The sequence below is a fragment of the Ambystoma mexicanum genome, chromosome 2p, assembly GCF_040938575.1.
Source record: "Ambystoma mexicanum isolate Mex_15411 chromosome 2p, UKY_AmexF1_1, whole genome shotgun sequence".
Lineage (NCBI taxonomy): Eukaryota > Metazoa > Chordata > Amphibia > Caudata > Ambystomatidae > Ambystoma > Ambystoma mexicanum.
Window position 1 is genome coordinate 764856564 of NC_090923.1, and position 576716 is coordinate 765433279.

A 576716-nucleotide genomic window follows, 5' to 3' on the forward strand; every position below is an offset into this window, starting at 1 on the left:
GAGACCCACTTGTCAGGCAACCTAGCCAGCTCAAAGGGATCCAAAATGTTCTGGTCAGCAACATACTGACGCAGCTCCGGTGAACAGGCTTCAGAAAACTGCTCAAAAAACAACAGGTGGGACAATTCAACAAAAGTTTTCACCTTGCAATCATCAATCCACCCCATCATGTTCATGTGCGCAGAACTCATCCAGTCATCCCAAGACACACTCTCTCTTTTCTTAAAATCCCTGAACCTTTTAATATATTGGGTAGGTGTCTTGCCAAACTTGGCAATCAAAGCAGATTTCATACTCATACTGACCCCTTTCTTCCACACTCATCTTCAGAATACAGTCATACCCAGTCTGAGGCACTCTGCTTAGCAAACACTTAGCCCAATCTCTTTTGTCAACATCATGAATTGCACAAGCCATTTCAAACACTTCAATCCATTGGAGGATATCTGAACCCTCCACAAACACACCAACCAAATCTTTCATGAATTTAGTTGCTGGGGACCTGACACTCTCACTGGGTTTCGTTGAAGTCTCCACTCTAGCTTTCCCTAGCTGGATTCTCTGACATTCAGTGTCCTTGTCTTTGAGTTCAAGATCCCTATTCTTGAGTTCAACTTGTTGTGCCAGCTCCTCCTTCTTAAGCTCAGCATCTATTTCCAACTTGCGATATTCAAATGCTAATTTCATCCTTAATAACTCAAGCTCCAAGGAATTGCTGGGGTTCGGAATAGAGGCAGCAGGAATGGTGGCATTCCCAGAAACAGATTCAGTAGAAACCCTAGGGGCAGAGTCCTCATTGGGTGCATTCCCCCCCTCATCAACAGTTTCACCATCGGTCTGGTAGTCCACCAGGGCAGCTATCAGCTCAGCCCTAGACTTATCCACAAACTCTAACTCCCTGGCTTCACAAGCACTCTGGAGAGCCTCTAAGCTCATCCTAGTCAATTTACCATTTGCAATAGACTCCATTGCTTGTAATGCAGTTATTTTGTACACAACCAAACCTTAATTTAATAAAGTGCAGATATTTTGTAAGTGGCACGGTTATACACTGAGTCTTAAAACCATAAGCATCCCACCTCTGCCACCAGTGTAAAGACTGGTAGGGGGTGTCTGTACTTCCGCTCTCTATATGGTAGAGGAGAGGCACAGAAGACCCCAGCCAAGATTCTCTATTACGGTAGCAATGGACGAGCAATCAAGGCCTAGCTTCTCAGGAGGTGATGCAGGCTGGTTCTTAAGTACAGTGTAGTCCCCCAACCCCCACAAAGGAATGTCCACACACTGTATTACTGAAAACACAGTCTTTATATAATAAATATTCAAAGGTATGTACACGATCACAATAACGCACTTTGTACTCGGAAGTCAACAATGATAAATATATACAATTCTAAAGTGGTACCACCAATGTTATCGAATCTCATTAAAGTGCATCAACTGTACGGTTAAAATGTCACACAGATCAATACCGAGGAAACCAGCAATAGAGACAGGCAGGAACGTAAGATGGTTGAAACAATAGGCAGAATGCTGACCCCTACCAATAGGCACAGTTCTGTGTGGAGATCCCCCCACCTGGGCAACCTGTAAATAAAGATATATAGCACAAGTCCAGTCCATGTAATGTTCAATAGTCTTATTTCCTCCTATTAAGGTTTTACCCCCCAATGTACCTGGTGGAGTAGAGTTCTCCGAAGAGGCGTGGACCGATCGTTCTTGAGTGACTCCCTTTAAAGCAGGAGTCACGGGTCGTCGAGAGGCGTTGAGGAACTCGGCGTTCGGTGTCGGGGAATTGACGCCCCTTCTTGAGTGCCCTCCCTTTAAGGCAGGAGTCACGGGTCGTCGAACATCTGACGGCGATCAGGTTGAACTACAGCAGTGAAGTGGCAGCTTCGTTCCTAGCAGTGCTCGTCGACGACGGAGCGTTGGCGTCCTGCAAGGAAGAGGCGTGCGGGGCACCTCGGTGACGATAGTTCTGGACCGCAAAGAGATGAAGAACTGTGGCCCAGCAAGGGCATCGAGTCGTCGGCGTCTCTGTGGTCCTCAGGTGGCGGGAAACCCACCGGTGGATGCTCCTTGGCGCGTCGACAGTCAGGCCTTCTCCAGCGGGATAAAGCGGGCGACAATGCAGACGAGAGCGTCCGATGATCAAATGAAGTTCTTAGGCAAACGGGAGCACGGCGGCTCCGGTTGGCGACGGCGGTCGTCGACAGTGGCAGACAACAGTCCGAGTGCTTCTCTTTGAGATTCCGCGGCAGTCCCCGTCTCGGGTCGGCAGCCTGTCGAAGGTCTGTCTACCAGGGAGCTTTGGCAAAGATCAGCTGGTGCACAATGGTCCCTCATAGCTCGGGAAGAGGGTGCCTTACCAGGTCCTCTCTGGGTCAGTCTTTGGAGGCACAGCAGCTTTCAGATTGTGAAGGAGAGCAACAGCAATTCTTCTCGTCCAGCAGGGCTTCAAGGTCAAGCTTCAATTACTCCAGTTACTCGTCGTAGTGGACTTCAGCTTCTGAACATGATTCCTAGCAGTGAGAGTTCCCCAGATATACTGTTGATCTCCCATTCATTCCGCTGGGTCACACTCAAGCATCCAATCACGACTAAGGGCATTCATGCAGGCAGGCAGCCAATCAGGCACACAAGGTATTCAGGCCGTACACTTCTCTCCAGACATTCACAACAAGTTATGTGTATTGGGACAAGTACCGAGCCATTCAACACTCCAAACTGCATTCATAGCGGTTTCGGGCAGGGCTGTCTCAGACATTGTGTCAACCACCAGATACTAGACATCCACAACACAGAATGCATATTCGTCACACACTCTATTCACCCAGGACCCACCCACAGGAGGTACCCACAACATACATCACCGGGAAGGCTCCAGCTAGTCTGGCCGGGCCTTCACAACAACACCATATATGGCACTTCCATCCAACAGCCAGTCAGGGGGAAGGGACAGAGTCAGGGCTTCCCAGGACTTTGGGAAAACAAGGTGATAGGTAAATAGAAAGCAAGAGGCCACAGGGGCCATCTTGTTTTCCATCAGGAATCAACTGATCCCAATGGCAGGGCCGGGGTATCCCCAAAATGGAGGATACTCCGCACACCTGTCAAATTCAGCATGGAGCTGCCACCAGCCCATACCCTGCTCTGCGGGCCACCCACAGGTGCCAAAAAACATACACTAGGGGCACAGAGTTGTACCCCCACCCATGGGCGCCATAAGTGTATCCCACGGGTCCGTTCACCAAACCAAAAGAGAGAGCTGCACCGCCAGGAGTCCCACATGAACTCCTGTGCGGAAAACACGACAGAACACACGATAATAAGCAGTAAAGGACAAGGATACGGAGGCCCTGTCCCTCTGATGCATTTCCAGCATCACAGAAGCATACCCCAGTATGTCATTCAGCAGAGCTCAGACATTAAGGAGCCTACTAAGCCCATCCTTCCTTTCTGAGAAAAACGTCACTGCACAGGACTGGCTCAGCAGGCAAACGCCAATTGGTTTCACTAAATGTGGAACCTGCTCAATGTGCAAATATGCCACCCAAACTAAATGTGCCAAATTCAAAGGCTGCCCAACATTCAAAATCATGCAGCACCTCAATTGTAGAAGCAAATTTGTGATTTATGCATTAATCTGTGTGTGTAACAAGATCTATATAGGGAGTATCATCCGGGAAGTATGTACCCGGATAAGGGAACATATCAACAGCATACACTAACAGGATCCAAGACTACCACTGGCCAACCATTGGCAGAAGAATCATCAGATGGATGATAAGAGCCAGATAAGATTCATTGGACTTAAAACCATACGGCTGGGACCCAGAGGAGGAGACAGAATGAAAAGGCTGAGACAAGAAGAAGCACAATTGATCTGCCATTTTAGATGTGTTAAAAATGGCCTCAATAAGGATCATAATTTCAATGTGTTTCTGTAACCATTCCTCTTCCCCCAAATGCTCCCAACTAACATACTTCAATTCCCTAGGACCTAACCTAGACTCACGGCTGACCACAGGGTAATCACGGTCCCAATTTCCCTCATCCATCCTAGGACCATGGATCAGGCAAACTCTATCTCTTCCGTGACCCTGACGCTACAGCCCAACAGACTGGCAGGTTCACATCAGTGCACTCGCACACGCTTTCAGGATCAACAAGGATCGACTGACCCCATTCATACCCAGACAACGAGGACTTCCGCCACCGGGCATCCATGATACCACCATCTATCACTCCAAATGACCTTGCTCCTGCACCTACTGCCAGGCCTACTCTTCAACCTTGACCCCGTCCTTTTAGCAAGGACAACCGAAATCCAACCAGTTCGCATCCTCTATGCTCCCCCATCGACCTAGTGGACTGCCTTATGTCACTGACATTACAACAACCCCATGGCTGCGCTACCAGGACAAGCTCACTCCCCGTTCGCGGACCCCTTCTCCGTTTACACAACACCTATGCCCACTACTCAGGGCCACAGGCCAACGGGGACACTCATCCCCACGCACACGCGCACACAACACCATGCCTCCAACCGAGGACATGCACGTCAAAGCGCATGTGCAATGACGCGCCACTATCGCCCACTCAAGGCACGTGCACACATAGGGACACTAATCCCCCGCGCGTGCGCCCTAGTCACCATCGTGACTCGACATACATGCGCGCGCCTATCTAAACAGACGGTCACTCCAGCAACATCCAGGAGCCGTACAAACACAGCATCGAAGCTGCATTTAGAGGTAAGCCTCATAAGCGCCATAAGCGCCACCAATGCGGAAGACTATCATATTCCCTCATGGATCCAGCCACCATAACCGCCACAAACGGCAGGCTGATCCTAACCCTGTCCCTCACGTCAGCGCCATAACCCAAGCCTGGCGACCCCAGTTAACGCGCTTCCCCTCCGCCAAAGCACCCTACACAGGGGTGCCAAGCCCTGACCACCTAACCCTAAGGGTCTTGCCAGGTTCGACCTCGCACACGCCATATCGGCCCCTTCAACACCACCCTTCACTCCATACCCACGAATGGAGCATTGTTCACACAGAGAATGCACCCTGCCCCATGCCCTCACCAGGGCAGCAGAACCCCGACCGCCCCTCCCCCAAGGGCTTCCTCACGCCTGGCCGGCCAATCCTGCACACAGCATGGACCGGACCATTGTGATTTCTTAACAGGGCCGGCAACGCAATCCCCTGGCCAACCATGCCACCCACGACCCTGTTGGGCGGCCTCATCCAACCACAGGGCCTTATCACCGCTCTCCTCATGGGGACTCACACCCCGGATCATCAGATCCACTAATCGGGCCCCAGCACGGACCTCCCAATGCCCCCGCCAAGCAATAGGCTAGCTCACACCACACCGACTTCCTCAGGGCAACGGCACCTTGCACAACCCACATAGACCCCAACCCAGAGGACTTGCCACCGCCCCTTCCCCCAAGGGACCATCAATAACGGAACTTCGTTTATCCCCCCCAGGTTCGCAATGCTCCTAAACCATTACTCCAATTGCCTTTCAGTGCCCAATAGGAGCCACGCCTGCTCACAGGACAGAACCGCCCCTTCCCCCAAGGGACCATCAATACCGGAACTTGGTTTATCCCCCCCAGGTTCACAATGCTCCTAAACCATTACTCCAATTGCCTTTCAGTGCCAAATAGGAGCCACGCCTGCTCACAGGACAGAACCCTTAACGGAACCAGGACCCCACAGGGGGCTCAAGAAGCTTGACAATAGGTAAGAGGCCACACTCCTCACCAAATTCACTCCCTCTCCATTACCCCCATTCACTTCATTGCTAACCTGTTGCTGTTCTCTCTCCCCTCTTTTCCTCCTATATTGAATGATTATTTTGTCACGTCAAATGTATGTACCATGTAAACTTCAATAATGTGCTATCACCTTTTCACCTCACTTGAACACCACTTCACACAAACCTATATACTCCATGTCACAAATGTCACAAACCATATGTTTTTTTAATATTCTCCAGCCTTGATAAAGACCCTATGGGTCGAAACACGTGTCGGCTGCCAAACAAGACGTACAATTATCGTCTAGTGTCTATGACACTTATCAATGTAATACGAGAAGCAATTAATCACTATCACTAACAAAAGCGAAACTGTATCGCACTAACCACAGTGTTAGAATTATTATTGTAACCATAGAAGCAAGATAGCCAGGAGAAAACTTCCATTAGTGATATCATAATAGTATCAGCTTGGGAAAGCAGTACTGAGCTATGACATGGATGCCTATTAGCTGTCTGGGCTGAACGTCTCCACAACATCCATGTGGTGAATTGCCAGAAAGCTGCCATTTGAGGAAGGACAATACCTTCCTCCAATGTCACAGTAATCCTCTCCAGGAGACGCCCTGGGATCGGTGCAAAGGCAGCCCTGACGTAACAAAGACACTCTCAAACCATGTTACTGACCATTGGAGTCCTTTTGCAGGCAGCAGAGAAGGGTAGGTGTGGAGGAAGAGTAGCCAGATAAGAGAGGTATGCTTAGAGGGAGGTTCCAACATCTTAGTTTTTACTAGGGTTCTACAACTTCCTGTCCTCCCAATTTCCTGCTGGCAAGGAATGCCATGTATGATGTCAAACGGTAAAGGGCAATTGCTACAACAGCCTGGATTGGAACCTTAGAGTAGGCTTGCTTTGAACCATACACCTGTGGCATGATGCCCTTATATGGTTGGGAAACCCTCTGCAAAGTTAATGTTTATTCATCTTTGAACTCTCAGAAGAAGAAGGATTCACTGAAACTCTGCTAGGAAAACAGTCTATTTCAAATTCCTCTGCGATAGAGGTGAATACAGAAGACTCCAAGGCAGAGGCAAGCTCTGTTGCCTACACATCCAAAAGGCACATTTTGAGTGGTGAAAGTGCTATGTGGACAAGGCTTATTGCAACTGTGGCACTGACACCCATTGCATTGTCACTGCAAGTGGTATAATCCCTACACAAATCCTTTATAAAACATCCTGATTAGGGAGAGCAAAGGAAAGGGCTCAACCTGCTCCTGGAGACCTACACCCAGCAACATAGGTGTCAAAGAACAGCCTGGCTCCTGGTTTCCACCGCAATCCGCTTGTGAGGTACACCAACACGGACATCGCCTGCCTGTTGCAAGCTTCCTCGTGCCATTTTCTGTTGCTTCTTGGACTGTATTGGAACCTCTCAACCAGCTCACCAACCTGATGCTGAATCACTGCTGCAGGAAGCATCTAGAAGACTGTGTTGACACTGGTGAGTCCCAAAGATACAACAAAGCAAAGATATTTGAAGAAGGCCTGTCCCCCTTGTCTGCCTTTAAGGGACCATAGTGACCTTTAAGCCCCCCATCTTTGCCTTGCTGAGAGAATATATTTGAAAATTGGCATTGCTGTTGATGTCTCTTGTCTATACACCCCTGCTTATCACCCCTGCTCATTTTTATAAACGTCTGTATTCTCTCTGTTTCTGTTACAAGGGTGGTTCTTTAGTAGTTGTGTACATTGATTGTTTTTTTATTAAAGGTCCTATATTTTTATGGAACCTTGATTGGACATTCTTTTATTTTGGTACCGCCTTTATATTGTTGTTTGTGTTTACAACTGCATCCGCTAACACCCTTACTGAATAAATAGCCTGCACTTGGCCCATTTTACCAAAAGAGGGGAAGGATATATACCTGTCAGGCTTGGCCGGTTTCGCCTTCATGATTGCAACCATTGCTGGGTTAGTAATAGTGTGGGGCTGAGTATGCCGTTTAGCCACTACTCATCCCTGTACTCCTGCGGTCAGTAGTAATTTAATCACAATGTCCTTCTTAGATCTGTATGCAGGGCTGTTATTAGGTTACTGCTAATGGATGTATGACCATTGATCATCACTTTTCCTCCACATCCCTCCCCATCATCACCAAGTTGTATAGGTCGACAAAGTAAAATTTCACTGTGAATTGTTGGCTACTTGACGCCTAATGTGTGTCGATTACAAACAACTTGACTGATGGACTTTGTGACAATTAAGTTGTCTTTTGTAGGAGCACCCCTCAAAACCTACAGGATGCATTCCCATCTCACATTCACAGAGCCCCATTGACAACCTCTCCCTGAGCTCTCCCAGTCTCATTATCATAACCTCCTGCAAGGGTACTGCAACATTTCTGTTCACCGAACAACACCTGTTCTCCATCTATGTCACAGACAGCACTGAATTGCACCAAGGAAGTATAACATCCACCCTAATCCACATACCTAGCAAAGTGCGATGCCCCTCAGTCGCCATGACTGTTTTCTGGCCTGCACAAACGTATGTATGCCTGACAGGCTGCAGCTCGCACTCAAATAAAGCTGCATCCTACTTTATAGGACTACCCTTAATATGTAAATTGGCAAAAGGCACATTTCAACCACTGGAACAGGCTGAGCATTATCACTTGTCGACAAGTTCATGGTGACCAGTTTAACTTGGCTGCCAGATGACTGACGAAGAGGGGATCCAATAACCTTCTAATTCAGTCCAGTCGATTTTTTCATTTGTCCCCTTTTGGCCTAAGTGGAGTATAATAATCCATCATTGCTCATGCGGGAACAGACACCTTGAAATGATTCCCTCACTGGGGGCTTCACTTTTTCAGTAACCACCTATGACATTTATTTAGGCGTGTGTTTTTGTGTTCTACAAGCAAGACATAAGACGTACTGGTCCTAATGCAGGGTTTATGTTTAGTAATCCTTTTCTTGACGGGTCTCCTGGACATGGTGACACAACTCAGTCTGCTTGAACATGTGGTCATAACATTTGATGGGTTGCAGTTTGTCAAGCCATCCTGTAGCAAGGGGGGATGTGAGTTCCAGATGCAATTGTTTGGTCCTTTTTATTAGTTGGACACTCTGAACACGCTCTGCCAGGACTTGGTGTGCTAGGTGCTACTTGATCCCACAGTGTGGTTTGTGTACCAGATGGTGCTTTTTCTGTGACAGTATGTACTAGCCAGTCCCTTATGTTCCAATCCATTTTAAAGGCAAAACGAGGTCTTTTTGGTGTCTTGTCTTCCACATTTACAATGTGACAGTGTTTTAGTACCTCCTTCTTGATCTGATTTGCCACTGGGGAATAGGATAGGACTATTGATCTGCTGTCCTTTTCTTGTTTGTATTTTAATTATTGCTTCAGTGTGGTGTCTTGCTCTAAATTCACTATGCTTCACAGATCCAACAGAGCTCCAACGGACCAGGCAGGTGGTGACAGTGCGCGGTACAAAAAAACCTTTAACATACATTAGATGCCTATTTAAAAACTCTGTTTAGCAAAAATCTATGATATTCTCTGGATTGCAGATACATGTTTAGGAATGCTGCTTATTTGTCATACTCTACAAATGTTGAGCAATTCTTGCAGTACCGGGGGGAACTGGTAAGGTAGCACAGCGGGTCAAGCACTTGATGCTGTGATCTGTGTTGGATCTGCAGGTTGCAGGTTCAAATCCCGCGAAAATCAACTCAACGTTTCATCCTCCAATTTTGACTGGGTAGTAATGATTTATGTAAATATGTCCTATGTAAAGCGCTTTGGATAAAAGTGCTTTACAAATTGCACATTATTATAACTGTCCAAATGGAACATTTTGCCACAATGATCTTGAGTGTCAATTGTGTGTTTTCGGGTAACATGTTGTTCAGGGTGTTCGTCTTCACCTGTACCTCAGTATTATGAAAGAGGGCTATACCTCAGTCATGCTTGTGTGCCTAAACCTCAGAAATCTCTTCTGTGTATTTAGTCACTAATACAACTCTTCCATTTCTGTCTCATTTGCCTGCCATACCATACAGATATCATTGATATATTTCACCCATAGCCTTATTTGTTTATTTTATGGGTTTGTGTCCCCATAAATATGGGAAATTTCAAACTCCTCCACATAGAGATTTGCCAAGATTGAGGCAAACGTATCTACCATTGATTTACCACTCGTGTGTTCATACTTATGGCCCTAGGAGCCTAAAAGGTTTTTAGTCGAGGCGATCTGTGCCAATAGCATAATGGTTCTTGCATTAAACATGATTTTGATTGTGAGGAGAGATCCCCTTTGGAAATGCTAGTATGCATTGCTAAAAATCAAGGTTCACCAGTATTGGCTTCTTGTCATTAAATGCACAGGATTTTAGAGAATCAACAGAGAGGTGTTATCCGTGATGTAAGAATAATTAATTTCTTTCACATTGCCCTTAAGGAAATAATCTAACACATTGGGGCAATGGCTCCAACATAGACCTATTTCCAATGCATTGGGTCTCCCAGGAGGCGGAGTTTGGCCCCAGGGCCCCTTGACTAGTGCATTCAATATTAGGGTGTGCCCACTGTAGTTGTAGAAATGTGACTCGTGTACCTGAGAAGAAGCGTTCAGAAATGAGAGGGTGTATGTCAGAGAGATATATTATAAGGAGGAAGACCCAAGGGGAAGTTTGTTCTCATCACCAAATGCATTGGATATAAGGATCATAGAAAAAGTTAGTATGGACACATTCATTTTTGGCTCGCATTAAATAAGTGGAGGTATGGCTCTATGGGGGCAAGACTGGAAAGTATAATGAAAGCAGTGCAATGGCTCTGAGAATCACTTTTCAAAATGTTCTATTTCAAGCCAATCGAAATAAATAGTCTTGTTGGTGGTACGTACGTGGCAAAATAGCACACTATGAGCCTCCAGTCTCGTCATAGAATGGGGAATTATCTTAATTACAGGGAGGAACTGCATAATTCTGTTAAAGACACAAAGAAGAACAACGTCTCTCTAATCCAGTAGAAAATTGTGCAATGCTGTGAGCATTAGTTCTTTGGCTTTCGTTACTCATGTGACTTTAAGAATGGTTCATATTTTTAATGGAAATGTGCTTGCTTATCAGTAAGAGTTCATCAGAATGTATTAAATAGGATTGTCTTTCTCACATAATCAGATAACAAGGACTACTGTTTAGCTACCTGATCTGCTTCTGAGCTAATGGTCTTTTTTGGGAATGCTTTACCCCGCCCTTGTCTGGTATGCATTTTTTCTGGTGGTCCTTGAAATTGGCATAAGCAGGTCTGTTTGAACTAGTAGAGTTGAATTCTTGTCAAAGCTGTCGGAACTATTCAAATGAGAAGCTCTTTGTGTAAGCAGATGAAGGAGGACAGGTTTTGACATGCGTGGATGATATATGACCTGACTTGGAGTACGTACAATGCCGTTGGTGGTATTGATCACATGTTTTGGCTGGACTTCATTTTGTCACCTAAAGTTATTGGAAAGATGTTTTTTTGGGTTTTCTCTTTGCTACTTTTTTTTAGAACATTCTGGTACATTGCAACATATTTCTACATTAAATAGGGGATACAGTTTTCAAAATGTGTACTCCCCGATAAAGGTAGAAGCAGTAAGGTCATTATGGAAAAGTTATCATGATAAGAATTCAGCCATGTGTCACAGAGTCGAGGAGACATACACCTACTGACACCAGAATAAGCTTAACACGTTTTATGAAACAAACGTAAGACATAGAACTAATGCATGGAAATGGCTGTAACATGAAGTCTCTTGGGAAATGTAACCTTTGAGCTCAGGATCATAAACGAAGTACAGCAAATAAAATGGCATTCAGGAATTTCCAGCCAGGATGTTTTTTCCCTTTATGTCGCTCTAGCAATAATTCGTCATCACTTCTTAAGGGGACCACAAGGATTCTTCCCTTCTCTCAGGATTTAGCCTATTGCTCACCTTTTCCATTTGTCCCAAAACATGCTCCTTCACCGGGACTCTCTTTCCCTCTGTCACGTGTTACCCTCTTCTGGAGTCAAGGGTCTCTCTCCCTTTTTCCTTTTACTCAAGGATATGGTGCCCTGCTCACCCTTCCACACCCAGGGATATAGTCCCCTGCTCCCTAATCCACACCCAGGGATATATAGTGCCCTACTCACTGCATTGTTTTTCTCCTCAATGTAACACATCCTTCTTCAGGTATCACAGGGTTCTCCTCTTCTGCCACACATTATCTCTTCTGGGGATCATTGTCACTCTCTCTTACTACATCTCATGCCTCACTTCACTTGGGTCAGGCGTCTACATGGGTCTCAAATGGCTCTCGTCCACCTCACTTGAGCACACCCCTATTCTCACCTCTATCTCACAAGAGCATACCCCTCATCTAGGGTTCAGGATGGGGCTATAATCCTCTAATCCTCCTCAATAGAGCATACCCCATTTTCTCGAATTTAGAGAGTTATTGTCTGCCTCAGTGGAGCAGACCCCACATTTGGAGTCTGGGGGGTCTTTTTCGCCTCACCAGAACACAGCCCCCTTATGGGGTTCAGGGGACTCCTCTCCCTCGCTGGAGAACACACACCCCCTCTGGGAACCAGGGGCTTCCCTGCTCTGGCGCTTTCTTGCTTCCTTAGTAAAGCCTTTCCGTGGCTCCTACCTCAAATACACTGCCTGTGTTCCTTAGCCTCAGTTGTAAAAGTATCACCATTCTCCCATTGGCGTAGGCAAACTTTTGAATTCATTAGGTAGTTGGCTTCCTATTGCAATTCAGAACAACATCTTCAAAAGGCTTCATGCCATCTTGAATTTCTTTCAGCTTGCTTCCAAGTCCAGGAGTCCTGCCTTGCCTCTTGGCTGCCCACCTGTACGAAAGTTCATTGTGTGTGTTTCTGATGTCACAATGGCCAGGCAAACTTCTAGGAAGTTCCCACCTGTGAAATTTGGGGAGAGGGAAGAGAGTATTTCTCTCTTTAACTGCTGGAGCTGCAAGGGAGGGTGATTACTGTTCTACTTCACATGCACTGATGCTCGGGGGTTGGCATAAATTAGGTGTTTTTCCGTTCTTGGATCCATACCAGTTCACTAAGGTGTCCCTCTGGGTGTACTTGCATTTTCCCATAATGTATCTTTCCCTGTATCCCTGAAAGACACTCCAGAATCCACTCCAGGTTTTGGCTCTCTAAGCCTGATGCATGTTGGGAGATGCAGTCTTGAAAACCATGTTTTCGGTGTCCTGGTCATTTCTAACAAGTTTCACTCTCAGGTGGTTTGGGAATAATTCAGGGCTGGTCTTGTCAGTCCTACTCACAGTCGGACCAGGCACTGGATGCAATGCTGTCCCTGTATCTTGTCGTACAGGTCATTGCTAGTTGTTTTTTTGTAAGGGTTTGTCATACCATACACGGGACAATGATTGATAGTTCAACAAAGGACTTTAAGTTGGAAATTGATTTGTCTTAAGGGGTGGCCTTAAAGATTGAACAAGAGCAGGCATTAGGCAGGATAGAGGATCCCTTCAGTGCACCTCTTTGGCAGGGTGTGTGTTTTTACTACTGGGAGTGGTCCCCAAAAAAGGAATGGGTCATTTTAGACGCATTCACCATGGGTCATTGCCAGAGGGTGCCGCTTGGATAGATGATGATCAAGGCTTAGTTTCATATGCATAATTTGACAAGGCTGTGGATTTGGCAAAATCAGTGGGATGGGTGCTACAACAATCATGGAGTCAGATTCTCTCTTACATCCAGACCATATGAATAGCTTTCCACTTCATGCCATCAGTTCACTCGCCAGCAGCTTTTTGATAACTGTATGCTGATGTGCTGCTCTGTGACTTGTGCCTGTTTGGAATTATACAGCTGATTTGTAATGGGTCATGAGGGAAAGAAAGAATGGTGTCTCAATGCTTGATGATTTTGTTTGTTTGTGGGTTGGCCCAATTCAGACAAGTGTACAAATTTGGTAGCAGCATTTGAAGGCCTGGACAATGACACAAGCTGGCCATCAGCAGGCAAAAGAATGGTGGTGCCCGTGATGTCTTTCACATTCCTTGGGATTTAAATTGATTTTGTAAAGAGAATGTGCAGAATGTCGAAGGAGCAAGTGTTCGAATTTAAACAGGATTACAAGTCTTGAAATCAAAAGAGAAGGTAACACTGGAAGAGTTGAACAAATTGATAGGCCAGCTGACCTTTGCAGCCAATACGAGAAGGCAAGGCATTTGCCAGGGGGGCATCCTTGAAAACAACCGGTTGCAGAAACATCTCTATGTTAAGCTGAGAGTTTAGGCCAAGAAGGACCTGGTTATATGCGAAGAATTCATTGTAATGACATATATGAATGGAGGGAAGTATGGCAATCAAGTAAGCAGGTAGAGTTGTTTACTAACAAGTCAGGTGAAAATGGCTTTGAGGTTTCCCTAATGGGTAAATTGTAAACAAAGACTGTGTCCAATGGCTGGAGGGTGCTGGAGATGACAAGAACCATAACCCTATATGAAATTTGGCTGACTGCGGTGGCCTTTCATATATGGGTGCCACAGCGATCTAACAAAAATGGCATGACAACCAGGCATTGGTCCAGGTTGTAAACAAAGGTCTGGCCGCCTGCCCATGGGTTCTGGTGTGCCTGAGGGATTTTACACGCCTGGTTTTAAGGATGAACACATATGTGAGAGAGAATCATATCCCTGGAGTAGAACATAACGTAGGGGAAGCTTGATCTCATTTCACCAGGTTCAAAGAGGTTGTCCCCAATGTGTAAGAAGAGATGACAGAATTTCCAGTCTGGCTATGAGAGATTAAACAGTGTTCTCACAAGCATGGGTGAGAACCCCCTTACCACAGGTACTCTGAGAAAGTAGGGAAAGAAGTATGCAAACTTTAAGGCCATTATGGCAGGCAATGATTATGGCCACATTGATTAATAGACAGGTGAGGTCCTTCTTCAGCCAGACTTGCATGGCTAAGCAACCACGGCTGGGGCATCTTCCAATCTAGCGAATGTAGCAGAACTTGAAGTGTGGGAGGATCCAACCAGGAGCCATTATGTAAGGGCTGCATTGAAGGGATGGGTAATACTTGAGGGTATAAAGACTGACACAAGTTTGCAAGTGTAGCTTGACGACTGATTAGTTGAGATGCATTTTTTATGGCAGTCTTCTCGTTGCCCTTTTCAGGGTTTTTCACATTAGCACATTGGTGCTGCTCAACATGTCAAGTTGCCGTTTTGAGGACCTCTATTTCAAGGATACTCTAATTGGGGAAAATGAGACAGGCTTAAAGATCAGGATGCCAAACACCTGTGAGCAGAGGCAATTGGGGGTGATTAGACTACATCACTGTCAAACTTGTATGCCCATAATGCCAGTTAAAGGCCTTTTGTGGGGAATGTCCTGGTAGCTTGCAGTCCATGTTAACTCACAGCAAGGGACCTCATTTCAGTAGATTGCAGTTTCGGGCTTGTATGAAGATGGCTTTGGCCAAGGCTGGTGTTAATGTGGAGACATTTGGAACGCTCATTTAAATCAGGAGCAGCAGTGACAGTCGAAAATTGGCAGATCAAAATCCAGTTGTTATAAAAGATGCGTAAGGTTCAGGGAAACTCCCAACTAAAAAGCATTTAACTTCCTTTTTTTGTGCCACACAGATCTCTGGATCATGCAGAGGAAAATAGTGTGGCTTGTCAGCAATGATTTTGTAAGGATAGTGGTGAGATGGACCTTAGTCTGTTACAGGGGCAGGGATGCTCAGTTATATAGATTTGACATACTTTGGTTCAGAACTTAGTTATCAGACACGAGGTGGAGGGAATTGGAGGACATAGGCCCTCATTACGACCCTTGCGGAAAGCGACTGACCGGACCGCCACAGCGTAAATAGCGTTTCCGCCATTGCACGAAGGAGCAAAGTGCGGCCCATTCCGACCCATCGGGCACGAGCACCACGCCATGGCGGAAGTGCAAAGTCCGCGATGGCGGAAATGACCCCAAAACGGCCCACACCGCCGCCGTACGGCGCCCCAGGTGCAATACCGCCACCCCTCTTAGCGGTCACCGCAGTGTGCGCCTACCGGAAAGTACGGTGGCCGGAAATATACGGAAACGGAAGTTAAAACACGGGGCCGGAACGGGAAACATCCCGGCGTACACCTATAAATACACTAAAACCACACAACCACTAAAAACACTACCCTGAGACACACCCCACCCCGTCAACCACCCTAGCGAAACCAAGAAAAATGGGAAAAGTAGCGAAGAAAGCGTGCGACCGCAAGCGGCAGGTCCACTTCTCCCGTGAGGAACTCACCGTGCTAACAGAGACCCTCCAGGAGAATGCTGCCGTCGTCTTCTCCACGCAAATGACCAGGACGGCACTTGCAAACAAGAAGGCCATATGGGCTCTAGTGGCACAGCGTGTAAGTGCGGTGGGGACCGCACCCCGCACCCCACAGCAATGCCGCAAGCGATGGGACGACCTGCGGATACGCGTCCGCAGCATACTCTCTGCCAACCGCAACATTGCCACAGCCACCGGGGGAGGTCCTGAATCACCCATCAAGTTGACCCCCTGGGAAGAAATCTGTGCCTCCACCATCGGAATGGAGAGCATTGAGGGAGTCGGAGGGATGGAGAAAGGAGTGCAGACATCCGAAGATTCAGGTAGGTGGGCCAGATATAACAATCCACACAGTCCATCCATGTGAAGTACCATGCGTCCACATAGTGCAACAGAAACACATGTCCAGGAGAACGTCCACACACATCGGCCTGATAGCACACGTTAAAACCCACAATAAATACATAAATAATTAAAAACCCCTAATACACGCACTACACGTGCAGCAGGCACACCCAAACTGCAGGCTGCCAAACAACTGCACCCTCACTCCACACACAAATGAAAGCACCTCCAAGGCCCCGACCCAAATCACCCTCAGGTACCACCCCAAAGCATGTGATACAATGCCATTCCAATTCCCACAGACCCATCAATAACCCTCGCCCTCCTTTACTCCACCACAGGGTCCGATCCAAACGACGAGCTACAGGACACCCCTTCCAGCACACCTGCAAAGAGGGCCAAGACCAACGGCCAGAGACCCTCCACCTCAGCTGCACGCATCAAGACACGGCAGCAGCACAAATCAGGTGGCAGCACAGAGGAGGGAACATCAACAGGCACCCCAGCAGCCAGCATGGCCACAACACCACCACCACAGGTCCCCCCAATGGATGCCACAGAAGGCACTGCCTCTGGTGGCAGCAGCACCATAGGTGACACCCCATTGATGGCAGCATGCTCGGACACAGAAGACGGGGATGTCGAGGTCAGATCCATCCATGACCTGTCCCAATCCCCCTGTCTGTCCCATCCCGTACAACATGAGGATACCACGCAGGTGCAGCCACAAGACGACGACTGGCCATCCCCCACAAGCCCTGTGGCAAGGCAACATGAGGACAACAGCCCCTCTGTGACACCCCCGCAAATGGCCATGGCCCAGCAGAGGCAACAGTCCCTCGACAAGTTAATCGTCCAACAGCAGCAAATGGCCACACTCCTCAAGGACCATGCCGATGAATGTGGGGGCACCAAGGCAGACATAGAAACATCAACAGAGACACTTAGGGCAGAAATGGAGAGAGGTACAGAGACGCTAAGGGCACAAATTGAGAGTAGCACCGAGAGCCTGAGAGTCCAAATGGAGAGTAGCACCGAGAGCCTGAGAGTCCAAATGGAGAGAAGCACCGAGAGCCTGAGGGGGGAACTGCATGCGACGTCCAAAGACGTATGTGCCGAACTTGCCGCAGTGCGCCGTGTGCTCACTGAGCTCTCGCAAACCCTTAGGGACATGCATGGACGTGAGCAGGCAGACACATCATCCGTTGCAAGTTCCTTCCAGGGCAGCCCCCAACGTAGATCAGGGAGGAACCTGCGCTCCACAGGCAGGGGTGCCCCTGATACCCGCAGAGGGGGCTTGCAATAGCGACAGGCCACTGACAATGAGCATCTTTGGACACTGGTGTTCGGGGGGGAGGTAGGAGGGTGGAGGGGGTGTGTTGGGCTCACTTGGGTGGCGGGTCGATAGGGTGTTCAACATGATATCACATATGCCATAAAAAGTGCACGATCAACCAATGAGATGTGTGGACATTGATCTTTGTGTACTAGGCCATCATAGGCGTACAGTCCATATTGTGCATGTCCCAGACACACGCAGTGCCACGAGTCCCGTGTCCATGTATCAGCCACCAGGCGTGAGTGCTAGAAGCATACATCAATGAGATGCTGACGGATGTCACGGGCCTCCGGTGCCTCGCAGACTCCATGAGGTGCTGCCACATCCCCACCCTCATCATGACCATCATCAGGTGCTTGCAGTTCTGCGTCAGGGGGCATGGGCACATTTCTACGTACGCACATGTTGTGGAGCATGACACATGCCATGACCATCTTTGCAACCTTCTCATGGCGGTACAGGAGTGCCCCGCCAGACCTGCTGAGGCAGCGGAAAGGAGTCTTCAGTAGGCCGAATGCCTGTTCTATGACTACACGGGTACGTGAGTGGGCATGGTTGTAGTCCTCCTCATGCTGGTCCCGTGGGTTCCGGACTGGTGTGAGGAGCCATCTCTTCAGTGGATATCCAGCATCACCTGTATGTGGACGAGAAACGTAGGATGTGGAATGCCATTGATACGTACGCACACCCCCCCCCTTCCTGCCAGTACATTGCCAAATCACATACCCCACATCATCATGCATGCAATGAGACTCACCGAGTAGCCAGGATCTGTTCCCTGCGTGTCGCTCCATGTAGCGTGGTATGGTAGAGTTCCTCAAGACCATGGAATCATGGGTTGATCCAGGGAATCGGGCACAACAATGCGTAATGATCCTGTTGGAGTCACACACCATTTGTACATTCAGGGAATGAAATTGTTTTCGGTTGCGGTACTGGGCCTCCATGGCATGTGGGACGACCAATTCAACATGGGTGCAGTCGATGGCACCAATGCAACCCGGTATGCCGGCAAGTGCATGGAATCCCACTTTTGTGTTGGTAATTTCCTGCTCCGAGCGTGGTAGAGAGATGTAGTCGTCTGCGTGCTGCAGGAGGGCATCGAGCACTTGGAATAGTGTCCGTGAGAACAGTGGCTGAGAAATGCCATGCAACTGTCCGACTGTGTGCTGGTAGGTGCCTGTGGCCAGGAAGTGGAGTACAGACACCACCTTCAGTAGGGGTGGGATGGCGGTTGGGCTATCTATCATGCTGACTAGGTCAGCCTGTGTCATGTCCACAATGGCGGCTATGGTGTCCCGGTCCAGACGGTAGAGGGTGTGGATCTGCTCATCAGTGAGGTTGAACGGATGTGCTCGGAGGCGTGGGATTGCGGGCTGCCTGCGTGGTGGTAGTGGCTGTGCTGCTGGGCCTTGCTGGCCCTGCCTTGGCCTCCTCCTCCTCCTGCGTCTCCTCCGTGCGGCTGGTTGTAGTTGTTGTTCGTCTTCTTCTTGGAGTCGGAGCACTTGCAGTGCTATCAGGTCCCCCAGGGCCAACATCGCGAGTCCTGCCGGTAGCATTTCGGTGTGGTTGTAGGAGGAGACTGGGTGTGCAATTTATGTGTTTCCAGGCTGTATGGCCTCCACCTGTGGTGATTGATTCCACCTGTGCAAACTGCTCTCCCCTTTGGCCGAGCATGTCCCGCGCACAACGCTGCAAATCGGGTAATTGTATCTTGCTATTGCATTCATGTATTTGTACCCGATGGCCGTGTAAGATTGGTTGATATGTTCATTCTGCTGTGGTCCCATTGTTTCCCATACTGTCTGTGCAGTCGCGAACAGACTTGTGAAGGGTCAGTGGAACGTAGTACTCGAGTAACGGTGGGCCCTCATGCATCACTGTACCGAGTTGCAACGACGGGCGTGGCTTCCCATTCGTGGGTGAAGGCAGTTGCCATTTTCACACACAGCCGCACTCGATGGAATAATTAGTGATTTCAAACGGCCACAGATGCCTTCTCGACGTGATGTTGCAAATGAGGAATTCGAAGGGCGGCGCTTTCGGTTTCCAGCTAGCGGCGAGGAGATGCCCACAGGTCTGACTGCAAATATAACGTTCTATTGTTCTATGTCCTTGAGACAGGGCCCATGGCGAGGGAGCAATGATTGATATGAATAGTTTGGGATGCGCAATAGCTACGTGGGCGATGAGGCCGGGCATTCCCAAATACATGTTACTTCACAACACTGGATTTACGGGCTGGGGCACTGTGGATTTAGCAGGCTGCATTACGCACAGACTCAATGGATGTTTCTAATGTCATGTGAGTAATTATTCAGGCGTTTTGATCCCGGGATGAGGGAATGATGAATGGATGCATGGGCAGGTGATTTGATGCAGAGTTTGCCTTGTACAGGGCTTCTTGGGGTCTATCCGCCTCCCCTACGCTATGTGATGCAGGGCTGCCATAGTGGGACCATCGTCTATCTGGCCTTGTTGAGCCCTCCCTGTCTCGACGCGCACTCAGCCACTTGTGTCCATGCACGTTAACATTCCCATCTGATGGATTCTGTTATGGCAGACGCATGCACAGGTACACTCGTTCGTGATGGTGTTTACACCTAGGTATAGATGGTTATGAGTCGCAAGTGGCTTTGGGGTGGTGATGATCCTTTGGAGTGGGCTAGCATGCATATGGCTGTGGATTTCGTGTGCTCATTGAAGTGAGTTGTTCGTATGTAGTTCTGATGGCCATTCTGTTCTTGTTCTTTTCTTTTGGTTGACAGGTATCTCCTCCCCTTTTGCCACTGCCATCTGTATGCCACTCCTGCAGATGGATTTTACTCCCGACACCTGCTGCTTCGTGTTAATCGGTGGAGCAGCATTACGATCTTATGGGACGATCGCCAGTGGCCCACATGCCCTTACGCAGTACTGGTGGCTCGGAGCAACATTTCGGCCTTTCAGCTGGACTAGTGCCTCCACATTGGGACGGCCCTGCGGTTGTGTGCGCTTCCATGTAGCCTTTTCGTACGTGAATGTGGCTCTGTGTACCATGATGGAACAGGGCGTCACACAAGTGGTGGCTGGTCATTTCTTGCGGATGCAGCCCACAATGGTGAATTGTGTTTTGGAGTTCGTGGCCTGATGGCTGTATGGGCTTGGTGATTTAGTTGTGCATTAAATTTCTAATCTGATTTGGCCCGTGTAGCGTTTTTCTTTGCAAGTGATGTGGCATGTGCCTATTTGTGGGGCGATGTATTGTGAGGAGATCTGCATTGGGTTCCTGCTTCGGGGTTTAGTTGCGTGGTACTGTACTGGGCGCGTTTGCCTACTGAGCCCGTGAGGTCAGGGATGGGGGCTGCCAATATGACAGTTTGAATGTTGTCATGCTCAGGGGCGGGGGATTGGGTTTTGTGTAACAGATGGCGGTCAGCCAGGTGGACTGGTGGAATGATGTGTTTTCGGAATGTTGCTGGGCACAGGTGCCTGTGTTTGCGTGCGTTTCTTGGTGGGGGACTGTGGTCATGTCCATTGGGATGGCTTCTGTATTCGTGCCATCTGTGCCCTGCAGCTCCCATTGGCGCCTCTTGTGTTGCTTTTGTTCGTTGGCATGCATGGGTGCTTTGTACTTTTCAATGGTTGCATTGTGACTTCTTTGCACCTACAGGGAGTTGTACTTTGTGGGCAGGGAGCGGTGTACAGGCACTCAGTGGGGCCGTTTACGGTTGATTCGCGATGCCGTACTTCTCGCCATGGCGGAATGGTCCATTCCGCCATGCCTGATGGCGTTAGGTACATGTCCGCTAGGGTCGGAATTGGCGTACCGTTGCACCATGGTGGTGTTTGCGGTTTGGCATGGCGCGCGCGCGCGTGCTTAGTGCAGTTAGCGTTGGCGTTCACTACGGTGTGGCTAATGGCTTCGTACTTTGCGGTGACGGGTCATAGTCGCACCGAGCGCTATTCGATGGCGGTATTGCATTTCCGCCATCGTTTTCCCCTTTCCGCCAGGGTCGTAATGAGGGCCATAGTGTTTAGTCTGTTGGGCGAATGTCCACCCAGCATGCTCTGGTAATGCCCTTTGAGCAACTACTTCTTGAGCATGGGAAAGGGGCAAATGTTGAGGTACATGTATTAGGATTTGATGAAAATGGGGAGGCGGCTGATTACGACCTAAATGGTGTTAAGTAGTTGCAATCAAGAGGTGGCATGGTGCTTGGCCACACAGAACATTTGAAAGGTGTGGGAAAAAGCCTAACCAAGCTATGGGAAAATGTTTGTTGGTTGCCAGGACTCAACACTATCTGGCATGGCTTGATAAATCTGAATGTTTAGGGCTGTTATATCAAGGGTGGGTTAGATCTGTCAAATGTAGAAACAGAACTATTTTTGTAGAACATTGAACATGACCTTTCAGAGAGGGCCTTTGTTTAGATAGGAAAGTAATAATGAAGAGGGCAGAAAGGGTATGAGGATGGTTTGGTGGGGGTACGTGAAGCCCTTTTTTGACATGATGGCTGCATGGGTCTGTAGCCTCTCAGTGTTCAGGAGTGACAATTAAGGCTGCATGGTGGGTACATACAGGAGGACCAGGGAGGTTGTGGAATGGAAGCGTTTGTTGTGGAATGCTGAAAGGGTGTTTCTTGATATTGAAGCATTGTCTTCAAAGGGGGTAGTCTAGTTCTCTTCTGATCGTATTGTGCATAAACTACAAAACCTTCTGCTCCCTCCTTTTCAATCTGAAAGTAAAGCGGAGGGTACAGGAACCCTTTTGGGTCAGAAAGGGGTGTGGAAATATCACAGATGGAACAACTGCCTATGTTAAAAGAATGTCCAAGCAGCCATAGGTGGCAATGAGGGGCCACAACAGAACACTGTGGGTGAAGGGAGACATTGGCCCTCATTACGAGGGAGGCGCTCACGGAATGAAGGGGGCCGGTACGGGACCGGCCCCCTTCATTCCGCCAGGGCTGGTTACAAGCTTCCCATCGCGGGACCCGGATCAGACACTTGGTAATTCCAGGCGTCCTCCCGCGAGGGGAAGAGGGAGGTAACAACGGGACACATAATGTGCCCGTTGTTACCTCCATCCCCATTCCCGTTGAGCCCTATAGGGGCTCAAATGGGAATGGGGAATGGTTCCTGCAAGGAGGACTTACCGGTTCCTCCTATGTCGGAATGACCCGGTAAGTCCCTGTTGCAGGAACCAGGAAAAGGAGCCCGGTTTGGAGGCAGCCATGGAGCTAACAGCTCCATGGCTGCCTCCAAACTCGTAATGAGGCCCATTGTCCCTGTTGGTGCAACCTTGGTTGCTTGTTCTTGTGGTTCCCTGTCTTTCTTTGAACATCTGTTGTAATGCCAAACGTTGAAGTGTGTCATGTAGTATAATGTATGTGCTCTTGTATATTGCCCTTTTGCTACTATTGGTGGCCTTGCTGCACGTGGCTCTGTAAGACTAAAGGTGGGGTGGTGGGGGTCATTAGTGTGACACTGGGACTTGCAAATGCAAACACTGCTGTGTAGATGTGTACAGGTTGGAAGTACCTGGTACCTGTGTGCCAATCTGGTTATCTATGGGAAGAACCCAAGATTGGATGTACTACAGTGTTTTGGGGCTGGTAAGCTGCTGATGTGGGAGAGTGTGTTAGGCTAAAGAGGGGAGCTTAGTCGAGGTTCGGTTTGTGTTGATGTGCTAATGCCTGTAGCAGTTATCTGTGGGGGGTTTGCGTGTGTAGCAGAAGGTTCTAGGACATCTTGGTAGTGAGTTGGTTAGTCAGAAGAAGGTGGGAGTAAACCTTACAAGGTAACACAACGTGGAACCATGCACGCTGTCCCCATGCCATTTGCAAACAGGTCCCATTTCTTTACCTCACAATGACACCTGTCATTCCTCCCTTTCACTCACTCTCTCACTGTCTCTGTCTCAAATAGATACACTGCGCCCCATCAGGAATACACTGCGCCCCATCAGGAACAGAACAAGCATCTGCGAGTTGGCAGACGAGACAAAGGGGTAGCCTGGAAACTCCAGACACTACCATGACCTACCTGCTAAGGGTTATCCGAGGCAATAACATTTGATTCAGAGTATGGGCTGGTTGCATACTAAGGTAGACACCTTAATATGCTTGTTGATAGGCTGAGAAAGGCCTCAAATGTCACTATAACATGGTAAGCTGCTGTGCTCAGTGGCCAGCTGGGACCTTTGCACATCAAGTACAGAGCCTGGCAAGACATTCTTCAGGCGTTCATCAGGCCTTGGTCGGGGCAGGGGCCAGTATCCCTGTGCGTTTCTCCAAAAGGTCTATCTTGCTGTCCCCACAGGCCCCAAGCTCTACTCACACAGCACAAAATGAAAGTTACCCCATCCCCGCCTTCAATGACCGCCGCTCACCAGGATTTGATGCAGCACCAGGTATCAAAGTGACACTGCAACCCTCCTCTCAATGAAACGAGGAGCACAAAAGACAGAAGTTGGAATGTGAATTCCTCCAAATGTATAGTATTTGGCGTAAAAAAAAGGTTGGGGGCGGTTGTTGTAGGATTGGCGGGATTCCAGAGCAGGAACCTGGGTCTAATGAGGAGGCAGTGTTACTGGCATAAATGAGAGTAAAAGCAGTAGAGGTGTTTATTTATCTTTTTGCAACGTTTGAAAGTTCACCCACCTTATCTGAATATTTCTTTTTCTTACAGGTACTGTTAACACTTTGTCATTTTGTTATTGCAGGATGGCGGTTGCGCAATTCATCATGCATGTAAGTCATGCCCGAGAAAAGACGGAAAACAGGATTTAGGTCTCCTGGCCAGTTTGGAAGGCTGGCACGGAAGAGGTTAATTGGGCATGGGTTTGCAGACTCACAGCTTCCAAGAGCGACAGTTTGCAGAGTAGATGGCACTCTTCACAGCTCGCAACTTAGACTACACAGCTGGTACATGATAGAGGAGGCCCAGGGAAGGTTGGGAAAAGACCCAGATGGATTAGAATGTGTTCCCGAGCATTGGCTGGCTGAGTGAAGGACTCCCCGGGTCAATCGCAGGTTGTACTATGCTGAGATTGTTGTACACAGTAAATACATTCCTCTACAGAAGCTTCAGGTCTGCAGCCTGATTTCCGGAAGAAAGGAGAGGGGGGATGTTGCAGATGGAATGGCTTTCTTTCTTTTGCCTTGGGACGTCCTGCATTCTTCTCAATGCACTCGAGAACATGTTAAAGAAGTAATTGTGTGATATGATGAATGGGATGCCCTTGATTTAAAATCAACCAGTCTGCACGAATGTGCAATCTGGCCCCCTCTTTTCCACCTTAGATGTGTCTGTTTTATAGTTGTTTTCAGGCCTGGCACTGTGATCTGAGCTCCGTGCTTTTGTGCTCCAATGGTTTAAAGGGGGAGCAAATTGATTTGTGAGAACTTTCCAAAAGAAAGAAACATTTAATTAAGAAGTGACCTGTGCTGATTTATCACAGAACATGGTGTAAATTCCCCAAACTGCTCCACCCAGCATCTTAACCCAAATGCAAAGAAACACATTATCGTGGCACTCGCAGCAGGTCGGCCATCTGTCCTGCTCTCGGCGCAGGCCCAGCACACATCTGCTCAACACTCACCTTGAAAGCACTCCTGGGAGTGTGAGGCGCACACAGGAAGCGGAGGACGCCTCTCCCTCTGTGCCCTCATGACAGGCAGTTGCTGACAGGCAGCGCTACAGAACATGCAACATGTGCCTGCCAGCAGCGGCAACCTGATAGCACAGCCCGAGTGATCGAGCGCGCATTCCTGGGGTATCGGGGGCACGTCCCCCGTAGAACGTGAACAGGAGACACTGAGCGATGGCAGCTGGGCAATGTCCCCCAGAGGAGCCTGCAAAGTCTCGGGTAGGGCCTCACAAAAATGCTGAACTGAGTGAGTACTGTTAAGATTAACTGGCTTTGCACACAAACTATTAAAATGACGGTGTCACTGTGCTCATTAGTGATGCTGTAGCCAACCTTCAAAATAGTGGCTTTACTCACGTTTCCCCACGTTAGAGAAGATGCGGTCTTGAAGCTACATTGGCAACAGAGCAAAACAAAATCCTGGCGGCAATAGAGAAACTTTGCATCCGCGCGAGTGTATTTAGGACTGCTGCAAACATTGCCATACAGCAAAAAGTATAGTATTTCAATGCATTTTATTCACCAAAGCAACGTGTGTCCTCTTATTCTTTTGACTGGGCGTAAAAATGCATGCACTGAAAGAATATGTTTTGCACTAGTGCAATGTTTCACCCTAGTGTTAATTGCACTTGTACTGGTGCAAAGTTTCTGTAATTACACCCATGCATATCAAACTTGTTTTCATTGCTTTGCAAACCACTTTGATCCTGGCCACATTACTTTATTTGAATTTCTTGATTTAAGATATTTGGTGCCCAGCCGACGGTATATTTCACTGAACATATATATTCAGTGAAAAATCTTCAATTGATGGTAGATTATGTTTGAGCTTATGCTTTAATACCAGTATAAATTCTGCGAAAATGATGGTTGCAGCACAAAATCTACCCAGCAATTACTGAGTTTTTTTGCATTTTACATTTATAGGTACGAGGGTGCAAGGAGGAGGGTGCAACGTTGTAAAGCAGGATGCAATAAGGGGCTGGGTTAGTTTAGCCGGGATTCAAACCTGCAACCAGCAGATCACACACACATCGCAGCAGTGAGCGCGCAACCCACTGAACTATCTTACCAGCTATATTTATCCTACCGGCTATAGTAAAATGAGCAATTACATGTCTGAATGTTCTCAAAGTCCGAAAGCAAATTACGCTCTGTAGTCGATACCATTAAGCTGATAACTGAGATTTGACAGCAGGCCAGTTAATCTGCAGGCCTGGTGCAGAAATGGCCACATGTCAAGCCGGCATCTACTTTTCAGGCTTCAGAGGTTGGATAAATACACGCTGTTGTGAGAGTTCATAATTGCTTATTAAAGAATTTAAAGTAGTGCAGGGAAAGCAGCACACTCACATGGCTTCCCGTACTCTGGGCACACGCTACCTCATACATGCAAAAAAACATCCTGAACAGCATTCCAGGAAAGATAGACACATTACAACACAGCATTAATTGTGGCACAATGAAATCAAGGGTCACTTTATGTGCTATGGTCAAACATTTCTACACTGTACACAAGCTCTCAGGCTCAAGGATTTTGTCAAGTGACAGAGGACACTGAGATGGAATGTCTTGTAATGATCGTAACAGAGACCACGGCAAAAAGCATGCTATTACTGAAACTTGCAAAAAGAAAATACATATAGTTTTGATCTGCATTGTGAATTTGAGGTGTTTAAGAACAGATCAAATCAGACTAAATCAGTGACTCACCCCCTGACATGTGCCTAAAATAAACCTTTAATGAGTCTAGCTATTATTGTATAGAATTCCAGAAAGACTATTTGTTATTCCTATTCTTTCTTATTTAGGGTCACTGCTCCAAGTGTTACACTTGTGGAACACCCTGTTTTTTTAAGAGGCCTGAGCAAGAAAGCCAAAGCAAAAACAAATAGTCACATGGTGCTGCACCCAGCCCAGGTTCTTCCTTTTAAAACAAAATATATACATATATTTTGTTTTTAGGGGTAGCAACGGAGACCACAGGGGTCACCGTTGTGACCCCTGGCAAACCCCAGATAACGTCCCTGCATAGGAGATGACAACCTCACCATGTAGGCTTTCACCAATTGCTGAATTCCTGGGAATGTTGAGGCCATCAAGAGCATCAACAACAAATGCGGGTGCCACCCAAATTAATATTGAATTCTTCCACATACCTACATCGATGATCGGTGGTGACTCTTGTAAAGCCAACCGACGTGGCACCTTCATTGATACAAAGTCCTATGTTTGGTGTCTTCACATTTCTGTGTGCATGATGTAAAAGTTGCAATGTTATCAAAATGAAGAGTAGGTGTTGGGTGGGTGCCCTGCCTTCCTCCCAGCATAATGCCTCGAGTGTAGGACAACTACTCTGGAGCCGCCCCATGCATTTCACGCAGAGACAAAAGAAGAGTCCACATCCGACTCGCACCATTGTTAGCTGCTGCCACGATAACGCCTGGAGCGAAACGCTGTTTCGTGAGCGTGAACTACATCAAATATTTTGTGCCAGGGTAAAAAAGCTGGAAAGGGTTTGTCAAACCATTGGAAACAAATATAAAGAATTAGCTTCTTATTAAACCATTTAGTTTTGTAATAGAATTATTATTAAATAAAGCATAGCCCATATATAAAAAATGCAGCAAACTATACTAGGTCTGTGGTAAGCAATAGCCCAATATTACTTAGTTTCAAGCTTAGTCCTAACTTCACATTTTAAAGCCAAGAAAACGATGCTGGTGCCATTACTTGTTCGGTGAACCATGAAACGAGAACATGAAATCAGTTTGCTCTGTTTTTTGCTTTATTACAAACCTTTAAATAGCACGGAGAACGCAAAGGCATAGCCAAGATTTTCTCACACCTGGGGTCTGAAGCTAATGTAGTTCTGCCCACCGCAGTGACATTAGCAACTGTAAATGCCCACGCAGCCCTCGTCAGTAGATTTTTAAATATTTTGGGTGGGCCTTGCCCACCCAGGCCCTACCTTGTCTACGCCCCTGGGTGAAAGTCTAACCCCTTTGCTCCACTCCGTACCAAACAAGCAGACGGTGAGCCAAATGCTTTAGCTCCATTTTCCACAATGGTCGAAAACTTTACTGAATATGGTCTTGTATAAGAAGGTTGTAAGCAGTGGCAAATAACTCATCTTGGGGTATCACACCTAATAATAACACATTGATGTAACATTGCTGCTTCAAAGTGGTATTCTAAATGTAAAACACGAGTGTTATACCACAACAAACTGTTAAATAAGCCTATTCCTAAGCAATCCTAATTTTAGAAACTATGGAACCGAGGTTGGGCGGTAAAGTGACTGCCCAGGATCTTAGGCCAATCGAGGAAGCAGATATTAGCACTCCTGCTAAAAGTTACAAAGTCACAATGTTTGTTTCTTTGTTTGTTTATTTGTTAATGCGCGCCAAACCCGTGGGTAGCCGGGCGCAACAGTTTGCATGAAGACTTAAGCTTGTTGCAATGTTTGGCATGAGTATGTACAACACAATGGCAAAAGAGAGCAAATATATGTGAGAGTATATACAATCTTATGCATATAAAACAGCGGCAAAAAGCAGATGTATACAAGAATATATACAAGCATGTACCCAGAAGCAAGGCATGTCTTGGGGTGTCTAGGCAAAGGGTGGGTCGTGGCTAGGTAGGAGGCTGGATAAGAGTTGTGTGTCATTGGCACGCAGCCAATTGATTATCTTGTACCTGAACTTCGGGTATGGTTGTTCCGTTCTGAGGTCAAGTGATAGTTTGTTCCAGCAGTGAGCAGCTTTGACAGGAAAGCTGGAACCTCCCGCGGTGGAGCGTTTAAACCTTGGAATCTCTAGTTTGGAGGTGTTAGCTGTTCTCATGGGTCGCGAGGAAATTTTCCTGTTAATTGCTTCCATAAGATACGGGGGGGCTAGTTTGTTTAGACATTTAGATGTGAGGGAAGCTGTTTTAAGTAGGATTCTGTCCGTTATTTTTAACCAGTTAACCTCTTTCCGGAAGTTAGTGATGTGTTCTCTGTACGGGATATTTAGTGCTGCTCTTAGGCCATTGTTCTGTAGTCTTTGAAGTTTATCAGTGATACATTTATTGGTTCCAGAATACAGGGCATTACAGTAATCTAGCCTGGACATGATAAGGGCGTTAGCTAATGTAATGCAGCTGGCACTAGAGAGGTAAGGTCTAGCTGCACGGATGAGTTTGCAGGTGTAGGTGGTGGAGGAGGTGAGGGAGTTGACCTGCTTCTAGAAAGTAAGCACCACTGTTGTAGGTATCATTACCTCAACTAAGGGTATACTCAGTTTTGACGTCTGAAAGGTGAAATGGTGAGCCAGGAGCATTTGAATTGAATGTTGCTGGTTTGAAAGCGGTAGGTCATCAGATGGGACTCAACGCAATGTGCTGTTTTATCAGCTGTGCATAGCACAGACACTTCAAGTGAAGGGAAGGGCCGGATCTCTTAAAATATTTGCTCACAGTGAGTTACTCCAAAGGGTCAATAAGGCAGGGTGGCCATAGTGCTCCACGTGGCCGGGTTTTCTGTAAATTGAAATTCATATTCAGCATTACACCTAATGCAATGCAGATGCCAGATGTTATTGCTTTATCAATTGAATGAGCAAGATTGGATACTGTTACCAGAACAAGGAGACAAATGTCTCTATAGAAAGCACAATAGGAGGGCTGCATGGTAAGATGCTGTGCCTAGTTTGAGAGCATCAGGTGCTCAGACTTACCTGCAACAGCTCCCGCTCGGCCGCAGTTCTCCGCCACCTTGGCGATCACCCACTCCAGGGTCAGGTTGGCCCTCTCTGCCAAATCCACCCCGGAGCCTTCTAGGAAGCCACGCGTTCTGACTCCACAGCTGCTGACAGCACTAGACCTGTGTGCCCTAGCCCCGCCTGTTGTGGCGCCATCAGCAACCAGGTCCAAAGGGTTACCAACTGTTGCCGGGAGCTACTCATACTGCCAACTGCAGCGCTGGGCAATGGGTGTCCGTAATCAGAACACTTGCAGAAGGAAGTAACAGAAGCAGAAGTCACATGGACTGCCGAGTTAGCAGAGCTGGGGAGCAAACTCGTTTACAAAGAAAAGCAAGATGGCTGCCCTTGCTCAGTCACAGAAAGGGTGGCCTGCATCTCGAAAAGATATCACTCTGCGGCTCAAGCATGAAAAGTCACATGACAGGTGACCGTACTCTTGATTGGGAGAAAATACCTTAAACAAGCCACTATTATATTACATCTGGTTAGTACAACTCAAATTAACACTTTGTGCCTTGGGAATTGTATGGCACTGCTTCTCGGAAACCATTTCTTCTTGTAGCAATGTTTTGGTGATATATATTGGCTTATGTCATCAAAAAGCACCAAAACCGAAAACCATAGGAATGTGGCAGTTATGTAGGCTAGACACATATAGCTCACTTCCCACCATTCTTCACTGCTCATACCGAAACACATCAAGCAAAATCAAAGAGGTGATGTCTGGAAGGTTTAGAATGAATCTTAAACCTCTGGTAATTGCTCTGGGCAACCCACCAGACCATTCTTTTTCTCCTGCCAAGCCATTACAGAAAGGAGAAAGACCAGATGCAAATCAGGCTTGACCCCACCCCAAAGCGGCAGTCCAGCCCGAACTGCTAGGTCACATCCCTTCTGCACGAGACCACAAGCATCCCCAGAGAGGTTTCGGCATCAATGGGCATCATCAGTGAGAAGTAGCTTGGGTCTCTAGGCCCAGCAGGCACGGAACCCATGTCTGGGCATAGCCGTCCCACTCGGGGTGACAAAGCACATGACATCACATATGGCATCACAAATGGCATAACCATTGACATCATTGATGGAATCATACATTTCATGACCAGATCCTGACAGATAAGTTCTTACTCCGGGTTGTGTTTGGTGTACAGAAACCTTAGAATTCACGACGTAGGTTATGCCTTGCAGTGCTTCACTGCATCAAAAGTGATTTTGTAGCATTCAGACCGGCATGTGTACTCACCCTATCCACCTCTAGAATTTTTGGCCTACATCTTCTATCACCACCAACTAGAATAGTCAGGGGCGAGAGGAATTTGCAGTTGTAGGCCAAAACCTATGTAGGGTGACAGGTAGGCCTCACATGAATTATGCCATGCTTCACAAAATGTAATTATCATGAGAGAAACTGGTTACTGAGGTTGAAAATATAACAAAGGAATAATCCATAAACATTGTCCATAGATCCAGAATGTGTGATCTAGAGAAAGTCTCATGTTGGGAGTTAGAACTACAAGTCCAGGCCAGTCAGAACTCTGAGTAAGGTTAAGCTTGGGCATGGTGGAGGGAGAGAGGGATTTATATCTTTCTGGCAGGTATTGTTGAAAGAGCCACGTTTAGTTGTTTTGCGGAATTGGAGGACGCATCCTGATGTGTCGCTGGCATGCTAGAAAATATTTTGGCCCTGACACTTATTTTGTTTTACAAATTAAGCACTGGCCTTAATGTTCTACTTGTTCCCTGGACGCACTCCTCTGCCGACAAAGTTTGGAGCTCCTCGGATATCGTTTAGGATAATGTCTATAGAATACATCCCTTTCTAGGGCCTCATTGTCATCACCTTTGCTGTAGCTTTTATTTGAACACCATGTACTAAGACTTATTTGTTTTTTTATAGTTTAAAAACAAACAAAAAAAACAGACCAACATTTAATTTCGAGGTTGGCCATTATTCAACAAAGGAATACATTTTCCTCGGAAATTGCTGGAATGTTTGTCTTTGGTGCAGCCAGATCCTTTCATGGTTCGAATGTGCTGATGTGGTAGTGGAATTCTTGAACCTTCAAGGTTTCTGTACTCGTTTATAAGCCATTTCCTGTCAGCAATGGCGGCATACTCGCAGAGGGGGAGGTGGCAAGGAGGCAGCCGGGGGACTTCTTGAGTTACCACCAGTTTCTAAACCGTTGTGCTTTATAACCCGGCTAGTGTTCGCCTAAGAGGTAGTTAATCTGTATGTATGAATTTCCTTTTTCTTTTCTTTTTTTTACTTTTGTGCTTATTGTTATTGTGTTGTTGTTAGTGTGCTAAAACCTTGAACGTCCAGAGCCACATATACTATCTTTACAGTTTGTCAGAATGTTGTACTACCACATTTGGCTAAATGTCATTGGCCCTCATTACGACCCTGGCGGAAATCGAAAAACGATGGTGGAAATGCAATACCGCCATCGAATAGCGCTCGGTGCGACTATGACCCGTCACCGCAAAGTACGATGCCATTAGCGACACCGTAGTGAACGCCAACGCTAACTGCACCAAGTACGCGCGCGCGCGCCATGCCAAACCGTAAATACCACCATGGCGCAAGGGTACGCGAATTCCGACCCTAGCGGACATGTACCTAACGCCATCAAGCACGGCGGAAAGTACCATTCCGCCATGGTGAGAAGTACGGCATCGCGAATCAACCGTAAACGGCCCCACTGAGTGCCTGTACACCGCTCCCTGCCCACAAAGTACAACTCCCCGTAGGTGCAATGAAGTCACAATGCAACCAGTGAAATGTACAAGTCACCCATGCATGCCAACGAACAAAAGAATCACAAGAGGGGCCAATGGGAGCTGCAGGGCACAGATGGCACGAATACAGAAGCCATTCCAATGGACATGACCACAGTCCCCCACCAAGAAACGCACGCAAACACAGGCACCTGTGACCAGCAATATTCCGAAAATCACATCATTCCACCAGTCCACCTGGCTGACCGGCATCTGTTACACAAAACCTAATCCCCCGCCCCTGAGCATGACATCATTCAAACAGTCATATTGGCAGCCCTCATCCCTGACCTCACTGGGCTTCGTAGGCAAACGCGCCCAGCACAGTACCACGCAACTAAACTCCGAAGCTGGAACCCAATGCAGATCTCCTCACAATACATCGCTCCCCAAATAGGAATATGCCACATCACTTGCAAAGAAGAACGCTACACGGCCCATATCAGAATAGAAATTTAATGCACAACAAAATCACCAAGCCCATACAGCCATTAGGCCATGAACTCCAAAACACATTTCACCATTGTGGGCTGCATCCGCAAGAAATGACCAGCTACTACTTGTGTGACGCCCTGTTCCATCATGGTACACAGAGCCACATTCACGTACGAAAAGGCAACATGGAAGCGCACAGAACCGCAGGGCCGTCCCAATGGGGAGGCACTAGTCCAGCTGAAAGGCCGAAATGTTGCTCCGAGCCACTAGTACTGCGTAAGGGCATGTGGCCCATTGGCGATCGTCCCATAAGATCGTAATGCTGCTCCACTGATTAACACGAAGCAGCAGGTGTCGGGAGTAAAAGCCATCTGCAGGAGTGGCATACAGATGGCAGTGGCAAAAGGGGAGGAGATACCTGTCAACCAAAAGAAAAGAAAAAGAACAGAATGGCCATCAGAACTACATTCGAACAACTCACTTCAATGATCACACTAAATCCACAGCCATATGCATGCTAGCCCACTCCAAAGGATCATCACCACCCCAATACCACTTGCGACTCATAACTATCTATATCGAGGTGTAAACACCATCACAAATGAGTGTACCTGTGCATGCGTCTGTGAAAACAGAATCCATCTGATGGGATTGTTAACGTGCATGGACACAAGTGTCTGAAGGCGCGTCGAGACAGGGAGGGCTCAACAAGGCCAGATAGACGATGGTCCCACTATGGCAGCCCTGCATCACATAGCGCAGGGGAGGCGGACAGATTCCAAGAAGCCCTGTACATGGCAAACTCTGTATCAAATCATCTGCCCATGCATCCATTCATCATTCCCTCATCCCGGTATAAAAACGCCTGAATATTTACTCACATAACATTAGAAATATCCATTGAGTCTGTGCGTTATGCAGCCTGCAAAATCCACAGTGCCCCAGCCCGTAATTCCAGTGTTGTGAAGTAACATGTATTTGGGAACGTCCGGCCTCATCGCCCACGTCGCTATTGCGCATCCCAAACTATTCATATCAATCATTGCATCCTCGCCATGGCCCCTGTCTCAAGGACATTGAACAATAGAACGTTATATTTGCAGTCAGACCTGTGGGCATCTCCTCGCCGCTAGCTGATAACCGAAAGCGCCGCCCTTCGAATTCCTCATTTGCAACATCACGTCGAAAAGGCATCTGTGGCCGCTTGAAATCACAAATTAATCCATCTAGTGCGGCTTTGTGTGAAAATGGCAACTGCCTTCACTCACAAATGGGACGCCCCGCCCGTCGGTGCAACTCGGTACAGTGATGCATGAGGGCCCACCGTTACTCGAGTACTACGTTCCACTGACCCTTCACAAGTCTGTTCGCGACAGCAAAGATTGTATGTGAAACAATGGGACCATAGCCGAATGAACATATCAACCAATGTTACACGGCCATCGGGTACAAATACATGATTGCAATAGCAAGATGCCATTCCTCGAATTGCAGCGTTGTGTGCGGGACGTGCTCGGCCAAAGGGGAGAGCAGCTTGCACAGGTGGAATGAATCACCACAGGTGGAGGCCATACAGCCTGAAAACACATAAATTGCACACCCAGTCTCCTCCCACAACCACACCCACTCCGAAATGCTACCGGCAGGACTCGCGATGTTGGCCCTGGGGGACCTGATAGCACTGCAAGTACTCCAACTCCAAGAAGAAGACGAACACCAACTACAACCGGCCGCACGGAGGAGACGCAGGAGGAGGAGGAGGCCAAGGCAGGGCCAGCAAGGGCCGCCAGCACAGCCACTACCACCACGCAGGCAGCCCGCAATCCCACGCCTCCGAGCACATCCGTTCAACCTCACTGATGAGCAGATCCACACCCTCTACCGTTTGGACCGGGACACCATAGCCGCCATTGACACAGGCTGACCTTGTCAGCATGATAGATAGCCCAACCGCCATCCCACCCCTACTGAAGGTGGTGTCTGTACTCCACTTCCTGGCCACAGGCACCTACCAGCACACAGTCGGACAGTTGCATGGCATTTCTCAGCCACTGTTCTCACGGACACTATTGCAAGTGCTCGATGCCCTCCTGCAGCACGCAGACTACATCTCTCTACCACGCTCGGAGCAGGAAATTACCAACACAAAAGTGGGATTCCATGCACTTGCCGGCATACCGGGTTGCCTTGGTGCCATCGACTGCACCCATGTGGAATTGGTCGTCCCACATGCCATGGAGGCCCAGTACCGCAACCGAAAACAATTTCATTCCCTGAATGTACAAATGGTGTGTGACTCCAACAGGATCATTACACATTGTTGTGCCCGATTCCCTGGATCAACCCATGATTCTATGGTCTTGAGGAACTCTACAATACCACGCTACATGGAGCGACACGCAGGGAACAGATCCTGGCTACTCGGTGAGTCTCATTTCATGCATGATGATGTGGGGTATGTGATTCGGCAATGACCTGGCAGGAAGGGGGGGGGGTGTGTGCGTACGTAGCAATGGCATTCCACATCATACGTTTATCGTCCACATACAGGTGATGCTGGATATCCACTGAAGAGATGGCTCCTCACACCAGTCCGGAACCCACGGGACCAGCATGAGGAGGACTACAACCATGCCCACTCACGTACCCGTGTAGTCATTGAACAGGCATTCGGCCTACTGAAGACTCGTTTCCGCTGCCTCAGCAGGTCTGGCGGGGCACTCCTGTACCGCCATGAGAAGGTTGCAAAGATGGTCATGGCATGTGTCATGCTCCACAACATGTGCGTACGTAGAAATGTGCCCATGCCCCCTGACGCAGAACTGCAAGCACCTGAAGATGGTCATGATGAGGGTGGGGATGTGGCAGCACCTCAAGGAGTCTGCGAGGCACAGGAGGGCCGTGACATTCGTCAGCATCTCATTGATGCATGCTTCTAGCACTCACGCCTGGTGGCTGATACATGGACACGGTACTCGTGGCACTGTGTGTGTCTGGTACATGCACAATATGGACTGTACGCCTATGATGGCCTAGTACACAAAGATCATTGTCCACACATCTCATTGGTTGATCGTGCATTGTTTATGGCATATGTGATATCATGTTGAACACCCTATCGACCCGCAACCCAAGTGAGCCCAACACACCCCCTACACCCTCCTACCTCCCCCCCGAACACCAGTGTCCAAAGATGCTCATTGTCAGTGGGCAGTCGCTATTGCAAGCCCCCTCTGCGGGTATCAGGGGCACCCCTGCCTGTGGAGCGCAGGTTCCTCCCAGATCTACGTTGGGGGCTGCCCTGGATGGAACTTGCAACGGATGATGTCTCTGCCTGCTCACGTCCATGCATGTCCCTAAGGGTTTGTGAGAGCTCAGTGAGCACACGGCGCACTGCGGCAAGTTCAGCACATACGTCTTTGGACGTCGCATGCAGTTCCCCCCTCAGGCTCTCGGTGCTTCTCTCCATTTGGACTCTCAGGCTCTCGGTGCTACTCTCCATTTGGACTCTCAGGCTCTCGGTGCTACTCTCCATTTGGACTCTCAGGCACTCGGTGCTACTCTCCATTTGTGCCCTTAGTGTCTCTGAACTTCTCTCCATTTCTGCCCTTAGTGTCTCAGTTGATGTTTCTATGTCTGCCTTAGTGCCCCCACATTCATCGGCATGGTCCTTGAGGAGCGTGGCCAGTTGCTGCTGTTGCACGATTAACTGGTCGAGGGACTGTTGCCTCTGCTGGGCCATGGCCATTTGCGGTGGTGTCACAGAGGGGCTGGTGACCTCATGTTGCCTTGCCACAGGGCTTGTGGGGGATGGCCAGTCGTCGTCTTGTGGGTGCCCCTGCGTGGTATCCTCATGTTGTACGGGATGGGACAGACAGGGGGATTGGGACAGGTCATGGATGGATCTGACTTCGACATCCCCGTCTTCTGTGTCGGAGCATGCTGCCATCAATGGGGTGTCACCTATGGTGCTGCTGCCACCAGAGGCAGTGCCTTCTGTGGCATCCATTGGGGGGACCTGTGGTGCTGCTGTTGTGGGCATGCTGGCTGCTGGGGTGCCTGTTGATGTTCCCTCCTCTGTGCTGCCACCTGATTTGTGCTGCTGCCGTGTCTTGATGCGTGCAGCTGAGGTGGAGGGTCTTTGGCCGTTGTTCTTGGCCCTCTTTGCAGGTGTGCTGGTAGGGGTGTCCTGAAGCTCGTCGTTTGGATCGGACCCTGTGGTGGAGTAAAGGAGGGCGAGGGTTATTAATGGGTCTGTGGGAATTGGAATGGCATTGTATCACATGCATTGGGGTGGTACCTGAGGGTGATTTGGGTCGGGGCCTTGGAGGTGCTTTCATTTGTGTGTGGAGTGAGGGTGCAGTTGTTTGGCAGCCTGCAGTTAGGGTGTGCCTGCTGCACGTGTAGTGGGTGTTTTTGGTGTTTTTAATTATTTATGTATTTATTGTGAGTTTTAAAGTGCGCTATCAGGCCAATGTGTGTGGACGTTCTCCTGGACATGTGTTTCTGTTGCACTATGTGGACACATGGTACTTCACATGATTGGACATTGTGGATTTAGCTTTGTTTCATTTGGGCCACCTACCTGATTCTTCGGATGTCTGCACTCCTTTCTCCATCCCTCCGACTCCCTCTATGCTCTCCATTCCAATGGTGGAGGCACAGATTTCTTCCCAGGGGGTCAACTTGATGGGTGATTCCGATCCTCCCCCGGTGGCTGTGGCAATGTTGCGGTTGGCAGAAAGTATGCTACGGACGCGTATCCGCAGGTCGTCCCATCGCTTTCTGCATTGCTGTGGGTTGCGGGGTGCAGTCCCCACCGCACTTACCCGCTGTGCCACCAGAGCCCATATGGCCTTCTTGTTCGCAAGTGCCGTCCTGGTCATTTGCGTGGAGAAGACGGCAGCGGCATTCTCCTGGAGGGTCTCTGTTAGCACGGTGAGTTCCTCACGGGAGAAGTGGACCTGCCGCTTGCGGTCGCACGCTTTCTTCGCTACTTTTCCCATTTTTCTTGGTTTCGCTAGGGTGAATGACGGGTTGGGGTGTGTCTCAGGGTAGTGTTTTTAGTGGTTGTGTGGATTTTGTGGTTTTATAGGTGTACGGCGGGATGTTTCCCGTTCCGGGCCCATGTTTTTACTTCCGTTTCCATATATTTACGGTCACCGTACTTTCCGGTTGGCGCTCACTGCGGTGTCCGCTAAGATGGGTGGCGGTATTGCACCTAGGGCGCCGTACGGCGGCGGTGTGGGCCGTTTTGGGGTCATTTCCGCCATCGCGGACTTTGCACTTCCGCCATGCCGTGGTGCTCGTGCCCGATGGGTCGGAATGGGCCGCACTTTGCTCCATCGTGCAATGGCGGAAACGCTATTTACGCTGTGGCGGTCCGGTCAGTCACTTTCCGCCAGGGTCGTAATGAGGGCCATTGTTTAATGTGTTGTTGTTAATGTTCCAAAGGCTTGGCCGTTCGGAGCCACATACACTATCATGAGATGTTGTAGCAAAGCTGTAGTAATAGCCGCGCAATACGTCTAATCATTCAGCAACTCTATGAGCAGGTACTGCCCTCTGGTGGCTATTTCCCAGAACTGTAGGCCATACCTGTAAAGAATCGATGTGAGAAATGATGGAGGTTTAAATCCAGCACTTTAAGTAGACAAGCGTTTTATAGTTGCAAGACCCCATTGGAAAACGCTCTGTGAATTAAGGCACCACGGTAGTGATTGCTACAGAGGCATTACAGAAACGCGGCACCAGTTCATGTGCAATTAACAATAGGGAAAATGTCTTTCCGTCAAATAAAACATACTTCTTCAGATCAATTTTTGCCCCTGGGCAAAACATGCCCTGGTGGATAAAACACGGGGATAATGCAGCACTTAAAGTACACACATAGGGCTGTGACTGCTGCAGTGGCATTATAGAACATATGCACCAATTCAAGTGCTATTAGCACTAGGGAATGTTTCCTTTGGTGCAATAAAACGTATTATTTGAAATGCATTTTACCCCGGGGCAAATTCTGCCCTGGGGGATAAAACATTGCTATCATTCGGTTCCTGTGTGATGAGGGCACTGTGTGACCTAGCGATAAATGCGCTTGCAGGGATGACACGCTTCAGTAATATGGACATATTAACAGACATTGCCCTCATGCGGTTTCAAAATAACTGTAAGCCTTTCTTTTCCATCATATCGGCAGTATTTTCTTTCATTCTCTAAAATGACATTGTGCATCTGCTATGTTTTTTTTTTTTTTTTTTTGCATGAGGCATAATCGACTGCATCGCCTACTGTTTTGTTTTCGATGTTCCACTCGAGTTTTACGATATTTTAGTCCATTTAACTCGCGGTGCTACAGGATCACGTATTTTGCTCTAGGGCAGTCATTGCATTTTTTGGCCGTTTGTTTTTTCGTCATTTAGGTTTTGTCCGCGTGGGCAAAAGTAACCACGACTTCAGTAACGGTTACCCGGCCGCGCAGACTCACAGGCCGATTCATGGAATAATTAGCGCGGCGCAAGTAGGCAAAAACGTGCGAATCGCAGTGGAATAGCGAAAATCGCAGTGCAATTGCGAAAATCGCACGAAAAGCAGCGCACGTCGATTCATGGAAGGCCGTGCGCGAGAAAACCAGCGGATGTGTGATAAAAAAGTGCGCGCCGCACGTTGGCGCACAGGCCATCTAACAGCGTGCGCCAGGTCACAGCGAAAATCGCACAGGCCACAGCGAAATTCGCACATAGCGCGGCGCACGCAACAAAAGTAGGCGGAACACGGGCGTAACACTCGGAATGGGGAACAACTTGCCAAAACGTGGGCGTCACGGGGGAAGTACAGGGCACAAGTGCGCGGAACGCCCACACGCTCGCCTACAACACGTATTCATGGAATAGAATAGGGCAAAAAAGCGCACGCTCAAACCAGCGCACAGGCACAAACACGACCGCCACAAGAGAGCAGGCGGTAGCGTCTCTGCGGCTGTAAGAAATGTGCGCCAAAAGGTGCGCCAACAAATAGCACCTATATACTGCCATGATGAATGTCCCATACTGTGGCCCTCCAGGAAAAATGACGTGCAAAGGGGTACCCACAAACACGGACACCCGCTGACAAAAAATACGTGTGCGTGTATACCGGGGTGCGCGGGAAGTCTAACACGCGATTTCAGCAGGGTACGTGCATCACAGGGGTTCGCGTGAAGTTATTCACGCGATCGGGCCTGGGGGAGCGGGCTACGTGTATTTCAGGGGTTCGCGTGAAGTTTCACACGCGATCGGGTCTGGGGGAGCGGGCTACGTGTATTACAGGGGTTCGCGTGAAGTTCCTCACGCAATCGGGCCTGGGGGAGCATGCTACGTGTATTTCAGGGGTTCGCGTGAAGTTTCACATGCGATCGGGCCTGGGGGAGCGGGCTACGTGTATTACAGGGGTTCGCGTGAAGTTCCTCACGCGATCGGGCCTGGGGTAGCGGGCTACGTGCATTACAGGGGTTCGCGTGAAGTTCCTCACGCGATCGGGCCTGGGGGAGCGGGCTACGTGTATTCCAGGGGTGCGTGTGAAGTTCCACACGCGAATAGCCTGGGCGCGTGTATTTCAGGGGTGCGCGGGAAGTTCCACACGCGAATAGCCTGGGGGCGCGTGTATTCCAGGGGTGCGCGTGAAGTTCCACACGCGAATAGCCTGGGCGCGTGTATTTCAGGGGTGCGCGGGAAGTTCCACACGCGAATAGCCTGGGCGTGTGTATTTCAGGGGTGCGCGGGAAGTTCCACACGCGAATAGCCTGGGCGCGTGTATTTCAGGGGTGCGCGGGAAGTTCCACACGCGAATAGCCTGGGGGCGCGTGTATTTCAGGGGTGCGCGGGAAGTTCCACACGCGAATAGCCTGGGCGCGTGTATTTCAGGGGTGCGCGGGAAGTTCCACACGCGAATAGCCTGGGCGCGTGTATTTCAGGGGTGCGCGGGAAGTTCCACACGCGAATAGCCTGGGCGCGTGTATTTCAGGGGTGCGCGGGAAGTTCCACACGCGAATAGCCTGGGCGCGTGTATTTCAGGGGTGCGCGGGAAGTTCCACACGCGAATAGCCTGGGCGCGTGTATTTCTGGGGTGCGCGGGAAGTTCCAAACGCGAATAGCCTGGGGGCGCGTGTATTTCAGGGGTGCGCGGGAAGTTCCACACGCGAATAGCCTGGGCGTGTGTATTTCAGGGGTGCGCGGGAAGTTCCACACGCGAATAGCCTGGGCGCGTGTATTTCAGGGGTGCGCGGGAAGTTCCACACGCGAATAGCCTGGGCGCGTGTATTTCAGGGGGGCGCGGGAAGTTCCACACGCGAATAGCCTGGGCGCGTGTATTTCAGGGGTGCGCGGGAAGTTCCACATGTGATTTGACAGTGTGGGTCCTCCCAGGTGTACCCTGTACACCCTCCACGGCCCCTGCAGGCAGCCCACACCACAGGGGACTACCCTGCATCCCTGGTCATGTCCCGCAGGCAGCCCACCCACCATGGGCATGCCACCCAGCAAAGGCACATGTCTCCTTGAACTAATGAACACCAACTCATGTCCCCTTGCACCCCCACCCCCCAGCACTGTGGGGCACCTGCCAGCAGGCCCCCACCCATGTCCAACTCATGTCCCCCACCACCCCCACCCCCCAGCACTGTGGGGCACCTGCCAGCAGGCCCCCACACATGTCCAACTCATGTCTCCCACCACCCCCACCCCCCAGCCACCAGGGTCACCCTCCACCAGGCCCCCACTCATGTCTCCCACCACCCCCACACCTCAGCCACCAGGGGCACCCTCCACCAGGCCCCCACTCATGTCTCCCACCACCCCCAAACCCCAGCAGTGCAGGGTCACCCTCCACCAGGCCCCCACTCATGTCTCCCACCACCCCCACCCCCCAGCCACCAGGGGCACCCTCCACCAGGCCCCCACTCATGTCTCCCACCACCCCCACACCCCAGCAGTGCAGGGTCACCCTCCACCAGGCCCCCACTCATGTCTCCCACCACCCCCACCCCCCAGCCACCAGGGGCACCCTCCAACAGGCCCCCACTCATGTCTCCCACCACCCCCACACCCCAGCAGTGCAGGGTCACCCTCCACCAGGCCCCCACTCATGTCTCCCACCACCCCCACCCCCCAGCCACCAGGGTCACCCTCCACCAGGCCCCCACTCATGTCTCCCACCACCCCCACACCCCAGCCACCAGGGGCACCCTCCACCAGGCCCCCACTCATGTCACCCACCACCCCCACACCCCAGCAGTGCAGGGTCACCCTCCACCAGGCCCCCACTCATGTCTCCCACCACCCCCACCCCCCAGCCACCAGGGGCACCCTCCACCAGGCCCCCACTCATGTCACCCACCACCCCCACACCCCAGCCACCAGGGGCACCCTCCACCAGGCCCCCACTCAGGTCACCCACCACCCCCACCCCCCAGCCACCAGGGGCAGCCTCCACCAGGCCCCCACTCATGTCACCCACCACCCCCACCCCCCAGCCACCAGGGGCACCCTCCACCAGGCCCCCACTCATGTCTCCCACCCCCCCCCAAACCCCAGCAGTGCAGGGTCACCCTCCACCAGGCCCCCACTCATGTCTCCCACCACCCCCACCCCCCAGCCACCAGGGGCACCCTCCACCAGGCCCCCACTCATGTCTCCCACCACCCCCAAACCCCAGCAGTGCAGGGGCAGCCTCCACCAGGCCCCCACTCATGTCACCCACCACCCCCACCCCCCAGCCACCAGGGGCACCCTCCACCAGGCCCCCACTCATGTCTCCCACCACCCCCAAACCCCAGCAGTGCAGGGTCACCCTCCACCAGGCCCCCACTCATGTCTCCCACCACCCCCACCCCCCAGCCGCCAGGGTCACCCTCCACCAGGCCCCCACTCATGTCTCCCACCACCCCCACCCCCCAGCAGTGCAGGGTTACCCTCCACCAGGCCCCCACTCATGTCTCCCACCACCCCCACCCCCCAGCCACCAGGGTCACCCTCCACCAGGCCCCCACTCATGTCTCCCACCACCCCCACACCCCAGCCACCAGGGTCACCCTCCACCAGGCCCCCACTCATGTCTCCCACCACCCCCACACCCCAGCAGTGCAGGGTCACCCTCCACCAGGCCCCCACTCATGTCTCCCACCACCCCCACCCCCCAGCCACCAGGGTCACCCTCCACCAGGCCCCCACTCATGTCTCCCACCACCCCCACACCCCAGCCACCAGGGGCACCCTCCACCAGGCCCCCACTCATGTCTCCCACCACCCCCACCCCCCAGCCACCAGGGGCACCCTCCACCAGGCCCCCACTCATGTCACCCACCACCCCCACACCCCAGCCACCAGGGGCACCCTCCACCAGGCCCCCACTCATGTCACCCACCACCCCCACCCCCCAGCCACCAGGGGCAGCCTCCACCAGGCCCCCACTCATGTCACCCACCACCCCCACCCCCCAGCCACCAGGGGCACCCTCCACCAGGCCCCCACTCATGTCTCCCACCACCCCCAAACCCCAGCAGTGCAGGGTCACCCTCCACCAGGCCCCCACTCATGTCTCCCACCACCCCCACCCCCCAGCCACCAGGGGCACCCTCCACCAGGCCCCCACTCATGTCTCCCACCACCCCCAAACCCCAGCAGTGCAGGGGCAGCCTCCACCAGGCCCCCACTCATGTCACCCACCACCCCCACCCCCCAGCCACCAGGGGCACCCTCCACCAGGCCCCCACTCATGTCTCCCACCACCCCCAAACCCCAGCAGTGCAGGGTCACCCTCCACCAGGCCCCCACTCATGTCTCCCACCACCCCCACCCCCCAGCCACCAGGGTCACCCTCCACCAGGCCCCCACTCATGTCTCCCACCACCCCCACCCCCCAGCAGTGCAGGGTCACCCTCCACCAGGCCCCCACTCATGTCTCCCACCACCCCCACCCCCCAGCCACCAGGGGCACCCTCCACCAGGCCCCCACTCATGTCTCCCACCACCCCCACACCCCAGCCACCAGGGTCACCCTCCACCAGGCCCCCACTCATGTCTCCCACCACCCCCACACCCCAGCAGTGCAGGGTCACCCTCCACCAGGCCCCCACTCATGTCTCCCACCACCCCCACCCCCCAGCCACCAGGGTCACCCTCCACCAGGCCCCCACTCATGTCTCCCACCACCCCCACCCCCCAGCCACCAGGGGCACCCTCCACCAGGCCCCCACTCATGTCTCCCACCACCCCCACCCCCCAGCCACCAGGGGCACCCTCCACCAGGCCCCCACTCATGTCACCCACCACCCCCACACCCCAGCCACCAGGGGCACCCTCCACCAGGCCCCCACTCATGTCACCCACCACCCCCACTCCCCAGCCACCAGGGGCAGCCTCCACCAGGCCCCCACTCATGTCACCCACCACCCCCACCCCCCAGCCACCAGGGGCACCCTCCACCAGGCCCCCACTCATGTCTCCCACCACCCCCAAACCCCAGCAGTGCAGGGTCACCCTCCACCAGGCCCCCACTCATGTCTCCCACCACCCCCACCCCCCAGCCACCAGGGGCAGCCTCCACCAGGCCCCCACTCATGTCACCCACCACCCCCACCCCCCAGCCACCAGGGGCACCCTCCACCAGACCCCCACTCATGTCTCCCACCACCCCAAAACCCCAGCAGTGCAGGGTCACCCTCCACCAGGCCCCCACTCATGTCTCCCACCACCCCCACCCCCCAGCCACCAGGGGCACCCTCCACCAGGCCCCCACTCATGTCTCCCACCACCCCCACACCCCAGCAGTGCAGGGTCACCCTCCACCAGGCCCCCACTCATGTCTCCCACCACCCCCACCCCCCAGCCACCAGGGGCACCCTCCACCAGGCCCCCACTCATGTCTCCCACCACCCCCACACCCCAGCAGTGCAGGGTCACCCTCCACCAGGCCCCCACTCATGTCTCCCACCACCCCCACCCCCCAGCCACCAGGGTCACCCTCCACCAGGCCCCCACTCATGTCTCCCACCACCCCCACACCCCAGCCACCAGGGGCACCCTCCACCAGGCCCCCACTCATGTCTCCCACCACCCCCAAACCCCAGCAGTGCAGGGTCACCCTCCACCAGGCCCCCACTCATGTCTCCCACCACCCCCACCCCCCAGCCACCAGGGGCACCCTCCACCAGGCCCCCACTCATGTCTCCCACCACCCCCACCCCCCAGCCACCAGGGGCACCCTCCACCAGGCCCCCACTCATGTCTCCCACCACCCCCAAACCCCAGCAGTGCAGGGTCACCCTCCACCAGGCCCCCACTCATGTCTCCCACCACCCCCACCCCCCAGCCACCAGGGGCACCCTCCACCAGGCCCCCACTCATGTCTCCCACCACCCCCACACCCCAGCAGTGCAGGGTCACCCTCCACCAGGCCCCCACTCATGTCTCCCACCACCCCCACCCCCCAGCCACCAGGGTCACCCTCCACCAGGCCCCCACTCATGTCTCCCACCACCCCCACACCCCAGCCACCAGGGGCACCCTCCGCCAGGCCCCCACTCATGTCACCCACCACCCCCACACCCCAGCAGTGCAGGGTCACCCTCCACCAGGCCCCCACCCATGTCTCCCAGCACCCCCACCCCCCCAGTGACCAGGGGCAGCCTCCACCAGGCCCCCACCCATGTCTCCCACCACCCCCACCCCCCCAGCACTGTGGGGCACCTGCCAGCAGGCCCCCACCCATGTCCAATCCATGCCCCCCTGCACCTGGGTCCCAACATTCCCCAATCATGTCCGTAATGCCCATCCTCCCCTGCCAAAAGGCCCAACCAACTATCACACCCACCCACATATCAAAGGCAATTACATGTTACACCCCCAATTTAAATAATGCAATTGAACACATGTCTGTCACACACAATGGCTGCAAGTGAATGACAAAACACCCAACATGACATGCCTGAAAGCAATGAGATGATACGACACATTGAAGAATCAAAAAAAATATGTATTGAACAGCAAGTAGAATGGAAATGAAATAAGAAAAAACACAAAGCAAATCAAACAAAACAAGATGAATGTCCAAGAAAATAATCTGAAAAATTAAAATAAGCCAATGAAGAAACATGAAGAAGATCATCCTGGGTCCATGAGCCCAACCAAATTAAACCTAACTATGACTACTAACTAAAAACTGAACTATATACAAAAAAGTGGTGCATTGTCCAATCGCAACCAAAAAAAATTCAAAAAAACAAAGGAAACCTAACCCTAACTATACAACTATATACAAAGGCAGCGGGCTATTCGGACGGCTCACTGGTTGTTGTCATGGGCCAGGGCATCATCGAACTCCTGGTCAATGGCTTGGAGGCGGGCATGTTCCCTGGCCCCAAGGTCCCGCAGGGATAACGCAGTGTCAAGCTCAAACTCCCTGCGAAGACCCTCGAGGCACTCAGCCCGCCTCAGCGCCCTCCGCATGGAGTCCTCCGCCCTGACCATCGTGAGCCGTTCCTCCTCTGCCCGCTGCCGCTCCGCACCTATCCGCTGGCACAATCGCTCCCACACGGAAGCCACTCCCATTCCAGGGTTCTCCTGCCCTCCGGCCGATGCCTGCACCCCTGATGTTGATGGCCCCGAGCCATGATGCCTCCCACGTTGAGCCTGCTGCTGCCTCCGACGCAACTGCCTGTGCCAGCACGACGGCATCCAGGCTGATGGAAACCACCGACGCCGTCGTGCACGTGCCCTGCCCGATGATGCCGTCACATCCTCCATCTGCTGGGGTCCAGTTGCTGTGGTGTCCACCCCTGCTGGATCTCTGACTCCCGACTGTGGCAGGGATGGGATCCCCACCGAGCTGGCTGCATTGGTCGGGGCAGGTCCAGAGGGGGCCCTGGTGGCATCTGGGCTGGAAGACGGCAAGGAGAACGACTGGTGGATAGCCTGCACAGAGGAGGAGAGGGCCGCCACATTGGCCAACACATGCAGGAAACCCCCGAACATGGCCGATCCCAATTGGGCCACGTCGGCACGGTGCACTTCGTGATGACGTGCGTGCTCCTCCCGGGAAGCACGCACGGCATCACGAATCACAGCCGTGCGCATCGCGACCCCAATCAGGACCTTCTCCGCACGGCCAGGGGTTCCCACGTCCGCAGGTGGAGGGGAGTCAGGTGACATGGACATCCCCTCTACCTGCGGACAGGCCTGGGACGGGGCATCCCTGCTGGTGCATGGTGGTGCACTCACAGGGTCAGGGACAGCGACATGCACAGGCCCCTCCACGGTGACCTGTGCTGCCTCCTGCCCCTGGCCCTGGACTGCACCACTTGCACCAGCAGGGATGCCCCCACCAGGCCCCATGTGTGCCCCAGTGGCGGCCTCCTCCTCCTCTGTGCAAACCACCAACCTGGATGGCTCCTCACCGTCTCCCACCGTAGCAGGCCCCTGTGGGGGCTCACCCACCCCTTCCGCTGCAGCCATGGGGGCATCCCCGCCGCCTTGCTCCACAGCGCCGTCTCCGCCCTCTTCTTCACTAGCCGCTGCGTAGAGGGAGACAAAGAACACAAGCATCAGGGCACTGTACAATGGTCCCCTAGACAGGAAGCAATAGCAGATGAGCACCACTGTCAAAGTACACTTCCATCATGTCCCTCCACAACACATGGGTCAGTCCAGGCAAAACACACACAGTAACAGGCATGGTGCATGCCATGGACATTTCCATGCATGTCCAATGGACTCTTGAAACATTCAATGATATGTAACTCACATGCATCATGGCTCATGCCTATCACATGCACACACTTCACCTCAGTCACATCCATCTGGCCCCAAACACACCAAACACAGCGGATACAAGGGTAATTTGGCTGCTTTACTGAATCTGTGCATTGTCACACACATGTGTCATGCATCCATGGCATGCACAAGTCACAGACACGCAGGTCAGGCACACAGACATGGCTACCATATATGTACCTGGCATCAGCACCCATCCCTCACCCCCACCCATGTCCAGGTACAGAGACTGGCATGCTCTCATTTTCAAAATCTGCATAGGGCTCCCCATGCGGCATTTCAACACATGCAACAACCATGTGCATCACACATCACTGGTCGCACATGCATTACCATGATGTCCCTGCACACATACATGCATACATGGCCTATGGCACACATACAGGCAAGTATCATAGAACCAGCACACCGCAACATGCCCTGTCTCACACAGTAATGCATGGACACTTACCGCTCAACTCCAGACGGGCCTCCCTCTCAAGGATCTGGGCGTGGAGCGCTGGGCGTACGCGTTCCAGGACCCTCATCTGGATGGAACTCATGAGGCCCCGGCCCCCCTCCACGAGGCGCCGGGCCTTCACAAGGGTCCTGGACCTCAAGTCCTCCCAGCGCTTCTTGATCTTCAGGACGTCGCGGGTTGCCACCCCCTCCGCATTGATGGCAACCACACAGTCGGCCCAGATCCTCTGCCGTCCTTCCTTGCTGGCGCGGGACGATCCAAAGAGGGCATCATACTGCCCCAGGACATGCTCCACCAGGACACCAACTTCGGTGACAGTGAAGCTGGTGCCTCTCTGCCCCTCTGGCCTGGGGTTGCCACTGGTGCCAGATGTGAAAGTGCCCGACATGGTAACCCCAGAGGCAGGTGTGGGTGGGCAACTGGGTCCTGGGGCTGGGCTGTGGAGCGATGTAATCCCAGTCGGGAGTCTTCAGTTCCAGCAGGGGTGGACACAGCAACTGGACCCCTGCAGATGGCTGATGTGCAGGCAACAAATGGCAGGGCACGGTGGCAGCAGGCAGGCAGGCAGGCAGGCAGCAGCAGATGGCACGTGGGAGGCTGCTCGGGGCACTGGGGGGCAGTAACTCGGCCTTCTGGGCAGGAGCGTGGTCTTCCGTGTGTTTTCGCGTGGCCAGCTTGATACGGAGTGATTTGGCACGTGAAAATCCTGCACGTCAGCGTGAAATCCGAGGAAAGGCCCTTAGCGCGTAAGCGCGTCAGCACGCATACGCGATTCTATTGGACCAGAGTCCCTCAGCGCGTAAGCGCGTCTGTGACGTGACCCGCACGGGTGTTCCCCACTCAGCACGTGATGACGGGGCACACGTGGAAATACTGCACGTCAGAGTGTCATCGCGTGTAATTGGACAAAAGTGCGCGTACACGCGATTGGCCTATGTACGTGTATTTAATGGGTGCGCGGGCACTTACACACGCAAGTACGTCAGCGAACCTGTATCCCGTGGTGCGTGTGAATTTCCACACGCTATTGGACTGGGAACTGGATTCCAGGGGTGCGCGGGTCACACGCTGTATCCCGTGGTGCGTGTGAATTTCCACACGCTATTGGACTGGGAACTGGATTCCAGGGGTGCGCGGGTCACACGCTCGCCTAGAACACGCGCAAAGCATAAATTTGCGGACTTTAACAATAACAAGCTCAGACGCCAGGATGAACATACCGTTCCTAGCAGCAGTGGCAGTGGGCTACCAAAGGAGGAGCAGGAGGATAGTCAGGGCCAGAATATTCACACCCAGAACCAGCCTTTTCGGGATGCCTGATGACCAGGTGTATGGGAGGTACAGGTTTCCACCACACATTATACTGGACCTGGTGAGTGAGTGGGAGGATGACCTCACATCACCCACCCTGTGCTCCCAAGCACTCAGCCCCCTGGAGAAGGTCCTCAATGTACTGCACTTCTTAGCCACTGGATCATTTCAGCGGACAAGTGCCATAGTGGGTGGGGTGTCACAGGCCACCCAGTCACGCTGCCTACACCAGGTCTTGAACATCATCACTGCACGCCCATCAGTCCGCAGGCACATATACCTGCCCAGAACACCTGCAGAAAGGCATGCTGCCGCCCTGGATTTTTACGCTGTGGCACGATTCCCCAAAGTGCTAGGTGCCATCGACTGCACCCATGTGGCTCTACGTCCCCCCAGGGCATCTGAGCACATCTATAGGAACCGCAAGCACTGGCATTCCATCAACGTGCAGGTAGCATGTAATGCCAAGGGAATCATCACCTCAGTATATGCCAACTATCCCGGCTCCACCCACGACAGCTTCATTTACCGAATGTCCACCCTAAGCCGGGACCTAGAAGCTGGGCGGCATGGCGATACATGGCTGCTTGGTGAGTATGTATGCCACTGCACATGCATGCATGTTGGATACTGAGCAAGGTCACAACCCCACCAATGATACCAATCACCACCTCCACAGGGGACAGTGCCTACCCTCTCAGCCCCCACATGATGACGCCAATTCGGAACCCCACCACGCCACCCCAGGTAAGATATAACACAGCCCACATTACAACCAGGGGCATAGTGGAGCGCACATTCGGAGTGCTAAAGTCACGCTTTCGCTCCCTTGACCGTTCTGGCGGGCAGCTGTTATACGCTCCCCCAGTAGTGTGCAGGATCATAGTGGCAGCATGTGTCCTGCACAACGTTGCAACACGCCGGGGCCTGGCCGTGGACATGGTGGTGGCCCCACATCCCCAACCACATGCACAGCCGCTGCGCATGGGAGGGGAAAGGGCACGGGGGGAGGCAGCCCGTACACAGCTAGTGGCTAATTACTTCACATAGAAATCACACCCCTGTGGAGTGCACACTGCCCTGGCACATTCCATCTGACAATCAATGATGACTCAACCTGACACTGATCCTGAATGTCTGGAGAATGAACCGGGAATACCATGTCAGCCTGAGATTGTTCACCTGGAAGTGTCACAATGTGTGCATCCCTACCCACACAGACACCACCAATGCAGTTTTGTGAAGTTACACATTGAAGCAGCTAAAATGAATACCCACTTGCAAAATGCAACAAGAGGACAGTGCCATGTCAGCCAACCCAACCCCAGCACCGCCACACGACACACCGTGCCATGTCATGCTAATTGCAGGTAAACAAAGTAATCCCCACAACATGACATCAGTCTCACTATGTACAGTGGCACTATTAGAAACCTGCAACACCTGAAATGCTCACAGCAATGCCGGACCAACAACATACTTGAGCACGTAGTACCATTAACATGACATCACAAATGTTACATATTAGTAGTCTCACCACCTGGAAATGCCTGCACTCCCACCACTACCAACTGTGCAGTGTTGTCGCCATGTAGAGTTGTAGGTGCACTGCTGCCAACATGGACCCCATCTCCAGACTAGAGGTCCTTGTGTGGACATGAAGAAGGGACCTGCAAATTGGGAGGTAGACACAGAAGAAGAGTCAAGGTAGACACATCAATGCAACATGCAGTGTACAACACAACAGCAATATGCACTAGGAATGTATACACAGTATTGACTACAGACTGCCCACACAGCTCATGGGAGTCCAACATCACTGTGTAATTCACTGTCACTTGGGCACACCCTTTGCAAGCCCATGGAAACGGGAAGCAGGAGGGGTGTGTGTGACTCAAACCCAAGCATCTGAGCCAAATACATTACAAGCCTGCATGTGCCCAGCCACAATGCAGCGTATGCCCACAGGAACCACGGAAGCCAACAGATTGTCCCAAAAAAATTGGGAATAAAAGAAATCAAAATAAAAATAAAAATAAGAAACAATCAAAAATGGCCATTGATGGGCCCGGGGGGGTTGGGGAGGCCACCCAGGAGGTCCGAGGACAGGATGCACACCAGAACCCACCTGCGTGGATCCTGGGAAGATAAAACACCTCCATGGGCTCATGGCCCACACGGCTACCCTATTGTGGGAGTATCACTGCTGTCGCTATTATCACCCTGTGCAGCTGCATCCGGAGGTGGTTGCACTATGGGAGGCAGCCCACGCAAGGCCCTAGTCTGCTCCTCCATGGCTGCAAGCATGCGGGTGTGGTAGGTCTGGTTCTGGAGGATGAGTGTGCGGAGGTCCCCATGCAACAACTCACGGGATGCCCGGACCTCCGCCCTCATTGCCTGCATCTCAGCTGAGAGCGTACGGGTGAGACGCTCCAGCTGCTGTTCTGTCCTTTGGTGTGTTGAAGCCTCAAGCTCAACAAGAGTCGTCCTGAGGTGAAGGAGCTCCTGCCTCAGGGCTTCCCTGTGGCCCTGGGACTCAATGGAGATGGCCTCCTGCAGAGTCGCCAGTGCCGCCCGCCTGTCCCTGTTGGACCCCAACATGTCCTCCCTGTGTGACTGGCAGATGGAGTCGGTTGCCTGCTCTAGTCGCTCCATCAGCCTTTCTGGGGGAACAATGGAAGTGGCCACCCTATCCATGGCCTGAGCCATCATCTCGGATGATGCAGCCTGTTGGGTTGCCATACCGTAAATGGATTGCTCCCATGCGGTATTGCCGGGTGGCGTACGGCCACCACGTCGGCGGGCACCACACCTGTCTGGGGCAAGGCGAACTGCGCCTTGCTGTGCCGGCACTGCCTGAGGCTGCAGGACTGCATTCCCCCTCTGATCTGCTGGCCCAGGAACAGGATCAGATGTCGCAGAGTGTGACCCTGCATCCGTAACCACCGAAGGCGTAGCTGCCAACACTGACATCCCCATGGAGGGTTCTGACCCTGGTGCAGGTGGGTGAGACAGAACAGAATCCCTCCCTGGAACACTCACCTGCGACGGCACGTAGGTCTCATCCGAATCAACACCTGAGTACAGCTCGGGGGAGGTGCAGCCAGAGACACCCCTTGAGAGCACGACCTGCAGCACTTGTGGGTTCTCCCCCACCACCACACCACGTCCCTCACTGGTGGTTGGTCGGCCCTCGGACCCCTCCTGGGTCTGCACCATCTCCACAACCCCAGCAGTATCAGGTGCGTCTTCCCCTGCAAAGACATGAAAACAAAGAAATGGAAACAGGCATTAGCACCATGGCACACATTGAGGGCTGAGAAGCAAGAGAACCAGTACTTGATTGACACATGTCCCACATGACTAAAACCCTCCCATGCATGCACCCTCACTGCGTATGAAGTGCAGGCAAATGGCACACACTGATGACACCAAGATGGAAGATGAACACATTTTCTGCATGCTGCCTGGCAGTGGCATCACACATTGGCCTGTGATTGGCAGGTGAAACACACATGCCATCACACAGATGGCATGTACCATTGCTATTGAGTGAAGATGGAGAGAAGGGCAGCACCTATTCATTCAGTCCAGTTCCCGCATGTAATTGCTTTTCTAATTCTAACAGGTCAGATTTTTCACCTGGAGCTGCCAGTCTGAAATGGTCCAATTGCACAGGGACATGTGTGTACAAATGATATCCAGGTAACAAAGTCACTCCACTTTACCATACCCATGTCAGACATGTGACTAGTGGACAGCGACATGCCTAGTGAAAGTGGTGGAATGCAAACAAACTGACTGAATGAACAGTGAAAAAGAAGCAAATATGTTGTGGCAAGGTGACACTTCAAGGGCAACTGGCGTGCAGTTGGGCTAGATGTCTACTGTTGGCAGAAGGGATACTGCTATGGCCAAATGCAGCTGCGCAGGAAGGATTGCATGAAGCACATGGCTGACCCATACGACTCAGGCGCACACACTCTCACCTGGCACCCGAACAGAAGCCCTCACACACACACCATGCACATGGATGACACCCACATGCATGTGCACTCACCGGACAATGCCTCGTAATCAGCCAGATCTCCCACGCCTTGGATCTGTTCCTCCGTGACGTAGGTCCCAGCGACTGACTCATGTGGAGTGAGTTCCATGTCTACTACTGGAGACCCACCTCCAGTCACTAGAGTTGCGGCATGACTTGAGGCCAGTTTACTCTTTGCCCTGCGCTTTAGGTCATTCCAGCGCTTATAGCAATCATTGGCTGTGCGCCTCACGATTCCAAGGGCACTTACGATGTCCGCAACGGTCTGCCAGTGTGCCTGGCGTTGTGCAGGTGTGGTCTTGGATCCTGCAACAATGACCATCTCGTTGTCATGTCCGGACACATACTCGACAAGTGCATTCAGTTCGTCATCCGTGAAGCTGGGCTTCCTGGACGGGCCGGACTGTGTAGCCGTGTCTGGGGCATCAGCCTGTGCCGGACGAGCACTCTTCCTCTTCCGCTTGGAAGGTGGTGGTGATCCTGAGTGTCCTGCGCCGCTCTGGACACTAGGGGCAGGAGCCCTGGTGGACTCTGTATCAGGAGTGTGGGATTGCACACTCAGCATGGGAGTTGGTGCAGGCATTGGCTCTAGTGTGATGGTGTCAGGGGGAATGTCAGCAGCATGGACTAGGACCGACACTGTCCTGGCTGGGTGTGTGAGGGCTGGGGTGGATGGAGCCGCAGCTGCCCCTGCAGCCTCTCCGCCCTGCCTCCTTAGTGCAGCAGATGACCTTGCTGCCCCAGATCCACGTGGCATGATGGCATCAACGTGCACCAGCGCACGTGTCGTAGCCCTGCTGACCTGGAAGTCAGCCATGGAGTCAGCCAGGTCTGGTGCCACAATGGGCTGGTCCAACAAGGGCTGAGCATGGATGGTGTCAGCCACATCAGCCTCAATGGGAGGGGGGGGGGGATTATGGGTGCCCGTGACTGGTCCTCCACACATGGGGGGACAGGCTCACCCTGCAAGTTACGACCACGTCCCCTACCGGATCCACCACGGCCACCACTTGTGGCTCTTCCACCTTTGCCACCCTTACGGAATCCTCGCCTCCCAGCCATCGCACTGATGTTAATGTGCGTATGGGAGTGGATGTAGACTATTGTCCTGGGCAATTGGGGGTCAAAGGGGTTGGGTACCAGATGGTAATTGTACCCTAGTGCTCTAGCAAGGCTGAATGTAACCCCTGGGGAAAGATGACGGGTCACGCAACGCACAGGAGGCCCAAAAAAGGGAGATGACGTGCACGCAACCCCTCCTAGACCACGTGTGCAGAAAGAAAAACCTGCACTACGCTGTGGCACCCAGAAACACAAGAATGAACGTATGCGTGTCACACTCAGCCTAGAATGACCTCTGAAGGGGTAGGCTACACACGGGGCAAGCACAGATGTTAGATACGTGCGTGACTCACCGTCTGCCTGGTAAACGAGCGTGTAAAAGGAGCACGTTTGGTTGGCAACACCCCCGCCAAAAGAAGATTTGTCCGCTGTCTGAGGAGACAGGACAACAGTAGAAGGGAACACTGTTTGAGGGAACAGGCCCAGGTAAACCAGTAAAAGAGAAAAAAGAGAAAAAGCTGTCAGAGGTAACAGGGAATACGAACTTGAAACGCCGTGAAGTAAATCGCGTGTGAAACGACAAGAAGTACAGAATTCACCCACTCGCTCTCCACGAAAAGCACGTACAAGGAAAACGTGTTCTACACGTGCCTTTTATACAGGCCCACACGTCCAGCGTCACTTACGCGGCGTGTACGCGCTAGGGCCATTTCCACCTATTACATGCTTTGTCACTTCTGCGTGTAGGGCCATTTCCACCAATTACACGCTTTGTCACTTCTGCGTGTAGGGCCATTTCCACCAATCACACGCTTTGTCACTTCTGCGTGTAGGGCCATTTCCACCAATCACACGCTTTATCACTTCTGCGTGTAGGGCCATTTCCACCAATCACACGCGATTACACTCTGACGTGCAGTCTTTCCACGTGTGCTCTGTCATCACGTGCTGTGTGGGAAACACCTGTGCGGGTCACGTCACAGACGCGCTTACGCGCTGAGGGCCTTTCCTCAGTTTTCACGCTGACGTGCAGGATTTTCACGTGCAAAATCACTCCGTACCAAGCTGGCCACGCGTACGCACACGGAATACCACGCTCCTGCCCGGAAGGCCGAACTACTGCCCCCCAGAGCCTGAGCACGCTCCCACCTGCTGCTGCCTGACTGCCTGCTGCCCCTGCACTGGTGGGGGGTGGGGGTGATAGGGGACATGAGTGGGGGCCTGGTGGGGGCTGCCCCTGGTGACTGGGGGGGTGGGGGTGATAGGGGACATGAGTGGGGGCCTGGTGGGGGCTGCCCCTGGTGACTGGGGGGGTGGGGGTGATAGGGGACATGAGTGGGGGCCTGGCGGGGGCTGCCCCTGCACTGCTGGGGGGTGGGGGTGGTGGGAGACATGGGTGGGGGCCTGGTGGAGGCTGCCCCTGCACTGCTGGGGGGTGGGAGTGGTGGGTGACATGGGTTGGGGCCTGCTGGCAGGTGCCCCACAGTGCTGGGGGGTGGGGGTGGTGGGAGACATGAGTCGGGCATGAGTGGGGGCCTGGTGGAGGGTGCCCCTGGATGGTGGGTGACATGAGCAGGTGTGCAGGGTAGTCCCCTGTTTTGTGGGCTGCCTGCAGGGGCCGTGGAGGGTGTGCAGGGAACACCTGTGAGGACCCACCCAGCCTAATCGCGTGTGTAACTTCCCACGCACCCCTGTAATACACGTACCAAGCCAAATCGCGTGTGAGAATTCCCGCGCATACCTGAAATACACGTACCCTGCTGAAGTCGCGTGTAAAACTTCCCGCGCACCCCTGAAATGCATGCGCCCAGGCTATTCGCGTGTGGAACTTCCCGCGCACCCCTGAAATACACGCGCCCAGGCTATTCGCGAGTGGGACTTCCCGCGCACCCCTGAAATACACGTAGCACGCTGGGAGACATGAGTGGGGGCCTGGTGGAGGGTGCCCCTGCACTGCTGGGGGGTGGGAAGGGTGGTAGACATGGGTGGGGGCCTGGTGGAGGCTTCCCCTGGTGGCTGGGGGGTGGGGGTGATAGGGGACATGAGTGGGGGCCTGGTGGAGGGTTGCCCTGGACTGCTGGGGGGTGGGGTTATAGGGGACATGAGTGGGGGCCTGGTGGAGGGTGCCCCTGCACTGCTGGGGGGTGGGGGTGGTGGGAGACATGAGTGGGGGCCTGTTGGAGGCTGCCCCTGTTGGCTGGGGGGTGGGGGTGGTGGTAGACATGAGTGGGGGCCTGGTGGAGGGTGCCCCTGCACTGCTGGGGGGTGGGAGGGGTGGTAGACATGGGTGGGGGCCTGGTGGAGGCTTCCCCTGGTGACTGGGGGGTGGGGGTGGTGGTAGACATGGGTGGGGGCCTGGTGGAGGCTGCCCCTGGTGGCTGGGGGGGTGGGGGTGGTGGGAGACATGAGTGGGGGCCTGGTGGAGGCTGCCCCTGCACTGCTGGGGGGTGGGGGTGGTGGGAGACATGGGTGGGGGCCTGGTGGAGGGTGCCGCTGGGGGGTGGGGGTGATAGGGGACATGAGTGGGGGCCTGGTGGAGGTTGCCCCTGCACTGCTGGGGGGTGGGGGTGATAGGGGACATGAGTGGGGGCCTGGTGGAGGCTGCCCCTGCACTGCTGGGGGTTGGGGGTGGTGGGAGACATGAGTGGGGGCCTGGTGGAGGCTGCCCCTGGTGGCTGGGGGTTGGGGGTGATAGGGGACATGAGTGGGGGCCTGGTGGAGGCTGCCCCTGCACTGCTGGGGGGTGGGGGTGGTGGGAGACACTGGTGGGGGCCTGGTGGAGGCTGCCCCTGGTGGCTGGGGGGTGGGGGTGATAGGGGACATGAGTGGGGGCCTGGTGGAGGCTGCCCCTGCACTGCTGGGGGGTGGGGGTGGTGGGTGACATGGGTTGGGGCCTGCTGGCAGGTGCCCCACAGTGCTGGGGGGTGGGGGTGATAGGGGACATGAGTGGGGGCCTGGTGGAGGCTTCCCCTGGTGGCTGGGGGGTGGGGGTGGTGGTAGACATGGGTGGGGGCCTGGTGGAGGGTGCCCCTGGTGGCTGGGGGGTGGGGGTGATAGGGGACATGAGTGGGGGCCTGGTGGAGGGTGCCCCTGCACTGCTGGGGGGTGGGGTGGTGGGAGACATGAGTGGGGGCCTGGTGGAGGCTGCCCCTGGTGGCTGGGGGGTGGGGGTGATAGGGGACATGAGTGGGGGCCTGGTGGAGGCTGCCCCTGGTGGCTGGGGGGTGGGGGTGGTGGGAGACATGAGTGGGGGCCTGGTGGAGGCTGCCCCTGGTGGCTGGGGTATGGGGGTGCAGGGAGACATGAGTGGGGGCCTGGTGGAGGCTGCCCCTGGTGGCTGGGGGGTGGGGTGGTGGGAGACATGAGTGGGGGCCTGGTGGAGGCTGCCCCTGGTGGCTGGGGGGTGGGGGTGGTGGGAGACATGAGTGGGGGCCTGGTGGAGGGTGCCCCTGCACTGCTGGGGGGTGGGGGTGGGGTGGTAGACATGAGTGGGGGCCTTTTGGAGGCTGCCCCTGGTGGCTGGGGGATGGGGGTGCAGGGAGACATGAGTGGGGGCCTGGTGGAGGCTGCCCCTGGTGGCTGGGGGGTGGGGGTGCAGGGGGACATGGGTGGGGGCCTGGTGGAGGCTGCCCCTGGTGGCTGGGGGGCGGGGGTGGTGGTAGACATGGGTGGGGGCCTGGTGGAGGCTGCCCCTGGTGGCTGGGGGGTGGGGGTGGTGGTAGACATGGGTGGGGGCCTGGTGGAGGGTGCCCCTGGTGGCTGGGGGGTGGGGGTGCAGGGGGACATGAGCAGGTGTGCAGGGTAGTCCCCTGTTTTGTGGGCTGCCTGCAGGGGCCGTGGAGGGTGTACAGGGAACACCTGTGAGGACCCACCCAGCCTAATCGCGTGTGTAACTTCCCACGCACCCCTGTAATACACGTACCCAGCCAAATCGCGTGTGATAATTCCCGCGCACCCCTGTAATACACGTACCTGGCCAAATCGCGTGTGATAATTCCAGCGCACCCCTGTAATACACGTACCCAGCCAAATCGCGTGTAAAACTTCCCGTGTACCCCTGTAATACACCTACCCAGCCAAATCGCGTGTGATAATTTCCGCGTACCCCTGTAATACACGTGCCCTGGCTAATCGCGTGTAAAACTTCACGCGTACCCCTCTAATACACGTACCCTGGCCAATCGCGTGTTAAACTTCCCGCGTACCCCTGTAATACACGTACCCTGGCTAATCGCGTGTAAAACTTCCCGCGTACCCCTGATATGAACGTTACCCGCTTTGCGTTCCTTGTTTGGCAGCCCTGTAAACTGGTCCAGGGTTAGCGCAGCCCTTTGCGATGATTTAGCGATTTTGATGGCTTTTCCTTGCGCGAGGGCATTCTTGGGGGCGTTACTGGCGCTGCTGCAGGGTCGCTGCGATACTCTGCGCCACGGCTGGTTTGGGAGCCTAAAATCCATGAATACGCTGTGCGCGGAAATCGGTTTTAGCGCACGTGCCTGGCGCAGACAATCGCACGCGGACACTCTGCGCCAGCCGCTTGCGACACTTTTCTGCGAAATTCTATGAATTACCCTGTCAGTCTTTCCCAGGCAGTCTACCTGGCTGACTCGTCTTCGTCACCAAAGGGAATCCTTGGGTGGATCAGGAGAGTGTTCACTTCCTATCTTCCATAAGAAACCTGGGCAGCTGCACTTCCTGCGCACCCACGCAATCCAACAGTTGCTGACTTCCGTTCTTCTATAAGTAAACTGTAAAACATGATGACATCTCACAATTATAGAGTTGGCAACCACCACTTTGGGATCACTATGTAGGCAGATCGGCATCCCACTATGGACCACAAGCCATTCCTGTCCTGTGGGAGCCTGGCCTCTCTCCCCAGGTACAGGTGCAGCGTCCTACTACACACTCCCCCCCCTCCTCCCTGGCTTCAGGCACCGCACAATCAGGCTTGACTCATAAGGGGTAATTCATAGAATTCGGCGCAGAAGCAGTGCACGCGGCTGGCGCAGAGAGGGAGCGTGCGACAGCCGTGTGTGCCAAACAGCATTCTGGCGCACCGCGTATTCATGGATTTCCCAAGCCATTTTCAGCCGTGGCGCAGCAAATATCCTGCAGCGCCAGTTACGCCCCCAACAACGCCCTTTGTGCAAGGAAAAGCCATTGAAATCGCCAATATGGCGCAAAGGGCCACGCTAACACTGGGCCAGTTACAGGCCCGCTACACTGTAATTGCGTGAAAAACTACGCGTACCTCACTCACTGCAGCCAAAACGTGTGAAAATGTACTTGCGCTTCCCCTTGAATATGGGTACCCCGCTTGCGCCAGCAAAATCGCGTGTAAAACTCCCAGCGCACCCCTCGGAATACGTATACCCCGCTCATGCCAGCAAAATCGCATGTAAAACTTCACGCGCCAGAGATGTCTTTAAGGGAGGGCAAAAGGGGCACTTGCCCCGGGCCCCCACCTTGGAGGGGGGCCCCAAAATGCAGCTTGATTAAAAGAATTCAGTTCCCATTAGTCACCAAAATGAAATATCACATGTCAGGATTCTTTATGGTGTGATGCTGAGGCTCTAAACATATTGGGCCTCATTACACAGATGGCGGTGAACCATGGCGCTACTATGGCGCCATGGTTCATGCCGGTAAAATACCGGCACCGCCTTGGTGGAAAGGGGAATTACCGCCCTATTCCAAGGTTGGCGGGGCAGTAATTCCCCCTTCCACCATTGCCCTTCCCCATTCCCATTTTTGCCCCATAGGGCTCTATGGGAATGGGGAAGGCTCTAATTACGGTACCGCAAATTGCGGTACCGTAATTAGCTCCCTGGTCCCTTTGCGGGTTGGTTTTTAACGCCTGCAAAAAGCAGACGTTAAATTCCCCAACCCGCAAAGGGACCTCGTAGTAAGGCGGTAAGGATTTACCGGTACTGGTAAAATACCGGTACCAGTAAACCCTTACCGCCATCCGTGTAATGAGGCCCATTGTCTACTGTTGTTGACATGTACATTCTGCTCTGATCATTTCATCCTGTAATGCTTACTATGTTCACTGATGTATACATAGTTTGTGCAGCACAACACCTGTAGCATGTGCACCTTTCTGTGGGGATTATATTAATCATGTGCAATAGCCAAAGTTGAAATGGACATTGATGAATTTGAGTGTCACAAAGCTTCAGAGAATAGCTCAATGTGTTAAGCACTCATTGCAAAGGTTTCTGCTAATATGCAGGATTACAGTACCAAATTTCAGCAAGGCTGACTCAGCCTTTGCAATGTATGCAGTCGATAAGCCTGCATGTATATGTACTTTGATTTTTAGCACACCAGGTGTTATCATCTCCAAGGTACCTGCACCACATAGCGGTTGCTATAGAAAGTACCATAGCATCAGTATGGTCAAGGTCTAGAAATTGGTTTGTTCAGATGCAGAGTGGGAAACGCTTGGCAGGTACCTTCAAAGACAAAGTGTTAGTTCACGGGGTTGATTATGTATCCAAATTCCAGACTGTGGGACCAAAACTTTCCTGCTTGGATCCTGGCGTTGCCAAAAGATGATACAGTGATCCTGGAAACATATTTTGTCATTGACAGTACTGTGCTGTCTTCTATGGAAAGGTTTGTGTTTGGTCATGTGATCTGCATATTTTCCTAGTCAGTTCTGTAAAATTGGATTATTCTAGTACAGGCTAAGAAAATACAGTGGTAAAGTGCAAAGATTACAGAGAGGTTGCAAATCACAGCTTCACCTTTTAACCAACGTGCGATCCTGGGCATCTCATTTAATCTTGTTTTGCCTCACCTGTCAAAATTGACAGTCCTTCAACCTTAAAAATTGTCAGCGCTTCAGAGTGATTTTGTTCTCAGGGTATGATCTTTAAAAAAGACTTGATCATGGTTTCACTGGCTATATGCAGTGTTTCTTCCTCTATAATAATAGTGTTATTTGTTAAATTGCACACCAGGGCCACTTGTTTGTCTGCTCTCTAATGGCAACATCACTTGAAAACCATGTCCCTTTTCTAATCTCAGTCAGTTTGGATACGGACAACTTTCGGGTATCTTCAAATCGTCATGTACTCTCTATACTATGTTATGTGTAGGTTTCTCATTGCTTCCCATTTGTCACTTCCATCGATGCTTGAGTACTTTTGCATTTGTGAGGCAGCTAATCTGTGTTGTTTGTCTATTCTGGTGTATGTGCAACTTTTTCATACTATCTGTGTCCTGCAGTTAATCTATGTCCGATATACCTTCCTCGTGGCTGCTATTTAGTGAAATGTTTCCTGTACCTATGCTATAACACATGTACCCATGTCGTAGACTGCTAATGTTGCCCTTGAAATACTACTTGTTTATCATTCTGAATACAACAAGAATTAAGACATTAAGGAGACTGAAATGGTGTTTGTCATCCTTTTTTTGATCTCTGCAAGCAACGTATCAAGCTGTGGGTTGTGATCGTGACAATGGGGGCGGGGGTGGCGCAACACGATATTCTATATCCCTTAATTCCTTTGGTCCACAAAGGTGTCCATGCCCCGGGCCCCAAAAGTGCTTAAGATGGCTCTCCCCCACGCACCCCTCGGAATACGCATACCCCACTGGCGCCAGAAAAATCGCCTGTAAAACTCCCTGCACACCCCTCCGAATATACGTATCCCGCTTGCGCCAGCGAAATCGCGTGTAAAACTCACCGCGGCACCCCTGTGGGGCATGGGGAGGATGGATTGGCTGCCTGCGGGGCATGGCCAGGGGTGATGGGCTGCCTGTGGGGCATGGCCAGGGGTGATGGGCTGTCTGTGGGGCATGCCCAGGGGTGATGGGCTGCCTGTGGGGTATGGACTGGGGTGATGGGCTGCCTGCATGCCATGCCCAGAGGTGATGGGCTGCCTGCTGGGCATGCCCAGGGGTGATGGGCTGCCTGCGGGGCATGGACTGGGGTGATGGGCTGCCTGCTGGGCATGCCCAGGGGTGATGAGCTGCCTGTGGGGCATGGACTGGGGTGATGGGCTGCCTGCGGGGCATGCCCAGGGGTGATGGGCTGCCTGCGGGCCATGGGGAGGGTGGATGGGCTGCCTGCGGGCATGCCCAGGGGTGATGGGCTGCCTGGGGGGCATGCCCAGGGGTGATGGGCTGCCTGCGGGCCATGGGGAGGGTGGATGGGCTGCATGCGTGTATTCCGGTGGTGCGCGTGGATTTCTACATTCGATTGGCCTGGCGCGAGCGGGGTACGTGTATTCCAGGGGTGTGCCTGGATTACTACACGCGATTGGCCTGGCGTGAGCGGGGTACGCATATTCCAGGAGTGCACAGGGAGTATTACACGCGATTGGCCTGGCGCGAGCGGGGTACGCGTATTCCGTGGTGCGCAGGGAGTACTACACGTGATTTGGCAGTGTGGGCCCTCCCGGGTGTGCTCCTCCCCCCTCCCCATGCCCCGCATGCACCCCACACCACAGGGGACCACCCCACACCCCTAGTCATGTCCCGCAGGCAGCCCATCCATCCTCCTCATTGCCCGCAGGCAGCCCATCACCTCTGGGAATGCCCCGCAGGCAGCCCATCACCCCTGGCCATGCCCCACAGGCAGCCCATCACCCCAGACCATCCCCCACAGGCAGTCTACATGGCACCGTGCACTTGGGACCCCTGACACATGTCCTGCAACCCACCCCCTTTGCCAGCAGGCCCCGACTCATGTCCCCCGCCCCACCCCCATTGACGGCAACCTGCCAGCAGGCCCTGACTCATGTCCCCCACCCCACCCCGATTGACGGCAACCTGCCATCAGGCCCCGACTCATGTCCCCCACCCCAATTGACGGCAACCTGCCAGCAGGCCCCGACTCATGTCGCCCACCCCACCCCCATTGACAGCAACCTTCCAGCAATCTCCGACTCATGTCCCCCAAAACACCACGTCATAACTTTACAGACTCATGGCCCTAATGCCAACCCAAATCCCACACCCCCAGCCCCCAGTATAAACACCCAACGATCCACTGCACCCACTACCTACTAAATCACCCATTCCATGATAGTCTGTAACGAACCAGCATGCCCATCAACAAATGTCCTACAGAGCCACACAGTGGCAACACATGACTGAGCCAATTGCCATGGAGACATGGCCAAATGAAATCATAGAAGACCACACCAAGAATGAAGAATAGTGATATGTATTAAAAATTAAAACAAATGACAATATGAAAATCACACATGCAAATAAAGTAAAAATGAAAGCAATATGAAAAAGATAGTGAAAGCCAAGTAAAAATAAAAATCCAATACATGTGAAAATTTAAAAAAAGTATGGACAAGTCCGTAATCATGATAACAAAAGTCTGAAGGGTCCACTATCCCCAAAAAAATGAAACCTACCTAAAACCCTATCTAAAATACAACTATATACAAAAGGTGGAGCAAAGTTTGTGGACTCCAAATAATAATAAAAACCAAATGAAACCTAATCCTAAATAACTATATACAAAGGCGATGGGCTAGTCCGACGGCTCACTCATTGATGTCCCGGGTCAGGGCATCATTGAACTCCACTTCAATGTCCCAGAGGCGGGCCTCTTCCCTGGCCCCAAAGTCTCGCAGGGATGCAGCCATGGCCTCCTCCAACTCCCTGCGAGTTGCCCTGAGGCACTCAGCCCACCTCAACGCCCGGTGCATGGAGTTCTCTGGTCTGACCATTGTGAGCCGTGCCTCCTCTGCCCGCTGCTGCTCTGCATGTATCTGCTGGCCCAATTCCTGCCACACGGAAGACACTCCCAATCCTGGGTCCTCCTGCCCGCCGGCCGATGCCTGCCCCTGGGATGTTGAAGGCCCCGAGCCATGATCACTCCGACGCTAAGCCTGGTGCTGCCTCCAATGCAACTGCCTCTGGCACCACGCCGGCCTCCAGGCTGATGGAATCCTCTGGTGCCGCTGTGCACGTGCCCTGCTTGATGATGCCTGCACATCCTCCATCTGCTGGGGTCCAGTTGGTGGGGTGGCCACCCCTGCTGGACCTCCGACTCCCGACTGTGGCAGTGATGTGTCCACTACCAGCCTGGCCGCTGGCTCAGGGGCAGCTCACAGGTTGCCCACGTGATACTTGGGTGGGAAGATGGCACGGAGGATGACTGCCGCATAGGGGCTTCAGTTGAGGAGGGGGTCGCAAGACGATCCAGCACACAGAGCAACCCAGTGCCGACGACCTGTCCTAATAGGTCGACGCGGCCAATGAGGTATTCGAAATGACGTGCATTGTCCAGACGAGAACCCTGCACATCATCCTGAATACCACATTGGCACAATGCCATCCCAACTAGGACAGGCTCAATATGGTCACGGATTGCAACGTCCGCAGAGAGAGGAAGGCCAGTTGTTGTATGCGCATCCCCTCCCTGAAAACGGGTCTGGACGGAGGCATCCCTGCTGGTGCCTGATGATGCAGTCACAGGATCGGGGACAGGATTACACACAGGCACCTCCACGGCAGCCTGTGCTGCCTCCTGTCCCTGGACTGCACCACTAGCACCAGTGGAATCCTGCCTCCAGGACCCATGCGTGGGACTTCCACGGCCTCCTCTTCAATAAAACCCCCCACCAACCTGAATGACTCCGTGCCATCTTCCTCCATAGGCCCCTGTGGGGTCTCAGCAGTCCCTACTGCTGCTGAGAAGTCCACCTCCAAACTCCGCCTCTTGGACCTTCCCTCGGCAGCTGCGGCCGTGGACGTGGCACCAGACTGCTCACTCCCCGAAGAGATGACTACCTGGGAGGGGAGCTGGGCCTTGCGTCTCCAGCTGGCGGTGGGATCCCTGCCACTGTGCTCCATAACACCGTCTCTGCCCTCTTCATCAGTCAACGGTGCAGACAGAGAGAGACAGAACACAGGCATCAGGGCACTGTACAATGGTCTGATACACACATGACAGTTGCACGATTGGCAATGTCAAACTTCACAGATGGCATCACACTCCCCAACACACATATCATTTGAGCCCACACACATGCGCAAATTAACAGGAATGTTGCATCAGGCAGCAGCATCCATGCACACACAACAGCATGAACATCTGAAGGTTAGCCTGATGTCACAAGCAACACAGGGAGTGCCAAAACACATGCACACACGCCAACAGACAGACATGCATCTGTAGATCTCCACCACCTGTCACAGTGCAATCATCGGCAACTATGTCACATCTGCCAATCAGCTTCCTACATGTCTGTGTCACATGCATCCATGGTGTATCATAGTCTCAAACATGTCAAACATACACACAGACGCACATGTACACCGTGCACGCACATGAAGGTGGAACTAGCATCCATGTGTCACACCACAACCATGCTATGGTACATACACATAAATGCTAACATGTATGCGTCTCCACGTGCATTTGTGCATCATGCTTCGTAACACATACACCATTGATGTGCAGCACACGTGACTGGACTCACATGCGGCAGGCTCATTCCCCTGCACATACACATCCATGCATGGGCCTTTCCAGACATATGTCCAAGCTGAATACTCCTGGCACACCTCAACATGCACTGCATCCAATCAGTACGCATGGACACTTACCGCTCGACTCCGGATCCTCTGCCTCTCAAGGACCTGGAGGTGAAGCGATGGGCGTATGCGTTCCAGGACCCTCATCTGGTTGTTGGTAAGGCGGGCCCGGCACCCCTCTGCATCCGCTGCGTCCAAGAGGTGCTGGGCCTTCCTGAGGGTCCTGGACCTGAAGTCCTCCCAGTGCTTACGGATGTGTGGTAGGTCGCAGGTCGCCACCCCCTCCGCGTTGATGGCAACCACGATGTCCATCCAGATCCTTCTCCGTCCATCCTTGTCAGTGCGTGTTCTTCCGAAGAGGGCATCATAATGCACCAGGACTTGCTCCACCAGGGTGCCAACCTCTCCTGCTGTGAAGCTGGCAGCCCTCTACCTCTCTGTCTGGGGGTTGCCAGTGGTCTCTAATGGTGTTTCCCCCGACATGGCAACCCCCGAGGCAGGTGTGGGTGGGCAACCGGGTCCTGGTGCTGGGCTGTGGAGTGATGGAACTGCAGTCGGGAGTTTTCTGTTCCAGCAGGGGTGGTCACAGCAACTGGACCCCTGCAGATGGCTGACGTGCAGGCACCAAATAGCAGGGCACATGACCAGCAGGCAAGCAGACAGCAGCAGATGGCTGGTGTGAGTCAGCTCAGGGCTCTGGGGGGCAGGAAAATGGCCTTGTGGGCAGGAGCGTGGTCTTCGGTGTGTTGTCACGTGGCCAGCTTGATACAGAGTGATTTGGCACGTGTAAAAACAGCACCTCAGCGTGTAATTCGAGGAAAGGCCCTTAGCACGTAAGTGCATATGTGACGTAACGCACGCGGGCGTTTCCCTCCCATGGGTGCATAGTGATTCAGCACGTGAAAAAACAGCATGTCCGCTTGTTAATGTGTGTAATTTGAGGAAAGGGCCTAAGTGCGTAAGTGACGTGATGCATGTGGGCGTTTCCCTACGCACAGGTTAAAGGTTAGTGGGGCAAGCAGTCCACTGTACGTGCTTTTCGTGGAGACCGACGCGTGTGTTGCTACTTCTGGTTGTTTCACATGCAATCACTACTTCACAGCGGATTAAGGACGTAGCTCTTCTTTTTGCGGGGGTATTGGCTACGTGTGTTTTTCATTAGCACGCTCGTCAGAAGGCGAGTCGCGCACGCTATTTTACCCACTGCGGGTCCCCCTGTGTATCGCGTACCTATTTTCGAGGTCATAGTAGCCTGCGTGTCCCACGCGTATGTGTTTTTCGTGTCCCTCGGTGCCACTGCGTACTGCGGGAGGTTAATTCCACACACGTGGGCCACTGGGGGTTGCATGCATGGTTTTACTGCAGTTTTGGGGTGCCTGAGCTTTGCATGACCCGTCACTTTATCACCGGGGTAACATACAGCCTTGCAGGTGAACAGGGGTGCTGTTAACATCTAGTACCCCACCCCCTTCAACCCGATTGCCCAGGACAATTGTCGTGTACACCTCCCATTGGCACTACTACATCTGTGCCGGCTCTACTAGATCTGTGCCATGGTTGGGAAGCCACGAAAGGTGAGGGGCGCCTCAGCTGGACGTCCTCCACGTGGCGGGTGTGTTCAGGGATGTGGCCAGGGTGACCAGGGAATAGGGGGACTCCAGGATGTCCAGGGTGGCTGCAGAGGGGGAAGAGGCAGGGGTGCGCCACTTCGGCAGGATGCTCTGTGACGTGTTTGTGCAGTCATGCCACCACCCCCTGTGGTTCCGGGAGATGCAGCCCTTGCATCTGGCACTGGTGCCCATGTGACCCGGCAGTCCATTTCATTGACTGCCACGGGCCCAAGGGTAGTGGTAGCTGCAGGTGCAGCTGTGGCCACCACCACCCAGGCTCAGGGCCGGCCAGCACATGCTGCGTTGGCACCTGAAGAGTCCCAGGATGATTTCCAGGTGGTCAAGAGGTATGTGGTAAGTGCACGCAGGGCTGTCCCGACCAAGGCACATGTCCCTGGGGCAGTTTTGTCATCTGCTTCCCCGAGCAGCTGGGTGTTGGCAACTGCATGGGCAGATGCAGCCAACACCACCCCGGCTGTGAGTGTACCATCCAGGACAGTCTCAGTCAATGACCTTGGCACAGTGGATGTTGCTGCGTAGGGTCCAGTCAAGGGCACCGAGCAGCCACTGATGCAAGTCAGGGCTTCCGTCCTAGTTCCACCTGCCACTCCCTCGGTTCAATCCACCAGCGCCACTGCCCCTACTGATCAGGGCAGCATTTGCCAGTCAGGGTCCGGATCACTGCCCAAGAGGAGGAAGGTTGCAGCTGCACAAGAGGCTGGAACCCCAGACACGGCTCTGGCCTCCGGCACATCAAGGAAGAAGCCTTTCTGCAAGCAGGAACTGGACTACCTTGTGGACTACGTGTCGGGACACAACTGTGATATGCTAGTGGGCCCAAATTGTCACACTATGGCTGACCAGCGTTTATACCACAGGAAGCATGTTGCGGAGTGAGTCAGTGCATTCGGACATGAGGTGTGCACAGCTCAAGGGTTGCAAAAATGCATTGGGATGACCACCAACCCTGTGCTAAGCTAAAGCGGGCCTCCAATTATGCCATAACTCTGGTAACTGGCAGTGGGCCACCAACTGAGGAGGAAGATCTCACTTCGCACGAGATGATCGATGTGGAGTTCATACCGGCAGAATTGTATGAAGGAGTGGGAGAGATGCTGGATTTTGATCCCCCGTCCAGTGAGTGTTGCGTGTTTGTCCAGCCCATGAGTGGTTTGCTTGTGTGATGTGTTGTGCTTGACGGCCACTTGTGGGATGTATTTACCCATGCATCCGAGCCATACCTCAAAACTGTGCAGTACTGACATGGAAAACATCATGATGGCCAGAGCTTCCCAGAAAATGCACAGGGAAATTCATGAAGAATAGGCTGCCACTCATTTTTGCCGATGTTATGGGCACAGAAGGACACTGCCTAAAACCACCATTGGACTACCCACACAGTAGTCTGAAACCATTGGGAATGGCAATGCTGATTGCCAAAAGCAAACCCATAACTGTGGAGAATTCATTTTCTTAAATCCCAAAAAGGGGTGCAGTACCAGTACTCACCACTATCCAAAAGCCGGCGTTTTAAAACAACACCAGATTTTACTTTTTGCAAAACTGAATAAATGAACCCAAAACAGGCCAAAGAAAGACTTACTGAGAGGTAGATACAATCTAAAGTTATATTCTGAAGTGACTTGAAGGTTTATAACAAGACTGGCTGAGCTGTGATTTCAGCAGTTTAAGTAAATGTGGACTGCAAGACACTAAAAATCTAAATGTTTAAAAGAAATGAGTGACCTATTTCTGAGTGTCACATAGGTTGCAATTGTTTAAATGTCATAGTTTTGAATTTAGAATCAGCATTCTAGCTGCATATGTAAAAAAATTGTCTTGACTTAAACTGGGAAACAAAAAGTGACATTTTATCTGAAACCTGGCTTAAGGAACTGAATTCTGCCTGGCAACTACCCCCATCAGGAGTGAAACTTGAGTCACAGCTGTGTTCCCAGGCCTAGCTGCCCTTTTGCTGCTCACACCAAAAGGGATATGACACTTCCCTGATTGAATTACCTGGGCTCTGCAGGAAATTGAACAAAGCCCTGTCCTGACTCAGGCAAATGTTTTATTGGCGGGAGTCGTAAATGGAGCTTCCTCTTGGCAGAAGCTGGGAGGGGCAGGGTCTCTGAGCTTGCCAGAAACTGGAAAGACTGGTTTCTGTACCATGTGACATGAAAAGACACACCTCTATAGCCAGAATATGGTTTTAGAAAAAGATGAATAACTCATAGAGCGGACATGTGAAAATTGTATAAATGACACCATAATTCTTGTGATTTTTCTGCCCACATTTTAAGAGGTTTTTAGAACCGGTGGCATGTTCAGGGGGGTGTTAGCGGAAAAGAGGATATTACTCAAAATGTGTGCATGTGAAAAATCTGACACTTCATCAACTAATGTCCATACTCCTTGCGCACATGTGTGTAAATTTGGGTCAATGTCCGGAATTGCAAAATCAGTTAAAAAGTGAAATATCTGCCATTTCTGAATGCAAGCTCTTAGAAACAGCAGATTTGGACAGAGACATGGCTAAATTCAGCCACACCATGTATATGTAATTTCAAACAACTGTGTAACTCTGAAATATGTATTTTGATCATATATAGATTTGGGTGCACAGGTGACAGGGGATTTTTTCAAGAGATCATAAATGGCTGACATCACTCTGACACAACTTAGCTCCCCCAATCAGGGGAGGAATGAAAGCTGGACCAATGACAAGTGAGAGGGGCAAGTTTAGTTATGACCAACACACACACCCACTTGCAGAACATATAAATGGACCACTGAAACTTAGGTAGAGACCTTCAAATCCATTTGCAGCTGGAAGCTCTGCCGGGAAAATCCATACTTTACCTCCATCAACCTTCAGAGAGCCAACCTAGAGACTTCAATCTATCCAGAACTAGAGACCCAGACCAGACCAGCAGAGTAGAGCTGACCTGTTAGCAGAACCAGAGAGAGCTGACCCAGATCACTGTGAAGTGCAGAGAGCTGAACCAGAGTCCCGTCTAAAACCTGACCAGATCCGTGGCGAGGTCCATTTCATTCAAGAATATAGTGTGAGTACCTAGAAAACTGTGCAGAACCAATCTCTTAGTTAAAATAATATAATTCAATCCTATTTTAATCTAAGTAGAACTGTCTCCTAACTGTCACCTGTCATTTGTAAAGCTGTCACTTGTCATTTTCTAGTTGCAAGCTGCACTTGTCTTTTTGAACTTTAAAATTTCAAATCTGAAAAACGACCTTTATTTAATCGCTCATATCTCCGTGACCGTTTGTGCTAGAGACTTGCAGTAACTTTCCCCTGAAAGCTGAGTCATGGCTTTCCTACGAACCTAGAACCGCATTCCTACCCCCTATAGTTTTGCCGTAATCGTGAAAAACGCACTCGCGAATTTTGCCGCGATTTGCAAATTTCTCCACATGTGAAAACAGAAGCTGCTTGCCTTCCATTTGCCAGAATTTCGTTTAACCTGCTAATCATCCTTGAATCATTGCTAGTGTGAGCCTGGACTAATATTAACTAGATACCACTCACCCTGAACTTCTAGAGGGAATTAAAAGCAAATTAAGCATATTTTTCACTCCATTGCCAGCACATATAAAAGCATTTTGCCTGTGTTTTAAACTTCTGTAGTCTAAGTTGCTGGGTGAACTGAATTACATTTGAATTGCATTTCTGAGAATTGTGTGCCTTCCTTCCATTTCCTTGCATTGCATAAAGAGGAGGGGGGTGAATTGTCCAAGAAAGTGATTACATTGTCTTTGCTGAAATCCTATCAAGTTATTTTCTTTACTGCATTTCATTCCACATTGCATCCATTTGGAACCATAAAAGCATTGTTGCTATCTTATCCATTTCATGTCAACTCCTTAGTGATTATAAAGAAGTGTGCTAGTGCCAGATTCTCCGTTGTTAATCTTTATCATATCAGATTAAGTGTGCTATTCAATTATTAATTTATTATAAAGCGTGATATATATATATTGTTTAAATTATCAATTAAACCTTTTAACTTGCAAAACAGAACTACTTCTCGGCTCAGTGGGGTCCGGGTTATTCAAAGAGAGGGGTGTTATATAAGGGTAGTCATCCAGAACGCATGAACTGGACATAAAGATATATCAATAAGGGTTTTCATTCAGTATTCTAGACTAGGCGTTGACTTAGCTGTAGTGCTGAATTGAATCCTCTTACAAATTGGGGGCTCGGGCCGGACGTTTGGGTTAGAATACCACTTGTGCAGCTTAATACAGCGTGCCAGCTGACCAGATACACACATCCAGTCGGATCACCACGCTGCATTACGCTGTGAAGCATTCCTCAAAAGGGACACTCCAAGAAAAGTTCTGTTCTGCAAAAATAAAATACTAACTTCTGTAAGTCAGGACAGAGACCAATCTCTAGAATGACGACCTTGGTAGATATGAAAATAGCCAGAGAGCACTTCTTACATAAACTATTTGTGAGAGGTGAATGGGCTGAGCAGGGCCAGGATGCCTGGTTGCAGGCCATCACACGACAGGTCACTGAAACAGGGTCAGACTCATGGAGAGATCAGGGTCCATTACATGTGGCCCTGAGTGAACTATATATGGCGCCTAAGGCCAAAGATGAACACGACAAGATTGTTAGGATAGCGGCATATTTATATTTATATATGGGAGCCATACAGAATAAAAGTGCTGAAGGCCGTGATCTGGCAAAAAGGCAACAGATGGCGTTAGAGAAGGCCCAATCTGATCTGGACTCTTCTGAGCAAAGGCTGCACAGAAGCCAGGAGTCAGAAAATGAGACCAGGCAGTACATCACTAAAATAAAGGAGGATATGGATGTGCTGCAAAAGGAAAAGTCATAACAGGATACCAGATTTCTGGCCTTGCAGAAGGAACACCAAGAAGGTTTGGACTCCCTACTGCAAAGCCAGAAAAAGCTGGAGCAACAACTGGACTTCAACAGGGTATGTGCTGAGCAGGTAGTCACCCTGCAAGGCCACCTAGATAGAGTGAAGGCAGAGAGCAACAAACTAATTCTGAAAGACCTGGATACCCAGGCAGAGTTTGATCAGGAGCGCCAGAAAGCTGGTGCCTTCCAAAGGCAAAGGGACGACCTGGCAGCACAGATGCATGCTCTCAGTCAGGAAAGGGACACCTTAGGCCAGGAAGTCTGCCACTTAAAAAGAAAAATGGAAGAAAATCACCTGGCCCACCAGGGACTGGGTGACCTCCAAAAAGAACACCAGAACTTGCTAGAGCACACCAGGAGGGTGGAGGATGCTCTAGCAAGAAAGGAGCAGGCCAATAGGGACACAGCTCAGGAGGTAACCCTCCTGCAGCAAAGACTGGCCCAGTTCTCCAGGACCAACCAGGAAGCACGGAGGGAAAATGTGGCTCTCTGCCAGCACAATGAGAGGCTCCAGCAACAGGTAGCGATGCAGGAGAGACTGATAGAGTCTAGTAAGGCCTTGACTGAGGAACTGAAAGCACAAATGCAGGCTCTTGCATTGCAACAGGGAGCAGGGGCGGATAGAGATGAGGTCCGCTGGGAAAGAGAGACTCCTGACCATAACCGCAGGAGCCCTAACATCAGGGGCCTTCATCTCCCCCAGTCCCTGGACTCTACCACCCCCATGTCCCCTGGCGCACATGAGCACAGGGCCACAGGGATGGCAGATTACTATCCAGCTAAGAGTATGGGGCTCATAGGCCAGTACCACTCAGGAATGGAGGGGTGGGCATCCGGGTATGGGCACCCAAGTACAGTACAGTTCAATGGGGAACCCCAGGAGAGTAGGCCCATTAAGGGCATCCTGAAAACCTCTGCCCAGTTAGGTCAGTGGAGGGGGTACCCATCAAATCCTGGCAGCAAGGAGGAATCTGAAGACTCCTCTGAACTGCACAGGACACAGGAGACCAGGTCCCCACATTCTGCCAGCCATTCCCAGGCTCGCAGAATCCGGGAAAACCTGGAAGAACAGACGGGAACCTCTGGGAGCAGTGCCTCTGAGTCCGAGGACGAATGGACAAGGGTTACCCGAACCAAAAAGGCCAATAAGGCAAAAAGGGCCTTGCTTAAGGACCCCTTAAAGCAGATTAAGGCGATCAGGAGTGTCATCACGCGTTACCATAAGAACGCTAAGTATTCTGTTTGGGAGCACTTAGAGTTGTTTGAACAAATGATGGAGACTTTCCATTTGAAGGACAGCTAAAGCTGTATTCAATATGTAAAGTGGACCTTCTCCCCGGAATACTCCAGTTTCTTTGCGGGGCTGGAGGACCAAAATCATTTAAGATGGTCCACCTATAAGGCGGCCATCTTGAAACATTTTTCTGTTCACAGAAATCCTCAAGAGGCTCGCAAGGCAGCCTACAATTTGCAATGTGGGGAGGATCAGGCCCCACAAGAATTTGTGCAGGAGTTAAAGCGTGCTTTTGCACAGACCACAAGAAGGGTGCGCACGGATAGCAGAGAATTTATAAATACGTTTTTCCATGCCTTGCCCAAATATATCATGACCCAGCTCGTGAGGGATTTTCACGAGAAAAGATCTTTAGACTGGGTCATTGAACAGGCTACCCGGATCTATGAGGTGCAGAAACCGATAGATAGCAAAAGTAATGCCCAGAAAAACCCCAAAGCCAACAGCACCCCTGCTGCTGCCAAGGTGGCAGAGGTAAAGGTCACCCCCGTTTTGGATTTGGAGATGGGGGGGCCTAAAAACCTACCTGCACCTAATAATGCTAGGCCCAGGAGGTCCTCGGGTCAGTCACAGACAGGGAGCCAAGGAGGCAGCCCCACAAATGGGGTCCCTCGCTCTCCTGATTATGTAAGTCCCCGTTACAAGGGAAATCGACCCATCCTGGGTTATGTGTGGACTCCTCCAGCCCAAGGGGGGGGATCCAGCCAAGTACCTAACCCAGGGAACTTCCCTCCAAACTTCCCACAGGAGGGCAGAAATTTACCAAACCCTGGGCAGAACTTTTTCCCCAGATATCCACCCGACTTTCAGCCCCAAAACCATCCATCCTTCTTTCCCCAATTCCCTGAGCCCAGACCACTGAATCCGGGAGAGGGGAGGCCAAGGGTGGAGGGGTACCCAAATCTTCCCAACCCGGGGTATTACCAGAGGAGGGACAGCTACCCTTCCCGGGATCAGCCCAGGGGAGAAAACAGGGCCCCGTATCAGCCTGAGCGGGTTTCCCAGTTAGAGCGCCAGGTTCAAAACATGGCGCGGGATCTGGGTCACATACTGAGGGCTCAGCAGAACCCTCAGATCGGCATGCCGGCGCAGAACGCACCCAACTCTGGACCTGGTGCTCCAGAACAATGACGGGGGCAGCACCCCGATAACACACCGGTCCCCAGGGAGGAGGCACAAGGGGAAGGGGGGTGTCAAGCCTTGGAGGAAGCTTCCTTCCTCACTTGTAAACAGCCCCTGGAAACCCAGGAACCGGAAACAAAATCTCTTGCCCCGGAAAGTCTGCCTCCTAAGGAGCAGAGGGGGGGTAGGAGAAACAAAAGACCCAAACAGACTCAGTTTGAGGAGGAGGTACAGATCTTCCAATTTGAGGGAGAGGGATCCTCAGAGGATCCTGGGAAAAGGATCTTCTCCTTCAGAGAGGGGGGAACTCCTCCCAAAGAAAAATGGGTCCCTAGGGATGCAAATCCAGACTGGGGAGATGTGGAGACTGAGCTACTGCCGCCCACCATCTCATCCCAGAACCAACAGCAAGAAACTCCCCTGGTTCAAACCCATCCTGGTGACTGCCTCCAAAAAGGGGGGGGCGGCCCAGAACCAGAGCCAGGGGAACCCACAATGGCTCTGATCTCCAGTTGCCAAATTTTTCTTTCAGATTCCCAAGGCTCTCCACAGAATTCTGCCCAAATCTCTTCGCTAGCGATGTCCAAAACCAGAAAATTAGCCCACCAGTTGTCCAAAAATGTACATTATCTGTGCCCCCTTGAGGAGAAGGAGGGAAGATATTATGCCCCGGTACAAGTACAGGGGCAGGGTACAATTTTGGCACTGGTGGACACTGGATCTCAAGCTACCCTTCTGTCCAGAAGGGCCTTTGACAAACTGAATGCAGGAAGGGGAGAGAATTACCAAATTCCTCTCACCTCTCTTCCTGGGCAACTCCAGAACTTTGACGGGAAGGAAATTCCCGTCGAGGGGACGGCAGATTTGGACATTAAAATTGGGCGACATAAGTTGAAACACCCGGTCATAGTTGTGACCCCAGAGGGCACCCCTTGTTTACTAGGGAATGACCTCCTGAGAAGGTTGTCACCCCTAATAGATTGTGTAAACAAGGTCCTCTGGACCCAGACTAGCCGACCAATAAAATTAAAACAGAGTGTCAACCATGTTAGTTTAACCGGCACCTGCCACATGGTTGAACAAAAATCTGACCAAGTAGAATTTCACTTCCAGAATAGCCAAATTCCAGACGTGACAGTAATAGCAGTAGGACAACAGACTGGTGATGGGGGGTCCTCTCTATTTCTGAAAATCAACCTGCCTTCCAGTCTAAAGTGGTACTCCACGCTGGAAGGAAACACTCTGAGATTCTATACTAATCCACAATCAGAAACTCCCACTCCAATAGTCCAGAAAGATGTGAAATCAGCTCAGAGCCTGGCTGATATTCAGCAAATTGGAGAGCAGTTGTTCATCCCTGTCCAATTAAATGATGGGAAGGACTCTGTTCTCGCTCGAGTGTGTGTGAACAACGGTAAGAGCTTCATCAGCGAAGCCATGTTCCGCCAACTCCCAAAAGATCCAGCCATTCCCACCTTCAAACTGATAGACGAATGGGAAATGGACCTGGAAGCACCTAATTCCAAACAGCTCCTGCCAAGCAGGTGTATGCTCAAAATCTCCATTGGCAACAAGAGCATAGTCCACAATTGTTGGGTCGTGCGAGACGTCCCTGCCGCCTTTTACTTAGGCAGTGACATTCTCAATCGCTTTGCCATTAGTTTGGACCTAATAAACTTCAAAGCTTGGTCCCGATTAGCGGATAATCCCATGAGCTTTGATGATCCAGAAAAAGCATTTAGGTCAGCTCAATTGCTACCTTATGCAGTTGAAATTCAGGTTAAAGAGGAAGTCACCATCCCAGAAAGGACCCGACAATTCTCCCTGGAAGTGAAAGTTAAAAGAGGACAACATTTGAAAAACCCTGATGCTTACATACATCTAAATGCTTCTCTCCAACAGCAAGGGTTAGGGGTAAACCCAACTCCATTAGTCAACATAGAACATGACACCATTCCAATAGAGGTGGATAACAGCGACTTAAAGAGTATTACTCTAGCCGCAGGCACCATTATTGGAATGGCGGTTGATGACCGACATTTTTCCATTGATTTAGGTAATGAACTGTTAGGGCCAATCCCCAAGGACTGCTTTGACAGTGACAGTGACGACAATACAACACCAGACAGGATTTTTACCCGGCATGGGGGGAACTTCCTGGTGTACACTTCTTGCCCTTATGGTAAGGAAGAGGTGACTTGTGACTTCAGGAGGGATGAGGTGATTTTCCAAGTCCATGAGGGCTGCCTTTCCCACCTGAAGCCTCCAGTCCAAATCAGCACTCTGACCAGGGACTTCTCCACCCAGCTGGAGGAGGCCGCGGAGATAGCCAAACCAGAAGTCTTTCCAGGCTTCAGGCAGATGGTGGAAGAGAGAGTCAACCTAGCTGATGCCTGTGTGACTCTGGAACAAAAGCAAAAGTTGAAACAAGTTTTCTTGGATTTCCAAGATCTCTTTGCGGTAGACTCATATGACTGTGGTCGCACCGACATCCACACCACAACAATCCCCACGGACCCTGGCATGACTCCAGTGTTTGTGAAGCAATATCGCTTGCCTCTCGCATCAATGGAGTCCCTTACTGAAATAATTAAGAACCTTGAGTCCCGGGGAATAATCCGTCCAGTCCACAGCACCTTCAATAATCCGGTGCTGGGAATATTGAAGCCAAACGGCCAGTGGAGACTCTGCGCCGACCTCAGGGAGCTCAACAAACGAGTCCATACTTCCCGATGGCCTCTGCCCTACATTGACCAAGGGCTGGCCCAGATTCAGGGGTCACAGGTATTCACTGCAATAGACCTGACCAATGGATACTGGACTGTGCCTGTCAGCAGGGAGGACCAATACAAACTGGCTTTTACCTTTGGGGGCCAGCAGTACACATGGACCCGGACTCCCTTCGGATACCTTAACTCCGGTAATGAGTTCAATATTTTCCTACATAAGGCCATGCCAGACCTGGGTGCGAGGGGTAACCTGGCTTATGTAGATGATGTCCTCATCAAAAGTTCATCGGTGGAGGAACACATAGTGGAGATCCGTTATGTTCTGACGCAGTTGAGGGCCGCCGGAGCAAAACTTTCCTTTCAGAAAGCACAGTGGTGTAGAACCCATGTTAGTTTCTTTTGGCATGAGATTACTCCTCAGGGTCTCTGTCCCCAGGAAAAGAAAGTGGAAGCACTTCAGAAACTGAAAGACCCCACAACTCTGCGAGAACTAAGGAGCCTCCTTGGACTGACTAATTACAGCAGAAAGTTAATTGAGGGCTACGCAGAGATTACCAGACCCCTGATTCATCTCCTGAAGGGGGGGGTCAAGTGGGAATGGGGTCCAGAACAAGCCGAGGCAGTAAGACAACTCAAGGGAAGCCTCTCACAAGCGCCTTGCCTAGCTTACCCTGTCAGTAACAAGGAGTTCTTCCTGGAGACGGGGTTCTCTAATACGTGCTTGACGGCAGTATTATACCAAAAGCATGACAAGGTCAATAAAGTAATCTCCTATGCGAGCAAAACTTTATCCTCTGTGGAGGAAAAATTCAACGATTGTGAGAAGGCACTCCTGGCAACGGTGTGGGCATTGAAGAATTACCGCCCGTTTATCCAGGGGGAACACATCATAGTGGAGACTCCACACCAGCCTCTGCAATATCTCCAAAGTGATAGAATGCGGACCGGAAATGTGAGTAATTCCCGAATTACTTCCTGGATTCTGTCAATGCAAGGCTTTCCTGTGGAGGTCAGATATGGCCAAAACAAGAAGAGTCCCCTCGCGCAAGGTCTGGCTGACTTGCATGATTGTGCCAGAGAAAACTGTCTCGAGGACGAAAGTCTAAAAATCAAGGACAACATGGAGGGATACCTTAATTCCCCACACAAAGTCTTTGAAGAGGACAAGTGTGAGGGAATGCCCACTGTCTATGTGGATGGATGCTCTTACCATGTTGACAACAACGGGGAGAAAGAACTGGTGGCCGGCGTAGGGAATGCATGGGTGAATGAGTCCCCAGAACCCTCCGCTGGATACAAAATTGGTCCCCGAAGTAGTCAGGTGGCAGAATTGATGGCTGTGCATCAGGCCATCCTCACTACTGTCCAGCATCAACTCCGCGAACTGGTCATAATCACAGATTCGGATTATGTACGGAACGGGTTCGTGGAGCACCTGGTTAATTGGAAAACCAGAGGCATGTTGTGTGCTAACAACAAACCTTTGAAACATGGGAAGTTGATCCAAAACATTGATGATCTGGTCACCTCGAATGAGATGACCATCTATTGGAAAAAGATCAAGGGTCATTCTAAAGTAGAGGGACCAGACAAAACTGGAAATGACTTAGCTGATCAGCTGGCCAAAACCGGGGCCTTCCAAGGGGATCTAATTGAGATTGAGTCCCTGTTGGGGGAAATCCAGGTCACTGCTATCACTAGGTCCCAGACGAATGCTCACAACGACCTTTCAATTGCACAATGGAGTAAGGAGACCCCTGATGCTGATTTGATTACCGCTCAGAAGGGGGATCCAATTATTGGTAAATTTTACCAGCACCTTGAGGACCCTGAGAACTTTCCCCTGACGGATACCGATTACATTGGGAAAGAGGACCTAAGAGTGTTGATGAAATGTCCAAAAATGTTCCGGATCCAAGACGGTTTGTTGGTAAGGAAATCCAAAGCTGGCCACGATCAGTGGGTGGTTCCTACCTCATTCCGAAGCCTGATGTTAAGTCACGCCCATGATGCGGCCACCGCCGGTCATAGGGGGTTTCACACAACACTGGAAATCTTAAGAGAGGTTGCATACTGGCCACACATGGGGCAGGACCTCGACCAATACTTGAAGGGGTGTCTTGTGTGTGCACAATTTCAGCCATCATCCCTCACGCATCGTGCACCTCTCCAAAAGAGGGGGATGACACTGCCATGGTCAGATTTACAAATCGACTTTGTAGGCCCCGTGATTCGCTCGGCTAGGGGGAATAAGTACATGTTGACTGTGACATGCTTGTTTACCAAGTGGGTGGAATGTCTCCCAGCCCCAAATTGCAAGGCAGAAACTGCAGCTGCCTTGATGATTAACCACATCTTTTCCCGTTTTGGTCTACCTCAAAGGATTGAGTCAGACAGAGGTAGCCACTTCACCAGTGAAGTAATGACAAAGATGTGGGAGATACTGGGGGTCAAGAGAAAGCTGCATATTGCTTACAGGCCAGCTTCTTCTGGGGCAGTAGAGAGATATAACCGGACAATTGTGAGCATATTAAAGAAGTTTGTGGCAGATTCTGGGCCAAGTTGGGATATCCGATTACCTCTGGTCCTAATGGCCATCAGATCTACCCCTTCATCTGCAACCAAAATGTCACCATTTGAGTTGATGACTGGGCGCAAGATGGTGCTTCCTCAGCATTTGCTCTACAGGACCCAAGAGCAGACACTGATAAATGCCTCCACTACTCATGAGTATGTGGAGAATTTAAGGAAACACCTCCAACATGCTTTTGCTTACGCTCAGCGGAAATTAGAAAGATCGGCTGATAGCATGAAGACCCACTATGACCTGAAGACTTCCAGGAAGGAATATCAGGTGGGGGACCGGGTCTATCTATACAACTTCCATAGAAACCAGGCAAAACAGCGGAAATTCTTGCCTACATGGAAGGGACCCTTTGAGATCATCGACAAGATCTCCCCTGTGGCCTACAAAATCCACATCCCCAAAGGTCCTTTGGCAGAGGGGGAAGACAAGTGGGTCCACATAAACCAGTTGAAATGTTGCCATCCCAGGCACACTCTGCAACAACTGGAGGAATCCTCTGGAATCCTAGCGGGTACTGTCTCCGACTAATTCAGTTCCAATCATAAAACATACCACATCTAGTCTCTAAAATATTGTGATTTGCATGAAACTGTCTTTTAGTTATACTGGTTTTTTTTCAAAATAAGAATGTAATGTTTTGTTATGATGAAATGCATATGCTGCCCCACTATCTCAACAGTGGTGGAAAAACATCTATGAGGAGGTATTGCCGCTTTTGCTTTATCATCCTAGGAGAGATGAAACCATGGAGAATGACCAAGGAGGACGATCCGGAGACCGCGAGCAGAGACGCAACGGGCCCGGGGTACCGCCCAATCTTCCCATCAGGACCGGCGAGGAGAACCGATCGATCAGTACCGGATGGAGGAAAAGATGCTGAACTGTGCCATCTATTGGAAGAAGATGAGGAAACATCCCAGGTCTTGCGAGTCCCATTCGTGAAATAGAATGGCCATCGCAAGAGGGGGGCTTGTGGGATGTATTTACCCATGCATCCGAGCCATACCTCAAAACTGTGCAGTACTGACATGGAAAACATCATGATGGCCAGAGCTTCCCAGAAAATGCACAGGGAAATGCATGAAGAATAGGCTGCCACTCATTTTTGCCGATGTTATGGGCACAGAAGGACACTGCCTAAAACCACCATTGGACTACCCACACAGTAGTCTGAAACCATTGGGAATGGCAATGCTGATTGCCAAAAGCAAACCCATAACTGTGGAGAATTCATTTTCTTAAATCCCAAAAAGGGGTGCAGTACCAGTACTCACCACTATCCAAAAGCCGGCGTTTTAAAACAACACCAGATTTTACTTTTTGCAAAACTGAATAAATGAACCCAAAACAGGCCAAAGAAAGACTTACTGAGAGGTAGATACAATCTAAAGTTATATTCTGAAGTGACTTGAAGGTTTATAACAAGACTGGCTGAGCTGTGATTTCAGCAGTTTAAGTAAATGTGGACTGCAAGACACTAAAAATCTAAATGTTTAAAAGAAATGAGTGACCTATTTCTGAGTGTCACATAGGTTGCAATTGTTTAAATGTCATAGTTTCGAACTTAGAATCAGCATTCTAGCTGCATATGTAAAAAAATTGTCTTGACTTAAACTGGGAAACAAAAAGTGACATTTTATCTGAAACCTGGCTTAAGGAACTGAATTCTGCCTGGCAACTACCCCCATCAGGAGTGAAACTTGAGTCACAGCTGTGTTCCCAGGCATAGCTGCCCTTTTGCTGCTCACACCAAAAGGGATATGACACTTCCCTGATTGAATTACCTGGGCTCTGCAGGAAATTGAACAAAGCCCTGTCCTGACTCAGGCAAATGTTTTATTGGCGGGAGTCGTAAATGGAGCTTCCTCTTAGCATAAGCTGGGAGGGGCAGGGTCTCTGAGCTTGCCAGAAACTGGAAAGACTGGTTTCTGTACCATGTGACATGAAAAGACACACCTCTATAGCCAGAATATGGTTTTAGAAAAAGATGAATAACTCATAGAGCGGACATGTGAAAATTGTATAAATGACACCATAATTCTTGTGATTTTTCTGCCCACATTTGAAGAGGTTTTTAGAACCGGTGGGATGTTCAGGGGGGTGTTAGCGGAAAAGAGGATATTACTCAAAATGTGTGCATGTGAAAAATCTGACACTTCATCAACTAATGTCCATACTCCTTGCGCACATGTGTGTAAATTTGGGTCAATGTCCGGAATTGCAAAATCAGTTAAAAAGTGAAATATCTGCCATTTCTGAATGCAAGCTCTTAGAAACAGCAGATTTGGACAGAGACATGGCTAAATTCAGCCACACCATGTATATGTAATTTCAAACAACTGTGTAACTCTGAAATATGTATTTTGATCATATATAGATTTGGGTGCACAGATGACAGGGGATTTTTTCAAGAGATCATAAATGGCTGACATCACTCTGACACAACTTAGCTCCCCCAATCAGGGGAGGAATGAAAGCTGGACCAATGACAAGTGAGAGGGGCAAGTTTAGTTATGACCAACACACACACCCACTTGCAGAACATATAAATGGACCACTGAAACTTAGGTAGAGACCTTCAAATCCATTTGCAGCTGGAAGCTCTGCCGGGAAAATCCATACTTTACCTCCATCAACCTTCAGAGAGCCAACCTAGAGACTTCAATCTATCCAGAACTAGAGACCCAGACCAGACCAGCAGAGTAGAGCTGACCTGTTAGCAGAACCAGAGAGAGCTGACCCAGATCACTGTGAAGTGCAGAGAGCTGAACCAGAGTCCCGTCTAAAACCTGACCAGATCCGTGGCGAGGTCCATTTCATTCAAGAATATAGTGTGAGTACCTAGAAAACTGTGCAGAACCAATCTCTTAGTTAAAATAATATAATTCAATCCTATTTTAATCTAAGTAGAACTGTCTCCTAACTGTCACCTGTCATTTGTAAAGCTGTCACTTGTCATTTTCTAGTTGCAAGCTGCACTTGTCTTTTTGAACTTTAAAATTTCAAATTTGAAAAACGACCTTTATTTAATCGCTCATATCTCCGTGACCGTTTGTGCTAGAGACTTGCAGTAACTTTCCCCTGAAAGCTGAGTCATGGCTTTCCTACGAACCTAGAACCGCATTCCTACCCCCTATAGTTTTGCCGTAATCGTGAAAAACGCACTCGCGAATTTTGCCACGATTTGCAATTTTCTCCACATGTGAAAACAGAAGCTGCTTGCCTTCCATTTGCCAGAATTTCGTTTAACCTGCTAATCATCCTTGAATCATTGCTAGTGTGAGCCTGGACTAATATTAACTAGATACCACTCACCCTGAACTTCTAGAGGGAATTAAAAGCAAATTTAGCATATTTTTCACTCCATTGCCAGCACATATAAAAGCATTTTGCCTGTGTTTTAAACTTCTGTAGTCTAAGTTGCTGGGTGAACTGAATTACATTTGAATTGCATTTCTGAGAATTGTGTGCCTTCCTTCCATTTCCTTGCATTGCATAAAGAGGAGGGGGGTGAATTGTCCAAGAAAGTGATTACATTGTCTTTGCTGAAATCCTATCAAGTTATTTTCTTTACTGCATTTCATTCCACATTGCATCCATTTGGAACCATAAAAGCATTGTTGCTATCTTATCCATTTCATGTCAACTCCTTAGTGATTATAAAGAAGTGTGCTAGTGCCAGATTCTCCGTTGTTAATCTTTATCATATCAGATTAAGTGTGCTTTTCAATTATTAATTTATTATAAAGCGTGATATATATATATCGTTTAAATTATCAATTAAACCTTTTAACTTGCAAAACAGAACTACTTCTCGGCTCAGTGGGGTCCGGGTTATTCAAAGAGAGGGGTGTTATATAAGGGTAGTCATCCAGAACGCATGAACTGGACATAAAGATATATCAATAAGGGTTTTCATTCAGTATTCTAGACTAGGCGTTGACTTAGCTGTAGTGCTGAATTGAATCCTCTTATACACTACATGCTATCTGTCCATGGTTCTCATGTGCGAGTCATGCAATGCTTCACAGATGCGTGCCTGCTGTGCAGCATGCTGGACATGTAGAGCAGACGGGGACTGTCCTCATCACCACACTTGCGCCCTACTTACAGGCTAGTCAGCCGGCTCCCCCTCCCGTCCATGTTCCAGCTCACTGGCCCTTCTGTATGTAGCCTGGGGTGTCTTTCCACTTAGCACTCGGACTATGTCATCGCATGACTGACGTGATGTGTTTTCTGCCTGCATGTGGGTACTCCACGTAGGCATGCTCCCTTGCCCCGCCACCCCCCTGCACCCCAATTTCACCATGGCACTGGTGGGTATCATGTTGGACTACTGCAATGGCCTCTTCAATGCTCCTGTGTACATGCACACTTCCCCCTGCCAACCTGGCAGACACATACTGTGGGGAACATCCTTTGTCCTTGATGCAGGGTGTCTCACTCGGACTGTGCAGATGGCAGATGCTCCGCAGGAACATGAGTACCCATTCATGCTCCATGTGCATTCCATGCATGCCCCTATGTGTCCTTGGCAGGATGATCATTGTAGTACGTGTCCAGGATGACATACATTTAATGGCATTTGATCATCCATTCCATGCCCACTCTGGCTCATTCCTGCATCACGCACATGTTTAGGATGTCATAGTCTGTGTGGGGCACAGGCCTCCCCCTGTTTCAGGCCCGGTGACTCTGTTCAACTGGTGTTGTGCCTTCTGCACAAATGGGTGTACTACTGAGGGTTCAACATATGTCCTGCTTACTGTCCCATTATAATCTGCTGTGTTGTCAGTTGACTCAGATGATGCAATTGATGCTAGGCAACACTGTCTGCCAATACATAGTTCTCTGGTCAACCGTTCACTGCCATGGAATGCCTCCCTCCATATTCACTAAGGGGGGTGGGTGGGTGGTTGTCTGTAGCCATGCAAACCAATTCATGCCCATTGCATGTGATGCCTGAACTTGCCCTTACACTGCCTTCATGTTCATTGATTGTCATCATAATGTACTTGTTGCGTAGATAGTCGGTAACGTACACATGTTGTGCACTGCACCAGCCCACTTCTGAGCCATGTTACACCGTTCTACATGCCTACTCAATGCTGCAATGTCAAAGTGACCTGGCATGTATGTTCGGATTGTCATCCCTTCACTGTCATGAAAGGCACGGACACAGGTGCATCCTGTGACACATGTACTCAGTATCGGAACACCCTAGTGGGTGTTTAGCAAAGTTGATTGGTCAATCTGCGGCCTATACCTAATGGTATAGGCCGCAGATTGATTATAGCCTGCCAATCGGGTTGTAATGACTGTGGAGTTGCTTTCACGTGTGTATGTGTACACTTTCACATACATCGAAGCAAGCAGCGTTATAGCTGCTTGCTTTGCTGTATAGGTTGCTGTTCATAATCACCATACAGGTGTACATGAACACAGGTGTTCTTGAACACTTTCACATGTACATATGCAAGCAGCTTCAACGTTATGTAGTGCAACATTGCAGCTACTCACTTATATGTGTGTGAACGTGTTCATTTACACGTGTTCTCTGCAGCTTTTTTGTTGTATGACTAAAATGTAGTTGATTAACATTAATGCAGCTGCGATTTCAGCATTCCGCCCGTTATGTTCAACTGGCACAATCCTGAAGGTGCATTGTGGTGCAGTATGTGTACACCCAGGCCCACTTAGCTAATCTGGTGGGGCCTGGGCGTGATGATTTGACACACTGAATAATGTTTAAAGGCACAATCAATGCAGAATGTGCTCAAGCAGGCCCTGAGGGGTGTTCTGCAGGCTTCATGGCCGGCAGCTCGGACCGTACTGGGCCTTATGGTCCCTCATGCCTGGTTGCAGGCCCTCGCTTTGCTCAGGACATTCACTATGTCTACATGGCCCATGACGCCCGGTACGGGACGAGCTGCAGATGGATGAAGCTATATTGGTGATGATGGTTTAGTGATGCAGGTGTACATGCCTCTTACGTGTGTCATGGTGTGTTTGGATTCACTTGCAGCTGTGGCCATTTTGCAGTTCAGAGATGCTTATGGTATGTGCCATCTCTTTGTTGCCATCTGTCATTTCTGCCTGTGACATGTGCCTGACAGAGGTGGTGTGTGATGGAGGAGATATACTACATTCTGTACATGTGTATGCTTTGCTATTTACACACATCCATTTCTGCTTTTGGGATGTGTTTGCATATCAATGCCACTGGATGCATGCTGGAATTTAATTTGTGTGTGACATGTCTGATTCATGTGTTGGCTGTCAATGTGATATCTATGTGTGTGGGGGTTATGTGCTTCTGACATGTGTACTCATGTTTGTTTTTTCCACATTACAGATGATGACGCAATGAAACCAGAGGATGGTGATGTCAATCCTGACACAGGGTTGCTATTACATCAGCAACCCGGCACAAGTCGGGGTTGTGGGGTGGTAGGACACGAGAACCCACTTGTGCTCCAGACCATCGTGTCCGGGGCTGGGAATGAGTTTAGCTCGGATGATCACTCTGACAACAATGTTGAGTTGGATGCGCGTCATGTCCATTCGTTGACAGTGAGTGATTCTGATGTGGACCATCTTCTGTCTGCGACACCTGCACTGAGGGGCCAGACGGTGTTGGAACCTCCGCCTGTGGTGGATCGGGACTCACGGTCACACTCCACACAAGTTGATGATGTGCCTGGGGCATCACGTCAATGGAGGTCGCGTCAGTCGCAGGCGGTGCCAACCCAGCGAGGACCGCGGCTCCTTCTGCCCCGCGGGTGTCAAGCCCAGCAACGCGGTGGTCATGCACCACCAGGGTATACTGAGTGGGAGCAATCCATGTGTGCCAATTCAGAACAACAGTGGGCAGCAATTGATAAGATCGCTCAGAGCATGGAACGCGTGGCTCAATCCGTGCTCCCCCCTGCTAGGCAGGTGGAGCTCCAGCAGCGGGCAGCACAGTCCATGGCCCACTCACTCAGGCTGGGCATGACAGCCTCAGACAAGGCAGGCCAGGCTGAGATGGTGTCTCTGCGTCAAGCACTTGCTGCTCACGCAGAGGCACACAGGGAGGCCCTGAGGGATGACCATGTATCCCTCAGATCTACTCTGGGTGTGCTCAACATGTCCCAGAGGCAGCGGACAGAGGACAGGTTGGAGCATTTTGATAATACCATCTCGGCTGAGCTACGTGCTTGCAGGTAAGTGCTCCAGATGTCATGCCGGGCCATGCAGGAAGAACTCTGTGTTACACGTGCTACCTTGCAAGAGGAAGCTTGCGTATCACGTGAGGTGCTGCATGCTGACCTTTGTGTCATCGCCACATAGGACCAGGGTTATCAGTCCCGCAGACTTGCTGCCGACGAGCGGCAAGCTGCGCATAGGCGTGGTCAGGGTACTGTGCAATATCCACCTTCTGCTTTCCATCCAGAGGGTGACTTGGACAACGACTTATCTCCCACACAGATCGGGCCAAAATTGTTTGTCTATTGTGCATTCATTTGATGGTGTGGTGCTTTGTGGCTATTGAACGCATCCACTGTCTGTTCCATCTGGGCCCATTCAAGCTTGTCTCGTGTATGTGTTTGTGGCTTCGGGTCCTGACACATATGCCACACCTGCTTCCCCTATCCATGGGTTCGCAAGGATGGTTCGGTGTGACAACCATTTACACAAGGGCATTGGACTTTCATCATATCTGTGGCCTGTCTGCTGCTGTAACACTTGTGTTAACACCCCTAGTGGGGATTATGGATGTTTTCTCCACGGCATGTTTGCAATCAATTTTGGTGAGTACATTATTGAACTGTCCATTTATTGATGTTGATTGTGAAGTATGTTCATTTCTTGCCTGTATACGTGCTTGATGCACTTCATGCATTAGACGGTAGCCTGCACCCTTTAGCTGTCAAAGTCACACTGATGGTGGGAGGGGGCCGGGTGGTGACAGTGTCAAGTTGGTACGTGTTGAGTACCGCCCCTGGGGATTGTGGCAAAGGAGGATGCATTGGGAATGTGACCCAAGAGGCACAACACACGGTCCAGTCTTCACCTGAGATGTCCGCCTGTACTACTACTACGTTCCATTCTGTTTGGACTGCACGTTGTGTCTGTCTTCCCTCTTGGACTTTGATGCTGCCTGACGGCACAGTTTTCCTACTGGACTACTGCTCTTTTACTTGTTTTTCACACTCTGGTGTCTTTAGTCCCTGTTCCTCTTCCTGCTACTGTCCTTGTTGCAGATAGGAGATCTGTCCGCCCGTCTCTCGGGCAGTTATTTCCACATACTCTTACACTGCCTCGGTTTGCCTCAGTACACTTCTGTTCAACTGCATCTCTCTGTTGCTCCTCCTGTCTTTCATCTATTACATCCATACCTTTATGTTGACTGTTGGCTTTTACCAATGCTATTCAACTGTTGTGGCTCTTAACTTGCTGTCAGCTTTTTCTGGCTATCTCACATTCTCTGTGCCTTTCCACACTTGTGCTGTCTCTGCCTTTATTTGTTCACGCTATCAAGGATTGATTGGGTTTCAGCTCAACCATCCAGTTGTGCCAGCCTCCTTGGTTATTTTCTACTCAAGTTCCAGCTCTACCTGTCAGGGTACAGAACCTGGGGTTGTGTGGGAAGAGGTCAGAAGTAGGTCTCAGAGATGGCCCAGTAACAAGCAGCATAAAGACACACACACAGAAAACTTTCCAGTCTTATTAAATGCTTTTATGCCCTTGCTACAGGAAAAGGAGACTACAGACTACCTTTCCCAGCAGTCACCATGCCAAGAACTACACAACCCTTGCTACGTTGGGTGGTGCACACGTGTGCATGCGCGTGTGAGCAGAAGCATGGGGCTTGTGCTCAGACGTCCGACAGAAGAAGACGTGTTTCCAGGAGGTCCAAGCAAGGTGAGCAGCATGAGGGGCCACGCCCCAGCTGACCTTCCTCCAGGCCCCTCACCATGCAAGCTAAGTAGCGCCAGTGCTGGGGAGCTTAGCCAGGCGTTGGGGAAGATGCACACAGTACAGCTAAACCGCGCTGAGGAGCAAATGCCAAGAAGCTTTCCAAGTTGTCAGGGGCACACGCTGGGGGCCTCACCCATATCCTCGAGTCCACCCTGCTCCATAGAAGATAAGTTATTAGCGCAGTAGCGTTCCTAGCCACAAACTAATACAGTGCAAGGGGGGGCACCCATCGACGCACAAACTCGAGTGCAGTGCATATCATTAGCATATGCAAATTGCCACGTGCGCTACCTATAGAAATCCGCGGCTGGCAGAACGCTACTTGTACTGAAGTCGCACCTCGCCACAGGCGTCTAGCAGCTCATCCAAGGCCCATTCTATCATGTGTGATTCTCAACACATGGTCTTCCATTTACTGCGGGGCCACGTGCGGCTGCCTTACCGCATTAACAGTGTATGAACCATCACGGGGGCAAGCAAAAGTATACAAACAAAGCAGCAGACAAGAGTGCTTGTTTTGGGAGGAGACATAGGTTTGAGGCATGAATGGTGTTATGTGTGTGTGGGGAAAACATACACAGAATAGTAATTCACGCTCTCTTTGCAGCATTGAAGTTCTCCTGTTACCGGACCTGAGAGTGCGCAGGCAGGAGGCCAGCACTCACCCCAGAGATAAGTCTCTCTTTGGCTCGCCTTTGAGCCATTTTGTACAAAGTGCATGAAGTACATGGTTACTCTGATTGAGTATCTGTAACTGTCAATAGTTATATTTCATCTTTTGCCTACTTTCCCGTGCCCATCCACCTCCCCTCTCCTGACCCTCTTTCCGGTTATCCTGAATACCAATACCTATCCAACCAACAGATCCCTAACCCTCTTTCCCTGCCCGGGTCTCAGAGGCCTGTGTAAGTTTTACCTTGCAGGCGCCCAGACCGCGGAGGGGGTGATTGGTTCGTGCCACTCCTGCGCCTGGAGACTGGAGCTGTGACACTACTCATCAGTTGTTGCATCCTCATTGATTATTGTGTTCTGAAATTGATACCCATCCTGTTGAACCATTGTTCAACTGTGCTACCTTGGTAGTTATTCTATCATTCTGCTTAGACATGTGCTTGGCCATACTCAGTGACTTCAAGTCATCTACTGGAGACTCTTGCAGGGTGTTTTGGTGGCTACAGGCTTTTTCCCTGGTTTGGGGGTTTGGCTCCTTGGAGTTCTCTGCGATTTGGTACTTTTAACCAGTCAAGGTGGCCTCTGAGGGGGCTGGACCCTATTTACATGAAAGGTAAAACAAGGAAACCAAGGGGTACAGGGATCCTGAAGCCAGGTAGACTAGAAGGAAGAAGCCAACGGACCACAGACACAGTTCTTCTGAATGTCATGGTGATGAGTAAATGAGGGAGGGCCTTTTGTTGTCGGACAGTACGTTTGGGAACTCTCTGCCATTCTCATTGTGGGGTACTATGTACATGATGTGTTCTGCTGGTCAATGGCTGTTCCTGTGTTGGGTTTAATTTTCAGGTGTCAGGAGATTGTTGTGTTTTGACATACTGGGGTGTACACATGGCTACTGTTCACATGTGATACTGTTACATGTGATGTGTACAGGACACTGAGGGTCAGTTGATTTCACATGCATGTATTGAGTGCATGTCCCTACTGACACACACACTTACACAATGCTCCACCACACATACAACCATCCTTCTATGCCCACACGTGCCCACAGATTGCCTTCTCTGGCATGCTGTGTCCCTGCAGCGCATGATCACTTACCATTTGGGGATCATGTACATGCGTCAGTAGGTTATTTTTGTTGCTTGTCCTTGTTATATGATGCTCAAGGTGTATCCCCAACACAATGGTCGCTCACTGTGCTGTGTGCTAAGTGGTGTGTTGCAGGACACACACACAGCACACGGGTTTGGGATTTGCGGATTTGGATTGGCCAATGAACATATGCCAACAGGCATTCTGTCTTTTGTTGATGGTACTGCTGGTGGCATGCATTTTTGTATGACTTTGTATGTGTGGGAGGTTGTTGGGCAGTCATTTCATCTGATTCCATGTCAGGTGTGATTGTCTCAGGCCTCTTTCCATTTATCACGTGTCACTTCGTATCCAATTGGTCATGTGTTGTGCTTTTGGTTTGCTCTTTTGCTGTTGCATGCCATGTCATGGTGTGGCCGACAAGGGTGATGTGGGTTGGGAGGGTTTGGGTGACATACCACTGATTGTCATGGTCTGTTTTGCAGGGGGGTGGTGTGATATACACCTTGCATGTGTTGCTTTTGATCACACAGGATTGGTTAGGTTTAAGTAGCTAGGGATGCACACAATGTAGCACTTCCGTGGCAACATTCTCAGAGTGGTAAGGTTGTGACAGTTGACTGTTCTTTGTCACCTGGTGTGGGCCTGAAGCTACGGCTGATTGGCAATTATGTGAAAAAAACAATACAGGTGCTATCTCTAACCTGATTTACATCTGGTACTGCAGACATGGTCTAAGAAGAGGATACATTGAGGCCATTGCTTCAAACAAATTATAGCTCGACTCCAGACAGGTTGGCGCCCAACCAAAATTCCAGACCCTAATTTTAGCTATGTTGTTTTATCCCATCCGGCACCTCGCAGCACACATCACGTGCCCTATAGTAAGGGCAACTGATCCCTCTTTTCAGATATTTTCATTATCAATTGAGGGGTCTAACAGTTTTATGGTTGGTGGTCTGTAACTACCTGATATCTTGGAATGCAATGGGTCTTGGAGCTGGGGCTTTTGAGTGCTATTGCTTATACCTGGGACAGGGAAGGGCAGAGGCTTGTGCCTCCTTCTCGTGGGATTGCTTTTCTCAGTGAGCTTTCAACCCCCCACCCCCGTGGCCTTGCATGGCGTATTCCTTCTAGGATCCGAAATGTTGGCAACATGAGACAATGAAGTGTCTATGAATCTCTGCCGTTCTGGCCTTCCTCACCGGTGTCCAAGCTACAACCTATTCCCATACACTCTATTTCTGTGTGTGGGACTCAGGACTGCGGCCCTGGCTTCAGCACAAAACTAGTCCTCAATTCCAATATTCCAATATGGCTGCTACTAATTAAGATGGTGTTTTGGTTCAGCATGCATTAGTATAGCAAGATGAGCAATCCCTCCCCCTGTAACCTCCCTTTGCCCCTACTGCCCATTCCCTGGCCTCTCTTTCATACGAAAGAACTTGGAGGGGTCTGGCACAGGGTCCAGGGTGATTGTCCAGCCTTCCCTACACAACTGGTAACAAAATGAAATTAGCACTGGAAAACATGGTTTGCTTTGCTGCATGGCAAACTGCAAACTTGAGGTCCGATTCACAGGAAATAAGCATAGACCCTGCAACGTCCTCTGTGCGTAACACCACTTTGCATATACTTGCACACAAAAGTGAGTTATGCGCGTTCCGCGTATTCATGGAATATACCCATGCTCCCACGCAAAGAAGAATCAGCCACATATAGCAACCTTTGCGCAATCTGCATCCCTGCCCCCGTCAATACTGCAGGGCGTCCCCCCACAATCAAGTTAGCACCCCAGTAACAATGTGTATGGTCCCTCACAACTCCTAACTGCAGTACGAAAAAATGTGTTAGATGTCACGTAACTCAAGTCGGCACCCAGTGAATCCGGCACCTCAACTACTTTCTATCACCGTTCAATTGCTACATTAACCATAAGTCTGTGCGTTGGTTCTTATGCGCACTGTGCTCTGCACCTCCTATCATGTGGAGGTGTGTCCACGACATTTACGTGTAACTTTTCCCGACCCGACGTGGGGTTGCATGTTCGGTTCCATGACTTCTTTTTGGTTTGCGCTTCACAGGGCATCCGTTTACATTGCATAGCCCGTCCCTCAACACGCCCACATTCTCCCTCATTTTGGCAGGAAAATGGGGAATATGCATGTCCCGCCCCCTATATATTTCTCTGTGCAGGCCTGTCCCACACTCTGTGTGAAGATTTGCTCAGGGCCCAAGACTGCACACAAAGAGGTGACGGACCTGCACAGAGTCCCTGCAAGGTCCCGAAAATACATGCAAAGTCTATTTCATGAATCGATGTAAGGAGTTCTGCGAGCTGATTAGTGCATAAAGTCACTTTTCAGCAGGCAGAAAATTCTGTAAATCACACACAACCAATGACAGCAGGCATACCATACTCCCCATATCATTCAAGAGAGGATTTTGCAGTATTATTATTATTATTATTATTATTATTATTATTATTATTATTATTATTATTATTATTATTTTATTTTTATTTTTTTATTAGAAGGTTTTGACTTCTACAAGTCAAGGTACATACGCACAATAAAAAAAAAAAGATTGATGGCAATTTCCAGGATGACATTGAGCATTTTGGCACAAGTAGAAGGCGGTGTACTATATAAAACAATGAACTTTTGAACACATGATATACTAAACAAAATATTCAAAATTAAACCTTTGAAAATAAAGTGAATAATCGATTTAAAAAAATGGTACTGAAATAGGAAATTCCCTTTGTAAATGCATTGCGATAAAGCAGTGATTTCAAAACAGCCCTATGAAATGTGCCCACACAACTGTGCTACAAATCGCTCTATAATACAAAACCCGAACGGGATCTCTGGTTCGAAAGTGCTTACGCACCCTTTCAGAGCCACGATGGCATACCGTGACGATATGCATATGCCAGCTCAGAGTTTCTTGACCTTAGGCTCGTATTGCTAACTGGGCATGTTATGATCACGCCTTGTGCCGCTAACTGAGCGGAATGCAATCAGGCATTACAGAAATGATTGGCCGTGGCTTAGCTTCGTCAGTAATTATGGGGGCGGCGAGGAGGCGTGGTTCTGTGTCTTTCCCAATAAGCAATGCAGTAAATCCAACTGAGGGAGTGCGACGAGTCGGGAACTTGCTCTTTATTTTGTACATTTAAGTGGAGCAACGCTGTTTGTTACCATGGCTGCTGGGCTGTCATATCTTCAATAGCAATGAACTGCATATGCAGGATCTATCCCGCCTCGTAATCATGTAATTCCATGACTCCTGCCCACACGTCTGCATGGCATTCTCTAGGTCCTGTGACATCACATAACCTTTTACTGTGGTGACATCACAGGAAGTACCATTTTACATACAAAAAAATAACTAACAGCTTAAAGGGCACACGGCCTTCCCCAGCGGCTGCACCTCTCTGCTGCTGAGAGTTCCGTTCAATCTTCACAGTGAACGAGGCTGGTGAGCCATGTGTTGCCTTCTTTCCTTGACACGGCTCTTTCAACCTCTATCTTAACAAGGGGTCACAAGAACAGAGCCAGGGGTACCAAAGAGAGAGCAAGAGGACAGAGCGGCTTGCCCTGGAATACCCTCAAGTGATGCCCATTCGCCACCATCCCACAATCACCTGCCAAACATTGTAGTGTTATCTATTTCACATATCTACGACGACAGATCCATGGTTTACAACTGACTCAGTCAGGAGTGATAAAGAGGCTGTCCAGACTTTAATATGCCCTTACATAAATGGGCCATTTTATTAATTCAGTCTATTAATCAATACATGGTTGGGTCTCTTTCGGTGGTGCAGAATTATTTCTAGGTGATTCCAGTTTTGGGAGCTACGAGTAATACAGGAGAGTGATGGAAGCTGATTGTTCTCCAGGGTTTGGTCCTTCTCCAGAGCAGGCTCTTCCCACCACCAACACCCATTCCCTCTGCCCCACCTTGGGGAGCGCCCTTCCCACCACAGCCGTCAACGGTCAGGTGCCAGACTTGCAGTTCTGCAGTACTGCCACTGACGCGAGACACACACACCATTCCTTTCTCCTGGCATTAAAGTAACTGTTGCCAAAATTGCTGCTGTGCGTGCCCTGGAGCCACCAGCGCAAACCTATGCCACATCTGTAATGTATGTTGCTAATGGTGTTACTGACCGCCTCAACCGAAATGCATGCCAATTCTGATTTGCCCACCCGCGTGACGCCGGCACCCACTTTCGTGTCAGCTGAAATGTATGATTTTATTGCTGTCATTGGTACTGCCTCAGCCGAAATGTATGCTAATTCTGTTCTGCCATCCCACGTGACACCAGCGTGACACCAGCATGACACAGTGCCCATCTGCTTATCATCTGCAGTGTAAGAACTTAGTGCTGGAAACTCTGCCCTGCGCACACAATTACTGCCCACGAAGATCCTGTGCAATGTGCCCTCCCTCTTCACCATCCCATGGTATGGGTCCTTACCCAGTGCCTTGGCTTTAGGCACAACCCTTACCATAGTGCCCCCATAGCAAATCTAGAACACATTGTGCATCAATTTTTGCTCCGCACGCCCAGCTCCCAGTGGGTGTACACTTACAGAGGGCCTTGCCTTTCGACACACCTCCCGTACCACGACATACAGCTGAATCACTTACCCACTCACCTGCTATTACTCCTATGACTGTGGGCAAGCCACCTACCCAGATCACAAGATACTGGCCTCCTGAACCCATAGTAAATGCCACTAAATTCTACGACATATGTCATGCCACCAAAACCCCCCCACCAACGTCTTCTCTTCCTCCAATCCACTGGATGGCTCTTCATCACTCATCGTCTCTGCTCCCACACCTATGCCCATAGAAGAAAGCACTTACTCTCCCAAACTTCCCGGGTGACTAGGCCACCCACACACCTCCCATATAAGACACTACTCAGGTAGGTCCACCCTCCTACACCTCTCATCTCTCCCCCGACCGCCACAAAACCCAATCACCTAACCTGTGCCCTCATTAACGCACGCTCACTCTGTACCCATGCCGCAAACATACATAACCTGATTGTGGACATGGACCTGGACTTAGCCGCCATTACTGAAACCTGGTAGCATAACACATCAGGTCCCACACTCTCTCTCGCCATACCCAACGTTTATTCCATTCTCAGAGCAGACAGTCCCGTTAATCCAGGCAGCGTAGTCACAATTATCTCCAAATCCTATCTTCCCATTAGACTTTCCCACCTCCCTTCCTTGGCGGGCTATGAACTCTTGCTCGCCAAAATCATGCTAAGCCATCAAACCACCATCAACATTGTACTCCTTTACCGCCAGCACAACAACCTCAGATCTCCTGATACGGACATCCCTCTACTCCCCGTACCTCTCCTTAAACCGAATACCAAACTCATTCTACTCATTGATTTTAACCTAGGCTTCGATGACCCATCTGACTCCAATGTCTCAACCTGCAATGCATCATTGCAAGTGATGAACCTAACACAAGTCATCACCACCTCCACTCACACGAAAGGCTGGATCCTCGACTGGATCTTGAACCTCAACATGCCCATCATGGTCAACATCGTTGACCATGATACCATGGACAGACTATTCTCTGAATAAACAAAACAGAATTTCAGGGTGTGAGGTCACACCAAAACAAATAGTTTCACATAGAAGTGTGGTGAAAATCAAAACCTGCTCATGTCTTGACTTAATACATTTTAATTGGCATAAAAAAATGTGATGACACAGTGTGGGGATAGTGTGCCCCGAGATATGTAAAAAACACAATACAAGTAAGTATAATCCAGCGTAATGAACTGGATTCAAATGGATGACATACAAGTTCTGCTAATATTTGAAACCCTATTGGGTTGTGCAGGTACACAGGGAACAAAAGAACAAATTTGATTAACATATAACAATAAACAAAGCAATGCTTGAATTGTGCATTGAACATATGGAGTAATCATCGACACAGGGTGTTTCAGACAAAGGGTGAGCCACAGCTGAGATTTCTTTATTGCTGGTCGTGTAACAAGACAGCATCCTTACAAAATTATTACTTTTCTTGCCTCACACACAGATTTCGCCATTTCCGGATGAACTAGTCGTGCAGTACCCGCACTGACAAGCGGGCAACCATCCCCTCTTTTTCAGCTCAACTTTCAACTTTGAGGACAGTCTTCACCATTTTAGGTAAAACTGCACTATTTTATTTGTCACTATACCATGAGTGATTTGCACCACTGGACCAAACCAGGTTCATCTCTTAACCCCCTATGTTGTTTCAGGTTTTCACCTGTTTCCGCTTGGGCCAGTCATATGCCAGCATGCCATCCGCACTAAGATGGATGTTACATCTTAACCTAACACTGGATAAGTCTTAGGTAAGACCTATACTCCTTACCCTCAAGGAGTGTTTTTTGTTATAAATATTAAGCATCTGTTTTTGAGCTTCATTAATTATTTAATCATTTATTTCTGAGGTCACCCCCTTACATATCACACTCCCTTTGTTAATTGTAGATAGAGACCTCGGGACCCGGACACATTCCATCTCACGTCCTGAAGAAGGCCTGTACATAAAGCTGCATTCTACAGCTCACCCTTTGGCCGAAACACCCTGTGTCGACGATTACTCCATATGTTCAATGCACAACTCAAGCATTGCTTTGTTTATTGTTATATGTTAATCGAATGTGTTCTTTTGTTCACTGTGTACCTGCACAACCCAATAGGGTTTCAAATGTTAGCAGGACTTGTATGTCATCCATTTGAATCCAGTTCATTACACTGGATTATACTTACTTGTATTGGGCCTCATTACGACCCAGGCGGACTTCGCGGTGCTAAATGCACCGCGAAGCATGGCGGAAAGCCGCCGATAGCGCCATGGGGGTTGGCGGATTTACCGCCCCATTCCGACCTCGGCGGAGCGGTAAATCCCCAATCCCCATTCTGCCCTTCCCCATTCCCATTTTTGCCCCATAGGGTATAATGGGAGTGGGGAAGGAGTTAATTACGCCACCGTAAAATACGGTGGCGTAATTAACAACGAGGTCCCGTAGCGCCATGGTTTTCTCCGGCTGGTAAAACCAGGCGGAGAAAACCTCCATGGCGCTACGGGAACTCGTAGTATGGCGGAGAGGTACGCCATGCACTACGCTGGCGTAATACCCTCTCCGCCAGGGTCCTAATGAGGCCCATTGTGTTTTTTACATATCTCTGGGCACTCTATCCCCACACTGTATCATCACATTTTTTTATGCCAATTAAAATGTATTAAGCCAAGACATGAGCAGGTTTTGATTTTCACCACACTTCTATGTGAAACTATTTGTTTTGGTGTGACCTCACACCCTGAAATTTTGTTTTGTTTATTCAACTACGCCCACCTGGGTTTTTCAGGGCATAGCCAGGTGCCCTTATATACTTCAGACCATTCTCTGATCCACTTTACTGTGTCTCATATATCGAGCACAGCCCACAACGTCTCCAACCACCTCCCTATTACAGCAAGACACAACCACAGACTCATTAAGGACATGCTCTAAACCAACTATCTGCGCCTCCCTTGCACTCATTCCTGATAGTGCTGATGCAGAAATCATCCTCACCGCCTACAATACCACACTTCTGCACAAACTTGACCTGTGTGCACCCCTCAAAACCATGAAACAAAAGAAAATTAACAACTAAAACGGGTTCTCAGAGGAACTAAATACTCTCCACAAACAGAAAAAAGCTCAGGAACACCTATGGAGGAAAAAATATTTCCATATGCACAAAGAGGCCTTTCTCTCCATGGCCAAGACATACAAAACTGCTATTATCACTACCAAAACCAGCATTCCTAATACAAAGAACAACAAAGCCAGTTCTAATACTAAAGAGTGCTTCAAAATCTCTTAGGAGCTCATATCCCCAGCACCTTTTATCATTAGCTTCCCTAAAGACAAAGCCTGGTACTCCCTTTTCCCGGGCCGCTCTTGCTAACAAGATCCACAACCTCTGGGACAAAACTATCCCCATAAAATCCTTGCTCCCAAAAAAGGATGTGTCTCTCCCCCACTTAGGGGCTCACCCCATATCTGCCGCGCCCATGCCCCCTTTCCACTTCTCACCAGTCACTCTTTCAGATGTCCTTACCACCAACCTTTGCCTAAAAACATCCAACTGCAAAGGTGACATATGTCCGTCTCACATCATCAAGATGTGTCCGGATCCCCTCGCACCCATCATTGCCAAATTCACCAATGCCTCTTTTGACTCCTGCAGAGTGCCATAAAACATTAAAGAGGTGTGGGTCCCACCTCTCCTTAAAAGCCTTTGCTCAATCCACTCCTCCCCACCATCTCCCGCACTGTCATGACTGTAGCTTTACTCCTGCAAATTCTTGACCATACTGCTTACACCCAACTCCAAACCTACCTGGAAACCCACAATCTTCTTGGCCGAGACACAGTACAGAGACAGGCCCCCTTGACCATAGGATCCAGCTCAACAACATTTGTGATGCAGGAGATCTCGCCATCCTCCTCCTGCATGACCTACCTGCGGCACTTGATCTCATTGACCACAACATTTTATGTCACCACCTTACCTCCAGTTTTAACCTCTCCAATGAGAAAGCAAACTGGAAAAAATCCTTTTTGAATGAGTGATGCTCCAGGAGTTTCGCTGGTTTGGAAGCAGCTGACCCCATCCTCGTCGCATATGGTGTCCCACAAGGCTCATGTCTCTCACCGACACTATACAATATGTATACCAAGGCTATCTTTCACAATCTTGCCAGTCTTGGAATCCCCTTACCTAACTTTTCTGATGATACTCAAGTTCTTCTAAAACTTACTGGAAATCACTGTGATGTTGGAAATGAATTGGAGGGACAGGGCCTCCATATTCTTGTCCTTTATTGCTTTATCATGTGTGTTCTCTATTGTTTTCTGCACAGGAGTCCATGTGGGATTCCTTGTGGTGCGGCTCTTTTTGGTCATCGTGAACAGACCATTGGGATACCCTTGTGGCATCCATGGGTAGGGGTACAACCCTGTACTCCTAGTGTATGTTTTTGTGCACCTGTGTGTGGCCCACAGAGCAGGGTATGGGCTGGTGGCAGCTCCATGCTGACTTTGACAGGTGCTCTGAGTATCCTCCATAATGGGATACACAGGCCCTGCCATTGGAATCAGTTGATTCCTGATAGGAAACACGTTGGCCCCTGTGGCCTCTTGCTTTCTGTCGCCTGTTACCTTATTTTTCCCAAAGTCCCGGAATGTCCTGACTCTGTCCCTTCCCCTGACTGGCTGTTGAATGGAAGTTCCATATATGATAGTGTTGGGAAGTCCAGGCCAAACTGGCTGGAGCCTTCCCAATGATTGTATGTTGACGGTTTGCCAGTGGGGTGGGACCTGGGTGAATGGAGTGTGTGAAGAATCCACATTTCATGTTATGTGTGTCTAATATCTGGAGTTTGACACAATGACTGAGACAGCCCTGCCCAAAACTGGTATGAATGCAGTGTGGATTGCTGAATGGCAAAGTGCTTGTCCAAATCCACATTCCGTGTTGTGAGTGTCTGGATGGAGAAGAATGGCCTGAATGCACTGTGAGCCTAATTGGCTGCCTGACTGCCTGAATGCCCTTCTAAATGATTGGTTGCCTGAGTGTGACCCAGCAGAGTGAATGGGAGATGAACACTATATCTGGGGGCCTTTCACTGATGGAAATCGTTCAGAAGCTGAAGTTAATACTTGATGCTTAACCATGAAGCCCAATGGAAGAAGAAGAATTGCTTCTGCTGTCCTTTGCTAATCTGAAAGCTGGTTGATTGTCAAGGAACTGATCCAAGAGAGGACCTGGCTAGGAGACCTATTCCCGAGCTATGAGGGATCATCGTGCACCAGCTAACCTTCGCCAAGGCTCAATGAAAGACAGTTCTCGAAAGGCCGCTGACCGGAGACGGGGACCGCCGCAGAATCACGAAGCGACGCGCCCTGACATTGAAGTTCATCACTGTCGAGGCCCGAAGAGAATCTGCAGGTGGGTTCCCCCCACCCGAAGACCTCAGAGACACCGACAAATGTGCTAAAGCCAGCCGTGGTTACTTCCCATCTGCCGACGCCAGACGCCGATGACCCGACACCCTTGCTAGGCCAAAGTTCTTCACTGACTCTTTGCGGCAACGAACACTCGTCGTCAAGGTGCACGGCACGCCTACGCTTGCAGGACGTTTGCAACCGATCATCAACTAGCACTGCAAGACCCGAAGCTGCTGCTGCAACAGCAATGTTCACCCTTCTCTTCGCCGACTCTCAACGACCCGTGGCTCCTGCCTTAAAGGGAGTGCACTCAAGAAGGGCCCGTCAATGACTCAATGAAGAATTCTATGAAACCAGGTACTTTGGGGTCATATAGCCTTTTAGAAAGAATAAAGACTCTATTTAACGTAATTGGACTGTGCTTATCAAATACGCTTTATTTACAGGTTGCCCAGGTGGGGGGATCCTCACCCAGAACTATCTCTAGGTATCGGGAGTCAGTGTTCTGCCATTGCTCGGTTTAACTTGCTTTCTTTCTGTGGTCTACCATTGATTCATCTTACAACCTGATTCATACGCCATTTGAACTGTTAGCAGTTGATGCATTTCAAAGGAATCGATAATTAAGAGTGGTACCATGTAGACCTGTATATATTTGCCATTAAAGTATTGCCAGAGTACAAAGTTTAACCAACTTGTTTCCCTCCCAAGTCTATGGTTGATACCTTTTGCTATTGATTTGTAAGCCATTTGAAACTGTCAGCAGTTGGTGCATTTTAATGGAGTCAAAGAGTAATTGCGGTGCCACAAAGAAATTGTATATTAACATTATAGTATTGCCTGAGTACAAAGTGTGTTTTTGTGATTGTGTATATAACCTTGAACCTTATTTATATAAAGACTGTGTTTTCACTAATATAGTGTGTGGACATTCCTTTGTGGGGGCTTCGGGACTACACTGTACTTAAGAACCAGCCCACATCACCTCCTGAGAGCTTAAGCCTAGATTTCTCGTCCAACGTTACCGAAATAGAGAATCTTGGCTGGGTGCTCTGTGCCTGTACTCTGCCATATAGAGAGCAGGAGTAAAGATACCCCTCCAGTCTTTATAGTTGCGCTGCATAAATACGCCTTAACATAAGATAACTGTCGATTATCGGTCGTGGATGTCCTGCAAAGACGAAGCGTGCGGTGCACCTCGACGACGATAGTTTGTTGCCACAAAGAGTCAATGAAGAATGTAGGCCCAGCAAGGGCATCGGGTCGTCTGCAGTTGGCGTCAGCGATCGGGACTTGACCACGGCTGGCTTCCGGATCTTCATCGGCGTCTTTGTGGACTTCAGGTGATGGGAAACCCACCAGCGGATTCTTCTCCGTTCAGCGGCGACCTTGACTTTCACCGACAGGACAAAGCGGTCGAAGGTGATGAGCAAGGGAGTCCTTGATTCAAATGTCTTTGGCAATGGAGCGTTGCAGCTCTGGTCGACGAGGATGGTCATCCATGGTGATGGACTTCAATGTCCATGTGCTTCGCTTCAGATTCCTCGGCGGTCCCCATCTCCGGTCGGCAACCTTTCGAGGACAGACTTCCAAGGAGCCTTGGTGAAGGTTAGCTACGTTCCCTCGTAGCTCAGGAAGAGGTCTCCTAGCCAGGTTCTCTCTTGGATCAGTTCTTGGAGACACAACAGCTTTCAGATTGCGTCAAAGGAAAGCAGCAGCAAAGCCTTCTTCTTCCAGCTGGGCTTCAAGGTAAGCATTACGTTTCGACTTCAGCTTCTGAACGATTCTAGTCAGTGAGAGGTTCCCAGATATACTGTTCTGTCTCTCATTGACACTGCTCAGCCAGGCTCAGGCAGCCAATTGTTCATCAGTGCATTCAGCAGGCAGGCAGCCAATCAGGCTCACAGCGCATTCAGGCCATTCTTCTCCATCCAGACACTCACAACAAGGAATGTGGATTGGAGCAAGCACCCAGCCATTCAGCACTGCACACTGAATTCATACCCGTTTCAGGCAGGGCTGTCTCATTCGTTGTGTTACACACCAGAAACCAGACATCCATAACATGAAATGTATATTGGTCACACACGCCATTCACCAAGGTCCCACCCCAAGGGTGTACCCACAACATACAGTCACTGGGAAGGCTCCAGCCAGTCTGGCGTGGACTGCCCCACAATAGCATATATGGAACTTCCAGCTAACAGCCAGTCAGGGCAAGGGACAGAGTAAGGTAACATCTTGTCTCCTATCAGGAATCAACTGATTCCAATGGCACGGCCTGGGTATCCCAAAATGGATGATACTCAAGAGAACCTGTCAAATTTAGCATGGAGCTGTCACCAGCCCATTCCCTGCTCTGTGGGCCACACACAGGTGCCCAAAAACATACAGTAGGGGTACAGGGTTGTACCCCCACCCATGGGTGCCATAAGGGTATCCCAAGGGTCTGTTCACCAAGACCAAAAAGAGGAAGAGCTGTACTGACACCTGTGCAGAAAATAATAATGTGTCTATCACACCATCTTTTGCACAGGCCAATACCTTCAATAGCTTTTTTGTAGAAAAAATCTCTGCAATCAAAAACAATATTGCAGCCAAGAATCCAACTCCATTTATCTCGCTGCTATCGAGTATGGAGTTGGATCTGGCTGGATATGATCAAACTAAAGCTATCGTGCTCCCAAAACAGTTTAATTTTCATCATGTGTCTGAGGATAACATATGTACATTGATAAGAATGTTGAATCCCACCAATGATTGTTTGTTCCCACTCCCTGCAGTGGCAGCCAAGTGTATGGCTGAGGAAATTGCTCAGTTTATTACTGTGTTTGTTAATAAATAATTAGCTCAAAGTTCAATACCCCAGATGCTTAAATACACCATATTAACACCCTTATTAAAAAAAAAACTGGTTTGGACCCCCTGGTCCTCCAGAACTACCGTCCCATTGCAGGCCTTCCCTGGCCAGGGAAGAGTCTAGAAAAAGTTGTGACTCAACAAGTGCAGGCTTTTGTTGAAGAAGAGTCACTTCTAGGTCCCTTGCAGTCTGGTTTTCGTCCCAAATTTGGTAGGGAGAGGGCTTTGCTGGCAGTCTATGACGAGTTGTTGAGGGTGGCTGATCAGGGCAAGATTTCACTGTTGGTGATGCTTGACCTGTCAGCCGCCTTTGATACAGTTAATCGCGATATTCTCCTTGACCGACTGAGGTCGGTCGGCAGAGTCTCGGAGCATGCCATTCAATGGTTCAGATCCTTCCTGGAGAATCGCCATCAATGTGTTAGACTTGGAGCCTTTACTTCGGACCCCAGTATTATCGGATGTGGCGTCCCACAGGGGTCATCGTTATTGCAACTCCTCTTTAATTTGTATCTTCGATTGTTAATGGAAATCTTGAGACGTCATGGAATGAACTTCCAATCATATGCAGACGATATTCAGATCTTCATTACAATTGACAATGTCGAAGATACTTTTGCTAGAATGAGTGAATGTCTCCAAGAGATAAGTGACTGGATAGACTCTAATCAATTGCAATTAAACACTGCTAAAACAGAATTTATTCTGTTTGGTCCTAATCGCCTCTTTACCACTATGTAAAATCAGTCATTCCCCAATCTATTGGGAGCTGAATCCACATTTTCTGTTAAAGTAAAAACCCTTGGCTGCATTTGGCAGAGTGACCTGAGCTGTGAAAGCCAGGTTGGAGCCAAAGTCAAAGCAATCTTCTATTCTTTGAGACTTCTTTGGCAGACTCTACCGTCTATTTCCAGAAGAGGACCATGCGTTGGTGGTAGGAGCACTCACGAATGCCCATCTGGACTATTTTAACAGTCAACTGATGGTTATTCCAAAAAAAACAACTCCACCGACTTGAAAAAGCCCAGAATACAGCAGTCAGGGTGATCTGCAGATTAAACATCACTTTCCATGTTTCTCCATCACGTTGATTACTCCACTGGTTAGCAGTCAAGGGTCACATTAAGTTCAAGGTAGCATGTCTAGTATTCAAATGTTTGAATAATCTAGCACCTGACTACCTGAGGGACAAGCTCAAGCTTTATCAGCTGATATGTGTCGGATATTTCTCCTCTGTGAAAGATAGTGAGATAAAGACTCTGGGTAAGGCTCTTGTAACCAGGACTCATGTCTGGCAGGGAGTCTCCCAGGACCCCCCTTGTTATTTGCATATTTCAAGTAACTTTAGGTCTCACCCTAAGTTACTAGAGGAATCCAGACGTGGACCCCTTGCTCACTATTCTTAGAGAGGCACAGCTACACCCTACTGATGAGGTTCAACCAGTCCGAAACACGTGTCTGGGGCTGCTGTTGGTACTCTTGTTCAGAGGAGAATTGCCTAGCATTTTGGTGCTGAACTGCCCCTGGACAGGACAAAGACTGATATGAGTCGGATATTTCTCCTCTGTGAAAGATAGTGAGCTAAAGACTCTGGGTAAGGCTCTTGTAACCAGGACTCCTGTCTGGCAGAGAGTCAACCAGGACCCCCCTTGTTATTTGCCTCTAAATGCCTACGACCAAGGGACAAAGCTTTGCTGGCTATTCCTTCATCCACATTTGTATCAAGAGGGGATAGAAGATTTGCATTGTTTGGCCCTAGACTCTGGAATAGCATACCCAGGGAAATCAGAACACTTGACTCGCTCTTTAAGTTTCGTAAGGCCCTAAAAACAATTCTGTTTAAATAAAGCAATAGCTTTGTCAGGCCTCTCTGAACTGCTCGGCCTTCATGGTGGGATGCAGGGTTGTATACATTTCTGGTAATTGGCCTCTTAATGTCATCTGCGCCATTATACAGTTTGGTCCGTTTCGAGCGCATTATAAACCCTTCAAATCAAATCAAATCAAATCAAAATAGCACAGAACACATATGATGCAAGGTGCACAAGACAAGGGCATGGAGGCCCAGTCCCTCCAATGCATTTCGAGCATCACAGCAACTACCACCAGTTTAGGCATCTTGGCGCTAACTGAAAAAGGATTGAAATAACTCACAACAACCTTACTACAACAGCAGAGGTTTCAACACCCGCCGGAATTAGATGAAGCTCAATGGTCTGCAAAGACATGGCAAATTCATTCCACAGCTTGGCCGTGGCCACAGAAAATGAACAGACCCCAAGTCACGATGATTAAGTCTCGGAACTTGGATCAGTAGTGCCTCGATGAACGAAGCAAAGGAGAGGGAATATAAGGGCAGATTCTTTACTGTAATTACTCTGTGCCAACCAAATAGAAAGTGTGGTGTACCATACAAAATGCCTTCAATTCCACTCATTTAGCAACTGGGTGCCTATGTAGGCGGCATAGGACAGTAGAGATATGAGCCTGTAAAGGGGCCAGAGTGGCAACTGTCGCAGCAGAGCTTTGAAGTATCTGCAGTCGATGTAGTAGATAGGATGATTGAGAAAGATATAGGTCATTACAGTAATCCAGAATTCCGGGGGGCAACATCTGGTGTCCCCCGAGGGGGTGCCCTAGGCAATCTAGACAGAAGAACTTCGGTTTTGGCATGTTAAAACACAACTAGTTGTTGCTCATCCAGAGATGAATAGCCTGCAGACAAAGAAGATACAGAGCAGCGGTTCCTTGATGAGCTAGTAGCAGTCGCATGATAATCTGTGTGTTGTCTGCATAGGAATAACACCGGAACCCAAAAGATTGGATAAGCAAAACCAGAAGCTGAATGTACACATTGAATAACACGGGGATGGTGCATAACACTGTAGAACACGGCAAGCAATGGACGAGGGAGCAGATGAGAAAGAGGGTAAAGACAGAGACTGAGACTGAGTGCCATCCAGCAAGAGCGAACAAAACCAGGCCACGACCGAGCCAGAAAAGCCTGCCGAAGATAGCCGAGACTCCGAAACAGGAGGAGGGCTGGAGGGCCCAGTCTCTCCTTTTGTTTCCGAGTAAACAGTCATCAAACCAGGCTTCATGATGCATGATGACTCTGAACTCGGAAACAAAAGGAGAGACTGGGCCCTCCAGCCTTCCTCCTGTTTCGGAGTTAAGAGTCATCACGCAGCAGGCAGCCCTTTCATTCAAGGAGCCTGTGGTTTTTAACTACGCAGCGCCTTGAATGGAAGTGCAGTGTTCTGTGTCTAAGAGCTTGGGCACACTGGTTTCATACCAGTTAATATTGCTAGTGCTCCCAAGCACCCCTGCTTTGACCATCCCCTCTCCCACCATTGGCAGGGGGTGGGGGGGTGGGGACTCTCGTTAGGCACGTGGCCTAAGTACACACATACTTATGCCACGCCCCGTATTGAGAGCTCCCCTCGATTTAGCATCCCACTCAATACACTGAGGAACAATCCAATTGCAGGGACCATATTAAACAGGGCTTCGTTTTGGGGGGGCTTAATATCTCCCTTCTGAAGCGCGTTATGCTAAACATTTAGAACCATATGGTATGTTTGGAGACCTCAGAGAGAGGGAGAGTTAAAGTGAAAGAATTGCAGGGGTATTATCTCGGGCTCGTGGTAAATCCAGCTAGCGGAGCTCACTGGCCCCAATAAACGCCACTGTGATCTCTCTCAGAGGGGGGATTACTCTCAGCCCTCGTGATCCCTTGCGTCGGCAGCTCTGACAGCAGTGTCTTCATCCTCCTCACTGATGGAAGGCACCCCCCGGCATGAGCTCCGCAGGAATACACCGAGGATACCTCATGAAATACGGTAAATCGCTGCCCCTTCCGTGTGTGCATGTAACATGTGTTCGTTCAGTCATCTCCCCCAGAATTAGGCGGGGGTTGATCTCTGTCATGCAAACTTTGAAGCCCAAGCGCTTCCTACTGGTCGATGTAGGTACTGCAGTCTTAGCAGGCCTAGTTTGAGATTTCAGACAGACGCCGGTGCAGACGCGACTCCAAATAGCCAGTCTGATTGTGAATATTTGTATTTGCGATGCTTGAAAGTGTGTGTGTATATGTGTTTGTTGGGAGGGCGAGGGTGAGGCGGGTATGAGGTTGCCATGAAGGCATGCTAGGAGGCAGCTGGATACACTCTCCTGCATAGAACCTCATAATGAGTTCTCATTCAAAGACAAGGCTTTTAGACTGAACTCTCACCAACGAGATCTGTGCAGCTGTTGGCAGGGATGACGTCCATGTGTGTCAGGTGTATCGGGGACATCTAGTGGCCTAGTAATGTCACAGGCGGGTTCCCCGGGCGGAGCACTGGACACCCGCTGCTGGTGGCACAGCCGGATTACTGTAATATGATCTCTGCTATTGTAGAGGCAATGGCACAGCTTGGGGCAGCAGCCACACTAATAATACTCGTCAGGTTCGAACATTCACTGGTGTCCCAAATCAGGTTTGTATTCTCATTTTGAAACCGCCATCTGAACGACTCAATTACTCAATTAGACCATAAGGTGGCATCATTGGTATGTCACACTGTGGTATTCATACTCACATGGCTTGAGTATATGTGTATTGTTTGTGTAGCGCTTTATTCCCGTGCCACCTTTTTAAGACAATGAACAATGTCTATTAGAAGTGCAAAAACAACAACGGCAAATCATTTCTGTTCAAAAATATCAACTCCCAGCTTTCTGTTTCTTGACCCGCGGGCATCATATTTTTAGAACGTGGTAACAGTGACCTCTCGTGGGTGTTCGGTGTAAATTAAGATAACATGTATGCCGCTGAAATTAAACCGTTTGCCACACTTAACTTTTTCCTTTCAAAGATTACCCTTTGCAATCCTCCTGCCACTTGCGACTTTCGGCGTCGCCGCACCTTCGCACTTTACATAAACAGGGACTCTAGCAAGCTGAGAAAATGGAATCTGTGGTAATTTCCTTCCACGTTGCTCTTACGTAGAGCCGCGCTCTATTTGATTAAGTAACCTTAATACGTCAGAGAACCGTCTTTACTGTTAGAATTGTTGTAAGGCAAGTTTCATAGCCCTGTAGATTGCCCACACGGCACACTCTTAGAACGGCATAGCGTCTGGAAGCACATGTACGCTGCTCCCTCACCCCTCGTCCCCACACACACCTCTCTGACGGTTTAAATCCCGACCCTGCTTGCCACATTAACCAAAAACCAGTAAATGTTCCCCAGTCTGAACTGGTTTTGCGGTCTCGTCTCAGCGTGCCGTCGGCCACGCTTTTACATCGCACTGAGCAACCAATCGCATCGCACACATTCCACACCAGGCATTCCAGCAGCCTCCTTTAATGGAAGAGGGTTTTGATGTCTAGGAATCCTCGACACAATGTTGTCAAATTTGAATTATGCGGCCATCTAGTTTTGAATCGGTGGTGGTGTGGGCCTTACCCATTTCCCTCTTGTCAGAAGGATTATGTTTCAAATAAAGATCTGATTTAGTCCTAATCCATGAGATTTCTAGTCCCTGAAATGGAATGTAATCAGCTCTGGCGCAAGTCCCCCCACCGCCGCCCCTGCTTATAATCTTCTGTTCAGATGGTATCCATGAAAACCTAGCAAATGGCAACTAGTCTTCACATTGCCTTGCACGCACACCCCCACTGAACGCTGGGATTGAACACACGTGGCATCCCAAACTCCCCACACTGAACGCCCATTTCCAAATGACCATTTGACATGCTGGACTGCTGTGTTCCTTTTGCTTAATAGCTTTGAGAAATATACATGGGATAAAGTACCCCCTTTGGTATGTTTTAAGGATATTGCAAGACACTGAGGAGTTTTGTTGCCAAATAGAGCAGCGAGGCCGAAGGCTGTGTTCCTTTATAAGGTCACGGATCTCCAAGGTGACTTGCAATGTCCTTTTGATGTATGATAGGACGGGTTGTATTCCTTATAATACATGGCCACACACTGGCATTCCCTTTAATACCTCGTCTCTTGCATAATATAATGTAAAACAGCTTTAATTTGCTGATCCATATAACCAATCTAAAATCAATTTGGATTTTTTTTTTTAAAAAAAGCAAAAATACAGCTCCTATGGTTTTGTAAAAAAAATATTTCAAGCAGCTTAATAAACATGTATTGAAAAAAGTATTCATTGTGTGCTTTAAAATAAGAGCGTGCAAATTCTTGCTCACATGTTTTAAATTCCAGTAGTGCACACATTAAACATTCTGCCATAAACAGTTCCTTAAAGTGACGCATACAACTGTTCTGCAAGCAAAACATTTGAAAAGCTTTTCACTACTTTAAGTGCTGCAGTGACGTGGCATTCACTCTGCTGTCTCAAGCAGCAGGCTTTGTGACATCACAACTGAAGCACACTAACTTATTACAGAGCGGTTCAGATGAAATGTTCTTATCACAGGTCAATTGTGATGTCACAACTAGCGTGTAATAAGACCATTGTTTTCAGGCTGTTATACCGATATTGCAGGCCGCCATGTATTATAGGACTATTTCTCTAGTTGGTTGTATAATAATTTCCAGTGCTGGAAATAGACAAAATGTTCTCTGCCCTACCCCCCACCTTCCTGCAATGTCACGCAGGGGGGTGTCTGAGTGATGTGGGTGGGGGTGAGGCCCAAGCCAGGTCCAGCAGCACAGGATCTCCTCAAGGAACCAAATCAAGTGAGCCAGTGTGGGGGCCGGGCTCCCGCAGGAGGAACGTAGTCCTGATGATTTGCATAAAAGGAAGGAGGATTTGGGGAAAATAAGTATGACCACATACCTTTATGGTATCAAGTGATAATAGAGAATACAATGACAGAGAATGTTACAATAGACAAACAAAATCAGAGAACATAACAGCAAGAATTTTAAAAAATAGATACGGGTGGGGTTAGGGGGTAACACGGATGGGGATGGGGTTGGTTTAAGCACATAGAGAAACAGGGGTTTGGGTAGATATTTTGTCACTGTTATTGCTATTGTTTTCACTGAAAAAAACGTTCTCTGTTATGTATTCTCTGTAATAACACATAACCAATTGTATATGTGAAATATGTCTGTGATAGCGATGCAAGCTTGCATCCCTTCTGAGCACGTAATGCAAACAGTCTCACTGTTCATCTCCTTTGCCAAAATACTCATCCTAGCAGAAACAAATCTGTAAAACCACGTGTGCTTTATGGTTACTATGGATGTGAGGATTGCCACTTATCGCAGGCGGCCAGCCAAATTGTCTGTTTTTCTTTTGTTCCCTAGTTAAATCCCAGTCAACCTGCACAGTACCACTCGTCGGATAAATGATGACACGATTTACAGAACAACCCTATTTACTTTAAGGTGTGAGTAGGTTAGTCAGTCCTGGTTTTGCCTTTGCATTCTGCAACATGTAGGTTTGCTTATACTAGAATCCCAGGATGCAAGTACTAATCAGGCAGGCCATCACGAGGAAGCAGTTGGGATTGCTGGGTGGTCAAGTGCACCAAACTATTCTGACAGCAAACAAAGCGTTGGGTTACTAAACACTGGAAAAAACCAGTGGGGTCCTGGGAGTCCCTCTGCTGGACATAGTCCCGGTTAGGAGAGCCTTACCCTTACCCTGAGTCTTTAGCTAACTATCTTTTACAGAGGACAAATATCCCAAACATATCAGTCTTTGTCCTGCCCTTGGGCAGTGTTCTGGACCTACATACATTGAACCTCACAACATAGTACACCTCTATGCTTTTCATTGCCAGTGCTTCCCTGCAATTTGTGATACACAAACAAACATTTGATAAGCAGTACGGCTTGCTGCATCCTTTGCAGAACATGCAATCTGAAAGGATACACACAATTGGCAAACATCCTTAACTTCCAACACTTTTGACTAAGATTTAACTAGAGTTCATTTATGAGTTGTTGTTCCTGTGTGTTAGGCCTGCAAAAGATAAGATTGTGTTTCCTCTACAATTGTGGGTCTGGGCACAGTTTTGCGCCCATGATTTTATCATTGGCAGTTGTTGCGGTGTCACATGTAAGGATGTCATATGTGTGCCCCCACCTCGGCTTCCTGGCCTCTCCTGCCTGGCGAAGGATAGAAGGTTGTCTAATTGTGCCTCCCCACGGATATTAGATGAGGGCTGTGAAACTATGCTCTAACAAAAGTCTATTGTCCCAGTGACAAGGTGAGCATCCTTATAGCCAACTTCCACAGGGCTAGTTGTAGCAGTTCCTTTAAGCTTCTTATTCGGTGCTATTTCTTGTTCCATCATTACCCAGATGCAATGTTTGTGTGGCTGCACTGGAGATAGTTACTGCTGGCTTCTTGGCTGGGATATCCCTCCCTATTAGCTCAGACGTTGTGCTAAGGCGTATCTAGGTGATTTCAGTCACTTCAGGAGGCTTGCTGTCTGCTGGTGATCTATTGCTTTGTCCCGGGATCTCTGCACTCTACTCGCTGGACTGCTTGAACAGCTACTAAAACCACAACTGTACCCGGTAGCACGCGCGTTGTGCGAAGGCGTGTCAAGGTGATTGCAGTTGCCGCAGTTTCTGAAGGATTGAAGGTGGTGTCCAGCGCCTTCCTTGGCGACTGAGGAGTTGCACTGAAAGGTAGTGAGTGCGCACCCAGAATACATTTGCTCCTTGCTTACCGTGCTGTGCTCTTCAGAACACAATTGTGAACTAATCTGTACATTCTGGAATTTCGCCGTAGAGGAAGTATAATGAACGTGGTAAGAAAAAAGTGTAAAGCACAGTGAAGTGAACACCTCTGAGCCCGCTTTGTCAGGAAAAAAATACGCTCTCACCGACATCTCTGTGACGGTTGGCCCAACCACCTAGACGTCATGTAGGCCCTAAGATTACCAACTATTTTAGTTCTGACGGCCTGTGTGTCGACCGTTCGCAGGGGCTAGAGAAAGGGTCTGAACTGGGACTACCAACAGTAATGGCGAGTGAATATGCCGAAACTGGCAACAATAATGTACGTCTGACCGTATGTCTATCATTACAAGCTGAGGTGCAGAAGCTACCGATTACTGTTGGCTCCAACGAGCCTGATGAATTAAACATAACTAACAAAATGGCACGTCTAGACCCTCCTCAAACCAATGGCTATCTGGCTCTCCTCGCATAACAGCGCTAGTTGAAGATTCCGTCAGCGACGCCATGGAGCAGAGCATTTTGCCGGGAGCCCAGGCAAGATCTCAGATAATCTCCAATGGAGAGGAAGTTGAGTCGTTGGGTCTGGATAATGAAGCAAACCATTTTGCCCTGAAGATCTTATTGAAATTGTGCAATTTCCTATAAAACGAATCACAAAAACAGTCTCACCAGCTGAATCAGCTATTAACTCTATGCAAGGTCAACGCTGAAATGGCTATTGAAACCTGCAACATAACCAAAGAAAACAAGTAAGTAAGGCAAGAAAAACGTCTATGGTGCTGTCGGTTTTGGAGCTGGAGACACAGTCTAGGAATTCTCTGTTGGAGTCCACATTAGTATACAGAGGAGAAGTCAAATGAGCTAAATTATGACTCTTTCCTCTCTAGGAAAGCCAGGCAAAAAAGGGCAAAGGCAAAGAATGAAAAAAAAAGAAGCATGGGATAGAGTTCAAGAGTCTGTTGCGGAGGCATCTGGAGCAGCTGAGTGTTTGATGTATGTGCAGAAAAGAGCTCTCTCTACAAAGAAAGCCCGCAGGAAAGCAGCAAGAAGAGTGAAAAGATCGACTTATAGACCTGGCAACCTGACTTCTTGACTTTTAAATCCCGGTGCTAAAAATAAAACAGGAAAATCAAGGACCCCGTCTGACAGTGGCAGAAATAGAGCCAACAAAGCTGCCGTATCTGAGCAGTTGCTGGATACCCAGAGCAACCTTTCAGCCTCTGAATCCTTTAGAGCAGCAGCCATTATTCCAAAGGTAGCAGCGGAGACCGTGCCGTGTAAAGACAACATAGCTGTGCAGACGGCATGCTTACCGCTGACCTCTTTTACAGTAACACGTCTTTTTCCTTGTTTAGTCATCTTCCTATATTGCATGCTCTACAATGTAGAGACTTTGAATACGTTGAGAATAGAAAGGATATGACATGACTTGTACAAAAGTTCATTTCCACGTCTCAAAGGTAACAGCCTTGGTGCAGAGCTGTGCTCCCTCACTGTTGAAGTGGGGCCTTGACATAGACCAATCAGTTGATCCAAGCTTAAACCAGGACAGAGTGTTTGGAAGGACTGAGGAGAACATATATCCTTAGGGTGCAAAACCGAAGAAACCTGATAAGCCCCAATGTGGCCTATTGCTCCGAGGCAAGATGATACAGCGACAGTGAAGACACACTGCGACTGGCTACTGTCCTTCTTGCCGGCGCCAATGCAGCATGCCTGAAAGAACCATTTTAATAAGCTCTTGGAACACCTGAGGTCATGCACATCTGTTCTCAGATGAAGACTCATGTAATCTTTTACATGAATGCGATATTCTATTGAGAGACATGAGGCGGTGATGCTATATTTAATGGGTATACATGTTTTAAAAACCTGGCAAGAAGGGGTGACAAAGGTCGGCCATTTGGTGGTTTACTAACATTCTGTTCTAATAAACATAATGCCAGGAACTAAGATCAGCAACCTACAACCCCAATACATTAATGGTTCTCGTCGAATTGAGTAAGGAGTCCCAGATCCTGTTGGTAAACATCTGTGATCCCCCATGAGGTGAAGTCTCTGATGCCATACAAATAACTATCTATGAGATTGAAATAGTATTTAGATGGATGCACGATGGTATTGATATTTTGTTTGTGGGTGATCTGAACTCTCCATGAATAGACTGTGTGATAACAGAAGGGGGGTTTTCTCATTGCATTATGTGACCAAGAGGCAAACAAAATATTTTTCTACCTCTGCGAGGTGCGTGGATTTTTGCGATGATTTGGAATTGTTCATTATGAATGGGGCTACCATTGAAGGCAACACTGCTGCTCAAACGTGCAGAATGGGCGATAAGTACTCCACCGTAGGCTATTTCTTTGGATCTGAGAAAATATGTTCCCTGGTAAAATCGATGTCGGGGAGAAATTCTCAGGCTATAGTGACTCCACTATTATAACCATCACACTGGGTGTGGGGGCTCTGATCTATTTGAAAATGATAGGGCAGGTGAGCTGCGGGTAAATAGTGAACTTGACCGAGCGGTTTGTTCCGATAGAAACCTGGCAGCCATCTCAACATATATGGCCACTACTGATAAATCGTATGAGAAGTTTGATAGCCTGTATAAAATCATCACTGCCTTATTTCTGATAAGACGAAAAGGCCTGATATTCAGAGAGAGCACAAAGCATGCACACCAATATGATAAGGTTATAGGGCCTCATTACGAGGTTGGAGGTAGCCATGCCGCTACTTGCAGCATGGCTGCCTCCAAACTCGTTCCAACTTCGGCCTGGTGAATGGAGCAATTACTGGTCCATTCCGAGGTTGGAGGGACCGGTAATTCCCCATTCACCATGGCCATTCCCCATTCCCATTTGAGCCCCCATAGCGCTCAATGGGAAGGCGGCAATAATGGTACAGCAAATTGCGGCACTGTTATTGACCCCGGTGTCCCTTTGCGGGTCCCGTCCTTAATGCCTGCATAAACCAGTCGTTAAGGAACGACCCGCAAAGGGAACTCGTAGAAGGGCGGTAAGGGATTACCGGCACCGGTGCCCTTACCGGTGCCGGTAATCCCGTACTGCCCACCTCGTAATGAGGCCCATAGTCTATGAGAAGCATAAACTAAGGCAGGAAATTAGAAAACTTTCCCAACTGGAGATGAAAAATATAAGTAAGCCTAACATGGTAAGAAACTTAAAAAATAGGTACAGGGAGGCCACCAGGGGGCACCCAGATGTCAGTTGCCGAAGCACACTGCTTCTGAACCAACGGGTCTCTAACTGGATAGAGCCCCCACTTGTGACCCCTCCTTCACCCCTCGGCAGTCGGAGTAGAGACTGGACGGCGCCTTAACTCCCCGGGCACAACAGGCAAAAATGTGGGACAAATCGGCTCAGTGCAGCCAAAGTCAGACGAGCTGATAAACGGAGCCCAGGCAGTGAGGCCGGCCTCCGAGCCGAGAGAGGTGAGATGGCTGAGGCCCTTCTGTCTCAAATGAAGGGCGGATCAGGGGAGTCCCAAGGTGGTGTGTGGGCACGCACAGACCGTACCCCCACCCCATCTGCCTCACATTACATCGCACAGGGGAGGACTGATAATGAGAATCTTGACCCCCCAGGGGGAGTGCCGGACCGCGTGTCTGTTGAGGAGGTGGAAGGTGGGCTGGGTGTCATAGCGCCCCCCCCCCTGGAATGGAGGAATAGAGTGCAAATCCCACAAACAGAGGACCACAGTGGCTGGGGAAGTGGACCAACAGCAGGGGTGTGAGGCCCCCAGCATCTGCTTGGGGCCTGTGCCCACCCATTACAATGGACCCGGTGGGGAGCTGTCTGGAAGTGTGCTAAAGCCCAGAATCCTTGCACAGAAGGCCATCAGCCTCCATCGGAGCCGCTGCTACAGTGTTCCAGAGAGTTGGTGGTGTGATGAGCCTGGATGAAGGAGGTTAGTCGGCACACAAGGGGGAGAGTGTCATGGCCTAATCAGAGACCTAAAGTTGAGCAGCCTAAGGCTTTCTGCCCTGGAGGTTCCTTCTGGGACGGGGTCCCCACCACGATAACACTGCAGGGGTAGGGTGTCGGACCAGGACTGCCCTTGACCTCTGGAGGACTGCCGAGTGAAGACACAGTGATGGTAGATTTTCCAGGAGTGCAAAGGATTGGGACTGGAAAGGTGGGTGGGAGTGGACCCCCAGACACCAGCAACTTCAACATCGACTCAGGGCCACCTGTGTAAAACGGCAGAGTAATTCCCTGCCCCCCCATGGACTGGAGAAACACAGTGGGGCGATTTAAATTACAGCAAAGCTAGGAACCTGAGAACCTGAACCCAGCCCCCACACAAAATATGGCAGCGGGGGCACGGACCCAGGGTCCATCAAGCAAGACATTGCCTCCATACTCCTAGAGATAGAAGGGATGAGAGCCAACATAGGGGGGAGCTGGACAAGATCAATGTGAAGATCGATAAGATGGACGAGAGGCTACAGATGGTGGAAAACAACCAGACCTCCCTTGATACGTTGGAAACCCAAATGGATATGCGGGTAGCAGAGCTGGAGAGAAAAGAAACTGAAATCTACCTTAAAATTGAAACTGTGAGAGGAGGAACAATCTAAGATTTTTGGCCTGCCCGAGAAGGAGGGGGAAACTGAGAGAGCCATGTGGAGGGCCATCTATGGGGTTGCAAAGCTCCTCTTTGGGGATGAGAACATTGATGAGCCAACAATTGACAGGGTGCACAGAGCAGGTGGGGTTTCTGGGAGCCCAAGGTCAGTGTTAGCTCTCTTCCACAATTATCTTGATAAGCTAAAGATCTTAGAGAAGGCGAGATCTGTGGGCACAGTGACTCAGGGTAATGCCAAAATCACAGTTTTACAGGACTTGTACACTCTAACCCTGGCGAGGAGGAGGTTGTGTGCCCCCCTCACGAAGTGGTTGAATGAAAAGGGAACCAGGTACATATGGGGGTTCCCTTTCTCCACCTCGTTTGAGGTTGACAGCTATGACTACAAACTAGTCATTGATGAGGATATCTGGAGAGTAATGAGAGAAATGATGGGGGATGGGGGGCCACACCAGAGGAAGGGGAATCTGCGAAGGACGTAGAGTGCCCGGCTCCCGAAAGTTTATGAAGTTAAATACCTCGCTGGGGGCAGATACCTGAGGGGCACCCCAGGCCGAGAAGTGAATTACCAACATGGGAACTGTTACTACCCTGGACATGGCAGATCATTGGAAAACCCTGAGACAACATTGTCAGTTCTTGTTATGGTTCAGCCATGTTCGGGGGGCTGGAGGATTTGGGGGGGGGGAAAGGGAGTTTTATGGTATGTTGAGCTATAAAAGGGACTCTTGAACCAGTGAGGTGTTTGGTGGGAACCTGAGGGGTTTGGTTCTTACTGGTGGTTCGGTACAAGTCCAGTGAGAATAACTGGCTGGGACTGAACGCTTCAAGGCAGAGGCGTTCTGGGGGAGGGAGGACGCTGTTAGGGGAGGTTAGAGGTTGAGGAATCTTGGCACAGGTCAGCAATCAAGGGGCATTGAAGGAACATGAGTGAAGCTGGGAGCGCATCACAGGGAATTTGTGCAAGTGGAGCAAAGCAGATCATGGTAATGGTGGACCTGAGTAGGAGGGGGATACGGATGACCTGAGGGTCTGTTCGCTGCAAGTTAAGGGACACAACTCACCCACAAAGCAATCCTTGGTGGCCAGAGAGTTTAGGAGGGGGATATAGATGTGAGTTTTATTCAGGAGACAAGGTTCTCCCGAGGGGAGGAAAGTGTGGTGCCTTGTGGGCTTCTTGGGCAGACCTACTGGTGCTCCGGAGACACTAGGAAAAGTGGGCCAGCCATATTAATACACAAACGACTTAGGATGGTTGAAGAGAAGGTGTGCACGGGAGAGCACTGGCTTTGCGGGAATCATCAACGGGGTGCGGATTACCTTCGCAACAATGTACGTCCCTAACCAGGGTCAGTTGAAATGTGTGCATCCAATGCTAGCAGAAATGCCGGCAGAGGGCAGAGGGCGCATGATTGTGGGGGGGACTTCAACATGTGGACAGATATCACATTAAACAGGAAGGCCCTAAACCAGTTGGAGACGGAATCCTCGGGAGGGAGTAGAGAGGGGCTCCAGGAGGTGTTGGACTTTCATGAACTGCGGCATCTGTTGAGTTTTTTCCACCCACACGAGAGGGGCTTTACCTTTTATTCACCACCAAATGGGAAATACACTTGCATTGATAATCTGTGTATCAAGAGGGACCTGTGGGAGACGGCTCTGGGATCCAGGATTCACCCGATTAGTTGGTCAGATCATGACATGGTTTCTATGGACCTATCATGCTGGGGTTTTCAGGCAGGTAACTCTCTGTGGAGGTGCAATGAGTCCTTATGAATGGATAGGGTGTTCAGGGAGGATATGAAGGGGGCGATCGAGGAATACTTCACCCTGAATGATACTGGGGGGGGGGTGGACTGGGACATGGTGTGGAATGCAGCAAAGGCGATGTGGAGGAGACTTCTGATTAGAGAGAGGGTTCGGAGTAAGAGGTAGAGGATGCTCTTGGAAAATATACTGCAAACAAGGATAGGGGCCCTTGAAAGGCAAATATACAACTCGGTGGCAGCGGTAGAAGAATGGGTAGAGGAAGTGCGAGGGAAGAGGCTGGAGTTGTAGCTGTTGGAGGAGGGGAAGATAGTCTGCAAGCTCCAATTTCTGAAATAGAAATATTATGAAAAAGGGGATAAGGTAGATGCACTGCTGGCAGCCCATTTAAGGAGACAGCGAGCGGAGAGGTGGATCTCGGAAGTAAGGGCCCGAAGGGCATAATTGAGGGGACAGCGGCAGGCATAGTCACGACTTTCGCCTCCTTCTATGGCCGTTGTATGAAGGGGGAACGCCCCCTGGGGATGAGGAAATGGAGGCTTACATTGGGGGGTTTCCCTTCCGATGTTGACAACTCAGGAGGCCACAGGGTTGGATGCTCTCATTATCAGGGAGGAGATTTTAGAAGCAATCAGGAGGTTACGGACGGGCAAGGCCCAGGGGGAAGATGGGTATACCCCAGGCTTTTACAAAACATTTGCAAACTTACTGGTTACACACATGGTGAAGTTATTCAACAACATCCTAAAAACCGGCTGGGCACCAAATTAATTTGGAAAGGCCCTTATACCGAAGAAGGGTTAGGACCCCCATGCTTGCGGATCCTATTGACCGATCTCGCTCCTCAATGTGGATGCAAAAATCTTCACGATGGTGCTGATCTCAAGACTGGACGAATTCATGCCACAACTGGTTCACCCGGACTGTGCTGGCCGCAATCTGTTTTGTAACATGTTGAAAACCAATAGAGTTTAAGTTTAAAACAAAACTAATATGTACAGGAATTGGACTAAACAACATTGTTGGTGCACGCCAACTCTGCCTGGTAGAAACTGTACGAGGCAATAAGAAAAAATGACAGTAAACAGCTATGGCACATCTTTAATAGCAAAGGCAAGCAATCTGGGAAAGCTTTAACTAATATTATTGCCGTTAAGACCTGGAGTGCGAGGAGTGTTTCGGTGTTCCGGACACATCCTGCACAATTTTCTGCTACTTTCAAGCCTTTGCTTGCTGCCTTCTAGGTGTGACCTGTGGGAGTGGTTGCTGGCTTCAAAAACCCTTGTGGCAGCGGAGCGGGTGGAGTGCGAGGGGTGTTTTGGTGTTCGAGACACATCCTGTACAATTTTCTGCTACTTTCAAGTCTTTCCTTGCTGCCCACTATGTGTGACCTGTGGGAGTGGTTGCTGGTGTCAAAAACCCCTGTGGCTGCAGAGCGGGCTGAGTGCGAGGAGTGTTTTGATGTTCAAGACACATCCTGCCCAATTTTCTGCTACTTTCAAGTCTTTCCTTGCTGCCTACTACGTATAACCTGTTGGAGTGGTTGCTGGCTTCAAAAACCTCTGTGACAGCAGAGCAGGCAGAGTGCGAGGAGTGTTTCAGTGTTGGGTGTGCAGGTTTGCTGGTGGAGGCAAGCACGGGCCTGCCCCCTCACCTGCACTTCCATCTGACTTGGCATATCGAGCTGCAGAAGCCTTTCAGGGTAAGACAGCATATTTCTGCTTGTTAGGCAGAAACCTGTGCCGTTCCCTCTGGGACCACTGCAAAAGATTTAAGACTACAGGTGTTTGGCAGTAAAACCACTTGGTAGCAGTCTGTACCACCCAGATTTACCTGGTAGCTGTGGATGAGCAGTCAGACTTCCCTCAAGAAGAGTTAGGCAGTATACAGAGCATACATAATAGGTACAGAGGCACAGTAGTACAAGCAAACACTGACCAGAGCTAGGTGTAAAAGTATATAATTATTTATTTAAAAGACACACTCATAAATTACACTAGCACAGAAAAGGTAAGTAAGTCAAAACACAGTCACTATTACTTATATGTACATCCCTAGTTATTTGTTGGACAAGTCTAAGTTAACACCACTTATTTCCAAACAGAGGTGAGCGCTTAACGTTAGATGGCACTCCAACAAGTTAGTTAAAAAGGGAGGGAAAAGACAAAAGTAATTAAAACAGCAAGGCAAAACACTTTTCAGAGATTCACAGTGAGTTTAGAAAGGCAATCTATTGAGGAGCAAGGAAGTTCGTTTGCCAGGCCCACTCTAGGGGAAGCCAGGCGAAAAGATGCCCAAGATCACACAATGTCACAAGTCTTTACAGGTGAGTAGAAAAGGTTTTACCAAGTTTAGAAAAGTTTAGTTAGGGTGTCCCAGGCTTACCCAGGTTCGAGAGCCGAGGGCTAAATCTACCCCGTACAATCGGTGGCAAGGGAAGCCGGGCGGAACACGGTACCTTTAAAATGGAAAGGATCCTCCAGCGGTGGCACTTGTTCCTGTCAGTGGGTGCAAGTCGCGGCGTCGGCCAGAGGAAGAGAAGATCTCGTCGTGGAGGAAAGCTGCAGGTCGTTGCACTACCAGGGAAGAAACCAGCCGTGGAGTTTTTCCGGTTAAAAGGATGTTACCCCTCTTTCGCGGTTGAGGTAAAAAGTGGTATCCCGGTTGCCGGGGTGCTTGGCACAGGCAAGGCGGCCATGAGATGCTTCAGGGCGGCGAAAAGAAGGCAGAAACTGGTTGTCCCCACCAGTCAAGGGAACAAGACTCTCCAGGCGGGAGATCTCCTCTGTCGTGGGGAAAAGTGGTGAGATGGTTGCGCAGGGCTCCACCGGTGGTGTCGTCTTGGCAGGTCGGCTCGGCTTCTCCCTCTTCGGCTTCTTAGGTCCTGTGGCGACTTCTGAAGAACCAGTCCCAAAAACCCTGCTTTTATGCAGCAAACCCCCATTCATACAGCCTAGCTGTCACTCAAACATGCTAAGTGGTGAGCGGGGCGGCTCACCACTTGGGCCAATCACACCAGAGTGCGACAAGAGTTGGCAAGGCAACTCAGTCCAGGGTGCCTAAACCCCCTCCCACATCCCCTGTGGTACCCAGACAGAATGGCACCACTTTGGAGGGCTTCTGTGCAGAAGCCTGCCAAAAAGTGGAACAAAGGCTCGACTCGGGTTCAGGGTTACTGAAGTGAACCTAGACGCCATTTTGGCAGCGAGTTCTGGCAAAAAATCCCAACCAGTGAATTTATATTAAATAAATAAACCAGCGGTATCTTTAACATTGCATCAAAAAGTGGTGCATTAATATCAATGGGAAATCCCATTGGGAAATATTCCGGTGGAATATTTCCGTGGTATCCACTGCCACCAGCCAGAAACTCGGCGAGGGGGGACGGGACAGTACCCCCTCGACAACAGACCCAGGGGCAATCTAATTGCCCCTACCAGTACTTCCACAGTATGATGGTTTGTACTGGTTAAGTTCCTAAGTTAAGACTAGTAAAGTCAATGGTGACTTTACAGACCCAGGGAGACAGTAGTCAGTCCCAGGGTGTGGAGTCTATGTTTGGGGGTCTCTATGACACCCCTGTGTTACTGCACTGAGGGTGCTGTGTAACGCACATTCAAAAACCAATGATAGCCTATGGGGAAAAAATACCCCATAGCCCATTAGCACATAGCAAGTCACAGAAACACTCTCAAGTCATGCCCAAGAGTGAGGGTAAAAGAGTCTCACTCTTGGCAGGAGAAAAAAATAAACCCCAAAAATCCAGCAAAGCTGCTGGGGGACTCACTAGGTTAGGAAATTCAGCCTAAACAGAGAATTCTCCCTAACACTCGCCCCCCCCGGACTAAGGGATAGGAGGATTTAATCCACTCCTGGATGAACCTCATACCTCTAGTCGATGACATACATCCTAGAGAGTCCATCAGCATTTTGATGGTGACACCCTGACCTGTGCTCAATGGTGAAATCAAACCCCTGGAGGCAGATTGACCATCTCAATAGTTTTGGATTTTCCCCTTTCATTTGCATTAACCATCTCAAGGGTTGGTGGTCAGTCTGAATGACAAAAGTAGAACCACACAAGTATGGCCTAAACTTCTTCAGTGCCCACACAATAGCAAAGCATTCTCTTTCTATTGTTGCCCACCTTGTTCCAGGATCCTTCAGTTTTCTACTGATGAAGCAAATGGGGTGTTCCCTACCCTTCTCATCCAGTTGGCTAAGAACTGCACCTATACCTACATTGGAAGCATCAGTTTGTACAATGAAAGTTTGGTGGTAGTCAGGAGCTCGGAGTACTGGAGCTTGGCAAAGAGCTTTCTTCAGGTTTTCAAAGGCCTGATTGCATTCCTCATTCCATTTGACCTTCTTAGGGAATTTTGGAGAGGATATCACATTCAGAGGAGAAGCTATGGTCCCATAGTTCTCAATGAAATTCCTGTAATACCCAGTGAGGCCTAAGAAGGCTCTCACCTGGGTCTGAGTAGTAGGTGTTGTCCAATTTTGCACAGCTTCAATCTTGCTGAGCAAAGGCCTTATCTCTCCACCTCCTACCTCATGTCCAAGGTAGACCACTTTACTCTATCCAATTTGGCATTTGCTTGCCTTTATGGTCAGATTGGCCTGCTCAAGAGCCTGCAAAACATGTCCTAAGTGGTTCACATGGTCCTCCCAGGAGTGGCTGAAGACTGCAATGTCATCCAAGTATGCCATGCAGAAGTCCTCCATCCCAGCTAGAACTTGGTTCACCATCCTTTGGAATGTTGCAGGTGCATTTTTTAGTCCAAAAGGCATAACCTTGAATTGGTATAGGCCAACTGGGGTAGAAAATGCAGTTTTCTCCTTGGCATGGTCTGTCAGGGCTATTTGCCAATAGCCTGACGTAAGGTCCAGTGTGCTGAGGTACTTGGCTGCACCAAGTTTATCCACCAACTCATCTGTACTTGGCAAAGGGTGGGCATCAGTCTTGGTGACTGCATTAAGAGCTCTATAGTCCACACAGAATCTCAACTCTTTGGATCCTGCCTTTGGTACTAACACCACTGGGCTAGACCATGGACTAGTAGAGGGCTTTATTACCCTGAGATCAAGCATCTTCTTGACCTCACCTTTGATGTGGGTTCTGACATGTTCTGACATTCTGTATCCTCTGCTTTTGACTGGCAGACAGTCACCAGTGAGTATATCATGCTGTCCCCAAGGGGTCAAGCCTGGTGAAAGTGAGAACAGGGGGGCAAACTGATTTAACATAGCTTTGCACTCCTCCTGTTGCTCAGGGGTCAGATCTGAAGAGAGATTAAATCCTTCAACCTTTTCGTCCAAAGGTAAGCCTCTCAGAAGGTCAGGTAGAGCTTCACTCTCCTCCTCCTCTTCTGATGAAGCTAGAAGCAAGGCTCCTACTTCTGGTCTAGAGACATAGGCTTTGAGGCGGTTGGTGGGGAAGACTCTGGGAGCTTCCCTGGGTTTGCCCAGATCCACCAGATAGTTGACCTCTCCAAGTTTTCCCACAACCTTGAAGGGTCCCATCCATTTGTCTTGCAAGGCCCTCTGCCTTGTTGGAAGCATAACTAGAACTAGCTGGTCTTGAGTAAACTCAACCATGTTAGCCTTCTGATCATGCCAATGTTTGATCAGAGCTTGTCCAGCTTTCAAGTTGTCACTTGCTTCTGCCATCATGTGTGACATTCTCCTTCGGAGACCTATCACATAGTCAGTCACTCTGACTGGCTTGGAGGAAGGAGCACTCTCCAACCCCTCCTTAATCAGGGCCAAGGGGCCTCTGGCTGGATGGCCATAGAGAAGTTCAAAGGGAGAATAACCTACTCCCTCCTGAGGGACTTCTCTATAAGCAAAGAGAAGGCATGGCAGTAGAAGGTCCCACTTCGTTTTAAGGGGTTCTTCTAAAGCACCTATCATGCTCTTCATGGTTCTGTTAAACCTTTCTACCAACCCGTTTGTCTGAGGGTGGTATGCGGTTGAGAACTTGTAAGTAACTCCGCAGGTTTTCCACATGGCTTCATGTAGTGGGACATAAAATTTGACCCCCTGTCAGAGATCACCTCCTTAGGAGGTAAAAATACCAAGGAGGGCCTTAGCTACAGCCGGAGCTGTAACAGTCCTCATAGGAATTGCCTCAGGGTACCTAGTAGCATGGTCTACTACAACAAGGATAAACCTGTTGCTTGAGGAGGTTGGGGGATCAAGGGGACCAACAATGTTAATCCCTTCCCTCTCAAATGGGACTCCCACAACTGGGAGAGGCACTAAAGGTGCCACATTCTTGGAACCAACCTTACCAGAAGTCTGGCAGGTATGGCAGCTCCTGAAATATCTATCTACGTCAGCCCCCATCTTTAGCCAATAAAAGTAGAGAGAGAGCCTTTCCTTGGTCTTCTTGAAACTCAAGTGACCAGCCAAAGGAATCTCGTGGGCTAGTTGCAAGAACTGTTGCCTGTTCTCTTGGGGCACTACCAGGCGTTGGTAGGCTCCAGGTTCAGATCCAGTTGGTTCACTGTAGAAGAGGCCATCTTCCCAGTGTAACCTATACTTCCCAGGCTCTTGCCCATCAGCCTGAGAAGCTGCCTGTTGGCGAAGGCCCTCTAGAGTTAGACATTCTCTTTGTCCCTTACGAAAAGCTGACCTGCTGGGTCCACCTTCTGCAGGTAAAGACTGCAGCTCAGGATGGTCAGCCGGGTCCAGGTCTCCAATAAGTTCTGGGCCTCCTACTAGCTCTTCTTCAGAGTCTAGTTCAACCAGACAGGGTTGTACCTCCCTCTCAGCCTCAGCTGGAGGTGGAGTTACAGGTGTAACTTTGGACAACCTCGGGGAAGTCCTTGTTGGAAGCACTGGAGTGCTTGCTGTAGGTTTTTTTCTAGGAGTCTTGGGTTGCCCCTTTGCTCCTGATCTGGTAGTTACTGCAGTAAGTTGCTCCAGTGGAAGAGGAGTGATTTCTGTCATCATCGCCTGAGATAAACCTCGCAGGGTTTTTTCTCTTGCAGGTTTGGTGAGCTCCTGTAACCTTTTACTAGGAGGTCTGGGGGTATGTGACACAACTCCAAGAGCTTTCAGGTCATTACCCAACAGAACCCTTCCTGGTACTTCACATTGTATACTGACAGGTATTTTCACAGCCATATCATTACACTGGATGAGAACTGGTAACTGGGGACACATCTGCACAGGCCCTCCAGCTAACTTGGTGAGGCATTTGGGTGCCTTAGCAACATCCGCTGCCTTGAAAAATGATTCATCCACCACAGTTATGCTGGCCCCAGTGTCCCTGATGGCAGGAGTCTCCTGACCATTCACGTGGACACTGTCCTTATAATACTCTTTAGTATTATCTGAGATAGAATTATAGACATCTAAATTCTGTTGTTCCCAAAACCCCAGAGAGACTAAAGAAACACTGGCTGAGACTCCAGTGGGTTCATCAGCCAGTAGTAGAAAGTTTCCACTTGCCATAGGGACTTCCTCCTCTGGAGCAAAGGTTAAGGAGACAAGCTGGACCCCTGAATGTTTACCCTTACATCTGGGATCTCCTTTCACATGGTCAGTAGCCTTACAAACATACCAGGATACAAAGGCCCTTTGGAATGGAGGCTTGTTCTGACCTCCTTCTGGTTTGGCACCAGAAGGTATACTACTCTGCTGTGGTTTCCCAGGTGGCTTACCCTTATGGTGTGGTTTGGGGCCCTCTTTGGAATTGGAATTATTAGAATTCTCTTTGGAGTCTTTCATAGGCTGTCTCCCCTCATCCTTCTTCTGAGTTACCCCAGAATCCTTGTGAGTCGCCCTGTTGGCAACCCACAAGTCAGCAGCCTTAGCTAGCTTTCTAGGATCTAATTCCTGTGAATCAGCCAAGTGCTGTCTGAGCTCAGGAGAGCAGGCATCATAAATTGACTCCATCATTTCAAGATTTCTCATTCCTTCATAAGTGTTCACTTTGTAACCCTTAATCCAATCCATCCCTCTAAGTTTTTCAACCCTTCACACACCCAGGTAGCCCAAGGGGTACCATCATGCTTTTTGAGGCTTCTAAACCTCCTAAGATACTGGGAAGGGGTCTTCCCAAACCTAGCTATCAAAGCTAGTTTCACACATTCATACTCTTTCCTATCCTCCTCCCCCAACTCCATTACTGCATCAGTCGCAACAGGGGGGAGCCTAGAGAACAACCAGGTGAGTAACTCATTACCTGTGATGTTCTGTAGCCCATGATTATACTCAAACATAGACAACCAATCCAACACATCCAACTTAGGCTCATACATACCAATCAATTCTTTAGGCATCCGGGGTCTTTTAGGACTGGAACTTCTAGAGGAGCCAGAAAGAGAAGCATTCTCAACAGACAATTTCTTCATTTCTAGCTCATACTTGAGCTCCATTTCTCTTAGCCTTAGTTCTTTGTCAGTTTGAGCATTAAGTTTCTTGTACTCTAATTCAAGTTTCATTTTCTCCAGTTCATAGTACTGAGGACCAAATGTGGGACCTGGCAAAGGCCCAGTAGGTACAGCTGGTAGAGCAGACAGAGGCCTAGAGGGAACATCTACAACAGTTTCATCTTCCTCTTCTGGTTCTGACCCAAGATCATCAATACTTTGTTCAATATCAATATCATTGCTGTTCTCTACATTTGCTGGAGTGGTAGGTTCCTCTGAACCATCATCCAGACTTTGGTTTTCTAACAACCTTTCTATTAGCTCCATTTTCTTTCCATTAGTCATGAGATTCTTATGCTTACAGAGAAGTCTTAAACAATCAGCAGTTTTTGTAGCAAGGGACTCTTGACTATAACTTTCCATAGCAGACAGGTTAAAAAATGACTTTTTCTTTTTGTGCTTAAGCTTTGTGGTTAGTTGCACTAAGGTATCTCAAAAGTACTCTAAAGTGTATGCTCAATACAAATCCCACCGCTGTACACCAGTGTTAGGCAGAAACCTGTGCAGTTCCCTCTGGGACCACTGCAAAAGATTTAAGACTACAGGTGTTTGGCAGTAAACCCACTTGGTAGCAGTCTGTACCACCCAGATTTAACTGGTAGCTGTGGCTGAGCAGTCAGACTTCCCTCAAAGAAGAAGAGTTAGGCAGTATACAGAGCATACATAATAGGAACAGACGCACAGTAGTACAAGCAAACACTGACCAGAGCTAGGTGTAAAAGTATATAATTATTTATTTAAAAGACACACTCATAAATTACACTAGCACAGAAAAGGTAAGTAAGTCAAAACACAGTCACTATTACTTATATGTACATCCCTAGTTATTTGTTGGACAAGTCTAAGTTAACACCAGTTATTTCCAAACAGAGGTGAGCGCTTAACGTTAGATGGCACTCCAACAAGTTAGTTAAAAAGGGAGGGAAAAGACAAAAGTAATGAAAACAGCAAGGCAAAACACGTTTCAGAGATTCAGAGTGAGTTTCGAAAGGCAATCTATTGAGGAGCAAGGAAGTTCGGTTGCCAGGCCCACTCTAGGGGAAGCCAGGCGAAAAGATGCCCAAGATCACACAATGTCACAAGTCTTTACAGGTGAGTAGAAAAGGTTTTACCAAGTTTAGAAAAGTTTAGTTAGGGTGTCCCAGGCTTACCCAGGTTCGAGAGCCGAGGGCTAAATCTACCCCGTACAATCGGTGGCAAGGGAAGCCGGGCGGAACACGGTACCTTTAAAATGGAAAGGATCCTCCAGCGGTGGCACTTGTTCCTGGTAGTGGGTGCAAGTCGCGGCGTCGTCCAGAGGAAGAGAAGATCTCGTCGTGGAGGAAAGCTGCAGGTCGTTGCACTACCAGGGAAGAAACCAGCCGTGGAGTTTTTCCGGTAAAAAGGATGTTACCCCTCTTTTGCGGTTGAGGTAAAAAGTGGTATCCCGGTTGCCGGGGTGCTTGGCACAGGCAAGGCGGCCACGAGATGCTTCAGGGTGGCGAAAAGAAGGCAGAATCTGGTTGTCCCCACCAGTCAAGGGAAGAAGACTCTCGAGGCGGGAGATCTCCTCTGTCGTTGGGAAAAGTGGTGAGACGGTTCCGCAGGGCTCCACCGGTGGTGTCGTCTTGGCAGGTCGGCTCGGCTTCTCCCTCTTCGGCTTCTTAGGTCCTGTGGCGGCTTCTGAAGAACCAGTCCCAAAAACCCTGCTTTTATGCAGCAAACCCCCATTCATACAGCCTAGCTGTCACTCAAACATGCTAAGTGGTGAGCGGGGCGGCTCACCACTTGGGCCAATCACACCAGAGTGCAACATGAGTTGGCAAGGCAACTGAGTCCAGGGTGCCTAAACCCCCTCCCACACCCCCTGTGGTACCCAGACAGAATGGCACCACTTTGGAGGGCTTCTGTGCAGAAGCCCGCCAAAAAGTGGAACAAAGGCTCGACTCGGGTTCAGGGTTACTAAAGTGAACCTAGACGCCATTTTTGCGGCGAGTTCTGGCAAAAAATCCCAACCGGTGAATTTATATTAAATAAATAAACCGGCGGTATCTTTAACATTGCACCAAAAAGTGGTGCATTAAAATCAATGGGAAATCCCATTGGGAAATATTCCGGTGGAATATTTCCGTGGTATCCACTGCCACCAGCCAGAAACTCGGCGAGGGGGGATGGGACAGTACCCCCTCGACAACAGACCCAGGGGCAATCTAATTGCCCCTACCAGTACTTCCACAGTATGATGGTTTGTACTGGTTAAGTTCCTAAGTTAAGACTAGTAAAGTCAATGGTGACTTTACAGACCCAGGGAGACAGTAGTCAGTCCCAGGGTGTGGAGTCTATGTTTGGGGGTCTCTATGACACCCCTGTGTTACTGCACTGAGGGTGCTGTGTAACACACATTCAAAAACCAATGATAGCCTATGGGGAAAAAATACCCCATAGCCCATTAGCACATAGCAAGTCACAGAAACACTCTCAAGTCATGCCCAAGAGTGAGGGTAAAAGAGTCTCACTCTTGGCAGGAGAAAAAAATAAACCCCAAAAATCCAGCAAAGCTGCTGGGGGACTCACTAGGTTAGGAAATTCAGCCTAAACAGAAAATTCTCCCTAACACTGCTCCATAACTCTGACACCTCAGTTTATATTGAAAAGCTCTGACACTGACTCTTCTCTGCCGGCCCTTCCCCTGACATGCCTTTGAAAAGAAAGAACACCCTGCGCAGCAAAGTTCTCGAACCTGGCAAGTGTGTACGTAGCCCTACACGTGTTCCTAAAGCCTGGAGTTGAGCGCTGCGGTCTAAGAAAGGCGAATTGGATAATATATTGGTTAATGCTGATTCCATGCAACAAAAGATTACTCGCCTATGGGATCACACACTGCTTACGGGAAGCTCAGTGTTGGTAAATATTAAACCCCCAAATGAAAGCCACAAGATTCATCTGGTGGAAAAGGACAGGCCCATAGTCCTCTACCAATCGATCTCAGGAACAGTCGGATCTTAGGAAAAGGAGCGCTGGGTCTAAAAAGCTTAAAAATAAAGCACCCAACCAAGCGGAGAACCGTAACATTGTGGCTGCGTCAGAGAGCGATTATATGGATGCCCTTTGCAATGAGCTTTTGATGATTTATACTCCTGAGATATATGTGGCTGAGAGCCAGGACAATATCAGTAACATTAACAAGGCTGAGAGAAAAAAGGAAAGAGTAGTTTTTCTGAACTCATCCCATAGCTCTCCAATTGAACATTTTGACTCTGTGATTTTGACATCCTCTGCGGGTGGACCTCGGTGGATCACTAAGGCCGAGGGAGATGGCACTAGCTGTCACGTTGTACTGCAGTGCCCAATGGACAAATGGGTTGGTCCTAACACCATCAAGGCTGCCATTTCCAACAATAGAACTTCGGCCACACTAAGTTCATTGTCTGCAAGTGCTGAATGCACGACGAGAGCCATGGACTGGACTCGTCCGTTGGGGCCTGTGCCAATTCCTTATGGCTTTTCTGACTTTGTCCACCCACAGGATACGCACCCACTTGAGGTTGCCATTGCACATCAGCAAGCGGATGCACATTTCTTTGCCTCCATGGGGCGTTTGATTAAATTTGATGAAATTCATCCAAAGAGAGAGAACCCTTTTTTGAATCGCACCAATTTGCTCACTATATTTGAATCCATCTCTTGTTTTGCCAGCATCACCAGTCGGGATATACGATGTACAGCATATATAGGATTGAACTGCCTAAATGGGACAGTGCGCGTAATTGGGCATTATTGAATTTCGCTCATCAGTTGTAGTGTCTCTGTTATGGACATATGCACAAGATCTAAATGAGTGGGGACTTAAATTTACTATATGCAATATGTCAGATGGCCAAAAATACCAATTATTCCCGTAGGCCTCCAGTAGCAATTTGTACTCTAGAGACCCAACAGCATTAGTGAATACAGGGCAGACCAACAACGCACAACAATGTTTGTGTCCGCAACAGACCAACCATCGTGCTGTGAGGCGCGAAGAAAGAGCATGTAGTGCTCAGAACGCTACTTGACTTCAACAGCCAGACGGTGTAATGAAATCGCTTAGCTGGAACACTCGCGGTTTTTGATTATTTCTTGTTCACCATGTTGGCATGGCTTGTATTAGAAATTGTGATATTTTTGTATTACAAGAGACTTGGGCTTGGAAGGCACTCTTCTTTGATGGATACAATATTATCTATACGACAGCCAAATGTGGTGATAGGGGTAGACCTGGTGGCTGCCTGGCTATTGGCGCTCTGGCCAGGCACACACTCATGAAAGACTCCATGGCTGGGCCGTCACTTTATGTTATGGCGGCCACTATGTCAAATATGGGGCGTTAACTCTGTGGGATGTTTTTACCCATGCATCCGAGCCCTACCTCAAAAACTGTGCAGTACTGGCATTGAAAACATCATGATGGCCAGAGCTTCCCAGAAAATGCCCAGGGAAAGGCATGAAGAATAGGCTGCCACCCATTTTTGCCGATGTTATGGGCACAGAAGGGCACTGCCTAAAACCACCATTGGACTACCCACACAGTAGCCTGAAACCATTGGGAATGGCAATGCTGATTGCCAAAAGCAACCTAGAATTGTGGGGAATTCATTTTCTTAAATCCCAAAAATGGGTGCATTACCAGTACTCACCACTATCAGAAAGCCGGCGTTTTAAAACAACACCAGACTTTTTTGTGTAAAACTGAATAAATGAACCCAAAGCAGGCCAAAGAAAGACTTACTGAGAGGTGGATCCAATGTAAAGTTATATTCTTAAGTGACTTGAAGGTTTATAACAAGACTGGCTGCGCTGTGGATTTCAGCAGTTTAAGTAAATTTGGACTGAAAGACACTAAAAATCTAAATGTTTAAAAGAAATGAGTGACCTACTTTTGAGTGTCACATAGGTTTCAATTGTTTAAATGTCATAGTTTTAAACTTAGAATCAGCATTCTAGCTGCATATGTAAAAATGGTTAGTTTTATTTGAATGCAGAAAACTGGGTAACTAAAAGTGACATTAGCTGGGGCCTGGCTTAAGGAACTGAATTCTGCCCACCAGCTACCCCCGACAGGAGTTGAGACTTGCTCAACAGCTGTGTTCCCAGGCCTAGCTGCCTTTGCTGTTCCCACCAAAAGGGATATGACACTTCTCTGATTGAATTACCTGGGCTCTGCAGGAAATTGAACAAAGCCCTGTCCTGACTCAGGCAAATGTTTTATTGGTGGGAGTCGTAAATGTGGCTTCCTCCTGGAAGGAAAGGGGAGGAGCACTGCCTGTGATAGCAAGCTGGCTTGGCAGAACTGGAAAAACCAGAAATTCAACCTTGTGCTGGGGGGAAACCACACCCCTTTGGGGCCAGAACATAACTCTAAAAAGATGGATCATTCATAGAGCGGACTTGTGAAAATTATTTAAATGATACCATAATTCTTGTGATTTTTCTGCCCACATTTTAAGAGGTTTTTACAACCGGTGGTATGATCTGGGGGCAAGCTAGCAGTTAAGAGGGTATTACTTAAAATGTATGCATGTTAAAAATCTGACACTTCATCAATTAATGTACATACTCCTTGCGCCCATGTGTGTAAATTTGGGTTAATGTCCGATATTGCAAAACCAGTTAAAAAGTGCAAATGTTGCCATTTCTGAATGCAAGCCCCCAGGAAGAGCAGATTTGGACAGGGTATACCTCCTGTGATATGTGATGGGTGCATGTAATTTTAAACAAATGTGTACCTGTGCAAATATGTCTTTTTGATCAAATATAGATTGTGTGCAATTTGACAGGGGAGTGTCCTTTCTGAAAGCCATTAAATGACATCATTCTGACACACAATCCTGCTCTCCAGTGAGAACGCAAAGAATTCTCCAACCTATCAGAACTCTGAAGGGGTTGGGCCTAGAAAGCTAGCCTCTCCACCCACTTTCAAAACACATAAAAGCAGACAGTCAGGACAGATAGGGACATTCAATTCCATTTGCTGCAACGCGCTCTGCCGGACCACACAACATCCAGAAGATACTAGATTCAACACTTAGACTTTAAAACTCCAAAGAACTTGATTCAGAACTCAAAGCAAGGGCCTAAACCCACAAACTGAGAACTGTTCTCAGTGGTCCTCAGCATCCAGCAAACCTAACAGTGATAGCAGCATCCAGGAGCCGTGCAGATCAGCGCTGGGTCCAGAGAAAGCTGTGCAGAAAGATCCAGAAGCAGTGCTGTACCCAGAGAAAGCAGAGCAGTATCCAGAACCAGAGGCAGAGCAGAGCTGACCCAGACCGCTGTTCGCAGAACCAGAGAGCTGACCCAGACCGCTGTGCGCAGAGACCGTCCGTGGCGAGTGAAGAAAACCTGACCAGATCCGTGGCGAGGCCCATTCTATTTCTAAATATATTGTGAGTACCCAGCAGAACTGTGCAGAACCAATCTCTTAGTTAAAATAATATAATTCAATCTATTTTAATCTAACCAGAACTGTCTCCTAACTGTCACCTGTCATTTGCAAAGCTGTCACCTGTCATTTCTAGTTGCTAGCTGAAACTTGTCACTTTGAACTTTTAAAATTTCAAATCTGAAAAACGACCTTTACCATATCGCTCATATCTCCGTGACCGTTTGTCTTATAGACTTGCAGTAACTTTCCTCTGAAAGCTGGGAATCTTGGCTTTTCAACGAACCTAGAACCGCATTCCTATTCCCTATACTTTTGCCGCAATCGCGCAAAACGCACTCGCGAATTTTACCGCGATTTGCAAATTTCTCCACGTGTGAAAACAGCAGCTTCCTTGCTTTCATTTGCCAAAAATTCGTTTAACCTGCCAATCATTCCTAGAACATTGCTAAAGTAAGCCTGAACTTATTTAAACCAACTAATCCTCAACCTGAACCTCCAGAGGGAATTAAAATCATTTAAACACATTTTCCAATATATTGCTATCACATTTTAAAGCATTTTGAGCCTGTGTAAAACTCATATCTATTCTCCTCTAAGCTTGCTGGGAAACTGGAACTCTGTATTACATTGTGATTGTATACCTGAACCGTGTGCTCTTCCTTCCATCTCCTTACATTGTATAGCGGGGGTGAATTGCCACAAAGGGAAAGTGATTACCTTGTCTTTTGTGAAACCATATCAGTTTATCTTCTATACTGCATTTCATTCATTTAACCTTGCATTTCCTTGAACCCTATAAAGCATTCTCTACCACATTATTCTTCTGTCCCTATTTACCAGTGTGCAACCTCATCCATTTCATGTCAACTCCTTAGTGATTATAAAGAAGTGGGCTAGTGCCAGATTCTCCGTTGTTAATCTTTATCATATCAGATTAAGTGTGATATTCAATTATTAATTTATTATAAAGTGTGATATATATATATATTGTTTAAATTCTCAAATAAACCTTTTAACTTGCAAAACAGAACTACTTCTTGGCTCAGTGGGGTCAGGGGGATTCCAAGAGAGGGGTGTTATATATGGGTAGTCATCCAGAACGCATGAACTGGACATAAAGATATATCAATAAGGGTTTCCATTCAGTATCCCAGACTAGGCATTGACTTAGCTGTAGTGTTGAATTGAATCCTCTTACAAATTGGGGGCTCGTAGCCGGGGATTCCGGATTAGATCTATCACTTGTGCAGATTAATACAGTGTGCCAGCTGACTAGATACACATATCCGGTCGGATCACCACACTGTGTTACGCTGTAAAGCACTCCTCAAAGGAACGCTATAAGGAAAAGGTCTGTTTTGCAAAAATAAAATACAAACTTCTGTAAGTCAGGAAGGAACTCAAATTCCAGAATGACGACCTTGGTAGATATGAAAATAGCCAGAGAGCACTTCTTACATCAGCTATTTGTGAGAGGTGAGTGGACTCATCAGGACCAGACGGTCTGGTTGCAAGCAATCGCACCCCAGATCACGGAAACAGGGTCAGATATATGGAGAGACCTGGGTCCCTTACATGTGGCCCTGAGTGAACTATATATGTCCTCTAAGGCCAAGGATGAGCACAACAAGAGTGCCAGGGTAGCGGCATATTTATATTTACATATGGGAGCCATGCAGGACAAATGTGCTGAAGGCCAAGATCTGGCGAGTAGGCAACTGGTGGCATTACAGAAGGCCCAATCTGATCTGGACTCTTCTGAGCAGAGGCTGCAGAGGAGCCAGGAGTCAGAAAATGATAGTAGGCAGTATATCATTAAAATAAAAGAGGACATGGATATACTGCAACAGGAAAAGGCTGACCAGGATACTAGATTTCTGGCCCTGCAGAAGGAGCACCAAGACAGTTTGGACTCCTTACTGCAGAGCCAGAAAAAGCTGGAGCAACAATTAGACTTTAACAGGGCATGCACAGAGCAGGTAGCCACCCTGCAAAGTCATCTAGATAGAGTGAAGGCAGAGAGCAACAAGCTGATTTTGAAAGACCTGGATACCCAGGTAGAGTTGGATGAAGAACGCCAGAAAGCTGGTGCCTTTCAAAGGCAGAGGGACGACCTGGCGGCACAAATGCAGGCTCTTAGTCAGGAAAGAGACGCCTTAGGCCAGGAAGTCTGCCATTTAAAAAGAAAAACAGAAGAAAATCACTTGGCCCTCCAGGGGCTGGGTGACCTCCAAAAAGAACACCAGAACTTGTTAGAACACACCAGGAGGGTGGAGGATGCTCTGGCAAGAAAGGAGCAGGCCAATAGGGACACAGCTCAGGAGGTAACCCTCCTGCAGCAAAAACTGGCCCAGTGCTCCAGGACCAATCAGGAGGCACAGAGAGAGAATGAGGCTCTCTGCCAGCACAATGATAGACTCCAACAACAGGTAGCGATGCAGGAGAGACTGATAGAGTCTAGTAAGGCCTTAACTGAGGAACTGAAGGCGCAGGCTCTTGCATTGCAACAGGGAGCAGGGGCGGATAGAGATGAGGTTCGCTGGGAAAGAGAAACTCCTGAGCATAACCCCAGGAGCCCTAGTACCAGAGGCCTTTATCTCTCTCAGTCCCTGGACTCTGCCACGCCCATTTCCCCTGGCGCACATGAGCACAGGGCCACAAGGATGGCAGATTACTATCCAGCCAGAAGCATGGGGCTCATAGGCCAGTACCACCCAGGAATGGAGGGGCGGGCATCCGGGTATGGGCACCCAAGCACAGTGCAATTTAATGGGGAACCCCAGGAGAGTAGGCCCATTAAGGGCATCCTGAAAACCTCTGCCCAGTTAGGTCAGTGGGGGGGGTACCCATCAAATCCTGGCAGCAAGGAGGGATCTGAAGACTCCTCTGAGCGGTACAGGACACAGGAGACCAGGTCCCCACATTCTGCCAGCCATTCCCAGGCTCGCAGAATCCGGGAAAACCTGGAAGAACAGACGGGAACCTCTGGGAGCAGTGCCTCTGAGTCAGAAGATGAATGGACCAGGGTTACCCGGACCAAAAGGGCCAATAAGACAAAAAGGGCCTTGCTTAAGGACCCCTTAAAGCAGATTAAGGCAATCAGGAGCGTCATCACACCTTATCATAAGAACGCCAAGTATTCTGTTTGGGAGCACTTAGAGTTGTTTGAGCAAATGATGGAGACTTTCCATTTGAAGGACAGCCAAAGCTGTATTCAATATGTAAAGTGGACCTTCTCCCCGGAATACTCCAGTTTCTTTGCGGGGCTGGAGGACCAAAATCATTTAAGATGGTCCACCTATAAGGCGGCCATCTTGAAACATTTTTCTACTCATAGAAATCCTCAAGAGGCTCGCAAGGCAGCCTACAATTTACAATGTGGGGAGGATCAGGCCCCACAAGAATTTGTGCAGGAGTTAAAGCGTGCTTTTGCACAGACCACAAGAAGGGTGCGCACGGATAGCAGAGAATTTATTAATACGTTTTTCCATGCCTTGCCCAAATACATAATGACCCAGCTCGTGAGGGATTTTCACGAGAAAAGATCTTTAGACTGGGTCATTGAACAGGCGACCCGGATCTATGAGGTGCAGAAGCCAATAGAAAATAAAAATAATGCGCCCAAAAACCCCAAAGTCAACAACACCCCTGCTGCTGCCAAGGTGGCAGAGGTAAAGGTCACCCCCGTTTTAGATCTGGAGATGGGGGGGGCCTAAAAACCTACCTGCACCTAATAATGTTAGGCCCAGAAGGTCCTCGGGCCAGTCACAGACAGGGAGCCAGGGAGGCAGCCCCACAAATGGGGTGCCTCGCTCTCCTGATTATGTAAGCCCCCGTTACAAGGGAAACAGACCCATCCTGGGTTATGTGTGGACTCCTCCAGCCCAAGGGGGGGGATCCAGCCAAGCACCTAACCCAGAGAACTTCCCTCCCAACTTCTCACAGGAGGGCAGAAACTCACCAAACCCTGGGCAGAACTTCTTCCCCAGGTATCCACCCAACTTCCAGCCCCAAAATCCTCCACCCTTCTTTCCCCAATTCCCTGAGCCCAGACAACCGAATCCGGGAGAGGGGAGGCCAAGGGTGGAGGGGTATCCAAATCTTCCCAACCAGGGGTACTACCAAAGAAGGGATAGCTACCCTTCCCGGGATCAGCCCAGGGGAGAAAACAGGGCCCCATATCAGCCTGAGCGGGTTTCCCAGTTAGAGCGCCAGGTTCAAAACATGGCGCGGGATCTGGGTCACATACTGAGGGCTCAGCAGAACCCTCAGATCGGCATGCCGGCGCAGAACGCACCCAACTCTGGACCTGGTGCTCCAGAACAATGACAGGGGCAGCACCCCGATAACTCACCGGTTCCCAGGGAGGAGGCACAAAGGGAAGGGGGGTGTAAAGCCTTGGAGGAAGCTTCCTTCCTCACTTGTAAACAGCCCCTGGAAACCCAGGAACCGGAAACAAAATCTCTTGCCCCTGAAAGTCTGCCTCCTAAGGAACAGAGGGGGGGGTAGGAGAAACAAAAGACCCAAACAGACTCAGTTTGAGGAGGAGGTACAGATCTTCCAATTTGAGGGAGAGGGATCCTCAGAGGATCCTGGGAAAAGGATCTTCTCCTTCAGAGAGGGGAGAACTCCTCCCAAAGAAAAATGGGTCCCTAGGGATGCAAATCCAGACTGGGGAGATGTGGAGACTGAGCTACCGCCGCCCACCATCTCATCCCAGAACCAACAGCAAAAAAATCCCCTGGTTCAAACCCATCCTGGTGACTGCCTCCAAAAAGGGGGGGGCGGCCCGGAACCGGAGCCAGGGGAACCCACAATGGCTCTGATCTCCAGTTGCCAATTTTTTCTTTCAGATTCCCAAGGCTCTCCACAGAATTCTGCCCTAATCTCTTCGCTAGCGATGTCCAAAACCAGAAAGTTAGCCCACCAGTTGTCCAAAAATGTGCATTATCTGTGCCCCCTTGAGGAGAAGGAGGGAAGATACTATGCCCCGGTGCAAGTACAGGGGCAGGGTACAATTTTGGCACTGGTGGACACTGGATCCCAAGCTACCCTTCTGTCCAAAAGGGCCTTTGAGGAACTAAATGCAGGAAGGGGAAGGAATTACCAAATTCCTCTCACCTCACTTCCTGGACAACTCCAGAACTTTGACGGGAAGGAAATTCCTGTCGAGGGGACGGCAGATTTGGACATTAAAATTGGGCGACACAAGTTGAAACACCCGGTCATAGTTGTGACCCCAGAGGGCACCCCTTGTTTACTAGGGAATGACCTCCTGAGAAGGTTGTCACCCCTAATAGATTGCGTAAACAAGGTCCACTGGACCCAGACTAGCCGACCCATAAAATTAAAACAGAGTGTCAACCATGTTAGTTTAAACGGCACATGGCACTTGGTTGAACAAAAATCTGACCAAGTAGAATTCCACTTCCAGAATAACCAAATTCCAGACGTGACAGTAATAGCAGTAGGACAACAGACTGGTGATGGGGGGTCCTCTCTATTTCTGAAAATCAACCTCCCTTCCAGTTTAAGGTGGTATTCCACACTGGAAGGAAACACCCTGAAATTCTTTACTAATCCACAATCAGAAACTCCCACTCCTATAGTCCAGAAAGATGTGAAATCAGCTCAGAGCCTGGCTGATATTCAGCAAATTGGAGAGCAGTCGTTCATCCCTGTTCAGTTAAATGATGGGAAGGACTCTGTTCTCGCTCGAGTGTGCGTGAACAACGGTAAGAGCTTCATCAGAGAAGCCATGTTCCGCCAACTCCCAAAAGATCCAGCCATTCCCACATTCAAACTGATAGACAAATGGGAAATGGACCTGGAAGCACCCAATTCCAAACATCTCCTGCCAAGCAGGTGTATGATCAAAATCTCCATTGGCAACAAGAGCATAGTCCATAATTGTTGGGTCGTGCGAGACGTCACTGCCGCCTTTTACTTAGGCAGTGACATTCTCAATCGCTTTGCCATTAGTTTGGACCTAATAAACTTCAAAGCTTGGTCCCGATTAGCGGATAATCCCATGGGCTTTGATGATGCAGAAAAAGCATTTAGGTCAGCTCAATTGCTACCTTATGCAGTTGAAATTCAGATCAAAGAGGAAGTCACCATCCCAGAAAGGACCCGACAATTCTCCCTGGAAGTGAAAGTTAAAAGAGGACAATATTTGCAAAACCCTGATGCGTACATACATCTAAACGCTTCTCTCCAACAGCAAGGGTTGGGGGTAAACCCAACTCCATTAGTCAACATAGAACATGACACCATTCTAATAGAGGTGGATAACAGCGACTTGAAGAGTATTACTCTAGCCGCAGGCACCATTATTGGAATGGCGGTTGATGACCGACATTTTTCCATTGATTTAGGTAATGAACTGTTAGGGCCAATACCCAAGGACTGCGTTGACAGTGACAGTGAGGACAATACAACACCAGACAGGATTTTTACCCGGCATGGGGGGAACTTCCTGGTGTACACTTCCTGCCCCTATGGTAAGGAAGATGTGACTTGTGACTTCAGGAGGGATGAGATGATTTTCCAGGTCCATGAGGGCTGCCTTTCCCACCTGAAGCCTCCGGTCCAAATCAGCACTCTGACCAGGGACTTCTCCACCCAGCTGGAGGAGGCCGCGGAGATAGCCAAACCAGAAGTCTTTCCAGGCTTCAGGCAGATGGTGGAAGAGAGAGTCAACCTAGCTGATGCCTGTGTGACTCTGGAACAAAAGCAAAAGTTGAAACAAGTTTTCTTGGATTTCCAAGATCTCTTTGCGGTAGACTCATATGACTGTGGTCGCACTGACATCCACACAACAACAATCCCCACGGACCCTGGCATGACTCCTGTGTTTGTGAAGCAATATCGCTTGCCTCTCGCATCAATGGAGTCCCTTACTGAAATAATTAAGAACCTTGAGTCCCGGGGAATAATCCGTCCAGTCCACAGCACCTTCAAAAATCCGGTGCTGGGAATATTGAAGCCAAACGGCCAGTGGAGACTCTGCGCCGACCTCAGGGAGCTCAACAAACGGGTCCATACTTCCCGATGGCCTCTTCCCTACATTGACCAAGGGCTGGCCCAGATTCAGGGGTCACAGGTATTCACTGCAATAGACCTGACCAATGGATACTGGACCGTGCCTGTCAGCAGGGAGGACCAATACAAACTGGCTTTTACCTTTGGGGGCCAGCAGTACACATGGACCCGGACTCCCTTCGGATACCTTAACTCCGGTAATGAGTTCAATATTTTCCTACATAAGGCCATGCCCGACCTGGGTGCGAGGGGTAACCTGGCTTATGTAGACGATGTCCTCATCAAAAGTTAATCTGTGGAGGAACACATAGCGGAGATCCGTTATGTTCTGACGCAGTTGAGGGCCGCCGGAGCAAAACTTTCCTTTCAGAAAGCACAGTGGTGTAGAACCCGTGTTAATTTCTTGGGGCATGAGGTTACTCCTCAGGGTCTCTGTCCCCAGAAAAAGAAAGTGGAAGCACTTCAGAAACTGAAAGACCCCACAACTCTGCGGGAACTAAGGAGCCTCCTCGGACTGACTAATTACAGCAGAAAGTTCATTGAGGGCTACGCAGAGATCACCAGACCCCTGATTCATCTCCTGAAGGGGGGGGTCAAGTGGGAATGGGGTCCAGAACAAGCCGAGGCGGTAAAACAACTCAAAAGAAGCCTCTCAAAAGCGCCTTGCCTAGCTTACCCTGTCAGAAACAAGGAGTTCTTCCTGGAGACGGGGTTCTCTAATACGTGCTTGACGGCAGTATTATACCAAAAGCATGACAAGGTCAATAAAGTAATCTCCTATGCGAGCAAAACTTTATCCTCTGTTTAGGAAAAATTCAACGATTGTGAGAAGGCACTCCTGGCAACGGTGTGGGCATTGAAGAATTACCGCCCGTTTATCCAGGGGGAACACATCATAGTGGAGACTCCACACCAGCCTCTGCAATATCTCCAAAGTGACAGAATCCGGGCCGGAAATGTGAGTAATTCCCGAATTACTTCCTGGATTCTGTCAATGCAAGGCTTTCCTGTGGAGGTCAGATATGGCCAAAACAAGAAGAGTCCCCTCGCGCAAGGTCTAGCTGACTTGCATGATTGTGCCAGAGAAAACTGTCTCGAGGACGAAAGTCTAAAAATAAAGGACAACATGGAGGCATACCTTAATTCCCCCCACAAAGTCTTTGAAGAAGACAAGTGTGAGGGAATGCCCACTGTGTATGTGGATGGATGCTCTTACCATGTTGACAACGACGGGGAGAAAGAACTGGTGGCCGGCGTAGGGAATGCATGGGTGAATGAGTCCCCAGAACCCTCCGCTGGATACAAAATTGGTCCCCGAAGTAGTCAGGTGGCAGAATTGATGGCTGTGCATCAGGCCATCCTCACTGCTGTCCAAAATCAACTCCACGAACTGGTCATAATCACAGATTCGGATTATGTACGGAACGGGTTCGTGGAGCACCTGGTTAATTGGAAAACCAGAGGCATGTTATGTGCTAACAACAAACCCTTGAAACATGGGAAGTTGATCCAAAACATTGATGATCTGGTCACCTCGAAAGGAATGACCATCTATTGGAAGAAGATCAAGGGTCATTCCAAAGTAGAGGGACCAGACAAAACTGGAAATGACTTAGCTGATCAGCTGGCCAAAACCGGGGCCATCCAAGGGGATCTAATTGAGATTGAGTCCCTGTTGGGGGAAATCCAGGTCACTGCTATCACTAGGTCCCAGACAAATGCTCACAACGACCTTTCAATTGCACAATGGAGTAAGGAGACCCCTGATGCTGATTTGATTACCGCTCAGAAGGGGGATCCAATTATTGGTAAGTTTTACCAACACCTTGAGGACCCTGAGAACTTTCCCCTGACGGATACCGATTATATTGGGAAAGAGGACCTAAGAGTGTTGATGAAATGTCCAAAAATGTTCCGAATCCGAGACGGTTTGCTGGTAAGGAAATCCCAAGCTGGCCACGATCAGTGGGTGGTTCCTACCTCATTCCGAAGCCTGATGTTAAGTCACGCCCATGATGCGGCCACCGCCGGTCATAGGGGGTTTCACACAACACTGGAAATATTAAGAGAGGTTGCATACTGGCCACACATGGGGCAGGACCTTGACCAATACTTGATGGGGTGTCTTGTGTGTGCGCAATTTCAGCCGACTGACATCCACACAACAACAATCCCCACGGACCCTGGCATGACTCCTGTGTTTGTGAAGCAATATCGCTTGCCTCTCGCATCAATGGAGTCCCTTACTGAAATAATTAAGAACCTTGAGTCCCGGGGAATAATCCGTCCAGTCCACAGCACCTTCAATAATCCGGTGCTGGGAATATTGAAGCCAAACGGCCAGTGGAGACTCTGCGCCGACCTCAGGGAGCTCAACAAACGGGTCCATACTTTCCGATGGCCTCTTCCCTACATTGACCAAGGGCTGGCCCAGATTCAGGGGTCACAGGTATTCACTGCAATAGACCTGACCAATGGATACTGGACCGTGCCTGTCAGCAGGGAGGACCAATACAAACTGGCTTTTAACTTTGGGGGCCAGCAGTACACATGGACCCGGACTCCCTTCGGATACCTTAACTCCGGTAATGAGTTCAATATTTTCCTACATAAGGCCATGCCCGCGCCTCTCCAAAAGCGGGGGATGACACTGCCATGGTCAGATTTGCAAATCGACTTTGTAGGCCCTGTGATTCGCTCGTCTCGAGGAAACAAGTACATGTTGACCGTTACATGCTTGTTTACAAAGTGGGTGGAATGTCTCCCAGCCCCAAATTGCAAGGCAGAAACTGCAGCTGCCCTGATGATTAACCACATCTTTTCCCGTTTCGGCCTACCTCAAAGGATTGAGTCAGACAGAGGTAGCCACTTCACCAGTGAAGTGATGACAAAGATGTGGGAGATACTGGGGGTCAAAAGGAAGTTGCATATTGCTTACTGGCCAGCTTCTTCTGGGGCAGTAGAGAGATATAACCGAACCATTGTGAGCATATTAAAGAAGTCTGTGGCAGATGCTGGGCCAAGTTGGGATATCCGATTACCTCTGGTCCTAATGGCCATCAGATCTACCCCTTCATCTGCAACCAAAATGTCACCATTTGAGTTGATGACTGGGTGCAAGATGGTGCTTCCTCAGTATTTGCTCTACAGGACCCAAGAGCAGACACTAATAAATGCCTCCACAACTCATGAGTATGTGGAGAATTTAAGGAAACACCTTCAACATGCTTTTGCTTATGCTCAGCGGAATCTAGAAAGATCAGCTGATAGCATGAAGACCCACTATGACCTGAAGACTTCCAGTAAGGAATATCAGGTGGGGGACCGGGTCTATCCATACAATTTCCAAAGGAACCAGGCCAAACAGCGAAAATGTTTGCCCACATGGAAGGGACCCTTTGAGATTATAGACAAGATCTCCCCTGTGGCCTACAAGATCCGCATCCCCAAAGGCGGTTTGGCAGAGGGGGAAGACAAGTGGGTCCACATTAACCAGTTGAAGTGTTGCCATCCCAGGCACACTCTGCAACAACTGGAGGAATCCTCTGGAATCCTAGAGGGTGCTGTCTCAGATTAATTCAGTTCTAACTTAAAATATCCTACATATCGCCTATCAAATTCTGAGTTTCTCAATGTGGGTGTTTTGGTTTTTGAATGCAAAAAGAAATGTGCATGTTCATATGTTTTGACTATAAATTTATATGCCACCCCACTATATCAATGGTGGGGGAGAAATGCCCATGAATAGGTATTGCCGCTCTTCCTTTGTCGTCCTAGGAGAAAGAAAACCTGGCGACGGGCCAAGGAGGACGATCCGGAGACCGGGAGCAGAGACGCAAGGGGCCCAGTGTACCGCCCAATACTCCCATCAGGACCGGCGAGGAAAACCGATCAATCCGACCGGATGGAGGAAAAGATGCTGAACTGCGCCCTCTATTGGAAGAAGATGAGGAAGCATCCCAGGTCTTGCGAGTTCCATCAGTGAAACAGAATGGCCATCGCAAGAGGGGGGCTTATGGGATGTTTTTACCCATGCATCCGAGCCCTACCTCAAAAACTGTGCAGTACTGGCATTGAAAACATCATGATGGCCAGAGCTTCCCAGAAAATGCAAAGGGAAAGGCATGTAGAATAGGCTGCCACCCATTTTTGCCGATGTTATGGGCACAGAAGGGCACTGCCTAAAACCACCATTGGACTACCCACACAGTAGCCTGAAACCATTGGGAATGGCAATGCTGATTGCCAAAAGCAACCTAGAATTGTGGGGAATTCATTTTCTTAAATCCCAAAAATGGGTGCATTACCAGTACTCACCACTATCAGAAAGCCGGCGTTTTAAAACAACACCAGACTTTTTTGTGTAAAACTGAATAAATGAACCCTAAGCAGGCCAAAGAAAGACTTACTGAGAGGTGGATCCAATGTAAAGTTATATTCTGAAGTGACTTGAAGGTTTATAACAAGACTGGCTGAGCTGTGGATTTCAGCAGTTTAAGTAAATTTGGACTGAAAGACACTAAAAATCTAAATGTTTAAAAGAAATGAGTGACCTACTTTTGAGTGTCACATAGGTTTCAATTGTTTAAATGTCATAGTTTTAAACTTAGAATCAGCATTCTAGCTGCATATGTAAAAATGGTTAGTTTTATTTGAATGCAGAAAACTGGGTAACTAAAAGTGACATTAGCTGGGGCCAGGCTTAAGTAACTGAATTCTGCCCACCAGCTACCCCCGACAGGAGTTGAGACTTGCACAACAGCTGTGTTCCCAGGCCTAGCTGCCTTTGCTGTTCCCACCAAAAGGGATATGACACTTCTCTGATTGAATTACCTGGGCTCTGCAGGAAATTGAACAAAGCCCTGTCCTGACTCAGGCAAATGTTTTATTGGTGGGAGTCGTAAATGTGGCTTCCTCCTGGAAGGAAAGGGGAGGAGCACTGCCTGTGAGAGCAAGCTGGCTTGGCAGAACTGAAAAAAACAGAAATTCAACCTTGTGCTGGGGAGAAACCACACCCCTTTGGGGCCAGAACATAACTCTAAAAAGATGGATCATTCATAGAGCGGACTTGTGAAAATTATTTAAATGATACCATAATTCTTGTGATTTTTCTGCCCACAATTTAAGAGGTTTTTACAACCGGTGGTATGATCTGGGGGCAAGCTAGCAGTTAAGAGGGTATTACTTAAAATGTATGCATGTTAAAAATCTGACACTTCATCAATTAATGTCCATACTCCTTGCGCACATGTGTGTAAATTTTATGGTAATGTCCGATATTGCAGAACCAGTTAAAAAGTGCAAATGTTGCCATTTCTGAATGCAAGCCCCCAGGAAGAGCAGATTTGGACAGGGTATACCTCCTGTGATATGTGATGGGTGCATGTAATTTTAAACAAATGTGTACCTGTGCAAATATGCCTTTTTGATCAAATATAGATTGTGTGCAATTTGACAGGGGAGTGTCCTTTCTGAAAGCCATTAAATGACATCATTCTGACACACAATCCTGCTCTCCAGTGAGAACGCAAAGAATGCTCCAACCTATCAGAACTCTGAAGGGGTTGGGCCTAGAAAGCTAGCCTCTCCACCCACTTTCAAAACACATAAAAGCAGACAGTCAGGACAGATAGGGACATTCAATTCCATTTGCTGCAACGCGCTCTGCCAGACCACACAACATCCAGAAGATACTAGATTCAACACTTAGACTTTAAAACTCCAAAGAACTTGATTCAGAACTCAAAGCAAGGGCCTAAACCCACAAACTGAGAACTCTTCTCAGTGGGCCTCAGCATCCAGCAAACCTAACAGCGATAGCAGCATCCAGGAGCCGTGCAGATCAGCGCTGGGTCCAGAGAAAGCTGTGCAGAAAGATCCAGAAGCAGTGCTGTACCCAGAGAAAGCAGAGCAGTATCCAGAACCAGAGGCAGAGCAGAGCTGACCCAGACCGCTGTTCGCAGAACCAGAGAGCTGACCCAGACCGCTGTGCGCAGAGACCGTCCGTGGCGAGTGAAGAAAACCTGACCAGATCCGTGGCGAGGCCCATTCTATTTCTAAATATATTGTGAGTACCTAGCAGAACTGTGCAGAACCAATCTCTTAGTTAAAATAATATAATTCAATCTATTTTAATCTAACCAGAACTGTCTCCTAACTGTCACCTGTCATTTGCAAAGCTGTCACCTGTCATTTCTAGTTGCTAGCTGTAACTTGTCACTTTGAACTTTTAAAATTTCAAATCTGAAAAACGACCTTTACCATATCGCTCATATCTCCGTGACCGTTTGTCTTAGAGACTTGCAGTAACTTTCCTCTGAAAGCTGGGAATCTTGGCTTTTCAATGAACCTAGAAGCACATTCCTATTCCCTATACTTTTGCCGCAATCGCGAAAAACGCACTCGCGAATTTTACCGCGATTTGCAAATTTCTCCACGTGTGAAAACAGCAGCTTCCTTGCTTTCATTTGCCAAAAATTCGTTTAACCTGCCAATCATTCCTAGAACATTGCTAAAGTAAGCCTGAACTTATTTAAACCAACTAATCCTCAACCTGAACCTCCAGAGGGAATTACAATCATTTTAGCACATTTTCCAATATATTGCTATCACATTTTAAAGCATTTTGAGCCTGTGTAAAACTCATATCTATTCTCCTCTAAGCTTGCTGGGAAACTGGAACTCTGTATTACATTGTGATTGTATACCTGAACCGTGTGCTCTTCCTTCCATCTCCTTACATTGTATAGGGGGGTGAATTGCCACAAAGGGAAAGTGATTACCTTGTCTTTTGTGAAACCATATCAGTTTATCTTCTATACTGCATTTCATTCATTCAACCTTGCATTTCCTTGAACCCTATAAAGCATTCTCTACCACATTATTCTTCTGTCCCTATTTACCAGTGTGCTACCTTATCCATTTCATGCCAACTCCTTAGTGATTATAAAGAAGCGGGCTAGTGCCAGATTCTCCGTTGTTAATCTTTATCATATCAGATTAAGTGCGATATTCAATTATTAATTTATTATAAAGTGTGATATATATATTGTTTAAATTCTCAAATAAACCTTTTAACTTGCAAAACAGAACTACTTCTTGGCTCAGTGGGGTCAGGGGGATTCCAAGAGAGGGGTGTTATATAGGGGTAGTCATCCAGAACGCATGAACTGGACATAAAGATATATCAAAAAGGGTTTCCATTCAGTATCCCAGACTAGGCATTGACTTAGCTGTAGTGTTGAATTGAATCCTCTTACAAATCCTTATTATTAACAACTTTGATCCTTGGGGAGGGGTAGAGACTAGGGGCATCCTTGTCAACATTGAAGACACATTACTACTTTGGCATGAGGTTTGTCCTAGGGGTGGGATCATAAGGCCCCTGGCTTGCTGCAAGAACTTTCTCGAGACTCTTATTGGTCTGAGGGGAGCCATATAGTTGATGTATGTGAATTCCTTCATGCACACTGATTCTATGTGGCTGAATATGGCTGTGACGCAGCACCTCACTTGTCTAAATGCAATTGTGCCCAATAATGGGAACTCTAAAGGTACTTGGACTAATGGTTTTAGTTATACAAGCTTGGACTATGTGTTTGTGGACAGGATTAATGCTGAACATTGTGGGGCACTCACCACCACGTTTAATCTGTCAGTGACCATGCAAACTTGGGCTGGACCTATAGAACATCATTCATTCGACAACCCAAATATGTGCAGGCTTCTGTCTCAGTCAACCCGCAGGGTAATTGCATAGTATTGAATAGTAATAACATTGGGACAATAAGTATTTTTTTTAAAGGCAGCCATTCTATACTAATGAACTGGCAACTTGGACAAGGTTGGGACGTCTCTAGGGTTATGTGTTTCTTAAATAACCAATTGAATTTATCCCAGAATATGATCGCCCTGCCCCACAAACATCCTAACAACTCTGATGTTGCGGTTCATCATAAGAAACATATCGGAAATGTATAACTATATCAAGAAATCAGAGTCATATAGCTCCATTGAGAAAAAGCGGTTACTGGACAATTTATCAACCTGTTATAAGATCTAGTGTCGGCATCATAAATATTCTAAGAATAATGTCGCTTGGAAGGGGCTTTTTCAAATCCTCTGCAGCAATGATGATCGGAAGTTCTAATCATTGTTCAGATCCTTTGCCAACGGCACCAGTGGTAAAGAGAAAAACCCCATTAATGTAGCATGCTGAATTCATGCAATTTTAGCACTATATAACAAACCCGAATACAACCAGCTTTTAATCACTTACATTTTAGATGCAAAGTTCTGTAAGGGATTTAAGATAGATGACATTGTATTATTGAAGCATTGAATGGCTCCAGAGCCCCGGGTCCTGACATGGTGGGTATAGTAATATTTAAAGCTGACCTGGAATACTGGGCAATGGTTTTGTCGAATTTATTCCGACTAATATTTAAAACTGGGCAAATAACTTCCAGCTAGCGCAAATGCATTCTCATTCCTGTATTTAAAAAGGGCGATCGCTCCAGTCCCCAAGATTATAGGCTACTGGCCATGCTTGACATTAGCTCAAAAATGTTTGCAATTATACTACAAAAAAACGATCAAAATGGGCTATTCCAATAAATCTGCTGTTCCCATTTCAAATGGTGTTCCGCAAATCGCATGGCACCTTACACAACCTTACTATCCTGCAAACCCTCTTTAAACATACTCAGGAGGAAAGTTATGGAAACTTGTATGTGTGTTTTGTGGATTTCTCGCATGCATTTGACTCTGTTTCCCGTACCCGACTATGGTCCAAATTGATGAATTGGGGTATTGATTGCACTCTCTTAGATTTCCTCATTGCCTTATACACAGATACCATGGTGTCGCTCCGTATCTATCAGAATGGTGAGGTTACTGGGAATATCCAAACTAGCACAGGTTTGAAACAAGGTTGTGGCTTGGCTCCATTACTATATAACTTATATGTGGCAGATATGTTTTTTTGTATTGAAGCGGCACACAACTGTCCACCTCATATTGGTATAGTGCCAGTGTCTTAGATTGACTATGCTGATGATACGGTCATACTTGACCAAACTCCCATTGATCTGCAGAGTCTCAGGGTAAATAGTGCCAAAACGAAGATATTGATGTTTGGTAAGAAAAAGAACCTGAGCCTTAACTTCAAAAACCTCTAGAAGTGGTAGATAGATACTTGTACTTAGGAGTTCCTATTGTCAAGACCCCGACTCATATTTATGGTGATCATGTACAAACCAAAACTCTGAAGAAATGGCTTGTAATTAGGAGATTTAAATGCAATAAAGGGGGTAACAATGTGGAGGGCATGGTTAAAATGTATCGTAAAAGCATTGTACCCATAATTCTCAATGGCTCTGCTATCTACTCGGGCTCTATGGATGGACAATATAAAAGCTAAACTGCTGCGATCAATATTAGAGGTCCCTTCATCTGTCCCAGTAGAGGCCCTACGCTGAGAAATGGGAGTTCAATCCATGCGTTCCCTTTGGTTGTTTTTGGTGATATTCCACTCCCTCGTGGAGACAGAGAAAGTGTATAGTTACATGGCCAGGCTCTATACGGGAGGTACCTCTAACATAGTCCTTGACCAGCTTAGAGCAACAGCAATGGAGCATTTACAGAATCTGGACATGGAATTACCCAAAGCCTTCTGTATATTAAAAAAGAAGAATAACAATTTTGATTTCATAGCAAACATTATGCATCTTAGTAACAAGACAATATACCAGGTATACAGCACTCAAGGCTTCCCTCGGGACATACTCCCGTCCTATTTAACTAAACTTTTGTCCACAAAACTACGCAGGTTCATAATTTACCTACGCTTCAATATACTCCGACTCGGGAGCATACGGGGAGATGGAATATATTAGCACCCAGGGAAAGAAGCTGCAGACTATGTAATGAGCACATTAAAACTGCGCGCCAGCTCCTAACACAATGCCAGACCCTCACATAGTGCTATAACGCTAACTACAGTGGTTTTGCACACAATATATTTTCTATCCAGAAGGACCATTTCTGGAACACCATGTACAGTGCAGAGATCATGGTTATGACAGCGGCGACTTACTATGTATGGAAAGTAGCACGTTTGTTTTTAGAACCATATTCTGTAAATAAAAATAAATTAAAAAATGCAAAGACCTGACAGAACTTTATTGGTGAAAAATGTAAGGCCATTTTCCCTTCTACTTAACCTCAGCGAGCCTCTCTACAGCTTGTGGTCAGTAGGGAAGATTTGGTGATAATAATTAAGAAGCTAAAAAAATCCAGAGCCCCTGGGTCTCTAACATGATCATGAGAACCCGCCCAGAACTATGGGCGGATATGCCTATGGTGGAATTTGAGAGAATCGTCAGGACCGGACGTTCTTCTGGATCATGGAAACAAATGCATATTATCCCTGTGTTTAAGCAGGCAAGAGAGACAACCCTAGAAACTATTGTCTTTTGTCTAAATTAGATGTGTCTAGCAAAATATGTGCTACTTGCCTGCTTAGAAGCATTGAAAAATGGTTAGGGGAGCGGCACTTACTGTCTGAGCTCCAGACTGTATTCCAGAAGGGTCTCTCATATACCTATAATATTCTTATTGCCAACTCCCTAATCCGTAAGGGTTGTGGTAAAGCCTCCCCACCGCTTTACATTCGCTTTGTTGATTTTGCCACCACATATGACACCTTAGACCACGCTAAGTGTGGGGAAAGTTGGGGAGAATGAATGTGCATTAGCATCTAATCTATGCTTGCCAATTGCTGCATGAGAACACTGTGGCCCGGGTTAGGATGAACAGTGCACGGGTATTCTCCGCCCCATCCAGATTGGTAAAGGAGTAAAACTGGGGAGTGTTCTTGCCCTTGTCCTTTTCAACCTATTCTTGGCCGACGTTGGAGAGTTCTTGGGAAGAGCCTGTAATTCCCCACCAACATTGGAAAGTGTTAAAGTTTGTTAACTGGCTTACGCCGAGGATCTAGCTTTCGCCAACACGACATAGATCTGGATTTGCAGAAGCGCAACTGCAAAGGTTGAGTAGGCAAGATCTAATGACCTCTGTATTAACTTTGAAAAATCTAAAGCTATGATATTTGAGATTGCCAAAGAGAACTCTATGAACATCCAAACATCCGAATGTAATATGAACAAATTTTTCAGCTACTGTTATCTAGGCTATGACATAGTTACGGAATGAAGGGAACTGTCCCTATTTAAAAAAAAATAAACATCATGCAAAGGCTGTTTCTATTGTGCTCTCCCTGAAATGTTTTGTGACCAGTGATGCCAGCTTCAGTCTGATAGGCATTGTTGCCTTGTATGGCCAGAAGCTGGTGTTGAGTATTGCCTACGCTCTTGAAGCTCTTCCACGGACACTGAGCTGTTGGCGGATAGGCTTGAGGGCTATATTTGGCATCATATCTTGGGCCTATCAGGAGCTACTCCTATTCAGGCAATACCAATAGAGTTGGGTCTGACCTCCGCGAGTACTCTGGTGAACATTAACAGGGGTAACCTCTACCTAAAAATCAGCTGTGCAAAGGAAAACCAACTACTCGCCACTCTCAGGGATAAATGCTCAAAGGACTTTGCTCTAGTTTGTTGGAGTTTAAAATGAGGAATGAGATATTTTTTGTGAAAATATCATGGTCCCCAGACTGGGATGAGTGTTTGGCTGTGCTTTTGTCTGCCTTTACAAAGAAGGCATTAGTGTGGTGTTGGGCCCTAATCCATGACCATGTGAGTAAATTGTCCTCTGTATGAGACTACGCAGAATTATACTTTCCATACAAAAGGCCACAGAAATGCGTCTTCCAATTTCCTAACCCTGCAATCAGGCAGACCTGTATGCGGCTGATAAGAAACAAACTACCCGTCCTGGCTATTAGGGGGCATGAATGGGAGTACCAAATGACTTTGGGCCTCATTACGACCCTGGCGGAGTGGGTTTACGCCAGCGGTATTCGCGGCGGACCCGTCCGCCCTACTACGAGTTCCCGTAGCGCCATGGAGCCGTTTCCGCCTGGTTTTTCCGGGCGGAGAAATCCATGGCGCTACGGGACCTTGTTGTTAATTACGCCACCGTATTTTACGGTGGCGTAATTAACGCCTTCCCCACTCCCATTATACCCTATGGGGCAAAAATGGGAATGGGGAAGGGTAAAATGGGGAATGGGGATTTACCGCCCCGCCAAGGTCGGAATGGGGCGGTAAATCCGCCAACCCCCATGGCGGTATCGGCAGCTTTCCGCCGTGCTCCATGGTGCATATTGCACCACGATCTCCGCCAGGGTCGTAATGAGGGCCTTTGTAACTTAATGTATGTATCCTTTATTGCTGGTTAATTGCTGTATATTGCTGTTTATGTTTTTTTAATTATTTTTTATGAATTGTTCTTTTAGAATTGAAGAACAATAGAGAAGAAAAAAATAGCTCAGACAGGCCAAGCATAATGTCCAAGCTTTTGGCAAGGGTTTCCGATTTCCTGTGCATTGCATGCTGCATTGTTCACATCTCGTAGGTTAGCGCCAAGATTAATGCGCTCTGTTGGTTCAAATACTTAGCTAAGTTTTACACACTACCCTCCTGAGTCTCAAATGTGGGATTATTCTAATTTTTAATTGGTCTTGCCGCTGATGTACAATGGCATACCTCCACATTGCTTCCCTCGTTGTTACTGTCAATGGCCGCTACATGACCAGATTGTAATATAGTCATTGATGCCGGCGTTTTAGCAACCTGGTGGTGCAAGTATGTTAGGTTCTTCCCTGATTTTAAATTCGTACTTGGGTCAGTACCGCAAGTGTTTTCCCAGTTGCCTGTGAATAGGTCAGTGTCCTCTGTAATACTTCCAAAGGAGGCCGGAAGGCAGCAGCAATAGACAAAGATGATGGAAAAATGGCATTTACGTATCTTTGCCTCAGCCACGTCTTTCCCCTGGTTCCAGGCTTGGAGTGGATAGGAACTATTTCACTCTTGACCAGGAGGTACACAGCTGGTGAATGCAACCATAACACAATGCACCGTTTATTACTTTTCAACATTACTATCATAACCAGGGGAGAGTCAGCTCTGCCACTGTTCCGAGGTAGCTGTGGGAGGAAGTCTTCCTTTCTTAGGGCAGGTTTATTGGGGATTCTCTAATCCTTATCTGATGAAACCATTAGGGTGCAGATTTTCAATGAAGTTAGAAGGGTGACTTTACCTTACTGTTTGATTAGGCTTTAGGTTTACAGGCACGCCCTGTAAATGATTTTTACATTGGTCCTCATTCCAAGTCCGGCATTAACCGAGCCGGAAAAACCGGCAGGTTGCCGGATTTGGAATGAATTACCACCTCCGTGATTGCCAGAATCACCGGGCATTACAACCCCGGTGACCCGGTAATTCCGGAGGCGGAATTCCGTAAGTCCCCATTCCCATGGAGTCCCATAGAACTCCATGGGGATGGGGACAATGGAAACACTGGTTCCGTCTATGACGGAGCCATTGTTTCCATTTCCGTCTGCAGGCGGGTGGCGGGTGGCGTGACTCGCGCCAGGTCAGACCTGGCGGGAGTGACACCTCCCGCCGGCAGAACTCGTAATCTGCCGGTCCGGAAACATCAGTGGCGCCGGGTTTACCACCACCGTTGTTTACGGACCGGCGGACTCTAAATGAGGCCCATTGTCTGTCTCCTCTTTACAGGCTCTCACCCAAAGGCCCATGTTGCAGCCTGTGTCTGTCTTCTCCCTCCAGGCATTGACATAATTCCATCATCTGAAAGACTACTGGGTTTGCCATGTGTTAGGAATTTGGCCATCCGGACAGTGGGTGTGCGCTTGCCTGTGTTTTTTTGAAATCTTTAAATGAAATTGAATGATTGTAGATCAACCTCTGGAAAATGTGTGGGGTAACCCGCACACATTCGCCTATGCTCACCCCACGACATACGCATAGACTCATGTACTATGGGTGGATACAGCCTACAGGCACAGACCCCCTGTTATATCTAGTTGGGATATGATAGAAGGAATGCAGGATGCATCACCAGAGGGGGGAGGATCAAATCTTCCCCCTGCCATGGTCAGCCTGATTAACTAACACAGGCTCCATGGATCCACTCTATCCTTTTATTGGGCCTTGCAGCTGGGGGCAGCCATTTGCATACCATTCATAGGGTAATTCAAACATACCCACATGGGGCCTGGCTGCAGAGGGTAAAAACCCCAAAAACCTTTCATATGCAACTGTGTCAACCTGAATCCAGCTCCGGCCCTCAGTATCGACTGACAGTGAACTGTCATGTCTAGGAGTGCATGTTTACAGTAGTCCTCCGCTCAGGGGTCCCTATTCGTAAGGTACGAGAATGTGGTTTGCAGGAGCCAGAGAGTCTGGTCTTGCCACAGCTTCAAGGGAGGCCTGCCTCTTTAATGAGGAGCCACAGAGAGCTTGATTAACCAGAGAGACCCTTTCATCCAAAACAGACAGGAAGATGGATGGGTCCTAGTATTACATGTTTTCACCCCTTTACCTTTTCTCTTGCAAAGTACTCTGGTTATGACATCACACATACAAGAGATTGTTGGTCGGAACCCACGATTGGTTCATTAAGTTAGGCTTAGCCTACACAAATCCCTGTGGTCCACTTGACTTTAAAAGGGGGAAGAGCCCCTCTTTTGGCAGATCATCTGATGACTTTGCAAGAAGCAGCAAGAATAACTCATCATTGGACCATGGCTGAAGGTACAGTCTGCCTTACATCTTCCGCCAGGACCTCCATGGAGGGAAGCAAGATCCCTCCCCTAAACATCTCCCAGGGAACAGAGGAAGATACCCAATCCAGAGGACCCTCCAGCCACTCCAGAATCAACACCCAGCCAGCACACAGAATGCCCTGCTAGGCTCTGCAGCATGCTTCCTAGGTGCAAGTGCCAGAAGGCCGATGAACCCCAAAGAAACGACTAGGGAGCTTCCTGCAACACACTCCTCAGCTTTGGGCCGTCTGCCTTAATTGTCGACACAAGCCCATTGAAGAAGCTGGGAAAAGTGCCTTGATCCGCATCTACTCATGTCTGCCTTAAAGGACATTATCCAGCCAGTGTAGTTCTTTGAGCTGCAACTGACTGTAATGCTGACCGTTGTCAAGCTACAGTCGGTTTAAGACATCTGAGACATCTCAACTAGTACTTCAGAATCGCCAACCAGCACTGAGACGATTCCTGACCCCGAACCGCCATGTAGGCCAGCCTTCAAGCGTCTATCCAGCTTCACTCACCGAATTGTTTGCCGCCTGATAACCGCAGCTGTCTCCTGTCTTGAACCCTGTCACAGAAGTTGCAAAGCACCGTGAAACTGACTCAACCCGGTGGAGCACCAATAATACCTTCAAGCAAAAGGTTAATTGTGGTAATCTCCCCCTGGTTCTTCTCAGAGGGCCCCTAGAGACATTTTAAGACCCATTGCTCCCTTTGTGCTGAAGCCACGTATCCTTGAACTGTTGTGATTATTTACCATACCGACTACCCTCCTGTCAGTATCCAGAGTGCATCCCTTTCCTTCTTTGAAACTGTGCTCTGCATTCCTGAACAGGTTTGGTAGTATTTTGTAGTGTGATAGAACTGTCTGTTGTAATAATAATAAAGTAGATATTTTTATACAACCATGACTGGACAGTCCCTTTTATAATTGGGAAATAATTGTATTTTTGCTGTGTTGCATCTACCAACGATCCATGACCTTTTTTCGGAGCTGAGCCTGCCGTTATGTCTATGTTACCAAAAATGAACAAAGTGGTTTATAATTAGCTTGTTATTCCAATCTGTTCGGATCCCTTCTGGTTTATTAGAGGTTTATGGTTTAGAAGAGGATTCGTCACACCATGCTCTGTTTACTAACCTCCACGTCCTCAGCAAGCCAACCCCTGACTGGCCACTATAGGTCCCTTACCGTGTTAACACTGCCCATCAGTGACATAACTTCACAAAAATCTTACTGGCAGCAAAAGTAACAAAACACTCTTTTCAAGCCGCAATGATAATAGAGGTGAGAAAACATGACCTTTGACCACTGAATACAGATGTATTTCTTAATTTAACATTTATTATTGGAGCTCGAGGTTGCAGTACTTTGCTACAGTAATTGACAGCAGAAGAAATAAACTAACTATTAATACTGACTTGAAAACATCAGTGGTCAGATTGAAAAACTCTCATGTAAGATCCGGAAGCAATATAGCAGTGATAATGGCAACCACTGGGATGCACAATTTAAGGCCCCCAGCTTCTATTACACTAGGGGCCCTCACTGCTGCAACAGCAACCCCATCCTGCTCGCAATAGGTTATTTACATCATACCCAGGAAAGGCCCTTAACATCAGGTTATGCTGCCAGCTACCAACCACAACCTCTTCACTCTGCAGTGTCCCAGCCACGATTGCTTTATTGCACCTCATTCAGAGATTGCATCTGTGTGTGCTGGCCTAATCCTTGGCGAATGAAGGGGAAAGGTGAATGACATAAATTGAAGAAAAAAAAGAACACATGCTCTATTGCAGCAATAAACGTAGAGCGAACGAGGGTCAAAGTGTGCATGACGTTAGCAGCCATTTGAAATGTCCATAAACAGCGATAATATTTCCATAGCAAGAATGCTCATACCCTGGACTCCTAATCTTTCTCCACGCCAGCCTTGAGCCCATGATAAGGTAAGGTTAGGCGCACACCTCTTAAGCAAGAGGTAGTGGGGATCATTTCAAAACGTGCTAATTTCATGGAGGGGAGCAAACATTGAGCTTCCATACACACGTTGGGCCACTCGAGGCAATGTTTCCATTTGGAATGGCAGAACGTGTTTACAATGGAGTTCGGAGCAATCCGCTGTTTTTAGGAGGTGCAAAGAACACGTACATTCAATTGGAATCTGTAGAATTTACGCCATCATGAAAATGTCATACAAGCGTAGATTCCATTTTGTGGGAACATATATCCCATTCGGTACCTCCACTCCATCTACAAAAACAAATAAAATCCCCACAAACCATGAAAGTACCCATGGACACTGGTATTTAGCAGCTTTTATCGCTCTGGGCACTCGAAAATAAGCCCTCGTGTTTTAGGGAAATGAAACACAATGAAGTAGTCATCAGATCGCTGTTACTCCAAAGGCGCAGCAGGAATACAGCCCTCCCCCGCCACTTCAAGGGCAACTTTAACAAATGTGGAGCTCTAGAAGGACTACAATCTTTCTGGCTCCCATTTTAAAAAGGGTTCTCTCGTGATGAAGATTGCACAGACCCTAGTGCCATGCATAGGGGCTCCTTTAATCACAGCAGATGCTCAATTACGTTCTTCCGTGCAGGTGATAGAAGAGCTTGTCTCTATGGTCACATTGCTCCATCATTGGCATACGACACAATTTGACTCATTTTAGAGTTCCCAAATTTTTTGACGGCAGGGGAACTGTTATATTTAAACTCCAACATAAACTAGTCCTCACCGCCAAATTCTCATAATTTGCATGGTGGAGTGCAAAAGGGAAGAGCAAAAACTGGTGTACAAGCTGGCACATGCTGACACAAAAGTCAGGTGGAATCCATAGGCATCACCTTGCCGGGACCTCTCTCTCGGCCGCCCCATCAACCCTCACACACACTCCTCTGGCACCCCAGAATTGTTTAAAACACACACACTGCACCACCCAGACACTTCAGTCACTGCACACTTCACCCTACTGCGCCCTTTGATCCAGGACTACACATCTCATTCACACCCTTACGACTTCCCCCATTTTACGCAACCCAGTGAAATCTATCTTTAACCTGTCTCACAAAATCCAAGGTACTAACTCCTTTCATCCCTTCCGACACTCTTGTACACATCAGCAAGCCAATATCACCTCCGACCTTAGACGCCCCCACACGTCCTCCTCCTCTCAACACCTATCGTACTCAATGTCCACAGCCACAACCATGTAATTACTCTGTCCCCCTTTCCAATCTGTGATTCCACACCACAGATGAGGGACGTCTCTGCAATACCCTAGATGCAACCTTCAGCTCCTGCAACCTGATCTCCATGCCCATCCCAGCCACTAATCTAGATGGACCATGCAGCTATCTTCTTCACACTATCAACAGCAATCCCTCCTCCCTGCATAACTAAGCCTGGACCGTCCACCAGCTTCCCGCTGTGGAACAAGGTCATATTCTCTCCTTATCCAAGGTCCTTCTCTCCCTATCCTGCTTCCTGCAAACAGCTGACTTCAGCGTTCCACTCCCATTCTGCCTTTCATCTGCCTTCATCACAGTCCCGCAAAAGAAGGTAAGCCATAGTGTGGCTTCTCATCATGGTGCACAACCACCCCCCTGCATCACCACATTTAAATTAACTTAATGAGATATGCTTAACACCACTATTTTTGCTGCATGTTAATGAGTGCCATGAAACTACAAGTACAGCAACCATTAAAGACACTTGTGTTTACGAACTCTGCATGGATGCTAAGAAGAAGGGCTTTTCATCGTTATTAATCTCTGCAGGCCGTGTTAACTCATTGCCACTTCAAAGATGGCTGCCAATCTTTCAGGGCTTTTTTGGTAGCCTTCTGTCTGGCCTGCTCCCCCATCATTGGCTGCTTTAGGCAGGAGCCGGTCCTTCCTCAAAGGCCCACATCTAGGGCTCTGTCCATCCTTGCCAGTGCCTGCCAGGGGTGTTGCTAGGTCTGGAAAAGATCCGGGTCTATGCTAATGTCGGGACAGTCATAACTTGGGGCTAGCTAGTCTTTTGGCTGTAGCCCCTGAAGTTCTATCTAGGGCTACAGCCAAAAGACCCAGGGCTATAACCGCCTCAGCCCCCCCCACGCTTGAAACGCCTCTGCCTGCTGTGCATCCGGGCCCAACTCCCTGGTATCATCATTCACCATGCTTCTAAACACAAATTCCCACTCAACGCTCCTCTGGATCATTTCCATTCGATCCTCGCCATCAAGTGCGTTCAAGGGTTGCCTCATCCACAAGAACTTTTTATCTGCTCTCCAAGTCTTAATGCTGAAAATGCCTCTTGCTCTACCGTGACTCTATTTTCTGGCCTTCACACTTTGACTCACTCTACCATCTACTGACTGCCTCACTGCCCTTCCTGTCTCCTGCAAAACCGGCTGTTTGTAAATTGTTTTTTAGCTGTGCCCCCGCTCTTGCAGATTAGAAAGTGCCTGTTTGCCTAAAAAGCGTGCTGTTTTGTTGAACATCGTTCATAGCTCTGCCCCATGCGTATTAGAAGTCCCTATTTGATTGACAATCATATTTAGCTGTGCCCCCTTGCTGCTTAGATAGTGCCTGTTTACCTGTAAATTGTGCTGTTTGAAGATCACATTTAGCTGTGCCCCCTTGATGCTTAAATAGTGCCTGTTTACCTGAAAATGGTGCTGTTTGTGTGAAAACCATTTTGAGCTGTGCCTGCAGTACAATGTGCTTATTCGTCTGAACCCCCAAACCCCCACCCCCAAACCCTCTGTCCACTACACTCAGTGTCCCCCCACTATGTTTTCCCCCACCTCCAATCCTTCTTGTGTCTCATTGCATCAGCCTGGTAAGTGTCCTCCTCGCCATTGCAGCCAACTATGTCATTATCTATCTCTCCTATCTTCTCCAACTGCTTCTCTATATCCTATCCCTCTCCTATCACTAAATCTGGCCAGAAAAAACTTAAGAAGGACATACTGGGTTCCAACCCAGGCATTCCTACTGCAGACACCTATGTCACAGCTTCCACTAGAGAGACTCTCACAGACATTCTCTTTGTCGTTCCCTCACCGGACCTATGGGCCCAATACATGGTCGCCTTTCCCTCTCCTAGCGCCTCTTCTCCCAGTAATGGTGGCACCCGCTGGGAGGTCCTCCTCGACCTCTTTGCCATTTCCAGCGTCATCATGAATGTCAATCTGAATGGAACCGTCATGGTTCAGGCTTCTCAAAGCAACCTTCTTCTCTTTGACATTCTCCTACCTAGCCTCTCAAACCTCAGCTCTCCCCCTGAACAGGCTCCATTGCCTTCTGTGTCTTCCTCCTCTGCTGCTCAGGCTCCCTTACCTGTGGTGTCTCCCCCCCTCATCTGCACAGGCTCCCTTTCCTGCTGTGCCTTCCTCCTCATCAGCACAGTCTCCCTTGCCCAATGTGCCTTCCACATCCTCTGCACAGGCTCCATTGCCTGCTGTGTCTCCCTCCTCCTTTGCACATGCTCTCTTGCCTGCTGTCTCTTCCTCCTCTGCTGCACAGGCTCCCTTACCTGTGGTGTCTCCCCCTCCTCTGCACAGGCTCCCTTGCCTGCTGTGCCTTCCTCCTCATCAGCACAGTCTCCCTTGCCCAATGTGCCTTCCACATCCTCTGCACAGGCTCCCTTGCCTCTGGTGTCTCCCTCCTCCTCTGCACAGACTCCCTTGCCTGCTGTGCCTTTCTCCTCCTCAGAACAGTCTCTCTTGCCTACTGTGCCTTCCCCCTCCTCTACACAGGCTCCCTTGCCTACTGTGCCTTCCTCTTACTCAGCACAGTCTCCCTTGCCTGCTGTGCCTTCCTCTGCACAGGCATCCTGGCATTGCCCAAACAGTCCCAGCCCCCTGCCACCCTTGGCTCCTCTGCCATCCTCCACTATCCCTCTGGCTCTCGTGCCACCATTGGGGGGACCACTGTCCCCTGCGCCCCTCCATGGAAGACCTTCAAAAATGGAAGCTGCTCCATATTGCCATGCTTAATTCTCGCTCCGCAATCAAACACTCGTCAGACATCTGCAACCTCCTTGAACGCATGGATCTTGATGTGCCCGCCATCAAAGAGACTTGGTTCAAGGACAGCTCTGTCATGAGCTTTGACACACTCCTCCCTGAAGGATACAAGATCCTCTCTGTAGCCAGGCCAAGAGGTTAGGTGGGGGAGTGGCATTGATCTTCCCAGAATGTATACCTGAGTCCAACATACCCACTCAGGCCTACGCCTCTTTTGAAAGCCTAGTCTGCAGGCTCTCACTCTCTCCTAAATCTTCCCTCCTTATGGCCACCTTCTATCGGCCACCAGGGCAATCCACTCTCTTCCTCTCTGAATGGGCTGACCTGGCCTCCTCTTTACTATCCTCCAACTCTCAACTCCTCCTGTTGGGTGACCTCAACATCCATCTGGGCTCTCGTGACTCCTCAGGACCTTTCTGCAACCTCTGGGATTCCCTCTTCTTCATCATCTTACCTTCTGGCTCCACACACATAGCGGGCCACACCTTGGATGCTCTCATCTCTACCGATATCCCTCTCTCTATAGCACTCTTACTACCTCTCTCTCTTGGACGGACCACTCTCTTCTCTCCTCACACTTAAAGCTCTCCTCTCACATTGGCACAGCCGGCGCGGCCACTCAGATTCAAAGTCAGAAGACCCATGAAAGGGGTGAAAGCGGCTGCCTTTGCCACCACCTACTCTCCGCCTCCTACTCCTATGGCAGAGTCCCACCCTGATACAGCCCTCGCTAACTTTAATCTCCAACACCCTTGGCATTATTGTCCCTGTCATGAGGGTCCGACTGAAGCCTTCCAAAAAGTGCAACTCTTGGTACGACTCTGATATGACTGCCCTTAAAGCCAAATGTGGAGCAGCTGAATGGAAATGGAATGCGTCAGGCGGGCCCTCTGACAAACTGGCCTGCCGCCTCCTTCAAAGGCAATATCGACTCTGCATCCGCACCAAGAAAAGAGTCTTTATTTAAGCCTGCATCTCAGCAGCATAAAACAACATGGCCAAACCTTTCAAAGTTTTTGAGAAACTGGCCAATCCTGCACCAGCCTCCTCTTCTGTCACACCCACCCATGACCTCTGCTTGGCCCTGGCTTCTCACTTCTCTGCAAAAACTCATAACATCCTTTCCTCTCTCACATCCACACCACATCATACACCAGCACCCCTGGATCCTTCCTTGGCCTCCACCACTTCTCCTCTCTTCTCTCTCTCCCATCACACCTGATGAAGTTGCCACACAAGTCCAGTGTATTAAGGCCTCGTCCAAACAGGTGGTCCCCTGCCCCTCCAAAACCATTAAGGACAACATTGACTCTCTCGCTCCAGCCTTGGCTGATCTCTGTAATCTCTCTTTTGCCACTGGAATTTTCCCAACTTCTCATAACCACTCCCTTGTGCACCCTATGCTCAAGAAACCCTCTGCCGAACCCTCCTTTCCAGCAAATTACCGCCCATCTCTATTACCCCTTTCCTGGGCAAACTCATGGAGAAGCTGGCTATCTCCCAGCTCACCCTCCACACTGAATCTGCTTGTTGCCTCCACGACCATCAGTCTGGTTTTAGACCATCGAGAGGCATGGAAACTGCTATTCTGAACACTCATGAAGACCTGCTCTCAAATCTTGACACTAACACTCCCTCTCTCCTCATTCTTCTTGGCCTCTCTTCTGCCTTTGACACAGTTAACCACAACAACCTGCTCGCATGTCTCCATGACACCTTAGGAATCACTGGTCAGCCTCTGGCATGGTTAACCTCCTTCTTGTCTGACGGCCTATCCCAGGTGGAACTTGGACCCTTTCTCTCCACTTTCACTCTTTCAACCTGTGGTGTCCCCCAGAGCTCTAACCTTTCCCCCTGGTTCTTCAATGTCTGCATGGCTGTCCTGACACATGAGATTGCGAGTTTCACCTCTAATTTCCAGGGTTATGCGGATGATGCGCTACTCTCCTTCAGGCTACCCTCAGTCACCTCCTCCACCTTGCTCATATCTCACTGTCCAAAATTCAAGCATGGTGTGCTGCTACCAACCTCTGTCTCAACAGATGTAAGACTGAGATCGTTCACATTGGGACTCCTGCTGCCGCTTTCCCACTCTCACTCTGGCCGGCCTCCCTAGACCCTGCGCCCGCACCCACATGCGAGACAAAAAACCTTTGGGTCATCTTCGGCTCCACTCTTTCCTTCTCTACTCACATTTTGGACATCTCTAAAAAATCCAACTACCAGCGCCACCTCCTTAGAGCCACTTTTCCCTTTCTCACCTTCCCCCAGAGGCTCAATGTCTCCAGAGCTCTGGTTCTCTCAATGCTTGACTACTGCAACATCCTCTTTCTCAACATCCCAGCCTCTGCTCTGCAACCTCTGCAACTCATCCAGAATAGAACCGCAAAACTCATCCTTGTTATCAAGTCCTGGGACCGCATCTCTCCAGTGCTGAAATACCTCCACTGGCTCTGTGGCTGCAAGGATCAAGTTCAAGAAACTCTGCATTGTCCACAAGGCTTTCTGGGGCCTGAGACCCACCTATCCTCATTGATGCCTTGCTAAATACTGTCCCTCCCGAGCCCTCTGCTCATATACCTCCAATCTTCTGCGAATGAGCCGGTTCTCTAAGAAGAGATTTGGAGGTAGATCTTTATCCTCAGCTGGGGTCTCCCTCTGGAATAACCTCCCTGTGGCCATCCGTCTTGAGCCTGATCTCCTTAAGTTCCGGAAACTCCTTAAGAAATTCCTCTTCCTCTTCTCTCCCTCTAACTTGATGACCTCTCTCTTGCTCTATCCCTCACTCCCTCCTTTTCCCAAACAGCATGCTGACTGGCCGCCGCAGTAACTCAGAGTCTCACAGGTCCCTGGCACGCTCTGCACTCAATCAATTACCCATTGAGAATGTCATCTTCTCAGCACTTACACAGTTTCTGACCAAGTGGGCGCATCTGGATCCCCCCATGCACTTGTCCTCCTCCCCTTCCCTTCTCCTCACCATCTGTGCACTTGCATGATCTGAACGTCCCATGCCTTGAAGATCATCTATCTTTTCCTCCCTGTCTCCCTTCCTGCATGGTGGCACCCCTATGCTCTTGGAAAAACTCCAGAATCGTCATCAGACCTATTTGTTGTTATCTCCACTGTTAAATGTATTATATGCGCTTACTCTGCCTGGGCAGACTGGTTATTGAACTCAAGGGCTCTGAATGACTGTTGTTTCTCTCCCCTGTTCCCTCCCGCCTCGAACACCTTGAAACACTTGCCTTGTGTATAGGTGCTTTACAAATAAACATTACCATTTACCATATTAATTCTAGACTTGGCTCACTCCCTGCTTGACTTCCTACCCAACCTCCCTGTCCATAGAGGTCTGCCCTCCATCAGCCACTTTGACAAATGGCTCTCCAATGCCCTCAGACCTCTGATCCCCTTCAGAAACTCCTCACACCAACAAGGCCATTCACCTAGATGGTTCACCCCATCCCTCAAATACCTCAATACCCTAAACAACACCCTGGAAGGCAGATGGTGAGCCGACCCATCAACCCAAAATAAAGCTGCATACGCTTGCCAGATCAAAACGCAAGAGGTCCGTAAGGCCAAAATCTCTAATGCCTTTAACACCAGCAGGAAAAGTCACAAGGTAATCTCACAGTTCAATGACCCCCTTTCACTTTCTCCCCCAGCACACTCCCAAGCATTCTGTGACGCCCTCTCGGGCCACTCCTACAACATAGAAGTTGAAAGAAAATGCACCATCGATGCTAAACTTGCAGCTCTCCTGCCCCGATTGCTTGCAACTATGTCCAAACTCACAGACCCTCCCACTGCCCCTTATCTTTACCTCCTTCTCTTCTATCCATTGGGATCCCCAATAGATCTATGCCCCCCTGCTCTCAGAAAATATATCCTTTCCTCAAAATGTGCATGCAACATCCCAAGGTCTATAATCAACCCTTTCCTCACATCCGGCACATTCCCATCAGCTTTCAAGACACCCGACACCAATTCCCAGCTCAGGAAATCCTCTCTTAATCCCCTCCTGCCAGCCAACTACAGACCTATCTCTTACAATCGTTTCATACCCAAACTAATCGAATGAACAGCGTACTCCCAGCTTTCCATTTTCACTGAATCCAACCTCCTTCTTGAACCCGTCCAGTCTGGCTTCAGACCTCTACGAGGAACTGAATCATCGCTAGTCTCCATACTTATCCTCATGGACCTCTCGGCAGCCTTTGTCACAATTGACCATCGCACCCTCAAGGACATATTCCACTCACTTGTCATCAGGGACACAGCGTTGATGTGGATAGCCTCCTTCCTTGCCAACTGGTCTCGAATAATTCACTTACCCCCTTCACCTCGACCCCTCATCCTGTCTCCAAAGGAGTACAACAGGGTGCCTCCCTATCCCCGTGCTCTTTAAACTCTAATGAGCCCTCTTCCTGCTCTTATCTGATCACATCACATGGGGTGTCCTGCTACAATTATGCAGATGACACCCAGATCATCTTCAAGATCCCTAAGACCTCCTCCAACTCACCCCGTCTGACCTCATCACATGCCTCACATAAACAGACCACTAGATGATGGCTAACCAACTCCTCTTCATCCCCAGAAAAAATGAAATTATGATCTGCAGGATGACAGCCCTCTTCCCCCAACCCACCCCATGGCCGTCCTCTCTAGGCCCCCGCCTGCTACATCCAACTCAGTAAAGAAAATGGGATGTACCATGGATGCAGAGCTGACACTCTCTCACCAAATCAACTCTGTGTCTAAACCGTGCTATCTACATATCTGCATCCTCTGAATCACCTTACCCTACCTCTCCTACCCTCACAGAGTCACAGAATTCACACGACTATAGTCCTTTCTGCCATGGATTAGGCTAACTGCCTATACCTGGGTGCCCTCCCATCTCATCTCAGAAAACTTCAAATAGTCCAAAACACTGCATCCAGGCTCCTCCTAGCCCTTTGCCCTAGAGAGCACATAACACATGCCCTACGTGTCCGCCACTGGCTCCCTGTAGGGCGACAGTCAACCTTCACAGCCATGGGCATCACTCAGCAAGCTCTGCACAAGATAGCACCAGAATACCTACAACACGAGTTCACCCCATACAACTCCATCAGAAACCTGTGATCAGGCACATCACTCCTCCTTGTCATCCCTCCCTTCAAATCGGCCAGAATAGGGATCCTCCTTTTCCATCCGAACATCCCAATTTGGAACGCAATTCACCTCAGCATCTGCCACATAGAAGACCACCTTGCCTTCCGGAAGGCTCTCAAGACTTGGCCCTTCCCCCCAGCACCCTGTCGTACACTTTCCACCCCATGGGTTATAGCCCCTGCCATTTAGGCAATGGCATCATTGAGCCCCTCAAAGAAGGCACAGAGTGACTGCGAAAAAGGACTCGAGCAACCGTATGACAAGACAAATGCAAGGTCAAAGAAATAAGAAAACAGTCTGGATTCATGCATATGTATCACACTCTAAATTGATGAACGATAGCAGCAGGCACGGCCACCCACCTGCATTCACCTTCAATCATGCGTGATTTGAAGACACGTCTCACAACAACTCTACCATTAGAATGCAGCTGAGTGCCATGGCAAAAATGCTATCTGCACACATAATCTGTCTACTGGACTTGCATACTCTCCCGACACCCTCTAGCACCCATCCACAAGCCAGCTCGACATGGGTCACTAGCAGGGACTTGGCCACTCCTACCTACCTTCGTATCAGCTACAATACACAAACACATTCTAATACTCCCTGTTGAGTCTCCAAGACCAAGGACTTTGGTCCCATGAGGGCATTCACCTACATCGCTTTGAGGCTATACCAATGGAAATAGGTGCTATACAAATGCCATATTACATTACATTACATTTGCGCCAGCATGAAAATGAATGCCGGCGCAAATGCTGGAGGAGTTGTATGGTGGCGAGAAAGGGAGGCGGCAGAACGTTAAGTCACGTTCCACCCATCCACTCCGCCATACAAATTAATGAAAACAAGCCATAGCGGGATTCAACAGCATAAAAGCACTAGGTTTTTAAGCTGTTGATTCCCGCTACGGTTCACTCAAACAGAGACGGAAATGAGTTGAAAGATTTAGCCACAAACACGGACGCACTAATTGAGTTTGTATACTATGTCTCAAAATGTAAAGCCCATTCATAGAGCAATTGTTTGTGTGCATGCAAAGTGAGGTAGTGTGCTTTGCACCTACTGCTGTTTGCACAATAGATGCACTTGTTGAGTTCCAAATATCCCATTTGAACTGTGTGCAATTTACTCCTAATGCACTTTAAGTGTACAAATGCATCGGGATTCACAAACAAGGAGCACATCCCCTGGTGCATGTCCCAGAAAGCGAACTTTGAAGCGGATAGTCAAAAGGCGAAAAAATAAAAGACACAGTTTTCACTGATGGTGTGTGAAACAGTGTCGGAATGGAAACACTTTCTGGGAAAAACGTTTCAAAACGTGGTATTTATCCTTGCATATTGGCCGGGGTCTGAATCCCAGCTCCATTTTATGCAAGGTTGGTGCAGGGGCTTATTGGAGCCAGGGAGAAAAGTGAGCGTCTTCTTTTTTGCAACTCAAGATGGTATATCTGCATTTATAGTTGTGTGACCGCTCCCACCCAACTAATTGCTGATGTGGTTTGTTAGGATGTTGTTATGTTAGGATGGTCAACCGTATCGTTATGGAGGTGACTTGAACACGGGTGCAAGTGGAGGCTTTCTAGAACCTTAAGAAGGATGGTTTTCAGGCAATTGCCTGCAAAAGTTCACATGGCCCTGGACTGAGCATAACACGATGGAGGAAGATCATGCCGCAAAGTAATGATTTTTGGAGAGAAATTTCTATAATGAGGCAATATTAACCGAGGTGCTGGCCCACCCTGTTGGTAATGGTAAAATTAAGAGCCTGAGCGAAGCGAGGCCCCCTTAACGAGGGCAGCGGTGCAGTTACCAACAGGGTTGGGCCACCACCTCCGTTAATATCTCCATTAGCACCCGTGTAGTTTCCCTAAACGGGTGCTGGGGTTGTTTTTTATTTAAAAAAGGAAGAAACTTACCTTTGTGGTGTGGCTCGCTATAGCAGTGCCGCTATCAGGGAAGTTATTTTTCCATGTTGATGACTATGTGACTTCATCAACATGGACACCAGATTTCCTGAAGAGCAGCTATGTGGGGCACCGGGGTGCAACAAAAGGTACCTTTCATTTTGTTTTCTTTTTTTTTTTAAAAAGGACACCAAAAGGAAACTACACAGGTGCAAAATGGAGGAGGGGGTGGAGGGAAGGGAAGCACCCGTCACCAAGGACACTGCTCGGAATGCAGGCTTTCCTTAGTAAATGCAGCTCATGTTACAAGCATTCTCATTGGTTGATGGCGCCTCCCAGGGTGCTAATTTCCTTTCTTACACTTTATAGGTAACAGAGGATAGATTCTGTATGAATGTCAGGTACGGGACTGTTATTTATTTATTTATTTATTTATTTATTTATTTATTTATTTATTTGGTCATTTGTATCGCTCTCAAAGCCCAGAGGCAACTAGGCGCTGTTACATACTTAAGAAGATGGTTACAGCCCTTTGAAGCATATCATTAGGTTACACAGGTTACACACTACACTTTTTACATGAAAATCAATATCCATTTATATACAATTATATACACAAGTTAAGCAGGTACTCAGCTAGTGCTAGAGTAGCTATAGTGAGAGGTCTGTCCTTAAGAGTAATGTCTTCAGGTGTTTTCTAAAAGACCAGATTGAGGTGTCATTTCTGAGATGTGTAGGGAGGGCATTCCACAGTTTGGGAGCTATCGTGGGGAAACCGGCTCCTCCAGCATTCTCTCTTTTGAATATGGGAATGGATAGGTGATTAGTGTATTGGGCACGGGTTGGTCTGTTGGAATGGACTTTGCAGATGGGGTTGCTGAGATATGGGGGTGCTTTGTATGTAATACATTTGTGAGTGAGCGTCAGGATTTGAAAGTTAATTCTGTCCTGGACAGGGAGCCAATTAATCTTTCTGCTGGTGGAGGATATCTGAGCATGTCTAGGAATGTTAAGGGCAACTCTAATAGCGTTGTTTTGAACAACCTGTAATTTTGTTATGTTTCTTGGGCTAGTGCCTGCAAATAGAGAGTTGCAGTAGTCTATCCTGGATAATATCAAGGCTCTAGCTAGGGTGATAGTGTTGTTAGCAGAGAGGCACGGTCTGCTAGCTCTTATTAATTTGGCGGTGTTGGCTGCTGAGGAGACAACAGCATTGACCTGTCTGTTTAAGGTAAGGGAGGGGTCAATATACACCCCCAGGGTTTTCATTTCTTTGGCGACTGTGATAGTATTGCTGTCGATATTGAATGACTTGTAGGTCTGGGGGAGGTTGTTACGTTTAATTTTGTTGTCGATAAGGATTAGTTCAGTCTTATCGTCATTAAGACACAATACATTGAGAGCCACCCAAGCCTGGTTGGCCAGATATATCTTATTTAGATTTTTGTAGTCAGTGTCATGGCATCCGGTGATGGGTATAAGTATTTGTGCATCGTCCGCATAGTTTGTTTACGTAATACCTGTAAGAGGATTCAATTCAACACTACAGCTAAATCAACGCCTAGTCTAGAATACTGAATGAAAACCCTTATTGATATATCTTTATGTCCAGTTCATGCGTTCTGGATGACTACCCCTATATAACACCCCTCTCTTGGAATCCCCCTGACGCCACTGAGCCAAGAAGTAGTTCTGTTTTGCAAGTTAAAAGGTTTATTTGATAATTTAAACAATCGATATATATATATCACACTTTATAATAATTAATAATTGAATATCACACTTAATCTGAGCAGTAATCAATAATGGATAGTCTGGCACTAGCACACTTGTGAATAGGAACAGAAGAATAAGGTGGTAGAGAATACTTTATATAAGTTCAGATGGATGTAATGTTGAATGAAAAATGCAATACAGAAAATACTCAATATGATTTCAGCAAAACAATGTAATCACTTTTCTCTGGCAATTCACCCCCCCTTTTATGCAATGCAAGGAAATGGAAGGAAAGCACACAGTTCTCAGAAATGCAATCAAATGTAATTCAGTTCACCCCAGCAAGCTTAGACTACAGAAGTTTGAAACACAGGCCCAAAATGCTTTTATATGTGCTGGCAATGAAGTGAAAAATATGCTAAAATGCTTTTAATTCCCTCTAGAGGTTCAGGGTGAGTGGTGTCAAGTTAATATTAGTCCAGGCTCACTCTAGCAATGATTCAGGGATGGTTCTTAAGAGGCAAACAAATTTTTAGCAAGGAAAGCAAGGAAGCTGCTGTTTTCACACGTGGAGAAATTTGCAAATCGTGGTAAAATTCGCGAGTGCGTTTTTTGCGATTGCGGCAATAGTATAGGGAATAGGTCCTAGGTTCGTTGAAAAGCCAAGATTCACAGCTTTCAGAGGAAAGTTACTGCAAGTCTCTAAGACAAACGGTCACGGAGATATGAGCGATATGGTAAAGGTCGTTTTTCAGATTTGAAATTTTAAAAGTTCAAAGTGACAAGTGACAGCTAGCAGCTAGAAATGACAGGTGACAGTTTTGCAAAATGACAGGTGACAGTTAGGAGGCAGTTCTACTTAGATTAAAATAGATTGAATTATATTATTTTAACTAAGAGATTGGTTCTGCACAGTTCTGCTAGGTTCTCACAATATATTTTTGAAATAAATGGGCCTCGCCACGATCTGGTCAACAGGTTTTCTTCACTCGCCACGGACGGTCTCTGCGCACAGCGTCTGGGTCAGCTCTCTAGTTCTGCGAACAACGGTCTGGGTCAGCTCTGCTCTGCCTCTGGGTACAGCACTGCTTCTGGATCTTTCGGCACAGCTTTCTCTGGACCCAGCGCTGATCTGCACGGCTCCTGGATGCTGCTCTCGCTGTTAGGTTCGCTGGATGCTGAGGCCCACTGAGAAGAGTTCTCAGTTTGTGGGTTTAGGCCCTTGCTTTGAGTTCTGAATCAAGTTCTTTGGAGTTTTAAAGTCTAAGGGCCTCATTACACGGTAGGCGGTAAGGGTTTACCGGTACCGGTATTTTACCGGTACCGGTAAATCCTTACCGCCTTACTACGAGGTCTGCTTTTTGCAGGCGTTAAAAACCAACCCGCAAAGGGACCCAGGGAGCTAATTACGGTACCGCAATTTGCGGTGCCGTAATTAGCGCCTTCCCCATTCCCATTATGCCCTATGGGGCAAAAATGGGAATGGTGAAGGGCAATGGTGGAAAGGGGAATTACCGCCCCTCCAACCTTGGAATGGGGCGGTAATTCCCCTTTCCACCAAGGCGGTGCCGGTATTTTACCGGCATGAACCATGGCGCTAATTGCGCCATGGTTCACCGCCTACCGTGTAATGAGGCCCTAAGTGTGGAATCTAGTATCTTCTGGATGTTGTGTGGTCCGGCAGAGCGCGTTGCAGCAAATGGAATTGACTGTCTCTATCTGTCCTGACTGTCTGCTTTTATGTGTTTTGAAAATGGGTGGAGAGGCTAGCTTCCTAGGCCCTACCCCTCTCCACTTGTCATTGGCCACTTCATCCTCTTCCCCTTGATTGGGGGAATGACATGAAGTGTCATCATGATGAGGTCTGTTTATGGTACAGAGAACCCACCCCTGTCAACTTTACACACAATCCATATTTGCTCAAAAAGACATATTTCATAGATACACAGTGGTTTGAAATTACATGCACCCATCACATATCACATGAGATATACCCTGTTCAAATCTGCTCTTCCTGAGAGCTTGCATTGAGAAATGGCAACATATTTCACTTTTTAACTGGTTTCGCAATATCGGACATTAACCCAAATTTACACACATGTGCGCAAGGAGTATGGACATTAATTGATGAAGTGTCAGATTTTTAACATGCATACATTTTAAGTAATACCCTCTTAACTGCTAGCTTGCCCCCAGATCATGCCACCCGTTCTAAAAACCTCTTAAAATGTGGGCAGAAAAATCACAAGAATTATGGTATCATTTAAATAATTATGACAAGTCCGTACTATGAGTTATTCATCTTTTTCTAAAACCATATTCTGGCTACAGGGGTGTGGTTTCCCAAGTCACATGGTGTAGAAACCAGTTTGTCCAGTTTCTGCCAGGCTCAGAGGCCCTGCCCCTCCCAGCTTCTGCCAAGAGGAAGCTGTTTTACGGTCCCCCAATAAACCATCTGCCTGGGCCCTGGAAGGCCCATTATTCAAGAGGAAGCCATTTATGGCCACTTCAATAAACCCTCTGCCTGGGTCCTATGTTTAGTCTCTAGCAGTCCCCTGGTAATTCAATCAGAGAAGTGTCATATCCCTTTTGGTGGGAACAGCAAAAGGCAGCTAGGCCTGGGAACACAGCAGTTGTGCAAGTCTCAACTCCTGTCGAGGGTAGCTGGTGGGCAGAATTCAGTTCCTTAAGCCAGGCCCCAGCTAATGTCACTTTTAGTTACCCAGTTTTCTGCATTCAAATAAAACTAACCATTTTTACATATGCAGCTAGAATGCTGATTCTAAGTTTCAAACTATGACATTTAAACAATTGCAACCTATGTGACACTCAAAAGTAGGTCACTCATTTCTTTTAAACATTTAGATTTTTAGTGTCTTTCAGTCCAAATTTACTTAAACTGCTGAAATCCACAGCTCAGCCAGTCTTGTTATAAACCTTCAAGTCACTTCAGAATATAACTTTACATTGTATCCACCTCTCAGTAAGTCCAATTCTAGGTTGCTTTTGGCAATCAGCATTGCCATTCCCAATGGTTTCAGACTACTGTGTGGGTAGTCCAATGGTGGTTTTAGGCAGTGCCCTTCTGTGCCCATAACATCGGCAAAAATGAGTGGCAGCCTATTCTTCATGCACTTCCCTGTGCATTTTCTGGGAAGCTCTGGCCATCATGATGTTTTCCATGTCAGTACTGCACAGTTTTGAGGTAGGGCTCGGATGCATGGATAAAAACATCCCACAAGCCCCCCTCTTGCAATGGCCATTCTGTTTCACTGATGGGACTCGCAAGACCTGGGATGTTTCCTCATCTTCTTCCAATAGATGGCACAGTTCAGCATCTTTTTCTCCATCCGGTACTGATCGATCGGTTCTCCTCGCCGGTCCTGATGGGAATATTGGGCGGTACACTGGGCCCCTTGCGTCTCTGCTCCCGGTCTCCGGATCGTCCTCCTTGGCCAGCCTGCAGGTTTTCCTTCTCCTAGGACGACAAAGGAAGAGCGGCAATACCTATTCATAGACATTTTTCCCCCACCATTGATAGAGTGGGGTGGCATATAAATTTATAGTCAAAACATATGAACATGCACATTTCTTTTTGCATTCAAAAACAAAAACACCCACATTGAGAAACTCAGAATTTGATAGGCGATATGTCGGATATTTTAAGTTAGAACTGAATTAATCTGAGACAGCACCCTCTAGGATTCCAGAGGATTCCTCCAGTTGTTGCAGAGTGTGCCTGGGATGGCAACACTTCAACTGGTTAATGTGGACCCACTTGTCTTCCCCCTCTGCCAAACCGCCTTTGGGGATGCGGATCTTGTAGGCCACAGGGGAGATTTTGTCTATAACCTCAAAGGGTCCCTTCCATGTAGGCAAAAATTTTCGCTGTTTGGCCTGGTTCCTTTGGAAATTGTATAGATAGACCCGGTCCCCCACCTGATATTCCTTCCTGGAAGTCTTCAGGTCATAGTGGGTCTTCATGCTATCAGCTGATCTTTCTAGATTCCGCTGAGCATAAGCAAAAGCATGTTCAAGGTGTTTCCTTAAATTCTCCACATACTCATGAGTTGTGGAGGCATTTATTAGTGTCTGCTCTTGGGTCCTGTAGAGCAAATGCTGAGGAAGCACCATCTTGCGCCCAGTCATCAACTCAAATGGTGACATTTTGGTTGCAGATGAAGGGGTAGATCTGATGGCCATTAGGACCAGAGGTAATCGGATATCCCAACTTGGCCCAGAATCTGCCACAAACTTTTTTAGTATGCTCACAATGGTTCGGTTATATCTCTCTACTGCCCCAGAAGAAGCTTGCCGATAAGCAATATGCAGCTTCCTTTTGACCCCCAGTATCTCCCACATCTTTGTCATTACTTCACTGGTGAAGTGGCTACCCCTGTCTGACTCAATCCTTTGAGGTAGACCGAAACGGGAAAAGATGTGGTTATTCATCAAGGCAGCTGCCGTTTCTGCCTTGCAGTTTGGGGCTGGGAGACATTCCACCCACTTGGTAAACAAGCATGTCACAGTCAACATGTACTTATTCCCCCTAGCAGAGCGAATCACGGGGCCTACAAAGTCGATTTGTAAATCTGACCATGGCAGTGTCATCCCCCTCTTTTGGAGAGGTGCACGGTGCGTGAGGGACGATGGCAGAAATTGTGCACACACAAGACACCCCTTCAAGTATTGGTCGAGGTCCTGCTCCATGTGTGGCCAGTATGCAACCTCTCTTAAGATTTCCAGTGTTGTGTGAAACCCCCTATGACCGGCGGTGGCTGCATCATGGGCGTGACTTAACATCAGGCTTCGGAATGAGGTAGGAACCACCCACTGATCGTGGCCAGCTTTGGATTTCCTTACCAACAAACCGTCTTGGATTCGGAACATTTTTGGACATTTCATCAACACTCTTAGGTCCTCTTTCCCAGTGTAATCGGTATCCGTCAGGGGAAAGTTCTCAGGGTCCTCAAGGTGCTGGTAAAATTTACCAATTATTGGATCCCCTTTCTGAGCTGTAATTAAATCAGCATCAGGGGTCTCCTTACTCCATTGTGCAATTGAAAGATCATTGTGAGCATTTGTCTGGGACCTAGTGATAGCAGTGACCTGGATTTCCCCCAACAGGGACTCAATCTCAATTAGATCCCCTTGGATGGCCCCGGTTTTGGCCAGCTGATCAGCTAAGTCATTTGCAGTTTTGTCTGGTCCCTCTACTTTGGAATGACCCTTGATCTTTTTCCAATAGATGGTCATCTCATTCGAGGTGACCAGATCATCAATGTTTTGGATCAACTTCCCATGTTTCAAGGGTTTGTTGTTAGCACATAACAGGCCTCTGGTTTTCCAATTAACCAGGTGCTCCACAAACCTGTTCCGTACATAATCCGAATCTGTGATTATGACCAGTTCGTGGAGTTGATGCTGGACAGCAGTGAGGATGGCCTGATGCACAGCCATCAATTCTGCCACCTGACTACTTCGGGGACCAATTTTGTATCCAGCGGAGGGTTCTGGGGACTCATTCACCCATGCATTCCCTACGCCGGCCACCAGTTCTTTCTCCCCGTCGTTGTCAACATGGTAAGAGCATCCATCCACATACACAGTGGGCATTCCCTCACACTTGTCTTCTTCAAAGACTTTGTGGGGGGAATTAAGGTATGCCTCCATGTTGTCCTTTATTTTTAGACTTTCGTCCTCGAGACAGTTTTCTCTGGCACAATCATGCAAGTCAGCCAGACCTTGCGCGAGGGGACTCTTCTTGTTTTGGCCATATCTGACCTCCACAGGAAAGCCTTGCATTGACAGAATCCAGGAAGTAATTCGGGAATTACTCACATTTCCGGCCCGGATTCTGTCACTTTGGAGATATTGCAGAGGCTGGAGTGGAGTCTCCACTATGATGTGTTCCCCCTGGATAAACGGGCAGTAATTCTTCAATGCCCACACCGTTGCCAGGAGTGCCTTCTCACAATCGTTGAATTTTTCCTCCACAGAGGATAAATTTTTGCTCGCATAGGAGATTACTTTATTGACCTTGTCATGCTTTTGGTATAATACTGCCGTCAAGCACGTATTAGAGAACCCCGTCTCCAGGAAGAACTCCTTGTTTCTGACAGGGTAAGCTAGGCAAGGCGCTTTTGAGAGGCTTCTTTTGAGTTGTTTTACCGCCTCGGCTTGTTCTGGACCCCATTCCCACTTGACCCCCCCCTTCAGGAGATGAATCAGGGGTCTGGTGATCTCTGCGTAGCCCTCAATGAACTTTCTGCTGTAATTAGTCAGTCCAAGGAGGCTCCTTAGTTCCCGCAGAGTTGTGGGGTCTTTCAGTTTCTGAAGTGCTTCCACTTTCTTTTCCTGGGGACAGAGACCCTGAGGAGTAATCTCATGCCCCAAGAAATTAACACGGGTTCTACACCACTGTGCTTTCTGAAAGGAAAGTTTTGCTCCGGCGGCCCTCAACTGCGTCAGAACATAACGGATCTCTGCTATGTGTTCCTCCACATATGAATTTTTGATGAGGACATCATCTACATAAGCCAGGTTACCCCTCGCACCCAGGTCGGGCATGGCCTTATGTAGGAAAATATTGAACTCATTACCGGAGTTAAGGTATCCGAAGGGAGTCCGGGTCCATGTATACTGCTGGCCCCCAAAGGTAAAAGCCAGCTTGTATTGGTCCTCCCTACTGACCGGCACGGTCCAGTATCCATTGGTCAGGTCTATTGCAGTGAATACCTGTGACCCCTGGATCTGGGCCAGCCCTTGGTCAATGTAGGGCAGAGTCCATCGGGAAGTATGGACCCGTTTGTTGAGCTCCCTGAGGTCGGCGCAGAGTCTCCACTGGCCGTTTGGCTTCAATATTCCCAGCACCGGATTATTGAAGGTGCTGTGGACTGGACGGATTATTCCCCGGGACTCAAGGTTCTTAATTATTTCAGTAAGGGACTCCATTGATGCGAGAGGCAAGCGATATTGCTTCACAAACACAGGAGTCATGCCAGGGTCCGTGGGGATTGTTGTTGTGTGGATGTCGGTGCGACCACAGTCATATGAGTCTACCACAAAGAGATCTTGGAAATCCAAGAAAACTTGTTTCAACTTTTGCTTTTGTTCCAGAGTCACACAGACATCAGCTAGGTTGACTCTCTCTTCCACCATCTGCCTGAAGCCTGGAAAGACTTCTGGTTTGGCTATCTCCGCGGCCTCCTCCAGCTGGGTGGAGAAGTCCCTGGTCAGAGTGCTGATTTGGACCGGAGGCTTCAGGTGGGACAGGCAGCCCTCATGGACCTGGAAAATCACCTCATCCCTCCTGAAGTCACAAGTCACATCTTCCTTACCATAGGGGCAGGAAGTGTACACCAGGAAGTTCCCCCCATGCCGGGTAAAAATCCTGTCTGGTGTTGTATTGTCATCACTGTCACTGTCAAAGCAGTCCTTGGGGATTGGCCCTAACAGTTCATTACCTAAATCGATGGAAAAATGTCGGTCATCAACCGCCATTCCAATAATGGTGCCTGCGGCTAGAGTAATACTCTTTAAGTCGCTGTTATCCACCTCTATTAGAATGGTGTCATGTTCTATGTTGACTAATGGTGTTGGGTTTACCCCTAACCCTTGCTGTTGGAGAGAAGCATTTAGATGTATGTAAGCATCAGGGTTTTTCAAAGGTTGTCCTCTTTTAACTTTCACTTCCAGGGAGAATTATCGGGTCCTTTCTGGGATGGTGACTTCCTCTTTGATCTGAATTTCAACTGCATAAGGTAGCAATTGAGCTGACCTAAATGCTTTTTCTGGATCATCAAAGCCAATGGGATTGTCCGCTAATCGGGACCAAGCTTTGAAGTTTATTAGGTCCAAACTAATGGCAAAGCGATTGAGAATGTCACTGCCTAAGTAAAAGGCGGCAGTGGCGTCTCGCACGACCCAACAATTATGGACTATGCTCTTGTTGCCAATGGAGATTTTGAGCATACACCTGCTTGGCAGGAGATGTTTGGAATTGGGTGCTTCCAAGTCCATTTCCCATTTGTCTATCAGTTTGAATGTGGGAATGGCTGGATCTTTTGGGAGTTGGCGGAACATGGCTTCGCTGATGAAGCTCTTACCGTTGTTCACACACACTCGAGCGAGAACAGAGTCCTTCCCATCATTTAATTGGACAGGGATGAACAACTGCTCTCCAATTTGCTGAATATCAGCCAGGCTCTGAGCTGATTTCACATCTTTCTGGACTATAGGAGTGGGAGTTTCTGATTGTGGATTAGTATAGAATCTCAGAGTGTTTCCTTCCAGCGTGGAGTACCACTTTAGACTGGAAGGAAGGTTGATTTTCAGAAATAGAGAGGACCCTCCATCACCAGTCTGTTGTCCTACTGCTATTACTGTCACGTCTGGAATTTGGCTATTCTGGAAGTGAAATTCTACTTGGTCAGATTTTTGTTCAACCATGTGGCAGGTGCCGTTTAAACTAACATGGTTGACACTCTGTTTTAATGGCACACAGCTTCACTCTGTGTTCCACCGAGCTGACGATCACACGCTGCCGCAGTTTACATCATTCAGACTTCAGCCGACTCTGCCTACTGCTGTTCGCCAGGTTTCCAAGCCGGCTACTTGGGGTACTCCCCCAGTTGTTTTGCTCTGGCGCCGGGACCACCACCTTGCAACCCAAGTTCCTCAGTATTAGAAGCAACTTCGACTTGTCCCTCCACAGCGATCCATTGAAAACTGCCTTTTTAGCCATCAGGCCACCACCCAGGACTCAGTCCTGGTCAAGGGGTTTCCAAATCCTTGGCTCCATGAAGAAGGCTGAGATCCACCGTCTAGCCGAAACGTCCAGGGACCTTTCCCCCAAAGGGGTCAACAGGTCCCCGTTTTCCAATTGGTTTTGATTTATGTCAGTGACGTCGATCTAATTTTGGTCACCCTTTAGCCTGGCTTCTGTCAGACCCATCCAAGGATCTGTGTTATAGCAACTAAAATGTTTTGTTGTTCTATGCATCAATATGTCTTTTGCTTTTTACATGTATGATTATGTGAAATAATGTAAATATTATACATTGTAAAGCTCGTACCATTTACAGGTCTATGCAACCTTTTGTTTGTCAAAAAAATGAACATTTGACCGAGGAGAGCAAATAAAAATACTCCCAGTCTTTTATCAAGTAAATGCTTGTGGTATATATCTGTCCTCCTGGGTACCTTTCCATCTTTCCTTTGGATTGATATGAATAAGCATTACAACCAAGGATCAGATACATATTAAATCTTATTTGCATTCCAATCATTTGCAACCAGCTTTGACTGTTTCAGCCAGGACCACCCCCCTTGTGTTTTCCTTAATTTTATTGGTCGGCTAGTCTGGGTCCAGAGGACCTTGTTTACGCAATCTATTAAGGGTGACAACCTCCTCAGGAGGTCATTCCCCAGTAAACAAGGGGTGCCCTCTGGAGTCACTACTATGACCGGGTGTTTCACCTTGTGTCGCCCGATCTTAATGTCCAAGTCTGCAGTCCCCTCAACGGGAATTTCCTTCCTGTCAAAGTTCTGCAGTTGTCCAAGAAGAGAGGTGAGAGGAATTTGGTAATTCTCTCCCCTTCCTGCATTCAGTTCATCAAAGGCCCTTCTGGACAGAAGGGTAGCTTGAGATCCAGTGTCCACCAGTGCCAAAATTGTACCCTGCCCCTGTACTTGTACCGGGGCATAGTATCTTCCCTCCTTCTCCTCAAGGGAGCACAGATAATGCACATTTTTGGACAACTGGTGGGCTAACTTTCTGGTTTTGGACATCGCTAGCGAAGAGATTTGGGCAGAATTCTGTGGAGAGCCTTGGGAATCTGAAAGAAAAAGTTGGCAACTGGAGATCAGAGCCATTGTGGGTTCCCCTGGTTCCGGTTCTGGGACGCCCTGCCCTTTTTGGAGGCAGTCATCAGGATGGGTTTGAACCAGGGGATTTTCTTGCGGTTGGTTCTGGGATGAGATGATGGGCGGCGGTAGCTCAGTCTCCACATCTCCCCAGTCTGGATTTGCATCCCTAGGGACCCATTTTTCTTTGGGAGGAGTTCCCCCCTCTCTGAAGGAGAAGATCCTTTTCCCAGGATCCTCTGAGGATCCCTCTCCCTCAAATTGGAAGATCTGTACCTCCTCCTCAAACTGTGTCTGTATGGGTCTTTTGTTTCTCCTACCCCCCCTCTGCTCCTTAGGAGGCAGACTTTCAGGGGCAGGAGATTTTGTTTCCGGTTCCTGGGTTTCCAGGGGCTGTTTACAAGTGAGGAAGGAAGCTTCCTCCAAGGCTTTACACCCCCCTTCCCCTTGTGCCTCCTCCCTGGGAACCGGTGAGTTATCGGGGTGCTGCCCCTGTCATTGTTCTGGAGCACCAGGTCCAGAGTTGGGTGCGTTCTGCGCCGGCATGCCGATCTGAGGGTTCTGCTGAGCCCTCAGTATGTGACCCAGATCCCGCGCCATGTTTTGAACCTGGCGCTCTAACTGGGAAACCCGCTCAGGCTGATACGGGGCCCTGTTTTCTCCCCTGGGCTGATCCCGGGAAGGGTAGCTATCCCTTCTTTGGTAGTACCCCTGGTTGGGAAGATTTGGATACCCCTCCACCCTTGGCCTCCCCTCTCCCGGATTCGGTTGTCTGGGCTCAGGGAATTGGGGAAAGAAGGGTGGAGGATTTTGGGGCTGGAAGTTGGGTGGATACCTGGGGAAGAAGTTCTGCCCAGGGTTTGGTGAGTTTCTGCCCTCCTGTGAGAAGTTGGGAGGGAAGTTCTCTGGGTTAGGTGCTTGGCTGGATTCCCCCCCTTGGGCTGGAGGAGTCCACACATAACCCAGGATGGGTCTGTTTCCCTTGTAACGGGGGCTTACATAATCAGGAGAGCGAGGGACCCCATTTGTGGGGCTGCCTCCCTGGCTCCCTGTCTGTGACTGGCCCGAGGACCTTCTGGGCCTAGCATTATTAGGTGCAGGTAGGTTTTTAGGCCCCCCATCTCCAACTCTAAAACGGGGGTGACCTTTACCTCTGCCACCTTGGCAGCAGCAGGGGTGTTGTTGACTTTGGGGTTTTTGGGCGCATTATTTTTATTTTCTATTGGCTTCTGCACCTCATAGATCCGGGTCGCCTGTACAATGACCCAGTCTAAAGATCTTTTCTCGTGAAAATCCCTCACGAGCTGGGTCATTATGTATTTGGGCAAGGCATGGAAAAACGTATTAATAAATTGTCTGCTATCCGTGCGCACCCTTCTTGTGGTCTGTGCAAAAGCACGCTTTAACTCCTGCACAAATTCTTGTGGGGCCTGATCCTCCCCACATTGTAAATTGTAGGCTGCCTTGCGAGCCTCTTGAGGATTTCTATGAGTAGAAAAATGTTTCAAGATGGCCGCCTTATAGTTGGACCATCTTAAATGATTTTGGTCCTCCAGCCCCGCAAAGAAACTGGAGTATTCCGGGGAGAAGGTCCACTTTACATATTGAATACAGCTTTGGCTGTCCTTCAAATGGAGAGTCTCCATCATTTGCTCAAACAACTCTAAGTGCTCCCAAACAGAATACTTGGCGTTCTTATGATAAGGCGTGATGACGCTCCTGATTGCCTTAATCTGCTTTAAGGGGTCCTTAAGCAAGGCCCTTTTTGTCTTATTGGCCCTTTTGGTCCGGGTAACCCTGGTCCATTCATCTTCTGACTCAGAGGCACTGCTCCCAGAGGTTCCCGTCTGTTCTTCCAGGTTTTCCCGGATTCTGCGAGCCTGGGAATGGCTGGCAGAATGTGGGGACCTGGTCTCCTGTGTCCTGTACCACCCAGAGGAGTCTTCAGATCCCTCCTTGCTGCCAGGATTTGATGGGTACCCCCCCACTGACCTAACTGGGCAGAGGTTTTCAGGATGCCATTAATGGGCCTACTCTCCTGGGGTTCGCCATCAAATTGCACTGTGCTTGGGTGCCCATACCCGAATGCCCGCCCCTCCATTCCTAGGTGGTACTGGCCTATGAGCCTCATGCTTCTGGCTGGATAGTAATCTGCCATCCCTGTGGCCCTGTGCTCATGTGCGCCAGGGGACATGGGGGTGGCAGAGTCCAGGGACTGAGAGAGATAAAGGCCTCTGGTACTAGGGCTCCTGGGGTTATGCTCAGGAGTTTCTCTTTCCCAGCAAACCTCATCTCTATCCGCCCCTGCTCCCTGTTGCAATGCAAGAGCTGCGCCTTCAGTTCCTCATTTAAGGCCTTACTAGACTCTATCAGTCTCTCCTGCATTGCTACCTGTTGTTGGAGTCTATCATTGTGCTGGCAGAGAGCCTCATTCTCTCTCTGTGCTTCCTGATTAGTCCTGGAGCACTGGGCCAGTCTTTGCTGCAGGAGGGTTACCTCCTGAGCTGTGTCCCTATTGGCCTGCTCCTTTCTTGCCAGAGCATCCTCCACCCTCCTGGTGTGTTCTAACAAGTTCTGGCGTTCTTTTTGGAGGTCACCCAGCCCCTGGAGGGCCAAGTGATTTTCTTCTGTTTTTCTTTTTAAATGGCAGACTTCCTGGCCTAAGGCGTCTCTTTCCTGGCTAAGCCTGCATTTGTGCCGCCAGGTCGTCCCTCTGCCTTTGAAAGGCACCAGCTTTCTGGCGTTCTTCATCAAACTCTGCCTGGGTATCCAGGTCTTTCAAAATCAGCTTGTTGCTCTCTCCCTTCACTCTATCTAGATGACTTTGCAGGGTGGCTACCTGCTCCGTGCATGCCCTGTTAAAGTCTAATTGTTGCTCCAGCTTTTTCTGGCTCTGCAGTAAGGAGTCCAAACTGTCTTGGTGCTCCTTCTGCAGGGCCATAAATCTAGTATCCTGGTCAGCCTTTTCCTGTTGCAGTATATCCATGTCCTCTTTTATTTTAATGATATACTGCCTACTATCATTTTCTGACTCCTGGCTCCTCTGCAGCCTCTGCTCAGAAGAGTCCAGATCAGATTGGGCCTTCTGTAATGCCAGCAGTTGCCTACTCGCCAGATCTTGGCCTTCAGCACATTTGTCCTGCATGGCTCCCATATGTAAATATAAATATGCCGCTACCCTGGCAATCTTGTTGTGCTCATCCTTGGCCTTAGAGGACATATATAGTTCACTCAGGGCCACATGTAAGGGACCCTGGTCCCTCCATATATCTGACCCTGTTTCCGTGATCTGGGGAGCGATTGCTTGCAACCAGACCGTCTGGTCCTGATGAGTCCACTCACCTCTCACAAATAACTTATGTAAGAAGTGCTCTCTGGCTATTCTCATGTCTACTAAGGTCGTCATTCTAGAGATTTGAGTTCCTTCCTGACTTACAGAAGTTTGTATTTTATTTTTGCAAAACAGACATTTTCCTTAGAGCGTTCCTTTGAGGAGTGCTTTACAGCGTAACACAGCGTGGTGATCCGACTGGATATGTGTATCTGGTCAGCTGGCACGCTGTATTAATCTGCACAAATGGTAGATCTAACCCAAACGTCCCGCTCGAGCCCCCAATTTGTAAGAGGATTCAATTCAACACTACAGCTAAGTCAACGCCTAGTCTAGAATACTGAATGAAAACCCTTATTGATATATCTTTATGTCCAGTTCATGCGTTCTGGATGACTACCCCTATATAACACCCCTCTCTTGGAATCCCCCTGACCCCACTGAGCCAAGAAGTAGTTCTGTTTTGCAAGTTAAAAGGTTTATTTGATAATTTAAACAATCGATATATATATCACACTTTATAATAATTAATAATTGAATATCACACTTAATCTGAGCAGTAATCAATAATGGATAGTCTGGCACTAGCACACTTGTGAATAGGAACAGAAGAATAAGGTGGTAGAGAATACTTTATATAAGTTCAGATGGATGTAATGTTGAATGAAAAATGCAATACAGAAAATACTCAATATGATTTCAACAAAACAATGTAATCACTTTTCTCTGGCAATTCACCCCCCCCCTTTTATGCAATGCAAGGAAATGGAAGGAAAGCACACAGTTCTCAGAAATGCAATCAAATGTAATTCAGTTCACCCCAGCAAGCTTAGACTACAGAAGTTTGAAACACAGGCCCAAAATGTTTTTATATGTGCTGGCAATGAAGTGAAAAATATGCTAAAATGCTTTTAATTCCCTCTAGAGGTTCAGGGTGAGTGGTGTCAAGTTAATATTAGTCCAGGCTCACTCTAGCAATGATTCAGGGATGGTTCTTAAGAGGCAAACAAATTTTTAGCAAGGAAAGCAAGGAAGCTGCTGTTTTCACACGTGGAGAAATTTGCAAATCGCGGTAAAATTTGCGAGTGCGTTTTTCGCGATTGCGGCAACAGTTTAGGGAATAGGAATGCGATTCTAGGTTCGTTGAAAAGCCAAGATTCCCAGCTTTCAGAGGAAAGTTACTGCAAGTCTCTAAGACAAACGGTCACGGAGATATGAGCGATATGGTAAACGTCGTTTTTCAGATTTGAAATTTTAAAAGTTCAAAGTGACAAGTGACAGCTAGCAGCTAGAAATGACAGGTGACAGTTTTGCAAAATGACAGGTGACAGTTAAGAGGCAGTTCTACTTAGATTAAAATAGATTGAATTATATTATTTTAACTAAGAGATTGGTTCTGCACAGTTCTGCTAGGTACTCACAATATATTTTTGAAATAAATGGGCCTCGCCACGGATCTGGTCAACAGGTTTTCTTCACTCGCCACGGACGGTCTCTGCGCACAGCGTCTGGGTCAGCTCTCTAGTTCTGCAAACAACGGTCTGGGTCAGCTCTGCTCTGCCTCTGGGTACAGCACTGCTTCTGGATCTTTCTGCACAGCTTTCTCTGGACCCAGCGCTGATCTGCACGGCTCCTGGATGCTGCTCTCGCTGTTAGGTTTTCTGGATGCTGAGGCCCACTGAGAAGAGTTCTCAGTTTGTGGGTTTAGGCCCTTGCTTTGAGTTCTGAATCAAGTTCTTTGGAGTTTTAAAGTCTAAGTGTGGAATCTAGTATCTTCTGGATGTTGTGTGGTCCGGCAGAGCGCGTTGCAACAAATGGAATTGACTGTCTGTATCTGTCCTGACTGTCTGCTTTTATGTGTTTTGAAAATGGGTGGAGAGGCTAGCTTCCTAGGCCCTACCCCTCTCCACTTGTCATTGGCCACTTCATCCTCTTCCCCTTGATTGGGGGAATGAAATGAAGTGTCATCATGATGAGGTCTGTTTATGGTACAGAGAACCCACCCCTGTCAACTTTACACACAATCCATATTTGCTCAAAAAGACATATTTCATAGATACACAGCGGTTTGAAATTACATGCACCCATCACATATCACATGAGATATACCCTGTTCAAATCTGCTCTTCCTGAGAGCTTGCATTGAGAAATGGCAACATATTTCACTTTTTAACTGGTTTCGCAATATCGGACATTAACCCAAATTTACACACATGTGCGCAAGGAGTATGGACATTAATTGATGAAGTGTCAGATTTTTAACATGCATACATTTTAAGTAATACCCTCTTAACTGCTAGCTTGCCCCCAGATCATGCCACCGGTTCTAAAAACCTCTTAAAATGTGGGCAGAAAAATCACAAGAATTATGGTATCATTTAAATAATTATGACAAGTCCGTACTATGAGTTATTCATCTTTTTCTAAAACCATATTCTGGCTACAATGGTGTGGTTTCCCAAGTCACATGGTGTAGAAACCAGTTTGTCCAGTTTCTGCCAGGCTCAGAGGCCCTGCCGCTCCCAGCTTCTGCCAAGAGGAAGCTGTTTTACGGTCCCCCAATAAACCATCTGCCTGGGCCCTGGAAGGCCCATTGTTCAAGAGGAAGCCATTTATGGCCACTTCAATAAACCCCCTGCCTGGGTCCTATGTTTAGTCTCTAGCAGTACCTTGGTAATTCAATCAGAGAAGTGTCATATCCCTTTTGGTGGGAACAGCAAAAGGCAGCTAGGCCTGGGAACACAGCAGTTGTACAAGTCTCAACGCCTGTCGGGGGTAGCTGGTGGGCAGAATTCAGTTCCTTAAGCCAGGCCCCAGCTAATGTCACTTTTAGCTACCCAGTTTTCTGCATTCAAATAAAACTAACCATTTTTACATATGCAGCTAGAATGCTGATTCTAAGTTTCAAACTATGACATTTAAACAATTGCAACCTATGTGACACTCAAAAGTAGGTCACTCATTTCTTTTAAACATTTAGATTTTTAGTGTCTTTCAGTCCAAATTTACTTAAACTGCTGAAATCCACAGCTCAGCCAGTCTTGTTATAAACCTTCAAGTCACTTCAGAATATAACTTTACATTGTATCCACCTCTCAGTAAGTCCAATTCTAGGTTGCTTTTGGCAATCAGCATTGCCATTCCCAATGGTTTCAGACTACTGTGTGGGTAGTCCAATGGTGGTTTTAGGCAGTGCCCTTCTGTGCCCATAACATCGGCAAAAATGAGTGGCAGCCTATTCTTCATGCACTTCCCTGTGCATTTTCTGGGAAGCTCTGGCCATCATGATGTTTTCCATGTCAGTACTGCACAGTTTTGAGGTAGGGCTCGGATGCATGGATAAAAACATCCCACATACCCATGCTCTCCAGTTTATCTAACAGTAACTTAGTGAAGGCGTTGTATAGTTTAGGTGACACACAAGAGCCTTGTGGAACACCACAGCTCACAGGTACTGGGGGGGCTGCTGAGTTTTCACAGAACACCCTCATGGTTGGATTGGAAACAAAGGACTTGATCCATTTGATAGCGTCTGCTGAGAATTAGGAGATGGTCTCGAGGTGCTGGCAGAGGATGTCATGATTGACCAGATTGAAGGCTCTGGATACATCTAAGAGAAGGAGGATGCAGATTTCCCCTTTGTCTTTGTATTGATCCATTTGTGTTTTCAGGTCTAGTAAGGCAGTCTCAGTGCCATGACCTGGCCTGAAGCCTGATTGTCTTAGGCGGAAGAGGTTGTTCTCTTCCAGAAGTTTTTGGGATCTGCAGACAGGCTATTTTTAGTACAAAATGGTAAGGTAGGGATCGGGCGGAAGTTTGTCGGGACATTGGGGTCTAGTGTTGGTTTCTTAAGTAGGGGTAGAACCCAGGCGGATTTTAAGTCACTTGGTACTGTGTTGGAGGCTAAAGAACTGTTAATGAGGTTGGTTATGAAGGGTGCAAATTTGAATGCACATTCTTTTATTAGTGTTGCCGGGCAGATATCACCTTTGCATCTAGATGGTTTTAAGCTGTTGATGATGTTGATCGTGTCAGAGATGGAGAGTGTTGAGAATGAGAAGTTATTAGTCTCCGTTTGTGGTGGTGGTGTTGACTGGGTTTGGGTGAGGCAGAGTTTATCTTTTTTTAATTCTATTTTCTTTTGGAGAGAGGGGATTTTGTCTGCTAAAGCATTTTGAATGTTAAGGCACCATTGTTCATCCTTGGCAATATGGTCTGGGGTAGGTGCTGGGGATTCTAATTTACAGAGGATTGTGAATAGTTCTCTAGTATTGGATTGAGCATTAGTTATTCTTTGGTTGTCTACATTGCTTTTTGCTAGAATAATTTATTTTTTGTAGTTGTTGGCTACTGTCTGGAAAAGGCTTTTGTTTGCGGTAGTTGGCGATTTGCGCCAGTTATTTTCAGCAGATCTTTTAGAGGCGTGCAATATTCTGAGTTCAGGGGTGAACCAAATGTTGATGTGTACTGGACTTTTAGCCTTCTTACTCATTAGAGGGGCGACTTTATTGATAACTTCTTGCATGATCTTGTTGTATTGACATATCAAGGTTGATGGGTCATTGTTTGTGTGTTGTGCGTCTAGAAATGGGTTTAGAAGCGGTAGCATATTGTCTTTATTAATTTTTTTGAAGCTTCTAGACAGGGGCATATGTGCCGGTGCGATGAGGTTCCGATTTTTCTTAATGATGGTCACATGAAGATTATGGTGTTATGGTCTGACCAGGGCAGAGGAGTATTGGAAAATATTTTGGTGGTGCAGTTGGGGTCCGCTAACCAATCCAAAGTGCGTCCTTTTTCAGGGGTGGGAGCTAGGATCCTTTGTGTGAATCCAAGGGCTTCCATGGATTTGGCTAGGAGGTCTGCGTGGATGTCTGATGGGTCTTTCAGGCCTAAGTTGAAATCACCCAAGATGATTACTTTAGAGTGTGGTTTCATATTGTGAGTCAAGAGTGTTGTAGTATCATCTTCAAAGGTGGAAATGGATCCAGGTGGTCTATAGACAGTATGAAGGGTGAGTGTGCAGGAGGGTGTAAGGGATATTTTTAGTGTGATGACTTCCTCTGTACGAGGGAGATGATCAGGAGATATCCTTATGTTTAGGGTGTCCTTAGCTAGTACGACGACGCCACCACCTCTTGAGGTGACTCTGTCTTTTCTGAAGATATTGTATCCCTGAGAGATGGCTAGGGATAACTGAGGTCCCGAGGCTGCATGTAGCCAAGTATTTGTCACTGCTAGAAAGTCAAGGTCATTTACTGTAATAATATCTGCAATATCTAGGGCGTGTTAGAAGATTGAACCTTTTTGTATGCATTCATGAAAGAAGCAATGCCCGATTGCCAGAGCTTTAACACTTTAGACTATACACAGCATATGTGTGTGTGTGCACATGCATGTTCACGTGATCAGTTGCAAATGGCCTATCTTTTGTTATGTGAAACAGGCAACATGTTTTGTGACTCAGCACCTAGAACGTCTTACTCTCAATCTGCTCACAAAATATATTTATTTAAATGTGACTGACATTTATTGTAATCGATAAGTGTTCAGTTTATATAGGGCTTGATGCAGTTCCTCATATTGAATGCACTTAATTTTTTTTCCCCGAAATAACTTAAACCCAGTCATGCCAACATTCACACACAGGCCGAATAAGTCTTCAGTAGTGTACATTTCAATCTGAACTCAACTCTTGCTCCAGAAGAACAATTTGTATTACTCGAAACACATCATAAACAACTATTTGATATCAAGTTTAATTTGGTAGGTACAACTATATGTGAAATTCGGAATGATTTCATTTATAATAAAATCTTAAGTAATACTTTTCTACGGTATGCTGTTTGCGGAGCAGTGATTTGCATTTTTTGATCCGCCGATGCCTCACTTGGCAAAGAAGTGTGAGGGAGAAGCAGATGACGTGTGTCGAGAACCGCATGGCCTGTATGCGTGCACGATAGCGAGGTCTCTAAAAACAATGATCTCTTCCACAGGAACCCAAGGCATATACCAAAATCTAGGGCAGAACTGGAACTTCATCTGTGGACAATGTAGAGGATCCTTCCACTGCCACAGTTCAGCCATTCGCAATTGTTCCTGCACTACACGAACCTATAGAAAGAGAACACTTCCACCACTGGTCATTGCTATTCGGGGTCAAATCTTACTCTGGTCCCTAGTCATTGGGCATGTAACTCTTGTCCCACTTTGTTCCTGGTTTGAATGTTGTTATCTGTGCATGTCTGCGACTCTGCCCTCTTTATTTAAGTACAGCTCTGGTCTCCTTCGATGGTGCCTCTTCCCTGTACTGTGTTCTCTCTGGGCCACTCTTTTGTTTTCAGCTCCCTGGTATTGTCGTGGCACTACATGTTGTCCTTGGCTTTTAAGATCCCTTTGCCCGCAGAGAAGATCTCCCACTCTCTAAGAGAAAGCTGCTATAAGATAGAATCATGATCTTTCTGTGAGTTTTAAGGTTTCTCACACACATCCAGCAAATAATTCTTTCTTGTAGAGTAGTTTGACTCACCTGCTCTTCAGGCATTATTCAGTCATTCATTTGTTCTATTAGCATCTTCAAGCACTTGCGTTTCCTGCTTTGTTCCTTGGCTTCTATTCGCCAGTCATTTGTTACGTAAAATCCCTGTTGCCTTTGGGCTGTGCATACGCCGTTTAGCGGGGTGCAGGAACAGTTTACGGAGGTTTGCACGCATATTTCCAGAGTGATTACAGAGTTATGATTTCTTATATGCATGACGTCGGGTGGCAGTTACCTTTCCGGGGGACCGTGCCCAGGGTCCTCGAGATGCAGGCCTGCTTGTGGCAGACCCCACGCACTGTTTGAAGGGTGTGTGTATTTGCGCCCAGGGAAGATCCTAAAGGTGGCTGTTCTTTCTATTTTTGCTTTGCGGGTGGGCCTGTTGGGGGCGTTCTGGCCACGTCTGCAATTATGGTTATTTTGCGCTGTAAATTCCACGAATATGCAGGGCGCACATTTTTCATTCTGCATGCAGGCTCCCGCAGTGTCATTCTTGGCGTGCGTCCCTTGTGGGATTTCTGCACAATTGTCCATGAATCAGGACCTAAATCTTGATTAGCAATTGATGCTTTCATTTTTGGTAACAGCTTAGTTATGTCAACCTCAATTCGCCTGCCAAAAAGATAAGGTCGCTGTTCTATAAATATTTCATGATGTCCAGTAGCTGATGGAATCATTATATAAACCTAAGAGCCACCTGATGGAATCATTATATAAACCTAAGAGCCACCGTAGAAGGCTATTCTGACTGTTAATAGCAATGAAAGGGAGTACATCTTTCTCAGTGGATACTAAAAATGGCCGTTGTGGAAAAATACATGGGAGCTCAATCTTGAAAGAACCCACTTTCCATCTCTATTGATGCTTCACTGCTGCCAGTGGGCGAGGCCATGGGGCAGTGAGTGATGAAATGAGGTAGCGGTCGGGAATCCATCACAAGACAGTGGGTCCATCAAAGAAGGAACGGAAACATCAGTAGGCAAGTGGCTAAATGAGGAGAAGGAAGGAAAGGTGCAGTGGCACTTGAAGGTGACTGAGCAATACTGGGGCTTATTCTACAGCTGTAAAGCCACCTTATTGGCGGAGCCTCAACACCCATTCAGTAATGTTTCTTATTGTCAAACACACATCAATATACATAGAAACGAAATTGTAGCCATTAGGAACTCCGCCAAGTTCTTTATATGTGCCCAGCTCAATCTGAGAATTGCCTTTCCTTCATGAGTTAAAACCTGTTTCTTGCATCACTAAATATGCCTATTATAATAACAGTATCTTTGCATTTTTTGCGTCTTATACCAACATTTGGAGTATTGCAACATATTCCTATGATTTGAGGCTTCTTGCTTTTTTAATCTGCAATTTCCACCCACAATGTTTCATCACCTTTTGGGTGCCAAGCAAAGTGTGGGCCTGTTCATTGTATTATGTAAGCTCTCATCTCGAAACAGTGCTTGCAACCCATAAAAAGGTGCCCTCCATGTTCAATGCCATTCTCTATCAAGCACGGTTTATTTTTAGGGCGTTTAGGTCAAGTCCTCGAGTTTCCATTCGATGAATTTATAGCGACAGCATATGCATTATGAAAATGAAGCACAGACAACAGAGTGGAGCCAAATTACATTGGAATCTGTCGTACTTTGCATAAGACGTCTTCGGATTGGAACTAGTTCCTTCTCGGGTAACCAGTAGTTTGATCCCGCACTAAATTTGCGTCCCCTTGATGCCCTCTGCCTACATATGAAATTGTAGACTTATTTTGCCACTGCCTACACGTGGTGTTGTTGACCAAACTAATCATGTCAGTAAATGGACTTCAGCTCACCAGTGCTGTAATCTATGGCTGTGTGAGAGCATATTATTATGGGGGGGCTGGTCATGGACATCGCACCAGCCCCCAGTGGTGCTATGGGACACCAGCACCTGGGAAGCCCTCTGCCTCTAGGTGTGGCAGGGCTAGCCTTACCTGCACATGGGGGCCCTGGCTGCCTTGGCAGGGAGGCCCCATGGCAACCTGTCCTGCAGGCCCTGCGTACACAGGGTGGGCCTGCAGGCCTCAATGAGAGACACACTCAGATCATTCCTGTCCAGAGACTGAAGCCGTTCTGTTACACGTGCCTGCAGGGCTCCTGGCCCATCTTAAAAGGGCAATACACGTGGGAGGGACACATCCACTTAAAGGGGCAATACACACATGGGAGGGTTACTACACAACAGCCCTCCTTTTTCATAAGAAACAAAACAAATGATACTACAAGGTGAACAATCTCCCCCTGATCCCCCCTTTACAGAACAGCATTACGTGGGTTATTTCGGGGTCGTGGGATCAACAACCAATAAGACGTGCTACTGCTACATACATGGTCTCCCACACTTACACACATATTACACATATCCACCCATCACCCTCAGGTGACAGCCCCGGTGGGCGAACCACCGGTAAATGGTTGGCAATTAGGCCGTAAGTTATGAAACCCTTTATTAGCATGGGGTACGGAATTGCAACCAATGCGTGATACCCATGGGGAGTCACTGGTACTATATAGAGCACCCCTACCAACTGCGGGTCAATAGCTTCACATCATTGCTCTTTTACTGAGACCACTTTAAGCACGTAGCTCGTATGCAGGTTCACAGCATCAAAACGCATGTTTACTGAGTTCTCTTTAAGAAATCGCAGCACTGCAGGAGGCCAGTTCACGTTCCACTAGTGTCCATTCCGGAGTCACTTCCCCGGGTCCCGGTCCATCAATGGTACAGTTCAAAACCGGCAAAGCCGCACCTGGCAGGTACCAAGGGCCACATCGGCATAGTCCCTTGATGTTGTGGACAGGGCAGAGAGACGCAGATCGCAGAGTGTTCAGGCTGCTCCACGTAATGCTGACAGGGCACGGGGTGGCAGGAAATTACTCACCCCCTTTTCGGCGATGTTCCCCCAGTCAGGAGTGTCTCTTTCCTTCAAGGGCGCAGGAGGGCGCACAAACACTCGTAATGATCTGGCACTGATCCTTGGCATTGGTGCCCAGGGCTGCATGGTTCGGTTGGTTGGACACAAGTCATTAGATCGGCTCAGGGGGCCGGCAGGAATCGCCCCCAAGCCCACGTTGGCTTGGTCCTCCGATGGCATGGTATGCCGAGTGACACTATCGGCAGGCAGTCTGGACCACCAGCTCTCTGGTTGTTGGGCAGTACCATAGGAGACATTAGTGGCATGGTGTTGAGGCCACTTGTAGGGCAAGCAAGGTAACTTCGGTGGCAAGGTGTCATGGTTTCCCGATGGCTCTGTGCCAGGATATGTTCTTGTTGGTCGTGCATTTCGACTGCTGGTACAGTGCACGGGTTCCTGTCCGGCTGACAGTGCGGGAATGGACTGGTGTTCCAGGTGCGTGATGTGATTCAGTCTCTTGGATCACCTGATGGCTCAGAGCGCCTCTTACCCAGTGCTGGAGGGTGTTCACCTTGTCAAGCCCTCTGCAGGCAGCATCCCATGCTTGATAGTACTGGTGGGATGTGTGCTGCACTGAGCGCAGCTTGCCCTGGTGCTCATGGCTTGGAACCCTGAGGAGCATGAGGGTGGAAGTCCCACGTTAGCCATGGTGTGGCCATTGTTGGTGCTGGGTCAATACTATACTTCGTTAGCACAGTGCTTCCTTTGGTGCACAGAGTCCTTTTCTTCTCCATCTCTGGCACATAGACATGGAGCCCATTGGTCCGTGTATGCTGCCATTGGAGTCCGGGGTCTGGCGGCATCCCTACAATGGCATGAGAACATTATATGCCTGTGCTGATATGGATTTCTTCCCTATTCACTGCCGGGCCAGGGATCACTGTTGGGGCCCCCTCCTTCATTCTCTTTGCACAACAGTATTTCAAATGATCACCGCCACATGGCCCATGCTTTTCGGAAGGTCAGCCACCTGCTTCCTATGCATTAGCTCCGGCATGGAGCATGCATATTTTCTCACCGCCTCGTGGCCCGGTCACATATCACAAGTGCCGGGATGGAGTGGACTTCTTTTATTTTCTTTCTGCTCTGAGCCGACCGGAGCCTTGTAGCAATGCTCCCGACTGGAGCACATCCTCACTTTCACAGCCACCGAGCCCGGGATCATGCTGAGGTTTTCCTCGGTACCACTCCAGATCAGAGCACTACATTATTACTTCACCGCCTGTTGGCCCAAGGTCATGCTTGGGGTGTTTTGCTGCTGCTCCAGGCTGAAGCATCTCTTCTATTTCACCGCTGCAGGGCCCGGGCTCATGCTGAGGGCTTGGGTGGCACTGCAACACCGGACAGTGCTGCCGCATGGAGGGGAAACCCACCTCATGTCATTTGCTCCCGTCTGGAGCTCTTCATTTATTTCACCGCCAGGGCCCCTCCACTGTGATCCTGAGCCCAGGGGTGAATAATTCTTCTTTCAGCTGTGGTGGTTGCGCCGGGGGCCTCAAGCATGACACAGGTGCTTCCCTTCAGTGCCGTGGGGAGCTGCATGCTGGATCCTCCCCTGGCCGCATGAGTACCCTCTTCGCAGAGGGCCGTGGCCGGGGTGGACCCACGGCAAAGGGTGCCTCCTCTCTTGGCCTCTCAGCTGGGGGCAGGGCAGCACCACTCTGTCCCCCGGTGAAGTGTTGAGGTCTTTCCGCAGGTGTGGCCGCGGATGCAGCAGGGGACTTACTCCCGCCTCTGCAACCACAGGACGGGGGCTGCCAATCTCACCTCGTCTTCCTCCGGTGGGCGGACAGCAACACAGCTCGCTCTCCAAGCAGGAGATGTCGCTTCTCTTGCTGCTGCGGCCACACCGTATCTACTCTCTTGGGTCAGCATGACTCCTCTGTTTGCAACAGGCGCAGCGGGGGAGCACAGCACTGTTCTCCTCCGGCGGGAGACATAATTTCCTTCGTGGCAGCAGCCACTCTATTCCTTCCCCCTTTGGGGAGGCGCACACTTATTCACTTTTGGGGCGGACAGCCGCAGAGCGCACCTCACCGCAGGGTGGCCCAGGCCTACACTGCAACGCAGGCAGTGAGGCACAGGCCAATCCTGGCTTGCGGTGGGGGTCAAGCACTCCTCTCCTCACTCTCCCTCCTTTTTCTCACCAGCACAAATGGGGGGCAGGATTAGTGCCTCGCAGGGCTCGTCGTCTTCTCTCCTTTTCTTTTGAGATTACGGCTTCCTCGTCGCCAATGTTATGGGGGGGCTGGTCATGGACATTGCACCATCTCCCTGTGGTACTATGGGACACCAGCACCATGGAGGCCCATGCCCTGTGCCTCTAGGGGTGGCAGGGCTAGCCTTACTTGCACATGCAGGTCTTGGCTGCCTTGCTGGCAGTGAGGCCCCATGGCACCCTGGCCTGCAGGCCCTACGTACACAGGGTGGGCCTGAAGGCCTCAATAAGAGGCACACTCAGATAATTCCTGTCCGGAGTCTTCAGCCGTTCTGTTACATGTGCCTACAGGGCTCCATTTTATCAGCTTGGGCCATGATACAGTCATAGCCCAACTTAAAAGGGCAATACACATGGGAGGGACTCATCCCCTTAAAGGGGCAACACACACATGGGAGGGTTACTACACAACACATATCTATCTCCAGGTCTGCAAACTCCCATAAAGACTTTCACTGCCATTCATGGGCATATTGTATATACACAGCAGATTCACGTGAATCAAGCTGTGTTTGTTTTTGTGTCCATAGCAATGCCCCTGAAACCTCGTAATCCAGTGTGAATTGGTCTTTTATAGCACCCCGCTGCCATGTTTCCTGGCCTAGCTGAGCGGGACTCTGTAAGGAGTGAGGGAGAGGTTGTTTGTGGGATAGTGGGGGTGGCAGTTTTGAAACCTGTAATGAGTGCAGGTCAGAAGTACCTGGGACCTGTCAGCTTCACTGTGCTTTGCAGTGACACTGAGGTTATGTTTTCCAAAAGGGAGGGCACAGGATCTAGCTACTGTAACCCCAGGATATAGTTCTTCTCATCGCAACTACAGTTAAAATTGACTAACTCGGCGCATGGCTGAATTCCAAAACAGAACAGTAGGACGCAACACAACATGCTCACCGATGGCTCCTGCATTATATGCCCCTCCTTATACAGTGCGATTTGGATAATTTACAACCTACTTACAACTCGAACAATTTAGCATTCCTCTATACTTTGCTATAATATTGTATTCCTGAAATGTAAGTGTAATTTATGACATTGAGAAATAAAATTCTTTGAAATACATATGTATTATCTGTGCTGTATCTTAGTACATTACATAGCCACTAAAAAGCACAGGTCTTCTAAACCCTCTCCCTCTCCCCACTTTCCTGCATTATCCCTTACACTCTCATTTGGTTATTTATATGGTCACTCATTTGTTAATTCATAAAAGGTATCACATCCTCTTGTTCTCTCCCATTAACTTCTTGCCCCTCCTTCTCTCTCCTCTTCTTCCTTCACTTAACTTCTCTCTAGATGTTTCTTCTTCTTCCGTACTGTTTTTTCCACTACTCATCCTCAATGTATCTGTTTTTTCCAAATATCCCCCTCTCCTCCCTTCACATCCTTTATGTGTACATTATTTTCGTCTCCTCACATGATTCATCACTTGTTCTGCTGCGTCTCTGTTTCCCATCACATCTACACACTCTGTGGGGTTTAATCAAAAGCCCCAAAAAACATAACGCCCACTGGAAAAATAACCTGCCAGCCTTCAAAAACATCCACACTGAAAATGGGCCTACTAAACTACTACCTACTAGACTGCGTGTGTTTCTGAGAGTAACGCAAGGAAGAGTTGTGATATAATGAAAAGGATATGTGAATGGCCAAGCATTGGACATAAAAATGCCTATCTTTCATTACAAAGGGAAAGGTCGAACTGAAATGCAGCCTTAGCTTTGCATTTGCAGGAGAAAATCAAAGGACCCTTCTACATGAAAGGTACTTACTGAAAGTAAAATGGCCTTGCATGCGCGTTTTGCAGTTAAATCAAAACATGAGAACAATGTTCCCCAGCTAAAATAAAGATTTCAGAGAAAAAGGCCCGATTCATTGAAATATTTGTGTGGAAAATCATGGATTTACGTGCCAATCTGTGCTCAAATCCCCTTTTGGTGATTCATGGAACCGAATGCGTGAGACTTTCCCGGGACTTGTGAAGATTCCATGCAGGCCCAGCAGATCTCAGCGCATGGACCAGAGCCCTGCGCGGGACACCACACAGAGCGTGGACGAGGCATGCACAGATGGTGGAGTAGGGAGCAGAACACAGAAAATGAGTATGAACAAGGGAACAAGTGGGCGTTAAGAGGGACGGGCCATAGCTAGTCCATAGCATGCCCGCAAATGCATATGACGACTTGCATTCATGGATGTGACCATGCAACCTCTCGCCTGTGACATGCCCATGCAAATCTTTTGATCTCTCCGCCACCCGAAGGCAGACGTAAAGACACTTGCGCATGGCAATCGCAGCTCACAGGTGGGTTTGTATGTCGGATTTCGGGGTGCATGTACATAGCCGGGGATTCGATCGGACTTAGTGGTGCGCAGCAGTGTAGTGTGGTGCAGGAATGGTTTACAGGGTTTTTCACACAGATTGTCTGAGTTTTACCCGAGTTACAATATAAATCATATGCATGTGGTCAGGTTGCTGGTATCAGTTATGGTGGACCCCGCGCAGGCTCACCGAGATGCAGGCTGACTTGTGGGGGACCCCACGTACTGTTTGAAGGGTGCATGTATTTGTGCCCAGGGAGCATGCAAAGGTAGCTGTTCTGACTGTGTTTACATTACGTGGTGGCGTTTTTACTTTGTCAGGGGCGTTTCAGCCATGACTTGCGTATACGGTTACCTTGCGGCAAACATTCCATGAATACGCAAGGCGTGCTTTTTTTATTCTGCGTGCAGGCTTGCGCATTGTCATTCTCGGCACGCAGGCTTTGCAGGATAAATACACACTTTTCCATTAATCGGCCCCTTGGTGTGTGGTGGCAAGATGCAATCTATTAAAATATACAATGTGCTCCACATGCAAGATACCAGCAACAATTGAAATAAAAATGCTGATGTGTGAAAACGCAACATGTAAGTTTAATTTCAGCCCTGAACATTGTGTGGTTCTCTGGGCAGAATTCACAAATGTCTTTCTCCACTACGGACTTGTTGGCCTCCTGGAAAGGGGATCCCTCTGAGGCTCATCCATACCAATAATTTACAACAGCAATAAAGTGACCATTAGCCCTTGCCACAGAGCACCTAATGGATTAAATGGCAGACTATGTAAACACCAGGCTTAGAGAGCAGAGCCCAGCTTGCATCACTTGGATTCTAGGATAAAGAAATCAGCAGGGCTGAGCTGGACTGTTTTAAAAAAATAAATAAACTAAAGGTCATATATATTAATGAAGTGCCTATAGATTTATATTGGACATGTCATTTTCCTCCATAACTCTCGAACCGAAGAATGCACATAATCCATTCATATGTCATCAGAAAGCAACCAACGAGCTGGTTATACTGATTTAAATTTGATCCATGTGAGAATTTTGGAAATCATGTTATCATATGAAATCTGTTTCTGGCTGCCCAGAAAATGGCCCAAATTTAAGAATTGGTGAGCTGATTGGGCATACAATTAGGAATCTGGAGTATGAATTGCCATCCAGTCCTTCTGTGCCTCTAATGAACTCTGCCTCAATGCCAGCAAGATTGAGATCCTTCCCATTGGGACTCCTGCTCCCTCTTTCTTCCCCTCACTCTGGCCACCTTTCATGGGTTCTCCCAACTTCTCCTTCACCTGAAGCCAAAAACCTTTGAGTCATCTTTGCCTCTTCTCTTTTCTTCCTCCCTCACATCCAGGACCTTCCCAAGAGGGCCCACTTTTAACTCCACCCCCTCAAAGGAATCCTTACCTTCCTCACTTTCCCCCAGAAGCTCAATGTCTCTAGAGCTTTGGTACTCTCTAGGGTTGACTACTGCAATAGCCTCTTCCTTAATATTCCCTCTTCCTCTCTACGTCCCCTCCAGCTAATCCAGAATAGGGCTGCAATATTTATCCTTGGCCTCAAACCCAGAGACAGCATCTCTCCAGCCCTAAGAACTCTCCATTGGCTCCCGGTTTCTGCAAGGATCAATTTCAAATCCCTCTGCATCTTCCATAAGACTGTCTGAGGCCTGGGCCCAAGCTATCCACAGTTCAATTTCATGAAATACTATACCTCGAGATCTTTACGTTCCTCTGGCACCAACTTTCTGTGTGTCAAGCGATTCGCTAAACAGCAAGCCAGTGGCCGATCTCTTTCCTCGGCTGGCACCCTCCTTTGGAACAATCTCCCACTTCCTCTTCGTCTTGAACCGGATCTCCTCAAATTCCACATGCTCTTCAAGACTTTCCTCCCCCCTTCCCTCCTTTGCTAAACCCCACAGTTGCCGAGATTGGTGACCAGGGCTCTAATGTGTCCACCTGCGTCTAGGCCTTCCACCCCAATCAACTTCATCCTCCGCCCACTCACATCACTTGCATTAGCGCCCACTAGCCTTTGCTATCACAGGCCTGTACTTGTTTATGGCAGTTGATCACTCTTACCAAATGATGTCTGCCAGGCACTTAACAGCTGCTTGCAACTTACACCATAGCACTTCCCTCAGTGTTAAATCCTAGCACTTACCCACCACCCCCTCATGCTTTCTCTCCCTCTGCACTTGCTCAGTCTGAATGCTCACAAGGCCACGTAGGACTGCATCACTCTTTCATTGTTATATTTGCCTTTCACTCCCATGTTCCCTCCTCTTTGCCCTGTGGGCGCTTTGTAACACAATGTACTTGATTTATAAGCACCTTACAAAATGCACAATAAAATAAATAAAAACAAATAAAAATGTTCATAACTATTATACTTTTTGTATTCACTGCGCAAAATGATAACACGCCTGTGAGATAAGGTGCCAAAACATATATATATATATATATATATATATATATATATCAAGATGTTAAGTTCCTTTATAAACCTCACTCCACAACACCCACAATATACTTTCTTCCCAAAGTTCATAAATGTATCTCCAAGCCTCCAGGTAGACCCATTGTCACACTTACAGGTTCATTGTTAGAGAATATGTCAAAATACATCGATGAATCTTGTTTTCCCTTTCTTCTTACATTACCCTCGTATTTAAGGGATACACAGGACTTTTTGTCAAAAATCAATGAACTGCAGTGTGACCCGGATTTCCTTTTAGCAATGATGGATGTCGTTTCCCTATATACGTCAATGAACAAGGAATGAAGGCCTGTGCATACTATCTGAACACCAGGTCACTGAATTACACTCAACATTCAGAAATGATCATGGCCATGATCCATCTGTGTTTGACGAATAATGTATTTTTATTCAATCAAAAATACTACAGACAAAAAAAGGGAACTTCGATGGGCACTATCTTTGCCCGAGCTATGCAAACCTCACAATGGGGTATTGGGAAAGGTATGAGGCCTGGAAAGAAGAAAATGAAAAGTTCACAAGCAAGGTTGTCATGTGGCATCGCTACATTGACGACCTATTTGTCATTTGGATAGGTACTGTCAGAGAATGGATGGATTCTGTGAAACATTTAAACAGCAATGATTTCAACTTGCAATTCACTGAGATACATAGTCCCAAAGAAGTGGTTTTCTTAGATGTTACAATCCTAATAGAAGATGGGAAAATCAAAACAAAACTGTTTTGGAAACCCACAGGAGTCAATGCTCCATTACATGCTAAAAGTGCACATTGCCAAAATCTGATTTGGAGTATTCCATACAGCAAGTTCATCCGTTTATGTAGCAATTGCTCTGAAGTTGGTTCTTATGATGAAGAAAATAAAATGACAGCATGGGGTTATAAAAAACAATGCTACACTAAACAAATTATTCAATAAGCATATTTGAAGACACGTCAATGCGACAGATCGCTGTTGCTATTGGATCGCACTAACATGATACAGAGTGCGGATAAAGAAGAAGCAACTCGCATGATATTAACATATGGACAAACAGCTAAGTCTATTAAAACTATCATCCGGAAGCATTGGAACTCGTTGGTTGTGGATACAGATCTAAAACAAGCATTGGGAGGTTAACCTAATTTTTCGTTCCGGAAATGCCAATCCATTAAAGACAAGTTAGTCAGCAGCTTCATGGCACACAAAATAACTCCCCATCAATCTACGTGGCTAAATCGCAGAAACAAGGGTTTTTCCAAGTGCACCAAATACAATATATGCAAATTTGCGTATGAGTGTTCCACATATCTACACCCAGTACTCAAAAAATTAATTACCATCATGGATAGAATTACCTGTGAATCGGAGTACATTGTGTATGCACTGAAATGCACATGCAACTAATGGTACATAGGAAGTACCAAGTGCAAGTTGAAGATACGTATCCAACAGCATATCAGAGCAATTAAAAATCATGACTTTGCATACCCTATAGCAAAACACTTTTGTGAGAAACACGAAGAGAAACTATGTGACATTTCATTCATTGGGTTACAACAAATTAACATTGGACTAAGGGGAGGAGTCAGAGAAAAGCTGCAGAGACAACGTGAGACACAATACATCATTGACTTTGAGAGTAAGATCCCGTTAGGACACAACATTGACGAGGAACTTTATACATTCCTGGGTGAATGATTAATGAAATTGCTGCTGTGCCTGTGTAACTTTTGTAAAACTTCTGAAAATTATCTGTTTGTTAACTTATTGATTGCTAATTCCCCCACATTTCTATTTTCTTGTAACATTTTATTACTCCCACCAGTGATTTGATGGTTGGGAGCCTTTTAGATGTATCTTTGGACACCCTGATCAAACCCGCATACCCTTTGGGGTTGCTTTGTGGTCCGCACTTCCTAAATTATATACCATGTGTTCATGCACATAAGGAAGGTACTATGCCATAGATAATGCAGATAAGTCCAAATAGGTATACTGTCATGATGCCCGCTCCCGGGGAGCCGGTTCAAGCCCGGCGTCCCCGAAAGCGGACATCCAGTCCCCAAGGAAGGACCCAGCAACCCCATATAGGGGCCCTTTGGACAGTGTCCTGGCGCCTATGGCGCCAGGCTCATAAAAGACATCAGTCCTGGCGCCATAGGCGCCAGGCTCATTATGGGAATGCTTGGGTGCACTTACCTGATGCAGACCATGCTGCAGGATCCCGGCCTCCTTGAGGCCTGAAAGGAACTACTTTACTTGTGGGACTAATTTACCATCCGGGCGTGGTCGGGGAAGGATACAATCCTGACTGGAGGAAGGATACATACCTGGAACTTCTTCCAAGGCTATTTAAACCCCACCCGAACAGCCACACGTGCTTCGCGTTGTTCTGCATCTAGCAGCTGGACGCTCACCGTGTCTGCTCCTGCATCCTGACTTCTGCCACGCCTGCCAGCATCCTGGATCACCTGCAAAGGAAGAGAAGAAGAGAACAGAAGAAGGAAAAGTCCTTACCTGCTAAAACCCGCATCCCGGAGACATCTCGCCGACAATCCTGAAAAGGAAGACTTTAATTTAAAAGCTCATCGCGTCGATCGCTGCAGCGCCGCATTCCACTCACCTTTACAGGGTGCCTCCATGTTCAGCAGCGATTATCCGGATTCGCAGTCACGCCCCAGCGCCTAGGGAGAAAAAGACCAGAACAAAAGGTGAGAGAGAGAAGGGAATAAGGAAAGCTAAATCTCCATGTTAAGACTTACCTGTTGATTCATTCCCTCTTCATTTCGGGTCCGCGCCGCATCCTGGCATTTCCGGACCCCGGCCCCTAAGGGAAAAAGAGACATCAGCGTTGATGAGCGAATGAAAAGACATTACCAAAAAACGCTCATTAAAGACTTACCTGATTTCTACAAGGATTTCACCTCTCATCTCGGGTTGGTGCCTGTTCCCCGGCATTCCGTACCCCGGCCCCTATGGGGAAAAAGACACTAGCATTAGTACATTAATGCATGGACACAAGGGGAACCTCTTATCACAAAAACTTACCTGGAAGCCAAGCAAGTTTGGTTCTCATCAGTCCGAAAATCCAGTGAAGTAACTGGATACCAATGCGCCCCTGCATCAAAAGCAGGATGGAGAGCTCGTCCTTCCAGACCCTAAGGTGAGACGCTACGAGAAATCACAGAAGGGTTTCAAGGAGGGTGAGAGGGCAGAGTGGGAGGCCGATTGCATTACCCCGCAGACACTTAATCCCCTATTTTCGCCTACAGAAGAATACTTCTGCGAGCCAGACAGCCAGATTTGGAAGCCCGGTCCAGTCCGTCTTCTGAACCCTGCGCATCACCTTAGAAGAGGTCACAGCAGCGCGAACCAGGCCAGCGCCTCTGTGGGAGTCAGGTGAGCGTAACAGAACGCGAAGCCTTCCTACAAATTCCCACCCAGGCGCTATGGAAAGTTCTGAAACTGATCAGTTGGCCCAATTACTGGGGGAATTACGGGCCAAAGTACATGCCGCTCGTCAAGAGACTAATGCCCTCAGGAGGGAATTAATAATATCAAAGGAAAGAACTGATGACCTAGCCAGACAGCTTTTGCAAGGTCAAGCTGGGCAAACTCCTCTACCCAGTTCCGGAGGGAACCCCGCTCCTGTGGTTTCCAGTAACCCTGTGCAGATTAATCTACCTGGAAACATGCCGCTGGCCCCACCCGAACGCTTTGCTAGGGACCCCAAACGATTCGCCGTATTCATGAATCAGTGTCGTTTGCACTTCCTATGCACACCTGGGGCCTTCCCTAATGATCAGACCAAGGTAGCCTTTGTATTGTCATATCTCAGCGGCTGCGCTGCCGATTGGTCAGTTCCACTGGTTACTCAAGATGACCCGATTCTCCGTGATTTTCAAAGGTTTCAAGCAAGCATGGAAAGGTTATTTGCTCGACACTCTCAGGGGCAGGATCTGGATGACGAACTTCTATCCCTGCGACAGGGCAATCAGGACCTCCTATCCTATATTGCAACCTTTAATAGACTAATTGTGGAAACGGGATAGCCAGAGGATAAAAGAGTCACGTTGTTTTATCGAGGCATTCGCGGAGAACTTAAAGATGTCTTGGCCCAAGTTGTAAATCCGCCCCAAGAATGCACAGAGTATATAGACTTAGTGGTCCAATTGGATCACAGACTTCAAAACAGAAAAGCAGATCGGTCCAGGTTTGAGACCCGGGTGTTGGTCAAGACCCATGCTAATCCCAAGGGAGTTGATGTCTCTGAGCCTATGCAAATTGGAGGAGTTAAAGGACCCTTAACTCAAAAGGAACGTGAAAGGAGGCGGCAGTTAAAATTATGTCTTTATTGTGGGAATTCTGGACACTTTCTACGAGATTGCCCGTCAAAACCGCCCCGAAAGGCGGTAGGAGCCGCTGATAAAAACCATGAAGACTCTGTTTCGGGAAACGACTCGGCCCGACAGGTGTAGGGGTCCGCTTGCCGAGCTTGAAAACTAACTCTCAGACCTCGCATTTCATTGTGCCAATGGTTCTCGTAGATCCAGAACAGCCTAAGCGGTTGCATGCAATAAAGGCATACATCGATAGTGGGGCTATTGGAAACTATGTGGATCGTGAATTGGTCTCTAGGATTAACCTCCCTCTCCGTCCTAAAACCAGCAAAGATGTCATCACCACAGTCGATGGAACTGAAATTGCCTCTGGACCGGTAACACATTCCACTACTGAGGTGACTCTTATTGGTCCGGACGGCCATCGGGAGGGTGTTGTGTTTGATGTAATCAAGTCTCCACAGTTTCAGGTTATTCTTGGAATCCCTTGGTTAGAGACACATAATCCTCGAATTGATTGGCGAGCTAAGAGAATAACCTTCCCGGATTGTACACAAACCTGCTACCCAGAAAACCTGAAGATTAATCTAGCATCTGTAACCTCTGCCTCCATGCAACTACCTCCGGAATACCAAGACTTTCAGGACGTCTTCCAAAAGGAACAGGCCAACACGTTACCTCCTCACAGATCGTACGATTGCCAAATTGATCTGGTGCCCGGTGCACAACCCCCTTGTAGCAGGATTTATGTCCTTACCGAACCTGAGAATCTGCATTTGAGACAATATTTGGATCAATACCTAGCTAATGGTTTTATTTGCCCGTGAAAGTCCCCGGCATCCTCGGCTTTGTTCTTCGTGCCCAAAAAAGAAGGCGACCTTAGAACTTGTATCGATTACCGCGCATTGAACCAGATAACGGTTAAAAAACATTATCCTCTGCCTCTGATCCCTGAACTCCTTGACCAGGTGAAGGACGCTTGCATATACACCAAGTTAGATCTCCGGGGGGCTTATCATCTGGTACGAGTTAAAGAAGGCGACGAATTGAAAACTGCCTTCCGTACTAAATATGGATTATTCGAGTACCAGGTGATACCTTTCGGATTATGTAACGTGCCGGCTGCCTTCCAATACTTCATGAATGATGTCCTTCGGGAACTCATCGATGTTTGTGTTGTCGTATATATCGACATTCTGGTGTACTCCTCTTCGGAATCTGATCACAGAAATCACGTCAGGGCAGTACTTGAAAAACTGCGCCAACACAAACTATTTGCTAAATTGGAGAAATGTGATTTCCATACCACAGAAGTCGAGTTTCTAGGTTTCATCCTGACACCCAAAGGAGTCCGAATGGACTCAAGAAAAGTGGATGCCATCCTCAAATGGCCATCACCTAGCTCTGTAAAAGGGGTTCAAAGCATGCTTGGCTTTGCCAATTTCTATAGCAGGTTTATCCCGGAAGTTTCACGCGTGGTACAACCCATTACTGCACTCTTGAGGAAAAATAAACGTTTTGAATGGTCTGAAGAAGCCGAGCAGGCCTTTCAGGATTTAAAAGCTAAGTTTACCTCTGCACCTATATTGAAACACCCGCGTCCAGATCTCCCTTATGTCGTTGAGACTGACGCATCCAGCTTAGCCATGGGAACTGTCCTGTCCCAAAGAGATCCCGAAACCAACCAACTGCATCCCGTAACATTTTGGTCCAGAAAATTCTCGGCACCCGAGGTTAATTATGCAATCACGGACAAAGAACTGTTAGCCATTAAGTCCGCTTTTAAAGCCAGGCGGCATTATCTGCTTGGCGCTCGACATACCATCACAGTGATCACTGATCACCGGAATTTACAGTATTTGAAAACCGCCAAGGCTCAGTCATCACGGCAGCTCAGATGGGCTTTGTTTTTCGCTGAATTTGATTTCGTGATTACCTATCGACCTGGCTGCAAGAATGGCAAAGCAGACGCCTTATCCCGAATTGGAATGGGAGAATCTGATACAAACTCAGAACCAGTACCAATAATTCCCGAACGGAGGATTCTAGGCATGACTTTGTTACAGACGCTTGAAGACATTCAAGCCAGAGTGAAACAACTCCTGGACCCTACAACCTTACAGGAATGGATACAAAAGGGATCAGACTTTACCATAGATAATGGTTTACCTTATTTCCAAGGACGCTTATTCCTGCCACATAAGGTGATACATTAATAGAGGGACACCCCGGCATTGCCAAGACAGAGGAAAAGGTGAAACGACAATTTTGGTGGCCCTCTTGGCGAAAAGATGTTAAATCTTTTGTGATGTCCTGTGGTGTTTGCGCCCAAAATAAAAATCAAAAGAAAAGACCAGCCGGTCTCCTTCAACCTCTAGACATACCACCAGCACCCTGGCACACCCTATCAATGGATTTTATTACGGACCTGCCCACTTGTTCGGGGTACAATACTATTCTGGTAATTGTGGATTTGTTTTCCAAAATGGCCCACTTTATTCCTTTGAAAGGTTTACCTTCAGCTTCTGTCCTAGCCAAAGAATTCCTCGAAAATATTGTTCGGCTACATGGATTCCCATCTATACTAATCTCTGACCGGGGAAGCCAATTCATTTCCCACTTCTGGCGCAAATGTTGTCAAATGGCACAGATCGACGTAAGATTATCGACCAGTCACCACCCTCAGACCGATGGTCAGACAGAGAGGACAAATCAGACCCTTGAACAGTACTTACAGTGTATGTTACAGCAATCTGAAAGCAACTGGAAAGACATTCTTTGGATAGCCGAATACGCATATAATAATTCAGTACACTCTGGAACTGGCCACAGTCCTTTTTATACTTTGTTTGGGCATCACCCTCGAACCTCAAACCTTGACTCACCTCAGAACCTCGGAATGCCTGCAGTAGAACATCTGCATTCTACAATTACCCAAGCCTTCAAAGAGGCAACTACGCATTTACAACAAGCCAAGAGAAAATACAAGGAGAATTCTGATCTACATCGGAGTGAAGCACCTCCGTATCAGATTGGGGATCAAGTGTGGTTAGCTACCAGACATTTACCACTCAAAGGGCCTCGAACTTTTAACCCAAAATATCTGGGACCTTATTCTATTACGGCAATAATTAACCCAGTGGCTGTTAAACTTGATTTACCAGCTAGTATGCAAATTCACCCTGTTTTTCATGTGTCACTTCTGAAACCAGTGGTACCCGGAACCCGACTACTCAAACCTCCAGAACCTATTCCAATAGATGGGGAGCCCGAATTCGAAGTGAAGAACATTTTAGACTCAAAAATGTTTAGGTCAAAACTGTTCTACCTAATTGATTGGAAGGGGTACGGACCTCAGGAGAGGTCGTGGGAACCCAGCGACCATGTGCATGCACCTCGATTAGTCAGGAAATTCCACCGACTCTTCCCAGACAAACCAAAACCCCCGGAGGGAACAACCTTGGGAGGGGCCTTGGGGGGGGGGGGGGTGCTGTCATGATGCCCGCTCCTGGGGAGTCGGTTCAAGCCCGGCGTCCCCGAAAGCGGACATCCAGTCCCCAAGGAAGGACCCAGCAACCCCATATAGGGGCCCTTTGGACAGTGTCCTGGCGCCTATGGCGCCAGGCTCATAAAAGACATCAGTCCTGGCGCCATAGGCGCCAGGCTCATTATGGGAATGCTTGGGTGCACTTACCTGATGCAGACAATGCTGCAGGATCCCGGCCTCCTTGAGGCCTGAAAGGAACTACTTTACCTGTGGGACTAATTTACCATCCGGGCGTGGTCGGGGAAGGATACATACCTGATTGGAGGAAGGATACATACCTGGAACTTCTTCCAAGGCTATTTAAACCCCACCCGAACAGCCACACGTGCTTCGCGTTCTTCTGCATCTAGCAGCTGGATGCTCACCGTGTCTGCTCCTGCATCCTGACTTCTGCCACGCCTGTCAGCATCCTGGATCACCTGCAAAGGAAGAGAAGAAGGGAACAGGAGAAGGAAAAGTCCTTACCTGCTAAATCCGCATCCCGGAGACATCTTGCCGACAATCCTGAAAAGGAAGACTTTAACTTAAAAGCTCATTGCGTCGATCGCTGCAGCGCCGCATTCCATTCACCTTTACAGGGTGCCTCCATGTTCAGCAGCGATCATCCGGATTCGCAGTCACGCCCCAGCGCCTAGGGAGAAAAAGACCAGAACAAAAGGTGTAAGAGAGAAGGGAATAAGGAAAGCTAAATCTCCATGTTAAGACTTACCTGTTGATTCATTCCCTCTTCATTTCGGGTCCGCGCCGCATCCTGGCATTTCCGGACCCCGGCCCCTAAGGGGAAAAAGAGACATCAGCGTTGATGAGCGAATGAAAAGACATTACCAAAAAACGCTCATTAAAGACTTACCTGATTTCTACGAGGATTTCACCTCTCATCTCGGGTCGGTGCCTGTTCCCCGGCATTCCGTACCCCGACCCCTATGGGGAAAAAGACACTAGCATTAGTACATTAATGCATGGACACAAGGGGAACCTCTTATCAAAAAAACTTACCTGGAAGCCAAGCAAGTTTGGTTCTCACCAGTCCAAAAATCCAGTGAAGTAACTGGATACCAACGCGCCCCTGCATCAGAAGCAGGATGGAGAGCTCGTCATTCCAGACCCTAAGGTGAGACGCTACGAGAAATCACAGAAGGGTTTCAAGGAGGGTGAGAGGGGAAAGTGGGAGGCCGATTGCATTACCCCGCAGACAGTTAATCCCCTATTTTCGCCTACAGAAGGATACTTCTGCAAGCCAGACAGCCAGATTTGGGGCCCGGTCCAGTCCGTCTTCCGAACCCTGCGCATCACCTTAGAAGAGGTCACAGCAGCGCGAACCAGGCCAGCGCCTCCGTGGGAGTCAGGTGAGCGTAACATATACCCATACTACTGTAGATCAGGTATGGGATGCACCATGCACTTTATGGTAAGCGCACATCTACATTTAATACTGTACGCTGCCAGCTTAATTTGGAGGTCTGCATATGAGTTATGGCACCTCATGAAATGTACTAAGCACTTTATAATGGAAGAACTGAATTAGCGATTTTGCACTCACACGATACTATTGACATATGGTATGGTAATACATCATAAAATTATGAAAAAAAGACCAAGACTATTAAGCCTCAGGTGTTGACCGCACACCCTTATTACACAGTTTGGGTTCAGCAATTTCAGTATATTTGTATATAAATTTTCATTCCATTTTAGTTGTGTTGAATTTTTTTTATTCCACAAGATATTTTATAGTTTCAAATATCCAAGTTTTCAAATTTTCAGCTTCACCAATTAGGCTAATGCTGTGTTTGAGGCAAACAAAAACCCATGTGGCTAATACATTTCGGAATATTTTCCTACTTCAGAGCCGGGTTATAAATTGTAACTTATTCATATGCACAAAAAATATATTTTGATGTGATTCATAAATTACAGCACATCGAAATGTATTGACATAGAGCATTAATGTGAATCATTTGATCCATTAAAGATATACAGGACGCCTAATTGGTGAAGCTGAAAATTTGAACACTGGGATATTTGAAAATATAAAATATCTTGTGGAATAAAAAAATGTCAGTATGTAGTTTATTACACATCACACGATAATCCCTGATACTTTTTTGCCAACATTACATTCACAACCCCTTGTAGGAAAAGTAAATGCACATGTGATGTCATCAGTAATGTCATCAATGATATTTGTGGTGTCATCTTTGATGTCATGGGTGTTAGTCTTAGCAGTGCACGGTGGTGACGTGAGCTATGGTTGCTTAGCTTACCATAACTGGTGAATTTCGGGGTTTTCTAATTTACTTGTAACCATAACGTCCTTTTAACAACGTTTTTTACTGAATTTCATAGGATTTTATTAGTGCAACTTAACCATAACGTCCCTTTAACAACATTTTGTCATTGAATTTCATAGGTTTTCATTAGTGCAACTTAACCATAACGTCCCTTTAACAATGTTTTTTCATTGAATTTCATAGGTTTTTATTTGTGCAACTTAACCATAATGTCCCTTTAACAACGTTCTTTCAGTGAATTTCATGGTTTTTTACCAGTGCATGCTATTTTCCTACAACTTACTAATATCATACTTACCAAATGTAACAATATATGTGTCCAATTTAGAAAGTGTCACCTTAAAACTCTTCATTTTCCACCTTCTAGAATAATTTTTAACACTTCTATACACTTTTTACAATTATTTCAACTAGTTTTGCATCCATAGACATCTACGAACATCTGACTTCATTGCGGACCTTGCAGACAGTGCCACATGAGCATATGCTGGCTTGCGGCATGGTGACGTGTCCGAGAACCCGACCGCACTTCACAATAAGATCCGTCCTTCGCGGACAGTTTGGAACTGCATTTTCTCCTGTTCTAGGAACTTTCAACTTCAAAATTTCCCTTGCACACCTCCTACACCTTTTCGTACTCATTATTCATTATCAATCTAGTACACAGGACATACTTGGAAGAATGTTATCAAAACTGCAATTTTTCTTAAAAATGTCATCAGTTATTGCCATCCTCCTCTCCCCAAGAGCCACCACCAGCTGGAAGACCTTCATAACAAAAAAAGTGCAGTACTTTCAAAGACAATGAAGAGGACCAAGAAGATGAGGTAAAGGAAGTGCCTACTTCTAGCACCAAGATCGAATCATGGGTGTGCCAGTTCTTTACTACTGTTGGGAGTGCACCAAAGGCTAAAGCTACCAAAGTGAAATGCACTGAGTACTCAGTGGCAGACTACCTGCACAGTACTCTTACGGGACTACCTCCATTCACCGCCACACCAAATCCAATGACCGCAATGCTCTCAAAAAGGTTATTCCTTTCTCAGCAAGTAGTAAGCTGTCTTTCTCTACCTCATGTTCCTCAACAAATACTGTAACCACACAGCCTGATGTCTGCGGGCATTGGTGTGTTATAAATAAATAAATAAGGAGGGCTACGGACCATTATCGTACATTGCAGCTCCTGAAATGGGGGATAAAGGCCATTAGCACCCCTGTTTGTTTGTTTGTTTGTTTGTTTGTTTGTTTGTTTGTTTTATTATTTATAATGCGCAGATGTACCCGCGGGTATCAGGGCGCAGCATTTACAAGAACATGCGAAGCTTAGTTACAACATGTAAAATGTACATAAAGACAATGAGGATACATACAAGCAGTGAGGCAGATAGGCAGTATATACAGTATATACAAGAGTGCGAAGTAGACACACGTGGTTAGAGTGTGTGCGGATAGCACGGGGGATAGCCTTGGCACTTAGCCATCTTGGTGGTCCTTCGATTTTAGCCATAAAACTACCTTGGAACGGAAATTCAGGCAGGGCATGTCTACTCTAAGGTTGGGAGGCAAGGAGTTCCACAGTTTGGCTGCTTTAACCGGGAAACTGTTACCCCCTATGGTGGCAAGTTTAAAGTTTGGGACAGTGAGGCAGTCTTTATATGCAGTTCTGAGGGGTCTCGAGGAGGCTTGTCTATGGAATCTGTTAATCAGATAGATGGGAGCGGTATTGTTAAGAGATTTGTAGGTAAGTGATGCCGTTTTTAGGAGAATTTTCTCTCTGGTGGAGAGCCAGTTGTTCTGTTGACTAAATCCTGAGATGTGCTCTCTTCTGGGGATGCCTAGGGCTGCTCTTAGGGCGTTGTCCTGGAGGGTTTGTAGCTTGCTGGTGGTAGCCTTGGAGGTTCCCAGGTAAAGGGCGTTACAATAGTCAAGGCGGGAGAGTATAAGGGCTCTGGTGAGTGTGAGGCAGCTATTGTCTGACCGAAATGGTTTGGCTGCACGGATTAATTTGCACGTGTATGCAGATGAAGATGCCAGGGAACTCAGTTGTCTTTTGAAGGAAAAGTTGGAATCCAGGTAGAATCCCAATGTTTTGACCACCTGTCCAACTTTGATGTTGTTCCCATCTATCATGAAGGAGTGGTAGGCTGGGCTAAGTTTCTTTAAACTGGACGTGGTACCCAGGACGATAAGCTCCGTTTTCTCATCATTCAAGCATAGTCCGTGAGTGGCCATCCATGCCTGAATGATGATATAGACCCTATTTAGCAAGTCCAAATCCTTTCCATAATCTCCAGAAAGCGGAAGGAGGATATGAGTATCATCTGCGTAATTAGTGTAGGTGATACCGAGATAATCCAAATCATCGAAAAGGGGCTTGGTAAATATGTTGTATAAAGTAGGGGAGAGACAGGAGCCCTGTGGGACACCACAAGTGATGGGTATATGGTCTGCTGCATCCGTAGGAGAGAAGACCCTCATAGTTCTTCCATTGAGGAATGAGGTGATCCAGGTGATGGCCTCGGGAGAGAAGTGTGCTGCTGTGTGGAGGTGTGAGCATAGGACAGATTGGTCGACGAAATCGAAAGCTGCAGATAGGTCAAGGAGGAGGAGCAAGGGAACTTGCCCCCTGTCCCTGAGTGTATCAATCTGAGCTTTCAGGTCAACGAGCGCAGTTTCAGTCCCGTGTTGAGGACAGAACCCTGATTGTCTGGGTCCTAAGAGGTGGTGTTCTTCCAGGTGCTTCTGTATTTGCACGTAGGTGACCTTGTCTAAGATTTTTAGAACGAAGGGAACAGTTGTTATGGGTCGGTAATTTGTGGGTATGGCTGGGTCAAGAGTGCTTTTTTTTAGTAATGGCAGTACCCAGGATTGTTTTAGGTTGGTGGGGATGGAGCCAGTGGTGAAGGAGGCATTGATCAGTTTAGTAATGAAAAGCGGGAACCCAGGGTGCTAAACATAGATTTTTCTTCCTATAGCGGGACGCCTGCGGCATCCCGCTGTAAGAAGGAAGGATTATCCTTCCTACAGCGGAACACTTGCGGCGCTCCATTGTAGGAAGGAACATCCTTTTCCATGACAGTCAACATGGAAAGAGAAGGCAGGGCTCCGTACACAGCCCCTCTTCCCTTTTCATGGCAGCCTGCAAAACCCTATGAACATATTACCACAAGCTCTTTTTTCCCCTTTCAAACCTATCCTACCTTTGAATAACTTGACCACATAGCCGGTCCCAGGTAGACAAAGCCACTTTAACACCATTTTTCATCCCTAGCAGTAATGGCCAGTAGCCAGATTGTCTGCGTTATGACCTTATGCCATGACCCAGACAATCTGGCTATTGCCCACAGCCACAGGCTATACCGCAGTCACCAAAGGTATATGACTATTTTTTGTACCTACATTATTACACTTCTCAAAAAATAAAACACAGGCACATTTGCAAAACCATGCTTTAATGCCCTTGCCAATGCTCCTCATGAGTTTGCTCGAAATCCGCCCATGTTTTATTTTTAAAAAAGTGTCAAAATGTATGTACATACAATAGTCATATAACTTAGCACCACTTGAAAAAATCCATTCAGTCTTTACACAAACATTGAAGGTTGGGTCTATAATCTTTCTCAAAACCTTTGGCCACATTCGTCAAATAGCAACAAAGTTATAAGTCATCTAAAAATGTTGAGACCCCCCCATCTAATTTTGTCCCCCTATTGAGAAAATCCCACCAAACTTTAGAAAACCATTTATATCTAGATCCAAAATCGTTTTGTCAAATGTTGTGCAGATTCGTCAAATGACACCACATTTATATGCCTTTACAATATGTTGGGACACCCCCTCTAATTTTGCCCCCTCTTCACAGAATCCCACAAATCTTTGCAAAACCATTCAGGATTAGTTCTAGAATAAAGTTCCCAAATTACATGCAGTTTCATTGAGTGGCGCAAAAGTTATAAACCATCCAAAAACTGCTTTTCCCCAACCCTGTAATACAGAAATAGGTACAGATGTCCTAACAGATGTCCTAGGACATCTGAAGTGTCCGCGAACACCACAGGACTGCCCCAGGACATCTGGAGTGTTCACAGACTTTCGGGGGGGAAGAAAAAACCTGTTTTTTGGCTTCTTAATGCCACATAAATCCAATCCTCACCCCCCCACATCCGCAGAGATTGTTTGTTGAGTTTGACAAGTGAAATGTTGCTTTTTAAAAATGTTTTCACTGTGCTGTTTGCTGACCCCAAAAAAGTCAGCAAATCCAAGATGGCGGGCATTTCAGGGAAACCGACGCATTTCACGTTTTCTCACCACCCAATCAGTGGCCGCGTCCCAATGTCCGCAGACCACGCAAAAGTCAGTGAATTTTTCTGGCCAATCAGAGGCCAGTCTGCAGACAGTATAGCCAATCTGAGGCCAGTCCGCTGACCGAACAAGGAAGTGAGTCCGTGGACCGGACATGGATATCACTAATTTTTTAGCCTTACATATTGGTCATTTAAAAAAAAAAACTACTTGACGGATTTACACCAAATTAACACTTTTGGGACCAAGCCGCCGCTCATGCCGCAAATTTGGTGAAAATCCATCCAGCAGTTTGGGCTGTAGGCGTGAGCAAAGTTTTTTCCCATTATGTCATTGGGAAAAAAGACATTTTGGGACCCCCCTATAACTTTGCCCGCCCTTGACCAAACCTCACCACCCTTTGCAAAAACATTCAGAGCGGGCTATATACTGTTTTTGCAAATTGTGGTGAGGATTCGTCCAGTGGGAGCGAAGTTATAAGCCGCCCAAAAAGTGCTCTCCCTATGGGTTTAGCAACTTGTAATATTACACGGTCTGCTTTAACGGCCATGTAGTTATGGTTAAGTTATGGTTAAGTTATGGTTAAGTTGTTAAACCCACAGAAAGTCCACTTTTTGGACATCTTAAAAATTCGGTCCCCCCGGACGAATTCTCACCAAACTTTGCAAAAAGAAATATATGTCCCACTCCGAATTGGTAAGTTTCGTGAGGTTTTGTGAAGGGGCAAAGGTATTGGGGGCTGGTCCCAACATATTTATTTCCCATATACTGAATGGAGAAAAATTTTGCTCATGCCTACAGTTGAAACCGCTGGACCGATTTTCACCAGATCTGCAGCAGGAGCGGCAGCTTGTTCTAGAAAGCGTGCTTTTGTAAATTTGGTGAAAATCCGTCCAGTAGTTCTTTTTAAAACAGGCAGAATGTAGGTGCCAAAAAATGTGTGGTATCTGGCTCTGCTTTGCAGAGCCATTTCCCGGTTCGCTCCGTGGATAGGACTCTCGTTGGCCCGGACAGCCACGTGATGTCCGTGGACATACAACGTGATCGCTGATTGGCTGGTTGGAAGCGTGATGTGTGTCATATTTTTCTGAAACGCCCGCCATGATATAGCGTGGCAACAAACAGGACATAAAAACATGTTTTGGGTATCTGTTGTTAGGAAGAGGGACTGGAAAAGTTGCAGGAGTCAAAGATGGTTCATATGATGTATTTGTTTAGGTGGAAGAAGGTTGTGTTGTGGTCATGGAGGCCTTGGACACTGCAGCAGATCGTGGGTAGGTCCTGAGGCGAGAAGGCTATCTGGTGACTGCAGGCAGGCTTCATTAAAGTAGTGGAGTGGAATGTAGATGATTTGAGAATGTTTGTATAGGCTGTGCTGGTGTGAACTAGTGTAATAGTATATGTACAGAAGTGGACAGGGCCTCAGGCGGCTGGCTCATGTGTGTGGGTTGTGGCCATTGTCCAGATTGTTGGGTGTATGGCTGTATTACGGTGTTGTGATTGTGGCCAGCTACTAGACTCTTGGGTGCATGGCCAGAGGCCATGCGCCAAAGAGTCTGGTGACTGGTCGAAGTAGTGTAATAGTATGTAAAGAGAAGTTTACAGGGATGCAGGCGGTTAACAGTAGGGGACTAGAGTGTTAATGGTTGCAAGTAGTGCAATAGTATGTGTACAGAAGTGGATAGGGCCTCTGATGGTTGGCTTATGTGTGTGGGCTGTGGCCAGTGTGTAGATGTATGGGTGCATGTCTGTATTATGCTGTGGTGATTGTGGTGAGTTACTACTCTCTTGCACCCAATAATGGGACCACTGCATGTAAATACTGTAATATTATGTACAGATAATTGTACAGGGTTTGTGGCAGTTGCCTTATTGGACTGTGCTGAGATTCTTGGGTGTATGAGAGTTTGTCCAGTGGGTGCAAGTAATGTAATAGTATGTGAACTGAAGTGGATAGGCCCTCAGGCGGCTGGCTTACGTGTGTGGGTTTGGTTAGTGAGCAGATTTTTGGGTGGATTGCCATATTATGCTGCAGTAGTTGAGGCCAGGACCTAGACTCTTGGGTGCATGGCCGGAGGTCGTAGGCCATAATATTGCAGTCTTATGGTTGCAGTTATATAGCAGTTGGTGTACTGTTTACAGTTTTTCAGGGTACGTCTTCAAGCACCTTCATTCTTGTTGGCGGAGTTCCATTTTCCAGTATTGTGAAGTGCCTTTGCAGTATTATGAGTGTAGTTAAATGCAGTTGCGTATTGATTGCAGTGGAATTGGCATTGTTAGACAGCTGTTGTCTTATTTTAACAGTTGGTAGTTTTACAGGTCATTGAAGACAGTTTGTAGACCCTCAACCTCAGTACTTTTCTTTTTAAGTACTATGGGTGAAACAATATTACTGTGTTCTTTCCACAATTGTTGTTTCTGTGACTATAATGATTGGGTGATTGGGGAACAAAGTCTATAGCAGCACCAATGATGTCCTCGTGGGCTCTTGGTGTATGCTAAATTGTTATAGTTTCACAGGGCAGAAGCTTATTTTTCATTTGTAGTTACATATCTGTTGGTGAGTATTGGGCAGTAGGCTATGCTACTTTTGTGGTTCCGCAAATACATTTTGGTTTCAAGAATATTAAGTAGGCATTTGCAAGATTAGCTGGTAATCTCTGCTTCAGAGTAATGGAAGTAGCATTGCATTCAAGCTATCCACATTTGTTTTTAATATATTCAATATAGTGACCTGCAGTGGTTGTGGCACCCGTGTGGTAGATTATGCCTACTGTTGTGAAGGTTTTCTTGCCAAGTGATACTTGTCCATGGGTGAAGCTACTAAGCTTGCAGTTTTATTTAGTGCCATCTGCCTTGTATCGTAAAAGCATTAGTATTACGTATTGGGTATGTGATTGTATCTGTAAGGTGGAACAATTGTCTGAATTGCAAGTAGGACATAATATGCCATGGTTTGCATTTTGTACCAGCTGTTGAAATGGAATGGATTCACAGATAGGTATAGATATATACACAAAGCGCTTGTTAGGGACTTGTTCCTGGTCGACATGACTGCAGAGAGTGCATGTATGTTTCCACATGTATGACATCTGGAAGATTTCATTTATAGGAATATTTTGGATTTCCAGTACTTGAAGTAAGTACATTAGAAATTCTTGTCGATCTTCCTGCGTGAGAGTTAATTTCACCATTCCTGCACAGTAGTCCAATTCCTGCCTTATTCCTGAGACACTGGGCCTCATTACGAGTTTGGAGGTAGCCATGCCGTTTTTAGTGGCATGGCTGCCTCCAAACTCAGGTCTGGGTCCTGCAAAAGGGGACTTACTGGGCAATTCTGACCTTGGAGGGCCCGTTAATTCCCTTTTGCGGGACCCGGACCCGGTACATTCCCATTTGAGCTCCCAGAGGGCTTGATGGGAATGGGGAGGATGCTAACAATGGGCCCGTTAATGACAGGGCCGTTGTTAGCATCCTGGTCTGCTAGCGGGTCCCGCTCTGCACGTCTGGTCTGGCCAGGCATCCAGAGTGGGACCCACTGCAGACCTCATAATGTGGTGGCCCAGAATGAACGGTGCCAGTCCCTTACCGGCACCGTTCATTCCATGTCCGCCACAGTCGAAATCAGGCCCACTGTAAGTAGTGTCAGGATTGTTTGTTGCATTCCTACGAAGGAGTAGCATTTGCAAGCACAACTGGTCTGCACCGTTTAAGTAAATGTTTTCAGCAATGGTTGGCAACTGGAGTAGAACTTTGATTTCAACTTTTGCATAACAATTTACACCAGTTGTGTATGGAAAATTTGAATGGACCAGATAATTCTGTGTCCGAGTGATTTCATGGAAGTCCATGTGCTTGTTTTGAAGAGGTACTTTTTCTTCTTTCTGTAGTTGTGTATGCATTTGACTTTTCAGTACATACTTCTGTGGTTGTGGTAATTGATAGATGTGTGTTGCTCCTCTGGATTGATATTCTTTCCTCCATAAGAAGTGTTGCACTTCTCTGACGGGAGAAATTGTTTTATTACAGATGAAGTGAAGCATTGCAATAAAGCGGTGATGGAAGTACCTTGACACATTTACAGGGTCAAGAGAGCAGAGTTCTCCTGGTGTTTTCATGTCTGTACCAGCTTTGTTTTTGTTTGCTATGCATAGGAAATCGTGCAAGTCTTCCCATGCATACTCTGCACAACTTAAAGTGACAAACCATGTGGGTGGGCCAAGATTGTGTAGCATACACCGTACATCTGCGCGACATCGGAACCAGTATTCTTTCGTACCATGCATGTTTGCCAAGATATTTGTAATACTTGAATGTAAAACATCATATTTCTCTTGCACCTTTTGAATTAGCTACGTAGCAGACATGTTTTAAAAAATTGGAACCTGTTTTCAATGTGTGCATAACATAGAGTTGCTAACTCACTTTCAAAGAGAGGGTGGAATATGTAATCAACATTTGTTCTGAATCTGGGCTCTTCAGAATACATTCATAAAGAGCAGTAGTCTGATGCTCTTATTTGTGAGCATTTCTCATCATACCTTCCACCTTTTCCAGAAGGAAAGAGTAGAGGCAAGGCTTGTGCTTCTACACTTTTTTCCCATATGCTGATTGGAGAGCCTGTGGTTTGCCACATTTGATATGTTTCTAGTGAATCGTCTTTGGTGTCTTTGGAGTGCAGTGGTTGAATTGTATGTTGATCTAAAATATTTGAGGCTGTAGTAGGATCTAGAAGTTCCAATTGGCGAGTTGATGAGGAATCCTGATTTTTTTCTGTGGTTTCTCGCAGGTTTTCTTCAATGTTTATTTCTTTGTAGTATTCATTGTTCGTTTTAAGATAATGCAGGGCTTCTCTAACTTTGTTTAAGTCTACTAGTTGCTGCCACATTCTTTTGCCTTTTGTAGGTACACCATTCACTAGGATAATCAAAGATTGAGCTATTGGCCGTTGCACTCCCAGAGTGTCTACATTTTCTTTAAGATCTAATGGCAAATAAACTACTTTGCCACAAATGCCTTTCAGTAATTCAGCAGGAAGCAACTTGGCTGTTTTCTGTTGAAGGCGTATTATTGTTTGAAATGGGTGCACTGTTTGGATTATAATGCTCTCATACAAATTAAGCTGTTGGAGTGGTTTTGGAAGTTGGAATAGTTCCAAGTTATTACTGATAGCCTGTGAAGGCATTTAGTTATTGTCAGGTTTTCCAGTGCAGAATGTGCAAAGTATTGAGGGTTTAGTAATGTCGTATTTGTTTTCTGCTATAAGATAGAGAGCTAATTGGAACCATTGGGATTCCTCATTGTCTTCTATTTTGTACGTTATATCTGTAGTTTTGGTGCTCTTTGTATAAAAAGTTCTGTGCAACAGACACATATTTGGTTTGGTACTTCAGCAGATGTGCTTTTAAACTTAGCTATTTCTTTTTTGTACGTTTGTAACAGAATTTGTATCTGCAAGGTTGTCGCTACTCTCTTCTACAGTGACTGGATTTTTTTTAAGTGTTGTTCACTTCCAAAATATTTGCTTTGGATGTGGTCTATTTCTTCCAGCAGTTGTTCTTTGGCTGTACCATATAGGATAATGTTTTTTAAATGCTCCAGTGCAGAAGCAACACTTTTTGCATAGTAGAGCCTCTGAACGGATTTCATAAAGTAGAATAGTGTGTTGCTAACATTTCGATGTGGTGGAAGGTGCTTTTGCAAGCAGGTCCGGAAATGCAGGCTAATGAATGTTCCTGCGGTCCTGTGTATTTGTGCACTGGACAGGAGTCCATGGTTTGTAATATTTTTAATTTTAAATTTGTCTTTGGCTTATACATATTGATTGAGGTACTGCTGCAAAGATTTGAAGGCTTATTTTCGTATGTTACACATTGAGGTGCACGTCCATTTGTAGACCGGATGGAATGGTTCGCTGGAACGGAGATTTGATTGTAAGTTTGTTGGGGATATTCTTTCCATTAGCGTTTCTTCTGGCATAATAGTATTGTCTATCTTTTAATACCCTCAGCCACTGCTATGTATGGCAATTGGGTTTGTTTGCTCTTGTTTGTATGCCTCTTCATTGAAATATGGTTCTGTGTTGGTTGTATGACACCACTCACCTGCACAGAGGTTTGCAAAGGTATCTATGTTGATATTGCCTATGTTGGGAAGTGCTTTTTGTAGTTTAGTAATTCATTTTTTTAGTGGTTTCATTCTGTTTAAAATTAATATAAATCATTTTCTTTTGAGGAGCATTGCACTGTCTATGAGAGCTTCCAGTATTTGTTTTCTGCAGTAAATTTGAAGGCGTGAGCATGATTTTTTTTCTCCTATTTTTATAAGGTTCTGAAGAATTCTATGGTGGAGCATTATTTGGACTGCTTAGTTGTGGCTATGTTACTGTTGGTAGATGTAGTGGTAGCACTACTGGTAGTTGCCTTATTCCTAATACATTTAGTTTTAGTTTAACATTTTGGAAGAGGAGTCACACATTTTTTCCTGCTACCTGGTTATGTTTTGCTTATTGACTTTAATAGATCTTTTGTTTGAAGTTTTTGTCCAAAATCAGCTAGAGGTGGATGGCCATTTTGCATTTTTTGAGTTATGTTTGCTCTATTTCTGCGTTGTTTTCTACGGAATTGCTTTTTGGTAGCCATTGTCTTGTGTCTGTTGGAGAAAAAAGGAAAGTGTGGGTTTGGACGTTGTGCAATGATTTGTGTGTACTGTGCATGAGTGTTTGAATATGAAGGTAGGCATATGTAGAGGGGTGTGATTGTACAAAGGGCTGTTACTTTTAGTTGGGACAGGTGTAGTATGTGTGTGTGTTGCTGTGGGAAAGCTTTGCTTCATTGTGTATGCCAGTGTAATATGGTTGGAGAAATAAGGATATAACAATGTTGTCATAAAACTAGTGGGTAATAAGATACCAGTGTTCTGATGAGAATAGAAACAGTGGACCTGGCAAGGTGCAATGAGTAAGGGCGAAGCGAGTTCTCTGAGGTTGGATACAATTGTCTAGGCTACAATAGAACACCATTGCACTGTCTGAGAAACAGGCCGAACACTACAGCAGTACTGCACTTACTTTGTTGGGTGTGAAGAGTTGGTTTCTTCTCAGTTTTATCTTCCAGCAGAGACGTCACTGGCTTTTAGGAGGTGGTTCTTTACTGCAATTGCAAAAGAAGGGAGTTAGTGGGTATGTGTTTTAATGGTGCAGTAATAGCAGCAGGAGAACACATTGTTTTAAACTTTAGGAGGATTTGTTGGCAGGTAGTTTTAGTGTGTGTGTGTGCGTGCAATTGCACAGTACTGCATACGAGTGGGTACTGGGGAGTGTTAGCATTGTTGATATGGGGGCAGTTCTGCAGTGATAACTGTGGCATATGGGGCTCCTTTTGTGAAGGCTGTGAGATATTTTGCACTACTTGTTTTGGAAATGGATTAGTGGAAGTCATAGTATAGTGAGAAAAAGGGCAGAAAGTTGTACAGATTGGGAAGGAGAATGTTACCGTGTGTGGAATTTTGTTAAGTGTGTGAAACATGGATGTTTTCTATATGAGTACAGAAGTTGTTTTCTGTTGTTTTATTTATTTATCCAGATTTATAGATATCACTGTTTCCAATGTAGACATGCATTGCTTTGCTTTCCTCTCAATGCAGATTTGATGAATTGTGCAATGCACATGATTGCCATGCTTTGCTAACATACATGCAGTTTCCCTTTTTTGTGTGCATTTTGGATACTTTACATATGATCTGGCATTTGAATGTGCTGTGCAAATGTACCCAATGTGGTTTTTCATTAAAAAAATCACAGGCAGTGGTGCTTGAATTGAAATTTGTGGTTTATAGGTGTTATACTAGTGGGCAGTACAAGAAAACTGTGAAAGCAAACAGCAGTGTAAGTAACTGTCTGTTGATTTGAGGAGATGGTTCCAATGACAGTATGATTATTGAGTAGGTTATGCAGGGCAAGTATTCAAATGGTACCTAGACTTAGACAGGGCAAGTGGCAGGCACCCTGTTTATATGCATGCAATCTGTGCTCTTGCAATGCTTTGGTAACATTACACAGCCACTTTTTTGCAAAGTTTGGTGATGTTTGGTGCAGGGGAAGAAAAGTTATAGGGGGGGTCCCAAAATGTCTTTTTTTCCCATAAACTGAATGGGGGAAAAAGTTGCGCACACCCACAGGTCAAACCGTTGTACGGATTTTGACCAAATTTGCGGCAGGGGCTTGGTCCAGAAAGCGTGCTTCTGTAAATTTGTTGCCAATCCGTCCACTAGTTTACTTTAAAACTACTAAAGAATATGTCTCAAAAAATTAGTGATATCTTTGTCCGCTCCGCGGTCACACTTCCCTGTTCGCTCCGCGGACAACATACCGATTGGCCTGGAGGATGGCGTCGTGACCACGGACACGCAACGTCTTCGACGATTGGCTGCAGAGAGCCGTGATGTGCATCAGAATGTGTGGCTGCGCCCGACATCTTGGATCCAAAGACAGCACAGTCACCACCAGAGGCTAAATGCTGTTTCAGACATTGTTTTGCTCTCCTACAGTGCTTGGGGAGGTTCACAGAGTAAGAGGTGGATTAAATAGAGTTCTTGTTTGGGCGGCAGTTGTTAATGATGTATTTGCCACCTGAAATGCTGGTTCGGAAACTACTTTGATGTCCTACAGTGCTTGGGAAGGTTCAGCGAGTATGAGATGGCTGCAAAAATGTACTTGTTTGGGCGGAACGTGTCAATGATGTATTGTCTATGCCTGCCTTGTTCGTGATGTTTGTACGTGCAGAAAATGAGTGGACTCATAAGGGTACTATTTCTGTCTGTGGTGTGTACAGGCACCTTGAGACTGCTGTAAGGACACACGTGGTGTTAGCGACCATTGCAATTGAGTAAATGTCGTTATTATATTATTTTTGCCTATGGGTGTGCCACTGAACAGGACGCCGCCATGGGTGTGACATGCTGTGGAGGTTGTGGCCCGGGCCTAGAGTCTTGGATGCATGGCCGTAGGTCGAAGGCCATACTTCCAAGACTGTAGGCCCAGGCCACAACCACGCAGCATGTCACAACCATGCATACACCTGTTCTATTGATTGTCGATTAGATGATTGAGGGGAGTGTGTACAGTCTTGGGTGCTTGGACAAAGGCCATGCACCCAAGCACTAAGTTATAAGCACTGGAGGTATCAGCCACTGCACAACCACATACTGTAATATCTATGAACATACAGCTAGGAGTCTAGCCTCTGGCCAGAACAAATGAGGCATACCGCACCTATGGATACACCCGTACTTACACACATCACTCAGGTGGTCGTGGGCAGAATGCAGACTTTTGGATGCATGGCTGCAGGCCGTAGCCCGTATGCCTTACTTGTAAAACTCTAGGCCCTCCCAGATTCAGCACATCACATTACAGGAATGCATTCACCCATACTATAGTTGAGTATTCTGATGGTTTTGGGGAGGGTGTACAGTCTTGGGTGCATGCCCGAAGGTCATGCACCCAGAAACAACCTTATAAGCAGTTCTGTTATAAGCCAATGTACACCCTTACGGTGAAATATGTATGGAGAAATATAGAAATCTGTAGGTCCTGCCCACAACCACTGCAGCATATCGCACAGGCACGTTAATGGCTGTGTTGTTATGGTGAAGTTGCTGTTTCCATAGGAGGAGCACTCTTTGGGTGCTTTACAACTGCGCTCCCCTTGGACGATTCCTCACCAAATATTCCAAACAAAAAAAGTCAGACATGATATGATATGATATGATATGGCATTTGTAACGCGCCTATACACAAGTGTTTCAAGGCGCGACGAGGCGGGGGGGAACAAGGGGAGAACAGACAACGATCCTACTAGGCCAGGTGTCATTCAGATCACGCAAGGGTAGGGGGACTGGGAAAAGTGCAAGGGGACCCTTTACATTTCTTTGGAACGTTTGGTGATGTTTAGTTCAGGGGGAGGGGAAATTATAAGGACAGGGAGTTTCTCAAAACGTCTCTTTTCCCCTTACACTGAATGGGGAAAAAAATGTGTGCCCACGAACATGTGCCACTTTCTATGATTGGTTGTGCAACAGCTTCAAGTACGTCAACTTTGTACGGTCCCCCTGCAATCTTTAAATAATGTTTTGGTGTATGCGGACATCGCCAGACCCACATACAAAACTAGACAGCATTGCACTGATCACACTTATGTAATAATACTTCAGAAGGTCACCATTGAGGGGGTTGGAATGGGATGTGGGAGCACAAAATGAAAAAAATATCCTAGTAGATCTCTTAGAAATAGTACAGTGCGTTATCGATTCAATGTCTTTAGTACACAGGAAATGTTGAATGTACACCATCCTGGACTGGGCCGTTGGAAATACTGTTGATTCTGCCTAAATAAAGGGGTGGAGGAATACCTTTTTCATCTACTGCTGGTATGCCCTACTTTGCCTCCTGAAAGGCTTCTTTATTTTTTGCAATTTGTTTATAGTGTTCATCAAGTGTTCACAGAGCAATTATGGTTGTCTCCAAACTCATATGTTTGATTGCAGCTTTGTGTTCACTGTACCACTACCAATTAGTGCGCATGGGTTGAAATGTTTTTGGCACAATATTGCCGTCAGACTGCCGTTCTACGTTTTGAAAACTATGGACACCATCTGCACTGTTTGCTGGAAACAGCGACTCTGGAGGTGTATGCGAGTAGCGGTTCTCATAATTGAATTGCAATATGTTGTTGCAAACTAGGAATTTTTATGCCTTCTGCATGAAGGTCACATGAGTTGTTTTGTTTGGTTGGTTGGACGCTCAATACACCCGCGCATCTGAGTGATTGTATAAGGGGCTTTTGTTTTTTGACCTTGAGCGAAACTGAAACCTTACAAGAAAATCAAGGAATGAAAGGGTCCAAAAAATAGCATTTGATAAGGTTATGTTTTAAAAAGTTTGTTAGGGACATGCAATATCAGTCCACGAGGATTCTCTGATGCGAATACATTGGTGTCTGACTTGCACTTACAGAATGGAGGCAGTACATATTATGTACGTTTTCTTTTGCCCACTCTCCAGCGGACAGCTCTTTATTTTTACATTAATGAAACTATAATTGTGCCAATATAAGTGACATTTTATGTTTCTACGCTGTTACGTTTCTCCTCCAATATTGCCAAGTGCACAGGTTTCCCATTTGTAGGGTCTGCCTACACTGCTCCTTCTTTAGCATTTCTATTTATTAGTTGCAACGTTATGTTTGTGCACATAGGTTTGTGCATCAGTTTGCACGTTCTTGTGGTCTTCTTTGAAATCACAAGCCATACTTTTTCTTACACTGTCCATTCATTTTGCTTTCCTAACTACACTATCTTCTTTCTGTGTAGTTGCTATTTTTTTTCTCTTACGGTACATGCAGATTCTTGCCGTTTCAACACTATTTCCAACATTTCACTAAAATGTCATGTTTGAACGCTTACATTTCTGTATTACTTTTTCACTTTTTTGTGTCTTCTTGTAAAATATTTTTGGTACAGGTTGGTTACTGACGCGTAATTTTTGTAACGTATTGTCCGTGCTATGGCTTTCAGATGCCGAGTGAAGGCTTTTTCGGCCGTCAAATACAACTGCTTGTGAGCGGTTTCCTGTGCATAACAATTATGTGGGACGATACCCTAAACCCGCTTTGTCCGTTTGCTGAATTTGCTACTCGGAGCAACATAACATCATTTTTGGTGCTGTAGCCTCAAGGTTACAACGCCTTCTTGAAAATCACTGTGGAAACAAAGCGCCTGCTTTATCGAAGAACTCATAATCTTTGTATGCAAAAAAAACATTGTGTTCTTCATCTTTATCTTTTGCAATGCCCCTCTTTCAACCATTGTTATCATTGCATTCACAATGGGATTACTCCGAACATCTCTGACAGTTTGTTGTTAAATAAACCTACTTTACAACTCTAAAATGTTTACGTTTCCTTTAACAATCCACTCTATTATTTGCAAATGTAAGAAATAGTTTGTACGTCGCTGTATGTTTATTTACAGATTCTGCGTCACGTCCTGTATTTGTGTTTTTTGCCGACTACCATGGAAAGGGAAGAGGGACTATGTATGAAATAATCGCCTTCTATTTCTATGGTGGCCATCTTGAAAACGGATTTTGTTTTGTAATCCGACCCCACAAAGCGGCCCCGGATTCTAACAAGTAATCCTCCTTTTTAGTAGCACTCGTTACTGTGTTGCAAATTTACACTATTACTGGCAAAGATTATTGCGTCTATGTATTTTATTGACAAATGTGCAGTACTTGGAGTGTATGTAATTTTTTTAAAAATACATTCATTTGCACTGTGAAAGGGCTCTATTAACGCAATGTTTACTTTGTGTACGAGTGGCTTTGCTTTCTGAAATGCCAGATAATAAGGCAATTTGCGAACGGCAATAAACAAAGAGCAAACCAACGGTAGTATGGGTCAATAGATGTTCGGCAACACATTTTGTGCTTTTCTTACTTGGAAGGCAGAGGCACTGTTTCTTGTGCTTCTTCATTACAGCAGTAACATTCAGTACACATTTATTTTACTCACAAGTCGCTATACAAAAATGACATACTAAAAACCTGTAAAATTCACTCGAAAAAACTTTGTTAAGGGAACGTTATGGTTAAGTTGCCCTACCAAAAACCTGTCCACTTTACTAACAAAACTTTTCAAACGTGCCGTTATGGTTCAAAGTAAAACCGAAACCCCCCTGAAATTCGCTAGTTATGGTAGGCTAAGCAACCATAACTGCCAGCAACACTGTGCGCTGCTAACACTAACACCCAGGACATCAAAGATGACATCAGAAATGTCATTGATGACATCACATGTGTAATTACTTTACAGACAAGAGGTTGTGAATATAATTTTGGCAAAAAAATATCAGGGGTTATGAGGACTGATCTAATAAACTACATACTTCATCACACAATGAATTGTTGTAAAGAAAATTCTATTGCACTGTTCTTTCTAGTGCAGGAACCTATGCATACAGAAATGTAGATATTGGTTGCAGCATACCCCATAGAGGTGCTAAATTTGCACTTTGCAAATTTGTATAGTAAAACCATGAATGCTTCTGTATCACACTTTTCTGGTCTGTGAAACATGTAGTAAGTTGCTAATAATGCATCACTTACTACATATTTGTGGTAATACACACAAAACATAAATAGACTACAATGCATAGAAATATGGGGCTAATATATGGAGAGTACAGTAAGCAAACAAGAGGCAGTATCATTAGCAACTGTGTATAATCTACATGATTGTATGCACGTACAAAAATGATAGCTTTGTTTCAGGCCTGCTTCTTCCCCTATATATGTACTTCATACGATGCGATTAAAATGTACGGAACATATTGTCAAAAAATGTGAGGATAGCAATATGTATAAATGTAATACCTTTTGCGAGTTAAGTTTCCGACTGTCAGTAATTAAAACCGCCTGGCCTAGATGTGGCAATGAGCAAAAACGAAAGGGCCACACATGTGATGTCATCAGTGATGTCATCAATGACATTTGTGATGTAATCTTTGATGTCCTGGGTGTTATTGTTAGCAGCACACAGTGATGCAGGCAGTTATGGTTGCTTAGCCTGCCATAACTGGCAAATTTCAGGGGTTTTTCGGTTTTACTTTGAACCATAATGGCACGTTTGAAAAGTTTTGTTAGTAAAGTGGACAGGTTTTTGGTAGGGTAACTTAACCATAACGTTCCCTTAACAAAGTTTTTTCGATTTAATATAGATACTTGCCAACCATCACAATTTAGGTGGCAGACTCCAGATTTTTAGATAAAAAAGATTGCAATTTCTTTTTAGTCCTGTGTGAAATAAGTAAAACCCTGATGCATTCCTATAGGGAATTATTTTTCTCCTGCTTTCTGGAGTCGAATTTCCCTCCTACGTAGTTGAGAATGCTAGCATATATGCAGATAGGCAGTTTTTCTTTTCTTTGTTACACAACATATGCATACCTGTAGTTTGTGTTGAAGGATGTAGATGTGGCTGAATCTGGAAGTAGGTGTACAAATGTTGTGAGCACACAAGATTCCTCAATTTTTTGTAAAGGGGGCTGTGGTATATGAGGAAGGATACATCAAACAAGCGAGTACATTAACCACTAGCTACCCACCTCTAACACACCCAAGGGGAAGGCTACTTATCAGAAATTATCCTCACAGTGGAATTTTCATAGAATTCTGTCTACCACCACGGTCAAAAAGTTATCTTAAACATATTTTAATCAATACGTACTCCAAACATAACAGTGAAAACAACATAAAAAGCCATATACAGTGTTCATCATTTACGAAAGCCGTAATGGACAAGATGGAGCGAGAACAACACTTCACACTTACGGCTGTAGTTCACATCACAATGTTTACAATCTATCAACATTGGTTATTTAGCGTGATGTTAGTAATAGTGTGACTGAATCACATAACTATTATACACAAATATGGTATAATGGCGTCTACAATCTGATGTGTTTCTGGGGCAAAGAGTAGCACTGTTGCAGTCAAAGGCTCGTCAGTAGTGTCCCAGGACCCGTCTTCAGGACGCAGTGAGTTAAGAGGGCGGTTACACTGTCACCATGACGCATATGAAGCAGTGTAGTCACCTATACAGTGAATAAAACATTGAAGCATATATAAGATTTACTCGATACCAGTAAAAACCTTTGTGTTCGTGGTGTGAGTGTAATACAGAGAAGTAGCCAATTCGCTAACCTTATGGTGATTTCTTTTGGTGTGATGAGCGAAGTGAATATAGATACACGCCAACCATCACGATTTAGGTGGTAGACTCCAGATTTTTAGATAAAAAAGATTGCAATTTCTTTTTAGTCCTGTGTGAAATAAGTAAAACCCCAATGCATTCCTATAGGGACATTTTTTTCTCCTGCTTTCTGGAGTCGAATTTCCCTCCTAGGTCGTTGAGAATGCTGGCATATATGCAGATATGCAATTTTTGTTTTCTTTGTTACACAACATATGCATACCTGTAGTTTGTGTTGAAGGATGTAGATGTGGCTGAATCTGGAAGTAGAAATCGTGGAGAGTTTCACGGTACTTTTGGATGCAGGTGCTTGGGAATCTTACAAGACCTGTGTTTTGAGTGTTGAACAGTAGATCTGCAGTGTTGTAGTAAGTTGATAGAATTAGACGTAGAGATCTTGGATGTGACTGGTGGATAGTTGTGGGACTGTTTACCAGTATCCAATGAGATAGTGCTGCAATGTGTGAAGTGGAAAGGGAAGCAAGGCTGCCCCTGGGTTACAGGATCCACGAACACCACGGTAGTTCGAGAATCACATGCCACATATCCGGGCTTTCTCAGCATGCCTAGCATGGAAATGGGACGGTGGGGATTATCCAATCAGGTGTTCAGGGTGTGCTTAACAGGAAGGGAGGATAATACTTTTTTCATTGCTGTATTCGTTGTGTAGTGAAGATGGCTGGAGTTATTGTATGAATAGTGGGATATTCATTTGTATGTGATCTGGAGAGCTATGCAAAGGCAAGAGGGGTTTCTGCAGCTCTTGCTTTTCCAGGCCTGGAGGCTTTACGGTGCAATATGCTTGTGCGCAATTTGCAGGCAGTGCTTGCTGTTTGCAGAAATATGGCTACTTTTGGTAGCCCTGATGTTTTGGTGGTGCACTGTGGAGGAGAGCATTTGGGCTACATCAGTGCCCCAAGTTTGGTTCCTGTGTTGAAGTTGTTCATGGAAGACCTAATGGTGCTTTTTCCTAATGCGAAGGTGTTTTTTTTCTGAAATAATATCTAGAGGACAATGGAACAATCCCAATGTCTTCAATCCCCAGCAAAATGTCAGAAGGTACCTTCTTAATAGAGGCATGAGTGTAGTTTTGCAACATGCTGAGCTGGCTGTTTTCTCTAATGAGAAAATTGATTCCCTTAGTGTGCACTACTTTACTGGAATGGTGTTTTGCTGTCCTTTCTTGGAAATGCATGTTTTTTTTTTGGTAATCTAAGGGATGCTTTACAGAGGTTGATGTAAGGCAGTAAGGAGGAAAAGAAGAGAAAACACATAGAAAACAAAAGGTGTTTCTTCAGAAGCACCTAAAAACACTATTAAAAAAGGCTCTTTTACATGTGAAAATGTAGGCGTAACATGGGAAGTGCCTCTGGGAAACACATGCAATGCCCACACGCTAGTGAACAACACTTATTCATGGAATCGAATAGGGAAAACCTGTGCACGTCAAAACACACGCACAAATACGTCTGCCACACGAAAGCAGGCTTTGGGATGCCTGATGACCAGGTGTATGGCAGGTATAGGTTTCCACCTCATATCATCCTAGAGCTGGTCACTTGGTGGGAGGATGAAATCACATCACCCACCCTGTCCTCCCAAGCATTGAGCCCCTTGGAGAAGCTGCTCAAGTTACTGCATTTTTTGGCCACTGGGTAATTTCAGCGGACAACTGCCATAGTGGGGGGCTTCTCACAGCCCACGCAGTCACGTTGCCTACACCAGGTGTTGGCAATCATCACTGCATACCCCCTAGTCCGCAGGCACATATACATGCCCAGAACACCCGCAGAAAGGCAGGCCGTGGTCCTGGACTTCCACAGGGTGGCACACTTCCCCAAAGTTCCCGGTGCCATAGATTGCACCCATGTGGCCCTACGTCCACCTAGGACCACTGAAAACATCCACTGCAACCGCAAGCACTGGCATTCCATCAACGTGCAGGTTGTATGCAAACTATCCAGGGTCCACCTATGACAGTTTCATATACAGAATGTCCGCCCTGAGCCGGGCCCTGGAAGCTGGGAAGCATGGCGACACATGGCTCATAGGTGAGTACAAATGCCTGTGCACATGCATGCATGTCACATACAGACAAATACACAAGCCCAACTAATGACAACCATTATCACCTTACCAGCGGACAGTGCCTACCCTCTGAGCACCTACATGATGATGCCAATACGGAACCCCACCACACCACCCAAGGTAAAATACAATGCAGCCCATATTGCAACCAGGGCCATAGTGGAGTGCACATTCGGAGTGATCCCTTGACCGCTCTGGCAGACAGCTACTATATGCACCCCTAGTAGTGTGCAGGATCATTGTGGCAGCATGTGTCATGCACAACATTGCAACACAGCGGGGCGTACTGGTGGACATGGTGGTGCCCCCACATCCCCAACCACACGCACAGCCACTGCACATGGGAGGGGTAAGGGCATGTTGCGAGGCAGCCCGTACCCAGCTTGTGGCCACATTTTTCACCTAAACTCCAACCCCTGCGGAGTGCACACAGGCCTGGCACATACCAGGTGACAATCGATGATGAGAAAGGGACAGTTAACTGTCACAACCTCACCACCCTGAGAATGTGTCCACAGAAGTGCCACATTGTGTGCATCCCTAGCTACTTAAACACAACCAATCCCATGTGACCAAAAGGAACACATGCAAGGTGCATACCTCCACCCCTGCAAAACAGGGCATGAAAGTACTGGTATGCCACCCAAACCCTCCCAACCCCCATGACCCCTGTCTGCCACACCATACCATGGTATGCAATGGCAAAACATCAAATCATATGCTCAACACATGACACAATAGTCATGAAGTGCCACGTGAGAAATGAAAATAGGCACCAGACAATTACACCTGACATGGAATCTGAAGAAATGACTGACCAAAACCTCACACCCTAAAAACGGTGGCACAAATGCATGCCGCCAGTGGCGCAAGCAACAAAAGTCAGAATACCTGTTGCCATGTCCCCTGCAACACACCGCTCACCGGACAGCACAGTGAGTGTGCATTGCATTTGGGAAACCCCTTGAGCATCATGAAAAATAAGTACAATCAACCAAATAATACCCTGTCATGCATGTACACAATCAATGAATTGGAAGTGAACATGGATTGTAGGGACACAGCATGCCTGAGAAGGCAATCTGTGTGAACGTGTGTGCATGGTGTCGCCGTAGTTGGTGTTGGGGGGGGGTGTTGCCTAAGTGTTTGTGTCAGTAGGGACAGGCATCCAATACATGCATGTGAAATGAAGTGTGCCTCAGTGTCCTGTACACAGCACATATGAACCCCCCTGTGTGTTAAACCACACCAATCCCCTGACACCTCAAAATCAAACCCAACACAGGATCAGCCATTGACCAGCTGAACATATCATGCACAGAGTACCCCACATCGACAATGGCAGACAGTGAGCAATCACTGATTCATTGAAAATCCTTATAGGGCCTACACAGAAAGTGCATCAAAGCACCTCAAGGTGGGAGGGAACAAGGGAGAATAACAGTACATTCCTACAAGTCCTTCAAACAGTCCAGAATGTGAAAATGAACTATCAAATCAAAGTACATAGTACAAGTGCTTGGAACAATAAGGGAGAGTCTAGGGAGGGAATGTGGGAAAACAAAACTAGCATCATCATTGCTATGCCTGACGGCAATAGTTGCAGTGCAGGAGTCACATAAGGAGGGTGGTGAGGGAAGAGGAGGGAAGAGGTGAGGAGAGTAACAAAACAATTGACAAACTATGGAAGGTCGATGAAGAATCAAGATAGTTCTGGGGAGGGGGAGAAGAAACACAGAAGGGAAAGGGGGAACAGACGACTTGTAATCAGTGGTGGAGAGACTGATGATAAAAGTAAGTGTCAAAATAAAACTCAAAAAGGTGAAGGTGGGGGGTGGATGGACGGAGGCAGAGGGGGAAGTGTCTGCAAAGAACAAGCAGCTACGTATCACCATGCCTGATGGCAATTGGGGTAGTGCCGGAAAAAGACAGACAGAGGACAAGGAGGAGGGGAAAGGATGGTGGAGAGGGAGAGGGAGGAGAGAAGGGAGGAAGGGGCTAAGGTGTAAAGGCAGGAAGGGGGATAGGGGGAAAGAAAGCACACACAGTGGGCAGAGGGAAAGGAGATGGTGCAGAACGGGGGAGGTGTGATGGTGAATGGGGGAGACAGAGGGAGACTGGCGAGGGGTAGGTGGTGACTGGCGGGGGGCAAGGGAGACAGGGAGAGACTGGCAGGGGGCAGGTGGAGACAGACGGGGGCAGGGGAGGCAGGGGGACAATCAAGGGACCCAGAAGGGTGGTGGACAGGGGTGGACAGGGGGTAGACAGGGTCTCAATTGTGTGCCTTTGGTAGCGGTGGCAGGCTCCAGCCTCCTGGTTGGCCGGATTGTCACAAGAGCCAAGTGCAACCAATGGGAGGGGGGGAGCAGGTCCAGGCCACAAACATGACAGTCAAGTCAAAAGCATTGCAGCCGTATTTCCAATGGCACAACAAAACACCAGGCAGGGCTGCAAGATGGCCAAAGCAGGAAAAGCAAGGAAATGGCGGTAGTTGAAACATCTGGTGGCAAGGATAATTCAGCGTGCAGTGTTCATGTGGCATATCAAAATCACTGTAGGCCAAGTATCCCAATGCAAAATTGTCAACACACGGACCCTACCCACCATCAGTGTGTGTTACACAGCCAATAAATAAATAAATATAGACAGTCAATTAATTAAAACAATCATAAGCAACATGATGAAATGCACAGTCAACAGAATACTCACCAAAATGTAGTGCAGACATGCATTGGAGAAGCAATCCGGAATACCCACTAGGGGTGTATGCACAAGTAGGACTGCAGGCTGGCCACAGATATAACAGAAGCCCAATGCCCCTGTGTGAGATGCTGTCACACCGAGCCATCCTTGCGAGCCCATGGAAAGGGAAGCAGGAGTAGCATATGTGTCAGGACCCCAAGCAAAACACATACACGAGACAAGCCTGAATGGGCCCTGCTGGAACACACATTGGATGCCTTCAAATGCCACAAAGGACCACACTGTCACATGAATGCACAATAGACAAAAAAATACTTGCAAGAAAAGAAAATCAAAAATGGCCACATATGACCCCGGGGGACTGGGTTAGGGGGGTGGAGAGGACACCCAGGAGTGGGGAGGTAACAGGGTGCACATAGGTCTGCATGCATTACCTCACGTGTCACACGTGCTTCCTCCTGCAAGGACTCAAGGCGCTCCATCCTGTCTTCTGCCCGCCTACTGTCGTCCATCATGAAAGCACCCAGAATAGATCGGAGGGTTTGGTGTTCGACCCTCAGGGCCTCACGGTGTGCCTCTGCATGAGCAGAAATCGCTTGATGCAGAGCCACCATTTCAGCCTGGCGTGAGCGAGCAGCACGTGGACCACGTAGCCTGCTGCTGGAGCTGCACTTGCCTTTCAGGGGGGAGGATGGAACGGGCCACACTTTCCATATCTTGAGCCATCATCTCAACTGCTCCCCCTTGTTGCTGTGCTATGGCAATAACGGCATGCTCCCACTCAGTTGACTCCGGTAGCGCATGGCCACCGTGTTGCCGGACACAACACCTGCCGGCCCCAAGGAGCTGTGGTCCTTGCTATGTTGTTGCTGCCCGCGGCTGCAGGACTGCATCCCTCCATCGAGCTGATGCTCCAGGAACATGGCCAACTGGTGTGGTGTTGAGTGTGACCGTGCACCCGTAACCACCACAGGCGCACATTCAAACCCCACCTGGCCCCCTACTGCAGGTGTCACGAACAGAAGATCATCCAACACAGGATAACTTACTGGTGATGACACGTCATGATGCAGATCCGGCTCAACATAGTGGTCAGAGGATACATCAGAGCCTGACTCAGTGTCCGCTCTGGACCTGATGGCTTGGAGCACCAGTGGGTTCTCGTGGGCTGCCACCCCACGACCACCACTAGTGCCTGAATGGTCATGTGAACTGACCACCGTGTCTGGGATGACATCTTCATCCTCAACCTTCAGTGCTTCATCACCTGAAACATAAACAAAAGAAACAAGAACACACATGTCAGTAGCACATACCACACACATACCAGATCACAACATTTACAGCCAACACATGAAGCAGACATGTCACATGCAACTCAAAGCCCAACATGTATCCAGTGGAATTGCAATGCAAGGGTATCCCGAAAGCAGAAAAGGATGTGTGCAAAATGTGAAGCCAACGCATGTTTTTCATGTTGCCCATCACCTGCATCACACACAAACTCTAGCAGGCACATATCCAAGGCAAACATGAGAGATGTCAAGAAAGAGATGGCACGTAGCATAAGCATGTGGGAACACACAAATAGCCACAGCTGGCAATCACACTAAACACACCATGACACATGTAACATGCATGTTCACGTGCAGCACTCAACAACCATTGACTATTCAGAGTACATGTGTCACAGGAGACACCTACGCTACTGCATTTCTATGAGGTGAAAGGAGGGACATGGATACATAGGTCACTATCACACAGCAGCATTGTGTTGGCATGTTGAAGGGCTGAACTTGGCACAGGAGTGGGTGTGTGCGGTGCAGTGCATGTGTACCCCTTCAACTTCCAACATCAACACATATGTAGTGATGTCAATCTCCAAACGTGACGGCAGTGTAAGGGCAATTGCAGCCATCATGTGCAAATGGCATGCACCATGTAGCATGGATACCGTGAAACACCCACCCTCTGGGAAATAGCAGGGAGCCACCTCATGGCAATGAAAGGTTCCCCACGGAACTGTGGATTGGCAGACAGTGGTGGCATGCGTCTATTGCATGTCATCAGTCAAATGTCACTATAGCCGATGAGAAGTGGACTTGATGCAGGACAGATGAGGAACCATCAATAGTACACCCATGCATGCAGAAGACACAACACCAGTTGAAAAGAGGCTGTGGGCCTGTAACAGGGGGAGCCATGTGCACGACACAGATGAGAACACCCTAAAGTCGTGCGTGATGACACACAGACCCACAGTGAGCATGAAATGGCTGTCCAAATAACATGACACTTGGATCATCCTGGGCACATACTACAATGAGCAGGCGGTCAAGGACACCTAGGGGCATACATGGAATGCACATGGACATGAATGTGCACACATGTGCACAGGGAGCCAGTGCCATCAGCACAGTCAGAGTGAGACACACTGCACCAAGGACAAAGGATGTATATGACATGATATGACATCTCATCAAGATCGCCCTCGTGCACAAGTGGCTCAGAGAGCAACCAAGCAAAGGGAGGGGAACAAGGGAGAAAATGAAATGAAAACAATGCTCATACTGGGCACAGTGACATTGAGAAAACACCAGTGCATGGAGAAGGGATAAAGGGTTGAAGACCCTGGAAGGGGGAGAAGTGGAACGTGCCAAACAGAGGAGACCAAAGAATGAAAATGAAGTCCAATGATAGAATAGGCATTCAAAAGGTGGTAGTGCACCCAGCAAGTGGCAAGTGCAAGATATTTTGGATAGGGCAAATCTGATGAGTGCAGAAGAAGAGTGGGGGACTGTATGGGTACACATACAGGACCATTGCAATGGGAGGCCTGCAGGCAGTGCAGCAGGGAGGCAGGGAGAGCAGGTACCTGGGCCCGAAGGACAGAGGGTGTCCAGGTGCACAGTGCCAAGAGAGGAAACTATTCAGCTGGGGAGAAGAGGGGCTATAGCAGGAGCAAATAGGAAGGTCTTGAGGTGCTTCTCCGGAAGCAGGGATGTTTCTCCTCAAGTTTCAACATGGCAGGTAGGCTGTTCCAAAGGGAGGTCCCAGCCATAGACACAGATCTGCCCCCAGCTTGTTTCTTCGATAAACGACTGACCCGGAGGGAGTGTGAGGTAGAGGAGAAAAAGACTAAAGAGGGGAGGTATTGCAAGAGGGATAGTTGAAGGTATTTTGGACCCACGCCCCAAACATCCTTGTGCACAATGCAGAGGGTCTGAAGTTTCATCCTTGCATCCACTGGTAGCCAATGAAGGGATTTCAGAGCTGGAAAGATAGGATCCCAGGGCTTGAGGCCAAGGACAAGTCTTGCAGTCCTGTACTAGATTAGTGGTAGAGGGCGGAGTGTGGAGGCAGGTAGAATACTGAAAGAGCCTTTCACAGTAGTCCAACCTTGAGACAACCAGAGATTGAGAGACTGTGAGCTTGTAGGTGAACGAGAGGAAAGGCACAGTAGCAAGAAGTTAATATATCTCAAGAAACGTCAGAAATGTGTGCGGAAAAGGAATGTGTGGAGTCAAACGTGACCTTGAGGTTGTTGGGCTTGCAGGTGAGGGTAGGAGGAGGGCCAAGGGGGACCGGCCAGAGAGTGAGGGGAAAGGATGGCGAAGGTGTACCGATGAGGAGGATGTCAGTATTGCTGGCATTTAGACAGAGAATGTTGGCAGTACACCAATTTCAAATGTCAATGAGGCAATCAGAAATGAGGGAGGGAGGGAGAAGAGGTGGCCAAGGGCAGCCTGGAAATGAGATGAGTGTCACCAGCATAGCACTGGAAGTTGTAGCAGAAAATGAAAATGCAGTAGGGGAGAGCTGCCAGGTGCTGTTTGGAAAGCCAGGCCGAGAGGTCAGACCTCTGGTGAACACCACAGGTAGAGAGGGAGATTGATGAAAAGAAGGACCCAAGTTGTAGCTGGAGGGTCACACATGCCAAACACACATGTCATTGAGTAACACGCATCAATACTCACCGGACGATGCATCATAATCCATCCTCTCTCCCACTCCACGGATTTATTCTTCCGGGATGCTGAGTGAGTTCATCCCCCTCTGGTGGTGGCCCACCACCAGTCACCAGAGACATGGAATAATTGGAGGCACGCTTTTGTTTTGCACTGCGTCAGAGGTCATTCCAATGCTTGTAGCAGTCCTGAGCCGTGCGCACCTGGAATCCCATGGCTGTCACATCATCCGCAACATGCTGCCAGTGGACCCAACGCTGGTGATGCGTTGTATGGCACTGTGGGCCCACAAGCATATCACGTTGGTGTGCCGACACATAGTCCACAAGGAAGTCCAGTTCCTGCTTGCTGAAAGGCTTCTTCCTCGATGTGACAGAGGCCGTAGCCGTGTCTGGGGTCTCAGCCTCTTTCGCAGGAGCACTCATCCTCCTTTTGGACGCTGGTACTGACCCAGAGCGGGCAAGGTGGCCCTGATCAGCAAGGACAGTGGCGCTGGTGGACTGGACCCAGGCTGTGGGTGTTGGAATGAGGACCGAAGGTCTGGCTTGGGTCTGACTCACTGCCGGAGTGGTGTTGGCTGCATCTGCCCATGCAGTTACCACCACCCGGCTGCTTGGGGCAGCAGATGTCATAACTGCCCCAGATACATGTGCCCCAGTCACAGCTACACTGGACACACATGACTCGCACCTCCGGACAAGAGGGAAATTGTCCTGGGAGTCCTTGTCATGCAATGCAACATGCGCTGCCCAACCCCGAGCCCGGATGGTGGTCCCCAAAGCTACACCTGCAACTACCACCACCGGTGGGCCCGTGACAGCAGATGTAAGTTGCTGTTGGGTCATATGTTATGTTATCTTATGTTACTTAAACTTATAGAGCGCACGGTCGCCCAAGGGCATGATGGCGCTAGAGAGGGGAGCTGCCTGCTAAAAAGAAAGACCAATCGAAAAGAGGAGCTAGAATAAGGTGGTTTTAAGAGCTTTCCTAAACCCAAGATGGTTGGAGGTGCCTCTGAGTAGCAATGGAAGGCTGTTCCAGAGTTTGGCAGCTGCAATAGAAAAGGCCCTGCCACCGATCCTTTCGCGGTTAAATCGAGGAACCATAAGTAGATTAGAGGTGGAGGAGCGTAAGTCACGGTCCGGAATATATTGAAAAAATTTGGACTGCAAAATCTCGCCTCCTTGGCCGTGGATCGCCTGGTGAACAATACATAGCCACTTGAAATGGACACGCCGGTTCACCGGAAGCCAGGGAAGTCGTTGAAGCACTGGCGAAATGTGAGCACCATAGGGAGAGCCGGTGGCTAGCCTGGCCGCCAGGTTCTGCATGCGCTGAAGCCGTTTTATAAGGCCGGTCGGCAGTGATAGATATAGAGAATTGCACTAGTCCAACCACGGAAGGACTAGTGCCACCACAACAGGGGGGCAGATGGCTTCTGGCATCAGCAGAAGAACTTTCTTAAGGACCCTGATCTGATGGTGAGCAGACTGGCACGCGGCTGTAACCTGGTTGGACATGGAAAGAGACGCAGAGAGGATAACACCCAGATTTATAACCTTACTAACTGGGCTAGGAAGAGGACCTAGAGAGGTGGGCCAAAAGGCAGAGGTCCACAATGAAGGATCGGGAGGACAACCCACCAACATTACCTCCGTTTTATCACCATTAAGCTTGAGCCAGTTTTGGTCCATCCAAGTACCGACTGCCCTCAGGCAGTCATGGAGGCAGGACAAGATCTCAGCCTGATCCTGATCCAAACGGATCAGGATTTGTGTGTCGTCAGCATAAGAATAACAATTACGTCCATAGGAGCGGATGAGGCAGACTAGTGCGTGTTAGGCAGAATCCCGTGCAGTGCCCTTAGGGACCACTACACACAATTAAGACTACAGGTGGCAATACAAGTTTTACCTTTGGTACAAGCCTGTACTACTATGCCAGAGTGGTAGCAGTGGCGGAGCAGCCAGGCTTATCTCAAGAGTATATGAGCAGCAGCAGAGATTACACAAAGGGACCACAATTAGTGTGACTCAAGTAAACACTGACTCAAGGTTTCAGGTAAAAAATATAAGTACATTTATTTTTAAACCATTCGTTATAAACACAACACTTCTATTAAACTTCAATAAAAACCACACATTAAATATACTACAACTAAACAATTCACTTTGTACAGTAAGTCTCAAGGTAAGTAACCTGTGTTTGAATGAACCGGTGTTATGAACAAAACACGTTACCGCGAATACGATTGCGATCACCTTTTGACAGTTCGGTTTACTAAACAAACGCGTATCCGTGACATGAAATGCTACCGGGGCAAAAACACACTTAGCACCTGAGATACCCAGAGGGAGTTGGAAGCAAAAATCATAGGCAATATTTTGGTTAGGCAGGCAGAATCAAGAAACACTCAGAGACAGGAGTTCAAAAGTCAAAGGGCCGGAGCCAGGGTCGAAAGACACCGGGGCCAGTTGCTGAAGATCACACGGTCAGACAGTTCACGATTCAACATAGCCAAAAGTACTTCGATATTGTCAATGTTCGGAAGCAAAAGTTATAAGAAGGAGGGAAGACAAGGGCAAGCCTTGGAAATGAAGAAAAAGGGATTCACCCAGTTTCCTCAACAGAACACAGTACTTTGTTCCAGTGGTGCAGCTAGTGCCCTGACAGTTGTTCCTGTTGGTTTTCTGCAGACCCATGATTCCTGTAGCTTCGTTGTGAAGCAAGACGCCTGAAGGGGGTCTGCACCACACAGGGATGAAGCCGGCAGCAGCGACAAGGAATAAAAGGTGCGCTCCTTAAAAACAGGAGAGGCTCTTCAGGTGGCTATCCGGACCACTACAGCAGTGTGGAGCGATTTTGACCACGGAAGAGGATCCTCTGTCTGTAGAAGATGAGCTGATTATCCCCACCAAGCTCAAGGGAAGAAGACTCCGGACTGGCAGATAGCTCAGGACTGCAGCAGGTCTTCACCGGGATGGGGTAGTTGCAGCAGCCGTCGTTCTCTCCGCTTCTCTTCGGCTCCATTTAGTTCCAGTGGCGACTCTCTGATTTCTAGCCCAAGAGACCTGCCTTTTATGTGAAAACCCCCATTCACGCAGCCTGGCTGTCAATCACCCAGCAGGGGGGTTGTCCAGCCCGGACAACTACCCTGGCCAATCATGACAAAGTGCGACTTGGGTTTCCTAGGATACCCTGTGCAGGGGGTGACTACACCCCTCCCTCACATTCAGCCCACCTAGACACCCAGGCACCTTGAGGAGGGATTCTGGGCAGAAGCCCGCCAAAAGACAGTGAACAAAGAAGGCAAACCTAGTTTGCCGCGCAAAGTAAAACACAAGAAGGACTTTAACACAAAGAAATGGTGAATAAACCCAACCGGAGCCAAAAGATAGACGATTTGGTTAAACGGGTTTATGTTCGAGGCTAATATAATATCCAAGAACAGTACCACGTTTATCTAATATAATCGCAGTAGAAAAGTTAGGGTAGATACCACTGCCACCAGCCAAGTCTAAATGTTAAAAGAGCGAAACAATACTCTAGGAGGTACAGATAAAAAGGGATACGAGTTAACCCTTTCCAGTACTCCATTGAAGATGGGGTGTACTGGGTCTGTGGTAGATTGATTAAGTAAAGTTAATGGTAACTTTACCCTTTTCTGGGAGACAGTAGTCGCCTCAGAAATGGAGTCGAGGGAAGTTTCAAAGACAACCCTGTGCCATGGCACTGAAGGTGCTGTGTGACACACAAAAAGAAGGGGGCTACTGAAGTGGTGTACTCCAGAGTCCACAATCACAAAAACAGATAGAAACACATAGCAAAACACAGGTAAGAGTGGGGGGAATGCTCTCACTCTTACCAAGTGGAAGAAAATAAACTCCAGAAGTCCAGCAAAGCTGCTGGGGGACTCACTAGGTGAGGGAAATCAGCCATAGATGAGAATTCTCCCTAACAGTGCCCAAATATAGATATTAAACAGGATCGGGGAAAGAGAAGAAGCCTGCGGGACACCACAAGTGAGGGGGCAGGAGGAGGAAAAAAAAAGGAGGCATAGCAAGAGTTTGTGTACGATCAGAGAGAAAAGAGGTGAACCATGCGAGAACAGAACCAGATATCCCGATCTGCGCCATGCGTGCAAGGAGAATGGGGTGGTCAACCATGTCAAATGCGGCTGAGAGATCCAACAGGATCAAGGCACCACTTCCACCTGCATCGACTAGCCTTGTCGTGATGCAACATCTGCATCACCAGGAGCCACAGGGGGTGGTGGCATGTCTGCACCAGCACATGGCTGGGCATCCTGCCCCAGTGGGGCACCCCTGGCCACCCTGGACTCTTGTCCCCCCTGGTCTCCACTCCCACATGCATGACCACACCCAGCCCTGGGAGGACACCCAGCTTTGCCGCCCTTAGCCTTTGGTGGCCTCCCAACCATGGCACAGATGGTAAATAGCCGATGGGAGGTGCACTCAACAATTGTCCTGGGCAATTGGATTGAAGGGGGCAGGGTACTGGATGGAATAGGTTTCCCTATGCTCCTGCAAGACTGTCTGTGACCGCTGGGGAAAAATGACATGTTATGCAACGCACAGCCCCCCCACAAAAAAATTTACCAAAAAATGCAAACAAAAAAATAGTACAATTTCAAAGGAAAAATGTGCACGCGATCCCGGTAGCCCACGTGCATTGATTTTACCTCCAACAGTACGATGTGGCACCCAGGGACACAAAAAACACACAGGCTACTATGACCTTGAAAATGGTACGCGATGCACAGGGGGAACCACAGTGGGAAAAATAGCGTGCACAACTCACCACCTGCCTTGCGTGGAAAAGAAAAAGAAAAACACACGCACTTGTGCGCATAGGCAACACCCTGCCAAAAGAAGAGGTACGAACTTCAAACGCTGTGAAGTAATCGCGTGTGAATCCAGAAGAGTAAACACACGCATGAGTCTCCACGAACAGCACGTACAGTGGACTGCTGGCCCGCACTCACCTTTAACCCGTGCTGAAGGCAATGCTTGTGCCTGTAATGTCATTGGCCCTTTCCTCGAATTACAAGCATTTACACGTGGACGTGCAGTTTTTGCATGTGCGGATTCACTATGCACCCGTGCTGAGGGAAATGCCCGCACGCGTAACGTCACTTACATGCTTACGTGCTAAGGCCCTTTCCTCGAATTACACGCTGACGTGCTGTTTTTTCACGTGCCAATTCACTCTGCATCAAGCTGGCCACGTGACAACACACAGAAGACCACGCTCCTGCCCAGAAGGCCATTTTCCTGCCCCCAAGATCCCCAGGGAGCCTCTTACAAGCCATCTGCTGCTGCCTGCCTGCTGCCAACAGTGCACTGCCATTTGGTGCCCGCACATCAGCCATCTGCAGGGGTCCAGTTGCTGTGACCACCCCTGCTGGAACAGAATCAGTCCGTGCTTTGAGAACAGTTCTGACCTGCATTTTCAACTGATCTAAATGTACCCTTGCACAGCTCCCACACATATTCTTCTTACTCATCCATTAACAATCTAGTACAAAGCACATACTTGGAAGAATATAAGCAAAACTGCTATTTATCGGAAAAATAGCATCAACTATTGCCATCCCTCCTCCCCAAGAGCCACCAGCACCGCCAGCCGTAGGACCTACACAAAATAAAAAGTGCAGTACTTCTAAAGACAATGAAAAGGACCAAGAAGATGAGGTAGAGGAAATGCCTACCTCTAACACCCAGAGAGAATCATGAGTGGGGCAGTTCTTTACCACTGTTGGGAATGTACCAAAGGCTAGAGCTACCAAAGTTAAATGCACTGAATGCAACTTTGTAATCAGTCGTGGACTACCTGGACAGTACTTCTACGGGAACACCTCCATGTGCCGCCACACCAAATCCAACCACTGCAATACTCTCACTTGTTCCTTTCTTAGCAAGTAATAGGCTGTCTTCCTCCACCTCATCTTCCTCAACCAATACTGTAACCACACAGTCTGCTTCTGTGGGAAACAAAATCACACCAGGTACCTTGAAAGCAATAAAATAGGCTTTTGATCCATATCTTTCGAAAACAACAGTCCTCTGCATATACTGCAACACACCACTCTGCAGGGGGAAGCAATTGTGAAGTGCTTTTGAAGCTGTAACCAAGGAGCATGAGAAACACTGCCCTCTACCTTAGAAGTAACACACGTGCAACATCTTCCCCTGTCCTCCTGCCCCTCCATATTAGTGCTTGGTGCCTCTTCCCTCATTTCCATCCTCACCTTACGTTCTAACCTCTCCTGCAAAAAAACAAAACAACAAAAGAAAGGTTCCTTTACGAACCACTCTTCACAGTAAAAAAATAGAACTAAAAAAATATCTTGTAGACTCCATCTACTTTACATTTCTCACTAAAGTACATAAACTCGATAAGATTTTCCAACATTTCGATTAGCATTTTGTTTTACGCTAATGAGAATAATGTGGCATTCATCCCCCGTTCCATGAACTGGATTGGGGGATAACGGTCCGGCAGCGCAAGATAGCGGCCCAAGCGAAGCAAGGGCAGATAACGAGGGCTCTGGATTGTTATCCCCAATTCCAGCCCCTGCAATGGGGGATGAAAGCCATTAGCACCCCGGAAAATCATTTTCCAAGAAAGACACCATGGAAAGGGATACAAGGGTTGCATACTGAGCCCCTCTTCCCTTTCCATGGCAGCCTGCAGAAGGTGAAGAGAGAACCTTATGACCATATTACCACAAGCATATTTTTCTTTCCCTTTCAAACCTATCCCATTTTCAAATAACTTTACCACACAGCCAGTTCCAGGTCAACATGGCCACTGTAACCCCATTTGTCGTCCCTCTTGGTCATGGCCAGTAACCAGATTGTTCGGGTCATGACCTTATGCCATGATCCAGACAATCTCGCCACTGCCCATGGTGACAGGCTCTACCTCAGTCCCAAAGGTATATCACTATTTTATGTACCTACATTATGACACTTGTCAAAAAATAAAACACAGGCACATTTTCAGAACAATGCTTTAACGTTCTTGCCAATGCTCGAGTTTGCTGGAAATCCGCCCATGTTTATTTTTTCAAAAGTGCCAAAATGTATGTACATACTATAGTCATATAACTTAGCTGCCACTTGACAAAATCCATTCAGACTTTACACAAACATTCAAGGTTGTGTCTATAATCTTTCTGAAAACCTTTGCACACATTAATCACTTGGCAGCAAAGTTATAGGCCATCTAAAAATGTTGATCCCCCCTAATTTAGCCCCCCTCTTGACAAAATCCTACCAAACTTTACAAATACATGTATATCTAGAACTAAAATCTTTTGTGTGGATTTGTGAAACGGCACCACATTTATAAGCCCTTACAATATTTTGGGACCCCCCCTGTAATTTTGCCTCCTCTTGATAGAATCCCACCAAACTGTGTAAACAATCTAGATTTAAAATTGTTATGAGAACATTTGTACAGATTCGTCAAATGGCACCACATTCATAGGCCTTTACAATAGTTGGCCCCCCCCCCCTCTAATTTTGTTCGCTCTTGACAAAACAGCTCTGCACTTTCCAAAACCATTCAGAATCAGGTCTAGAATAAAATTCTAAAATTTCATGCAGTTTCATTGAGTGGTGCCAAAGTTATAAGCCATCCAAAACTGCTTTTCACCAACCCACTAATGCAGAAATAGGCATAGATGCCCCCGGACATCTGCAGTGTTTGTGAACAACACCGGACTGTACCTGAACATCCGGACTGTTCACAGACTTCGGGGGTGAAAAACGCCAGTTTTATTATTTCTTACGGCCATATCTCATCCCATCCTCATCACCTCCACTACCCCAGACATTGTTTGATGAGTTTGACAAGTGCAATGTTGTGTTTTTTAATAGGTTTTTACTGCAATGTTCCGGGACACGGGCGGATGTCCGTGAATCCAACATAGCCAAATTCTGATGCATTTTACGTTTTTCACCAGCCAATCATAGAGGGCGCCAGATGGTCACGGACCCCATGTCGCCTTCTGAACCAATCAGAGGCAACTCTGAAGACCAAACAGGGAAGTGAGTCAGCGGACCGAAACCCAGATATCACACATTTGTTTACCCACTTTTGGGCCATTTAAAAAAAAATACTGGACAGATTTACACCAAATTTACAAAAGCACACTTTCGAGACCAAGCTGCCTCTCCTGCTGCAAATTTGATGAAAATCCATCCAGCAGTTTGGGCTGTAATGTGAGCAATTTCTTTTTGCCATTGCATCTATTGACTCCCCCTACAGCTTTGCCCCCCCCCTTGATGACACCTCACCAAACTTGTCCCCAAAAAATTATAGGGGGCATATACTTTTTTTGCAAAGTTTGGTAAGGATTCGTCCAGGGGGAGCAAAGTTATAAGCCACCTAATAAGTGCTCTGCCTATGAGTTGAGAAACTTATCCATAACTACATGGCCTCTACCGCAGCAAAGCCCACGCTTAATCACTCTGCCTGAGCGTTATGGACACCTCAGAGATGGACCAGTTATGGAAGTGGTTGACTCTCTACAGATTAATCTTAGACCCTCCAAAGAATTCCTTATTTGAGGAAACAGCCATAGAGCTCCAACAAGGGAACAATGATTTTCTGTGTAGATTGGGGCAAACATTTTTGGAACTATTGTCTGGCTGTGACTGTGATGTTGAATTGCTTCTGCAGAACCCATTAAAAGTGAAAGAAAAAATTAAATTGGGTGATTGGATAGACACGATTGATGATATGCGAAAAACCAAACGATCAGCCTCTTTGACAGTGCTGGATAAATGCTTATCATTCGTGCCGGCTTATTTAAAGAAGTCCCCTAACCCTCGGTTTAGATCAGCTTTTTTGAGATTTCGCTTAAACTTACTCCCTACTCTAGAATTACTAGCCACTGGAGATAAGGAAGGAGGGACTTTATCTATCTGTGATAGGTGCCTTAGTAGCGAAGTCCAGACTATTAAGCATTTATTATCTAATTGTCCTGGGACATGGAGTATCAGAGCCAGACATTTTAGTAGATTTGTTTATGACGAGTCTTATCTTAATGCCGAGGATTTTTGGGCAAGATTATCTTCTGGCAATAAGATGGCTCTATCAATCGAGGTGGGAAGATGTCTAAGGGGATTGAAGTTAGTAACAGATTGAATTGTTAGCGCAGATTTGAATTCTTGTTTTCTTTTTAATTTTTCTTTATCTTATTTTCTTTTTTTTAATTTTCTTTTTTATGATGTTTGTTGTCTCTTTTGTGGTATTTAGAGCATGAAAAGTGCTGGTGGATTTTATCTGTTTTATTTTGGTGTACTGTATGTTGAAATGTGTTAAAAGTCAAATTTTGGCTATTGCACAATAAATAAATAAATAATAAAAAAAGATGGACCAGTTATCGCTACTGTTAGTTCAGAGCCAAAGCTCATTCCACAAGAGCGGAGACTAACACTCTACGGCGGGAATTAGTTGTGAACAAAGACCGCACCGAGGAGTTAGCCAGGCAGTTGCTTCAGGCACAGGCAGGACAGGCCCCACTGCCCGGCACCGGTCCTCCAGCTGCTACAGCAGCCCCAGTTCAGGTGGTAGTTCCTGGTGCGGTTCTGCTGGCCCCCCAGAACGCTCCACGGTAGACCCCCATAAGTTTGCAGTTTTCATGAACCAATTTTGTTTACATTTCTTCTGCAGGCTGGGATTCTGCAAACCAGAATCAGGGTTTCCATTCGGCCTAAATCAGTGGCAAAGAATATAACTGCTGTGGATAGCTCCCAGCTACTATTTGGCCCAGTGACTCAATGCACGGAGGAGATTGAGCTACTCTGCCAGGATGGCCATTGTGAGAGTATTTCATTTCAACTGATTGGTGCTCCTCAGTTCCAGATTATTCTTGGGATGCCATGGCTGGAATCTCACAACCCCAACATTGACTGGTGTACAAGCACTCTAACATTCTCGGACAAGTGCAGACACTTGTGTTATAGGGAGGGCTATGCTCCTGTTGTGGATCGGTTGGTGTCTGCATACAAAAGAGTGTCTCCACCCTGGGTTTGGTGGGGGTATTGCCCTCTGAGTATTCAGAGTTTCAAGACGTTTTCCAAAAGGAACAAGGCAATACCCTTCCACTGCATAGGCTGTAGGATTGTCAAATTGATCTCATTCCTGGTTCCCAAGTACCCTGCTGCCGGATTTATGCTCTGACAGAACAGGAGAACATCCACCTCAAGGCTTACATAGATCAGTGCCTCACCAACAGTTTTATCTGACCATCTAAGTCCCCAGCAGCCTCTCCCCTCTTTTTCATAAAGAAGAAGGAGGGGTAGCTCCGAACTTGTACCGATTTTCACTCGCTGAACCAAATCACAATCAAGAATTGATACCCGCTCCCACTGATATCTGTGCTCCTGGACCAAGTTAATAAAGCGGGCATCTACACCAAATTGGATCACAGGTGGGCATTCCATTTAGTGCGATTCAAAAGCGGGATGAATGCAAGATTGCCTTCTGCACCAAATTTGGTCTCTACAAATACCAGGTGATGCCCTTCAGGCTGTGTAACACCCCTGCAGCATTCCATTACTTTGTGAATTATGTCCTGCGAGAGCTTCTGGATGTATGCACAGTGGTGTACATCTAGGACATTCTGATTTATTCCACCACACTCCAGGACCACATATCCCATGTGTGGGTGGTTCTTGAAACTACATATTATATGCAAAATTGGAAAAGTGTACCTTTCATGTGTCAGAGGTCGAGTTCCTGGGTTTTGTTCTGACTCCACAGGGAATTCGGATGGACAACCAAAAAGTTGATTCAATCCTCAATTGGCACTCACGTACGTCTGTAAAAGGAATCCAGAGCTTCCTAGGGTTCGCAAACTTCTATCACCATTTTATTCCAGGCTTTTCTGATTTGGTACATCCGATTACGACCTTGCTTCATAAGAACAAGAAGTTGAACTGGTCCTTGGAGGCAGAACAAGCCTTTCAAACCTTGAAACAAGTTCACGACAGTCCAGTCTTTCAACATCCAAAACCGGACCTCCCATATGTGGTCAAGACAGATGCTTCTAATGTCACCATGGCAGCAGTCCATTCTCAGAAGAACCCAGATACCAGACAGTTGCATACTGTGGCATTTTGGTCCAAGATCTTCTTGCCCGCAGAGCTCAAGGAATGGAGGCACTACTTGTAGAGCGCAAGACATCCCATTATAGTCATCACAGACCATCGAAACCTACAATATCTGCGGTCAGCTAAAGAATCATTGCATCAACTAAGGTGGGCACTGTTCTTCGCAGAATGCGATTTTGTAATAACATACTGACCAGGGATGTGCAACGGCAAGGCAGATGCATTGTCATGCTTAGGCAAAGGAGATGACGCATATGCTTCACCCGAACCCATTGCCATCATTCCGGGAGACAAACTCCTCAGTGTTCTAGCAACCACCCCCACTCCCCTGGTAGAGTTGAAGGCAATAGTAAGGCAAACCATGACAACAGACGAGCTGAAGGCTTGGGCTACCAAGGATACTCAAAGAGAAGTCCAAGAAGGCTTACCATATCATCAGGGTCAATTATACCTTTCAACGCCCAAATTACAAAACCAGGTCTTGGCCAACTACCACAGCACCCTGGTAGAAGGGCACCCAGGAATCACAAAGACTATGGCCAAAATTAGATGATTTTATTGGTGGTCGACCTGGCGTAAGTACATTACACATTACATACAAAAATGCAGTGTCTGTGCGCAGAACAAATCCCAAAGAGAGAAACCATAGGGCCTTTTGCAGCCCTTAGCTGTACCTCCAGTGTCCTGGCATACAGTGTCATTGGATTTCATTACAGAATTACCTCCCTGCAACGGGTACAACACCATTTCAGTTGTGGTGGACCTTTTGCCCAAAATGGCACTTTTTATAGCCCTTAAAGGACTTCCAAATGCTTCCACCTTTGCCAGGATTTTTCTAGGCAGAAAAACAAGATAGGGCAGAGACCCTGTTTTTTGTTGACGGGGGGCCTGACTCTAGAGGGAAAATATGTATTGAACAAAGAGAGCAGAGTACAGGCTACCCCTCCGTTAAATGCACAGGTGGTGCTAGAAAAAAACTACTGTATGCTAGTAACTATTTATACTAGCCATAGACAATCACACTGGCAAAATAGAAGAATACAAAAAAAACAAAGTTCCATTGTCTGATCGTATGACGTCAAATACTCCCAATCAGGGGAATATCGCTCTTACAAGGAATTTTGCCCCACACTTGGCATCAGAGTATGCACAGGGGCTTGCTTCCACCCATCGAGAGAATGGACACACCTCTACAATCAGGTATCGGGCCCCATTGCATCTTTTCCCCATGTTTGCTTAATCAATGTGCAGCTCACAGAACAGGCCCACTGGGTGGGGTAATGTTCCCTGTAGAGTTCTCAATGTTATCCCTGTGCTGAACACTTGGCATGTGGTACATTGGACCACCATTTGTGTCAGGTGCTCCTGTAAATTTGGAATGAACCAATTTTCCTGGAGATTGGCAGAAATGTGTTGTTTTGAACTGTGGAATGGAAAATGTAACTAAGAATGATGGGTATAGTAGCTCGACAGGCATGACTACTTTTCTGGTTGCCTGTTGTCACCACAAAAGATCGGTGGGGGACTGGGTGCACCCGCATTTAAGCCATAACTCCTGTTCTTCAGTTGGTGCTCTGTGCTGTAATTCAATGGTGTGTGCTATGGGGAGTGCTGTGTATGTGCTGTTGTCTGGAGCAGCACCGTTCCTCAAAGAGATTTTGTCTGTATTTTGGGTGAGTGCTAAACATTTAACCACTACTATTACAGAAGGCTCTGTGAGTGCCGAAATCAACATGTTTAGTAGGTCTGCATGTTGCACTTGAGAGCCATCTGCTCTTCTGTTGTACGGTATCCTTCTTCACTGGTAGAGACCTGCATGCACCGTGGGGGTGATGTATGCAGAGTTCGAATAAATGTAACACAGCATCCCTTGGATGCCTTGAGGGACTCAATCAGGGATACGAGTTCTGCTGCTTGCGCAGAGTTATACCTGGGTAATCTTTTCATGATAAGGGTTTCGTATTCCCCCTGTCTCTTGATCAATGGACGCTGACCCAACAACAAAGAATATTTCCCCTTCTTTAAGGGTGCAGTCTTTAGCCTTGGGAATGTTATCTCCCTCTCCTTCGTATATTGCACAGTCGTGCTGTTGCATATCCTCAACAGTGCATGGTTCTGTAAGGAATGTGGCTGGGTTTCCTGTTCTGCATCTTGCCACATGGCTATGGGGGCTTGACAAAATGATTTCATATGCAGAGGCTCTCTGTGTGGTCAAAGTGGATTTTGATCATTCTAGTATTGCGAACAGCAAGTGCTTGACATACAATGTTACTGAGAACCCCATCACTATAGTTGAACTCTTTTCAGTGGTGAAGGCTGCGGGTGTACGCGCTTGTTTGCACGTGAATTGACCTTGCATGACACAATCGAGTGTTCCACTGCAATAGGCCAAAGGTTTGTTCCCCATGAAGCTTTCTTGTGTCAGTATTGCGGTCATGAGGGTGCCATTGGAGTGTAAAAACAGGTAGAACTCATGAGTGTAATCTGGGTTCGCTAGAACTGGTGCCGTTTAAATTACATTTTTGAAGTCATTAAAACAGTCATCATTTCTGCTGTCCACTGGAGAATTGCTCCCTCTTTTTCTGCCTCCTTGAGGCCTTGCAGGAGAGGACTGGTGTATGCCGCATAGTCTAAAATCCAGGCTCAGAAATAGTTGCAGAGCCCCAAGAGTGGCTGCATTTCTTTGATTGTAGTTGGTTTGGGAGTTGCGCGCACTCTGGCAGCTCTATCCAGTATTATTCTCTTACCATCTTCGGAGTTGCCCTAAGTAGAGCACTTCTGGTGAACAGTACTGGAACTTGTTTTTGTCTACCTTATACCGCTTGTGGGCTAGTAAATGGAGTAGGGCAATGGAGTCCCTTCAACAGCTCTATTCGCTGTCACTCCAGTCCAGTGTGTCATCCACATATTGAATTATCATGCTGGGCAGCTGAATGTTGCCAAGGTCTTTGTGTAAGATTCTGTTGAAGATGCTGGGCCTTTCACAGTACCCCTGGGGTAAGCAATGGTGTTCATATCGCTTTCCTCCCAGGGTGAATGCAGTAGGTTACTGTGATTCTGGGTTAAGGGGCACCAAGAAAAATGCATTTTTCAGGTCCACCACAGTGAAATGGGTTGCTTGCTTCAGGATACTGCACAAGCTGGAGGCCGGGTTAGGAACGAGAGGAAACTCTTTTTGTACACAATTGAATCATCTTCCAACTACCCCCTGTTGCATTTTTGATTGGATAGATAGCAGTATTACATGAGGACTTGGAGGAGCCCATAATCCTCTGCTGTAATAGGGCCTGCAATTTGTCCTGAATTCCCTCCTCCACTTCCCTGGACAGGTTTTACGCTTGGCAGTACTGCACCTGGCTTCAGTGTTATTTTTACAGGTTTCACTTCTTTTAGCATCCCTACATCATGCTGGTAAGAGGTCCACAAGTGGGGCAGAATCTGCTGCAGATCATTCTCACAGAACAAGGGTGGCCAACTGAAAATCGTCATAAGGGTACTCTGCACTTTTCGGTACTGTGCCATGATGTCACAAGGTCATGATATGCGCATCTCAAGCACTATCTCCCCATCATTGTTGTCGTCTTCAAACAAACAAATCCTCATCGATCCGTTCTTGTAGGGTATATTGGGGTCAATTCATAACACTGTGTGCCACTGGCACCCACGGATGTCTGTTCCCAGTACTACAATTCTTTTGGCAGACACTTGCATTCCCTCTAGATCTAAGTACAAGATGGTGCCAGCAACCACTTCGGGAAGTGCTACAGGGCGGAAGATTAAACCAGCAGGTACTCTCCATTCTTTTCTGGTGAGCTGGGGCACTGCTCTAGCAAACACTCGAATGCCATAGATAAACACATCTGGGTTCACATGTATCCCTCTCCCCACAATCTCGTTTGCTACTGCATGTATCACTAACTTTGCCCAGAGGAAGCCTATAACATGGGTGGCACAGACAACTCCTCTGTCTGTAAATGATATGGTAATGTTCAGTTTACTGAGCAGGTCCCTCCCTAATAAGTTGACAGGGGAGCTTTCATAATAGAGGATTGGTGCCTGCACAACCCCCCGCCCCCAATTTTGACATCTAAATCTTCTGTGTAGGAAACCGTAACTACAGCCCCAGAGAATCCCTGCGTGTCGATATCGGGAAGTCACCTTCACTTAGGCATGACTTTTCTGCCCCTGAGTCCCCCATGAAAATGAATTGCTTATTTCCTATCTCTGCCCTCACCAGTGGTTCCTCTTCTGAGTGCAAGGTCATTGATAGTACTGGAGACGCAAGTGCTCCCTGTGGGATGTCCTAGTCAGGATAGGTGTCTATCCCTGGAAACCAGAAGGGGTTCCCTCCTACTATGGTGGCTCCTTGATATGGGGCCATGGCACCATTGGGTGCGGTGGCTAAAGGGTGTCTGCTTCCATAAACCTATGAATTTGGGCAGGTTTGGTGTTGTTGCATGGCCTGTTTTTGTGGATGCGATAGGTGCTGGGGATATGGGGAGGTAGCTGGGTATTTGTCTGGTGTATCTCATATGGTATCATGGTCTATCCGTATCCGGGCCCTTGAGGGCTCCCGGGGTGTGGGTTTCCATAAGGTTGTGGATTGTAGTTGTAGTTCCCTCCTGGCCTGCTATGAAATTATCTAGAAAAGTGACCCCATCTCCTGCCTGACCAACATTGCCCTTGCCCACCACCTCTAAGTCCTTGTCCTCTGAATCCCCCTCCTCTTTGCCCCTGGAACCCACCTCGTCTCTTGGCGGCTGTCCTTGCCACTGGTTTCCTCCCCACTGTCCTTGTCCGCTGTCTTCCCATACAGCTGCCATCCTCGCTTGGGTGGCGATGGAGGCGCACCCTTCTTTTCCCATCTGTTCTGGGGACAGTCTTATCGATAGTGCTGCTACTTTCCCTAGTTTGTTTTGAGCTAGTTTTGCTTCCTCTGCCTGTCTTCTTTGAATAGTTTCCTTTACAAGCTCTTTCATCCTCCTACAATGATGCACTATGATACTTTGAATTTCGGGCCAACCTTTTGCTTCCATCCCCGTGTTAGGGAGAATTCTCAGAAATGTGCTAATTCCCTCCACCTTAGAGACCCCCAGCAACTTTGCTAGATTTTAAGTACTTGCTTTTTTTAACCTTGAGAGAGTGTGACCCTTTTTCCCACTCTCTCATGTATTTTATTGTGATTTTGAACACTGTGTTTCTTTTGGTTGTGGAGTCTGGTAAACTCCATAGGCATCATCTTTTACATTGTGTCACATAGCCCCTTCAGTGCAGTGGCACAGCGACTTCTTTCAGATTTCCCAAACGTTTATATACCTTCTCTTGGATAAACAACTGTTTCCAAGAGCAGTAAAGTGAAATTGACTTTACTTACCATTGTAACTTACTAGACCCAGCACACCGTATCTTACAATAGAGTGCTGGAGGGGATACCTAGTATCCCCTTTTTCTAGTTTCTCATGTAACCTTTTTTATGTCACCCTTATCACACTGAATGGCTGGTGGCAGTGGTTTTGTTTGAACTACCATGGTGTGCCTTTACCGCGGGCTGCATTCGCAGCTACAGTAAAGCAACCACGGGAGCCATCTTTGTCAAAATGGCGCCCGGTATTCTTTTTTCACCATTTCTTTGTGGAAAGGTCCTTCTTGAGATTTACACTGCACGCCAAATCAGGTTTTGTCTCTTTGTTCTTTTTGCCATTGGCGGGATTCACAAGTGAAGCCCACATCTGGCTCCATCGTGTCTGGGGTAGGCGGGAAGTGAGGGAGGTGCCCAAAACTAACCATGTGCTTATTCTCCTAGGAGACCCAAATGCACTCTGTGATGATTAGCTGGCTGACTGTCCGGCAAGGACAGCCACCCTGCTGGGTGATTGACAGCTAGGCTGGAATGAATGGGAGAGAACTGAATAAAAGGGAAGTCTTTTGGCTTGGAAGGCAGAGTCGACCAGTGGATGAAGGAATGGAAAAAGAACTTGAAGAGGACCCCTGCTGCAACTCCTGGACCATTGGTTTGCCCGGTGAAGCTCTGCTGCAGTGCTGAAATGCCAAGTTCGCATCGACAGAGAAACCCCTGCAAGGACGACTTCTACCCTTGAGTTGGTGGGACCAATTAACTCCAAAGTAGGCCACCTGAACATCCATCTCAGAGCTGGTTGAATTTCCACAGAGTTGCTGCTGGAAACCGTATAGCCAGGGAGAGGAACACCAGATTGTGTGCGTTGCTTTAAAGCTGGCCTAGAGCTTTTGGAAGATCCTCTGGACTCCCAGCAAGCAGGACTGACTGAGCCTGAGCCCCCTCAACAGAGTGCAGGACCCCAGAAGCAAGGACAGTCCATCTCGACAGCCAGGAACCGCAATGTTGCTATTTGCAGTAGACACGAGGAGCTTAAACACTGAACAGCCACTGAAAGTGACGTTTGCGTGTTGTGAGTTTTGACCATCCCAGTGCATTGCAGGAGTCCCTCAACGTCCTCCATCTTGCCTTCACGACTGAAACCCAGGAACAGTGAGACCTGCAGAGTTGCACAGGAACAGAAGTCATCAGCAGCATTTTTTCTTCATTTCTAAGGTACTGTAAAAAGTCTGATAGAACTTACCTCTTACTGTAGAGTGCTTGCCACTTCTGCAACTCACAAGTCTAATCCACTTGTGGCCCTCAGTTGAGTCATCTTTTCATCAAAGACTCCTAATAACTTATGCAAAGACTTTTCCATTTACTTACCAGAAGTGCTTCATCCTATACAAGACTTTTGCCCATTGACTTTGGCTTAGTTTATTGAACTGAATGAATCTTCTAGGAAAATCTAAAAGTATTTGCCTGCTTAAGAATATTTGTGGTCTCTTATTGTTCTAATAACCTCTGCCTTTTACCAACTCTTAAGAGCATTCTAAATGCCAACAGTAAGATATTAATGTCCCCAGCACCCTAGTTATTGATGTCACCTGTGGGTGTAGGTTGTGTCTGTGGGCCATCCCAAATGGGTCTTTACTGATTTAGAAACTAAGAGTGTACAGTATTGAAGTGTATTTGTGTGTTACTATTCTATTGCTCCCTTCTGAAGGAGGCTTTATAACTGACTGATAAATAAATGTATAATTGTTTATGCAAGAAACCTTGAGTGTAAGAGTTTATTTGAATACTTGTAACTGTGAATCTTTGTGAAACTCCACTACAACTCACATTTTCCCTTCTTGAGATAAGCCTGGCTGCTCAACACGCTACCAAAACAGTGTAATACAAGCTTATACCAAAGGTTTGGTTGCCTATACCTGTAGTCAGAGTTGTGTGTAGTGGTCCCAGAGGGTGCTGCATACAAACTTTGCCTTAACACCCCGCTATTTTATCTAAGGCCTTTTGCACTTCCTTTCGGAGCCCCCGTTTCACAATAAAATAAAACAAGGATATTGATTGGTCCCAAGCGCTGCCCGTCTCTGGTCTCCACATCTCTTGAACCTGAAGAATGTACTATGTAGCATCTTCCTCATCTCCCATAGAGCATTGCACTATCAATTGAAAATCAGGAGTATCAGCGAAGGCCCTCTGCAGTTCATCCCAGACACGTAACCTAATATTGTTGAATGAAGCCCCATCATGGGAGTCGTTGCTCAGTGTTACTCCTGGCTACCCAGCTTCACCCAAGCTGATTCTGCCTGATCTCCCACTGCGGATACTAATAGGCTTTTGATGTCTCCTATTGCAAGGGGCACCCCTGCAGAGTGGCTTTTAAATGCATATATCCATTTCTCTGCGCCCGCCGTGAGTGGGGGAGGGATTTAAGAAGGTTGTTTTTGTACATCTGCGCACAGGAAACATAATGTGGCAGCCTGCTCCTTTGTGGATTAAAGGCATTTGCAACTTTGTTTTAAGCTTCCCCGTCATTAGAACACTTCCCTTCTTCTTTGCTAACTCCATTCTCCCAAATCGTTCTTGTAACTTCCTGTCCCACAAACGTTCTACTCTTGGTGTTGTTGGGGGAATTCTCTTTCCCCTCCCACTCCCTTGTGCTCCGTATCATCAAAATCGCTCCAATGTTTCTCATCACCCCTTGCAGACCCCACCTTCTCGTACTCCAAACTCTCAATTTCCCCTTACTTTTCTACATGTACAGCTCTTAAAGGTGCACTCTCAATTCTGAACAGGAAGTTGCCTGACTTCCACTCATCCCGAGGTGGAAAGGGTGGGGTTCCTGTGGGCAGTACTTGTACTTCCGTTGCCTGGGTTGTCTCACACACTGCTCGTAATCTAGATAATTCTGTGCATGTGGTGGATAATGCCACTTAAGATCTCTCGCCCCTGAATGGGTGGACACTGTGGGGGGTGCAACGTACAGAGGGGGCGGGGCCATCCTGTGATCTGCTAATATTGTTCCACCTGACACATAGGTTAGATTTGCGTAGCCTTCTGCTGATTTGGTTTGCAATGGGTAAAGTTTCTTTTTTAGTTCCCCCCTTCTCACTTTCCCCTGTGTTCGTCACTGCCTCTTTGTCTGGCATCACCCCTCCCATCTCTGGGTCCTCTGTTACCACGAACATCCTCTACAAGTCCAATATATCTCGCCGGTTCTGCAATGGCCTCCCCTTGTATTTCGCAGTCACGTATGTTGACATATGGTCCAACGCACACTTATCAAAGGATCCCCTTCAGGCCAGGACTGGGGCATTCCTTCACCTTTGGTTTCCATCACCCATTGACTGTGCTATTTCTTCATTTTGTCACTGTACAGGGGTAGGGTCTTACATATGTGGGTTAGGGGCGTGTCTGTCTCCATGGTCATCGTCTGTCTAAAGTGTGTGTCACTAAGGTGTTTGTGCAGTATTCTCCCTGTCAGTCCGTGCCTTCACGTCATGCAGTGATAAATATATGTATATGTGATAGGTTATTTATAACGAGCTTAATACCAGAGGTCTCTAAGCGCGGACCCGGGAATGGAACCTGTATTGCTCCGTGTCGTCTTGCTTCCAAGGTGAGCATGTTCCCCGTGAGCTATCCTCCTGAGACTGTGTCAGTCAATACTCTTGTCACATGCACGTTACAATTGCCTCTATACTGTCAGCCAAAGTGGTCGCAATCATTTTTATATCCCCCAAAAAACATACACCTTTAACTATTTTCTCCCCCTTAGAGCATCCCCAATCACTCCCTACACGCCTTCTCTACTCACTTCTCATTCACACCATACACGCCCCTCCTGGGCCTCCTCCATACATGTGAAAAAATACACTGAAAATAATAAGCTAAAATAACATGCTAAAACAACAACCATTGCTTTTTCCCCGAGCCCTCTAGTTATATGAGGCTCCTAAGTTTCTCCTTATTTTTATTTTGCTGCACTGGTCTGGACAGTGCACTGTGCCTGCCACCTTCTCTCCTCAGACAGAGAGGCTCCCTTTCCTTCCACTCTTATATTCTCTGTATAACTTAAAATTAAAAAATTAATAAAAAATGGCCATAAAAACTTTGACAATCAAAAAACCAGTCTATCCATTCACATTCACTCATCACGTGTTCCCCTCTATCATACTGCTCCATACCGAAACCCAGACATTGCTATCCCATGCAATCTATACTCACGTGTCCACGTTCTTATGAAAGCCTCAGTTCACGGCTAATCCACAACAGGTCTGGACTTCTCTGTGGGGCCGCACCCCGCTCCAACGAGCAGGCGGGACTTCTGCAAAGACGGCACCCACAAGGACCACTTCTGCTGCATTCGCGTTTTGGGGGACTGGTCACTGTAGGTGGACATGGCCCTTCCGGAGAGGCCACTTGGATATCGCTGCAAGTAGAGGGGCTGAGGAATCATGTCATGGGGTCACCAAATGAAGGCAAGTCCCTCGATACGCACACTCCAGAGTAAATGCAACCCACTAGGGAAATAAGCCAAGAGATAGCTATGCAAGGAGAACAAGGTTTACTCGTAAAAAATACAAGTGCCAGCAAAGAACTCTGTTGTCCCGGAGCGCTCTGGTCTTACATTAGCAAACAATGGTTTATAACTTCAGAAAACGTCACAGCAGAGGGTACACTCCAGGGCCGCTGATAGGAGGCACCCTACACATGGGCTTGCTTCACAGGGGATGCCAAGAAGTAATTGGCTGGTTCTTCCCCGTCGATTTGGCTCAACGTGGGTCAGCTGTGCTCATCCTTGCGGTGAAGGTCAGAGCATACATAAACCACAATGTATCTTATCTAAGCTAAAAAACTAAAACCAACTATTCACTCATTATGGCAGGCACCTGGGTGGCACAGGAAAGGGGTGCCAGGGTGAGGGGAGAATAAAATACAGTCTTGCTGACCGATACATTCAGGGCTTCATTGATACCGCAGTTCCTCCACCCAATGTTTCCCCCCAGGGGATTGATCTTTGATTTACCCTTCCTGGTACCTCATGTTACAGTAGACGTGTGTGGCAGCTGTAGAGAAATATAGTTAGATCTGTAATGGCCACTTTATGGAGGTTAGGACCTAAGGGTCGAGTGAGTGGTGTGGGGCTGTTCCCAGCCGGACTGGGTGGGGGTTAGAGGCCTGATGGCAGGTTAGTGGAGATGAATGGAAATGGTGCAGAGCCTGGTGCTGTCTCACGCTCTTCGCGAGCGCATTCCTAGAGGCGATACTAAATATTTGCAACACTAAAGGGACAAGAGGGAAATGGACTTCTGCGGGAACAGGGCTCAAGTGGAGTGAGCATGTTGTGCAGTCATTGCGCCTGGTAACTCTGAATGTGAGCAGCGCGAGTTTGCAGCTTATCCATTCTAGGCCTAATACAAAATGGAGTCACAGGGATTGGGCCTTTCTAGTGCTGAACACCTACTTCTATGCACAGCAGGGTCTTTGTATGGTGTCTGATGATACATAGGCTTCCCCCTGATAGGTTATATTTCCACATATGGAGCCTGCCTTCATTTGGAAGCGCCTAGCGGGGTGGGATAGGCTAATTTCAATCCCAACTATCTCAAAACAAAATTCTCAATTGTTATGTTACGTTATTGTGTATTTGTATAGCGTCTTATATGATCTCAAAGCGCTGTGGGTTGAACGCCGTTGGGGGCCGTATTCCAGGTCAGTGGATAGAGTAGAGTAGCATGTAGTGCTAGGGTGCACTCTGTATATGTGCAGCCATTGCAGTTGCGTTGAGGTGGCTGCATTCTAATGCTAGGTGCAGTGCAATGATTGTGAGAGATCAGTGGAATGTGTGCAGCAAGATGGTTGAGCTCTGAGTCTGCATGCTAGCTGTGTTGGGCCTGTGTGAGAGATTATGGGTGCAGCTAGGCTGTTTTTATTTTGTGTTTTATAGCTGCGTTCTAGCAGACTGTTGAGGTGTACAAGGACTAGTGTAGGTATTTGTGCAGCTACGCTGAAATTGTTCGAGGGTTATAGCTGCGTTCTATTGTTTGTTTGTGTAAAGTGGAGGATTAGCATATTGGTAGGAGTGAGTGTCTGCGCTTACTGGTAGGAGGCTCCTATTTCTGGCTACTTTTTGGAACCTAATGAGCTGACTGTGTCTGCCCCGGTGGTTCACGCTGGTGGGTCTACAGGTTAGATTCTCTGGCTGGTACGGATTATGTTGTGTTCCCTGGTTGGCTATTCCCACTTCAAGCGGCTCAGTTGTAGGAATCGGGTGGCCCATTTTCTAGGTCCTTGATCATAGTCCTTGGTCAAAGTGCAAGGCGGGTGGCCAAGTAAATTGTCGACATGTCTGTGGTTAATGTATACATTTAAGTTATTCACTGTAGTGACTAGAGTACTCAAAGTCCATAGTCCCCTTTCCACAATCTCTGGGGCGTGCCCCAACATGGGGATGGCACCGGAACCCCTGGCAGCAAAAAAACTGCACCCGCCCCTTCGAATCCAGCTTAGCATGCGGCCTCGGGCATGTGATCACCCCGCCGATGACCCGCCCTCTGGTGCCAAACTTCAGTCCCTTTTGAACATATCAGAGGCGTAGATACCTAGCTATACCTATTACATATTAGCCATTGGCATATTAGCAGGGGAAGGTGGGTGGGACCTATGGAGGAAAGCGGACTATGGACTATGTGTACTCTAGTGAATACAGTCAGTAACTTTAATTAGTCATGCGTCCCGTCCCCTTTCCTCCATCCTTGTGGGTGGAGCTGTGATAACGTGCCTCATATCAAGGATGAAGCAAAAAGGTTCTTCTGAACCGCCTGACCAAACACTGCATCATGCCTGGAGCTGGTGTCCAGTGACTAGTGCTTACAGAAGGCTAACGGAGTGGCCCAAGTAGCCGCCTTGCTGATGACATCCCAAGAAGCATGTCTCTGAAACGCGATGGCCGCGGCCTTGGCTCTGACCGCATGGGCATGAGTCCCCTAAGGAACAGGTCTGCCCACAGCCGTGTATGCCTCCGCAATGGCCTGAACCATCCAGTCGGCGATGGAAGCCTTGGAAGCCTGAGAGCCGAGGTAGGAGCCCCCAAAAGTCATGAACAATGCCTCGAACTTTACAAAGGATTTCGTCTGAGAGAGATAAAACTTGAGGACCCTCTTGAGGTACAATGAATGCAGGGCCCTCTCTGCCTCGGACTGTGGGTTCAAGAAGAACACTGGCAGGCAGATCTCTTGATTCAGATGAAATGGAGAGACCACCGTGGGCAAGAAGTTTGGGTGAGTGCGTAAGATGATTTTGTTGTTGTGAAACATGGTGAAGGGCTCGCACAAGGACCATGCCTGCAGCTCACTAAGCCTGCGCGCAGAGGTGAGAGCCACCAGTAAAACTGTCTTTAGTGTCACCAAGCGGATGTCCACAGAAGCCATTGGCCCAAAAGTCTTGTCACCACTCTTTCAACATTGTATTTAACACATGGGTTCCCTTGGCCCCACAAACAACATTTCTAAACTGGCCAACTTTCCCAACACAGGCCTTTAAGTGAACAGGGAGTTTGAAAAACAAAATTCCAAATCATCCCCATTTTACTGTCCAACTTCCCCAATATGGGCCTTTAAGTGAGAGAGGGGTCTGCAAATCGAAACTTCTAAACTGTCCCCACTCCCTAGACCTGGCCTATGAACAGAAGGGGGTTGCATGTCATTGATGCTTGGGTTTGTGTCGGCTGGGGAGTGAAGTGATTTTAAGAGTGAGACCTCATGTATCTAACACTGAATGTGTGATGTATGTCTTGTTTTTAAAGCAACCCTTTGTTTATTTCTAAGGCAAATTTTTGTGAAGTTATATTTGCCACAGCCATTTGTATGAATCTGTAATTTCAGCTGCTAGCATTTGGAGTGTGCAGGGAGCGCCATATATCAAGCCTTGAAGGAGAACTAGTTTTCATAAAACCAAAATTGTGAATATGTTTGATACTAAAAAAAGTCTCAGCTAGAAATGGGAAGATTATGTTTCAGTATTGTGCGATAGTATTATTATTGAAATTCTACATTCAACTTGGTTCATGCGAAAAGAGTTTTGACCAGTGTATTTGGCCTGTGTTCCATAAAGTAGAAAAAGTGTGTTTTGTAATTGAAGCTGTGTTTTCTGCCACAAATAATGTGATGTGTATCATTAAACAATCTTATTGTTAATTGAGCTCATAATTGAAATAAGTAAGCCTAGTTCTTGGCTCACTGTGCCCACATGGAGGGAGAGTTATGTGGCTCTATATAAGTCTTCAATAAAGCCAGCGCTAAAAAACGTCAGCGAGTGTTGTAGGAACTCCCCAGGTTAAGGGTGGTCTATCAATAGCACCCTACAAATTGTTTCTTCACTTAATGTTCCCAGCCTAACATATGCAATTCTAGCATATCTTAAAAGTCAATATCGGTCGGTAATTCATAGGATCACTTCTGTCCCCATTCTAAAATATTGGAATTACCATTGATCGCTTCCAGAAAGGGGGCATAGGTCCCTATGACTTATTAATGATCATTGAACATGCTAACTGTATCAGACGGAATGAGAGGTATGTGCAGTAGAAAAACAGTATCTAAGTTCCATCGATCATGCAGGCCGCTATGATGTGTCTTTGTAGATGCATACTTGTCAACCTTGTTCCATTGCAGAGTACCCCGTGATGGCAGAAGATTGCGTAGTAGCATAATTACAGCGCCTACTTTCAGTTTTAGCTTGTGAGGAGGCATTCATCCTACAGCGTTTGACACTTTAGAGATTGAAATATTGCACCAGAAATTATCTGTTCATTGGCACTGGAACCACTGTGCCCTGTGTGAAGAGAAGTGAGGGTGGAAAGAAGTGACTTCTGAATGTTTGCGATAGTGGGAGTTGAAAGTGATCACGTAGAACTGTGCTCATTCTGTTTGTTGAAATGATAGCTGTAGTTGAAGTGGATGCACTTTGCCATTTATACAGCAGAGGGCAACCTAACACTGATAAATTACATCCATATGTTAAAATGATAGCTGTTGGTGAAGTGGCTGCGCTTTGACATTTGGACAGCAGAGGGCAACCTAACACTGATAAATTGCATCAGCAGGGTATGGAAACCTGCATAAGCATTTTATATATATCAATCAATTCCCTTCCATCACCTGTCAATACACAACTCCTCCATACTTCACTCCCTTCAATAGGATAATAATATCTTGAGAACCCTGCACTCTGAATGGTTTTTTCACACTCACTATGTCACCTACACACACTGATCTCCCTTTCTTCATTTTCTCTTAGTCATCCACTTTTACATTTTTGCTCTGGTAGCGTGCAATGTTATCTTTAAATTTCCCCATTTCCTTCATCTCACTTGATTTTCCATGCTTCCAATGTGGGTATCATTTGTCTCCCTCTCATTCTCGTAAATGGTGCAAACCCCATCGCCACATATGGGGTGTCTCTGTATGCCTTCATCATTTCACGCAGCGTTCTCCTCCACTCCAGGCCGATCGCATGTAGAACCTAAGGTCTATTTAATTATGAATAGGGTTTCCTGTTTTCAGTGTTTATTTTTTTAATTTCCTGTGGTGTTTTTCCAGTCTTTTCAAAAAGTTTAAGAATCTCTGTTTATCAGTGTTTTCCCATTTGCCTTCAAAAAACCACACACATCTGTTTTTTCCAGTGTAAACGAAAAATAAAATTGTTTTCTTTTTTCATTGTGTGCATAAGTAGGGTAATATTTCTCAGAGTGAGATGTTATGAACACTTTCTGGAGAATAAACATGAATGTTTTAATGCAGTAATATCTAACATTTCTGCAAGTCAAAATTATTTTATTAATTCATGCAATAATGTTTCAGTGATTCTTTGCCCATTCTTGCCCTTTCTTTTCTTCCTATCAAGGCTTTGATTTTGGAAAACGACCTTTCCACATTGACACTGGACAGAGGAAAATCCAAAATATGCAACACAGAAACTGATAAATCTGGCCATTGTTGGCGCTTTCTCACCCAATACTCATGTACCTGGAGATACAGATTCTCAGATACAGGCTCTGCCAAATAGGAATTGAACTGAGTGCACATAGTCTCAGAGTCATTCGAATGATGAAAATATACACATACTTTTCAAAGTCTGGGTAAAATTGTTTGTTGCAGAAGGGATCAAGTACTTGCAAGACAGACCACATAGAGGATTCACTCACTTCAAATGACATGGTGGCTGATGGGACACAGCATTGCTTAACATTTGGAGTGGAATTTACAAAATGTCTCCTCAACAGCCCTTTGTTTGCCAAGCGGAAGACATTCCAGTAGTGCACATGTTACAGGGCCAAATTCACTGAAAGCGTCACCCAGCTTACTTTCAAATATGAGTTTGACCTCCACACCAATTGATTGATTGATTGAATGTTTATTTGTATAGCGCCTATACACAATGTGGTTCAAAGCGCTTAAAATTATATTGTACACTTGGTAAATATATGTATTTTCAGATTCCATACTTTTCATTATATCAACTACAGCCGTCATGTTATCTTGCAAAAATCTAAGAACATAGTAAAATGTACTTTATTTATTTATTTATTTTGACATTTATAGAGCGCACCAGACCTGGAGGCATCTCCGCACTAGTTAGTTTAAAAGTGGCGGTTACGGTGGTTACAAACAATACATTTCAATTTGTTTCTGACATAGTTGGTATAGAGCATAAATAGTTTATAACAGCGTAGTGATTACAATAGTGAACACCTCACAATCAATGTGTACCGTCAAATCCTCACATTTCTTTCCTGAGAACTCATCATTTAGCGGAAAATCAGTAAAATGTTGCCACATCAATAGTTTGCCATTCACTGCCTCTAATAGAGAGAACCAGGAGACACACTTCTAAAGGAAACAGTTGGAATAACCTTTTATTTCATCCCATACAAAGTGCAAAATGTTAGGTATTTTCAATTGACATGCATATCTAAATAGTGCACCAGAATGGGCCACAAAGTCAACTGCATTCCTATTCAGAACTGAGAACTTTAAAGATGCTTTTAAAAATCCATCAAGTAAGTGGAAATGGTGTTGCATGGGGAAGGTCTTGAAACCGGCATTGCCCTTAGATAGATCACATAGCCTTTTCATATAACTTGTAGAAACACTGTAAATGCACACTAAGACACTCAAATCCTTCCCAAACCTGCTTAGGACTTTCTGGAGCAATGCTGCAACTGAAATGGCATTGCAAGTTTCAACCACCCCTAAATCTGCCATCATAGTATGATGCACCCACCCACATTCATGTGAAACGGACTGTCACCACTGGATCAACATGCATCTTTTGTGTTTCAATGCTGATTGACATTTTTACATTTCCTTGGACTAACTCTGTGATGTGGTCAATGTCTGTCATAAAAACCTCAGGTAGGTATTTCTCATCCATTTGAGTGGACCTGGGCAATGTTGTGGCTGCGGGGACACGTCTGCAGAAAAGTTCACAAATTGTACCACTTGCCTGGTGCAAGCTTTTTACAGCCTACACTAAGGCACATTCAAATTAATGTGACATGTCTTTTTCCTCATTGCATTTTCTTTTTAAAACATGTCAGCATCTCCGTAAGGGACATTTGGCACAGACCACATTCAAATTCTGGTGACTCTTTCAACCTTAGGTGGGTATTTGAAGACACATGCTCAGTGATTCAGCTTGAAGTTTTTCCATTTACTAGGGAAATTGTAACTCTGCAAGTCTTGCAAATTTACAATTAATTCTACTGTAAAATCTTTGTGTACCTGTGCATAGTACTCAGCGGTCTTGGTTTTGCAGGGCATTGTTTAATGCCAGAGTAGCCTTTTGGAACAATTACAAAAGAAAACTAATTAACTTAGACTTATTAAAAGCAGTGCACCACCTTTGTCCTTCAAATTCAAACTATCCTCCCCGCAACATCTGGACTTCAAGTCACATTCTCTCACCCCATTGTCACGGACCCGTGTCCTCCACTCTGTTATCACTGTTACATTTTGTATGCGTTTTTGCACCAAAAATGCATTGCTTTCCCGTCAGTTCTATACATACATAATTAAATAAATAACATTCGAAAAATTGCTTGGTGTTTTGAGAGAATGGTATGCCGACGTGATTGTTACATTTTGGTTAGGCTTATTCGGACCCTCCAGATGAGTGGTAGTTTACTGTGGGTTGGAACACCTCCCACACTTGTAGTTGTGTTGTTATGTGTACTTTACAACACCTGTTTTTTCTGTGGAAAAAGCGCTGGAAAAAAGCATTTAGGGTAGTTCTTCATCCTATGCAGTTAGAGTCTCTGGTATGTTTTTCTTCCTATGTGCAGGTTTACCTCTGGTTTTTGTGACCTGACCTGTAGTGGAATACAGGACTCAGTTTAGTTTTTGAAAAATGGATAGTGGTTTGGTCAGCAGGACTGTTTGGTCTATCATATAGTTGGAATGCTGACAATGGAATGGTTTTGTTTTTTGGTTTGAGCCCTGCTTGGAAATTTTCTTTTTTTCTCTTTGTATGTGTTCTTCAACTGTTTCTGCATTTTGTGACACTGTTTGTTGTGTGGAAGGCCTGACATTGAGGGCTATTCTAAAAGTTGGCACATTTGCCTCTCTGGGTGGTGTAATGTAGGTTCGTCTCCTGTGCAAGTAATAGAGAAAGTTTTCTGCTGAAGACGTGCAGTTTCGGTGGGAGCATTCACATGCAGTGTTCCCACAAAGATAACCATAGATTGGTTGTGTTTGTCATCCAGTGTGAATGTATGGGATCTTGGACTGTCTGACCAGTGGTTCAGGATGGGAAGTTGTGGTGTGGTTTTCTTTGAGAGATTTTCTGTGTGGTGTTTCAGTTTCTCACCTGTATGCTTTGGTGTGTATTAGGTTTCTTCAACGTGCTGCACCTTTTTATTATTAACAAGGGGATTGTCTGTGTGGAGGTGAATGTTATGCTTGTGTGTGAAGTCCTCTGCTCCCTTATGAGTGTTATTCCCCTGGAAGTGGTTTTGGAGTGGTAGGGGTGTTGGCTTTATCTGACTCTGTCTGGGTTCATTCTTGTACCAGGCAGGTTTCAGAATCATTTATTTCTAAGTTTTTATGTCTGAAATGAGAAAGGAAGTTGATTCTATCTTGTTTAATTTGGGATCTTCAATACAAATAGTGATTCAGAATCCAAATAAGATAAAGAAGCGTATTATAGGAAATGATTGGTGTGATAATAATGCTGCTTTCTTGAATACTAAATTATATCTGCAGGTTGTTTCTGTATTCAAATGGTACCTAGACTTAGAGTTTTATTTAAAAAAAAATATCCTAGTAGATCTCTTAGAAATAGTACAGTGCGTTTAGTACACAGGAAATGTTGAATGTACACCATCCTGGACTGGGCCGTTGGAAATACTGTTGATTCTGCCTAAATAAAGGGGTGGAAGAATACCTTTTTCATCTACTGCTGGTATGTCCTACTTTGCCTCCTGAAAGGCTTCTTTATTTTTTGCAATTTGTGTATAGTGTTCATCAAGTGTTCACAGAGCAATTATGGTTGTCAATGTTACATGGAGATTCGATTGTACTCAAAATCAGTGAGTGCCTTTGAAAAAATGTTATCTAATTTAAAATGAACAGGTGTTTTGATATTAGTGTTGCATTTTTAGAAATATGATCTAATGTGTCTATATTCTTTTTTAAAGGTTCTGTTATGTTGTAATTGAACCAAGAACAAGTACAAAAATAAAAAAAAACAAGGGTTTTGATGAGGATTTTTTTTAAATCAGTTTTTAGTTATTCAAAGAAATTGTAATGGTAATTTTGTGTGCTACTGTATTAACGATTTTTATGTTTGATTCACAAACTTATTTCTTAACAAAAATAATGAGAACTTAGCTATTTTATTAGCTTTCTTAAAGATCGATTTTGGAAATAATTATTTTTTTCTGTATTTAAATTTCAGTTTTTTGTAACGGTTTGAATATACCAATATCATATAAATAAAAATAAAACAATGTAATAAAATGGTGCATTTCTTCCATGTATTGTTTGTTTTTCAATTCTAGCCCTTAATTTTTTAATTGAGCCCAGTTAACACTTTCGCTTTGGTGTGTGAGATTTAGGTGTGTTGTTTCATCCAATACCAATTTTGTTTTTTTCATGTCATTTTAGTTTGACTTGGACTCTAAGTAGTGCCTGTTGTTTTTTTGTGCTCTGTATTCAGGCATATCAAGGTTTTTGCTGTGAGCCTAGGTTATTTGGCACAAGACATAACTTTCTTTAATGCCACGTCTCACTTTGAGAGATTGGTAAGACTTAATTATGCAGTCCTCTGTGAATTCTAAAATATGACAACTGGTTAGTATGATTACAGATCTTATTTTAATTACACTCTTTGAATAATTGTATATAGGTGCCACACACCACACAGATAGTGTTGCCCTAAGGAAGATCCTGACCACCTTTTTCAAGGGATCGAACCATGTGGTGCGTTGATAAGCATCTCTAAATCTGGACACAAACCATAATATTTATGGCAGACCTGCTTCTCAGTACTCAGAATAGAGGTATCCTCCTGCCATTTGGATATTGTGGTGTTTTGATGTATCCATATCTTTGCACTGTTGTACTTTAAATTGCATTCAATCATTTTTTAGTCTGTGGCGCTTTGAGATGAAATCGTTCCGAGATGAAATCGTTTAATGTATGTATTTAGAATGTGCACTATGAATTGCACTTTGGCTGTATTATATGTGTGATGTTTTATTTTTTCACTGTTTTTGTATTTTTATTTCATGAATACGTTTATATTTCTCGTTGGAGCGTAAGCAATATTTTTTTGATACCATATTTTTTATTGCATTTTTACATTCCTTGGTGCAACTTTCAACAAGTCGTGTTTGTTTGGCATTTTCCACACAACGGGAAACACATCTAACTCCCCCCACCCCAACCCCCAACTTCAATATTTTTACATATCTGATGAGCACGCTTATACTAGCGAGTATTATTGGAAGTTACATGTTATGCATCGCACAGGTCTTAGATCATTACATCTGTGTTCTTTCATTACTCCTTCCCTCGAACCAATAGATGACCTCTTATCATCAAATTATTACTGAGAGCCCATACCCCTGTTGAGCTTTCGAGAACTTGGAGACACTAGGTCCTAGATGCACCAGCTTGGTTGTGTTTTTACCCAATGTAGTGTCCCCCTCTTGTGTTAGTGTCTGCTGGACGTCCACTTTACCATACATTCACCCCCAGTTGTAATTGCAAGTTCTGAGGTCGTCATGCACCAGATAAGTCAGTTGTTCCATGGTATATGTGTCCCATACCTTATGCAGCCCTTCCTCCTTAACCAGGGTTTCTGGGTTCTTCCATTTTTGGGCAAGTGCTTTCTACCTGCCCTCAAGAGAAATTTCCACATCCTCAGAAATCGATATTCATCCCTATCTTTCATGGGGATCCCTAGAAGGATTAGTATTGTGTATTTACCCAACCCTACCCCTGTTACCCATTTTATTCAACTAAGCAGCTCAGACCAATATATCTTAACCTTCCAGCAGGTCCACCACATGTGGAATAATGGCCCAATTTTCCCAAATCCCATGGGATACAAAGGGGAGACCCCTCTGAACATTGCCACCAATGCAGGATCATAAAATTGTGTTCCATCGCTGAGGTGGAGAGATTGCTGTGAAAAGTAACCTTATAGATCTTCTCCCACATTCAGTCTGGGAGTTCTTCCTCCACTACCCCCTCCCAATATAGATTGAAGCCCTGTTTTTTGTCCAATCCCATGGTGACTATGTATTTATGTCACGCTCACCTGATCTCCACGGGGGCGTAGCACGTGGCTGCACGAATGATGTCTGCGCTGGTGTGGTGATGCGTGATTGGTGATGTTGCTGCGGCTTTTCCCCGGTTACCACCCCCTTGCGGCGTTGTCCGCAAGGTTAAAACAAGGTATTAGCGGCTAGGTAATTAGACGAACAGGTAAGTCTCTATGCCAATGACTGATTGGTATAAAGTCTTTGAGTTGTTATTTTGCCCCAGCTCCTTTAATCAGTGTCTTTCTCTCTTTTCAGGCGTGGCTTCAAATGGATTCTGCATGGGGAGTCAGAAGGACTTGGCACGCCGAGCAGATGTATTACCGGTAAGTGGAGCACAAGAATGAAGCGCTGTTATCTGAAGTGTAGTATTTTCCTTCTGTGCGTGACTAACCTGTCACTATTCTTCTTTTGCAGAGGCAGTGCAGTGCTGGAATGGAGAATGGAGGAACACTCCGAAGATGCTCCGGAAGGATACTGGGCCCGAGAGGGCTCTTCAGCCTGAACGAAGTGAGTCGGCTGATGCGAGGGCCCGGGAACGGCCGAAGAAGCCGAAGATGCTGCCGGTTGAAGGATGCTGCAGGTAAGGTTTCGCTGCTGCGCTGACTCGTGTTTTCTCTGTCTTTTTCCCTTCCAGATGCCGATGGTTTGAGTCCAGGACGGGCATGGCTGTAGAAGTTCAGGAACAGAACAGACATGGTGAGCGTTACGCTGCAGGAGTGCAGAATAACGCAAAGCGTGTTCTGTATGCAGGGCGTGGCTTAAATAGCCTTGCAAGTAGTCCCAGGTAAAGTAGTCCTTTTACCACTCCCTGTTCTGAAACAAATTGTCCCTCAGCCACACCCTGAGGAAACAGAAAGGTCCAGTCCTGCCGAGACTAGGCAAGTAGTTCTACATGAATCATCCCATATAATGAGCCTGGCGCCAACGGCGCCAGGACTGAGTCCAAGAGGCTCTGGGGGCTTGAAAGGCCCTCATGGGAGTCGATGAGCGGGGGGGCCCACCAGATCCAAGGGGCTATCAGTGTGAACCCTGACAGCACTCCCCCCCAATTCTCCCCTAACAGTGGTTTTCCCTCACGGGCCTGGTTTGCTTGTGTGGTTCTGATGAAATCTTTTCAACAAACGAGGGGCATGAATGTATTCGCTGGGCTCCCATGTTCTTTCATGTGGTCCGTAACCTTTGCAGTCTGTTAGATAAAATAGTTTGGATTTGACGATCTTTGAGTCCAGGATGTCCTTCACTTCAAATTCAGGTTCCCTTTCAACTATGATTGGTTTTGGTGGTTTCAAAATTCGGGTTCCGGGTTGTACTGGTTTCGAAAGTGAAACATGGAATACGGGATGAATTTTCATGTGAGAAGGTAAATCTAGCTTTATAGCTACTGGATTGATGATGTCCTTAACGGTGTATAGGCCTATGTATCTGGGATTGAAGGTGCAAGTTCCTTTCGTGGGGATCTGCTTAGACGGCAGCCAGACTTCATCCCCCACCTGGTATTTGGGAGCTTCACTCCTATGCATATCTGCTGATTTCTTGTATCTTTCTTTTGCTCGTGTCAGGTGGTCAGCGGCTTGTTTGAAGGCTTGAGTGATAGTCGTGTGCAAGCTTCTTACTGCTGGCATTTCAAGTGTTGTAGTGGGTCAAGAGTTGAAGTTTGTGGATGCAACCCGTAGATAGTATAGAAAGGGCTTTGTCCAATGCTGGAGTGAAGAGAGTTGTTGTAGGCATATTCCGTTATCCAAAGAATGTCTTTCCAATTGTCCTCTGTCTGGTGTAACCTAAGATATTGTTCTAAGGTCTGATTGGTTCTTTCGGTCTGCCCATCAGTCTGGGGATGGTGACTGGTGGAAAGTCTTACATCGATGTGAGCTAACTCGCAGCATTTTCTTCAGAAACGTGATACGAACTGACTGCCACAGTCAGAAATCAGGATAGAAGGAAATCCATTTATCTGGACTATTTGTTCCAGGAATTCCTTTGCCAGGATTAAAGCCGAGGGTAACCCCTTCAAAGGAATAAAATGAGCCATCTTGGAAAACAAGTCCACTACTACCAAAATTGTATTGTAGCCATTACAAGGAGGAAGATCAGTTATAAAATCAAGCGAAAATGTATGCCAAGGAGTGGGTGGAATGACTAGAGGTTGCAATTGGCCCGGCAATTTCTTTTTTAGGGTTTTGTTTTGAGCACAGCCCCACAGGATAACACACATTGTTTGATGTCTTTGCGCCAGGTTGGCCACCAAAAGTGTTGCTTCATCTTGGCTGCAGTCTTAGCGATTCCAGTGTGGCCCTCGATCACTGGCTCGTGATAATTAGAGATGACCTTTTCTTGAAATTCCTTGCTGGGCAGATAAAGACGACCCTGAAAGTATGGTAATTGGTTTGAGACTGAATAGTGAGCACTTTTGGTAGACCAAACCTTTAGAGTGTTCATGTCTATGGGACAAGCTATCTCTTCACGGATGTCTTCTAAGGTGAGAGATCTTGTAATCCCAAGATTTTTACTCTGGGTATGATTGGTACTGGATCTGGATTGACAGTTTCCTCGTCTACTTCTATACGAGATAGGGCATCCGCTTTACCATTTCGGCAAACGGGACGATAGGTAATCACAAAGTCAAATTCAGCGAAAAATAGTGCCCATCGGAGTTGGCGGGAAGATTGAGCCTTTGCCACCTTTAGGTATTGTAGGTTGCAGTGATCAGTGAGTACCGTGATTGTGTGCCTTGGTCTCAAAAGATAATGCCGCCAAGCTTTAAAGGCGGCCTTGATTGCCAAGAGTTCCTTTTCCGTAATGGCGTAATTCAGTTCTGGGGCTGTGAATTTCCACGACCAAAAGGCCACAGGGTGAAGCTGACCGGATTCAGGGTCCTTTTGGGAGAGTACTGCTCCCATTGCTAAACTGGAAGCGTCGGTCTCAACCACATATGGTAAATCTGGGCGGGGATGTTTCAGGATTGGAGCTGAGATGAATTTCTGTTTCAAGTCTTGGAACGCCTTCTCTGCTTCCTCAGACCATTGAAAACGTCTGTTCTTTCTCAGTAATGAGGTAAAAGGGTGCACTAACTGTGAAAAACCCGGGATGAATCTTCGATAAAAGTTTGCGAATCCAAGCATACTCTGAACTCCCTTGATTGATGTCGGGGAGGGCCAATTGAGGATGGCATCCACTTTCCGCGTATACATTCGTACACCCTGAGGGGTCAGAACAAATCCAAGAAACTCTACCTCTGTGACGTGGAAGAAGCACTTCTCCAGTTTAACAAATAGTTTGTGTTGGCGGAGTTTGTCCAGAACAGCTCGGACGTGTTTTACATGTTCTTGCTCAGATGGGGAGTACACCAAAATATCATCGATGTACACTACAACACATACATTGATTAGTTCTCGCAGGACGTCATTCATAAAATACTGAAACGCTGCAGGGGCATTGCAAAGGCCAAAGGGCATCACCTGGTATTCAAACAGCCTGTATTTGGTGCGGAAGGCGGTCTTCAATTCATCCCCTTTTTTGATTTGTACTAGATGGTATGCCCCACAGAGATCTAACTTGGTATAAATTCTTGTGTCTTTAACTTGGTCCAAAAGTTCAGGTATCAAAGGCAAAGGGTAACGGTTCTTTACTGTAATCTGGTGCAATGCACTGTAATCGATGCGAGTTCTAAGGTCACCTTCTATTTTAGGCACGAAGAATAAAGGACTGGCTGCGGGGGATTTTGAAGGACGGATGAATCCGTTAGCCAGGTACTGGTCCAGACATTTCCTTAGATGCAGGTTTTTGGGTTCAGTGAGTGCATAGATTCGACTGCACGGAATCTGTGCGCCAGGTATGAAATCGATTTGACAGTCATACAATCTATGGGAAGGCAGGGTGTTGGCTTGCTCCTTCTGGAAAACGTCCTGGTAATCTTGATACTCGAGGGGCAGTGGATTAACTAAGCTCATGATCGTTGTTGCTTCCTTGACCAAGGGTTCTTTATCTTGATAGCAGGTACCGGCACATTCACCCGAGAAGGTCAGACTTTTGGCACGCCAGTCGATACAAGGATTGTGTAATACTAGCAAAGGCATCCCCAGAATAACTTGGAATTGCGGGGCCTTAATTATATCGAACACAATTGTCTCCCGATGTCCGTCTTGACATAGAAGTGTCACCTCAGCCGTTGAATGCGTTACAGGACCCGAAGCGATCTCTGTTCCGTCGACAGTGGTGACTAGATCTGTTGTTGCCTTTTCACGGAAAGGAAAACTCATCCTTGTAGCCAACTCAAGATCCATATAATTTCCAATGGCTCCGCTGTCAATATAACCTTGAGCTGCATGCATTCGAGATGGTTGTTGGTGAATTATAAGGATCATTGGCAAGGCTAGGTGCGAGGTCTGGAAGTCCTCCTTTTCGCTCGACAAGCGGACCTCTACGCTTGTCGGGCGAGGGAGTTTTCTGGCTCTGGTTCTGCTTCCTTTTTTCTGGCAACCCCAACTGAGCTTTTCAGAGGCTTCACTGGATACTCTCGGAGAAAATGACCGGTTGACCCACAATACAAACACAGTTGCTGCTGCCATCTCCGATCTCTTTCAGCCTTGGATAGTGGCCTGCGTACCCCTCCAATCCGCATGGGTTCGGTTAAGTCGGTAGTTCTAGACGCACTTTCCTTAGGGCGTACAAATACCTGTGTGTCCATCCTAGCTCGATCCGCCTTAGGGTTCTGTAGTCTATGATCAAGCTGAACCACCAGATCTATATATTCAGCACATTCTCTAGGAGGATTAACCACTTGAGCTAAAACGTCTTTTAATTCTCCCCTTAATCCTCGATGAAATAATGTTGTTCTTTTGTCATCTGGCCAGTCGGTTTCCACTACCAACCGATTGAAAGTGGCGATGTAAGTTAACAGATCTTGATTGCCTTGGCGCAGAGACAAGAGTTCATTATCCAAAGCCTGGCTTTGGGAGTGGCGGGCAAAAAGCTTCTCCATGTTCAACTGGAACCTTTGAAAGTCCCGCAAAATAGGATCATCCCGATTCACCAGTGGCACTGACCAGTCCGCCGCGCTGCCACTGAGATATGACAAAACAAAGGACACTTTAGCTTGGTCGTTCGGAAAGGTTCCTGGCCTACAAAGAAAATGCAGTCGGCATTGATTGATAAAAACTGCATACCTTTTCGGGTCTCCCGCAAAGCGTTCCGGCGGTGCCAGAGGTATGGCCCCGGGAAGGACCACTTGGACTGGATTACTTGGTGCTGTTGGAACCGTGGACCCCAATCCAGGTAGCAGTGTTTGCCCCGCCTGTGACTGAAGTAATTTTCTAGCAAGGTCATCAGTACGATCCTTAGCCACAATCAGTTCTCTTCTTAAGGCATTGGTTTCTTGCCGAGCTGAATATACCTCAGCCCTGAGTTCCCCCAAAATTTGAGCTAATTGATCTGTTTCAGAGGTTTCCATTACGCCCAGATAGAGGTTTCTGTATAAGGCTTCGCGTTCTGTCACGCTCACCTGATCTCCACGGGGGCGTAGCATGTGGCTGCACTAATGATGTCTGCACTGGTGTGGAAATGCGTGATTGGTGATGTTGCTGCGGCTTTTCCTCGGTTACCACCCTCCCGAGGCGTTGTCCGCAAGGTTAAAATAAGGTATTAGAGGCTGAGAGAGAGTTGAGTTGGACCCCCCTCTCTGCGACCATCTGATCCCCTTCTCCGCTTGCTCTCACCTTGTAGTTTGGTAAGGCAGGCCCCCCGTCCTGCAATCTGGCAGGGGCGCAAAAATGTCTTCCAGGATCGAGTTACTTCACTGATCCGAAGAGCGAATGCAGAGTCGCGGAGAGCTTGGACGAACAGGTAAGTCTCTATGCCAATGACTGATTGGTATAAAGTCTTGGAGTCGTTATTTTTCCCCAACTCCTTTAATCAGTTTCTTTCTCTCTTTTCAGACGTGGCTTTGAATGGATTATGCATGGGGAGTCAGAAGGACTTGGCACGCCAAGCAGATGTATTACAGGTAAGTGGAGCGCAAGAATGAAGCGCTGTTATCTGAAGTGTAGTCTTTTCCTTCTGTGCGCGACTAACCCGTCACTATTCTTCTTTTGCAGAGGCGGTGCGGCGCTGGAATGGAGAATGGAGGAACACTCTGAAGATGCTCCGGAAGGATACTGGGCCCGAGAGGGCTCTTCAGCCTGAACGAAGTGAGTCGGCTGATGCGAGGGCCCGGGAGCGGCCGAAGAAGCCGAAGATGATGCCGGTTGAAGGATGCTGCAGGTAAGTTTGCGCCGCTGCGCTGACTTGTGTTTTCTCTGTCTTTTTCCCTTCCAGATGCTGATGGTTAGAGACCAGGACGGGAGTGGCTGTAGAAGTTCAGGAACAGAACAGACACGGTGAGCGTTACGCTGCAGGAGTGCAGAATAACGCGAATCGTGTTCTGTATGCAGGGCGTGGCTTAAATAGCCTCGCAAGTATTCCCAGGTAAAGTAGTCCCTTTACCACTCCCTGTTCTGGAACAAATAGTCCCTCAGCCACACCCTGAGGAAACAGAAAGGTCCAGTTCTGCCTAGACTGGGCAAGTAGTTCTACATGAATCATCCCATATCATGAGCCTGGCGCCAACGGCGCCAGGACTGAGTCCAAGAGGCTCTGGGAGCTTGAAAGGCCCTCATGGGAGTCGATGACTGGGGGGGCACCAGATCCAAGAGGCTATCAGTGTGAACCCTGACATTTATACAGTTTTGATACAATACTTTTCCTAGATTCAGTGTCATTGCGGGTTTTTTCAAGGGGAGTAAGTTACGTTTCTAGTAGTGTTACCAATCTGGGATCATTCACCCTTCCTTTAAATCTTAAGTATTCAAACACTGTTATAGAATCCCTGCCTAGCATCTCACACAATTATTCATAGCTCTATTATTGTGCATCCTGGAACAATTGTCCCACCCTCGGTAGCCCTTTGTCCAACCACACTTGGGCTATAGGAAAGCATCTTTTCTGTAGATGGAAGGGATCACCCCACAACAAGCTCATTGGGAAGAACGATGTTGAGAGACCTTTAACATGTGAGTTGTTCTTCCATACGGACCATAAAACCCATAGGGTCATGTGGGATCGTCAAGAATTTAGAATTGTTTTTGTTGGTGCCCACAGGTAATCTTTCATCTTTTTCGGTGGGCTGCCCAATCTTCCTGGTAGCACCAGTAGGAACCCAAGCCCAATTCATCCCTTATGTGCCCTATCATCACTCATAATTGCGCCGCTTTGTAGTATTTTTAGAAGTCCGAAACCCAAATCCGCCTTTGTCCCTTGGAAGGGCTAATGATGACTGCCATATCCTCGGCTTCTTCCCCTCCCAAATAAATTTTAATATTGCATGGTCTAAATCCTTGAAGAAGCTTTCTGGCAGCATGGACAGGATCGGCGTGAATAAGTACAGGTGACGTGGCAAAACGTTCATTTTGATCACTGTCATTCTGCCAAACCAAGAAAGGATTAGATAACTCCATCTTCTAAATTCTGCCTGTATGTTGTTAAGAAAATGATCATAATTTAGATGGTTTATGTCCAACAATACATTGGGGATTCTAATACCCAGATAACCTAGATCTTCCTATTATTCCCCATATTTCTTTCACCTGATCAAGGTCCAATTCCTTGCTCCTGACTGTTTATATTTTGGATTTAGATTTGTTTATCTTAAGTCCTGAAAAAATTCCTACATTATTGATCAAGCTCATCAGTGCCCCCAATGATTCATTCCCATCTCCCAGGTAACTGAGAATGTCATCAGCAAACAATGACATTTTAAAGTTGACCCCCCACCCACATTGGATACCTTTGATTGTGGGGTTGTCCCTTATTTCTACGGCTAGAGGTTCTATTGCTATTATGTGTTCTAGGAGGGACAATGGTTCCATGAGATAGCCTAAAGGGATCAGAAGGACTGCCACTGATCTGAACTCTTGCCGTGGGAGCTCTATATAATGCTGCTATCCACTTCCAGAAACTTGGGCCTAGACCACTATTCACCAGGACCCTACCCAATTATCCCCACTCAACTGTTTTGAAGGCTTTCTCTGAGTCTAGTGAAATCAGGCAAGCCTCCCGGTGTTGTTTCGGTGCATGTGGATCAGGTTCAGGGTTTTTCTGATGTTATCAAATCCCTGCCTTCCTCTCATACATCCCACTTGATCCCTGTGGATTAGTGTTGGGAGGACCTTTTATAATGTATTTCCCAGTGTTTAAGCTAGTATTTTCACATCAGTGTTGGAGGGATATAAGTATTAATGACTCACACAGGGTTGGATCTTTTCCATCTTTACGAATTACCACTACGACCGCCACCATCATTGTGTTTGGCATCTCCCTGGCCCTAAGGACCATGTTAAAATGTTTTGCCAAGGGAGGTGCCAGGATGTACCTATACATTTTGAAGAAGCGAATAGGAAAATCCATAGTCTCTCGGTGTCGTGCCTCCCTTCATAATCTCAATAGTGGAGATTATTTATTCCTCCCTTATAGGGTCCTCTAGTTAGTTGACAACATCGTTAGAGAGACTCAGCATTTTAAGGGGACTCAAAAAACCCTCTATTAGGTTCCCTTCAACATTATGCCATGACGTGTACAATTTCTCATAATAACTCTGAACTACTCTCCCTATGTCTCTAGTCCCATGAATAACATTAGTGTTCGATGTGCAGATAGAATTGACCATTTTCAATTTGCTCATTTCTCTCAACTTCCAGCCAAAAATCTTATCCACCTTTTACCCCATTTCGTAATATATATATTTTTTTCCATCTCATGTGCAAATGGGACCTTCAATGGTGCTTTGTACGTCCGAAGTTGCTTTGAAGTTGCCGGCTTGATATAATTAGCTCCTGCCCAGCCCGATTGTAGAGATTTAATTTTACTCCTCAACCTGTTTTCCTCCTGTTGATGCTGTTTTTTTTTTCTGGGAACCTATATGTATTAGTTCCCTGCGTAGTGTTGCTTTGAAACCTTCTCATAATATCATTGGGGTGACTTCCTCTGTATCTCCCATTTTATTTCCATCCAACCAATCTTTGATCTTGGTTTTTACTATATCATGATTCGACCAGTGAATAGATGTGAGGGTAACTTCCTTAACTCTAGCTTTCAACCATGAATCAGCCAAGAACATATTAATTCTCAAGTATGATCCGTGCACTGCTGAGAAGTAAGTAAATGGAGGGTTGCCCCCCAGTGGCATTGTCAATGCATCAACTATCCACAACAGCTGATTAATTTCCCAGAATCATTTAGATTCACCCTTCTGAGATGGGTGTGTGCCCTGGGATTTCAACCTTTTTCTATCCCTGTCTGGGTTCAAGACCATATAAAAAACACCCCCGACTATAAGACTTTCTCCCAGAACATTCTTACAATACACCACCCCAACATGATCTTGTTGTTATGCAACTTTCCCCTTAGAAATAGGTATCCTCCCTCTGGATCTCTTTATTTTGTGGGCTAAGAGGCGATATACATTCTATCTATACCTCTCCTCTGAAAGAGGGATTCTCGCCCATTATCCCAATGTCTCTCTGGAGAAAAAGCGTGTCCAATTTGGAACGTTTGAACACTCTAAAGGTCAATGATCTCTTGGCAGTGGAATTCAGACCTCGAATATTCAAGGTCCCAATATCAATCTCAGAAATATGGTCAGCATCACAGTGTTTCTCCTATGTCACTACTTTACCTTCTGCTGACATCAGTGTACCGCTAAGTACTATGCTCCTTTTTACCTCAACCTTAACCTGTGCTGCCAGTAACAGTAAAACCTTTTTCAAACTTCCCCCAACTACAACCACCCCGATCCTCCTCTGAAGCCCACCTCCTCCCCCCTGTCATTGGGCTGAACCACCAGGATAACCTCTCCCACCTTTCTTTAGGAACCCTTTCAACACTTCCTTGAGCCCCCCCCCCCTGTCATCTAAGTACCATCATACCTTCTACCTCCCCAAGGCTGGTGGCCATGCTGTGAACAGCACTCAATGAGATCTCTCGCCGGATCCTTCATGATTTGCACATAAGTGTGCCATAATTAAACTTTTATGCAGATCCCTGCACACCGGAGCACTTCTGAGGGGCTCTGGGTGCGACAGCATGCTTTGTGAGGGGCGGGTGAGATGCAGAGGCTGTCGGTAGACCAGCACCTGGGATCCAGCCATAGCAGCTGTCTAAGGAGGAGGACTGATGGGCCTGGCACTGTAGGATGATCAGAGGAGGGGTGACCCCTGTGGAGACCTGTTTTGTGGTGGGTGAGGGTGCTGGGTCGGCATGCCACAGAAAAAAGAGGAGCTAGACTGTGCGGGCACGCCTGAGGGGATGGGGTCAGCTCTGTGAGTTTTCACTGGTGGAGACTGATAAGCGGGCCGGTGCACAGGGGTTGACGGCGGTGAGCGGCTGGCCTGCGTGAACACCCGACGGCTGGCTGGGATATCTGGAGGTGACGGATGATGGAGAGTGGGCTGGTGAGTACCTGACTCCTAAAGTGCATGTCAGTGGGCTGAGCGTGCTGCCTGAGAGTCCTGTTGAGGATCTGGCTGGGTCTCCTGCTAAGGGCCTGGAGGCCTCGGTCTGATGGGTGTGTGTGGCATTGAGAGTGCCACAACAGAGCTGTTCACATTGCTGTATACGGACAGCCCTGCTGGGGCGGACAGGCAGTAGTGCATATGAGGAGAGGAGGCTCAGCAGAGGTTGTGGGACACTGATGTAAACAAGGACAAGACGGGGACTCACAGTGATTGGCAATATTACAGCCAGTGTTTTTGGGTCACCCACCCCCTTGCTTGTTTCTGTGATATCACTCTTGAGAGCCCAGTCGATCGTAGGAGTGTGTGGGAATTGCTCCAGTAGGCTCTCAGGTGTCAAGTGGTCTGGTCCTGACCCGGCTGTGAAGTGGAGGAGATTAGAGTGGATGGATAACGTCTATTCACATAGGGGCCAGTGGAGTTGCTGACGCTCTCTGACTTAGGCAGGTGGATAGTGATGAGGACGGAAGGTCCTGGCCCAGCTAGAATTCCTCAAGCCCCACAACTGGTTGGAATCACATACAGATGTTGGAGAAACAAAACAGAGGTAAGGCCAAACAGACGGTCATGGAGGCCTTCACCCAGAGGGGGTGGGTGGCACTGCTCAGCCACAGCCGCAGAGATGCGGGGAGCCAACCCCGGTGTCCACGAGCCAGCAACGGGAGGACAGAATATTGCAGCACTACATACTTCCCTAAAGCACAAGATCAAACAGCTAAATTCGATGTTGCCCATGTATGCACCTTTGTGGATCGGGATGGCAACACTGAACCATTGTTGAAGGAGTACAGAGCAGGCATTGCCAACAATCAGGCGTAAATTGCAGTATTGACTGCTATGGTGTGGGAGCTGGAGAGACGTGCACAGGATACGGAGGGCAGTGCAATGAGGAATAACGTGCAGATCCTAGGACTGCTAGAGGGAGAGGTGGGCCCGGACCCTACCTCCTATGTGGAGAACCTGCTGCTGCAGGAGGTGGGCCATGGGGTGCTGTCTCAGGGGAATACAATGGAGGGAGCCCACAGATCATTAGCCAAGAAGCCGCCACCTGGCACCCCTCGAGACTGCTGATTACCAAGATCCTGAATTATAGAGACTGACAGCATATACTGGCCTTTTCCAGAGAATAGGGAGTAATAGAGTGGGCATCCTCCAAATTAAGCATCTAACGGAATTATATGCAACTGGTGCAGAAGAGGAGAGCAGCGTTTGGCCCAAATAAGGAGTGGCTGCACTGGGCCAGTGTCAGATACATGCTGATATACTTGGCAGAACTGAAGTGCTCCACAACGGCAGATCAGACTTGTTTGAGGACACCACAGCAGCACACTCCTGGATAGACTTGATTGGTCTTGCACAAGTGACGGCGAGAAGGAACAATGAACACTGACTGGGGTCTCTGCAATGCGGGTTGCAGGTTCTGTTTGTTTTTTGGGCCCCTCAATGAGTAAGTGGCAGGAGCCTGGTGGGCGCCCCTCTTGGTTGTCACCTTTCCCTGCAGCTTTGGGGGTGGCTGCCTGCTGCATTTGCAGCTGACACGCTATCCAGATATTGGAATGTTGATACTAGTTGTAAGGTCCACTGCTGTTCGACACCTGGGGGGTTGGGAAGGGATGCGAGGGAAGCAGGTTTGGCCTGGATATGCTAGCAGCTATTGGGTCAGGAGTTATGGGATGGAGGGTGGGGGGTGGCTTTGTCTGTGGGGTTTGAGGATGCTTTGTTAGATAGTGTGTTTTGCTTGTACAGAGGGTCCTGCTGGCTGTAGGGTGTGTGCCCTAAATTTGAATTGATGCAGGTAGACGAGGCTGTGCAGTCTAAAAAGACAGAAAACCACTCACTCTTTGAGCATGATTCAGCCAAGGCGCCATTCCTTTAGTTCAGGAAAAGGTTGCTATGGCATGACTATGTGGGATAACCGCACCACGTTCCAGTCTTCCTCCTCTTACAAGACCCTATATTCACCATGCGACCATTGCAGGAAAAGGTCTCAGTCCTACAGGGGTTCACAGCGACGCCGTGGCTCAGCCCAGTCAAGGGGCCAGTATGCCAAGTAAGCAAGCAATTTCAGCCCAGGGTCAGGCCCCCCTACTTCAGCACCCCAGTGGGAGGATGCCTGTCAAAGTTTGTCGACGAATGGACACCAATCACAGCTGACAAATGGGTGCTATTCCTCTTCCAGCAGGGCCACTCACTGGAATTTGTGGACTATCCACCAGACATTCCTTGCAAGCACAAACCAGAAGCACAAACCAGAAAGACTACGACTACTATTTACCAAGTGCCTTGCACCAGTAGTGGCCCACCTGCGGTGGAGGGGCATCCACGTCTAGCCGTACATGGATGACTGGCCACCTCCTTTCCACTGGCAGAAACCAACACTGCCGTCACCATCCGCTGTTTCCATCAGCTTCCCAAAGTCATGCCTGATTCCATCACAGAAGGTGCTCTCAGAGCAACACTTTACACCTGGACCTGCACCACCAGACACTCGGACAAAAGGGTGGCTGTTTTTTTACACAAGGTGTGCTACCGCAACAGTACCCAAGTGATGCCAGTCCACAACGACAAATCCCTGCTGTGGATGTTGTCATCATGCATCCCGCTAGTCTCCAACTGCCGATTGCACATGAGACTGATTCAGGAATTTCTCAAAGCCCACTGGGTCCAGTCCTCGGGATCCTGGGACAACTGTATCACCCTAACACCAGTTTTCAGACAAAGCCTTCGCTGGTGGTCAGTAAGGGATCACCTGGTGCGTGTCTCCCCCTTCACACTGTTGGACCACCAGTCAACCATCACAACAGATGCTTTACTGAAGGACTGGGGCGCTCACTGTTGAGGCCAGCACAGCAGAGCGCTTTGGTCAGAGGAGGAACAGAGCCAGCATATCGATCTGCTGGAGCTACAAGCAATCTTCTGGGCCCTGAAGTCTTTTCTCTCCCTCCTGAAGGGAAAGGTGGTGCACATATACACCTACAACACAACGTCAATGTTTTATGTCTGCAAGCAAGGAGGAACAAGGTCCACACAGCTTTCAAATGATGCCCAAGCCCTATGGCACTGGGCCCTTTTCATTTTTATTTATTTTCATTTATAGCAGGGCATGTTTCTCATTCCCCTCCATCAAATGGGGATTGAGAACACTGTGGCAGACTCTCTCAGCAGGGAGTTATGCTCCTGCCACAAGTGGGAACTGCACAACGACCAGCTACACCTGTTGTTTCAGACGTGGGGCACTCTGGAGATCGACCTCTTTGCTACCTACGAGAACAGATGCTGCAAGACCTTTGCCAGCTGCTTTCCCCATCCGGATAGCGTGGGAGAGGCCTTCACAATTCCATGAGAGGGGAAGTTTCTTTATGTGTTCCCCCCCATTCCTCTGGTCCCTCGAGTCCTACACACCTTCAGATTGTATCGGAACAAACTGATATTAGTGGCCCCTGCGTGGCTGAGACAGTTTTGGTACTCAGACCTCCTTGCCCATGCATCAGCCCCACCGATCAAGCTGCTTCCTCACCAAGCACTCCTGTCTACGAATCAAGGAGCGGTACTGCACCACGACCTGGCCTGTCTCAATCTGACGGCCTGACTCCTGTCTTCCTAGAGTTCAGGGCACTGTCCCTTCTTCAAGACTGCCAAGCTGTCCTGGCCAAGGCTAGAGCTCCGTCCACCTTGAAATGTTACAAAAACAAGTGGAAAGGTTTTCAAATGTGGTGCAGAAGCCAATGACTGCAACCTCAAACCATCCGACCGGACAAGCTATTGCCATATCTACTGTCCCAAGCTCAATCTGGCTTATCGCTTTCCTCCATAAAGGTGCACCTAGCGGCAATTTCTAGGTACAACTGTGCAGCAGCTGTGCCTTCCATGTGGTCTCACTGGCTGATGAAGGAATTTGTATGAGGCTCTTCTGGACTTTTCCACCGGTCTGGCGCCCGGTACCAGTTAGGGAGCTCAATGTGCTACTCTCAAGATTCTTGAAGCCACTCTTCAAGCCCATGCACCAAGCATTTATTAAACACCTTTCCTGGAAAACTGAATTCTTGGTGGCCATAACTTCAGCCAGATGAATGAAATCCAGGTGTTTTCTGTGAAACAGCCCTATCTAAAGTTTCATACGGACAAGGTGCTTCTACGTACCAACCCAAAATTTGTGGCCAAGGTGCCATCTGCTTTCCACCGCTGGTTTTGCCTGTATTCTTAGGCACGCCCACGTCTCAGGTGGAATGTAATCTGCACATGCTGGATGTGGTGCGTGGTCTCAAGTACTATGTGGCATGAACAAAATCTTTGCACAAAACAGATCAATTGTTTGTTTCATTTGGACCGTCTGGTCCTGGAAAGGCTATCTCTAAGTCTTCCATTGCAAGATGGATTGCTACCTGTATCTCGTTTTTCAATCAGCAATCCAGCAGGCCTCTTCCTGGCAGGACCCAGGCTCATTCTAAAAGAGCAGTGGCTGCAACCACAGCTTTTCTCTCCAGAATTCTGCTATCTGACATCTGCTCTGAAGCCACCTGGAGATCGGTGCATACGTTCACATGGTTCTATTGTGTCAACAGAAATTCTGCAGCAGAATCTAGAGTCTGCCAATCGGTTCTACAGAACCTTTTTTCGTGAGGTGGGTAAGTCTCCAGTAGGAAGTTATGCTGGGAGCTTGCCTCTGCCCTTGGTATTGTAATACTGCTTTGTAATCTATTCACAGCATGTGAATCTTTGAAAGATCCAATGCTGGAGAAGGAATGAGTTACTTACATGTAACTCCTGTTCTCCAGCATTGGAATCTTTCATAGATTGATATTATATGATATGATATGATATGATATGGCATTTATAACGCGCCTATACACAAGTGTTTCAAGGCGCATAAAAATGAGAAAAAATGAGATTCACATGCGTCCCTCCCTTCTACCCTGCATGGATCATCTTTTGGCTCTTATTGCCCTGCACTTGTGCTGCCAAATCTATAGATGGCTGACAGGGGAAGAGCTAAGGGAGGTGTTCCAATTGGGTGTGGGCAGCATGACCCAAAAATAACTATGATAGGGCATAAATGTGACTGTAGGTTTCAGTTTAAGAGTAAACTTCTCTATGTTACCGAGGATTCCCGGCCTGATGACGAGGAATATTCTCAGCATGTGAATCTATGAACGATACCAATGCTGGAGAACAGGAGTTTACAGGTAAGTAACTTATTCTTTGTTGTTGTTTTGGGGTTGGGTAGGGCGAGCCTGGTTTGCTGATTCTGGTACATTGTCTCCATGAACTGTCAGTACTGTACCGAGTTTATGTTTGGGCAGACATTGATGGCAGAAAGGCTTGTCATTGTATTCATTGTATGTGTGTTTTTGAAATAAAAACAGTTTAAAAAACTTCAACCTTCCCCTCCCATGACAAGACACCACAATACTAAAGTCCTCCATGGTTACCTGTCCCAGACACCTAACTATTTCCCCCTACTCTGACACTGTCTTTCCCGCCCCTTTCCCCCCTTGCTCCAGTCTCTCCCAATAAAATTTCTCCACCAGCTATGGGGAAACAGTTGCTGCCAACCATGAACTGATCTATCCATGGTTAAGCTTAGACAATTTGAACAACTCCATCCCATGGATACCTACCACAAATATGCAACCCACTTTCATTATTCACCACAAACCAACCATAGAGCACCCAGCAAATAAATCAGCTGGATCGGCAGCCTACGCTTCATCAACTAAAGTCCTTAGGTTTCTACCCTTAGCCGATACCCTCTCATTCAATGGGTCCACTTTCAACATCTGAGTGGACTTGTTTCACTTCTTCACCGGAGATGGTGTATTCAGTCTTTTGAATTTCCGTGATCATGGAATTCTTCTCATTTCCTCGGGTCTAGTGCCTCCTTCACTGGGGGATCGAAGCGTGGTCTCCTCTTGTACTGGCATATACACTTCCTCCAGGATTTCACCCAAGACTCTCCGGATATTGTGTTCTGACATAAAGTTATATTTTAAACCATCATGTTCAAACGAAAGTGAGAAAGGGAACGCCCAATGATAGCACATTCCCTTGTCTCTGAGCCATCTAGTTAGGGGGCAACATTGGCATCTTCAGGCGATAGTGAAACCGGGCAGATCTTGAAACATTGTTTTTTTGGCTCAGCCACAGTCTATCGGTCCTTTCTTTTCTTACTCTGTCCATCACTCTGGATTTGTCCATGTAGTAGTGGAACTTCACCAGTACAGATTTGGGACCGGTGGCTCTTCCTCAAGCTCAGTGCGCTCTGTCTCTATGATATTGACCGACAACTGGTTTTCCTCAAATCCTTGTACTCGATCACTCGATCCTCCAGGGTTTCCACCTTCATGTCCAGGTTATCATTCCTATGGCCATTGTCCAGTCTGATTCCTTCGAGAAGAGCAGCTATGCCATTTTTAGTAGTCGATTGCTTCCTCATTCTATCATTGGGGGCCATGCTGTGTTCCAACAAATGATTTCCTAGATTAGTACTATGTTTGAATTTTTGCAACGTCTTCATCCAAATCATCAGGGCTGTAAGAACATGTATTTTGCCAGGGGGGTTTGAGGGTCGAGGGTCTTCTCCTCCTATATTCCCGATTGGTTGTGGAGCGTCCCCACGTACTGTGCTATTGGAGCTTTGTCTGAGTAACAACTTTTGGTTGAGTCTTTTCATTCCTTTTATATTTCCTGGACCTTTGGAAGATATGGCTTCATCCACCAGACGGCTGGGACTTGGCCCTCCCCTTATCATGCAGAATCCCTGATCTTTTCTCTTAGCTCTCCCAGTACTTTAGGCAGTGGGGACCTTGCGGTGGGTCATTTCAGGGCACCCTTTGCATGCAGGAAATTGGTTGTCCGAGTGGTGTGCTTTGACTCATTTGGCTTGTGTATCCTCTGTGGTTTGGAGTTTGTGTCAAACACCCCATTTGTGCCAGGAGGGGTGTACATCGATTATTGGGCTATATGGCTCTGCTGATGCCGGGTCTCGGTGCACAAACACCTTCTCTTATGTCTGTGTGAAGGTAACTGAACCCGGGGCCGCTAAGCACTCACCTCCAGTTGTAGTCACTTTGAATGCGGGAATTGATAGGCAATTCGTATAGGCTGCTCTCGTAGGTCTAGATGTGACTCTTCTTTTAAATCTCTCTATTAAGTAGCTGGGTGCTAAGTTATTGAGACATTTGAAAGTTAGAGATGCAGTTTTAAGTTTAATTTTGTCAACTGTGGATAGCCAGTTGGATTGTCTTCTAGTCGTTGATATATGTTCTCTTTTAGAGATTCCTGGTGCTGCTCTAAGGGCGTTATTCTGTAGTATTTGGATTTTTTGATTAATGTATTTATTGGAACCTAAATATAGAGTGTTACAACAATCCAGTTTGGACAGCACGAGTGCTCTTGCCAGTGTGGTGCAACTGCTTGTAGAGAGGTAAGGTCTAGCTGATCTGATCAACTTACAGTTGTACGCTGTGAAAGATGCCATAACATTTACTTGCTTTGCCAGGGTGAGGCTAGAGTCAACGTAAAAACCTAGTGTTTTTACCTCCTTAACAACTTTCATTGTATGGCCGTCTATGACAAAGGTTGTGTAGCCTTGGCTAAGTTTCTTAATGTTCTGTATAGGTATATCTTATTCACCAACACCAAATCCTGTTTGTAATCCCCTGAGAGTGGTATGAGAATCTGGGTGTCATCTTCATAGTTAGTGTAGGTGATAGCTAGAAGGTCTAGATCATCAAACGGGCTTAGTAACAATATTATACATGGTGGGGGAGACGCATGATCCCTGGGGTGCACCACACGTAATAGGAGAAGGGTCTGTAGCTGCTGAGATAGAGAAGACCCTCATGGTTCTCTCACTTAGGAATGATTTGATCCATGCTATAGCTTGGAGCGAGAAGTGTGCTGCTGATTCTAGATGGTTACAAAGCTCTTTATGATCCACTAGGTCAAACACTGCTGAGAGATCCAGAAGGAAAAGCAGGGCAGTTTTTACTTGGTCTCTCAGCTCATCGACCTGTGTCTTAAGATCGATCAGTGCTGTTTAAGTACCGTGCTGTGGTCTGAAACCTGATTGCTGCGAGCCTAGGAGTTGCAGCTCCAGGAATTTCTGAATCTGTAAATATGCCACTCTATCTAAAATCTTTAGTAAGAATGGCACTGTGGTGATGGGCCTGTAATTAGTGGGTATAGCCGGGTCCAGTGTTTGCTTCTTAAGGAGGGGAAGGACCCAAGATTCCTTGAGATTACTCGGTATGGTGCCTGAGGAGAATGAGGAGTTCATACATTTAGAGCTGAATGGTGATAAATCTCTAGCAGCGTCCTTTATTATTTGAGCCGGGTAATTGTCACCTCGGCAATTTGAAGGTTTAAGTGATAAGATAATTTTTTCAACCTCCAGTATGGAGACTTTGGTGAAGTTAAATCTTTGTTCTGGTTTGGCAGTAGTATGTAGTTTGTCAATTGCGGTCGTTGTAAGAGGTATGTTTAGTTTTTTTCTTATCGATTTTAACTTGTTGGGTGGCAATTTTGTCACCAAGTGCCTTCTGGATATTAGAGCACCATGTCTTATTTTTGACACAGTTATCAGGTCCCGGGATAGGGTTCTCCAGTTCCTTTAGTATTGTGAAAAGCTCCTTGGTTCCTGATTTGGCTTGCATTATTCTATTGTCAAAGCTTTCTTTTTTAGCTCGCTTTATTTCGGTTTTGTATTTTGTAGAAATGTTAGTAAGGGTAGCTTTATTCGCCTCTGAGGGTACTAGTCTCCAAGAGGATTCACAATTGCGTTTTTCTTTCCTTAGTGATTTTTGGTAAGGGGTAAACCAGGCATTTAGGTGTGCTCTAGGTTTGCTAGTTCTCATTTTTAATGGGGCGATAGTATCTAAGGCATTGGCCATGACTGTATTAAATTTGTTGACTAGTGATGAGGGATCTAGTGTGTCAGGCAGTGAGTTTAAGTTAGGTAGATTTAGCGGTAATAACCTGTCTGTAGCTATGTTTTTTTTATTCCTTGTTAGCGTAGGGGGTGCTAGAGTATTGATTTGGTGTTGGAGAATTTTGACGTCTATGGTGAAGGCTATAAGAGCGTAATCTGCCCATGCTTGTGGACTGACGGAGGTAATGGTTGTATTGCATTTGTGGTCAGCCACCCAGTCAAGTGCTCGGCCTTTCTCGTGGGTAGGCTGTGTCAATCTTTGGGTAAAGCCGAGCTCTGAGAGGACATTCGCTATGTTTAAGGCTTGTACATCTTTTTGATCATTAAAGCCCAAGTTCAGGTCTACTAATAGAAGGGCTTGAGATATGTTTTTTAAATTCTCTGAGAGTATTGTGAAGATATCCTCTTCGAAGTAGCCAATGGGTCCTGGTGGCCTGTACATAAGGTGTATATTAATAGTTTGTGAGTTGGAGGTTAGGAGCTTGACAGTTAAGGACTCACAGGATTTGGTGTGCAGGGGTTTTTCTATTCTTATTGACAGATCAGTTTTGGCAATGAGTGTGAAGCCTCCTCCACAGGAATTAGCTCCGTCTTCTCTAAAGATGGTGTAGTCAGTGGGCACAGCGAGCATCAGGGCTGGTCCAGCCGCTTGATGTAGCCAGGTTTCGGTAATGGCTAGGAAGTCGTAGTTACCTATTTGTATAATGTCAGCAATTGCTGTGGCATGGGATATTAATGACCTGGAATTAATGAGTGTTCCTTTAAGGGTGGGGCTAGATAAGGCAGGTCTGTTGTGTTTGGCTAGGCTAGTTCGTGGTTTGTGGTGTTTGTCTGTTTTGTCATTGTGATTAGTGGTGTCACCTATTAAGGAGTAATTTTGTTTTGTAATGTCCTTGTGATAATTTCTGCTATAAGCGCAGCAGTAAGGTACCTGGCAGGTGGTTTGTATATCTTAGGTAGTCTCGAGCGTAGTTTAGAGTTCCTACATGAGAGGTCACATGAAATGTTGGTTATAACGAGATTAGGAATCAGTACATTTCCTAGGGTCTGTTCGGTGCCTGGGGAGGTCACGTCCAGTCTGTTGTTACAGTTAGAACTTTTATTGGGCATGTCTAGAGGAGGTAAGATCGTGGGAAACATCATCAGCCTAAGGACAGTCAGGTAAAGGAAGATAATAAGCATTGTAAACATGGAACATGTAAATAATTCAAGACAAAAGCGGTAATACTAAATAGGCTAAGTCACTGGGTAGATCAAGCTAAGCAGAAACTTAACCAATGCATTTAGTAGGCAGTGCAACAGGGAATCGAGATATGCATACAATTTTGTTCAGGTAAATCGTTAAAGGCAGCAAAATTGTGAATGTCAGGGAAATCCTGACGGATAGTAGCGGAGATTGAGACCAATGAGCAGATTCAAATGGCTAATGAACACAATGAGCAAATTCACATGGCACGTGATAACAATGAGCAGATTCAAATGGCAAGTGGGCACATTGAGCAAATTCAACTAACAAGGGGCACTGTGAACAAATTGAGATGGCACGTGAGAACAATGAGCAGATTCATTTATTGTTAGGTAAGTCCTTCAACCATTTCTTTGTGCATGGGGCACCTTTTATTGAGCAATGATTTCTGGCCGAACTACACGCTCACCTGCTGTGCATAATTCGTGTGCTGCATAGACAATATTTGCATTTGCCAACTTCTTTTATGATTGTAGGAAAATATGCAAAATAATTACACAATTTCACAATCACCTCTAGAGACTTCCCTACCGGTAAGGATTCTCCAGTCGGGGGCAGAAGGGACAGGGCAGCACTACTGGAAAAAAAACTGAGCCAGTCCTTAATAGCAAAGTCAGCCCAGGAAAATGCTCATGCGTCTTAACTCTTGCCCACCTGAATACAGAGACACCCCAAAAGAAATGGATTTGTAAAAATGAATAATAGAGGTAAAAGCAAACAAAAGAAAAAGGAGGAGAGTGCCAGGAAACTCAATAGCAAACCTTTCCAAAAATCTCTCAAGCACTAGCACGCATTCGCCACTGTTTAGTCCCATAAGCCGTGCTTTACCACTAGGAGCGTCAAAATGATAAACTCGTCTTGGAGTTATATTACTTGAGCTTGGACCTCGGAGACGCACCTACATGTAAGCGCTCTGGGTTCAGACCACAGGTATAGGATGTGTGTCCCAGCACAGTCCAGATTCTCAAAGAATCCCTAGTAGTTCAAGATTGCTTATTTATAGTGATCCCTTGCTGTCAAGATGCACATGCGGGTGAACACACAGGGTCCCAGCGTCCCAGGGTCAAGGGCAAGGCAAGAGTGTTGAAGCTGGTTTCCCCCACATCGATCCAGGCAGAGGTAACCCAGAAAAAAGCAACAAGCCGGGTGAACGGTGTGCCAAGAACCACGAACTGCAAGATTAGAGAAAAGAACCTAACAGCGTAACAGGGCCATGTCAAGCCACACGACAGCCTGTCTGAAGACGCCTCCGACACGTTTTTCTCAATCAATATTACATGACTATGGATATAATTCTGTAGAAATTATTTGATTGCATGCACTGTTCTCTATTAAACGATGCACACAGAGAATGTCTTTAAACTGAGATAATTAATGTTAAACACAACAAGACCAAATAAGCATAGAAAATATACTATGTTGTAGCCTTTATTGAAAGAAAAGGGGAATATAAATCTGATTTTGCATGTTTGTTGCCACGTGAAAGGGGAATATATTAAACTGTCCAACCCTGAATTTGAGAAGGAAGTGATAAAGAATAAGTGACTACAAACCACACAAGAGGTCTAATGCACTAATAATAGCACACATGTTTTCAGATTGACTGAGTACACATAATGTAAATAGCACATAATGAAAATAGCACATATATATTATCTGGTACAAAATACATCTCATGTGGCTCTGACATCCTTTGAACATTATCTGTGAACTTTGGTCCACCTAAGCTGTAAGTGGGCAAGTATCAGTTCTTTTGTGAAGCACAAATGCGCAGATCCATCATTTAATTTAAAGGAGACATATGTGTTTACCCTGCACAAATTACTGTTTTCAAAATACAAAAAACAAGTGAAATAAATTAGGCTTTTCATGGTCTTATTTTTGTAAACTTATCTGAAAGTTCACCCTGGTAGGAGAATTTTGAATGCATTGCCAGACAGTAAATGCAACTTAAAATAAGCAGATGTCTTAATGGGGGCACTACATGACAAGAAGTCGTACAGAGAGATGGAATGGTCTGCCTTCATAGGTCAATATGGCACTAGAAGGGGAATACATATATTAGTGAAGGGAAAGGTGACAGACTGGGTCAGGTACTACTGCCAGAAAATGGTTTCATGGGAGGAGCATAGCCCCAAGGGAAGCTGTTATGCATTGTGCTAGTGGACCACTGCAGTATGTTACCTTCAGGGGGAGTGGTGGCAGGGGTGTTAGGGGCAGGTGCAATATGGCCTTGTGAATAATGTCTGTTTCCTTAAAGGAGCCTATGAAAAGGGTCTTTTGTTTTTAAGACAGCAGGTGGATTTGTTGGTACCAGGTGCAAACAACACATGTAATTCAAGCTCAATTGTATAGAACAATGTGCAGCACAAATCGATGTATTTAAAATAATTTTTAGTAATAACCTTGAAACCCCTGGCCTGATTAAAAAAACAGATAGAGATTTAGAATTTGTGCAACCACATGAATCACATATATGTACAGTGCACAGGATGCCAATCTTGCAGTTTTACCCCATCTGCAAATGAAAAGAAGGACATCTGTAACAAAACAAAAAACAATTGTGAATGTTTACATACTAGCATACCCATTAATAATATGCTTTACAGGAAATATGCTGGTTTGTCTTCAGGTGGTTTCCTGTTTAAACAATGGAAAGAAAGGTTTCTATACTTGTCAGTGGAAGGCAGCCTGCAGATATGCCGAGACACCATGTCACCACCGGAATGGGAAATCTCTCTGCAGAAGAGCTGCGAAGCTATATTGGACGGAAGGGAACTCAATGATATGCCCAAGCTTCCCTTGGGAGCCCAAAGAGAGAACTGTCTGGCCCTCATCCTGAGCAATGGCAAGCTCCTGCTTCTCCTAGCCTCCAGCAGACAAGAATGCAGGTACAACAACTGTGGTGGTATACGAATGATGGAGGGTGGCATTCATGAAATGTAATTGTGTATAATATGAAGTAAACACAGAGGCGGTTAGTAGAGCTCCGTTTGAAGGGGTTAGTGATAGCACTAGTAAGCTTAAAAAAATGGAAGCCCATCAAGTGCTCCTTAGCTCAAGTTGCCAATATCTTGGTAATTATCAATTCGAATTTGGATAAATCATTAGACGCCAAATTTCTCTAAGGCTTGAAAATCCCACCCCATCTAAATCGTGGCTAATTCTGATGAATTCGAGTGTAAACACCATGGCAGCCAACGTGTAGTAGAATCAGTTTACAGTGTATCTATGAGACACAGCACATAGAGGGACAGCAATAGTCTCTCCCCAGAACCTGAAACAGAGATTGCAGGTGGAACACAATCATACCTGCAACTAATGTCTTTGGCCTTGAAATTATATTTATAATCCGTGAAAAAAAGTTGTCAGAGTGACTTTATTGCTATGTTTATCTTTAAAAAAACCTTTGAAATGTAGTGGAACGAACTTTGTCAAACACCCCACAAATTTACATAAAGCAACCGTAATTCCAGCATTTTAAATCAGGCATAGCTTGACCATAACCATACACTGCTCATTATGCCTCTTGTCTAATTGACATGGGAAACCAGGTGTTCAAAATCATTTTTACATTTCTTGTGAGCTTTAATTTTGTGTTAGCCCTCATGTCTAATCTAATGTGACTCAATCCAGATCGGGCTGCTACTTCTTTCCCCAGCTCCTTTTGTTGCTCATGTTCTGTAAGATGTGTGGTGGGAATATGCATGCCAATTCTTTTGGCATATATGGCATTATGAGTGGTACAAGGCTTTGGATGAGTAAAAGTTTTATTTTTTTTAAATGATGACAGTCCATCCAATCCACCTGGGATGGTGGGATTTTATTTTAGGCCATGGCCAAAATGGCTTAAACATTGTATTGTTTGACGGTCAGGGCATGGTTTATGGCCATGTCTGTGGCCACTGTGGGTGAGGCATGGCTACACAAGCAAACCAAAGTGGTGTCTGGCCATAGCCAGCAGCCACGGCCCCGCATTCCTATACCCCAAACTTCCCAAATTCCCATCATTGCAATGCGGCATGGCCAGTGGCCACGCTTGTGGCATGCTCTAGGTCCGGCAAGCCCCCGTAGCGCACACTGGGCTGCAGCCAGCCCCATTAGCCAGTTCCCCACCTTTGAAGGTTCATGGGCCACCAGTAGCCGTGTGGACCTGTGGTGGGCCATCAGCTATCAGCCTGAGCCCTTGTCCACCTCACTGACCAGTTGGTGACCTACGGGCCACCAGTTATCTGCAGACCTGGTCTGCTGAGCTAATAATAGCCAAGGGGAAGATCCAATCCAAAACTCATGCTTATTTTTAGGTGGATTCACCATGAAAGACACCGGCCACTATAGCAGCATTTCAGAAAATGTTTTGACCACCCGACCAATCATATTGGCTCTCTTTCCCTTTGCTATGTTTATAGATATGAGCCAGGTCTCTGGATTTATATTACTCAAAAAACTCCTTGAAATTAGATATGTGGTTCCAGTATTGTACTATGCGAACTGCTCATCTCTAACAGGTGTTTGGACAGATGCAAAACAAACTGCTTATTGGAATAATGCCTAACTTACAAAAACACACATCAGAACCAGACACCGTTACTCACTAACGTTTGGCACAAATCCATCTGCTTGAGCTGCATCTGCGAGCAGAATCCCACCTATGGGAAATAAAAGGAAACATATATGCTTTTGGGATCCACCTAAAACTTTGTGGAGGAAAGAGGATGAAAAGGAGTGCCTTGCCTTTCCTCCTCTTCGAAATTTCTGGATGAATTCAGTCCACTCTCCATCAATGGAACAAGAGATGTCATAGCACCTTTATTCTCACATCCAAATTGTGAGGCCATTTTTGTGTTCCTCTTTCTCACTAAGTATATCAAAAGAGTCCAACATGAGAGTACCAGACCTTTCATCTTGGAATACAAATCCTCTATCAGAATACTATGTGTATGGCTATTCTAGGTTTTGATAATGTATCATTCAGTAGCAGAAGTGCAAACTTCCCAAAATAAGTCTGATACTTTAAAAAAGAACATTGTCAAATTTGAAAAAAAAGATTGTTTGCCAAGAATACACACCAGTGCGTAAAGCAATGTTTAATTTTGAATGCTGGCTATTGATTGCACAAACACTAATAATTAACAAATAAATACAAATACCAAATAGATCCTGCAGTCTGCTCCTCTGGTCCCTTACTGAGTCTTTCAGAATACAAGCTCTGCCGGTAGAACCTTTCTGCATCCTCTTACATCGCCGCCCACCCATCATATGAAGAACCCTCAGTGGAATTGCAAAATTTCTGCATGAAACATGCAATGACAGTGTATGTCTCTGAATGCTGTGGTAACTGCTGTTCTTAGTTACCTTTAACCATACAAACACAGCTCCCACTCCACTCATCTCTGCTTCAAGATATCTGTTGCCCTCTGGTTGTGCTAATGTCAGCAGCAGCTGAGGGGTCTTAATCAAATATGCACCTTACAAGCTAACTCTCATCCTCTTAGAGAGCGAGTAAGAGAGAGACAGAGAGGGAGCGGAAGTGATGAAGGCAGGAGAGAGATAGAGAGACAGAAAGAGAAAGGGTGCTAGACAGGCATATGATATAAGACAAATCTAAATTCAAGCAGTCTTTTGTTTTAAGTATAGACATAAAATACACTCCCTTTCTCCAGCTCACAATGCTATCACTATGGAGGGGGAGGACGACCCAATTAAAAAGGAAAATGGGAAACAATAAGACCTAAGGCATCACCCCCTACAGGACCTCTTTCAGAGCTTTGAGTATCACCTCATGCAATAGCTTCTCTTCTCTGACTGTGGAGGGAAGGACACTGTTTATGGAGAACAGGGGTTTGGCCCGTTAAGTAAAGAGTTTGGCTGACCTTCAGCCAAAGAGAGACTTTGTGAAGTAGCTGGCCATGATAAAGGGAGGTCTTAATGGATAAGAAGATAGGTCATAAAGAGTGATGAAGCAGCTGACTTGAAGGTGATCCCACACAGCACAACCCACAGCACCAGATCACATCAGGTGAGTGCCCCATCAGCATTGCTCTTCCCAGATAACATATCCCTAATATTCATATCCCTAAGAAAATATTAGATATTGTTTGTGGCATCATAGCCTGGATAGCTTCCCTGGAGCTTACTTACACTATGCACCAGATTAAAAAAGAGAACTGAGGCAGCACTGATGGTTAGATCACTGAGACAGGGAATAGATGTGAATAGAGCCTTAGAACCAGAAAACAGGACACATTACACACACAGAAATGAGGATCTCCTTAGGATGTTTGGTTGGACCTTGGAAGAGTACAAGAAGAACGTTAGCTACACAACAAAGGAAAGGGACCAAGCATGGGAGACCTTGGTGTGGGGTATCACACTCAAGAATCTGAATGGCTGGATTATAATAAAACATTATCATGATTTGTGTATATTTCCTGAGCACTGCCCTAGCATTGGGAAGCAGCAGAGCATTTTACAATCATACGGGGAAGAACAGGGTAAGGGAAGCAGAGATACAAGGGAGTGAGGTGCTAACAGGGGGAGAGCTGGCAATTTGACAGCAAGGGATTGACAAGCATCCAGGGAAGGAAACAGTGGGAAGCTGATCACCTAGTCTCAGGTAGGATGGGGGCATGTAGGGTATGAAGCCACAAGTTAAAGTTGAGAAATTCCTTGAAGATCCCTCCTGAACTGTAGAGGTGAAGGGGTGAGACTGCTGTTGACTCACAAACACAGGCCAGGCTGGCCCACACCGGCATGAGTCATTCAGCATGGTGTGGTCATGGGTACTAGTGTGGCTGGTAGAGAGGCAGATCTTGCTCCAGCAGCCGATCACTTCCAATTTGCCTTGGGCATGGTTAGGGGACATAACTTATCTTTGCCTTAGACTGCCTGTCTTCACCTCACAACTGGAAGGCCTTGGAAAGGACTGCTCTCCCAACAGGAAACACAAAATCTTCTTCAGGGGTTCAAGCCCAGAGATGTTTCAATGAAGGAAGTCCTTCTTTTTAAAGGCTACATTTCACAGGTGATTTTCCTTTCTGACATCACACACAGAGTGATTTGTGCCAAAGGAAGTATCGGGGACAGGAAGATAGAGATGTAAAGAGAGAAAACAAGATGATGGGTACCTCCTCCAGCTGGTATGAGCTGGGTTGAGCTCTGGTATGAGCTCTCTCTGTGTGCACTAACCCAGCCCATTCCATTGTCAATAAAATCAAAAGCCCTTTTGGTATGCAGAAACTGGTGTGAGACCAGTCCTTCTGTGAAGGATGTGCCCTTTGATTCATTTTCCCAGGATTGCTGCCTGTGGAGTGGCTTTCTCACTGCAGATGGTGTTACCTGCTCTCACACGGAATCAAAGAGAGTTAATCCCCAGGTCTACAGTCTTGCTACAGTCTTGCTGGGAGCACCGGGGATAGCCTAACTGAGGAGAATACACATAGCCCTTCCACGGCTGAGCTGATTTTACAGAGATGACACATGTGTGATAGCAATTGGTTGGCCAGTCACCCTTTCTGATCTGAAATTACCTGCCTAATTGTATTAGTTACTAAAACTCAAAAAAGCCTGGGCATCTATACACCCTTGTCAGATGGCTTTTTATTAGACTTAAATAAATAAAATTATATAAATAATATATATTAAAGACATTCTTATATAAAGCAATCATATATATAATACAACATCTTCACAATAGCAAAATCACTATGTTAATTAAACTACATTTCTTTGCTTCTTAATTCTGATTCTCATTTCGTCTGCAAGGAAATGTTCAAGGGGCCAACAAACCAAAGGATTGTGGGTCCACATGATTTAAAAGTAGGCTATGTGATATTGGCTAAAATGTAAACATTTTAAAAGATGAATAAAATGTCGCTCACTAGGGCAATCATACCAGGGACAGAAAAACAAAAGTGCTTACTTGTCTCGATATAAATAGCATCACTCACACAAAAAACATTTTTATTTACTACCTATTTCTCCTTCATAATATCAATGAGAGTTTAGGAAAACAGAGTGGTGAAGACTAGTTGTATATTTTCTAGCTTAACAATTATGCACCCATTTAATATATGAATCAATATTCCTATTCCTATTAGAGAAGGGTAAGAACACCCCAGCTGAAGATTTAATTTGATCATTAATTTTCCAATCATGATCATATTTATCTAAACCTAGAGTACCCGTTGCAGATTTGCCTATATAGACACATGTACTGAGTTGTTAAAGTGTTATATGAGACCCAACAAAAACAGGAACTCACAAAAGTGAGACTTCTTTTCTAATTAACATAGAATAGCAAGTCTCCTGAATCTGCTGGGTCAAAGCCACACTATTGTTTGACCAAAATGAAATCCACAGTAAAGATCTAAAAAAATATACAATAGGACTAATGTGGGTCTCGAGACAAAGCAGCTCATAATCTGTGAAATAGGGAACTCACAAAGGTAATGTTAAAAATGCACGCTCAGCAATATCAAGTATGGCGAGAGATACTGTGGTCCACACTGCCGTTGAGTAGTGGGCTAAACCATCTACTTTCCTTTATTTACTTTTAGAGTGAGAATAATCACATTCCCCCCAAATGTGTAGGAAAAGCATAACATCCTGTATTCTCTTGCGACACTAGCAACGACACCTGCTGCCCTGCAGGAATAGTCAACTAAAAATGTCATCCCTGGATATATAAATGAGTTAAACTTTTAAACAAAGCAGGAATGCTCTTCTTGTTTCCAGTGTAAACCGAAACCTGCAATTTCTTGATGTTAACTGATGACTGATGTTGAACTACATTAGTCTGAAGGCCATGAGTGCACAGGTGTTTTTGTACGGCCACTGTCATACCACCGATGGGAATAACATCGCAGTCATTCAAAGCAGAAACATAGGATATTAGAGATTAACAGTATCACCTGACTATCTAAATAAGCCACATATTAAACAACAGTGATGCTAACACGCACCAGTGACAAACACCTTGATGGACTTCATAAGGATTTGTAGATTTGTAATTCCTGTGACAGGCTACATAATCTACAGTATTATAATAGAACTGTGTAATGATACTTAAACATTCTTAATCAATACTCATTTTGCAGGGTATGGGCCGTAAAATTTTGCGATAAACCCTTTGAAAAGCCACAGAATTCCATGAAGGTTTGGTAAAGATGGCCCCTAAAACTCAAAAATGAAGAAAACAATCCAAAGGCTGCTTGGTATTACCCCATTGTGGATGAAATCCAAGTTGACAATCAATAACAATGGTATTAACTGCAACCCAGTTCCACAGTTGATGATAGATACTTTTACCCAAAATGTTGAGCTCCTTGAAAACAGAGTTTATTTTTGTAGTCACAAGGAGCCTACAAGTGATTAATAGAGAATAAAACCCTATCCCAAGCACTGCTTCCCCTAACCGTACCAGCCACCTCAATGAGCCCTACACCATGATGCGACCCCTATGGGACACACGCATGGCCCTGCTGCCCCAGTTAGCCCTCTATTAGATGGAAAACCCTGTCGAATCCATCATGGGCACATAATGTGATCCAGCTGGAGCTTGCCTAGAATTGCCATATATCCTTGCATTGGCAGCCTGCACTGACCCTGACACTCACCCTCATAACAACTACAGTTAGCCGCTCATATGTGCACCTTCACCTGAGAATTGTCTCCCCCACTGTCCACTTCACCCCTTATCATGCAATCCCCCATTTTGTTGTCAAGAGTTGACCCCCACTTCTCTCAGCTTCAACCGCCGCCACTCGCTGAGTTCATGCCATCTGACACAGTAAATTTGTAAACCTGTGCACATTGTCTGGGCCACCATAATTTTACGACCCTGCTACGGATGCCTCGCCTAGGCCCTCTACTCTGCGGTCAGCTATAACCACTGCCCCAGGTGCCCCATTGCCTATGCCACTAGCCACACCCCCTAGATCGGTCCCCAATGTCCAGTACAATGACTACCATTGGTCACAGCAGCACACTTCCCAGCCTATCCAGCTATACAACTGTACCAGGCACCAGCGCAATGCCTTTGGGATCTATCCCCGTCCCGTCGTGGCACGTACAAGGTTAACTAACAACCCCCTCAGTATGTGAGCATAACAAGGTCCAAATTGTCTGTCTCTCTTCCAGTTGCTATCTCGCATCCTTATTCAAGGATCTCATCCATCCATACAATCTGGCAAGATCCCCAACGCCTAACTACTAGCAACAGACCCCTCCCGTCGCAACACTTACCTTGTTATCTTACAACTCCTCTCATTATGTGAGCATAAGTAGGTTCCCTATTGTCTTTCTCTCCTCCAGTTGCTAGCCAGCATCCTTACTCAAGGACCTGAACCCATCCATACAATCTGGTAAGATTCCTTACTGACTAACAATTAGTAACATACTTTTTCAGTGATCAAAGCTAACCAGCCTTCCATTTTCCCTCCTATTCCTCCATCCTATGGAATAACTTCCTGGGTGCAAAAACTTGTTTTACAAAACACTAAACAATCACTGTTTAAAAATGTTCTTATTTATGTATATACTGAAATGCCATGCTACACATATCACAACACCACTCACGATCTCACCTAACAAACATGAGTTATGTATTGTGATATTACTCATCTTATGTCATGTAATATGTTGAGTTGCAATATGTCACTTTTAACCACATTGTCACCTTCAAACACTTGCACCTCACCACGAATCACATAGCCTTGATAAAGATCTATGGTTTAAACATGTGTTGGCTTTCCCAATGTGGCCTTCCGCATGTGACTAGCACCACTTGTTCCCAGCGAACTACTGACCATTACGCTGTGATTAAATCAAGACAAAGTACACATTAAGTGTCCTGACCCTTTATTTGTCGTAAGCACCCAGATGTCATTATTATTCACTGATCCAGCGCCAATACATATGGGGTTTCTACCATCTTTCTTACCTTTATGGATCGACTGGGGGAAGTGTAAGACAAGGTGGGAAAAGGGAAGAAGTGGTGGATGGGGTATTCCTTCTGCAAGTGCAAGTAGAGGAACTTCGAGCAGCAAACAATGATCTAGAAGACAGGAATCAGCAGTGCAATTTGCACCTCTTTGGGTTTCTGTATGTGGCTGAAGGGAGTGACACTGTTGGCTTTCTAGAGAAGTGGCTTCCAGCCACCTGAAGATGGGGTTTGCATAAGGGCTAGAGATACAGAGAGAACACAGGGTATGAAGGAGGAACGAAAGCAGTATTCAAGTGCTAAGGCCCATGATCGCTTGTTTCCTCAGATGCCCTCATGTAAAGTAGATCCTATATGCACCCAAGAAGGATAGTGCAATAACATGGGACGGTCACAAGATATACACAGCATCAAACTTTTCCAGGGAGACATTGCAATTAAAATGCTTTCTTAAATCTCAGACTGTTGCTCCTGAAGCAGGACTTGCGATATGGGCTATTGGAACTGGCGAGAATGCTGGTCAAAAAGGATCACAGAGCCTTCAACACTATGGGACTACCTACAACAAATGGAAACACAAACCATGGATACCACTGAACCAAGAGCTAAGACTGGGCAAGACAAGGAAGAGCATTTCCAGGAACGTTTGCATGAAAGTCAAAGGAAGGAAGTAGCTGATAGGGGTCTATGGGCCCATCGCAAGTTGATAACTGAAAAACAGCAAGCCCTGGAGGGATCCCAAATGGAGAGGGTAAGAGAGAAATCAGGAACACCACTGAAGAACTGTAAATGAGAAGGGTAGGGGAATAGAGCAGAGGAATTAAGGATGGAAGCAAGAGGCAGGAGTACACAATGGAGGTAGGGGATCCGGCACAAGGAGCAAACTGAACTTCGCTCGCAGGAGAGTGGAGGCTGCTAAAAATGTAAGTTGAGGGGGAAGAGGGGAGCGAGGAGAGCTGTTCGGGGGCCAGTGGAAGATGGCTGGTAACTGCACCAGGGACAGGAGTAACTTGAACGACATAACCAGGATCCAGGGAGACTGAGCGCTTAGAAGGGGTGATGGAAAATATCCGAAAGCGCCGGAATCTGTTGGTTCATGTTTTGAGTTTACAAATTGTTAAGATGTATGAGTTGTGGTTGCTAGAGAGAGCTAATGTTGAGAGTCAGGGGGTTGGAGTGCGTTCGGGTGGTGGGGATTCCAAACGATTGCAGGAATGTGTCATTGACGATAAAGGACAGAGTTCATGATAGGGGTGAAGGCCTAAAAATATTATAGTTAAATGTAAATGGCTTAAAACACTACATGAAGAGGAACAAAATATGCAATACCTGCCGCCTAAAAAGGTAGATATAGCACTTTTACAGGAAACACATCTGGATAGAAAGGAAGTGGAAAAATAGCGCGGGATGGGGTCGGAGGGGTGTATCATAGTAGCTTGGAGACCCATTTATATACAAGTCAGGGAAGCCTAAATATGGTAATGCCAGGGATAGGGACCATATGGAGCAGCTTATGACAACTCAGGGTCTGTGGGATCCCTGGTGGCTGTTGCAACCCATGAGAAGGGAACTTAGCTTCACATCATCATGCATGGAACAAGGATACATATAGACTACTTCTTACTTTCCACAAGACATTTGCATAGCGTGATACATTGTGGCATCCTGCCAGGTGGGGTCTCTTATCATGCAGCGGTGAGCATAACACTAGAAACATCATTAGTGAAAGCTAAGCAGGGGGAAAAGGCGGGACAGTTGCTAGCAGCCCAATTGAGGCAAAGGGAGGAGCAGGCAAATACTTCTCTGATCTGAAACATAGGGCCTCATTACAACTCAGGCGTTAAGGGTTAACGCCGTCGTTAACCCTTAACGCCTGATTCCGATTTTAACGGCTGCTTCTAGCAGCTGTTAAAATCCATGGAGCTAAACAGCCTTGGTGCTAATTACGCCACCGTAATTTACGGTGGCGTAATTAGCACCTTCCCCACTCCCATTAGGCCATATGGGGCAAAAATGGGAATGGGGAAGGGTAAAATGGGAAATGGGGATTTACCGCCCTACTCACCTTGGAATGGGGCGGTAAATCCACCATCCACCATGGTGTAAACGCAGTTTACACCATGGTGGTAAAGTTGGCGTACTTACCGCCTGGGTCGTAATGACCCCCATAGACTCTGGGGCACACATTAGCAACCCAAAGGAAATTGGGGTAGAATGTTGCCAGTTCTATGGCAGAGGCAGCTTCAGAATCAGTCTTCATGCCCTATATCCATCGTCCGTCATTGAATGGTTAGGAAAAGCATATGATAGGAGGCCCTACCCTTGTTTCAGAAATTGAAGAGGCCATCAAAAGCATGAGTGCAAATAAATCGCATGGGGAAGATGGGCTACCCATTGAGTTTGACAAAGTGGGGGTCAAAGTATCAGAGACATTAGCCAGACTATACAATGAAGTGGTTCAGGAAGGGGCTCTGCATCCAGATTTTAATAGAGCACTGATCACCATGCAGCCCAATCCAGGGAGCGATCTGACAAACTGTGGAAGTTACAGGTCCATCTCATTGAATAAAAAAGACAATACAATTAGGGGTAAAGTATTAGCAACGAGGCTGCAGAAAGTGATCACCAACCTGGTACATCATACACAAGTGGGATGCATGCCTAGAAGAGCAGCAATGACCAATATGCAGTTACTCTTCCACACGCTATGGCAGGAGAGAGGAGGTGCCCCGGTAGTAGCGCTCTCTCTGGATGCCGAAAAAGTGTTCGATAGGGTTGTGTTGGGTACCTCTTCAGGACACTGGAAAGGTTTGGCCTAGGGGCAGACTTTATTAGAAAATATTACCTGCTACAGTGCCAGCCTACTGCTAGGGTAAACATAGGTGAGCATATCTCAGACCCCTTCCCCATTACTAGGGGAAATAGGCAAAGCTGACCACTATCTCTGCTGTTATTCTCTCTAGCGTTGGAACCATTGTCTGCAGCAATACGGGAGGGGGAAGGTATAAAAGGAAGCCAAATACTGGTAGGAGAAGTAAAAGCTCTGCTACACTCAGATGATATTATGTTGACATTAGATGATCTGGGTCCTTCGATAGCTGCGCTGGTGCAGGTAGTGCTAGTTTTCTTGCTTTTCTCCGGCCACAAAATTTCAGGTGGGTGGACAAAGTTATGAAGTATCTTAGGATATACCTAAACCCAGGACTAGAAGATATGGTCAAGGATAATGCTGGAGATCCTGGGATGAAATTGGGGTTGATATGGGTAGGTGGAATGCGCTAAATGTGTCCGTAAGGGGCAGTGTACAGGTAGTAAACATTTTCATCACAGCGTGCCTGAATCATATTTTTAATGTTACCACTAGAAATGCCATCCGTACTGATGAAAAGAACACTAGGAGACATTAAAGACTTTGTGTGGGGAAGCATGAAGCTGCGTCTCCAATTGGAAAGCTAAATGCCTCCATCAGTACCGGGGGCCATCATTTACCTACTGTGGAGCTATATTATCTAGCGCGGTAGCTGCAGAGTTGGTGCTATTTTGGAACAATTTGGATCTAATTTCGAGATGGGCCCAGCTGGAACAGTGGTTGGGGATGGTACGAGGAAAAGCTTTGGTGTATGGGGAGACAAGAGATTATGGGAAACCCCCAATTCTTAGAGCAACAATGTGAGCGTGGGAGAGAGCACATACGTTACTAAAGGTTGATGGCCAGTGGCAGAAGAAAGTGCTCTTATGGAACAATAAACTTGTAAGGATAGGTGATGAGTGCATAAAGTGGATGGATTTGGAGTCCAAGGGAATTAAGTGAATAAAATATATATGAGTGGGGGAGGACGCACCTAGCTTTGAGACTCTGGCAGCTAGTTTCAATTTAAGTAGCCAAGATCAGTGGAGATCTATGCAGCTAGTGCACAGGGTCTCAAAGGTGTTTAGAGATATTAAGGAATCACAGAGTAGGGAAGGCCTTGATGCACTGGAATGGAAGAAAATCAATAATGGGTACTGAAATGAAGCAGCACCCAGCCTTTTCAGGTTGACTTGCCAGGTGTATTACATGCTTCTTAGGTATCTCTACAGGCAGTCAATCAAGTTACTTTTAAATTACATAAATGACATTAAACACTGGCGGCCCATCACCCAGGCAGAGGGCTAACCAACTGACCAGGCTAGAACCTTCACTCACACATTCCAACACTCAGACATCAACACTCCACATGACATCACAACATTCCTGCTTACCCAGGCCAGCCATAAACAACAGGTACAATGTATGCAGCATTAAGGGACAATGTGTATGGGGAAAACCCGGAAAAGGAAATAGTGGAAAGATGGGAGAAATCGCTGAAGTCTTCGCTATGGGAGGACAACGTTAGAAGTGTTTTAGAGAACTATGCCAAAAGGGGGCAGGGAAGTAAGGCGCAAGCTGACACAGTTCAAAATCTTACAGGGGTGGTACTGGACCCGAAGTAGGCTTCACACAGCTGGGTTACTACAACATAATTCGTGCTGGAGATGTGGGGAGCCAGAGGCAGACACTTTCCACATATTATGGGAGTGTGCTCAGCTAAAAACGTACTGGGAGATGATACACGATCTGGTACAGAATACATTGGGGAAAGTGTTGAGGTACAGCCCATTGCTATACATTCTAGACGACACATCACACGAGTGTGGGCCAACCACAAATGAGAAGAAACGGCTGATCACAGTTTCCCTGGTAGCCAAGCAAGGTATAGTACAATTGTGTGGTAGCAAGCAACCGCCCGCGACACAAACATGTGAGGAAGAGCTTTTGAAAATAACAGCACATGTAAAAAATTATATACCGAGCGCAGGACAGGGAGAATGAGTTTCAGGACACATGGGGCACTTATCTGCGCTTGAATGAAAAAAGGACTGTAAGAATATCTTTAGGTATGTGCACATAAGAATTGTGAAACTTCCTCACCACTGTATGTATCCCAGCTTTACACACCTTTACACAGGACTAGGGCTTCATTTGCAAGGCCAGATAGAAGTAAGGGTAGCAGAAAGTGACACCCATCTTAACAGAGATCATCTGCTGCCTTTGACTAATAAGCTAAAAGTTTAATTTAGCTTACTACAGCAGTGTAGCCGATTAGGCACCCGACCACATTAGCTCAGAGAGTTAGTTAGTTTAGTTTGGCTTCTTTAGTTATGTTCATGGTCATCTCTTCATCAGTCACCTCCTGTTCTTTGTTATGTCTGCTACTCGTGCTCATGCTGTTCAGAGGAATTGATGCGGGTCTCCCATAGGAGGAGGTGGCCAGGTTCACCGTGCAGCCGTATATCCACAATAGTGTCCAGCAAATGATGGAAGTTCAGGGGATTTACACTACGGATTGGAGACAACAGACAAAGACAACGTGGGAACGAGTGCATGAGCTGTGCTGAACTGAATTGACTAGAAGGGTGTGTTAAGGGAAGACTATGGACACATAAGTGTTAGGGTTATTGGTAAGGATGAGTTTTTATTTCATGGTTAGTAGCAGACTGTACCGTCACCACATGGCAGTGAGGTTAGATATGTTATATTATTATTATTATTCTATATATAGTACTATTGTTTATTGGGGGTATAAGGGAGGAGGGATGAGGTGGAGCATCTGACGGGCGAAAGAGTAGTTTTATTTGTGTACAATCAAACTCATTGTGTACGAGCAGGAGGGGGTATCTTGTAAACAAAATGATGTCAAAGCAAGATGAATGTATTGGTTTGTGAAAAGTTTAATACAAATCTTTGATCGCAAAAATTGTTGCACAGATTTGCTACAAAGGAAACAGTAAGCATCCATTCATTAACTGGCTACAATAGTTATAGCCATCAAAATAAACTTGACCTCTTAACGTATGTTCACCATTCTTCTTGCTCAAACCTCGACCTTTAAAACAGAAATGGCAATCCGTCGGGATCACTGTGCGCATGCCTCTGGGGGACCAGGCGACAGAGCACCTTTTCCTTGGGGGCGTCTCTCAGCATAGCTTTTTCAATGCAACTACAAGTGTTAGAATCGCCACACTACTTAACGTGACAAAACAAAAAACAAAAACAGGCTAAAGAGTAAGGCAAATAAAATGCAAAAAGGTTCTTAACAAAATGGCTGTGTTGTGGAAAGAAGCACACAATCTACTGACGATTAAATAATGCTTACAACCCCGATCCAATCATACACTGCTTCATCACATTACATAAACAAAGAAACTCCTCATTCACAAAAACACTAGGCCAGCACTCCAAGTGAGTACATGTCAATTTTCAATGACAACATAGCTACTCTGGTTTTCAATGTTAAGTTGTCCTTTCATTAAAAAATTAAATTGAATAATTCTTACATAGGTTATAATCACCAATGCACTTTTAACTAAAAAATTAACATAAACATCTGGGAAGTAAAAATACCTTCAAAATTCACTACATAATACAAATGCAAGGAAAGAGTACAAAAGAGGTGTGGCTTTAAGCAGGGATGGGTGTAAACTGGCATGGGTTAAACCTACATATAGGCATTTAATGGGTGGACAATTAGCTAAACAATACCTGCTGGCAATGTGTCCATCCTCATATGTCATCTCCATTCTAAAGCTCTGGTTTCCATCTCCACCTCCATTCTTTAGATCTTATTCATATCCTAAACTAACTAGGTCAATTCTACTGCAATTGGATCACAACCAATGGAGCACTTAATAAGTTATCCAAAGTATCAAAACGCAGTCAAAATGTGTCACTCCATTACAATTGTTATAGACGTTGAACAGAAGGCCAGAATGAAGTGGGCAAGCTTGGCCCAGAAAAGGCCTGCTCGCCCAATCCATTGCAGGCACAGGCAAAGTGAGTGCCTCAGTGAGGTCCTAGGGCATTTACATGCCAACCCAACTCCCATAGAGTTGATTAATGCTATTAGCACCCCTGAGCCCTCTCTGGGGTGCTAATATGTGTTGGTTTGGAAGAGAACTGAGTTTGCTCCGACAACGCACACAGAGGCGAAAACGGCTAAGTCACTGTCCATTGTTTATCGTTGCCTGTTGTGTGAGTCAGGAGTGGGTGTTTGGGACAAAGGGGGCAGAACAATTGCTAAATGGGAATGGGGTTGAACTCAGGGGTGAAGGTAGGTATTGAGGTAGGTGGGGAGCCAAAACCACAGGATAGTGGGTACAAAATATTGTAGCAGAAGCAAGTTGCACCAGACACTAGAAAGGAATGTTGACCTATAGGACTCCATGCAATGGGATCTTACTGCCATTGGCAGCACCCATAATATTCCAGTATCAGCGGGATATCTGGTGCTGGTAACGGTAAGGTGAGTTTGCCGGTAACCGTCGGTAGCAACAGCGGGTTACCAGCAAACTAGTAATGAGGGCCATTATTAACTGTTAGAGTAGTCAAACCTGGCTTAGACTGTGACCTGAGTGACTGCTACTTTGTGGGGCATATTCAGGCTACGCAGGTGGAAGTGCCATGCTTTGGAAAGCTCTCGGATCTGCTACTAAAGTTTGAAATCAAAGAAAACACCAAGGGTCTTTGATTCAGGGACTGGTGTAGGGATAAGGCCCATAGAGGGAGGGCAGGAAGTATAATTCTGGCGGAGACTCACTTAAAACACTTTTCTCAAATCCTGAAAGAAATTTGGGAAAGCTCAAACCGACCAGAACGGACAATATTCAGGCTCTTTGTATTTTTGTTTGGGGGGCTTAGAAATACCCATCATCCAAATAAACTCTCCCTGGACTATGATCAGTGAAAACAGATGCAGTTATACCAGCGATTGAGTGACAAGGAAAATTAACAGGGAGTAAAGAGTGGAGCTTTTCCAGTAAACAGTCGACAGTGGAAGGACATCATGTGGCAAGACGAGCTGAAAACCACCTTGTACCTGCTTCACTTATGCCTCACGTGTTTACTCTACAATGATTCATACTGTGCTTAGATTTATGATGTCACAATTGTTCTCTTCTGCTATTTAAGTTCTGTGTTTTCATCTTTGTGCAGCCAATGGTTGAACATACTTCGAAAAATCAAAGAAGTAAGTACACCTTTCTTCTTCTTCTTCTTCTTCTTTAAAAAAAAAAACATCTGTTTTTCCTATTTTCTGAATGTATTATGTTTTGAATGTCATTTACGTACTTCGTGTATTTATTTCACAGTTTTGTGTAACACAAACCTGGTAATTTCAAGTATCATCGAGCGTCAGCCATTCTTAAATGAACCTTTGCATAGAGGGGATATGCATTGTCTTCCAGGGGCAACTGCGGACTTCTCAATGTGGTGAAGCATAACTATTTTCTGGGTACAGTGAACAGAGATTCATAAGCAATGGAATGTGTGCTTGGATGCACAATTCACAAATGGAACTCAAAATAAGAAAGTAGGCCCGGGAAACCTTCATACGGAAATCTGAAAATTCATCAATATTACACAGCGACTAGAACAAAATACGACACATTTATATTTAAGCAATATGACTCAAGCTGCGGGGGCATTACCGACTCAGGTAATGCCCTGGGGCCCATAGTTATAGGCCCGAGCGAAGCGAGGGCCTTAACGAAGGCCCCAGGGCATTACCTGAGTCGGTAATGCCCTGCCGCGATGGTCATATTGCTATTAGTACCCCGGCCTGCATTATATGCGTGACCCGGGCACTAAAAGCATTTTTTTCTGTCCCGAAAAGCCGCGACGTTTTGGGACAGAAAAAAAAAAACAAAAAAAAAGACCAAGAAAATGGCCGCCGGGAAAGGGAAAACGGAAGTCCGGTTTCTCTTTCCATGGCGGCCTTCGGGAGCGGACGCGCTGGGAACACGAGTGTTCCCAGCGCGTCCGCTCCCGAAAAAAAAGAAACAGAAGGTAAGTGGGGTTGGGAGGGCGGGAGGGATGGGAAGGGGGGAGAAAAAAAAAATCGTACCTTCGTCCCTGCCAGGGGACGATGGAAGCCTCCAGCTGTGTGGAGGCGCAGAGTCTCCACACTGCTGGAGGCTGCCATCGTCCCCCACCAGGGACGCAGGAGCAAGAAGGTAAGTGGGGTGGGGTAGGGAGGAGTGAGAGAAGGGAAAAAAAATAAAAAATAAAGCTTACCCGAGTCCCCAGCAGGGGCGGAGGCAGCCTCTCAGCCGTGGGGAGGCTCGGAGCGGGGATGTCCCCGCTTCGAGCCTCCTCATTGGCTGAGGGGCTGCTACACCCCCCCCGCCGAGGACAAGGCAGCTGGAGTCCCAGCCGAGAATCGAAGGATTCTCGGCCGGGTAAGGACCCGGCGAGAGCCAATCAGAATGCGTGTTGCATTCTGTTTGACTCTCGCCGGGTACTAATTATATTTAGACACCTTTAGTACATGACATTATAGTGAACAGTACATGTAGCTTTAGGACTTCAAAGGACAAGTAAGGCAGTAACCAAAAAGGTACAACATAGAAAAGGATAGTATACAAGAGGGCACATATACATACTTTTATCAATTGAATAAGACTGATCCTGTGTTCTCCAGGCCTGGGAACCAGCTGTTATTGAACAAGAAAAAAAGATGTGAAACAAAAAAATGCATCAATGGGAATTCAGGTTTAGGTTTGGAGGCTGATGATCACGATGAGTCACTATCAGACCCCCAGTATTCACATCACCATACCCCTCCATTAATCAAAGGTAGCATCACAGGCATACACAGGGTAGGGCCTGAGCGGGCAAGGCCCACCCATTATCTGTCAATACCCACTCAGCAGCCCTCTGTGGGCATTTGCAGATATTAATGTCACTGCGGTGGCCACAGCTACATTAGCTTCAGGCCCTACTTGCTAGACAATCCTGGATACACCACTGCACTAACAGAAATGACTAGATGAAAGCGAAGCAAGAGGGTATTACACCTGTGGAGGATGTGCAGTATGTAAATGTACACCGTACACTTCAGAAGCAGAAACAGGTCTAGATGTTCATGGAAATCCAGAATTTTCATGAGAAAAGAAAATAGAGAAAATGAGGTACTTCCTAAGTACACCCATTAGAGAACATAGAATTGTGTGCAGGCAGAGATCTTGAATGTATGGCTTTTGCTCATTTAAAGAGCCATGGGATGATGAAAACAGTCTCCCAAGGGGTGTACATATGAGTATAAAAGAGCAAATAACAGGAAAATTACTACAATAATGAGAATAGAGATTGATTTTAAAACTAAGAGCCACATATGGTGTCCATACAAGGAGGTGGAATGGATAAAATGGCAGATTACTGGTTCTGCTGCCCCCCCTCATGTATGCTTCAGCTGCAAAACTGTCTAATAGAAGACACATGCTAGCTTACATCCATACATAAATACCCCTTTTTCATGCATATTGAGCTTTGGGTGGGCAGCTTTTTCTGTAGTCATGCACAATAGAAGCTAAGCCACATGCTTACATTCATACATGCGTTTGATAGCACTCAGAAAAGTGTGAGTCCATTCCAATAACATAAAGCTAACAGAGCAGTCTTCTCTCTTTTTAACCAAGCACCATCACACGTTATCTGCTGATATCAAAAACACCACCAACATGAATGCTTTTAAGTTGGATCTCAAAGTAAATTCATACAACTTGAAAGGCCCACACTCTATCCCAACACTGTATTTCTCCAGAGACCTCTAATGACCATTGTATATATGCTGAGATCTTCCTACAGCTACATCCTTTGGCAATCTTCATGTCTATTTTTGTCCCAGGTCCATGTCCTGCCTTTCACCGATCATACCCTGGCACATTGTCCACTGATCAACAACTTTGATTGGAAGTCCAGGGCATAGCATGTATCTCTGTCTGAATTGCTTGACAAAATACCATGTCTACAATAATCTGCTTGGAAAATAAAAAATGTAAATTTCGGTAAACAATATCAGCTTCTCCAGTTTGTAACTTCAGCAGGACATTTCCAGTGGTGACTACAGATAATCCGGATTAAAAAAGGAGCTCTGTCTGATTCGAAGTGAGAACAGGTTGGAAAAATGCTGCAGCGGGAGAGGGGACAAACCAAAATGAATAAGCATCAGGCTTTAGAGTATCCAGTTTTGTAGCACCACAAATGGCTTATCTCAAAGAAGTGGCTGTCTCCGTATTTCTTCAGATAACAGCACAGAGAGGCAGAACAAGATGCATTTGCTCACGGGTCCCAGATTGAAATTTATGCCATACAGGAGGGTCTTCAGGATCAGATATGGAGCAGCAAAGATTAACATTTCAATGAAGTTCCCTAAGAGGGTAGCAGCCAGAAGGGTGCGTTGTCTTGGAGCAGAGAGAGAATGCAGGAGGTGCAAGCACAGGTCACAAATAATGCTACAGTTCAGACCACTTTGGTGACCTGAAGTGACTTCTCTCATCCAATGAAATCCTAGGAAGTGACATCAAATGACTGCTGACTTCATTGATAACATAGGAATTTCTGTTCTATGATCTTTGACCTATATGACATCACAGCAAGTGGCAAAACTGACGTAAACAATATGTATTAGTTAGAGACAATAGTTTGTAAAGTACAACAAATATTATTTCAGATATGAGCCATATATTTACGGCACTACCTTGATTGTAATGGATACCCTCATGATATGCTTGTGGCATACCCTGCAGAAAGTCACAGGTCGGTACTTCCTCCATATGACAAAACAGCCTCATATGGATAGGTACTATTATTGTATGCTTTTTATAGCCTCACATGCCAGGCAGGCATCATCTGCATCCTTTCAGTAGGTATGGCCTGACCTGCACCTCAAGCCCGCTTCTTGTTAGGAAAGATTTTATAACTGTAGGTAATTTTCCTTCGATGTGGCAACCCCCAAACTTTTTGCTGTTGTTTTACACCCTAATCTAGACTTTGCCGGAGAAGCACAGCCTTCCGCCGCACTCCTCTGGGCTTTCGCTCCATTCTTACGGGGAAACTGACATGCCCTTAAGACAGTCAGTACCGGGAGACTTCGTTTCCCTTAGTCCTTTCCTCATGTTGCAGCTTTTGAGCAACATGAAACAAGAGTGCACCGTAACTTACATTACCGCGCTCTTTGGTCCCTAGTCATTCCAATGGCTCTAGAAACTCTTGCGGGACTTATCATGAAATGTGCAAGTGTGTCACGGACGGGACTGGTGGCAGCTATCGTCTCTTTGTGTTTTGAACCCCTTTTTGCCATGTTAACCGCACTTCCCGCATTTGGCCGAAATGGGTGGCCTGGCCTCCAAAATGGCCATGCCACAAGGTTCTTTGTTCTGTCCGCTGACCGTCTTGCCCCTTCACCTTCCCCCAGGTTCGAGCCGACCCAGGGCAGTCCTTATTTGGTCATGCACTTTCCCGCAAAACACACCGCTTTCGCGGGCTTCTGCATGCCTTGTGTGTGCCTCCAGCATGTGGGCTGGGATGTCTGTTCCCAATACACATCCTGGGTGCCAGAGAGTCTAGAGTGTCTTGAATGCCTGGGACCACCGTGGTCCGTGATAAGTCCACGTATGGTGTGAGTGTTTTGTGAGTGATCTCCCATTGGGTCCTCTCCGTTTTGGCGCGAAGGGAACTCTGGATAAGAGGAGGCTGGAAACACCACTACCATGTCGATCTCCTGAGTTCTCACGAACGAAGGATAAGGAGCCAAGTATCCTGTGACTAAGAAACTGAGTTGAGGAATCGCTGGTGACCCGCTGAAGGTTTGGCACCCTGCACTGCTGTCGTCCTGTGAGACCCCTCTGCCTCTGATCGAACGAGAAGGCCTGTACTGGCGCTTCGACCCTTTAGAATAGTGGGAACAACTATTCTCGGCATCTTCACCAAATCCTGTACGTAAGCCTTCAGAAGCATCCCTGGGCCATCCAGTGGACTGACCAGCCTACACAGGAACCTTGCTCTGTCACCGCCGTCTGGCTTAATGCTAACCCTGTGTCCTCGGCACTCTCACACGATTCGCACACTTGGCATTCCCAGGTCTGATGTGAGACGTGTGCTTTGGGACCGGAATAACTGCGGTTGCCGAGTTGCCCTGCTGTGGTAACAAACCTGTGCGTATTCGTCAAGGCATCCTGCTGATCACATCTAAACCTGCCAGTACCGAAATGGAACTGGAGAAGCCTGGGTCTGCCTGCATCGAGGACCGGTGAGTAGTCAATACCCTAACCGGTCGCCCTCCCGCAGGAGCCTGTGGCTCTCCACCGCTGTCGTAAACAGCAACCCTTTTCCACCTTAACACCTCTCTTTAAGAGACTTGCCTTCAATGTCCGGGGGTTGAGCAGATCTAATTAGCCTGTTCCACAAGCTCAAAGAACATATTCAGGAAGTCAATCAGATACTCTGGTGCTCTACTGTCTTAGGCAAGTTATTCTGTAGAAATAGTAGATTTGGAAACTGGTTGCATTCTTCTTGTCATTATATGAATATTATCCCTAAAATGTAGGCTTTCTTCAATATCCAGAGTTCTCTGTTTTAACTGGTAAAATGAAGGATGAGTTGTGTGAGCAGATGTTGGGACTTTCTTGAAGTATTCAGCACACTCTTCAACTTTAACTCCAATTCTTGATACATTGTTGAGAACATTGTTTTAAGGTTTGATTTGCCATTGACGTTGGCACCATTTTCAACCAAACCTACCTCAGTAGAAGGTTTCACAAGAACTGCTACAATATTGTGTCTGTTTCCTCTGAATTTCCCCAAAACTTAGCCAAATATTAAAGACTTTGACAATTACTTCAGATAAAAGAACATTGCTTTGTAAATTAACTCATGCAATTGCACAGAATGTTAGTTAATTTACAATCAATACATTGGGGACTGCATTGGCATCTTTTGCTGGTATTATCTCTTGCGGTGTTACCGAATGATGGAGGAGTTGAAGCGGAAGGTAACTTGTAGTTTGGCGGTGCAGGAGATATTGAGCTAAATTGAATTACCTCCACTTCTTTCCCACACCGCCGAACTCGAAATGAGCCCCATTATATGAACACAATTTCTAAATCATTTAACATACAAAGTCTCTAGATTTCCCCCACTAGAAAGTACAAAAAAATCTAATTAAAATCATAGTGCATCAATTAATATCAAATTGAGTATGTTGGAGTTGTTATTGAGGCATTCCCTTGAATAACGTTTCTGGAAAATAGTTTTCCAACAAATACAACCACCATCTTCACCCTTATGCAAGTCCACAGGTGTTCAAAATGAAAGTAGACCAACCTATGGCAGTCAGGAAGGTTAACCTGAAACTGCATGATGAGCTGAAGCCAGTACAATTATTAAGTTGGATTGACAGTGACCTGGCCGTTTGTGGACCGGCTAGCAGTGTTGGACAGGCCACATGGGCAACTGGGCTGTAGGCCAAATGAAAAAAAAGTTACAATGGCCGATCTAAACACCTTATAAATGGTCTCTTTCTATCTATGTTGTTTATTTTAACACTACAGGTTCCTTCTGCGTGTGCATAAGAGGGACCAAGAAGAGATGACCTATTTGCTATGTGCAGCCACAGCAGGTTGCCTGGCAAATGAACAGAGCTGACATGTAAGGATGAGTTCATTTTTGCATCTGACAAACTTTACTGAGACACTTTGCTCCAGTTTCTGCTCACAATTACTTTTAGGGCTGAGGGATATAGTAGGAAGCAAAAGTAACTAAAATGACATAATTTTCAGCAAAAAACAAATGATAGGAGAGCATGGACGTTTATTTCTGAAAGCTACTAGAGTAGCAGGCTCTGCTCATGGTTCAATTTCCGAGGCATAAAGATTCCTCCAACATGTTTAGCATCCAGATTTGTTACCGATTTTAATAGTTAGGATTGTGTATTTTGTGTTTGTGTTTGTGTAATCAGTAACAGAAACAGAATGCTAGTTTTTCATTGAGCAGTGGGAAGTACATTGTACCTGTGTATGCTAAACTCCGGAAAGGATTAAATGCTAGTTTGGTCCTGCAGGGTTACACGTGACCTTGAGAGTGAAAACAGAGCTCATTAGCAAGGGATTGACACACTAAAATAGGTCACTGAAAGGTCACTGAAAGGTGGAAAGTACACATGGGCAAAGAGATGAATAATGTGTGCAACACTGATCCACTTCAGTGAACTTCCTATTGGTGGGAAAGTCATCCTCGTTTCAAAGCTGGCAGGCCCACTGAATGGCCTCTAGGAAGAATGAAAGATTACTTGACATGCCAGTGACATTAAAGTCCTTTCTGGCTGAGGCAAAGAGAGTTGCGTTGCTTGCCATTAGATGGGCTTTTCCCCCTCTAGACATTTGAGTGATCCATCAACTTCTCTATACCTCTGTAATGGATTTCTATGTCATAACACACTGAGTCATGGGGTGGTCTAAATACAGTGTCCATTCCCCTTGACAAATTGACAGGTAAACGGGTGCATTATGTGATCGAGCACTACCTGATAAACTTGGTCCTTAAAAAGCTGTAGAACTTCCCAGGACACACTGTTTTGTGGGCACAAAAACTCCCATTTACAAAATGCCCACTTTCAAAATCTATGTCAAGGACCAGAAGTCAGTTTCCAATCCCAGCAGTGCCCACCTCTGCAATTCATTCATCAAAGGTTGATAAAAAGGAGAGGTGTTACATTGGGAAATTAAGTCTTTTATAGTGCTTAGAAGAGGAAGGAATTTCTCATTTATTATCTTAGGTCTTCACACAGTTGCTGGCCAATATAATGCTGAAAAAAGCTGCATTGCTGATAACATTATTCGAAGCAGTCTACAGCAGTGCAATCATTTGCGCAAGTGTTCATGTTGCTGTTCTAATTTTATACTGATATAGACATACCGGTGATAGGCGTAGGTAGGGTTTATTGATATCAAAGTTATCAAGCTCGCAAATATTTGTGGTAAATCAGTTTTTACCTTCCTGATTGTTACATGCAGACTGTTGTCGCCCTTGTTTAATTTTGATGTTAGTTTGCAGTGTGTAATACACCATATTGGGTGTGCACGGCTTCGGTTTTAGATATTATAACCATAATCGAAAACCTAAAATCATTGCGGGCGGCGGGCCCCGATGGTATATCTAATTTAGTGCTCAAAAGTGATCCTCCATTATGGGGTGCTGCCTTGCACATCTTATTCACCCACATTGGTATACATGGAGAACTACCACCATCCTGGGAAGCTAGTAATATCTTGACAGTGCATAAGAAGGGAGCCTGGGATAATCCTACTAACTTTAGAATGCTTGCGATGCTTGACTCAGCATCTAAAGTTTTTTCCAAGGTTCTCCTATATGAGCTAAACTCATGGATTAGTTCCAACAGGATTCTTCCACTAAATCAGATTGGTTTTCGTCCTAAATCAAGCACCTTACACAATCTGTTAATACTAAGTTCTGCCATTGAACATTCTTGGGAACAGCGGAATCTTGATGTTTATTGTGCTTTTATTGATTTCTCCGCTGCTTTCGATACGATATGCAGGAATCAGCTCTGGCGTAAACTGACAGCATGGGGGATTCCGAGTGGCTTGCTGCGCATGCTGATGTTACTCCATGCAGATACGTCGGTGAGCGTTCATCTTAATGCCTTGGGTAAACTATCCAAATCAATGCCCTCTAAACGTGGTGTAAAACAAGGGTGCATGGTCGCTGCAACACTTTTCAACCTGTATCTAGCCGATATGATTGTCTCTTTCAACATCCATGATGCAAATCCCATCAAAATAAAGAATGTCACTATTGGCTGGTTAGCATACGCAGACAATCTCGTACTCCTTGACTATACCCCAGCCGGGTTACAAATCATGTTAAATGCCCTAGCTAAATATGCGTCTAATAATGGTCTCATTATTAATAATCATAAAAGCAAAATCATGGTTTTCACCAAGATGTTGAGGCCGAAACGCTTTAACTGGTCCTTATCTGATGCCCCATTAGAACAAGTTTCGTCCTATAAATATTTAGGGATTGTTCTCGATGAGAAGTTGAAGTGGGACCTGCAATTGGTCGAAATAAAACTGAAATGTGAGACCTCTACAAATGCATTAAGTGCATTTATTGGTAGGAACAATGGCTACAGTGCAGCAGCAGTTTTATCTATATATAAATCTAAAATAATTGCCATAATGTCCTACGCAATAGTGATTTGGGGTCACAAATTCCAAATTGAATTAATTCGGCTTGAAGTCAAATTATTGAGGCGTCTGCTCCGACTACCCAATTTGTACCTTGAATTTGACCTAAAGGGCATATGGAATGTCTACCTATCACAATGTGTGTTGTTCTTTCAGCGTTTAACCAGTGTCCCAAATGATACAATAATGCTGCCTTACATACAAGCATTTTTAGCCTTGGATGCCTCTAAATCAGTTGGCATAATTGGTATTTTGAAAAGCACTCATAGCCAGTGGCTTAACGCAGAAGGAGATTCAATTGACACAGGTAACATTAAATTGTGGCTTAAAAAGAAATTGGCTATATTGGCTTTCCATCATAATATGAACCACCTTGAATCTTTAACATCTGCCAAAGATTTTTGCCAATATAGACGAGTACGTGTAGCCACTCCGAGATATATATTGAATAAAATTGAATACAACCATACATATTGTAGATTATGTGGCAGTTTACTAGAAGAATCACTGTTTCACCTATTAATTACATGTGAAAGCTTAAACTGTCTCCGTCTGCAATATTTTAAATCATACACTAATGCTGTCAGCATAACTGATTTTCCTCGATTATGGTATGAATTTCTACAAGGCAATGACATTAATTTGATCTATTCTATTGTTAGATTTTATATGCACATTGTTGAGATTTTTAAATGTTTATACTGAGATTAGCTGTAAAACGACGCAATGTATCCCAAGCTGTCAGCAATCATTTGTACTATTTATTGGTTAATTGTAATGAGCATGAGTTTTTTTTAAATCAAATGTTATACAAAGCTTTGTGCTATATGTATATTCAATACATTTCAAATTTCAAATTTCAATACACCATAGGCGTTTTGTAATCTGCTCACTTTACTGCGTAGCTTTTTATTAATTGTATGCATCTGTAATTTCTTTTGCAGTCTATCCTCTATTCAGTGTGCATCATGCATGTTCTCCCTGAACATTTTTGTAGATATTTCTTAAATGTTGTGTGATTAACGCTGTTTTGTAAATTAGTTGTATTTAACACTCATTTCTAGACAAGGCCTTAAAAGACAAACATGCAAAAACCGATAGATCTTGCTTTAACTAAGAAGATGCACAGTAGTTGTAATCTACTGTGAAATTGCAAAGGATGAAACCAGGAATACTGCACTCAAATCTCAGCTCTACAATTTCAACAAATGATGTGATTGTGGTCAAATTACTTTATCTTACTGTGAGCACTATCCTTCATTTTCACTATCTACTGAAATTGTGAGCATCCTGGGACATTGCTTGTTAAGTGTTCAATATATAAACGGCCTCACTCATTCAGTTGAAAATATTTCAAAGTTGATTCAGAAGATTACTAATTATAGATAACAAAAAATACGCTGAATTGCTTTTTAGCTCACACATGACAACTTCACCTGTGTTGAGGAGCCATAGTTCTCTTAAAGAAAAGTCAAATAAATGATGGACTATTACAATGTTTGATCAGTTTGTGGCTTCCCTGTGGCCTGGTTCTACAAAAGAGAACACAAATAACAGCAATATATGTTGCTTCTCTTGGGAGTTACTGTAATTGTGTTTACTTGCTCTGGTAATTCATTTTTGTGTCAAAATGTTGGAGGTGGATGCACAGATTGTGAGACCAGGGAACCTGGCTTACAAAGCCAACTTCATAATGTGAATAAAGTTGTTTCACGCTGGCCAAATCATTATGTGCTTCTGTGTTTGGATCCACTTATCTGGCAACATTAAGAATGCCTAAAAGAGTAACTACTATGTGCTTTATTAAATACTATGGACTAATCAGCTTTACCCTGTGTTTTGGGGTGGTTGATTTTCAGTGCTGTGCTACACACAATCAACTTCACTTACTTGCATGATTGCTCATACTGAGCATGATTTCCAAACTTAAGACTGGCCAAACTGAATGTGCATGGACAAGGGTTCCAAACGCAAACAAATTACTGCAAAGGTGGGCGGCAGATTTGATCTGGGATGCTGTTTGGTCTAAGACTAGCCCTGATCATAGTCATGGCATATATGTGGAACACCAGTTCACATTTCAAGGGACTCTGATCCACTCTGAGCAGATGATATACTGAACTACTGTATAGTTTACGCATAACGTGATAACTCATAACTTTTATTTGGTCTCAGATACACATTATTTGTGGAAAGAAATGGCAGAGAGATGTACAACCGAAAGTGTTAGTGTGTGCTGCTCAAAGAATATCCTAAAACATGAATATGTGACACATAACTTTTCCCAAAGCAATGCATGGGGGACCATATTAGAGAAGGTGAGGCAGTGCACCCATTCTGCGGGTGAGCAACATGTGTGCCATCTCTGGTCAGTGACCATCAAACTATTTGAAGTCAACAGTCAGGCCCTTGGTTGCTCTGCTCATCAGACAGATATCATGATGTTCAGCGTTCATGCATTTGATGTGTTTTACTGTTGGAGCTATACCTTCTCTTGGTAGCTACCAGTATTATGGAGGGTTCAGCCAAACACAATAATGCGCACAATGTATGATTCTGTAGTAGGGAAGATTACCTGCTATGCAACAGTTGCATGTTCTGCTGTGGGTTGCAGCACCAAAATAAAGTAAAAACATGAACCCCATCATAATCAACACGAACGTGTGCAGCGCTGCCCTTCCTCCATTTTCCCAAATAGCATATTGCACAATATCATAAATCACTGGAATTTGCGAATGTGGGCCACATGTTTTTAGTTCCCCGGGCTTATTTCTTTTCTCAGTCTGACCTGGCTGTTTAGGCTTTCAAGCCTCTAACTCTTCTTAGATGGATCCCCTGGCCAGAATGCTAATTGAAGCTATATCCTCTTTCAGCCTTGAGATACTATGCTGTGTGGAAGCCCCACAAAGGCCAGAAATCACAATGTAGAAAAAGAAATGTCAGGCAAAATCCAGAAATCCAGAAATTGTGCATACTGTTCAGGAGCTGAACAGCAAAACATTGATAAAAACAAATAATTTCCTGTGGAAAACAGTTTGATTCATCCCCATTCTAAGGAGTGGAAAAGAAAACTATGTCACTTAGAACTATCTACATTTGAATTTGGATACTGGAATTTGCTCACCAGTATTCTCAATTTGCGGAGAATAAAGCTTCATGAAAAACAGTTAATTGGACAAATACCATAAACGGTGTGGCTCTTGTGCATGTAGAAATATCTATGGAAGTGAATATGGCCAGAACATAATTGAAAGACAGGATAGTTAAACTAGCCCTGAATATCTTTACTTCAGAGAAGACCCAGTTCTTTAGTCAGTCACTCAGTATTTCATATAATTTACTTAGTGCTCAATATATCTTATTACATAGCCATCCCTGATGACTATACGATCCTCCGAGCGGACAGAGCAGAATCCAGAGGCGGAGACCTCGCCATAATTGCCAAAACACACCTCAATATTAGATTTGACACCACAAACAACCTCCCATCATGCAAATCACTCAGAGCTAAGCTGCCCACTGCCAATTCCCAAACTATCAACATTCACTTATTCTACAGACCTCCTGGACCCTTGGGCTCCTTCGAGGAAGACCTCACTACCATCCTTACCAACAACTTAAAAAATACCTCCCAGAGCCTCCTCCTAGGAGACTTTAACCTAGGCCTTAAAGACCCCAAAGACCCCCAAGCTACCCTCGTTAACAACACCCTGTCAGAATTAGGCTTTACCCAAAGAGTGTCCACCCCTACCCACAACAAAGGGAGAACCCTCAACTGGGTAGCTGTTACGCTCACCTGGCTCCCACAGGGGCGTCGATCTGAACTGGACAGCAGCGGTCTCCACCAATGTGATGCTTAGTGCCGAGATGACAGACTGGACTGGCCCACCTAGCTTCGTTTGCTTGGCCCGTAGGAGTATTCTTCTGCAAATGGAGAAAGGGAATTAACCACCCGTGGAGTTGAGCGTAAACCCCCACCCCCGCTGTTCTCCCCACTGATCACCTTTAATGTCCCCTCTTATAGTCTCACCTGATGGTTTGGAAAGGTGAGCTCTCCATCCTGCATTGAGCGCAGCGGCGCATAGATAACCAGTTGCTTCACTGGTTCGAAGGAATAGGTGAGTTCCAGAACAAACGCCGCAGGTATATAGTTCGTAAGAGTTCAAATGTCTGACTTTCACTCTTGTCTGATTCCTTGCAGGTTGCAGCTTGACCCTAGCGAAGAGTTCCTCGTGGCAGCCGGTAACATTTAGGTAAGGATTTGTATTATCCAACACAGTTCGATAAAATAATGTCAGTATGTAATCTGTTGCTTTCTCCCTTATTCAGGTGCTGAGAGAAATTATGAAGTCTCGGGGAATAATGTCTCTGGCGGTAAAATTAGGTAAGTCTATTGTGGTGAGGAGGATTCCCCTTGTTTGTCCCTTTGTTTCACCTTGCTGTCCTTTTGTTCCCCCTTAGGGGCCGGGGTACGGCAAAGATGCGTTGGAAGCTGCGCCGAACCGTGAAGAGGAATAGTACCCCCGTCGGTAAAATCAGGTATTCCCTTGGCTCACCTTGCTGTTCTTGTGTTCCCCTTAGGTGCCGGAGTGCGGCGGGAACATGCAGAAGGATGCGCTGAATAGTGAAGATGCTGCGAAGGCCGGTGAGTTCAGCGCGGCGCTGAAGCAGGTGAGGCGATGCGCATAAAATAACTTCTTTCTTCCAGCTCGATGGTGCAGTGGATCGGGAATTCAGGTAAGGATCAAAGGTATTGCTCTTGTTCTAACCTTTTCTCCTTCTTTCTCCCTTTTTTTAGGAGCTCCAGACTCGAGGCGGGCTTGGCAGAAGACTGGATGCAGACTTGCAGGCACGGTGAGCGTTACGCTGCTGGATGCAGAATAACGCGAAGCGTGTGCTGCTCTTCGGGCGTGGTTTAAATAGCCTCCAGGACTGACTCTCCATATGAGCCTGGCGCCATAGACGCCAGGACTGCACCCAAATGGCCCCTAGCAGGGGTTGTTGGGCTTGCTTGGAATAACTTGATGCCTGCTTCCGGGGCTGCTGGACTTGACTGGATCCCCGGGGGTAGGCATCATGACAGTAGCAGACCATAACTGTGTGGCCTCCATCACAGCCAACTCCCCTCAACCATTGTCTGATCACCATCTCCTCACCTTCACCCTTGAAGCCTCAAGCCCCATCACCAATAACCTACTAGCCACAGCAATCCCTGCGAGAAGCAAGAAAAACATCACTGTGGAAAAACCTATCCCCCTCATCCTCCCGACTTTGAACCATCTCTCAGCTCCCTCCAATCCTCACTACCTTGTAGAAGGCTACAACAAAATCATGTGCTCAGCCTTAGACTCTATTGCACCGCTAAAACAGAGAAAATGTAAGCCAAAAAAACATTTGAACACTTGGTTCTCCACCCACTTAAAAACTCTCAGATTAGAGAAACGCAAAAAGGAACAAGCCTGGAGACAATCACCTACAGACAATAACAAGCTGATCCTCAATAAAATTACAGAAAAGAAATTATAATCGCTAAACAAGAATTATATAACCAGAGAATATCACAAGCCAAATCTAGTACTAAAGAATTGTTTACTATCATCAGAGAGCTGGAAACACCTGTCCTAGTCCCAGACACATGTGTGAAAGACAAACAATGGTGCACTAGTGTCCAAAATGCCCTCTCCAACAAAGTCGCAGGCCTACAAATCAAAATCAACAACAAGAAAGAATCCCTAACTAACTCTACCAACTCCATTAACACTCCCCCACACCTCACACCCCAGAACACAATACCCAACCCACTCACCCGCTTCAGCTTCTCCAAAGTCTCTACGTTAGAAGTGGAAAAGATCATCCTCAGCCTTAAACCGTCAAATTGTCAGGGCGACCCTTACCCCGCACAAATCATTAAAGATGCAGCAAGAGACCTCTCACCATTCATTGCCAAACTCATTAACGCCTCCTTCTCTTCAGGCATTATCCCCAACAATCTCAAAGAGTCTTGGGTTCTCCCTCTACTCAAAAAGCCCTCCCTAGACCCATCTATACCCACTAACTACAGACCCATCACCACTGTCCCCTTCCTGCTCAAAATATTAGATAAGATAGCCTATGAACAAATACAAAAATACCTCGAACAAAAACATCTCTTGGGAATCCGGCAATCAGGCTTTAGACCACAACATGGGACAGAAACTGCTCTTATCGATCGTAAGGCTCAAATTGATACTCTGAGAGATAATGGGAAAACTGCTTTGCTGCTTCTTCTAGACCTCTCTGCAGCATTCGATATAGTAGATCACAAAATTCTATGCAATCACTTGGACTCAGCTGCCCATTTCTCCCATGAAGCCATCGGCTGGATCGAGTCGTTCCTGAGTAACAGATCTATGTGTGTCTTCTCCACTTCAGCCTGTGTTGATCCCATCCCCATCACATGCGGGGTACCTCAGGGATCATGCATCTCCCCCACATTGTACGTGTTCACGAAGCCCCTGTTTGATGACCTCGATGGTCTGGGTATCACCTACAGTAATTACACCGATGATACCCAGATCCTCATCCCGTTGACGGGAGATTACAATAAGGATTTGGCCTTGGTGAACAGGGTGTACCTCATCATGGATGGCTTCCCACAATCTATGCCTGAATGATGACAAGACTGAACTCATCATCCTCGGATCCACCCCAAACCTAAACAAACTGGATCACAACTACGCCAGCTTCATTATAGATGACAACTCTATCAAGGTAGCCAAGGAAGTGAAAACCCTAGGAATCTACCTAGGTTCTTCCCTCTCCTTCCACAAACAAGTTAGCTCCATGGCCTCCTCCACAGCCTACACATGTAAGATAAAAAGAGCAGCCAAACCTTTCCTATCCACCCAGAGTTGCATTACCCTAGCCAGAGCCCTTGTACTATCAAAACTGGACTATTGTAATGCCCTCTATGTAGGAGCCAACAAACAGGTTACTAACAAAAACCAGACTCTGCAAAACAATTTCTCTCAGAGCAGCGCTTAGCATCCCCAAGAGAGAACACATTTCCAACTTCAGGAGAACCCATAACTGGCTCACCACCACCGACAAAATCATGCTCAAAGTTGCCTCCTTAACACACAAATGTCTTAACAATGCAGCCCCTCGCTACTTAGCCAACAGAATAAAAAGATACACCCCCAACAGGCCCACCAGAACCACCAATGGCAACCTGCTCACAGTTCCCAGGTTCAAACGAACCAAAACGGGCGGCAACAGCTTCCAGGTGAAAGCAGCCAACACTGGAACTCCTTACCACCTTCCTTTAGGACACCTCAAACCTACCCCCACTTTAGACACAACTACATTCAGTGGATAAAGAACAATGACAGTTAACTTACCCTTCCGTTGTAAATTATGTAAATATGTATACTTGTAAACTGTATATCACTGTATCCATCGCAAATGTGCTAACCTATGTACACACTGTAAATTACTGTACAGCACTGTAAACAAGCTGAGAATAACCTTGCTGCTCCTGCGCCCTTATACATTTGGGTGTGGCGCGCAATACAAATAAATAAACAAACAAACAAACATAGATTCAATTTAATACCTGGTTAATCATTTAACATTAATCCTGAATGCAATGGAGAATACTGTAGGTGCAGGGAGTTGGGAATATTTAAATATTAAGACACAGCCATGCAGACTTTCATAGGTGGAAACAGATTGTTTGCAGAGTTACAGGTCCTGAGTTAATAAGCCCTGTGCACCATTACCACCCCGGAAAGCCTGCCTTGGGGGGCACTATTGTCATTAGTGCCTCTGCATAATATTGGTGTATTCGTAGCAATTTTCTTTTTACATGAATAACCACATTCGCTGAGAGCGCTAGCCATTTCTCATGGCAAAACAACTCGAATCAAAGATGCCTGCCATAATAATGGAAAAGGGAAATCATGAGTGCCTCTCCCATTTCCATGGGTTGTGTGTGAGAGCGACAAGGACAATGGGCTACAATTGTGGTAGGAAGGTAGGTAGGCTTTGTGGGTGGATGGAACAATGGGAGAGGATGAGAGAGACTTTAACAGGGGACCAGGAGGGCACAGAAGGCAGTACATTATTCCTGCCTTCTGTGCCCTACGTGCTAATTTCCCATAAGTAACATGTAAGAAGACTGATGTATTTTGGATACAAATGAATGATTTAATAACGTGTATAGTCGGACAGGGCAAATCCTCCAGGAATATATTATACCCTTGGTTGGGGTCTCAAACTAGAACTGGTGAATGAAACCTTTATCTGAGCTTGTGTAACATTATCAAAATGAATCCCTTTCAGGATTCAAAACAGGAAGAAGGCCCACGTATGAAATAACCTTTGCAGGTTTTTTCTTTGCATGTTCACATAAAAATCTATGGCATAGGGACATGGGTCTGCAAGCTTTGGCACTCCTGATGATTTGGGCTACCACTTTTATCAGTTCTAGTCAGCATAGGAACAGTTAGTTACCACCTCATTTAAAATCGAACTGTTAATAATGCCCAGCTTAAATTCAACAGCACTAACAAACTTCTTCCTCATCATTGCAGGATTGCCATGTTTCAGAAAGCATTGCTGATGCCAGTTGGGGACATTGTTATACACCCATCTCTTAGTCCAACCGATACATTCAGGCTTGCACCACTTCATGGAATGTAGTGAGCATTTTTTGCAGTCTGGAAAATCATCCTGCCCATTGCAAAAATGGCCCCAGCTTGCTTGTTACTTTGCTATATGCAAGCATCAACACTGTTGTCCATATCATTCTTTTGTTTCAGTTGACGAGGATCACAAAAGTGGGCCCTCTCACTGACACTTATATTTTTAAGCAAAGATATCCTTGGCTATGCTGAAATTTCCATAGTCACCAAAGGGGATTACATTGGAGTTTGGACCTCCATCAAAAGTAATCCAAGGGAAGAAAAAGTAATCTAAAAAAGTAGCGTGCACCAAGCAAGAAGTAGCACAAATGTATTGGACCCAAACAGCTGAGAAGCACAGTTCAGACAGCCCTGTGGAACTAAACTGACGAAGTGAGCTGTCAATGCCGCCCACTGCGGCTGAATATTTTATACAAAATTTGTCAAATTATTATTCTACATTTTAGATACATTTTTAAGGCAGGTCACAAGTACTGACTTGTGGGGCTGCGCCAGTCCCCTGTATCCAAATGTATGTTAAGTGATACTAACTAGTTGCTACAACTTTTGGCCACAGTTACATTAGAACCCCTCGTGATGTCACAAACCTTCCCACACCACCCCTCAATTACGTGATTGTGTTGAACAGTCAAAAAACATTTGTTTGCCATTGGTTGGCAATGTCCAATATACAAAACAGCTTGAGATGTATTTATTTGGATTTATAAAGTGCCCAGCGTCCCAGAGGCATCATGGCACTATTGCAGGATATTCACTTAGTAACATAGTACAGATAATTCATAGGCACTGGTACAGGTAAAAACAAGACAGTGTTGAAAGGTGTTCTGAGGTTACAGAGGAACGGTATTAGAAGCAGTACATTTTGTCAAATAGTTTAGTTGAATAGATTAGTTTTTAGCACTTTCCTGAAGGTTGTGAGGGATTGTTCATTTCTTAGGTTGAGTGGGAGCGCATTCCACGCTTTTGGTGCTAAGACTTCAAAACTAGTGCCGTCAGCCTTGGCTCGGTTGAAGGCTGGGACGGAGAGCAGGTGAGTGTATTGGTCACATTTTGGGGCAAGCCCTTCACACCGAGCTGGACCAATCGTGTGCTCCGCAGACATCAGCAAGGACACTGTATAATGTTGCACCCATGGAACACCGAAACCTACCTTTGATGATTGCCTCCCTGTCCCGCGTACCATAGTCCCAACCCCAATGCTCTGGTCCCCCAGCTCCCTTCACCGGCCTTGCTGGCAAGTGTAGTCTGACCACACCATGGCTGGAGTTTAATTAACTGAATTTAATTTCTATTTCTCTGCCAATACACCTTGGGCATCCAGGTGCCTAGCTCATGGGATCGTAATCATGAAATCAGATCAATATCATCACATGATTATGGAACTCTTGAATGATTCAGAGAGCTATAAAGTATTAAAGAAAGATCCCACTAAAGACTTAAAAACAGAAATTTCAGCTATGGTGGCATTTGCACTAGAAAGAGACTGGATATCGGAAAAAGAATCGGAATTCCTCCAAACATCCCAAGGCAGAACACCCTGTCTATATGCCCTTCCTAAAATACACAAAAATCCCAACAACCCCCCAGGGAGACCTATTGTGTCAGGCTGCGGGTCCATACTTGAGCCCCTATGCAAATTTGTTGACCACTTCCTAAAACCTATAAGCACCAAAACGGAAACATACATTAGAGACACCATGCACACTATCCAGTTATTTGAAAACTTAGACTTCAACCAACACAACCAGCTACTAGTCACTCTAGATATTAAAGCATTATACACCAACATACCCCAACAAGCTGCTATTGACTGTGTGTACGAATATTTGACTGCTACCAACATTGATACGAAAACTCCCCCAGAATTTATAATTGAGATCATGACATTGGCTCTTTGCAAAAACTTTTTTGAATTTAATCAACAATTCTATCTGCAAACAAAAGGTACTGCCATGGGGGCAGCATTTGCCCCAAGCTTGGCCATCTTGTTCATGGCAAACTTTGAGTCGAAATTTGTCCTCAGCCATAACAACAGATGGAGAGAGAATATCAAACAATGGCGTCGATATATAGACGACATTATATGCCTATGGGAAGGCACAGAAGAGGCCTTATTAGAATTTTGCTCCTGGCTCAACACATGCAGCCAAGACATCCAATTTACATTTGAATACAGTAAATCGTCTATTCATTTCCTCGATTTGACTATCCAACATGACCAAGGTAAACTAACATGTACCACTTTCCGCAAACCCACCGATCGGAATACTTTGTTACATTTCCGAAGCGACCACCCTCAACACATCAAAGAAAATCTTCCGTACGGACAATTCCTAAGACTCCGCAGGAACTGCACCTCATTAGATAATTTCTACCAGGATGCCAACCTTTTAAGTGATAGACTCAAACAACGCGGCTACCCTAAAAAACTGGTGTCAAGATCTCTTAAAAGAGCCCGCTTCACATGTCGCGACTCACTTCTTACACCCAAAACCCGAGATGCAGAGAATGATAAAATCACATGTGCCATTACCCATGGACAACATGCATTTCAAATTAAAAAAATCATTTATAAGTACTGGCCCATAGTCAGACTCTGCCTTCCAGACCAAGACAAACCTAGATTTGCACTCAAAAGGGGACGCAATTTAAAAGAATATTTGGTACATTCCATGTACAACAAAAAACCCCCCCAAAACCACATCTGGAATCTCCGACCGCTAAAAGGGCACTACCCGTGTGGGAGTTGCTCGGTATGTCAATTCACCACTAAAATGCAACAATTTCAGATCGGGACTAAAACGTGGACCCTCAATGACGTTTCGAATTGCAAAACAAATCAGGTGGTATACTGCATAGAATGCCCATGCCATCTACGTTACATTGGACAGACCATGAGAAATGTCGGCACACGTATATCTGAACACCGCTCGAGAATCCGCTGCAAAAATATGACATCTCCATTAGTACAGCACTACATGGACAAGAAGCACAATACCCAGGATATAAAATGGTGGGTCATCGAACGGGTCCGCAATGGACCAAACATCCAGGGCCGCCTGTTAGATCTTGAATGTCGTTGGATACACAGAATGGATTCTGTTACACATGGCCTGAATGAACAACAACTCTTCCCACAAAGATAGCTCGCGACTCCAGGGAAAGTAGTTGTTTGCCCTTGACTATGGTGGCCTTCTTGCACCACAAGTTGCACACAACGTTTTCCAGTGTTATCCACCACACTCAACATCACGCTGAAAACATCCAATTTAGGTCAAGCTCTACATAGCTTGCACTTTGGCCAATTAGGACTGGAAAAAACTTTTCTGTGCCACTAGGAGATCTACAGGGCATTATACTCCCTCCATGTCTCCGTCTCATTAGACACAGTCACACCCACTTCCTTTTGCCAACTCCAATCAGGCACACCCCAACATCCGGGAGTCGAGCCCCTAACTTTCTTTCAGTTACCTCACTCTCAACACACACAATACGACCCGCATGTGCCGAGTCTACTTGCATAAGACTTCTATGCCTCTAACCTCCATGTCACCATCCCCCCAGAGAGAGTGACACCCACCCCTTCTCCTCACTTTAGGCAGGCACACCCGAACATCCAATAGCCGAGCCCCCGACTCATTTTATTATGCGTTTCCAGCTCGCGCGTAATATTTCTTTTAAAGTGACTCACCCCCAGCAGGCACATTTTGATTTGCAGACACCGAGCTCGCTACGCTCTGAAACTCCGTAGCCGACTCTGCAACACCACTACTAACCGAGACAAACACCCAAACGATAGACATCCCGGTTCTATCCAGTTCCGCATTGCTTCCACTCCGGCCAATCGGGACTGTGGATTTTTTCGGTCACCTGATTGGCCAAGAGACCCACACACCCAGACACACCCCCAGCCCTTGCTCGCCTTCATTACAGTAGCTCGACGCCTGTCGAACGCACGTCTTTTGGCAACAGGCTGCATTCTTCAAGCCCTGACCTGGCGTCCAGTCACACCCAGACACAGGTGAGCTTTCCCTCATGATAAACCTGCCAATTTAGGGGACACTTTTTAGATACCCTGCATACACATGCAATCCGGCCAAATTCAATACAACTGGTTATGCCCAAACAATAGTCGTTTTCCTTGCTCTTCTCTGCCCACAGAATCAAAGAAAACGGAGGATCACATTCTCCTCGACCGTCTTCCAACTAAGGAAGACCATCTGCATACACAGGAGACCGGGACACCGCCTATGCATTTTTACATCCAGGTACTGGCTTCATTTACACTGTTTCTTCCCCACAAGGGACACACAGACCTCCACCTTAAGAGATCCCTGCTCCCATTTACTGCTTTTAATCCCCCCTCTCTTTTTCCTCTCCCTTCATAACCATGTTTACAGAGCACTACCTCGAGGGTGCGACCTGCACAGAGCAACCCAGTGAGTCAATCAAAGGAATACATTTTTCCTCCCGCCTCCCCACGCACAACTACTACAAACATCCCTCCATCTGGCTACACCCAGTCCGGAGAGTCTGCCTTACCAAGAGAGTGTCTACAAGGTGTCTGTGGTGAGACTTTTATTTATTCTTTCCACCGCAGACCTACAAAGATAAGAGTCTACACTATGTTTACTCTATCTCCCATCATAGGTTCCCATTTCCCCATAAGTTTTAACTAATGCTATTTTGGGTATTCATTTCCCTATGAGTTCTGATTTAGTCAACTCTTTTACTAATTCACCCTTGTAAGTCCAGCAGGGAAACACCACTGTACCATGAGAGGAATTGAGCAATGTTTTTTTCTCTCTTGATCTCTTTTTCACAGGGGTTATTTAACCGCCCTGAAGAAGGCAGCTTCCACGTCCTTCCAATTTTTGATACACGATGGACGTCAAGGCCGCCGAAACGTCATTTTGCAAGCAGGCATATATCCAGTTGGAATTGGCTGGTATTCAACCAGTTGGGACAATCACGCCCAATATTAATTTTTCTTGTATAAGACATTCAATTATCGTGAATTAGATTCAATTCACCCAGATGGATAAAGACCACTGGATCAACGTATGAATTTGGTCCAATGTGGATCAAGCACTTAATTGTTGATTAAGCACTAACAATTTTTCTGTTCCTTGTTTTAACAATATAGAAAAACTTTTTCAGTTTATCACACTATGTTTAAGGTGCACATACTCTTTTTCTTTATTTTGAAAACATTATGGTTAAGTTTGGTTTACTATCATTGTTCTATGTTCATAAAAAACTGTAAATATGTGTTTCGAATACAAGCTATTTAATCACACAAACCCCTAGTGAGTATATGGTGTTTTTCCTTCTGGACTTAACTTCTTTCTGGGTCAAATATCTCACTCATGATATATTCCATTAGTAAAAACCAGGAAGGCTCCTTGATTTTACAAATTAAGTCAAGCTTTATTCAATGACACATAATCATGATGAAGCCTTCCAAGTAGCAGTACCATTTCCTGTGCATCGGCAAGTGTAGTCTGACCACACCATGGCTGGAGTTTAATTAACTGAATTTAATTTCTATTTCTCTGCCAATACACCTTGGGCATCCAGGTGCCTAGCTCATTGTACAGTATATTTGCATATTGTTAATATTGCACAAAACGGTCTTCAAGAGAACTCAAAATGCTGAATTCACAGACCTGCGCAGAGCTCGGACAGTAGTTAGCAACACAAGCCAAGGTTACCATGAATAAGGGAGGATAGGAACCACAGAGCGAAAGTACAAAATCTCTATTCCCAAGACACAAGCATTATATTCTCAGATTAATTAAGAGCACAGCCAGTCTTTGTTAGGCAGGTGTAGGGACACGGTAAGCCAAAAGGCTTCATGAAGGATGACTCAAAGGTGTCCCTGGTGGCAAATAAAAGCACAGCACACATGGTAATATTAGCTAAAACTTTAATTTGGTTCCATGCACGGTCTCATCACACGTGACCCATAATTTAAAGACATTGTCTATTCATTAAAAGCTATCACAGATAGGACACCTGCCGCACTCCCTACCAGTAAGCACAGAAACAAGACACTACACAAGGCCAAGCACAAAGAGATCACCCTGACTCCTGGCCAAGTAATGAGGGATGGTAACTTTTTTAATGAGCAATGAACAGACCATGGGCATCTATTCCCCTACTACCTGTCTAGCTCATGGCTTGACGACCTGCCAAGTGCCAAAGATTGGTCAGCAATAAGCCAACCAATTAGAAGCCCCATTGGTATGCCACACATGAAATAGCTTGCCATCCAATCACTTGATATAGGGATGATGTATTGTTACCTTTATCAATTTAGGGGTGGTTCCAGCTGGAGCTATTAAATATGCGTAACCCAATCAAACGTTTAATATATATAGGGCCTCATTCCGAGTTTGGAGGTAGCCATACCTCCAAAATCGTGTCCGGGTCCGGTCTGGTGAAGAGGGGACTTACCAGGACATTCCGCCCTAGGCAGACCCGGTAAGTCCCCATTCAAAATGCCATTCCCCATTCCCATTTGAGCCCCCATAGGGCTCAATGGGAAGGCGCTAATAATGGGCCTGCTAATTGCGGGCCTGTTATTGGCTCCAAGGTCCCTTAACGGGTCCCATAAAGAACGTGTGGTCAGACCACACGTCCTTTATGGTTCCCGCTAAGGGACCTTGGAATTGGGCGGTAAGTGATTACCGTCACCGGTCTCCTTACCGGTGCCCGGTATCCCCTACCGCCCACCTTGGAATGAGGCCCATAGAGTGTAACCAATCCCTGTTCCCCGTAGGTTTTTGTAACTAAGAGTATGTTATGATATCAGTGATGACTAATTTGGAGTATTTATCCAATTCTTTATGTATCCTCTGAAAGAAACAAGATTGTAATTCTTGTATGCTGTCCCTGCTTTATTTGGACGATAATAAAGTTGGATTTTATTTTGATTGAAGCAGAGTTTACTGATAGACATCCAGTCCTAGATTTGTTGAAGGAACCATGTGAACGTTGATGTGGACATCCTTGTTTCTTCCAATGGGGCCATCATTGATTGTTGTAAAAATATAGTTGAAAAAGTGTCCCAAATGATGCCATGATGTTTGGCAGGGGTCTAAGGTAGACATTAAAAAGTCAAATTGATAGGATGTCTTTGAGTGACTCCACAAGATTGGCTGTAAGGTATGTAATGTAGGTGGCCAGGGAGATAAAGACCACCTTTCTTTAAGTAATTAAGTCAGCCATGTGCGAGCTGGCGATAAGATTCTCATTTTGACTTCTAGCTATTGCGGAAGAATGATTTGATTAACGAGGATGCTGCGCTTTGGAAGAAGAAATCTTTACAAACATAATTATTGGCGCAGCTTTTCATGCCATTTTTGTGGACAATTTTGCTATGGCATACTTTAATATTGGAATGATCACAAGTCCCCTTTCCATTTCCAGTAAGTAGGAGACAGAAGTGTTAGCATGATAGGAGGAGGCACAGTGGTGGTGTAGTGCCAGGAGAGGCCCTCAAAGAGAGAAATGGCCTACAACACTCTGGCAAGGGTTGGTGTGGTGCAGGAAGTAAGTTGGGTCAACGATGGAATAGCAGAAGGCAGGAATGCAGCAAAGGTGTGGAGGCCAGGAGCAGGAACAGAGAATGTGAGAAAAACGTGGAATGGGTGGTAACCCTGTACAAAAGACACAGTGAAGTGTGGAAGACAGAGTGGGTTTTAGAGGCAGGAGTAAAGTAAAGCAGGTTGAGAAAATACGCCTGTGGGTTGAGACTGGCTAATTTGGGAGACTTTCCATGGTGAAATTGGGAAAAACTGGAGCAATTGATGTTGGGTGACAAGTGTCTGCTGGTACTATCACCTACAAATGATTAACTATGTCATATGCATCATTGTGTTTGAGAATAATCAGCAGAGGGCAGTGGGTCGGTATCAGTCTAAGGCTTTGAGGATTTTCTCTATGGCATTAGGAAGGGTGGATTCAGTTCCTTTGGTCATGTAGAAGAGCGTGACTTTGCAATATATCTAGAGTTTGTCAGTGGCCATGATTTTTTGGACTCTTGTGTCTATGTAATATCAGCAATCAACATGAGTTTTCCTAGTTTTGGGAGTCAGCAGTCGGTTTTTCAATAGGGCCATAACTCTGGCTTGATTAAGGTTTGTATGTATTTGCCGTACTGTGAAGTGTTAGGGAGAATTCTCATTTCTGTGCTAATTCCCTTCAACCTTAGAGACCCCCAGCTCTTTCGCTGGACTTTCAGACTTTTAATTTTAATCCTGGAGTGAGTGAGCCTTGTTCTCTCTCTCTCATGTATTTTCTGATCTGATTTGGACTATGCGTTTCCTTTGTTTTTGGAGTCTGACAAACTACATAGGCATCTACTTTTTGTATAGTGACACACAGCACCTTCAGTGCAGTGTCGGAGAAATACCAAAGATTTCTCATCAGGTTTAAATACCTTTTCTTGGGTGAACTACAGTTCCCAAGAATAGTAAAGGAAAATTGGCTTTACTTACCTTTTGCCATTGTAGGTCCAGCACACCCCACCCTATGTGAAGCGCTGGGGTTGTTACCTAATAGCCCCTTTTCCTACTTACTCATGTAACATTTTTTATGTTACCCACACTACTTTAAATGGCTGGTGGCAGTGGTTTAATTTTCCTACCATTGTGCTTTTCTACCGCAGGCTGTAGTATAGCACCAATGAGTGACCATGTGTCAAAATGGCCCTGGTCTTCTTTTTTTCCATTTCTTGTTTGTGAGGTCTTTCTTTGGTTTTACTCTGTGCGCCAAACCAGGTTTAGCATCTTTGTTAATTATGCCTTTGGCGGGCTTCAGAACGGAAACCTGCCTTTGGCTCCAGTGTGTCAAACAGGGCAGGAAGTGAGGGAGGTGCCTGAAACTTCCCTGTCCTTAGTCTCCTTGGTTACCTGAATGCGCCCAGTGCTGATTGGCTGGCTGGCTGTCCTTGCAGGACAACCACCCTGCTGTGTGAGTGACAGCTTGGCTATGCATGAATGGGAGAAGACCTGCATAAAAGGCGTGGCTTCTTGGACTGAAGAGAGAGTCGACCACTGGAAGAAACATCTGATGAAGGAATCATGAAGAGAAGCTTGCTGCATCCTCCTGGACCATTGAACTGCCCGGTGAAGCCCTGCTGCAGAGCGGATACTCCTTTTTCTAATCGACAAGAGATGCTCTGGAGAGGACGACTTCTTCTCTTGGGTTACTGGGACCAACTAACCCCAAGACAAACTTTGCTGGAAGACTCTCCCCAACTGGCTGTACTTCTTTGCTGCTGCTGGAACCGAGTGCCAGGGGTCGAGAAAACCATAGTCGAGTGCAACGTCTTTAAGCTGGACCAAAGCTCCATGAAGATACTGAGGACCCTCCTGAAGAAGGACGACCCAAGCTTGAGTCACCTCACAAGAGTTCTGGACACAAGGAGCAAAGGGAGGCCATCCAGTGTTCAAGATCTGCAGTGGTGCTATTTGCCGGTAGCTGAAACCGTGAAGTGCTGCTGAATTGAAAAGAGCCCGTAGCTGCCACTGACCTCTGAATTGCTGTGCCGGAGTCCTCCAGACATCCTCCCTCTTGTCCCCACGACTGAGGCCCAGGAACACAGGATCTGCAACATTGCAACCAAGACAGAAGCCAGCTGGATCCTCTTTTTCTCTTACCTCTTTGTCTGTGGCTTGCTTTTTTCAGTTGAGACTTGCAGTAGCCGCCTTTTTTTAGAGTTGTGCTAAGCTCTAATTCTCACAAGTAGAACAGCTTGTGGCCCAACAGTGATTTTCTACAACAACTTTCTAACTTTGTGCAATACTTTTAGCTTTCTAAGAAGTGCTTCAGCTCCATAGAGTTTGTTCCAAATTGACTTTGGCTGTCCTGGCTCCCTGCAGACTCTTCTGACCCATTGGCTTTGATTCCTACTGTCCCTCATATGTGATACATTGCTTTTTAACTAATATTTGCTGGGAAAGGTTTTCAACTAGACTTCATTGGGAGATTTGAAAGTGCTCACATGCTCTGAGAACCTGTTAACCTTTTTTCCTTCCCTTAACCTTTCCTTTCTATGACCCTCAGAATTTATCAAGTACAAAAGTGATATATAAATGCCATTACTGTCCTAGTTAGTAAAGTCACCCAAGGGTGTAGGAAGTGTGTATGAATCATCTCTAACAAGTATCTACTTGCTTGTCTTTATTCTGAGAAAGTATTTTGAAGTGTATTTTTATTTTTTCACATTGCCCATTTTAAATAATGCTTATTTAAAACTGACCGTTAAATAAATAAACAATTGTTTTACTAGAAAACCTTGAGTGTAAGTGTTATTTGGATACTTGCTGTAGTACAGAACTATATCAAAAGGTAGTTTACCTAATACCAAGAGGACAAGACTGCTGTTGTCCCCCACAGGGTTACTGTATCAATTCCTGCCCAATAAGAAGGATTTGACAAAGTGAGTGAAGGGCAAGGTTTAAATATGCTCCTTCACAAATGTTACTGGCATGGGTACATTTGTGCTTATCACGTGTTCATATTTCCAGCAACTTTTTAAAGGGGGTCATTTTAAAAGGGGGAGCAAAAGATGTGAAAATGATTCTGTAGTGTTTGTGACGTTAGGGCTAAGGATTCCTGTGTGCTGGTAGAAATGCTCATACTACTAGGAAAGTTGCCACTATATCGTCACTGGTTGCAGGGAGGGGATGGCATTGTTTACGACGGTGTTAAGGTTTTGTCATCACCTTGTTAACCTTGAGGATTTCTACCGACTTGTTGTTGGATTCTGTGATTCGGCCGTGAAGATGCACTTTTGTCTACTCCAAGGAGGTTAGATCTATTTTCAATGTTGGGTGTCTGACCCACAACCCCCAATATCTGGGTAGTTTTAACTTTCTTAAAATCCAAAATCTCAAGATATGCCACACTATGCTGTTTTATCTCTAAACAACTTGAAATTTGTTTCAAGATTTGATAAACACAATTGTCAAACCTGCCTTCCAGATTAAAAGTACATTCTACACTTTGCACTCAGATGTGGCTACAGTTAGTGTCATTGAGAAATGCAACTTCATCCATATTTTTGCGGCCATCTTGAACCCTGAACGAGCCTCCTCTGGATGATTCATTAATTTTTTCCTTTTACTGATGGGGCTCAAACAAAAATGTATGCACCTCTGCACTCTCTTCATGACGTTGCGCCTGAAGCATCGAGATATGCTACGCATTCTGTATCCATAAGATGAAGCAGATAGAATACCATGGTCTGCATAGCTATTTCCCAACAATGATACAATACCATTTAATATCTGTGACAGGAGATGCATGTGTTTTGTTGAACAAGTTTACTTTGGTATACAATAGGATTTTGGTCACAATTCTTTCTCTCCATTCAGTACAGAGTACACTGCAATACAGTAACGAGGGCATTCCTCTTTTCATTTTCATTTTAACAAGCTCCTACTAAGGGGCTGTTTTTCATAGAACTTAACCTTCTAACGTGGAACACCCATCTTTGTCTTGGATGGCACAGAACTTTCCATACCAGGGTCCTTTACACCCGCCAGAGACAATCCATGGCTTATTAAGTGTGGTGCCAACAAGTGCTGAAAAAGCAATTGAGGTTGCCTCAAAGAAGGTTCATTTAATATGTATTGGTTGTGCCAAGTGTAAATGTCTCATCTTTATATGGTGCTTGTTCACTGAATGATCCAGCTGATTCATTCACTCATCCTTTCCCATCTACCTAGTTGCCTCTCTTGTAGCTTGCAAACCCGTTTTAAGGCCACATTGCACTCTACAGTCATTCATTGTGAATTTCATTGATATTGTACTGTAATTAAATCGGTTACTGCTCTTACTGCTATCCCTTGTGACACATCGAGGATTCAGTGCCTTCTCCCCAGATGGGAGCCTTTCCCTGTAACGCTAGGGAGGTGTACCTGCTAAACGATACCCCCCTAGGGGTAGAGCCAACTGGGCCCTCACCAGAACAGACTCCCCCCTTGGGGACAATAACTCCCATTTCAATGAGGAACTCTCTAAATTACTCACCCACACCCAACCTCCAACAACTTATATCCCAAGGAGACATGAAGAACCAATTAATGTACATTAGTAGGTCCCTATAACAATATGGTCCGCTGTGCGAATAATCCCCAAAAATATGTAAACATAAAATAACAATGTGGTGGGTGCATTGAGTACTGATACCAATTGATCTGTGTCACCCATTCTAATAGGTGCTCACCCAATTTATTGGGGAGAAGCAGCCTTGAACCCTTGATGACAAACCTACTACAGAGAGCAATACAGTCTCAACTCAGAGCCTACAACACGGGCATCAATCAAATTGTTGGGAATCTGAACACCCACATGCTTAAATGAATGACTACGGCATGTGCTCCTCCCACTCGCACCTACTCTGTGGCCAACCCAGGAAGGTACAAACTTTCAGGACCCATTCACTGGCAAGGAGCAACCCAGTGGTAAAAAGAGGAACACCATTACAAAAGGTGTGTACAGTCAGCATTGCTGAGAGATTGGAGACAAAACATCATTGAATGAGGTGTCTGGTGCAGATTTTGCAACCAATAAAAACAGCAAGAGTTTAAGAACTCGATGACATATACTGAACAACTATGATAATTTTAGCACAGCGTTGAAGTCCTACCTTTTTCCCTTAGCTCTATCCCAATATAATTCCTTTCATTGTTTATTGGTGCCACAAGACTGTTCATGCGATAGAGTGTGCCTAAAAAATGTATTTGTTTTTTGGTTTATGATATACCAATTGAGTCTAGGAGGTCAAAGAGTGGCTTAGTAAAGATAAAAGATATTGTAGAAGGTGGGGGATACACTTGACCCTTGCAGGACCCCACAGAAGATGGGTGCCGGGAGGGCTCTGGCATGGTCAACAAATACTCTGATGTATCTCTCCACCAGAAAGGAGGCAATCAGGTAATAGAAATTGGCTGCAGAAGTGAAATGTTGACAGAGGATTTAATGGTCAACCAGATTGAATGCTGCTAAGAGATCAAGGAGTGCTGGATTTCCCTTGTCCTTGATGTCAGAAAGCTGGCTCTTTAAGTCAAGCATGGCTGATTCTGTTCCATTGCCTGGATGGATCCCAGATTGGTGCATTTCCAAGATATGGTTGGATTCCAGGTAGTCATGAACTTGGATGTATGCTGCCCTGTCCAGAATTCTCAAGAAGAAGGGGACTTGTGTAATGGGATGGTAGTTACTTGGGGAAGCAGGGTCCAGTGACGATTTTTGTAGAAGTGGACGTACCCAAGCTTCCTTTAGACTCGTGGAGACTATGCCAGTAGTGAAAGAGGCATGGATAAATGTTTCAATGAAGGGAACCAGTGCCTCAGAGCAGTCCTTAATGATGGTGGCTGGGCACATGTCCCCTTTACAACACAATGGTTTCAGTCCCTTTAGTAGAGTGATTACTTCCACATCAGTGACAGTGTTAAAACAGAACATGGGAAGGTCTCACAGGGCGATAGTGGGCGAGGGCAAGTGCATGCTGGTTGTCAGTGTGGTTTGCTTAAACTGGATTATTTTGTCTAAGGTGTCTATTTTATCAAGGAGGGCATTTGGTATCGTAGTAAACCAGGCCTCATACTTGGTGATGTTGAGTGGGGGTGTGGATGCAGTCTCCAGCTCTCTAAGGATAGTGAAGATCACCTGAGTATTGGACTTAGCATTAGCGATTCATGTGTTGTATGTTGTAGATTGTGCAAGTATGATGGCTTGTTTGTAGTGTTTGGCTGCAGCTGAGAACAGGATTTTATGAGTGTCAGATGGTGAGTTTCTCCATTTTGATTCAGCTTCACGCTTTTTAGTGCAGAGAGCTTGGAGGTCTGGTGTGAACCAGAAGTTGATGCACCGAATGGGTTTAGTTTTATAAGGCGCTAGTGGGGCAATTAAGTCAATGTCTAGTGCAGGCGTACTTGAGTAAAGGTCAGCTAGCAGGTCTGGGTCAGATATATTCAGGTATTCAGTATGTAGATTGCCCAGTAAGGGTAGGGTTTGCTCTTTTGTGAAATTTCTTGAGCTTCGGGATAGTGTAGGTGGCATGCGGGTGGTAGGAAGTGTAGGTTGGAAACTGGACGCAATAGTAAAGGAGACAACATGGTGGTCTGACCATGGGATTGGGGTATTGAAGCAGACAGAGATCTGCAGTAAAGGTCTGCTATCCAATCCAAAATGCCACCTTTGATGTGGGCGGGGGCTGTGCTGCAGTTTTTGAAACCTTGGGTGCTGACGGAGTTGGCTACAGAGGTGGCATTAATGTCCTCACAGTCATTGAGTCCTATGTTTTGGAGAAGGATCATTTTGGAGGTGGGCTTGACGTTAGTGCTCAGTGCGAGACCGGGAGCTTGACAGAGAGTATGTCACAGTTGTTCAAAAGTAGTGCTAAACTGTCAGATGTGGAACGTAGCTCTCAATACTAGTGCAACTACTCCACCTCTAGATGTGAGTCTATCACTAGAAAGTATAGTGAAGCCCTGGGGGACTGCAATAGACAAGGCTGGGCCTGAGGCTGTATGAAGCCAGGTCTCTGAGATGGCTAAAATGTCTAGATTATGGATTGTAAAGAGATCATTGGCTGGGATGGATCTAGCATTACTTAGGGCACATTTCCAGAGTGGGTTACAAATGTTGGTGTTAGTGGAACTGTTTGCTGGTGCACTCCAGAGCAAAATAGGAATGCTCCGGCGGGTCAATTGTTTTCCATTCCATAGACTACATTTAAACTAGCACCACATTCATTGTAGATACCTGGAGTTGATAATGACCTCTGGGCACCAGTACCGCCGGCAGTTATGTTTTGACTAAAATACTAATAAGTGGAAACTCTGTTAACATGCCCAAAAGACATAGGCAACAACATCTCTTCTGGCCTTGTTGGGTCTTCTCACTCCTTTTCCTCTATACTTTATTCGTTTATGTGGTGTGAAGAGTTACAATACTTGTTGTCCATGTTCTGTTTCAGAGTTTTTCAACGGGCCCCCTTTCTCCAGGAAGTTGCAAGCTCCACATCGATTCTCCTGTGAGGAGATGCTGTTGGAAGGAAAATGGCTCCCCTTCCAGAGTGAAGAGCCAGACATGTGAAGGTAATGGATCATTGATCTCTCTGTACTGTTCTTTAGCACAAACTGCCTTAAACTGTAAGCCAATGTCAACCAAAGGATATCATGTACATAAATCACATTTTGGCAGATTCATTCATTCGGATTTGGAGACACATCTACTTAATCATCAAAGAAATATTGCTGCACAATGGCCCATCCAATGACGGAGGCATGCATTGGCCCATGCCTGTAAGAGAGTTATTTATTGTCCAAACGCTGTCTGTGAGAACTCCATTGGGACAGGCCTGTGAGAGAGGCTCCTACTGGCAAGTCATTTAGAAAGACAATAACGGCCAGGTAGGACAGAGGGAGATATTCACTTGCTCACACCCTCGCACCACCAAGAGAGTGCCTCCAGTCGCTGAGGACAAACAGAGACATATATTTACATTTTTTTCTATTTTTGTATTAGTATAATGCAGCTACAATACATCGTTTTTGATACAAAGGGAAATACGAAGATATATACAATCCACACAATTCTTATACATGACTTACATGTATTAAAAGAAGTCGTTTTGTCATTTTAGCATCATTACAACTTCATTCCACATCGTAACTACGCCATAGATCAGGTCATTTTATTACCTTCCATAATTATTTAACTTAACTTTTCTTTCCTTTCATTGTCAAATAGTATTCTCTAAAATGTGTCATACATATTGACAGTATAATTACAATATAGTATTACCAATGTTATTGTCTCAATGTTTCCAGTGCTACATAGAGAGCATTTTCTGTGTGATGGTATATTCTGCCAGGACCCAATCACTTCCATAGTCGGAAGCTGATTACAGTTTAGACATAAGCAAGTTCTTCTAATTCGTGGATTACGGAAAGCACTGCCATAATGCGGTAATCCATTTGATATGGGATAAAAGCAAGATGTTCATGGGAATGAGACATTGGGCCTCATTACAACCCAGGCGTTAAGGGTTTAACGGCGCCGTCGGCGCTGTTAACCCTTAACGCCTGAGTACCATTTTAACGCCTGCTTTTAGCTTTTAGCAGGCGTTAAAATGCAAGGCGCTAACCCACCTTGGTGCTAATTACGGCACCGTAATTTACGGTGCCGTAATTAGCGTCTTCCCCACTCCCATTATGCCCTATGGGGCAAAAATGGGAATGGGGAAGGGTAAATGGGGAATGGGGATTTACCACCCCACTCACCTTGGAATGGGGCGGTAAAGTAGAGAACTTACCGCCTGGGTTGTAATGAGGCCTCCTGTAGCAAAATCCACAACAGAGTGTCATTAATTCTTTTTTCTTATTTTACAAGCATTCAACTTATCATCAAGAGGCAGTACGTTACTTATTATGAATCGTATATCTTTCCTCACTGTTGTTTGACATCACGTACATTGAGATCAAATGTATGTCTATGGTCTTTATGTCCTCTATTCATCCTATATGTTGTTCCTATATAAACATGTAACTATCACGATTGGAGCCAAAGAACTACAGATCACGCCTATCCTCATCATTATTTCTTTTTTTTATAAATTGAGTAAAACACCTGTAGCATATTAATTCCCATTACTTGGGCTTTTCCCCAGTGGCCTCTATATTCTTTGTAGTTCACCTTATCTCATTGGCTTGTTTAACATCCACTTGGCCAATCTTATCCCATGTATCTTCTTGTATTAAATGGGACATGATTACTTTCTTCTCTTGTAGAGACACTCATTTCCTTAATATACTGCCAATCTCCCCCAGAGATAAAGACATAATCAACAAGCTGGAGTACCCGGCATTGCCCGTGACCTGATCAAGTGGTGTCTCATGTGCCCTAGAGGATGTTGCTCTTGTCTTCTGGTCGGCAAGTTGTGCTGCTGTTTGTTGTTGTGTTTCAGAAGCTCTTTATATTGATTTTTGCTTCGCATTAGATGGAGCTTTTCCAAGAGATGTTCGTTTTTTGTGCGGCATGTTTCAGTCACTTAATGGATTCAGCACATTTCAGAAAATGTCCAAGAACGATTGATTGATTGTGCGCTATTCTCGTGAATGAACTTAAGTAAACTGTAACCTTGCCATTTCCCATATTTGGAGTGGTGTGATAAAAAAATAAATATTTATTTTAATTCCCTTTAAAAATGCTTTAGTAAACACTTTCAAACTGCATACAGTAGTAATAAATGTCAAAGGAATAACCAACAAATCGCACATTTTGCTTCAGACACTTTTCCAAATTTTGTCTCCTTCTAGTACCGACGGTAGAAAATAGGGATGAACATCAGTAAATGAGGGTGTCTAAGGAGTGAATTCTTTGCATCCAAACATAGACTACAATCTTGCCCCAGACAAATGAGGAATCAATGCAAAATTTGGTATCAGTGGTTCAATGGTGTGGATTTGTCTAGCCGGACAAACATACACACACATCAAACTTCTTTTTGGATATATGATTTTTGCATCCAAACATAGAATACGATCTTGCTCCTTGATGTCTTGATCTCCTCTGGCCTCCCTCTCTCTATTCCCCTCACCAATCCTCTCTCCTGGAGTGATAACTGCCTCTTCTCCTCTCATCTTTACATCTCCTGCCCTCAAGCCAAGCCTACCCCAAGACTGCCACCTACCTTCTTGGACATATGGCCAATGAAGCATGTATCATTCGAGGCTTTCGCTGCAAACTTCTCCCCCCCTCCTCCCAGGGCTGACTCACACCCTGACACAGCCCTGTCCCAGCTCTACTCCTCTATTTATGCTACTCTCGATACTCTTGCCCCTGTCATGTGAATCCGCTTGAAGTCCAAAGCCAAGTGTAATTCTTGATATGACTCTGACCTAGCTACACTTAAACGTAAGTGTAGGGCGGCTGAGAGGAAATGGAGGGCTTCTTGTTCATCCTCTGACAAACTGGCCTGCTGCCTGCTCCAAAGGCAATACCGACTCTCTGTCTGCACCAAGAAGCCAGTCCCCATTCAAGCCCGTGTCTCTGTGGCATCTAACAACTCAGCCGCACTCTTTAAAATCTGTAAGGAGCTGGTCAACCCTGTTGCAGTCTCTATCCCTCCTCCTGCCTTCCAGGCTCTTTGCAACACCCTTGCCTCTCACTTTATCTCTAAAACCCAGGACATCTTGTCCACTCTCTCCTTCGCTTCCCCTCCTCTCCCCCCTCCTTCTCTGTCTGCTGAGCCTCCTTCAGCTCCCCCCCACCCTCGTTCTCCTCCTTTCCTCCTTTCTCCCCTGATGAGGTTGCTAGATAAGTCCAATCAATGAAAGCCTCCTCAAAACAGGTCCATCCCAGTTCCTCTAAAACCATTAAGGACCACATCAATACCTCGCTCCGGCCCTTGCCAATTTCTGCAACCTCTCCTTTGCTTTTGGATCTTTCCCCTCCCCTCTGAAGCACTCCCTTGTGCATCCTCTCCTAAAGAAACCTACAGCTGACCCTTCTTGTCCGGCTAACTATCGCCCAATTTCCATTACTCCCTTTTTGGGTAAACTCCTGGAAAAGCTGGCCATCTCTCAGCTTAACCTTCATTCTGATTCTGTTGGTTCTCTCCATGATCAACAATCTGGCTTCAGAACTGCCAGAATCATGGAAACTGCTCTCCTGAACATCCGTGAAGATCTGCTCTCCAACCTTGACTCTAACATCCCCTTTGTCCTCATCCTACTGAATCTCTCCTCTGCTTTCGACACAGTCAACCAAACCATCCTGCTCAACCGACTCTAAGACATCCTGGGTATCACTGATCAGGCTCTGGCCTGGCTGACCTCGTTCCTCTCTGATCAACCCTCCCAGGTACAACTTGGGTCCTTCCTATATTCTATATCCCTTTCTACCTGTGGTGTTCCTCAGGGGTCTAACCTCTCGCCTTGGCTTTTCAATCAATACCTGGCAACTCTCGCCTAATGCATTTCCATGTTCTGCTCTAATTTCCAGTGCAATACTAATGACACCCAATTCATTTTTAAGGTTCCTTCAGCTACCTCCTCTCCTTCCCTCCTCTCTGATTGCCTAATCGCCATTCAAAATTGGTGTACCGCCAGCGATCTTTGTCTAAATGCCAACAAGAGTGAGATCCTCATCATTGGTACATCCGCACCACCCTTTCCCCCCACTCTCTGGCCGGCCTCCCTTGGCCCTCCTATCCCTACCTGCAAGGCCAAGAACTTTGGGGTCATCTTTGACTCCACACTTTCCTTCTCCGCACACATTTCAGACATCTCTAAAAGTCAAACTTCTTACTGCACCTCCTCAGAGGTACTCTGCCTTTCCTCTCCTTCCCTCAGAAGCTTACTGTCTCCCAAGCTCTGGTTCTCTCTAGGTTAGACTACTGTAACAGCCTCTTCCTAAATCTACCTGCCTCCACTCTCCGCCCTTTACAACTAATCCAGAACAAGACTGCAAGACTTGTCCTTGGTATCAAGCCCTGGGATCATATCTCTCCAGCTCTGAAATCCCTTAATTGGCTCCCAGTGGATGCAAGGATCAAATTTAAAACCCTCTGCATGGTCCACAAGGCTTTCTGGTGACTGGGTCCAAAATACCTTCAACAGCCCTCCGTAAATACCTCCCCTCTCGAGCCCTTCGCTCCTCTACTTCTAACTCCACCAGGGTCAGTTGTTTTTCAAAGAAACAAGCTGGGGGTAGATCTCTGTCTTCGGCTGGGGCCTCCCTTTGGAACAGCCTCCCTGTCACCTTGAAAGTTGAGGAGAACCATATCCGGTTCCGGAAGCACCTGAAGACCTTCCTCTTCACTTCTTTCTTTGCGCCTCTTCTCCCCTGCTGATCGGTTTTCTCTCTCAGGACAGTGTGCCTGGCCACCGCTTGTCCTTTGGGCCCAGCTACCTGCTCATCCTGCCAGCCTCCGGCACTGCCTCTTGACCACCCCTTGCACTGAGGTCTGTATCTGTACCCTACACAGCCCCACCCACTTCTCTTCTGCACTTATCAGATATACCCTATCTGCTTAAACTAGCACTTGCCACTTGCTGGCTGCACTACCACCTTTATTTATGTATTTATTTTACTTATTTATTTATTTATTCTGTTCTCTCGGTTCCGCACTTTCCACCTCTTCCACCTTCCATGCACTTTCCCCCCTTTTCCCTTCCCCATGCATTTGCGCATTCTCAATGTCACTGGGCCTAGTAAGATCTTTGTTTGTGTTCTCCCTTGACTCCTCCCTTTGCCTGGTCTTGCTCTGAAACACTTGTGTACAAGCGTGATATAAATAAAAAATAATTTCATTTCATTTCAGACAAAAGAGGAATCCGTGCAAAATTTGGTAGATGTGTGTTCAACAGTGTGGATTTGTATAGCCGGACAAACTTACACACACACATACATACATTCAGCTTTATATATAAAGATTAAGGAAGCAATTGTATCTGTGACCATTGTATAGTTTTTGTGTATATTTTACTAACTGATAGCAACATTAACAGGCATAGCCCAGTAGGAGATTTACACAGACACACGATTTTACCTGAAACATCCCCGGTTCAGACCAAAGGGACCAGGTGACGACTTTCTTAGTACAATGGTGATATTTACTGTTCCAGCATGCCCTTCCTCATTTCCTGGAATCTTAAGTGGACATGTATGCTCACTTCTTTTGAGGAGAGAGTTAGCTCATATTGTCTCACTTGAGACTGGGTGTTAGAACAGGGGCATTATTCGGAGTGAATGAAGTCATATGACATGTTCTTTTTCCAGCAGCCAAATGCCTCTCTTCGTAATGAGATTAGGGTGGGCTTACGTTGGGATGGCATGAAGATAAAGTCATGCACCAGCAATTTGGCAGTATAGCAGTCTTTTGTTACACATTCACATAGGAATTGTGGGTACGGGTAAATTCTAAAACCAGATTGCATAGTTATCTGTCAAGAGGTAAGCTAATGCTCTGTGCATGGGTGCCAACATCTGAATTTGTAATTTCTGCAAGGATGCTGATGGTTAATCAATTTTAAGGGATAACCTTTGCAGGAGCTAAAAGTGTGCCACAGAAAACGTGCAATCTGCCACAAACAAATAGGGCATGGGTGGTTAGGAAGATGGAGGGGGTTGGGCCTGTCTTTCAAAATCATCCCCTATTAGATCAGTTATCAAAATGTTCTCTGGCCCTCCAACCTGTCATTCACAAATGTCCCAACTGTAAATAGGATGTGGCGAGAAGAACCAACCTACTGAAAATGCTGCATATTTACATTACATTTTGAAAGGATCTCAAGTTGTGACAAGTAAGGTTTGAGGTGTATGTTTTGCAAATGTAAGTCAAATAATTCTGCGTTTTCGAATAGTGGTTGTAGTTTTATTTCCCCTCTATAATTTCAAGACTTCAAGTACCGGAATGCAGAGGGAAGTCAGCCTAAAAGCCAGACCAGGTTATGTATTTGTGACAGGCCAGTGCAGGTCTGCAGAAATGTAAACAAAAACCCATATGAGAATATTGGCATTGGCACCCTCCTATACATATAGCTAATTTTAGCTAATTGGGGTTCTAGGGAAAATATTGTGCAAGCTGTTAGGGGCCAGATGCTGTCAATACAACGTTATTTTAAACATAGAAGTAACACATTTTGTTGTGAGCATATGGGTGTAAGGTGGGCAAACGTTGGAAAGGTTTTAAAACAAAATGCTTGTGAAGGTTCAGGCTTTATTTACTTCATATTGTTGGAATGTTTGTCCAGCGCAGGCTCCACCCAGAAGTCTCGGAGTACCTAGAAAGGGTCAAAAGTTCAGAAGGTGTGAGGTGAAACAGAGGTTATACCATTTTTTCAGGGCAGCATAGTAAAAAAGGAGGTACAGCTGATGGCAGGGAAGGTGGTGTGGCTGGATTAGGTGTGGGAAAAGAGGTATGACTTGAGGCTTTTTCAGACAGTTTTGATGCAGGATGCTTTTAGAATGATGCAGAGTGGTAGGGTGTTCCAGGCTCTGGGTGCCCACTGGTTGAATACTTGTTTTGTGTGCATGTTCGTTTGTAGATTAGACTTCCTAAGAGATGTTGGCTAACTTGTCTGGTGTTTTTGTGGGTGATGGATTTCAGTTTGATGTGAAGCTAGAATGAAGGTTTGGGGAAGTTGGCATTAAAAGCTATGTAGGAATAGTAGCCTTGCAGCGCTCAAACAAAAGAATATGTACAAGTTAAAAGGAACCTGTGTTGTGTTTGGAAGAGCTGTGAGGAAGCCCCATTTTCTTACCTGTAGATAGGAATGTGGAAATGGCTATCACCTGCTTGGAGCACATGGTTTTTTGCTGCGTTATTAACCACCCCTGTTTACACCATTCACTTAGAGTGTTGGCAAAGGTAGAAGGGGACATATTGAAAGTGGTTTTGTGTGAAGCAAAATGGTGGGGAGGTCTAGGAAAGTCAATTTGAGCCAAGTCACATATTCCTCAACGCCAGCTAGTAACCATCGATGGATGTTCACCTCCAGTTAATAATAATAATAATAATGTTATGAGCCACAACAGCAAGGCATTGTGTGTATGCAAATTAGCCCAAACACAAACCTTTTCTCCAAGAAATTGTCTTCATCTAAGAGGGCATTGCTACTTTATACATAGCTTAATCAACCCAAGGCAGACATATGTCTATATATCACCATGGCTTGCTTTCTTTGTTTACATATTATTGTGGTTGCATTTGTGCAAATATGTATATTTGATATATCCCTCTGGCAGACTAAGGCATGGTAAAAAGGAGGGAATTCTTTGCAATAAGAGAGTACAGCCTTGTAAGTCAAGGAGAGCAGTTTAAACTGGGAATGACAACGTGTTTCTTAAGCTTTTTGGCCATCCAAAGGTCTGAGGGGAGGCACTCTGCTGGCACATGGCTTGACTGCAAATGGAAGGTTTGTTATGTTTGTTGTTTTGGTTTATTTTGTTGCTTTGCCTTCTGTAGATAATCAATAAATGTACCAATTGGCGTTTAACTCATCCCAAATCTGGGTGTGACCTCATTTCACACTTGCTATTTTACCTTAAAAAAATACCATTTGCATCCCAGTTCACATATAATTTCTATTAATGGCACCGGGGGACCTCACATAATCTCTCACAGTGCTAGGTCCTTTAACACGGTGCACGGGCTATTACCAGCTTGTAAAGTCCCAGCCTTTGAATGTATAGGATTCATAGCAAACAAATCTGCCCTTTGACCAGCTGATATTTTACTCTCCTGTCTCTTTTAATCCCCTACTATTTCATTATTTATTTATGACCTTTAAACAATGAAAGCATGGGGAAATGTGGTGCTGTCGCAACAGTAATATCATGTTTTTATGTAGCAGTTCCTGGCAAATTCCTCCCACTCATATCTGTAATACTAGCTCTTAATGTTACCTTATTCTTGTCCTTGAACAGATGAAGACTATGTTGGCCCATCCGAGATTTGAACTTCCAAAGTGCAAGTTTGCAACACATAATAGGTGAGGCCCTGACCTATGAACTATTATTGAGAATACCAAGCATTGGCATAGCCAAAATGTCAGGCTTTTGTGTGGGCATGGGTTAGCCATTTGCTAGGCAATACCAACATTATTCTACTTGGCCATAAAATACAAGCCAAGGTGGGAGAGGTAGGAGGCCAAAAGGTGGAGATGGAAGGCATCAAATTAAAAGAGGCAATGATGAGAGGACGTCAAGATGTGTCTCACTTTGCCCTTTCGTACCTGTTAGATGGGCTGGAAGGCATTACTGGGTGACTACGGTCAAAGCAAAGGCTATTGTCTGAAACATCAAATGAAAAATCCCTTCACCTCGTACGCGGTTCCAAAACGCAGCCCATGACCAAAAGGTTATGCAAATCTCCCAACACAATGGAACTTTAGTTAGGCCACACACGATTTAAATAAACACACAGTGCGGAAACTGAATCTGGGTGGTTTAGGATGGAAGGTCAGGGCACCAAGAAGAGTCACTGGAGATCAGAGCACCAGGAGGAGCCACTGTGCTAAGAGACATCAAACAGAAATGGAAGGGCTAGGATAAGGTCAAAGAAAGAGAAAGGGCAGGGGCAGAGATAGGCAAGACCAAAGGGGCAAAGAACACAACAGACAAGGAGACAATGAGCAAGGAACAACAGGACAGCATTACGTCTCACTGGGAATGCAGGGGAACGGGTTGTGTTGCGCAGCTGTCGGATTTGCACAATACCAGCATGTGAATTAACCTATGCCTTACTTCTCGCATTGATGTAGCAAAGGAACATGCACACTATACTGAGCACGATAGCAAAGCTTTTAACCAATCAGTACCTTGGAGCGTTTTATTGCGCAATTGCCCATGGGCTTGCCTGTGGCTAGCCACAGCTAATCTCATCATACAAGCTCTGCAGTAGCTCTGGCTTCCATTATTGTGTCAAATGCATTACCAGACACGTAGTCCTAAATTTATCACATGAGCGATATTCAGAAAATCAGCTGGATGTGGATACAGTTCAAACCTCTCCAGACTTTCTGTACAAATGGAGTGCATACTTCAATTTAGAAGTGTTCTTTAACTGTAGTAATCAAAAGATGTGCTACTGTTTTTTTGGAGGGTAAAACCATGGACCATTTAGTGGGTCCTAAGGTAAGCACTTTGATCTTGAGATATCAAGCCACAGCATCTTTTCTTGTGCTACCAAAGTCTTAAGGCAGACAGTTTGCCTTCCTAAAACATGCAATAAACAGAAGCTTGTTGACTCTCCACTGCCCTGCTGCTATATCCTTCCAGGTCTCCCTAGAGCGAGCTTCCGGTGTATCCCAGAGCTCTTGCAGAAGTGAAGTGAAATGATGGGCCTAGCTCTGACTCAGATGCTCTGTGATGCATAAGGACAGCTTCACGGCACACACTCTGTTATAGTGTTGCCCATTGTGTAGAAGCTAATGCACCTGTGTTTGATGAGCCAATGTTCAAATATTGTCTTCATGGCCTTCTTGTGTTTCCATCCTGCTTTAAAGTGATGTTTTATTTTCAAATGTATGCTGCCTTACCGTGTGGCTAAACTTATAATAACAAAGTACCACATCAATAACAATGTATCCTAACCAAAGCAGTATGTTCATGAGTGTCATCCTGGAATGCTAGGTTATGCCTGACAATGTTGTTTCATTTGGTAGACACAGTAGCCCAGCTGCACTAAATACTTTCTCTGATTGGGCATTAGTTCAGTCTTTCCATACTCAGAAAATGGTGCTGGTTCCATGGACTGCATATCAAACCGGGTCCAATATATAGGTAATTATTTCTCCCCAGCAGTCATGTGAATTATACATTTGATCCCCGGACACTCAGGATACACAAGCCAGGTACGCATAGTGGTTACTTTATTAGGGTTCTTCTGTTACAAGGATCAGATGTCATCATAGTTATTAGGAGATAAAGAGGAAAGGGACAGGAGCAGGAGCCAACCCTAACAATCCCACTATCTGACCACTTATGGATCTAGCTTGTATTGTAAACTGAGTGCCAGAACCATTGATCAACCCATGCACCAGAAGCATAGGCATCATCCTATTTTCAGCACCTTTGGCAATAGGAGTCTCTCTGAATCACTCGCATGTTCGGGAGAGAAGAGAGAACAAAAAGGTGACAACGTACTTGCAGCTGGGTGTAATGCTCAGTGTGCACACACCATTTCTAATCTGTGGGTGCTCTTCTTGCACTATCCATGCCTTTTCATTTTCCCCTTGCCCCCTACATGTTCAAATGAAGCCACATTGATCTTAAAACATGGGTGAGGTGTTTCTCTTCACAGCATTAGCATGCATACATATGAAAGTCAGACAACAGCTTCAGACACCAACCTCTTTACATGATTCTTGTCACCATGTGCCAAGCTGCTTCTGCTCTCACCATACATTTCAATCTCTCAATATGTCACCAGTTGAAGTTCTCTTAGTCCCTGTCTTGGTGGTGGTGAATTTGGCTGTATAGAGAGTGCAACACTTCGAACATTTAGACCCACTGTATTGTTTACAATGATATTGAAGCCTTCTGGAAGCAAGGTATTGATCGGAGTCATGTAGTTAGACGAGAACCATTTTTTAGAAGGATATGGGTTGTATGACCTACTGCCCATTTGACCTAATTTTTTTGACCTAATTCTTTTTGACCTACTTCATAGGGAGATCCTTTGCAATCCCCCCTAAGGTGGGGGGAGACCCCTGCATCCCCCTCCCACCTTCCCCTCTCCTCAACCTATTCCCTTATCCCACCCCACAACTATTTTTTTATTAAAGTGTACCATTTGACCTACCGAATTAGGTCAAAAGGATGCAGTCAAATGGGAGTAGGTCAAATTGGCATTAGCTCAAATTGGACAATACTGTTAGGTGAGTCGAAGAAATTCAGTATCATATTCCTCTAGTAAGTCATACATATTGGAAACATATCTAGTGACTGATCTTGCAATGAGAGTGATCCCTAAGTGGATGCTAATTTGTTTAAGAACTTTCCTAGGAGGTGAGCAAGGAAGGGGGCAATGCAAGGATCAGATAGGTGTGATCTCAGGGGGTAGTGGGATACGGGCCAGGGGGATGTGTAGGGATGGAGTAATTAAGCAAAGCAGGAGGTTCAAAGAGTGGTGGAATGGTGATGGAGAAGCATAGGAAGAATTTGATCAAAAACAAGTACGTTTGTTTAGTTGCATTGAGCCATGATGGTTCAATTTCTGTATATATTGATTACCATATGGGTGCACAGAGGGGGACAGAGCTGCATAGTCCACACGGTTCTAGCATTCAGAGGCGGTCAGTTTGGCTAGCATGAAGGCTTGCCAAGCTGTTGCATTGTGCATGGATATCAGATCCCTCAGTTTGTTGGACTTGTATCTTCTTCTGTTAATCTTTCTCTATCTTCCGGTGTTGATCCTGTTCCTCTCAAACATGCCCTGGTCCTTCCTCTTCTCAAGAAGCCCAGCCTGGACCCTGCTCTTCCTGCTAACTTTCGGCCTATCTCTGTTTTGTCCTACCCTATGAAATTGCTTGAATCTCTTACTAAGCCTCTGCTCTCTTCTTTTTTGGAAAACTCGGGTTCCCTTGACCCTTTTAAATCTGGTTTTAGGCCGGTGCAAGGTACTGAATCTGTTCTAGTGTCGATCGTGGACGACCACGCAGACATTGCCAACCGGGGGTGTGTGTGCCCTCCTCCTCCTGAACCTCTCGGCAGCATTCAACACCATTGACCACATCGTTCCGAGGCTCTCTTTATTAGGTATCTCTGACTGTCTCCGGCAGTGGTTCATTTCTTTTTTCACTGATCACTCTGAGTCTCTGTTTCTGTATTCTTACACCTCTTCGGCTCTTCCTCTTTTCTGCAGAGGCCCTCAAGGCTCGGCACTTCCTCCCCTACTCTTTAATATTTATATCTGTCACTTATTCTGCTAATTCAAAATTTTGGCTTTTGCTGTTATTCTTATGCGGATAATACCCAGATCCTGATGCGACTGGATCTTGCCGCGGCTGAAACCGCCTCCCGGTGCAGGTCTTGCCGGTTGGCAATTAATTCTTGGATGGTCTGCAACTGGCTTTGTCTCAATGGGGACAAGACCGAGGTCCTTCTGGTCAGTCCCCAGCCTGATGCCTCTTCGGTCCGCGGCTTTCTGGCCTCTGGAACTGGGTCCTCTGCCCACCCCTTCTCCCATCGTCAAAAACCTGGGGGTTAAGCTGTCCTCCTCTCTTTCACTTCTTCCCCAGGTGAGTGCAGTATGCCAGGCTGTACATTTTAAACTTCGGGTTCTGCGGAAAGTTCTTCCTTTTCTCCCAGGCTTCCTTCACTGTACGGTTGTTTCCTCTTTTATTTCTGGCTCCCTGGATTACTGAAACTCCTTTTTGGCTCAACCTAAATATCTGCTCCATTGTCTTCAGGTTCTAAAGAATTTTGCAGCTCGCTTGGCTCTGGGGGCCCCTCAGTTCTTCTCGACCTCTGCCGCTTTGAATACTCTGCATTGCTTACCCATTGTTAGCAGGGTGGATTTTAAGTCTTATTGTCCATTGTGCTTTCTAATGGAAGGGACCTCTCTATCTTCAAGTCAAATTCACATATCACACCCTCTCTCATTCTCTTTGTTCTTCTTCTTCTTGCTGCATTTCCGGCCCCTTATTCGACGTGCTTGTTTCGGAGGGTGTTCGCTTTCAGTCTGTGCTGCTAAGTTGTGGAATCTACTTCCCCTCTCTCTGCGTCAGGTTCAAGACCATCTTGCCTTCCAGCATAAGATAACGACTCTGCTGTTTCCATCTGACTGATTCATGTGTGCTTTGTTCTCTACTTCTTTGCTACCTTAGTACTCTTGTTTGCCTAGCGCCTTGATGCCCCAGTTGGTGAATGCTGCACTTAACAAGTGCCATAACATCAGGTTGTGTGTTATTTTTTCCTTGTAACAAGGTTTATGTAAGTGCCTGCTATTGACATCCATGGGTTGCTTAAAAGAGGGACTTACTACAGTTTTGTCATTGCATGTTTGTACGAGGAGTTTTAAGGGTGTATAATACTGAAACAATTGCTAAAGATTGGTGATATTGAGAAAGACATAATGGCATGCGCACAGGGGTGTCGAGCCAGGAGGCAAAAGGCAATGTGTAGGAGCTCAAACACAGAGGTTGGAATGCAGTGTATAGTTAAGATAAATCAACGTAATAAAATTTAACTGCAGACTGGCATTAGTGGCACCAGTGTACAATGAGACACCAAGCAAGAGCTAACTAGGAAGCTGATGCCAGGGTGAGTCGAGCTGTCATGCAGCTCTGGCTAGAAAAGTATATACAGATATGGTGATAATATAAAACTCAGGGGAGGTTCATGGACTGTGGACACAAGTGAGGTGTATATTTGATATAATCGGTGAGACACCTTGTTTGTCCCATTTCCCTGACCTTCATGCAAACTGTTTGCTTTGTCTCAGTTTTTCTGTTTTGGTTTCCCTCTATTATAATTTGTTTTCTCTATTGAATTAATGATTTTGTATGTATACATATTAATTTATGATTTCCTATGTATATGTTCCATTAATGTATCCATTAATTTGTTAACAATTACTAATAACAGTCAATGATCTTACAAACCCTGTTGAGCAACGCAGCGCTTGAAACAAATGTTGGCATGATGTATTTACTTTGACATTAAATAAATTAATTAAGGATAAGTGAAGTTGATCAGACCATACTAATTTAAAACCCAACGATTTGGCGCAACCAACACCCTAGCTGAAGCTTCAAAATGTGCACTCACCATTAGCCATTGGCCATTGATAATTGACCCTTGGCAAGTAAGGAATGGTGTGTTGAGTGTATGTGTAGAATTGAACTCACGAGTGACTGTTTTATTGGTGGGCTAGAAACCTGCAACTTGGATTTTGCCCTCTGCCCTAGATGTTCACATTTCATTTCAATATGCATTGAGCTGTGTCTACATTTAGGGTGGTTAGTGAAGTCGCAACATATATTTTGCTCACTGCAGCAGAAGGTCAATTTCTGTCTTCTCTAAATGCATGATAAAACACATCTGATTAATATCCGAATAAGAACCTAACTCCCCCACTCACCCCCTGTTCGCTGGATGAGTAGGAGCCCATCCCTCACTATCTCCTCTGCAGCCACGTATGACACCAGTCAGCAGTAGCGCCATCAAAGCAGATTGCTCACCGCTTTTACTCCGGATCACAAACCAAGTAAGCTTCCGACCTGCGTGACCTATCTGCCACAGCCACGCTCTTCAAATTTCCCTCATTTGCCAGCTCGCAGCTATGGGATGCCGTTTCCGCGTCGAGAAACCATGTGGAGCTCTTTAAGATGGCCGCCACATCGCCATTGTTGTTGGTTGCCTACCAACCATTGCAGAAGCTCATTGGAGCACATGAGGTATTTTGCCTGCGCGGTTTCACCGGAAGGCGTGAGCCGGCACCCCATCAAGGCACCCTTTAAGGCACTTGGCCTGTCTGTGCCCCCACTCATCCCCTGTTTGCTGGATAGACAGGAGCCCATCCCTCACTATCTCCTCTGAAGCCACATATGACGCCAGGCAGCAGTAGTGCCATTGAAGCGGATTCCTCACCGCTTTTATACCGGAGCATGAAGCAAGTAAGCATCTGACCTGCGTGACCTATCTGCCACAGCCACGCTCTTCAAATTTCCCTCATTTGCCAGCTCGCAGATGTGGGACGCCGTTTCTGTATCCAGAAACCACATGGAGCTCTTTAAGATGGCCGCCACATCGCCATTGTTGTTGGTTGCCTAGCAACCATTACAGAAGCTCATTGGAGCACACAAGGCATTTTGCCTGTGCGTTTCCGCCGAAAGGCGTGAGCTGGCACCCCATCAAGGCGCCCTTAAAGGCACTCTGCCTGTCTGTTTCTGTTTGTGACGGTCCGCCGGCCGCCAGACATCACCGCCGACTAAACACACTGTCGAGCACTTTGAGTCCTACACTCCCCTCGCCCACCCTCTTTGACTGCCTAGATCCTACATCGGCTACCAAGTTGATTCACTGCATTACTCTATCTCATTACTAGCTCACACTCATCTGCACCTGACTTGTTTGGCTGCCGCCCAGCATGCCACTTCCTCAAGAAGTTTCCAGCGCCCTGGAAATCATAACATTAATGCTTGCACCAGGTGCACTTTACCCGGCTAATACGAGCGAGCCCCTGATATCTTACACAACAACCAAAGTGTGCTTAGTAAAGCGAAACCAAGCTATCGCTATTACCTCACCACCTCATCACCTTCACCATCAACAAAGATAAACAAACACTGGCACCCCTTCCCAACGCTCCATCCAGACTCACAAGAAACAGCAAAAACATCACAGTCGAGAAACTCATCCCTTTACTCCAACCTATCATTGACTTCACACCCACCATCACCAACCCCACAGAATTAGTAGACCTTTACAACACAACCATTCTTAAGGCCATCAACACTGTAGCACCACTCAAATTATGTAAAGCCAAACCACACGCGCACCTCAACTCCTGGTTCACACCTGAATTAAAAACTCTCCGCAAAAACAAAAGACAAGCCGAATCAGCCTGGAAACAGTCTCCCTCCGCTAATAATAAAATATCCTACTCCTTAGCCTCTAACATCTACAAGTCAGCAATTATCCAAACAAAAAAACAAAAAAAAACATGTATAATGAGAGAATTAGCAAAACCAAATCCAACACCAAAGAGCTTTTCAATATCCTTCGAGACCTCGAGTTCCCATCTCCCATACCCGACACATGCATCAAAGACATCTCTTGGTGTACCAACATACAAGAAGCACTCCTTGGAAAAATTGCTATGTTACAATCCAGAATTGAGTCAAAGAAAGAAAGCCTCACCTTTCCAAACAATCCCACCTCACCCACCCACACCACACGATCGGATAATAATAACCTATTTGAATTCTCTACCATCACTACAAAGGAGGTTGAAGATATAATAAACTCTCTTAAACCCTCCAAATGTCAAGGAGATATCTGCCCAGCCCCAGTTATCAAAGACGCGGCCAAACACCTTGCCCCTTTCATCACCTCTCTTATTAACTCATCCTTCACATCCAGTATAGTACCCAATAGCTTAAAGGACTCTTGGGTTGTACCTCTACTCAAGAAACCCACTCTAGACCCCAACGTACCCACCAATTATAGACCAATTACTACTGTGCCCTTCCTGCTAAAAATTCTCGACAGCTGCCTACCTGAAGATCCAGGCCCACCTAGAGAAAAACAACTTGCTAGGACTAAGACAATCGGGCTTCCGATCCAAACATGGCTCAGAGACAGCCCTTATCGATCTCAAGACACAAATGGACAAGCTCAAAGACAATGGGCCTCATTACGACCCAGGCGGATTTCGCGGTGCTAAATGCACCGCGAAGCATGGCGGAAAGCCGCCGATAGCGCCATGGGGGTTGGCGGATTCACCGCCCCATTCCGACCTTGGCGGAGCGGTGAATCCCCATTCCCCATTTTACCCTTCCCCATTCCCATTTTTGCCCCATAGGGTATAATGGGAGTGGGGAAGGAGTTAATTACGCCACCGTAAAATACGGTGGCGTAATTAACAACGAGGTCCCGTAGCGCCATGGTTTTCTCCGCCTGGTAAAACCAGCCGGAAAAGGCCGCCATGGCGCTACGGGAACTCGTAGTATGGCGGAGAGGTACGCCATGCACTACGCTGGCGTAAAACCCTCTCCGCCAGGGTCCTAATGAGGCCCAATGGCAAACTAGCCCTTCTTCTCCTCCTCGACCTTTCTGCCGCTTTTGATTTGGTAAACCACAATATTCTCTGCAAACATCTAACATTCAGCAGCCAAATTCTCTGACAAGGCCAATGCCTGGATCCAGTCCTTCCTAAATAATAGATCCATGAGGGTCTTTGCTCCCACGGCAGCCGCTGAACCGGCCCCTGTCACTTGCGGTGTCCCCCAGGGCTCCTGTGTTTCCCCCACATTATACAATGGGGGTCATTACGACCCTGGCGTTAAGGGTTTAACGGCGCCGTAAAAGGTGTCGGCGCCGTTAAACCCTTAACGCCTGATTACGAGGTCCCCTTGCGGGACCCGACCTTAACGGCTGGTATACACCAGCCGTTAAAGTAGGGACCCACAAAGGGACCTTGGTGCTAAGTACGGTACCGCAATTTGCGGTACCGTACTTAGCGCCTTCCCCAGTCCCATTGAGCCCTATGGGGCGAAAATGGGAATGGGGAAGGGCCATGGTTCAATGGGGAATTACCGCCCCGCCAACCTTGGAATGGGGTGGTAATTCTCCATTGAACCATGGCGGAATCGTTACAACACTGGCACCAACCATGGTGCTAATAGCGCCATGGTTTAGCGCCGGTGTTGTAATGAGGGCCAATGTGTTTACGAAACCTCTGTTCGACATACTGGAAAATGTGGGTGTCATCTACACGAATTACGCAGATGACACTCAAATACTCATCCCACAAACAGGCGACTACTCCACTAACAACACCGTACTCAACAACATTTACTCCATTATCCAAGAATGGATGGCCAAACACGGACTCTGCCTCAATGACGACAAGACCGAGCTTCTTCTTCTAGGCTCCCAATCCAGACTCAACAACCTCAACAAACTTTACCAGACATTCACCATAGTCGGTAACAATATCCCTGTCTCCAACAGTGTTAAAACTCTGGGGATTTATCTTGATTCCTCCCTCACATTGACTAGACAAATCAACGCCATCTCATCCGCCACTGCTTACACATGTAAGCTCATCAATGCCAGGAGACCTTACCTCTCGACCTCTAACTGTACTACGCTAGCCAAAGCACTAGTACTCTCAAAGGTCGACTATTGTAATGCTCTCTATTTGGGCACCAGCTAAAAGAACATCAACAAGCTCCAAGTTATCCAAAATAACACACTAAGATCAGCATTGAACATACCCAAACACGAGCACATCTCTAACGCTAGACGCTCCACTCAATGGCTATACATACCTCAGAGAATTGAATACAAAACACTCTCTCTCACACACAAATTTCTATTTAACCAAGCACCTAGATAGCTCTCGGACAACTTCACGTTTCACACCCCATCTCGCCTAACTAGATCAGCCCAAACATAGTGCTTAAATATCCACAGATTTAAGCTCCAAAAAGCAGGCGGCACAAGCTTCACTGTGCTCGCCTCAAAACTCTGGAACTACCTTCCAACCGATCTCAGAGCTGAACCTTCCTTTCTCCGCTCCAGACACAGAGCCAAAACATGGCTACTCATCAAAGAAGCCTAAAACGCCAACTTATCATTAACGCCTTAACCTCACAAATGTATATATTCAACTTTGTACAACCGCCTGTATATATTTTTTTGATGTCTATACCACGGGAAATTGATTGTATAATGTCCTTATTACCTGTAATGCCTGTTTTGTACTATTTTTGCAACTCTGTAACCTTTCTAAGCGCCTGGATGCCCCAGGGCCAGGCAGTGCTATACAAATAATAAACTAAACTAAAGTAAACCTGTCATAACTAACAAAGAAAAATGTATCGAGTATATGCTTGCAAAGCAAATGTATCGAGTATTGTTACTTGTCCCAGCATGTCCTTAGAAATCCCAATTCAGTCAATCATTCGCACTCTGCTAGTGATTTCGATGCAGTCTACTCTTAGCCTTTATTAGCAATTTCGATTTAGCCCATTTCTTGCACACGGTTAGCTACGTCGGTTCAGCCTATTTCTTGCATTTTGTCAGCAATTTCACTTAGCCTATCTCTTGCGCATTGTTAGCAATCTCGAACTAGCCTATTTCTTGAAAATTGTTAGCAATTTCGAATCAGCCTGTTCCCTACCTATTGCTAGCAATTTCGAATCAGCCTATTTCTTGCACTTTGTCAGGACTTGAATTAGCCTATCTCTTGCGCATTGTTAAGCAACTCCGATTCAGCCTATTTCTTGCACAGTACCAACAACGTCAAATCAACCCACTTCTTGCCCAATATTGCGCATTGTTAGCAATCTCAAACTAGCCTATTTCTTGAGCATTGTTAGCAATCTCGAACTAGCCTATTTCTTGCACTTTGTCAGCAATTTGAATTAGCCTATCTCTTGCGCATTGTTAAGCAACTCCGATTCAGCCTATTTCTTGCACTTTGTCAGGACTTGAATTAGCCTATCTCTTGCGCATTGTTAAGCAACTCCGATTCAGCCTATTTCTTGCACAGTACCAACAACGTCAAATCAACCCACTTCTTGCCCAATATTGCGCATTGTTAGCAATCTCAAACTAGCCTATTTCTTGAGCATTGTTAGCAATCTCGAAGTAGCCTATTTCTTGCACTTTGTCAGCAATTTGAATTAGCCTATCTCTTGCGCATTGTTAAGCAACTCCGATTCAGCCTATTTCTTGCACAGTACCAACAACGTCAAATCAACCCACTTCTTGCCCAATATTGCGCATTGTTAGCAATCTCAAACTAGCCTATTTCTTGCACTTTGTCAGCAATTTGAATTAGCCTATCTCTTGCGCATTGTTAGCAATCTCCAACTAGCCTATTTCTTGCGCATTGTTAGCAATTTCGAACTAGCCTATTTCTTGCACATTGTTAGCAATTTTGAATCAGCCTATTTCCTACACACTGTTAGCAATTTCGAATCAGCCTATTTCTTGCACTTTGTCAGCAACTTGAATTAGCCTATCTATTGCGCATTGTTAGCAATCTCGAACTAGCCTATTTATTGCGCATTGTTAGCAATTTCGAACTAGGCTATTTCTTGCACATTGTTAGCAATTTTGAATCAGCCTATTTCTTGCACTTTGTTAGCAATTTCGAATCAGCCTATTTCTTGAATTTTCTCAGCAATTTGAATTAGTCTATCTCTTATGCTTTGTTAGCAACTTGAATCAGCCTATTTCTTGCACATTGTAAGCAACTTGAATCAGCCTATCTCTTGCTCATTGTTAAGCAGCTCCGATTCAGCCTATTTCTTAAATTGTTTCAGCAATTTGAAATAGCCTATTTCTTGCACATTGTTAGCAACTTGAATCAGCCTATTTCTTGCGCATTGTCAGCAACTTGAATCAGCCTATCTCTTGCGCATTGTTAAGCAACTCCGATTCAGCCTATTTCTTGCACAGTACCAACAACGTCAAATCAACCCACTTCTTGCCCAATACTAGCAACCTCGGTAGCATCACAAGTATATGACCTGCATATACACTGTCCTACTAAGGGCCATCCTGGACCTGATCTGCATAACCAGCACCCCATGCCACTGCCTCCTACTGACACCTGGCCCTACCATAATAGATCACCTATCAGCATGCCTGATCACTACTTCAATAATTTCACTATCACCAAACAACATGAGTCACTCACGCACATGTACCCCTAATGCTCACCTCATGGTTAGACCATGCAGCACCACCGCCAGAAAGCTTAGACTCTGGTCCAGACTGTCCAAGCTATTTGAACCTCTTACCAGGACAAGTAGCAACTTAGACACTAGAAAGACACACCCTTCTACTAAACCAACCCTCACTTTACTTAATGACATTTATCTCACCCCACCACCTACGAACAATGCAAACTGCCAACAGAACAAACCATCTAATACACCTCCTACAGTCAATACTAACCTCCAAATGCCATTAAAATCACAACAAGGAAGATCACCCCACACGTTAAGGGAGCCTTATTAAATGCCCGCTCATTAGTGGCACATGCAACAGAGATAGCGGACTTTACACAGATAGAAAAGCTAGACTTCTTGGCCATCACTGAATCATGGCTTCATACGGCAGCCAGCCCGGCCCTCACGCTTGCAGTCCCCGAGGGATATACTATACTCAGAGCCAACAGAACTCAGACCCGTGGTGGAGGTATAGCCATAATAGCCAAAACCAACTTTAACTTGACACTAGCCCCCTCACCTGACATTAAATCCTGCAAATCCCTAACTGCAAAATTACCGATCTCCAGTTCCAAAACACTCACTATTCACTTACTATACAGACCACCTGGCCACATTATGTCTTTTGAAGAGGACTTAACTACTATCCTCTCTGACAACCTTAAAAATACTTCACCAACCCCAAGGTGATTTCAACTTGGGATTTCAAGACCCTAAAGATCAGCACGCTGAACTTATCGCTGTCTCTCTTGCGGAATTAGGCTTCAGCCAAAGGATAACCCTTCCCACCCACATCAAAGGAAGAACTCTTGACTGGGTGGCAGTCCACAACTGCATTGCCACTATCACGGCTATTACCCAACAATACTGGATGGACCACCACCTCCTAGCTTTCTCACTAGAAGCCATAACTCTAGCCACCAATAACACCCCACTGGCACCCACCATACCCACCAGGAATTAAAAAAAACATTACAGCTGAGAAACTTGTTCCCCTAATACTACCAACGCTGAACTCCTTTGCAGACTCCACTGATCCATCCCTCGTTGTTGAGGAATATAACAAAATTATGTCTGAAGCACTAGACTCCATTGCCCCTTTAAAAATAAGAAAGACTAAACCTAAAATGCACCTGAACTCCTGTCTCTCTCCATACCTCAAATCATTGAGACTGGAAAAAAGGAAGAGTGAATCCACATGGAGACACCATCCATCAGACGATAATAGATCCAACCTTAACAAAATATCCACCCATTACAAAAAGGAAAATAATACTAGCCAAGCAAGACTCATATAACAAGAGAATTCTGAAAGCCAACTCAAGTATAAAAGAATTATTCATAATCTTAAAGAACTTGAAACGCCAATCCCTGTGCCAGATACTTGTGTGAAGGACATAAACTGGTGTACCAGTATTCAAAAAGCCTTAACTAACAAAGTAGCTAACCTACAAGATAAGATCACAAAAGAAGACCTCCTCCACAAACCATTCACACAACCTCGTAAGCCTATGTCTACCCACAAACTGTCAACCGTTTCAGCTTCACCAAAGTGTCTATCCTAGAGGTGGAAAAAATCATCCTCAACTTAAAACCGTCCAATTGCCAGGGAGACCCTTGCCCCTCCCAAATCATTAAAGATGCTGCCAGAGACCTATCACCCTTTATCTCCAAACTAATCAACGCTTCCTTCTCCACCGGCACCATCCTAGACAAGGTCACATACCTCCAAATTCAGAAATATCTTGAACATAATCATCTCCTAGGAGTCCAGTAGTCTGACTTCAGACCCCAACACGGGACCGAAACAGCGCTGATAGACCTCAAAGCCCAAATTGACGCACTTAGGGACAATGGAAAAACTGCCCGACTACTTTTGCTCGACCTATCAGCGGTGTTCGATCTGGTAGACCACAAAGTCCTCTGCAACCATCTGGACATGACTGTACTCTTCTCGCAAGAAGAAATAGGTTGGATACAATCCTTCCTGAATAACAGGACTATGCGTGTCTTTTCGCCATCAGCATCCGCCAACCCCATTCCAATCACCTGCGGGGTACCACAGGGATCTTGCGTCTCACCCACCATGTACAACATATTCTCAGACTTTGCAGATAAGCTAGGTGATTCACAAATAGTTTCTCCCACCTCCTCCTCCTCACCTGTGGACACTTCGTCGGATGTACCCTCGGATGATATTTCTCTTCTTTCTAGCCAGGCGTTGTTAGGCTTTTCTTTGTAGTTTTTAGAATGAGCTCTTCTGGAAGCCACACTGCCTTATAGCAATACGCTCGCAGTAGGGGGCCCCCAGTGAGTCCACCCCACTTTCAGGGAAAAGCTTTTGCTGAAAAACCCTAAAGTAGACCTGCTGACGATGTATCTTGAATTCCAGGTAGGAACGGTATTCTTTTCCTTGTCTGAAAGTACTTTTTCTTATTGCAGAAACTACAACACCCAGGATGCACTGGAGGTAGGTGGAGTGGTTGGTTATGGATACGCTGGCCAAAAGGGTGTACCAGAGCCAGTCGTTAACAACGAAGGGTCCGGAAGGTAAGTGGGACAGAAGTGCTTTGATAAGTAAGCAAAACACGGAGGAAATTGGGCAGTACCGAACTACGGCAACCGCTATTGCTGCAAGCTCCAAAAAGGCGTTCAAAGACAACGTGGAGGAAGCAGCTCAGGAATAACTGAAAGGAGGCAGCGGGAAGGGGTAAAAGAAGGAAGGAACAGGAGGAGAGCAAAGGAGTAAGTGAAAGCGTGCAGGCACGGAACACTCGAGCAGCGTCTGAACCCATAGGAAAGCGCAGGGTTGATACTTCAGACGCGTATTTAAACACATCGGCCCTCATTAGGACCCAGGCGTTAAGGGGTTTACGGCGCCGTAAACGGCGCCGACCCTTAACGCCTGATTACAAGGTTCCCTTTGCAGGATGGCTTTTAACGGCTGCTTTTTTGCAGCCGTTAAAATCCATGCCGCAAAGGGACCTTGGCGATAATTACGGCACCGTAATTTACGTTGCCGTAATTATCGCCTTTCCCCATTCCCATTATGCCCTATGGGGCGAAAATGGGAATGGGGAAGGGTAAAATGGGAAATGGGGAATTACCGCCCCACTCACCTTGGAATGGGGCGGTAAATCCGCCAACCAACATGGCGTAAACGTAGTTTACGCCATGGTGGTAAGGGTACGACCCAGGTGGTAACTTACCGCCTGGGTCGTAATGAGGGCCATCATCTTCAATGTAAAAAAAGAAAACACTAGAATGCTGCATTAGCTTTCGTGGAAGCAGAGATGGCTCAACCCTTCCTCCATTGTTTCCATAACTTCCATTGAGGACGATTCATGACAGTATGACCCCTTTTCAATGGCACTCCTCCTGGTTTTCCAGGATGTAGTCTATGAAAAAGACATAGAAGTCATGGAGACTTGAGATTTCTTGCTGGTTCCCAGGTTCTTTCTGACCATGGATACCCGTTCCAGAGTATAAGGTATTGTAGTACTCCCTGGGCCTCATTACGACACTGGTGCTAAGTGGTTAACGGTGCCGTAAAAGGCTGCAGCGCCGTTAACCACTTAGCGCCTTACTACGAGGTCCCTTTGCGGGACCCGACCTGAACGGCTGGTCTAGACCAGCCGTTAAAGTAGGGACCCGCAAAGGGACTCTCGAGGTAAGTACGGTACCACAATTTGCGGTACCGTACTTACCGCCTTCCCCAGTCCCATTGAGCCCTATGGGGCAAAAATGGGAATGGGGAAGGGCCAATGTTCAATGGGGAATTACCGCCCCGCCAACCTTGGAATGGGGTGGTAATTCCCCATTGAACATTGGCGCACTTGTTACAATACCGGCACCAACCATGGTGCTAATAGCGCCATGGTTTAGCGCCGGTGTTGTAATGAGGGCCCCTGTCTATATCTCGAGTCAAGTATACGGGAGACTTCGTATTCTTGCTGAGGAATAGTTCTTGAGGGCTCCTTCTTGGTCTTCCTATTATAGGGATCAGGTTTGTATTCTTTGAGTAGTGAGGTGTGGAATACTGGATGAATCCTGCGTAATGACTTTGGCAAAGACAACTTGAAAGCCACAGGGTTGATTTGTTCTGTTATGGGGAAAGGACCGATGTACCTTGGGGCACATTTCCCCGGATGAACCCATCTGGGTAGAAATTTAGTAGAGAGCCAAACTTGGGTCCCGACTTGCCATTCCGGATTTGGCCGCCTTCCTGGGTCGGCCCATCTCTTGTACCCTTGACGGCTAGCCAACAGGGTCTCTTGTGCCTTCTTATGGGTCTCCTTTAGATTGTTCAATACTTGATCAAGGGTTGGTAACTTGGTAAACTGTATATCAGAGAAGGGCAAGTGTCTAGGATGATAACCATAGGTACATTTGAACGGACTCATGCCTATGGCTGAGAGAGTGGTGTTATTGTATGAAAATTCTGCTACCGGCAAAAGCTGGTACCAATCGTCTTGTGCATGATTGCAGAAGCATCTCAAGTATTGCTCAAGGGTAGTGTTCAAGCGTTCTGTTTGTCCATTACTTTCCGGGTGGAAAACTGATGACATAGCTCTCTGGATTTGAAGCTGTTTGCAAAGAGAGGTCCAAAATTTGGAAGTGAATTGTGTTTCTCTGTCAGACACAATAGTTAGGGGTACACCATGGAGTCTGACCACATCTTGAAGGAAGACTTCTGCAGTTACTGAAGCTGAGGGTATTCCTTTCAATGCAGAAAAGTGAGCCAACTTACTAAACGAGTCCACTACGACCATGATAGCTGTGTGACCCTTGGAATTGGGTAACTCAATGATGATATCCATCGAAATATGCTGCCAGTGTCTGGTCGGAGGTTTGTCTTGTTGTAAAAGTCCCAAAGGTTTGGCTGTACTGTATTTATTTCGAGCACACGTGGGGCAGGAAGAAACATATCCTTGGTATCTCTGAACATAGTTGGCCACCAAAAGTGTTGTCTTGTTAATTCAAGTGAGGCTGCTTGTCCCTTGTGCCCTCCTGTGGGTGAATCATGACACCATGATAAGGCCCTGGTTTGAAATTCCTGTGTAGGGAGATACAGCTGGTTTTCTTTAAACCAATACTTTCGTTTCTTGTTTATGGACCTTTCCAGTGGTATGGAAGCGTCCTTCTGTGCATTGTATACTTGTAAAAACATGTTGACCGTGCTTATGAACCACTTTCCAGACAACAAGAGCTCTTGTCCTGTATATTTTCCTGATTCTTCCCCATCGCTTCGAGAAAGGGCATCAGCTAGTTGATTGTCCTTTCCTGGCACATTGGTGAGCTCAAAGTCAAATTGAGAGAAGAAGTATGCCCACCTTGCGTGGCGTGAATTCCTGCATTCCATCTGTTGCAAAATACTTGGATTCCTGTGATCAGTGCGCACCCGAAAAGGATGTCTGGCCCCCTGTAGAGGATGTCTCCATTCCTCACAGGCTTGTCTGATTGCAAGGAGCTCTTTTTCTGGTACAGAGTAGTTTCTTTCACTTGAATTAAGAGTCCTTGATTAATATGCAATTGGGTGTTCTAGTTGGCCTCCTTTCTTCTGTAGTAGTGCAGCACCTATCGCTCCGTGGCAGGCATCGGTCTCTACAATAAAATTTAGTGTTTGGTCTGGCTGTCCAAGTACAGGTGCTGTTACAAAAGCCTCCTTCAGTTGATTGAAATCTTGATCGGCTTCAGGGCTCCAGTCGAACTTTACCCCTTTCTTTACTAAAGCAGGGATGGGCAGAACCATCTCAGAGAATCCGCTGATAAATTTTCTGTAGAAATTTGCGAGACCCAGAAATTGTTGTATATCCTTAACTGAACCAGGAGTGGGCCATTTGGTTATTGCTTCTGTCTTTTGTGGGTGCATCTCAATCTGATTGGCAGAAAGAATATATCCTAAGTATGGAACGGTAGACCCTTCAAATAAGCATTTTTCAGGTTTGGCTAGAAGGCTGTTTTGACATAGTCTCTGAAGCACCTCCCTGACGTGCTGACGATGGCCTTCTATTGTGTCTGAATAAACCAGAATGTCATCCAAATATACTATCACTGATGTGAATAGTAGATCAGCAAAAACCTTGTCCATGAACCTTTGGCACTGAGCTAGGGCGTTGACCAAACCAAAGGGCATTACACGATACTCGTAATGCCCTAGGGGTGTCCTAAAGGCTGTTTCCATTCGTCCCCTTTCTGTATTCTGAGCAGATGATACACGCCCCTCAGATCTAACTTGGTAAACCATTTAGCACCCTTTACAGCTTCCATGAGATCCTTAATGAGGGGCATAGGATATCTATCTCGGATGGTCAAACTATTGAGACCTCTGTAATCTATACAGGGTCTGAGTTCTGTGGTTCCTTTCTTGGAAATAAAGAACAGTGATGCACCTGCTGAGGAAGTTGATTTGTGAATCAAACCATTTTGGAGGTTAGTGTTTAAGTATTCCCTTAAGGCTTCCTTCTCTGGGAGAGACAACGGAAACATTCATCCAAATGGAACCACTGCCCCTGGTAACAGGTCTATTTTACAGTCCTCCTGTCTGTGAGGTGGTAAAGGTCGGGGCTGAACATCCAGAAAAACATCTGCAAATTCTCTGTATGCCAAGGGAACTGTATTCACACTATGTACAGGTACCAGTCTTCCATGAGTTGTAGGTGTCTCGTTAATCCTTAAACAAGAGTGGGAAAAAAAGTCTGAAGAGAACTCCACTGTGTTCGTTTTCCAGTCTACGAGAGGAATGTGCTTTCTAAGCCAGGGAATCCCCAAGATAATGGGAAAATGTGCAGCCTTTATTAGATCAAAAACCATTCGTTCTTGGTGGAAATGTATTTGTACTGATAGTTCCTGAGTCTCTTGTATGATGGGTCCTGAAGTTAATGGCGTGCCATCAACACATTCAACAGGAAAGGGTAGGGTTTTTTTCTTTTCTTGGTACTGATTGCTTTCTGGCCCACTGGTCGTCCATAAAGTTACCAGCCGCCCCGCAATCCAGCATTGCAAGACATTCTACTTCCGGGTGTTTAGCCCATTTGAGCACCACTTTAAACACCATCAAATGGTGTGAGATGTGTAAGGTTACCGATAGTGTGGTAAAACAGGGAGTGATAGTTGAAACCCCTTCCTTGGCCCTGCTCAGGGTCGGGACTTTCGTTTCCCGATCTCCGTGGAGGTACCTCAGGACAGTCACGGGGGAGGTGCTTTTCCGAACCGCAATACAAACAAAGACTTAAATCCTTACGACGCTTTCTCTCCGCAGCTGTCAAAGATCCTCTAGTTGATCCGATCTGCAAGGGTTCTTTCGGTAACGGACATTGAAGGAACCTTTTCTGAAGTGACCGGCAGGCTAGGAGGCAATGGAGGGAAAGACCTGGGTCTTCTTTTCTCTGTTCGCCTTTCAGAGAGACGGTACTCAATCTGCAAGGCCAGTGTAACCAAATCCTGAAATGTTGGGTCTGGCAACTCTTGCTAACTCATCCTTGATTTCATCCTGCAACCCTCTCCTGAATAGCATTTGTTTAGCAGAATCCGGCCATCTGGTTTCTTGTGCGATTCTTTGAAAGTTGGATACATAAGTTTGTACATCTGAAGAACCTTGTCTAGTATCCAATAAGTTCTCGTAGGAAGAGTACTGCACTTCGGGTCTTTCGAACCGAGTCTGAAATTGTTGTGTAAACAGACCATAATCATTCAGTACAGGATCTAGGCCTGTCACCAACGGTGTAGCCCATGCTAGTGCATTTCCCACTAAATTTGATATAAGGAAACCAACCTTTGCTTTGTCCAATTCATATGTTTTTGGACGGAATGTGAAATATATCAAACAAGCATCCAAAAATTCCTTAATTCTTTTAGGGTTACTGTCATATTTGCCACAAGGTAGAGGTAACAGGGGAAGATCTCCTCGAACTTCCACTCTCTGATGCAGCTGCTGCCTCATGGCTGTATTCTCGGCCTTAAGGGTAGAATTGTCAGTTTTCAGGTTCTGTACTTCAACATTGATCCCTTGTATGGCATTAACTAATTCCTGATATTGTTCCAGGCTGGCCATCTTTTGGCGTTGCAAACTCTCACACTTTGCAGATAAACTAGGTGATTCAGAAATAGTTTCTCCCACCTCCTCCTCCTCCCTTGTGGACACTTCGTCGGATGTATCCTCAGATGATATTTCTCTTCTTTCTAGCTAGGCGTTGTTAGGCTTTTCTTTGTAGTTTTTAGAATGAGCTCTTCTGGAAGCCACACTGCCTTATAGCAATAAGCTCGGCAGTAGGGGCCTCCAGTGAGTCCACCCCACTTTCAGGGAAAAGCTTTTGCTGAAAAACCCTGAAGTAGAGCTGCTGACGATGTATCTTGAATTCCAGGTAGCAACGGTATTTTTTTCCTAGTCTGAAGTCCTTTTTCTTCTTATTGCAGAACCTACAACTTCCAGGATGCACTGGAGGTAGGTGGAGTGGTTGGTTATGAATACCCTGGCCAAAAGGGTGTACCAGAGCCAGCCGTTAACCACGAAGAGTCCGGAAGGTAAGTGGGACAGAAGTGCTTTGATAAGTAAGCAAAACATGGAGGAAAGTGGTAGGTACCGAACTACGGCAACCACTATCGCTGCAAGCTCCAAAAAGGCGTTCAAAGACAACGCAGAGGGAGCAGCTCAGGAGTAACTGAAAGGAGGCAGCGGGAAGGGGTAAAAGGAGGAAGGAACAGGAGGAGAGCAAAGGAGTAAGTGAAAGCATGCAGGCACAGAACACTCGAGCAGCGTCTGAACCCGTAGGAAAGCGCAGTGATACTTCCGACGCGTATTTAAACACGTCATCTTCAATGTAAAAAAGAAAACACTAGAATGCTGCATTAGCTTTCGCGGAAGCAGAGATGGCTCAACCCTTCCATTGAGGACGATTCATGATACATATTCACAAAGCCCCTTTTCAATGATCTAGACGATCTTGGTAACACCTACACCAACTATGCAGATGATTCCCAGATCCTCATACCGTTGATGGGAGATTACGATAAGGATTGGCCTTGCTGAACAAGGTGTACCTCATCATCCAGGCATGGATGGCCGCCCAAGGTCTATGCCTGAATCATGAGACGGAACTCACCATCCTCGACACCACCCCTAATCTAAACAAACTAGGCCATAAATATTCCAGCTTCAATATCGATGGCATTTCAATCAAAGTAGCCAAAGAAGTTAAAACATTAGGCCTTTACCTAGGCACCACCCTCTTCTTCACCAAACTGGTCAACGACATGGCCTCAGCCACGGCTTACACCTGTAAGCTAATTAGAGCTGCCAAGCCTTTCCTCTCAACGCACAGCTGCATCACATTGGCCAGAGCATTAATTCTATCGAAACGGGATTATTGCAATGACTTATATCTGGGGGCCAATAAACACATCATCAATAAAATCTAGATCTTACAAAATAATGCCCTCAGAGCGACATTGGGTATAGCAAAAAAAAAACATGTCTCAGAGATAAGCTGAGAGGAACTGGCTCATCACCAGTGATAAAATCCTGTTCAAAATAGCCTCAATCACACATAAATGCCTAAATAATGCTGCCTCACGCTATCTTATAGACCGATTCAAGAGACAATCCTCCAATTGCCCAACAAGATTAGCCAACTCCAACCTTCTAACAATGCCCAGATTTAAACGATCCAAAACTGGAGGATGCAGCTTCCCAGTCAAAGCTGCTCAATTGTGAAACTCCTTACCCCCTGCCCTAAGGGCAGACCAAACATACCCACACTTCAGACTTAATATCACTAACTGGATCAAAGAAAATGACCGTTAAACTGCCCTTACCTCACTCTCTATATACTGTAGACTCCATGCAACAGACTATTCACGCACTATCCGCAAACCTACTCTTTGGCCTGCTGCTATGCTCCGCCATGCCTGCATATAATATATCTATGTTATCTATCACCCTCTTGATTGCTCTGTACCTGCTATCCTCACCCTGCTGTATACACCTCTGACCCCATATTGTTTACTTTGTATTTGTATTTTGTATTTTTTATTGATATTATATATACTTGTTTATAATTGTACAGCACTGTAACCAAGCTGAACATTTTCTTGTAGCTTTTTGCGCCCTGATACCCTCGGGTCTGGCACGCTTTATAAATAATAAAACAAACAAACAAACTAGGAGTTAATTCCACACGAAACAAGCTGTCAATTAATCTCAACATTCCCACCCATCATTCAGACCTGTCGCTTTCTCTCTCTGATGTCCAACATGTGCTCTCCTTGGGCTTAATCAAGGTGCCATTCATTATACCCACCCTTCACATTGACTCATTCATATCATATGGAATAAAATGTAAACTGTTTTATAGTACTGCCAGGGACAGAAAAGTGACATGTTCAACCATGCTGCTAGTCAACTACAAGGGAATATTATATTGACTGTTTAATCTGAGCTCTATTGCACTCAAAGCCAGTAACATCTCAGTGACTCTTGTCATGTGGGTGACACTAGAAGACAAAAAAGGAACAGAAAAGGCACAGTGAGTCAGGAAGGATGTTGCCTCAGAGATGGGCTAATTGAGCCACTGGGCCCCCACAGTCCGGAAGAGTCGAAATGCAATGCAGGAGGATGGGAGCGGGCATAGTTTTAGGGCAGCGACAGAATGGCAATGTACAGTCAGGAATAAAGACACAGCTTTCCATATGGTGTATTCATGATATTACTAGAAAATAGTAGATCACGTATAACATACTTCACATTTGATAATAGCAGGATGAATAGCCACAAAACAAGCTTCCAAGAGCTCACTTGAGCATTTCTGGAAACTCTGAAGACTTGACTAAGGTTCTAACAATGTCCAGATAACAAACCACGCGTCAATGTGTGCAAAGACATAAGCATCAGCTGATGCAAGAGACTAACTACTGTTAGGATGTGGATGAAACCAAGTGATGTCATAAGAATGCAGGGAAGACGCACATTAAGTGAGGCTCTCAACAGAGAACAATACGAAGATGGCCACCAATTGCAGAGCTAAATGTATAGCCCTAGAAAACATGATTGAGACTGCTTATTTCTAAAACTTGAAACATGTAAAGACCACAGAGCAAAGCAAAGTAAGATGGAGGTATGAACATCTAAAAGGCCACCGGTCATGCACGTCTCCCAAGTTACTCGGAGTGTGAATGGTTTGATGCGTTAAGCCACTTTTAAAAGTGCATCTATAATACCTGAACTGTGAACTGTGCAAATAATTCCCCGAATCGGACCCTTAATCTAGATACTATACACAAATTCACTAAAAGACAAAAGGACTGATTCATGGAACTACGCACAGAAATTGCTCAGTGGCCGAGCGCCGAAAAGGCCACTGCGCAAGCCTGTGCAATTAAGAAAATCTGCAAGCAACGCATATTCATGGATTTGTTCGCACAAAGTAACTGTATTTGCAAGTCACAGCTGGAACACCCCTGACACTCCCACATGCAATGCAGGAAACGGCCAGACCAGCTACCTTTGCGCGCTCCCCCGGGCTCAAATACATGCACCTCTCAAACAGTGTGTGGGGTCCCCCGTAAGCAGGTCTGTGATTCAGGGAGCCTGTGTGGGGTCCCGAGTAACTCTCTCCGGCACCCCGATAACATACATATGAAAAATCATAACTCTGCAATAACTCAGGAAATGTGCATTCAAACCCACGTAAAATGTTCCTGCACTCCGCTACACAGCTTACACGCACCCCTACGTTTCATCGGAACACTGATTGAGTACATGCACCTCGAAATCTGACATGGAATCCCAACTGCATGCTGGAAATCCTACGTGCAAGTGTACTTACGCCAGCCTTCGGATTGCAGATCCTAAGAAGGAATTGCGTGGGCATTTCCCAGTTGAGACGTTGTGCAATCGATTCCATGAATACGTCTCTTGCCGTGCAATAGTGGGCATGCAAGTGACTGCCTGCTGGCATTCCCTCAGAACGCCCACTTATTTGCAAGTTATTCCCCATTTCAGGTGTTCCGTCCCCTTTCCCAGCTCTCTGCGCAGGTCACGGCCACCCTCTGCTCGGAGTCTTGCGCAAGGCCCTCGACGGCTCTCACAGGCATGCCAGGCCAGCGTGAAATGCACGAAAGTCCAGGAAAAGTGCAGCACATTCGATTCCATGAATCGACAAAGAGTTTCAGGTGCAGTTTGGCCACAAGTAGCCTATTTTCTGTGCAATAAATTCCATGAATCGGCCCAAAGAGTGGTGTTGTGATACCAGGACCACTAGCTTATTAATTTAGACATCAATGTCAAAGATTACAACGAAAACCTATTCCAGAGAGAAATCAAGACCTGAATGTTGAGTGTACACCATCCAAAATCTAGTATTGGCAAAGACACCAGCTTTGGACCTGATTCATGGAATTATTTGCGTGTAAAATGGGGATTGGCGTGCCATTCTGTCCGCAAATCCCTTTTTGACGAATTGGGATTTGCAGGCAGAATGGCATGCAAATCCCTGTTTAACACACAAATAATTCCATAAATCAGGGCCTTTATCTTCTATGTAGGCATGGGTAGGAACTTGTCAGGCACTGCCATATTGGCACTACCTAGCCATATGTTAGCAATATCTGGCAAATGGGCAAATGGTGTGAGTACCTGGGCATATGAAAGCGTGCTTTAACAGGAATTCAGTGCAAGGAGCAAATGTAAGGAGACACATGTTATAGCCCCCAAAACGTAGCACACCCAGCTACCTGCACACATTGTTTTCCAGGCAGTTTGACTTTTTTGGTAGTCCATTTGGGTTTGTGTGACTATTATTCAAACCAATCAAGTTCATTATATCCACCATTAACAAGACACATGCAAGTCCTTTGGGTTCATCCAGATCTCTACAGAAAATCCTGAATCCACTGCAGACACAAACTGCTTCTAATGAGGACAATCACAGAAAAAGTCGCAGAGTGCAGAGAGCTTTTACCTGAAAAGCATGAATAGGATCAGTGTTATCCAGTTTTCAGCTTGCTGGTTTCTCTAAACAATGTTGGCATTATAAAAAATAATGTTAGCTAAATATTTTGAACTTTGCAAAAATACAAAAAAACAAAGATATCTATCATTTTTCATGCTCAGATTTGGAGTAAATCTTTTTATATGATTTATATGTGCATACAGCAAGTAAACTAATAAGGACTGTGGATGATGAAGGTTTCACAAGCTGTTAACACTGGTGTTGCTGCTTGTGTCTTCGACAGAGCTCCCGACATATATGTTATCAAAATAGAATTCTCATTTCAAGAGGGAGGCAGAAATGTCATTGACCCATATTAAGTGCAGAATCAGTTAAATGGCCGGGCCTATCTAACACCAAGATCCAGCTTTGACTGTGCAGAAGAGGAACAGTGTAAACCGTGTAACACTTGGTGAAATGTGTAATAAAACAGTGAAATAGCTGGCATGAATGTACATTCCAGAATTACATAGAGCAGTCATGCCTCCCTAATAAGCTTCGGATTAATTATTTGTCTGGAATTCCCAAACTTTTAAGAGATTCAGGTAAATTAGTTCAGGAGTCCAAATGTGCCTGGCTATACACTGGGAATCTTTCAGAGAGGGAGGAGTGAGATGTCGATTGGTGTCTCCTACTGTTGAGAGCTGGATCATTACACTTTCTCTTCAAGATACAGCATTTTGGGCCTGTGCATTTGAAATGTTTACAGGTAGGGCTAGAGTGAATACAAATTTAAACAAAAGTACGCTTTAGGTGTCTGTTGCTGTTTGAGAAACGGAACATTTAACTTTTATGTTTAGGTAGGACGTATTGGACTTTAAAACAAAGCATCATTGCATGTTGTGCTTTAAATGTTATATTAGAGAACTTGGGTAGGGTAGATTAAGGCTGTGCTGTACATAACATAATTGTACTTTTTACTTTTGAAATCACCATTTAAAAGCTGATTTTCACACCAAGGCACTCTAGCCTTTGGGGTCATTTTTAGTTCATTTTCTCTGCCTGGAACCTCCATAATTTACTTTGAATATATAAACTAGGACTGTTTGGTTCAACATGTGCTAACACACACGCAGTTGAATTACCTTTGTTTACCACCATGTTGGAGGCACAGAAGCAAAATTGGGGGTGCTTACAGGTGGTGGGCATTAATAATAGATATTTGCACTGGGACAGCTTGCTTTAACAGCTGCAGTCACACACAAAAAGCAGTTGAATTGTTTTGGAGGAGCAGAACAAATATTTGAGGATGCCGTGAAAATGGTTGGAGATAGTGTGATCACAGGTGGGTGGTATTAGTGGCAAGTTGATTGGCTATGTGATGCATTACAGCACTTTCTTGAGAACACTGAGTGAGTAGTCGGACGGAGTGGATATTTGCACTGGGTCAGCTTGTTTTGTTGTTATCCAACCCAATATAGTGGCAGCTAATGTACATTTCTGCAGTTTGTTAAATGCATGAAGAACCAACACAACGTGTGAGCCAAAGCTCTGTGCAACTGAGTGAGATACTTATATCAATCTATTTGCTCGAATTGAACCTGTGCGAAAGAGCAACAGAACATGATATCACAGGCAAGTCAGACAATGCACAGTTGCCGACAGAGCTGATTTGCCACCTTTCAAAATGGGCCACAATTGAAATGCATAAAAGATAGCATTGAGGGGCCGATTCATGGAACAAACGTGCGCTGAAAATCCATGCGCAAGCAGGCGCAAGGGAGCGCAAGCGTGAGAAACACAGCGCACGCACACGCATGCGATTCAAGGAAGACGCTGCGCATGTTTCCCGCTGTCCGTGCGCCCAATCCAGCCATGGCGCACGCAGGCATACACGGCGTGCGCTACGCGCACAGCAAAAGCACACATAGCGCGGCGCACACAACCAAAGTGGGCGGAGCAGTGGGCGTAACACGCGGAATGGGGAACAACGCGTGAAAAAGAAGGCGTAACTGGGGAAGTACTGCAGGGAACTACACGGAACGCCCACACGCACGCGAACAACCCGTATTCATGGATCCGAATACAGGAAACCCGCGCACGGCAAAAGACGCGCACAGGCATCAACGCGTCCGCCACACGAAGGCAGGCGGAAGCGTCCCTGCGCACAGCATAAAACATGCAAACAACAAACGCGTATATACAGCTATGATGAATGCCCCATTTGTCGCAGCACTGATCTTGGGACACCGCAGGAGGAGGAGAATAGCCAGGGCACGCATTTTCACACCACGGACAAGCCTGTTTGGGATGCCTGATGACCAGGTCTATGGCAGGTATAGGTTTCCACCCCATATCATCCTAGACCTGGTCAGGGACTGGGAAGATGACCTTACATCCCCCACCCTTTGCTCCCAAGCATTGAGCCTCTTGGAGAAGCTGCTCAATGTCCTGCATTTTTTGGCCACTGGGTCATTTCAGCGGACCACTGCCATAGTGGGCGGGGGTCTCACAGGCCACGCAGTCACGCTGCCTACACCAGGTACTGGCAATCATGACAGCGCGCCCCTCAGTCCGCAGGCACATATACATGCCCAAAACACCCGAAGAAAGGCAGGCCGTTGTCCTGGATTTTTTCAGGGTGGCACACTTCCCCAAAGTGCTCGGTGCCATAGATTGCACCCATGTGGCCCTACGTCCACCTAGGGCCACTGAGCACATCTACCGAAACCGCAAACACTGGCATTCCATCAATGTACAGGTGGTATGCGATGCAAAGGGAATCATCACCTCTGTCTATGCAAACTACCCTGGCTCCACCCATGACAGTTTCATATACAGAATGTCCGCCCTGAGCCGGGCCCTGGAAGCTGGGCAGCATGGCGACACATGGCTCCTAGATTCTTAGAATCAGGAGCATTTATATTTCCATATTTTAATTTTAGTACAACCGACATGAATGGAAACACTGACAATCGATATCAGAAAGAACGAGAGTACATAAGTAACATTGGGACACTAGGCTTTTAGCCCAAAAGATGGCACCCAAAGCTAGAAACAGTAGTAGGACTGGGCCAGGGCGGACACGCCGGAACGAGGACGGAGTACGTAAGTAGCATTGGGAAACTAGGACTTTAGCCCAAAAGATGGCACCCAAAGCTAGAAACAGTAGTAGGACTGGTTGCCTAGAAACCAGTTTATACAACAGACAGGGTCAGGGCGGACACGCCGGAACGCGGACGGAAAGAAATAACAGAACCATTTAGGTGAGTCTAACAGCAAGAGCAGCCCCCTCAGGCAGAGGATATGTAATACAGACATGCGGACCCTCGTGGTTTTTTGTCCTTACCAAACATACCTTCCGTATTTGACGAAACGGTATTGTTTTAAAATTATGTCATGATTCTTATGTGAACCTCTATTCCATGCACATGAACAGAAAGGCAAGTCAACCGAAAAATACAATCTCGGTCAATTAATTGTAGAACAACATAGAGATCAGCGTCGTTTCCCGTGTTTTAAATTAAAGAAGGAGACACCCCCACCATATGCTATGTCTATTAGCACCCATAGACGAAGTTTAACATGGAAAACTCAGAGACGGCTTTAAAGAGTTTCTGCATTACAAACTTTTTAAGTTACATCATGAAATGATCATCGAACTGACTGTAGATGGGTATTTTTTCCCCCCAGGTAGCTGGGATTATCCCATGACCGTACATGTAAGCTGACCATTATATATACACTCACGGTTAACAATAGGTAAGATATTTAATCATTTTTTGTACATGATTAGAATCAATTATACTTGATTGACCCATGAATCTCACCTATTTTTGCATTAACATGTTTGTTTTTTCTTTTCTTTTTTTTTTTTTTTTGATTTTTCTCTAATTCCCACAAACCTCCTACCCCTCTCCCCCTCCCGAACATGGCCATTTGTTCTCAAATATCTTTCTATTTTCTCTTTGTACTTTGACTGAATGTGTAATGATTCGTAATTATTGTGTTTCACATCAATGGCTATTTTATTTCATTTTGTTGATCATTTAATTTATGCTTTTTTTTTTTTTTTTTTCTCCTATTACAATATCTGACTTGTAAATTAATTTATCATTTATGAATTATGTAGCCCTGATTTGAAAAAGACGTTGGATACGTCGAAACACGTGTAATCACCATAGGGCAACGTTTTCAAGATAAATTGAGTAATATCAATTTCCAATTGAAGTCATGTGATTTTTTCCATTTTAAGGATTCTATATCAATGGGCGCTGGAGCACATTTAAAGGGTAACCATTTTCATGTTTGTCAAAAAAAAAATACATAGGTCGGCTGGTGGCAACTGCAAAGGTAAGTGCAGACAAGTGCTGGGAAGGGTGGGCTGTAGGGATAGAGAGACAGTACCGCAGTGCAGGGGTTGCCAGGGAGGCAGTGCAAGTGGAGAGTGGCTGGGCCAGGGACTGAGGTCGGTGAGAGTGGCCCAGTAGCAGCTACAGTGCAGTTCCAGTGAAGAATTCTGCAAGGGAGAGGCAGAGAGAAAGCAGAAGCAAAGAGGAAGGTCTTGAGGTGCTTCCAGAACTGGAGATGGTTCCCCTCAAGTTCAAGTGAGGCAGGAAGGCTGTTCCAGAGGGAGGGCCCTGCCGCGGAGAGAGATCTACGCCCAGCTAGTTGCTCTGAGAAGCGGATGACCCTGACATGCAAGGTGTGCATCACACACACCTGCAAAACAGGCCATGGCCATCACTGTCATGTCACTCAAACCCTCCCAAACCACAACATGACATGGCAAGCAATACCCATACACCAACACAGTAACGATAAGGTACACATTGCCATGTCCTAAATGTACAGTGGCATCAGACAATGATGCCTGACCCGGAATCAGATGAAATGACAGACCAACAAAATCTCCCACCCAAAATAAGTCATTTCCAAATGCATTACAAGAGTCGTAGACGTAACATAACAATGAATGCTTGTCAAATCAACACTGCAGCTCATGTGTGCTGTGTCCTACTCCTGCAACACACTGCTCAGCGCACAGCACAGTGAACAGCCATTGTGTGTGATGCACACCCTGAGTATCACATCTAAGTGACAGACAACATCACACAGCAAATCAGGCATGTACAGGATCCATAATTGGTCACGGAACATGTGCTACAGGGACACAGTGGGCACCAGAAGGCAAACAGTGTACACGTGGATATGCAAGGGTGGGAGTACATGTAGTGCATCAGAGTGCAAGTGTGTGGTTCTGCAACCATATGCATGTGCACTCAAGTGACCATTAGTGTTCTCCACACATCACATGTGAACATTCACCATGTGTACACCCCAGCATGTCAAACCACAACTATCCCCTCACACTTGAAAGGAAAACACAACACATGAACAGGCATTGATCAGCAGAACACAACATGTACCTAGGATACCACCATTACAATGTCAGAGTTCCCATCACACTGCAGGGCAAGGCAACTATCAACAACAACCCCCCCCTCCCTCACAAATGACCATGATCCACTGAACAACTGCACCTGGGTCATGGAGCCTTCAAACCTCAATTCCACCTGGCCACAGGATCACCTTTACCCTTCGTCACCATCTCCCACCTTGTGTGTAAAAAGGTGCCTGCACCCTCATAATCCACAATCATGTCCAAAATCACAAAATCCAAGCCAGAAAAACGAACCAGAACACCCTCCAGTAGATGACTTGACGTAGCAGTACCTCACAAAGGCCAAGTACTACCACAATGATGCAACAACCAAGGTAGCACAGTAAAACAATGTCACGACAGGATGTGAAACATGTGTGGTACATGACATAGGATGATGCACCATGAACGGATGTGTACTGTCACAGGTCCCCTGTACAGGCGTGGGAGTGTCACGAAACAACCACCCCCACCATGTCCCGGGTGCCTTCAAGGTCAAACTCACAGAGGCCCCTGAGACCCTGGTGGGGAAGGAGGTTCAGGGATATGCAGTCGGGACAGGTGTTGACACACTGGATGACTGGAATGAGTGGCAGGAGAGGGGAGGAGGAATGACACATGAAACTAGAGAATGCACGAAAATGTACTACCTGCATGAACACATACACAATCCAAACAAACTTGGACATCATTGTCATGGCCTTCTGTAGTCCAGGCTCAGCACTGGTATGAACCAACCTCCCCCTCTAGGGTTTTGGCGCCTGCAAGTTCGGGGCTTACACAGGCATTCGCAACCCCAGCGGGGAAAGAGGGTCAGGGAACGTTTCTTGGATAGGTACGGGAAGCAGGAACACCGGGTAGAGGGTACAGGGTTCAAAATTGCATAGGAGTACGGGTGATTAGGGAGAAAAAACATACCAAATTGAACCACAAATACATCCATGCATTAGTACACTCCCCAGCAAGCCTATGCAGAGCAGTTTGAAAGAAAAACAACAAGACACTTAGCTCTGGTTTTGAGTGCTGGCCTTCTGCCTGCGCACTCTCAGGTCTGGTTACAGGAGCACTGCATGCTGCAAAGAGAGCCACAGTCAACAACCTGTACGTGCCAATTACACAAAAACACAACACCAAACATGCCCCATAGCAACAAACTACTCTACAAACAGACAATCTGGTGTAGATGCTTTGTACCCATATATAACATCACCCCTGTGACGGGTCATACACAGTCAATGCAGTAAGTCAGCCGCCGGTGGGTGCGTGGCAAATGGAACACCAATGTATCACAATTCATACAACATGCAATGTTCCCTGGGTAAGCAGACAGACCCATATAGCAAGCCATGACTTCTGAGCAAGCTGCGTACCACCATGGCCGAAACAAAGTTGGCAGTGCATTTATCATAAAGTACATGGAAACTGCACCCGAGTATGTCCCTTGCTGGATGTCCCTGTGAGCTGCCCCTTTCCATGTCTCGGAAGGCTACATGGTTGAAACAAGGGCCTCAATGGACCTTGGTGTACCGGAGGGTATGTGCCACTGCCCCTGCATGTGTCCCAGACAACCCTACTATCAACAGCCATCAGTCCACCAACACATCTGAGCTGCATTGTGTGCTTCAACACCAATATTCGTCTAAGCTCACCTTCAGTGCTGTGACTAAGCCTGCATGTGCACTCGCCTGGTGCAAGCTTTGCTGTGTCGTGGCCCCCCTGTGCTGCTCACCTTGCCTGGAGTTCCTTGGAACATGTCAGCAGTTCTAGGATGTGGGTCTGCAATCCCTGTGCCTCTGCTTGTGCACACATGTGCATGTGGGCACCAACAAACGTGTCCAGAATTCCGTCGTCCAATGGGCCATGTCTGCTGGCAAAGGTGCTCTGGAGGCTCATCCCCCTGCAGAAAGGGCATGAAACACATGATTAATGCTTCAAAGTCATCTGTGTGTGTCTCATCAGGCATCTCATTACTTGACCATGTCAGAGAGTCACATCACAAATCACACCATCAGTCCGTCTTTCACATCCAATGTGTGGAACACTATCTACTGCATGAATTGCTACAAGCACGTGTACAGTAAAGATATGAAACATACTACACAATGCATAGCAATGAAAGTACACATTAATCATGACACACTCCATCTAGCAAAAGCTGAACAGTGGACAATAACACCAAATTCATCCCCACTAGGGGTTTCAACACAAGTCACACAGCACCAGACATGCCACAGATATGACAGTCCAAAGCCCTTGTGTAAAATTCTGTAACACCGAACCATCCTTGCGAGCCCATGGATAAGGGAGGCAGGAGTGGCATATGTGAGTCAAAGACCCCAAGCAGCAAACACATACACAAGACAAGCCTGAAGGGCCCAGATGGAACAGACAGTGGATGCCTTCAAAAGCCACAAAGCACCGCACCGTCACATGAAAGCACAATAGACTAGCAATTTTAAACTAAATCAACTATTAACTAATTACACTAACAATGGAAAACCTACATTACCTAATTAAACTAACTATCAAACAGAAACTCAACTAACTAAACTAAAAGAAAAATAAAAAATGGCCACATACGACCCGGGGGGGAGGTGAGGCACCCAGGAGGGGGGAGGTACAGGGTGCTGCTCAACATCCACATGCGATGATGCTGAGCCAAAAAAAAAACCTCCATGGGCTCGACGCCTGCACAGCCTGACCTATGTGGGAGATAGATGGTCGTCCGAGTCTGGCTCATCCTGGAAAGGAGGACGTGGCACAGTAGCCTGGCCACGCCTAGCCGCAGCTTGCCCCTCGTCGGCAGCAAGTCTGCCGGACGGGTGAGCCTGGTTCTGTGTGGCGATGTGATGTAGGTCTGCATGCAGAACCTCACATGATACACGTGCTTCCTCTTGCAAGGTAGCACGTGTAACACGGAGTTCCTCCTGCAAGGCCTGGCTGGACAACCGCTGCACCTCCCGGCAAGCCTGTAGCTCAGCCGAGATGGTACGCTCAAGCTGTGCAAACCTCTCCTCTGCCTGCTGGCTCTGGGACATCATAAGGACACCCAGAGTGGATCTGAGGGAAGCATACTCCTCCCTCAGGGCATCCATGTGCGTCTCTGCGTGAGCAGCAATTGCTTGACCCAGAGACAACATTTCAGCCTGGCGTGCCCTGTCTGAGGCCGCCATGCCCTGCCTGAGCGAGAGGGCCTTGGACTGTGCCGCCTGCTGCTGGAGAAGCACCTGCCTAGCAGGGGGAGCACAGATCGGGCCACACGCTCCATGCTCTCAGCGATGTTCTCCATTGCTGCCCCCTGCTGTTCGGAATTGGCAGTCATGTCTTGCTCCCACTAAGTATACAGCGGTTGCGCGCGGCGACTGCATTGCCGGGCTTGACCCCTGCGGGACCCAAGGACCGGGGGTCCTCGCTGTGTTGGCACCGCCCGCGGCTGCACGACTACATGCCCCCGTCGACGTGATGTCCCAGGCACATCAGTGACTGGTGTGGAGGGTGACCCTGCGTCCCGATTCATCACGGGCGGAGGAACCAAGACTGTCTGATCCCTCAGTGAAGGGGTCGCAGACAGAGGAGCGTCCACATCAGAATCACTCACCCCTGACACATGGACTTGATGCTCATCCAACTCAACATGGACGTCAGAGTCGTCATCAAGGCTGGACTCATAGGCAGCCAGAGACAAGATGGACAGCAGCACTTGGGGGTTTTCGTGGCCTACCACCCCACGACCCCCACGAGTGCCGGGTTGATGTGGTGTTACCAACCCTGTGTCTGGCATGACAACACCATCCTCCGCCTCCATTGCATCATCACCTGAAAAATAGAGAGAAAAAAGGTCACTACACATGTCAGAAGCACACAACACACACACACATACCAACAGCAAACGCATCCGGCAGACATGTGACACACACAGTATATAACCTGGCATGCATGCTGGGTCAACTTTGAATAGCTTCTGGGATCAGACCTGTTGAAAGGTGGCAGTTTCCATGGAAGTGGGTCTATTCAGTGCAGAAAATGTGTACGCCACTCACTACCTACATGTACAAGGACTCCATGGTGTGTGCCAGGAAATGTGAAGGCAGTGCAATGTCAAATTCAGACATCACGTGCATTGGGCATTCAATGTGTAGCATATCTAGAAGCCAAGCACCCCTCCACCCCAGTACCAAAGCAGGGATGCCTAGCATGGTATCAAAAGGCTGACCATACACCTGTGTATTGACAGGCAGTGTTGACTGGCATCAACAGCTTAATGTGATTCAAATGACAACACTGCAAATGATGCTGGGACAGTAGGCAGGACACATGATGAAAACTCTGGAGGCCGCCCACGTGTGAAGAAGACACAACAAGAGTTGGACAGAGTCATTGGCCATTGAACAGGCTGAGGCCTGTGAGCCACACAGATTGTCAGAGCCTATACATGTGTGCAACGCAGGACTGAGCCACAGTTGACATGGGAAGGCTGATGAGATGGCAGGCAATGTATGTAACCAAGGACTTGTATTACAGTGATCATCCAGTCAAGGACACATAGGGGCATGCGTGCAATGCACATGGAGCATGAATGGGCACTCATGTCCCTGCGGGACATCTGACCCATGCACAGTACATGTGAGATACCCTGCATCGAGTACTAAGGCTGTACCACACGGCATATGTCTGGCAGATTCTACGCTGGAAGTTAGCATCTACACAGGACACATGAACAAGAAAGTACACATTGGCAAGATTGAAGCAGACAAGTGCAAAGGTGGAACTGGGGTGCAGAGTGGCGGAGGAGGGGCAAGGGAGCATGCCTACATGGAGTCCCGCATGCAGGCAGAGGAGACATGCATGACGGAAGCATTGCATTACTTACACATCAGAACCATGTACACGTCACATTTAGCAGCAATCATGCACAACACATCCCACAAGTGAAACACACACGTCCTCAACAAACACGCATCAACACTCACTGGACTGCGCATCAAAGTCCAGCATCTCTCCCACTCCTTAGACCAATTCAGGTGGTATGAACTCCGCAACGAGAGCCTCGTGCGGAGTGAGCTCTTCCTCCTCTGGTGCAGGTCCACCGCCAGTCACCAGAGTCAAGTTGTAATTAGATGCACGCTTAGCCTTAGTGCTGCGCTTGATGTCATTCCAACGCTTTTTGCACTCTTGCGCCGTGCGCACCTCATGGCCGAATGAACTGACATGTTCCGCAACATGCTTCCAGTGGGTGTCACGTTTGGCAGCCGTAGTCTGACTATTGGCACCCACTAGCATGTCACGGCTGTGGCCCTGCACATAGTCCACAAGGAAGTCCAGTTCCTGCTTACAGAAAGGCTTCTTCCTTGACGTGCAGGAGGTCGTGGCTGTGTGTGGGGTCCCAGCCTGTGCTGCAGGTGCAACCTTCCTCCTCTTGGACTGTGGCAGTGGCAGCTGGGTGCCCACTAATGGACCCTGCGCAGCAACATCAGGCCTGTTGGAGATTTACCAAGGGCTCTTCAAGTGCCAACGCAGCCTGCGCTGGCAGACCCTGAGCCTGGGTGGCGGTGTCCACAGCTGCACCTGCAGCTACAACTACCCTTGGGCCCGTGGCAGTCGATGGAACGGACTGCCGGGTCGAACGGGTGCCAGTGCCAGATGCAGGAGCTGCATCCCCCGGAACCACAGGGGGTGGTGGCATGACTGCACCGACACATGGCACAACATTGTGCTCAAGTGGTGCACCCCTGCCTCTTCCCCCTCTGTGGCCGCCCTGGACACCCTGGAGTCCCCCTACTCCCTGGTCACCACGGCCACGTCCCCGACCACGCCCGCCACGAGGAGGACGCCCAGCTGAGGCGCCCCTCACCTTTGGTGCCCTCCCAACCATGGCACAGATGTAGTAGTGCTGGCACAGATGGAGTGGTGCCAATGGGAGGTGTACACCACAATTGACCTGGGCAATTGGGGTGAAGGGGGTGGGAAGCAAGATGTAAACAGCCCCCCTGCACCTGCAAGGCTGTATGTGACCCCGGTGATGTGGTGACGGGTCACGCAACGCTCAGGCACCCCAAAACTGCAGTAAAACCGTGCACGCAACCCTGCAGCCTACGTGCGTGGATTCAACCTCCCGCAGTAGGCGGTGGCACCCAGTAACACGAATAATGCGTACGCGTGGGAAACGCAGGCTACTATGACATCGAAAATGGGTGCGATACACAGGGGCACCCGCAGTGGGAAAAAGAGCGTGTGCGACTCACCGTCTGACTAGCGCGATGCAGAAAAACACGCGTAGCCAATAACCCCGCCAAAAGAAGAGATACGTCCTTGATAGCTGTGAAGTTGTGATGGCGCGCGAAACAACAGGAAGCAGCAACACACGTCGGTCTCCACGAAAGGCACGTACAGCGAACTGCTGGGCCCGCTCACCTTTAACCCGTGCTGAGGGAAACGCACGCGCGCGTCACGTCACTTACGCGCATGGGCCCTTTCCTCGTATTACACGCGGACGTGCAGTTTTTCACGCACGCTGAAATACCCATGCACGCCTGTACGCGTCACGTCACAGGGGCGCTTGCGCTTGAGGGGCCTTCTGTCCAATGAAATTGCGTATGCGTGCAGACGCGCTTACGCGCTAAGAGCCTTTCCTCGAATTACACGCTGACATGCCGAATTTTCAAGTGCCAAATCACTCCGTATCAAGCTGGCCACGCGTAAGCACACGGAAGACCACGCTCCTGCCCAGAAGGCCGAACTACTGCCCCCAAGAGCCCCGAGCACGCTCCCACCTGCCATCTGCTGCTGCCTGACTGCCTGCTGCCCACGTGCCCTGCCATTTGCTGCCTGCACATCAGCCAGGGGTGCTGTTGCTGTGACCACCCCTGCTGGAACCGAAGACTCCCGACTGGGATTCCATCGCTCCACAGCCCAGTCCCAGGACCCAGTTGCTCACCCCCTCCTACCTCTGGGGTTGTAATGTCGGGGCAAACACCATCTGAGACCACTGAGAACCCCCGGCCAGAGAGGCAGAGGGGCACCAGCTTCAGTGCCACCGAAGTTGGTGTCCTGGTGGAGCAAGTCCTGGGGCAGTATGATGCCCTCTTTGGAAGTTCCCGCGCCGACAAGGAAGGACGGACTCAGATCTGGACTGACATCGTGACTGCCATCAACGCGGAGGGGGTGGCAGTCCGTGACTTACAACATGTCAAGAAGCGCTGGGAGGACTTCAGGTCCAGGACCCTGAACAAGGCCCGGCGCCTCTTGAAGGCAGCGGATGCCAAGGGGCGCCGGGGCCACTTGTCGGAAGAACAGATGAGGGTCCTGGAACTCATATCCCCAGCGCTCCATGTTCAGGTCCTTGAGAGGCAGACCCGTCTGGAGTCGAGCAGTAAGTGTACATGCATCCTGATTGTGAGCTGTGTGTGTGGTGATTTTTCAGTAGTGTGCAGGTTGCACATCTGTTTGTATGGGGTCGAGTATGGGTGGGGGTGTACAGGGCCGTGGGGCTAACACATGCAAGGGCTGGAATGTGTGAGACATGGATGGTGCTTGTGTGTGTAGGCTTGCATGCCAAATGCAGTTGTGTGGGCACACATGTTTGGATGAATGTGTATGTAAGTAGACATGTCTGTGATGTCACGCATGTATGTTGTTTTCAGCTGCATGTATCAGCACTGTGTACATGTGCATGTGTGTGTATTTGACAAGGGTGCAACAGTGATGCAACATGGATGCATGTGACAGCAGTATGTGGAAGCCTGATCGTCAGATGTGACATGGATGCCCATCTGAACACTGCGACACTTGGCAGAGGTGTACACATGCATGCAAGTGTGGTGGTGTGTGTACATGTGTGGTGCACTTCCTGTGTTGCATGTGATGTCTGGCTCACCTTTGCCTGCTCATGCTGTTGTATGTGTATGGATGGTGCTGGCAGTTGCGATATGGCTGTGGTATGGCTCATGTGTGCGAGTTCAAATGACATGTGTGTTGTGGATTGTGATGACATGTCTGAGGTTTGCCAATGCCACTCATGTACAACTGTCATGTGTGTATGTGTCCATTGTACAGTGCCCTGATGCCTGTGTTTTATTTCTCCCTGTCTGCAGCGTCAACTGATGAAGAGGGCGGAGAAGGTGCTGTGGAGCACAGCGGTGGGGATCCCACCGCCAGCCAGAGACGCAAGGCCCGGCTCCCCTCTCATGTTGTCATCTCGTCGGGGAGTGAGGAGTCCGGTGCCGCGTCCCAGGCCGCAGCTGCCGGGGGGAGGTCCAAGAGGCGGAGGTTGGAGTTGGACTCCTCGGCAGCAGAAGGGGCAGCTGGGACCCCACAGGGCCCAACGGGGGAAGATGGCACGGAGTCATCCAGGTTGGTGGGGGGTTTGGTGGAGGAGGAGGCCATGCAAGCAACAGAGATGGGGTCTGGAGGTGGGGATCCCACTGGTGCTAGTGGTGCAGTGCAGGACCAGGGACAGGAGGCAGCACAGGCCGCCGCGGAGGTGCCTGTGTGCAATCCTGTCCCTGATCCTGTCCCTGCATCATCTTGCACCTGCAGGGATGCCTACGTCCAGACCCGTTTTCAGGCAGGGGATGAGCTCACGACAACTGGCCTTCCTCTGCCTGCAGACGTGGCTATCCGGGTCCGGGTTGAGCCTGTTCTGACTGGTGTGGCGTTGCGTCAACGGGCCATGCGAGGTGACCTGCAGTCTTTTCATGAGGAGACTGCACGTCATCTCGAATGGCTCGTTGACCACGTCAGCCTGCTGGGACAGGTCACCCAGGCCAAATTCCTCCGTATGATGGGGCTTGCTACGACCCCCTCCTCAACAGAACCCCCTACGTGCCAGTCGTCCTCCGTGCCATCTTCCCACCCATCAGTCACCTGGGTGCCCTGTGGAGCTGCCTCTGACGCTGCGGCCAGGCTGGTGGAGGAGGCATCCCTGCCACAGTCTGGAGTCGGACGTCCAGCAAAGGTGGCCACATCAACGACTGCACCCCAGCCGGCGGAGAATGTGCAGGCAGCAGGAGACAGTGCACGGGCAGAGGCACAGCAGCAGCAGCAACGTGGTGGGAGCCATGAAGGCTCGGGGCCTTCAACATCGGAGGGGCAGGCATCGGCCGGAGGGCAGGAGGACCCAGGACAGAGAGTGTCTTCCGTGTGGCAGCGGTTGGGCCACGCCATAGATGCGGAGTGGCAGCGGGTGGAAGAGGCACGGCTCACAATGGTCAGGGCGGAGAACTCCATGCGGAGGGCCCTGAGGCGGGCCGAGTGCCTCGAGGCAATCCGCAGGGGTTTGGAGGTGGACACGTCGACGGCCCTGCGGACCCTCGGGGCCATGGAGGAGGACCGCCTCCGGGCCATTGAGCAGGAGTTCGATGATGCTCTGGCCCGGGACATCCAAAAGTGATCCGTCAAACTAGCCCGCTGCCCTGTGCATAGTTATGTAGGTAGTGTTAGGTTTCCTTTTTTTTGGATTTATTTTGGACCTTTTGGACATTGGCCACATTTTTGTATATAGTTTATTTTATTAGTTAGTGTAGTTAGATAGGTTTCATTTCTTTTGTTGGGATAATGGACCCTGGCTTGTTCGTATGTACATAGTTCACTGTTGGATTGTATTTTTCTTTCACATTTTAACCATGGAGCAATGGCTTTCAATTTTATTTCCCATTGGATTTTGTTTTCTGGACAGTGACTTTGGACACCATTAGTTTGGATTATGATTTTTGCTTTTGCTTTTTTTCACGGACATGCTTCTTTTCATTTTTGTACATTCCCATATCTGTTTCTTTATTTTTTATCCTTTAATACATATTTTTTTAGTGAACTTCAATGTGTAGTATCTCATTGGTTTCATGCATATCATGATAAGGGTTTTGAGATTCACTGACACCCATTGGGTGTATGTGAGGGAAATGTGTTTGTTTCGGAACTTGCAATTGGTGTTCTGTCATGTAATTGCCAATTATGAGCGGGTGGATGCAATACTCGGGTGGGTGTTTTGTATTTGGAGGCTGACCATAGGGACCAGGGATCTAGATTGTGATGACATGTTGGCTGGGGAACATGAGTTGGACATGGGTGGGGGCCTGCTGGCAGGTGCCCCACAGTGCTGGGGGGTGGGGGTGCAGGGGAACATGAGTTGGACATGAGTGGGGGCCTGCTGGCAGGTGCCCCACAGTGCTGGGGGGTGGGGGGTGCAGGGGAACATGAGTTGGACATGAGTGGGGGCCTGCTGGCAGGTGCCCCACAGTGCTGGGGGGTGGGGGTGGTGGGAGACATGAGTGGGTGCCTGGTGGAGGCTGCCCCTGCACTGCTGGGGGGTGGGGGTAATAGGGGACATGAGTGGGGGCCTGGTGGAGGCTGCCCCTGGTGGCTGGGGGTTGGGGTGGTGGGAGACATGGGTGGGGGCCTTCTGGCAGGTGCCCCACATTGCTGGGGGGTGGGGGTGGTGGGAGACATGAGTGGGGGCCTGGTGGAGGCTGCCCTTGCACTGCTGGGGGGTGGGGGTAATAGGGGACATGGGTGGGGGCCTGCTGGCAGGTGCCCCACAGTGCTGGGGGGTGGGGGTGGTGGGAGACATGAGTGGGGGCCTGGTGGAGGCTGCCCCTGCACTGCTGGGGGGTGGGGGTGGTGGGAGACATGGGTGGGGGTCTGGTGGAGGGTGACCCTGCACTGCTGGGGGGTGGGGGTGGTGGGAGACAGGAGTGGGAACCTGGTGGAGGGTGACCCTGCACTGCTGGGTGGTGGGGGTGGTGGGAGACAGGAGTGGGAGCCTGGTGGAGGGTGACCCTGCACTGCTGGGGGTAGGGGGTGCAGGGAGACATGGGTGGGGGCCTGGTGGAGACTGCCCCTGCACTGCTGGGGGGTGGGGGTGGTGGGAGACATGGGTGGGGGCCTGCTCGCAGGTGCCCCACAGTGCTGGGGGGTGGGGGTGCAGGGGAACATGAGTTGGACATGAGTGGGGGCCTGCTGGCAGGTGCCCCACAGTGCTGGGGGGTGGGGGTGGTGGGAGACAAGGGTGGGGGCCTGCTGGCAGGTGCCCCACAGTGCTGGGGGGTGGGGGTGCAGGGGAACATGAGTTGGACATGAGTGGGGGCCTGCTGGCAGGTGCCCCATAGTGCTGGGGGGTGGGGGTGGTGGGAGACATGAGTGGGGGCCTGGTGGAGGCTGCCCCTGCACTGCTGGTGGGTGGGGGTGGTGGGAGACATGGGTGGGGGCCTGCTGGCAGGTGCCCACAGTGCTGGGGGGTGGGGGTGGTGGAAGACATGGGTGGGAGCCTGGTGGAGGCTGCCCCTGCACTGCTTGGCGTTGGGGGTGGTGGGAGACATGGGTGGGGGCCTGCTGGCAGGTGCCCCACAGTGCTGGGGGTTGGGGGGGGTGGGAGACATGGGTGGGGGCCTGCTGGCAGGTGCCCCACAGTGCTGGGGGGTGGGGGGGTGGGAGACATGGGTGGGGGCCTGCTGGCAGGTGCCCCACAGTGCTGGGGGGTGGGGGGGTGGGAGACATGGGTGGGGGCCTGCTGGCAGGTGCCCCACAGTGCTGGGGGGTGGGGGGGTGGGAGACATGGGTGGGGGCCTGCTGGCAGGTGCCCCACAGTGCTGGGGGGTGGGGTTGCAGGGGAACATGAGTTGGACATGGGTGGGGGCCTGCTGGCAGGTGCCCCACAGTGCTGGGGGGTGGGGGGAGTGGGAGACATGGGTGGGGGCCTTCTGGCAGGTGCCCCACAGTTCTGGGGGGTGGAGGGGTGGGAGAAATGGGTGGGGGCCTGGTGGAGGATGCCCCTGGTGGCTGGGGGTGCAGGGGGACATGCGTTGGTGGGCAGTAGTGCAAGTTGACATGTGGGTTGGCTGGTGGGCATGGCCATGGTGGATGGGGTGCCTGCAGGACATGTGCAGGGTAGGCCCCTGTGGTGTGAGCCACCTGCAGGGGCCATGGAGGGTGTAGAGGGAACACCTGGGAGGACCCACACGTGCAATTCACGTGTGGTGCTCCCCGCGCACCCCTGTAATACACGCACCCTGATGGAATCGCGTGTGGAACTTCCCGCGCACCCCTGGAATACACGTACCCTGCTGATGTTGCGTGTGATACTTCCCCCGCACCCCGGAATACACGTACCCTGATGAGATCGCGTGTGGAACTTCCCGCGCACCCCTGTAATACACGTACCCTGATGGAATCACGTGTGGAACTTCCCGCGCACCCCTGGAATACACGTACCCTGCTTATGTCGCGTGTGACACTTCCCCTGCACCCCGAAATACACGTACCCTGATGGAATCGCGTGTGGAACTTCCCGCGCACCCCTGAAGTACACGTACCCTGCGGATATCGCGTGTGGAACTTCCCGCGCACCCCTGAAATACACGTACCCTGCGGAAATCGTGTGTGGAACTTCCCGCGCACCCCTGAAATACGCCTACCCTGCTCGCACGGGGCCAATCGCGTGTGGAACTTCCCGCGCACCCCTGAAATACACGTACCCTGCTGAAATCGCGTGTGGAACTTCCCCCGCACCCCTGAAATACACATACCCTGCGGAAATCGCGTGTGGAACTTCCCGCGCACCCCTGAAATACACGTACCCTGCGGAAATCGCGTGTGGAACTTCCCGCGCACCCCTGAAATACGCATACCCTGCTCGCACGGGGCCAATCGCGTGAGGTACTTCCCGCGCACCCCAGTGATACACGTAGCCCGCTTGCCGTGCTGGTACAGGGTTGGCGCAGCCCTTTGCGCTGGATTGGGGATTTTGATGGCTTTTCCCTGTGCGAGAGGCGTTCTTGGGGGCGTAACTGGCGCTGCTGCAGGGTCGCTGCGCCACTGTGCGCCACGGCTGGTTTTGGTGGCTGGAATCCATGAATACGCTGTGCGCGGAAATGGATTTTAGCGCACGCGGCTGGCGCAGGGATTCGCACGCGCACACTGTGCGCCAGCCGCGTGCGCCACTTGTGCGCTGAATTCTATGAATTACCCCCTGAGTATCTTTTGGCATCATCAAATTACCGTTTTAAGAGTGAAATGGCTGCATTCCAGACTGTGGCCAGTTGGATGACCTATACAGAAGACATATTGGAATGCGCATAATGGCACCCAAGTGGCATTTGTAACGTTACTTGCTTGCATAGCAGATGCTTGAAGGACAGACAACAGCACCAACAACTGAACATGTAAGAAGTCTGTCCTCCGAAAATTCCCTTTAAAACTGCACTAGGTTTAGTGGCACCACATGTGTGGTGTGACCTGTCATACATGCATCCCTATGGGACTCACTTCCAGAGTGTGCATTCTTCATTGCATGTGGGACTGGGAGAAAAAACAGATAGTGGTATTGGGGCTACAGCCAGGGATGTCCTTTCACCAAAATGCCAGGAGTAGCGGAAGTGACATTACATGACAGTGGACCTCTGATGACATCACAGCAAGTGATGTCATTGGGCCCAACCCGAAGTGACATCACAGAACGTGACAGAACACGACCTTTCACCCCTTGACAAAACAGGAAGTGGCATCACAAAGCATTGTTTCTAAGTGTTCTTCGGAAAATATGGTTACGATATCACTGTAAAGTGATATACATTTATACATGAATGGATCACCATATGTATCATTAATATCAGTGCATATAGGCCCATGTTACCGAATTACTGCCAATGCAAGCAAACGTCCAAGGCCAAACGATAATGATGTGCTATTATGCAGCACTTACACTTAAGCACTTCATATAGAACAAATATGCATACAATAAAACCCTAACTCTGTTGGCACAAATGTATCAACCTCAGCAGGATGAAAGGCTAAGTTGACCTTGCTGGGAGCCGAACCCTCAAACCTGCAAATCACGCGTACATTGCAGCAGGGAGTGCTCAACCCAATGAGCTATTTTACAAGCTATAGCTATCAGAAATCCAGCCACTCCGGAAACAAAGAGCAACATGCTGCTGGCCACAGCCGAGAAGCAAAAGTTTAATTTTTTTTTTAAAAGAAAAGAAAAATGACGTCCCTGGCTACAGCTACACAGACTGTGGAATGCGTATTTGAGTGACACATGCCAGCTTTGCAAGGATGTTGTTCCACCGCAGTACTGGTTATTCAAGCACACTGTGTGGCCTGCAGCACTTGCCCATGTGGCCTTTGCCATCCTAAGCTAATGCCTTGATAGTGTACAGTCCCAGTGCATTTCAGTTCTGCTGGAATATGTTCTCTCTCCAAAGAAGAAGGCTCTTTGTAGATTATGAAGAACAACTGACTTTCATTGAAAGGAATGAGCACCATATCCCAGTCGGCTATGGCAATATACAGTTTCCTTTGCAAGTAAAGCTATAGGATCCTCATCGTCTGCAGAAGATCATACTTGAGTCTGAAGGGTGATATACTGTGTTTTAGTGGACAGTGCAGCCTGGGCAGTGGAGGGGCATAGCCGATACTGTGGCTCCCATTGGTTTTACTAGCACAGGCATTTTAACATTTTATTGTGGTGGTGATGGAGGGTGGTGTGATCAAGGTAATGACGAGAAACAATGTTGATGACACTCCTGCCCTGGTTGTGAAATATACAGACTGTGCTGTAGTTTGTGTGTTTACTATCAGAGCATAGAACAGGTGTGAATGATCAATTATCTGGAGATGATTCAATATATTGAACTATATTGTGTATGTCTCTCCTGTCTCACAGTTTATTTCGGATCGTTCCATCCATAACAATGTCAGATAAAAACATTTAATAAAAGTAAAATACATCCGTAAAACATAGCAGCACATAAGGAAAATAAATGACAACTTAATAAACAGCAGGACCCTCAGTTTGTGGGCTGAGAATATTGCTTCATTTACATCGGCCCATCACCACCCACCCGACCTGAACGTAACATTGCTCGTCTCCACCAAACTCTCTATGAAAAGCAGGCGAGACCAAATAATTCCACAAGCATTGTTGAGTTAAGCAGAAACAGTAGTGCCACTTGGCACACGTTTATCCCACTCTCTCTTAAAAACGTTCATACAAATTCAGCCCAGAAATCATTAAACAATGGACATATCAGAATAAGATGAGATAAAGTCTCCAGTCCGTCACACATACATTGGCAACTTGAGTGCCCTCCTCGATTTAAGTCCCAGAACTGAGTCACTGCCCCCACAGTCAGTAAATGCAGTCTGGCATTTGTCAGGAATGCTCTGTGCAATGATACGGTCACCAGACTCATAAAGTCAGCTGACCCGTTATGGGGGGCTAACAGTAAGGCCCTAACCTGAGTTTCGAACAGCATTTTGGAGATGCCAAACATGTTATAGTCCTGTCTTTTACCAGCTTCTTGGGTAGACCTGACAACTTTCCTGACAACGTCCCTGGGTCATGAAAATAGCCATTGAGAGCTGAAGTATCAGAGACTTTGTGTGGGCTAACCAGTAAATAAATGAGTAATTAAATTCATGATTAGGTCTTTCGTTAGTGGACTGTGCGTACCTGCCCAAAGTAAAATGGGTGTCACAGAAATAGTATCCACCAGGTACGTAATACCAGTTTCCAGATCCATGGGATACACAGTTGTTGAGGAGGGAACCATAAGCAGCCTCCTTAGAAATGCATTTTCTACCTTTTGTAAACACAGGGCCCTTGTGTACCCTCATACGTCACACACAAGGGTGCCAATGGGACTGGCCTTTCCCTCATAGACCTTAACAATGTGTTTCACAGAGGAATGCCCCAGATTCTTTGCTGATCTACAAATGCCCCCTGTGGTTTAGCTCATCCTAACAATTAATTTGGTAATATGGTCACCCCACGTCAGTCTATTATTAACATGTATCTCTAGGTAGTCAAAGGATGAGCGGACATCCACCATCTTTCCCTCACTCAATTTGTATGTTTCTCCTTTTTTACAGGAATATGGCCACAGACTGAATTTTTAGGCCTCTCCTGTCTCGCAGGGGTGAAGGCACATACTCAATTTTCAAATCGATCCTGTCTCACAGAGGTGTGGGAACAAAATGTTACTTTACATCTTTGCTGTCTTACACTAAATCTGTAGATATCTCCTTTATCACAGGTGAGGGCACACACTAAGATTTGTACACCCCTTCTATATAGCAGGAGTGACAGCAGAGTTGGATATTTTACATCTATCCTATCTTGCTGGGGTGAGTGGACACACTACATTTTTACATCTCTACTGTCTCATGGGGCGAAGGCACACACTGAACCTGTGCATCTCTGCAGTCGTGCAATGGTATGGGCTCAGCCTGAATTTGTACAGCTCTCCTGTCCCACAGGGGTGAAGGAATAACATTTCCCTTCATGTTTATCTCTCATGTCGAACATGGCCGATAGCAAGAACAACATTTCTACACACTCAATTTTTATATTCCCCCTGTCTCACAGGTGTGAGGGCACAGACTGAATTGTAACATCTCTTCTGTCATACAGGGATGAGGGTAAAGACTGAATTTGTCATCTCGCCTGACAGAATTTTGACATTGTTCCTGCCTCTCCAGGGGGAGGGCACACCCTTGATTTGTACATCTCATTTGTCTTGCACAGGTAAGGAAACAGACTCAATATTCAAGCCTCCCCTGTCTTGCAGGGGTGTGGGCACAAACTGAATTTGTGCATCTCTCTTATCTTTCCAGGTAGAGAGCCACACTCAATTATTACATCTCTACTGTCTTGCAGGGGTGTAGGCAGACAACCAATCTTTAATTCTCTTATTCCTCATCTGGGTGAGGGCAAGACAGTGGGCATCATCAGGAGTTGGGCAGTATCCAGGCGCTAATTGCGCTGGGATAAGGACCATCGCAATTAGTGTTACCGCTACTCGGTCCGGCGCAAATTTGTGCCAGATCACGAGTAGTGGTAAGGCGATAAATCCCCATTTCTCATTGAATCCTTTGAACCCAATGGGTATGGGTGGCGCTATTATCGCCCGTGCAAATACTGCCAGTGGTAATAGCGCTGGAAATGCCCATACTGGCGGTGCATTCACCTACAGCTCACAGCTGGAGGTGATTTCATCCAGGTAGGGGGATACTCGGGATTGGCACAAGCAGTAAATGAAGCGGTAGTAATAGCATTACCAACACATTTTCTTGCTCTGCCCAACTCCTGATGTGGCCTTGTATCTTTACATCACTACTGTCTTGCAGGTGTGAGGACACACATCACATTTGTACATCTCTCCCGTCTCACAGTGTATTTTACAACATTCACAGGGGTGAGGCCAAATACTCAATGTTTATGTTTATTATGTCTCACGGGGGTGTGGGCACAAAATTAAGTTTGACATCTTTCCTGTCTCAAAGGGATGAGGGCAAACAATCAATTTTCATATCTCTCCTGTTTCACAGGGGTCCGGGCACAGACTGCAATTTTACATCCTTCCCGTCTCACATGGGTGAGGGCACACAATCAGTGTTGGTGTCATGCCTGTCTCACATGGGTGAGGGGACACACTCAATTTGTACGACACTCATGTCTTGAAGGGGTGAGGGCAAAATCTTTTTATGTATCTGCTGTCTCGCAGATATGTGGGCACGCACTATATTTTTACATCCATCCTGTGGCCTAGGGTGAGGGCACAGGAAAAATTTTAACATCTTTCCTGTCTCATTAGGTTGAGGGCATATACCACATTTTTCATTTCACCTGTCTCACAGTGGTGAGGGGACAGACTAAATGTTCATGTCTCTCCTGTCTCACACGGCTCTGGGTACAAACTGTTGTTTTACATCTCACATGTCTCTTAGGAGTGAGGGCACAGCCTTCATTTTTTATCTCGCCTATCCTACCGTGGTAAGAGCACACACTCAATTTGTATGTCTTTCCTGTCTCGCATGGTTGAAAGCACACACTGAATGTTTACATCACACCTGTCTCTCCAGTTTGCGAGTGGTCAGACTGAGTTTCTATACCCATGCTATCTTGCTGGGATGAGGGCATACACTCAGCTTTTACTTCTCTCCTATCCCACAGGGGTTAGGGCACACCCTCAATTACATTTTTACATCTCTACTGACTCACAGGGGTGATGGCACACACACCATTTTTACATTTCACATGTCTCAAAGAGGTGAGGATCCATATTCACACTGTATTTCTCTCCTGTTTAGCAGGGGTGAGGGCACACACTCTATTCTTATGTATCTTGTAACTCACAGTTGTGAGGGCACCAACTGTACCTTTACATCACTCCTGTCATTCAGGGGTGAGGGCACACCAGCAATTGTTATGTCTCTCCTGTTTGCAAGTGGTGAGGGCACACACTCAATTTTTGTATCTCTCTCCTATCTCGCAGGAGTGATGGCAAATAAAACATGTGTACATCTCTCATATCTCTCATGTCTCGCAGAGGGGAAGGCATACATTCCATTTGTATGTGTCTCCTGTCTTTCAGAGGGAAAGCCACACATTCATTTTTGTCCATCCATCTTGTCTCACTGGAGTTCAGGCACATAATCATGTTTTACAACTCTCATGCCGCACCAGGGTGAGGGCACATATCATATTTTTACATTTCTCCTACCTAACAGTGATGTGGCAAAAAAGTACGTTTTATATTTCTCCTATCTTGAAAGGGTGAGTGCAGACACTCGGGTTGTATGTCTCTACTGCCTTGCAGTGGTGAGGGCACGCACTCATCGTTCATATCTATCCTGTCTCACAGGAATGAGGGCACAGACTTAATTTTTATAAGCCTCCCTTCCTGCAGGGGTTGGGTCACACAATATATTTTTACATATCTCCTGTCTCGCAGTGGTGAGGGCACACACTCAATTTTTACATCTCTCCTGTCATACAGCGGTCAATGCAAAAAACTGAATTTTTACAACTCTCCGTCCCGCTTTGAGTGAAGGCACACACTCAATTTGTACATCCCTCCTTCCTTGCATCGGTGTGGGCAAACACTCAATTCTCACCCTTCGCCTGTCTTGTAGAGGAGGAGGTACACGCTCCACATTTACATCCCTCCTGTCTCACAGAGGCGAGGGCACATGCTCAAAGTTTACATCTCTCCTGTCACACTGGGATGAGGGCATGGACTGCCTTTTTTACATCTCTTCTGTTTCGTCGGAGTGAATGCATACATTACATCTTTTATCTTACCTGTCTTGTAGGGGTGAGGCAACAGACTCAATTTCATTTCCCTCTGGTCTCCCAGGGCTGTGGGCCGAAACTGTGTTTTTACATCTCACCTGTCTCGCAGGTGTGAGGGCACACACTCAATTTGTATGTCTCTCTATTTTCATAGAGGTCAGGATGCACACTCAGTTTTGACATGCCACCTCTTGCAGTAGAGGGGGCACAGCTTGAAATGTTGTGTTTGTCCCGTCTTGCAAGTGTGAGGGCACACAAATCCTTTGTACATCTCTCTTGTCTGGTAGAGGTGAGGGTAAACACTCAATTTGTTTGCCTCTCTCTCAGGGTACACCAGATTGAATAGAGAGGAGTTGCTTGATGAAACATTCAAGTCTTAGCTGAGTACACTTTCATGGTGGGACTCGGTACAAAATATCATTGTCAAATCGCATCAAGGCGTACTCCTGTTGCCATAGGGTAGACTCTCAAGCATCCTGACTTATTAGTGTTTCTCATGTTAGGAACAATAACAGTCCCTATTTGTAGGCTCTCTAGCAATTGGTGCACGGCCTACCTAAAGGTGGATAGAGAGACTAATGTTTCAGTGAGTCATATGATTCCATTCCTATAAAAAATAATTCCATCTTGAAATATGATGCTTGCTTTTCAAATGTGTAGCCTCAATTGAGTTTTTATCCTACAACACCAAAAACATTTCACCAGACTAAATTGAACAAAGTTTAACATGTCCATTTTTAGGATATTTCTTTATTGTTTTTTTTAAATAAAATATTTGTTTCAAGTTTTCATCTTTTGTAACTTTTTTTATTTATTTATGAAAGGGAAGAAGAAAATAATAGCAACATAAATGTTCTCCTCCAGAAATAAAACAAACATTATTAAAAAAAGGTCCCCCAGCCAAAGCTCTCTAATGCACTTGGACTGGTACACGTTTAGATTATGCTGTTCACTGATCATTACGACCTGCTGCACTCTCCCTGGCTGAACACATGCCTATACAATAGTCACACTGTCACAATCTGCTGGGCAAAGCTGTCCATTCACTGCCCTCTGGGACATGGGCCATGCCTCCCACATTCCCTTGAGTGGCAACTGGGTTTCAACTGGCACGTTAGTGGTTAGGTACCAACCCGTCACTGCATGGCAGGACTAATCACCGGATTGATAAGTCTGTGCTTCTGATGATGACATTGTTGTTCCCATTTCCCGCCCAAGAAAGGCCCTGCCCCAGTCTCATCATCATCACTGTTGCTTGCCGCAGCTGGGTGAAATCTGTCATGCACCACAGATTGTTCAAGAGGGCTATGGTAGCCATTTATTCAATAGCAGAGATCCTCGCCCTCTGGTCTTTGCTCCTGAAGTACAAGGTGCACTCCACAGATTCAGCCTCTACGGCTCAAGCCCTGTCAGGCACTTTGAACTAATCCCAGGCTCAAGATACTGACGACAAAGAAAATGGTGTCTTTCTGTCATCCCTGAACCTTGGGCCTTCTCTTATCCCTCATTGTGCTTCGTGCCTCCTCCTGACCTCTACAGTAGTGGCTCTCCCCTAGTCCCAGTAGTACATTCTCTCCTCCCATGGACACTGCCTCTTCTCCTGAACCATGCCGGATTGGTTGCACCACTGGCATCACCGCCATTCCCACCATCTCCTTCATTATCAATCTTCCTCATCACCACCTATCCACCCAACAACTTCCGCAGCAGCATCATCTGTCAGAGGAGCCTGATTATCAGTGGGATTCATCCCAAGGATGCCTATCAATTGTGCATTCCCCTCTTCAGATTCCATGTAGGAGGACAAGAGATCCATGTCCACTGAATGCAGATCGCTGTACTCCTCCTGCACAGACAGCACCACATTGATTGCCCCCTCTGCATCCCTGCCAAGCTAACCACCCAAACAGAGGCTCTCCTAAACAAAATAGAAATACTCTTTAAAATAAAATATCAAAAGTTTGTCAACAAACAAGAAATACTGAATTCCGAAATATTTCATTTTTATATCACAACAAAATAGAAAAGGTTTCCTTATCAAATATTGTCTTCCCAAATAAATTGCCTGAATGTCTGGCTCATAAAGAAAACATAAACTATGCTTTTCCAACTAAAAACAAAATATTTCCAAATCAAAAATGCAGTATTAAGTCCCCAACGAAAAAATAAATCCTGCCTAACCCCTTAAAAGTGTCTCTCTTTCTCTAAGTCCTTGTTAGGATCATCTCTGGTTTCACCATCCTGCAGCCAAACACAACCCTTTAAGGAAACAGGAAGTTGCATATTCTTATATAGTCTCTGAAACCCAGTTTCAATGTGATGCTTTTGCCAGAAACCATACACTATGCCTGAATCTTTATACAACCATCACCTGGTGTTGGCACTTGAACTGATTTCTGGTACGCATCCTCATCCCTAAAAACGCAGAAAAGGGTACTGTTTTGAGTTGTAAAACACTGAGGTCTGTCTCAGTGAAATCCTAACAAAAGGGTTGTGTTTGTATACAGCAAGCCAAAGTCATAGCTTCACAGGCCCCAGGACACTCCCCTATGTCTGTTTCTTGTAAGCATTATCTTTTATTACTGTGCTGGCACAGACACACGTGTGAAATAGGGAGTGCTAATGGCCCCCTGTCTGTGAAGTCACAGCTCACTGGGAAGAGATCATTAGCATCACAAAGCCCCTCATCCTGTGTATACTCTACAGTTGTTTAAAGAGACAGCGTTACTTTTTGATAAGCCGCAGCTCCATCGAACACTCTCAAAAGCCCCCTGCAGTGAATACCTCCACTACATAAACCTGTTTTTTTTTTTTACTTACCAAAACAGTCTGTTAATTCATTGCAATTATTATTCACAAGATGCGTGTGGAAACAGTGGGCCTCATTACGAGTCCGGCAGTAGCCGTGTCCGGAAAAAATGGCAGGCTCCCGCCGGACCCTAAATCCCATTCCGCCTCCGTGATTGCCGGAATCCCCGGGGCATTACAACCCCGGTGACGCGGTAATTCCGGAGGCGGAATTCCATAAATCCCCATTCCCATGGAGTCCCATAGGACTCAATGGGGATGGGGACAATGGAAAAACTGGTTCCGTCTATGACAGAGCCAGTGTTTCCATTTCCGCCTGCAGGCGGGTGGCGTTACTCCCGCAGAACTCGGAATCAGCCGGTCCGGAAACAACGGTGGTGGCGGATTTACCACCACTGTTGTTTCCGGACCGCCAGGGTCATAATGAGGCCCAGTGACATTTGTTTTGTTAAAATACTATTGCAGTACACAGAGATGTCTGGTTATCTCTTAGAAGGAAATACATTTTCAAACATAAGGGTGGTGTAAATGTTAAACTGACTCCTAGATTCTGAGAATAAGGGGTGTTTAAAATGAATGTTGTAAATGAGAAAAGGGGGTGTATTAATGGAGACGAGCATGGGTACAACTTTAGACTGAGAGTGCCACCACCGGGAGCCTTCCCTATCTCATTGCAACTGGAGAGAGCATTCCGACCTGACAATTATTCATTGGGCTCCTGTGGATTCACTTGAATCTGCTGATTGAGCCTGTGGGGATTTTCTGGGGTGGGAGGATGCTTGGAGAACTTTGCAAAGGCTTAATCCCCTATGCAAAACCCTTTGCAGAGGCAAAACCCTAATAGTGAAACTGAAAGGAAATAAACCTACCAATATTTAGAGGTGGTTAACCAAGTATAAGAATGCTTTTTCTGGAAATTAAACCATATATTGCAAACACAAATGGACAAGTGAGAGGTGGTTGGGGGTGGGAGGCAAAAGATATAAAGAGGTAAGAATGGGATGAGGGGGAGGAATTGCATGCCACAGAATTAAGGCTGCAGAAGAGTTTCAAAAATAAATATATGGGCACGCCAACAGCACACCCGAAGAAGCCAACAGCTGCAGATCCGTATTTCCATGAAAAGTAATTCACTGGGTCACACGCTCAGTTACAATGGTACAAAAAGGTGCCCACTCTGATAATAAACAGAAGCAACAGAATTAGCTCATGAGGCCAATAGGAGTGCAACATCCAAATGAAATGAAGGTCTGAACAGCACTGTCTTAGCAAAACAAATGCAACAGGTGTTTTGTCCAGGGCTGGCAAGTAGACCCATGTCATGTGACACCGTGAACCAGTCCTGGATGTTTTTCAAATTGTGTTTTGCATACTCAGAATAGGAACATTCATATTATGAGGACAACTGAACTACAAGTTCCAAAGTGCAAAGGGGCATTGTTTGAAAATCATGGAGTGGCTCTTTGATCTATAAAAGTAGGTGTGTTGGTGTTGTTGCCTAATAATACATACCAGCACATTTAGATTGCTATACAAATGAGAAAAGGAACAGTAAAGGAACAGTAAAAGATATGTTTGTTTTAGCGCTCAATTCAGCCTTAAACTGGCGTCTTTCTACATACAGCAATCACACGAATGTAGACGGGAACTCCAGGCACTAATACAAAGTGTGGGTGATGAACATTTCTCTAGCTTTTAAACTCAATGGGCCCGATTGATGGCATTTTTGGACGGTTCAAAGTGACTTTGCATTGCTGAAAAGGGACTTTGCACTGCCGACACAAACCCTGATTCGTGGCACTGTGCAACGTGTATTTTGGCAGTGCAAAGTCAGTGCAAGGTACATTTCGTACTGCAAAAATACACGTTCTACTACAAAAATACACGTTGCACAGTTCCATGAATCAGGGTTTGTGTCGGCAGTGCAAAGACACTGTTCAGCACTGCTACGTCACATTGAACAGTGCAATACATTCTATGAATTGGGCCCAATGATCTTAGGTTGCTGCTGTCATCCTTGACTGAACTCTGGATACACTTTAATAAACATAAATGCTAAGGAAGGGAGGAAGGGTGAAACTCTATCGATACGTCATACTTTTCCTGTGGATGAAAAACTAAAAGTCATTCAGTGAGATGTGCTGAAGAAATGTCACTGGCTATGCAAACTGTATTGTGCTGGAGGATAATATGATGGGTAATGACTCATAAAATTGTAACAAGCACTTTCTCCCATTAAATAAACATTAAAGGTTTTTTCAAATGCGTACTACTCGAAGATCAAGCGGTTGAAGGAAAAAACAATGTGTTACACCATTTTCATTACATTCGAGCTAGTTCAGAGTAATTGCAGGGTGTGTGATTTGGCTGGGTTGGGTGTCTAGTGGGTTGGAATGTCCACAGGGATTAACAAGGACATGGACATTCAATTGCTGGGTAATAGACCCAACAACGCCTGCAGGCCAAGTGCCCACCCTTAATATCCAAACGCCCTCCTTTCTGTACTCCTATACAAAAGCACCACCTGATGGCACACAACTAAAAAGGCACAAACCAGTGCAATTGTAAATTTACCAAGAAAACGGAATCCTCAGTGGGCCATGACTCCTACCTCTCAAGAAACCAAATGTTCAGCAGTCTGTTCAAGTTAAACTATTACAACAACTTCATTGTTCTACGTAACATCTGTCACTATCAATGTCGGATGTTGCTATTTGATCATCCCTGCCATCTGTTCCTTAGGATAGTAAGGATGTGGCGCATGCTGGTCTTTCAAAGAACAGGAAGTAGTTTGTTGAGTTGCACATTGTATAGCTAGTCGGATAGGGATTAGGCCAATGCATCATGGGTTCAAAACCCTGGTAAGCACTCAGGGGTGGACTGGCCCATAGGGAACTCTGGAGATTTCCCGGTGGGCCTCTGCACCCTGGGCCTCTTTTGTGTGGTATTTCCAAAGGTTCTCATAGGAAAAGCATTGGGCTTGCTGAAAATGTGCCATATGGGGCCACTTTGAACATTATTTCCAGGGCCTCTTTTGGTCACCAGTAATTATTTCCAGGGCCACTTTTAGTTCCCAGTCCACCCCTGTAAGCACTACATGAGAAATGAAGGCTGATAACGATGACTTCATTGCATATTCGCCATCACCTGCAACACTGGGGTTCTGCTCACCACTGTGCCATTCACTAAATGCCAGCTGTAACTACTAGATTACATTTGGAATCATTAAAATACGTAAGGGGAAAGAGTAGTATGGAGGGGATGGAGGTTGAAAATGAAGTGTGTTTTGAATGTGAAATGTTGAAATATAACAGTGAAACTCAGTATATGTATTTTGCATAATATTAGTCTTGTTGAGTGAGGATGCAGCTGTTTCCTGAAAGAGAGAAATATTGGTCTTCAGAAATTGCAGATCACAGATTGAAACACTTGTGTATAGGCGCGTTATAAATGCCATATTATACAATATGACATCATTGAAAGGTATTGTACTAACAGCCTTGCATATGTCTCCACAGCTCGAGCAAGGCATGGAAAAGACAAGTGTTCCTCCAGCTGTCTACGGCATGGCTCTCAGATGCACGGCGGGGTGAAGGCCGCGTGCTTGCTGATGGGTGGTGCAGCAGCTGGACCAAGCCTGGGCTACATGGTCACGTCCACCAATGCCCCCCAATCTGGTGAAGGCGCACCCCCGGATTTTAAGGAACTTGGCTACCACCCATCTGCAGATGTTGAAGGCTGTGGCTACAATGGCATGGACTACGAAGGAATGGAACAGGATTTCGATGCCTTTGACTTTGGAGGGTTTGCCTTTTAAATCCTGGACAACACAACATGCTTACGTTGTGAAGCTGGACATCACAAGGTTGAGAAAGAAAAAAACGAGATAAGTTCTCTTCAAAATAAGCAGATTGTGAAAAGATTTCAGAGGTTGTTGGTGCTATTCAGGATTCGATGCTAATTCAATGCTGTTTTACCTTCCTTTAAATCCTATATCGCGCCTAAGTACTGTATGTGTGTATGTCTCAATTTCACAATATGTACACAGCTCCTCCACAGGGTCAGGAAAGGGCAGCTGGACATCAGCATTTTTGTAGCAATAGTGAATGCTTCAGAACATCTTTTCAAGCTCCGAAATCATATTTGTGATAGAGTTGTGTAATAAATGTTCAAAGGTATACAGGATGTATAAATGGTTGAAGTCTTTATTGAGGGGCCGTTTCTTTGTATAAGTAACCTAACTAGTTATATAAAAATGTGTGTTATTATTCGGTTTCTTTTCACAATTTTCAAATCGAAAAGCGCTAAAGCGACCATTGAAATGGCATAAGTCAGCTACTTAAAGCCCAATAACATAACATAAAGTAACTAAATCTTAGCCGTGACTTATACATAAAATGGTAGTTTGGTTTAGTATGTCAAGAAAAATATATCCTCTTCTTATTCGGAAAATAATTATTGCAAGCTGAACATGGTTGCATCAAATGTGTTAGACAAGTGTATAAAAATATCAACTATACATCTTTTATGTTATTCAAGAATTATGTGATTCCTGTGAATTGTATAAACAAGCATTGGCAAAGTAAATCGTTTGGCGTTTGTAGTCATTTATTGCATTTTACTTTTTGCATGGAGGGAAGGAATGAGGAATGCGAGCGCATGGAGGAAGGAACGACAGCATGGAGAGAATGAAGGGCAGCACTCGAGGTTAGAGGGGCACTGTGGGGTGGAGAAATAAGACAGGATTTGCAAGGAAAAGGGGGTTTATCAACAGCGCAGATGTGTGCGGAACGACAGTACTAAGGGGAAGGAGTTGGGGTGTAAAAGAGTGGGGGGAGAAGCGACAGTGAAAGAGTTCAGGAGGGAAAGAGCAAGAGGGAGGAGGGAAAGTACAATGGGGCAGGAGGGCCAGCACAAGGGGGTGAGGTGGGACAGTGAAAAGGAGGGAGGAGGGTCAGCATGAGGGAGAAAAGAGGGACAGTGCAAGGGAGGTAGAAGGGACAATGCAAGGGGGAAGGAGTGACAGCAAAATGGTAAGGATGATAGCACAAGGCAGAAGGAGCAACAACGCAAGATGAGGGGAAGAGGGACAGTGCAAGAGAGGGACTAAGGATGGCTTAAGGCAGGGACAGTGCAAGAGATGAGGAGGGACATTGCAAGGGGGCGGGGCAACAGCACAAGGGGGAGGAGCTACAACACAACTAGGAAGTAGGGATTGAGCACAAGGGAGAGGCACAGCACCGGGGGAGGAGGAACAGTGCAATGGGGGAGGAACAAAAGCACAAGAGGGGACAGTGCAATGGGGAGGAGGGACAGCACAATGTAGAGAGGAGGGACAGCACAAGGGAAAGAGGAGACACAGCACAAAGGGGGAAAGAAGCAATAACGCAATGGGGAAGGAACGACAGCTCAAGGGTGAAGAAGTGAAAGCACAAGGAGGGAAGGAGGGGCAGTGCAAAGGGGAAGGAGCAACAGCACAATGGATGAGAAGGAGAGAAAACACAAAGAAGGGAGGAGAGACAGTGGGAGGGGTAGGAGAAACAGCACAAGGACAGAGGAGGGACAGCACAAGTGCACATGGGGAGTGACATATGTTGGTTGTAAGTATAAATGCAGTCGTGGCCATAGTTGTCGTATATTGTAGTTTTGTGTCAATGTGATTTCTTTCAAGGACACTGGTATATTGTCAGTGGTACTGCACAGATCCAAGGAACTACAACCTTCAGATATCCTCCTAATTATTTTATTGGAGAGGTGCAGTACCACTGGAAACATGAATATGTCCTCATAAGAAATCATATTGGGATTTCTTATGAGGATATGCTCCTCTCCAAAAAAAAAGTAAAATAAACAAGAACCAGGAAAACATGAAATAGAAATGGAAATAGGTTGTGAGCAGGAGAAACATGTTGTCAGTGGTACTGCATCTCTCCAAAATATAATTGCTTGTATTGTAACAATATATAGAAAGGGAAACCTACATGTAGCTCAAAGGGACCCGGAAATCTGACGAAATATAGCACAACTCCCTCTGGCTGTGTAAAGAAAAATCACTACGCCATCCCAGCTTTGAAAGTGACACAGTCACATGACAAGTTATCAAACTCTGATTGGGAGAAAATTAGTGAAACAAGCCACTACTGGATAACATTGGCATAATAGAGAAAGACATAGGGCCTCATTACGACCCAGGCGGTAAGTTACCGCCTGGGCCGTGACTTTACCACCATGGCGTAAACTACGTTTACGCCATGGTGGTTGGCGGACTTACCGCCCCATTCCGACCTTGGCGGGGCGGTAAGTCCCCAATCCCCATTTACCCTTCCCCATTCCCATTTTTGCCCCATAGGGTATAATGGGAGTGGGGAAGGCGTTAATTACGCCACCGTAAATTACGGTGGCGTAATTAACTCCATGGTCCCTTAGCGCCATGGATTTTAACACCTGCTAAAAGCAGGTGTTAAAAGCGCCATGGCGCTAAGGGACCTCGTACTCAGGCGGTAAGGGTCGGCGCTGTTAACGCTGCCGTTAACCCCTTACCGCCTGGGTCGTAATGAGGCCCATAACATTCAGCAGCCTGCATAAGATCCTTGATATTCCAAACCCTGCTAAATAGCTGTGTCTGTCTAAAAAGTATATTTAATACTATTATCTTTGGGTAAAAGGGTCCTCATACCCTGCACACTTGTGACATATTGAAAAATTCCATTCAGCCTCTTGAAGTTCTATTAATTCTGGGAATTGTTTCTTAGCATACTGCCTGTTAGTGGCATTCTCAGTTTTTAGAACATAAATGGATCATAGAGAAATACGGCAGCTGTCACCTATGTCCGGTAAAAAATACCATGTCGTCTCCCTGTGTCCTCAGTGCCAATTGCAAACTCAGGAAACAACCTCAGAATCATCAGAGCCGGACTGCGAAAGTGGCAAATCAACAGAATTTAGGGAAGAGGAATGCACAACAGAAGAGAATACAACATACTCTTTTTTAGAGGAATATCAGAAACACAGGCAAGCAAGGGCCTATCCCCTCTATCAAAGTACACATCAACTCAGAAATCAACAAATACAATATGGAAACACAAATGGTGCCCAACAAAGAGGGGTAGGAGGGCAAGACCAGAACAAACAAAAGACAATTCAAAAGGAATGTGGACAAGATCCAAAAATACAAATCAGAAGAAAACTTACTTGTCAATCTTTCAGACATGGAAATCTCACAGGAACTGAACTCCGCACTCTATAAAGGGTAGTCTTTCAGTCCAACCAACACACTAGACTTTTTCCAAACAAATGTGGATCTCTATAAATTTAGTAGACTACTCAAATTAAAAAAATACTTTGCAACCTGTCAACAAGGCAAAAAAGAAAGAATACTGAAACCCCCAATATCAGAACTCACAATACAAATTACAGAACACACAGTGGAGGTCATTACAACCTTGGTGCTAAGTGCACCAACTTTACCACCATGGTGTAAACTCTGTTTACACCATGGTGGATGGCGGATTTACCGCCCCATTCCAGGGTGAGTGGGGCGGTAAATCCCCATTTCCCATTTTCCCTTCCCCATTCCCATTTTTGCCCCATAGGGCATAATGGGAGTGGGGAAGGCGCTAATTACGCCGCCGTAAATTACGGCGGCGTAATTAGCACCATGGCGGGTTAGCGCCATGGATTTTAATGCCTGCTAAAAGCAGGCGTTAAAATCAGAATCAGGCGTTAAGGGTTAACGGTGGCGTTAACCCTTAACGCCTGAGTTGTAATGAGGGCCAGTAAGTCTACTAAATATTGGAGAAACTGAAGAAAGTCATACTATGGAAACACTACTTACAGACCTTGACATAGACACAGGGCAAACAGTATCATCAAAATTGAAATCTAAATCCTTGTTCACCCTGCATACCATTATGGAGAATACAGTGGACATATCTACATTAGCAGCAGAAAAAGAGCTAAGAAAAGTCTATATACAGAACCAACAAGACAGAAGGAAGCACTATAACCTCACTAAGAAAGGAAAAATGACAATTTTGGATTTGAGCAAAAATGACAACATTACAATAAAAGAGGCAGATAAAGGAGACAAAATAGTCCTTTTAAATACCCAGGACTACATCAAAATGGCAGCCAAACATCTAAATGACTCAACCTTTTATACAAAACTCAAAGACAACCCCTTAGCAACAATCATGACAGAATGGAATCAGATGAGTACTGATTGGTATGAGAATGGCCTCCTATCAGAAGAAGAACTAGAATTTTTGAAGTCTAATCACCCGGTACTTGTCACCATTTACTTTTTACCTAAAATACATACAAATTACACCACAATACCTTCCAGCAGACTGATAATTAATGGTATTGGTGCAGTTACAGAACCCATTTCAGCATACATTGATTGTTTTTTACAACCTTTGGCAGCAAATCTAGCATCATATGTACAGGACACATAACACATCATACAACAGTTGGAACACATTAATTGGGAAGAAAATTACAGACTGGTCACATTTGATGTTACGACCCTGTACACCAGCATATTACATTTGAAAGGCATGGAAACAACGGAATACTTTCTAAAAAGCAAGATCTGTCTCATATCTGGAACAGAATAACATGATACTGGAAATGTTGAACTTTGTCCTAAATAACAATATATTTATGTTCAACAACACCATCTATAAGCAATGTCAAGGCACCGCCATGGGATCCAAAATCGCACCCCCTTATGCGAACCTGTACATGGGCAGTTTTGAACTTAAGCATGCTTGGCTACACAAAGCATTTACTGAAGAAAATAACATTGTATTTTGGGGCAGTGTCATGATGCCCGCTCCTGGGGAGCCGGTTCAAGCCCTGCGTCCCCGAAAGCGGACATCCAGTCCCCAAGGAAGGACCCAGCAACCCCATATAGGGGCCCTTTGGACAGTGTCCTGGCGCCAGTGGCGCCAGGCACATAAAAGACATCAGTCCTGGCGCCATAGGCGCCAGGCTCATTATGGAAGTGCTTGGGTGCACTTACCTGATGCAGACCATGCTGCAGGATCCCGGCCTCCTTGAGGCCTGAAAGGAACTACTTTACCTGTGGGACTAATTTACCATCCGGGCGTGGTCGGGGAAGGATACATACCTGATTGGAGGAAGGATACATACCTGGAACTTCTTCCAAGGCTATTTAAACCCCACCCGAACAGCCACACGTGCTTCGCGTTGTTCTGCATCTAGCAGCTGGAGGCTCACTGTGTCTGCTCCTGCATCCTGACTCCTGCCACGCCTGCCAGCATCCTGGATCACCTGCAAAGGAAGAGAAGAAGAGAACAGAAGAAGGAAAAGTCCTTACCTGCTAAATCCGCATCCCGGAGACATCTCGCCAACAATCCTGAAAAGGAAGACTTTTATTTAAAAGCTCATAGCGTCGATCGCTGCAGCGCCGCATTCCACTCACGTTTTCAGGGCGCCTCCATGTTCAGCAGCGATCATCTGGATTCACAGTCACGCCCCAGCGCCTAGGAACAAAAGGTGAGAGAGACAAGGGAATAAGGAAAGCTAAATCTCCATGTTAAGACTTACCAGTTGATTCATTCCCTCTTCATTTCGGGTCCGCGCCGCATCCTGGCATTTCTGGACCCCCGCCCCTAAGGGGAAAAAAAGATATCAGCGTTAATGAGCGAATGAAAAGACATTACCAAAAAAACGCTCATTAAAGACTTACCTGATTTCTACAAGGATTTCACCTCTCATCTCGGGTCGGTGCCTGTTCCCCGGCATTCCGTACCCCGGCCCCTATGTGGAAAAAGACACTAGCATTAGTACATTAATGCATGGACACAAGGGGAACCTCTTATCGAAAAACTTACCTGGAAGCCAAGCAAGTTTGGTTCTCACCAATCCGAAAATCCAGTGAAGTGACTGGATACCAATGCGCCCCTGCATCAGAAGCAGGATGGAGAGCTCGTCCTTCCAGACCCTAAGGTGAGACGCTATGAGGAATCACAGAAGGGTTTCGAGAAGGGTGAGAGGGGAAAGTGGGAGGCCGATTGCAATACCCCGCAGACAGTTAATCCCCTATTTTCGCCTACAGAAGGATACTTCTGCGAGCCAGACAAGCCAGATTTGGGGGCCCGGTCCAGTCCGTCTTCCGAACCCTGTGCATCACCTTAGAAGAGGTCACAGCAGCGCGAACCAGGCCAGCGCCTCCGTGGGAGTCAGGTGAGTGTTACAGAACGCGAAGCCTTCCTACAAATTCCCACCCGAACGCTTTGCTGGGGACCCCAAACGATTCGCCGTATTCATGAATCAGTGTCGTTTGCACTTCCTATGCAGACCTGGGGCCTTCCCTAATGATCAGACCAAGGTAGCCTTTGTATTGTCATATCTCAGCGGCTGCGCTGCCGATTGGTCAGTTCCACTGGTTACTCAAGATGACCCGATTCTCTGTGATTTTCAAAGGTTTCAAGCAAGCATGGAAAGGTTATTTGCTCGACACTCTCAGGGGCAGGCTTTGGATGACGAACTTCTATCCCTGCGACAGGGCAATCAGGACCTCCTATCCTATATTGCAACCTTTAATAGACTAATTGTGGAAACGGAATGGCCAGAGGATAAAAGAGTCACGTTGTTTTGTCGAGGCCTACGCGGAGAACTTAAAGATGTCTTGGCCCAAATTGTAAATCTGCCCCAAGAATGCACAGAGTATATAGACTTAGTGGTCCAATTGGATCACAGACTTCAAAACAGAAAAGCAGATCGGTCCAGGTTTGAGACCCGGGTGTTGGTCAAGACCCATGCTAATCCCAAGGGAGTTGATGTCTCTGAGCCTATGCAAATTGGAGGGGTTAAAGGACCCTTAACTCAAAAGGAACGTGAAAGGAGGCGGCAGTTAAAATTATGTCTTTATTGTGGGAATTGGGACACTTTCTACGAGATTGCCCGGCAAAATCGCCCCGAAAGGCGGTAGGAGCCGCTGATAAAAACCATGAAGACTCTGTTTCGGGAAACGACTCCGCCCGAAAAGTGTAGGGGTCCGCTTGCCGAGTTTGAAAACTAACTCTCAGACCTCGCATTTCATTGTGCCAATGCTTCTCGTAGATCCAGAACAGCCTAAGCGGTTGCATGCAATAAAGGCATACATCGATAGTGGGGCTATTGGAAACTATGTGGATTGTGAATTGGTCTCTAGGATTAACCTCCCTCTCTGTCCTAAAACCAGCAAAGATGTCATCACCACAGTCGATGGAACTGAAATTGCCTCTGGACCGGTAACACATTCCACTACTGAGGTGACTCTTATTGGTCCCGACGGCCATTGGGAGGGTGTTGTGTTTGATGTAATCAAGGCTCCACAGTTTCAGGTTATTCTTGGAATCCCTTGGTTAGAGACACATAATCCTCGAATTGATTGGCGAGCTAAGAGAATAACCTTCCCGGATTGTACACAAACCTGCTACCCAGAAAACCTGAAGATTAATCTATCATCTGTAACCTCTGCCTCCATGCAACTACCTCCGGAATACCAAGACTTTCAGGACGTCTTCCAAAAGGAACAGGCCAACACGTTACCTCCTCACAGATCGTACGATTGCCAAATCATTCTGGTGCCCGGTGCACAACCCCCTTGTAGCAGGATTTATGCCCTTACCGAACCTGAGAATCTGCATTTGAGACAATATTTGGATCATTACCTAGCTAATGGTTTTATTCGCCCGTCAAAGTCCCCGGCATCCTCGGCTTTGTTCTTCGTGCCCAAAAAAGAAGGCGACCTTAGAACTTGTATCGATTACCGCGCATTGAACCAGATAACGGTTAAAAACCGTTATCCTCTGCCTCTGATCCCTGAACTCCTTGACCAGGTGAAGGACGCTTGCATATACACCAAGTTAGATCTCCGGGGGGCTTATCATCTGGTACGAGTTAAAGAAGGCGACGAATGGAAAACTGCCTTCCGTACTAAATACGGATTATTCGAGTACCAGGTGATGCCTTTCGGATTGTGTAACGCGCCGGCTGCCTTCCAATACTTCATGAATGATGTCCTTCGGGAACTCATCGATGTTTGTGTTGTCGTATATATCGATGACATTCTGGTCTACTCCTCTTCGGAATCTGATCACAGAAAACACGTCAGGGGAGTACTTGAAAAACTGCGCCAACACAAACTATTTGCTAAATTGGAGAAATGTGTTTTCCATACCACAGAAGTCGAGTTTCTAGGTTTCATCCTGACACCCAAAGGAGTCCGAATGCACTCAAGAAAAGTGGATGCCATCCTCAAATGGCCATCACCTAGCTCTGTAAAAGGGGTTCAAAGCATGCTCGGCTTTGCCAATTTCTATTGCAGGTTTATCCCGGAACTTTCACGCGTGGTACAACCCATTACTGCACTCTTGAGGAAAAATAAACATTTTGAATGGTCTGAAGAAGCCGAGCAGGCCTTTCAGGATTTAAAAGCTAAGTTTACCTCTGTACCTATATTGAAACACCCGCGTCCAGATCTCCCTTATGTCGTCGAGACTGACGCATCCAGCCTAGCCATGGGAGCTGTCCTGTCCCAAAGAGATCCCGAAACCAACCAACTGCATCCTGTAGCATTTTGGTCCAGAAAATTCTCGGCACCCGAGGTTAATTATGCAATCACGGACAAAGAACTGTTAGCCATTAAGTCCGCTTTTAAAGCCTGGAGGCATTATCTGCTTGGCGCTCGACATACCATCACAGTGATCACTGATCAGCGGAATTTACAGTATTTGAAAACCGCCAAGGCTCAGTCATCACGGCAGCTCCGATGGGCTTTGTTTTTCTCTGAATTTGATTTCGTGATTACCTATCGACCTGGCTGCAAGAATGGCAAAGCAGACGCCTTATCCCGAATTGGAATGGGAGAATCTGATACAAACTCAGAACCAGTACCAATAATTCCCGAACAGAGGATTCTAGGCATGACTTTGTTACAGACGCTTGAAGACATTCAAGCCAGAGTGAAACAACTCCTGGACCCTACAACCTTACAGGATTGGATACAAAAGGGATCAGACTTTACCATAGATAATGGTTTACCTTATTTCCAAGGACGCTTATTCCTGCCACATAAGGAATTACACGAACTAGTTATTTCTGGTTATCATGATGCATTAATAGAGGGACACCCCGGTATTGCCAAGACAGAGGAAAAGGTGAAACGACAATTTTGGTGGCCCTCTTGGCGAAAAGATGTTAAATCTTTTGTGATGTCTTGTGGTGTTTGCGCCCAAAATAAAAGTCAAAAGAAAAGACCAGCAGGTCTCCTTCAACCTCTAGACATACTGCCAGCACCCTGGCACACCCTATCAATGGATTTTATTACAGACCTGCCTCCTTGTTCGGGGTACAATACTATTCTGGTAATTGTGGATTTGTTTTCCAAAATGGCCCACTTTATTCCTTTGAAAGGTTTACCTTCAGCTTCTGTCCTAGCCAAAGAATTCCTCGAAAATATTGTTCGGCTACATGGATTCCCATCTATACTAATCTCTGACCGGGGAAGCCAATTAATTTCCCACATCTGGCGCAAATGTTGTCAAATGGCGCAGATCGATGTAAGATTATCGACCAGTCACCACCCTCAGACCGATGGTCAGACCGAGAGGACAAATTAGACCCTTGAGCAATACTTACGGTGTATGTTACAGCAATCTGAAAGCAACTGGAAAGACATTCTTTGGATAGCCGAATACGCATATAATAATTCGGTACACTCTGGAACTGGCCACAGTCCTTTTTATACTTTGTTTGGGCATCACCCTCGAACCTCAAACCTTGACTCACCTCAGAACCTCGGAATGCCTGCAGTAGAACATCTGCATTCTACAATTACCCAAGCCTTCAAAGAGGCAACTACGCATTAACAACAAGCCAAGAGAAAATACAAGGAGAATGCTGTTCTACATCGGAGTGAAGCACCTCCGTATCAGATTGGGGAGCAAGTGTGGTTAGCTACCAGACATTTACCACTCAATGGGCCTCAAACTTTTAACCCAAAATATCTGGGACCTTATTCTATTACGGCAATAATTAACCCAGTGGTTGTTAAACTTGATTTACCAGCTAGTATGCGAATTCACCCTGTTTTTCATGTGTCACTTCTGAAACCAGTGGTACCCGGAACCCGACTACTCAAACCTCCAGAACCTATTCTAATAGATGGTGAGCCCGAATTCGAAGTGAAGAACATTTTAGACTCAAAAATGTTTAGGTCAAAACTGTTCTACCTAATTGATTGGAAGGGGTATGGACCTCAGGAGAGGTCGTGGGAACCCAGCGACCATGTGCATGCACCTCGATTAGTCAGGAAATTCCACTGACTCTTCCCAGACAAACCAAAACCCCCGGAGGGAACAACCTTGGGAGGGGCCTTGGGAGGGTATGCTGTCATGATGCCCTCTCCCGGGGAGTCGGTTCAAGCCCTGCGTCCCCGAAAGCGGACATCCAGTCCCCAAGGAAGGACCCAGCAACCCCATATAGGGGCCCTTTGGACAGTGTCCTGGCGCCATAGGCGCCAGGCTCATTATGGAAGTGCTTGGGTGCACTTACCTGATGAAGACCATGCTGCAGGATCCCGGCCTCCTTGAGGCCTGAAAGGAACTACCTTACCTGTGGGACTAATTTACCATCGGGGCGTGGTCGGGGAAGGATACATACCTGATTGGAGGAAGGATACATACCTGGAACTTCTTCCAAGGCTATTTAAACCCCACCCGAACAGCCACACGTGCTTCGCGTTGTGCTGCATCTAGCAGCTGGACGCTCACCGTGTCTGCTCCTGCATCCTGACTTCTGCCACGCCTGCCAGCATCCTGGATCACCTGCAAAGGAAGAGAAGAAGAGAACAGAAGAAGGAAAAGTCCTTACCTGCTAAATCCGCATCCCGGAGACATCTCGCCGACAATCCTGAAAAGGAAGACTTTTATTTAAAAGCTCATCGCGTCGATCGCTGCAGCACCGCATTCCACTCACCTTTTCAGGGCGCCTCCATGTTCAGCAGCGATCATCCGGATTCGCAGTCACGCCCCAGCGCCTAGGGAGAAAAAGACCAGAACAAAAGGTGAGAGAGAGAAGGGAATAAGGAAAGCTAAATCTCCATGTTAAGACTTACCAGTTGATTCATTCCCTCTTCATTTCGGGTCCGCGCCGCATCCTGGAATTTCCGGACCCCGGCCCCTAAGGGGAAAAAAAGACATCAGCGTTAATGAGCGAATGAAAAGACATTACCAAAAAAACGCTCATTAAAGACTTACCTGATTTCTACAAGGATTTCACCTCTCATCTCGGGTCGGTGCCTGTTCCCCGGCATTCCGTAGCCCGGCCCCTATGGGGAAAAAGACACTAGCATTAGTACATTAATGCATGGACACAAGGGGAACCTCTTATCAAAAAACTTACCTGGAAGCCAAGCAAGTTTGGTTCTCACCAATCCGAAAATCCAGTAAGTAACTGGATACCAACGCGCCCCTGCATCAGAAGCAGGATGGAGAGCTCTCCCTTCCAGACCCTAAGGTGAGACGCTACGAGGAATCACAGAAGGGTTTCGAAGAGGGTGAGAGGGGAAAGTGGGAGGCCGATTGCATTACCCCGCAGACAGTTAATCCCCTATTTTCGCCTACAGAAGGATACTTCTGCGAGCCAGACAAGCCAGATTTGGGGGCCCGGTCCAGTCCGTCTTCCGAACCCTGCGCATCACCTTAGAAGAGGTCACAGCAGCGCGGACCAGGCCAGCGCCTCCGTGGGAGTCAGGTGAGCGTTACAGGCAGGTACATAGATGACATTTTAGTCATATGGAATGGAAACCAAACGACCCTGCTAGAATATCACAGTTACCTCAACAACAACAACTATAATCTAAACTCACAATGGAAGAGAGCAACAACAGGATCCATTTCCTTGACTTGGAACTGTATATCGAAAATAATAAAATCCAAACAACACTTTATACAAAACCAACTGCAGGAAACAGCATTCTTCATGCCCACAGTAACCATCCACCTCATACAATCAAGAATATACCCTATGGAGAATTCATCAGAATAAAGCACAACTGTACTGAAGATAAAGAAATGAATAAACACATGGAGATAGCAACTCGCAAATTTCAAAAAAGAGGATACAATAAGAACCAACAGAAACAAGCACTAGCTAAAGCCAAACAACGCAATTGAAAAGACCTTCTGCTGAACAAAACAAAAAATGGGCAAACAGATAAACAGGAAAACATGAGATTTGTAACTACTTATAGTATGGACAATAAGATCCTAAGGAAGATCCTACAGAAACACTGGAACATACTCACATTGGACAATGACCTTAAGAATCATGTTGAAGATCACCCCCTCATCACCTATCGAAAAGCCAAAAACTTAAAACAAATTCTATGCCCATCACATTTTAAACAAGGTGTATTACCAAAAGGCCAAACCCAACTATCGTCACAAGACAAACCGAAAGGATTTTTTAAGTGTGGACAATGCAACTACTGCAAATTTGCAGAAAATAACAAAAAATAAATCATTTTACCCAATGGCAAAATATATATGATCATGGACTTTATGAACTGCAACACCAACTATACAGTATATGCTGTCATATGTCTTTGCAGCAAGATTTATATAGGCAGCACTGTAAGGCTTTGAAAATTCAAATCTCAGAACATTTGAGCAGCATCAAAAACAGAGACATAAGGTACCCGCCTGGCAAACACTTTACATCTGAACATCCAGAAAATAACATAGACGAGATCAGATGCTTTGGCATTGAACAGGTCATTATTGGCCAAAGAGGAGGTAATAGGGAGAAAAAACTCCGCCAGCATGAAAGCAAATGGATATGTATCTTTGACTGTTGTAATCACGGACTAAATTTTGACACAGAAATGGGCCATTTCATTTAGACCCAAATAAGTAACATAGAGTATCAAAGGAACCTATGCAAAAGAATGCCCATCTGCTCAGAGAAGTACAAAAAGAATGACCTAATGTTTTGATCTTTATATTCTGTATCAACCTGTCTAATTGCCTACCTTTTTGCATGACTCATCATTATCAATCTGAAAATCTGCAACATTTACATGAAAACTAGCCTGTGCACATATTAGGGTGAAACTCAGGCCCCACCCACATAAAGAACTGCTACACACTACACTTACATAGAATTCTCCAATATAATATGGAAAAGCACCATTCCGGATTCAAAATGGTGACCGGGACTAGCGCATTGCGTCTGGAGCGTGGTGACGTCATCACGTTGCAACGCAATGCTCCAGACGCAACATTTAGAGCAGCCATTTTGAGAGATGCATCGGACAATCGAATCCGATGCATCTCTTCAAAAACGAGCCGCATCTGAGAACCTTAGAAGCATCCTGATACTCAGGGGAGACCAATATCAATACAGCATATATTTCAGCTAAGACATCAATACCATGACAGTTTAGATTAAACTTCTGTCACTACTGATAGCCATACTAAGTTATGGAGACATCAGATTGATAACGTTTTTTGTCACTACCTAGTGACCCTGGGGTGAACCGTCAATCTGGATATATTAGACCTTGCAGACATCAAAGGAATAAGCTAAAGATGCACACACATAACGAAGCATAACATAAGTAAGTATTCATGCTAATTTATTTAATCTTTGGCATTTGGCATCAGTTACAATGGGGAAACAAATATTAAGGTAACTTCTCCTGTTCCCTTTCTCCTCAGCTTTACTGCACAATTGGCAACAAAAAAAGCAACTGTGTATATATAAACAAATCCCTCCTGAAGAACCATGCCAAACTCGGTATGGGGAAACATGTGTAGAGGGTGCTAGCTCAGAGGGTGCTAGCTCATACAACTAGCAACAAGAAGTGAATGGAAACAAAGGCTATCGTTTTCTAATCTGAGAGCAAAGAAATGTGAAAGAAAATGAATGTTTAATTTTATAACATAGAAAAAAGTAGCAAAAAGAATGAAGTAATTCTGAAAATTCTTTGCAACAAAATCTTTTTTGAAATACAATTTTAATTTGGAGCCCAAGAGGGTGGTAGCTCAGAGGGTGCTAGCTCATACAACTAGCAACAAAAAGTGAATGGAAACAAAGGCTATCCTTTTCTAATCTGAGAGCAAAGAAATGTGAAAGAAAATGAATGTTTAATTTTCTAACATTGAAAAAAGTAGCAAAAAGAATGAAGTAATTCTGAAAATTCTTTGCAACAAAATCTTTTTTTAAATACAATTTTAATTTGGAGCGCAAAAGTGGAGTCTCTGTGTTTCTTTTTCTACCAATTGCAAACTGATTGGCTTTTTACCCATTTTTTTAAAATAAAGTGTGCTTTAAAATGCAGCTTCTTAAAACATTATTTACAAAAAAAATGAGAACCCCATGCCCCCAAACTCCCCTTGATTGGTTTGGGCTCCCTTGCTATGCTCGGAAGCTATGGCATATCTGGGAGAAATATGTATGCCCCTCCACTTAAAAAAAATCTCAAGCCGCCACTGGCCCTGGGACTGTGCTGGGAGTGAAGGGGGGAGGGGGCCAGGGACTGTGGTGGGAGCAGGATGGGGAGCCATGGGATAGTAGTGTAGTGGTGGGAGTAAGGTGGGCAGAGTCCAGCGACTCTGGTGGGAGCAGGGTGGAGAGGGTGGGGCAGGGTGGAGGTAACCCAGGGACTGGGCTATGTAGGAATTTAAGCTCCGCATTTCATCATTCACATTTTAGTGAAGGTTTGAACCTTTACAATAATTATTGCACGTGGCCTGGCATCCAAAAGCACAACCATATTGTGCACTCATTAATTGAATTAGTGCTGTGAGGTAGTGTAGTACTGTGTGCTTACTAGCTCTTGTTATAGTGTCAATGGCAATAGTGCCGCCTTGTCCCCGATTCAGGCTTAGTCTTCTGAATTGTCAGATTACCTCGAGGCAAAGCTTTATGCCCATGCAAAATTGGTCATCAGAAAATGTGACCATTCTGAAAAACAGGATTACCACAGAGGTAGAAAAACAGAAATTTGAAAGTATTTTTGATGAAGGAAGCATTGTGCAGGTGTGTCTTCGGTTTTCCGAGTGACAGAACGCAAGGAGGAGAAAAACTTCATCAGACTGTGCACAAAACTTTGGTTTCTGCTACACAGATCCATAAAGATGCAAGAGAAAGACAGTGAAGTCATCAGCCGATTACAGCGCAGTTTGAATAATGAATGTGATCAGGTGCAGCAATTAAAAGCAGAATTAAAGCAGAAGGAAGCAGACATGGAATTGCAAGCCAAATGTAGCGATATTGCTACTCAATTGGCTCAGAGAGAGAAACAACTTAATGCGAGTATGCAAGAATTAACCCATTTGAAAGCAATATTTGATGACATAAGGCAAGATAAAGATGTTGCAGTTTCCGAAATGCAAACCCCTAGAGAAAAAGACAGGGAGAAAAATAAAAAACTCCATGCTATGGAACAGGAGATATTTAAATTAGTGGAAGAAAATGGAGACAAAAAACAAAGCACTTAAGGGGTAATTCATGGAATTCAGCGCACAAGTGGCGCATGCGGCTGGTGCACAGTGTGCGCGTGCGAATCCCTGCGCCAGCCGTGTGCGCCAAAATACAGCGTATTCATGGATACCAGCCACCAAAACCAGCCGTGGCGCACAGTGGCGCAGCGACCCTGCAACAGCGCCAGTTACGCCCCCAAGAACGCCCCTTGCGCAGGGAAAAGCCATCAAAATCCCCAATCCAGCGCAAAGGGCTGCGCTAACCCTGTACCAGCACGGCAAGCGGGGTACGTGTATCACTGGGGTGCGCGGGAAGTTCGACACGCGATTCCATCAGGGTATGTGTACATCAGGGGTGCGCGGGAAGTTTCACACGTGAATTCAGCAGGGTACGTGTATATTAGGGGTGCGCTGGAAGTTCCACACGCGAATGTCCTGGGTACGTGTATTTCAGGGTGCGCGGAAACTTACACACGTGAATTCAGCAGGGTACCTGTATTACTGGGGTGCGCGGGAAGTTTAACACGCGATTGGCCCTGTGCGAGCGTGGTACGTGTATTTCAGGGGTGCGCGGGAAGTTTCACCCGCGATTCCATCAGTGTACGTGTATATCAGGAGTGCGCTGGAAGTTCCACTCGCGAATGTCCTGGGTACGTGTATTTCAGGGTGCGCGGAAACTTAGACATGTGAATTAAGCAGGGTACCTGTATTACTGGGGTGCGCGGGAAGTTTCACACACGATTGGCCCTGTGCGAGCGTGGTACATGTATTTCAGGGGTGCGCGGGAAGTTTCACATGCGATTCCATCAGGGTACCTGTATTACTAGGGTGCGTGGGAAGTTTCACACGCGATTGGCCCTGTGCGAGCGTGGTACGTGTATTCAGGGGTGCGTGGGAAGTTTCACACGCAATTCCATCAGGGTACGTGTATATCAGGGGTGCGCTGGAAGTTCCACACGCGAATGTCCTGGGTACGTGTATTTCGGGGTGCGCGGAAACTTACACACGTGAATTCAGCAGGGAACATTTATTACTGGGGTGTGCTGGAAGTTCCACACGCGAATGTCCTGGGTACGTGTATCTTGGGGTGCGCAGGAAGATTCACATGCGATATCAGCAGGGTACGTGTATTTCAGGGGTTCCATGGAGTACTACATGTGAATTGGCCGTGTGGGTCCTCCCAGGTGTTCGCTCCACAACCTCCAAGGCCCCTGCAGACAGCCCACACCACGGGGGACTAGCCTGCACCCCCACTCATGTCCCCCAGCACCCCCACCCCCAGCACTGTGGGGCACCCTCCACCAGGCCCGCAACTCATGTCCCCCTGCACCCCCACCCCCCAGCACTGTGGGGCACCCTCCACCAGGCCCCCAACTCATGTCCCCCTGCACCCCCACCCCCCAGCACTGCGGGGCACCCGCCACCAGGCCCCCAACTCATGTCGGCCTGCACCCCCACCCCCCAGCACTGTGGGGCACCCTCCACCAGGCCCCCACACATGTCCCCCTGCACCCTCACCCCCCAGCACTGTGGGGCACCCTCCACCAGGCCCCCAACTCATGTCCCCCTGCACCCCCACCCCCCAGCACTGTGGGGCACCCTCCACCAGGCCCCCAACTCATGTCCCCCTGCACCCCCACCCCCCAGCACTGTGGGGCAACCTCCACCAGGCCCCCACACATGTCCCCGTGCACCCGCACCCCCCAGCACTGCGGGGCACCCTCCACCAGGCCCCCAACTCATGTCCACCTGCACCCCCACCCCCCAGCACTGTGGGGCACCCTCCACCAGGCCCCCACACATGTCCCCCTGCACCCGCACCCCCCAGCACTGTGGGGCACCCTCCACCAAGCCCCAACTCATGTTCCCCTGCACCCGCAACCCCCAGCACTGTGGGGAACCCTCCATCAGGCCCCCACACATGTCCCCCTGCACCCGCACCCCCCAGCACTGTGGGGCACCCTCCACCAGGCCCCCACTCATGTCCAACTCATGTCCCTCTTCACCCGCACCACCCAGCACTGTGGGGCACCCTCCACCAGGCCCCCAACCCATGTCCCCCTGCACCCCCACCCCACAGCACTGTGGGGCACCCTCCACCAGGCCCCCAACTCATGTCCCCCTGCACCCCCACCCCCCAGCACTGTGGGGCACCCTCCACCAGGCCCCCACACATGTCCCCCTGCAGCCGCACCCCCCAGCACTGTGGGGCACCCTCCACCAGGCCCCCAACTCATGTCCCCCTGCACCCCCACCCCCCAGCACTGTGGGGCACCCTCCACCAGGCCCCCACACATGTCCCCCTGCACCCGCACCCCCCAGCACTGTGGGGCACCCTCCACCAGGCCACACCACATGTCCCCCTGCACCCGCACCCCCCAGCACTGTGGGCACCCTCCACCAGGCCCCCACTCATGTCCAACTCATGTCCCCCTGCACCCCACCCCCCAGCACTGTTTGGACACCCTCCACCAGGCCCCCACTCATGTCCCCCTGCACCCGCACCCCCCAGCACTGTGGGGCACCCTCCACCAGGCCCCCACTCATGTCCAACTCATGTCCCCCTGCACCCCACCCCCCAGCACTGTTTGGACACCCTCCACTAGGCCCCCACACATGTCCCCCTGCACCCGCACCCCCCAGCACTGTGGGGCACCCTCCACCAGGCCCCCAACTCATGTCCCTCTGCACCCCCACCCCCCAGCACTGTGGGGCACCCTCCACCAGGCCCCAACTCATGTTCCCCTGCACCCCCACCCCCCAGCACTGTGGGGCACCTGCCAGCAGGCCCCCACTCATGTCTAACTCATGTCCCCCTGCACCCCGGCCCCCAGCACTGTGGGGCACCTGCCAGCAGGCCCCCACTCATGTCCAACTCATGTTCCTCTGCACCCCCACCCCCCAGCACTGTGGGGCACCCTCCACCAGGCCCCCAACTCATGTCCCTCTGCACCCCCACCCCCCAGCACTGTGGGGCACCTGCCAGCATGCCCCCACTCATGTCCCCCAGCCAACATGTCATCACAATCTAGATCCCTGGTCCCTATGGTCAGCCTCCAAATGCCAAACACCCACCCGAGTATTGCATCCACCCACTTAGAAATGGCAATAACACCCCCCAGCACTGTGGGGCACCCTCCACCAGGCCCCCAACTTATGTCCCCCTGCACCCCCACCCCCCAGCACTGTGGGGCACCCTCCACCAGGCCCCCACACATGTCCCCCTGCACCCGCACCCCCCAGCACTGTGGGGCACCCTCCACTAGGCCCCAAACTCATGTCCCCCTGCACCCCCACACCCCAGCACTGTGGGGCACCCTCCACCAGGCCCCCACACATGTCCCCCTGCACCCGCACCCCCCAGCACTGTGGGGCACCCTCCACCAGGCCCCAACTCATGTTCCCCTGCACCCGCACCCCCCAGCACTGTGGGGCACCCTCCACCAGGCCCCCACACATGTCCCCCTGCACCCGCACCCCCCAGCACTGTGGGGCACCCTCCACCAGGCCCCACCACATGTCCCCCTGCACCCGCACCCCCCAGCACTGTGGGGCACCCTCCACCAGGCCCCACCACATGTCCCCCTGCACCAGCACCCCCCAGCACTGTGGGGCACCCTCCACCAGGCCCCCACTCATGTCCAACTCATGTCCCCCTGCACCCCACCCCCCAGCACTGTGGGGCACCCTACACCAGGCCCCCACTCATGTCCCCCTGCACCTGCACCCCCCAGCACTGTGGGGCACCCTCCACCAGGCCCGCACTCATGTCCAACTCATGTTCCCCTGCACCCCCACCCCCCAGCACTGTGGGGCACCCTCCACCAGGCCCCCACACATGTCCCCCTGCACCCGCACCCCCCAGCACTGCGGGGCACCCTCCACCAGGCCCCCAACTCATGTCCCTCTGCACCCCCACCCCCCAGCCCTGTGGGGCACCCTCCACCAGGCCCCAACTCATGTTCCCCTGCACCCCCACCCCCCAGCACTGTGGGGCACCTGACAGCAGGCCCCCACTCATGTCCAACTCATGTTCCCCTGCACCCCCACCCCCCAGCACTGTGGGGCACCCTCCACCAGGCCCCCAACTCATGTCCCTCTGCACCCCCACCCCCCAGCACTGTGGGGCACCTGCCAGCATGCCCCCACTCATGTCCCCCAGCCAACATGTCATCACAATCTAGATCCATGGTCCCTATGGTCAGCCTCCAAATGCCAAACACCCACCCGAGTATTGCATCCACTCACTTAGAAATGGCAATAACCCCCCCCCCAGCACTGTGGGGCACTCTCCACCAGGCCCCCAACTCATGTCCCCCTGCACCCCCACCCCTCAGCACTGTGGGGCACCCACCACCAGGCCCCCACACATGTCCCCCTGCACCCGCACCCCCCAGCACTGGTGGGCACCCTCCACCATGCCACAACTCATGTCCCCCTGCACCCCCACCCCCCAGCACTGTGGGGCACCCTCCACCAGGCCCCCACACATGTCCCCCTGCACCCGCACCCCCCAGCACTGTGGGGCACCCTCCACCAGGCCCCCACACATGTCCCCCTGCACCCGCACCCCCCAGCACTGTGGGGCACCCTCCACTAGGCCCCCAACTCATGTCCCCCTGCACCCCCACACCCCAGCACTGTGGGGCACCCTACACCAGGCCCCCACACATGTCCCCCTGCACCCGCACCCCCCAGCACTGTGGGGCACCCTCCACCAGGCCCCAACTCATGTTCCCCTGCACCCGCACCCCCCAGCACTGTGGGGCACCCTCCACCAGGCCCCCACACATGTCCCCCTGCACCCGCACCCCCCAGCACTGTGGGGCACCCTCCACCAGGCCCCACCACATGTCCCCCTGCTCCCGCACCCCCCAGCACTGTGGGGCACCCTCCACCAGGCCCCACCACATGTCCCCCTGCACCGGCACCCCCCAGCACTGTGGGGCACCCTCCACCAGGCCCCCACTCATGTCCAACTCATGTCCCCCTGCACCCCACCCCCCAGCACTGTGGGGCACCTTACACCAGGCCCCCACTCATGTCCCCCTGCACCTGCACCCCCCAGCACTGTGGGGCACCCTCCACCAGGCCCGCACTCATGTCCAACTCATGTTCCCCTGCACCCCCACCCCCCAGCACTGTGGGGCACCATCCACCAGGCCCCCACACATGTCCCCCTGCACCCACACCCCCCAGCACTGTGGGGCACCCTCCACCAGGCCCCCAACTCATGTCCCTCTGCACCCCCACTACCCAGCCCTGTGGGGCACCCTCCACCAGGCCCCCACTCATGTTCCCCTGCACCCCCACTCCCCAGCACTGTGGGGCACCTGACAGCAGGCCCCCACTCATGTCCAACTCATGTTCCCCTGCACCCCCACCCCCCAGCACTGTGGGGCACCCTCCACCAGGCCCCCAACTCATGTCCCTCTGCACCCCCACCCCCCAGCACTGTGGGGCACCTGCCAGCATGCCCCCACTCATGTCCCCCAGCCAACATGTCATCACAATCTAGATCCATGGTCCCTATGGTCAGCCTCCAAATGCCAAACACCCACCCGAGTATTGCATCCACCCACTTAGAAATGGCAATAACCCCACCCCAGCACTGTGGGGCACCCTCCACCAGGCCCCCAACTCATGTCCCCCTGCACCCCCACCCCCCAGCACTGTGGGGCACCCACCACCAGGCCCACACACATGTCCCCCTGCACCCGCACCCCCCAGCACTGGTGGGCACCCTCCACCATGCCCCAACTCATGTCCCCCTGCACCCCCACCCCCCAGCACTGTGGGGCACCCTCCACCAGGCCCCCAACTCATGTCCCCCTGCAACCGCACCCCCCAGCACTGTGGGGCACCCTCCACCAGGCCCCAACTCATGTTCCCCTGCACCCGCACCCCCCAGCACTGTGGGGCACCCTCCACCAGGCCCCCACACATGTCCCCCTGCACCCGCACCCCCAGCACTGTGGGGCACCCTCCACCAGGCCCCACCACATGTCCCCCTGCACCCGCACCCCCCAGCACTGTGGGGCACCCTCCACCAGGCCCCCACTCATGTCCAACTCATGTCCCCCTGCACCCCACCCCCCAGCACTGTCGGGCACCCTCCACCAGGCCCCCACTCATGTCCCCCTGCACCCGCACCCCCCAGCACTGTGGGGCACCCTCCACCAGGCCCCCACTCATGTCCAACTCATGTTCCCCTGCACCCCCACCCACCAGCACTGTGGGGCACCCTCCACCAGGCCCCCACACATGTCCCCCTGCACCCGCACCCCCCAGCACTGTGGGGCACCCTCCACCAGGCCCCCAATTCATGTCCCTCTGCACCCCCACCCCCCAGCACTGTGGGGCACCTGCCAGCAGGCCCCCACTCATGTCCAACTCATGTTCCCCAGCACCCCCACCCCCCAGCACTGTGGGGCACCTGCCAGCAGGCCCCCACGCATGTACAACTCATGTCCCCCTGCACCCCCACCCCCCAGCACTGTGGGGCACCTGCCAGCAGGCCCCCACTCATGTCCAACTCATGTTCCCCTGCACCCCCACCCCCCAGCACTGTGGGGCACCCTCCACCAGGCCCCCAACTCATGTCCCTCTGCACCCCCACCCCCCAGCACTGTGGGGCACCTGCCAGCATGCCCCCACTCATGTCCCCCAGCCAACATGTCATCACAATCTAGATCCCTGGTCCCTATGGTCAGCTTCCAAATGCCAAACACCCACCCGAGTATTGCATCCACCCACTTAGAAATGGCAATAACATGATAGAACCCCAACTGCAAGTTTGGAAATGAACACATGTCCCTCACATACACCCAATGGGTGTCAGTGAATCTCAAAACCCATATCATGATATGCATGAAACCAATGAGATGATACTACACATTGAAGTTTGAACAAAAAATATGTATTAAGGGAAACATAAATTGAATCAAAAATAAACAAACAGAAATGGGAATTTAAAAAAATAAAAAGCAGCATGTCCGTGAAATAATGCAAAACCAAAAATCATAATCTAAAGGAATGGTGTCCAAAGTCACAGTCCACAAAAGTAAATCCAATGGAAAATTATAATTGAAAGCCATTGCTCCATGGGTAAATTGTAAAAAAAAAAGAAAATCCAACAGTCAACTATATACAGATGAACAAGCCAGGGTCCATGATCCCAACAGAAGAAATGAAACCTATCTAATAAAACTACCTAATAAAAAAAAACTATATACAAAAATGTGGCCCATTGTCCAAAAGGTAAAAAAAATGCAAAAACCAAAAGAAACCTAACACTAACTACAGAACTATTTACAAGAGCAGCGGGCTAGTCTGACGGCTCACTTTTGGATGTCCCGGGCCAGGGCATCATCGAACTCCTGCTCAATGTCCCAGAGGCGGTCCTCCTCCATGGCCCCGAGGGTCCGCAGGGCCGTCGACGTGTCCACCTCCAACCCCCTGCGGATTGCCTCGAGGCACTCGGCCCGCTTCAGGGCCCTTCGCATGGAGTTCTCCGCCCTGACCATCGTGAGCCGTGCCTCTTCCGCCCGCTGCCGCTCTGCATCTATGGCGTGGCCCAACCGCTGCCACACGGAAGACACTTTCTGTCCTGGGTCCTCCTGCCCTCCGGCCGATGCCTGCCCCTCCGATGTCGAATGCCCCGAGCCATCATGGTTCCCACCACGTTGCTGCTGCTGCTGTGCCTCTGCCCGTGCACTACCTCCTGCTGCCTGAACATCCTCTGCTGGCTGGGGTGCAGTCGTTGATGTGGCCACCCCTGCTGGACGTCCGACTCCCGACTGTGGCAGGGATGCCTCCTCCACCAGCCTGGCCGCACCGTCAGAGGCAGCTCCACAGGGCACCCAGGTGACTGATGGGTGGGAAGATGGCACGGAGGACGACTGGCGCATAGGGGGTTCAGTTGAGGAGGGGGTCGTAGCAAGCCACATCAAATGGAGGAATCCGGCCTGGGTGACCTGTCCCAGTAGGCCGACGCAGTCAACAAGCCATTCGAGATGACGTGCAGTCTCCTCATGAAAAGACTGCAGGTCACCTCGCATGGCCCATTGACGCAACGCCACACCAGTCAGGACAGGCTCAACCCGGACTCGGATAGCCACGTCCGCAGGCAGAGGAAGGCCAGTTGTCGTGAGCTCATCCCCTGCCTGAAAACGGGTCTGGACGTAGGCATCCCTGCTGGTGCAAGATGATGCAGGGACAGGATCAGGGACAGGATTGCACACAGTCACCTCCGCGGCGGCCTGTGCTGCCTCCTGTCCCTGGTCCTGCACTGCACCACTAGCAGCAGTGGAATCCCCACCTCCAGACCACGTCTCTGTTGCTTGCATGGCCTCCTCCTACACCAAACCCCCCACCAACCTGGATGACTCTGTGCAATCTTCCCCCGTTGGGCACTGTGGGGTCCCAGCTGCCCCTTCTGCTGCCGAGGAGTCCAACTCCAACCTCCGCCTCTTGGACCTCCCCCCGGCAGCTGCGGCCTGGGACGCGGCACCGGACTCCTCACTCCCCGACGAGATCACAACCTGGGAGGGGAGCCGGGCCTTGCGTCTCCGGCTGGCGGTGGGATCCCCGCCGCTGTGCTCCACAGCACCTTCTCCGCCCTCTTCATCAGTTGACGCTGCAGACAGGGAGAAATAAAACACAGGCATCAGGGCACTGTACAATGGACACATACACACATGACAGTTGTACATGAGTGGCATTGGCAAACCTCAGACATGCCATCACAATCCCCAACACACATGTCATTTCAACTTCCACACATGAGCCATACCACAGCCATATCGCAACTGCCAGCACCATCCATACACATACAACAGCATGAGCAGGCAATGGTGAGCCAGACATCACATGCAACACAGGGAGTGCACTACACATGTACACACACCACCACACTTGCATGCATGTGTACACCTCTGCCAAGTGTCGCAGTGTTCAGATGGGCATCCATATCACATCTGCCAATCAGGCTTCCACATCCCGCTGTCACATGCATCCATGTTGCATCACTGTTGCACCCTTGTCAAATACACACACATGCACATGTACACAGTGCTGATACATGCAGCTGAAAACAACATACATGCGTGACATCAAGAACATGTCTACTTACATACACATTCATCCAAACATGTGTGCCCACACAACTGCATTTGGCATGCAAGCCTACACACACAAGCACCATCCATGTCTCACACATGACAGCCCTCGCATGTGTTAGCCTCATGGCCCTGTACACCCCCACCCATACTCGACCCCATACAAACAGATGTGCAACCTGCACACTACTGAAACATCACCACACGCACAGCTTACAATCAGGATGCATGTACACTTACCGCTCGACTCCAGACGGGCCTGCCTCTCAAGGACCTGGATGTGGAGCGCTGAGGATATGCGTTCCAGGACCCACATCTGATCTTCCGACAAGTGGCCCCGGCGCCCCTTAGCATCCGCTGCCTTCAAGAGGCGCTGGGCCTTGTTCAGGGTCCTGGTCCTGAAGTCCTCCCAGCGCTTCTTGACATGTTGGAAGTCGCAGACTGCCACCCCCTCCGCATTGATGGCAGTCACGATGTCCGTCCAGATCCGAGTCGTCCTTCCTTGTCGGCGCGGGAACTTCCGAAGAGGGCATCATACTGCCCCAGAACTTGCTCCACCAGGACACCAACTTCCCTGGCACTGAAGCTGGTGCCCCTCTGCCTCTCTGGCCGGGGGTTGTCAGTGGTGCCAGATGTTGTAATTCGAGGAAAGGCCCTTAGCACGTAAGCGCGTCTGCACGCATACGCAATTTCATTGGACAGAAGGCCCTTCAAGCGCAAGCGCCCCTGTGACGTGACGCACGCAGGCGTGCATGGGCATTTCAGCGCGTGTGAAAAACTGCACGTCCGCGTATAATCCGAGGAAAGGGCCCATGCGTGTAAGTGACTTGACGCGCACAAGCGTTTCCCTCAGCACGGGTTAAAGGTGAGCAGGGCCAGCAGTTCGCTGTACGCGCCTTTCGTGGAGACCGACGTGTGTTGCTGCTTCCTGTTGTTTCACGCGTCATCACAACTTCAAAGCTATCAAGGACGTATCTCTTCTTTTGGCGGGGGTATTGGCTACGCGTGTTTTTCTGCGTTGCGCTAGTCAGACGGTGAGTCGCACACGCTCTTTTGCCAACTGCAGTTGCCCCTGTGTATCGCACCCATTTTCGATGTCATAGTAGCCTGCGTGTCCCACGCGTACACGTTATTCGTGTTACTGGGTGCCACCGTGTACTGCGGGAGGTTGAATCCACGCACGTAGGCTGCAGGGTTGCGTGCACGGTTTTACTGCAGTTTTGGGGTGCCTGAGCATTGCGTGACCCGTCACTACATCACCGGGGTCACATACAGCTTTGCAGGTGCAGGGGGGCTATTAACATCTTGCTTCCCACCCCAATTGCCCAGGTCAAATGTGGTGTACACCTCCCATTGGCACTACTCCATCTGTGCCGGCACTACTACATCTGTGACATGGTTGGGAGGCCACCAAAGGTGAGGGGCGCCTCAGCTGGGCGTACTCCTCGTGGCTGCTGTGGTCGGGGACTCGGCCGTGGTGACCAGGGAGTAGGGGGACTCCAGGGTGTCCAGGGCAGCCTAAGAGGGGGAAGAGGCAGGGGTGCGCCACTTGAGCACAATGTTGTGCCATGTGTCGGTGCAGTCATGCCACCACCCCCTGTGGTTCCGGGGGATGCAGATTCTGCATCTGGCACTGGCGCCCATGTCACCCAGCAGTCTGTTCCATCGACTGCCATGGGCCCAAGGGTAGTGGTAGCTGCAGGTGCAGCTGTGGACACTGCCACCCAGGCTCAGGGTCTGCCAGCGCAGGCTGCGTTGGCACTTGAGGAGCCCTTGGTAGATCTCCAACAGGCCAGGAGGGAATCCATAGGGGCAGGCCGGGCTGCTCAGACCAAGACACGTGTCCCTGGGGCAGTTATGTCATCTGATGCCCCGAACAGCCGGGTGTTAGCAAGTGCAGGGGCAGATGCACCCAACAACACCCCGGTTGTGAGTCTGCCAACCAGGACCGTTGCAGTCAATGACCCTGCCACAGCTGATGTTGCTGCGCACGGCCCATTAGAGGGCACCCAACTGCCACTGACACAAGTCAGGCCTTTGGTCGTCCCTCCACCTGCCACTCCCTTGGCTCAATCCACCGAACCCACTGACCATACTGGTCAGGGCGGCATTAGCCAGCCAGGGTCTGCGCCACAGTCCAAGAGGAGGAAGGTTGTACCTGCAGCACAGGCTGGGACCCCACACACAGCCACGACCTCCTACACGTCGAGGAAGAAGCCTTTCTGCAAGCAGGAACTGGACTTCCTCGTGGGCTACGTGCGGGGCCACAGCCGTGACATGCTAGTGGGTGCCAATAGTCAGACTACGGCTGCTCAACGTGACACCCACTGGAAGCATGTTGCGGAACATGTCAATTCATTCGGCCATGAGGTGCGCACGGCGCAAGAGTGCAAAAAGCGTTGGAATGACCAAACGCAGCACTAAGGCTAAGCGTGCCTCTAATCACAACTTGACTCTGGTGACTGGCGGTGGGCCTGCACCAGAGGAGGAAGAGCTCACTCCGCATGAGGCACTTGTTGCGGAGTTCATACCACCTGAATTGGTCGAAGGAGTGGGAGAGATGCTGGACTTTGATGCCCAGTCCAGTGAGTGTTGATGCGTGTTTGTTGAGGACGTGTGTGTTTCACTTGTGGGATGTGTTGTGAATGATTGCCACTACATGTGACGTGTACATGGTTCTGATGTGTAAGTAATGCAATGCTTCCGTGATGCATGTCTCCTCTGCCTGCATGCGGGGACTCCATGTAGGCATGCCCCCTTGCCCCTCCTCCGCCACTCTGCACCCCAGTTCCACCTTTGCACTGGTCTGCTTCAATCTTGCCAATGTGTACTTTCTTGTTCATGCGACCTGTGTAGATGCTAACTTCCAGCGCAGAATCTGCCAGAAATATGCCGTGTGGTACAGCCTTAGTACTTGATGCAGGGTATCTCACTTGTACTGTGCATAGGTCAGATGTCCCGCAGGGACATGAGTGCCCATTCATGCTCCATGTGCATTGCACGCATGCACCTATGTGTCCTTGACTGGTTGATCACTGTAATACAAGTCCTTGGTTACATACATTGCATGGCATCTCATCAGCCTTCCCATGTCAACTGTGGCTCAGTACTGCGTTGCACACATGTGTAGGGTCTGACAATCTGTGTGGCTCACAGGCCTCAGCCTGTTCAATGGCCAATGACTCTGTCCAACTTTTGTTGTGTCTTCTTCACATGTGGGCGGCCTCCAGAGTTTTCATCATGTGTCCTGCTTACTGTCCCATCATCATTTGCAGTGTTGTCACTTGAATCACATTAAGCTGTTGATGCAGGTGAACACTGCCTGTCAATACACAGGTGTATGGTCAGTCTTTGGATACCATGCTAGCCATCCATGCTTTGGTACTGGGGTGGAGGGGTGCTTGGCTTCTAGATATGGTACACATTGAATGCACAATGCACGTGCCTGAATTTGACCTTGCACTGCCTTCACATTTCTTGGCACACACCATGGAGTCCTTGTACATGTAGGTAGTGAGTGGCGTACACATTTTCTGCACTGCATAGACCCACTTCCATGGAAACTGCCACCTTTCAACAGGTCTGATCACAGAAGCAATTCAAAGTTGACCCAGCATGCATGCCAGGTTATATGTTGTGTGTCACATGTCTGCCTGATGCGTTTGCTGTCTGTGTGTGTGTGTTGTGTGCTTCTGACATGTGTAGTGACCTTTTTTCTCTCTATTTTTCAGGTGATGACGCAATGGAGGCGGAGGATGGTGTTGTCATGCCAGACACAGGATTGTTACCACTACATCAACCCGGCACTCGTGGGGGTCATGGGGTGGTAGGCCATGAAAACCCCCAAGTGCTACAGTCCATCTTGTCTCTGGCTGCCTATGAGTCCAGCCTTGATGACGACTCTGACGTCCATGTTGAGTTGGATGAGCATCAAGTCCATGTGTCAGGGGTGAGTGATTCTGATGTGGACACTCCTCTGTCTGCGACACCTGCACTGAGGGATCAGACAGTCTTGGTTCCTCCGCCCGTGGTGGATCGGGAGGCAGGGTCACCCTCCACACCAGTCACTGATGTGCCTAGGACATCACGTCGACGGGGCATGTAGTCGTGCAGCCGCGGGCGGTGCCAACACTGCGAGGACCCCCGGTCCTTGGGTCCTGCAGGGTTCAAGCCTGGCAACACGGACGCCGCGCGCAACCGCAGTATACTGAGTGGGAGCAAGACATGACTGCCAATTCAGAACGGCAGGGGGCAGCAATTGAGAACATCGCTGAGAGCATGGAGCGTGTGGCCCGATCTGTGCTCCCCCCTGCTAGGCAGGTGCTTCTCCAGCAGCAGGTGGCACGGTCCACGGCCCGCTCGCTCAGGCTGGGCATGGCGGCCTCAGACAGGGCACGCCAGGCTGAAATGTCGTCTCTGCGTCAAGCAATTGCTGCTCACACAGGTTTGCACAGCTTGAGCGTACCATCTCGGCCGAGCTACAGGCTTGCCGGGAGGTGCAGCGGTTGTCCAGCCAGGCCTTGCAGGAGGAACTCCGTGGTACACGTGAGGTTCTGCATGCAGACCTACATCACATCACCACACAGAACCAGGCTCACCCGTCCGGCAGACTTGCTGCCGACGAGGGGCAAGCTGTGGCTAGGCGTGGCCAGGCTACTGTGCCACGTCCTCCTTTCCAGGATGAGCCAGACTCGGACGACCATCTATCTCCCACATAGGTCGGGCTGTGCAGGCGTTGAGCCCATGGAGGTTTTTTTTTGGCTCAGCATCATCGCATGTGGGTGTTGAGCAGCACCCTGTACCTCCCCCCTCTGGGGTGCCTCCCCCCCCGGGTCGTATGTGGCCATTTTTGATTTTTCTTTTAGTTTAGTTAGTTAAGTTTCTGTTTGATAGTTAGTTTAATTAGGTAATGTAGGTTTTCCATAGTTAGTGTAATTAGTTAATATAGTTTAAAATTGCTTGTCTATTGTGCTTTCATGTGACGGTGCAGTGCTTTGTGGCTTTTGAAAGCATCCACTGTCTGTTCCAGCTGGGCCCTTCAGGCTTGTCTTGTGTATGTGTTTGCTGCTTGGGGTCCTTGACTCACATATGCCACTCCTGCCTCCCTTATCCATGTGCTCGCAAGGATGGTTCGGTGTGACAACCTATTACACAAGGGCTTTGGACTGTCATATCTGTGGCATGTCTGGTGCTGTGTGACTTGTGTTGACACCCCTAGTGGGGTTGATTTCGGTGTTATTGTCCACTGTTCAGCTTTTGCTAGATGGGGGTTTCATGATTAATGTGTACATTCATTGCTATGCATTGTGTAGTATGTTTCTTATCTTTACTGTACACGTGCTTGTTGCAATTCATGCCGTAGATAGTGTGTTCCACACTTTGGATGTGAAAGACGGACTGATGGTGTGATTTCTGATGTAACACTCTGACATGGTCAAGTAATGAGATGCCTGTAGAGACACACACAGATGACTTTAAAGCATTAATCATGTGTTTCATGCCCTTTCTGCAGGGGGATGAGCCTCCAGAGCACCTTTGCCAGCAGACATGGCCCATTGGACGTCTGAATTCTGGACACGTTTGTTGGTGCACACATGCACATGTGTGCACAAGCAGAGGCACAGGGATTGCAGACCTACATCCTAGAACTGCTGATGTGTAACAAGGAACTCCAGGCAAGGTGAGCAGCACAGGGGGGCCACAACACAGCAAAGCTTGCACCAGGTGAGTTGCACATGCAGGCTTAGTCACAGCACTTAGGGTGAGCTTGGACGAATATTGGTGTTGAAGCACACAATGCAGCTCAGATGTGTTGGTGCATTGATGGCTGTTGATTGTAAGGTTGTCTGGGGCACCTGCAGGGGCAGTGGCACATACCCTCCGGTACACCAAGGTCCATTGAGGCACTTGTATCAACCATGTAGCCTTCCGAGACATGGAAAGGGGCAGCTCACAGGGACATACAGCAAGGGACATACTCGGATGCAGTGCATTTCATTTCCATGTACATTTTGATACATCCACTGCCAACTTTGTTTCGGTCATGGTGGAACACAACTTGTTCGGAAGTCATGCCTTGCTATATGGGTCTGTCTGCTTACCCAGGGAACATTGCATGTTGTGTGCATTGTGACACATTGGTGTTCCATTTGCCACGCACCCACCGGCGGCTGACTTACTGCATTCACTGTGTATGACCCATCACAGGGGTAATGTTATATATGGGTACGAAGCATCTACAGCAGATTGTCTGTTTGTAGAGTAGTCTGTTGCTATGGGGCATGTTTGGTGGTGTGTTTTTGTGTAATGGTCACGTACAAGTTATTGACTGTGGCTCTCTTTGCAGCATTGCAGTGCTCCTGTAACCGGACCTGAGAGTGCGCAGGCAGGAGGCCAGCACTCAGAACCAGAGCTAAGTGTCTTGTTGTTTTTCTTTCAAACTGCTCTGCATAGGCTTGCTGGGGGGTGCACTAATGCATGGATGAATGTGTAATTCAATTTGGTATGTTTTTTTCCCCCTAATCACCCGCAATCCTATCCAATTTTAAACCCTGTACCCTCTACCCGGTGTTCCTGCTTCCTGTACCTATCCAAGCAACGTTCCCTAACCCTCTTTCCCCGCTGGGGTTGTGGATGCCTGTGTAAACCCCAAACTTGCAGGCGCCTAAACCCTAGAGGGGGTGGTTGGTTCGTGCCACTCCTAAGCCTGGACTACAGAAGGCCATGACAATGATGTCCAAGTTTGTTTGGATTGTGTATGTGTTCATGCAGGTAGTACATTTTCGTGCATTCCCTACTTTCATGTGTCATTCCTCCTCCCCTCTCCTGCCACTCATTCCAGTTATCCATTGTGCCAACACCTGTCCCAACTGCATATCCCTGACCCTCCTTCCCCACCAGGGTCTCAGAGGCCTGTGTGAGTTTGACCTTGCAAGCACCCGGGACACGGTGGGGGTGGTTGTTTGGTGACACTCCCGCGCCTGTACACGGGACCTGTGACAGTACACATCCGTTCATGGTGCATCATTCTATGTTATGTACCACACATGGTTCACATGCTGTTGTGACATTGTTTTACTGTGCTACCTTGGTTGTTACATCATTGTGGTAGTACTTGGCCTTTGTGAGGTACTGCTACGTCAAGTCATCTACTGGAAGGTGTTCCGGTTCGTTTTTCTGGCTTGGATTTTGTGATTTTGCAAATGAGGGTGGACTCTGAGGGTGCAGGCACCTTTTTACACACAAGGTGGGAGATGGTGACGAAGGGGAAAGGTGATCCTGTGGCCAGGTGGAATTGAGGGTTGAAGGCTCCATGACCCAGGTGCAGTTGTTCAGTGGGTCATGGTCATTTGTGAGGGAGGGGGGGGGGTTGTTGTTGATAGTTGCCTTGCGCTGCAGTGTGATGGGAACCCTGACATTGTAATGGTGGTATCCTATGTACATGTTGTGTTCTGCTGATCAATGCCTGTTCATGTGTTGTGTTTACCTTTCAGGTGTGAGGGGATAGTTGTGGTTTGACATGCTGGGGTGTACACATGGTGGATGTTCACATGTGATGTGTAGAGGACACTGATGGTCACTTGATTGCACATGCATATGTTGAGTGCATGTCCTTACTGACCCACACACTTGCACTCTGATGCACTACATGTACAACCACCCTTGCATATCCACGTGTACACTGTTTGCCTTCTGGTGCCCACTGTGTCCCTGCAGCACATGTTCTGTGACCAATTATGGATCCTGTACATGCCTAATTTGCTTTTTGATGTGGTCTGTCGCTTAGATGTGATGCTCAGGGTGTGCATCACACACAATGGCTGTTCACTGTGCTGTGCGCTGAGCAGTGTGTTGCAGGAGTTGGACACAGCACACAGAAGCTGCAGTGTTGATTTTGCAATGCACAATGTGCATGTAGACAGGCATTCATTGTTATGTTACGTCTACAACTCTTGTAATGCATTTGGGAATGACTTATTTTGGGTGGGAGGTTGTTGGTCAGTCATTTCATCTGATTCCATGTCAGGCATCATTGTCTGATGCCACTGTACATTTTGGACATGGCAATGTGTACCTTATTGTTACTGTGTTGGTGTATGGGTATTGCTTGCCATGTCATGTTGTGGTTTGGGAGGGTTTGAGTGACATAACAGTGATGGCCATGGCCTGTTTTGCAGGTGTGTGTGATTCACACCTTGCATGTCAGGGTCATCCGCTTCTCAAAGCAACTAGCTGGGGGTAGATCTCTCTCTGCGGCAGGGGCCTCCCTCTGGAACAGCCTTCCTGCCTCACTGGAACTTGAGGAGAACCATCTCCGGTTCCGGAAACACCTCAAGACCTTCCTCTTTGCTTCTGCTTTCTCTCTGCCTCTCCCTTGCAAAATTCTTCACTGGAACTGCACTGGATCTGCAACTGGGCCACTCTTACCGACCTCGGTCCCTGGCCCAGCCACTCTCCACTTGCACTGCCTCCCTGGCAACCCCTGCACTGCGGGACTGTCTCTCTGTCCCTACAGCCCCCCCTTCCCAGCACTTGTCTGCACTTACCTTTGCAGTTGCCACCAGCTGGCCTATTTATTTGTTTTTTAGTCTACTTACCCTGTACTGCACTCCCCCCTCCCCTTCCCCTTGCACTTTTCCCTTCCCCCTACCCCTGCACTTGCACAATCTGAATGACACCTGGCTTAGTAATATCGTTGTCTGTCTTCCCTTGTTCCCCCTCCCTGCCTCATCGCACCTTGAAATACTTGTATATAGGCCATATCATGTCATGTCATATGTGTGCCTTTTGGTCACACAGGATAGCTTGTGTTTAAGTAGCTAGGGATGCAGACAATGTGGCACTTCCATGGCAACTATCTCAGGGTGGTAGGGTTGTGACAGTTGACTGTCTCTTTGTCATCATCGATTGTCACCTGGTATGTGCCAGGCCTGTGTGCACTCCACAGGGGTGGGAGTTTAGGTGAAAAATGTGGCCACAAGCTTGGTCCGGGCTTCCTCGCCACGTGCCCTGTCCCCTCCCATGGGCAGCGCCTGTGCCTGTGGTTGGGGATGTGGGGGCACCACCATGTCCACCGGTACGCCCTGCCGTTTTGCAACATTGTGCAGGACACATGCTGCCACAATGATCCTGCACACTACTGGGGGTGCAGTGAGTAGCTGCCCGCCAGAGCGGTCAAGGGAGCGGAAACGTGACTTGAGCACTCCGAATGTGCGCTCCACTATGGCCCTGGTTGCAATATGGGCGGCGTTGTATCTTACCTGGGGTGGTGTGGTGGGGTTCCGGATTGGCGTCATCATGTGGTTGCTCAGAGGGTAGGCACTGTCCCCTGGGGAGGTGTAAATGGTTGTGATTATTGGGGTTTGTGTATTTGTGTGTGTGTGTGTGACATGCATGCATGTGCAAGGGCATTTGTACTCACCTAGGAGCCAGGTGTCGCCATGCTGCCCAGCTTCCAGGGCCCGGCTCAGGGCGGACATTCTGTATATGAAACTGTCATGGGTGGAGCCAGGGTAGTTTGCATAGACAGAGGTGATGATTCCCTTTGCATCGCATACCACCTTTGCATTGATGGAATGCCAGTGCTTGCGGTTTCGGTAGATGTGCTCAGTGGCCCTAGGTGAACGTAGGGCCACATGGGTGCAATCCATGGCACCGAGCACTTTGGGGAAGTGTGCCACCCTGAAAAAATCCAGGACAACGGCCTGCCTTTCTGCGGGTGTTCTGGGCATGTATATGTGCCTGCGGACTGAGGGGCGCGCTGTCATGATTGCCAGTACCTGGTGTAGGCAGCGTGACTGCGTGGCCTGTGAGACCCCCCCACTATGGCAGCAGTCCGCTGAAATGACCCAGTGGCCAAAAAATGCAGGACATTGAGCACCTTCTCCAAGGGGCTCAATGCTTGGGAGCAAAGGGTGGGGGATGTAAGGTCATCTTCCCACTCCCTGACCAGGTCTAGGATGATATGGGGGGGAACCTATACCTGCCGTAGACCTGGTCGTCAGGCATCCCAAAAAGGCTTATCTGTGGTGCGAAAATGCGTGCCCTGGCTATTCTCCTCCTCCTGCGGTGTCCCACGATCAGTGCTGCGACAAATGGGGCATTCATCGTAGCTGTATATTCGTGTTTGTTGTTTGCGCGCACTTTTATACTGTGCGCAGGGACGCTTCCGCTTGCCTTCGTGTGGCGGACGCATTGACGCCTGTGTGCGTCTTTTGCCGTGCGCAGGTTTCCCGTATTCGAATCCATGAATACGGGTGGTTGGCGTGCGTGTGGACGTTCCGTGTAGTTCCCTGCAGTACTTCCCCAGTTACGCCTTCTTTTTCACACGTTATTCCTCATTCCGTGTGTTACGCCCACTGTTCCGCCCACTTTGGTTGTGTGCGCCGCGCTATGTGCACTTTTGCTGTGCGCGTAGCGCACGCCATGTGTGCCCGCGTGCGCCATGGCAGGATTGGGCGCACGGACAGCAGGAAACATGCACAGCGTCTTCCTTGAATCGCACGCGTGCGTGTGCGCTGCGTTTCTCACGCTTGCGCGACCTTGTGCCTGCTTGCGCTGGGATTTTCGGCGCACGTTTGCTCCATGAATCGACCCCTTAATCATTCTCAGACATAAATCAATGAATTGCAAGCAATAATCAATAAGGTCAGGGATGTGAAAATTGCTCTCTTTCATGAAGCAGAACAGCTTCATGGACAGTGCAAGAAAGTCACGATCCATGCCCCTGAACCCCTCAGGTATAACAGCCCCTGGCAACACTGGCCCCAAGGGCCTTAAAACTCCATCAGAAACATACATGAGTCAGTTCTGGATCCTTTGGCGCCAGGCTCATTATCAGGAAGAAAGCAATACCAGTTTTGGACCTTAATCCAACATGGTGGCCTATTACACAGCTCAGTTCTTTAGAACCAAGCCATGTGGTCTAGTGTTTTGGGTGTGGCTGGGCCTGGAACTACTTGGCCTGGAACTACTTTACCTGGGCTATTTAAGCCACACCCAAATAGCAGAACACGCTTCACGTTATTCTGCACTCCTGTAGCGTAACGCTGTCCAGCTCCTGCTCATGTGCTTCTCCAGCGGCCCGATCCTGATGCCCTAGATCCAGATTCCATTAATAACCTGGAAGAACAAGAACAGTATTAGCGAGCAAGAACACTTACCTGTGAAGTAAACGGACTTGAATCAATCCTGCGCTTCGCTTACCTCGCCCATCTCCGGAGTTCGCCGCAACCTGCAAAGGTAAAGAAACAAGGACAGCATTAATTACAATTCTTAGCTGGGCAAGCAGCGAGTCCTGGCAGCACCTTGCGCTTTTCTTACCTCGTACCTCGCCCATCTCCAGGTTTCACCACAACCTGCAAGGGAGAAAGAACAAGGTCAGCATTAACAAAGCACTTACCTGGGCAAGCAGCGCTTTGATCACTCATCACTCCGGGAACATCACTGCAACCTGTACAAAGAGAAGAGAACACAGGTTAGCAATTAACACCAATAAACAGCGCAGCGCTCCGCTCCTCAATAACTCACCGTGGTCTTCGCAACTTCGCAGCAACTCTGAGATCGCAACTATCCCTGTGGAAACAAAAAGAGACATTGTTAGGGAACAGCATAGCGGAGCAAGACGCCGAGAAGACAGAGAAAACGGAGGGAAAGAGACAGAATAAAGAAGGAAAAGACATTATAACTCACCTGGAAGACAGCAAGCAGAGTCAGAGTAACAGTCGGTCTGGACCCGACATAAGGGCACACAGACCAGTGAAGCAATTAGGTCCATAGAACTCCCCCACCAACCACATGCCCCTGCACAGAAACCCAGGACGGAGAGTTCAACGCACAAAAACCTAAAGTGAGCAATAACCCCAAGGGAGGGGATTTGTACCAGTGGGAGGTGAGAGTCCACCCATCACAGAACCAGTATCTTAACCCTCCATTCTCCTGTTATAGGCGCTACCCAACATCTGGCACATAACCAAGCAGAGAGGGGTCCGGGATAGCGCTTAGACCTCTACCCAGTATCGTGTGGCAACCCTGTGGATACCAGATGAGCGTAACAAACAATCTGGAACAGCAAATGTTTAATCTCAAATCCCAGGGAAGGCAACAGGGTACTACACTCACTGGAGCTGAACTCAATCGCGGCCCTAACCAAGGAAATGTACCAACAGCTGTCCCCTTTGTTGGACCTGGTTATAACCCAATAGTAGGGCCTGAATCCCCTACAAATATTCACACAAATTCTTCCCCTCAAGTGAACAGGAATGGGGAAAAAATGACACATACCAGAATGCATCAACTAGTCCTAAACATGTTTTGAAATCTATCAAGACTTTGATTAAACCATTCAAATAGTGAGGCGATTGTTGCATGCAAGACCATTTAGAGACCGGTCATGATATATTCAAAGCCCTTCAGATCCCTGGGGAACAATAAGGACAGTATTTTCACCTCATTCTAGAGGCAGCATCTGCTAGCATAATTTGTGGTCTCAAGCTCCCACAGCTGTCTCCTCTACAATTTCAAAAACAAATACCCAACCCAACGATCTTCCTCCAAAGAAAGGAGATCTTTTTCAATCCCCACATTCAGTAACTCAATCTGCCGAAGAGATGCATCATATTATCGGCTTTGAACCACTTTTTTGTGACCCGCGATCTCCTCCTTTAACTCGTTGTTACTTGCTGGGCCTATTCTCTCATATTCTCCAACTAAGAACCTTAAGATCGGAGGACATTCTCAGAGTCTCGCTCGCAAAGGTGAATAATAACCGCTCAATTAGTTACCTGTCTTCGGAACACATACTTAAATTTATTTGGTCATGCAGAGCAGAAATTAGGGACCATGGTCTAATTCTTTCTATCTTTTCGACTGAACATATTGCTCAAGATTATCTTGCCTACAGTCCCCCAGATACCGGAAAAAATACAGAACCCCATAATGCAGTGAATGTAGCCCAAGTTGCTAAAAAATGTTTTCACTGATGATATTTTCACACTTTTAGGAGCAAACAAACATATTACATGGCTGGAACCCATGCTAAAGTCACTCTTAATTAAACGTCCAAATACCGACCAACAAAAGCCATCGAAAATAGGTACCTTAGAAATACTATCATGGAATTCGTGTGGCTTTCATAATTTTTTTACCTGGTTCAGCAATCTGTCTCCTGTAGACTATCCAACTCTAATTCTGCTTCAAGAAACAATGAAACTAGAGCCTTTTATGATAGAGGGCTTTACTTCATACTCCTCCCTAGCGAAGCGTCAGACATTGGGACGCCCATCTGGGGGTTTAGCGATTATTATGAATAATGCTTATGGAATTGATTCGGAATTACTATGGGAGTCATCGAATTTCTTAGCGGTTGTTCTGAGATTTTCTAAAAAACAATGTAAACCGATCATAGCTATAATCTTAACTGGAACACTGCAAATACTCTGCAGAAAAACCATCTTGAATGAGTTAGATCAATGTTTTGAGTTAGCTATGATAAAAATGGGTGACTGTGATTTTCTCTTAGTGGGAGATTTCAATTCTGACTTCCGTTTTAGCCGTGAAAGTCAACCAAAAAATGGTAAATCCTTAATGAGAAAGAGGGGATCCATTTGGAACTCTTATCTTGAAGACTGGGACATGGATGTGATGCAGTATGTCGATGAAGATGACTGCCCGACGTGGAGGAGGGCAGATATCTTTTCAACAATTGACTACATATTCCTCTCTCATCACATTATGCAGCTAGCATCACCGCTAAACATTAGTCTGATCACTTATAGCGATCATGCCCAGCTATCCCTCTCACTCAAATTGGATTGTACCATATTACCGGTAGACTTATTCATCATACATTTAGAGATAGACCGTCCTTTGATATCACTCAGATGGAATACAAATTTATGTCATCAATTCTCTGCATATGTATCGAAGCATATTGAAGATACCATAAAAAATCAGACTCTTCCCACTACTAATATGGAGATAATCTGCTCTGGGATAGTTCAGTCCGCTCTACAATACTTTTATAAATGGTACAAGCCCAAATCCTATACCCATGTCTTTGACTCCACTATTAAGCACCTTAAACGCGACAAAAACAAAGAATTGTGAACTTTAAGGAAAGGGGGCTTTCATTCGCTTAATTATCAGACATTGTACAAACAAATAATAACAAAATATAAAAACAATCTTAGACATCTGAGAATTTCTAGTTATAATAGAGTGAACTGTAATTTAATAAAAGCTATATGCAGACACGATACGAGACATTGCCAGAAGCGTTTAGGAATGTTCTGAATTTAATGTTCAGTCACAACAATCCTACTCGATATCAATGGAGAACCACTCATATAAGATGGGCGATAAGTAAACTTTCTTATACAAAATCTGCAGGACGAGACGGTTTACCACCATGTGTCTATAAGACTGATGTAAATGTATGCTCCACAATCTTAAGAAATAAGTTTGATAACATCATTACAACTGGACAGCTCCCGCAATGTTGGACTACCTCTATCATCATCCCAATATTTAAAAAGGGCGATCCTTCTCTCCCAGAAAATTACAGTCCGATTTCGCTTATCAATACAGAAGCCAAGATTTTTGCAAAATGACTCCTGTTTGAATTAGAAAAAGAAATTAAAAACCGAGATCTGTATTGTAAATTCCAAACAGGATTCCGCAAAGAAATGAGCACCATTCTAAATGCAACAATAATGGCCCACATAAAAGCAGGTACAAAACTTAAAATTTCATACCCGGTTGATATGGCCATGATTGACATGTCTGCAGCTTTTGATAGCATAGTATATAATCTGCTATGGTCAAAAATGCTAAAATGGGAATTCCTGGTGGTCTAATGTACTGGTTTATAAAACTCCATACGGACACTACTTACAGGATTCGCATCTTAGCAGATGGGAGAACAACTGCCCCGATAAAAACTACACTAGGCTTGAAACAAGGCTGTAACCTAGCTTCTTATTTTTTTAACCTGAACATTGCAGATATGGATGCATCTTGGTCCGAAAGAAGTCTCTTATCGGTACAACTAGGCACATTACGTCTGAAATGGCTCACCTTTGCAGATGATATAATCATTTTAGACTCCAATTGGCTTACAAAATAAATTTAATCTGTTTGGGAATTTTGCACGAGAGCACAATCTATCTCCCAACCCAGCAAAAACAGCTATTATGAAATTTGGCACAAACATAAAATCAAAAATCAAAAACTTCAGATGGTATTTACAGCAAACCTGTTGATCACTTCTTGAAGATACCATATACCTGGGTTACAACATAAATGAGGCGAACTCAATAGAATATTGGACAGCTTCACTCAAATTTAAAAGTCGCCCATTGCTCTCTCAGTTGAAGTTAATTTCTGCAAAATATTGTAAATACTCATTAACTCCAATAATAGACTTCTGGACCTTGAAAATTGACAGTGTTCTTCTGTATACATTGGATAACTGTCTTATGGTGCTGGATAAGTGTCTAGATAGCCTCCAAGGATCTTTGTTAAAAACTGCAATTAACCTTCCACTAAGCTTTCCGAATTGCGTTTTAAGACATGAATTAGGTCTCATAGCACTGTCATCAAGAAGGAAATGGTGGCAATTGTGTAATTATTCTAAAATGCTCTGTTCTCAAACTAATTCTCTGTACTCTGAATTTAAAACTAATATCCAATTCTTAAACACCCCCTCGATCAATACCTTTCATCGTCAAATGCAATTTTGTCTTGACAAACTCAATATAACAATTGAAGATTTATCGCTTAGATGAGCCAACGCTAAGGAGAAATTGTTTGAACTGTTAAAACAATCACAGCAATGGGAACTTATAAAATTTATCAGGAATACTGTAAATATACTAAGAAACGTGTACCTAGTTACTCTTTTATTGAAAATTTCCTGTGTCAACACTACAGAAACAAATATATGCGATTTAAACTAAATTTGCTCCATACACGTAAAAGGACAAAGCATTGGAATAAGGATACTGATCATGAAGTAACTGAAAAATGAAGTTTTTTCCCATGTACAGAACAATCTGAAACGTTGAAACATCATATTTTATACTGTCATTATTTTAGATTTAGGAGATCTAATTTATTATTAAAATTCTTTAACATAAACTTTGAGCATTGTGATGAAGCACTCTGGGCAAGAATGATGACTGGGGAACACAAACGCCTAATTTATGCCCTGGTCCAGTTTTGCGATTACATTGTGAAAGAAATAACCAGACTTGAGATCAAATGATACTTTTTTAGTTTTATAAATGGGATTTTAGAATTTTTATTTGATGGCTTAACTAGTTTTAGTCTGTTGTGTCTGTTTTAGAATCTGGTTCAATTATACCTGTTAATATTTTAAAATTTCTAAAGCTGTAAATGTTGAATTTAACTATATGAACATATGAATTAACTAAATGAATAGCTCTTTTACTGTCTTGTTCATGTAATATATATTTGTAACAATTCACTTTTTGTAAAGGTCCAATTTTTCTTGAACTAAATACAAATAAATAATAATAATAATAAAAAGTACAGGAAAATGTTTCATGGGCAGACTTTGAGAAGGAGATTAGACACCAATTCCCAATTTACAGTCTATACAGGATGACAAAAAGCCACTTATACTATGACGGCAAAGCAAAATGTTTCACCTCGCCAGTTCTTTCAAAACTTAAAAAGAGCATTTTCACGCTTTGAAATTACCTTTAGGCCTAACTCTGTAGAATTTTAAAGTGCATACTTGTATGAGCGCCATACATTGTCTCCCAGTTAATTCATGAATTTGACAGGGAAACCCACTTGAATGGATAATAGAATAGGGGACCAAACTGTATGAAGTGATATTTGGTCAGAAAGAGGAGGGGCGCAAGAACAGAGAGGCCAAACCAAAGTCTAAGGAATCCACACAAGTGATTTTGGAGGTAAAATCTCTAAAGATGCTACTAGAATCAACTCAGGAAAAGAACGACATGCAACCTAGTCAAAGGGGCGTGCCTCCACAGAGGAAATCACCCCAAACTCCTATGTTCCAATCCATTGATCCCAGCAATAGAAGTTCTTATATTAGTCGTAGATAGCTTGGTAGTTCTCCCAGAGTGGGATTTCGCCACGATATGCCAGGCCTAAATAACCATAAACATAAAATGTACAATGGCCCATATCAGACACTAGGGGCCCAGAGTAGATTTGACTGTAATACAATGATATATGGCCACCAAGAAAGACCAAGATATGTGGATAGATTCATTGAAAATGGAAACCAGCATAGGGAACAGTTCCTGCCAAATTAAAGACATGATATGAATGATGTCCCTCGCAGATATAACCAGTCACCACTACTGGTCGACCATGGTCAAAGGATTGTCACTCCATGTTCTCCATCTCCTGTGTCACGTGAATTCAGAGGTAACACAAATAGAAATCAATCTTCTGAAAGATATCTAATCAGCGTGAGTTTAATCATTGCCAGCCCAGACCACAAAGAGAGGAATTCAAAGACATGGGGGGGTCATTATGAGTAGGGCGGTAAGGGATACTGGGCACCGGTAAGGAGACCGGTGCTGGTAAACCCCTACCGCTCTATTCAGAGGTCCCTTGGAGGGAACCGTAAAGGACGTGTGGTCTGACCACACATCATTTACGGGTCCCGCTAAGGGACCAGGGCGCTAATAACGGGCTTGCAAGTCGCGAGCCCGTTATTAGCACCCTCCCCATTCCCATTGAGCCCTGTGGGGGCTCAAATGGGAATGGGGAATGGCATGTTCAATGGGGACTTACCGGTCCCGCCAGGGTCTGATTACACCGTTAAATCCCATTGAACTACACCGGTGCTAGACCCATTATTGGTGGCAGTTTGACTACCACCAATCTCGGAATGAGGCCCTTGGACAGGTTTCAATGCTTAGACGCCCAAGTCAAAATGTTGTCTGAACAGATAGGAAAATTATGTGCAGTTCAAGTAAAGGTGCAGAAGGCTATAGCAGTGATCATGTTCGTAGCGACAACTAGCTAATCACCTCTACACTGATGAAAATGCAGATGCCAATGAATTGCACTTGAATGAAAATACTGAATTGATTTTCTGATTTAAAAATGAGGAAATAAGCAAAAGAAAAGGGAGACCGGGGATTTCAACACACACAAAAAGGGTGTGTGGGTCAATTTAGAGTTGAACCAGACCATTCAGGTGTGTGAAGATGAAGAACAAAAGCGGAAAAATGAACAAGAAAAATCCAAAGAAGAGAGAAGCAGATTTAAAAAGAATATCCAATGTGAAAATGAAACACAAAAGGAAGAATTAGGTTTAACAGATACATTATTCTTAATTGATAATCGAAATACTGTTGATTCCCACACAGAGGAAGCAATTTCCCAAAAGGGCTGGTGCAGGTCATTCACCTGCAGAGTATTTTGAATCACGGATATTCCAAGGGACAGAAATGGCAGGCTTCGTACAAAACACAGATAAGCAGTCACACGCCAGAAACTGACATGATGTCACGTGACACTTGCAAAAATACCCAACCAATAGGTTGCAATGTGGAAGTAAGTAAACAGGGCCAGACAATGGCAAAGGCACAATGAGAAATTGGGGTGTGAACACTAGTGGTCCCAAGTCAGATGGACAGTCAGTGGCTACACTCCAAATGGGTTTTGGGCCCAGGAGAATAGACAAAGTAGTTCAAAATGAAGTGAGCAAAACGGAGGGTAAGATGTCATTTCATATGCCCATTTGCCGAGCAAAAAGTAAAAAAAAGCTTAGAAAATTAAGTCGTGAAATTAGCAAAAATTCATATTTTGTATATGTACTAGAAGAGGTTGAAGATAGGTACTATGCTCCTATCACTATTGTAGAAAAATCTAATGTATTTTACATAATTGACACAAGTGTCCAAGCAACCATAACATCAAAATAATTGGTGAAAAGTGTCAATGCAGGGAGATCCCCACAACATCATGTAAAGGTGAGGCAAAACGAAGGCCCCCAGCACAATTTAAATGGGGAAGAAATACCTATCGAAGGTGTCACTGAGGTTGACATAAAGGTAGAGAAGCATAAGATGAGACAGGAAGTGTTGGTCACACCCATAAATGAAATACCCTTTCTAACAGGGACAAATTGCCTGACGAGGTTATCACCCCTCCTTAGCTAAAAAGCCGTTGAGACCTAAGAAAATAATGACCCAAAGTAACAGTGTTAAAGGATGCCACACTGTTGCTAAATCAGAAAGTGCAGTGGAAGTATATCTTCAGAATGGCTGTGTACCTAGTATCACTGTCATTCACATGTGTCAGGATGAAATGCGAGGAGAAAAAGAGAAGCAGTCTTTGTAGATTTAATTGGACCCCTATAACGACAGGCAGACAGAAATAGATGAAAACACAGTGGTCCTTATTCACAGAGCCTTTTCCAATGGGGTTTTGCCGTTCTAAAAAGGCTTTTGTGAATTAGGCCCAGTGTGTTTTTATCTAAATGAAGAAAAATGCAAACCAAGTATTACTCCAGAGGTAAATGAAGAAAAACACATTTCAACATTCTCAGAAATACACATGGGAGAAGGGCAGCCATGGTTCCCTATCCTAGGAGATCGGTAAGGCTGCATACACGTGCAACCACTTAAATACCGGCTAACTGCTGACAATCAGGAATTCATTTCTGTGTGTCTGTGCATACTCTAGTTTTATATTGTATCAAGTTTTATGATATTGCGTGATACTTGTGTTTTTACTTTGCCGCACAGCAGATGAGGAAGTAACTCTTCCCTTGCTGCTAGTTCCCCAGCTCGCACCCACGTGATCTTACGCAACAGCACTTATGTGCTGGCAACAACTCCCATGCAGCAGACGGGTACTGCTGGCATGCCGTCAGCACGCCAAAGATGCGCTTAAGACAAGCCTGTCTGTGCCCGTCTGGGTCCCAGAGGGTCCATGGGCCAGTACACTATGCCAAATACATCACCATACTCTCTCTATGGATCTTCAGAAATGGTGAGGAGATGGGATATTGCATACTCCAGAGAGGAGCTACTAGCTATAGCACTGAAATACACCACCATACCTTCAGGCTTTAGGGACCTTCAAAAGAGGCTTTGATATAAGAGGCAAGAGTGTCCCAGCAGGAGACAGGGCACTACCTGGACAGGGTTTATGATCAATGCCCGTTCAGTGGTTGTGCATGGGGATAATTTGCATGAGATCCTACCGGATTTCAAACCTGACATCTTGTGCATTACAGAGTACTGATTTTGCTCAGCTGCTTCCCTCTAACTACATGCACCTGGACTGCCCTCATCGATCTTCAGGTGGCAGGGTGGCAGTAATCCATTCCTCCTTACTTGAATGCACCACTATTCCCATTACTCATGCCCTACCGTGTGAATTGTTATTGATTCAAACATAGGTGTCAGCAAATGATACTCTTCACCTGCTGCTTGTTTACCGCCCTCCTGCATTTCTTTCACATGAGTTTTTAAGTAGATTTCAGCAAATGATAGCAGATCTCACTCTATCACGCTCAAATCTGGTTCTTATGGAGGATTCTAATGTGCACGTAAATTATATTGATGACACTCAGGCTCTTAAGTGCACATCTGGTCTGAGTGACTTCAAACTGTTTGCACGCAATCATCTGCCTACACAAAGGAAAGGTTACACTTAGAACCTCATCTTCTCAGCTCACAAAGTAGTGTCTACGTTTCAACCGATACCAGTTATTTGGTCGGACCATTTTCTTCTTCTTTTTCAGGTCTGTGTTCCGGTCCCTTTTAAAGCAAAACACCAGGCTTGAACATACTGGCATATTTGGGCTAAGGTTTACACCAGAACTTGTTGAGGGATGTCTTAAAGATAATATGTCAACACTGATGGACAAAGAGGTAGATTCCCTCGACGCCTGCTCCCCCCTAGTCTTGGTTATGGCGGCCACAGCTGATGTGCTGGCTACTATGAAACTGGGTATTTGCCGAGCCAGAACATCAGCCCTGTGGTTCACGGCAGACCTGAGGCTATTGAAGCAAGCATCTTGGAGGGCTGAATGTAATTGGCTTGGGCGTTCTGATCTAGACTCTAAAGCTAACTATAAATCAGGTCTCCTCATTTATCAAAATGCCATCAAAAGTGCTAAGTCTCATCACTATGCGGATCATCTCATGCCTGTTCGTCATGTGAGCTTTTTAAGATAGCCAAGGAGCTGATGATACCAGGACCTCTGCTGATAGATCCCTCTCAATACCAAGCATTCTAAGACTAGATTGGCGGGTTCTTTCAGGAAGAAATTGTTAAGATCAGGAATGCCATTGGTGCAGAGCAATCGTAGGCTTCAAATGTTACTATGGTATCACCAGCTCACTCAGAAGAATCATCCTCTACTTTTCTCTTCAATTCTGTGACTAATGAGATTGTAGCAGGTGCCATTGCCAAACTGAAGTCAGCATTGCTTTTGGACACCATCCCTTTCCATCTGATCCAAGTCCTTTCATCCAATTTTGTCTCTTTTTTACTGCTGATCTTAGTTACTCTCTCACTTATGGGTCATCCCGGCTTCCCTAAACCATGCCGTTGTCTCTTCCCCTGCTGGGAAATACCCAATTTAATCCTGCTCTTCCTGACAGCTATCATCCTATCTCGTTGCTGCCTGTCCTTATGAAATGTATGGGGACTGTTGTTTCTCCTCAGGTCTCCAGTTTCTTAGAAACTGAAGGCTATCTTCATCCATGTCTGCCAGTCTTCCACCCACACATGGGTACCGAGTCAATTATGATCCCAGTACTCGATGATCTGCCACCTATGCAAGATCGCGGAGAGGTTGGAGTCCTTATTCTACTTGACCTCTCAATGGCCTTCGACACGATTGATCATGTGATCTTGCTCCAGCATCTTAAACAGACCGGAATGGCAGGCAGACCTCTAGCCTGGTTTGGGTCTTTCCTAGCAGAGCACCAGCACAGTTTCCTTTTTCCTCAACGCCCTTTGCAGTGTCATGTGGGGTTCCTCAGGGCTACTCTCTGTCCCCTTTACTGTTTAATTTATACCTGCGCCTTCTTGCTGACCTTGTTTCCTCGAACAGCGTATGCTTTTATACGTATGCCGATGACACTCAGCTGATCTTCTGCCTCGGTGCCCAGGCCTCGGACCCCCCTTGGAAACTGAGGGGCTGTCTTGCTGAGATTGGGGTTTAAATGCCAGAAAACCAGCTGAAGCTAAATAGGGAAAAACAGAGGTCCTTGGAGTGGGCTCCAGTGACTCTCTGTCCTACTGGAATTCTGATTAGGTGTGTGAAAAGCCTAGGGATAAAACGTCTTTTTTCTGGGTCACGGGAGGCTCACATTTTCTGCGTTTGTAGCGCCGGTTTTATGAAGCTGAAAATACTGAGGAAGGTCCTGCCTTTCCTGCCACCTGCCCATCGCTCTTTGTTGGTCGCAGCCTCTGTCATGGGATCTCTGGATTACTGCAATGGCATCTAATTGGGCCAGCCTGATTTTTTGATACAGAGATTTCAGACCCTTCAAAATGCTGCTGCACGTCTGGCTCTAAGGGCCCCTAAACTCTCCCACTCCAGCCCGCTGCTTGCCAAGCTTCACTGGCTCCCGGTTAGAGACTGGATTAAATGTAAGGTCCTGTGGATTGTGCACTGTTCAGTCCAATGCATAAGGCCTGCTTTTCTCTGCTCTAAACTCACCAACTATGTACCGGCATGAAGGCTTCACTCTACAGGTAAAAGCCTTTTGGTTCTTTCACGTTTTTGTAGAGCTAGGTTCAGAGGATGTTCTTTCTCTCTCGTGGCTCCCACTCTGTGGAATTCTCTCTCACTGTTCTTATGTGATATACCTGATGAACTACGTTTTCATAAAGCTTTGAAAACTTTCCTCTTTTAGGCTTTTGATATGCTCTTTCTTTCCAATATTCCTTAGCAGTGCCCAGATGCCTTCGAGCCAGGTTCCTTCTTGCGCTTAATATAATAAAAACATAAATACATGCATTTGAATGGGCACTCTGAAATGGTTGAAGCCACTTTAGCGCTTGAACATGAAAGTTGCTTCATTAATGAAAAGATACTCTGGCAAATACTTGACAGAGTGGCAATCCCAAAGTTTAAAATAAAGAATCAACACATCTTTGGCCTAGATGATCCCAAGTTCGGACCGAGAATTGTAGGAAGTGGCATTTTAAAGATGACAATTGGTTCTAAGAGTATTAGCCACAATGTGTGGATCATGAGCGGAACATTGAACTAATTTTATTTGGGAAATGAAATCATGCACAGAACGTGTATGGAATTAGACTTTCTAAATCAAAAGGTCTGGTCAGGTTGGGTGGAGCAGCACCTGAATTCGAAGACAAAAGACAAGCTTACCATTGTGCCCAAATGATGATGACCCCGAAAGATGTGGAGATGATGACCCTGAAAGAAGCCCATCTACAGAGAATGGAGGTTCATTTCACCAAGAACGGTTTCTTGAACAATTCTTGAATTGATTTTTAAAGACTATTTTTTGTTTACAAACAGATTTTCTTTTCTGATTCTTACCTCAAACTGAGGCCACTGCCATAGGTCTATGGACATATGGTTGTTTATGTTATATATATATATTTTTTTTTACAAAAATACAAAGATACAAAAACAATACAAAAAAGATACAAAATAAATAAATAAATAAATAGGAGATCATCAATTAAAAGAAGATGAAAGATAAAGGTGATCAAAAGATGAAAAGATAAGATAAAAAAAACATTTTTTCGGAACAGAAAGGAATGCTATTAGTACCTCGGTCTTGCGGACTGGGGTAGTAATAGCAATATGCCCCTTTGCTCAGGCCTATAACTATGGGCCCCAGGGCATTACCTGACTCGATAATGCCCCCGCGGCTTGAGGCATATTGCTTAAATAGAGAATATACATAACGTTCTCATGTATGAATATTACCAGTTGCATGGTGGTGGTTTTTGGCTGATAAGATTAAGGTAACATTTTGCTGAAGATCACACCCTGAAAATGCTATGAAGCTGGGAAAGGCACATGTGTTTTAGAACATATATGTTGTTTTTTCCTGCAATGATTTTGGGTGGTGTCCCAGCAGAACAAAAAAGCAGGGGTTGTGGGAATGTAAGCTCTGCATTTCATCATTCACATTTTAGTGAAGGTTTGAATTAGTATTAGATCCGTGGGTGTGAGACTCATACATGTGAATCAAGGGTACAAGACTCAAGCTAAATCTAAATAGATGCCAATGCACAGAACAAATGCAAGAACATTATCACTTTTCTCCACGATGCCATTGTATTGGTCTAATTAACCCAACCACATTTAACATGTAATGAACTCCCAAAATAGCATGTAGTGCAAATCAGTCCATGATATAAGTTGGATGCAGATTGATGGAAATGCATGATGCTCTGGAAATGGAAAAGAAAATCACTTTAAACGTGCAGGCTCAAAGCTGCGCTTTGTTGTATGATGTGGAATGTGAGATCCGTTCTGCTAAAAACATGGCATTGTCTTGGGGCAGGAAGCGCTGGAGAGATGTAACAAGTTCTCTTCAGCAATGCAGTTTGTGTCTCGAGTAAAGGCACAAAGGACATCACGTGATATTTTAATGGGATGAGTTATCAAGGGGAGGTGCTTTTTGAGTGACACATCGGTTTGAGAAAAAGGTTTGAGACAGAGTGGGCTGGGGCATTCTCTCAGAAGAAGGGAAAGAAGGCTGCTTCCTGAGGGACTGAGTCTTCAGTGCTGCAGGATGTCTGTCTGTCCCCTGGGTTGGCATTCCTTAGAAGTCCCAAGAAACCCTATCTGTGATTGACCCTGAGCGCTGCAAGCAGAAAGGCTAGGGGAAGGACTTTGTGGTCACTGCCAAGCTGAGTTGGGGAATATCTCCAAGAGACCTAGGTAATTTACAGGGTAATTCATGGAAATTCGCACAAAAGTGGCGCAGGTGGCTGGCGCACAGTGTTCCCGTGCGATAGACTGCGCAAGCCGTGTGCGATAAAATCCATTTCAGCGCACATCGTATTCATGGATTTTAGCCTCCAAAACCAGCCGTGGCGCAGAGTGGCGCAGCGACCCTGCAGCAGCGCTAGTTACGCCCCCAAGAACGCCCTCGCGCAAGGAAAAGGCATCAAAATCCCCAATCCAGCGCAAAGATCTGCGCCAACCCAAAACCAGTTTACCAGACTGCCAAACAGCAAACGCCAAGCAGGGAAAGTGTATTACGGGTTTCGCGGTAACTTCCACACGCGAAAGGGCCTGTGCGAGCGGGGTACGTGTATAACTGGGGTTCGCGGGAAGTTTCACACGCTATTGGCCTGGGTACGTGTATTCCAGGGGTGCGTGGGAAGTTTCACACGCGAATGGGCTGGGTACGTGTATTTCAGGGGTGCGCGGGAAGTTTCACACGCGAATGGGCTGGGTATGTGTATTTCAGGGGTGCGCGGGAAGTTTCACACGCGAATGGGCTGTTTACGTGTATTCCAGGGGTGCACAGGACGTTTCACACGTGAATGGGCTGGGTAAGTGTATTTCAGGGGTGCGCGGGAAGTTTCACACGCAAATGGGCTGGGTACGTGTATTTCAGGGGTGCGCGGGAAGTTTTACACGCGAATGGGCGGGGTAGGTGTATTTCAGGTGTGCGCAGGAAGTTTCACACGCGAATGGGCTGGGTACGTGTATTACAGGGGTGTGCGGGAAGTCCCACATGCGAATGGGCTGGGTACGTGTATTTCAGGGGTGCGCGGGAAGTTTCACACGCGATTGGCCTGGTTATGTGTATTTCAGGGGTGCGCTGGAACTTTCACACGCGATTGGCCTGGGTATGTGTATTTCAGTGGTGCGCGGGAAGTTTGACACGCGAATGGGCTGGGTACGTGTATTACGGGGGTGCTGGGGAGCCCTACATGTGATTTGGCAGTGTGGGTCCTCCCAGGTGTTCCCTATACACCCTCCACGGCCCCTGCAGGCAGCCCACACCACAGGGGACTACCCTGCACCCCTGGTCATGTCCCGCAGGCAGCCCATCCACCATGGGCATGCCCCCCAGCAAAGCCACATGTCACCTTGCACTACTGGTCACCAACACATGTCCCCCTGCACCCCCACCCCCAGCAGTGCGGGGCACCTGCCAGCAGGCCCCCACTCATGTCCCCCTGCACCCCCACCCCCAGAAGTGTGGGGCACCTGCCAGCATGCCCCCACTCATGTCCCCCTGCACCCCCACCCCCAGCAGTGCGGGGCACCTGCCAGCAGGCCCCCACTCATGTCCCACTCATGTCCCCCTGCACCCCCATGCCCCAGCAGTGCGGGGCACCTGCCAGCAGGCCCCCACTCATGTCCCCCTGCACCCCCACCCCCCACCAGTGCAGTGCACCTGCCAGCAGGCCCCCACTCATGTCCCACTCATGTCCCCCTGCACCCCCACCCCCACCAGTGCGGGGCACCTGCCAGCAGGCCCCCACACATGTCCCACTCATGTCCCCCTGCACCCCACCCCCAGCAGTCAGGGGCACCTGCCAGCAGGCCCCCACTCATGTCCCACTCATGTCCCCCTGCACCCCCACCCCCCAGCAGTGAGGGGCACCTCCCAGCAGGACCCCAATCATGTCCCACTCATGTCCCTCTGCACCCCCACCCCCAGCACTCAGGGGCACCTGCCAGCAGGCACCCACTCATGTCCCCCTGCACCCCCACCCCCAGCAGTCAGGGGCACCTGCCATCAAGCCCCCACTCATGTCCCCCTGCACCCCCACCCCCCAACAGTGAGGAGCACCTGCCAGCAGGCCCCCACTCATGTCCCACTCATGTCCCCCTGCACCCCTACCCCCCAGCAGTGAGGGGCACCTACCAGCAGGCCCCCAATCATGTCCCACTCATGTCCCCCTGCACCCCCACCCCCAGCAGTGAGGGGCACCTGCCACCAGGCCCCCACTCATGTCCCCCTGCACCCTCCCACCCCCAGTGTTAGGGAGAATTCTCTGTTTAGGCTGAATTTCCTAACCTAGTGAGTCCCCCAGCAGCTTTGCTGGATTTCTGGAGTTTTTTTTTTTTCATCCTGCCAAGAGTGAGGCTCTTTTCCTCCCACTCTTGGACATGAATGTGGTTGATTTCTTTGAATGTCAATGGCCCTCATTACGACCCTGGCGGAAAGTGACTGACCGGACCGCCACAGCGTAAATAGCGTTTCCGCCATTGCACGATGGAGCAAAGTGCGGCCCATTCCGACCCATCGGGCACGAGCACCACGCCATGGCGGAAGTGCAAAGTCCGCGATGGCGGAAATGACCCCAAAACGGCCCACACCGCCGCCGTACGGCGCCCTAGGTGCAATACCGCCACCCATCATAGCGGACACCGCAGTGAGCGCCAACCGGAAAGTACGGTGACCGTAAATATACGGAAACGGAAGTAAAAACATGGGCCCGGAACGGGAAACAACACCCCGTATACCTATAAAACCACAAAATACACACAACCACTAAAAACACCACCCTGAGACACATCCCAACCCGTCATCCACCCTAGTGAAACCAAGAAAAATGGGAAAAGTAGCGAAGAAAGCGTGCGACCGCAAGCGGCAGGTCCACTTCTTCCGTGAGGAACTCACCGTGCTTACAGAGACCCTCCAGGAGAATGCCGCCGCCGTCTTCTCCACGCAAATGACCAGGACGGCACTTGCGAACAAGAAGGCCATATGGGCCCTGGTGGCACAGCGGGTAAGTGCGGTGGGGACCGCACCCCGCAACCCACAGCAATGCAGAAAGCGATGGGACGACCTGCGGATACGCGTCCGTAGCATACTTTCTGCCAACCGCAACATTGCCACAGCCACCGGGGGAGGATCGGAATCACCCATCAAGTTGACCCCCTGGGAAGAAATCTGTGCCTCCACCATAGGAATGGAGAGCATAGAGGGAGTCGGAGGGATGGAGAAAGGAGTACAGACATCCGAAGAATCAGGTAGGTGGCCCAAATAAAACAATGCCAAAACCACAATGTCCAATCATGTGAAGTACCACGTGCCCACATAGTGCAACAGTAACACATGTTCAGGAGAACGTCCACATACATAGGCCTGATAGCGCACTTTAAAACTCACAATAAATACATAAATAAGTAAAAACCCCAAAAACACCCACTACACGTGCAGCAGGCACACCCTAACTGCAGGCTGCCAAACAACTGCACCCTCACTCCACACACAAATGAAAGCACCTCCAAGGCCCCGACCCAAATCACCCTCAGGTACCACCCCAATGCATGTGATACATTGCCATTCCAATTCCCACAGACCCATTAATAACGCTCGCCCTCCTTTACTCCACCACAGGGTCCGATCCAAACGACGAGCTCCAGGACACCCCTACCAGCACACCTGCAAAGAGGGCCAAGACCGACGGCCAAAGACCCTCCACCTCAGCTGCACGCATCAAGACACGGCAGCAGCACATATCAAGTGGCAGCACACAGGAGGGAACATCAACAGGCACCCCAGCAGCCAGCATGCCCACAACAGCACCACCACAGGTCCCCCCAATGGATGCCACAGAAGGTACTGCCTCTGGTGGCAGCAGCACCATAGGTGACACCCCATTAATGGCAGCATGCTCCGACACAGAAGACGGGGATGTCGAAGTCAGATCCATCCATGACCTGTCCCAATCCCCCTGTCTGTTCCATCCCGTACACCATGAGGATACCACGCAGGGGCACCCACAAGACGACGACTGGCCATCCCCCACAAGCCCTGTGGCAGGGCAACATGAGGCGAACAGCCCCTCTGTGACACCACCGCAAATGGCCATGGCCCAGCAGAGGCAACAGTCCCTCGACCAGTTAATCGTGCAACAGCAGCAACTGGCCACGCTCCTCAAGGACCATGCCGATGGATGTGGGGGCACTAAGGCAGACATAGAAACATCAACTGAGACACTTAGGGCACAAATGGAGAGTAGCACCGAGAGCCTGAGAGTCCAAATGGAGAGTAGCACCGAGAGCCTGAGAGATCAAATGGAGAGTAGCACCGAGAGCCTGAGAGTCCAAATGGAGAGAAGCACCGAGAGCCTGAGGGGGGAACTGCATGCGACGTCCAAAGACGTATGTGCCGAACTTGCCGCAGTGCGCCGTGTGCTCACTGAGCTCTCACAAACCCTTAGGGACATGCATGGACGTGAGCAGGCAGAGACATCATCCGTTGCAAGTTCCGTCCAGGGCAGCCCCCAACGTAGATCTGGGAGGAACCTGCGCTCCACAGGCAGGGGTGCCCCTGATACCCGGAGAGGGGGCTTGCAATAGCGTCTGCCCACTGACAATGAGCATCTGCGGACACTGGTGTTCGGGGGGGAGGTAGGAGGGTGGAGGGGGTGTGTTGGGCTCACTTGGGTGGCGGGTCGATAGGGTGTTCAACATGATATCACATATGCCATAAACAATGCACGATCAAACAATGAGATGTGTGGACAATGATATTTGTGTACTAGGCCATCATAGGCGTACAGTCCATTTTGTGCATGTACCAGACACACACAGTGCCACGAGTCCCGTGTCCATGTATCAGCCACCAGGCGTGAGTGCTAGAAGCATGCATCTATGAGATGCTGACAAATTTCACGGCCCTCCTGTGCCTCGCAGACTCCTTGAGGTGCTGCCACATCCCCACCCTCATCATGACCATCTTCAGGTGCTTGCAGTTCTGCGTCAGGGGGCATGGGCACATTTCTACGTACGCACATGTTGTGTAGCATGACACATGCCATCACCATCTTTGCAACCTTCTCATGGCGGTACAGGAGTGCCCCGCCAGACCTGCTGAGGCACCGGAAACGGGTCTTCAGTAGGCCGAATGCCTGTTCAATGACTACACGGGTACGTGAGTGGGCATGGTTGTAGTCCTCCTCATGCTGGTCCCGTGGGTTCCGGACTGGTGTGAGGAGCCATCTCTTCAGTGGATATCCGGCATCACCTGTATGTGGACGATAAACGAATTATGTGGAATGCCATTGCTACGTACGCACCCCCCCCCTTCCTGCCAGGTCATTGCCGCATCACATACCCCACATCATCATGCATGAAATGAGACTCACCGAGTAGCCAGGATCTGTTCCCTGCGTGTCGCTCCATGTAGCGTGGTATTGTTGAGTTCCTCAAGACCATAGAATCATGGGTTGATCCAGGGAATCGGGCACAACAATGTGTAATGATCCTGTTGGAGTCACACACCATTTGTACATTCAGAGAATGAAATTGTTTTCGGTTGCGGTACTGGGCCTCCATGGCATGTGGGACGACCAATTCCACATGGGTGCAGTCAATGGCACCCATGCAACCCGGTATGCCGCCAAGTGCATGGAATCCCACTTTTGTGTTGGTTATTTCCTGCTCCGAGCGTGGTAGAGAGATGTAGTCGTCTGCGTGCTGCAGGAGGGCATCGAGCACTTGCAATAGTGTCCGTGAGAACAGTGGCTGAGAAATGCCATGCAACTGTCCGACTGTGTGCTGGTAGGTGCCTGTGGCCAGGAAGTGGAGTACAGACACCACCTTCAGTAGGGGTGGGATGGCGGTTGGGCTATCTATCATGCTGACAAGGTCAGCCTGTGTCATGTCCACAATGGCGGCTATGGTGTCCCGGTCCAAACGGTAGAGGGTGTGGATCTGCTCATCAGTGAGGTTGAACGGATGTGCTCGGAGGCGTGGGATTGCGGGCTGCCTGCGTGGTGGTAGTGGCTGTGCTGGCAGCCCTTGCTGGCCCTGCCTTGCCCTCCTCCTCCTCCTGCGTCTCCTCCGTGCGGCCGGTTGTAGTTGGTGTTCGTCTTCTTCTTGGAGTTGGAGTACTTGCAGTGCTATCAGGTCCCCCAGGGCCAACATCGCGAGTCCTGCCGGTAGCATTTCGGAGTGGGTGTGGTTGTGGGAGGAGACTGGGTGTGCAATTTATGTGTTTTCAGGCTGTATGGCCTCCACCTGTGGTGATTCATTCCACCTGTGCAAGCTGCTCTCCCCTTTGGGCGAGCACGTCCCGCACACAACGCTGCAATTCGAGGAATGGCATCTTGATATTACAATCATGTATTAGTACCCGATGGCCGTGTAACATTGGTTGATATGTTCATTCGGCTATGGTCCCATTGTTTCACATGCATTCTATGCAGTCGCGAACAGACTTGTGAAGGGTCAGTGGAACGTAGTACTCGAGTAACGGTGGACCCTCATGCATCACTGTACCGAGGTTCACCGACGGGCGGGGCCTCCCATTTGTGAGTGAAGGCAGTTGCCATTTTCACACACAGCCGCACTAGATGGATTAATTTGTGATTTCAAGCGGCCACAGATGCCTTTTCGACGTGATGTTGCAAATGAGGAATTCGAAGGGCGGCGCTTTCGGTCTTCAGCTAGCGGCGAGGAGATGCCCACAGGTCTGACTGCAAATATAACGTTCTATTGTTCAGTGTCCTTGGGACAGGGGCCATGGCGAGGATGCAATGATTGATATGAATAGTTTGGGATGCGCAATAGCGAAGTGGATGATGAGGCCGGACGTTCCCAAATACATGTTACTTCACAACACTGGAATTACGGGCTGGGGCACAGTGGATTTTGCAGGCTGCATAACGCACAGACTCAATGGAATTCTCACATGTTATGTGAGTATGGAAACAGGCGTTGTCATTACGGGATGAGGGAATGATGAATGGATGCATGGACAGATGATTTGATACGGTGTTTGCCATGTACAGGGCTTCTTGGAATCTGTCCGCCTCCCCTGCGCTATGTGATGCAGGGCTGCCATAGTGGGACCATCGTCTATCTGGCCTTGTTGAGCCCTCCCTGTCTCGACGCGCCTTCAGACACTTGTGTCCATGCACGTTACCAATCCCATCTGATGGATTCTGTTTTCACAGACGCATGCACAGGTACACTCGTTTGTGATGGTGTTTTCACCTCGATATGGATAGTTATGAGTCGCAAGTGGTTTTGGGGTGGTGATGATCCTTTGGAGTGGGCTAGCATGCATATGGCTGTGGATCTAGTGTGATCATTGAAGTGAGTTGTTCGAATGTAGTTCTGATGGCCATTCTATTCTTTTTCTTTTCTTTTGGTTGACAGGTATCTCCTCCCCTTTTGCCACTGCCATCTGTATGCCACTCCTGCAGATGGCTTTTACTCCAGACACCTGCTGCTTCGTGTTAATCAGTGGAGCAGCATTACGATCTTATGGGACGATCGCCAATGGGCCACATGCCCTTACGCAGTACTAGTGGCTCGGAGCAACATTTCGGCCTTTCAGCTGGACTAGTGCCTCCCTATTGGGACGGCCCTGCGGTTCTAGGCGCTTCCATGTTGCCTTTTCGTACGAGAATGTAGCCCCTGTGTACCATGAAGGAACAGGGCGTCACACAAGAAGTAGCTGGTCATTTATTGCGGATGCAGCCCACAATGGTGAAATGTGTTTTGGAGTTCATGGCCTAATGGCTGTATGGGCTTGGTGAATTTGTTGTGCATTAAATTTCTATTCTGATATGGGCCGTGTAGCGTTCTTCTTTGCAAGTGATGTGGCATATTCCTATTTGGGGAGCGATGTATTGTGAGGAGATCTGCATTGGGTTCCAGCTTCGGAGTATAGTTGCGTGGTACTGTGCTGGGCGCGTTTGCCTACGAAGCCCAGTGAGGTCCGGGGTGAGGGCTGCCAATATGACTGTTTGAATGATGTCATGCTCAGGGGCGGGGGATTAGGTTTTGTGTAACAGATGCCGGTCAGCCAGGTGGATTGGTGGAATGATGTGATTATCGGAATATTGCTGGTCACAGGTGCCTGTGTTTGCGTGCGTTTCTTGGTGGGAGACTGAGGTCATGTCCATTGGTATAGCTTCTGTATTCGTGCCATCTGTGCCCTGCAGCTCCCATTGGCCCCTCTTGTGATTCTTTTGTTCGTTGGCATGCATGGGTGACTTGTACATTTCACTGGTTGCATTGTGACTTCGTTGCACCTACGGGGAGTTGTACTATGTGGCCAGGGAGCGGTGTACAGGCACTCAGTGGGGCCGTTTACGGTTGATTCGCGATGCCGTACTTCTCACCATGGCGGAATGGTACTTTCCGCCGTGCTTGATGGCGTTAAGTACATGTCCGCTAGGGTCGGAATTCGCGTACCCTTGCGCCATGGTGCTAATTACGGTTTGGCATGGCGCGCGCGCGCGTACTTGGTGCAGTTAGCGTTGGCGTTCACTACGGTGTCGCTAATGGCATCGTACTTTACGGTGACGGGTCATAGTCGCACCGAGCGCTATTCGATGGCGGTATTGCATTTCCGCCATCGTTTTTCGATTTCCGCCAGGGTCGTAATGAGGGCCAATGTGTTTTATGGGCTATGGGGTCTTTTACTCCATAGGGCCTCATGTGTTTTGCTATGTGTGTTACACCGCACCCTCCGTGCCGTAACACTGGGGTGTCCTAGAGGATCCCCACCATAGACTCCATATCCTGGGACTGACTACAGACTGACTACAGACCTAAATTTACTAACAGAACTAGTACAAACCATCCTATTGTGGATGTACTGGTAGGGGACCCCTGGGTCTGTTGTTCGAGGGGGCACTGTCCCGTCCCCCTCATTGAGTTTTGGCTGGTGGCAGTAGATACTACTTTTTATATTCGACAGCAAATATATTCCTATGGATTCTTCCCATTGTTGGAGGCTAATACTTTTTCACTTTAGTCTCTTACATACCACCGGTTTATTTGTCTTAAATAAATCCACCGGTTTGTATATTCTGCCAGAACTCAGTTTTTAAAATGGCGTATGTGTTCGCCTCTGTAACTTCGAAACCAAAGGTTGAGCCCTTTGTTCCACTTTTGGCGGGCTTCTGCACAGAAGCCCTCCAGAGTGGTGCCATTCTGTCTGGGTACCACAGGGGGTGTGGGAGGGGGTTTAGGCACCCTGGACTGAGTTGCCTTGCCAACTCAAGTCGCACTCTTGTGTGATTGGCCCGAGTGGTGAGCCGCCCCGCTCACCACTTAGCATGTTTGATTGACAGCTAGGCTGAATGAATGGGGGGTTTCTGCATAAAAGCAGGGCTTTTGGGACTGGATCTTCAGAAGTCGCCACAGGACCTAAGAATCCGACGAGGGTAAAGCTGAGCCGACCTGCAACGACGACACCTCCGGTGGAGCCCTGCTGAACCGACTCACCACTTCCCAACGACAGAGGAGATCTCCCTGCTGGACAGTCTTCTTCCCCTGACAGTCCCTTGCTTTTTCTTCGCTCCAGGACGTCCAGTGGTCGAATTGCCTGTGCTGAGCACCCCGGCAACCGGATAGCCACTGACCACTGTACTTTGACCAACAGGTGGCGCCTTGTGACGGAGCACTCCGCGGCTGGTCTTTTCCCTGGTGGTGCAACGATCTTCAACTTTTCTCGATGACGAGATCATCTCATCTTCTGGCAAAGCCCCGACTTACATCCACCACCAGGAACAACTGCCCCCGCCAGAGCTGTCTCTTCACTCTCAAGGTACTGTGTCCGCCTGGCTTCCCTCGAAACGGTTAGCATGAGGTGTCTTAAATCCTTACTTTTCCATTGGGTCGCCTCCAGACCTTCTTAAACGTTTGTTCTAAACTGGTCCAACCTTTCTGTGACATTTTGCCACAAAGACTTGAAGTGCATTTGCACTGTGATACTTTTGGGACATACAGCCTTGCCTCTCTACGAGTGGGCCTGGCCTCTGAACTTTGTGATTTACAGTAGACCCTGCCTTTCTCGCCTTGCATTTGTTTCGTAAAAGTGTTGGTACTGAGTTGGTTTCATACCCTGCCTTTTTCTCTCCCTTTCTTACGAATACTAGAGTGCCATCTAGGTTAAAGCATTCACCTCTGTCTGCAAATAAGTGGTGCCGTTGAACCTAGACTTGTCGAAATATTGTTATGGAATTGATATATACTTATAGTAACTGTGATTGAAGTTGTTTGCCATATTAGTGCAAGTGTGTTTTCCATAGATGTGTTGTTAAATAAATAATTATATATCTTTACACCCAAGCCCTGATCAGTGTCTGCTTGTTCTACTGTGTAAATTGCCCTATCTTGTATACTCAAAATACAAGCTAACTTTTCTGGAGGGAAGTCTGACTGCTCAGCCACAGCTACCAAGTGAATCTGTGTGGTACAGACTGCTACCAAGTGGGTTTCCTGCCAAACACCTGTGGTCTTAAATCTTTTGCAGTGGTCCCAGAGGGAACTGCACAGGTTTCTGCCTAACACCCAGCAGTCAGGGGCACCTGCCACCAGGCCCCCACACATGTTACCCAAACACCACGCCATGACTATACAGACCCATAGCCCTAACGCATACCCAAATCCCAACCCTCCACCCCCCAGTGCAAACACCCAATGATCCACTGCACCCACTCCCTAGTAAATCACCCATTCCATGATAGTCTGAAAAGAACCAGCATGCCTATCAGCAAATGTCCTACAGAGCCACACAGTTGCAACACATGACTGTGCCAATGCTCATGGAGACATGCACCAAACCATCACTGTACACCACACCAATAATGTAGAATAAATAAATGTATTAAAAAGTACAACAAATGTCAAAATGAAAAGCACACATGCAAAAGAAGAAATCATTTTTGAAATAAGAAAAAGAAATTCAAATCCACGCAAGAAAAGAAATCCAAAAAATTAAAAAATATAAGTGGTGCATCCCCAAAGTCCATAGAACGAAATACAAAGATGAAAAGCATAAAAAAAAGCATTACTCCATGTGAATATGACTAAAAGAAAGTATATACATGTCCTGAAAATTGAAAAAGAAAGTCTGAAGGGTCCATTATCCCAAAAGCAAATGAAACCTAACAAAAACCCTATCTAAAATACAACTATATACAAAAAGTGGAGCAAGGTCCGTGGACTCCAAATCATAATAATAAAGAAATTAAACCTAAACCTAAATAACTATATACAAATGCGGCGGGCTAGTCCGACGGCTCACTGGTTCATGTCATGGGTCAGGGCATCATCGAACTCCTGTTCAATGGCTTGGAGGCGGGCATGTTCACTGTCCCTGAGGTCTCGCAGGGATAATTCAGTGTCCAGCTCCAACTCCCTGCGAATACCCTTGAGGCACTCAGCCCGCCTCAGCGACATCCACATGCAGTTCTCCGCCCTGACCATTGTGAGCCGTTCCTCCTCCGCCTGCCGCCGCTCCGCACCTATCTGCTGGCCCAACCGCTCCCACACGGAAGACACTCCCATTCCAGGGTTCTCCTGCCCTCCGGCCAATGCCTGCCCCTCTGATGTTGATGGCCCCGAGCCATGATGCCTCCCACGTCGAGCCTGCCGCTGCCTCCGATGCAACTGCCTCTGCCAGCACGACGGCATCCAGGCTGATGGAATCTACCGACACCATCGTGCACGTGCCCTGTCCGATGATGCCGTCACATCCTCCATCTGCTGGGGTCCAGTTGCTGGTGTGTCCACCCCTGCTGGACCTCTGACTCCCGACTGTGGCAGGGATGGGATCCCCACTGAGCTGGCTGCGTTGGTCAGGGCAGGTCCACAGGGGGCCCTAGTGGCATCTGGGCCGGAAGACGGCATGAAGAACAACTGGCGCATAGCCTCCACAGAGGAGCAGAGGGTCGCCAGAGTGCCCGACACATGTAGGAAACCCCCTACCATGGTCGCTCCTAACTGGGCCACGGTGGCAAGGTGCTCTTCGTGATGACGTGCGTGCTCCCCCCGGAAAGCACGCACCTCATCACGATTGAGACCCGTGCGCAACGAGACACCAATCAGGACCTTCTCCATACGGCCAGGGGTCCCCTCGTTCGCAGTTAGAGGAGTGTCAGATGACATGGACATCCCCCCTACCTGCGGACGGGCCTGGAATGGGGCATCCCTGCTGGTGCATGGTGGTGCAGTCACAGTGTCAGGGACAGTGACATGCACAGGCTTCTCCACGGCAACCTGTGCTGCCTCCTGCCCCTGCCCCTGGACTGCACCACTTGAACCAGCAGGGATGCCCCCACCAGTCCCCATATGCGGCTCAGTAGCGGCCTCCTCCTCCTCTGTGGAAACCACCAACCCGGATGGCTCCACACCGTCTTCCGCCATTGCAAGCCCCTGTGGGGGCTCACCCACCCCTTCCGCTGCAGCCGTGGGGGCATCCCTGCCGCTTTGCTCCACAGCGCCATCTCCGTCCTCTTCGTCACTTGGCGCTGTGTAGAGGGAGACATAGAACACAAACATCAGGGTACTCTACAATGGTCCCCTAGACAGGAAGCAATAGCAGATGAGTGGCACTGTCAAACATCACTTCCATCATGTCCCTCCACAACACATGGGTCAGTGCAGGCAAAACACATGCAGTAACAGGCATGGCGCATGCCATGGACATTAGCATACATGTCCAAGGGACTCTTGAAACATACAATGTTGGTTTGAAACTCACATGCATCATGGGTCATGCCTATCACATGCAAACACCTCACCGTAGTTTCATCCATCTGGACTCGTACACCCCAGACACAGTGGATACAAGGATGACTAGGCTGCATCAGTGAATCCAAACATTGTCACTGACATGTGTCATGCATCCATGGCATTTACAAGTCACAGACATGCAGGTCAGACACACAGACATGGACACCATACATGTACATGGCATCAGCACCCATCCCTCACCCCCACCCATGTCCAGGAACAGAGACTGGCATGCTCTCATGTGTAAAATCTGCATAGGGCTCCCCATGTCGCATTTCAACACATGCACCAACTATGTGGTTCACACATTACTGGTCCCACATGCATGACCATGATGTCCCTGCACACACACATACGTACATGGCCTATGTCACACATACAGGCAAGTATCAGACAGCCAGCACACTGAAACATGCCCTGTCTCACACTGCAATGCTTGGCCACTTACGGCTCAACTCCAGACGGGTCTGCCTCTCAAGGATCTGGGCGTGGAGCACTGGGCATACGTGTTCCAGGACCCTCAGCTGGATGGTACTCATGGTGCCCCGGCCCCCCCTCACGTGGCGCCGGGCCTTCATGAGGGTCCTGGACCTCAAGTCCTCCCAGCGCTTCCTCACTTGCTTGATGTTGCGGGTTGCCACCCCCTCCACGTTGATGGCAACCACAGAGTCGTCCCAGATCCTGTCCCGTCCTTCCTTGTTGGCGCGTGATGATCCGAAGAGGGCATCATAATGCCCCAGGACAAGCTCCACCAGGACACCAACTTCGGTGGCAGTGAAGCTGGTGCCCCTCTGCCTCTCTGACTGGGGGTTGCCAGTGCTGCCAGATGGTGGTGTGCCGACATGGCAACCCCAGAGGCAGGCGTGGGTGGGCAACTGGGTCCTGGGGCTGGGCTGTGGAGCGATGGTATCCCAGTCGGGAGTCTTCAGTTCCAGCAGGGGTGGACACAGCAACTATACCCCTGCAGATGGCTGATGTACAGGCACCAAATAGTAGGGCACGTGGTCAGCAGGCAGTCAGGCAGCAGCAGATGGCAGGTGGGAGGCTGCTCGGGGCTCTGGGGGGCAGTGATTCGGCCTTTTGGGCAGGATCGTGGTCTTCCGTGTGTTTTCGCATGGCCAGCTTGATACGGAGTGATTTGGCATGTGAAAAAATTGCACGTCAGCGTGTGATTCAAGGAAAGGCCCGTAGCGCGTAAGCGCGTCAGCATGCGTACGCGATTTCATTGGACCAAAGGTCCTTAGCGTGTAAGCGTGTCTGTGACGTATTGTGCACGGGCGTTGCCCTTTCGCGTGTAGAACTTCCTGCGATCCCCAGTAATACACGTACCCCGCTCGCTCGCACAGGCCCATATTCTTGGGGTTCGCGTGAAGTTTCACACGCAAAAGGGCCCTGTTGGAGCAGCGTGAAGATTCACATGCGAAAGGGCCCTGTTGGAGCGGGGTACGTGTATTCCTGAGGTGCACGTGAAGTTTCACACGCGAAAGGGCCCTGTTGGAGCGGGGTACGTGTATTCCTGTGGTTCGCGTGAAGTTTCACACGCGAAAGGGCCCTGTTGGAGCAGGGTACGTGTATTCCTGGGGTGCGCGTGAAATTTCACACACAAAAGGGCCCTGTTGGAGCAGGGTACGTGTATTCGAGTGGTTCACGTGAAGTTTCACACGCGAAAGGGCCCTGTTGGAGCGGGGTCCATGTATTCCTGGGGTGCGCGTGAAGTTTCACACGCGAAAGGGCCCTGTTGGAGCGGGGTACGTGTATTCCTGTGGTTCGAGTGAACTTTCACATGCAAAAGGGCCCTGTTGGAGCAGGGTACGTGTATTCCTGGGGTGTGCGTGAAGTTTCACACGCGATTTCAGCAGGGTACGTGTATAACTGGGGTTTGCTGGAAGTTTCACCCGCGATTGATGCAGGGTACGTGTATTATGGGGGTGCCGGGGAGTCCTACACGTGATTTGGCAGTGTGGGTCCTCCCAGGTGTTCCCTCTACACCGTCCACGGCCCCTGAAGGCAGCCCACACCACAGGGGACTACGCTGCACCCCTGGTCATGTCCCGCAGGCAGCCCATCCACCATGGCCATGCCCCTCAGCAAAGCCACATGCCACCTTGCACTACTGGTCACCAACTCATGTCCCCCTGCACTCCCACCCCCAGCAGTGCGGGGCACCTGCCAGCAGGCCCCCACTCATGTCCCCCTGCACCCCCACCCCCCAGCAGTGCGGAGCACCTGCCAGCAGGCCCCCACTCATGTCCCACTCATGTCTCCCTGCACCTACCCCAGCAGTCAGGGGCACATGCCAGCAAGCCCCCACTCATGTCCCACTCATGTCCCCCTGCACCCCCACCCCCCAGCAGTGAGGGGCACCTACCAGCAGGCCCCCACTCATGTCCCACTCATGTCCCCCTGCACCCCCCCAGCAGTCAGGGGCACCTGCCAGCATGCCCCCGCTCATGTCCCCTTGACCCCAGGTCATGACGATCCTAAATCATGGCCCTTATGGCCAGCCTACCCAGCACAAAGACCCAACCAAGTATTGCATCCACCCACATCGAAAAGGCAATTACATGATACAACCCCAATGGCAAGTATGTAAATGAACACCTGTCCGTCACACACACACAATGGGTGCAAGTGAATCTCAAAACACAAATCATGACATGCATGAAACCAATGAGATAATACCACAAATGGAAGTATTAAAAAACATATATTGAAGATAACATGAACGTAAATCATATCAAACACACAACAATGGGAATAACAAAAGAAATGGTCCATGTCCGGTAAATAATGAAAAACAAGAAATAATAAGCCAAAGAAATCCAAATAGGAATGGTGTCCAAAGTCGCAGTCCAAATAATAAAATGCAAGGTTTAAAACAAAGTAAAAACCATTGCTCCATGGTGAACACAAAAAAAATATAAAAAAAGATGAATCCAATGTAGAACTATGTACGATCGAAGAATCCAGGGTCCATGATCCCAACTCAATAAATGAAACCTACAAAATACTACTACCTAATAAAAATAACTATATACAAAAATGTGGTTCAGTGTTCAAGTGGTCCAAAATAAAGAAAAAACGAAAGGAAACCTAGCACTAACTAACTATTTACAAGCGCAGCGGGCAAGTCCAACGGCTCACTGGTTGATGTCCCGGGCCAGGGCATCATCGAACTCCTGCTCAATGTCCCGGAGGCGGTCCTCTTCCATGGCCCTGAGGGTTCGCAGGGATGATGACATCCGGATCTCCAGGTCCCTGCGAATGGCCTCGAGGCACTCGGCCCGCCTCAGGGCCCTCCACATGGAGTTCTCCACCCTGACCATCGTGAGCCGTGCCTCTTCCGCCCGCTGCCGCTCCGCATCTATGGCATGGCCCAACCACTGCACACGGAAGACACTTCCCGTCCAGGGTCCTCCTGCCCTCCGGCCGATGCCTGCTCCTCCGATGATGAAGGCCCCGAGCCATCATGGCTCTCACCTTGTTGCTGCTTCTGCTGTGCCGCTGCCTGTGCCCTGGCTCTTGCTGCCTGCACATCCTCCTCCGGCTGGGGTGCAGTTGTTGATGTGGCCACCTGGACGTACGACTCCCGACTGTGGCAAGGATGTGTCCTCCAGCAGCCTGGCCGCAGGGTCAGAGGCATCTCCACAGGGTACCCAGGTGATACATGGGTGGGAAGATGGCATGGAGGACGACTGGCGCATAGGGGGTTCAGTTGAGGGGGGTCGGAGCAAGGTCCAGAAAATGGAGGAATCCGGCCCTGGTGAGCTGGCCCAGTGGGTCAACGCGGTCAATGAGCCATGCGAGAAGACGTGCAGTCTCCTCATGAAAAGACTGCAGACCAGCTCGCATGGCACGTTGACGCAATGCCACCCCACCCAGGACAGGCTCAACCCGGTGCCGGATAGCCACATCCGCAGGGAGAGGAAGGCCAGTTGGTGTAGCCAATCCCCTCCCTGGGAACGGGTCTGGACGTAGGCATCCCTGCTGGTGCAAGATGATGCAGTGACAGGATCATGGAGAGGATTGCACACAGGCACCTCCGCGGCGGCCTGTGCTGCCTCCTGTCCCTGCCCCTGCACTGCACCACTAGCACCAGTGGAATCCCCACCTCCAGACCCCGTCTCTGTCCCTTGCACGGCCTCCCCCTCCACCAAACCCCCCACCAACCTGGATGACTCCGTGCCATCTTCCTCCGTCAGACCCTGTGGGGTCTCAGCTGCCTCTTCTGCTGCCGAGGAGTCCAACTCCGACCTCCGCCTCTTGGACCTCCCCTCGGCAGCTGCGACCCGGGACGCGGCACCGGACTCCTCACTCCCCGGCGAGATGACAACCTGGGAGGGGAGCCGGGCCTTGCGTCTCCGGCTGGCGGTGCGATCCCTGCCGCTGTGCCCCACAGCACCCTCTCCGCCCTCTTCATCAGTTGACGCTGCAGACAGGGAGAGATAGGAGACAGGCATCAGGGCACTGTACAATGGACTCATACACACATGACAGTTGCACACGAGTGTCATTGTCAAACTTCAGACATGGCACCACAATCCCCGACACACATGTCATTTAAACTCACACACATGAGCTATTCCACAGCCATATTGCAACAGCCAGCACCATCCATACACATACAACAGCATGAACAGCCAAAGGTGAGCCTGACATCACATTAGACACAAGGAGTGCACTAGACACGCACACATGCCACCACACTCACATGCATGTGTACACCTCCTACGACTGTCGCAGTGATGAGATTTGCACCCATATGACATCTGGCAATCAGTTTTCTACACATCAGTGTCCGAGGAATCCATGTAGCATCACTGTTGCACCCTTGTCAAATACACACACATGCACATGCACACGGTGCAGACACATGCAGCTGGAACCGACATCCATGTGTGACACCACAACCATCCCAACTTACATACACAGTCATCCAAACATGTGTGCCCACACATCAGCATTTTGCATGCAAGCTCACACATACATGCACCATCCATGTGTCACACATGAGAGGCCTCGCATGTGTCAGCCTCATGGCCCTGTACATACATGGCCCGACAAAAACACATGTGCAACCTGCACACTACTGGCACACCACCACACGCACAGCATACAATCAGTATGCATGTACACTTACCGCTCGACTCCAGACGAGTCTGCCTCCCAAGGACCTGGACATGGAGTGCTGGGGATATGCGTTCCAGGACCCTCATCTGATCTTCCGACAGGTGGCCCCGGCGCCCCTTACCATCCGCTGCCTTCAAGAGGTGCCGGGCCTTGCTGAGGGTCCTGGACCTGAAGTCCTCCCAGCGCTTCTTGACATGATGGAATAGGCGGACTGCCACCCCCTCCGCGTTGATGGCAGTCACGATGTCCGTCCGGGTCCGTCCTTCCTTGTCGGCGCGAGAACTTCCGTAGAGGGCATCATACTGCCTCAGCACTTGCTCCACCAGGACACCAACTTCGGTGGCAGTGAAGCTGGTGGCCCTCTGCCTCTCTGGCTGGGGGTTGCCAGTGGTGCCAGATGGTGCAGTGCCCGACATGGCAACCCCAGAGGCAGGAGTGGGTGGGCAACTGGGTCCTGGGGCTGGGCTGTGGAGCGAGATGGTACTCCAGTCGGGAGTCTTCGGTTCCAGCAGGGGTGGTCACAGCAACTGCACCCCTGGCTGATGTGCAGGCAGCAAATAGCAGGGCATGTGGGCAGCAGGCAGGCAGGCTGCAGCAGATGGCAGGTGGGAGCGTGCTGGGGTCTCTGGGGGGCAGTAATTCGGCCTTCAGGGCAGGGAAGTGGTCTTCCGTGTGCTTACGCATATCCAGCTTGATACGGAGTGATTTGGCACGTGAAAATCTTGCACGTCAGCGTGTAATTTGAGGAAAGGCCTTAGCACGTAAGCGCGTCAGCACGCGTATGCAATTTCATTGGACCAAAGGCCCTTAGCGCGTAAGCGTGTCTGTGACGTGCGTGCGCAGGTGTTTCCCTGTACACGGGTTCATGTTACACGTCCAGGAACTGCACGTCCGAGTATCGGCTCGTGTAATTGGAGGATAGGGCCTTAGCGCGTATACGCGGAAATGACGTGGGACGTGTGGCCGGTTCAAAAGGCACGTGTAGGACGTCATTTCCTTGTACGTGCTTTTCGTGGAGAGCGAGTGGGTGAATTCTGTACTTCTTGTCGGTTTACACGCGATTTACTTCACAGCGTTTCTAGTTCGTACTCCCTGTTACCTCTGACAGCTTTTTTCTGATTTTCTGTTGGGCCTGTTTCCTCAAACAGCGTTCACTTCTTCTTTTGTCCTGCCCCTCAGACAGTGTACAATTCTTCTTTTGGCGGGGGTGTTGCCAACGCGCACACACGTGTATTTTTCACGCTCATTTTCCAGACAGACGGTGAGTCGCGCACGTATTTACCAACTGTGCTTGCCCCATGTGTCGCGTACCCCTTCAGAGGTCATTGTGGGCTGCGTGTAACATGCGTACGTTCATTTTTGTGTTTCTGGGTGCCACAGCATAGTGCGGGTTTATTTTTCCACGCACGTGGTCTACGAGGGGTTGCGTGCACGTTATATTCTGTTTTTGGGCTGCCTGTGCGTCGCTTGACCCGTCATCTTTCCCCAGGGGTCACATACAGCCTTGCTAGAGCACTAGGGTACAAATTCCATCTAGTACCCTACCCCTTTGACACCCAATTGCCCAGGACAATAGTTTACTGCAACTCCCATATGCACAACAACATCAGTGCCATGGTTGGGAGGCGACCAAGCGGTAAGGGTGGCAAAGGTGGCCGAGCCTCAAGAGGTGGCCGTGGTGGGCGCGGTAGGGGATGTGGCCGGGATTTGCAGGGTACCCCTAGCTCCCCATGTGTGGAGGACCAGTCAGGGACACCCATGCCCCACCTTCATAGTTGAGGGTAACATGGCTGACACCATCTCTGATCAGCCCTTGTTGGACCGGCCCATTGTGGCACCTGACCTGGCAGAGGGTGACTACCAGGCTGACTTCCAGGTCGCCACGTCTAGGCCACGTGTGGCGGTGCAAGTTGGTGTCACCAGGCCACGTGGATCAGGGGCAGCTATGTCATCTGCTACCCCGAGTAGGCAGGGTGGGGAGGCTGCAGGGGCAGCTGCAGCTCTATCCACCCCAGCTCTGACTCTCCCAGCCAGGGCAGTGTTGGTCCCAGTCCATCTTGCTAACGTTCCCCCTGACTACGTAACACTTCAGCCAATGCCTGCACCAAGTCTCATGCTCAGTGTGCATTCCCACACTCCAGCTGCCCAGTCCACCGGTGCTCCTGCCCCTAGTGGCCAGAGCGGCGTAGGCCACTCAAGATCCCCACCACCTTCCAAAAAAAAGAGGAAGAGTGCTCGTCCACTACAGGCTGATACCCTAGACACGGCTATGCAGTCCGGCACGCAAAGGAAGCCTAGCTTCAATGAGGCCGAACGTGATGCACTTTTGCAGTATGTGTCCGCACACAACAGCGAAATGTTGATCACTTCAGGGTGCAAGACCACACCTGCCCGACGTCAGGCACACTGGCAGACCATCGCAGACATCATAAGTGCCCTTGGATCAGTGAGGCGCACAGCTGGTGACTGTTACAAGCGCTGGAATGACCTTAAGCGCAGGGCAAAGAAAAAGCTGGCCTCAAGTCATGCCGCTACTCTGGTGACTGGAGGTGGGTCTCCACAAGAGGACATTGAACTCACTGTACATGAGTCTGTTGCTGGGACCTATGTCACAGAGGAACAGATCCAAGGTGTGGGAGATCTGCCAGATTACGAGGCATTGTCCGGTGAGTGCACATGCATGTGTGTGTGATCCATGTGTATGTTGTGTGTGTGAGGGGTTCTGATTGAGTGCCAGGTGAGGGGGTGTGTGCCTGAGTGGTTTGGGTCACCCATGTGCTTCACCCAAAACATTCTGCGCCCCTGGATTTGGGTATTACAGTATCCCTTCTGCCCACTGTGGACTTTTTGTGCAACATCACACCAGTTGCCCTTGAAGTGGCATCTTGCAACAACATTTTTTCCGTATTTCTCATTGTTCATTCAGGCTGATTGTTTCGATCCCCCCACTTTCACTACGCATATCTGAGCCTTATTGTCAAACGATATGTGACATGCCTATGGTACATGACATCTGTGTGATGGCATGGTCATGTATGTGGATTGGACATGCCACTCACAGGCCAATGTGTGATGGCTCTGCTAGCCAGCATGCAGCTAATGTGTTGCTCTTCCATCTTGGTGTCATCAGTGTCTGACATTTTCCTCCCCTTCAAACTCAGCGACAGTGCATGCATGGGAGGGTTATAGTCATGTGGGACATGTGTCAATCAAGTACTGGTTCTGTACCTCGTGAGGCCTAATTGTGTGCCATGGTGCTAATGCCTGTTTCCATTTTTTGTCTTTCATGTTTCTGCAGGGGATGACGCACTTGATGCTGTTGAGGGTGAGGAGATGGTGCAGACCCAGGAGGGATCTCAGGTACGACTGTGGGGGACGGGGTGTGGTGGTGGGTGAGAACCCACTCTTGCTGCAGACCGTTCATTCCAGGGGTGTCTCTGGGTGCTGTTAGGCGGAAACCTGTGCAGTTCCCTCTGGGACCACTGCAAAAGATTTAGGACTACAGGTGTTTGGCGGTGAACCCACTTCGTAGCAGTCTGTACCACACAGATTCACTTGGTAGCTGTGGCTGAGCAGTCAGACCTCTCTCAAGAAGAATTAAGCAGTATGTGGAGTATACAATTTAGGACAATTCTTCACAGTAAGACAAGCAAACACGCAACAAGGCTTCAGTGTAAGATATTAAGGTATTTATTTATAACGGAACATCTATAAAAAACACTATGGCACTATCACGGCAAACACTTCAATTACAATTACTCTACGCAGAAGAAAACAATCAATCCCCCTAACAATATTTCGACAAGTCTAGGTTCTACCGGTATCACTTATTTTCAGACAGAGGTGTATACCTCAACCTAGATGACACTCTAATATTAGTTAGGACGGGAGAGAAAAATAGGCAGGTTACGAAATCAACACAGTTCAATACTTCACAGATAAAATGCAAGGCAAGAAGGCAAGAACCACAATAGATCATAAAGTTCAGAGGCCAGGCCCACTCGGAGAGAGGGAAGGCGATATGTCCCAAAAAGTCTCTAGTCGAAATGCGTTCGAGTCTTTGTAGCAAATTGTTATCGGCAGATTGAACCAGTTCAGAACAACACGCTAGAAAAAGCTTGGAGGCGACCCAACAGAAACGCGAGGATTAAGACACCTCACTCGAACCGATCGAAAGGGAAGCCAGGCGGACACGGTACCTTGTTGTGGAGAGACAGCTCCGGCAGGGGCAGTTGTTCCTGGTGGTGGATGCACGTCGGGTCTTTGCCAAGAGTAGAGATGATCTCGTCGTCGAAGAAAAGTGAAGTCCGGTGCACCACCAGGGAAGAGACCAGCCGCGGAGTGCTCCGTCACAAGGCACCACCTTTTGGTCGCGGTACAGGGGTAGTGGCTATCCAGTTGCCGGGGTGCTCTGCACGGGCAATTCGACCACCGCGTCTTGCGGCAAAGAAAAAGCAAAGGGGACTGGTTGTTTCCACCAGTCAGGGGAAGAGACTCTCCGGCAGGGAGACTCCTCTGTCGTCGGGAAGTGGTGAGTCGGATCTGCAGGGCTCCACCGGAGGTGTCGTCATTGCAGGTCGGCTCAGCGTTACCCTCGTCGGATTCTTAGGTCCTGTGGCGACTTCTGAAGATCCAGTCCCAAAAGCCCTGCTTTTATGCAGAAAACCCCCATTCATTCAGCCTAGCTGTCAATCAACACTCGCTAAGTGGTGAGCGGGGAGGCTCACCACTTGGTCCAATCACTCCAGAGTGCGACCGGAGTTGGCAAGGCAACTCGGTCCAGGGTGCCTAAACCCCCTCCGACACCCCTGTGGTAACTCAGACACAATGGCACCACTTTGGGGGGTCTCTGTACAGAGGCCCGCCAAAAGTGGAACAAAGGGCTCAACCTTTGGTTTAGGAGTCACAAAGACGAACACAGACGCCATTTTAAAAACCAAGTTCTGGCAGAAAATACCATCCGATAAACTTATTTAAGATAAGTAGACCGGTGGTATGTTAGAGATTAACGAGGAAAAGTATCAATCTCCAACAATGGGACGAATCCCATAGGGTTATGTCCGGGGTCGAACATAACAAGTAGTTTCCACTGCCACCAGCCAAAACTCGACGAGGGGGGGCGGGACAGTGCCCCCTCGAGTAACAGACCCAGGAGTAATCGAATTACCCCTACTAGCACGTCCACAATAAGATGGTTGGTACTAGTTCTGTTAGTAAATTTAGGTCTAATAAAGCCAATGGTGACTTTACATGCCCGGGGAGACAGTAGTCAGTCCCCGGGTATGGAGTCTATGGTGGAGGTCCGCTAGGACGCCCCAGTGTTACGGCATGTAGGGTGTGCTGTAACACACATAGAAAAACATATGAGACCCTATGGAGTAAAAGACCCCATAGCCCATAGAACACATGGATATTCAAAGGAATTACACACATTCATGTCCAAGAGTGGGAGGAAAAGAGTCTCACTCTTGGCAGGATGGAAAAAACAAACTCCAGAAATCCAGCAAAGCCGCTGGGGGACTCACTAGGTTAGGAAATTCAGCCTAAACAGAGAATTCTCCGTAACACTCGGCCCCCCCAGACTAAGGGACAGGAGGATTTCATCCACTCCTGGATGAATCTCAAACCTCTAGTCGATGACATACATCCTAGAGAGACCATCAGCATTTTGGTGGTGACACCCTGACCTGTGCTCAATGGTGAAATCAAACCCTTGCAGGCAGATCGACCATCTCAATAGTTTTGGGTTTTCCCCTTTCATTTGCATTAACCATCTCAAGGGTTGGTGGTCAGTCTGAATGACAAAAGTAGAACCATACACGTACGGCCTAAACTTCTTCAGAGCCCACACAATAGCAAAGCACTCTCTTTCGATTATTGCCCACCTTGTTTCAGGATCCTTCAGCTTGCGGCTGATAGGGTGCTCCCTACCTTTCCCATCCAGTTGACTGAGTACGGCACCTATCCCTACATTGGAAGCATCTGTCTGCACAATGAAGTGTTGGCGGTAATCAGGAGCTCTGAGTACTGGGGCTTGGCAAAGAGCCTTTTTCAGGTTTTCAAAAGCCTGATTGCACTCCTCGTTCCATTTAACCTTTTTAGGAAATTTGGGCGAGGAGATGACTTTCAGTGGAGAAGCTATGGTCTCATAGTTCTCTATGAAATTCCTGTAGTACCCAGTGAGGCCTAGGAAGGCTCTCACTTGGGTTTGAGTAGTAGGTGTTGTCCAATTTTGCACAGCTTCAATCTTACTGAGCAAAGGCCTTATTTCTCCACCTCCTACCTCATGTCCAAGATAGACTACCTTAGTTTGTCCAATTTGGCATTTACTCGCCTTTATGGTCAGATTGGCTCGTCCAAGAGCCTGTAAAACATCTCTTAGGTGGGTTACATGTTCTTCCCAGGAATTGCTGAACACTGCGATGTCATCCAAGTATGCCATGCAGAAGTCCTCCATCCCATTCAGAACCTGGTTTACCATCCGTTGAAACGTAGCAGGTGCATTCTTCAATCCGAAAGGCATTACCTTAAACTGGTATAAGCCAACGAGGGTAGAAAATGCAGTTTTCTCCTTGGCATGGTCTGTCAGGGCTATTTGCCAATAGCCTGACGTCAAGTCAAATGTGCTGAGGAACTTGGCGGCACCAAGTTTATCCACCAACTCATCTGTTCTTGGCAAAGGGTGGGCATCAGTCGTGGTGACTGCATTAAGAGCTCTATAATCCACGCAGAATCTAAGCTCTTTAGATCCAGCCTTTGGTACTAACACAACTGGGCTAGACCATGGACTAGTAGAGGGCTCTATTACCCCGAGATCAAGCATCTTGCTGACCTCACCTTTGATGTGGGTTTGTACGTTTTCTGACATTCTGCATCCTCTGCTTTTGACTGGCAGACAGTCACCAGTGAGTATGTCATGCTGGCCCCAAGGGGTCAAGCCTGGCGAAAGCGAGAACAGAGAGGCAAACTGATTCAACATGGATTTGCACTCTTCTTGTTGCTCGGGTGTCAGATTGGGGGAGAGATTTACTCCCAAATTGTTCGTCTAAGGGTAAGCCTCTGAGGAGATCCGGAAGAGCTTCACTCTCTTCTTCTTCCTCGGATGATGCTAGAAGCAACGCTCCTACATCAGGTCATGAGACATACGCTTTGAGGCGGTTGGTGTGGAAGACGGTCGGCGCCTCCTTGGGATTGCCCAAGTCCACCAGATAGTTAACCTCTCCGAGTTTAGCCACAACTCTGAAGGGTCCCATCCATTTATCTTGCAACGCCCTCTGCCTTGTTGGGATCATAACGAGAACAAGCTGGTCTTGAGCAAACTCAACCATGTTAGCCTTTTGATCGTGCCAGTGCTTGACCAATGCTTGTCCAGCTTTCAAGTTATCACTTGCTTCTGTCATCATGTGCGACAATCTCCTCCGGAGACCTATCACGTAGTCAGTCACTCTGACTGGCTTGGGGGAAGGAGCACTCTCCAACCCCTCCTTAATCAGGGCCAATGGACCTCTGACGGGATGACCATAGAGAAGTTTGAAGGGAGAGTAACCTACTCCCTCCTGAGGGACTTCACTATAAGCAAAGAGAAGGCATGGCAGTAGAAGGTCCCACTTACGCTTAAGGGGTTCTTCTAAAGCACCTATCATGCTCTTCATGGTTCGGTTGAACCGTTTTACTAACCCATTGGTTTGGGGGTGGTAAGCTGTTAAGAACTTGTAAGTAACTCTGCAGGTTTTCCACATGGCTTTCATGTAGTGGGACATAAAGTTTGACCCCCTGTCAGAGATTACTTCCTTAGGAAATCCGACCCTAGTAAAAATACCAAGGAGGGCCTTAGCCACAGCCGGAGCTGTAACAGTCCTCATAGGAATTGCCTCAGGATACCTAGTAGCATGGTCTACTACAACAAGTATAAACCTGTTTCCTGATGAGGTTAGAGGATCAAGGGGACCAACAATGTCAATCCCTACTCTCTCTCAAATGGGACTCCCACAACTGGGAGAGGCACTAAAGGTGCCACATTCTTGGAGCCAACCTTACCAGAGGTCTGGCAGGTGTGGCAGCTCCTGCAGTGTTTTTCTACTTCGGCCCCCATCTTTGGCCAATAGAAGTAGAGAGAGAGCCTTTCCTTAGTCTTCTTGAAACTCAAGTGACCAGCCAAAGGAATCTCATGGGATAACTGCAAGAACTGTGGTCTGTTCTCTTGGCGTACTACAAGTCGTTTGTAGTCTGCAGGTGCAGACTCGGTCGGTTCATTGTAGAAGAGGCCATCTTCCCAGTGCAACCTGTATTTCCCAGGCTCTTGCCCTTCAGCCTGAGCTTCTGCCTGGTGGCGAAGACCTTCCAGAGTTGGACATTCTCTCTGTCCCTTACTGAAGTCTGCCCTGCTGGGTCCACCTTCTGCCAGTAAAGACTGCAGCTCAGGATGGTCAACAGGATCCAGATCTCCAATGAGTTCCTGGCCTTCCATTAGCTCTTCCTCAGAGTCTAATTCTACCACACAGGGTTGTACCTCCCTCTCAGCCTCAGCTGGAGGTGGAGTTACGGGTGTAACTTTGGACAACCGAGGGGAAGTCCGTGTTGGCTGCACTGAAATGCTGGCTGCTGGTTTCGGGATAGAAGTCTTAGGTTTCCCTTTTGCTTCTGATTTCTTGGAGACAGCTGCCGACAATTCTAGTGGAGCAGGAGTGATTTCTGTCTTCATCATCTCCTGGAGAGTACCGCGCATGGTCCTCTCTCTTGCGGGTCTGGTTAGATCCTGTAACCGTTTACTAGGAGGTCTGGGAGTATGCGATACAACTCCGAGAATTTTCAAATCGTTACCCAACAGTACGCGTCCTGGTACCTCACTCTGTATGCTGACAGGTATCTTTACAGTCATGTCGTTACACTGGATGAGAACTGGTAATTGGGGAAGCATCTGCAAAGGCCCTCCAGCTAACTTGGTGAGGCGTTTGGGTGCCTTAGCAACATCCTCAGCCTGAAAAAATGATTTATCCACCACAGTTATGCTGGACCCAGTGTCCCTAATGGCAGGAGTCTCCTGGCCATTCACCTGGACACTGTCCTTATAATACTCTTTAGTATTATCGGGGATAGAATTATAGACATCTAAATTCTGTTGTTCCCACAACCCCAGAGATACCAAAGAAACGCTGGCTGAGACTCCAATGGGTTCGTCAGCTAGCAGTAGAAAGTTTCCACTTGCCATTTGGACTTCCTCCTCTGGAGCGAAGGCTAAGGAGACAAGCTGGACCCCTGAAGGTTTACCCTTACATCTGGGATCTCCTTTCACGTGGTCAGTCGAGCCACAAACAAAGCATTTACCGAACGCTTTTTGGAATGGTGGCTTGTTCTGACCTCCTTCCGGTTTGGCACCAGAAGACACACTACTCTGTTGTGGTTTTCCCGGTGGCTTACCCTTTGGGTTTTATTTGGGGCCCTCTTTGGAATATGAGTTATTCGAATTCTCTTTTGAGTCTTTTTTAGGCTGTTTTCCCTCATCCTTTTTCTGAGTTGACCCAGAATCCTTATGAGTAGCCCTGTTGGCAACCCACAAGTCAGCGGCCTTAGCTAGTGTCCGGGAATCCAATTCCTTCGAATCAGCCAAGTGCTGTCTGAGCTCAGGAGAACAGGCATCATAAATAGACTCCAACATAAAAAGATTCTTCATACCCTCTTAAGTGTTCATTTTGTAACCCTTAATCCATCCCTCTAAGTTTTTGAACCCTTCACTCACCCAGGTAGCCCAAGGGGTACCATCATGCTTTTTGAGGGTTCTAAACCTCTTAAGATACTGGGAAGGGGTCTTCCCGAATCTAGCTATCAAAGCTAGTTTCACACTTTCGTAATCCGTATTATCCGCCTCCCCCAACTCCATTACCACATCAGTCGCAACAGGAGGGAGCCTAGAGAACAACCAGGGAAGTAAAGCATTCCCGGTGATGTCCTGGAGCCCATGATTGTACTCAAACAGTTTTAACCAATCCAACACATCCAATCTCGGTTCATACATACCCACTAATTCCTTCGGCATCCGGGGTCTTTTGGGACTGGAGCTCCTAGAGGAACCAGAGGAGAGAGAAGCATTTTCCATAGACAACTTTTTCATTTCTAACTCGTGATTAAGTTCTATTTCCCTGAGTCTTAACTCAGCTTGCTTCTGCTCGGCCTGGGCATTCATCCGTCTGAACTCGAGCTCTTGGTTTCGTTCAGATTGAGCCAAGAACCGTTTGTATTCTAATTCGAGCTTCATTTTTTCAAGTTCAAAATAAGCAGGGTTACTTGTGGGACCTGGTATGGGCCCTGTAGGTACAGCTGGTAAGGCAGGTAGAGGAGCAGGGGAGACAGTTTCGTTAGCCTCTCCGTCCTCGTCAGCCTCTTCATCGCTATCATCAGAATTACGATTTAGATCAACACCATCACTGTTACCTACATTTGCTAGAGACATTGGTTTCTCTGAACCAGTACCCAGACTTTGGTTCGCCAGCAATCTCTCTATTAGTTCTAACTTCTTGCCTCTTACAGAAAGATTCTCTTGCCTACAGAGAGCTCGCAAACTCTCAGTATTTTCACCTGACAAGGATTCTTGACTGTAAGTTTCCATCGTAGACATGTTTGTGAAAGTTGCTTTTTAGTGCTAAGCTTTGTGGTTAGTTATCCTAAAGCGTCGAAAAGCACTCTAAACTGTATACTCGATACAAATCCCACCGCTGTACATCAGTGTTAGGCGGAAACCTGTGCAGTTCCCTCTGGCACCACTGCAAAAGATTTAGGACTACAGGTGTTTGGCGGTGAACCCACTTGGTAGCAGTCTGTACCACACAGATTCACTTGGTAGCTGTGGCTGAGCAGTCAGACCTCTCTCAAGAAGAGTTAAGCAGTATGTGGAGTATACAATATAGGACAATTCTTCACAGTAAGACAAGCAAACATACAACAAGGCTTCAGTGTAAGATATTAAGGTATTTATTTATAACGGAACATCTATAGAAAACACTATGGCACTATCACGGCAAACACTTCAATTACAATTACTCTACGCAGAAGAAAACGATCAATCCCCCTAACAATATTTCGACAAGTCTAGGTTCTACCGGTATCACTTATTTTCAGACAGAGGTGTATACTTCAACCTAGATGACACTCTAATATTAGTTAGGACGGGAGAGAAAAATAGGCAGGTTACGACATCAACACAGTTCAATACTTCACGGATAAAATGCAAGGCAAGAAGGCAAGAACCACAATAGATCATAAAGTTCAAGGGCAGGCCAACTCGGAGAGAGGGAAGGCAATATATCCCAAAAAGTCTCTAGTGGAAATGCGTTCGAGTCTTTGTAGCAAATTGTTATCGGCAGATTGAACCAGTTCAGAACAACACGCTAGAAAAAGCTTGGAGGCGACCCAACGGAAAGGCGAGGATTAAGACACCTCACTCGAACCGATCGAAAGGGAAGTCAGGCGGACACGGTACCTTGTTGTGGAGAGACAGCTCCGGCGGGGGCAGTTATTCCTGGTGGTGGATGCACGTCAGGTCTTTGCCAAGAGTAGAGATGATCTCGTCGTGGAAGAAAAGTGAAGTCCGGTGCACCAACAGGGAAGAGACCAGCCGCGGAGTGCTCCATCACAAGGCACCACCTTTTGGTCGCGGTACAGGGGTAGTGGCTATCTGGTTGCTGGGGTGCTCTGCACGGTCAATTCGACCACCGCGTCCTGAGGCGAAGAAAAAGCTTAAAGGGGACTGGTTGTTCCCACCAGTCAGGGGAAGAGACTCAGGGAGATCTCCTCTGTCGTCGGGAAGTGGTGAGTCGGTTCTGCAGGGCTCCACCGGAGGTGTCGTCGTTGCAGGTCGGCTCAGCGTTACCCTCGTCGGATTCTTAGGTCCTGTGGCGACTTCTGAAGATCCAGTCCCAAAAGCCCTGCTTTTATGCAGAAAACCCCCATTCATTCAGCCTAGCTATCAATCAACACTCGCTAAGTGGTGAGCGGGGAGGCTCACCACTTGGGCCAATCACTCCAGAGTGCGACCGGAGTTGGCAAGGCAACTTGGTCCAGGGTGCCTAAACCCCCATCCACACCCCTGTGGTAACCCAGACAGAATGGCACCACTTTGGAGGGTCTCTGTACAGAGGCCCGCCAAAAGTGGAACAAAGGGCTCAACCTTTGGTTTAGGAGTCACAGAGACGAACACAGACGTCATTTTAAAAACTGAGTTCTGGCAGAAAATACCATCCGATAAACTTATTTAAGATAAGTAGACCGGTGGTATGTTAGAGATTAACGTGGAAAAGTATCAATCTCCAACAATGGGACGAATCCCATAGGGTTATGTCCGGGGTCGAACATAACAAGTAGTTTCCACTGCCACCAGCCAAAACTCGACGAGGGGGGACAGGACAGTGCCCCCTCGAGTAACAGACCCAGGAGTAATCGAATTACCCCTACTAACACGTCCACAATAAGATGGTTGGTACTAGTTCTGTTAGTAAATTTAGGTCTAGTAAAGCCAATGGTGACTTTACATGCCCGGGGAGACAGTAGTCAGTCCCCGGGTATGGAGTCTATGGTGGAGGTCCGCTAGGACGCCCCAGTGTTATGGCACATAGGGTGTGGTGTAACACACATAGAAAAACATATGAGACCCTATGGAGTAAAAGACCCCATAGCCCATAGAACACATGGATATTCAAAGGAATTACACACATTCATGTCCAAGAGTGGGAGGAAAAGAGTCTCACTCTTGGCAGGATGGAAAAAACAAACTCCAGAAATCCAGCAAAGTCGCTGGGGGACTCACTAGGTTAGGAAATTCAGCCTAAACAGAGAATTCTCCCTAACAGGTGCACCTCAGCAGACCTCTTTTCGGTGTTGATTCGGATGATGAGACCTATGTGACTTCGCAGGTAGGTGTTTCTGGGAGGGATTCTGTTCTGTCCGACCCACATGCACAGGGGTACAGCCCACCATGGGGATGTCAGTGTTGGTAGGTCCGCCTTTGGTGGTTACGGATGCAGGGCCACACTCCGCAACATCTGATCCTGTTCCTGGGCCAGCAGATCAGAGGGGGAATGCAGTCCTGCAGCCTCAGGCAGTGCCGACACAGCAAGGCACAGTTTGCCTTGCCCCAGACAGGTGTGGTGCCCGCCAACGCAGTGGCCGTACGCCACCAGGCAATACCGCATGGTAGAGATCCATATACGGTATGGCAAACCTTCCCGCGAGCCCCTGAAGTACACATAGCCCGCTCGCCCAGGCCAATCGCGTGTGAAACTTCCCGCGAGCCCCTGAAGTACACGTACCCCGCTCGCCCAGGCCCAATCGCGTGTGAAACTTCTCGCGAGCCCCTGAAGTACACGTACCCAGCTCGGCCAGCCCCAATTGCGTGTGAAAGTTCCCGCGAGCCCCTGAAGTACACGTACCCCGCTCGCCCAGGCCCAATCGCGTGTGAAACTTCCCGCGAGCACCCGAAAAAACTATTTTTGACACAGCGGGTATCCGTGTTTGTTGCATACCCCTTTGCACATCGTTTGTCCTAGAGGGCCACAGTATGGGACATTCATCGAGCTGTATATACGGCTTCTCGTTAGCGCACATTTTCTTAATGCGCGGCGACGCTACCGCCTGCCTTCATGTGGCGGACATGTGTTTATGTACATAGTTGACTTTTGGTTTGTGTCGTGGGATCGCCATTTCACTGCTGGGGGGTGGGTGTGCAAGGGGACATGAGTGGGGGCCTGCTGGCAGGTGCCCCGCACTGGTGGGGGTGCAGGGGGACATGAGTGGGACATGAGTGGGGGCCTGCTGGCAGGTGCCCCGCACTGGTGGGGGGTGGGTGTGCAAGGGGAGATGAGTGGGGCCTGCTGGCAGGTGCCCCGCACTGCTGGGGGGTGGGTGTGCAAGGGGACATGAGTGGGGGCCTGCTGGCAGGTGCCCCACGCTGGTGGGGGGTGGGGGTGCAGGGGGACATGAGTGGGACATGACTGGGGGCCTGCTGGCAGGTGCCCCGCACTGGTGGGGGGTGGGGATGCAGGTGGACATGAGTGGGACATGAGTGGGGGCCTACTGGCAGGTGCCCCACAGTGGTGGGGGGTGGGTGTGCAAGGGGACATGAGTGGGGGCCTGCTGGCAGGTGCCCCGCACTGGTGGGGGGTGGGGGTGCAGGGGGACATGAGTGGGACATGGTTGGGGGCCTGCTGGCAGGTGCCCCACAGTGGTGGGGGGTGGGTGTGCAAGGGGACATGAGTGAGGGCCTGCTGGCAGGTGCCCCACACTGGTGGGGGTGGGGGTGCAGGGGGACATGAGTGGGACATGGTTGGGGGGCTTCTGGCAGGTGCCCCGCACTGGTGGGGGGTGGGGGCGCAAGGAGCCATGAGTGGGGGCCTGCTGGCAGGTACCCCGCACTGTTGGGGGGTGGGAGTGCAGGGGGACATGAGTGGGGCAGGAGTGGGTGCCTTCTGGCAGGTGCCCCACACTGGTGGGGGTGCAAGGGGCCATGAGTGGGGGCCTGCTGGCAGGTGCCCCGCACTGGTGGGGGGGGGTGGGGGTGCAAGGGGACGTGAGTGGGGGCCTGCTGGCAGGTGCCCCACACTGGTGGGGGGTGGGTGTGCAAGGGGACATGAGTGGGGGCTTGCTGGCAGGTGCCCTGCACTGCTGGGTGGTGGGTGTGCAAGAGGACATGAGTGGGGGCCTGCTGGCAGGTGCCCCGCACTGGTGGGGGGTGGGTGTGCATCGGGACATGAGTGGAGGCCTGCTGGCAGGTGTCCCGCACTGCTGGGGGGAGGGTGTGCAAGGGGACATGAGTGGGGGCCTGCTGGCAGGTGCCCTGCACTGGTGGGAGTACAGGGGGACATGAGTGGGGGCCTGCTGGAAGGTGCCCCGCACTGGTGGGGGGAGGGGGTGCAAGGAGACATGAGTGGGGGCCTGCTGGCAGGTGCCCCGCACTGGTGGGGGGTGGAGGTGCAGGGGGACATGAGTGGGACATGAGTGGGGGCCTGCTGGCAGGAGCCCCGCACTGGTGTGGGTGCAAGGGGTCATGAGTGGGGGCCTGCTGGCAGGTGACCCGCACTGCTGGGGGGTGGGTGTGTAGGGGGACATGAGTGGGACATGAGTGGGGGCCTGCTGGCAGGTACCCCGCACTGATGGGGGGTGGGGGTGAAGGGGACATGAGTGGGGGCTTGCTAGCAGGTGCCCTGCACTGCTGGGGGGTGGGTGTGCAAGAGGACATGAGTGGGGGCCTGCTGGCAGGTGCCCCGCACTGGTGGGGTATGGGGGTGCAGGGGGACATGAGTGGGACATGAGTGGGGGCCTGCTGGCAGGTGCCCCGCACTGGTGGGGTGCAAGGGGACATGAGTGGGGGCCTGCTGGCTGGTGCCCCGCATTGCTGGGGGGTGGGTGTGCAAGGGGACATGAGTGGGGGCCTGCTGGCAGGTGCCCCGCACTGGTGGGGGTGCAAAGGGACATGAGTGGGGGCCTGCTGGCAGGTGCCCCGCACTGGTGGGGGGTGGGGGTGCAAGGGGACATGAGTGGGGGCCTGCTGGCAGGTGCCCCGCACTGCTCAGGGGTGGGTGTGCAAGGGGACATCAGTGGGGGCCTCCTGGCAGGTGCCCCGCACTGGTGGGGGTGTGGGGGTGCAGGGGGACATCAGTGTGACATGAGTGGGGGCCTGCTGGCAGGTGCCCCGCACTGCTGGGGGGTGGGTGTGCAAGGGGACATGAGTGGGGGCCTGCTTGCAGGTGCCCCGCACTGGTGGGGGTGTGGGGGTGCAGGGGGACATCAGTGTGACATGAGTGGGGGCCTGCAGGCAGGTGCCCCGCACTGGTGGGGGTTGGGGGTGCAAGGGGACATGAATGGGGGCCTGCTGGCAGGTGCCCCGCACTGCTGGGGGGTGGGTGTGCAGGGGGACATGAGTGGGACATGAGTGGAGGCCTGCTGGCAGGTGCCCCGCACTGGTGGGGGGTGGGGGTGCGAGGGGACATGAGTGGGGGCCTGCTGGCAGGTGTCCCGCACTGCTGGGGGGAGGGTGTGCAAGGGGACATGAGTGGGGGCCTGCTGGCAGGTGCCCTGCACTGGTGGGAGTACAGGGGGACATGAGTGGGGGCCTGCTGGAAGGTGCCCCGCACTGGTGGGGGGAGGGGGTGCAAGGAGACATGAGTGGGGGCCTGCTGGCAGGTGCCCCGCACTGGTGGGGGTGCAAGGGGACATGAGTGGGGGCCTGCTGGCAGGTGCCCCGCACTGCTGGGGGGTGGGGGTGCAGGGGGACATGAGTGGGACATGAGTGGGGGCCTTCTGGCAGGTGCCCCGCACTGCTGGGGCTTGGGTGTGCAAGGGAACATGAGTGGGGGCCTGCTGGCAGGTGCCCCGCACTGCTGGGGGGTGGGTGTGCAAGGGGACATGAGTGGGGGCCTGCTGGCAGGTGCCCCGCACTGGTGGGGGGTGGGGGTGCAGGGGGACATGAGTGGGACATGAGTGGGGCCCTGCTGGCAGGTGCCCCACACTGGTGGGGGGTGGGGGTGCAGGGGGACATGAGTGGGGGCCTGCTGGCAGGTGCCCCACACTGCTGGGGGGTGGGTGTGCAAGGGGACATTAGTGGGGGCCTGCTGGCAGGTGCCCTGCACTTCTGGGGGGTGGGTGTGCAAGGGGACATGAGTGGGGGCCGGGTGGGTGTGCAAGGGGACATGAGTGGGGGCCTGCTGGCAGGTGCCCTGCACTGGTGGGGGGTGGGGGTGCAGGGGGACATGAGTGGGACCTGAGTGGGGGCCTGCTGGCAGGTGCCCCACACTGGTGGGGGTGCAGGGGGACATGAGTGGGGGCCTGCTGGCAGGTGCCCCGCACTGCTGGAGGGTGGGTGTGCAAGGGGACATGAGTGGGGGCCTGCTGGCATGTGCCCCGCACTGGTGGGGGGTGGGTGTGCAAGGGGACATGAGTGGGGGCCTGCTGGCAGGTGCCCCGCACTGCTGGGGGGTGGGTGTGCAAGGGGACATGTGTGGGGGCCTGCTGGCAGGTGCCCCGCACTGGTGGGGGGTGGGTGTGCAAGGGGACATGAGTGGTGGCCTGCTGGCAGGTGCCCCGCACTGGTGGGGGGTGCGGGTGCAGGGGGACATGAGTGGGACATGAGTGGGGGCCTGCTGGCAGGAGCCCCGCACTGGTGGGGGGTGGGGGTTCAGGGGGACATGAGTGGGACATGAGTGAGGGCCTGCTGGCAGGTGCCCCGCACTGGTGGGGGGTGGGTGTGCAAGGGGACATGAGCGCAGATAAAACCTTATTTATGTTTGAATTTACAATGTGGGCGCACATGTCATTCTGTGTAACTTGCATAGTTCTATTTTATGATAAAGAACAATAATTTGAAAAGGTACTTTAGTCTCAGTGTATTTCTTCTGCCTTCAGCCTCATTGATTTGGCATGCATAGAGAGATAAAACGTGTGGTAAGAAATCTCAAAGAAAAGTTTGTCACAGTAAATTGTTTTACTTTGAGAGGCTGAATGAATGTTTTGTATTTCATTTGCATGTTTAATGTATTTTGAAACACAGCCAAAAGGGAATAAGAGTGATATTGTAAATAAAATATCACAGGAGAGCATGAGCCAATTAATTATTCAGAGTGTACTAAGCCCAGTATTTGTTTACCATTAGTGGCCCTGATGAAATAGTTACTAGACAGTGTTGAAATTAGTCTAACCACTATAAAAATACCCCAATCTGTTTACCACTATATGTTGCCAAGAAATACCACAGCATACCACCCTACCAAAATACCACAAAATACCAAAATACCAAACAACCACCAAATACCATGAGATACTAAATATAACCCACACAATCTACTACAGCTAGGAGTGGGATGAGCGTGTCCAGGGACTATACTGGGAGCAGGGTGCAGGGTGCAGTGACAGTGCGTGACAGTACATAGTAATTTTGACTTACTGTTCATTTAGCATTTTGGGTGGTCCTGGCCTGCCCACATGTTGCTCAGGGAGGGATCATTCAAACATGTCTGAAGGCCACTGATGAGGTGTGTCAGCCAATTATGCCACAGCCTTTCCAGTTGTCATGCCAACCACAAAGTTAGCTTTCTGGCACCGCTTTATAGTCTCTCTTCTCTGTAGCAATGGTGTTGACGATATTTTCCTGCGAAGACACCAAAATGTGCCAAAACCAAAAAACAATTTATGTGGATGAAATTTCCCTGAAAACAAATATGTATATTTTGTATATGCGTGTATGTAGTGAGAAAAGTTTGGTTTTGGGGAAGTAATTTTTGTAGTGCAAAATAAAACACGCATTTGCTAATTATGCTTCCTAAATAAACCATACATTAGTCACCAACAGGCACTGCTCATTTTTGCTCACATTGTGCTCAGTGACATGACAAATCGACACTTGAAAATAATCTTCAAGGTCCATTTGTGCCTGTTTTTGAGTTCATGCTCAGGTAAAATTAGAAGTGAGCATTTTGAGGTACTTCCGATTTTCTAAATTATTTGCTCCACATTGTCTTTAGGCACTTTGGGTATGCAAATCGCAAGTGTAATGTCATGGCATCAAGCAAGGCGGTTGACCAGTTAAGGCTCATTAGGAACTATAACTGGCTAATTTGAGGGATTAAGTTGCTCTGCACTACAATATTCCTTTAAACAACTTTGACTGAATTTCAATCTACTACAGCAACATACATTAGCAAGAGCATGGGTGAACACCCTTAGCTGTTACTTAACTTTTCTTCTGTGTCATCTACTCAGCAACATACTATGAATACATGGTTCGAGTAACCAAACACATCAAGAAGAAAATGCAATAGTGGGTTCATACTTCAAATTTACGGAGGAGAAACATTTGACTCAGTCTTCCAGCTCCACAGTAATAATTACAGATGCCTTTGGCCAAGTAAGGATGCCAGATATCTCATCTTTTCAGATTAGGTGAGATATGCTGATAACCAATCTCAGAAATTATCTAATCGAAGGAAGCTGAGACGATTCTTCAAATCTATATGTTATTTTAATCTCTATTCTTCAACAAACCTGTGATGATACACACTGGCAACTCACTGTTTATGGCAGATATGATCCATCTGTTGGAACAGGGTCAGAGCATTAATATTCTTACCGGAACAAATGTTTGTATTGACCAAAATACATTGGCTGTTATGACAGTTTTTCACATCTGGGCAGTTCACAACGGGAGGGAATAACAGCTAGGCATCATATTGCAATCATCTTTTAACCATTGCCTGTCTGAGGGGTTATTTCTGCTGAATTGAAGGGTATTGGGAGACACTGTTCAAACTTGTTTGTCACCCAGTCAGGTGCACATCAGCTACACATATTCCTAAACAATGTTCATAGGCCCTGGATATAGTCTGGGGATGGAAATACTCTTCCTTCCATGTGCAATTGCATTCCAATAGTTCCTTGATGCTTGTGACTTAATCCTGATGGTGTTAGCCAAGATCAAAGCACAGAAACCGGAAATAATGCTGGCAGCAGCTGGCAGCAGCCATCTGGCCAGGAGATCCTTGTTGCCATTCGTCATGGAGATGGCAGCCGGCAGGACTTTAGAAATCTGATAGTTTCATCTCCATTCAAGAACACATGTCTATATTTGCCTATGGTATCCTGATTTTAGCTGCCACATGTTGATTGTAAGGAGCTGTGTTTGTATCCTTGGCCCTATCCGATGGGGTGGCTAATGCAGTATTACTTTCTGGTAGCCCTGATACCAGAACCCGTACTATCACTACATGGTATATTTCGACAGGTCGGCAGGATTTCTGACTTCCCATCGTTTCATCACGACTCAAGAACCCATGTCTAACTTTGCCTTTGGTATCCTAATTGTATCTGGCAGCCTGTTGATTATGAGTAGCCTAGGCTTTTCTCACAGGCTGGCTGATGCAGTGCAGCTTTCACAGAGACCTGATACAAGGACATCCTACTATACCCAAGATCATTCTCAAGATCTTGGATTTTTTCTTTGATGGTTTTCTATAAAATATTCATTGTGAATATGCAGATGGCACAATTAGTAACAGTGGAAGCATTTTGGCATCTCTACGGGACTTTGTGAAAAGCAGACACTAGGAGATCCAGACTGACAAAGGGAATATCTTCCTTAAACATCCCATAATATATCTTCTCCCTCCTGGAATCTCTTCATAGTTCTGAAAATGTAACATGGCCCTCCTTGTAAAGGTTTGTTGAAGATGGACATTTATTATTTATAACGTGATACAGTGTGCTTCAGTATAAATTTGCTGGTCCGGTAACAACGGTAACTGTAAGCGGGCGTATCGGCACCTACGAGCAGAGCCTGTCGGATGCACCGACACCATTCTGAATTTGCAAGTTTGCGGGCAGCCTGCCAGTTTTACCGGCAAGGGTACCGCCAAACTTGTAATGAGGCCCAGTATTTCTTGTAATCTTTACTTCTGTGCATTGGCTTGGTGATTTGGGGAATCCTGGTTATTAAAGTCCTTAGTTTAGAGTTAATCCAGATGCCATGGTTTTACAGCAGGATCGGATTTTCATCCAAAGGTGTGTTCACCCTTCTATATCAATCAGGATGTGGGTACCCCTGCCCTTTATGTTGTCCCAGACCGGGTTGAAGACCTTTTTTGTTGTCACTTGAAATCAAAATGGTGGCATTACTATATAGAGTCCATGTCAGGCTATGTCCATGATCTGACCATATTTCTTTTAGTTTTGGAAAAAAACAAAGGGTCCAAGCTGCCCATGAGAATTGTGGGTTGATGGGTTACAATGGTCTCCCACTTTCCATGGGCAATGTTCTAGAATGGTAGCTCCCACATATGGGAGGAGACATTCAGGTTTCCTATTGCAATAGTTTCAGCTGTCCTTAGGAGGGCAATGTCTCACATGTTCTACTATCTTGACTTGTTTGAATATTCTTTGAAGGTTTTTAGTTGTTCAGTAAACACAGAGTTTTGCAGTTATGTATTGTCCCGAAGGTACAGTCCTTCACAGTTCCTAATTTGTGGGGTCTGTGACAAGAGAGTGAGAAGGATGGGTAATGGGCTGATCATGCATGATAAGCTTCTAAGCTTCATGAAACTGTCATCACTTCACACTACTCACATCTGTCCTTCTCCAACACTGATGGGAGTTAGAATCAACAATCCATTACACTATGCTTTTTAGGAAAGTGCACTTGCAGGATTGAGTACCTATGGGAAAATGGGATGGTGTATTGTATTACTGAAATAGCTTCCTCTATCATTTCTGTGCTCGTCGGAAAACATTAATACATATGACCAGCAGTACCTTAGAACACACTAATGTGTGTACATGTCAAACCATTGAAGATTAATACATATTTTCATAGGGTCAAAAATTAGATTTTTTAAGTTTGGCTACAAGTATTGACCAGTTTGATTTGTCAAGGTTAGTAGCATGCACGGGCACAGCCAGGGATGACCAAACAAAACTCAGTACTCAAGATATAATGTTCACGCATGTTTATGATGCTAAGCCCACCTCTTTGGATGGACAGAGTACATTAATGGAAAGCTTCTGAAAAACAATCATAAAGAGCAATCACAGCTTGCTTCAGGGCTGTAGAGTATCAGTCCTTCCCTTACTTCACTGAGTCTCAATCTCCAAGTGGCCAAATAAATGTCACTCACAGTTGATGATGCTTTAAGTGTTCCCTGCTGTTAATTCTTGTCCGAGTTGGTGCTCTAGAACTTGTTTCACTATTGTCAGGATGCTGAGTTCTTGAAAGGTGGTAATTCCCACCGGCCAAAAATTTGAGGGCCAAGCTTAGCCAGGCCACATTTCTCCAGATCGCATTGGGTCCAGTGAGCCATGGTTATCCATGTGGAACACCGGCAACCAGCTCTGCCAAGGCTGTTGTGAGCAAATGATCAGCAAAGCACTCTGTCTGCATGATCTCTCTTTTCCCCCTTCTCAAATTATAGCCCTAGTCTCTGCTTGCCCTTATTTCCTCTTTCCACCTTGATGACCGTACATGAATCAGGCCCTCTTCACCTTCCCACCTATCTTTTATTCTTCACCTCTCACTGACCCTGGTACTTCACACTGCTGTGTTCACTTGTTCTCATTCATTCGTTGCTCTTTACTGCTTCTCAATTCTCTTTTGATGTCTCTCTGTTCTCTTATCTCATCTCCTCTCTCTTCACCACTCTGTAGGTCTTCTACGTCTCTCACACCTAATCCACTCCCTTTTCTCTTTCCAACTCTTGCCACGTTTTGCTGCTTCCACAGCTCTATTTTTTTGTCTCGACATATATTCCACCTCCTACACTATTTTCTCATCTCTTCCTTATTATTTACTCAATTGGATCAACAACAACTGACTGCTGTTTCACCGCATGCTTTGTGGCATGTTTAATGGATGAAAAGCCCCCAATATCCCAAATCCATCAGAAAATGCTATTTAATATACACTCTTATGGATCATCAGAAAGATAGCAAAAGATGCATTCGAATGGCTGTTTCACCAAATGCGGTAATGCAGGCATGATGTGTTGGACAGATACCAACTCACTCCTCCCTCTAGGGATTTACCACTTCCTTTGCTCTCTCTTTTTATCTACAGTTCCTATCCAAATCCTTTGCTATATCTAGCCCCCTTAAATTCTATTCCAACTCCTTTGCCCTCTCTTCTCCCATCATTACACAATCTCCTTCCTTCTGTCTCTTTCTGATTCTGCTGTTCTTTTCTGCTCATGCTGTTATCTGCACCCTGTGGAACAAAGTACTCATCTCACACTGCTAATGCTGCTGAGGTCCTTTCAAGACCCAGAAAAAAGTGCCAGGTGAAATGATCACCAGACCTGAGGACATCAATGGGTGTAGTAAAAACTACTGCGTATTATAAACATTCATGTTGTTGTACAAAATTAATTAAATAGACCCATAATTTTGTGGAAGAAGTCTTCTTTTTATTTTCTCATGTTGCGTTAATGCTGTGCAGAGACCCTTTGCCAATGTATTTCGAACAGGGTGTCCTTCTTTAGGGCAGGCTCTATGAATAATAATCATTACAACTTTGGGTCAATTTGACATGTTCATTATCTGACAACTCCTTTCAAGGCTCACCACACTGGGCTTTAACTGCAGCAGCCTTGTATGCTCTCTGTGGCCCGTCTCTGGATTCCGAGCGTGGTATGCCACTTTCACGGGAGATGTGTGGCTCAGACTGTTCCCCGATTGGTCATAGGAACTTGATATTCTTTTTCCTCAGCAATTGTTAATTGTTTTGCAATCCTCAACTCAGAAGAGTGACCTATCAACTGGCAAATCACCTGATCTGGTTATCACTGTTGCCACTTTTCTCCTACTTCTGAGGACGCTGGTTGGTACAAAGTTGATATAGCACTAGGAGCGGACATTCAGAGTAATTGCCAGATGCCAAAGTAAAGTAACTAGTGGTTTGCCTGGCAAGACACACTTATTAAATGTTTCATGACTGCAGATGGCAAGACCCAACCGTTGGTGATTCTCCCACAGTTCCTGCTGTTCTGTGTCAGCTTCCTTGTGCCTCAGGGGCGGTGACCATCATAAGTTGTTGTTCAAGACAAGTGCTCTGTGTCTCAGGCACTCATCTCATTGGGTTGGGGGGCGGATTTTGCAAAGAATGGGATTTTGTTTGCGTAGGGATTTTTTTGCAAAACTGGTGGATGATGGGTTTCAAGGTCAGCATTAGAGTCATAGGGTGAGAAAACCCTCATTGGTTCTGAAGCTTTTGTAAACAACGAGGGAGACTGTTTCTTAATATGATAAACTTGGATTTTAGGAAACTGCATAATGGAAAAGGGGTGGATTATGGTTTGTCCTGGATTTCCTGATCCCCCAAAAGTTTGTTAGATTGGCCAAGGGATGGTGTTGCTTAATAGTGGCCTGAGAACTCTGGTCTTCGCCTCAGTCCCCCTTTATATCGAGGACACTATCACTTCCGTCTTGGGGTGCTTTAGGGTTTGATGCAGCCACATAATGTTCAAGGCTACGTTTTGGGCTCAGTGACCCATCATTTTCCTTCTCTGGGCCGTACACCACAAGCAGGTGGTGGCACATGGGCCCCATAGTGAATCCAGCCCCATCAGTTAACCTAAAATATGTGACTTTGTCACAGTATCTAGAGCTCATGGGGAATTGATGCATTCACAGAAAGTCGAGAAAATACGATTAGGAAAGCCCAGGATAATCAATTTGGAAATGTTCTTAATGCAGCTACATTTGTGGCATGCAGAGAAGGAAACAAGGACTTTTCATTGTCATTAAATTATTTGTGTGTTTCTCCGATGCTAAGTGAAAAATACTGGAAAGCAGAGTCCACGATTTCAAAACAAAAGCGCTTGCTCCATGGACAATACATGCTTAAATATAGCCGTGAATTTGCTCTCTTGTTTGTTTGTTTTTTTTACAGGGGGTTGAGGTTACTAGCTATAAAAAGTAAACTCCACAAATATTGGCAACGTTAAAGTTGTTACAAACGTGCAATCTAAAAAAGTCTGTGATACTGCAAATTCAAAGTTACTACTACTTGACAACACTCATTAAAAGCATAGCCCTGCTGTAAGCTAAGTATTATTTAGCTGAACCAAGTGCTGGATGCCCTCCTGAAGCACGCAAGCACCCACATATCCCTACCACGGACTGGCCAGGAGATAGCCGAAACCAAAGTAGGCTTCCATGCACTGGCTGGTATGCCCAATTGTGTTGGTGCCATCGACTGCACCCATGTAGAATTGGTAGTCCCCCATGCCATAGAGGCGGTGTACCGCAATCGCAAGCAATATCACTCCATCAATGTGCAAATGGTATGCGACTCCAGCAAAATCATCACCCATTGCTGCGCCAGATTTCCTGGATCCACACATGATGCCATGGTACAGCGCAACTCCACGCTACCCCGTCACATGGAGCGACATGCTGGACCACGTGCCTGGCTGCTCGGTGAGTTGCACAACAGGCCCATAGCCATGCTCATGTGTGCGGATGCAGAAGGGGGGGATAGTACACCTGGGTGGGAAAGGGGGGGGATAGTTTACCAGGGTGGGAAAGGGGGGGGAAGTTTACCAGGGTGGGAAAGGGGGGGTTAAAAGTACATCTGGGTGGCAATAGCCAGTGAGTGGAGAATGAATGCAGAGCTAAACACTCCTCACCTGACACAGCCAAACGGAAAATGACACATCACTGGGCCACATATCACAAATAATGCAAATGGATGACAACAAGTAAGAGCCACAACCGGGGCACCATGGTGATGGCAAGCAATGCATGACTGAATAGGATGGCAACTGTGCCAATGCGGCCAGTGTGACCATGCAAAGTAAAGAGTACACAGCATGAATTGGAGGCTAAACATTGTTGCACTGCCACAGCACATCTGCCTCAGCATGCATGATTACACCCTGCATCATCTATTCAACCCCATCCAGTGTTCCACACCTCTTTCCAGTATACATCTCATATAGGTGACTATTTGGTACACGTACAGGGACATGTGCATGCTCACACCTAATAGCTGCTGCCATGACCGTGCTCCCTGAAGGTGTCAGTTCAGAGTGACACACACCTATTTGTATCTGCTTGCAGGTGATGGAGGATATCCCTTGAGGCCGTGGCTACTTACCCCTGTGCGGAACCCGCAGAACAGCCATGAAGAGGAGTACAATCGTGTGCACACTCGTACCCATGTCGTGATTGAGCAGACCTTTGGCCTGTTGAAGGCGCAGTTCCGCTACCTAAGCAGGTCTGGTGGGGCACTCCTATATAGGCCTGAGAAGGTGGCAAAGATCACCATGGCCTGTGTCATGCTGCACAACATGTGCGTCCGAAGGAATGTACCACTGCCACCTGACATTGACATGCATGGCCCGGGTGAGGATGAAGGGGAGGGAGACGGAGGCGAAGGAGCCCCCCTGCAAGTACGTGATGCACGGGACGGCCATGCTGTACGCCAAGCACTAATTGACAAATACTTTTAAGACACAGGGACCATGAATGACGTTTGTCAGTCAGACACTGGGCCAATGTGAAAATGCACAAAGGGAATGTTGTAATTTTGAGACTGAACACCGTAACACATTAAATGGATGCACACCAAAAATCACAATGTCCAGCCATGGATTGTTCTCCAGAAAACTTGTGTATTATATGAAAGTGCAAAACTGTGCCCACTCCCCCCTCCCACGATCCCCCAACAAACTCCCTCACCCACCCCACAGACCCCAGTGAACAGCCCAACAAACCCCCTCACCCACCCCACAGACCCCAGTGAACAGCCCAACAAACTCCCTCACCCACCCCACAGATCCCAGATGTCCCCATGTGTGCAACAAACAGTGTTGCCTTCAACAATCCTACTCCTCACATTTCTTCCATTTTTCAAAAAGTCACTTTTTGGCGACTTTCAGGTCTGGGGGTGCCATGGCCATGCACCGTGCACTCCTGCGCGTTAAGCGCACGGGGCTTGATTGGACAGAGGTGGAAGGTGTTGACGTGGTCGAGGTGTCAATTGTCAATCCTCTGTCAGACCCATGGTGTGGCTGCTGCACTTGCCTGATGTTGGCTAGTAGGGCCTCGGTCAGTGACCCCATGCACTGCCTGAATGCAGACGTGGACACCTCCACGGCTACTGTATTTGCAGCAATGCCGTGGCTATGGCCTTCATGGCCTCATTACCGGCAACGACCTGTTGCCGCATTATCTGCAGCATCTCGCATCTGGCAAGAGCCTCCACCCTTGCCAGACGGACCTCAAAGGGGGTTTCTGTCGCAGGTGTACCGGTGGAGGGCTGGGTGGTGGAGGGCTGGGTGGCGGAGGGCTGGGTGGCGGAGGGCTGGGTAGTGGAGGGCTGAGTGGTGGAGGGCTGGGTGGTAGAGGGCTGGGTGGTGGCAGGCACCTGCGTGGGGCCCTCGTCCTGGGCACTGTCTTCCTCAAATATGCCGATGTCCGAGTCCCCGAAGTCGGAGTCATGGAGACATGGGTCATCCAGGCTCTCTGTCTCCGCAGGGGGAGAGGGGGGGCCAATGGGTGTTGGGCTAGGCGATCCCGAAAACCACCTCTTCAACCACCTCTGTGGACAGGACGTCCGTGGTGGCCGGCGGTACAGCTGGCACTGTCGCAGCAGGTGCCCCCTGCAGAGATGATGCCTTGCATGGCACACTGGGAGTGGAACACTGGGAGTGGAAATAAAGCTTTAATATTGTAACCATATGTATTAAGGCTTCCATACAAGAACATTTCTCTTCAGTATCCATACTGGCACGTGCCATATTTTACTTTGATCTGCCAAATGATTTTAAGCACACATATATCTAAATTGGTTGTATGCCTACAGCGATCTTCTTTGTTTATTTAATCTACATCATACATTTACATCATACAGAGCCTGTGCTCTGAGTTGAGACTCCCAGGCATTTTTCACGTAATATCACTGTAATAGAGATTTCGGTAAACTAAATGTCAACTCTATTTCCAACATTTCATAAGATATTAAAATACACAGACTTACTTTATGTGACATGTCACATGGACGTATCAATACGTCTAACGAAAATTCAGAAAATGGAATTGGTATGGACTGCTTTTCATTCCCACTTTCTATACACATCCTCTATGTACCTTATCCAATATGCAGTATAAGGGCATGTTTTAGTCTACTTGTATCTTCTGTCACCATGTGGACACTGATTAATAAGAGGCCACACCAACCGCTGTCAATGGCTGTTTATTTAAGATAGGTGTCTCTAACCAAATTATACCATTGCTCAAAAATGCACAGCTGTCCCAAATGATCCTGCAAGTTAACGCCCACATATATCTAAATTGGTTTTATGCCTACAGCGATCTTCTTCGTTTATTTAATCTACATCATACATTTACATCATACAGAGCCTGTGCTCTGAGTTGAGACTCCAGGCATTTTTCATGTAATATCACTGTAATAGAGATTTCGGTCAACTAAATGTCAACTCTATTTCCAACATTTCATAAGATATTAAAATACACAGACTTAACTTTATGTGACATGTCACATAGACGTATCAATACGTCTAACAAAAATTCAGAAAATGGAATTGGTATGGACTGCTTTTCATTCCCACTTTCTATACACATCCTCTATGTACCTTATCCAATATGCAGTATAAGGGCATGTTTTAGTCTACTTGTATCTTCTGTCACCATGTGGACACTGATTAATCAGCGGCCACAACAACCGCTGTCAATGGCTGTTTATTTAAGATAGGTGTCTCTAACCAAATTATACCATTGCTCAAAAATGCACAGCTGTCCCAAATGATCCTGCAAGCTAACGCCCCAGCACAAACACTAATTTCATTGGAAAAATGCTAGAAAAATTAATACACGTTCAACTCCAGGATTTCAAGAAAAAACGTCCTTGATAGGGCTCTACATGTATTCAGACAATCTAGAGGTAAAGAATTAGCTCTGTGTTAAATCTGGTACAGAATCAAGAACAACGCAGATCAAAACAAAGAAAGCACACTCATCCTTCTAGGTATCTTTAGAACTTTCGACACCATTGGCCACCAAATAGTTCTAAAGATACTGGAAGACATTGGAATTAAAGGGAGAATACTACCCTGGATCACCCCATACTAGCTGATAGAACTGAAACCACTTTCATGGCACCCTTTAAATTCTAGTTTCACCCACCGACCTGTGGAGTATCTACAGATTCCACAGTCACCTCTCCTTTTCAGCATCTACACATTGCCCCTACTGGACCTCATCACCCACTTTGGGGGACATCTGCCACAACTACATTGACAATACACAAATACTCTACAAACATCAGAACAATCCATCAACAAACCCTTTATACATAAAAATATGAATTGAGCTAGTGGATGCATAAATGACAGCAAAGAGTCTAAAACTGAACACTCAACTCAACTCAACTGCTACTCTGCAACCAATTTCAATCCCATGACCTGACCGGAGGGTCTATGGCCTGAATAGAGGGCCCAGGCCCATTACCATCCTCCACCATAAGCAATCTCAGAACCCAGCTGGACAATGCTTTCACACTCAAACCACAGGTAATGATATTGATTGGTTATTTATGTAGAACATTTGCCAGAGTGCTGTACATAGAAAGTTTACTCACAATTATTACCACCCAACTGAATTTGGTAGTCATTTATCAACCTCGTAAGCATAAAAGCCAAAGTTGGCTTTGCCGAGATTCGGACCTACGACCTGCAGATTACACACAGATCACACCAGCAAACTCTCAACCCACTCTGCAATCTTACTAGCAATTGTCAGAAACTGTTCCAACTCTGCATTCTATGCCTTATCTTATTTTCCCTAACATTCACCCATTGCTGTGGTCGTAATGTCACTAGTACTTACAAAAATGAAGTAAACTGTCTGCAAAATCATCCCTTGTCATGCAATTGGTCTAGTTCAACTTGTAGATTTATTTACAGTAAAGAAGTCCCCAGGTGGGTGAGACCTCCCTTGGCAGGTTCGCTTCATGTATGATTCTGGAATGCATACATTCCAGAATCTTGGAAAAAATGTACTCCTTGGAGGCCACTAAATAGATGGTGCATCAACCTTTGAAAGATGGCAGCTGCCGATGCTAGCCCGAACGTCATCCTCTTATACCTGAATGCACCTAACGGTGTAATGAAAGACGTGAGATGACACGATTCCTCGTCTAGTACCACCTGGTGGTAAGCTGAAGATAAATCTATTGTTGTGAAAAACTTTGCTGGTTTCATCGTAGTGACCATTTCTCCTATATTCGGCAACAGGTGTCGGTCTACCCATATGTTGCCATTAAGGTCTCTCAGGTCCAAGCACATCCTAATTGATCCATCTGGTTTGTGAACAATGACAATGGGGACAGCCATTTTGAGCTTTCGGTTGGTTCTATTATCTCTTGTTCGCATAGCCTTGTCAACTCCTTCTGTAAAGCCTCTCTTGTGCCTATGGGTATGTTTCTCACAATGTGAACTACAGGTTTGGCACCCCTCTTCAGTACAATCTGATGCTTAAAGCCTTTTAAAGTGCCAATGGTATCATTGAATACTCTCGGAAAGCTTTTTGCTAAATTTTCCGGATTGTCACAACTGTCTTCCATAATGCTCAGGATAGGTATGTCTTCACCTGGATGTATCCTAATTATCAAGGAGGCTTGTTCCCACCATCCTACAATGGAGAAACCATTTTCAGCTACATATAATTTGCAGTAAGTTTTTCTTTCTTTTAAATTCAAATGCACCCATGTATACCCAATGATATTAATGGACGTCTTGCCGTAACCAGTTGCTCTCACCCTTGTCATATGCAAATCTTCAATGTTTCTTGTCAGGTCCTTGAGGAATGTCTGTTCATCCACCCTAGTGTAGGGAGAGCCAGTGTCAACCATCACCTGTAGTGACACTCCATTTATTAACATGGGTACCCATGGGCCCAACAAACCTCAGCTGGCGTGAACGCTAAGATTTGTACTTCGTCTTCCATTCCACCTGTGACCGACAGTAGGCTACTAGGACCGCCGATTTCTTCTAGAGCCTTTATGCTGGCCATGTTGCCTCTTCCAAAATGACTGTTGTCCCTTTGCAATCCACCAGTGAAATGTGAGTTTGCTCTGCCCCTACCTCTGACATTCCGGCACACTTTGCCAAAATGGCCAATGTGGCCACATCTGTAGCACTCTGCTGAAAATACCGGACAATCCTTCTTGGTGTTCAAATGTCTATACCAACCACATCTGTAGCATCTACTTTGCATCCTGTTTGTGTTTTTTCTTTCTTTTTTGCTGTTCATGCCAAAATCAGCTCTGGCCATTTTTTTTGGCAATCAATGCTTCCTCGTTTTTTCCATGATTTTCATCATGCACTTCCTGGATGCACTTCACTTCATTGCTCTCTGTCTTGCTTTGTGCTCATACATTTATCCCCCAATTCCGTCAATCTGGCTATTTCGATAGCCTGTTCCAGGGTAGGGTCTTTCGCTCGCCACAACCGTTGTTGGATGAGTGGATCTGCCAGATGTAAAACCAACTGGTCACTCAAATATTCATCAGCTATGCCAGTGAATTTGCACATTGATATGAGGCCTCTTTGTGCAGCTATGTAGGTGTCAACACTTTCTCCTTTGTTTTGCCATCTGGAGACAAATCTGTATTGTTCCAGCACAATGTTGGTTTTATTTCCAAAGTGTCTAGATAATTTCGCCATTGCAGTCTCATACTTCCTACTGCTACTGGCTGTGGAGGCAGAATCTCCTGAACCCTCTTCAGCATTTGCTAACTCAGGCAATGATCTGAATATTCTCAAAGCTTCCGCACTCACACAATTTAGTAGTGTGGCCTCCTTAAGATCGTCGTTGTACTTCGCCCCTCCTATAGCTCTTAGATAAACTTGGAAGCTGTCCTGCCATTGTTCCCATGCGCACACTGGGCTGCCAGGGTGTGCCAAAAACTGCACAGGGGCTGTAATGTTCTGCATAATGTTCCTATGCAGGTTCCTCTGTGGACGAGCACTTTTACTGCAGAACATATTGTTCACTACTCCATATCATCTGTCTATTGTGACTGTGCAGATAGCTTTTTTTTCAACTGTTTACTATGACCGTGCCGTTGCTGTCAGTGTTCCCCCCTTTTTCTTTTTTTTTCCCGTTCAATTTAGATGTCTTGTTATGTTGGCACTGTGTGTTAACTGTATGCAGTTAGTAGCCGTAATGATTTGCTAAGAGGTTCGGTGTACTCAAATTAGATACAGTTGACTTTCCATTTCATTTTGCCCCGTGAAGTATTTCCTGAGTTGGCATGGCAACTCCCATTCATTTCCCAAAATGGCGGCACGTAATCTACGTTTTCTTAGGGTCATTTTCTTAATATTGAACTCCTACACTGTGTGATCTTGGGCAGTTTTCTGTGTGGGAGTTCAGAAATCTGTAGAAAAAACTTTGCAACTCACAATGGGAGTTGTTGAGGAATCCTCCTTTTCGCCGGATCCTTGGCTGTCCCTGATTACCTGGCGACAGTTCTTAGAACCTGTTTGGAGAAAGGACACCCCCTCTGTTTCACTTCTGTGTGGCTTGCATGTTTGGGGTTGAATAGTTTCTGGTTTTGGGTCGGTCTCCATACTTACCCAGTCCCACTGAGGGTCCTTTGGGACCCATTTTTCTTTGGGAGGGATCCCCTCATTTTTGAAAGAGAAGGTCTGCTTACCGGAATCCTCCAGGGATTCGTCTCTTTCAAAGGGGATAATCCGGAGTACCTCCACAATGTGGGTTCTTTTTTGGCCTCTCCTACTTACCCTTTGCTCTTTGGGTTCTAACATTTGTGGGTAGAAGAGATTCTTTCAGGCTGAGAGGTTTTTAGGGGTTCCATATGGTTGAGAAAAGAAGCTTCCTCAAAGGTATTTCCCCTCCACCTGGGTCCCCTCCTCCGGAACATGTGGTTTGTTGGAGGTTTCCTCCCATCATTTCCACCCTGGGACATCATACCTGGGCGTTGGGGAATTCTGGAAAGCAGGGTTAGGTTGAGAGTTAGTCTAAGCCCTCAGCATGCCCCCAAGATCATTGGTCAGTTGCTGAACCTGTCGCTCCAGTTGCAAGACCTTGTCTGGGTGGTAGGGAGGTCTCAAGTCATACCTCTGCTGCTCCTGAAAGGGGTAACTGTCCCTTCTCCCAGAGTAGCTTGGGTATTGGACATTCTGCCATAATTTTCCATCCTGAATCTCCTTTCTCCCTTCTCCCGTGTTCAGGGATCTAGTGTCCTGGAACCAGGAAGAGAGAGGATTGTTTTGGAAGTTCTAGTTTGGGAATATCTGGGAAAAAAGTTCAGATTGGGAGGTGAAGTAATACTTCTCTCCCGAGGGAGGTTTGGAGGGAAGTTTCCCGGGGCAGTACTTACCTGATTAGTTCCCCCCCCTTGGGCCGGAAGAGAGTATACAAACCCCAGGATTGGTTTAGTACCCTTGTACCTAGGACTTATATTGGTGGCAGCATCTGAGGGATCATTTTTCTTGGCCCCCACCTGACTACCATTCTCTTGGGCCGGGTTGGGGGGTCCCTTTTGCTTTCCATTTTGCTTGTTAGCAGGAGGGCTACTTTTAGCCCCCCCCATCTCCAGATCCAAAGGAGAGGTCGTTTTTACCTCTGTGACCTTTCCAGCAGCAGGGGTGTTAGATGGTTTGGGGGTATTTACCCTTTTTTTACTCTCAGCAGTCTTTTGGACCTCACAAATAATGGAGGCTTGTTCAATCACCGAATCCAGGGCCCGATGCTCGTGAAAGTCACACACCAACTGAGTCATTATGTATTTGGATAGAGCATGAAAATATGTAGTTATGAACTCCCTACTATTGGTGTCCGCCCGCTGGGAAGACTGAGCAAATGCCTGCTTTAACTCCTGAACAAACTCCCTAGGTGCCTGATTTTCCCCACACTGCAAGTTATATGCAGCCTTACAAGCCTCTTGTGGGTTTCTATGGGTGGAAAAATGTTTCAGTATGGCCGCTTTATTAGTGGACCATTTATGATGATCCTTCTCCTCCAGTCCCGCAAAGAAACTGGAGTACTCAACGTGCATTTAGCAAATGCTATACAATTCACATCATTCCTGATCTGGAATGATGCCATCATCTGCTCATAAAGTTCCAGGTGCTCCCATACCGAATTCTTGGCATTCTTGTGGTATGGGGTCAGAAAGCTCTTTATGGCCTTGATTTATTCGATTGGGTCTTTCACAAAACCCTTGCTCTGCTTCACTATCTTTTTCTTCCTATGCACCAGAGTCCATTCACCTTCTGACTCAAAGCTGCTAGTTGTACTCCCTTCCCTGTCTTCTAGGCATGCCGTAGCTCTATGAGACTGGGAATATCTCCCAGAACCACAGGGTCTGGACTCCTTTCGCCTGAACCAAAGGGAACTCTCAGGGTCACTCTCCCTGGGGTTCCTTTCAGGCCCAGGATAGAACTAGTTTCCTCATCCCTCCTACCAGGGAGTCTGGTGAATTCCACCCTTTCCCATAATATACAAGGGGGTTTAGAATGCCCTTCCTAGGTTGAGGGTCTAGCTTTTCTCCTTCAGCGAAGTGGGCAAGGTGGTCTCTTTGTAGTCACATCTTCAGCCAATCTAACTCCCTGACGTTCTCCTCATAAGAGTTTTCATGGTCCGAAGTACTTACCATATTAGTCCTTACTTCCCAGGACACACTGGTCCAGCCACTTTCCCTTCTGTGTGGAAGAGATGAATACGTATCAATATCAGGTAGGGACTGGCCTTCTTGATCAGTTGTGCTAGGTCTGGGTAAGTCTAACTGCCTAATTTCACCCTGTTCTTGATAGGTAGCATTCATTAGGTCAGTTCCCATTTGTGCATAAGAGGATATAAATGACTGGCATGGGGTCCCTGTTGGGAAGGGCGTCTCACCTTGATCAGTGGGCTTGCCTCATATCCTGATTGGTCAGGGTGCCTCAGGTCCTGTTTATAATTTTCTATTTCCTTAGTAAGGCTCTCACACCTGTGCCTCTCATTATTTGCTGTTTGTAGTGAGAGAGCTGGCTTTTTAATTCTGACACTAAGGCCTGATTAATCTCATTTAGCCTGCTATGAGCTACCAACCGATACTGAAATGATTCATTCTCCCTCTGTGAGCCTTTTAAGCTGCGTGCATGTTCAATGCGCTTTTCCTTTAGGAGACTAATCTCTTTCTCTTGTTCATCCCTACTTTTTACTGCCTCTAATAGTTCATCTTATATTGGCCTCACTCGCTGTACAATCTCATTCCTATCTTCTCTGATTTTGGTCAGTTCCTTAGAACCTAACTGTCCCATTTCTACCACCATTTCCAACTGATTTATCCTCTGTAATAGGATGCTGTTATCCTAATTCAAGAAGTCGTTTTCATGAATCAGCTGTGTCCTATGTTGTTTCAGAGTACTTACTTGATGATATGTCTGATCAAAGTAATTTTGGGAATCAACTCCTTTGATAATTAATTGACTATTTTCAGTTTTCAATTGTTTTATTTCTAATTGGAATGTGATACTATCCTCCAAAACAACTCTATTATAAGCAGCCTGGTCATTTAGCCTGTGTTGCAGGGTGCTTCGATTTTCTAGACACTCTTTATGTGCACTTCTCAGTGCAAAAACCTGTTTCACACTCTGCACTCTCTTGCTGCAACGTTTTTAACTCGGCTTTGAGTTGTTGAACAAGATCCTCGGCCTGTGACAGATCTCCAGCCTGATTCATCCTACTAGCCTCACTATTTTGCCAACGCTCTTCTACTAAAAGCAAATGAAAATATAACTGAGCACTTAGCTGTGCCATTTGATTTGTTCATCACGATCAGTTGCAGTCATATAAAATGCCTCAAGTGCTTTGTGCAATATCCCAGCTTCAAGGCAAACATCATTGCTTGCTGAGGTAACCTCCTGCACAATTCTGGTTTGCCAGTTCCCTGCATTGTCCTCAACCTATTCTCCTTTGAGAAATATTTTAGTTAGGAGATTCTCCCTGGCTTCCCCAGTTTGTACAGTAGACATTTTCACAATTGGCTTTTTGTACTTTAATGAAATTTTCTTTATGCAGCGGCAAAATCAGCCTGTTCCTGCTTGATTTCCTCACTTAAATACATTCTTACACACTCGTAATGTTCTACCAATACATCTCCCTGGAACTCAGTCCTAGTGGCACTTTAACAAAACAAAGATGACTTTCCCTCCACCTTGATGCAATTGCATCAAAATGAACAGACTGTCACAATGTACTTGTCATGGGTCAGGAATAGGATGCTAAATCCAAGTTGAGCCCCCACTTTGTAACCGTTTATTGAAAAGCCACCCTCAACACAGGGAGTTTCATTCCTCCCCACTCAAGTGGTTATGCAACAAACTATTTCACATATTCTTTTTTTAGCCCTATCTCAGACACATATCATGCCCCTTGGATCCCTCTCCCTTTAGCTAACAATGAGCGGAGAGCCAGGCCGGGGTACAGGAAATATATTGGTATTTATTTAAATTAACAGTAATAGAAATTAGCATGAAAATGTTGAACACCACTTTATCCGTGGAACAACACAATCAATTGTTCGCAGCATAAATAAATCACAAAAGTGAGTTAAAAAGAACACAATAACAATTCTACCCTTTCTGCCAATTTCACTCCACGAAATAATTACACTGATCCATAATATAATTTCGCCCAAACCTTTGGTTTAAAAACAAACACAGGCCGATTTATCTCTTAGTTTCCCAGACCCCTCCTTGCTTTGGTATATGTTGAGAAGACAGACAGAAAATTGGAATGCTTTGGGGAATTTTGGATTTCAAACCCCCCTTACTGAAAGGCCTGTGTTGGGGAAGCTGGATACAAGATTGGACTGATTTAAGAACAAATATACCTCTCTTACTTAAAGAAGTCGGGGTCAGCTGGACAACAAGGATTACCCAATTAAATGTTTTCACACTGGGAAGTGAGCTTTATTAATGTTTAATTTTAACAAAAGTCACCCCGTAGTGTTCTGCCAAATGGTGAATTAATTACAACAATATTTTTGGTTACATAGGCTAAGGATCTACACAGTTTTGACCCCCTCCCACCCACTAAAGAGGGGAAAGGATTCAAGGCAAGCAGACACCCCACACCTTTTGGTTTTCCAGGGCTTAGCTCTAACACATAGCAAGCCTCTTTTTAAGGTTCAGAAAAACCAGCTGCATCTGAGGACAGTCTGGAAAGATAGGGCAGGGGACTGGTCATTCCACTATCAATGATGGCCTCGCTCTCCACCACAGGACCCAGTCAGTTTTGAGGCCCTCCTAGAATTAGACAGCTCCACCCAGATGCACTCTCAGCAATCTCTAGTGTCAGATGGCAAGTATCAGTAGCCTTCCTGATGGTCCGTCTCTTCTCTCTGTCCTCCTGTCTATCTCCTTTTCTCTGTCTCCCCGATTTTTGTGTGTGTCCCCTGTCCCAGTGCAGTCCCCCTTATATAGCAGCAATGACATCACCCATTTTACAATCTTGGCGAAGTACCCTGCAATAATCCCTGCCACTAGGATTGGACAGTTACCCTCTCTCTCCACCCAACCCTGTCTCCAAGTCAGCACTGGTTTAGGGGACTGCAACAACATATGGTAATTGCTATTTGTAATCTCCCCTTTGTTCTCCTTTCAACTTTTTGGCAAAAACTAGTTATGTATCACAACTTCATAATTGTACTAGCAACTGCCATACTAAACATATTTTCTGATTTAGCTAATCATGGAGAATTACATAAACCGGCCACCAAATCCATACGATGTGGCACATTTCTGTTGTTTCCATTAAAAAGTACCACTGTCATGAATATGTAAGTTATTAAGCATATCCCTAATTTGGAACATGTACAGAGCAGCCAAAAACTTGGTCTAACTGGCAATTACAGCTCCCAGAGTCAAATGTAGATGCATTTTATGTCCCCAAAATCACCTGGAAATTACATTACAAAAAGGTACAAAATTAAATCAATCCACATTATGGTTGCTGAGAAAAAGTCCTAAATGTTAATAGTCCTTTGAAATTAATTGTCAATGTAAATGTGGCATAAATGTCAGTTTCTCCCTTCCGGCAATTTGTTTTCACTGGGTCAGTCTGTGACCAGAGGTTTTTGATGAGTCTCTCTGAAATTTCTAGGTTGCTCTTTGAAGTTGCATCCGATAGTCTTCACACCTTTCAGTCATGCTCCAGCCAAGGATGACTTCCCTTGAAGTTCTTGCTTTCAGAGCCAGCAGGCCTGGAGCACACTAGGCTTTCGACACCTTCAGCAGGATATTCTATGGCTGGTGGTCATTAGATGGGAAATGTGACATCCAGACTAGAAGTGGGATATTTCCTTTGTGAAGTTTTGACCACAGCCAGAAACAGGGCCTGCCTTGGGCTGACATTTCCCATGAAGACAAAGTGGCTCTTCAAATGTCACTGGAGTTTTGTAGGTGAAACATAATATACATTGGCTTTGTCAACCCACACATCTTGTTTTGTTTGCCTAACATTGTTCTGTGAGTAGTGATATTTATTTCACTTTTGTTTTTGTTAAAGCCGTTTTTATTTGCACACAAATGTGCATGCCCGTTTTGTTTTCAATGTTTAAAAATCCTGTTTTCCATGTCACAGGGATATTTGATTCCTCCTTCTTTTGTAAATGAAAATGCTGCTTGTCCATTGGCAATGATAGAAAGGCCTCTTTCCACATGGCTCTTTAACTTTACTTGAAAAACAAAAACGAATGTCAGGCTGTTTATGTTTCAGTGTTTAACATCTTGCTATTCATGTGAAAGGGACTTCTGTTTGGGGTCCTTAAATACACCCCACAAGGCTGGGTATCACGTCCCTGGCAGGTTTATGTGTGTTGGAAGCTGTGGAGGGGGGACTCTGTGAGAAAAGTTTAGGGCTTGCGGCAGAAAGCAATGTAGAATTTTGGGTACAATGACCAGGGATTTTAGCCCCTTTCCCGACCAATGCGTGGCAAACACTTGACAAAGACTTTTATTGCCGTGCCCTGCCAGGCAGAATTTCCAGGAGGCCACTGAGCAGGGCACCTGAGCTTAGTAGAGTGGCCTTTTAGGTATTTCTCAGCCTGACAACCAGAATGCTAATGAAGGCAAAATGGGTGTCTGTGGATCCAAATTTCAAGTAGCCCTTTCTCTGAACCAAGGTTTTGTGCTTCCCATAACCCTTAGCTATTGCTTTTGGTAGTCAACTGGAGTTTACAGACTGCCTAGCCTTTCAGCCTTATCTGCCAACTCGCAGATGTTGGTGTTGATTCATATGGGATACAATGGGCCTCATTCTGAGTAGGGCGGTAAGGGTTAACGGTCACCAGTAACGAGACCGGTGCCGCTAAACCCTTACAGCCCTACTACGAATTCCCTTTGCAGGTCCTTCCTTAACACCTGCTTTGAGCAGGTGTTAAGGATGGGACCCGCAAAGGGACTCCAGGGTCAATAACGGTACCGTAAATTACGGTACCGTTATTGCCACCTTCCCCTTCCCATTGAGCCCTATGGGGGCTCAAACGGGAATGGGGAATGGCCCCGGTGAATGGGGAATTACCAGTGCCTCTGACCTCGGAATGGACCGATAATTACTCCATTCACCAGGCCGGAGTTTGGACGAGTTTGGAGGCAGCCATGCCGCAAATAGCGGCGTGGTTACCTCTGAAATCGGAATGAGGCCCCATGTATCAATGAGAAAGCGAGAGAGAGAGAGAAAGAGAGAGAAAGAAAGAGAGACAAAGAGAAAGAGAGAGAGAGAAAGAGCGCCTGGGCAGTGTGAGCTAGTGAAATGGGTATTGTGCTGAAAAGCCCAGTGGTGGGAGTGTAGGGTTGCAGGTTGTTTTGCCTTGACTACATGTTATTCATGTGCAGGTGTTCTGCATGTTAAGAATAACATAGCCCTCAACTGCTGAGTCCCACAACTTGTTTTGTCCAGCTGTCACATAGTCACTGACATAGCAGTCATTGTTGCACATGAACACAATGCTCTGCATGCTTTTTTATAATGTTTTTAAACTGCTAGTAATGTAATAGTCATCTAAGTCTAATTACCATTTACATGCAATGCAATGCTCTTTTATTTCCGTCACTATGGTCTTGCGAAGGACCACCACCACAGGGCTTTGAAGCTATAACAGTGGCAGTAGGTGCTAAACCAATACCAAATAACATAACACGTTGTGCTCCTTACTGGTATTTATGGGTGGTCAGTGTAAGGCCTTTGAGAGGAGGATGGGGAGCATGAATGCGGGAGTGGAGCAATGCAGGGACCACCAATGTGCTTTATTTAGCTGGGATGAGGGAATGTGCTATATAATGTGTGCATATTGGTGGTGATCTAGTTCCTTCTATATGGCTATGTGCACCTGGAAGGGGAGGTGCTCATGATTATGGGAGCAAAGTGCCATGCACAGTAAAACAGCTGGTGAAGTTGTTGCAGGTGATGTGAACTGTGGCACACTCACCTGTGTTGTCATAACCCTTGGTTTCCCTTTTCTCATTTGTATTTCTCTGCCAGCCATCCTAAGTGTAGTGGTAAAATATTACTGCATTGGTCATGTGTGTACAACTTTGGAGCATGACTTTGAAAATGCAGATGGCTACATCTGCACACATCAGGAGTGCCCCCGGTATTGTTTTCAATGCCCCCTCTCTGTCGCTGCAGCCCAGTCACACAATCTGCACTATTTTTTGACAGTCCTGCTCACAGACACCATCATGGACAAGTCATTAAGCCAACCTCACACATGTCCCGATAGGACACAGTTTCAGTCCAGATGCCCACTGTACACGAGAACTGATGTTCCCCTACATGCACTCACCTATGGAACACACATGCTCAGTTGGTAAGCTAATTGCCACACACAATTTGTATTCTTTCATGATTGGCACATGCATGTCACCCACATACAGACACAGACTACAGATCCTCTTCCACATTGCTTACTGTTTACTAGGTTGGGTATGTCCATGGAAGATGTAGAGAGAAATCCCCCTCAATAACTATGGTTCAAGCACATGCACCCTCATGGACAGATTCCCACTTTCATCTACAGTGACCTGTTTCCACTTCAATTGACAGCCACAAAAGGACTGTTAATGTGAAATTAAATAATTTACTGTCTTGCTCACCACGATGTGTGTGAATAACTACAGCACCTTGTTCCTCATTGGCTTCCATGTAGATGACATTCTAGTAACAATTGGCATTAGGAAGGTGTTGAGTAAATTGTTCACACTCTGACCAGTCAAAGTACACTATTTATTCACCACGCAATGATGATTCCATCCCTTTCTTCCTCATGGACACTCTTGAGATACTCTCACATGCCATTCCAATTACCCACGAGTCACACAACCCAGGTCATCCACATCCATGTCTAAGTGAACAAACATGCATTTAGCTCATTTAGTGATTCCAAGTGTTGGCTGTCAGGGTTCTCCTGAGGTACATCCTCCTAATGAGGCAACATCTATTGAAATATCATGACTGAAAGTTGTACCATCCTATCAATGTTCAACAGTGTACCACACAACGTGGGCCAACATACACCTGTGTGCATACACATTCTGTAGCCTTACACTTCCAAAGCATCATGCAATGAATGACTCATCCTCTTGTTTGGTGTTAGGGAGAATTCTCTGTTTAGGCTGAATTTCCTAACCTAGTGAGTCCCCCAGCAGCTTTGCTGGATTTCGGGAGTTTGTTTTTTTTCCATCCTGCCAAGAGTGAGACTCTTTTCTCCCACTCTTGGACATGTAGGTGTGTAATTCCTTCAAATGTCAATGTGTTCTATGGGCTATGGGGTCTTTTACTCCATAGGGTCTCATATGTTTTTCTATGTGTGTTACACCGCACCCTACGTGCCGTAACACGGGGGCATCCTAGCGGATCCCCCACCATAGACTCCATACCCGGGGACTGACTACTGTCTCCCCGGGCATGTAAAGTCACCATTGGCTTTACTAGACCTAAATTTACTAACAGAACTAGTACAAACCATCTTATTGTGGACGTACTAGTACAGGTAATTCGATTACTCCTGGATCTGTTACTCGAGGGGGCACTGTCCCGTCCCCCCTCGTCGAGTTTTGGCTGGTGGCAGTGGAAACTACTTGTTATGTTCGTCCCCGAACATAACCCTATGGGATTCGTCCCATTGTTGGAGATTGATACTTTTTCTCGTTAATCTCTAACGTACCACCGATCTACTTATCTTAAATAAGTTTATCGGATGGTATTTTCTGCCAGAACTCGGTTTGTAAAAGGGCGTCTGTGTTCGTCTCTGTGACTCCTAAACCGAAGGTCGAGCCCTTTGTTCCACTTTTTGCGGGCTCTGTACAGAGACCCTCCAAAGTGGTGCCATTCTGTCTGGGTTACCACAGGGGTGTGGGAGGGGGTTTAGGCACCCTGGACCGAGTTGCCTTGCCAACTCCGGTCGCACTCTGGAGTGATTGGCCCAAGTGGTGAGCCTTCCCGCTCACCACTTAGCATGTGTTGATTGACAGCTAGGCTGAATGAATGGGGGTTTTCTGCATAAAAGCAGGGCTTTTAGGACTGGATCTTCAGAAGTCCTCACAGGACCTAAGAATCCGACGAGGGTAACGCTGAGCCGACCTGCACGACGACACCTCCGGTGGAGCCCTGCGGAACCGACTCACCACTTCCCGACGACAGAGGAGATCTCCGTGCCGAAGAGTCTCTTCCCCTGACTGGTGGGAACAACCAGTCCCCTTTGCTTTTTATTCACCTCAGGACGCAGTGGTCGAATTGCCCGTGCAGCGCACCTCAGCAACCGGATAGCCACTACCCCTGAACCGCAACCAAAAGGTGGTGCCTTGTGACGGAGCACTCCGCGGCTGGTCTCTTCCCTGGTGGTGCACCGGACTTCATTTTCTTCGACGACGAAATCATCTCTACTTTTGGCAAAGACCCGACGTGCATCCACCACCAGGAACAACTGCCCCTGCCGGAGCTGCCCTCCACAACAAGGTACCGTGTCCGCCTGGCTTCCCTTCCGATTGGTTCGAGTGAGGTGTCTTAATCCTCTCCGTTCCGTTGGGTCGCCTCCAAGCTTTTCTCATTCTTTGTTCTGAACTGGTTCAATCTACCGATAACAATTTGCTATACAGACTTGAATGCATCTCCACTAGAGACTTTTTGGGACATCGCGCCTTGCCTCTCTCCGAGTGGGCCTGGCCTCTGAACTTTATGATCTATTGTGATTCTTGCCTTCCTGCCTTGCATTTTATCCGCTAGGATTGAACTGTGTTGATTTCATAACCTGCCTATCTTTTTCTCTCCCGTCCTAACTAATATTCGAGTGTCATCTGGGTTGAGGTATACACCTCTGTCTGAAAATAAGTGGTACCGGTAGAACCTAGAGTTGTCGATATTGCTAGGGGGATTGATCGTCTACTTCGTAGAGTAATTGTGTTTGATTTGTTTGCCGTGATCTGCCTTAGTGTTTTTCATAGATGTTTCATTATAAATAAATACCGTAATATCTTTACACTAAGCTTTGTTTCGTGTTTGCTTGTCTTGCTGTGAAGAATTGCCCTATTTTGTATACTCCACATACTGCTCAGCTTTTCTTGAGAGAAGTCTGACTGCTCAGCCACAGCTACCACGTGAATCTGTGTGGTGCAGACTGCTACCAAGTGGGTTCACCGCCAACGCCTGTAGTCCTAAATCTTTTGCAGTGGTCCCAGAGGGAACTGCACAGGTTTCTGCCTAACATTTGGAGGCAAGAGTAGAGGGTAAATGTCCATTCATGGGTACCTCAGGTATGCATACTGCAACACACAGTGAAGTGATGTCCAGTTCAATTAGCTATTTGTGAATTACCACCATTGCCAAAAGAAAGCAACAAAGGGGTGTCCCCGTTGGGGTTATGATGTATTGAATGAGTGTGCCCACAACACATGCATCCAGTAGCACAAAGACTGTACCAATACCATGGTATGTTTCATAAAGTTGTGACAGCTGCGGTTCCACAAACACATAAGTCATCAACAGCACAAATAATTATCTATGTACAGTGATGAGAACCTTGCTCTGGTGAGTATCCTCCCTTTACTCCTGGCCTTTCCATCTGCAGCATGTGTCCCTTAACTGTAAATTATCCACTGATCCATCAGTGCCAGCACCTTAGCCTCACCACTGACACCTAGGAAGTGGTTACGATTGTGAAGTGACCAAGAGTGGTCAATAGATTAATGGCCCAATGTGCCCTTGTATCTACTAATGTGTGATCCAGTGATAAACAATAACATTCCACACCACATTATCCTGATTCTAAATAAATTCATAGAAATAATGCGCACTACAGTTTATTAAATTTTACCTATATTAAAATCTAGTTTCACAGAATAAAAGATTCAATTTACCACCTTATATATAACATTGGTTTTATGACTTCCCAAAAGTTCATTCATGCGATGAATAAAAATTGTTGCCTTCCCGCTAAGCACCACATCCAGAATGTATCAGTTTTGAATATTTCATCGTTATGTACCAATCCATTTAAAAACACATTACGCTTGGTGTTAAGTGTCATACATTGAGTTAGCAAATGTCTATATGCCTCCAGCAATTTTTTATTACCACATACTTGGCAATACCGAGCTTCACTGTGCATTTTTAGACGCTGCTCCAAGGTAGGTAATACATTAAAACCTAAAAGCATAAACGGTTTCCTAATTGGAATATTGAGAGATTTGAGTAAATAAGGCTGCAAATGTTCTTTCCTCTACGTATTTTTGATATGTTGCTTTGTGTTTTCATTATCGCTAACAAAAGAGAGACATTTTTGCACATATCCCAAACTTTCACTTTTGCAATCAACAATTGTTTTAAGGATACAAAATCCAAAACCCAATTGACAATCCACTCTATCATCTGATATAAATCATTGGATACAGTCATTTCTCCCCATGTGGGAACCTTTACTTTTGAGGTTAGGGAGGTGATCCAGCCATGCAATACTCTCCCTAGGGGTAGAGACAAGCGCAACCTCACCGGGAGAGACTGCCTAAATGGGGACAAGAACTCTCGTTCTGATGAGGAACTTCCTTCCCAACTCACTCAGCAACCCAACCGTCTAAACCCTGATGGGAGGAAACAGGAAGAATCCTTATGGATCTGCTACTGTGATGTTCCATGTGAAGACAAGTACCTGCTTGGTACTGAGACGAAAATAACTAATGGAGTCATAGCAAATATGATTATGATACAGAGGAAGGACTTCAATGAGAGGCTGGGGAAGCTGCAGAACAGCATCATAAAAGTGGGAGGAGAGAGAGAACGTCAGAGAGAGACCCAGGAGTTTCAAACCGGCTGTGTGAGGGATGCTAGTGAACTCGAGAAAACATTGCTTCTCATGCAGGGGATAGGCTGGAAGGAACAGGTACCTGAGTTTCACTGTTTGAGGAGTAGACTATCGAGGGGCTGTCAAGCTGAATTGAGTCCCAGGAGGGACCCACGAGAGAGAAGTGGTGGCTAAGATGGTGAGAGGGAGGAAATCCCTCTCAGAGCTGATACCACTTAGCAAGAAGCACGCCGAAGTGTGTCAGAGGAAGAAAATGAAAGGAGCATAAGAGCTGTCCTGACAAAATCTGGCTCTAGCCCCAGGAGGGACACACAATGAAGGTGGGAGAGGAGCTGCAAGGAGCAGGTGCCTGAGTTGCACTGTTCGAGGGGCAGACCAGCCAGAATCTGTAAAGCCGACTTGAGCCCCAGGAACAACCCATGAGAGAGAAGTGGTAGCTGAGATAGGGAGAGAGAGGAAACCCCTCTCAGAGCAGATCCCACTTACCAAGAAGCACGAATGCGAGCCGTCCTGACAAGAGAGAGAGAACCGAAGAAGGATAACGCCAACCCAGTGATGCAGCTTTTTCATAAACAAGGTAACGGGTAGAGGGGCATACTTGGGGAGAGAGGCAGTTATAACGATTGGCATAGTCATAATCGTCACAGTCAGAAAAACATATATAACGATTGGAGTAAACATACTCATCCTAGTTGGAAACTAAGTAGAGAGAAGAGTGAGAATCATTACTGGGTTCATCATACTCATCCCAGTGAGAAACCAAGTAGCGAAAAGAGTGAGCATCATTACTGGGCTCAGCCTACTCGTCCCAGGGAAAGATCAAGTAACAAGAAGATTGAAACTGGTTACTGTATACATCGCAGATATCTCACTAAAAAGTGATTAGATGATTGTGAATTATGCTAAAGAGAAGATTGTTTATAATCCTCAAGTCATACATTTGATGTAAGGGAGAGAGAGAGACTTTTAACTTCATGTGAGAAGAACAGAGTGACTGAACCTACAGGTATCGGAGCATCTATTCAGAGGGACTTGAAAAGCCAAGAGAAAGGGAAAAAACAGGTGTGAAAAAGTCCCATAAGTGAACTGAACAAACGGTTATGAGAGATAGCCAAGAACTATCTCAAGATTCTATAATGATAGTGACTTTCTGAGAGAGCACCCCAGGAAAAGTGAGTCATTCTCCAGAACTTCAGTTGTTTAATATTAGTGTTAGGGTCAGAGAAGTTTAGTTTTTGACAGAGTACAGACTTTTACTTTGGACTTCACAACTGACAATGAGCACCGTGGTTAGTTGTGCTGGTAAGGGAACTGATAGCTTAAGGAAACTGAGGCATTTCCTTATTTTGAATACATTTTTCTTGAGAATGACAACTTGTAGTCTGTCTCCTTCTTCTGACCCTCCACACAGCCTGACAAAAACATTGTGCCTACCTCTAAACGTCATTAGTGTTTGGCAGCCTTATGATATGATATGATATGGCATTTATAACGTGCCTATGCACAAGTGTTTCAAGGCGCGACGAGGCAAGGGAGGGGAACAAAGGGGGACAGACAACGATCCTACTCGGCCAGTTGTCATTCAGATCACGCAAGTGTGTGGGAAGGAAGGAAAGGAAAGTGCAGTACATGGGAATAGATAATAACAATAAGTAAAATAACGGCCAGCATGTGGCAAGTGCATGGGTAAGTGCGGACATCAGGTATCGAGGTCTGGTAGGGGGACTGTAGGGATACAGAACAGTCCCTAAGTGCGTGGGTTGCCAGGTGGGCAGTGCAGGTGTGTGACGCTGGCGGGAGAGGGACCTGGGCCTGGGATCAGAGGGTGTCCAGGTAGCCAGTGCAGTACCGGTTTCAGCCAGGAGGTCAGCAGGGGAGAGGAGGAGAGAAAGCAGAAGCAAAGAGAAAGGTTTTGAGGTATTTCCGGAACTGGAGATGGTTCTCCTCAAGTTTAAGGGAGGCAGGGAGGCTGTTCCAGAGGGAGGCACCAGCCAAGGAGAGAGATCTACCACTAACACATTGCTTGGAGAAGCGACTGACCATGAGGGAGTTGGAGGCAGATGAGCGAAGAGGTTGAGAAGGAAGATATTTAAGAAGAGCGAGTTGAAGGTATTGAGGCCCCAGACCCAGAAGGCCTTGTTGACGATGAACAGGGTTTTTACCTTAATACACGCAGCCACTGGGAGCCAGTACAGAGATTTCAGATCTGGAGAGATACGGTCCCTGGGCTTGAGGCCAAGGACCAGTCTCGCAGTCCTGTTCTGGATGAGTTGCAGAGGGCGGAGAGTAGAAGCAGGCAGATTTAGAAAGAGGCTGTAGCAATAGTCCTGCCTAGAGAGAACTAGAGCTCTGGAGACAGTGAGCCTCTGGGGGAAGGAGTGCAAAGGCAGAATACCTCTGAGGAGTAGTAGTAGTGTGACTTCTTGGAGACGTCAGAGATGTGAGGAGAGAAGGAGAGTGTGTAGTCAAAGGTGACCATGAGGTTTTTGGCTTTACAGGTGGGAACGGGAAGAGGACCAAGAGAGGCCGGCCAGAGAGCCACAGGAAAGGAGGGAGCGGGTCTGCCGATGATGGAAAATCTTAGTCAGTCTTATTGGCATTAAGGCAGAGGTCATTGGCGGCACACCACTCCTGGATAGCAGACAGAAAGTCAGAGATGAGGGAAGGAGAGGAGGAGGCAGAGGGTAGCCTGAAAATGAGCTGGGTGCCATCCGCATATCACTAAATGTTGGGGCATAGAGCGGCGATGCAGTGGGCAAGGAGTGCCAGGTATTGGTTGAACAGCTAGGGAGAGAGATTAGACACCTGGAGGACACCACAGGTAGAGAAAAAGGTAGCAGAGTGGAAGGACCTAAGTTGGACATGGGAGGGTCGGTCAGAGAGGAAAGAAGTCACCCATGCCAGAGCCTGACCAGTGATACCCAGGTTATCACGGAGACGGTTGAGCAGGATGGCATGGTTGACAGTGTCAAAGGCAGATGAGAGATCAAGCCGGATGAGGAAACAAGGGGTGGTAGAGTCAAGGTAGGAGAGCAGATCTTCACGGATGTTCAGGAGAGCAGTTTCCGTGCTTCTGGCAGCTCTGAAGCCAGATTGATGGTCATGAAGACAACCAACAGATACAGTATGGAGATTAAGCTGGGAGATGGCCAGTTTCTTCAGGAGGTTGCCCAGGAAGGGAGTGATGGAGATTGGGCGATAATTAGCCGGGCATGAGGGGTCGGCAGAGGGTTTCTTAAGAAGGGGGTCCTCAAGGGAGTGCTTCAGGTGGATGGAAAGACTCCGGTGGAGAAGGAGTGATTGCAGAAATCAGCCAGGGCAGGAGCCAGGGAGTTGATGCGGTCCTTGATAGTTTTGGAGGAACAGGGGTGAACCTGTTTTGACGAGACTTTCATGGATCGGACTTGTCTGGAAACCTTGTCTATGGAGAAAAGGGGAAAGGAAGAGAAGGAGGGAGGAGGGGTGGCTGCAGAAGGGCCATAGGAGGAGCAGGGAGTAGGGAAGGCAGGGGATAGGAGGAGAGTGAGGGCAGGATGTTCTGAGTTTTAGAGACAAAATGAGAGGCCAGTGCCATGCAGAGGCCCTGGGAAGGGACAGTAGAGGTAGAGACTGCAACAGGATTGGCCAGTTCCTTGCATATTTTAAAGAGTTCAGCCGAGTTGTTAGGTGCCGCAAAGATGTGGGCCGGAATATGAGCTCTCTTCTTGGTTCAGACAGAGAGCCGGTATTGCCTTTGCAGCAGGCGGCAGGCCAGTTTGGCAGAGGATTTAAATGAAGCCCACCATTTCCTCTCGGCCTCCCTGCACTTAGGTTTTAGGGTGACGAGGTCTAAATCGTACAAGGAGTTGCATTTGGCTTTGGGCTTCAGGTGGATTCTCATGACAGGGGCAAGGATATCAAGAGTATCAGAGATAGCAGAGTGGAGCGTGGCGAGGGCTGTGTCAGGTTGAGAGTCAGCTAAAGGGGGTGAGAAGGTGGCGGCGAAAGCCTCAGCTGACCCGCGCTTCATGGGTCGGATGACCGAGAAGGTAGGTGGCAGTGATGGAAGTGGCTTGGTCTGAGGGGTAGGGATGGTGAGGTGGGAGGATAGGAGACAGTAATCACTCCAGGAGAGAGGAGTGGAGAGAGGAACAGAGAGGGGAAGGTCTGAGGAGATCAGAACATCCAGAGTGTGCCCTGCAGAGTGAGTCGGGCCAGAAGGGAGTGAGCGAGAGTTGCAGAGGTCGAGAAGAGTACAGAGGAAGGACTGGAGGCATTCAGGTGGATGTTGAAATCTCAGAGAAGGAGGAGTTGAGTGTTCAATGCGAGAAGTGAGGAGGAGAGGTCTGCCCACTCAGAGAGGAAGGAGGAGATCTGACCAGGTGGCCGATAGATAGTAGCCACAGTAAGGGAATGGCTAGGCAAGAGAGAGAGCCTGCAGGCGAAGCATTCAAAAGAGGAGTAGGACTGCGTAGGAGTGACAGAGGAAGGAATCCACTCGGGGAAGATCAGGGCAACACCACCTCCAGAGCAGTTGGACATGGGCGTGGAGAGGATCTTGTAGCCATCGGGTAGGAGCGTGTCAAAGCTCGCGACAGAGTGAACCATGTCTCGGTGAGACCGAGGTCAAGTTCTTCCAGAAGGCGGAGTGTTTGACAGCAGAGCGAGAGTTTAGAGTGACAATATGGAGAAGGTTGCCATCCTTGAAGGACTTCCGGGAGGGGTACAGATCAGAGGTAGGCCCTTCAGAGATGTAGAAGGAGCCAGAGAGGGAAGGAGAAGGTAAGGTAGCCAAGGACGAGGCAGAAGGGGTACATGAGGAAGCCACAGAAAGAGGGTTAGAGGGGACAGCAGCAGAAGAGAGGAAATTTATGAGGCACGGGAAGCGTCTATCAAAGAGGTGAAGGTTGGCCTGAGGGCCTTCGACCAAGATAGTCCTGTTAGAGTAAACATTAATGATGACCTTAGAGGAATGGAAGGAGGCCAGGAGGACGTCCCAATAAGTGCCATCATTAATGGGAGACAAAAAGAAGTGAGAGGGCACAGAGACCATATGAAGGGTCCATACGTCTGTCGAAGGAACAACGAAGAGGATGTCGGTGAGCGTTTCCTTAGAGGAGGCACTGGTGTAGGTGTCAGCGATAGGGAGGCCTGGGTTGGAGACCAGCATGTCCTTTTAAAACTTCTTCCTACCAGATGTAGTGAGGAGAGCAGGATATTCAATAGAGAAGCAGTTAGAGAAGATAGGAGAGACAGAGAGCACCATAGAGTAGGTGGGAGAGGGGAGCGGTGGAAGAGAGAGAGGGAGGTACTGGAGGAGGACACTGGAGTAGGCAGACAAGGAGCTTGAGACAAGCAGGTTGCGCAATAGGACAAGATGACAACACTCAGGCTTACAGAACTAATATATTGCACAGTTAAGACAGGATAGAAGACACAACAAAAATTGAGAATCCTGAATAGAGTGAGAAAGGCCTAGGTTTCACAATGCAATTTTAAATACTGATACAGTGCAGATTATATCAGGCGAAAACTCACCTAAATTTGAGAATCCTGAATAGAGGGAGAAAGTCCTAGGTTTAACAATGCAATTTTAAATACTGAGACAGAGCATATTATAAGAGGAGGCAACATACCCAAATTTGAGAATACTGAATGCTAAATAAAGGGAGAAAGGCCTATGTTTCACAATGCAATTTTAAATACTGAGACAGTCATATTATAACAGGAGAAAACACACCTAAATTTGTGAATCCTTAATAGAGGGAGAAAAGCCTAGGTTTCACAATGCAATTTTAAATATTGCGACTGTGCATATTATAAGTATTGAAGTGATGCAATTAAATAGACAGGAGAAAACACAACTAAGTTAGTGGGTCTGCTAGGTGGAGGCGGTAGGCAGGGAGACCTGGACCATTGAGCAGGGTGACAACTGGCAACAGGCTTCCCCTGCGGACACTTGCAGACACAGCCAGGAGCCGCCAAACAGGGAGCTGCCCTTTGCCTAGGGGCCCTTAGCCGAAGGGGCTGCCGGACAGAGGGTTGACCAAGGATGGTCAGCTAAGAACACCAGGGAGCCAATCAGGACGGGGAAGGGGCTGGCTGGGAGGCAGGAGGGAGAGGGAACAAGGAAGCCTTGTTTACTCAATCATTTTTTTATAAATAAATGTATAGGATTTTCCTCTGCTTATGGATTTTTAAGTATGATATACACCTTCTTATATTTAACATTATATTCAATAACACTAATCCTAATTCCAAGTGCACATCATACATCTTCGAGCAATTAGGTAAGCCCAGTTATCGATGTATATTGTTTGCCACCAAGCGATATAGCATTCCAGACCGTACAAAATATGCAGTACCAAGCTCTGCCTTGTAAATAAGTAATAGACCTTTTAGTCCTTTTAGGCTATATCGAGCATAGTTGTTGGTAAAGGTCATGTTGGCCCCCAGTTTCCTCATGTTTTTCATTCTAATATGTTTCTAAAGATCTTGATCAGATTTCCTGCTCTTTATAAGTGCCCCAAGATACACATATCCTGGTAGAAGATCCATTTTATTCTTATTCAAAACCCATTGTACAAAAAATACGTGTGGGCTCATTCTGAGTTTTGCGTGCATTGAAAAAAGTGGTCGGTAATTCCGTTTTTTCATGCACCACTAAAATATAAATGTTGGCAGAATTAGCACCAAGTGCACCTTTCCTCCAGAGATTGCCGGAAATTACCACACTGTGATTCCGCCAGTGGAAATTCCATCAAAAATCCCATTAACACTGCCCAACCACCACTTGTAATCCCATGCTAGGCACACGGGACCAAGTGGTGGTAAACAGTATCCGATTTTGCTGTACAATCCATTAGGAGGATGTCATCTGCGTATATTCTCAGAAATACACGCATATTGCACCATTTGGGAGAACACATTCTCACATTCTGCACTGCTGCTAGCATATCAGCTGCAAAAGTGTTAAAAATCAGTTGCACAAGTAGGCAGCCTTTCACTATTAAATTTTTTATGAGAATTACCTCCTCCACCCAGTTTGGCGCTGAGTTCCGTGACTAGATATAGTTGGCGAAGCACATTCAGTAGGTGTACCTGATTTGTATAGCTTGGTCCACAGTGCACTTCTGTTGACAGTATCAAAGGCACGTCTGTAATCTATATAATCTATATATAGGGTAGGACAAAGTCCTTTTTTTACCCTATCTGACACTGCCTTTAACATTAGAATATTATGCACAGTTGAACAGTTAACTCACTACTTAAGGTTTCCGCCGGGATCTTCACTGACCCCTGGATAGAGGGGGCTTGCAGAGAGAGCAGATTGACCTCCAGCCATTCAATTATCCAGAACACCACGTGATTGAAAAGACTGTAACATTTTGCTGCCATGGCAGTTTATCTATTCCTCTGCCACTTGATTGTCCATGCATATATGGACACCCTTTCCCACCAGATGAGGTTTAGAAACAGTGCAAGTCCTCAAAATGGATGCTACTTCCCTCTATTCCAACTAACTCTCCCCTCCCAGGCAAAGGATCCCAATGTAGCACTCCAGCCCATCTGTCTACCATTTTCTGTGAGGACGAGTGGCTGAGGGGGATCCAAGGAGAACACTAAAGCAGTTGATTGGCATCGATCCGCCAGGCCAGCATACTCCCTACAACGGAGGAGATTGATACCTGCTGCTGATGTAGTCCATGGAAGATGCATCTGAGTTGAGCATGGGGTGGTAAACGAAAGGTCCTAAGTGAAACATGACCCATGGGACCACAGGGACCTTAGCTGCCAATTCTCCCTACACTTACTACCACTGTAGGGCTGACACCTATTGCTAAGCAAGGCCCTCAACCTGTTCTGCAGCTTCAAGGGCCTGTGAGTGGGTAAGGAGATTTAACACTAATGGTTATGGGAAAGACACCCTAATAACTACACTACCTGAGTTGGTGCAAGCAGAGACTTCTGTGTGTTCACGAGCCAATCAAACATCTCAAGGAGGGCCCGCAAAATAGGTGAGCTCCTGAGGGTAAGGCAAATGACCTGGGGGTTGGAGTGGGCTATTAGGGGAGCATGGACCTTCGTGAGGACCCTCTGAGCCAAATAGATTCAAGAGGGCAGTAGTGAAAATGAAACAGTTCCTCTCCCACTACAAACCTGAAGTAATGCCTGCACCCCACCCATTTGGGCATGTGTAAGTTGCTGTCCTTGCAAGCAATGGGACAGAGGAGTTTGGCCTTTGGAAATAATGTTTGTGTACCCTGTAGAGTCTCCATCTTTAGGGGTATCTACCTGACATGAAGGTGCACCCTCTTGAGGCCTATGATGGGCCACCACTCCATGAGAGCTTGAGGATGAATATGAGATTCACATAATCACCCAGTGTATTCTCCCCACTGTACACTGGCTGGATTGCAGTATTCAGTGGACACAATTGGGTGCCCTCCAGAAGACTCATCTTCTTTATAAGACTTCTGGGTTAACAAGTCCTCTCCACCCCTGAGTGTGGGGGTTAGGGGTGACATATGCCTGTTTACAGTGGGCCAGACGCAGCTCTTGCTGATCTTATTTTCGAAGGTAGAGCTGCAGAGCTCCAGCCAGTGAGTAACTGCAGATTTTGGGTCCCAGCCTCCTTGAATCAGTAAATGCCAGTGGCCATCTTGCGGTGTGCTTAAACGCTCCTCTGCCAATAAACAGGGCACATCTGGGTCCTCTTTGAGCTTGAAACAATGATCTTGCCTGGTATTTGTAGAGTGCCTTGGTTTGACCTTTAGGCATTGGATCCCGAAGGGCATTATCTTCTTGCTTGAACAATTGACCTACCTGTCTGCTGCGGTATCTGGTGGCCCACTTACCCTGAGAGTCTCACTGGGTACCAGTCTCCCCCTCAACAAGTCGACCCTGCTCTACCTACAGGGATGGCACGCACTTAGGTGCTGTAACTGTAACCCTACAGTCCCCGGCCTTCTTGCACTTATCCAGAGCCACGGTGCCCTGGTTGCACTTACTTGGAACATTGCTGCCATGATTGCAGTTCCCCTTCCCTCTTCCTGACATGTCCCCCTCTCCCTCCTCCCTGCACTTTGTGTTATTACACTTGCACGATCTGAATGAACTAAGGCCTAGTAAGATCATTTATTTTGTCCTCCCTATGTCTTCCCTCCATTGCCTTGTCGCGCCTAGAAACACTTGTGTTCAGGCGTGTTATAAATGCCATCATACCATAATGATCTTTGGGACAGAGGCCTTAGGGGGAAAAAAGGGAAGCAGCTTTTTTATATGGCCTTCTGGAATGTATCTCCATTCCATTGGCAGAACTATATTGCCTTTTTCCCAGAGTTGAATAACGTAACACTCATTGCAACTGCTCTCATGGGGTCAAAGTTATATGGAAAGCCAACATGATCTCCTTCTCTATAATCTCATAAGGTTCTTCATAGTCCTGCACCTCCTCCAGGGAAATTATTAGTGCCTGCCAATCCTTCCAGTTGGACTGGGTAAAATATCCATAGCTAGCTCTCATCCTGAGACCATAGCTGACGGTGCCATGATTCTCCTTTAGAGCCATCATTACCTGTTTATCCACTGGGTCTGAGGGTGGAGCATCTTCATTAGCTATGGTGGTATGTCCAGCAAACAACATCAGAATAGAATCATTGTTGAGCAAACCATGGAATTCCTGTGCTATGGCCTGCCGAGGGTAAAGTTTGGACCACCCCGCTCCCCCTTTGTGATTCAAAAGGGCAAGTAGGCCAGACATAGGAACTGGAATGTCTCTGCAGTAGGCATCAGGGACACCTCATTACAATGAAGTCAATTACTTAGTGGTAATTTACTTTGTTGCAATTACTTCTCAGTTTTGAAAATATATATATTTTATGGTGGGTTCCCCCTCTATGCCCCTTGCCTCCTTCACTACCAGCCCCCTCCCCTATGATTCTGCTTATGGAGCAGGTGACCTCTTCAGCAACCTCTTCAACAATCTCCTTAACCAACACTTTCCCTTCCATCAACTTATCATCCTCAGGCAGTCCAAGTGGGACAGGAGCGGCAGCCAGCTATGGCAAACCCCAAGGGGAAACAGGTGGTTGGTACGCCTGGCTGGCAGGTGGAATTATAGCGAGCTCAGCAACAATTGCTGCATTTACAGTTTCCATAATCATAGCCCTAAATTCCACGTCAGCAATAGTTAGGGACAATAGCAGCTTTGAGTAAGAGTCCACACATTTGTGGCTCCACAGGCCCCCTGGGGTTCCTATAGGAAGGAGTCCTTGTATGACCATCCGTCCAAGGGGCCCCATCCCACTCCCTGGATGGAGAGAAAGAACGGGACGTGTGCCCCATCTGTATGAGTGAGTGTGATTCCTCTCTATCACTTCAGGTATCTGTACTTACTCCAACCCTTGTCACAGTGAACCCAGTTGCTGGGGAAGGACAGCAGGGCCATACTCGCAATCTCCTTAGCTTATGACAAGCCTTTCCTCCTCCGCTACCCTCCCTCTAATGGTGGTGAACTGGCATCTGCACATTTAGGGCTCATGGCATATTGGCAGCATGGCAGAGGCTTACTATAATGTGCACCCACAATAGCAGGATCCATCATTGCACCCTGACCATTGACCTTCCTACCACTTGCACCACCCAAGCAATGCACAAAACAGCCCAGCACAGGGGGGACAAGTACCCACTCCAGCATGAAGTTAGAACAATTATAATATCAAGGAATGGACCAAAACCTAGAAATCAGTCTGTCCATTCAGACACAGAGAGGAGATGACGTGAATGGGGGTTGGGGAAGTCCTACACCCTCTCCCTGCCTCAGTGGAGGGCCAAGGTCCCTCCAATCAGGGGGAACAGATAGTATTTGAGATACTGTGACGTACTGTCGCACAAGACTGAAGTTTCACAAGATGGGGATTGGGAATTGAGAGAAGAACAGAGATCTTGCTTGTCAAGGAGCACATTCATAGTGTTAGTTCTGTGAGGAGAAAGAGTAGCCTAGGGATAATCTGTCTTAGGGGTGCATGATTGTCAGGAAGCAACATGAGAGTGTAAGTACTGTGAGGAGGAAGAGTGGGTGTATGGGTAATCTGGCTTAGTCATGCATGATTGTCAGCGAGTACCTAGATAGTGTAACTACGGTGAGGAGGCAAAGTGGTTGTAGCGGTAAAGTGGCTTTGGGGTGCATGATTGTCAGGGAGTGCCTTGATAGTTAGTGTAAGTTCAGTGAGGAGGCAAAGTGGTTGTATGGGTAATGTGGTTTTGGCGTGCATGATTGTCAGGAAGCGCCTTGATAGTGTAACTAATGTGATGAGAAAGAGTGGCTGTAGGGGTAATACGCACGGATTCTCCAGTTTAGAGCATCCCATTTCAGCACAATGTGGTTCCATGGCTTTATCTAGTTCTGTTTTTGGTGCATGTTCTGGGCATGCTCGGCGCAACAGATTTTCCTTTGCACCATTTGATTCTGCGCATGATTTGTTTCTGTGAATCAGCACCTCATTCAGTTGGCCTAATTTTCCTGACCAGCATACTCTGTGTCTGCCAGTAGTGGCAGTGAACTACCAGCAGGCCTGACCTACCGGTAGTTAAGGCCCCTAACAGCAGATAATTCACTGAAGCACCGGCACCGTTAACAGCGGTGCCGGTGCTTCAATATTCCCATTCACAGGAATGGGAACTTACCGTAGCTCCACCGCTGTAATATCCTGGTACTGCCGGGATATCAGGTGGTGGAAACGGTAAGCCGAGGTTGCCGGCAGGCCGCCTGTACTACCGTCACCCTATCGCTAACCTCATAATGAGGGCCAATGTGTTTACACCATGCAATCTTAGCACTGGTGCAAACTCTTTGCGCTTATCGCTTTTTTTTGTAAATCGGCACCATGGTTTCATAAACTGATAGCAATATCATAGCTGTGATACTCTTTAGCCTGTGCAAAAAGAGAATGCATGTTTTAAGCAGTGAAGACTCCAGATCCTTGGCCATAGCAGCATTCAAAACATATTTTTAAAAAAACACGCTTAGAATATCTAGTTACATAATTCAATGACATGCATTTGTATTTAATTTGCACATCATATATGTTCGCTGACTAGAAGGATGTCTTAGCGCAACTCTAGAAAATATTGCACAAATCTAATCAGCATAAACAAAATAAGTGTGGGCCTACAGACAATGTAGTGCACACCTGAGGAACATATTGAGGGTGTCATCTGTATTTGGACGGAATTAGAGCGTATTACATAGCACTTTTGCACTTTATGAATTGAAAGCAAGGGGTCCACGTCTGGATGAGCCTAGGACACTTAGGGTGACTAAACCCAAGGACCTTGACAAAATTAAAAAATTAGTCATGGGCGGCCTTAGGTGTCCTAGGGTCATCCAGACGTGGACCCCTTGCACACTGTGCTCAGAGAGGCACAGCTCCACCTCACTGATGATGCCCAACAAGGCTGAAACACGCGTCTGGGGTTGTTGTTGGTACTCTTGTTCAGAGGGGAATTGCCATAGCATTTCGGTGCTGGACTGCGCATGTGGGCGGGTCAAAGACTGATATGCAAATGGGTATTACCCATCTGTGAAAGGTACAGTGAGCTAAAATGTGGCTGCGGACTCTAGAGTGGGTACCATCCCATAGAATAGGCTATTTTTTTCCGTGGTCGTTCTCATAGAGCGGCGCCCAGGACTAATTTTATGTAATTGAATGATATATGATATATGATATGATATGATATGATATGGCATTTGTAACGCGCCTATACACAAGTGTTTCAAGGCGCGACGAGGCAGGGAGGGGGGAACAAGGGGAAGACAGACAACGATCCTACTAGGCCAGGTGTCATTCAGACCGCGCAAGTGCAGGGGTAGGGGGAAGGGAAAAAGTGCAAGGGGAAGGGGGAGGGGGGGAGGGCAGTACAAATAAGTAGAATAGAAATAAAATAATAAATAAATAGGGCCAGCTGGTGGCAAGTGCAAGGTAAGTGCAGACAAGTGCTGGGGGTGGGGGGCTGTAGTGATACAGAGACAGTCCCGCAGTGCAGGGGTTGCCAGGGAGGCAGTGCAAGTGAAGAGTGACTGGGCCCAGGACCGAGGTCGGTGAGAGTGGCCCAGTTGCAGAATCAGTGCAGTATTGGTGAAGAATTTAGCAGGGGAGAGGGAGAGAGAAAGCAGAAGTGAAGAGGAAGGTTTTGAGGTGCTTCCGGAACCGGAGATGGTTCTCCTCAAGTTTCAGGGAGGCAGGAAGGCTGTTCCAGAGGGAGGCCCCTGCCGCGGAGAGAGATCTACCCCCAGCTCGTTGCTTCGAGAAGCGGCTGACCCTGAGGGAGTTGGAGACGGATGAGGTAGGGCTCGGGAAGGAAGATATTTAGGAAGAGAGAGTTGAAGGTATTTAGGCCACAGGCCCCAGAAGGCCTTGTGGACAATGCAGAGGGTTTTGAACTTAATCCTTGCAGCCACTGGGAGCCAGTGTAGAGATTTCAGTCCTGGAGAGATACGGTCCCTGGGCTTGAGGCCAAGGACAAGTCTCGCAGTTCTGTTCTGGATGAGTTGCAGAGGGCGGAGAGTGGAGGCAGGCAGATTAAGATAGAGGCTGTTACAGTAGTCCTGCTTCGAGAGAACCAGGGCTCGGGAGACAGTGAGCTTCTGGGGGAAGGAGAGGAAGGGAAGAATACCTCTGAGGAGGTGCAGCTAGTAGTGTGACTTCTTGGAGACGTCAGAGATGTGAGGAGAGAAGGAGAGTGTGGAGTCAAAGGTGACCATGAGGTTTTTGGCTTTACAGGTGGGAACGGGAAGAGGACCAAGAGAGGCCGGCCAGAGAGCTGCAGGGAAGGAGGGAGTGGGTGTGCCGATGAGTAGGATCTCAGTCTTACTAGCATTAAGGCAGAGGTCATTGGCAGCACACCATTCCTGGATAGCAGACAGACAGTCAGAGATGAGGGAGGGAGAGGAGGAGGCCGAGGGTAGCCTGAAAATGAGCTGGGTATCGTCCGCATAGCACTGAAAGTTGGGGCAGAGGGCGGCGATGCTCTGGGCAAGGAGTGCCAGATACTGGTTGAACAGCCAGGGAGAGAGATTAGATCCCTGGGGAACGCCACAGGTGGAGAAAAAGATGTCAGAGGGGAAGGACCCAAGTTGGACCTGGGAGGGTCGATTGGAAAGGAAAGAGGTCAGCCACGCCAGAGCCTGACCAGTGATACCCAGGTTATCACGGAGACGGTTGAGCAGGATGGCATGATTGACAGTGTCAAAGGCAGAAGAGAGATCGAGCAGAATGAGAGCACACGGAGTGTTGGAGTCGAGGTTCAAGAGCAGGTCCTCACGGATGTTCAGGAGAGCAGTTTCCGTGCTTCTGGCCGCTCTGAAGCCAGATTGATGGTCATGGAGACTATCAACAGCTTCAGCATGGAGGTTAAGCTGGGAGATGGCCAGTTTCTCCAGGAGCTTGCCCAGGAAGGGAGTGATGGAGATTGGGCGATAGTTAGCCGGACAGGAGGGGACGGCAGAGGGTTTCTTAAGGAGAGGGTGCACAAGGGAGTGCTTGAGGGGGGATGGGAAGACTCCAGAGGCGAAGGAGTGGTTGAAAAAGTCAGCCAGGGCAGGAGCCAGGGAGTCGATGTGGTCCTTGATAGTTTTGGAGGAACAGGGGTGAATCTGTTTAGACGAGACTTTCATAGATCGGACTTGTCTGGAAACCTCGTCAGCAGAAAAAAGGGGAAAGGCAGAGAAGGAGGGAGGAGGGGTGGCTGCAGAAGGGCCAGAGGAAGAGCAGGGAAGAGAGGGGGGGAGGTGATAGGAGGAGAGTGAGGACAGGATGTCCTGAGTTTTAGAGATGAAGTGGGAGGCCAGTGCAGTGCAGAGGGCCTGGGAGGGGACAGGAGAGCTAGAGACTGCAGCAGGGTTGGCAAGCTCCTTGCAGATTTTAAAGAGTTCAGCCGAGTTGTTAGATGCCGCAGAGATGCGGGCTTGGATAAGGGCTCTCTTCTTGGTGAGAACAGAGAGACGGTATTGCCTTTGGAGCAGGCGGCAGGCCAGTTTGTCAGAGGATGAACATGAAGCACGCCATTTCTTCTCTGCCACCCTGCACTTGCGTTTTAGGGTGACGAGATCCGAATCATACCAGGAGTTACATTTGGCTTTGGGCTTCAGGCGGATTTTCATGACAGAGGCAAGGATATCAAGAGTATCAGATATAGCAGAGTGGAGCAAGGAGAGGGCTGTGTCAGGGTGGGAGTCAGCCGAAGGGGGAGGGAGGGGCCAGAAGGTGGCAGCGAAAGCCGCAACTGACACGCGCTTCATGGGTCGGATGACCGAGAAGGTGGGTGGCAATGATGAGGGTGGCTTTGCCTGTGGGGTAGGGAGGGTGAGGTGGGAGGATAGGAGAAAGTGATCACTCCAGGAGAGATAACTAGATTTTCTTCGAGCAGGTTTTTGTTATGGGTTTTGTATGTTTGCACAGGGGTAACCCACTTGGAGTCGTACCCTGGAGTTTCTGAGAGGTAGTGTGATGCCACAGCAGTATGCACAACACTAGCAGAGTGTGGCGTTCATGTTTATTTGTTTAGTGTTGTCTCTGGTGGCTCAGCCAACAAAACAGCAAAATATTGCAATGTGTGGACTTTCTGAAATCTGAGTAGACACGCTGCGGATAAATCGCTCGTTGTTCCTGCACAGTGAAGCACATATCATGCACAGGTGCTTTGATGCTCTCCCACTGAAAGCAGCATAGGGTGGGGTCTGGGTTCCCCCGCTTCCCTGCCTTCTTCCTTGCAGTGGTCCTCCGTTGGCCCAGAAGCACAGACAGATGTGCATACGAGGCATATACAGAAGCAAACATACTGGCTTTGTCTTTGCTTTACGAAGACTGAATGAACAATGCACATCCCATTTCACATCAGAATATACTATCCACAACTGAGCCTCGGGCAACACAACTTCTCCTGTGTGCTGCCTAGAAACACTTTTCTCCCAAAACAGTACGGTACAACATTATTCCTGCTCTGTTAAAAAAATAGCGGACATCCACGCCGTTTCTTCTGTGAGCACAGCTGATTAATGGCATTAGCACTGAAACTCCCAACGCTGCATTTCTTTCTAGGTCAGAACGTAGTGGCAGAGCCCTCGCAACAGTTGTTTTTTTTTTTTTTTTTTTTTTTTTTGGTTAATCTTAACTCTGCTTTATCCCATGGGATTATTTATTCACTACAAGAATACAAAAGCAAGGGAAATTAAAGTTGAATTTCGCATTGGCTTCTGCATGGCCTGTTTGTGTCAGTGACTGAATAGAGGCCTGTGCAATACTACAAAAGAGGAAAGTGGACCCCGTCTTTAGAGAGTTGGGCAGCAATGTCTGCATCGTTAGTACTGTGACCAGCGGACTCAATGTCACTGGGTGCCACCTTTCTAGCCCTGTGTTTCCCTGATCAAGTGTGGGGCACTTCTGCTTGCTCACACATTTGCCCAAGACATCCTACCAACTTGTGTAAAAGTTGAAAATGCAAGAGCACATTTTCAGTCAACACCCCCCACGTAGTTCAGAGAGACAGCCTGGCAGCCCCTCTCCTCCTTCTCTCTCTTCTGTCTGGTTGAAACGATACCAACCCTGTCTCCAGGGGAACCCCTTGTGGTAGACAGCACAGACCATGTGCACATGATAATCCCTGACACCCCCTAGCTACCTGTTGAAGGACAGCCCTTAGCATCCGGATGAATACAGCGTGTCTATTTTTCCTCTGCTCCCATCGTTTTACCTGTGGAACAAATAAAGACAACCCGCTGAGACAGTCCCATAACCTCTGTTTATCACGGCCAACGCACTGCTTTTCACCATCCCCCAGCCGTCACACCTACCGTCCCCTTTTTTACGCCAAGGTGCAGTACTTTTTTGAGGAATCCTAACCCCACCCTCCATCTTTTCTGTTCCGTGTTTGATGGTAAAGAATCCCCTGCAGGGGCGCAGCATCACTCTAATACTGAAGGCTTAGTGCCACGTCAATGCCTGGTGAGTTTGTGTCTGTTGGTGGTGGATCTTCAATTTGCTTTGCTTTGTGTGAGAAGAGTTTGGGGCTTGAGGGGGACAGGAGGGTAGACCTCTGAACAAAATGAGCAGGGTTTCAACACCCTGCCCTAAACAGACAAAGAAAAGGAGTATGGGAGCCCCTCTAATGAGAACGAAACACGGGTCAAATACCTTGTTCTACAGAATCTCTTCCACTCAGGAGGGTCTACAAGCACGTTTTATCTCACTGCACCCTTCACAGATGAGAACAATGAGGGCAGTCCATAGAACAGGGTATTTGACCCCTTTTCGTTCTCAGTAGAGGGGCTCACACACTCCTTTGTAATTTTGAAAAACTTGGGGTTTCACCCTAATTATCCCAGGGTAATCCAGACGTTGACCCTTTGCTCACGGTACCTTCTACCAATCACAATATATACACAACATTTATGGTCATTACATTATGCATCAAAAAGCGAACCAAATATTGACAACATCAACACAAATGTAATAAACATTAAAAACATGAATTAAACAGTTTAAAATGTTTATTAAAATATAAAATAAAATTTTGCTAAACAAACAGCGTGAATTTTTTTCATTTATTAATACTATTTATTATGTTTTTACCGTAACATTATTTTTTCTGATGTGTTTAGACATTACATTTTTGTTTGTTTAACCTTAACTCTTTTGTAAAGAAGTGTTTTTCAAATAATATATTCTGAAGAAGCCTGTGTGGGTGAAATGCGTAAATCATTCTGCCTAAAGTCCTTTTAATGAATTGAATAAAGGATGGCTATCAATGGCTATAAACAGTGTGAAGCAGCTGATTATTTGAAAAAAAGAAGGAAAATGCAGCCCTGAAGTGCAAGTGTGGTGAGGTCTACTCCACATCAGGGTGATCTGATATATATATATATATATATATATTCAGTGAAAAAAACTTTGTTAAAGGGACGTTATGGTTAAGTTGCGCTACTAAAAATCTATGAAATTCAGTGAAAAAACGTGGTTAAAGGGACGTTATGGTTCCAAGCAAAACCGAAAAACCCTTGAAATTCGCCAGTTATGGTAAGCTAAGCAACCATAACTCGCGCCACCACCGTGCACTGCTAAGACTAACACCCAGGACATCAAAGATGACATCACAAATGTCATTGATGACATCACTGATGACATCACATGTGTATGTACTTCTCATGAAATATGTGTAGAAGGGATTCTTATTATGTTGCGAAAAAAGTGTCAAGAATCATTGCAAGAAATATACCCTAATAAGTGCATTGAACGATGGATTGATATAAATAGCATCCTATTATGGGGTTCTATCTAGTATACTAAGCTACTCATACAGAAACATAACAGTGTGTGCAGCGTACAAGATGAAGGTATAATATTCGTAATGTTAATATGTTGAATAATGAAATGATAATTGTTTTCTTAATAGATTTTTGTGTACTGTGAAATATGTAATAAGTAGCTGATAAAACCCATGTATTACATAATTGCATTACTATAGACAAAACACAAAGACACAAGAACACATACCAATATGGGTATATACAGGGAAAGTGAAGTTGTCAAAAAAGCACAAGTAGTAGCAGAAACAATTCATAACTTAACTGATTAGTTTCATGCAAATAAATGATTGCTCTGTTTCAAAGCTGCTATTTACCCTATGTATATGTATCACTTGATGTGATTGGACCCTAAGGAAAGTAGTGTGAGTACAATGTATACAAATATGACCATATACAGGGAAAGTACAGCCATAAAAAAAACAACAGAACTATCAGAAAGTGCTCAAAAGTCTAGTGATTATCTTTATGCACAAAAAGGATTGCTATCTTTCAAGCGTGTGTTTTCCCATATGTATATGTTTCATATGATGTGACTGTACTCTAAGGGAATTACTGTAAGAGCCTACTAGAAGGATATGTCTACAAATAAAATAAAATTCTTAGTTTCTGACTGTTACTGAAGAAAACCATGTGGCCTAGATATGTCAGCAAAAGAAAAAATAGTGAGCCAGACATTTGTTTTTCACCCAAAGTTATAAGCAAATATGAATGTGATGGCCATGCACCCAAGACTCTATGCCCTGGCAACAACCACCGCAGCATATCACATCCATAGAGTCAAACATTTCAACTATGATCTATGGGAAACTTTTAATGTCCGCAAACAATGTGAGTGTTCTTAGAACACTTTGAACTTGCCAGCGAACAATACGGACACCGTTTTCAGGACACCCCCTACGAACATTTCAGAACAACGCGATAGTTCTTAGAACACTTTCAACTTAACAACAATACGGACAGCGTCCTAAGGACACCCCCTATGAACATTCCAGGACACCGGGAGTGTTCTCAAAAACGTCTTCAGAACACCCCCATTTTGTTTATTTGCGAACATTTCAGGACACCGCTGGTGTTCTTAGAACACATTCAACTTGACAGAGAACAATACGGACAGCGTCCTCAGGACACCCCCTACGAACACTCCCCGGACACCGCAAGTGTTCTTAGAAGCTTCTTCAGAACACCACCATCTTGTTTATTTGCGAACATTTCAGGACACCGCGAGTATTCTTAGGACACATTCAACTTGACAGAGAACAATACGGACAGCGTCCTCAGGACACCCCCTACGAACACTCCCCGGACACCGCGAGTGTTCGTAGAAGCGTCTTCAGAACACCCCCATTTTGTTTATTTGCGAACATTTCAGGACACCGCGAGTGTTCTTAGGACACATTCAACTTGACAGAGAACAATACGGACAGCATCCTCAGGACACCCCCTACGAACATTTCAGGACACCGGGAGTGTTCTCAAAAACGTCTTCAGAACACCCCCATTTTGTTTATTTGCGAACATTTCAGGACACCGCGGGTGTTCTTAGAACACATTCAACTTGACAGAGAACAATACGGACAGCGTCCTCAGGACACCCCCTACGAACAGAACAGTTTCACTTTGCTTGCGAACAAAACGGCCACATATTGAGTCCTTAGAACACCCCCCAGTCAGTTTATTTAGAACATTTCAGAACACCCGTGATGTCCGCAAACAAATCGAAAACAAAAAGAACGTCAAACACATAAAAAACACAACTTTCATCCTATCTCATACACTCCCACCCTCCCCAAACACTCCTACACACCAACACACTCTACTAAATACACATTTTGAACAAAGTTTCACCGCGCTGTCCGCGGACATCCGCGAATCCAAGATGGCGGGCGCTACCGAAAAATCTGACGCGCTTCACGCTCCACGCCGTCCAATCAGCGAACTCGTTGCATGTCCGCGAACATCACGCAAGAAGATTGGCCAATCAGGACACTGTCCGCGGAGCGAACAGGGAAGTGTGTCCGCGAACCGAACAGATATCACTAATTTTTTTTTACCTACTTTTTGGTCATTTTAAAAAAACTACTGGACGGATTTTCACCAAATTTGCAAAAGCACGCTTTCGGGACCAAGCCGCTGCTCCTGGTCCAAATTTGGTGGAAATCCGTCCAGCGGTTTGGGCTGTAGGCGCAAGCAAATTTTTTTTCCCATTCAGTCTATGGGAAAAAAAAAAGTTTTGGGACCCCCCCTATAACTTTGCCCCCCCTGGACGAATCCTCACCAAACTTTGTAAAACAATTCAGAGTGACCCAAATACTTTTTTTGCAAAGTTTGGTGAGGATCCGTCCAGGGAGAGCGAAGTTATAAGCCACCCATAAAGTGCTCTTCCTATGGAAACAGCAACTTAACCATAACTACATGGCCACTACCGTATAGCAGTAGCGGCCCTGTAGTTAAGGATAAGTTGCTCAACCTAAAGGAAGAGCACTTTTTGGGCGGACTATAACTTTGCCCCTCCTGGAGGAAACATAACCAAATTTTGCAAAAAAGGTAAAAGGCCCCCAGCCCCCAGATAAATTTTCTAAAGTTTGGTGAGGTTTCATCTAAGTGGGTGGGGGAAAAGTTATAGGGGGGTCCCAAAATGTGTGGTTTTCCTCATAGACGCAATGGAAAAAAATATTTTGTTCATGTGGGAGCTAAGTTATATGACTATTTTATGTAAGTAGATTTTGACACTTTTGAAAAAATAAAACATGGATGGATTTGCAGCAAAGTTGCATTGCCAAGGACCTGAAAGCATGATTTTGCAAATGTGTCCGTGTTTTATTTTTTGCAGAGTGTCATAATGTAGGTGCAAAAAATAGTGATATACCTTTGGTGACTGAGGTATAACGTATGTTGCCAGATTGTCCGTGTCATGGACGGTGGCCATGGGCAGTGACCAGATACCATCTGGCTACTGACCATGACCACAAGGGACTGGCAATAGGGTTAATGTGGGCATTGCCACCATGGACTGACTATTTGATAACTTTTTTCGAAAATCGGGGTAGGTTTGTATGGGAACAAAATGTCTGCCTGTGGCTAAAATTCTGCCCGTGGCTACAGCCTGAAGTGCTGCCGTGGATTGTATAAACAGATCACAATGACTACCACTACATACTCTCAGAGACAATGCAAATCAGCAGATATTTACTGAGCACGTTGACCAGGTGCCCACGTGGTCGTCAGGCCACCCCTTCAAACCTTTTACCACCCTTATTTGCGACGATACCATGACAAGATATTGGGATTGCATGCCGGACTCATTTCCACAATATCGCAGCAGTGACTGACCGACAATCCATATGCCTTGAGAAAGAGTTGAAACACGTGTTGGCTGCCTTCCAACAATAAATATAGCACCAACAATGGTTTTCAAGACTGCTTTATTATGACACCAGTTACTTATTGAATAACTCAGCTCTCAGGTGAACATGGCTCACTCTCCTATTCGAAACCTAACACTTAAAGAAGAAAGGGCACCGTCACTAAAGAACCCCATCAACAGCAGCAGGGAAATTTGTTTAAAGTACTAGATGAAGCGCAGTGATCTACCCATTCTACCGCCCTGCAATTACTTGATAATCGTGTAATCTGATTTAAATATTGGGGCATGCAGCATGGCCGAAGCCTTAGGATTGAATGGGAACACAATATTCTACTTGCGGCTACAGCTTGAAGTACTGTACTGAATTACAACAAACCTGCCCGAGGAGCATAAGCAAGATCCTGAACGCATACTTTTGCAAATCTGTTTTGTGTTTTACTTTTCCAAAGTGTCCAAATGTAAGCTTAAAACATAGTTATATATGTTTGGTGCATGTGCAATGGGCCTGGTCCTCGGCAAGGAAGAATGCCTACTCTGATGTACTTATTGGGGTATGCAGCATGGGCAAAGCTCTAGGTTTAAAGGGAAAAAACATTCTAATTGTGGCTGCAATGCTGGACAGGATTGCAGCAAAGCTGTGCAAAGAGCACCAGCATGGACCTGAAAGGATACGTTTGCAAATCTTTCCTGTGTTTGCATTTTTGAAAGTGTCGAAACGCACGTACAAAACATAGTGATATAACATTTCTGCTGTGGGAAGTGGGCCTGGTCCTCGGCAAGGGCTAATGTCTACCCTAATTTGCCTACTGGGGTATGCAACATGGCCGAAACCCATGACCCATGGATTGTAGAGACAGGCCTTGCAAGCCAAGAGCACTGCCCTTTGTTTACCTTATGAGTGTATAGTGGACGCTGAACTAGGATGCTGGGTAGGTGCAGTGGATAACAGGTGTAGTTTGGTGGGGCTGGGGTCATGGTCGAACCTCATGCCCAAGGCAATTGAACAATGACTTGTATCCCCAGCATGCGCTGCTGATAACAACACACATAAGTATGCATTACAAAAAATATGTTTATTAAAGGAGGTTTATAGTTCTTTCATATATGTTAAAATAGAAATTATTAAAAAGTTATATACAGTGATGTAATATCATGAAACATTTTCTCAGAAAAATCATTGTGTCTATGAGGATTTCAAACATTTTGGGCCCCTCCCTATAACTTTGGCCCCCCTGGACGAAACTGCACCAAACCTCGCAAAATCATTTTGAGGTGGCCTTATACTTCCTTTGCAAAGTTTGGTAAGGATTCGTTCAAGAGCACCAAAGTTATAAGCCATCCAGAAAGTGCTCTTTCGATGAGTTGAGCAACTTAACCATAACTACAGGGCTGCTACCGTAGGCTCTGTAATATATATATATATATATATATATATATATATATATATATATATATATGTACATTACATGGCCACGTTAGTGGCCATGTAGTTATGGTTAAGTTGGTGTTTCCATAGGAAGAGCACTTTTTGGGCGGCTTATAACTTTGCTCCCCCTGGACGAATCCTCACCAAACTTTGCAAAAAAAAATAAGTATATGGCCCACTCTGAATGTTTTTGCAAAGTTTGATGAGGATTCGTCCAGGGGGGAAAAAGTTATAGGGGGGGTCCCAAAATGTATTTTTCTCCCATAGACTGAATGTGAAAAAAACTTTGCTCGTGCCTACAGCCCAAACCGCTGGCCGGATTTTCACCAAATTGTTTTCACAATTTTCACCAAAGCGTGCTTTTGCAGATTTGGTGAAAATCTGTCCAGTAGTTTTTTTTAAAAATGACGAAAAAGTGGGTCATAAAGAAATAGTGATATCTGTGTTCGGTCCGCGGACACACTTCCCTGTTCACTCTGCAGACAGTGTCCTGATTGGCTGATCGGCTTACGTCATTTCTGCGGACATGCAACATGTTCACTGATTGGACAGTGTGGAGCGTGAAGCGCATCAGATTTTCGATGGCGCCCGCCATCTTGGATTCGCAGACATCCGCGGCAAGGGTGAAAATTGGTTCAAAATTTGTATTTAGTAGAGTGTGTTGGTGTGTAGGAGTGTTTGGGGAGGGTGGGAGAGTATGAGATAGGTTGAAAGTTGTGTTTTTGTATGTGATAGACGTTCTTGTTGTGTTCGATTTGTCTGCGGACATCACAGGTGCTCTGAAATGTTGTAAATAAACTGAATGGGGGTGTTCTGAGGAATCAATATGTGTCCGTTTTCTTCGGAAGCAAGCTGAAACTGTTCTAAGAACACTGGAGGTGTCTGGAAATGTTTGTAAATAAACAAAATGGGGGTGTCCTGAAATGTTCGCAAATAAACAAAATCGGGGTGTCCTGAGGACGCTGTCGATATTGTTCTTTATCAAGTTGAATGTGTTCTAAGAACACTTGCAGTGTCCTGAAATGTTCGCAAATAAACAAAATGGGGGTGTTCTGAGGACGCTGTCGATATTGTTCTTTATCAAGTTGATTGTGTTCTAAGAACACTCGTGGTGTCCTGAAATGTTCGCAAATAAACAAAAAGGGGGTGTTCTGAGGACTCTGTCCGTATTGTTTGATGGTAAGTTGAATGTGTTCTGAGAACACTCGTGGTGTCCTGAAATGTTCGTAGGGGGTGTCCTGAAGACGCTGTCCGTATTGTTCGTTGTCAAGTTGAAAATGTTCTAAGAACTCTTGCGGTGTCCTGAAATGTTCGTAAATAAACAAAATGGGGGTGTTCTGAGGACGCTGTCCGTATTGTTCGTTGTCAAGTCAAAAGTGTTCAAAGAACTCTCGCGGTTTCCTGAATTTGTTGTCAAGTTGAAAGTGTTCTAAGAACTCTCGCGTTGTCCTCAAATATTCGCAGGGGGTGTCCTGAAGATGCTGTCCGTATTGTTCTCTGGCAAGTTGAATGTGTTCTAAGAACACTTGCAGTGTCCTGAAATGTTCGCAAATAAACAAAATGGGGGTGTTCTGAGGACGCTGTGCATATTGTTCTTTATCAAGTTGATTGTGTTCTAAGAACACTCGTGGTGTCCTGAAATGTTCGCAAATAAACAAAATGGGGGTGTTCTGGGGACTCTGTCTGTATTGTTTGATGGTAAGTTGAATGTGTTCTGAGAACACTCGTGTTGTCCTGAAATGTTCGTAGGGGGTGTCCTGAAGACGCTGTCCGTATTGTTCGTTGTCAGGTTGAAAGTGTTCTAAGAACTCTCGCGTTGTCCTCAAATGTTCGTAGGGGGTGTCCTGAAGATGCTGTCCGTATTGTTCGCTGGCAAGTTGAAAGTGTTCTAAGAACACTCATAATGTCTGCAGACATAAAAAGTTTCCATAGGCCATAGTTGAAATGTTTGACTCTATGGGTGTGATATGCTGCGGTGGTTGTGGCCAGGGCATAGAGTGTTGGGTGCATGGCCATGCACCCAACACTCTATGCCCTGGCCACAACCACCGCAGCATATCACACTTATAGTTGCTTATAACTTTGGGTCAAAAACACATTTATAAGGAACAAAGTTATAAGATACTATGGGTGTGATATGCTACGATGGTTGTGGCCAGGGCATAGAGTGTATAATGTACTTACTGTTTGGTTTGGTAACTAGAGTACATGTATTTCATGTTAATTTATGTGATAAAAGAAAATAGCATGTTAGTATTAGAATTTAGTAATTACTTATTACATTGTATAATCAACATTTTTTTTTTGGACCCTCATATTTAGTAGATTACAAACCAGAGTACTGTGCAATTTTTCTCAGTTTCTGTGTTCGTTGCTAAAATCATTGAGTCTGTGGGAGAAAAAAATCCATGTTGGATTAAAAAAAAAACTTTTTCTGTTATGCTACAGTTTATTTGTTTGTTTATTTTCAGTGTTCACTTGTTGTTTCTGGGTAATGCTTAATACATTGGCTTGTCACATTTTTTTGGAGCAGTAGCATATTATTTATTTGTTTGGATATTATAAAATTTTGGAGCAGTTAGATACCAGTAGGTGTATTCTAACTGCATATTTTTTGATATATGTTAGTGGTATTGATTTATCTGTTTGGATATTGTTACATTTTGGGACAGTTAGATACCAATTGGCATATTCTAACTGTCTATTCTTTGATATATTGTAGTGGTATTGATGTATCTGTTTGGATATTGTTAAATTTTGGGACAGTTAGACACCAATTGGCGTATTCTGTCTATTTTTTGCTCTAATTTACTGGTATTCATTTATCTGATTAGTTGTTGTAGAATGTTTGGGAAGTTAGATAGCTTTTGGAATATTCTAACAGTTTACATTTTTTTACTACAAGTTTACTTAGGGTTTGAGTACAGTTTAGTTGTCAAATTTTGGTTTTAAGAACATTAAATAAGCATTTTTAAGATTTGCCGGTAATCTCTGCTTTAGAGTAATGGTACTATCATTACATTCAAACCATCCACATTTCATTTTTTATATATGCAGTGTAGTGCCCTGAATTGGTTGTGGCTCCTGCGTGGTAGATTATACCTATTGTTGTGAAGGTTTCCTTACCAAGTGATACTTGACCGTGTGTGACTCCAGTCAGCTTGCAGTTGTTTTTGGTACCATCTGCATTGTAACGTAGAAGCATTAGTATTACATATTTACAATGTGTTTGTATTAGTAACGTGGAGCGATTGTCTGAATTGCAGGTGGAACATAATCTACCATGATTTGCATTTTGTACAAGTTGCTGAAATGGAATGGATTCACAATTAGGTATTGATATATATACAAAGCGTTCATTGGGGATTTGTTCTTGTGTCACATTGTTGCAGAGAGTGCATGTATGTTTCCACATATATGAAATCTGGAAGATTTCATTTATAGGTATGTTTTTATTTTCCAGTACTTGTAGTAAGTACATTAGAAATTCTTGTGGATCTTCCTGTGAGTTTATAGTGAATTTCTCCATTACAGCACAGTAGTCCAATTGTTGTCTTATTCCATAAACACTATATGTGTTATCAGGATTGTTTGCTGCATTTCTGTGAAGTACTAACATTTGCAAACACAATTGGTCTGTACTGTGTAAGTAAATGTTGTCAACAATTGGTGGTAATTGAAATAGAATATTCATTGCTACATTTGCATAGCAACTTACACCAACTATATTTGAGAGTTTAAATGGACCAGGTAGTTCTGTATCTGACTGCTTTTTTTGGAGTTTGTCTTCCTTCTTTGAAGAAGTTCCTGGTTTACTTTCCCTAATTGATTTTTTTTTGCTTGTGGTACTTGATGAAGTATTAGTTTCTTTTACTCTCTTTGGAGGTTTTACAGTGACATCCTGTTGCATTTCTGTTTGATTTATTTTTCTTTTATAACATTTTACTTTTTGTGGAACAGAATATGTGTTTAGATGGGGGTGTGTAGTGAGCAAAGTCTATTGTATTCTAAAATGCAAGGAATATCAGCGTTTACTTTACTTGCATCAAAGTTGATTAGAAATAGACCGTCAAGTGTATGTAAGCGTGATAGTGCTACGTATCTCATGCCTTCTTTAAAGACTGTGTTACCAATATCTATCATTGCTTTGTCTGGGGTAAGACCTTGTGATTTATGAATTGTGACTGTGTATGCAAGAGTTAGAGAAAATTGTTCTCTGCGTACATACATGTCTTTGAAGAGAAGGAATCGAGCTGTTGAGCGTCCTATCCTTTTTACTTCTGAAAGTTTGTCAAAGAGAATATTGACAACCTGAATTTTGTTGTCACGTGGGTATGTTTGAAAGCCAACAAATGTACCCAGTGCTCTATTAACTAGTCCTTGGTCCACGTCAAGGTTACGTTTAAGCATTACATTGCAATTTAAGGATAATTGTATTATCTTTTCTAAGCCTGCTGTGTTTGAGATTGATTTTTCTAAACTATTTAGTCTTGTTGTGGCTTGATCACACATAGGTAGTGTCATACCATGTACATCTAGTTTGTCTGTGGCGCTTATTTCCATTATTGGTTGCATTTCTTTACTTAACATTATTTAATTGAATTTGAAACAGCTTGCAAGAGTTGGCATTAAGGCCATACAATTGACATTTTTGTGGGCTAATTGTTCCATAACATCTGTATCACATGCATTATCTCCATACGTGCCGGGTTTTCAATATTGCTTCTGCTTCTTTAGAAAGTATACCAACTATGATAATTTTTAAGATGCTGGCATAAGTGAGATCTGCAGATTGGCGTATGTTTTCTGTTAATTCTCTGTATTGGAAATGTTGCCAAAGGTTGACATTTCCAATGCTGCCAACAGTTTTACGGCAGAGTTTGTGTCCTAATGTTTCAAAAATAGGCTCACCTTTTACTGGTGTCAATTGAAGAAGATCTCCGAAAACAATAATGTGTTTTCCTGCAAAGAGATCTTCATAGTTTGTTTTGAGTACTTGTAATCTGAGGTGAATCAAAGCCAACATTAGGTTGGAGACCATGCTCACTTCATCTATTAGTAGCATTTTCATTTGTTTCAATAGTTCCATTGCAGCTTCTGCAGAAAGTTTGTAATAGTCTAATTTGTTCTGGTGTTCTACTGGCAATAGTAGTAATCGGTGTAACGTGACACCACCTATGTTGTAAGCAGCTCAACCTGTGGGAGCAGTGACAACAGCTGACAGTTTATTGTTTGTCAATTGTTGAAGGAAATTACTGATGATTTTGATTAGGAATGTTTTTCCAAAACCAGCTTCACCACTGACGTACATTAGTATAGGTTAATAATTATGGCAGGAACATTCTTTATTTTCGTGTTGTACACCACGTGCAATTTGTTTTGTTACTTCTTGAAAAATGCTACGTTTCTCATTGTTTAGTTTTGAATGTAGTATAGTTAAGTCTTCTTTATCTTCATACTGACACATGGGGGGTAATTCATAGAATTCAGCGCACAAGTGGCGCACGTGGCTGGCGCACAGTGTGCACGTGCGAATCCCTGCGCCAGCCGCTTGCGCCAAAATACATTTCCGCGCACAGCGTATTCATGGATTCCAGCCACCAAAACCAGCCGTGGCGCACAGTGGTGCAGCGACCCTATAGCAGCGCCAGTTACGCCCCCAAGAACGCCCCTTGCACAGGGAAAAGCCATCAAAATACCCAATCCAGCGCAAAGGGCTGCGCTAACCCTGTACCAGCACGGCAAGCGGGGTACGTGTATCACTGGGGTGCGCGGGAAGTTCCTCACTTTATTTCAGCTGGGTTAGTGTATTTCAGGGGTGCGTGGGAAGTTCCACACGCGATTCCATCAGGGTACGTGTACATCAGGGGTGCGCGGGAAGTTTCACACGTGAATTCAGCAGGGTACGTGTATTTCAGGGGTGCGCGGGAAGTTTCACACACGATTTCAGCTGGGTACGTGTATATCAGGGGTGCGCTGGAAGTTCCACACGCAAATGTCCTGGGTATGTGTATTACGGGGTGCGCGGCAAGTTACACATGTGAATTCAGCAGGGTACGTGTATTTCAGGGGTGCGTGGAAAGTTCTACATGCGATTCCATCTGGGTACGTGTGCATCAGGGGTGCGCTGGAAGTTCCACACGCGAATGTCCTGTGTACTTGTATTTCGGGGTGCGCGGGAAGTTACACAGGTGAATTCAGCAGGGTACGTGTATTTCAGGGGTGCGCTGGAAGTTCCACACGCGAATGTCCTTGGTACGTGTATTTCGGGGTGCGCGGAAAGTTACACACGTGAATTCAGCAGGGTACGTGTATTTCAGGGGTGCGCGGGAAGTTTCACACGTGATTGGCCCTGTGCGAGCGTAGTACGTGTATTACTGGGGTGCGCGGGAAGTTTCACATGCAAATTCAGCAGGGTACGTGTATTTCAGGGGTGCGCGGGAAGTTTCACACGCGATTCCATCAGGGTACGTGTATATCAGGGGTGCGCTGGAAGTTCGACAGGCGAATGTCCTGGGTACGTGTATTTCGGGGTGCGCGGAAAGTTACACACGTGAATTCAGCAGGGTACGTGTTTTTCAGGGGTGCGCGGGAAGTTTCACATGCGATTGGCCCTGTGCGAGCGTAGTACGTGTATTACTGGGGTGCGCGGGAAGTTTCACACGCAAATTCAGCAGGGTACGTGTATTTCAAGGGTGCGCGGGAAGTTTCACACACGATTTCAGCTGGGTACGTGTATTCCAGGGGTGCGCTGGAAGTTCCACACGCGATATCAGTAGGGTACATGTATTTCAGGGGTTCCGTGGAGTACTACACGTGAATTGGCCGTTTGGGTCCTCCCAGGTGTTCGCTCCACAACCTCCACGGCCCCTGCAGGCAGCCCACACCACTGGGGACTACCCTGCACCCCCACTCATGTCCCCCAGCACCCCCACCCCGCAGCACTGTGGGGCACCCTCCACCAGGCCCCCACACATGTCCCCCTGCACCCCCACCCCCCAGCAGTGCAGGGCACCCTCCACCAGGCCCCCAAATCATGTTCCCCAGCAGCCCCATCCCCCAGCACTGTGGGGCACCCTCCACCAGGCCCCCACACATATCCCACTGCACCCCCACCCCCCAGCAGTGCAGGGCACCCTCCACCAGGCCCCCAACTCATGTCCCCCTGCACCCTCACCCCCAGCACTGTGGGGCACCTGCCAGCAGGCCCCCACTCATGTCCAATTCATGTCCTCCTGCACCCCCACCCCCCAGCACTGTGGGGAACCCTCCACCAGGCCCCCACACATGTCCCCCTGCACCCCCACCCCCCAGCAGTGCAGGGCACCCTCCACCAGGCCCCCAACTCATGTCCCCCTGCACCCCCACCCCCCAGCACTGTGGGGCACCTGCCAGCAGGCCCCCACTCATGTCCAACTCATGTCCCCCTGCACCCCCAACCCCCAGCACTGTGGGGCACCTGCCAGCAGGCCCCCACTCATGTCCAACTCATGTCCCCCTGCACCCCCACCCCCCAGCACTGTGGGGCACCCTCCACCAGGCCCCCACACATGTCCCCCTGCACCCCCACCCCCCAGCACTGTGGGGCACCTGCCAGCAGGCCCCCACTCATGTCCAACTCATGTCCCCCTGCACCCCCACCCCCCAGCACTGTGGGGCACCCTCCACCAGGCCCCTACACATGTCCCCCAGCCAACATGTCATCACAATCTAGATCCCTGGCCCTTATGGCCAGGCTCCAAATGCCACACACCCACCCGAGTATTGCATCCACCCACTTAGAAATGGCAATAACATGATAGAACCCCAATTGCAAGTTTGGAAATGAACACATGTCCCTCACATACACCCAATGGGTGTCAGTGAATCTCAAAACCCATATCATGATATGCATGAAACCAATGAGATGATACTACACATTGAAGTTTGAACAAAAAATATGTATTAAAAGCAACATAAATTGAATCAAAAGTAAACAAACAAAAATGGGAATTTAAAAAAATAAAAACCAGCATGTCCGTGAAATAATGCAAAACCACAAAACATAATCCAAAGGAAAGGTGCCCAAAGTCACAGTCCACAAAAGTAAATCCAATGGAAAATTAAAATCGAAAACCATTACTCCATGGGTAAATCATTAAAAAAAATGAAAATCCAACAGTCAACTATATACAGATAAACAATCCAGGGTCCATGATCCCAACAGAAGAAATGAAACCTATCTAATACTACCTAATAAAAAAAAACTATATACAAAAATGTGGCCCATTGTCCAAAAGGTCCAAAAAAAATGCAAAACCAAAGGAAACATAACACTAACTAAAGAACTATTTAGAAGGGCAGCGGGCTAGTCCGACAGCTCACTTTTGGATGTCCCGGGCCAGGGCATCATCAAACTCCTGCTCAATGTCCCGGAGGCGGTCCTCCTCCATGGCCCCGAGGGTCCACAGGGCCGTCGACGTATTGCCTCGAGGCACTCGGCCCGCCTCAGGGCCCTTCGCATGGAGCTCTCTGCCCTGACCATCGTGAGCCGTGTCTCTTCTGCCCTGCTGCCGCTCTACATCTATGGCGTGGCCCAACCGCTGCCACACGGAAGACACTTCCCGTCCTGGGTCCTCCTGCCCTCCGGCCGATGCCTGCCCCTCTGATGTCGTAGGCCCCGAGCCATCATGGCTCCCACCACGTTGCTGCTGCTGCTGTGCCTCTGCCCGTGCACTGCCTCCTGCTGCCTGCACATCCTGCGCTGGCTGGGGTGCAGTCGTTGATGTGGCCACCCCTGCTGGACGTCCGACTGTGGCAGGGATGCCTCCTCCACCAGCCTGGCCGCACCGTCAGAGGCAGCTCCACAGGGCACCCAGGTGACTGATGGGTGGGAAGATGGCACGGAGGACGACTGGCGCATAGGGGGTTCAGTTGAGGAGGGGGTCATAGCAAGACCCATCAAACAGAGGAATCCGGCCTGGGTGACCTGTCCCAGTAGGCCGACGTGGTCAACGAGCCATTCGAGATGACGTGCAGTATCCTCATGAAAAGACTGCAGGTCACCTCGCATGGCCCGTTGACGCAACGCCACACCAGTCAGGACAGGCTCAACCCGGACCCAGATAGCCACGTCCGCAGGCAGAGGAAGGCCAGTTGTCGTGAGCTCATCCCCTGCCTGAAAACGGGTCTGGACGTAGGCATCCCTGCTGGTGCAAGATGATGCAGTGACAGGATCAGGGACAGGATTGCACACAGGCACCTCCGTGGCGGCCTGTGCTGCCTCCTGTCCCTAGTCCTGCACTGCACCACTAGCACCAGTGGAATCCCACCTCCAGACCCCGTCTCCGTTGCTTGCACGGCCTCCTCCTCCACCAAACCCCCCACCAACCTGGATGACTCCGTGCCATCTTCCCCCGTTGGGCCCTGTGGGGTCCCAGCTGCCCCTTCTGCTGCCGAGGAGTCCAACTCCAACCTCCGCCTCTTAGACCTCCCCCCGACAGCTGCGGCCTGGGACGCGTCACCGGACTCCTCACTCCCCGACGAGATCACAACCTGGGAGGGGAGCCGGGCCTTGCATCTACGGCTGGCGGTGCGATCCCCACCGCTGTGCTCCACAGCACCTTCTCCGCCCTCTTCATCAGTTGACGCTGCGGACAGGGAGAAATAAAACACAGGCATCAGGGCACTGTACAATGGACACATACACACATGACAATTGTACATTATTGGCATTGGCAAACCTCAGACATGCCATCACAACCCCCAACACACATGTCATTTCAACTTGCACACATGAGCCAAACCACAGCCATATCGCAACTGCCAGCACCATCCATACACATACAACAGCATGAGCAGGCAAAGGTGAGCCAGACATCACATGCAACACAGGGAGTGCACTACACATGTACACACACCACCACACTTGCATGCATGTGTACACCTCTGCCAACTGTCGCAGTGTTCAGATGGGCATCCATGTCACATCTGCCAATCAGGAATCCACATCCCGCTGTCACATGCATCCATGTTGCATCACTGTGGCACCCTTGTCAAATACACACACATGCACATGTACACAGTGCTGATACATGCAGCTGAAAACAACATACGCGTGACATCACGAACATGCCTACTTTCATACACATTCATCCAAACATGTGTGCCCACACAACTGCATTTGGCATGCAAGCCTACACACACAAGCACCATCCATGTCTCACACATCAGCCCTCGCATGTGTTAGCCTCACGGCCCTGTACACCCCCGCCCATACTCGTCCCCATACAAACAGATGTGCAACCTGCACACTACTGGCACATCACCACACGCACAGCTTACAATCAGGATCAATGTACACTTACCACTCGACTCCAGACGGGTCTGCCTCTCAAGGACCTGGACGTGGAGCGCTGGGGATATGCGTTCCAGGACCCTCATTTGATCTTCCGACAAGTGGCCCCGGCGCCCCTTAGCATCCGCTGCCTTCAAGAGGCGCCGGGCCTTGTTGAGGGTCCTGGACCTGAAGTCCTCCCAGCGCTTCTTGACATGTTGGAAGTCGCGGACTGCCACCCCCTCCGCGTTGATGGCAGTCACGATGTCCGTCCAGATCCGAGTCCGTCCTTCCTTGTCGGCGCGGGAACTTCCGAAGAGGGCATCATACTGCCCCAGGACTTGCTCCACCAGGACACCAACTTCCCTGGCACTGAAGCTGGTGCCCCTCTGCATCTCTGGCAGGGGGTTGTCAGTGGTGCCAGATGTTGCAGTGCCCGACATGACAACCCCAGAGGCAGGAGTGGGTGGGCAACTGGGTCCTGGGGCTGGGCTGTGGAGCGATGGAATCCCAGTCGGGAGTCTTCGGTTCCAGCAGGGGTGGTCACAGCAACAGCACCCCTGGCTGATGTGCAGGCAGCAAATGGCAGGGCACGTGGGCAGCAGGCAGTCAGGCAGCAGCAGATGGCAGGTGGGAGCATGCTCGGGGCTCTCGGGGGCAGTAATTTGGCCTTCTGGGCAGGAGCCTGGTCTTCCGTGTGCTTACGCGTGGCCAGCTTGATACAGAGTGATTTGGCACGTGAAAATTCTGCACGTCAGCGTGTAATTCAAGGAAAGGCCCTTAGTGCGTAAGTGCGTCTGCACGCATACGCAATTTCATTGGACAGAAGGCCCTTCAAGCGCAAGCGCCTCTGTGACGTGACGTGCGCAGGCATGCATGGGCGTTTCAACGCGCTTGAAAAACTGCATGTCCGCGTGTAATCCGAGGAAAGGGCCCATGCGCGTAAGTGATGTGACGCGCGCGGGCGTTTCCCTCAGCACGGGTTAAAGGTGAGCGGGGCCAGCAGTTCGCTGTACGTGCCTTTCGTGGAGACCGACGTGTGTTGCTGCTTCCTGTTGTTTCGCGCGCCATCACAACTTCACAGCTATCAAGGACGTATCTCTTCTTTTGGCGGGGGTATTGGCTACGCATGTTTTTCTGCATCGCGCTAGTCAGACGGTGAGTCGCACACGCTATTTTTCCCACTGCGGGTGCCCCTGTGTATCGCACCAATTTTCGATGTCATAGTAGCCTGCGTGTCCCACTCGTACGCGTTATTCATGTTACTGGGTGCCACCGCGTACTGCGGGAGGTTGAATCCACGCACGTAGGCTGCAGGTTTGCGTGCACAGTTTTACTGCAGTTTTGGGGTGCCTGAGCGTTGCGTGACCCATCATTACATCACCGGTGTCACATACAGCCTTGCAGGTGCAGGGGGGCTGTTAACATCTTGCTTCCCACCCCCTTCACCCCAATTGCCCAGGTCAATTGTGGTGTACACCTCCCATTGGCACTACTCCATCTGTGCCGGCACTACTACATCTGTGCCATGGTTGGGAGGACACCAAAGGTGAGGGGCGCCTCAGCTGGGGGTACTCCTTGTGGTGGGCGAGGTCGGGGACGTGGCCGTGGTGACCAGGGAGTAGGGGGACTCCAGGGTGTCCAGGGCGGCCACAGCGGGGGAACAGGCAGGGGTGCGCCACTTGAGCACAATGTTGTGCCATGTGTCGGTGAAGTCATGCCACCACCCCCTGTGGTTCCGGGGGATGCAGCTTCTGCATCTGGCACTGGCGCCCGTGTGACCTGGCAGTCCGTTCCATTGACTGCCACGGGCCCAAGGGTAGTGGTAGCTGCAGGTGCAGCTGTGGACACCGCCACCCAGGCTAAGGGTCTGCCAGCGCAGGCTGTGTTGGCACTTGAGGAGCCCTTGGTAGATTTCCAACAGGCCAGGAGGGAAACCATAGGGGCAGGCCGGCTGCTCAGACTAAGACACGTGTCCCTGGGGCAGTTATGTCATCTGCTGCCCCGAAAAGCCGGGTGTTGGCAAGTGCAGGGGCAGATGCACCCAACAACACCCCGGTTGTGAATCTGCCAACCAGGACCATTGCGGTCAATGACCCTGCCACAGCTGATGTTGCTGCGCAGGGTCCATTAGAGGACACCCAGATGCCACTGACACAAGTCAGGCCTTTGGTTGTCCCTCCACCTTCCACTCCCTTGGTTCAATCCACCGAACCCACTAGCCATACAGGTCAGGGTGGCATTAGCCAGCCAGGGTCTGCGCCACAGTCCAGGAGGAAGGTTGCACCTGCAGCACAGGCTGGGACCCCACACACAGCCACGACCTCCTGCATGTCGAGGAAGAAGCCTTTCTGCAAGCAGGAACTGGACTTCCTCATGGGCTACGTGCGGGGCCACAGCCTTGACATGCTAGTGGGTGCCAATAGTCAGACTACGGCTGCCCAACGTGACACCCACTGGAAGCATGTTGCGGAACATGTCAGTTCATTCGGCCATAAGGTGCGCACGGTGCAAGAGTGCAAAAAGCGTTGGAATGACATCAAACGCAGCACAAAGGCTAAGCGTGCCTCTAATTACAACTTGACTCTGGTGACTGGCGTGGGCCTGCACCAGAGGAGGAAGAGCTCACTCTGCATGAGGCACTCGTTGCGGAGTTCATACCACCTGAATTGGTCGAAGGAGTGGGAGAGATGCTGGACTATGATGCCCAGTCCAGTGAGTGTTGATGCGTGTTAGTTGAGGACGTGTCTGTTTCACTTGTGGGATGTGTTGTGCATGATTGCCACTACATGTGACGTGTACATGGTTTTGATGTGTAAGTAATGCAATGCTTCCGTGATGCATGTCTCCTCTGCCTGCATGCGGGGACTCCATGTAGGCATGCTCCCTTGCCCCTCCTCTGCCACTCTGCACCCCAGTTCCACCTTTGCACTGGTCTGCTTCAATCTTGCCAATGTGTACTTTCCTGTTCATGCGTCCTGTGTAGATGCTAACTTCCAGCGTAGAATCTGCCAGACATATGCCGTGTGGTACATCCTTAGTACTTGATGCAGGGTATCTCACTTGTACTGTGCATAGGTCAGATGTCCCGCAGGAACATGAGTGCCCATTCATGCTCCATGTGCATTGCACGCATGCCCCTATCTGTCCTTGACTGGATGATCACTGTAATACAAGTCCTGGGTGACATACATTGCATGGCATCTCATCAGCCTTCCCATGTCAACTGTGGCTCAGTACTGCGTTGCACACATGTTTAGGGTCTGACAATCTGTGTGGCTCACAGGCCTCAGCCTGTTCAATGGCCAATGACTCTGTCCAACTGTTGTTGTGTCTTCTTCACACGTGGGCGGCCTCCAGAGTTTTCATCATGTTTCCTGCTTACTGTCCCATCATCATTTGCAGTGTTGTCACTTGAATCACATTAAGCTGCTGATGCCAGTCAACACTGCCTGTCAATACACAGGTGTATGGTCAGCCTTTTGATACCATGCTAGGCATCCCTGATTTTGTACTGGGGTGGAGGGGTGCTTGGCTTCTAGATATGGTACACATTGAATGCACAATGCACGTGATGCCTGAATTTGACCTTGCACTGCCTTCACATTTCCTGGCACACACCATGGAGTCCTTGTACATGTAGGTAGTGAGTGGCGTAAACATTTTCTGCACTGCATAGACCCACTTCCATGGAAACTGCCACCTTTCAACAGGTCTGATCACAGAAGCAATTCAAAGTTGACCCAGCATTCATGCCAGGTTATATGTTGTGTGTCACATGTCTGCCTGATGCATTTGTTGTCGGTGTGTGTGTGTGTTATGTGCTTCTGACATGTGTAGTGACCTTTTTTCTCTCTATTTTTCAGGTGATGACGCAATGGAGGCGGAGGATGGTGTTGTCATGCCAGACACAGGGTTGTTACCACTATATCAACCCGGCACAAGTGGGGGTCGTGGGGTGGTAGGCCACGAAAACCCCCAAGTGCTACAGTGCATCTTGACTCTGGCTGCCTATGAGTCCAGCCTTGATGACGACTCTGACGTCCATGTTGAGTTGGATGAGCATCAAGTCCATGTGTCAGGGGTGAGTGATTCTGATGTAGACACTCCTCTGTCTGTGACACCTGCACTGAGGGATCAGACAGTCTTGGTTCCTCTGCCCGTGGTGGATCGGGACGCAGGGTCACCCTCCACACCAGTCACTGATGTGCCTGGGACATCACGTCGACGGGGGCATGTAGTCGTGCAGCCGCGGGCAGTGCCAACACAGCGAGGACCCCCGGTCCTTGGGCCCCGCAGGGGTCAAGCCCGGCAATGCGGTCGCCGCGCGCAACCGCAGTATACTGAGTGGGAGCAAGACATGACTGCCAATTCAGAATGGCAGGGGGCAGCAATGGAGAACATCGCTGAGAGCATGGAGCGTGTGGCCCGATCTGTGCTCCCCCCTGCTAGGCAGGTGCTTCTCCAGCAGCAGGCGGCACGGTCCACGGCCCGCTCGCTCAGGCTGGGCATGGCGGCCTCAGACAGAGCACGCCAGGCTGAAATGTCGTCTCTGCATCAAGCAACTGCTGCTCACGCAGAGGCGCACATGGATGCCCTGAGGGAGGAGTATGCTTCCCTCAAATCCACTCTGGGTGTCCTTATGATGTCCCAGAGGCAGCGGGCAGAGGAGAGGTTTGCACAGCGTACCATCTCGGTTGAGCTAGAGTCTTGCCGGGAGATGCAGCGGTTGTCCAGCCAGGCCTTGCAGGAGGAACTCTGTGTTACACGTGCTACCTTGCAAGAGGAAGCACGTGTATCACGTGAGGTTCTGCATGCAGACCTACGTCACATCGCCACACAGAACCAGGCTCACCCGTCCGGCAGAATTGCTGCCGACGAGGGGCAAGCTGCGGCTAGGCGTGACCAGGCTACTGTGCCACGTCCTCCTTTCCAGGATGAGCCAGACTCGGACGACCATCTATCTCCCACATAGTTCGGGCTGTGCAGGCGTTGAGCCCATGGCGTTTTTTTTTTGGCTCAGCATCATCGTATGTGGGTGTTGAGCAGCACCCTGTACCTCCCCCCTCCTGGGTGCCTCCCCTCCCCCCGGGTCGTATGTGGCCATTTTTGATTTTTCTTTTAGTTTAGTTAGTTAAGTTTCTGTTTGATAGTTAGTTTAATTAGGTAATGTAGGTTTTCCATTGTTAGTGTAATTAGTTAATATAGTTTAAAATTGCTTGTCTATTGTGCTTTCATGTGACGGTGTGGTGCTTTGTGGCTTTTGAAGGCATCCACTGTCTGTTCCAGCTGGGCCCTTCAAGCTTGTCTTGTGTATGTGTTTGCTGCTTGGGGGTCCTTGACTCACATATGCCACTCCTGCCTCCCTTATCCATGGGCTCGCAAGGATGGTTCGGTGTGACAACCTATTACTCAAGGGCTTTGGACTGTCATATCTGTGGCATGTCTGGTGCTGTGTGACTTGTGTTGACATCCCTAGTGGGGATGATTGTGGTGTTATTGTCCACTGTTCAGCTTTTGCTAGATGGGGTGTTTCATGATTAATGTGTACATTCATTGCTATGCATTGTGTAGTATGTTTCTTATCTTTACTGTACACGTGCTTGTTGCAATTCATGCCGTAGATAGTGTGTTCCACACTTTGGATGTGAAAGACGGACTGATGGTGAGATTTCTGATGTAAGTCTCTGACATGGTCCAGTAATGAGATGCCTGAAGAGACACACACAGATGACTTTAAAGCATTAATCATGTGTTTCATGCCCTTTCTGCAGGGGGATGAGCTTCCAGAGCACCTTTGCCAGCAGACATGGCCCATTGGACGTCTGAATTCTGGACACGTTTGTTGGTGCCCACATGCACATGTGTGCACAAGCAGAGGCACAGGGATTGCAGACCTAGATCCTAGAACTGTTGATGTGTTCCAAGGAACTCCAGGCAAGGTGAGCAGCACAGGGGGGCCACAACACAGCAAAGCTTGCACCAGGTGAGTGGCACATGCAGGCTTAGTCACAGCACTGAGGGTGAGCTTGGACAAATATTGGTGTTGAAGCACACAATGCAGCTCAGATGTGTTGGTGGACTGATGGCTGTTGATTGTAAGGTTGTCTGGGACACCTGCAGGGGCAGTGGCACATACCCTCCGGTACACCAAGGTCCTTTGAGGCACTTGTATCAACCATGTAGCCTTCCAAGACATGGAAAGGGGCAGCTCACAGGGACATACAGCAAGAGACATACTCGGGTGCAGTGCATTTCATTTCCATGTACATTTTGATACATGCACTGCCAACTTTGTTTCGGTCATGGTGGAACACGACTTGTTCTGAAGTCATGCCTTGCTATATGGGTCTGTCTGCTTACCCAGGGAACATTGCATGTTGTGTGAATTGTGACACATTGGTGTTCCATTTGCCACTCACCCACCGGCGGCTGACTTACTGCATTGACTGTGTATGACCCATCACAGGGGTAATGTTATATATGGGTACGAAGCATCTACACCAGATTGTCTGTTTGTAGAGTAGTTTGTTGCTATGGGGCATGTTTGGTGGTGTGTTTTTGTGTAATGGGCACGTACAGATTATTGACTGTGGCTCTCTTTGCAGCATTGCAGTGCTCCTGTAACCGGACCTGAGAGTGCGCAGGCAGGAGGCCAGCACTCAAAACCAGAGCTAAGTGTCTTGTTGTTTTTCTTTCAAACTGCTCTGCATAGGCTTGCTTGGGGGTGCACTAATGCATGGATGAATGTGTAATTCAATTTGGTATTTGTTTTTCGCCTAATCACACGGAGTCCTATCCAATTTTAAACCCTGTACTCTCTACCCGGTGTTCCTGCTTCCCGTACCTATCCAAGCAACGTTCCCTAACCCTCTTTCCCCACTGGGGTTGCGGATGCCTGTGTAAGCCCCAAACTTGCAGGCGCCAAAACCCTAGAGGGGGTGGTTGGTTCGTGCCACTCCTAAGCCTGGCCTCCAGAAGGCCATGACAATGATGTCCAAGTTTTTTCTGATTGTGTATGTGTTCATGCAGGTAGTACATTTTCGTGCATTCCCTACTTTCATGTGTCATTCCTCCTCCCCTCTCCTGCCACTCATTCCAGTTATCCAGTGTGCCAACACCTGTCCCGACTGCATATCCCTGACCCTCCTTCCCCACCAGGGTCTCAGAGGCCTGTGTGAGTTTGACCTTGCAGGCACCCGGGACACGGTGGGGGTGGTTGTTTCGTGACACTCCCGCACCTGTACACGGGACCAGTGACAGTACACATCCGTTCATGGTGCATCAAGCTATGTTATGTACCACACATGGTTCACATGCTGTTGTGACATTGTTTTACTGTGCTACCTTGGTTGTTACATCATTGTGGTAGTACTTGGCCTTTGTGAGGTACTGCTACGTCAAGTCATCTACTGGAGGGTGTTCTGGTTCGTTTTTCTGGCTTGGATTTTGTGATTTTGCAAATGAGGGTGGACTCTGAGGGTGTAGGCACCTTTTTACACACAAGGTGGGAGATGGTGACGAAGGGGAAGGGTGATCCTGTGGCCAGGTGAAATTGAGTGTTGAAGGCTCCAAGACCCAGGTGCAGTTGTTCAGTGGGTCATGGTCATTTGTGAGGGAAGGGGGGGGTTGTTGTTGATAGTTGCCTAGCCCTCCAGTGTGATGGGAACCCTGACATTGTAATCGTGGTATCCTATGTACATGTTGTGTTCTGCTGATCAATGCCTGTTCATGTGTTGTGTTTACCTTCCAGGTGTGAGGGGATAGTTGTGGTTTGACATGCTGGGGTGTACACATGGTGAATGTTCACATGTGATGTGTAGAGGACACTGATGGTCACTTGATTGCACATGCATATGTTGAGTGCATGTCCTTACTGACCCACACACTTACACTATGATGCACTACATGTACAACCACCCTTGCATATCCATGTGAATACTGTTTGCCTTCTGGTGCCCACTGTGTCCCTGCAGCACATGTTCTGTGACCAATTATGGATCCTGTACATGCCTAATTTGCTTTTTGATGTGGTCTGTCGCTTAGATGTGATGCTCAGGGTGTGCATCACACACAGTGGCTGTTCACTGTGCTGTGCGCTGAGCAGTGTGTTGCAGGAGTTGGACACAGCACACAGAAGCTGCAGTGTTGATTTTGCAATGCACAATGTGCATGTAGACAGGCATTCATTTGTTATGTTACCTCTACAACTCTTGTAATGCATTTGGAAATGACTTATTTTGGGTGGGAGGTTGTCGGTCAGTCATTTCATCTGATTCCATGTCAGGCATCATTGTCTGATGCCACTGTACATTTTTGACATGGCAATGTGTACCTTATTGTAACTGTGTTGGTGTATGGGTATTGCTTGCCATGTCATGTTGTGGTTTGGGAGGGTTTGAGTGACATAACAGTGATGGCCATGGCCTGTTTTGCAGGTGTGTGTGATTCACACCTTGCATGTCAGGGTCATCCGCTTCTCAAAGCAACTAGCTGGGGGTAGATCTCTCTCCGCGGCAGGGGCCTCCCTCTGAAACAGCCTTCCTGCCTCACTGGAACTTGAGGAGAACCATCTCCGGTTCCGGAAGCACCTCAAGACCTTCCTCTTTGCTTCTGCTTTCTCTCTGCCTCTCCCTTGCAAAATTCTTCACTGGAGCTGCACTGGATCTGCAACTGGGCCACTCTCACCGACCTCGGTCCCTGGCCCAGCCACTCTCCACTTGCACTGCCTCCCTGGCAACCCCTGCACTGCGGGACTGTCTCTCTATCCCTATAGCCCCCCCTTCCCAGCACTTGTCTGCACTTACCTTTGCAGTTGCCACCAGCTGGACTATTTATTTGTTTTTTAGTCTACTTACCCTGTACTGCACTCCCCCCCTCCCCTTCCCCTTGCACTTTTCCCTTCCCCCTACCCCTGCACTTGCACAATCTAAATGACACCTGGCCTAGTAGTATCGTTGTCTGTCTTCCCTTGTTCCCCCCTCTCTGCCTCATCGCACCTTGAAATACTTGTGTATAGGCACGTTACAAATGCCATATCATGTCATGTCATATGTGTGCCTTTTGGTCACACAGGATAGCTTGTGTTTAAGTAGCTAGGGATGCAGACAATGTGGCACTTCCATGGCAACTATCTCAGGGTGGTAGGGTTGTGACAGTTGACTGTCTCTTTGTCATCATCGATTGTCACCTGGTATGTGCCAGGCCTGTGTGCACTCTGCAGGGGTGGGAGTTTAGGTGAAAAATGTGGCCACAAGCTGGGTCCAGGCTTCCTCGCCACGTGCCCTGTCCCCTCCCATGGGCAGCGCCTGTGCCTGTGGTTGGGGATGTGGGGGCACCACCATGTGCACCGGTACGCCCTGCCGTGTTGCAACATTGTGCAGGACACATGCTGCCACAATGATCCTGCACACTACTGGGGGTGCATAGAGTAGCTGCCCGCCAGAGCGGTCAAGGGAGCGGAAACGTGACTTGAGCACTCCGAATGTGCGCTCCACTATGGCCCTGGTTGCAACATGGGTGGCGTTGTATCTTACCTGGGGTGATGTGGTGGGGTTCCGGATTGGCGTCATCATGTGGTTGCTCAGAGGGTAGGCACTGTCCCCTGGGGAGGTGTAAATGGTTGTGATTATTGGGGTTTGTGTATTTGTGTGTGTGTGTGTGACATGCATGCATGCATGTGCAAGGGCATTTGTACTCACCTAGAGCCATGTGTCGCCATGCTGCCCAGCTTCCAGGGCCCGGCTCAGGGCGGACATTCTGTATATGAAACTGTCATGGGTGGAGCCAGGGTAGTTTGCATAGACAGAGGTGATGATTCCCTTTGCATCGCATACCACCTGTACATTGATGGAATGCCAGTGCTTGCGGTTTCGGTAGATGTGCTCAGTGGCCCTAGGTGGACGTAGGGCCACATGGGTGCAATCTATGGCACCGAGCACTTTGAGGAAGTGTGCCACCCTGAAGAAATCCAGGACAACGGCCTGCCTTTCTGCGGGTGTTCTGGGCATGGATATGTGCCTGCGGACTGAGGGGCGCGCTGTCATGATTGCCAGTACCTGGTGTAGGCAGCGTAACTGCATGGCCTGTGAGACCCCCCCCACTATGGCAGTAGTCCGCTGAAATGACCCAGTGGCCAAAAAATGCAGGACATTGAGCACCTTCTCCAAGGGGCTGAATGCTTGGGAGCAAAGGGTGGGGGATGTAAGGTCATCTTCCCACTCCCTGACCTGGTCTAGGATGATATGGGGTGGAAACCTATACCTGCCGTAGACCTGGTCGTCAGGCATCCCAAAAAGGCTTGTCTGTGGTGCGAAAATGCTTGCCCTGGCTATTCTCCTCCTCCTGCGGTGTCCCACGATCAGTGCTGCGACAAATGGGGCATTCATCGTAGCTGTATATACGTGTTTGTTGTTTGCGCGCACTTTTATACTGTGCGCGGGGACGCTTCCGCCTGCCTTCGTGTGGCGGACGCGTTGACGCCTGTGTGCGTCTTTTGCCGTGCGCCTGTTTCCCGAATTCGAATCCATGAATACGGGTTGTTCGCGTGCGTGTGGGCGTTCCGTGTAGTTCCCTGCAGTACTTCCCCAGTTACGCCTTCTTTTTCACGTGTTATTCCCCATTCCGCGTGTTACGCCCACTGTTCCGCACACTTTGGTTGTGTGCGCCGCGCTATGTGCACTTTTGCTGTGCGCGTAGTGCACGCCGTGTGTGCCCGCGTGCGCCATGGCAGGATTTAGCACACGGACAGCGGGAAACAGGCACAGCGTCTTCCTTGAATCGCACGGTGCGTGTGCGCTGGGTTTCTCACACTTGCGCCACCTTGCGCCTGCTTGCGCTGGGATTTTCGGCGCACGTTTGCTCCATGAATCGACCCCATGGTGTTTTCTTCTTTTATCATAGCTAATTCTGCCTCGTTTGCTATTAGTGACTCTCCCAGTGGTTCTTGGCTTCCTGTTACAGAAGGTTGACTACTGTCAGGAGTGTCCTTATCTAGTTGGGCCTGGAGTTCTTCTTCGTGTTGCTGTTCATTGTGCAACATTGTTTTGTACTGTGTAAAGTTTACATCAGTTATAGTGCTTTCATTTGCTTTGAAAGCATCTTCCTATGAGTCATAGTTATCTAGTATTTCTTCTTCTTTACTCCATGGTTTAAAGAGTTGTAGCAGGGACATGTAATATACTTCTTTATGTTGAGGAGACTTTAATGACAATTTGATATGATTAATTAAATTTGGTTTAGTGAATTTAACTAAGCTGCCTTCACAGTTTGTCACTCTGTATTTACCTTCTTCTAGTTTTGGGCTATGTGGTATAGACACATAGTTTCCAAAGTATTACTTCTGTTTGGGTAGTATGTGTCCAATAAATTGTTTTTTAAAATGTCTTGGCTGTTGGGATCACGTTTGGCTATTGTCTCTATATCTTCGTAGGATTTTAGAACTCTTTTTCTAGATTTAGCTGGACCAAGACTTAGCCATACTATATTTTCAGATTTACCATACAATGCAGTACCAGTTAAACGATCAGCTGCTTCATATGATCCACATTCTCTATGGGAGAGCATTTTTATGCCCAAGCTGTATAATTTCTGAGACACTGTTTTATCTGACGACAGGTCATTCCAGAGGTCTTGGAGTTCTGTCTTTTCTGGTTAAGTATGCTGTGACATATTGTGCAACTGCAGTAGAATGGTCTGCAATGTACTGCACATCTATGTTTGCATTCCATAAGTGAGCAATGATTGCATTGTGATCATTGATATATTTTTCTTCTACTTTTCTTTTTATGTAATATGTATTTTTAGGGAACTTACCTTTAACACTATGTCTAACTGAAGACATGAGGTTGTTCACTTGACCTGTATTTGTAACTGGTCTAGGGAAACCAAATCGGCATTTGGTGTAGTATTTCCCTTTGTTTTTGTATTTGCGACGACTATATTTTCCACATTTGTGTCTTTGAAATTGTAAGATTTGTGCATGAAGATCACTATTTGTGGATTCTGATGGAATTTCACAAGTGACATATTTTTCAATAAACTGTAAAACAGCGGCATCACTGTCTTGACCAAATTTAGGAGCATCTTTAATCCATAAAAACATGTGGCTATGTGGTGCTCCTCTGGCTTGGTATTCTTTCCTCCAAAAGAAGTGTTGCACTTCTCCAAGGGGAGGAACTGTTTTATTGCAAATAAAATGTAGCATAGCAATGAAGCGATGGTGAAAATATCTTGAAACATTAACAGGATCCAAAGAACAAAGTTCTCCTGGTGTTAGTATATCCATGTTTGTTTTGTTTTTGTTTGATATGCGTAGGAAATCATGTAAATCTTCCGATGCGTATTCTGCACAACCTAATGTAACAAACCAAGTGGGTGGCCCAAGGTTTCTGATCATACAACGTACATCTCCATGACGTCAAAACCAGTGCTCTTTAGTACCACGCATATTTGCTAATAGATTTGTAATATTTGATTGTAAAACCTCAACCTTTTTTTGCACTTTTTGTAATAATTGTGTAGCTGTCATATTTTGAAAGTGTGATCCTGATTTTAATATGTGTGCAACTGCGTAACATAAAGTTGCTAGTTCACTTTCAAAGAGTAGGTGGAATATTTATTCCACATTTTGTCTAAATCTGGGATCTTCAGAATACATCCGTAATGAGCGGTATTCTGAAGCTGATATTTGAATAGGCCTATCATCGTACCTTCCTCCTTTGCCAGTAGGAAAGAGTAGAGGAAAAGCATGTGCTTCTATACTTTTTTCCCATATGCTGATTGGTGATCCTTTTGTTTGACGCATTTGGTACGTTTCCAGTGCATCTTCTATGGTATCATTAGAGTGCAAAGGATAAATTGTATAATGGTCTAAAGTATTTGATATTGTAGCAGGATCTAGGAGCTCAAATTGACCAGCTTCTTGTGTTTCTTGAATTATTTCAGTTGTAGCCTTCAAGTTTTCTTCAATATTAATTTTAGTATTTCTTTTTTGTATGTGTTTAGTAAAAGGTCGCCATGTGTAGAATTGTTGCAAATTTGGTTTAAAGCTATTTCATTCTGTAAGTGTCTTTCACTTCCAAAATATTTTGTCTGGATATAGTCAATTTCTTCAAGTAGGTCTTTTGCTGTACCATGTAGAAGAATGTTATTTAAATTTTCTAGTGCTAAAGCAGGACTTTTAGCATAGTACAGTTTATAAACTAGATTTCTTATAGTTGAATGATGTGTTCATATCCTTTTGATATCATGGAAGGTGGTTTTACAAGTAGATCCTGTAATGCAGGCCAATGAATGTCGTTGTAGTCCTGTGTACTTGCGCACTGGACAGGTATCCATATTTTGCAGTAGTTTAATTTTGATTTTGTCTTTGCTTTTTACATATTAATTGAGGAATTGGCGTAAAGACTTGAAAAATTGTTTGGGAATGTTACACATTGGCGTGCATGGCCATTTGTACACTAGATGTTCTGATTCAGTTGAATGGACGGGTAATTCTCTAAGTTTTCAGGGCATATTTTTGTAAGGAGTACTTCTAGTTCCATGGTGGTATTATTCACTTTTTCATAACCTCGACCACTGCTATGTATGGCAATTGTATTTGTTTGCTTTTTTTTCTACGCTTCTTCATTAAAGTATGGTTCTGTGCTCATAGTGTGATTCCATTCACCTCCGCAGATACTTAAGAAGTTCTTTCTGTTGACATTTCGTTTATTGAGAAGCCTTTTTGTAATTTAGTTATTAGTTTTGTTAGTGGTTTCATTTTGTTAAACACTAAAATAAATAACTTTCTTTTGAGAAGAACTGCACTATCTATCAATGCTTCTAAGATTAATTTCCTACGATAGGCTTTAAGGGTTGAACCTGGTTTCTCTCCTGTTTTTGAAAGATTTTAAAGGACTCTGTGACGGGACATTTTGCTAAAATACTTTTCTTGGTATGCTTACTTTGAACTTTATCAAGATTTGTAGAAGCAGTTTTATCTGTAGTGATAGCTGATTTTTTGTTAATTGTTTTCTGGTTTGTTTTACATTTTGATAGAGGAGGCAAAGTTTTTAGACTTGAAACTTCTTTTGTTTCACCAAATGACTGTATTAGCTCTTTTGTTTCAACTTTTTTTTACAAATTCTGCTAGAGATGGATGCTTATGTTGGACACTTTTATTTTCATTTGTTCTACTTCTGCGTTGCTTTCTACGGACATGACTCTGGCATTATTTAGGGTCTGTTGCAAAAAATAAAGAAGGTATGGGTTGGGGTGTTCTGCAATGTATGTGTGCTGTGTGCATGAGTGCTTGAGTAAGATGATAAAGATGTATGTAATGGTGTGTGATTGTGCATTGAGAACTACAACTAGTATGGATGGGTATTCTTGAATTTATGTGCTACTAAACTGGGGTTCAGATGACAGAAAAAAGTAAGCTGGTGGTGTGGAGAAGTACAAATAGTAAATCTAATGTATACAATTAAAACAGTTGTTTGTTCTATAATATCAAAATTGTAGCGGTTGAGTTGGGTAATTTGTGTGTCCAAAAATAGGAATTTGTGGGCCATTCTTGCTGTAACTTGCTGTTTAAGACATGGGGATTTTTGGACAGAATGGTGCACAATCTCTATTTTTAGGCACAGAAATCGCATGAATTAACTTTACAGTGTTTTTCAGTAATAATACAAATATTATGGTGATATTCTACTTACTTTTTTTCTGAAATGAACAGGTTACTTCTTAGTTCTTCTTGGTTCTTCAAATTTGGTTGCTTCTTTTCAGGAGAATGGTCTTCACTGCAATTGTAAAAGAAACAAATTAGTAATTTTATTAGTATATAGCACTGTTTTTAATTTAGACATTGATTTTTTTAATTGAAATCCTCAGCACCTTCCTCAAAACCATTAAAACTATCTTATTTAAATAAGATACATCGCACAAGTTCAATACATATGATATGTTCTTAATGAACAAATTGTATTGTAATGACTAACTGTAGCAAACAAAATATCTTTACTATGTTTGTGAAATTCATAATGCACCACTGAATACCATTATTTCTGTAACTAAGTTCTTCCAGGTAATAGTGCCTCAATGTCATGCTTAAATTAAAGTAATTGAATAAATAAAGAAATAAAACAAAAATATTAAGTCAGTTTGAAAATGTGTTCATGTACTGTACAGAAAATATGCATACCTGTAGTTTGTGTTCATGCATATGGATATGCATGGAGCTGCAAGTAGAAATCTTGGAGACTTGTACAGTATTTCTTGTAGATGGTGCTTGCCAATAATATGACACTTGTACTCAGAGAGATTCACAGTACATTTGCAGTGCTGATCTATGATGATGCAGTTAGATGTAGAAGTCTTGAATGTGATTAGTGGATGGTCGTGTGACTTCTTAGCTACATCCAATGAGGGAATGGCACAGAAAGTGAAGTGGAAATGGTAGAAGGGCTGTTCATGTTATGATATGTCCACGGACATGGCGGTAGTTCGCAGACATCGGGTGTTACATCCGGGGATTTTTGGGTTTAGAAGTCATGCAAATGAGAATGAGCACTGAAAGGATTGGTCAGGCAAGTTTAGTGGGTGTGTTGTGCCAGGAGAGAGTTTCCCAGATACTCTTTTTGCTGAGAGAACAACAGATAGCTATGGCTGTGTGTTTCAGAAAACAGATTGTTTGGATTTTGGGAGATTCATGGATACATTGGTTGAAGGTGCATGCAGAAAGCTGTGGAGTAGCTGTAGATCTTGGATTTCCACATGTGGAAGTACACTGGCATAGAGTACGTGGAATGAAGTGGTTGGACTTGCTACCTCTTTGTGCTAGTTTGGAGACAGAGCAACATCCAGACATAATTGTAATTCATTGTGGAGGGAACAGTTTAGGACATGTGTCTGGAATTTCTTTGCAATTTTCTATGAAAGAAGGACTTGGGAAGGTCATGGACATGTTCCCTAATTCTCAGGTAATATTTTCCCGGATTGCACAGAGAGAAATGTGGCTTTGTTCTTCTTTATTTGGTCCACAAATAGAAAAAGCAAGGCACAATGTTAATAAGGCTGTTTGTGCCTTTCTAAGAGATTTTGGCACGTCCTCTTTTCACAATGAAAATATTATGTTTTGTAGTACATACATTTTTCGCAGAGATGGAGTCCATCTTACTTATGCTGGCAATCAGATTTTTTTGAGAAATATACAAAATGCATTACGACCTTTTTTAGAATTACAGCATCGATTTTGAAGTAGGTGTTAAGTATTTATAATTTTTGACATACAAACACCTCCCAAATGCTCTTTTCAGAGCCACCACTTCTTACCACAGAAAATTGCAATGGTTATGATAGGGTAGCAACCCAATTTTTTAGATGTCCGCGGACTGTCCGCGGACTTCTAAAAAATACAAAGGGCCCTGCTCGATTTATTTTCAATTCTATTTTTTAACTGTGAAAGGCGGCTCGGAAAAGAGCCTTATTTTTTTTTGATTTTTGTAATTTTGTCCTCGACACACCAGGAGAGGAGGGGAAAGGATTGTAAAGGGGGGGACACCAACCACAGGGATAACAAAGGGCGAGCTGAGAGAGGAAGATATAGAGTGGGTTTTATTTGGGTATTGAGCAGGTCTTCTCATGCTCTGAGATGATAGTCTCAAAAGCACTGCGAAGTCGCTCCCCCCTGCAGAGTACTGTGCCACAGTACATACATACAACTGTGACCCTCGAAAGGTAAGGGTCATCAGAATTCTGTATGGCCTGTGAGGCAGCTTGAGGAAGACGCTGTCCCACAGAGGTGGTCCTTGTGGTGACAGGATCAGAAATGGAGGATGAAGTAGAGGAAATCAACCTACTACGTTCTTCGCAAGGTACAACCTTGCGAATAGCCCCAGAGTGAAATGACCTCAGGTGTCGCTTCATGGTAGTGGTCCCAAAGCTGTATGAACCGTGCCTCCCGCGACTGAGTATCATTTTGCACTCATTGCAGGTGACACGGTTTGCACGAGCCCTAGGACCATTCCCATGTATGGTAAACAACCGCCACACCCAAGACTCACGCCTAGTGCGGGTAGTAAGGATTTCCTCTACCTCATTCTCGTCATCCTCTTCTTCCTCCTCTGCATCCTCACTCCTGTTCCCCTCTTCAGGCCCTTGGGAAGGTGGTGGTGGTGGAAGGGGTAGGGGTGGTGCTGAGGCAGACAAAGCACCAGGTGGCAGCAGTGGAACCACAGAAGCCATCACGTTGAAGATGGAAATCTGCAGGTTGCAGCAAAAATCTCTGTGCTCTGTAGAATAGCCAGAAACACAATGAGAATAAGCTCTAGGGCGTGGGCTTTTATAGGGGTGCTTGTGCGCGGTCCGCGGACATGCGCGCTGTCCGCTGACAGATCGAACACAAAAAAGGTTCAAAAGGTTTCAAAAAGTATGTATAAACTTATAATTAGTATGTGGGATTTGTGCTATGATGAGTTTTTATAGAAAAATATTGTGGATTACTTGAAAATGTACTTTTAAATTGTTCGGGAACACGAACAGTGTCCTCATTCAGAACACGCGATCAGCATGGGTGCGGTCACATGGTCGCTTCGCGAACATGTCCACGAAGGAAGCGGCTGTCCGCAGGACACCAAATGCACGTGCATTGGTTTGTGCATGCGCGTTGATGTTCTACGGACACTGTTCGGGTCCTGAAGTAATTAAAAGTGCGTCAGACGTCAAACGAACAGTTACAGACAGTTGTTTGTTCTTAGAACAGTGTCCACTTGCTTGCGAACAATACGGACAGACATAGCGTCGTCAAAACACCTCCATTTTCGTTTCTTTACGAACGTTTCAACTTGCTAACGAACAGTACGGACAGGTATAGTGTTCTTCAGGACAGCTCCATTTTTGTTTATTTACCAACATTTCAGGACACCACGTGTGTTCTTAGAACAGTTTCAACTTGCTAGCGAACAGTACGGACAGGTATAGTGTTCTTCAGGACACCTCCATTTTCATTTAATTACGAACATTTCAGGACACCAATTGTGTTCTCAGAACAGTTTCAACTTGCTAGCGAACAATACTGACAGGTATAGTGTTCTTCAGGACAGCTCCATTTTTGTTTATTTACGAACATTTCAGAACGCCCGCGCTGTCCGCGGACACCTACATTGTTTTTTTTTTAAAAACGGAAACTAATTACAACACAATATAAAAATATAACTTTCTGGAACATATATTAATAATTTATGACAAAGAACGTGAGGCAGAAACGGAAACAAAACCAGGAGAATTAGGGGTTTCAACGTGATTGGTATCAGGTGAGGAAGGGATGGAAGTCTCATCAAAACGTTTTGGGTTATGGAGAGGATTTGGGGATAATTGACTGGGATATGGTGAGGGGGGACAAGTACATGTGGGACAATGGTATGAGGTTTTTGTTTTAAAATGATCTTCAACAAATGTTTTCAAATTATTAAAATTGGTCAACAATAATCCATTTTCTCTTTTATGCTGTCAAGCTTGTTATCCATAACAGTTTCTTCAGAGGTATTTTCAATTTTGGTATGCTCTGTACAAAACAATATATATATGTTAAATGTATATAAAATAATAATAATTAAATGGTTTATATTGTAAAGTGTTTACCATTAGTTTCACTATCTTGTGACATTTCCTCATGTGGGAAATGCTCCTCTAGCCATTCCAGAGTACTACACATTTCTGTAAGAAAAAAAAAGATCATATTTTTTTATCTAATACAGAAAGTTTATAAATATATGAGTAAAATGAAGTACACTTACTATTTCAGGTAAAATATGTTCTAAGTACTGTGTAGGTCTGGTCTTGTTCTCTGTAGTGTCTGTGAGGTAATTATGTTGGAAGCCAATTTATCTTCTTTTGGTATATTCCATTTTAGAACATATTGTATTTAAATGAATGGTTAGTGTGTTACATATATGGGTTACATTTCTTATGTATCACTACATATAATGTGTATGTGTGCTGCTTTTTCAATTTGTTAAATGTTCCAATAACATGATCTAACAATCAAACATAACCCCCCATAGTTTTTAGGTAGTGGTACTGTTCTCCGAACATGTCCGCGGACATTAAAAGAGTTTGCGGACATCAAGTTCAGTAGAAGAGGTTCAGTATGTTCCATATTACATGTACATAAAGTCAAAGTTATTATTGTTAAGTTGCGCTACTAAAAACCTATGAAATTCAGTGAAAAAACTTTGTTAAAGGGACGTTATGGTTAAGTTGCGCTACTAAAAACCTATGAAATTCAGTGAAAAAACTTTGTTAAAGGGATGTTATGGTTAAGTTGCGCTACTAAAAACCTATGAAATTCAGTGAAAAAACTTCGTTAAAGGGACGTTATGGTTCCAAGTAAAACTCAAAAACCCTTGAAATTCGCCAGTTATGGTAAGCTAAGCAACCATAACCCGCGCCACCACCGTGCACTGCTAAGACTAACACCCACGACATCAAAGATGACATCACAAATGTCATTGATGACATCACTGATGACATCACATGTGTATGTACTTTTCATGAAATATGTGTACACAGCATTCTTATTATAATGTTGCGAAAAAAGTGTCAAGGATCATTGCAACAAATATCATACCCTAATTAGTGCATTGAACGATGCATTGATATAAATAGCATTCTATTATGGGCTTCTATGTAGTATACTAAGCTACACATGCAGAAACATAACAGTGTGTGCAGCGTACAAGATGAAGGTATAATATTCGTAATGTTAATATGTTGAATAATGAAATGATAATTGTTTTCTTAATAGATTTTTGTCTACTGTGAAATATGTAATAAGTAGCTAATAAAACACATATATTACATAATTGCATTACTATAGACAAAACACAAAGACACAAGAACACATACCAATATGGGTATATACAGGGAAAGTGAAGTTAGCAAAAAAGCACAAGTAGTAGTAGAAACAATTCATAACTTAACTGATTATTTTCATGCAAATAAATGATTGCTCTGTTTCAAAGCTGCTATTTACCCTATGTATATGTATCACTTGATGTGATTGGACCCTAAGGAAAGTAGTGAGAGTACAATGTATACAAATATGACCATATACAGGGAAAGTACAGCCATAAAAAAACAACAGAACTGTCAGAAGTAGCTCATAAGTCTATTGATTATCTTTATGCACAAAAAGGATTACTGTCTTTCAAGCTTGTGTCTTCCCGTATGTATATGTTTCATATGATGTGACTGGACTCTAAGGGAATTACTGTAAGAACGTACTTGAAGGATACGTCTACAAATAAAATAACATTTTTAGTTTCTGACTGTTACTGAAGAAAACCATGTGGCCTAGATATGTCAGCAAAAGAAAAAAGAGTGAGCCCGACATGTGATGTCATCAGTGATGTCATCAATGACATTTGTGATGTCATCTTTGATGTCGTGGGTGTTAGTCTTAGCAGTGCACGGTGGTGGCGCGAGTTATGGTTGCTTAGCTTACCATAACTGGCGAATTTCAAGGGTTTTTCGGTTTTACTTGGAACCATAACGTCCCTTTAACAAAGTTTTTTCACTGAATTTCATAGGTTTTTAGTAGCGCAACTTAACTATAACGTCCCTTTAACAAAGTTATTTCACTGAATATATATATATATATATATTCAGTGAGAAAACTTTGGTAAAGGGACGTTATGGTTAAGCTCCACTAGTAAAAACCTAACACAATCGGTGGAAAAACTTTCTTAAACGGGTATTATGGTTACAAGTAAAATTGAAAAATCCCAGAAATTCACCAGTTATAGTAAGGTAAGCAATCATAACTCGCACCACCACTGCGCACCGCTAAGAGTAACACCCACGACATCAAAGATGACAAAACAATGTTCATTAATGACACCACTGATCGCCTCAGAAAACTGGGCCACTTGGTTTTGGTTACTGACTGTAGAAATGTTTAAATGAAAAAGTTGCTATATATGCAGAAGACGTTAACCTTCTTCTATATTGTAAAAGTGCTCCAGTTAGGGTTTGGTGTCAGCCACCTCATGATGCACAAATATAAGGTAATAAACAGGTCATACAAACACAATTCATAAAAGTACTTCATAATGACCTGTAATGTTATTGACATTTTGTATTGATATTGTTTCTGTCTTCTGTACTTTACATGCTTCCAATTTGTATGCATTTTGAGTCTTTGTATGTATTGTTTGTACTAAAACACACATGTACTAGGTCTGGCAGTATTACCTATGTATTCTATGCTTAACATTACTGAAAACTCTGCAAGGATGTCTTTGATGATTTCACGAGGCAAAATTATCAGAATAAAAACATTCAACTTCTACAGTGTATGCAGCACCCATTTCTTATGTGTATGTTTGAGTAGCTTCCTGTATTCAGAAGAACAATGTAATACAATGTTTTGTTTGCATAATTACCTTCGATCATATTTTAAGTAGTTTTGCATAGAACTCAGAATCAACCGTAACAGCTTGTTACCACACATTATGAACAGAACCCTTTGTAAGGACATGATAATTGTCATGTCATCTTTGATGTCGTGGGGGTTACTCTTAGCAGTGCACAGTGGTGCTTACCTTACCATAACTGGCACATTTGTGGGGTTTTTTGATTTTCCGTTCTCTGCAGGGGAGTTCTGTTTTACCTGGTAATGTAAGGTACTGTGTGCTGAAGTTCGTCCGTGCGCGTCCGGATATCTGCAGCTTCTGTCTGTTCTGCCCGTTTTGTTACCAGGTAAGACCGAGCATCCACGGGGTGGAAACAAAGGCATATGCGGAGGGATTACGGCCTGGGAGCAAGTGACTCACGTCACTTAGCTTTAGACTCCCGGTTGGTTTTCCCATCCCGCTGCCCACACGTTCCTATAATCGGATTACATATCCGAGAAAAAAGACCAGGACACAAAGATAGGGCACACTTTAACTAACGCTCCCTATTTACCAGGTCAGAACTCCCCTGCAGAGAACGGAGGACACAAATTATCATATGAATTTTAACGCATGACCCCAGATGAAATCACCATGGTAATTCAACCATAACACTCAGGTTAGTGATCCCTAATGGGCGCCGACGTGACATGATGTAAATATATATATATCATATGATATTATATATTACTTGGGTCCTGGAGAAAAATATACCGCCATTGGCACGCTTACACTACAAAATAACACCCGATATGCTAAATGGAGGTCCCCTTTAGGATAAGAGCTAATGGACCATAGATTAACACCAGATTGAGAATTTATGATAAAATGTAGGAACCAATCATATCTTGTGTTGTGTATGTTTAAGTTTGAATAGTATCAATAGCACTGTTCATTCAAAAGCCATTATTGGCAGTTATTTACCAAACGGTGACATGTGTATATTGTTGTTTTTTATCACACAGGGTCACCCGTCTGTCCCAGCCAAAAAGACACATTAAGGAGGTGGTAAAGTAATTCTCCCG

The 576716-nt window shown here is 47.3% G+C and overlaps 1 protein-coding gene across 2 annotated transcripts; it reads left to right on the forward strand.

Annotated features, from left to right (window-relative positions):
• The first annotated feature begins 108029 nt into the window (after positions 1 to 108029).
• LOC138566770 (uncharacterized) lies at positions 108030 to 409314 on the forward strand. 2 transcript variants are annotated; one of them, XM_069644415.1, is made up of 5 exons: positions 108030 to 108384; positions 294456 to 294737; positions 310800 to 310833; positions 343535 to 343655; positions 408252 to 409314. In XM_069644415.1, the coding sequence occupies exons 1-5, from the start codon at positions 108323 to 108325 to the stop codon at positions 408548 to 408550; spliced, it is 798 nt and encodes a 265-aa protein (XP_069500516.1). In that variant the 5' UTR covers positions 108030 to 108322; the 3' UTR covers positions 408551 to 409314. The 2 variants fall into 2 exon arrangements, with proteins under 2 accessions (XP_069500516.1, XP_069500517.1); XM_069644416.1 differs by having other exon boundaries at positions 108035 to 108384; positions 294479 to 294737.
• The last annotated feature ends 167402 nt before the right edge of the window (positions 409315 to 576716 follow it).

Coding starts and splice junctions, on each gene's coding strand:
- LOC138566770 (XM_069644415.1), top strand. CDS start 108,323: ATGGAAGGCACCCCCCGGCATGAGCTCCGCAGGAATACACCGAGGATA. Junction 294,738..310,799: donor TCCAGCAGACAAGAATGCAG/GTACAACAACTG, acceptor ATCTTTGTGCAG/CCAATGGTTGAACATACTTC. Junction 310,834..343,534: donor TACTTCGAAAAATCAAAGAA/GTAAGTACACCT, acceptor GTTCTGTTTCAG/AGTTTTTCAACGGGCCCCCT.